The 575,142-nt window shown below is 47.4% G+C and overlaps 10 protein-coding genes, 1 long non-coding RNA gene and 2 pseudogenes across 13 annotated transcripts; 6 read left to right on the top strand and 7 right to left on the bottom strand.

Moving 5' to 3' along the window:
- Nucleotides 1-230,194: 230,194 nt before the first annotated feature.
- Nucleotides 230,195-237,698, bottom strand: LOC100596750 (fatty acid synthase-like). The gene is given in 7 exon segments (XM_030795606.1): nucleotides 230,195-230,298; nucleotides 230,301-230,331; nucleotides 230,408-232,116; nucleotides 232,119-233,117; nucleotides 233,120-233,587; nucleotides 233,590-237,491; nucleotides 237,616-237,698. Coding segments are annotated over 7 exon segments (7,296 nt in total).
- A 25,279-nt stretch (nucleotides 237,699-262,977) lies between these two features.
- On the bottom strand, nucleotides 262,978-269,917 carry LOC100595491 (speedy protein E2B). Its single transcript, XM_030795605.1, is given in 8 exon segments — nucleotides 262,978-263,317; nucleotides 263,440-263,683; nucleotides 266,056-266,141; nucleotides 267,357-267,415; nucleotides 268,424-268,591; nucleotides 269,585-269,717; nucleotides 269,719-269,761; nucleotides 269,853-269,917. Coding segments are annotated over 8 exon segments (858 nt in total). The 3' UTR covers nucleotides 262,978-263,257.
- A 6,976-nt stretch (nucleotides 269,918-276,893) lies between these two features.
- LOC115830817 (zonadhesin-like) lies at nucleotides 276,894-320,985 on the bottom strand. Its single transcript, XM_030795604.1, is given in 29 exon segments — nucleotides 276,894-277,109; nucleotides 279,584-279,738; nucleotides 283,155-283,414; nucleotides 287,719-287,843; nucleotides 288,486-288,650; nucleotides 288,744-288,991; nucleotides 290,455-290,597; nucleotides 290,824-291,031; nucleotides 292,263-292,572; nucleotides 292,994-293,023; nucleotides 294,593-294,840; nucleotides 295,175-295,316; nucleotides 296,602-296,804; nucleotides 298,177-298,346; nucleotides 298,456-298,566; nucleotides 300,010-300,079; nucleotides 300,082-300,143; nucleotides 301,841-301,977; nucleotides 302,521-302,645; nucleotides 303,706-303,825; nucleotides 304,013-304,154; nucleotides 307,702-307,979; nucleotides 309,788-310,015; nucleotides 310,018-310,044; nucleotides 310,047-310,110; nucleotides 310,112-310,275; nucleotides 310,712-310,796; nucleotides 311,083-311,351; nucleotides 320,910-320,985. Coding segments are annotated over 27 exon segments (4,140 nt in total). The 3' UTR covers nucleotides 276,894-277,109; nucleotides 279,584-279,738; nucleotides 283,155-283,224.
- A 2,468-nt stretch (nucleotides 320,986-323,453) lies between these two features.
- Nucleotides 323,454-340,016, top strand: LOC100593759 (annotated as a pseudogene).
- On the bottom strand, nucleotides 339,769-348,301 carry LOC100594452 (speedy protein E3-like). Of its 2 annotated transcripts, XM_030795633.1 has the most exons (7): nucleotides 347,538-348,301; nucleotides 346,390-346,557; nucleotides 344,972-345,030; nucleotides 343,681-343,766; nucleotides 341,076-341,319; nucleotides 340,849-340,953; nucleotides 339,769-339,992 (listed from the first exon to the last, which is right to left on the bottom strand). In XM_030795633.1, the coding sequence occupies exons 1-6, from the start codon at nucleotides 347,653-347,655 to the stop codon at nucleotides 340,894-340,896; spliced, it is 735 nt and encodes a 244-aa protein (XP_030651493.1). In that variant the 5' UTR covers nucleotides 347,656-348,301; the 3' UTR covers nucleotides 339,769-339,992; nucleotides 340,849-340,893. The 2 variants fall into 2 exon arrangements, with proteins under 2 accessions (XP_030651493.1, XP_030651492.1); XM_030795632.1 differs by lacking the exons at nucleotides 339,769-339,992; nucleotides 340,849-340,953; nucleotides 341,076-341,319 and having other exon boundaries at nucleotides 343,699-344,155.
- Nucleotides 348,302-355,070: 6,769 nt separating this feature from the next.
- LOC115830839 lies at nucleotides 355,071-356,817 on the bottom strand. Its single transcript, XR_004026337.1, has 2 exons — nucleotides 356,686-356,817; nucleotides 355,071-355,788 (listed from the first exon to the last, which is right to left on the bottom strand). It is a non-coding gene; the product is annotated as an uncharacterized LOC115830839 (long non-coding RNA).
- A 7,143-nt stretch (nucleotides 356,818-363,960) lies between these two features.
- On the top strand, nucleotides 363,961-381,132 carry LOC115830816 (annotated as a pseudogene).
- Nucleotides 380,816-388,588, bottom strand: LOC115830838 (speedy protein E3-like). Its single transcript, XM_030795634.1, has 8 exons — nucleotides 388,405-388,588; nucleotides 387,283-387,450; nucleotides 385,889-385,947; nucleotides 384,596-384,681; nucleotides 382,123-382,229; nucleotides 381,986-382,065; nucleotides 381,759-381,863; nucleotides 380,816-380,902 (listed from the first exon to the last, which is right to left on the bottom strand). The coding sequence occupies exons 1-7, from the start codon at nucleotides 388,520-388,522 to the stop codon at nucleotides 381,804-381,806; spliced, it is 678 nt and encodes a 225-aa protein (XP_030651494.1). The 5' UTR covers nucleotides 388,523-388,588; the 3' UTR covers nucleotides 380,816-380,902; nucleotides 381,759-381,803.
- A 10,347-nt stretch (nucleotides 388,589-398,935) lies between these two features.
- LOC100582943 (ephrin type-B receptor 4-like) lies at nucleotides 398,936-414,174 on the top strand. Its single transcript, XM_030795636.1, is given in 13 exon segments — nucleotides 398,936-399,167; nucleotides 399,419-399,751; nucleotides 400,656-400,780; nucleotides 401,936-402,032; nucleotides 405,213-405,296; nucleotides 405,299-405,314; nucleotides 405,515-405,579; nucleotides 406,016-406,096; nucleotides 406,099-406,128; nucleotides 406,229-406,476; nucleotides 411,607-411,822; nucleotides 412,616-412,765; nucleotides 413,680-414,174. Coding segments are annotated over 13 exon segments (1,839 nt in total). The 5' UTR covers nucleotides 398,936-398,995; the 3' UTR covers nucleotides 413,902-414,174.
- A 175-nt stretch (nucleotides 414,175-414,349) lies between these two features.
- Nucleotides 414,350-422,517, top strand: LOC115830815 (zonadhesin-like). The gene is made up of 6 exons (XM_030795603.1): nucleotides 414,350-414,786; nucleotides 414,880-415,044; nucleotides 415,709-415,833; nucleotides 420,177-420,318; nucleotides 420,986-421,154; nucleotides 422,435-422,517. Exons 1-6 carry the CDS (start codon nucleotides 414,541-414,543, stop codon nucleotides 422,515-422,517), a joined length of 930 nt encoding a protein of 309 aa, XP_030651463.1. The 5' UTR covers nucleotides 414,350-414,540.
- A 5,865-nt stretch (nucleotides 422,518-428,382) lies between these two features.
- Nucleotides 428,383-436,001, top strand: LOC100592167 (putative speedy protein E16). Its single transcript, XM_030796311.1, has 7 exons — nucleotides 428,383-428,641; nucleotides 429,928-430,158; nucleotides 431,161-431,217; nucleotides 432,439-432,526; nucleotides 434,552-434,795; nucleotides 434,918-435,022; nucleotides 435,933-436,001. The coding sequence occupies exons 1-6, from the start codon at nucleotides 428,383-428,385 to the stop codon at nucleotides 434,975-434,977; spliced, it is 939 nt and encodes a 312-aa protein (XP_030652171.1). The 3' UTR covers nucleotides 434,978-435,022; nucleotides 435,933-436,001.
- Nucleotides 436,002-448,965: 12,964 nt separating this feature from the next.
- Nucleotides 448,966-532,494, top strand: BAZ1B (bromodomain adjacent to zinc finger domain 1B). 2 transcript variants are annotated; one of them, XM_003276597.4, is made up of 20 exons: nucleotides 448,966-449,433; nucleotides 460,337-460,453; nucleotides 462,717-462,861; nucleotides 472,768-472,969; nucleotides 478,509-478,630; nucleotides 482,013-482,210; nucleotides 494,044-495,745; nucleotides 502,100-502,238; nucleotides 502,936-503,069; nucleotides 506,217-506,322; nucleotides 506,841-506,939; nucleotides 509,517-509,694; nucleotides 512,864-513,046; nucleotides 521,891-522,038; nucleotides 523,189-523,336; nucleotides 525,493-525,608; nucleotides 528,759-528,904; nucleotides 530,088-530,191; nucleotides 530,363-530,735; nucleotides 531,214-532,494. In XM_003276597.4, exons 1-19 carry the CDS (start codon nucleotides 449,327-449,329, stop codon nucleotides 530,718-530,720), a joined length of 4,452 nt encoding a protein of 1,483 aa, XP_003276645.1. In that variant the 5' UTR covers nucleotides 448,966-449,326; the 3' UTR covers nucleotides 530,721-530,735; nucleotides 531,214-532,494. The 2 variants fall into 2 exon arrangements, with proteins under 2 accessions (XP_003276645.1, XP_030652158.1); XM_030796298.1 differs by having other exon boundaries at nucleotides 530,363-532,491.
- Nucleotides 532,495-536,449: 3,955 nt separating this feature from the next.
- On the bottom strand, nucleotides 536,450-538,801 carry FZD9 (frizzled class receptor 9). The gene has a single exon (XM_003276598.3). It carries the CDS (start codon nucleotides 538,563-538,565, stop codon nucleotides 536,790-536,792), a length of 1,776 nt encoding a protein of 591 aa, XP_003276646.1. The 5' UTR covers nucleotides 538,566-538,801; the 3' UTR covers nucleotides 536,450-536,789.
- Nucleotides 538,802-575,142: the final 36,341 nt, after the last annotated feature.

The following is a 575,142-nucleotide window of genomic DNA, read 5'->3' as shown; positions in this document are numbered from 1 at the left end:
ATATTATTATCTTTAAAGCAAAATTAGGAATGTGTCTGTTCTCAAGATATCGGGATATTAGGACACTCCTAAGTCTGGGTCTGTTTAGTCAACATTATCAATCTGTTCTCTTAACCATAAACATCTAGAGGCTAGGAATGCCTGACTTTCTGGGAATGGAGCCCAGCAGGTCCCAGCCTCATTTTCCTAGCCATCACTCAAGATGGAGTCACTCTGGTTCGAATGTCTCTAACATATTCATAGATAGGTAGATAGATAGAGAGAGAGAGAGAGAAAGAGAAAGATGATAGACAGATAGAAAGATCACAGACAGATAAATAAAGAGAGATGATAGACAGATAGATAGATAGATCATAGATAGATACATAAAGAGATAGAGAAAGATGATAAAGAGGAAAGATGAGAGATAAAGAGATAAAGAAAGAGAGATGATAGATACATAAATAGATAGATAATAGATTGATTGATTGATTGATAGATATCTCTACCTACAGAGTCATTTCCCAGCCTCAGAATATAGGTGCAGCCATGTGACCATGTCTGGACAACAGGATGTGAGAAGTGATGGAAGTGATGGCAGCCATGTCCAGTCTTGGCAGTTGAAAACCTTACTCAGCATTCTCCACCTGTCACTGTGATTATGAAGACCATGCATCCTGGATGGCATAGCTACCTGGATCCCCAACAAGGCAGAGACATGCCCTGGAGAAGTGCAAGACCTGCATCAGATGATATCAAGAGCAGAAATAAACATTAATTCTGTTGAGCCACTGAGATTGCAGGGCTTGTTTGTTACTGCAGCATAACATAGCCTCTCTTATCCAAGGCAGCTCCCAATGACAGCAAAAACGGACCCACAAATTCAGCTCAATTCCACTTTCTAGGTACTCCATTCCCTGAACATTGATATTGAATCACTTATTTCACAAGTCATAGTAATGGGCACAAGGTTCACCAAAGAAAATGTTACAGTCCAACAAAAGGGAAAAGATAAGCAATAGACAACAAAGTAGAATAACTGCCCTAAGGGAGAGACAAAGGTGCTATTAGCAGACTTCTAGTAATGGTATGGACTAGACTGAGCAAAACCTAACCACTGTAAAATGCCTAAAATGTTGGATAAAAAAAGAAAAATCTTCAATGCATAGTCTAGTGGTCCAGAAAGTAAACAAAATCTCTCAAAACCAGACAATGAGGGCAGGTGCAGTGGCTCACGCCTGTAACCCCAGCACTTTGGGAGGCCGAGGCAGGCAGATCACTTGAGTTCAAGGAGTTCGAGACCAGCCTGGCCAACGTGGCAAAACCCCATCTCTACTAAAAATAGAGAAATTTAGCTGGGTATGGTGGCGCATACCTGTAGTCCCAGCTACTTGGGAAATTGAGACATGAACCCACATCTCAATGAATGAGTCATTCATTGAGACATGAATTGCTTGAACCCGAGAAGCAGAGGATGCAGTGAGCCAAGAACACGCCATTATACTCCAGCCTAGGCAACAGAGCAAGACGCTGTCTCAAAAAAAAAAAAAAAAATTAGCCAGGCATGGTGGCGCATGCCTATAATCCTAGCTACTCAGGAAGCTGAGACAGGTGAATCACTTAAACCCAGGAGGCAAAGGTTGCAGTGAGCCGAGATCACACCACTGCACTCCAGCCTGAGTGACAGAGCGAGACCTCATCTCAAAAAAAAAGAAACAGCTAAAGAAATAATCAGCACATTGGAAGGTAAATTTGAACACATTACCAAAATGTTGCCTAGAGAAGCTAAAACATGGCTAAAATGACATGGGATAAAGCCCTAAAAGACAGACTGGGCTTGGTTGGAAAAGGAGTCTGAACTCACTTGATGGCAATGGGAAGGCACTGAACATCCCAGTAAGAAGACATAGCGATCAGAGCTGGACTTTAGGAAGACAGAGGTGGCATGAATGGAAATGCAGAGTTGCGTGAATGGAAATGCGGAGATTTACATGAATGGAAATGCAGGGAGACCCCAACCACTTACCTTGGGTGTTTCTGACAAGCACACAGAGAGAAAACAGAATGTCCCAGACTAGAATCAAGTAGCAGGCAGAGGTTTCCATTAGAAAGTGTCCCAGATCAAATGGAGCATTTTATTTCCAGAGCATAAAGGGAGGGTTGATGAGAGGCTGGACTTCTACATCCTTCCTGGATAGCAAAGTCTTCTGCCACTCTGAGCAAGGGCTTCTCTATGGTATTCTCACCCTATTGAGTTCTCTTTCCTTCTTTTTTAAAATTTAATTGATGCATATAGATACACACAGTTTCAGGGTGCACAGGATAACTTAATGCATTCACATAATTTGTAAAGATCAAATCAGTACATTGTGATATCCATCATTGTGTTAGTCTGTTTTTATGCTGCTAATAACGGCATACCCAAGACTGGGTAATTTATAAAGGAAAGAAGTTTAATTGACTCACAGTTCCATGTGGTTGGGGAACACTCACAATTACGGTGGAAGACAAGGAGGAGCAAAGGCACATCTTACATGGTGGCAAGCAAGAGAGCTTGTACATGGGAAGTCCCATTTATAAAACCATCAGATCTTGTGCGACTTATTCACTATCATGAGAACAGTGCAGAGGAAAGACCCACCCCCATGATTCAATTATCTCCCACCAGGTCCCTCTCACAGCACGTGGGAATTATGTGAGCTACAATTCAAGATGAGATTTGGGTGGGGGACACAGTCAAACCATATCAATCACCTTAAATATTTGTCTTTTCTTTATGGTGGAAACATTCAAATTATTCTTTTCTGGCTATTTTGAAATGTACAACACATTATTATAAACTACAGTCACCCTACTGATCTATCAAACTCTAGATCTTATTTTTCTCTGTCAATCCATATATTTGTACCCATTAATCAATTTATCCTCATTCTCCCTCCTATTAGTAAGTCTCTGTCAGTGTCTTCAATGAGGGCTTTTCTAAACATGCAGAATATGCTATAGGAATATCATACCCATGGCAATCCCAGGAGACAAGCAGGAGATTCAATACAGGAACCGAGTGTGAGAGTTGAAAAGGAAGTGCCCAGAAATGGGCCAGAGGTCTGGAGTAGTGTCCCTAGTGGTAGTAGGAGTATCCCCTGTAGCGAAAGAAAATCAGAAAGGTGGCAACAGTATCTGGACAATGGCTCCATCGATAAGAAGGAAGAACTCACTCACAAGTTGTGGGGTACACAGAGCCAGAGAGAGAGGTCAATGCCTGCCCTTGGTCAACCACTGTCTTTGGTCCAGAGCAACAGGGACATGGGCTGCTCCAACCAGCACTGATCTGTTCATCCTCCCCTGTAGCACCAAAAATGGCACCTGTAGCACCAACAACTCGATGGAAATGAATGAATATCAACAAACTCACTTTTATTGACTTTGGGTAGAACATAAACTCAGAACTGTAAAATAAATAAGGTTAGCAAATGATGAGAATGAATTAGCCAAATTCGTTCAAACTGAAAAGAGAAAAAGATATTTGAGTTGCAAAGTGGCTAAAATCTAGAGTAAATAGTCAGCTTCATGAAATTACCCTTTTCAGTTTTAATCTTTTGTGCTTTAATCATTCTCAGCCGTGGACACAGTTCTTACCATGAAGACAAGGGCTCAGAATGAACACAAGGATAATGAATGTGAAATACTATTATATTTAATACTATAATATAATTAATGCAACTGTAGTCAGAGATCAAGGACTTTTCAAATTAATTATTTCTTGTTCCAACACACATCATGAAATGGGCTTTCTAAATCAGAATGACATATCCCAACCTTTTCTCTATGAAGATAACTCTATTTTATTTCTTGGATCTTTGCAGCCTAAGCCAGTTTTATAAATATTTAACAGAAAAATTAGGAGGAAAAATACTGGATAATGCATGAATAGCAATCAGTTGACTGAGACAGAGCTACATTGAGAACCAGCTTTAGAATCTTCCTGCCTGTAGTACACAAATTCTGCACATCTTTTGTAGGAGGATTAGCAACCTTGTAAGTGCACTGAGAACCTCTATGTTCTTTTTGATATGCATTTTCCATTTTATTGCCAGGTTAAGGAGAGAAAGTTGCTGCCTGAAATATGCTCATTAAGTTCCCTCCAAATTGAGTCTTTATGGTCAGCAGTAAAAATTAGGTAAAATATTGATAACTTGCCTATTAATGGTCTCTCCAGGGTGGGCCCGATTGCTTGAGTGGCTAATCATCTGCAGAAACTACTTTCAACCTCCGTTTTGGCCTCCAAAGAAATCTCTAAGAATGCACGAGGATAGACTTCCTTGAAAATATCTGAGGCACTCATTACCTGTGCACACAAAGTGACCCATGTGGTGTGGCAGGGAGTTGATTCCATTATGAGAGTGACATCCGCCTTAGTGGCTTGTAGGGCATTTTATATGAGCGCATTTGCTGAATTCCAGGAAGACACCATCAGCCTCCTGCACCAAGGTATTTCTGCTGTCCGTGTGGTTGGACAGCTTCTTCAAGGGAAATACTTTCTGTGAAATGCCTCCCCAGTTGATGCTTCACAGTTGACTAATTGCCAGGATAATCGGTTCTAACCATTTACTGTCTGAAAGCATCACTCTTGACTTGATCATTTAATTCTCAAAACGCCTTTGACTGATGGGAAAGTGTGCTATTTTACTTGCAAAGCTGATTGCAAATTATTTTCTGATTGCGAATTTATTTTGTTTGTGACAAAACGTTTCCCACTAATTGCTAAAATAATCTTGTAGGAACTTGCCATTGAACATCTCATTTATTAACCCACTGTAGTTTCTTCCTAATCCCTGTTTTCATCTTTTTATTTATTTCAAACACCTATTTACAGGATCATCAATCCTCATCAATATTATCTGGAACCCTCAAGCAGCTACCAGAGCTGTTTCTGCGAAAGAAAACCACACAGTCAGTGAAACTCAGCACTAAACTCTCTGCCCTACTCCCTAGCCTTTCTTCTGGGAGATGAGGGGCAAAGAGAAAAACCCTGACGATAGGCAATGGAAAGCAATGGAAGTGAACCTTGTTAGCCAATAGAGAAATATACATTCTTCATTTGCCTCTGGCCAGCCAGATAATTGAAATTTTCCAGGAGCAGTGGCTCATGCCTGTAATCCCAGCATTTTGGGAGGCTGAGGCGGGCGGATCACGAGGTCAGGAGATCGAGACCATCCTGACTAACATGGTGAAACCCTGACTCTACTAAAAATACAAAAAAATTAGCCAGGCAAGGTGGCAGGTGCCTACAGTCTCAGCTACTTGGGAGGCTGAGGCAGGGGAATGGTGTGAACCCAGGAGGCGGAGCTTGCAGGGAGCCGAGATGGTGCCACTGCACTCCAGCCTGGGCAACAGAGCGAGACTCCGTCTCAAAAAAAAAAAAAAAAAAAATTCCAGATTCTCTTCTTTGAACAGCCACAGGTAAACAGAACAGTAAGACACTGTTTAGAAAATATTCACAGCCTGGGAAACACAGCAGGACCCCATCTCTACAAAAAATACAAATATTAGCCACATATGGTAGTGTGCGCCTGGGGTCCCAGCTACATGGGAGGCTGATGCAGCGGGATTGCCCGAGCCCGGGAGTTCAAGGTTACAACGAACTATGATTGTGCCACTGCACTCCAACCTGGGCAACAGAGTGAGATCCTGTTGAAAGACAGGAGAAAGGAGAGAAATGGAGAAAGACAGAGAGAGAGAGAGAGAGAGAGAAAGAAGAGAGGAAGGAAGGAAGGAAGGAAGGAAGGAAGGAGGGAAGGAGGGAGGGAGGGAGGGAGAGAGGGGAGGGAGGGAGAAAGGAAAGAAAGAAGGAAAATATTCATTAAATTTCAACAATATCCTCATCTGGATAGCATGCTTTAAAGATATTTGGACCTAATATTAAGCAGGAAGAAGATAAATTTGGACTTACCAAACCAGAAAGCACAAGTGACAACAGTGCCTGTTGCACTTTTGGCTGACAAAAGTGAACCTGTTACAGCTCACTCATTATACAAGTGAGGAAACTGAGGCATGGAGCAATTGAGTTAGAACTAGGATTGGTGGAGAGAAGCCCACTGCAGTGCTGTTATTTGCAGTCAGGCTCTATCCTCAAGGTTTTCTTTGGATTATTGTGCATTTGAGATGGAAGGAAGTAGTATTGCACATAAATTTCATTTTTCTAGGAGCTCATGCCCAATTACAGAAAATAATGGACTTTCCCTAAATGCCCACAGTGGAAATGACAACGTTTTATTTCTTTAAATGCTGCTGAGGGTTAAAGCACATCATGTTGGAACCCAAAGACCGATCTTGTAGGCTCTCTTTTATGGACAGATTATGACAAATATCACTCTATGCCAAGCACCAGAGAACCTTTTCAAACACTGCCTGTCTTCAACTCAAAGCTCAGCAGACAGAAGGCACTCAGATTTTTGGTTGAATAAATGACTGCATGACAATTTCTCTGGGCTTTGTTATGAGGCAGTAATTCTCAAGAAAGGACTTTAATCTGACTCTAATTTTTCCAGCTCTGCTTGGCCACAGTTCATGTCAAGTTGACCTTAATTCATTCACCTTCTTGGATATGCTTCAAGCTCAGCTATATTAATCCTTCCTTCCTGGTGGGCTCCTGCACTCATTGCAAACCCCTTTTTCTGGATCTGGCAGGGAATTGCCTATAATTACCCTTAATGTACTCCTGGAGCAAAGATATGCATGTTAAGAGCCAAAATAGAAGGTTAACTACAAACTGTGCAGTAATGCAATTACCTCTCAATTATCCCTTTCAACGCTTAGGGAATGAATAGGAGACATTACGCCCAAACGTGCAGTAGAGTCCCTGGTTATTGGAGGCGCAGTGGAGGTAGGGAGAGACAGAAAAATAAGTAAGGCTGCTTTGGGTAGAGCATGCCTGGGAAGGCTGATGACTCCTTACTGGAATTACTCCTGTTGATATCAGAATTTCTTTCCAATTCTGATTGCTGTATTCTGCAGAAGGTGGGCTGGATTAGTGAGTATCCCATGTCTATTTGATTAAGACCTTCTACTCAGCAATGGCTTTCTGCAGAATTCTCTGTATAAAGGGGTGCATTGCCACCCCCCCACCCCACGGAAATACATATCTGGGGTTAGCGGAGACTTTTCAGGGAAGCAGGTCAGCAGACATTGGGCCAGTCATTAACTTTTGGCTGCGATACATAGGGTGCTATCCTACAAAACCTGTACGGGATAGGCACCCTATTTATCCCACCCATTTGCAGAGGGTAATGCAAAACAAGAGAGACTGGAAAAAGGTGTTTAATCAAAGCAGACTAATTTTGAAGCCAAGAGGAAAGACCGCAGTGCAAAGACAGATGGGGCAAGCACTTAGAACTAAGCCTATCTAAGCCAGGCGCGGTGGCTCATGCCTGTAATCCCAGCACTTTGGGAGGCCAAGGCCAGTGGATCACGAGGTCAGGAGTTCGAGACCAGCCTGAAAAACACGATGAAACCCCGTCTCTACTAAAAATACAAAAATTGTCCAGGTGTGGTGGCGCGTGCCTGTAATCCCAGCTGCTCAGGAGGCTGAGGCAGGAGAATTGCATGAACCCAGGAGGCAGAGGTTGCAGTGAACCAAGATCACACCACTGCACTCCAGTGTGGGCGACAGAGCAAGACTCTGTCTAAAAAAAAATAAAAATAAAAAAAGAACTAAGCCCATCCAGGGAATGCTGGCATTCTGCTTGGGCCACAGCATGATACAGGAGCTTGGAGATAACTCAAAGAGACAATAAGAGTCAGGGAGTTGAGGCCATCTGTGTGCCAGCTTCACAACCATTCATTCACATCCGCTGATGCCACACATGAGGTCTCTATCAAGCAGGACTTTATCAGCTTCTGTGAGCAAACCGGTATCCAAGACATCACCCTCACTTTTTCAATTCTCTCTTGTTCTTTTTCATCCAATTAACAGATTGCTTTTAATCTAAATTATACCTTCTGTGATCACATTGGTTGATGTGGTTATCTATTGCCGAGTAACAAACCATCCCAAAACTTAGCGGCTTCTAACAGCAACTCTTTAGTTTATCTCATAGCTCTGAGGATTGACTGGGAGCAGAGCTGGTTGCCTCTCTCTCAGAGTGTCTCAAGTAATTGCAGTCAAACATCAGCTGGGAGTGCTGTCATCCACAAGCTGTCCTGAGCATCGTATCTAAGGTGATCTGTTCATGTGGCTATTGATTGGGAGCTCAGCCTGGACTGTGGACCAGGGTACCTATATGTGACCTCTCCATTAGCTTGGGCTTTTATCCCAGCCTGGCAGCTAGGTTCTGAGAGGCAATGTTCCAAAATAAACATTCCAAGAGGCCCAGGCAAAAGCCACACCGTTTGACCTAGCCACAGAAATCCCAAAACATTGCTTTTGCCACATTCTATTGGTCCAACAAGCCACTAAAGCCAGACCAGATTCAAGAGGAGGATAATTACACTCTAGCTCTTGCTGTAAGGAGCGCCATGTGTATATAGAGAAGGAAAGACTTGGTGGTGGCAATCTTCAGCCATAGCAAAATCCAAAATCATAGTGCCTTTAACACAATGGAACTTGATTTCTCATGTAAAATTTGTCCAGTGGGGGAAAGCTCTGGGCAGGTTTTTATGAGATCTGCTTCACAAAGTCCCCAAGGATCTTGGATCCTTTTATTAAACTGGTGCAAAAGTAATTGCTGTTTTTGCCATTAAAAGTAACAGCAAAAAAACTGCAGTTACTTTTGCACCGACCTAATAGTTCAACCCTCAGCCATCTCTAGGGCATGACCCTCATCCTCAAGGTCATAGGCAGCAGCACCTGTATGCCAAGCAGAAAGACGGAGAAGGAGGTAAAGAAAAGAAGGAGTCAAGGTCTAATGCCAGTTTCTGTTACAGCAAGTTCCTATAATCTGTCATCCAACACTTGTGCTCGAATCACATTGGCCAGAACCTAGTCACGTGATCAGACCCAGTTGCAAGGGAAGCTGGGAAAAGTAACCTTTATTCTGAGCCACCATGTTCCAGGTGAAGGTTCAGGGGCCTGTGTTCTAAAGGAAGCAAGAAATGTTGACTGTAATGGGTCCATTAGCCCTCTTTGGATAAATCCACCCCTTTCTAAGTAACAAAATCACACATTTGATATTTCCCCTAATATTCTGATACAGTTCCTGGAGGGAGCTCCTCCCACTTCCTTGAGAATCTCTGCCCCTCCCGTATCCCTATCCAAGACGTTTTGGTCGAACTTAACTACCCATAGTTTCTATTAAGAAAGTAACAGGCATTTTGCGTTTCCAACTATAAAATTATATTGTAATATTTAATGTGCCTTTCAACTGTTCCTTCCCTCTCAGACACTCTTATGAACCTGGCCACTGCTTCCAATACACACACTGTCCTAATTGAAAGACATTCCTTTAGGCCAAATATAGCAACAGATTTCCATCTGCCTGCCAACTCAGATGGGAAGTGGCTGCCTGGGTGGTGAGACTACTGCATCTGGACTCAAAGAAGGCCTTGCTTTCCTGGGTGACATCCAGTTCCTCCCACTAGAAGAGAATGTCTATGATGATCAGTCATTAATGGGGCTGGAGCCATAACATTCTACTTCACAACTGTTCCTCCCTGTCCCATATCAACCCAAGTGTACCAAGTCCTATTGGTATTGTGCATTCAACTTCTGACCAGTTCCTTTGGGGTCAGCCCCACAGCCAAGTCAGGTTCCCAGATTCCCAGCCCATACCCTGCCTGGTTTCCAAGCTCCTTCCTCTTCATTTCCTCCTAAGAAGCTGAGTTCCCAACATGCCTTGCAATGCAATACTCAGGAGGAATGGTCCCTAAGGGCTAGGTTTTATGAAAATAATTATTCAAATAGAAATCCTGGCCAGGAGCAGTGGCCCACGCCTGTAATCCCAACACTTTGGGAGGCCCAGGCAGGCGGATCACCTGAGGTCAGGAGTTCAAGACCAGCCTGGCCAAAATGGTGAAACGCCGTCCGTACTAAAAATACAAAAATTAACCGGATGTGGTGGTTTACACTTGTAGTCCCAGCTACTCGGGAGGCAAGGCTGAAGCAAAAGAATCACTTGAACCCGGGAGGCAGGGGTTGCAGTGAGCCAAGATCGTGCCACTGCCTGGGCAACAGAGCAAAACTCTGTCTCAAAAAACTCAAAAAAAAAAAAACAACAACAACAATAGAAATCCTGAAAAGAGTTATCAGTGCAACTGAGACTTCTCAACTCCCATCAGAGGGGAAGGCAGATTATGGGTGAGGAGTAAAGTGATTACCCAAAGAGATCAGTAATTGACAGGACAGGGAGTGTGACTGGATCCAAAGGAGGATGCTAGAGAAGTTATATTAATTGTCAGAGGCCGCAAATAGAAGACAAAATCTGTAAGTTAGAAGCCAGGTAAGTGCCAGACTGATGGGAGGTGAGGAGCAAAGGTGGGAGTTGACACTAGGTGACCACTCCTGATGTGGACGGGACTAGGGCATCTGAAATGCCCTCCCCTGTGGCACTGAGCATGGGACAAGGGGATGTTCACCCTTGTCAAAGGGCAGGGATCAGGACAGACTCTGTATTCCACCTGGGCCTGACTGGGAAGCAGAAGAGAAGAGTTCATTCCAAATGAGCCTCCACTAACTTTGAAGAGCGGAGACAGCCGGCAGCCGCGTTCCCACTTGAGATGGAAAGCTGCCCGGGCGGCATCGAGTGCTTTTTCCAAGTGCAGCCCCGGGAAGCCACGGCTGCGGCTGTAACAAAGCCAGCCGTGCCCCCAGATAAGCCTTTTATAAGGCCAGTTGCTCCATTTTTGTTTCACATAATTTATTGCTCAGTACATATCGATAATACAATTGTCAGCCCAGCAGACATGTTCCATTTTAATAGTTCGCATGAGATACATTATTGATCCTATGCCACTAAATAAAAAACTCGTTTGTCAGGGGAACACAAAATGGCTTTTAATGGACACAGCCAAACACCTGCTACTAGTTAGGGAAGAAAAATAACCACCCTGCCACAAGGACATTTGGAAGCTGCCCTGAAATGCTTTGGTTTAGGGATTAGCAGGTCTCTTGGAAAACAGGGGGGTGCCTGATCCAAATATCCTAAGGCTGAGATTCTCATTGATGGTAGAAACAGCTGACATTGGCCAGAGATCTACTGTGTGCCAGGCATTTTTATTTTCTATAACTATTTTTTTTTTGAGATGGAGTCTCACTCTATCACCCAAGCTGGAGTGCAGTGGCATGATATCAGTTCACTGCAACCTCCACCTCCTGGGTTCAAGTGATTCTCATGCCTCAGCCTCCTGAGTAGTTGGGACCACAGGCACATGTCACCACACCTGGCTAATTTTTGTATTTTTTAGTAGAGACAAGTTTTTACCATGTTGGCCAGGCTGGTCTTGAACTCCTGACCTCAGGTGATCTGCCCACCTCAGCCTCCCAAAGTGCTGGGATTATAGGCATGAGCCACTGTGCCTGGCCAGGATTTCTATTTGAATCATTATTTCCATAAGACCTAGACTAGGGAGGGGAAGGGAGGAAGGAAGGAAGAGAGGGAGGGAGGGAGGGGAGGGGAGGGGAAGGGAGGACACATCCATGACCTCAAAAGCTTCTTAGTACTTCTATGTTAATTCCTCCCTCGTATTCCCTTTTTTACCCAGGCAACCATGGATGTGCTTTCTGTCCCTACCAGTTAGTTTTGCATCTTCTAAGCTTCACATAAGCAGAATTATACAGTGTGTGTTCCTTTTTGTATGGCTTCTTTCACTTAGCATGATTATCTTGAGATTCATCTGTGTTGGTGCAGAAACTTCCAACACTTCCTTCCTCTTTCTTGCTGAGTAGTAGTCTAATGAATGGTGCTATGGTCTGAATGTTCATGTCCCACCAAATTAAAGTGTTGTAACCTAACTCCAAGGTGATGGTGTTAGGAGGTGGGAACTTTGGGAGGCAATTAGGTCATGGGGGCTCCACCCTCAGGAATGGGATCAGTGCCCTTATAAAAGTACCAGAGGGAGCCTGCTTGCCCCTTCCACCCCTTTCACCATGTGAGGACACATAGAAAGTAGCATCTGTGAGGAACAGGCCTTCACCAGACACCGAATCTGCTGGCACCTTGACCTTGGACTTTCCAGCCTCCAGAACCATGAGCAATAAATATGGTTAGAAATGACCTAGTGTAAGTAAATAGAAATAGTAAATACATAAGGTCTTTTGTTATAACAACTCAAAAGACTAAGATGAGTGGTTCTGCCAGGATGCCAGTAGACACTATAGACAGTGGAGGATAGGAGTGGACCAACTGAGGCATGCTAGGTCAGAGAAGTTGACCTTCGAGTCACCCAATATCAGGGAATTATTCAGGAATATGCATGAGCAGTCATTGCTTTGTATCCTTTTTTTTTTTTTTTATTGTACCAGCTGAGCAGGCAGGCATTTGGCCAGAGTCACCAAAATTTGAGCGGCGCAGAGAGGGAAGGTGGCCAAAATGATACCAAGAACTCTCTGAGCCCCTCTGGCAGAGGCAAGTTTCTTGTGCCTTGAAGAATCTTCATGCCACACAGATGAAATCAGCAGCAGCTGCACATCTCCATGAGGGCTGAAGGCTTAGGAAGCTCAGACCTCCATCTGGAAGCTTGCTGTGTTGTCTCCTGCTTCACATAACCATCTCCATAAGCCCCTACCTTTTTTGTCATTAAAGAAATAGTACATGCGGCCAGGCTTGGTGGCTCATGCCTGTAATCTCAGCACTTTGGGGGGCCAAGGTGGGAGGATTGCTTGAGCCCAGGAGTTCAAGACCAGCTTGAGCAACATGGTGAAACCCAGCCTCTACCAAAAAAAAAAAAAAAAAATATATATAATATATATATATATATATATATATACACACACAAATTATATATATATGCATATATATATACATGCAAATTATATATATATATATATACACACACACAAATATATATATATACACACACAAATTAACCAGGCATGGTGGCACATGCCTGTAGTCCCAGCTACTTGGGAGGCTGAAGTGGGAGAGTTGCTTGATCCCAGGAGGCAGAGGCTGCAGTGAGCAATGATTGCACCACCACACACCAACCCGAGCAACAGAGCAAGACCCTGTCCCCGCCAAGAAAAAAAAGAAAATGTTGAAAACAAAATTTGAACCGAAGTGTATCTGACACTAAACCTGCAACTCTCATGCCTCCCTTTAAAAAAAAAAAAAAAAAAACTTCGAGTGAGTGAGTGTGTATATAGGTGGGAGGGGGTTTATATTAGACTGTTCTCATGCTGCTGATAAAGACATATCCAAGACTGGGTAATTTATAAACAAAAAGATGTTTGATGGAGTCACAGTTCCACGTTGCTGGGGAGGCCTCACAATTATGGTGGAAGGCAAAGAAGGAGCAAAGATACACTAAACATGGCAGCAGGCAAGAGGGCTTGTGCAGGGGAACTCCCATTTATAAAACCATCAGATCTCGTGAGACTTATTCATTCTCATGAGAACAGCATGGAAAAGACCCATCCCCATGATTCAATTACCTCCCACCAGGTCCTTCCCACAATACATGGTAATTATGGGAGCTACAATTCAAGATAAGATTTAGGGCTGGGCAGGTAGCTCACACCTGTAATCCCAGCACATTGAGAGGCCAAGGAGGGTGGATCACTTGAGGTCAGGAGTTCGAGACCAGCCTGGCCAACATTGTGAAGCTCCATCTCTACTAAAAATACAAAAATTAGCTGGGCATGGTGGCGGGTGCCTGTAATCCCAGCTACTTGGGAGGCTGAAGCAGGAGAATCACTTGAACCCAGGAGGAAGAGGTTGCAGTGAGCCAAGATCATGCCAGTGCACTCCAACCTGGGCAACACAGTGATACGATCTTAAAAAAAAAAAAAAAAAAGAAGAAGAAAAAAAGATAAGACTTGGGTGGGGACACAGTCAGATCATATCAGGGTTTATATCTCACAGTTCTTCACAAAATGGCCCTTCTCGTTGCCTCTTTAGAATCGTGGGGCAAACGCTTCCTGAGGCAACGTAAGGAGACCTAAGTGAGACCAATCTGGAGCACAAATGGTGCTGGTTCAGAACAGGTAGACCAGATGCCTGGCACAAGGTCATGGCCAAGCAAGGTCTGAGCCTCCTTGGATGAGATATATAAGCAGCCTTTATAGTCGCTGCAGGTACAGCCCAAGGACAAGCCCTGGTGAAAGAAGGCATCCTCCTCCTTTATTAAGTCATTTAAAGTGTAATTACATTCAGCATGTAACCAGAGAGAAAGAAGCGCTGCCCTTCCATGTGATTCTGGGCCCTTGACAGTGATGAAATGTTCAACCTGCAAGCAATTACTTAAATAGTCAGCACTTTGCATGCATGACTGGATCAGGACTGTAATCAGAATCACAACAACATGAAATTTTGGAATCAGGGGGACTTTAGAGGCCATGTCATTCAACCCCTTGATTTTTACAGACAAGGAAATGGAAGCCCAGAAGAGAGGTTCTCTTCTTTTCCTAAGGGAGAAAATGCAGTGCTTCTAATTCCTGGCACTGTATAATTTTAAAGAACAGAGCTTGGAGAGCTGACTGTCTGCTGCAGGGTCACTGTTTGACCTTATGTAATCATCTTATAATTGAATGCAAACATAGATTTGCCACATAGATGTCCACACCATGAGTTACACAGCCATGATTCTATACTTCAGAATTTATAAAATACCCCAAGGATGACGTCTATAACCATGGAACCATGGAATGCTTAATTTTTATAAAATTTTAGCTACCTGGAATATGTAACAAAATATAAATAGTTCATATGCCTTTATGTTTCACAGAAACTTATGTCTTCATTTCACAATAAATTATTCCTTTCCATTTCTCTATATTTCGGTTCTCGTGACATCTGGCTCACATGCATTGGGGAGGATAACGGCTGAAATTCAGTAGTTATAACCATGACAAAGAAGAACAGGACAGCCAAATACAATGGTTCATGCCTATAATCCCAGCATTTTGGGAGGCTGAGGAGGGAGGATCACATGAAGCCAGGAGTTCAAGACCAGCCTGGGCAACAAGGTGAGACCCCATCTCTACAAAAATTAGAAATTGAAAAAATTAGCCTACTATGGTGGCATGCATCTGTAGTCCAAGCTATCTGGGAGGCTGAGACAAGAGGATCTCTTGAGCCCAGAAGGCTGAGGCCATAGTGAGCTACCTATGATCAAGCCACTACACTCCAGCCTGGGTGACAGAATGAGACTCCATCTGAAAAAAGAATTTTAAAAGGAAGAAGAAGAGGAAAAAGAAGGCTTATCATTTATCAATGATTCTTAGCTCATAAACACACAAAATTTTCCTGGGATAAGGTCATATGTTATGTTCAAAAATAGACATGTAGACTCAATTAAATTGATCAAGGCAAGAACACTGATTTATTTCAGCAGATGTGCATCAGCTCTGCTTTAAAAGGTGCCAAAACATCTTTTTTCAAATAGTAATACACTGTGTTATTCAGAGTGTGGTCAAATGGACATGCTCATATTCTGCTAATGAAGGTAAAAGTTGGGAGTTGGGTGTGGTGGTGAGCACCTGTAGTCCCAGCTACTCAGGAGGCTGAGGCAGGAGGATTGCTTGAGCCTAGGAGTTTAAGACCAGGCTGAGCAATATAGCAAGACCCTATCTCTACAAAAAATTTAAAAATATAACTGGGTGTGGTGGCACATGCCTGTAATCCCAGCTACTCAGGAGGCTGAGGCAGGAGGATTACTTAAGCCCAGGAGTTCAAGACCAGGCTGGGCAACATAGCAGGATCCTATCTCTATGAAAACATTAAAAATTTTAGCTGGGTGTGGCGGTGAACACCTGTAGTCCCAGCTACTCAGGAGACTGGGGCAGGAGCATCACTTAAGCCCAGGAGTTCAAGAACAGGCTGGGAAATACGGCAAGATCCTATCTCAAAAATAATAATAATAAAATAAAAATAAATTAAAAAAAGAAAGGTACATTGGCAAACCTACAACAATATACTATTACTGGAGTAGGCTCCATCAAGGAAGACCTGTTGGAAGAGGTGGACTTGAATCCATGACCCAAAGAAGATGAAGGAGATGCAACTGTAGTCCCAGTTACTCAGAAGGCTGAGATAGTAGGATCTCTTGAGCCTAGGAGTTGGAGACTGCAGTGAGCTATGATCACACCACTGTGCTCCAGCCTAGGTAAGACATCCAGTCTAGGCACTCAGTCTAGGTGACAGAGCCAGACTCCTTCTCTTAAAAAAAAGAATGTGGTAGCAGAACAACGACTTCCAAAGATGCCCATGTCCTAATGCCTCAAACCTGTAAGTGTTACCTTCAGTGGAAAAGAGGCTTCATGAATGTGATTAGCTCTCGATTGTACAGATGGGCCCAGTGTGAACATCAGAGTCCTTCAATGATGGAAAAGGGAGGCAGAAAGTCTGAGTCAGATGGAGATGCGAAGCTGCTGTACCGCTGTCTCTTGTAGGAGAGAGGGAGGACCAAGGTCAAAATGGAGGGAGGTAGAGGCCTTTAGCAAAAAGAGATTGCTCGATTCCCCTCCCTCCAACTTCAAAGTCAGTGGCACAGCAGCTTCACGTCTCTGTCTCAGACTTTCTGCCTCCCTCTTCCATCATTGAAGGACCTTTATGTTCAGACTGGGCCCATCTGTACAGTCCAGAGCTAATCACATCTGTGAAGCCTCTTTTCCACTGAAGGTAACACTCACAGGTTCGAGGCATTAGGACACAGGCATCTTTGGAAGTCATTATTCTGCCACCACATTCTTTTTTTTTTTTTAAGAGAAGAAGTCTGGCTCTGTCACCTAGACTGAGTGCCTAGACTGGCTCTGTCACCTAGGCTTGAGTGCAGTGGTGTGATCATAGCTCACTGCAGCCTCCAACTCCTAGGCTCAAGAGATCCTACTATCTCAGCCTTCTGAGTAGCTGGGACTACAGGTGCACACCACCCTGCCTGGCTTTTTAAATTTTTTTGGAGACGGGGGCATCTCACTATGTTGCTTAGGCTGTTACCACAATTCATAATCAACCATGTCTCCATTTCTTCATCTGTCACATGGATTTGGTAATACGGTATCTACTTCATAGAGTTGTCATGAGGATAAAATGACCTAGTACTTCTCAAGTGCTTAGAATAGTGCCTGGCACATGGTAAAAACTCATAATTGTGGCTACTTCTATGCACCCATCTAAAAAGACTGGAAGAATTCCTTCCTCCACCCCTGGATTTCTTGGGATAGTGGTTTTCCAATATTCCTGGTAGTAAGCCACAATAAAAAACACACTTGAGGCAAGGTGTGGTGGCTCATGCTTGTAATCCCAGCACTTCGGGAGGCCGAGGCGGGCAGATCACTTGGGGTCAGGAGTTTGAGACCAGCCTGGCTAACATAGACCCCCATCTCTACTAAAAATACAAAAATTACTTGGGCATGGTGGCCAGTGCCTGTAATCCCAACTACTCGGGAGGCTGAGGCAGGAGAATCGCTTGAACCAGGGAGGCGGAGGTTGCAGTGAGCTGAGATGGTGCCATTGCATGCCAGCCTGGGTGACAGAGCGGGACTCCATCTAAAACACACACACACACACACACACACACACACGACAGCACGATCCAGTACACCCAATGATTTATACATTTACATAACTAAAATAAATGTTGCACAAGCAAAACTTCACTCCACTCTGTTTAATGCATTTTGATATATTTCTTTTTATTCTATTTCTTTCTTCCTTTTTTTTTGAAATGGAGTCTTGCTCTGTTGCCCAGGCTCAAGTGCAGTGGTGAGATCTTGGCTCACAGCAACCTCCACCTCCCAGGTTCAAGCAATTCTCCTGCCTCAGCCTCCCGAGTACCTGGGATTACACATGCCCGCCACCATGCCTGGCTAATTTTTGTATTTTTAGTAGAGATGGGGTTTCACCATGTTGGCCAGGCTGGTCTCAAACTCCTGACCTCAGATGATTCACCTGCCTCAGCCTCCCAAAGTGCTGGTATTACAGGCATGAACCACCACACCCGGCCCTCTATTTTAATTTTTTAACTCAGTGAAATAAGCCAATGGTGGCTGAGTTAAAACTTAAAGCCTGACATCCAAATTCAACCTCTTTTCTTTTTTTTCTACTTGATGCAACCAACAATCGGCAAACGTTATGCCAGACAGCAGAGAGCTTGCAATTTATCCAGTCAGCCCTGTTTCACTGAGATGAGTGTGATCAACTGAAAGAAGGAAAGGAGGAGACACTTTGGGAGGCCAAGGTGGGTGCATTATCTGAGGTTGGGAGTCCAAGACCAGCCTGGCCAACAAGGTAAAACCCCGTCTCTACTAAAAATACAAAAAAATTAGCCAGGCATGGTGGCATGCGCTTGTAATCCCAGCTACTTGGGAGGCTGAGGCAGGAGAATCGCTTGAACCTGGGAGGCAGAGGTTGCAGTGAGCTGACATTATGCCATGCACTGCAGCCTGGGTGACAGAGTGAGACCTTGTCTCAAAAAAAAAAAGAAAAGAAAGAAAAAGAAGGAAAGGAGGAGAAAATAGGAGCTGTAACTCCTGCTGCAGAATTCTGCCTTTGTATGTCAGCACTTAAATTTTTTTGGTCATTGAGTGGCCTTAAGGTCGCTGACAAGATTTAATTTGTAAACCTTCTTGTATTAATGATGCAGAGCATCTAATTGCCCTGTTCTCCTTATTCACACCATCTGAGTATGGTGAAGATGCCCCTGGCTCATCGGCATCCACAAGGTTTCCGTGACAACTTCTCTTGTCCACGCATAACCAAATCCGGAGAGACTGTCATTCAGTTTGACAAACTGACAAGACAGGGCTGTCAATCTCTCAGACGGGTGAGGAACTACAGTGACTGACACAATCTAAGGGTCACTATGAATCTGATCGTGACTGTCTTCAGCTGCTGACAGCTGAGAAAGCTCTCCTAGGATGGTTCAAAGCCTACACATTTTTCACCTCAAGTGGCCTGAGAAATATGGGAAGGTAACCGACACGCATATGTATTTCACTCGGATGTGACAGGCCCAGAAGAGGCTTTTGAAGAGTCTTCCTGCTGCCACTGATGAGGTGGCCAGAGGTATCACCACTGAAGCTTGCTTCTGGCTCCCCGGTGGCTTGAGGAAATCCGTAACCTGCCCTGAGTCACAGACGCATTGGACGATATATCTAAGATGGCCCTTAGATACCCTTTAACCCAACTCCAGAAAGGAAAAGTAACACTCAAGAATATTCAAGAGTAGAGACTACAGGTTAATTGTGAAAGACACAATTAACAATAATCCCAAATTATTGTTTATTTTATTTTTATTTTTTGAGACAGAGTCTTGCTGTCACCCAGGCTGGAGTACAGTGGTGGGATCTCAGCTCACCGCAACCTCTGCCTGTAGCTGGGATTACAGGCCCCCACCACCATGCTCGGCTAATTTTTGTATTTTTAGTAGAGATGGGGTTTCACCTTGTTGGCCAGGCTGGTCTCGAACTCCAGGCCTCAAGTGATCCACCCACCTTGGCCTCCCAAAGTGCTGGGATTACAGGCATGAGCCACCGCGCCCAGCCCTGGATTACTGTTTCATTTCATAATCATAATCATTTTCAGTTGCATCATGTCAACATTGGTCGTTCTTGACTCTGGCCATGCACAAGAATCCCCTGCGAGCTTTTAAGAAGTTTCCAAGCCTGGGTCCATCACCTGGAGATGCTGATTCTATTGGTCTGGGGTGGGGTGTGGAATCCAATGTTGTTTTAATAGCTCCTAGTGGATTAAGTAGTATGGGCAGGATTAAGAAGTCCCTGTAGGCCAAATGCAATGGCTCAGTCTTATAATCCCAGCACTTTCAGAGGCCAAGGCAGGTGAATCACTTGAGCCCAGGAGTTTGAGAGCAGCCTGGGCAACATGGTGAAACCCCATCTCTACAAAAAAAAAAAAAAAAAAAAAATTAGCCAGGTGTGGTGGCACACACCTGTAGTCCCAGCTACTCAGGAGGCTGAGGAGGGAGGATCGCCTGAGCCCAGGGAGGTTGAAGCTGCAGTGAGCTGTGATTGCGCCACTGCACTCCAGCCTGGGCCACAGAGTGAGACCCTGTCTCAAAAAAAAAAAAATGTTCCTGGTGTATGACAGCATAGGTCCCAATCCAGACACCATCATTTACTGCCCGGGTAACCTTGGGTACATTACTTAATTTTTCTGGGCCTCTGTTTCCTCATCTGTAAAACTGGGACTGGCGATAATAATACTGACCTTGTAGGATTCTTAGAGGCTTAAATGAGTTATTAGACAGAAGGCTTTTAATACATTGCCTGATACAGAGTACGTGAGGAATAGATGTTATTATTCCTGTTATTTAAGGATCTGTGATATTTATAAAAGGCTCAAAGAGGAGGTTTGATGAAATCATGTAGCATTGAGCTTTCCCTCGGAGTCTTTTTTCTAATATGGGGTGTGAGAGAGAAGGAAAAAATAAATCTAATGTTTTGGGTCTAGGCAACTGCAAGAATGTTTTATTCTACTGCATGTTGTCTTGTTGTTTAATCCTTGCAACATCCCCATTATACGGATTTTAAAAACTGAGGCTCAGAGAAGTTCAGTCATCTGCCCAAGATCAGGAGATCCAGGGAAACAGCCAACTCAAGAGTCTAACTCCCACATTCATGCTTTCTTCCCTCTCTCGTATTGAGTCCCCAGAAGAATTTGACTATGTTTTTTTTTTTTTTTTTGAGACAGAGTTTTGCTCTTGTTGCCCAGGCTGGAGTGCAATGGCGCGATCTCGGCTCACTGAAACCTCCACCTCCCAGGTCCAATCAATTCTCCTGCCTCAGCCTCCCAGGTAGCTGGGATTACAAGCACCCGCCACCATGCTTAGCTAATTTTTGTATTTTTAGTAGAGACGGGTTTTCACCATGTTAGTTAGGCTGGTCTCGAACTCCTGACCTCAAATGATCCACCCACCTCAGCCACCCAATGTGCTGGGATTACAGGCATGAGCCACCATGCCTGGCCTGAGTATGATCTTAAAGGAAGTAATGAATATGGATGACAGGTGGTGAAAGAGAGAAGACACCACATGGCTGGGAGTTATAGATGTGAGAAGGTGACTCTAGGTCCTTTGTGCCTGAAAAGTCTATGATAATGTTAAGGAGATGTTGCTGTACCAGGACAACATGCAGGCTGGCCTGGCTAGAATACAGGGGCCTCACGCATGCAGGGCCCCAGTGCTAGCACACAAGGAGCCCGTATGGTACACAGTAAAGAAAGAAATGTGTATCTCCGTTGAAACCCTTATGAATCCTGTTTAAGTGTGTTGTCTTAAATGATGCAAACTGCAAAGCCACAATATGAAAGACTATACAGCATGCAGGTTCCATTTTCTTCAACAAATAAGTTACAAGAAGAACAAAAAGAAGGTGGAGAAATTGTAGAAAAAATACCAAATGTTATGCGTGGACTTTGATTTTTGTAATGCATGGATATCCTGATTCAAACAAACTAAAACACATGCACACACACACATACACACACAAACACACACACTGAAGAAATAATCTGGGAAAGGCCAGGCATGGTGGCTTACATCTGTAAGTCCAACATTTTGGGAGGTCAAGGTGGGCATGTCACCTGAGGTCAGGGGTTCAAGACCAGCCTGGCCAACATGGAGAAACCCCATCTTTACTAAAAATACAAAAAATTAGCCGTGCATGGTGGCGCAAGCCTGTAATCCAAGTTACTCAGGAGGCTGAGGCAGGAAGATCACTTGAACCTGGGAGGCAGAGGTTGCAGTGAGTCAAAATCGCACCACTGCACTCCAGCCTGGGCAACCAGAGCAAAACTTTGTCTCAAAAAAAAAAAAAAAGTAAAAGAAATAATCTGGGAAATGGGGATGCTCGCTAACTGGATATTTGATGAACTAATAAATTCTTTCTTTGAGTACACTGTAGACTAATATGCAGATATAAGAAGATAGGTCATCTATCTGAATTATAAATTATAAGGCAAAAAAGGTAAGGAGTAATAAGAGTTCCAAGGAGAAACATATTAAAATGCTGCGATGGTTCTGAAGAGGGAGTTGGTATCAGTGCAAGGAATTACGAGGCTCAAGTTTGATGAGTAGCTACTGAGCAAAGAGTGAGCCAGGCCCCGCCCTGAGGCCTTTTATAATCAGCACTGGCTTTCAAACCCTGACTGGCCAAATCCTGGGGCTTCTTGGAACCCTCCCCAGGGTTAACTTGATGGGGCAGAGGTACATATATTGGAGAGTTAGTTGAATGGTACGATGCCTTATTTAACTAGAACATATCAGCTTTTTAAGTGTCCAGGGAAGATTTCAGCTAGAGAAAGTACAACTGAAAAGAACCTTGAAAACCCCTGATCTAGGGCTTTCCTGGTCATCTCCCCTCGGTGAACTGTCTTTGCTCTTTCAGATGGTCAATTTTACCAGTAAGGACTTTGCTGAAAGTAGAACAAATTCTGCTTTTTTGTGAGCTGAGCACAGATACCAGTGCTCAACCGCAGTTTTGTCAAAGTACGGACTTAAGTCATGCAAAACACATAAAACCAGAGTTGTGCTATCTCCTTTGCCTTGTTAAAAAGGACACTGGAGCAGATAAATTTTATTGCAATAAATCTCACCATGAACAAATGGCAGTCATATATCTACATGATAAACCTGATGATTATAGATTGTTTCTACTATTTATTGGACCAGTGAGAAAGATGTATTTCAGAGCCAAGAGCTGCAGCCAAATATGTACAAAGGAAAGTCCTGCAATCTTGTCTTTAAATGGAAGAGTCCTGCTAAGGAAATGGGAATTTCCTTAAAAAAACTGTAAACAGGCCGGGCGCGTTGGCTCACGCGTGTAATCCCAGCACTTTGGGAGGCCGAGGCAGGCCGAGGTCAGGAGATTGAGACCATCCTGGCTAACATGGTGAAACCCCGTCTCTACTAAAAATACAAAAAATTAGCCAGGCTTGGTGGCGGGCACCTGTAGTCCCAGCTACTCGGGAGGCTGAGGCAGGAGAATGGCACAAACCCAGGAGGCGGAGCTTGCAGTGAGCTGAGATAGCACCACTGCACTCCAGCCTGGGCGACAGAGCAAGACTCTGTCTCAAAAAAAAAAAAAAGAAAAAGAAAAAAGAAACTGTAAACAAACTGGGAAATTTATAAAGAAAAGAGGTTTAATTGGCTCACAGTTTTGCAGGCTGTACCCTGGAAGCATGGCTGAGGAGGCCTCAAGAAACTTTCAATCATCACGAATGGCAAAGGGGAAGCAGGCACATCTTACATGGCCTGAGCAGGAGGAAGAAAGTGGGGGTGGCAGTGCCACACACTTTTAAACAACCAGATCTCATGAGAGCTCACTCACTATCACAAGAACAGCAAGGGAGAAATCCACCCCCATGATCCACTTACCTCCCACCAGGCCCCACCTCCAACATTGGGGATTACAATTCGACATGAAATATGGGTGGGGACAAAAATCCAAACTGTATCAGCTACCTATAAAGTATCCCCATTTAAAAAAACATAGCTCTTTTGCTCTGTATAATGGACATATTGTTTTGTCTCCCAAGTCCAGGCTAACAGTCCACTATATCTAATCTCTAGATTAGCAATATTTTTAAAGAAGAAACCAGAATAAGTGGAGGAAAAGAAAAAATCAATAGTTTAATAGAAGACAATTTTCCTGGGCTGGAAAAAAAAAAGCACATGAGTTTGCAAATCACAAACACTCAATTTTTTTTTGTTTTGTTTTGTTTTTTTGTTTTCTTTTGTTGAGATGGAGTTTCGCTCTTGTTGCCCAGGCTGGAGTGCAGTGGAGTGATCTTGGCTCACCACAAACTCCGCTTCCAGGGTTCAAGTGATTCTCCTGCGTCAGCCCCCCAAGTAGCTGGGATTACAGGCGCCTGCCACCACCCCTGGCTAATTTTGTATTTTTAGTAAAGATGGGGTTTCACCATGTTGGCCAGGCTGGTTTCGAACTCTTGACCTCAGGTGATCCACCTGCCTCGGCCTCCCAAAGTGCTGAGATTATAGGCGTGAGCCACTGCACCCCGCCTAGACTCACTGTTTTAAGTAAATTTATAAAAAGAGACACAGTAGATATATTTTAGTGACATTTTCAATATCAAGGTTGGAGAAACTGCCACTAAGCTAGGAAAATTAAACTATAATGACAAGTTGTGACAGAAGAACTAAAATTCAGCTAACCCTAGATTCTATCAATGCAAACACAGAACAAAATGAAGTAATGTCTGTAGTGTTTAAGGGAGACATCTGTGACCCAAGAATTCTTTGCCTAACCCAGATGCTGTTCATGAGCCAAGGTGAAGGAAGGATAGTCTGAGATAGGTTATGCCACAGAAAATCCTATGACTGAAGCACTCCTCCTCAAAATCTTAACCAAAGTTTTAATCAAAACCTAGCAGATGCACCAAAAATAAGTGCTCAAGATCAGAGAAATTATAAAATCAGGTATGGACACTGTTAACCAGAGATTGTCTAAATAATTGGCATAAACTGGTAATTAAAGGAATGCCCAAGTCAACAGAGATTCCTGAGATGAGTTAATATTAATAAAAACGTGCATCCTACAATGTATGCTGCAGGTTCTACTTGCATGGCCAAGAAAGTTGAACAAAAAGAGTTAAGACACATCTTGAATTCCCCATTTCAAAAAGAAAAGTCAAAAGTTTTTGTATTAATTTTGTATTTAATAGTTATAGATATTGCCCAAGCAAAGATATTTTTGAAAAATGTAAAATTAACATTTATTAAAATTAAATGTTGGCTACACATTATTGACTCACAAGGGAAAAGCAAAGAAAGCATGGTCTATAAGGCAAAATAATGAAATATGAATGACAGAATGCATGAAATAATATAATTAAAAGTTATTATATTATGATAATAAATAAGAATGGGTTAAATTTCTAATACAAAAAAGTACAGGTCCAGTTTAATTAGCACTGCGCTGAAGGTCCCCAAGTTCTCAAGAATGTGTGCATTAGCCAGACATTTATTAATAAATGTTTTGTACCTATTTAGATATCATAAATGAGGGCTAGCTTGTACACAATATACATAAATAACATTTATTTTAAATACTTAATAACTTAGGCCGAGTGCAGTGGCTCACACCATAATCCCAGCACTTTGAGAGGCCAAGGCAGGCAGACCACTTGAGGCCAGGAGGTTGAGACTAGCCTGGCCAACACGGGGAAAATCCATCTTTAGAAAAATACAAAAATTAGCTGCATGCAGTGGCAGTCGCCTGTAGTCCCAGCTTATTGGGAGGCTGAGGCAGGAGAATTGCTTGAACCCAGGAGGTGGAGGTTGCAGTGAGCAGAGATTGCGCCATTGCACTCCAGCCTGGGCAACAGAACAAGATTCTGTCTCAAAAAAATAAAAAGTATGCACCTGAACTGTCCCCTGTTGATATATCAGCTGCCTGCCTCCCAGTGTGCAAATCTAGCACACAGTCCTTAAGCTATGTGTTTACCCATCTGCGTGCATCTATTAAAATCAACACATATACACCATGGAATACTATGCAGCCATTAAAAAAGAACGAGTTCATGTCCTTTACAGGGACATGGATGAAGCTGGAAACCATCATCCTCAGCAAACTAACACAGAAACAGAAAACCAAACAGCACATGTTCTCACTCAAAAGTGGGAGTTGAACAATCAGAACACTTGGACACGGGAGGGGAACATCACACACCAGGGCCTGTCACGGGGTGGGGGGAAAGGGGAAGGAGAGCATTAGGACAAACACCTAATGCATGTGGGGCTTAAAACCTAGATGACGGGTTGATAGGTGCAGCAAACCACCATGGCACATGTATACCTATGTAACAAACCTGCACGTTCTGCACATGTATCCCAGAACTGAAAGTAAAATAAAGTAAAATAAAAATAAAAAAAATTATAAAAATATTTAACATAAAAATTTCCCTACCTAAAATTTCTATTCTCATCCCAGGATGGCCACTGTTGAGGAATATATATATATATATATATATATGAGCCACTGCACTCTGCCTAAATTATTAAATATTTTAAATAAACGTTATTTTTATATATTGTGTACAAGCTAGCCCTCTTTTATTTTTATATTTATTTTATATATTTTCTTTTTATTATTTTTTTAAATAGGAACAAATATATATATATATATATATATATATGCCTATGTATATATTCTTCCAGTATTCCAGTATTTTTAAAAATGCATATTGTAAAATAAAAAAGCATCTTTCTCAAAAAAAAGTCACAGGTTCTGGGCTATGGGGGTGCGGACTATAACTCATTTAAGTTGAACTTTGTAAGAAAAGAAACATTCATAAATATTTCAATTTGGAGGTTTGAAAAAAAAAAATAAAAGAATGAGGAGGACCACCAGCGGCTGTCCTTGGAATCCTGAATTGTTAGCGAGAAGCCTGGCATCAAGAAGTGAGAAAACGCCGACAAAACACCAGGCGGAGTGCAAACACACTTGTCAAATTCACAGAGCCAGAAAAAGCGATTCCTGTAGTTTATCTACCCCAAGTGGATTCAATCTAGCAGAGAGGTGGAGATTTTGTGGCATTTACAAATTTTCGTTGTTGTTTGAAAAAAAAAAGGAGAAACACGGGGAAAAGAAAATGAAGGGAGCAAACTAGGAGGTGGGAAGCAGAAAAGCAGCTTAGAGAGTGGGTCAAAGTCCCCCTTTAAGAAGGGAAGAACCTAATGTCTAAATAAGTAACATGACTCACCCCAAAGTCCTTAAAAATGTTTTTTAAGGGTACATGGATATGATTAGTAGCAGACATTGGGAAAGGGAAATGAGAAAATGGTTCAAAGTCAAATCTCACAAATTGTCTCCCCAATTGCATTAAGTTTCAAGGCTTCGAAACAATTCTTTGTGCTTTATGGCTCCAGCTTCTCAGCTTATGGTTCCACCATTATTCGGCCTACCATAGGGTCCTTGATAATTTTTAAGACTGCAAAGGGGCCGGACATGGTGGCTCACACCTGTAACCCTAGCACTTTGAGAGGCCAACATGGGCAGACCACCTGAGCTCAGGGGTTCAAAACCAGCCTGGCCAACATGGTGAAACCTCGTCTCTACTAAAATTAGCTGGGCATGGTGGCAGGCACCTGTAATCCCAGTTACTTGGGAGGCTGAGACAGGAGAATCACTGGAACTCAGGAGGCAGAGATTGCAGTGAGCCAAGGTTGAGCCACTGCACTCCAGCCTGGGTGACAGAGCAAGACTCCATCTCAAAAAAAAAAAAAAAAAAGAAAGAAACAAAAAAAGTGCAAAGGGGAAGCCAAGTTTGAGAATTGCTTCATTAAATCAGATGTGATCAGTAGATCAGTAGTTAGGGGTGAAATAGAGGGGAGAGAAGGTTGATTCCAAACATATTGTATTGGTCCATTTTCATGCTGCTGATAAAGACATACCCAAGACTGGATAATTTATAAAGAAAAGAGGTTTAATGGACTCACAGTTCCACGTGGCTGGGGAGGCCTCACAATCATGGCAGAAGGCGAGGAAAGAACAAAGACACATCTTACATGGGTGGCAGCAGGCAAAGAGAGAACGAGAGCCAAGCAAAAGGGGAAACTCCTTATAAAATTATCAGATCTCATGAGACTTATTTACTACCACAAGAACAGTATGGGGGAAACAACCCCAATGATTCAATTATCTCCCACTGGGTCCTTCCCACAACACATGGGAATTATGGGAGCTATATTAAAGATGAGATTTGGATGGGGACACAGCCAAACCATATCACATATCTTTCCCCATAATCTGCCAAAGACATAGTCTCTTACTCTCTTTTGATTTTCGTTCCAATTATTCTTGCCATATAACAACCCATCCCAAACTGTAGAGACTTAAAACAGCAGTCATTTCTTTTGCTCATGGATCTGCAACTTGAGCAGGACTCAATGGGGACAACTCATCTCTATTCCATGATATCTAGAGCACAGCAAATAAGCCTCAACCACTGGGGGATCTGAAGGTTTGTTTACTAACATCAGTGGTTGATGCTGGCTGTCACTGGGACCTCAGCTAGGGCTGTTGGCTGGAGCACCCACACGTGGTCTCTCCTTGTGGCCTGGCCTTCCTTGCTGCATGGTGGTTGGGCTCCAAGAATGAGTATCGCAACAGGACAAGGGTGGAACTTTATTGCCTTTTATGACCTAGCACCAGAAGTCACATAGTGTCACTTTTTCCATAATCACATGTGACACAGATTCCATTGACAGGAGTGTAGACCTCACCTCTTAGTGAGTCATACTGATGTTAAAGGATTGTTAAAAGAACATTTGGAATGGGAGAGATTATTGACACCATCTTGGAAAATATATTCTGCCACAACTGAGACAGGGATTCTTAACTTAGGATTGGGTGGAAGGAGAAGCCTAACCCCTTTTTAGGCTACTTTGAGGTTGTAGGGGCTGAGTTTGAAAAAGCATAGTAAAAAGTGTATAATATTATTCATATTTGTAATATTTTCACAACAAAGACTTCAGAAAATAAAGCTTAACAGGCTTTTCCTTAGTAGGCCTATTCAGATAATATTATGGCTCCCCTTGAAGGAACCATATCAGAATGGAAGATCAAGACTTTTATGTTCAGAAAAGAGAGGCCATGCATTTGAAAGGTTTGAAATTTGCTGGCTGAAGACTTTGTCTTGCAATAAAAGTGGAACCTTCCAGAAAGGCTGGTACATTTGCCTGACTTTGAGTTCATCAAAGTGGGGCACAGTGGCTCACACCTGTAATCCCAGCACTTTGGGAGGCTAAAGTGTGTAGATTGCTTGAGCTCAGGAATTTGAGACCAGCCTGGGCAACATGGCAAAACTCTGTCTCTAAAAAAAATATAAAAATTAGCCAGGTGTGATGGCATGCACCTGTAGTCCCAGCTACTCAGGAGGCTGAGGTGGGAGAATCACTTGAGCCCATGAAGTGGAGGTTGCAGTGAGCCAAGATCACACCACTGCACTTCAGCCTGGGTGACAGAGTTAGGCACTGTCTCAAAAAATAAAATAGAATAAAAAATGAGTTTCTCATATACTTTTATAAAATGAGATTTCAGTGGGGGGTAACAAAACATGCCAGGGTCCTAAAATTGTGGGTGGAAGAGACACCACCGAAATTTGAATAATAGCAAAAAATAGAACTCTCTCATCATTTTTTTTCAGGATCAGCTCTGCCTAAGAGGGCCACTGGTCCTAGTTGAAACTGTACAGCTTTTTCTTGTGAAATTAACTAGTCCTTCCAGAATGTTCTGAGAACATTCAGCATATGCTGAGAATATTCGTGGAGTCAGAGACCCACAAAGCTGGAAGAGTCTTTATGGATGATACAGGAATGGTAACCATGCCTGCATCCCTTCAGGGCCACAGCAGACATTACTAACTGATAAAGCACTCTCTCTGCTAAGACCACAGCAGACATTACTAAGTCATTGGAGCACCCTTCCAGCTGAATCCAGACAACCTCAGGATCCTTCTCAACAGCTCTCCTGGCACCCAGTCTCTAATGCATCCGATCTAATGTAGCAGTTCTCAAACTTGTGTCCAGGATTCCTTTGCATTCTTAAAAATTAAGGACCCCATGGTTGGCAGAATAAAGGTGGCCATAAGCCCAGAGGACAGAGCCACAAATCTCAAAGAATTGTTTCTAAACCTTGAAAATTAATGGTGATTGCCTGGCTGGATTTCAAAATTGCTTAGGATCAGTGATTCCATTTTTCCTTCCACTTTCTCCCTTTGGAATGAGAATGTCTATAACTGTTGTCCTATGCCCATTCCACCATTGTATTTTGGAAGCAGATAACTTGTTTTCTAATTTCCCAGGTCCACAGATGGAGAGGAGTGATGCTCCAGGAAGAACTGTACTCAGGATTTCACCTACACTTGATTTAGAGGGAGAAATTTGAAATTTTGGAGTTGATAAGATTTAGAAGACATTTTTAGACTTTGAGTTGATGTTGTAATAGTTTGAGACTTTGAGGAACATTGGGATGAAATTAATGTAATTTGCTTTGTGGGACAGAAGTCAATCTTTAAGGGCCAGTGGGTAGACTGTAGTGGACAGAATAATTAAACCTCAAAGAAGTTAACACCCTTATCCCCCAAACCTATGATTATGTTACTTTTCATGGCCAAAGGGAATTTGCACATGTGCTTAAAGGTAAGAAAATGGGGAGAGTCTCCAAGATTATCCAGGTGGGCCCAATCTAATCACATAAATCTTATCCATCTGGGATCAGATTGGGAGCTGTGATTAAGGGGAGATGGTCAAAGCAATGCATTATTGCTCACTTTGGAAATGGAGGAAGGGGCCATGAACTAGAGAATGGAGGTGGCCTCTACAAGCCAGAAAAAGCAAGGAAACATATTCTTCCCAAAAACCTCCAGAAGGAATGCAGCTCTGCCCCCATCTTGATTTCAGCTCAGGGAGACCTATGTCAGAAATCTAACCTACAGAATTATAAAATAATAAATTTGTGTTGTTTTAAGTCACTAGATTTGAGATCGTTTGTTACAGCGGCAATAGAAAACTAATACAAACTTCAAGGAAGTCTTATATCTATTATCTATTGATATTTATTATGTTGGAAATTATACTCAATATCTTCAAATGTTTACTTATTTAAAATCAGAATAACAAATCAATTATGTATTCTCAGGTAACATATTTTTATTTAAAATACAAGTATTTTCTAAACAATCATAATAAGAGTGGCATTGTCTTACATTTTTATAAATCTCTGTATTATCAGGCTTAATATAAGATAGCTAGATTCTCATACCTGCTTCTGCATTTGGAAGAATTGAGATACGTTGTTTTGGTCAAAGTACATAAAGAAAATCCAGCCTCACACAAAAATGTAGTTGAAAAGGAAAGGGAAAATTTAATAACAGATAACTGTGAATATTATTTGATACTACAATCAAAATGCAACATGAGGTGGGTTTTTTGGTTTTTTAGGGGGGACAGGGTCTTACTCTGTCACCCAGGCTGGAGCACAGTGGTGCAATCATGGCTCACTGCAGCCTCGACCTTCCAGGTTCACATGATCCTCCTGTCTCAGCCTCCTGAGTAGCATGTGCCACCACAGGCACTACAGGCATGTGCCACTACACTAAGCTAATGATATGGTTTGGCTATGTCCCCAGCAAATCTCAACTTGAATTGTATCTTTCAGAATTCCCACGTGTTGTGGGAGGGACCCAGAGGATGGTAATTGAATCATGGGGGCCGGTCTTTCCTGTGCTATTCTTGTGATAGTGAATAAGTCTCATGAGATCTGATGGGTTTATCAGGAGTTTCTGCTTTTGCTTCTTCCTCATTCTCTCTTATCATGTAAGAAGTGCCTTTCACCTTCCGCCATGATTCTGAAGCCTCCCCAGCCATGTGGAACTGTAAGTCCAATTAAACCTCTTTTTCCTTCCAAATCTCAGGTATGTCTTTGCCAGCAGCATGAAAATGGACTAATACAATAAATTGGTACCAGGAGTGGGGCATTGCTGAAAAGATATCCGAAAATGTGGAAGTGACTCTGGAACTGGGTAACAAGCAGAAATTGGAAGTTTGGAGGGCTCAGAAGAAGAAAGGAAAAATGTGGGAAAGTTTGGAATTTCCTAGAGACTTGTTGAATGGCTTTGCCCAAAATGCTGATAGCAATATGGAAAATAAGGTCCAGGCTGAGACAGTCTCAGAGGGAGATGAGGAACTTGTTGGGAACTGGAGTAAAGGTGACTCTTGTTATGTTTTAACAAAGAGACTGGTGGCATTTTGCCCCTGCCCTAGAGATTTGTAAAACTTTGAACTTGAGAAAGATGATTTAGGGTATCTAATGGAAGAAATTTCTAAGCAGCAAAGCATGCAAGAGGTGACTTGGGTACTGTTAAAGGCATTCACCTTTACAAGGGAAGCAGAGCATAAAAGTTTGGAAAAATTTGCAGCTTGACTATGCGACAGGAAAGAAAAACCCATTTTCTGGGGACAAATTCAAGCCAGCTATAGACATTTGCGTAAGTAGCAAGGAGCCTAATGCTAATCCCCAAGACCATGGGGAAAATGTCTCCAGGCCGTGTCAGAGACCTTCACAGCAGCCCCTCCCATCACAGGCCCAGAAGCTCAGGAGAAAAAGATGGTTTTGTGGGTCAAGCCCAGGGTCCCCGTGCTGTGTGCAGCCTAGGGACTTGGTGCCCTGTGTCCCAGCTGCTCCAGCCATGGCTGAAAGGGGCCAACGTACAGCTCGGGCTGTGGCTTCAGAGGGTGGATGCCCCAAGCCTTGGCAGCTTCCACATGGTGTTGAGCCTGAAGGTGCACAGAAGTCAAGAATTGAGGTTTGGGAACCTCTGCCCAGATTTCAGAAGATGTATAGAAATGCCTGGATGCCCAGGGAGAAGTTTGCTGCAGGGGTGGTGCCCTCGTGGAGAACCTCTGCTAGGGCAGTGTGGAAGGGAAATGTGGGGTTGGAGCCCCCACACAGAGTCCCTACTGGGGCACTGCCTAGTGGAGCTGTGAGAAGAGGGCACCCGTCCTCCAGACCCCAGAATGGTAGATCCACCAACAGCTTGCACCGTGTGCCTGGAAAAGCCACAGACACTCAATGTCAGCCCATGAAAGCAGCTGGGAGGGAGGCTGTACCCTGCAAAGCCACAGGGGCAGAGCTGCCCAAGACCATGGGAACCCACCTCTTGCCTCAGCGTGACCTGGATGTGAGACCTGGAATCAAAGGAGACCATTTTGGAGTTTTAAAATTTAACTGCCCTGCTGAATTTTGGACTTGCACAGGCCCTGTAACCCCTTTGTTTTGGCTAATTTCTCCCATTGGGAAAGGCTGTATTTACCCAATGTCTGTACCCCCCCATTGTATCTAGGAAATAACTAGCTTGCTTTTGATTTTACAGGCTCATAGGCAGAAGGGACTTGCCTTGTCTCAGATGAGACTTTGGACTGTGGACTTTTGGGTTAATGCTGAAATGAGTTAAGACTTTGGGGGACTGTTGGGAAGGCATGATTGGTTTTGAAATGTGAAAACATGAGATTTGGAGGCACCAGGGGTGGAATGATATGGTTTGGCTGTGTCCCCACCAAATCTCAACTTGAATTGTATCTTCCAGAATTCCCACGTGTTGTGCGAGGGACACAGGGGGAGGTAATTGAATCAAGGGGGCCGGTCTTTCCCATGCTATTCTTGTGATAGTGAGTAAGTCTCATGAGGTCTGATGGGTTTATCAGGGGTTTCCACTTTTGCTTCTTCCTCATTCTGTCTTGGCACTGCCATTTCAGAAGTGCCTTTCACCTCCCACTGTGATTCTGAGGTTTCCCCTGCCATGTGGAACTGTAAGTCCAATTAAACCTCTTTTTCTTCCCAGTCTTGGATATGTCTTTATCAGCAGCATGAAAACAGACTAATACAGCTAATTTTTTTATTTTTTGTAGAGATGAGGTTTTGCCATGTTGCTCAGGCTGGTCTCGAACTCTTGACCTCAAGGAATCCTACCACCTCGGCCTCCCAAAGTGCTGAAATTACAGGTGTGAGCCACTGCACCTGGCCATATGAGGTGGTTTTTAAAAGGTTGAATACAGTGTAGAATCTGAAACATGAAGTTTTTATAATCTATTTCATTAAAACCCATTGATCTACCTGCACTTTGGCTCTCTTATTGGAACATGAGTTTGTCACATCATGCTTTGGTCATTGGAAATATGCTACTTCACTGAGTTACATGGGTCTTCAAGATGTGAACACACTGTATGATACAATATCAAAACAAATAGCATATTTGTCAATATCTTTGCCAATCTCAGAAAAGTCATTAAGTATTGGGAAGCTGTCAAGCTCATGGTGACAGATACAAGTTTTCCAAAAATCTAATATTCACTTAAAAGCTAGAGTTTTATCCTTGGTAATAAATACTGTGACTTGTTTGACTTGAAGTGACAGGCTCACTTTGTTAATTTCCAAGAAAATGTGCGTCATAGCTTGTCTGTCAATTGTTACTTCAATTAAAAATGTGCTCCATGAAAAAACTGACTAGTTCAACTTACATCTCCAACTATCCCACCTGAGGTTCTTCTCAAGGCAACCACTGTACTTTATTATGCATTGGGACAATTGGAATAGTAGAAGGAGCTGTCCTCAAGGGTGGAGATTTAATAAAATCAATAACTTTTACTGCCTCGTCAAGGACATTCTCAAGTGAAACTTGCTTTTTTTTTTTTTTTTTGCTTTGCTTTTTTTTTTTTTTAATTGCGTATGCATGATGGTAAAGGATGTCATGAGACTAGCACAGTTTGAGGTCACCGCCAAGTCACAATTGTTTGCACATTCAGTGCAAATGTCAACTCAGTGAACACAGCAAACCACACCTTAATATTCTTGTAGAGAGGGGGTTTCACCATATTGGCCAGGCTGGTCTCAAACTCCTGACCTCATAATCCACCCACCTCAGCCTCCCAAAGTACTGTTAAGCTGGGCATGCCTGTAATCCTAGCACTTTGGGACACCAAGGCGGGCGAATTGCTTGAGCTCAGGAATTCGAGATCAGCCTAGGCAAAAAATGGTTTTGACCTCATGCATGTCCTGATAGTGTCTCAGGCACCATCAGGGGTCCATGGGCCACACACTTTGAGAACCGCTCATCTAATGTACCATTTTCATTTTGTATATGGAGAAACTGGGGCCCAGAGAGGGAATAAATGACTCCTGGCTTCAGCATTGTCTCACTGCGTTGCAAGCTGACTCCAAGGTGGAGTTGATGTACAGGAAATTATTAAGGGGAAGGGGAAGTGGGGGTTCTCCTTTCTATACCTGTGAAGAGCTAGGATGTAAGCAACAGTGGCTACTTCCCACTGTCCCAATGACAGTCTTGTTACCTGAAAGGAGCCCTGATCCAGACTCCAAGGGAGGGCTCTTGCACCTCACACAAGAAAGAATTCAGAGCAAGTCCATAAAGTAAAAGCAAGTTTATTAAGAAATAAAGAATGGCTATTCCATAGGCAGAGCAGTAGCTTGGGCTCTCGACTGATAATACTTACAGTTATTTCTTGATTATATGCTAAACAATGGGTGGATTATTCATGAATTTTTCAGGAAAGGAGTGGACGATTCCCAGAACTGAGGGTTCTTCCCCTTTTTAGATGATCTAGGGTAACATACGGGCATTGCCATGGTATATGTAAGCTGTCATGGCACTGGTGGGAGTGTCTTTTAGCCTGCTAATGCATTATAATTTGCACATAATGAGCAGTGAGGACGACCAGAGGTCACTTTTGTTGACATCTTGGTTTTGGTGGGTTTTGGCCAGCTGCTTCACTGCAACCTGTTTTATCAGGAAGGTCTTTATGACCTGTGTCTTGTGCTGACCTCCTATCTCATCCTGTGACGGAATACCTAACCTCCTGGGAATGTGGCCCAGTAGGTCTCAGCCTTATTTTACCTAGCCCCTATTCAAGATGGAGTCACTCCGGTTCAAATGCCTCTGACAGCCTCAGTCAACATCTGAAGCTAGAACCACCTTTCAGAATTGCCCCAAATTGCCCTTACCTCCCATCTTGATTTCCTCATTAATAAATTATTTCTGAAAGTGGTTCAAGGATTAAATCAGTTAGCACATCAAAGTCTAACATGGCCTCATTATCATTAGATTCTGTCCTCCTCAAGGTCACACATTGATACTAGGAACGTGCAGGTCCTCGAACCCAGGTGCCCTGTTTTCCAGCCACTTTGCCTCTCTCTGTTTCCCTGTCCTTTCCACACTGCCCTAAAAAATAAGGACTGAGAAACAGCCCTGTGTCTGCAGGCAGGCTCATTCTCTAAGGCTTCTTGCTGAAAGTTTATTTGCACTGAAAATGGTCTGTCCTTGAAATTGACAGGCTGTGACTTTTGAACAGATCTGTCCTACTCAGAGGCTTAAGGGTTTCATTTGATTCCACTTCAAAGCCATCTCATGCTCCCAAGGTGTCTCCAGGTTCCCTGGGACCTGGGTAAATATTCTATTTGCTTGCACAAAGGCCTCTGAGAATGCCTCATTACTCGACACAATAGGTGACTTAATCTGTGGGTCATGGTTAAGTGACTGCACCACTTTGCAACACAATGCAGACTGCATAATCTCCCGGGATACTCAAGTCAGACAAGAGGCTGAGGGCAGCTCTGCAAGGCACCAGATTGCATGCTCAGTGCTGGGGTGCACCAGCAAACGCGGCTGCTTCCAGGCATTGCTCCCCTGCCCACACCTGCAACCTGCACAATAGCCACCAAGTCAACCTTCAAGATACTCATCGGAGGTCATTCCACCTCCGAAACTTTCTGCATCTCTTGGTAGGCTACCACATTGAGCTCAAACTCCTGTCCCCTTCTCAAGGCCTGTCATCACCCCTTTGTAGCAGGACAAGCTGCAGATAAAACCCCTCAGACACTGAGTTAAAGAAGGAAGGGCTTTGTTCGGCCAGGAGCTTCGGCAAGACTCATGTCTCCAACAACCGAGCTCCCCGAGTGAGCAATTCCTGTCCTTCTTAATGGCTTACAACTCTAAGGGGGTCTGCGTGAGAGGGTCGTGATTGATTGAGCAAGCAGGGGGTACGTGACTGGGGGCTGCATGCACCGGTAATTAGAACGGAACAGAACAGGACAGGGATTTTCACAGTGCTTTTCTATACAACATCTGTAATCTATAGATAACATAACCGATTAGGTAAGGGGTCGATCTTTAACTACCAGGCCCACAGTGTGGTGCTGGGATGTCTGCCTGTGGATTTCATTTCTGCCTTTTAGTTTTTACTTCTTCTTTCTTTGGAGGCAGAAATTGGGCATAAGATGATATGAGGGGTGGTCTCCTCCCTTACCCTCACCCCTAACACACACATCCTGCTCTAACAAAACTGGCCCCTTTCTGCTCCCTCCAGCACATTGCAGTCACACTGACCACATTGCCTCCCAACCCAGAAATTGTCCCCATTTCCCCATGACCTTTTTAAAGCAGGTCCATCCTTCGAGGAACAGCTCAGTTCACCTCCTCCAGAGAGCTCTGCTGATGATTCCAGCCCTATCCTTTGGACTATTTCTATTCAAATTATCTGTCCCATACAATGTGGAACTTGATCATATTATCAGAGGTGTTTGAACCAGAGTCCACCTCGAATAGGGGCTGGGTAAAAGAAGGCTGAGACCCACTGGGCTGCATTCCCAGGAAGTTAGGCCTTCTAAGTCACAGGATGAGATACAGGTTATAAAGACCTTGCTGATAAAACAGTCTGCGGTAAAGAAGCCGGCCAAAACCAAGATGATGACCAAAGTAACCTCTGGTCATCCTCACTGCTCACCATACACTAATTATAATACATTAGCATGCTAAAAAACATGCCCACCAGTGCCATGACAGTTTACAAATGGCATGGCAACGTCCGAAAGTTACCCATATGCTCTAAAAAGGGGAGAAACCATTAGTTCCAGGAATTATCTACCACTTTCCCAAAAAACTCATGAGTAATCCACCCCCATTTAGCATATAATCAAGAAATAACTGTAAAAGTGGGCAATCAGCAGCACTTGGGGCTGCTCTGTTTATGGAGTAGCCATTCTTTTATTCCTTTACTTTCCTAATAAACTTGCCTTCACTGTACTCTATGAACTTGTCCCAAATTCTTTCTTAGGAAAGATTCAAGAACCCAAAAAACAAAACAAAGCAAAAGATTCCAGAACCCTCTCTCAGTGTCTGCACTGAGACCCCTTTCTGGTAACAATATGCCATCTCAGATGCTCACCTGTGTCTCTTGGCTTATAATCAACTCAGAGCAATTCACTGAGGTATTACTACATTCCATGATCTGAGCTGAATAGATGCAAAGACGAACCAAGCATGTGCCCCGTCCTGAAGGAGCTAAGGTTGGAGCCACACCCACCACAGCTGTGCAATGAAACAGGCTGTTGCTATCTTCTGAAGAGTCCCCTAGCACCCAGCCCAAGGAGGTAGCACTGGGCAGTGGGAAGCTTCAGTTTTGGAGCCAGCAGATCCGGGATACATGCCCTTCCACCTGTTAGCTTACAACCACTCTCTAACAAGCCTTAAACAGGTCTGGACCCCTTCCCAGTTTAGTACCAAAAAGCAGGCACCTCCTCTACCTATGGATAAACTCACAGCTGAACATAGAGATAAATAATAATATACTATGTGCTGAGCACATTAAGTGGATTAACACACTTAATCTTCTTAACCCTATGAAGTAGCTACACCTATTATCCACATTTTATACTTGGGGAGGTAATGACTAGTCCAAGATCACACAACTAATAAATAGCCAAGAGTGGAATTCAAGTAGGTCTCATTCCAGAGCCCCAGCTCTCAATAACAATAATTATCTTCAGAATAGCAACCAATGTTTCTGAGCTTAATATATAGGCACCGTGCCAAGTATATTACCTGGATTAGCTCATTAATTCCCCCAAATCGAGTTACTGGACCCATTTTACAGATGAGAAATAAACTCTTGTGTTGCAGGTAGTGACTATCTGAGGCCAGTGTCATGTGGGCAGTAAGAGAATCTCCCAAGACAGTCACAGGTAAACAAAAGCAGATTTATTAGAGTAAGTATAAAAATACATTGCAAGGAAGCAATGGACAGGTCAGCAAGATGGCGGCTGACTGCAAAAAGATGACAAAGGCTTGCTGAGGATTTTATGGAATGGTGCTTGTGCTGTGTGGTGAAGAGGGCTTTGTACAGTCTGATAATGCCAAGGTTGCAGTGAATTAACTCGCATTTTTCTATCAGCCAAGGGTCTGGTGATAGCTGGGTGCAGGAGGATTGTGGGTTATTTGCACAGCAGGCCTATGTGTTCTGGACCATGAAGAAAGGCAGACTTATAACTTATGGGCTTTCTCTTTTTGCTTTCACTTGGTCCTGCCAGCCCAACTCCCACTGCCTAATTAGGACTCCACATCTTGAAGAGGTTAACTTGCTCAAGATGTCACAGCTAAGTATAGTAAAATCCCAGGCAGCCTAAGGTCAGAAACAACATGTTTAATTCACCTGCAATGATGCCTTCATCTCAGCTATCCAGAATCCAGACACTGGCATAGTTGCCTCTTTTAACAGAGTCATCTGTGACCCAGCATGAGATCCTGATCAACTACCACCCTGGTTCACGGCCTTCTTCTGTTTTCACAGAAAGTGACCATCTTGCTCTGATGAGAGTGAAACAGCAGGGATCCCCTTTTCTTTTAGGAGCCTGCAGACCTCAAGCATGGAGATAAAGGAAAATCCTGAAGTTCTCTCAAGGGAAATTCCAGGCACCTTGCTAGCCCGAGAAGTAAATAAGTAACTTGTTAAATAAGAAGGTAATAGTAGCCAAAACCAAAATAACCAAGGAAGTTGAAGTTCTACAGAAGTTTGCACTCCCTATGGAAACTGTAAATCAAAAAGTATCTGAGGCAAGTCTCAATCAATTTGGACGTTTATTTTGCCAAGGTTAAGGACATGCCTCAGGAGGTTATTTTGCCAAGGTTAAGGACATGCCAAGATTAAACACAGCCTCAGGAGGTCCTGATGACATGTGTTCAAGGTGGTTGGGTTACAGCTTGGTTTAATACATTTAGGGAGACATAAGACCCCAATCAATACATGTAACATGTACCTTGGTTTGGTCCAGAAAGTCAGGACAACTGGAAGCAGGAGCTTTTAGGTCATAGGCAGATTCAAAGATTTTCTGACTGGCAATGAGTTGACTTCATATCCAAAGACCTGGAATCAATAGAAAGGAATGTCTGAGTTACGATAAGGAGTTGTGGAGACCCAGGTTTTATCATGTAGATGAAGCCTCCAGGTAGCAGGCTTCAGAGAGAACAGACTGTAAATGTTCCTCATCCAACTTAAAGAGTCTGTTCTATCAGTCTTAAGGCCTTTGTGTTGATGTTAACACTAGTCAGCGGTGTGTAAATTCTAAAAAAGAGGAAGATATAATGAGTCATGTTAAGCTCCCCATTCCCACAATAGCCTGAACTAGTTTTTCAGGTTAACTTTGGAATGCCCTAGGCTGAAAGGAGGTGTTCATTCAGATGGTTGGTGGTGCTTAGAATTTTATTTTTGATTTAAAAAAGGAAAGATAATGTTACAGGAAAGGGGTCTCGAGCCAGACCCCAAAAGAGGGTTCTTGGATCTCACACAAGAAAGAGTTCAGGGCATGTCCATAGAATAAAGTGAAAGCAAGTTTATCGGGAAAGTAAAAGAATAAAAGAATGGCTACTCCATAGACAGAGCAGCCCTGAGGGCTGCTGGTTGCCCATTTTTATGGCCAGAGGTCACCCTCATGGCCATCTTGATTTTGGTGGGTTTTAGCCAGCTTCTTTACTGCAACCTGTTTTATCAGCAAGGTCTTTATGACCTGTATCTTGTGCTGACCTTCTATCTCATCCTGTGACTTAGAATGCCTTAACTGTCTGGGAATGCAACCCAGTAGGTCTCAGCTTCGTTTTACCCAGCCCCATTCAAGATGGAGCTGCTGGCCGGGCGAGGTGGCTCACGCCTGTAATCCCAGCACTTTGGGAGGCCAAGGCCAGTGGATCATAAGGTCAGGAGATCGAGACCATCCTGGCTAACAAGGTGAAACCCTGTCTCTACTAAAAATACAGAAAATTGCCGGGCATAGTAGCAGGCGCCTATGGTCCCAGCTACTCGGGAGGCTGAGGCAGAATGGTGTGAACCCGGGAGGCAGAGCTTGCAGTGAGCCAAGATTGCGCCACTGCACTCCAGCCTGGGTGACAGAGCGAGACTCCATCTCAAAAACAAACAAACAAAAAAAACAGATGGAGTTGCTCTGGTTTACACACCTCTGACAATAACATCTTAATATATGTCCCTGAGTTGATTTTCAGTGGCTTAGTCCCCCACTAGAGAACCCTGTGGAACAGATCAGCTGGCACTAGACCCCAGATAAGGGGAAAGTGAAGACTAAACTTTAACTATCACTCTTTATTATAAGTTTCTTCCTGAGGGGCTTAAGGAAAGTCAGTCCCCCTTGACAGCTAACTTTCTTTTTTCTGTCGACTTTAAATTTTTAAACAAAGCTTCTCTATCTTAACCAACTGCAAATCAGAAAATCTTTTGAGTCTATCTACAACCTGTAAGCCCCCACTTCAAGATATCCCACACTTTTAAGCTTAAACCAAAGTGTAACCTCCATGTATTGATTTATGATTTTGCCTGTAGCTTCTACTTTCCTAAAATTTACCCCTGCCTTTAAAAACTCTTGCCTGTAAGCCATTGGGGAGGTCAGGTCGTAAGTACGAGCTGCCCAATTCTCCTTGCTTGGTGTCTTGCAATACATGCTTTCCTTTCAATTGTTGATGAAAAAAGCCAAACTCTGTAAAATATTTAAAGAGGTTTACTCTGAGCCAAATATGAGTGATTATGGCCTGGAACACAGTCTCAAGAGGTACTGAGAACATGTGCTCAAGATGGTGGGGTTACAACTTGGTTTTATACATTTTAGGGAGAGAGAAGCTACAGGCAAAGACATAAATCAATACATGGAAAGTATATATTGCTGTGGGCTGGAAAAGCAGGATATCTTGAGGGTGTGGAGCAGGGCTTCCAGGTCATAAGTGGATTCAAAGATTTCCTAATTGGCAATTGGTTGAAAGAGTTAAGCTTTGCCTAAGAGTTGAAGTCAGCATAAAGAAATGCTTGAGCTAAGATAACAGGGGTTATGGAAGCCAAGGTTCTTGTTACATAGATGATACCTCTAAGTAACAGGCTTCAGAGAAAATAGATGGTCAATGTCTCTTTTCAGATCTTAAAAGGTGTCAGACTCTTAGCTAAATATCTCCTTGATCAGAAAAAAGACCTAGAAAAGGAAGCAGATTCTTTTTTTTTTTTTGAGATGGAGTCTCACTCTGTCCCCCAGGCTGGAGTGCAGTGGCGCGATCTCGGCTCACTGCAAGCTCCACCTCCTGTGTTCACGCCATTCTCCTGCTTCAGCCTCCCAAGTAGCTGGGACCACAGGCATCCACCACCACACCTGGCTAACCTTTTGTATTTTTAGTAGAGACAGGGTTTCACCATGTTAGCCAGGATGGTCTTGATCTCCTGACCTTGTGATCTGCCAGCCTCAGCCTCCCAAAGTGCTGAGAATACAGGCGTGAGCCACCATGCCCGGCCCAGGAAGCAGATTCTTTACAGAATGCTGCAGACTTCCCCCACTAGAGATTGCTTTGCAGAGCCATTTCAAAATATGTTAAAGAAATATATTTGATTTCCTTTAGGGCCTGCTATTTGTCATGTGATGCTATACCAGGGTCAGGTTGGAATTTGGTATCTTATTGCCACAGAGTCTGTTTTGTGGTTTCATCATCTTTAATGTTAGTGCTGGTCAGTTGTGCCTAAACTCCAAAGGGAGGGGGTATAACAGTGCATATCGGACCTCCCCTTCACCTCACGGGCTAAACTAGTTTTTCGGGTTTTCTTAGGATCCCCTCAGCCAGGAGGGGGTTTGTTCAGTTGGTTGGGGGACTCAGAATTGTATTTCTAGTTTACACTATTGCTGCAACAACCTCAGTGTGGATATCTAGTTTTACTGCACCAGGTAAGTGAGCCCCAGTTCAGTCCTATCACAAGAGTCCAGTTCTGTGGCTAGTGGGCCACCTGACTGCAAAAGCCAGCCCCAGACAGAACCAAAAGATGATGTCCACAAAGCCCCTCCTAGGAATCTGCAGGCTGCCCCACGCGACCCAGGTCCCTCAGCTCAGCAACACCGTGAGGCAAGACTACAGGACATCTGACTTCTGTGCAACCCTGGCTTTGCTGTCTCTCCTCAAGTGAAAGTTCTATTTTGAGAGGCAGGGAGGCCTTGGGCAAATCACTCCCCTCTCTGGCTCGCTGTTCCTTTGTCACTGAGATCAAATGAGAATGGGTTTGGCCTTTCTAGAAACTCAGGAAACAGGAGCTATAATTAGTGACAATTGTTACCGGCTCTGTGCCAGGCTGCTTGAATGGTTCCCTGCTTCCTCTGGGATCGAGGGGCCCAACTCAGGGAGGGCCTGGATGGATCCACCCAAATTTCAGTCCTTCCAGCTCCCTACTCCTCCATCACCTCCATCTTTAGACTGAATTTCCATCTGGAAAGAGCAACCTCAATCTCGGCCCCTGCTTCCCATGCATCCCTGGAGTCATCTCTAGGATGTCAGCTGGACATAACCAGTTTGCTAAGTGTAGGCAGAGAATCACGCTGTTATGGCCTTTCTATGTACCCCATTTATCCTAATGTAAAACTAATATGATATTTTAAAAGTTAAAATTGTGACATGTATCTCAATTAGCTACCCACGGCCCATCTAAGCAGAGGCAGTAGGCTGGGTGCAAGGGAGCCATGGGGCCCACAATGAGAGATGGGAACCCACAGACATCCTACGAGGTGGGCCAGAAGTTAGGGAAGCCCAGCTCTGGTCTGAAATGCCCATGAGAGCAGCTCCAGAACTTTCCCACATTGAAGACTCCTGGCTTCATTACTTGACAACATGGCCTCAAATCTTCCTGTCCTCGTGGGAAATGCATTTCTCAGGAAATTATTCTATAGCCAGTGTTTCTCAAAATTGCATTTGAATACCAGAGATGTTCAAAGCAGGGCAGAGGATGTAGTGATGCCCACTGGGGCCCACTGAGGGGCTCCTGGGTTATTTTCTGGTGTTGCACTAGGGAGGCAGGAAAGGGGGCATGCTGGTTTGTGAAAAGGGCCATGAAAAGTGTCTTTCCTGTTGAAATGTACACACATATTATTGCCTTTTTTCCCCCATAATCACTCACTCAAACCAAAGCCTTATTACTTTAAAAAAAAAATGCTAGAGCATCCTAACAATAGTCCATAATTACTTTGCAAATGATTCTCTGGAGTAATTATGCCATTAGTCCAAGTGCCTTCTTCCACTTCAAAGATTTCTCTCTCTCTCTCTCCTTGGTGTCATCTGTTTGGCTTAGGAAATGAGAGGGAGTTCCCAGGAGCCTGAGTGATAGGAACCCAGGCTGTAGGCACAGGATTCAGAGATGCTTCTCTTAGAGTGTCTATTGTTAAACCAATTATTCCTGCAAATGACACCTTAGCAGAGCACTAAGGCCATCTCCCCAAGGGAAACAGATTAACCATCAGCCTCACAAAATTCAGGCAGCTGCCTCGAAGGATTTCTGGCCACACTAGATAGAGAAAGGGGCCTTGGAACCATCTTTGGCTCTACTGATCAGTTTGGATTGACAGGCTGTGACCACGTGAAGGTCACCCCCTACCCATGGTTAATATATCCAAGTGGGGTTGTTACAGGGAAGGGGTCCTGAACCAGACCCCAAGAGAGGGTTCTTGGATCTCACACAAGAAAGAATTCATGGCAAGTCCATAAAGTGAAAGCAAGTTTATTAAGAAAGTAAAGGAATAAAAGAATATCTACTCCATAGACACAGCAGCCCTGAGGGCTGCTAGTTGCCCATTTTTATGGTTAATTGTTGATGATATGCTAATTAAGGAGTGGATCATTCATGCCTCCCCTTTATAGACCATATAAAGTAACTCCCTGATGTTGCCATGGCATTTGTACACTGTCTGGGCGCTGGTGGGAGTGTAGCAGTGAGGACGACCAGAGGTTACTCTCGTTACCATCTTGGTTTTGGTGGGTTTTGGCCAGCTTCTTTACTGCAAGCTGTTTTATCAGCAAGGTCTTTATGACCTGTGTATCTTGTGCTGACCTCCTATCTCATCCTGTGACTTGAAATGCTTTAACCATCTAGGAATGCAGCCAAGTAGGTATCAGCCCCATTTTACCCAGCTCCTATTCAAGATGGAGTTGATCTGGTTCACACGCTTCTGATGGGGTGATCTTCTGTGGTTCCTGCAAATCCTGAAGGGAGGACAAAGTAGCACAGACCACCTTTTTCCGGGTGGCTGTCCTATGTTGTGCTCATGGTCTGGGCACTTCACTCATATTAGGTAGTAATCTGTGCTGTATTTATTGCCCCCATTTTACAGATGAGAAACTGAGGCTTAAAAAAATGAACTCACACAAGAGTGAAACTCCCTCACAAAAAAGAAAAAAAATTAACTCACTGCCCAAGGTCACACAATTGGGAAGCACCAGTGCCAAGATTAACACACAGATCTGTCGACCTGCAAACTCAGTGTTCTTTTCCTTACAACACTCCACACTATCATTCTAGCTTCAAGAAAACAGGTTGGTCCTGGGTTCAACGCATCATTCACTGTTGCATGACGTTGTCCGAGTAGTAAATTCGCTTCCCTGAGCTTCGGTTTCTCACGTGCAGAATGGAGCTGATGATACTTCCAGCATAAAGGACTATATTAGGAATAGGTTAAAGATGAATGTGGAATGCACCATGATGGAAGAACTAAGGAAACCGTGGTGGTAATCATTTGAGTTTGTGTATCTGAAATTGAACCAGAGGCTCTAAGCTGGCAAAAGCAGTACCAAGGCTTTAACAAGCTCAAAGCAGTTTATGCCAAGCTTGTTATAACCATCACTACCACCATGACCACAATCATGACAGGTACCATTTAGTAAATGCTTACAAGAGGCTGGGCATTGTGTAAAGTGTTTGCCTTTATTTAATATTGTTTCTGACTAATATGCCAGCAACAGAGACCTGAAGTAACACTGGCTCATAAACAAAATTGAGATTTTTCTTTTTCTCCTATAAAAAAGTCCAAAGGAAGGCAGTCTATGGCAGTTGTGATGTTTCCATAAAACCATCCACGCCTAGCCTTCTCCAGTGTTTCTGTCCCAGTATCTTCAGTGAATGGCTTTTATCCTGGAGATTATCCCATAGTCAGAAATGGCTGCAGGAGCCCCAGGCATCATGCCCATGCTTCAGGCAGGAAGAAAGAGGATGAGGTGGTGGGGAAGCAAAACACCCCCTTTAAAGAGCTTTTCCAAATTCCCACCTGATAATTTCTGATTCAATCTCATTGGAAACCCAATCACCAGGGAGACTGAGAAATAAGAATTTTTAGCCGAGCAAGACCTAACTTCAAAAATATAGGGCTCTGGCCGGACACAGTGGCTCACGCCTGTAATCCCAGTACTTTGGGAGGCCAAGGCGGGTAGATCATCTGAGGTCAGGAGTTCGAGACCAGCCTGGCCAACATGGTGAAACCCTGTCTCTACCAAAAATAGAAAAATTAGCTGGGCGTGGTGGCCCATGCCTGTAATCCCAGCTACTCAGGAGGCTGAGGCAGGAGAATCACTTGAACCTGGCTGGTGGAAGTTGCAGGGAGCCAAGATCATGCCACTGCACTCTAGCATGGGTGTCAGTGAGACTCCATCTCAAAAATAAAATAAAATAAAATAAAATAAAATAAAATAAAATAAAATAAAATAAATATAGCTCTGTAACTAAAGAAAAAGAGATTGGACATTGGGTAGCATCTTAGTCCATCTGTGTAGCTATAACAAATTACCATAGACTGGGTGGCTTAAACAACAAATATTTATTTCTCACAGTTCTGGAGGCTGGGAAGTCCAAGATCACAGTGCCAGCAGGTTGGTGTCTGGTGAGAGCCCAGTTCCTGGTTTGCAAATGGCTGCCTTCTCCTTATACCCTCACACAACAGAAAGAGAGCTAGAGAGCTCTCTGGGGTCCCTCTTATAAGGGCACAACTCCCCCTTCACCCTCATGACTTAAATCACCTCCTGTAGCAAATTCCTATCGTTTTATGTTGCATCTGTATCCATTCTGAATATATTTAACTTTTCAAACCTGAAGCAGGACTCACTCCCCCTTGATATGGTTTCTAGTTCTACACCTCCTTCCAGTTCCTCCATGTGGTCATTCCAGATATCTACATGTAATGACAATGATACAACAAAGGTTCCTGCCTAGGCCTTAGAGGTAGAAAATCATACTCAAATGGCCCAAGGCAGTAGCCAGAGATAAGAACAGAGTACAGCCGTCTTTCCCGCCTAACACACGTGGCTCCCCATTCTCCCACCACTTCCTTTAAACGGATCGTCAGGCATTTGAGAGCTTAAAGAAAGACCCTGATATGTTTTGGCTCTGTGTTCCCACCCAAGTCTCATCTTGTAGCTCCCATAATTCCCATGTGTTATGGGAGGGACCCTGTGGGAGATGATTAAATTATGGGGGTGGGGGTCTTTTGCGTGCTGTTCTTGTGATAGTGAATGGGTCTCATGTGATCTGATGGTTTTAAAAATGAGAGTAGCCCTGCACAAGCTCTCTTTTTCCTGCTGCCATCCACATAAGATGTGACTTTCTCCTCCTTGCCTTCTACCATGATTGTGAGGCTTCCCCAGCCATGTGGAACTGTGAGTCCAATTAAACCTCTTTTGTAAATTGCCCAGTCTTGGGTATGTCTTTATCAGCAGTGTGAAAATGGATTAATACAGACCCACACCATATTCCCTTATATATACTGTTGGTTGCCTCTCTCTCTCTCTCTCCCCCCACCCTCCTGATTCTTCATTCCTTCCTCATGTGACACAAGAATGGAGAACTCCCCTCCCAACTCATTGAGTCCTCCTTGCTCAGGATCTGTGAGTAAGAAATCTTTGAGCTTATTTCCTATTATGGTAGTACGTTGAATTTGTCCCTTCCTTCTGAAGAACCAGGGGCTACCCCAGGCCAGGTTTTCTCCAAGATGCCAGAGAGAACACAAAGCTGTGCTCCTAGAACCAGAGTGATGGTAAGGCAGGTATAAACTGGATGAGTCAAACAAGAACCACAAGGGCATCTACCAGTATGAAACCAGCCCACTTTTCTCATAGAACTGAAGCTTAAGAAACTTGCATGTGTCCTACCTGAGTTCCTCTCTCAGGAGACTGACCATCAGGCCTCCCAGCTGGTATCAACCAACTGAGACTTTCCGAATCACCACATTCCAACATTGAGATGCACCTGCTGCCTGTTGACTAACACCTCTGCCTTACCCCTCCCTAATTCCTGTTTTCTGACACATAGCGTGATGGTGAACACCGAGTGTCAACTTGATTGGATTGAAGGATACAAAGTGTTGATCCTGCGTGTGTCTGTGAGGGTGTTGCCAAAGAAGATTAACATTTGAGCCAGTGGACTGGGAGAGGCAGACCCACCCTCAATCTGGGTGGGCACCATCTAATCACTGCCAGTGCAGCTAGAATAAAGTCAGAAGAACGTGATAAGACTAGACTGGTTTAGTCTTCTGGCCTACATCTTTCTCCCACGCTACATGCTTCCTGCCCTCGAACATCAGACTCCAAGTTCTTCAGCTTTGGGACTTGGACTGGCTTCCTTGCTCCTCAGCTTGCAGATGGCTTACTGTGGGACCTCACATTGTGATCATGTGGGTCAATACTCCTCCATAAACTTCACTTCATATATACACCTATCCTATTATTTCTGTCCCTCTAGAGAACCCTGACTAATACACATAGCTACATTCCTTCCCCACTATATAAACCCCTAACTTTAGTTGGTCAAGGAGATGGACCACAAGCACTACAATGAGAGGTAGACCCAGGCAGCGGATCTACCCACTCTGAATGACTGCCAAGGAAGTTTATCATTTTGGTAACTATTTAAATCTGCAGGTTGCTGTACATCATTTTCTGTTTACCTATAATTATGAATCTATGTGATCCATATACATGCAATGATGTGTTTATAGGATGGCTACTAAGGCAGGTGCCTCCTTACGACTGATTGATTGATTGATTGTGGTTGGTTGCTCTCCCAGATTTGAGTTAGGTGGGTAGGTATTCAACCTACAAAAGAGATGCCCTCTGGCTGGGCATGGTGGCTCACAGCTGTAGTACCAGGCAGAAATGGGTTGATCAGCTTACATTCCCCCTTGGCAGCTGTTCCCAAACTTTTGTCGTCTTCATCCTAAGTCTATCAGGCTGCAGCCCTACTCACAAAACCATATAGAGAGTGCTGGAGCCAGTTCAGCTGAGAGAACACCCATGGATGGCTTCACCTTCCAGTCTCCTGCCCCTACACATCCCTCCCCAGGGATAGTCCCCTTAGTACCAGAGCTGAACTCTCACTTCTGGTGTCCAAAAGGCTCAGGAATTTTAATAAGAATCTTATTAGATTCTTATTATTCTTATTCTATAAGGCATCTTATAACGAACGTGGCAAACCCATTGGGGATTTCCAATCTTGGAGAAGCCTCCATCTCCCCCAACTCATCCCCAGGCCCCATCCACCTTATCTGCTGTGTCACTCTTAGTTGATTCCATTCACCCCAGTTTATAAAGAAAACAGTCCATTCCCAATGGAAACTCACTCCATTCCACCCCATCACCCCACCTTCCCTTCGTTCCCATGACATACACTTGCGGCTTTATCTAACCCTGCACCCTTCCTTACCTTCGATCTCCCAGGAAGAGGTGAACCTTCTCCAGGTCAAGGCTTGTGGGCCAGGCACGGTGGCTCACACCTGTAATCCCAGCACTTTGGGAGGCCGAGGCAGGCGGATCACCTGAGGTCAGGAGTTCGAGATCAGCCTGGCCAACATGGTGAAACCCATCTCTACTAAAAATATAAAAATGAACTGGGCATGGTGGCAGGCACCTGTAATCCCAGCTACTCAGGAGGCTGAGGCAGGAGAATCACTTGAACCCAGGAGGCGGAGGCTGCAGTGAGCCAAGGTCGTGCCACTGCACTCCAGCCTGGATGAAAGAGCAAGCCTCCACTACCCCCCCAAAAAAAAGGCTTGTCCCACCTCTCCAGGCTCCATGCCTCTGGCTTCTCATTCTCATACCCACCCTGCACAGCACAGCCTCTCAAAGTGCTATCTGAGAGCCCCTACATCTAAATAGGCCGAAATGCTTGTTAAAAATGTAGATTCCAGCCAGGCACAGTGGCTCATGCCTGTAATCTCAGTGCTTTGGGAGGCCAAGGCACAAGAATCCCTTGAGCTCAGGAGTTCTAGACCAGCCTGGGCAACAAGGTGAAACCCAGTGTCCACAAAAAATACAAAAATTAACCAGACATGGTAGCAAATGCCTGTCGTCCCAGCTATTAATACTCAGGAGGCTGAGGCAGGAGGATTGCTTGAGCCCAGGAGTTTGAGGCTGCAATGAGCTGTGATTGCACCACTGCACTCATCCTGTGCACAGAGTGAGACCCTGTCTAAAAAAAAAAAAAAAATGCAGATTCTGACCAGGCATGTGGCTCACACCTGTAATCTGAGCATTTTGGGATGCTGAAGTAGGAAGGATGTTTCAGTTTCAATATCCACTTATGTGTCCAAATCTCCCCCTTTTTTGAGAGATGGGGTCTCGCTATGTCACCCAGGCTGGAGTGCAGAGGCACCATCATAGCTCATTGCAACCTCAAACTCCTGTGCTCAAGTGACCCTCCTTCCTCAGCCTCCCAAGTAGCTGGGATTATAGGCATGCACCACCATGCTTGGCTATTTTTTTATTTTTATTTTTTGTAGAGACCACATCATGCCATGTTCCCCAGGCTGGTCTCGAACTCCTGGCCACAAGTGATCCTTTCACCTTGGCCTCCCAAAGTGCTGGGAATACAGGCATGAACCACTATGCTGAGCCCAGATGTCCCTTTTGTAAGGACTCCAGTCATGCTGGATTAGGGCCCACCCTAATGACTTTCTCTTGACCATATCTGCAAAGACCCTATTTGCAAATAAGGTCACATTCTAAGATACTAGAGGTTAGGGCGTCAACGTATCTTTTGCGGGCAGGCACAGTTCAATCCACAAGTTACCAAATCTTGCAAGTGACATCCCATCATTTTTGCCATATTCTGTTTATTAGAAGCAAGTCATAGGTCCAGCCCTGACTCAAGGGCAGGGGATCACACTTGGGCATGGATGTCAGGAGGTAGACAGCACCGAGAGCCACTTTAGAAGCTGTCCCCATGACCCATATCCATAAACAGGGCTTGAATGAGCAGTCTGTTATCTATTGTACTTCTATTGCAATTGTTTGTGAATTTATTTCTACATTCCTCCAGACTGTGGGCTTCCCGGAAGTAAGACTCATGTCAAATCCATTATTAAAACATTCCTAACACCTAACGCCGGACTCGGCACATGATGTGGTAGGTGCCCAGTCAATATTTATTGAACAAACGAATAAATAAGTAAATGAATGAGAAGCAGATAATGTTTCTCTCTGTCAAAGGGAAAAATTACTCCTAAAATCTTAGCAGGGGAGCATTGCAATAGGCCGTTTGCCATTCTGTGGCTGTGATTAAACGGATTCTCCTCCAGCCAGCCCAATCTTAACTATTGATCAGCAAACTAAACACTTGTTTATTTAAGGGGAGAAAGGCAGCGTTGTCTGCATACAAAGAATTCATGGAACAAGTCAGATGCCTGATGAGTAATTTTCCCTGCCATTTAATAAGACCCACGAGGTACATCTGTTTCAATCACTTTGATTGGAACTAAAAACAAGCTCAAACAAGCTGCCTAATGCAGCCTCTACCTGACAGGTGTAGAGGGAGCGATTATATTGTCTCTTTCCATCCCTGGAAGCAATGAATGAAAGCCCACATGACTGGCAGCTTCTGGAAGGAGGCGGGGAAAGGAGCAGATAGGAGAAAACTGAGTCCACAGGGCAGGCTGTGAATGGTGTGTGAAGAGCTCAGCTGGAGTTCCTGATGGGAGGAGAATGAGGGCTGAGGCCAGGGCATTAATTGGGATCTTGTACTCAGAAGAGGAATTAGACAAAAAGATCTGCCTGCTCTTGACAGTCACGTGAAACAGCAGATTAATACTAGTAAGCCAATTTGTCACAATCAGCATCCTCAGAGCATATGTGGGAAGTGGTGTCTATTATTCTAGAACGAATAGTGAACTGGAATTCAGGAGGTGTTGGTTGGAATCCTGTCTCTGTCCCTTGCCAGCTCCGTAAACCAAAAAGTGTCTGAGACGAGTCTCCATCAGTTTAGAGGTTTATTTTGCCACGGTTGAGGACGCACCCAGGAAAATGAGACAAAAGTTACAGTAGGATCTGTGGCCAGTGCATTCTTTAAATAGGATTCTGAGGACCTTAATAGTTAAAGGGGGCTGGGTGCAGTAGCTCATGCCTGTAATCTCAGGACTTTGGGAGGCTGAGACGGGTGGATCCCCTGAGGTCAGCAGTTCGAGACCACCCTGGCCAATATGGTGAAACCCCATCTTTACTAAAAATACAAAAATTAACCAGGCATGGTGGCAGGCACCTGTAATCCCAGCTACTGGGGAGGCTAAGGCAGGAGAATCACTTGAACCCGGGAGTTAGAGGTTGCAGCGAGTCAAGATAGCACCATTGCAATCCAGCCTGGGCAACACAGCAAGACTCCGTCTCAAAAAAAAAAAGAGGAAAGAGCAGGCAGGAAGGGAAGGAGGAAAGAAGAAAAGGGGAGGGCAGATGGGGGGTGACAGGTGGCGATATTCCTGTGAGGCTTTGATCAGCACTCACTGAATTTGCATATTACATGTGAAAAGGGACAACAGGATCAGGGGGTCAATTATGCATTCATCTAGCTCTGAGTAGATCTACATTTTATACAAGATAAAGTGAGCATGTGAAATTACAGCTCTGTGGACAAAGGGAAGGCTATGTTTGCATGACTCAGTTTCCCAAGCTTAACTCTCCCTTTGGCATAGTGAGTTTGGGGTCCCGAGATTTTATACTCCTTTCACAGTTCCATGACCTAAGGACACTGGCCTGAGCCCTCAGTGTCTCCAACTATAAAATGGAAATAATGGTTCTCATGGAGAAATGACATTGCAGATGTTTGCATATTATAATGTCTGTGAAAGGGCCCACTCAACACAGAGCCCAGCTCAGAAATGCTTCTCAAGACATATTCAGTCAATCAGCTTCGTGTTGCCTTAGTCAAGCTGACCCTCCATCATTTGGAATGAAGTTTAACAAGGATTTCTATTTCCTTTTTTTTCTTTTCTTTTATTTATTTTTATTTTTTTTTTTTTTGAGACAAGAGTCTTACTCCGTCACCCAGGCTAGAGTGCAGTGGTGCAATCTCAGCTCACTGCAACCTCCACCTCCTGAGTTCAAGTGATTCTCCTGCCTCAGCCTCCCAAGTAGTTGGGATTACAGGCATGCGCCACCATGCCTGGCTAATTTTTGTATTTTTAATAGAGATGGGGTTTCACCATATTGGCCAGGCTGGTCTCGAACTCCTAACCTCAGGTGATCCACCCTCCATGACCTCCCAAAGTGCTGGGATTACAGGCATGAGCCACTGCATCCAGCCTGGATTTCTACAAAATAATTCTTTTGGGCTGAAGGACTAGGGGGAAATCAGTGTGTCTTTTCTGCAGAGCTGCATCATTAGCCCTTGCTTCTGTGGCTTTGTGGTTTTGTCCTTGTATTAGTCAGTTCTTGCACTGCTACAAAGAGATAGCTGAGACTGGGTAATTTGTAAAGAAAGAGGGTTTAATTGGCTCACAGTTCTGCAGGCTGTACAGGAGGCATGGTGCTGGCATCTGCTCGGCTTCTAGGGAGGCCTCAGGAAACTTACAATCATGGCAGAAGGTGAAGAAGGAAAAACAGACTCATCGTACATGGCCAGAGCAGAATGAAGAGGCAGGGGGAAGATGCTACACACTTTTAAACAACCAGATCTCACAAGAGTTCACTCTCTATCACGACACAGTACCAAGCAGGAAATCCACCCGCATGATTCAATCACCTCTCACCGGGCCCCACCTCCAACGTTGGGGATTACAATTGGATGTGAGATTTGGGCAGGGACACAGACCTAAACCATATCAGTCCTGTTATCATATCTGTGTGCTTGCATATGGGTGCATGTGTACACGTGTGTGTGCATGTATGTGTATGTGTTCACATTCATAGTTCCACATACATGTGTGTACTCAGTATCTGGGTCTCCAGCAATTACTTGTGCTGTCAAAGACTTCAATAATAGCAGGTTCTCATTCATATGCTTAAAAAGTCAATCTCATGGAGGCAGAAAGTAGAGTGATGATTCCCAGAGGCTGAGAAGGGTGGAAGGACAGGGATGAGAGGTTAATAGGTACAAAAATACAGTTACGGAAGGAGTAAGTGCTAGTGATTGATAGCACGGGACAGTGACTACCGTTAACAATAATTCATTGTATATTTCCAAATCGGTAGAAGAGAAGAACCAGAAAGTTCCCAAAACAAAGACATGATAAATGTTTGAGGTGATGGATATTCTAATTACCCTGATTTGATCATTACACATTATACAATATATCAAATGTCACGTGTAGCCCATAAATATGTATAATTATTACAGAGCAATAAAAAAGACTTTTGATGGCCAGGCACGGTGGCTCCCGCCTGTAATTCCAGCATTTTGAAGGCCGAGTCAGGCAGATCATGAGGTCAGGAGTTCGAGACCAGCCTGACCAACATGGTGAAACCCTGTCTCTACTAAAAATACAAAAATTAGGCGTGGTGGTGCATGCCTGTAATTCCAGCTACATGGGAGGCTGAGGCAGGAGAATCACTTGAACCCAGGAGGCAGAGGTTGCAGTGAGCTGAGATCATGCCACTGCACTCCAGCCTGGGCAACAGAGCAAGACTCCATCTCAAAAAAAAAAGAAGAGTTTTGATAATGGGTATGCATTAAGTGCTAACAAAAGCAGGGTGATGATAGCCCATTTCTGGGGGTTGTGTTGACCCCATCACATGGAAAATCATCTGTCCACATTCACCACTTAGGTAAGATATCATGCCATGTTTAAGAGCACAGGGCCTGAGTTCAAATGTCTGCTCTACCCTCTCGTGGTGATTCAGAACATAGAAAGAAATTATTTAGGCAGATAGTGATGGTAAGAGTCCTTGGAGGAATTTCCCTTTTAATAAAAGAAAAAAAGCAGCCCCCAAATCATTTCTTTTCTAACAAAGAGCAGCCTGTAAAATCAAGCTGCACACATAGAAAAGCAAGCTGGAAGCTTGCACAGGTGAATGCCGGCAGCTGTGCCAATAGAAAAGGGCTACCTGGGGGCCAGGCATGTTCAACATGGAGGCTCCATCTTCCCTTTTCTTTGTCACCACATGTACAGTAAAGAAACGGGCAACATGGTGCCGGCCAGGTAGATAACCCATCTGCATAAAAAAAGATTAGGGACAGTACCAAGCGGGAAATCCACCCCCATGATTCAATCACCTCCCACCAGGCCCCACCTCCAACGTTGGGGATTACAATTGGATGTGAGATTTGAGCAGGGACACCGACCCAAACCATATCATATGAGAAATTCGCACCCTATGCAGATGGCACACCTAGCACTAACCAGTTTTTCATGCTCTATGCAAATGACACACTGGTCCAACCAATCTCTCGTGCCCTATGTAACTCAGACACCACCTCCTCAAGCTCATCTATAATACCTCCTGCATTTCACCCTGGAAGCAGCAACCCACTTCTCTGGGATCCCTCTCTACTGCAGAGATCTCTTCTCTTTATTTTGCCTATTAAACTTTCACTCTGAACCTCACCCTCTGTGTGTCCATGTCCTAGTTTTCCATAGCCATGAGACAACGAATCTCAGGTATTTACCCCAGACAATGATGCTGCCTCAATGGGACTTTGAGCCAGTTTCTTATTCTCTGTGCCTTAGTTTCCACATCTGCAAACCAGAGGTAGTCATGGACCCACCTCACAGAGTTGTGATGAGGATTAAATGAATTAGGCTTAGTTCAGCATCACAGCCCACACAGCAGGCCTCCTCGTCCTAACATGGCTGTGTTCTGCATTGCTTGGATGACTCTGGGAGGCAGATCACTGCCCTTCCTTTCAATGTGCACCCTGAGGAGAGCTGCTTTATCTAGTACCCAACATGCAATCCATGCAGGTTCAGCAGATGAAAATGAATGAATGAGTAAATGCAAAGAAATGCACCTGCTGAGTCCACTGAGAAAGGGAAAACCCGGTCTCTGTGTTAAATCTTCTACAAAGCAGTATACGTACATTTGTCTATCACTCAGCAGGGATAATACTAATTACTCTTCCACCTTTTTGTGTCCTACTTATTACTTTGCACTTTCCCTACATTATTTCAAACAATCATCTAATAATCTTGACAAACCAGGTGTGGTGGTGTGCGCCTATAGTCCCAGCTACTCAGGAGGCTGAGGCGGGAGGATTGCTTGAACCCAGGAGTTTGAGGCTACAGTGAGCTATGATCGAGCCACTGCACTCCAGCCTGGGCAACAGAGCAAGACTCCATCTCTAAAAATAAATAAATATAGATATAGATATAAATGAATATATCAGTGATTATTATCTTTCCTTTACAGACATTAAAAAAAAAACTATAGAAATTAAGACTTTTCCAGGCACAGTGAAGGAAGGCACTGACCAGTATCTTAGATTCAAGGGCTACCTTGGTAGTAAAGGTGATGTGAACCTAAGTATGAGTGATAAATAGGACATAGGCACAGATGGGGTGTCAAACAGCTGCAAATTCAGTGGGGACCACTGGGGCACATTGCCTTTTCCTTCCAAAGCAGAACTGGGCTGACAGTAAAAGCCAGAACATGGCAGAAAGAAGCTTAGGTGGCATCAGGGTGGGTGTAACACCAAGGCCTTGCCTAGGTGGGAAATTAGGATCTCATCAAGCTGAGAAGTTCGGGAGCAGCCAAGTTAGCAAGGAATTCAAAAATCAGGTTGGCCAAACCCAACCCTCTGTGCAACCCATGAACCACCCTTTCGTGGCAAATAAGCACATAAAGATAGCACTACTATGTCCTGGAGCATGTGCCTGACACCAAGGGTCCAGAGATCCATGAGAAATGACCCCGTCTCCTTTCACAGAGTCCTTGGTCTGGGCCCAATCAGCAGAGTGCAGAGAAGTGCAAGAGGATGAGACTGTGCAGAGGTGGGGTCAGCACAAGGAGCTATGGGATGTTAGAGGAAAGTGCCCACCCAGCCAGGGAACAGAGGAACAGCAGTTCCATTGTTTAACAAGCCATCTCATTGAATTGTTTGTGTGCATTCCTTGTTTCTCCATGACTTCTCACTATGGCTTAAATGTGTTCCCTCCAATATTCATGTGTTGAAACTTAATCTCCATTGTAGTGGTACTAAGAGGTGCTCAAGTGCCCACCTTCCCCAGGAAGCCCCTCTTATTGGGCCAGCTCTCAATGATCTCTCAAAATCATTGAGGAAGTGATTAATCACTGGGGAAGTGATTAAGTCGTGAGAGCTCTGCCCTCATGAATGGATTATTATAAAAGGGCTCAAGGTTAAAGGGAGCATTCTCTCACCCTTCTGCCATGTGGGAACACAGAGTTTCTCCCCTCCTGGGGATGCAATCACCAGGTGCCCTCTTGGAAATGGAAACCAATTCCTCATCAGACACTAAACCTGCCAGCACCTTGGTCTTGGACTTCCCAGCCTCCAGAACCATGAGAAATAAATTTCCATTCTTTGTAAATTACCCAGTCTGTGATATTTTATCATAGCAGCACAAATGAACTAAGACACTTCTGTTCTGTCCGTAAGGCCTGATGCAAGGCAGAAACAAAATAAGGGCTCAGGGCTTGTTGTTAAATGAAGAGAAGAATCCAACAAGAAAACAGATTCTGATTCAACTAATTTTAAGCTCTTACAAATTATTTCATCTAACCTCCTCTCCCCAGCAACCCCATAGGTAATATAATTGTCTCCATTAACAGATGAATCAGCTGAAGCTCAGAGAGGCTACATGATATGCCCACGTTCACACAAACAGTACATGGAAGAGCCTATGAGAAAACTAAAAACAAAACCAACTTAGTTCTCCCATGCACCTTCCACCAGGCCAGGCAGCTTGTTTTTCTTTCTATTTTCTTTTCTTTTTTTTTTTTTTGAGACGGAGTCTCACTCTGTCGCCCAGGCTAGAATGCAGTGGCTGCAATCTCAGCTCACTGCAAGCTCCGCCTCCCAGGTTCACGCCATTCTCCCACCTCAGCCTCCCGAGTAGCTGGGAGTACAGGCGCCCGTCACCACCCCCGGCTAATTTTTTGTATTTTTAGTAGAGACGGGGTTTCGCTGTGTTAGCCAAGATGGTCTTGATCTCCTGACCTCATGATCCACCCGTCTTGGCCTCCCAAAGTGCTGGGATTACAGGCGTGAGCCACTGCACCCAGCCCCAGGCAGCTTGTTAAATACATGCATATTGCACACTTTGTTTTGCCCTCTACTCATGCCATCTAAAGGGTATTTTGTAGGAGGAAACTAAAGGAAATGTATCCCCTCTGTCTTTTGGCTGGGGAATAGAATGTTCTTGTGATTGAGCAGGACTGGACAGTTTATGGGGTGGGGAGAAGGGCTGGCCTGGGCAGCTAATGGAAGCCCGACCATGAATCAGCATCCCCATGACAGCAAAGACATGTCTACTCTCAACACGACACTCATATGGCCCAAAGCCCTGGGGCAGCCATTCCCTTCTGGCCATCCCCAGTGCAAGACTCTTTGAAAATGTCCCTTTCCTCATCTTGTCAAAATCCACCTCCTGCATAACTGGGAAGCTGTCAGTGTGATCTATAACCCCCAGGCAGGCCTGGAATATGAGCTAAATTGCCTGAGTCACTAGCAATGATAGAGTCATTCTGCAGGAAATTGGAAATCAATTCTTGTCATCACTGTACAGAACTCCTTTATCAAGAGTTCCAGCTCGCCGTATAATGCAACCAAGAACTTGAAGGCCAATACAAACAACAAGTACTGTGTGTGTGTGTGTGTGTGTGTGTGAAAGAGAGAGAGAGAGAGAGAGACAGAGAGAGACAGAGAGAGAGAGAGAGAGAATTTATCCAAAAACATATCAACATCCAAAGACCAAGTCAAGTACCCTCCAGCTGATAGAAGACCTCAGTATCCAGAGGATGGAGATGTTGTATTCAAGGGAAGGTTGAGGACCATGTAAGCCATGCACTCACCGTACAGTCAACCTGACCATGACCTCTGCCTGTGCTGAGTTATTGCAAAACAAAGGACAGTAATAATAACCCTCCACCTTTGCACAGCACTCTGACATTACCAAGGAATTTTCTGGTGTGTTTCCACAATTCTTAGCTTGAAGGGTTTTGGTTTGCTTTTGGTTTGTGATGCACTTTGCTTGCATTGTGTGAGTCTTTGTTTTATAGTTTGAGAGGCAACAAGATTCTAAGAGATATCTAAAAGAGCTGAGTTCAGCTTATCGCTCTTATTTACACACATTTATACACACACACACATGCACACACAATCTTAGAAAAAGTGCCAAATTTTCCTGAACCTCATTTTTAAAAATATTTTCCATAAAATACAAAAAGTAGCACACAACAGTTGGGGCGCAGTGGCTCACGCCTATAATCCCACCACTTTGGGAGGCGGAGACAGGCAGATCACTTGAGGTCAGGAGTTCGAGACCAGCCTGGCCAACATGGTGAAACCCCATCTCTTCTTTAAAAAATACAAAAATTATCCAGGCGTGGTGGCAGGTGCCTATAATCCCAGTGACTCAGGAGGCTGAGGCTTGAGAATCACTTGAACCCAGGAGGTGGAGGTTGCAGTGAGCTGAGATCGTGCCACTGCACTCCAGCCTGGGTGACAGAGCAAGACCTTGTCTCAAAAAAAAAAAAGAGAGTACACACCACAGAGTTATGATGAGTAAGGAAAACAAGCTTGTACAAGGAGAACTGTCTTGTCAATTTGCAATGATATACAATGATTAGTTGCTGATATTCATATCGCCACTGACTCATTAGGCAAATGGGTAAACTGAGCCCCAAAGAACTGAAATGAGCTGTCTAAAACTAGTTCATTTGGAAAATATGAGAAAGAATTTAACATTTATGTTAGGTTTATAAGAAAGAACTTAACATTTATGTTAGGTTTATAAAAGTTACTTGTCTCTGATGCATTTTGGATAAGGGCCTAAGAAAACATTCTCCTCCTTCTGCTAAGGAAGACGTTTGAAGACCTTGGAGAAGAGCTCACAAAATAGGAATCAGCAATCTTAGTCCTATTCTCTAACCTTCTTAGTGGTTCTAATAAGCTCTCTCATGAGAATAGTAATTCTAGAGATTGATTGATTGATTGATTGATTTAGGTACAGGGTCTTGCTCTTCACCCAGGCTGGAGTGAAATGATGCCTTCATAGCTCACTGCAGCCTCGATCTCCCAGTCTCAAGTGATCCTCCTGCTTCAGCCTTCTGAGTAGCTGGGGCCACAGGTGTGCACCACCACATCAGGCTAATTTTTTCTTTTTTTTAGCAGAGATGGAATCTCGCTATATTGCCCACACTGGTCTCAAACTCCTGAGCTCATGTGATCCTCCCACCTCGGCCTTCCAAAGTGCTGGAATTATAGGCATGAGCCACACTGCACCTGGCCAAGAATTCTGAATATTACAGGCTCATACTATCAAACTCCCCTCCATGATCACTAACAGGAGTCTACACATGGGAACGAAGGCATCTAACACCTGCTGTCACACACGTACTTATCAATATCTCACCCTCCCATGGCTTGGCTCAAGTGCCCGTCTCTCCCAGGAAGCCTCTCTTATTGTGCCAACCCTCAATGATCTCTTGAAATCATTACTTTGTCCCAGTTATTTGGTAACTATTTCCTGCTTTTCTCCATATTTCTTTGCATATGTAAATCTTGCCTCCCAATCTGACCATGAGTCCCTTCAGGGAGGGGACCCCGCCTATCTGCTTGAGTGTCCAGGCTATGCTATGGATTAGGGTTGCCAAGAGATGTCCAGGAAATCTCTGATGAGGATGAGGATAATGAATTATTTCCATTTCTCTCTGGGCATACATAGCTGTAGGTCTCATGGAGGGGCCAGGGCTAAAAGTCACAGAGGTAGCAGATTACCAGCACCCCCCATGATCACAGTCCTTTAAATAGGTATTCACCCCAAAAGATTTGGCCACCTGGGGTTCTGCATTATGCTGAGGTCTCACAACACAGCTGGAAGAAAAGGAGAAAAGTCAAATCAGTTGTAGAATGACTGGCTCTGGGAGAGTTAACCTGGGTTCTGTAGACAGGGCCCAGGACCACAGCGAACTAAAGCATAGTTCAGGAGCACATGGAGGTCCAAGGAAGCCCATGCAGGGGGCAGAACACTGATGAGTAGCAGATGACACTCGGTGTTGACAGGGAGCAACTTCACAGTCCCAGGCATCAGGACACAGACCGGGCACGTGAGGGAAGCCCAAGGGAGAGGACTGGTGTAATCGAGGCTGACTCCACTTTTAATGTTTGACTGATGATAGCTTTCAAGTCTCACTACGTCTCCTTCCCCTTCTGCCCACATCTCAGCAAGACGATGAGAAAGCCTGGGCTCTCCCTGCATTGGCATAGGTGGGAAGTTTTAAGTCATACAAGCCTCCACTCCCATGTGCATGGGAACTCTCACTGTGGGCCCTGACCTCTAGGCCATCTGCTATGAACCGAATTCTGCCCTCCAAAATCCATATGTTGAAGGCATAACTTCCAATGGGATGGTATTTGGAGATGGGGGTGTTTGGGAGATTATTACACTTAGATGAGGTCATAAGGATGGGGTCCCCATGATGAGATTAATGACTTTATAAGAAGACACCACAGAGCTTGCTTGCTCCCTCTCTCTCTCTCTCTGTCTTATGAGGACACAGCAGGAAGGTGGCTGCCCACAAGCCAAGAAGAGAGCCCTCACCACAATCTGGCCATGCTAACACCCTGATCTTGGACTTCCTGGGCTCCAGAACTATGTAAATTTTTATTGTTTAAGCCACTCAGTCTATGATATCCTATTATGGCTGCCTGAGCTGACTATGACACTACCATAACACCCCAAGACAGTCTTCTCTCCCTGCTCTCTCATGCCATTGCCAGACCAGCTTGAGAGCACACCCTGTTCCCTCCAGAAAGCCTTATTACCTGAGTAATAAATCCTCTCATACTCTCTTAGTGTGTGTGTGGCATCATCAGCCTTGATAATATATAAGCCAAATTTGGGGGCAGGGAGTAGCCATCTCACCTTTGCAAGGTGACCACAGCAACTAGCAAGCCCCAAAGAGGACTTCTGACTGCCCCAGTCAAAGAAGTCAGTGATCCTAGCTGGACTGACATGGATAAGAGGTCAAGAAACACTAAACTTGAGAAGATCCATGCAACCTTAAGCTCCCACGAGACCAATGGTGGGACACTCGGGTGCTCTGGGGCTAATTCGGGTAACTGCAGGGCTGAGCCTACAAGTAGAGGCAGGCAGATTACCACCTGGGAGGGGCTGAGGAAGCAGGGGTTTTATTTAGTACAATATGGTTATGTAGAAGGATCCTCTCTCTAGGGAAAATTATGGCACAGCCCTAGCCATGCCCACCAGTAACGTTTGGAGCAAAGCATTTAAGTCAAAAGCTGAGAAAAGGCCATCACAGTGGCTCACGCATGTAATCCCATCAATTTGGGAGGCTGAGGCAGGTGGATCACTTGAGGTCAGGAGTTTGAGACCAGCCTGGCCAACATGGTGAAACCCCAACTCTACTAAAAATTAACCGGGCATGGTGGCAGGTATCTGTAATCCCAGCTACTCAGGAGGCTGAGGCAGGAGAATCACTTGAACCTGGGAGGTGGAGATTTTAGTGAGCCCAGATTGCGTCACTGCACTCCAGCCTGGGTGTCAGAGTGAGACTCTGACACACACACACAAAAAAAAACTAAGGAAAAACTGTAGATTGCCTTCCCCAACTATTCCAAGCCCTGTGTTTCTCCCCTTCTTCTATTTAGGAAAACTAAAATATGCAATCTCCAGTCTCCTTTTCAGTTAGGAATGACAGAGTTTTGGACAAGGAGATATAAACAGAAATTTAGTGGAGAAACCAACCCTTTCAGATTGAAAAGGCAAAGCCCAGCAAGGAGAAATTCCTTTGTCTCTTCCTCCTTCTTCCTGCCTGGAATGCAGGTGCAAAGCAGTGCAGTGCAGCAGCTACTTTGTAACCCTGAGGATGGAAGACACATGCTAAGGAAGATGGAGCAGAATTAGAGAAGGACCTGAACCAGCCATGGATTGCTCACTCATGAGTTTCTGGTTATGTGGGGAAAACAAACTCTTGTTTGGTTATTGTAGCTATTGTAGTGGATTTTCTCTTACTCGCAGACAAACATCTTCTAAACTGGCACATCAGCAATGCAAGAAGATAATCCTATGGATGGCTGGTGGATAATCCCCACCTCTGACTTCTTGCAAACTGAGTGGACTTGGGCATGTTACTTATCTTTCTAACCTTAGTTTCTTTATCTGAAAAACAAATATGACAATAATATCCCTTGCAAAGAGTGGACATCGGACTTAAATGCAAAGCTCTCAGCCCAGGGGCCTGGCACAGAAGAAGCCCTCAATAAATGTAGGATATTTCTATTAAACTGGGTGTTTCAACAAAGTCTACGCTCCATTTTCCTTAAAAGAACAATTCTGGATAAACTAATTATACCTTTTCCTTTTCTTTTACTTTCAACCATTTAGAGGCTTTTGTGCTACCATGATATTCTTGTTTCAGGATCAGTAGATCACACAAATGAATCCTAAAGACTCACTTAGACAGACACTGAAATTGTCAACTATTATCCCATCCTTAAAATTGAGAACAGTCCCTTTTTAAGTTTTATTTTAGGTTCAGGGAGTATATGTGCAGGTTTGTCATATGGGTAAATTGCATGTTATGGAAGTTTGGTACAGAGATTATTTTGTCACCCAGATAATACGCATAGTACTCAATGGATAGTCTTTTCATCCTCACCCTTCTCCCACCCTCCACCCTCAAGTAGGCCCCAGTGTCTGTTTTTCTTTTCTTTGTGTCTATGTGTACTCGATGTTTAGCTCCCACTTACAAGAGAGAACATGCGGTATTTGGTTTGTTGTTCTTGCATTAGTTCACTTAGGAGAGTGGCCTCCACCTCCATCCATATTCCTGCAAAGGACAAGATCTCCTTAGTTTTTATGGCTGCATAGTATTCTATGATTTATATGGACCACATTTTCTTTATCCATTCTATCATTAATGGGCATTTACACTGATTCCGTGTCTTTGCTTCTGTGAATAGTGCTGTGATGAACATCCACGCACATGTGTCTTTACGATAGAATGACTTAGATGCCTTTGGGTATATACCCAGTAATGGGATTTCTGAATTGAATAGTAGTTCTATTTTAAATTATTTAATAAATCACCAAACTGTTTTATACCATGGCTGAACTAATTTACATTCCTACCAGCAGTGTATACACGTTCCCTTCTCTCTACAGCCTCACCAACATGTTTTTTGTTTTTTGTTTTTTGAGATGGAGTCTCGTTCTGTTGCCCAGGCTGGAGTGCATTGGCGCAATCTTGGCTCACCGCAACCTCTGCCTCCCAGGTTCAAGTAATTCTCCTGCCTCAGCCTCCTGAGTAGCTGGGATTACAGGCACCCACCACCACACCCAGCTAATTTTTTGTATTTTTAGTAGAGACGGGGTTTCGCCATGTTGGGCAGGCTGGTCTCGAACTCCTGACCTCAGGTGATCCACCCGCCTCGGCCTCCCAAAGTGCTGGGATTACAGGCGTCAGCCACTGCGCTGATCCAACATGTTATTTTTCCAGTTTTGTTTTGCTTTTTGTTTTTTTTTTTTTTTTTTTTTTTGAGACAGGGTCTCACTTTGTTGCCCAGACTGGAGTACAGTGACAGTCACAGCTCACTGCAGCTTTGACCTCCCAGTTTCAAACAATCCTCCCACCTCAGCCTCCCAAGTAGCTGGGATCACAAGCATGTGCCACCACACCTGGCTAATTTTTACATTTTTGGTAGAGACAAGGTTTCACCATGTTGCCCAGGCTGGTCTCAAACTCCTGGGCTCAAACCATTCTCTTGCCTTGGCCTCCCAAAGTACTGGAATTACAGGTGTGAGCCAAGGCACCTGGCCTTGACTTTTCAATAACAGTCATTCTGACTGGTGTGAGATGGTATCTCATTGTGGTTTTGGTTTGCATTTATCTACTGGTTAGTGATGTTCAGCATTTTTGCTGTTTGTTGGCCGCATGTATATCTTCTTTTGAAAAGTGTCTGTTCGTGTCCTTTGCCCACTTTTTAATGGGGTTGTTTGTTTTTTGAAAAGCAGTCTTTAAAAGGGTATTGAGCAGGTCACAAGATGAGTGTCAGGATCAAGCCCTTGCATTCTTAGGGACAGTGGATGGGGCTGGTTTTCCATTAAGGAAGCAGAGAGGGCAATTTAGGGAGCAAAATATGAGAGATGTCAGGAAATCCTTCCTGCTGCCCTCTCTCAATAAAATCTTTCTAACGGGTAATTGAAGCTTTCTTTCCGCAATTAACATCTGGCTTTAAATGCAAATCCACTGGGGACATGAGATGAATGAACCCAAATTCTCTTTAAAGTATAGATGACTAGCACTGAAGTCTTTCTGGAAATCAGTTTCAATGCAGTGGAGGGAAGTAGAAAATGTGACTGCAGGGAGAGGCAGCCAGGAGCCCAGTAACACACTTTTCAATGTTCACAAATTTTGCCAGAAATTGGTCCTCAGTTTTAATCCAATAAAAAATCGTGAGAAACAAGTTCTGTCCTTGTAGCATTTTCTGGGCCGGAGACTCAACGGTTCTCCCCACGCAGAGATCACATCCAATCGGGAGCCAACAATAGCTGTAGGCACTATTCACAATAGCAAAGACATGGAACCAACTCAAATGTCCATCAGTGATAGACTGGATAAAGAAAATGTGATACATATATACCATGGAATACTATGCAGCCATAAAAAAGGAATGAGATCATGTCCTTCACAGGGACATAGACGAAGCTGGAAGCCATTATCCTCAGCAAACTAACACAGGAACAGAAAACCAAGCACTGTATGTTCTCACTCATAAGTGGGAGCTGAATGATGAGAACACACGGACACAGGGAGGTGAACATCACACACCAGGGTCTGTCGGTGGGGGACAAGGGGAAGGAGAGCATCAGGACTAATAGCTAATGCATGCAGGGCTTAAAACCTACATAATGGGTTGCTAGGTACTGCAAACCACCATGGCACACGTACACCTATGTAATATACCTGCACGTTCTGCACATGGATCCCAGAACTTAAAATAAAATAAAATTTTTTAAAAGCGGTAGAACACATGCTAGGCAAGTGCCCAGTCACCTCCAAGGCACAGGGGAGCAGGGAGCCTTCCACCTTCCACCTTGGGATCATCACACAAAGGCTTGCTACGGTCTGCAGACCCCACATCCTAGGAGTCTCACAGCCGGCTGTGTGATGATGTCCACTAGGGCTGGCAGGATCCATCCGGATGGTGGGGCTGGAGCAGAGAGTGCACACTGAGCACTCACGGACTCGCTGAGAAACCTCCACACATGGCTGCCAGGCCCTGGCCCAGCAGACAAGCCTCCCGTCTCCCTTGAGAGGAAGTCAATTCCTGGTGAAAACAGAAATCCTCCCTCTTTATTTATTTACTTTTTAGAGACAGGGTCTTGCTCTGTCTTCCAGGCTGGAGTGCAGTGACACCATCATAGCTCACTGCAACCTCAGTCTCCTCACTTCAAGCTATCCTCTGCCTCAAACTCCCAAAGTGTTGGGATTACAGGCAAGCACCACCATGCCTAGCTAATTTTTCTAAGAGATGGGGTCTTGCTATGTTGCCCAGGCAGGTCTCAAACTCCTGGCCTTGAGTGATCCCCCTGCCTCAGACTCCCAAAGTGCTGAGATTAGAGGCATGAGCCACTGTGCCCAGCTCATCCTCTCTTTAAAGCAAGAATGTGAATACATACAAACACACCTATACACCCACACACACATACACTGACTCCCATATTCCAACATAATCTCCTTTGATCTTCTCAACGGCCCAGTGAACAGTCTGGGCAAATATTATCCCAATTAATGGGTGATAAAAGTGAGGCTCGGCAAGCTCAACTAACTCAGCCAACTCAATCCAACAAGTAACTGCAGGCCCAGGCTCCTGGAATATCACCACTCTCCGCCTTTCTGTGTAATTGCCCTAAATAACTCCCTTATGCTCAGTGCAGAGGATCGTGAAGCCAACTTGCCCCTCAACGGCAGCAGAGAGGTTTTAAATTTTTATGTTTTTAAATGAGGAGATGTTTTCAATTGTTCCCACCTCTGTAAGCCTTCTCCTCTGGATGAAAAGGAATCTGGCTGGCAAGCCTGCCCTGCAGATGGCCACAGCCAAATGCCTAACAGCTTCAGTGCTGCATTTGATTGCGAGCGATGAAGAAAAACAAAGAAATCCTTAAACTGTGAAGGGGCCCGCCTGGCTTCAGGACATTCTCTGGTGCCTATATTCAAGATGTGTGCAATGCCGCCTTTCCATAAGTTTTAGTGCATTCTTCTCTAGGATCTTTGAAGTTCTCTGATGGAGAAAACATTTTCTTTAGTTATTGGCTTTTGTAAAAAGCAAAATATATGAGCCTTACGATCTTCAGTCTCACAGCTCATAAATACTTGTGCAGAAGCACAGCCAGGCCCACAAGGACTTTTCCCCGTTTTCCAGGCAAAATCAAAGAAATGTGTGGCCCAACTACCACCATCCCCTTAGTCAGAGGGAGAAGGGAACGTGCTGTCTTTGGAGTCTCCAGGTCCCTCCCAGAGACCAACAAGAAGGAGGCTAAGGACAAAGCCACTTTTCCATGTCAGTAAACTCAGGACTCATCGGAGAATCAACACAGCACACAAATTTTTTTTTTTTTTTTTGAGACAGAGTTTCACTCTGTCACCCAGGCTGGAGTGCAGTGGCACGATCTCTGCTCACTGCAACCTCCACCTCCCGGGTTCAAGCGATTCTCCTGCCTCAGCCTCCCGAGTAGCCGAGATTACAGGTGCCCGCCACTACGCCTGGCTAATTTTGGTATTTTTAGTAGAGACAGGGTTTCACCATGTTGGCCAGGCCGGTCTGGAACTCCTGATCTCAAATGATCCACCACCTCAGCCTCCCAAAGTGCTGGGATTACAGGCATGAGCCATTGCGCCCGGCCCAGAATTTCCTCTTAACACACCTCTCTGCCCTTTTCTTTCGCTGAAGCATTGCCTTGCACCCAATGGCAAATGACAATCTTTCTCAAATGTCATTTCTGACCCAGCACTTTCTTTTCAGGAACTTTCCCGGGCTCCCAGCAACCCAGCCCGTTGTATCAAATCAAAACTCCCCAGTCCCAAACCCAAGTGCCTACCTCTCACCTCCCTTCTCAACCTATCCACTGTGGCAGCTCTGTGGGGGTCCCCTCTCACCTGACCTCCATGCCTTTGCCTAAATGCTTCCTCCTTCTGTCATACTCAGTGAATGACTCATGTCCCTAAGCCTTCCTTGTCCTGGGTCCCTCAAGGTCTTCCTCCATCATGGTGTTTGTGAAAATGACATCTTTGCCTTGGGAATCAGGAAGACCTGAGTTCAAATCCCATCTCTGCCACTTAGCGGTTGTTCGAACTTTTTGGATAATGTGACAATGAGAACTAAAGTCAACAGGATGACACACATGCAGCTTCATGTCTGGCACGGAGGAGACATTTTGCCTCATCTGGGTAGAGACACTTATGAAAAAAAAACTTTTGACAAATTACATTAAACACAGTTTTTTGGTTTTTGGTTTTCTTGAGATGGAGTCTCGCTCTGTCACCCAGGCTGGAGTGCAGTGGCGCAATCTCAGTTCACTGCAGCTTCTGCCTCCCAGGTTCAAGCGATTCTCCTGCCCCAGCCTCCTGAGTAGCTGGGATTACAGGTCCATGCCACCATGCCCGGCTAATTTTTTTTTTTTTTTGTATTTTTAGTAGAGACAGGGTTTCACCATGTTGATCAGGCTGGTCTCGAAAAGACGGGGTTTCACCATGTTGATCAGGCTGGTCTTGAACTCCTAACCTCATGATCCGCCCTCCTCGGCCTCCCAAAGTGCTGGGATTACAGGCCTGAGCCACCACAGCTGGCCTAAATAGAGTTTAATCAAGCAAAGAATGATTGCAAATCCAGCAGCTCCCCTGATCAGCCACATGGCAGGAAAAGATTTACGGACAGAAAAAGGAAAGTAAGGTCTGGAAAACAGAAGTGAAGTGCAGAAACAGCTGATTGGTTACAGCTTGGGGTTTGCCTTATTGGAACCTGGTTTGAACAGGTGGCTGCCTCTGATTGGCCAAAACTCAGTGATTGACAAAGAGTAAGTGTCTATTTACACATCCAAGTAAGTTAGTTCACTGTGGATGGAGAAACCTTTAGGTCAGGGGTGTCCAACCTTTTGGCTTCCCTCCGCCACACTGGAAGAAGAAGGATTATCTTGGGCCACACATAAAATACATTAACACTAACAATAGGTAATGAGCTAAAAAAATTAAAAATTGCAAAGAAAAATCTCATAATATTTTAAGAAAGTTTATGAATTTGTGTTGGGCCACATTCAAAGCCATCCTGGGCCTCATATGACCTGTGGGCCACAGGGTGGGCAAGTTTGCTTTATGCAGAACTTAAAATATGTCAGGAAGAGCCAGAAGCAGTGGTTCACACCTATAACCCTAACATATTGGGAGGCCGAGACAAGCGGATCACTTGAACTAAAGAGTTTGAGACCAGCCTGGACAACATGGCGAGACCCTGTCTCTATTAAAAATACAAAAATGAGCTGGGCGTGGTGGCAGGCACCCATAATCCCAGCTACTCTGGAGGCTGAGTTAGGAAAATCGCTTGAACCCGGGGGGCAGAGGTTGCAGTGAGCCAAGATCACGCCACTGCACTCCAACCTGGGCAACAGTGCAAGACTCCATCTTAAAAAAAAAAAAAATTGTCAGAGGGCTAAACTTAAAATACCCAAGCACTTTCAACTATGCAGCTGGAGAGAGTCAAAGAATTAGAGTTTTAGGTGCATTGACGGAAAGCCTCTTCCTTTCAATAAGACACTTAAATGCATGTAATGTATGTATTGTTAAGATTCCCAAGAGAGCCCTTTGCCCGAGGATCCTGTCCTAACTTACCTGACATTTCCCAATATCCCTTTCTTTCTTCCTATTGAGATCACCAAATTGGGGGCTTGGCGTGCTTTCTTGCCAATTCTTTCCTGGTCGAGTCTTCACTTCTTTTGCATTCCCCATGGGCTGCTAATCCTCATCCTAAAACAGGGCAGTTTACATCAGGGCACACAGGACCAAGGTCATGCTGATCAGGGGAGAGGAAGAAGAAAGGAAGAGTGTGAGCAGGTATTAGGGCAGGCCCAGGGTTCCGGAACCTCATCACAGCGGTTGGTCTCGGTGGCGGAGCAGCCCGAGAGCTAAGATCCAAAAAATCATCAGGAAGTCTGGCTTGTCCCCAGTGGGGCCATGCCATCTGGCAGGCTGGCAGGGCCCAGGGATAATCCCTGCTTGGAAAAACAAGCAAATGCAGGAACAAACGAATAGATTGCCAAGTTCTGGATCTTCCAGGGCAGAGTTAGCCACTTCCTGCTTCTGAACAACACAGGGATACATTCAAGGAACCAGATGTTACCCAGGTGCTTTAAAAAGTGAAGGACTGGGCCAGGCATGGTGGCTCACGCCTGTAATCCCAGCACTTTGGGAGGCTGAGGCAGATGGATCATCTGAGATCAAGAGTCCAAGACCAGCCTGACCCAATATGGTGAAACTCTGTCTCTACTAAAAATACAAAAATTAGCTAGGTGTGGTGGTGTGCGCCTGTAATCCCAGCTACTCGAGAGGCGCTTGAACCCATGAGGCAAGTGGAGGTTAAAGTGAGCTGAGATTGTGCCACTGCACTCCAGCCTAGGCGACACAGTGAGACTCTGTCTCAAAAAAAAAAAAGAAAGAAAAGAAAAGAAAAGAAAAGAAAAGAAAAGAAAAGAAAAAAAGAACTGGTTTGTTAAATGACCATCTCCCTGATAATGTATGGCTGGAAGTGGTCTCACTTGCTGGACAGACTCAGGGGATAATGGAGTTGGGAGAGTGGCAGAGTAAGGGTGACAGCCACAAGCGGCCAATAATCATGTGAAAAAAAATCTCAACATCACTGATCATTAGAGAAATGCAAATCAAAACCACAATGAGATACCATCTCACACCAGTCAAAACTGACTATTACTAAAAAGTCAAAAAATAACAGATGCTGGTGAGGTTGTAGAGAAAAAGGAATGCTTATACACTGTTGGTGGGAGTGTAAATTAGTTCAACCATTGTGGACAGTGTGGTGATTCCTCAAAGACCTAAAGACAGAAATACTATTGGACCCAGCAATCTCATTACTAGGTATATACCCAAAGGAATATAAATCATTCTACCATGAAGACACGTGCACACGTACATTCATTGCAGCACTATTCACAATAGCAAAGACATGGAATCAACCCATCAATGATAGACTAGATAAAGAAAATGTGGTACATATACATCATGGAATACTATGCAACCATAAAACAGAATGAGATCATGTCCTTTGCAGGAACGTGGATGGAGCTGGAGGCCATTATCCTTAGCAAACTAACACAAGAACGGAAAACCAAATACTGCATGTTCTCACTTATAAGTGGGAACTAAATGATGAGAACACATGGACATACAGAGGGGAACAACATACACTGAGGCCTACTGGAGGGTGGAGGGTGGGAGGAGGGAGAGGATCAGGAAAAATAACTAACGTATACTAGGCTTAATACCTGGGTGACAAAATAATCTGTACAAGAAACCCCCATAACACAAGTTTACCTATGTAACAAATCTGCGCTTGTAACCCTAAACTTAAAATAAAAGTTAAAAAAAAAAAAAAAGAGTAACAGCTATGAAGGGCACCTAGAGGAGAAGCCGGGAAGCTAGGAGATTAAGATTCTCCTCACTCTACCAGGAGCCCACAGTCCATGTGACCAGCTCCATGGGGTGCAGCAAGCTCAGACCCCATGGGATCAGGCTGGTGTTGGCATTCAAAGGATGCACAGTATAGTTAGGGGGCTTGTCTTACTCAGCCCAGGTTGCCCTAACAAAATACCACAAGCTGCCTAATTTGTAAATTTCCAGATTGGGTGGCTGAAACAACAGACATTCATTTCTCATAGCTCTGGAGGCTGGGAAGTTCAAATTTGGTGGTCAATGGTGGGTTCAGGTGAAGGCTCTCTTCCTGGCTTTGTAGATGGCCACTTTCTCACTGTGTCCTCACATGGCAGAGAGAGAAGGCTCTGGGTCTCTTCCTATTCTTATAAGGACACTAATTCCATCATGGGAGCCCCACCCTCATGACCTCATCTGAACCTAAGGTCTCCCAAAAAGTCTATGTGCAAATACTGTGACACTGGGAGTTAGGGCTTCAACATAGGGTTTTGGAGGAACACAAACCTGCAGTCCATAACAAGGGTTAAATAGGGAGCTGATGTTCAAAAATCATCCAGAATTAGCACTATCCGTAGGACAATCTAGTTTTAGACTACTCCATTGGCAGGGAAGGTGTATGCAATGTACTGTGTAGACCAGTTTAGCAGATGGTGGTAGCTGCAGGGTTCTTTTTAATTATGCGTTCTTCTGATAATAGAATATATCCTGCTTTCAAAGATGCACCCATGAAGCCAGGCACAGTGGCTCACAACTGTAATCCCAGCACTTTCAGAGGCTGAGGCAGGTGGATCACTTGAGGTCAGGAGTTCAAGACCAGCCTGGCCAACATGGTGAAACCCCATCTCTACTAAAAATAAAATTAAAAAATTAGCTGGGCATAGTGGCAGTCACCTGTAATCCCAGCTACTCGGGAGGCTGAGGCAGGAGAATCGCTGGAACTCAGGAGGTGGAGATTGCAGTGAGCAGAGACCACACCATTGCACTCCAGCCTGGGTGACAGAAAGAAACTCTATTTCAAAAAAAAAAAAAGAAGCACCCAGATGGGACAGATCCCATCTGCATATTTAGGGACAGTTATGAGATTTGGATCTACATAATTAGACTACCCCATCCCCTTGCTGCAATAATTGGTCAGTGGAGGGTCACATGAACCAAGCTGAACCAATGAGAGCCATTCCCGGGATTTTGGCTAGAGTTGTTGGTGGGGGTGGTGGGGTGTATTAGTCCATTCCCATATTGCTGTAAATACCTGAGACTGGGTGATTTATAAAGAAAAGAGGCTTAATTGGTTCACAGTTCAGGGGGCTGTACAGGAAACATGATTCTGGCATCTGCTCAGTTTCCGGAAGGTCTCAGTAAACTTACAATCATGGCAGAAGTCAAAAAGGGAGCCATGATGTCACATGGCTGGAGCAGCCAGGTTGGGAGGAGAAGGTGCTACACACTTTTAAACAACCAGATCTCATGAAAACTCACTCACTCCCTACCACAAGAACAGCACCGAGGATGGTGCCAACCCATTCATGAGAAACCCACCCCTCTGATCCAGTCACCTCCCACCAGGCCTCACCTCCAGCACTGGGGATTACATTTCAACATGAGATTAGGGTGGGGACACAGATCCAAACCATATGGGGGGGGGGGGTGCACTCTTTCACTGGGATTACCCAGCTTCAAGGACAATGTAGGTCAATAGCTGTTGAAGGTCATTCTTGCCAATGCATGGGGAGAAAGTCTGTCTGAGAATGAAAACCACCCAGAGAAAAAGAACCAGGAAATGAAAAACTCCTGATGATTAGTCGATGAAACCCTAGATTGAACCATACTTGAAAACCATATTCCTCTCCCTTGAGCTTCCCTAGGGCATGAGCCAGTCACTATCTCTTTTTCTTTCAATTCAGGTCTCCATGACTTATAGCCAAAATCATTCTGACGCACACATGTGACTCAATGCCTCAGGAATGGGCTGAGGTCCAATCTTCTGGTGTCTTGCCTTCATTCCTGGGTGCTAAGCAGGACTGGGACAGACAGGGGCCATGTCTGGAGAGCAGCAATGTACAGAAGCCCCAGCCCCACAAAGGCAAGATGAAAAGCTCATGGCACCTCCCAGGGTACACCCTCTTGGCACAATTTTAAAAACACCCAGAATTTGGCACCAGGCAGACTGTATTCAAGTCTTCATTCTTCCATTTACCAGCTATATGACCTGAGCTGGCTATTTCATCACTCTGGGCCTTCATTTCTCCATCTTTTAAAAAAAATGATAACAGCATCTACCTCGTAGGCTTTTTGTGAAGTTTTAATGAGTTCGAGAATATGAAGGACTTGATCCCATGTCTGGCACACGGCAGGTGTTTGATAAAAGGCAGCAATTTCATGTCGCCGTGGTATACCTGTCCTTGCATGTTCAGCATGGGGAACAGGGGCAGCATAGATTATTGAAATGTTACATGAGACCCTCAAAAGAACATTTCCATCAAATGTTTCCATCTTTCCCCAGGTTTGTTTTTTTTTTTTTCTTTTTTAATCAAAGCTGCTAACTGTCAATCAAATCACCCAGAGATAGGAAAGGAGGAGAAAAATCACAGGGTTGGAGCCTCTGGGTGGTGAGGACTGGACCCAAGGTGGCATCCACAGCTACCAGCTTCTCTTTTTTGTGGCGGAGAATTGGGCATCGGAGACTCTGTCTCATCCCTGAAGTGAGTCCTTACTCTTTGCATGTGACACCTGCAAAGTCTGAGTGTCACCTCCGGCCCTCCTATGCCACCCTGTCCCAGCCTGTCCTGTGCAGAAGTTTCTTTTGGGTAGTGCCGGTCTGTACAAGCCTTGCTTCTCCAAGCAGAGTCTGTATCTCATCTCCGGTCCAGTGCAGAGGCAGCATGGAATAGCAGCGCCCACCCTTGGTGAGGAATCCGGAAATTCAAGTTCTATGCTGGGGGCAGGTGGCACATTTCACCACCACCTTTCACACCAACTACTCTTGGCTGGACCTCAGTTTCCCCATCTGTAAACTGGGAGTGCAAACCAGATGGCCTCGAAGGTCCTTTCCTGCTAGGTCTGTGAGTTTACAGAGACCAGCCTTAATTAGCACTCTCTCTACTTTGCTTCAAAATAATGGTCCTTCCTGAACCTTCCACAAACTCTTCCTCAGTGGACTCCAGCTCATATCCTGTTGTTAGAGGTAAGTTCATATCAAACCATAATTTTGTCCTCCTGCAGCCAGTATTCAGGTGTGTTCAGGGATGGGGAGATTACCAGGTGACATGGTTCTCAGACGCACAGCATCAGCATTACCTGGGAACCCACTAGAGATGCAAATTCTGGCCCCCAGTAATCCCAGCACTTTGGGAGGCCAAGGCAGGAAGATAACTTGAGGCCAGGAGTTTAAGACCAACCTGGGCAACAAAGTGAGACCCAGTCTCTACAAAATAAAAATGTTAAAAACAAAAAACAACAAAAAAAAGCTAGCCAGGTGTGGTGGTGCATGCCTGTAGTTCCAGCTGCTCAGGAGGCCCAGGCAGGAGAATTACTTGAGCCCAGGAATTTGAGGCTGCAGTGAGCCATGATCATTCCAGCTGCACTCCAGCCCAGGCAACAGAATAAGATCCCACCTCCAAACAAAAAAAAATAAAAATTTAAACTAAAAAAAAAGAGAGAGCTGCAAATTCTCAGACTCCGATTCAGACTTCCTGGGGATGGAGCCCAGTAGTCTGTGTTTTTTTGTTGTTTGTTTTGTTTTGTTTTGAGACGGAGTTTCGCTCTTGTTGCCCAGGCTGGAGTACAATGGCGCGATCTCAGCTCACCGCAACCTCCATCTCCTGGGTTCAAGTGATTCTCCTGCCTCAGCCTCCCGAGTAGCTGGGATTACAGACATGCGCCACCAGACCAGGCTAATTTTGTATTTTTAGTAAAAACGGGATTTCTCCATGTTAGTCAGGCTGGTCTCAACTCCCACCCTCAGGTGATCCACCCACCTCAGTCTCCCAAAGTGCTGGGATTACAGGCATGAGCCACTGCACCCGGCCCCAGACTGTGTTTTAAGAAGACTTTTAGGTGATTCTGACACGTGCTAAAGTTTGAGAATCACTAGAAAGTCTAGAGCTGTACTGTCCAATAAGACAGCTGCTGTGTGTGGCTATTTAAAGTAGTAAAGAGTAAACAAAACTTGAAAGTCAGTTCCTCAGCCTCACTAGCCTCATCTCAAGTGCTCCAGAGCCCTGTGTGGCTAGTGGCTACCATATTGGACAGGGCAGAAATGGAATATTTCCATCATTGCAGAAAGTTCTTTTGGGTAGCGCTGGTCTAAACAAGCCGTGCTTCTCCAAGTGGGGTCTGTAGGCCAACAGCTTTGGCCTCACTAGGAGCTTGTTGAAAATGCAGGCTCTCCCACGTTATGCTAGACGTGCTGAATAAGAAGCTACAACTTAATAAGATTCCCAGGTCACTGGAATGCACCTTCAAGTATGAGAATGGCCAAGTATGGTTGCTCATGCCTGTACTCCCAGCACTTTGGGAGGCAGAGGCAGGAGGGTTGCTTGAGGCCAGGAATTTGAAACTAGCCTGGGCAACATAGCAAGACCTCGTCTCTACAGAAAATTTTTAAATTAGCCGGATGTGGTGGCATGCATCTGTAGTCCCAGCTACTCAAGAGGCTGAGGCAGGAGGATCCCTTGAGCCCAGGAGATGGAGGCTGCAGTGCGCTATGATGGTGCCACTGTACTCCAGCCAAGCAATAGAGCCTGTCTCTAAAATTTAAAATAAAAAAAGTCTGAGAAGCAGTAGGTTGTACTATTCAGACAGAACTGGAATGATTTCCCTAACACTGCTAACACAGAGTTTAACAACGTAATATTTGCCACAATGTTATCAGAGCCCACCTGCGTTAGGACACAACATTACAGCTTCTGTAAAACCCGACACTGCAATGATGGCACACTCAAACAACACAACAATTTCCGGCATCTCAGCATTACAATCAACATAAGTCACAGGCATTGCGGCCTCCATAAATGACAACCACGTCGCTATGACCATGCAAACAAGGTCACGGCCATCACACCATATGGTAACACACCATAACACACCATATGGTAACACACCATAGCCATTGCCAGAATTACATTATTGCTTTATGCATGCTAGCATCCTCTTGTCCACTACCCCACGACTGGGGGTCCACAATGGACTTGGGAAAGATGGCTTATCCAGGAACCTATACTACAGGACTCACTGCCACAAAGCTCTCAATGGCCATAGGGTTTGTGAAGGCTGCCTGTGGTCCGATTCCCAAGGATGCTGAAATTGACATTGAGAATCAGGCTTCCTGTGTTGCCATGGAAAGTCTCATTGTCAACTATTCCCAAGCCCAGAATGAGACGTCACTGTTCATCTCAGAGGAGAGGCACCTACCAGCTTCTTATCCACACCTGCGGAGGAGAGGCTGTGGCCCTCCAACCAGGAAATGCTGGTTATCCGGAAAATCCACTTTGATGAAAACATCCTACTGGCAAGACCACCTCCAGGTTGCCAGACCACAAGATGATTAGTCAGTCTCAGGGAGGCTCCTAAAAGGGGTGTTGATGGCTCAGACAAATGGATAGCAATGATGATTTTTATAAGACCACTAATAAAATAGAAGCAATGTTGTGGTTTGTTTGATTTTACCTGCTCTCGTGGCCTCTTAGCCTCACCCTCAAATATGGCCCGTCATGAACATAATAGCATCAATTAACCCCGGCCTAATAGCTATGATTAGACCAGGACTCTTCTAGAGCTAGAAGGTAGTAGGTTTGCAGGCATAGGTGGGCAGCTTTCAGAGAGTCCTTCCACTAGCAGATGCTCATGAGGCTGCCGGTCTCAAAACAGTAATTACAAGTTGCCCTGGAGCATAACCCCGAACTATAAGCGCCACTCCTGGCCAGGTGTGGTGGCTTATGCCTATAATCCCAGCACTTTGGGAGGCGGGGGTGGGAGGATTGATGGAGGCCAGGAGTCCAAGACCAGCCTGGGCAACACAGCAAGACATCATCTCTACCAAAAAATATACATATATACAAAAATTAGCAGGGCATAGTGGTGTGCACGTGTAGTCCCAGTACTCGGAAGGCTTATGCAGGAGGATCACTTGAGCCCAGGAGTTGAAGGCTGCAGTGATCTAAGATCACATCATTGCCCTCCAGCCTGGGTGATAGAGCAAGACCTTGTCTCTAAAAAAAATAAATAAAAGCTCAGATAGATCCCAAAGCCTGCATTCCTGTTTTGCTGATATATGAATAAAACCAAAGATGTCCCCCAGCCTCAAGTGACCCCCGAATAGAATCCACCATGTCTTTGGCTCAGCCTGGCAATTAAAGCCAACATCAGGACATGCACAGGACTCTGGAAAATACACTGGGCTGTAAGTCAAGAAAGAGGAATCCGAGGGCCAGCCCAACTGCTTGCTAAGCCTCAGTTTTCTCACCTATAAGAAATGGGAGGGGGATAATGAAGTTTTGCAGTTATGGCTATATCATGAATCACTCCAAACTGAGCAGTGTAAAACACCCATTTCTTAGGCTCACAGATTCTGTGGGTCAGGAATTAAGACAGAGCAGAAGGGGAATGGTTTACACCTGCCTCATGGTGTCTGGGGCCTTAGCTGGAGGATTTTAACAGCTGAGACTAGAACAGCTGGGGCTTCTCCAGCAGACTGCCCTGTCTCTACATGGTCTCTCCTTGTGACCCCTTCTGCACGGAGGCTTCTTAGTGTTTCAAAGACACGTGTCCTGACAGAGAGGCTGAGGAAGCTTCGCCACCGTAGGTGACACAGCCTCAGAAATCACACTGCGGCTGAGCACAGTAGCTCACGCCTGTAATTCCAGCACTTTGGGTGGCCAAAGTGGGTGGATCACCTGAGGTCATGAGTTCGAGACCAGCCTGGCCAACATGGTGAAACCCCATCTCTACTAAAAAAAAAAAAATAGCTGGGCGTGGTGGTATGCACCTGTAATCCCAGCTACTCAGGAGGCTGAGGCATGAGAATCACTTGAACCTGGGAGGTATAGGTTGCAGTGAGCTGAGATCATGCTACTGCACTCCAGCCTGGGCAACAGAGCGAGACTCCATCTCAAAAAAGAGAAAAAAGAAAAAAAAGAAATCACACTGCCTTCCTTTTTGCAGCTTTCTATTAACTAGGCCATTAAAAAGTCCATCCAGGCCAGGTGCAGTGGCTCATGCTTGTAATCCCAGCACTTTGTGAGGCAGAGGCAGGTGGATCACTTGAGCTCAGGAGTTCCAGACCAGCCAGAGCAACATGATGAAACCTCGTCTCTACAAAAAAAAAAAAAATACAAAAATTAGCCAGAAGTGGTGGCACGTGCCTGTAGTCCCAGCTACTCGGGAGACTGAAGTAGGAGGATCACTTGAGCCCGGGACGTCCAGGCTGCAGTAAGCTGTGATCGTGCCACTACACTTCAGCCTGGGCAACAGAGTGAAAGCCTGTCTCAAGAAAAAAAAAAAAAAAAAAAAAGCCCATTCATATTCAAAGGAAGGAAATGTAGACCCCAGCCTCTCAATGGAGAATGTCAGTGTCACATCGTAAGAAGAGCATGGGATGGGGTAAGATCAGTGCGGCCATTTTTGGAAAATACAAGCTGCCCCAATAACACCTTCCTTAAAGAGCCCGCACAAAGATTAAGTGCTGTGTGGCTGTAAACTCACTCGGGTGATGTAAAGTGTTGCCCTCACATAGCCCATCTAGTTGAAAGAGGCAGTGTGTACCTAAATCACTTTAATTCAAAAAAGCACATGAAAAAGATGAGTTGCTACAGATGGGAGATTAATAAGGATGTAACAGAATTAGGAAGAATGAACAGGTGGACAGACCAGGATGAATGAGAGAAAGTCCTCTGCAAATAGTCAAGGGCTTGGTATCTCAGTGATTGCGATAATGACGGCTGTAATCTGGAGAGAAATACAGGAAGACACATGAATTGCCCAACTTTTTTACTCTTGGAAGAAAACATCACTTCCCCATCCCAAATCTAAGATGCATTTTTTCCATTCAATCAATCATTCATCCAACAACTATTAATGAAGGGTCTAGTACCTGCCAGGCATGATGGAAAACTGGAAGATGAACAAGACTTGGTGTCGGCTCTCAAGGGGAGATGAAATACACATTTTAAATGATCGGTCCAATGTGGGTACAGACGGAGAAAGTTGGCAAATGACACACGTATACGCTGCACCCCGCTGCACCCCGCTGCACCCTGCTATTTTTCCCAGGTTGAATTCGACTCTGGAAAACGAATCCCCACCAGCTAGGGCTCTTGTCCTTGCTCAACCTCCACCAGAGAAAGATGCTAGTCCCCAGCCACAGCTAGGTTACCCTGCAGTTTCCTTTTCTCGCTCCTTTTTGGCACTTCTCTAGCTCCTGCCGTTCTTCCAGGACTGGCCTCCGCGGTCATGATCCCCAGATCCACCTCCAGTCCCTGCTTCCCCACCCAAACGGGGGTTAACATTTTCTAATGTTCCCTGCAGGGTTTGAAGTGCAGCTGTTACTGCCATTTGGAAATGGCTTAAAAAAAAAAAAAAAAAAAAAAAAAAAAAAAAAAAAAAGCTCAGCTCCTTCTTGGAAACACCCACAGTGCCATCCTCTGGTGAAAGTCGGGAATTCCACCTGCTGCAAGCTTCACAGTGCAATTAGGGGATGGCCTTTAAATATCTCCTTGGAGATACTTGCAAAGAACTCCCCTGCTCCGCATGTGACCTCACTATCTCCTGCAGCAGGAGTCTGGAGGTTGATTCTGCTTCCCCTGTGGAAATCCTAGGAATTGAAAGCAAGTCGCCAGGGAGCCTGGGTCCTCAAGGAAAAAAGGAGGAAGGGATGTTACAGCCCCAGGATATGAGAATGAAACTCTGCATTCTCTCTTTTGGTCAGCAGGTGAGAGGTTGTTTGTTTGTTTTTTGTTTTTTGAGATAGAGTCTCACTCTGTCACCCAGGCTGGAGTGCAGTGGCGCGATTACAGTTCACTGCCACCTCCACCTCCTGGGTTCAAGTGATTCTCCTGCCTGCCTCAGCCTCCCGAGAGGCTGAGATTACAGGCATGCACCACCATGCCTAACTAATTTTTGTAAGTTTAGTAGAAATGGGGTTTCACCATGTTGGCCAGGCAGGTCTCAAACTCCCGACCTCAGGCAATCCACCCGCCTTGGCCTCCCAAAGTGCTGGGATTACAGACATGAGCCACTGCACCTGGCCAGCAGGTGAATTTATTCTGCAAAATAAGAGTGGAGTGAGTTGGAGGACTCTCTCCCCAGACGTGGGTTCACTGGCAGGGGAGCGATGCTTGGAGAGACAAAAAGGCAGTGAGGCCAGTACCCCGACTGGAACTCAGTCTGCATTGGAACTTTCTGCCCAAGAAAAAAAAAAGGAATTAAGAAAACTTAGGCCTCCCAAAGGCCAAGAGGGGACGATAACTTAAGGCCAGGAGTTCAAGACCAACCTGGGAAACATAGCAAGACCCCATCTTTAGTTAAAAAAAACCAGCAGATGTTTACATGTAGGTCATACTTGTTTGTATCTGGTATTTCCTCCATAAGTAAATTTAGATTCACCTATTCATTTGTCTAGATTCATTTGTTCCTTCAACAGATAGTTTTTGGTGCCTGGCACTAATCCAGTGCTAAGAATACCAAATACACAAAAGTTCCTGTGTTTGTGGAGGAAAAGGAGACACAGAATAAAAAAAATATGTAAGTAAACCACATAGGATATTAAGAAGGTGCTAAGTAAAACAGCCACAGCCACAAAAAGCGACAAAGAGTGATGGGGTGGTGATGGGGGAAGACCTGGAGATGGTGAGGAATAACCTTTGGCTTCCAGAGGAGAGAGGGAACTCCAGGCAGAGGGAACAGCCAGCACTAAGTCCCTGAGATGGGAGGGTGCTCGCCATGCTTGAGAAACCATCAGGGAGCCAATATGGTGGCATGAGAGCAAGTGAGAAGAGCAGATGAAGAAGACGCAGAGAGATCTCTGGGTCCAGATTCTATAGGAACTTGCAGGCCATTACAGATGTTGACTTTTCCTCTGATGAAAGGGGACCCTTGCAGGGTTTTGAGGACCTGGTCTGATTTCTATGTTAACCTCTGCACACATTCTGCTGCACATTGAGGATGAAAGGAAGGGCACAGTGGTAGAAATGGTAGCACAGTTGGGAGGCTGTTGCAGTAATCCAAGCAAAAAGAAGAGTGTGGATTGGACCAGGGTGGTAGCAGTGTGGGTGGTGAGAAACGGCTGGATTCAGGACACAGTAGTCCCTGTTTTCAATTACCTGCAGTCAACTGTTATCTGAAAATAGTAAATGGAAAATTCCAGAAGTCAACAATTCATAAGTTTCAAATTGCATGCTGTTTCAAGTGGCGTGATGAATTCTCTCACCATTCTGCTCTGTCACACCCAAGATGTGAATCATCCTTTTGTCCAGTGGATCTACGCTGTTTACACCACCCACCCAATAGTTACTTAGTAGCTGTCTCAATTATCAGATGGACTGTCAAGGTATCACAGCATTGGTGTTCAAGGTCAATAGCAACCTAACGCTATGTCATGATGCCTGATCGTCCACCTCACTTCTTCTCAAGATGTAGGTGTTTTATCATCTGGTATCATCACAAGAAGAAGGAAAGGTGGAGTACAATAAGCTATTTCATGAGAGAGAGATCACATTCACATTACTTTTACTAAAGTGTATTATTATAAATCGGGTGCAGTGGCTCACACCTGTAATCCCAACACTTTAGGAGGCCAATGATGGTGGATCGCTTCAGCCCAGGAGTTAGAGACCAGCCTGGGCAACATAGCGAGACCCTCATCTCTACAAAAAAAACTGAAAAATAGCCAAGCATGATAGCACGTGCCTGAAGTTCCCAGCTATTCAGGAGACTGAGGTGGGAGGATCACTTGAGCCCAGGAGGTGGCGGTTACAGTGAGCAGTCATGGCACCACTGCACTCCAGCCTTGGTGACAGAGTAAGACCCTGTCTCCAAAAAAAGGATATTATTATAATTGTTCTGTTTCCTTATTATTGTTGCTAATCTCTTACTGTGCCTAATTTATAAATTAAACTCTATCATAGGCATGTAGGAAAAAGCATAGTAGCTATAGGATTCGGCACTACCCACAGTCTCAAGCATCCACTGGGTGTCTTGGAAGGTATCCCCCATGGATAAACAGGAAATACCGCATGTTGTGATGGTGGAACCAAGTATGGATAATGCTGCAAGGTCAGATGTGCTGCAAACAGAAAGAAGGTAGCCAAGGAGGACTCCAGGGTTTTTAGACTGAGCACATGCAAGGCCTCCATTGCCATTAAGTGAAATGAGGATGGCTGCAGGAGCAGCAGGTTTGGGAGAAAGATAAAAAGTCCAACACTGAAGCGTTAACATCTCCAGCAGATGCCAATGTAACTATGCAGAACCACTCAACTGGAGTATCTTCCCCCATTGAGGCACTACATAAACACTGGCCCAGAAGATACGGTGCTGACTGGTTTCAAAAAGTTAGGCTGGGGTGTAGTGGCTTGCGGCTGTAATCCCAGTACTTTGGGAGGCCAAGGCAGGAGGATCTCTTGAGCTCAGGAGTTCGAGACCAGCCCGGGCAACATAGAGAGACACTATCTCTACGAAGATTTAAAAATTAGCCAGGTGCCACAGTGCATGCTTGTGGTCCCAGCTACTTGGAGGCTGAGGTGGGAGGATCGCTTGGGCCTGGGGGCTTGAGACTGCAATAAGCCATGATCACACCACTGCACTCCAGCCTGGGTGACAGAGATTCTATCAAAAAAAAAAAAAAAAGAAAGAAAGAAAAAAGGCTGCATGGGATAAGAAAACAGGCCACCCTGCAAAGGCTAGCCAAGAGCTGAAGCTCTGATGGGGAGAAGGTTGTATAATGTCGGCAAGTTCAGACATAGCAGGAGAAAAGGCCAGGAAGCTAAGACTAGAGGCAGCTTCAGAAACATCCCATAATCCCTTAGAGAGAACAAAAGCCACCCTGGACCCAAAGGCAAAAAAGAATAGGTTTGAGGAGCACATTGGATGGGGCTTGTATGATGCATATTTTAGAATGCTTGCCCCAGCCAGGCCTCCTTCTCAATGAGTCTTTCCTCACCCAGAGTCCCTGACACTCTAAACATGTTTTATTCCAAGAGGCCTAAGGTCTCCCCACCTTCGTTCCATCTACCTCCCAATGGACACAGCCAGTTGAACCAGAAGTGTGGTGGATATTGATACATGGTCTGCAAATCCTTGGTGTGTCAAAGATCCATCAAATTCCCTCCTGAAACTCTGAAATAGGAGACAAAGACATTTGATGGTCAATGGCTGGTACCAGAATGGAAAGGTGATCAAGCAGAGAGAGAACATGATGAGTAGCCTGGGGGTCACATGCAAGAGAGTACACAGAGGAATATGAAAGAGGAATGGGGCAGACACAAAGATGAGCAGAAATGAGAGTAATCACCTCACAACTGATAGACGGAGAAAGAGGCCTCAGTTCTTGGCTCTCCCAACCTCTATATTCAATGCCACCATGTTGTACAACTCAAGAGATCACTATGTACCTCATGGTCCGTGCAAACAATACCTTTGGAATTGTGCAGTGCACGGCTTGTGCAAATGAACATGGCAGTACCGTCTCTAGCTATATTTTATTCCTGTGACCATGACATTGCCTATTGTGTCTTCATAGTAATCCTTTTCCATGGGCTAGCATGATGGGTTTCTGTTTCTTTCCAGCAAGAGTTTTGACCAAGCACAGGCTCAGGAGGCACAGACCATTATACTGGATTCCTAATCCCTTGATCAATTGGATCTAAGATCATCGGTATCTGTGTTGTGGATTTCCAGGAAGTGTCATTCACCTAGGGACACTGAACCTAACTGTTTGAGGACCTGAAAAGCAAGTACACATAATCTGCTAATGCTGGGAGAAACGGCCACCTTCTTCTTTAATGGAATTTGTGATCACGGTCTCTTTGGTATGTTTGTAGTGTGTTGGCACATAGACCTATAAAGATAAGACTAAGAGAGATGGTGGCCAGAAACAGTGGGAAACTAGTTTGGTAAAGACCAGAGTTTTACCCAGGTTAGAAAATTTTGATCCAGTGCTGAGTGGCTGGCAGATCCCATGTCTGGGATTGCCTAATTCCTGCATAAAATTCTCATCCCTCTTAAGCAAATTCAGCTATATGCATATTGCCTCTCCTCGGGTCCTCATCATCTTTGCCTGGAAGAGAAGCACATGATACACAAGAAAGCCTACAGGCACCTAAGCAGAGGGAGACAGGTGATCAAGCATGTTTGAAAATCATTTTCCTGGCCGGGCACCATGGCTCACGCCTGTAATCCCAGCACTTTGGGAGGCCAAGGTGAACAGATTGCTTCAGCTCAGGAGTTCAAGACTAGCCTGGGCAACATGGCAAAACCCTGTCTCTACCAAAAAATACAAAAAATTAGCTGGGCATGGTGGCACACACCTGTGGTCCCAGCTACTCGGGAGGCTGAAGTGGGACGTTGCCTTCCGCCCGGGAAGCAGGAAGCGGAGGTTGAAGTGAGCTGAGATTGCGTCACAGCACTCCAGCCTGGGCAACAGAGTGAGACCCGTCTTTAAAAAAGAAAGAAGAGAAAATTATTTTCCTCTTCTCATCTTCTTCCCTCTCCAGCTGTCTGGAGTCTGAGGTCCCCTGCACTTAAATCTCTAATTTATCTATGTTGTAGCTCATGAAAAGAAATTTTTAACAGCAAGCCTTATATTCATTCATATTTCATGTACCTTCCCATGTTAGACAAAGTACATTCCTCAAAAGAAATTCCTCCACTTATTCTAAGCATATTGCAAAGCCCACTCTTTGCATATGCGTTGGTTTTGTGACTATCAGAGTCTCCTCCCCCCACCCCAGGCTGCCACTAATAAATCAAATCACTTAATGCTGTTTTGAATAAATGGAAAGATCAGAGTGCAATTCTAATGCTGTGGTGTTAGGCATTTGTTTGATGGAGGTAACATTTTTCACAACAAGATACATTTCTGTTTCCTCGAGTTATCATTAAAAACAGAAATTGAGCCATATATTGATGGACTCAAACTACAGTGCATACGTTTTGTGGATTCTAAAAACAAACAACCAAAAAAAAAAAAAAAGATGATGGAAAGGCTGAAAGGCAGCCTGAGTGTTGCCTGGCATTCTGGTGCATGAGGTCTCCAACAGCAGTTCTCAGAGCAGGCCCCAGCCCAGCCACAGCAACAACCCCTGGGAACTTGTGGGAAGTGAACATTTGTGAGTCTCACCCCACACCTACCGACTAGGCATGCTGGGTTCTGGGTTTTTTTGTTTTCTTTTGAGACAGAGTCTTGCTCTGTCACCCAGGGTGGAGTGCAATGGCATAATCTCTGCTCACTGCAAACTCTGCCTCCCGGGTTCAAGTGATTCTCCTGCCTTAGCCTCCCCAGTAGCTGAGATTACATGCATGCGCCACCAGACCTGGCAAATTTTTGGATTTTTAGTAGAGACAGAGTTTCACCATGTTGGCCAGGCTGGTCTTGAACTCCTGACCTCAGGTGATCTGCTCGCCTCGGCCTCCCAAAGTGCTGGGAATACAGGTGTGAGCCACCATGCCCAGCTGGGTTCTGGGCTTTAAACTAGGGTTTTAACAAGCCTTCTAGGTAATTCCAATGAATGATCAAGTTTGAGAACTAAAGAGTTCTGGTTATTGGAGTTTGTTAAAAGGAGATCATCATCCTTAGCAAACTAACACAGGAAGAGAAAACCAAATACCTCATGTCCTCACTTATAAGTGGGAGCTAAAGGGCGAGGCGTGATGACTCACGCCTGTAATCCCAGCACTTTGGGAGGCTGAAGCAAGTGGATCACTTCAGGCCAGGAGTTCAAGACCAGCCTGGTCAATATGGTGAAACCATATCTTTACTAAAAATACCAAAATTAGCCGGGCATGGTGGTACGCACCTGTAATCCCAGCTACTTGAGAGGCTGAGGCACAAGAATCGCTTGAACCCAGGAGGCGGAGGTTGCAGTGAGCCAAGATCATACCATTGCACTCCAGCCTGGGCAACAGAGTGAGACCCAGTCTCCAAAAATAAAGAAAAGGAAAAAAAAATAAGTGGGAACTAAAGGATGAGAACACTGGGACACATAGAGGGGAACAACAGACACTGGAGCCTCTTGGAGGGTGGAGGGTGGGAGGAGGGAGAGGATCAGAAAAAAATTACTAATGGGTACTAGGCTTAGTTCCCAGGTGATGAAATAATCTGTACAACAAACTCCTATGACACAAATTTACTTGTGTAATAAACCTGCACTTGGACCCCTGAACTTAAAATAAAAGTTATCTAAAAAGTGGCAATGAGTTATTGGTTCAAGAAGACAAATCCTTTGGGAGGCTGAGGCAGGAGGATCACAAGGTCAAGAGATCAAGACCATCCTGGCTAACACGGTGAAACCCCATCTCTACTAAAAATACAAAAAATTAGCTGGGCGTGGTGGCGGGCGCCTGTAGTCCCAGCTACTCGGGAGGCTGAGGCAGGAGAATGGCATGAACCCGGGAGGTGGAGCTTGCAGAGAGCAGAGATCATGCCGCTGCACTCCAGCCTGGATGACAGAGCGAGACTCCGTCTCAAAAAAAAAAAAAAAAAAAAAAAAAAGAAGACAAATCAAATAGAGATTAGAGAGAGAGAGAGAGATGTTCCCAAGCAGCAGTACTGGATAGCAGTAAAGCCCTCACCCCACTGTTTTTCCGTAAAACCCTAAAAATAGGCTTAGGGCTTCACTGCTATCAGGTACTGCTGCCACGGTTAGGGTTTGACAGGGTCATTCATTTAAAAACATCAATGAGGCTGGGCGCAGTGGCTCATGCCTGTAATCCCAACACTTTGGGAGGCCGAGGAGGGTGGAACATTTGAAGTCAGGAATTCAAGATCAGCCTGGCCAACATGGTGAAACCCTATCTCTACTAGAAATCAAAAATTAGCCAGGCATGGTGGCACATGCCTGTAATCCCAGCTACTCAGGAGGCTGAGGCAGGAGAATCACTTGACCCTGGAAGGAGGAGGTTACAGTGAGCCAAGATCACACCACTGCGCTCCAGCCTGGGCGACAGAGTGAGACCCTGTCTCAAAAAAATAAATAAATAAAAACATCGATGTAGCAGGCACAGTGGCTCATGCCTATAATCCCAGCACTTTGGGATACAAAGGATGGAGAAACGCTTGGGGCCAGGAGTTCAAGATCAGACTGGGCAACATAGCAAGACCCTGTCTCTATAAAAAAATAAATAAACAAAAATTAGTTGGGCATAATGGCATTCACCTGTAGTCCCAGCAACTCAGGAGGCTAAGACAGAAGGATTGCTTGATGAACCCAAGAGTTCAAGGCTTCATCGAGGTATGATGGCACCACTGCGATCCAGCCTGGGCAACAGAGCGAGACTCCTGTCTCTAAAAAAATAAAATAAAAACACTGATGAAGTTCCTACACTGTGCGAGGACGTAAGGATTTGGAGCAGAATAAGAGATAGTCTCTGCCTATAGCTTTGTGAGACAGAGGTAGAAAATCCTAAGGATAATTACATGTCATAGGTGTTAACCCAGATCATGGGCCAAGGGTAGGATGAGCACAAAAAGAGCCCTCACTCTGGCTGGGGTAATAAGAGATATCCACAGGGGAGAAAATCCTTAAACTTGACTTGAAAGAGCAGGGGGAGTGTGTAGGAAGGAGTGAGAACTACGCATTAAACAAGGAGAGCTACATGTAAAAAAAAAAAAATAAAGCGAGATTATTAAGGGACCTGGATGTGCCCAGGGAACTCGGATACATATGTGGGAGGTTTGGGTTGCTTGAAGATCTTGCTTCATTCTCCAGGACCAGCAAAGATGCCAATTTGTGCAGAAAATATATGCCAGGTGGTTCAGAGTTACATTCAAAACCAGTACGCAGACCAGCTGTAACCCCGCCTGCTGCTCCCTGCCTCCGAAGGATTTTTAAAAGTCAGCTCCTCATCAAATGCTGGAATATATATATATATTTTTTTTATTTTTGAGATAGGGTCTTGCTCTGTTGCCCAGGCTGGAGGGTAGGGTGCAATCACAGCTCATTTGGGCCTCAAACTCCTGGGCTCAAGCCATCCTTCCACCTCAGCCTCCCAAGTAGCTGGGGCTACAGGCATGCATCATCATATCCCACTAATTTTTTGGTTTTTTCTTTTTTGGTAGAGATGGGGTCTCACTATGTTACCCAGGCTGGTCTCGAAGTCCTGGCCTCAAGTGATCCTCTCACTTTGGAATCCCAAAGTGCTGGGATTACAGGCATGAGACACAGCACCCAGTCTGGAATTTTCTTTTATAATATCTTTTTTTTTTTTTTTTTGAGACGAAGTTTTGCTCTTGTCACCTAGGCTGGAGTGCAATGGCACAACCTCAGCTCACTGCAACCACTGCAACCTCCGCCTCCCAGGTTCAAGTGATTCTCCTGCCTCAGCCTCCCGAGTAGCTGGGATTACAGGCGTGCACCACCATGCCCGGGTGATTTTTGTATTTTTAGTAGAGATGGGGTTTCACCATGTTGGCCAGGCTGGTCTCAAACTCCTGAGCTCAGGTGATCCACCCACCTCAGCCTCCCAAAGTGCTGGGATTACAGGCATGAGCCACCACACCCGGCCTTCTTTTATAATATCTTACAGTCATTTTCCACTTCAGGGCTAGGGTGCTTACTGTCTCCCAAGGAGGCACATACCATCTTAGAAAAGTCTCAGAGAGATCATTTTCTGTTTTATTCTACTGCCCTGTCATCTCAGTCCCCTGAACCTGGAACCGCCTCCTGTATGACTCTTCGAAATCGGCTGTTTCCCACCCAAATGCCCATGAACAGGTGAGTGAGCACAGGAGCTGGAGCATCTGACACTGGAACACTAGAAGGAATAAGCTGCTGATACACTCCACTCCACAGTGCAAAGGAATCTCAGTCATTGTGATACACCAGAGAGACCAGACACAACGGACTGCATGCTACCCAGTGTAAATGCCATTGACATGAAACTCTAGGACTGGCAAAAAGACATCAGAATGCCTGTTGCTGCGGGCCCAAGATGGAGCACAAGAAGCTTGTGGAATTTGATGGAGATGTTCTAGATCTCGACTGTGCTTGTAGCGACACAGGTTCATACATTTGTTACAGCTCATCTACCTGTCTTCTTTCGAGGGGTGCATGTGACTTGTGCAAATGAAACCTCCACAAAGTTGATTTTAAAAGTGTTTTTTAATGTGTTATTTTAAATTGACATCAGAACTTCAAGATTTAAGGTTGGTGCATGGGGCAAGATCTTAAAGCAAATACTCCCTCCAATGTCAAATTCCTTATCTTTGTGCAGTTAAGCATGTCGATGCTTGGGGTAAAGTCTACGCATGTACAAATGGAACCAGCTGTCTTAATGGAAAGTTCCACAGGGATGCCTGCAAACCTCTCCATATCAGACCAGTTCCTAGTGCTTCTGCATTCAGAAAGCCAGACACATGCTGGGCAGGGGCCCTCATAGAAGGTGGCAGGAGTAGGATCATGAGGGAAAGAGTGAAACCCAGAGACCATAAGGCCAATATCCCATACTGGGCAGGAAGTCTTCCCAGCACACCCACCAGATGGCCAGCCACTTCCACCATCTGCTGGCTAAGCAACTTTGGGCCAGTTATGTAAACTTTCTCTGCCTGTTTTTTTCAGCTGTAAAATGGGCATAGTAATATGCCCTCATTTATAGGGTCATTATGAGGATTACAAGAGTTAATATAGAGAAAGTACATAGGATAGTGCCTGCAATTAGTAAACATTTTACATGTGTTAGCTATTAACACCATCATCATCACTATCACCATCATTAACATCACCATCATAATTATCACCATCATTATCACCATCATCACCATCACCATCACCATCATCATCACCACCATCATCACCATCATCACACCATTATCATCACCATCATCATCATGACTATCATCATCATCACCATCATCACCACCATTATCATCACCATTATCATCATCATCACCATCACCATCATCACCATCACAATCACCACCATCATCATCACCATCATCATCACCATCATCATCATCACCACCACCACCATCATCACCACCATTACCATCACCATCACCATCATCACCATCACCATCATCACCACCATTATCACCATCACCATCATCATCCCCATCATCATCATGACTACCATAATCATCACCATCATCACCATCACCATCACCACCATCATCACCATCACCATCACTATGACCATCATCACTATGACCATCATCATCATCACTATAACCATCATCGCCATCACCATCATCACCATCACCATCACCATCATAACCACCACTATCATCACCACCATCATCATGACTATCATCATCACCGTCATCACCACCACCATCACCACCATCATCACCATCACCATCATCATCACTTTTATCATCGTCATCACTATGACCATCATCATCACCATCACCATCATCACCACCATTATCACTATCATCATTGTGACTATCATCATCATCACCATCATCACCACCACCATCATCACCACCATTGTCATCACCATTATCATCATCATCACCATCATCATCATCACAATCATCATCACTATTATCATTGTCATCGCTATAACCATCATCACCATCACCATCATCATCATCACTACCATCACCACCATCACCATCATCACTATCATCATCATGAGCATCACCACCATCATTACCATCATCATTGTTATGACCACCATTATCATCACTATCATTGTCACTACCATTATCATCACTATCATCATCAACACTGCCATCACCATCATTACCATCACCATCATTACCACCATCAGTATCATCATCACTATCATCACCACCATCAGCACCACCACCATCATCATCCAGTCTCTGCTCAATCCCAGAGCCTAATAATTGGAGATGGGAACACCAGGCTAACGTTATGACAATAGCTGTTCACAGGCAACTAATAAATATAACTAAATATATTTCCTTTTCCTCAAGCCAATCCCATTAAAGCTTCACTGCTCTCTACAACATCTCCACAAAGCAGTTGCCAACCCATGTTTGTCCACCTATCCTGGTGGGCAGCTGAAGGCCTTCCCAGGCAACTCATTCCAACTGCAAGATCCAACACATTGGCTCTAGGGTTTTAATATTTCTGCAATCTCAAGAACATCCATATTATCCTACTGTGAGATTACTTTAGTTGGTTAGAAAAAAATTAGAAAATAGGCCATTATTTGTGACATCCCTATCCTCTTTAATGTCCAGGGAAACTTTTTTGTAACTCTTCCCATTGAAAGGTGGATTCTACTTCCCCTCTCCTTGGATCTGGACTGGCCTTAGTAACTTGCTTGATCAGTTAAATGTGGCAGAAGTGGCTTCCTCCAAGGACTCTTGAAACACTCTTGGAACGTAGCCACCACCCTACCAGAAAGCCCAAGAAGCCCTGTGAGACTCCCATGTGGAGAGAAACTGAGACCCCCAGACAAGAGTTCCCAGCCAACAGCCAGCCGGCACCAGCTTGCCAGCCATGTGAGTGCACCATCTTGGAAGTGGATATTCCAGCTGATCCACTCAGTCCATCTTCCGAGCTAATGCCATATGAAGCAGATATAGCTGTCACCATTAAGTCCTGCTCAAACTTCAAACTCATGAGCAAACTAAATCATTATTATCATTTTAAGCTTTTAAGTTTAGGGGTGATTTATCATACTGCAATAATAACAAACATCCTGACTCATCTCCCATAACTGAGAAGCAACCTTAGATTCCTTTGAACCAAAGCATTTAGGAGAGCCACCAACAACTGATCATGAATGTGAACAGAAGCATTGTGTGGTTTTAAGGAAACGCAGTGAAGGGGGACATGTGTTCTGCTTGGTGGGGGACGACAGTGAGCTGACTCCAAAGGGATGAAAAGAATTTCCCAGATGAAGAGGAAGGCGATGGAATAGGGGCATGGGGGTTGAAAGGGCCTGCCAATTTCAGGGATCAGTTAGGAGACTTGAGTGGCAAGGAGAGCAAAGGGCATGAGGCAAAGGATGGAGAGATGAGGCTGAGAAACTCAGTTGGGTTAGATTGAGAAGGACTTTGCAAACCAGGTTGAGTTTGGATTCCATCTTGAAAGCAATGGAGAGCCATGAAGGGGTTTTAAGTAAGGGTATAGCAGGAGATTTGCATTTCAGAAAGAATGGTCTGGCTGTAGCGATGAGCTCAAATTGAAAGAGGGAAAACTGGGAGCCTTTTCAATAGCCCGGTCAGGAGATGAGGGTTTCCTGAAATAAAGCAATGGAGATGTAGAAGCCATTTCTCAAGACCATTTAAAAGATGCACCTGGAGATCGATTGGGTGGGGCAGAGAAATCAAACAAGGATGACCCCAGATTTCTGGCTTGGGGAGGTGCCATTCAGCCAACTACAACTAACAATTATAGTAGGCAGAGGTCGGGGGGCATGGCATGCAACACACCCCTTTTTGCAAGCTCCTGCTCCAATCCAGGAGTTTGAGACCAGCCTGGGCAACACAGTAAAACCTCATCTCCACAAAACATTTAAAATTAGCCAGGCATGGTGGCAAGCGCCTTTAGTCACAGCTACTTGGGAGGCTGAGGCAGGAGGATGACTTATGCCCAGGAGTTTGAGGTTTCAGTGAGCTATGATCACGCCACCATACTCCAGCCTGGGTGACAATGTGAGACCCTGTCTCTTAAAAAATAGAAACAGGCTGGGCGCAGTGGCTCACACCTGTAATCCCAACACTTTGGGAGGCCGAAGCAGGTGGATCACCTGAAGTCAGGAGTTCAAGACCAGCCTGACCAACAAGGTGAAACCTTGTCTCTACTAAAACTACAAAAAATTAGCCGGGTGTGGTGGTGCACACCTGTAATCCCAGCTACTCTGGAGGCTGAGGCAGGAGAATTGCTTGAACCTGGAAGGTGAAGGTTGCAGTGAGCCGAGATCATGCCACTGCACTCCAGCCTGGGTGACAGAGTGAAACTCCACCTCAAAAAAAAAAAAAAAAAAAAAAAGAGAGAGAGAAAAGAAAAGAACAAAACAAAAAAAGACCGCTTTGATCTCTTTGGGGCAGCTCTGACCTAGCCCTTGGGACATCCCAGACCCTGATTCCATTTCAGATATCCAAAGACAGTCATAATGTCTCAAGCTTCTTGTGTGATTATTTGCTTGTGCCCAGTAACCCTGGTCCTCTTGTTCCTTCATTCCTAATAGAACAAACATGTGCACATGACCCATGGGGTGAATCTCATTTCCTGAACTCCACACCAGGAAAAGACTGACCTTGTTAAGGTTTTAAGTTTTTCGCTTTTTGTTTAGTGACAAGGTCTCTGTCACCCCAGCTGGAGTGCAATGGCGCATTCACAGCTCACTGCAGCCTCAACCTTGCAGGTTCAAGCAATCCTCCAATTTCAGCCTCCTGAGTAGCTAGTACCACAGGTGTGTGCCACCATGCCCAGTTAATTTTTGTATTTTTTGTAGTGACAGGGTTTTGCCACGTTGTCCAGGCTGGTCTCAAACTCCTGAGCTCATTCTCAAGCAATCCCCCTACCTTGGTCTCCCAAAGTCCTGGGATTACAGGTGTGAGCATGGCACCCAGCCTAAATATCTTTTTTAATGTCTTTTTTTAATAGACTATAACCTCAGCATATGGTGTTGAAAATGTTTGAATGTATAAAAGTATAACAGATAACATTTTAAAAACCACTTGTAATCCTGTTTCTTAGAAATTATTAGTATTTGAGAATATTTCTTTTCTATTTTTCTTCTATTCATATATATGTGTTTTATGTGCTTAATTTTGTAGTATGAGCATTTTTCTAGGTCTCTCATATTTCCTGGAAAATATGCTTTTTAAATGGCTAAGCAGAGTTCAACATGAGTGTACTTACATTAAGTTTGTCCCTATAATTGTATATTTAATATGTTTCTGTGTCTGTATGTGTACATGTGTACACTGTTTTGTTGTTTTTGCTATGATAAAACCCTGTGCCATGTATGTTTCTGTATAAATCTTGGGTAATCTTTTCTAATTTTTGTTTTTGAGACAGAGTCTTGCTCTGTCAACCAGGCTGGAGTACAGTGGCATGATCATAGCTCACTGCAGCTCACTAGCCCAGACAATCCTCCTACCTCAGCCACCCAAGTACCTAGGTGCAGGCACATGCCACCACACCTGGCCAATTTTTTTATTTTTTGCAGAGACGAGGTCTGTTTTGCCCAGGCTGGTCTCGAACTCTTGGGCTCAAGCAATCCACCTACTCTGGCCTCACAAAGTGCTGGGATTGCAGGTGTGAGCCACCATCCCCAGCCTCTAATTATTTCTTTAAGACAAATTACTGGCATGGTCCAAGGATTAAAAGACTTAGCTGAAGCCAGGTGCAGTGGCTCATGCCTGTTAATTCCAGCACTTTGGGAGGCCAAGGCGGGTGGAACACTTGAGGTCAGAAGTTCGAGACCAGCCTGGCCAACATAGCAAAACCCCATCTCTACTAAAAATACAAAAAATGAGCCAGGCATGGTGACAGGCACCTGTAATCCCAGCTACTCAAGAGGCTGAGGCAGAAGAATCACTTGAACCCAGGAGGCAGAGGTTGCAGTGAGCTGAGATTATGCCACTGCATTCCAGCCTGGGTGACAAAGCAAGAAAAAAAGGCTGAGCACAGTGGCTCATGCCTGTAATCCCAGCACTTCAGGAGGCCGAGGCAGGCAGATCACGAGGTCAGGAGATCGAGACCATCCTGGCTAACATGGTAAAACCCTGTCTCTACTAAAAATACAAAAATTAGCCAGGCATGGTGTTAGGCGCCTGTAGTCCCAGCTACTCAAGAGGCTAAGGCAGGAGAATAGCGTGAACCTGGGAGGCGGAGCTTGCAGTGAGTCGAGATCATGCCACTGCACTCCAGCCTGGACAACAGAGCGAGACGTCTCAAAAAAAAAAAAAAAAATGCTTATTTGAACAAGTTTAAGGGTGTTACTTAAAACAAACTTCTTCCTAAAAGACAATGGGATGATTTTATCGGTCCTTTTACTTTTAGCCTTTCTCTGGTTGGCTGGAGGGGAAAGCACATGGCCACACTTCTCACAGCCTGGGGTTTCTGAAAGACACTGACAGATTCTTTTCTTGGTGGAAATTTGAAACTCTTTTCTCCTCCAGGAATGGGCAACCCCTGTGACTTACAACCAGCCTGCGCCGGCTCAGTGGCTGCAAGTGCTGTCATCACAGCCCATCAAGCAAATGGAAAGAAACTGTCTGGGTCACTCAGGCTCTGAGCAAACACCGGGGAACAGTGGCTGCTCTCTTCTGTTTTCAAAGGAACATGCTGTTTTAATCACACCCAGGAATGCTTTCCCAAAGTCTTTCTACTCCCCAGAATCTTCCTGTCAAGCCTGGGGCCTGCCCTGCTTATTCTCTGAGTCTGTCTTTGCTGAAATGCAATGGCTGGCCAGGCGAGTCCCCCGCTGCCTCCCCAACCCTGAGCAAGGATCGTGGGGCATGGTAACTGACCAGCGTTCAAGGAATGTGAACACCATATCTTGGCCCAGATTATGAGCTCCGGGTCCGAGGGCTGTATGAGCTTCAGCTGGCTGTGTGCAAACCAGCCCACTCTAGTTCTTTCTGCAAAATACACGGGATGTCCTTCTCAAAACTGGACTTACGGTCGGGCACGGTGGCTCACGCCTGTAATCCCAGCACTTTGGGAGGTCAATGCAGGCGGATCACTGGAGGTCAGGAGTTCGAGACCAGCCTGGCCCACAGGGTGAAACTCCGTCTCTACTAAAAGTACAAAAATTAGCTGGGTGTGGTGGTGCATGCCTGTAATCTCAGCTACTCAGGAGGCTGAGGCAGGAGAATCACTTGAGCCCGGGAGGCGGAGGTTGAAGTGAGGCGAGATCACACCACTGCACTCCAGCCTGGGTGACAGAGTGAGACTCTGTCTCAAACAAAACAAAAAAAACAGAAAACTGGCTTACTGATTAGTAGGGCCCAGGGAGCAAAGATGCAGCATGGTTTTAATCCCACCCAAGTGTAAATCACTCTAGAACACTCATGTCCAGACCCCAGAAGAAGAGGTCTGCTCCAGGCATGCTCAGAGCCCTGCACCAAAGGGAAGGAGGAGGCATAGGGAGGAGCCACACGTACCCTACCTCATGGCAGATGTAGCCCCAGGAAGGGTGGCTGGAAGACGATGGCAAAACTAAGTGGAAATATGCAATGCATTTGGTTGGGGGGGTGCAAAAATCTGTGCTGAAGATGAGACAGAAGACAAGGGGAAAATGCTTTCATCCCAAGTTTTGGTCCAAGCTGGGCAGATAGATGGTGTTTTATTTTAGGAGGGTCAGCCTGGTGCAATAAGGATAGTTGCAGAAGAGTTTGAGACTGTAGGATGTTAGAAAGATGCTACAATTGTCCAGCCAGGCACAGTGGCTCATGCCTGTAATCCCAGCACTTTGGGAGGCTGAGGCGGGTGAATCTCCTGAGCTCAGGAGTTCGAGAACACCTTGGGCAACATGGTGAAACCCCATCTCTACTATAATACAAAAAAAATTAGCTGGGCATGGTGGCACGTGCCTGTAGTCCCAGCTGCTCAGGAGGCTGAGGCAGGAGAGTCATTTGAACCCCGGAGCAGGAAAGGAAAGGGAAGGGAAAGGGGAAGGGGAAGGGGAAGGGAAGGGAAGGGAAGGGAAGGAAAGGAAAGGAAAGGAAAGGGGGGAGGGGGGAGGAAAGAGGGGAAGGGGAAGGGGGAGGAGGGAGGGAGGGAGGAAGGAAGGAAGGGAGGGAGGAAGGAAAGGGAAGGGAGAGAGGGATGCTACAGTTGTCAAGGAGAGAGGTATTGGAGTCCAAACCACAGATGGGGCAGATGGAGATGGGAAGAAGGAGAACTCAGGAGATATGAAGGAAGTGGAAGTGATAGGTCTTGATTTGTAGAACATTCAGCTGAGGGCATCGAAGAGACTCCACTTTCCTTAAATAACAATGACAATAATAATAAGTGCTACAAAGGGGTTCATGGATCAAGTTAAATGACACATACAAAGTGCTCAGAATAGTACCTGGCTGAATTAGGCTCATTGAAGATCAGGTCCTAAAATGAGTATGACTTAGACCAATATCACTATTATATAAGCTTGCAGGTCAAGGTCAGAAATATAGAGTCGGAATCAACAAGTGGATGTCAGTTCAAGGCATCAAAGTGGACCTGATTGCCCAAAGCACACATGCACATTTAGGGGATTGGAGTGCAGAGAGGAAAAAGTGGGCACCCATGCTAAGGAGCTGCTAGAGAGGAATTGGTGGAAGAGTGAGAAAAAATAGCTTAGGTTGAACCAGGTAAGAACACGTCACAGAAGCCAAGAAGGAAAAGTGTGTTGAGAAGGAAAAAGTGCTCAGCACTGCAGATGGGTCAAGTGGGATGAACATGGACAAAGGCCTATTGGATTTGGCCACAAAGAAGTCACAAGGCAGAATGTTTTAAGGCAGCAGTCCCCAACCTTTATGATACCAGGAACCAGCTTTGTGGAAGACAATTTTCCCAAGGACCAATTCAGTGGGGTGGTGGGGGGGATGGGTTGGGGATGACTCAAGTGCATTACATTTATTGTGCATTTTATTTCTATTATTATTACATTGTAATATATAATGAAATAAGTCTACAACTCACCATCACGTAGAATCAGTGGGAGTGCTGAGCTTATTTTCCTGCAACTAGACAGTCCCATCTCGGGGTGATTGGAGATAGTAATAGATCATCAGGCGTTAGATTTTCATAAGGAGCATGCAACCCAGATCCCTCACACATGTGCAGTTCACAATAGGGTTTGTGCTCAGACGAGACTCAAATGCTGCCACTAATCTGACAGGAGGTGGAGCTCAGGCAGTAATGAGAGTGATGGGAAGCAGCTGCAAATACAGATGAAGCTTCGCTCACTTGCCTGCTGCTCACCTCCTGCTGTGCAACCCAGTTCCTAACAGGCCACGGATCAGTACCAACTTGTGGCTCAGGGATTGAGGACATCTGTTTTAAGGAGGGAAGGTAAGATTGCAGTGAATGGAAAGGACAATGGTATTTATGGAAGATGTTCCTCACCACATTATAAATCATGGAGGAAAAGGGGCACAATCTAAGTGCCCAACAAAAGGGGATTAAATATTTTATGTACAACTATGTTGTACTTTTCTTCATGTCATTATATAAAAATACGTTTAAAACAATTGTTATTACATAGCAGAGTTCTAAAAGAGAGATGGAGGCTGGGCTCACGCCTGTAATCCCAGCACTTTGGGAGGCCGAGGTGAGCAGATCACTAGAGGCCAGGAATTTGAGATCATCCTGGCCAACATGGTGAACCCCCATCTCTACTAAAAGTACAAAAATTAGCTGGGCGTGGTGCCAGGTGCCTGTAATCCCAGCTACTCAGGAGGCTGAGGCACTAGAATCACTTGAACCTGAGAGGCGGGGGTTGCAGCAAGCCGAGATCGCCCCACTGCACTTCAGCCTGGGCAATAGACTGAAACTGTGTCTCAAAAAAAAAAAAGAAAAGAGAAGGAGAGAGAGATGGATTACTGAACAAAGAAAGCAAAAAGACACAGCTTTCAAAGTAAGGCAGAAAGCCTTTTTTAAAGCCTATTGTGATACAAAGGAAAAACAGGCAGGCGGAAAGTGACTGAGACCTCAGCTTGAAAGATGTATTGACTCTAGAGAATCTGACAAGAGCAACAAAGACAACTCAAGGGCTGGCAAGTATCAGAGAAAACAAGAGTAGGATATGGTCCAAAACAATAAATGGTGTAGAATGCAGCTTCATGACTTTGCACCAAGGGTAATGAGAAAACCTGGGAAATGTAAATTCTTATGGGGACTCTATATTATAACTTTGTTCAATTCCCCAGTACGTAGGCAGCTCCATGAGGACTGGGGCTTTCCTCTCTTCCTCTCTTTGGGATTCCCAGTTCTTAGCACACTGCCTAATAGACCTAAAGATAAGAAGAGTGTAAGAAAACGCAAAAGATTATTATTAATACAAAGATTAAGTGAAAATATCAAAATACTTGCAATATAGTATCTAAGTTCAAATGGCCACCATTCTAAAAGTATGCACAGGAAAAAAAAAGATATAAACATTTTAAGAGTGTATTAGAGTCTGGGATTGTGAATGTGAAATTTTTTCTTTTCTATCTTTCCATAACTCTTCATACTGGATTTATAATATGCTTAATTATGTTAAAACATATGCAAATACCAGAGAGAAGAAGGAAGGAAGGAAGGAAGGAAGGAAAAAGGAAAGAAGGAAGGAAGAAGGAAGGAGGGAAGAAGGAGGGAGGGAGGGAGGGAAAAAGGAAGGAAGGGAGGAAGGAAGAAAGGAAGGAAGGGAGGAAGGAAGAAAGGAAGGAAGGGAGGAAGGAAGGGAAGGAGGAAGGAAGGAAGAAGGAAGGAAGGAAGGAGGGAAGAAGGAGGGAGGGGGAGGGAAAGGGAGGGAGGAGGGGGAGGGGAGGGAGGAAGGAAAGAAGGAAGGAAGGAAGGAAGGAAGGAAGGAAGGAAGGAAGGAAAAGGGAGGAAGAGGGAGAAAAGAAGGAAAGGAAAGGAAATGAAACGAAACAAAATGAAAATTGTGAACCTTGGAGCCAGATGATTTGGTTTAGATCCCAGCCATGCCACTTACTAACTATGTGACATCAAATGAGTTCCTTAACCACACCGTACCTCAGTTTCCTTATCTATAAAATGGATCTAATATCCAGGGGTTTTCTAAGGAAGCAACCCAACAATTTGTGTTAGCTCATCCTTACTCACTGTGGGTTTCTGGGTCCCAGTCTATCCATTAATACATTGATGCTATGAGGTTTGAGTGGCACTGCACTTATCCTCAAGCTCTTAAAATCTGTTGGAGCTTTCCTTTTTGTGGAAATGTCCAGTTTGGTTTTTTCCCCCAAAGTTCCAGCCTTGCTTATATTCCCCAGCTCGGACATAAAGGACCTCACTTATAGACATACTGTTGTCCTTTGGAACAGTAAAAGCCAGGAACGGCATGGGTCCCCAAAAGCAGTTAGCAACTAGCAGACATTGGAGGCTGTAATCCTCTATCCTGCTGAGCCAAGTATCTACCTTGGACCTCAGGATGCTGTACACATTAACAAACAGGGAATAGGGTCTCCTTCCCAGTATTCTGCAACAACACCATTTTTACCCCCTAGAAAGTCTGAAAACTCTTGTCAGAGTCATCTCAGATTTCCTGCCATGGCATGGAGAAAAACACAAAGATATCATTTATGATGATCCAAAGTAGCATGTGGCAATTCCCCTGCTCTGCTGGTTGGTATCAGAAATTGCCTTTTTCCCCTTAAGGAGTAGCAGAGGGGTATGCTACACAACCCACGGGGTCCTTAAGTCCTCCAAAAAGGAGTGGACCCAACATATTCTCCATCCCTGGACTCAATCCTGAAACCCTCTCCTTGACTCTCACGTTTTATCCTCCAGCTCTTAGAAATACCAGCCACCATCTCTAACTACGTCCTCCTTTCCTCTTTCTCTTTGCCCTCCAGATATGGCACGTGGGTAATGTTCCCCCAGAGCCCATGGGGAGCTTTTTTGAAAAATCAATGCCTGGGTCATGCTCCAGATGTTGCTGCTGTGGGTACTGCAGAAGACCATGGGGTAGGTGGGTGGGAAGGGAAGATGAACATAAAGTAGAAAAGAGCAAAAACAATCTGCAACCCACAAGGATGGGCTGGACCATACACTGGTGTCCAATCATCTCTTAAGTCTCCACCTTCAATAATGGGGCTGATCTACAGGAGAAAGAAGCAGGTGTCCTTCCTTATGGAGCCAATTGCACACCTGGCCCAGGAATCAGAGAAGCTGAAGCCAATTAGGTGAAGCATAGATCAGTGCAGCCCACATGAGCTGCAACAGAGTCCCATGCCTGCATTCACCTTCCAAGTGAATCAAGAATATGGCTGCTGTTTCACATCCACCTTCCAAATATTATGTGCAATGTCCCTTATGGCCCAGGTTAAGCCAGAACTAAGCAGGGAAGGTGCCTTAGTTTGTTTTCTGTTGCTATAACAGAATTCCCAAGACTGAGTAATTTTAAAAGTTTCCTTTTAAAAGGTTTATTTTGGCTTGGCTTCTGGAGGTTGGAAGGTCCAAGATCCAGCACATACATCTGGCCGGCTTCTGATGAGGGCCTTGTGCTGCAACATAACATGACAGAAGGCAACATAGAGTGAGAAGGGCTCACAAGAGACAGCCAACATGGCTTTTTATAACAGACCTACCTTCATGATAACTAACCTACTCCCTTGATAATCCACTAATGTATTAATCTATTCATGAAGGCAGAGCCCTCATGACCCAATCACCTCCCAAAGGTCTCACCTCTCAATGCTGTTGCACTGGGGACCAACTTTCCAGTACATGAACTTTTGGGGGACACATTCAAACCATAACAGAAGGGGATTCCAAGAAACATAAATCCAGCTTAGCTATATAGACACAGTATGAATCTACCATACCTCCCCTCTTTCTTTCTCTCTCTTCAACTTTCCCTCTCCTTTCTCTTTTCCTTTTTCCCTGCAAATATCTCAAAGCATTTTCAGTCATGATGGTTTGCTCCTACGTAAATCTAAATATTTAGTAAGAGCCTATGTGTGTTCAACTTTGTTGAACCCTCATGAATGGGATTAGTGGCCTTAAAAATTAAACCCCAGGGAGCTCTCTGCTCCCTGTCATGCACAGAAGGCAGCCATCTGTGAACCAGAAACCAGGCCTTCACCAGACACCGTATCTGCCAGCAATTTCCAGTCTCCAGAGTTGTGAGAAATGAATGGCTTTTTGTTTAAGCCACTTCATCTATGGTATTTTTGTATTTTCCATTAGCAGCACAAATGGACTAGGATGAAGGAGATGGGGGGAAAAAAGAAAGAAGGAAAAAAAGGTATCTGGTAAAGTTAGTGGAGGAAAAACCCACAGTGGAAGTCAAGTCCTCACCTGTCACCCAGGCCAAAGGTGCTATAGGGGTCCGCAGTGGCCCACCTCTGTTGGCTGAGCCCCTCAAGGTCAGAATCCAGGACCCTCACCACTGCTCAGTGTATCTATGGATTGCCCTGACAAAGGCCCATGCAAATAAGAGTTGTCCTTGGGTCTTGCAAAAACTGTGACATTGTCCCTGGATTCTTTATGTTTAGAAAGGCTGGTCCCCACTGCTCCCAGCAATGCTTATCTCTGAGAAAACTGAAAATTATAGACCCAATGAGCATCAGACCTTGAAAAGATACTAGCATCATAAGTTACAAATGAAATGGAGGTGCTGGAGAGTCAAATAACCCGTCCAAGATCACTCAGCCAGGAAGCAACAGGTTCATGTTTCCAAATCAAGTTTCCTGACTCCTGGCCAAGGAAGTCTTTATCCTCTGTCAAGCTCCTTTGTGAAATAAAGACTCAGAAAGTCACCGGATTTGGCCCCCAAGGGAAGGGCTTAGTCAGCTAAGGCTTATAGAGGAAGCCTGCTAGAGTCTTGCTAGTAAAGGTTGAGTCTACAAAAGGTGGTAGGGTCCCCTTCAGTAAGGTCGAAGTTCCATTAGCTGGAGAAGAGCCACAGACACTGATCCAAAGAACCGACTTAACCCAATGAAACAGTCTTCCCTCCAGTTGAAAGATTTTTCCTAACTAAGGCCCACTAAACCAGGTATTCCTCCATGAGATCCAGGGCAGACCTTTCTTTGAAGTGAGAGTAATGCCTCAGGGAAATAAAAATCCATCTGCTCAGAAGGGATCATTTGGAACTGGGGCCCTCTTGTAGAATCTGCTGGCCTTTTAGCTGAAGCAGTTAACACATGCTCTGCTGTCTCTTAGAGGGCTCAGAGATGAAACACAGCCAGCCGCCACACTTCCCAGCACAGCCAAAAACAGTCTGCAGGGGCCCATCTGGAGCAAATCAGTCTCACTGGAGTGAAAAATAGCAGATGTCGGAGTGCGCCAGCAGCCCCAGGAAACCCCAGCCCTGCTGCCCTCCGCTCTGCCCTCACAAATCATCCTTGCACAGATCACAAGGCAGCCTCTTGGCTCCCGGCTTCCCTGCTGCCCTGGAGGCCCACCTGTGGCTGAGAAACAGGTTTGCAAGCTGAAAAGGAACCCTGGCATCTCCTTAGGGGCCATGATCCAAGAGATTTCTGGACTCTAAAGTCAAAAAATCATAGACTCATAGGATGTTTGAGCTCAAATGGACCCTCAGGGTCACTGGGTCCAACCCCACCACTTTACAGATGAGGAGGCTGAGGTCCTGACTCAGCAAGTCAGCCCTGAGAAGTTGGCAATGACGGTTGCTAAAGCCAGCCTTGGAAAAACCAAGCATTCAGGAGATTTTTCTCTCCCCTAAAGACTTTCTATTACAAGCCAGAGATGAATATATAGATGGATAGATGGATACAGGGACAGAAGGATGAATGGATGGAGTAGATAAATAGATAGAGGATGGATGGATGGATGGATAAATGGATGGATGGATGGATGACGGATGGATGGATGGATGGATAATGGATGGATGAAAGGGAAAGATTAAGAGAGAGATAGTGAGAGACAGGCAGAGATAGATAAAAGAAAGGAAGGAAGAAGGGAGACATTGAAGAAGGAAGGAAGGGAGAGAAAGACAAACCAGAGCATTTACCTTTATACCTTTGGGCCATGGGGAGTATTAAAGACTCCCTGGTGACCTATACTGATGCTGTTTTCCACCTTGTCACCCAGGCCAAAGTTGCTACAGGAACTTATGTTGACATACGCACTTTGACCACATTCCTGAGCCACCAGTGTCAGGACCCAGGACCCCTCCCTACAGCCCATGCCAAAAAAAAAAGAGTTTTTCCTTGCAAGTTCACCAAGTCTTTGGAATTTGCCAGAGCTTACTTTCCAAATAGACCTAATCTTCCCTGCTTATTCCATAGACAAACGATGCCAACTTGGCCATGTTGGTGGAAGCTGAGTCTCAACAAATGGAAGGTGTTTCTATAATAGCACCTAGCACAAAGCCTAGTGGAACAAATTCATGGAAGCTATGAGTATTATGGATTGTATTGCCAGAGTGTCACATTTTAACTTCCTCAGCCCCACTGGTCCTTGTGTGGGTCTAACACAGAAAATCCTTTCCGATGTATTTGTTGTTGGCTGATTCACTATTTTCTCCAGCATGCGCCATCTAGGGAAAGGGAAGAACTGGGTTTTATTTTTTTTGGGCGGGGGGACAGCAAAATGGCCAACTTTGCAAAGTCTGCACGCTTTAGTTTTCTCCAAGAGAACACAGTTTTGGCCTCATGTTCAAATCCCTCAAATAACTATGTACTCAACTACACACCACTTCTTGTGATGTTCAGCACAACTCTGAAAGCAGAAATATGCAGCAGGAGCAGCTGTGCCTGTGATGTGAATGGCTGTGCCAAGTGCATTGGCATCTGAGGGACAGGAGGTGGGGAATCCAGTCATCCAGGTATCAAAATTGTACCTGGGTAGGGAGAAGCAGTTTGCATCCACCAAGATTCAGATAGCCCATGTGGAGAAAGCCCAACATGGAGTTTTAAAGAGGGAGAAAAAAAGATTTAGTTAAGAAGATCCTCAGTCTGAGCAACATAGTGAGACCCCCACTCTTCTTTTTTTTTTAATTAGCTGGGCATGGTGATGCATTCCTGCAGTCCCAGCTACTCAGAAGGCTAAGGTGGGAGGATCACTGAAGCCTGGGAATTGGAGGCTGCAGTGAGTTATGATCTTGCCACTGGACTCAATCCTGGACAACAGAGTGAGACCCTGTCAAGAAGAAAAAGAAAAAGGAGAAGGAGAAGCAGAAGGAGAGGAGGAAGGGGAAGGGGAAGAAGGAGAAGGGGAAGGAGGAGAAGGAGGAGAAGGAGGAGGAGGAGGAGGAGAAGAAGAAGAAGAAGGAAAAGAAGAAGGAGGAGGAGGAGGAGGAGGAGGAGGAGGAGGAAGAAGAAGAAGAAGAAGAAGAAGAAGAAGAAGAAGAAGAAGAAGAAGAAGAAGAAGAAGAAGAAGAAGAAGAAGAAGAAGAAGAAAAGAGGAGGAGGAGGAAGGGGGAGGGGGAGGGGGGAGGAGAGGCAGAAGAGGAAGAGGAAGGAGAAGGGGAAGGAGAGGAAGGAGGAGAAGGGGAAGGAGAGGAAGGGAAAAAGGAGAAGAGGAATTAGAAGGGGAGAAAGAGGAAGAGGAAGGAAAAAGAGGAAGGGGAAGGAGAGGAAGAGGAAGGAGAAGGGAAAAGAGAGGAAGAAGGGGAAGGGGAAGGAGGAGAGGAAGAGGAATGAGAAGGGGAGGAAGAGCAATGAGAAGGGGAGGAAGAGGAAGGAGAAGGGAAGAGAAAGAAGACAGAAAAGGAAAGAGAGGAAGGAGAAGAAGAGGAAGAGGAATGAAAAAGGGAGAAAGAGGAAGAGGAAGGGGAATGAGAAGGGGAGAAAGAAGAAGAGGAAAAAGAAGAGGAAGGGGAAGGAGAAGGGGAAGGAGAGGAAGTGGAAGGAGGGGAGAATGAAGAGGAAGTCAAAGGAGAGGAAGGAGGAGAGGAAGGGGAAGAGAAAGGAGAAGGGGAAGGAGAGGAAAAGGAAGAGAAAGAAGAAGTAGAAGGGGAGAAATGAACAGGAAGGAGAAGGGGAAGAAGAGAAAGAAGAAGGAGAAGGGGAAAGCGAAGGAGAGGAAGAGGAAGGAAGGAGAAAAGGAGGAAGAGGAAGGAAGGAGAAAAGGAGGAAGAGGAAGAGGGAGGAGCAAGAGAACATCAAGTGTCAGTGGTAGGTGATCCCTTTCAATAAACATGCATTGAGCACCTACTGTGTGCTGGGCTCTGTGGTACCCTAAAGGCGTTCATGGAATAGTGATGGAAACAAACACAGATCATTTCCCTCTCTGGCCAGTTTTGAGAAAGGAGGCTATGGAAAGAAAGAGAGGGGCACTTAGCACAGCCTGGAATTCAGTTTCCTAAACAAGCCCCGTGCACCAATATAAAACCACCAGGTAACCAACAGGACATGCAGGTGCAATTAAGCACTTCTCCCTACAGAGCAGCCGAGTCTTCCAGCCAAAGTGTCTGTGCAGGTTCTGGTACTTCACATCCTCTTCCCAAGATCTTTTCTGTGGGCTTCCTGGCCCACCAAGACTGGTACTTTCTTTTCTTTTTTTTTTTTTTTTTTTTTTTTTTTTTTTTGAGACACTCTCACTGTCACCCAGGCTGGAGTGCAATGGCGTGATCTCCGCTAACTGCAACCTCTGCCTCCGGGGTTCAAGCAATTCTCCTGCCTCAGCCTCCCAAGTAGCTGGGACTACAGGCATCCGCCATCACACCCAGCTAATTTTTGTATTTTTAGTAGAGACGGAGTTTCACCATGTTTGTCAGGCTGGTCTCGAATTCCTGACCTCAGGTGATCTGCCTGCCTTGGCCTCCCAAAGTACTGGGATTACAGGCGTAAGCCACCACTTCGGCCTAGGACCGGTACTTTCTTAAGGCAATTAAGTCTCCAGAAACCAGGTGGGCTCTCCAAACTGTTTCATTTTCTTAGAGTCACCTGCTTCAGCTGTCTCCTCCTGGGGCACATCTCTTCCTGCCTTTTCACATCTGTGCACATTACACTGCTGAACATGGAGTTGTTCCCCATCAGGAAAGCCCGGCTCTCCTTTCCTGCTATTGCACCCGGCTTTGGGACTCTGCATTCTCTGTATCAAGCTGCATTTCCCTGCGTTCCAATAACTGTGATGCCGTCTTAGATTCCACCTCTCAAAGCTGCACTCTTGTGGAGTGCGGTGGCTCACACCTGTAATCCCAGCACTTTGGGAGGCCAAGCTGTGTGGATTGCTTGATCTCAGTTCGGGACCAGCCTGGGAAACATGCCAAAACCTCATCTCTACAAAATATACAAAAATTAGCCGAGCATGGTGGCATATGCCTGTAGTCCCAACTACTGGGGAAACTGAGGTGGGAGGATCACTCAAGCCCGGAGGTTGAGGCTGCAGTGAGCTGTGACTCTGGCACTGTACTCTAACCTGGGAAACAGAGCAAGACCCTGTCAAAGAAAACAAAAAAAACAAAAAACAAAACAAAACTGCACTCTTGTTCTTTGGCCACCTGCCTTTAGGGGTAAATTTCAAAAAGTCACCACCCAAATCTCAATAGAGACAAGCGGCACTATCAAGGTTAGGGTGATGACTTTTTGAAATTTACCCTTCAATGGCACATGCTTGTGGACCCCTCTGGTTACATGAGCCCTGTGGTCAGTCTTGAGCTCACCTGGCTGCAAATCTTTCTGATTTCTTCACTTCCGACACCTTCAGCAGGTTAATCCTCAAGGAATTTTATAATGTTCCTCTCTAACCCCTTACCAGCCCCACTGTTGCCTCGAGGAATGTGAAAGTTCTCTCTCTTCCTTTCACCTTCTTCAATGAGATCTGAAGGCCAACCCTCCCTTAGGGGTAGAACTTTAGACCCAAACATCTCATCAACATCTGATGATCTCCAATCCCTTCCTGGTTTGCTGGGCTAAAACACCTGAAATGTTATCTGCCTAAGGCCACAACTGGTCAGTTTCAGGCAGGTCAAGCCTTGCAGGTGAAATGCAAGGAACACTAGGGGTGGAAGGAGGCAGGAAATTGGCTTATTCAATTAGCCACAGATTGAGTGCTTTTTCTGCATCAGGGCCCTGGGGATTCTGGAGCAAATAAGACAGACTCTGCTCTCAAAATTATTTTATTTTAGTGGAGGGAAATAAACACATAAATAAATAAAAATGCAATTTCAGAACACCACAAGGGCCATGAAGAAGAAGGGACCAGACAACAGAATGGAAAGGGATGGGGTAAGGAGGGAGCACTAACTACCAAGTTGAAGTCAGGGTAGAGAGAAGGGAGCCACTGGGCAGAGATGCGGAGAGGGGAGTCTCTGCAAAGCCCTGGGGGCAGGGGTGGGGAGATAAGGTCATTGTGTAGCCGGGACAGAAAGAAGGCCAGAGAAGAGCCGGGCATGGTGGCTCACGCCTGTAATCCCAACAGTTTGGGAGGCCAAGGCAAGTGGATCATGAGGTCAGGAGATCGAGACCATTCTGGCCAACATGGTGAAACCCTGTATCTACTAAAAATACAAAAAAAAAAAAAAAAAAAAAATTAGCCGGGCATGGTGGCATGCGCCTGTAGTCCCAGCTACTCAGGAGGCTGAGGCAGGAGAATCACTTGAACCCAGGAGGCACAGGTTACAGTGAACCAAGATTGCGCCACTGCACTCCATCCTGGGCGACAGAGGGAGACTCTGTTTCCAAGAAAAAAAAAGGGGGGGGGGCTTTTAGGGTTGAGCAGAAAGATAATGATCAGAAAGTGAGTTACTTAATTCTAGTAACCAACAGGGTGAAATCCCGTCTCTACTAAAAATACAAAAAAAAATTAGCCAGGCATGGTGACGTGCGCCTGTAGTCCCAGCTATTCAGGAGGCTGAGGCAGGAGAATCGCTTGAACCCAGGAGGTGGAGGTTGCAGTGAGCTGAGATCACACCAGTGCACACCAGCCTGGGTGACAGCGTGAGACTTTGTCTCTGAAAAAAAAAACATGAAAAAGAAAGGAAGGAAGGAAGGAAGGAAGGAAGGAGAAAAACAGAGAAAGAGAGAGAAGGAAGGAAGGAGAGAAAGAAAGAAAGAAGAGGAAGGAGAGAAAGCAAGAGAGAAAGAGAAAGAGAAGAAAGAGAGAGAGAGAAAAGCAAAGCAAAGCAAAGCAAAGAGTTGCAGCCAATGATGTAGGGAGGGTTGGGCTGAGGACCCTAGAGCCTGAAGGGGCTAACAAATCGAACAAGGAGGAAGACATCAGGGATGCCGAAGTTCCAAGAGAAGGCTCAGGGAAATATGGCGGGACAGAAGCTGTAAGGCCCCTACGCTTTCTCCATCCCTTCCTTTGGGCCTGCCTGCTTCTTTCCCCAAACCCTAATTCCAACCACCCCAACACTCCAGGAACTCCCTCCAAGGACATCCTAGCTGACAGCTGTTACCCTCTGAGGGCTTAACTGTCAATGGTTTCACAGCCTCCTACTCCATTTACTGAGTTTCATGGAGGCCATTGAGGCTTGGAGCTCCTGAGTCTTCAGGGCTCACCCCTGGACATCTGGAAGGAGGGGAAGGGAATAAGATGCCAGGAGAAGAGGCAACTGGCCCAGGGAGCTTAGCTGCAGCAGCCACCCCAGATCCTTCAGCTTGTCCCTCACCACACCAGAGGTGGATTTCAAGGTCTGCCTTTACCCTGGGAGGCTTTGGGACAGGCCAAAAGAAGAAGAAAGGCAGTGGTTCCCCAACTGCACAGTGCAAAAGAATCCCCTGGAAGGCTTGTTAAATTCAGATCACTGCCCCTCCCCTGAAAGTTTCTGATTTAGTAGGTCTGGGGTGCAGCCTGAGAATCTGCACTGTAACAAGTTCCAGGTGACGCTGCAGCTGCTGGCTCTGCATTTAGGGAATGAGAACTATAAAGACAGGCTGTTGGTCAGGTGCAGCAGCTCATGCCTATAATCCCAGGACTTTGGGGAAGCCAAGAGGGGAGGATCACTTGAGGCCAGAAGTTCAAGACCAGCCTGGACAACATAGCGAGATCCTATCTCTTCAGAAAGTACAAAAATTAGCCGGGCATGGTGATGCATGCCTGTAGTCTCAGCTACTAGGGAGGCTAAGGCAGGAGGGTCGCTTGAGCCCAGGAAGTTGACACTGCAATGAGCTGTGGTTGCACCACTGTACTCCAGCCTGGGCAACAGAGCAAGACCTTGTCTCAAAACAAAACAAAAAACAAAAACAAACAACAAAAAAAAGCGTGGTGGCTGTCCCTGGAGGAATTCTCTCTCCGAGGCTTCTTTCAGGAAGTGTGAATGTTTGTCTTGTTCATTGCTCTCTCCCGAGTGCCAGGTAAACAGTCGGTCTTCAACAAAGATCTGTTGAATTGACATATTTCTATATAAGAAAATTTGGGCCACAAAGCTCAAGATGACCCACCCCCCTCCTTTGGATGGTAAAGGCAACTTGGAGGCAGAGGACCAGTCCTTCCACCCATTTTTATTCCTCAGCTGTGGTCACTGGGTTCAGCTCAAAGAAGATAACTGTCCCCACGCCAACCCCTTCCTCCTTTTTTCCCCTGAGCCTGGAGCCGCCTCATTGACATGCAGCCAGCACAGCTGCGGGGCTCACTTCTGGATCACTGAGAAACAGGTCCGATTTGAAAATGTCAGGATCTCGTTAGCAATTCCAATGGCCGCAGTGGTAATTACGCCTTTTCATGTTCCTGCGTGTTATACCGCATCAAAACTGACACAGACGCCTGGTTTTATAATATCACGGCCTGGAAATAAATGTCCAAAATGATATGAAAATGTACTAGGAAGAGATTAATAACTGTTCTTCCAGGAAGAAAGATAGCCGTTTTCAACCAGTATATTATATATTTTTTCCTCTTAAAAAAAGTCCTCTCTGATAGCATCTCTCCTTGAAGGGAACTGAATTATATTATCACTCACAGGAGGTAATCAGGTCTGTCAGCTGCAGGGCTGAGCCTCTCAAGGCAGAAGAGGAGTGGGAGGCGTTGGAGAAGGCAGCCCCTGAAAGGAGCGCTCCTGACCTTATCCCGTCCCCAACCCAGAGCTTTTTTCAGAGTAGGCAAAACCTGGATCTGCTGGTATATAAGCATCTTTTTGCGGCACAGGGAGGTTAGATAGAAGCAAAGTGGTGTCTGTAGTATGTACCTAGAAAGACCCTGGCTGGCCACGTGGGAGAGCTTTCCTCTCTATCGCCACCAAGGACTGTTCCTCTGAAGAGTCAAGCCAGGCTGGGCACAGTGGCTTATTCATGGAATCTCAGCCCTTTGGGACGCTAAGGTGGGAGGATCGCTTAAGGCCAGGAGTTTGAGACCAGCCTGGGCAACATAGCAAGACCCACCCCGCCATCCCCACTGTCTTCAAAAAAAAAAAAAAATCATCAAATGGCAGAAGGTGAATGAAAGTGGGCCCAACTCCTGCTGTCGGGGGCAGCAAATGGCTCTGCCTGGGCAGTGGGTTGAGGTCAAGAAAGAAGGCTCTGAGCCTGATGACCAATGTCAAATGTCAGCCCAGCCCCTGGAGAACTGATTCTAAAGGTCCCAGCTCTCATAATACCTTCAATGTTTTTAACTGTCTCTGTGCATCCCCACAAGCACTATAGGAAAGGAATCCCAATGTTTCCTCGCTCTCCCAGCTTTGGCTCTGTATGAACACACACACACACAAACACACACATGCACACAATCGCATACACACAAGAACACACAATACACACATATATATGTATACACATCCACAGTCACACATGCATAGACACACTTTCACACACAATACACACACACATATACACACTCACACACACATACATACATGTACATACTCTCATATACACATACATACACAAGCACACAATACATACACATTCACACATATATACGTACACACACTCGCAAATTTACATATACATACATGCATATATACACATTCACATACAATACACATATATACACACATGCAGACACATACATACACACATGAATTCACATACACACATGCATATATACACATCCACATAATACACACATGCACACAAATATACATACAGTCATGTATTCACATGCACACATGTGTATACACACATTCACACATAATACACACATATATACACACATGCATACATATATACATATGCACACATACAGGCTCACATATTCACATATGCATACATGCATATTCACACATGCATGTATGCATATACACACATTCACACATAATACACACATACATATACACACTCTCATACACATACACACATACGTGCACTCACTTGCACACACACGTGCAAACATATGCACACATATATACATGCACACACACAATACATGCATGCATATAAATATGCACTCATATACACTCACAGGTACACATGCACACACATGTACACACACAGCCCTATCCACATACACAGAATCACACATACATACACATACATGGACACAAACACACAGTCCCCCTCCCAGAGTCCTCTCTCACACCCCATTTCCGGCCTCAACTTGTCCTGTGGGCCGCACACTGACACCACCTCTGCAGCCATGACCTTAGCGCCCCCCTCACTTATACACTGATTTCTCAGCCTTTCCTCCAAGCTGCCTCAGTCTACCCTCAATAAACACGATCTCTAAGTCATTCTGGCTCCAGAACGTGTTGCCTTAGGGCCTGGCCTCCCTGGGTACCATTTCTGGCCCCATTAGCAAAGCCCAGATTAAAGGGAGGCCAAGATGGACCATGCTTGGTCCACTGCTTGGAGGCCCAGCTGGAAAGGGATTCTGGACAGCTCGGAATTCCAGGTGCAAAGCATTGGAGTGGAGAGCAGGCCCAAGATGAAATATTTAACTGATTGTTATCACTTAAATACACTTACACTTGGCTCCTGGGGGGGCCAAGGTGTACATGGGTGAAGCTCTGTGCCCCTGACTTCATGCTCTGTAACCTCAGAGCACAGCCACAGCCCAGAAGCAAGTCCCTGCCTCCTCCCCTAGAGAGAGGCACCTTCCCCAACACCAGACCTCAGACAAGGTGACCGGCACCAGGGTATTGACCAGTCCTCAGGCTCTTGACCACATTTTTGCGGCAGAACCGGGAAGTACAATGGAGAGATGAAAAATTGCACTGAACAGAGGATTGTTTCTAAAGCAAACCAGCAATCTCCAAAAGATAGGAATCGGCAAGATTAATGAGGCTGATTACTGCCAGCTGCTTAAAGGAACTTGAAGGCTTTCGATGTCAGTACATTTATGATGACAGAGTAATTAGAGCCAATTAAGAAAAAATGAAGCTGAGAGCAGCGCAGTCAGATCATTCTGGCTGAGCCTCAAGGTGCCTCAGACTCTCTCTGGAGACTCTGGAAAAACTCTCAGGTGAGCAACCTGTGGCCACTGGTCCCCTCTGTTTGGCCTCTAGAAATACGGGATCAACTAAGGGCAGGGAGATAGCGAGGCAGGCTCAGGGTAGCTCACCCAACCCAACAAGTTTCGTAGGATGCAGTGTGGGGAAGGAAGCCTAGTTCAATCCAAAAATCAAGAATCTGGTTTGTAATCCCAGCACTTTGGGAGGCCAAGGCAGGCGGATTACCTGAGGTCAGAAGTTTGAGACCAGCCTGGCCAACATGGTGAAACCCTGTCTCTACTAAAAATACAAAAATTAGCTGAGTATGGTGGCACGTGCCTGTAATCTCAGCTACTCGGGAGGCTGAGGTAGGAGAATTGCTTGAACCCGGGAGGTGAAGGTTGCAGTGAGCCGAAATCACGCCACTGCACTCCAGCCTGGGCAACAGAGTGAGACTCCATCTCAAAAATAATAATAATAGTAATAATAATCTGGGGGCCAGGGATGGTAGCTCACACCTGTAATCCCAGCACTTTGGGAGGCCAAGGTGGAAGGATGGCTTGATCCCAGGATTTGGAAACCAGCCTGGGCAACATGGTGAGACCCCCATCTCTACAAACAATAATAACATTTAAAAATAAGCCAGGTGTGATGGTGCATCCCTGTAACCCCAGCAACTCAAGAGGCTGATACAGGAGTAGCCTGAGCCCAAGAGGTTGAGGCTGCAGTGAGCCACAGCCACACCCTGCACTCCCGCTGGGTGACGGAGAAGATACTGTCTCTAAAAAAAAAATAAAAAAAATAAAAAAAGATTTTGTTTTGTCTATGTGAGAACTAGTAACTCTTCCAAAAAATTTCTCTTTCAATCAGGTATGCAGGAGTCACACAAAGTTCACTAAGAGAGAGAGCCCTTGTTAGATTTTGTCCAGTGAGGATTTACATAAAAGCTGCATCTTCATTGGACAGATGCATCCCAAGGCATAAACTGATGCACCATGCTGCTTTTTACTGTGGTCACATGACCAGTAGGTTTTCCAAGGGGTGGGTGTGTCTCAAGCTACCCATGCTCCTCACTCCAGCTTCCATTGCACAGACTTTCAAGGAGGCCAGCCCCAAGTGGGCAGAAGTTGCTGGTCTGTAACAGAAAGGAGGTAACTGCTCTATCCCAAACTCAAGATGCTGGAAAGCAGATGGATTGACAGCTTGGGTGCGGCTCATGACCCTTGGTTTATCTGCCACCTTCTCCCCTGATCTTCCTAGAGTTGTTCAAGAAAGCTTTTTGCTGTGGCTTGAATGTTTTTCCCCTCCAAAACTCATGCTGAAATTTAATCCCCAGTGCACCAGTATTGAGAGGTGGGAAATTAAGAGGTGATTGGGGTGTGGTGGCTCAGGCCTGTAATCCTAGCACTTTGGGAGGCCGAGACAGGCAAATTGCTTGAGCCCAGCGGTTCAAGGCCAGCCTGGGCAACACGGCGAAACCTGGTCTCTACAAAACCTACAAAAAATAGCCAGGCATGGTGGCTTGGGCCTATAATCCAGTTGCTTGGGAGGCTGAGGTGGGAAGATCACTTGAGCCCAGGAGGTTAAGGCTGCAGTGAGCCGAGATCACACCACTGCACTCCAGCCTGGGCGACAGAGCAAGACCCCATTCCCACACACACACACAAAAAAGAGGTGATTGGGTCATGAGGCTTCTGCCCTAATGAATAGATTAATTCATTCATGGATTAGTGGAGTAATGGGTTAGTGAATTACAAGGTTATCTTGGGAGTGGGACTAGTGGCTTTACAAGAAAAGGAAGACAGAACTGAGCTAGCATGCTCAGCCCCCTCGCCAAGTGATGCCCTGTGCTGCCTGGGAACTCTGCAGAGTCTCCACCAGCAAGAAGAGCCTCACCAGATGCAGTCCCTTGACCTTGGACTGCTCAGCCTCCATCACTGTAAGAAATAAATTCCTTTTCCTTATACATTACCCAGTTTCAGGTATTCCAGTATAAACAACAGGAAATGGACTAACACACCATGTCCATGGCTTATTCAGAGATTAGCATTGAGATATCAACACAAAAAGATCAGGGAAGCCCTGGAGAGCTCCCAGACCCCACACCCACCATTGGCTTTCTCATCCCTGAACCTTACTACCACAAACCAAACTCTTTACCCCCACCCAGGGGTAACCCAGCTCAAAATGCAAATTCTTCCAGGCATGAGTCATGAGCGCCAAAGTTCTAACTCAAAAGTAAATGACTGACTCCTCCCGTTGAGCCAACGTGCAGGAAACCCAGCCCAGGTCCAGCTATTCCCTTCATCCACCACCTCCCCAACCAAAGCAGACCCTGATGGGCCAATAGCATGGTAGGGTTCTGCAGGAGTGGAAGCGGAGCAGATTTTCATCACTATAGAAATAAAAATGAACAATAAAGTCTGAAGCTCATCTTTGAAAGACCCACCCCCACCAGATGGAAGTAATATGCACTTCTCAACCATTTAGTTATGGTCAGCCTATAGGCTCAGAGATCTTTAAGGCAAAGGAAGAGTAGGAAAAAGAAACACAAGTTCATAAATGAAGTAGTCAGATTCTTCTCCAACAGGCTGAGAATGCCAAAGCGCATGTGCTAATCCCAATGCCTACCCTCACCAGCTGCTCCCACCGGCCAATGTACTCATCTGCAAAGTGACTGAGAAGACACATGACTTTTCCATGCTCCTCAATGGGTCTAAGTTTCTGTACCCATCTCTGATTCTTAAGGAACTGTTGCTTAAGTGGAATCCCAGGGAAGGGGCGGAAAACCTCTATAAGAACCAGTGGATGTATTTCTTGGCTAAAATAAAATGAACTACATCCCTGATACGGGCATTAAATCAAGAAGCATCCTGAAACCATATGGTCAGGGCATAAGAGACATGTGAATCCAATTAAAATATTGAAGCTCATTCTCTTTCTTCAGAGGGTCACAAAGTTTAACTACCTACACATGTCTGGCATTTTGCTGAGGCTCGTGATGAGGTTTTCGCCTGCATTGTTTGGGGTTTGGATTTTATTGGATCAATACCAGGTGTGAGTCACGTAATAAGAAAAAGTAGAAAAAAAAACATCTGGTATGCTTTTAATTCCTAATGGTTTCTACGCTTTCTTTGATTTCTTTAGCCATTTTAAACATACTGTATTTGTTTTGTCATCTCCGTCAGCCTGTTGCTTTGCTATCTCAAGTGCTCTTGTTCTTTTCATTAGAGATAGAGGTCTTTGTTGGGTATTAAGTTTCCTGCTTTATCTCCATGACATCAAGGTGAGTGACCAGGAATGCTATTGGATGAGGAGCTCACGGGCTCTCCTGGAGAAATCGTGATGAGGACCAAGTAAGTACAAGCTTGAGACTCCCTTTTTATTGAAGATGGAGAGTATCCTTCTAACAAAAAGATAGAGATTAATATATAAAAGAGTTAAAGGGTCCTGTGTCTAGCCAGGTGAGGTGGTTCACGCCTGTAATCCAAGCACTTTGAGAGGCTGAGGTGGGAAGATTGCTTGCAGTCCAGGAGTTCGAGACCAGCATGGCCAACATAGGGCAATTCTGTCTCTACAAAAAAAATTAAAATTAGCTGGGCATTTTGGTGGTGCCCACCTGTATCCCAGCTGCTTGGGAGGTTGAGCAGTGAGCTGCGATTGTGCCACTGCACACCAGCCAGGGCAAAAAAATAAAATAAAAATAAAAATAAAGCTCCTGCATCTTATACTGAGAAACTAGTTCATTGAACACAATGGCTTAAACCAGTTAAAAGCAAATTTATCTGTCATTTAACAATCCTGAGACATCTCAGGGATAGAAGAGCAGTTCTGCTGTCCTCAACATGCAGCTTCTGTCTCTGGGTCCAAAGTGGCTGCTTCAGCTCCTGCCATTACATCTGCATCTATGCCAGTGCAGAAGAGGAAAGTCTAAAGCAAGTGCATGCCCATTTCTTTTAAGATTATGTGGTAGAGGCTGCTAACTATGCATCAAAATCTGTTGTCCCCTTCAAGGGATGCTACATTTGTCAGCCCTCTTGCACTTGGTTATGATCATATGACAAAATTCTCTCCAATAAAATGTAAGAAGCAGGGGATTAGTGGAGAGGACCCTACAGGCATACATTATTTCTACCCCCTTTCAGTGGCTGGAGCTCTGTCCCATGGCCCCACCTACCTGCAAAGGAGGCTGGGAGATGCCTACTCTCATGTCCTGCCTTCATCATTAAAATGTCCCTGTATTAGTCCATTCTCACACTGCTAATAAAGACATACCCAAGACTGGTAATTTATATAAAGGAAAGAGGTTTAATTGACTCACAGTTCTGCAGGGCTGAGGAGGCCTCAGGAAACTTACAATCATGGCAAAGGGGAAACAAACATGTCCTTTTTCACATAGCGGCAGCAAAGAGAAGTTCAGGGGAATTGCCCTTTATAAAACCATCAGATCTCATGAGAATTATTCACTATCCCAAGAACAGCACGGAAAAACCCACCCCCATAATTCAGTTACCTCCCACCAGGTCCCTCCCACGATACGTGGGGATTATGGGAGCTACAATTCAAGATGAGATTTGGGTGGGGGCACAGCCAAACCACATCAGTCCCCATGCAAATGAAAGAGAACTGGTGCTCATGATGCAGACACCATGGATCAGTAGCTGTGCTGGGTCCATTGTAAATATTTGCTTAGTTAATTCTTTGTAGTAAGAATAAAAATTTCACTTAGCAAATGAGGCTCAAGAAATTTGCTCAAAGTCATACAACAAAGCAAGGCCACGATACAGACACAGGTACTTCTCCTCAATCCTTGCATTTCCCTGCACCCCAGGATATTTCTGAGTTCTTCCCCTGCAAAACACCTTGGTCTTCCCCATAGAATAGGCTTGACTTTTTTTTTTTAATTTATTTTTATTTTTTTTTATTTTTGAGACAGAGTTTCACTCTTGTTGCCCAGGCTGGAGTGCAGTGGCGCAATCTCAGCTCACTGCAACCTCTGCCTCCTGGGTTCAAGCAATTCTCCTGCCTCAGCCTCTCAGTAGCTGGAATTACAGGCGTGTGCCACCACACCCAATCAATTTTTTGTATTTAGTAGAGATGGGATTTTACCATGTTGATCAGCCTGGTCTCAAACTCCTGACCTCAGGTGATCCACCTGCCTCAGCCTCCCAAAGTACTGGGATTACAGGTGTGAGCCACTGCACCTGGCCCCACTTTGTTATATCTTATCAGACAATAGATGAGGTCTTCCTTCTAGAGTCCCAGATGAGCAAGGGAAAGCTGTGATTGAAGGTCGCCACTGCCGTCATCTCAGATCTCAGGGCCCTCCCCTGGGAAAGCCAGGCCGAGCTCACAGAGTTTGCCCGGAAACAAAACTCTCTCTCTCTTTGTCCCCCTCCCCTATTCATTTAGGGGAAACATTCGTCCAGCAAAGGACCAACAGACCATGGAGACTATTATCTCATTTCATATTATCTTGAGTAGAAAAATAAAAGGGCCTTTGTTTAAAATCCCTTTGGTCTCATGTCTAAGCCTTAGTTCAAAATCTTTGGTTCACTGCATTAGAAAAAGAATCAAGACACCAATTAGGGCTAACAAAGCAATCGGGCCTCCCCTGATCTCTGGCTGGAATGACCGGAAGAGTACTGAACGCTTTAGGAGGAGGCAGGTGTTTCAAAAGAGCTGGAGCACAGACAGCAGGAGTGAGGATGGGCCTGCGATGAGGTCACCAAGCAATAAGGGAGAAAGAAAAAGGAAAGGCAAGGCAGGAAAGCTTGCAGCCTCAAACTCCTGGGCTCATGGGATCTTCCTGCCTCAGCCTCCAGAGTAGCTGGGACTACAGGCATGCACCACCATGCCTGGCTAATTTTTAAAAAATTTTTTTGTAGAGACAGGGTCTCACTATGTTGCCCAGAATGGCCTCAAACTCCTGGCCTCAAGTGGCCCTTCTCCCTCAGCCTCCCAAAGTGCTAGGATTACAGGCATGAACCACCAGGCATGGCCTGGGAGCTGACTTTTGAACTCAATCTGTTCTGGAGCTTGTGCTATACTGTCTCCTAATAAAATGAATGAATGAATGATTCCAATTCGGGAAAGAAAATGAGTAAGTAGGAATATTGGTGAAAGGAAAACTAAGATTGGAAAGAAAGAAGAAAGATAAAAGGGGTAGCAGAGCTGGGATTTTTTTTTCCCCAAGCATCCTCAGAAGAAGCTAAGGAAGTTTTCTCCCAGCTAGGGTGTGGTGAGGGCCAAGGCAGCACACCAGTGGGTCCTGCTTTCTTCCACTGGGCTCAGAGGGTAACAGTAAACCTGACCAACAGCAATAAAGACATCAGTTCTTACGAATAAAAGAAGCCTGGGCGTTGGCAGTTCCAAGTTGAATGCAGTGGCTCAACCATATCATAAAAGACATAGGCTCCTTCTGTCTTCCTGTAGTACCATCCCCAGGGTGTTGGCTTTCTGTCCTTGGACTTGTCACCTCATGATCACAAAAGGACTGCTGAAGCACCATAGAACCATGTTCAAGATGGGAAAATGGGAAAGTACAGGAAAGGAGCTTTGTTTCTGTAGCATCCTCTTCTGTTAGAGAAAGACGTCTTTCCCAGGAGCCCCCCAAAACTTGTATCCTGTCTTATTGGCTGGAATAGGTCTCATGGCCACCCCTAAAGCAATCACTGGCAAAGAGGAAGTGGATTATCATGACTGATCTGGGAAATTTAAGGTTCATTCTCTGGGTTGAGGGCAGGTTTACCTTCACTGAGCACATTGCTGCCTGAAAATAGAACAAAACTAGGATCTCCTGGCACAGAAGGAGGAAGTATGGATGACTGTTGAATAGGCCAAGCTCTAGCATGGAGTGTTCCTGCCTAGAACTAAGGCTTCAAATCCTTGGGCATTGTAGGGATTAGAAGAGCCATCCTCTGGCCGGGCACAGTGGCTCATGCCTGTAATCCTAACACTTTGGGAGGCCGAGGTGGGTGGATCACCTGAGGCCAGGAGTTCAAGACCAGTATGGCCAACATGGCAAAACCCTGTCTCTACTAAAAATACAAAAATTAGCCAGACGTGGTGGCACACACCTGTAATCCCAGCTTCTTGGGAGGCAGAGGCACGAGAATCGCTTTACTCCCAGAAGCAGAGGTTGCAGTGAGCCGAGACTGTGCCACTGCACTCCAGCTTGGGCTACAGAGTGACATTCCATCTCAAAAAAAAAAAAAAAAAAAAAAAAGGAAGGAAAGAAGGAAGGAAGGAAGGCAGGCAGGCAGGCAGGCAGGAGGCAGGCAGGCAGGCAGGCAAGAAAGGGATCTAGAGCTTGGCAGAGAATTCCCAGCCAGCTCAACCTCCCTGAACCATGTTTTGTTGCTTTAGTTTTCTTTTGTTGTTGTTACTTTATTTTTATTTTTAAATAATATTTATCATTTAATCATTTTTAAATATATAGTTCAGTCATGTTAAGTACATTCACTTTGTTGTGCAACCAATCACTGGGACTCTTTTCATCTTGCAAAACTGAAACTATTAATATATATCCATTAAGCAACAACTCCCAATTCCTCCCTCCTCTAACCCCTGCAACTGTAGTCCCATCTACTTGGGGGACTGAGCAGAGAGGATCCCTTGAGCACTGGTGTTCAAGGCTGCAGTGAGCTAACATTGCCCTACTGCTCTCCAGCCTGGACAACAGAGCAAGACCTGTCTCTTCAAAAAAAAAAAAAAACTCAGCTCCCCACAGCTTACCAGATGTGGGACCTTGGGCAAACCAGTTCATCTAACCAGGCCTAAGTTTCCTCCAAAAATTAAAAATAGAATTACAAAAGATCCAGCAATTTCCATATCTGGATATATATGCAAAAGAATTGAAATTAGGGTCTCAAAGAGATATTTGTATATCCACGTTCATAGCAGCATTATTCTGTGTTCAAATTTCCTCTCCTTTTTTAAAAATATTTCTTATAGGCTGGGTATGGTGGCTCGCACCTGTAATCCAGCACTTTGGGAGGCTGAGGCGGGCAGATCAAGAGGTCAAGAGATCGAGACCGTCCTGGCCAACATGGTGAAACTCCATCTCTACTAAAAATACAAAAATTAGCTGAGCATGGTGGTGCGTGCCTGTAGTCCCAGCTACTCAGAAGGCTTAGGCAAGAGAATCACTTGAACCTGGGAGGCAAATGTTGCAGTGAGCCAAGATGGCAACACTGCTTTCCAGCCTGGCGATAGAGCAAGACTGCATCTCAAAAAAAAAAAAAAAAAATCTAGAGATAGGATCTCACTGTGTTGGCCAGGCTGGTTTCAAACTCCTGGCCTCAAGTGATCCTTCCCATCTCAGCCTCCCAAAGTGCTGGGATTACAGACATGAGCCATTATACCCAGCCAAATTTCCTCTTCCTATAAAGACAACAGTCAAATCAGATTAGGGTTTGCCCTAAAGACCTCTTTTTAACTTAATTATCTCTTCAAAGAACTTATGGCCAAATGCAGTCACATTCTGAGATACTAAGGGTTCAGACTTTGTCTCTTAGCTTATTTTCTGTTGCTTATAACAGAATACCCAAAACTGGGTAATTTATAAAAATAAAAGAATTTCTTTTTTTTTTTTTTTTTTGGAGACAGAGTCTTGCTCTGTAGCCCAGGCTGGAGTGCAGTGGCACGATCTCAGCTTACTGCAAACCTCCGCCTCCCAGGTTCAATCAACTCTCCTGACTCAGCCTCCAGAGTAGCTGGTACTGCAGGCACTCACCACCATGCCCAGCTAATTTTTATATTTTTAATAGAGATGGAGTTTCACCATGTTGGCCATAAATTCCATTTTTAGGCCACCATTCCCAACCTAAAAAAGGAATTTATTTCTTACAGTTATGGAGGCTGGGAAGTCCAAGGTCAGGGCACTGTGTCTGGTGAGGATCTTCTTGCTGGTGAGGATTCTCTACAGGGTCCCGACGTGATGCAGGGCATCACATGGTGAGGGGGTGAGCATGTAACATGCTCACTCAGGTCTTCCTTCCTCTTCTTATAAAGCCACCAATCTCATTCCCGTGAAAAGCGATTCATCCATTGATCCAGTAATAGCTCTGCCCTCATGGCTCAGTCACCTCTTAAGAGTCCCACCTCTCCATACTGCCACATTAGGAATTAAGTTTCAACATAAGTTTTGGAGGAGACAAACATTCAAATCATAGCAGATTTCAACGTAGTGGGCGTTGGGGAGACAGGACATAATTTAGCTTATAACAAGAGTTAAGAAGACAGATGCTGGGGCCCAAATGCTTGAGCACCAGCTGTGGCAAGTTATTTTATCTATGGCAAGTTACTTAACTACCCTGTGCCCTAATTTCCACATGCATAAAATGGGCTTAATAATAGTGACTACTTTGAGAGGCTGTTTTAAGAGTAAATGAGTTAAATATTAAAATCTTTAGAATAGCCTCTGGCACAGAGGAAGTGCTATATAAATGTTAGCTATTATTATTATTATTGCTACAACTACATCATGTCTGGATTTTACTTTTATGGAATCACCTTTTCCAAGCTGAAATTTTACAAAGTAATGAAAATGAAAGTAATAACACTGCTACCAAGTATTGCTCTCAATAAGCATCAGGCAGAGGCCAAGTGCTTTACAAACTTCATCACCTTGGATCTCGAGAGATACTGTGGTTTCAAAATGGTCTCAGTTTTTAAAAGGCCAAGAGTGACCAAGTATGGTGACTCACATCTGTAATCCCAGCACTTTGGAAGGCCAAGGCGGGCAGATTACTTGAGGTCAGGAGTTCACGACCAGCCTGGCCAACATGGCAAAACCCTGTCTCTACTAAAAATACAAAAGTCAGCTGGGCGTGGTGGTGCACATCTGTAATCCCAGCTACTTGGGAGGCTGAGGCATGCTTGAACTCAGGAGGCAGAGGTTGCAGTGAGCTGAGATCATGCCACTGCACTCCAGCCTGGGTTACAGAGCAAGACTTTATCTCAAAAAAAACACAAAATTTAAAAAAAAAAAAAAAAAAAAAGGCCAAGAGGATTTTGGGGTCAGGTCCCAGCTAGACTTGTAAATAAAATCTAGATAAAATCAAAAACAAAAGTTGATGCTTGACCATCATTAGGATTGGTGGTAATTATGGTCTGTCTTACTCCATTTGGGCTGCCATGACAAAATACCATAGACAGGATAGCTTATAAATAACAGAAATTTAGCTGAGTACGGTGGCTCACACCTGTAATCCCAGCTCCTTGGGAAGCTGAGGTGGGAGGATCACTTGAGGCCAAGAGTTCGAGATCAGCCTGGGCAACTAGCAAGACTCTGTCTCTAAAAATTAAAATTAAAAAATTAGCCAGGTGTGGTGGTGCACACCTGTAGTCCCAGCTACTTGGGAAGTTGAGGTGGGAGGATTGCTTGAGCCCAGGAGTATGAGGCTGCAGTGAGCCATGACCATGCCACTGTACTCCACCCTGGGTGACATTAGCCCACCACTGCACCTGGCTAACTTTTGTTATTTTTAGTAGAGACAGAGTTTCACCATCTTGGTCAGGCTGGTCTCGCACTCCTGACCTCGTGATCCACCCGCCTCAGCCTCTCAAAGTGCTGGGATTACAGACGTGAGCCACCACACCTGGCCTGAAAATTTTTTAAATAATAATAAACAAAATAAATAAACAACAGAAATTTATTTCTCACAGTTCAAGAGGCTGAGGAAGTCACAGGAGCAAGTCGCTGATAGATTCAGCATCTGGTGAGGGTACACTTTGTCACTGATAGCATCTTTTCACTCTAACCTCATGTGGCAGAAAGGTCTCTCTTGGGCCTCTTTTACAAGGACCTTAACCCCATTTGTGAAGGCTTCACCTCCCCTTGACCTAATCACCTCTCAAAAGCTCCACCACCTCCTAATACCATCATCTTGGAGGTGTGAAAGGAAAAGAACTCTTGGGGCCCCCAAATCACTAAGCTAAAGGAAAAAGTCAAGCTGGGACCTGCTTAGCACAAACCTACCTCCCATTCTATTCAAAATCATCCCTCTCCTCACTGAGATAAATGCATATCTGATTGCCTCCTTTGGAAAGGCTAATCAGAAACTCAAAAGAAAGCAACCATGTGTCTCTCACCTACCTGTGACCTGGAAGCCTCCTCCATGCTTCAAATTGTCTCACCTTTCTGGAGGGAACCAATGTACATCTTACACATATTGATCAATGTCTCATGTCTCCCTAAAATGTATAAAAACAAGCTGTGCCCCGACCACCTTGGGCCCGTGTCATCAGGACCTCCTGAGGCTGTGTCACGGGCGCATGTCCTCAACCTTGGCAAAATAAATTTTCTAAATTAACCAAGACATTTCTCAGATATTTGGGGTACACAGAGGTGAGGGTTTCAACGTATGAATTTGGGCAGGACATCAACATTCTGACCATTGCATCATCTTAGGATCAGTGTTAATTACTTGGAAGGGGGTAGCATGGGCTAGAGGCCAGAGATTGGCTTGGAGACAGACTTCTGTGGTCTCTGGCCCACTTCTGACCTACTCTCAGCTGCCCACAGTAGGGCCACGGAGGGAGATAGCCCCTGGAGACACTGTTGTCTCTTGATGTAGAGGTGAAACCAGCCTCTCAACTTTCCATTCATGCTCAGGACATCAAGACCAGTCATTCATGCCCCACCGTGTTCCTAAAACCATTCTATCCAGAAGAGGTATTGTTCCATCAGCGCTTAACATGATGTTTTTCTTTCTTAAACCACATTTGCATATAATGAGTTTCCTTTGGAGCTGAGTACACAGTAGGCATCCAAAGGGGATCTAAGGCTCAGTAAAGGAGAAGGGGCCAGGCTGAGAGGACAACAAACACAAACAGAAGGCCTTAGCCATCATCCCCCACCAGCCCACATAAGCCTAACAAGTCGTATAGCCTCAGAAAGAGAAATCTTTAACCCAATTATGTCAAACCCCACTGGATACATTTGATCCGGGAAAAATATCATCTCTGGCAATCATAAAGAATATTAAGGTATTAGCAGCCGTCGTTTCAGAATTGCATTGGAAAGAGAGCTGGAAATAATTGCACATCAGTTGCTCAAAAATCAGCAGTAAAAGAAATTTACATTAGTGTATAAATTACCCTTCTAGCAATATAAATTAGGATTTTATGCCTCCTAATGACAACAGTACAGGCCCTGGCTGTGCTAAGCAGAGATTTCCTGGAGAAAGGAGCGGCTGTGCTCTGAATCCAGCAGGCACCTGGGCCCAAGTGCTGAGCTGGGGAGCAGAAGTGATTTGAATCTAACTGTCGCCCGCCTGGAAGCCGACCCTGCTGGAAGATTCCCCAAATCTGCCGAGCACCAGGGAGGTAGAAAAACCTCTTCAAAGCCCAGCTCAGGCTCTGCAGAGAACAAAAGTAATTTGCTTCGCTCACCTACCCCCCGCCCCCCAACAACGGCACACACAGCCCTCCTTAGCCCTCCCTTGGAAACAGAAGCTCTAGATTTACTTGCAAAGCTGTTACGTTATTAGCACTTTTGCTATACACGGTTGGGGGCTAGAGCTGCAGTTTTTCAGCTTTGAGTCAGGGCAGCCTAAGCTATCTAGAATCATGGACTATCTTTGCTGGAAGGGCCAACAGAAAATGTCTAGCAACCCCTTAGTTGGGAGATAGAGCAGGGGCCAAGGATCAGGGCAAGGAGAGTGAGGGTAAGACAAGGGCTTCTCCTGGGTCAGGTGACAGAAGCTAGAGGCAACTTCATTCCACAGGGCAGATGCATGAAAGGTTGCCACTAGCTACAAGGATAGAGAGTCCCTCAAATAATGGTATCTCTCTCTCTCTCTCTCTCTCTCTCCGTATGCCTTTGTGTGTTGGCTTCTTTCTCTCCCACTATATAGACTGACTTTTTCCATTCATCCAAGAAGATGACTGCCAACACCTTGTACTCACTGCCTCCCAGATTAACAACTCCTGACAAACAATGAAAAAAAAAGCAAAGCAAACACACAAAGAATAAACAAAGCAGTTTTCTCGGCCCAGCCTGAGGGAGGCACTCTGGCTCTTCTTGGTTACACACCCACCTCCTAGACCAATCACTGTTGAGAGGGGATGGAGTATTATGATTGGCTACGTTTGGGTCACATGTTCACCATTAAGCCTCACTCATGGACCCTCTAGTTTGGATGGGCGGTGGGTATTGGTGGTAAGGATGGGGGTCCCACCAAAACCATGAAGAAAGGGAGAACAGTTCTCCCAAAGGAAACAGAGTTACTGGGTCCTTTAGTGAGTGGCTGGTTCAAGGGACCCAAGGAATTCAATGATGAAGCCAGAACCACCGCACCTAGCTAATTTGTTTTATTTTATTTTTTCTAGAAATGAGGTCTTGCTATGTTGCGATGCATTGAGATCACTTGGGGAGCTGTTTAAAATCATAGATGCACAGGGCTGTATTTCATGGCCCACGGTGCCCAGAGTCATACCTGGACCGTTGTCTCTAAATGCCTGTGAGACAAGCAGGCTGGGGTGGCCTCTTTCTTAGATCAGCCTCTGCTCCAAACCTTAGAGTCTTCCACTGGGCACATGGCCCAGAGAAAGTGCCAAGGACCACCAGGAGGGGACGAGGTCCTGGTTCTGGCTTCATGATTGATTTTCTTGGGTCCCTTGAACCAGCCACTCACTAGAGGATCCAGTAACCCTGTTTCCTCTGGGAGAACTTTTCTTCTCTCTTTCTCCACGGTTTTGGTGGGACCCCCATCCTTACCACCAAGACCACTGCCCATCCAAACTAGAGGGTCCATGAGTGAGGCTTAATGGTGAACATATGACCCAAACCTAGCCAATCACAATACTCCATCCCCTCTCAACAGTGATTGGTCCAGGAGGTGGGTCTGTAACCAAGAGCCTTCAAAGCTGGGTAGGCACTGAGATCACTTGGGGAGCTGTTTAAAATCATAGATGGTGTCCAGAACAGCCCTGTTCAAATTGCAAACGGAGGGAACAGAGTAAGATGTCAGGGCCACACCACACAAGCAAGTGGCCCCAGATATGTCTGGAGACTGGTTGTGTTGTCGGGTCTCCTGTGAGATCGGTGGTACTAATGGGCGAACTCCTAGAATCACAGACTCACAGCCTCTTCCAGGAAGAGGATACTTGGTGGCCAATCCCAGTTTAGAGGTCCTGAGATGAGGAGGTGTCCAGCTAAGGTCCATGCCAAGGTCATGGCTGAAGTGGGAATAGAACCCACACGTCTACACTCCCTCTCCAGTGTGTTTCCAGCAAAGGTGGCTGTGCTGCCTCATTTCCTTCCCCTCCCTATACCGGTAGTCTGTTCCCAATTTAACCTGGGGCTTTCCTTCCCCTCCCTATACCGGTAGTCTGTTCTCAGTTTAACCTGGGGCTTTCCTTCCCCTCCACTCTGGGGCCCAGTGATAATCTGGGGCCATGACTGTTTCTGCTGTGTTGGGGTCTTACATGCCAATTGGACTGGAAGCCCCGTAAGGGACCCAGAGGGCCTGTGGGATTATGGAGAAAGTGTGCTCCCAATAAGGAAGAAGAAGAGGGTTTGGTACCTGCCTTGCTGTTTACAAGCTGTGTAACAGCATTCTAATTTTCTTTTTTCTTTTTTTTTTTTTTTTTTGAGACAGGATCTCACTCTGTCACCCAGACTAGAGTGCAGTGGTATGATCATAGCTCATGGCAGCCTCCACCTCCTGGGCTCAAGTGATCCTCCCACCTCAGCCTCCTGAGTAGCTGGGACTGCAGGAACATACCATCACACCTGGCTAATTTGTTTTATTTTATTTTTTTTAGAGATGAGGACTTGCTATGTTGCCCAGGCTGGTCTCAGATCCTTGGGCTCAAGCAATCTTCCTGCATTGACCTCCCAAAGTACTGGAATTACAGGTATGAGCCACCACACCCAACCAGCACCCTAAATTCTGAGGATTCCGGAGCCTCAGTCATCCTCATCCAGATAATGGAGGCAACAGTACCTCTCTCCCCAGGCAGAAGTGAGGAGTTAGAGAAGTGAATAGATTACTTCTATAAAAATCTAGCACAGCACCAGCCTCTCCAAAGGCTTCAAGCAAATGGGAAGCCAACCACTTCCTACCTTTCCTGGAGGTTGAGGCCAACTCCTGCCCTCTCTGAAACCCCTATGGGCCAAGAACCAGGCCCCGATTGATTGGTCGATTAATTAATGTGAAGACCAGGTCTCCACGAGGAAGTTTTCTGATGACAAAAAAATCTCTGGAGAATGAAATGTTATGTGTCACTTGTCAACAAAACCCAGCATTTTTCAGTGAAATAAGCATCTGATTCTGGAAAAACTTAATTAAAACTGCTGTTGGCGTTCAAGTGATTTATGCCATCATTCCCAGCCTTCACCCGGTGATTCCCTGGAGAGACACCAATTATCTCCCGGGGATATTGTGAAATTCTCAAAATACTCCTCTAAACAACATGAATCTTTAATACATTTTAACTTTTAAAAAAATCAGATCATGCAGCACTTTTTCCACGAAAAAAAAAAAAAGCTCCAAAGTTTGGAGTGAAGAGAAATCTAACAGAAATGGAAGGTCAGCTGGGGGCAGTGGCTCATGCCTATAATCCTCCACAATTTGGGAGGCTGAGGCGGGAGGACTGCTTGAGATTATAAGTTCGAGACCAGCCTGGGCAACACATGGAGACCCTGTCTCTACAAAAATAAGATAAAATTAGCTAGATATGCTGGCACTTACCTGTAGTCCCAGCTACTCAGGAGGCTGAGGCTGGAGGATCACTTAAGCCCAGGATTTCAAGGCTGCAGTGAGCTATGATCATGCCACTGCTATCCGGCGTGGGCAACAGAGCAAGACCCTGTCTCAAAAAAAAAAAAAAAAAAGGAATGAAAAAAGAAATGGAAGGCTCTTGCAAACAGACCCTGGCAGGCATGGATTTTAACTCCAGGATTTGCTGATCACAGCCCACTATGTGCTAGTCACTGGGCAATATCCCAAGCCTGCTCACTTCCCCCTTGACTGGAGAAGAAATGGGCTTTGTAAATACAGGTGGAGAAATCAGACTTTCAGTTTCTCTATCTCCAGCAGCAAAGCCTGAATTAATCAGCCTCTTGCATGAACACAGAATTGGCAAAAAACAAACAACAAAAAAAAACACACCTGAGAGGTCAGGCAAGGTGGCTAACGCCTATAATCCCAGCACTTGGGGAGGCCAAGGCAGGCAGATCACATGAGGTCAGGAGTTTGAGACCAGCCTGGCCAACATGGTGAAACTCCGTCTCTACTAAAGTTACAAAAAATTAGCCAGGCATGGTGGCGCATGCCTGTAATCCCAGCTACTCAGGAGGTTGAGGAACGAGAATTGCTTGAACTCGGGAGGGAGAGGTTGCAGTAAGCCAAGATCACGCCGCTGCACTCCAGCGTGGGTGCCAGAGTGAAACTCCAACTCAAAAAAAAAAAACCCTGAGAAAAAGCAGCTTCGGATCATCAGCTCACCTCTGCAGTCTCCACTCTCCAGAACCTCAGTCCCTCTGGTCCCTGTTGCTTCCACAGTTACCTTGCCTTGAAATGGACAGGTTTTGTATTTTTTCTAATTCTTCTTGTTCTTAGCAAGACTACTGACCTGTCATATACTATTCCACCCTTCCAGATGTGCAGATTCAAAATTGTGTATTTGCACCCATGAAATACATTCTTGAATTTAGCTGGAATCAATTCATTCATCCATTCATTCAACAAGTGTTTATGACATGATTGTTGATCTCTCTGGCTCATCACTGTAGGAAAAAGGATTTCTCCCCATGAAAGAATGAACATTGAGCCCTTCTCACAATTGTAGAACCAGTTGCCCTACACATTTCCAGCTTTTCAGATGGCATTTTGCCCTCTGTGATGCTAGTTTTTGTTTTGTTTTGTTTGAGATGGAGTCTCACTCTGTCACCCAGGCTGGAGTGCAGTGGCGCAATCTTGGCTCACTGCAGCCTCTGCCTCCCAGGTTCAAGTGATTCTCACGCCTCAGCCTCCTGAGTAGCTGGGACTACAGGCACCCACCACCACACCTGGCTACTTTTTTGTATTTTTAGCAGAGATGGGGTTTCACCATGTTGGCCAGGCTGGTCTAGAACTCCTGACCTCAGGTGATTCACCCATCTTGGCCTCCCAAAGTGCTGGGATTACAGGAGTGAGCCACCGCACCCGGCCTCTTTTTTTCTTCTTTTAGACAATCTCGCTCTGTTGCCCAGGCTGAAGTACAGTGGCTCAATCACAGCTCACTGCAGCCTCCACCTCTTGGGCTTGAGCAGTCTTCCCACCTCATAGCCTCCTGAGTAATTGGGACCACAGGTGTGTAACCCCAGACCCGGCTAATTTTTTAAATTTTTTGTAGAGACAAGGTTGCTCAGGCTGGTCTTGAACTTCTGGTCTCAAGCTATCCTCCTGCCTCAACCTCCCAAAATGTTGGGATTATAGGCATGACCCACTGCACCTGGCCCCTAGTTCTTTTCTAATTTGTTTTCAAGGCTCTTCATGAACCAGTTACATCTGGATAAATAAGGCTTTGTGTAGCCATGGTAAATGCCTGCCTGACATATATGTCATTGTATCTATTTCTGTACCATGGAAGGCATCACTAATCAATCATGGAAATTTTTCCCTCTGAACAAAGATCTGGTCTCAGAATCACTTTCAGCACAGAGTTCCAATCAGCCACTACCCATCTATCACAGAAAGCAAGCAAGCTGAAACATGCTTGCCACCCTGAGTTAAAGAGAGAGTCCCAGGCCAGGCACAGTGGCTCACGCAGTGGCTCACACCTGTCATCCCAGCAGCTTTGGGAGGCCGAGGCAGGTGAATCACTTGCGTTCAGGGGTTCAAAACAAGCCTGGGTAGTATGGCGAAACCCCATCTCTACAAAAAAATAATAATAATACAAAAATTAGCCAGGCATGGTGGCACACACCTGTGGTCCCAGCTACTTGGGAGGCAGAGGTGGGAGGATGGCTTCATCCTGAGAGGCAGACATTGTAGTGAGCCAAGATGGTGCCACTGCACTCCAGCCTGGACAACAAAACTAGACCCTGTCTCAGAAGAAAAGAAAGAAGGAAAAGAAAAGAAAGAGGAAAGGGAGGGGAGGGGAGGGGAGGGGAGAGAAGGGAAGGGAAGGGAAGGGAAGGGAAGGGAAGGGAAGGGAAGGGAAGGGAAGGGAAGGGAAGGGAGGGAAGGGAAGGGAGAGTCATCGCCCCACCCATGCCCTAAGGTACCATCCAGGCTCCATACCAGACCCTTGTTCCTTCCCTCTGGTACGGGAACTTCTGTTCCTGGTTTTGACCCTGCCGGCTCTGACATTTCATGTGCTTTGTGCTACAGCTGCAGACAGCATCCAAATGCTCAACCTTCAATCGTTTGTATCCCAGTCTTAGCCCAGGCTCACCCTGCCCTAGAGACAGTCCTCATCCTGTACTCCCAGCCAAGCTCATTCCCAGCTTCTCACCCCCCTGCTCTCTTCCCAGTGGTCACTGTACTTCCTTGAAGACTACGTTATAACCTAGAGCTTCAGACTGGTCATATTTGAACCATGGATTGGGAGGCCTGACTTCTAGTCCCAGCTTCGCCTCCAGCTGTGTGACCTCAGATAAGCATTCTCCCTCTCTAGGTCTGTACAGCCTCATGTGGAAACTGAAGGGCTTAAACTACATCCAGGATGGAAAACACCTGGCAAACATGCCACCTCTTCCTGTTTCTGAGTCAGTGGCAGACATCACTAATCAACCTTGATTCTCCCTCCCACTAAATTCAGACCTACCAACCCAGAGTTCCAAGAGACCACTCTAAACAACAGGACTAGGCATACAGGATAAAATTTACTTTTCATCCTTATGCTGTTTGACAGAGCAGGGGCATTGCCATCTTGGACAAGCCCCTCATTCTTAAGTTCACCTTAATCAAAAACTGCCTAAATCCAAAGGGCATCAGCCTAATGGCTAAGGTCAGCACAACCATAAACCACAAATAACATCTTCAACCAGAAACATTTCAAACTGCTCCCTGACCAGGGACAGGCCAGCCCCAAGATAACCTCTCTGCGGCCAGAAAGATGTCAGCCCCAAAATAACTTCCCCTCTGCCCAGAGACATTTTGACCCCGCCATAAAACTTCTCCCCCACACAGAAACATTCCAAACTTGTGATAAGCCCCTCACCCAAAAACCAATATATACTATTAGTCTGTAAGAGAAAGTGCTCCTGACCAAAATCAGCCAGAAGCCCCTCTCAGGTTTATCTTCTCTAAAATAAATCTGTCTTTAACTGTGTTTCTTTTCTCTTTAACTCTTACATTATTAATATCCTAATTGTTTGCCCCATGGCAGGCGTTTGAAACTTTTTCCAGCCTCTTTAAAACCTCATCTCAGGCTGGGCATGGTAACTCACGCCTGTAATCCCAGCACTTTGGGAGGCTGAAGTGGGCAGATCACTTGAGGCCAGGAATTGGAAACCTGCCTGGGCAACATGGCAAAACCCCATCTCTACTAAAAATACAAAAAAATTAGCCAGGCGTGGTGGCACGTGCCTGTAGTTCCAGCTACTCGGGAGGCTGAGGCACAAGACTCCTTTGAACTCTTGAGGTGGAGGTTGCAGTGAGCCGAGATCCTGCCACTGCACTCCAGCCTGGGAGACAGAGCAAGACTGTATCTCAAAAAAATAAATAAATAAAAATAAAACCTCAGCTCTAGCCATTCCCATTTGTGGTCAGCAGAATAATGGCCCCACATACTTATCCCTAGAACCTGTGACTTATAAGGGAGAAGGGACTTTGCAGATATGATTAAACTAAGGATCATGTGATGGGGGATTATCATGGATTATCTGGGTGGGTTCAATGTAATCACAGCATCCTTGTAAAAGGGAGGCGGTAAGAACAAAAAACCAGGGAGAGAAGATGTAAGAGCAGAAGCAGAGATCAGAAAGGACAGAAAATGCTTCACAGCTGGCTTTGAAGATGCAGGAAGGGGCCACAAGCCAAGGAATATAGGTGGCCTCTAGAAACTAGAAAAAGCCAAGAAATGATTTTCCCCTAAGCCTCCAGAATGGACTGCCGATGCCTTAATTTTAGACTTCTGACCTCCAAAACTGGAAGAGAACAAATACAGGTTGCTTTAAGCCACTAAGTGCTTGTTTCTTAACAGCAGCAAAAAGAAACTAATACAGCTTCCTGCTGTAACTAAGCAATTATTTGTTACAGCAGTAAAAAGAAACGAATACAGTCTCCTACTGCAACCTCCCCACCTCTGGAGCTCTGTGCTGTGAGTCTTTCTTCCCTGGCTCCCCCTCTAGCAAGAGCTCAATACGTCTGGAGAGCACATGTTCTCCTGCCTTATTTCATAGATATCCAAGTTTGTGCTTTGCCAGGACCACAACAGTCTGCAAGCCCCGCAGGAAAACGTGCAAACCCTCATGTGTCCACATTGCCTGGCAACAGGGAGAAACCCATAGAGACTGGCTTTGCACATATCTGGGTTTGAAACCTGGCTGCACCCCCTCTCCTAACTGTGTCACTTTGGAGATTCTGCTTCCACATCTGTAAAATGGGCAGAGTAACAGCACCCATAGGGATATGCTGAAGGTTTAATGCAATGATATTCAGCAGCAGCACCAAGGATCCACGACTCAAGAAAATGTGTAATTTTCCTGAGCCACTGATTTGAGTCACTCATACCACAAGGTCCAATGTTCTGCCCAGCAGGGCCTCACTACATTTTTTTTTTTTTTTTGAGACAGGGCCTTGCTCTGTCACCCAGGTTAGAGTGCAGTGGCAAGATCTGGGCTCACTGTAACCTCCATCTGCTGGACTCAAGCAATCCTCCCACCTCAGCCTCCTGAGTAGCTGGGATTATAGGCACCTGCCACCACATCTGGCTAATTTTTGTATTTTTAGTAGAGACAGGGTTTCACCATGTCAGCCAGGCTGGTCTCAAGCTTCTGACCTCAAATGATCCACCTATCTCGGCCTCCCAAAGTGCTGGGATTACAGGCATGAGCCACTGCATCTGGACATATTTCTTTTTTTAAGAGATAGGGTCTTGCTCTATCACCCAGGCTGGAGTGCAGTAGTACAATCATAGCTCACTGCAGCCTCAAACTCCTGTCCTCAAGCCATCCTCCTGCCTCAGCCTCCTAAGTAGCTAGGACTGCAGATGCATGCCACCATGCCCAGCTAATTTTTTTAATTTTTGTAGAGATGAGGTCTCACTATGTTGCCCAGGCTGGTCTCGAACTCCTGGGCTCAAGAGATCCTCCTGCCTCAGCCTCCCAAAGTGCTTGATCCTCTTGATGAGACTGTGAGGTAGACATTAGTAATCCCATTTGGTGGGAATGAAAACTCAGGAAATTACTCATGACCTTGAGCATACAGTCTCAAGACTGTATAAGGAAGTGGTTTCAATCCCAGACACTAATGCCAGACTGTCTGGATTCAAATCCCAGCTTCACTATTTATTAGTTATAAAACCTTGGGCAAATCACTTACACTCTTTTTGCCTCACTCTCCTGTTCTTTAAAACAGGAATAATAGTACTCTCAACCTGATAGCATAGTTGTGAGAATTCAGTGAGTGTATACACAGGAAGCACAGAGGACAGCACTCTACACATGATTAGGTCCCAGCAGTCATTGTATTGAGCCATCTGACTAATGACAGATGTCCTCCAGCCCCTAAATCCTGGGATTCTGTGTACATCCTAATCTGCTTAATACCTAGCCATTTCTAACAGTGATGAACACAGGGTTAGCTGAGCTCCACAGACTTCTCAAAGTCCACTCTGGACCTCAGCTACAAGGAAGACAAGAGGCCTGAACCTCCTCTCTCCATTCCCACCCACCTCAGGCCCCAGCTGGTATTCTCATCTGTGAGGCTACATTTTCTTCATTGCTCAAAGTGTCATCTTGGAGCCAGGCTGCCAACTGCAGACAGCTAATAAAATCCTCCCCAATATGTGGTGGAGTGCCTTTGCCAGGATTTCATATACCAGCTGAGGTCCCTGCGCCAACACCACTGGAGATCTCCTGCCTGCAGCTTTCAGCGCCGACCTTGGTGGGGGACGGGGCACTTTCCACTCCTCCTTACCTGGAACCCAGTGCCTGGAATTAGTGGGGCCAAAAAAAGCCTCTCCCATAGCTGCCTCCCATAACCCAGGGCATGATGGATATGAGCAATCACCCAGGGAGACATGGAGAAGTGGCCTCTCACAGCAGGATCCAAATGTTCTAAGGGCAAAATTGTGCAGCAGACATCTGCTCTAAAGCTGAAAGCATCTTACCTCCCCTCCTGGGTTTTGATCTGAGAGGGCAGGGTACTTTCTGCTCCTCCTTCATGTTACAGTAAACATGGAGACTGCTGTACACAAGGAGCTCAATAAATACTGGATGGATGGATAAATGAATGGAAGGATGGATGGATGGATGGATGGATGGATGGATGGATGGATGGATAAGTGGATGGATGCTTGGGTGGATGGATGGATGGATGGATGATAAATGGATGGATGGGATGGATGGATAAATGGATGGATGGAGGGATGGATAAATGGATGGATGGGATGGATGGATAAATGGATGGATGGAGGGATGGATAAATGGATGGATGGATAGATGGATAAATGGATGGATGGATGGATGGATGGATGGATGGATGGATGGATGGATGGACAGATGGATGGATGGACAAATAGATGCATAGATAGATGGGAGAATGGTTAGGTGGATGCATGGATGAGTTAATAGGTGAGTGAACAAATAAATGAGGGAATAAATGAAATGTCTGCTTTCAGACATTTGTCTTTGAGTATCAATGGGCTTTCTGCCCTCTTTCAGTCTGACCTCCTAGAGAATAAAACATTTCAGATCCAGATAAAAGGTGTTTGAGGCTTCAAGGAACTGGCATGTGAGCTGTTTGCACTGGGGGATAGAATAGGAGATAGGACCCAAACTCCTAAATCCCATTATGAGATCTATGCTGTCCTTGAGGATGACATGAGCCCTGAGTCTGACGCTGCCTGTGTCCTGAGCAGCTGTTAACTCCATCAGAGACCTTTTGGTTGCCACCCAGATTCTCAGAGAAAAAGGCCTGAGTCCCCAGAAGCAGAAGCCTCAAAGCCATGACTCATTCAGCACCCCAGGTCGGCCCCAGTCGAGGGCTCCCTCATCCACCAAAACAACTTGAAGAGCCAAAAGCACTCTATCCCCAGACTGTGGAGACATTCTTACTCACATCTCTAGTCCTGCTTCATCCATAGCTCAGCCAACTACGCAGGATTAAAAATGTGAACCCAGAAAAAAAAAAAAAAAAAACATGTAAAGTATCCCTTTAAAGAACTTCAGGCCAGCGCGGTAGCTCACACCTGTAATCCCAGCACTTGGAAAGCTGAGGCGGGAGGATCACTTGAGCTCAAGAGTTCAAGACTAGCCTGGGAAACATAGCAAAACCCCATCTCTAATAAAAAATCAAAACAAAATTAGCCAGGTGTGGTGGCACACGCCTGTAGTCCCAGCTATTTGGGAGGCTAAGGTGGGAGGACTTCTTGAGCCCAGAAGGTGGAGACTGCAGTGAGCTATGACTGCATCACTGTATTCCAGCCTGAGTGACAGAGCAAGACCCTGTCTCTAAATAATAAATAAATAAATGAACCCCAATCACCCTTGAAAGAGAAAGTGGGAAACAGATTCTGTAGAAATAAAGAATTTAAGCTCTGGACTCAAAATGACCTTATCTAGCTCTGTCTCTCACTGGCTGTGTGACCTTGGTGAAATAATTTTTCCTCAATTTCTCTATCCATCAAATGAGTTTAATTCCCACCTCACAAGGCCACTTTAGGGATTAAATGGCAGTGTCTGCAAAGCCCCACACAGAAGCACCTGCACATAGTGGGCCTTCACAAATGGTGGCTGCATTGACAGTGGTGATGATATGAAGACAGTGACAATGAAAATGAATGTTCTAACGGGGACAATCACACCCGAACCAAATCACCATGACACGAGAAAGAATGTGATACCTGACTGTGATATAATCAAATATGTATTTGGCCTTTGTTCCTAGTTCCTGGCACAAGGCTTCAAAAGCCCTCAGAATTGGCCAAGCACGCTGGCTCATGCCTGTAATCTCAGCACTTTGGGAGACCAAGGTGGGCGGATCACGAGGTCAAGAGATCGAGACCATCATGGCCAATATGGTGAAACCCTGTCTCTACTAAAAATACAAAAATTAGCTGGGCATGGTGGCGCACTCCTATAGTCCCAGCTACTCAGGAGGCTGAGGCAGGAGAATCGCTTGAACCCAGGAGGTGGAGGTTGTAGTGAGCTGAGATCGCACCACTGCACTCCAGCCTGGACGAGATTACAGGGTTGGAACTTTCAGCCGCACTCCTGACCTCTGGGGAGAGGTGAGGGACTGGGGATTGAGTTCAATAATGTGACCTATTATATAATCAATCATGCTATATAAGTTTGTTTTCATGCTGCTGATAAAGACATACCCAAAACTGGGCAGCTTACAAAAGAAAGAAGTTTAATGGACTCACAGTTCCACGTGGCTGGGGAGGCCTCACAATCATGGCAGAAGGTGAAAGGCACATCTCACATGGCAACAGACAAGAGAAGAGTAAGAGCCAAGTGAAAGGGATTTCCCCTTATAAAACCATCAGATTGGGCCAGGCATGGTGGCTCATGCCTGTAATCCCAGTACTTTGGGAGGCTGAGGCGGGTGGATTGCCTGAGGTCAGGAGTTCAAGACCAGCCTGGCCAACATAGTGAAACCCCATCTCTAGTAAAATTATAAAAATTAACTGGGCATAGTGGCAGGCACCTGTAATCCCAGCTATTCAGGAGGCTGAGGCAGGAGAATCGCTTCAACCTGGGAGGCAGAGTTTGCAGTGAGCTGAGATCGCACCATTGCACTCCAGCCTGGGGACCAAAAGTGAAACTCTGTCTCAAAAAAAAAAAAAAGGTGGAGCCAAGATGGCCGAATAGGAACAGCTCCAGTCTCCAGCTCCCAGCCCCAGCGACACAGAAGACGGGTGATTTCTGCATTTCTGCTTGAGGTACCGGTTTCATCTCACTAGGGAGTGCCTAACAGTGGGTGCAGGACAGTCGGTGAAGCGCACTGTGTGCGAGCCGAAGCAGGGCGAGGCATTGCCTCACTCGGCAAGCGCAAGGGGTCAGGGAGTTCCCTTTCCTAGTCAAAGAAAGGGGAAACAGACGGCACCTGGAATATCGGGTCAGTCCCATCCTAATACTGCGCTTTTCCAACGGGCCTGGAAAACGGCACACTAGGAGATTGTGTCCCGCACCTGGCTCGGAGGGTCCTATGCCCACGGAGTCTCGCTGATTGCTAGCACAGCAGTCTGAGATCAAGCTGCAAGGCAGCAGCGAGGCTGGGGGAGGGGCGCCCGCCATTGCCCAGGCTTGCTTAGGTAAACAAAGCAGCCAGGAAGCTCGAACTGGGTGGAGCCCACCACAGCTCAAGGAGGCCTGCCTGCCTCTGTAGGCTCCACCTCTGGGGGCAGGGCACAGACAAACAAAAACTCAGCAAGAACCTCCACAGACTTAATTGTCCCTCTCTGACTGACAGCTTTGAAGAGAGTAGTGGTTCTCCCAGCACGCAGCTGGAGATCTGAGAACGGACAGACTGCCTCCTAAAGTGGGTCCCTCACCCCTGAGCAGCCTAACTGAGAGGCACCCCCCCCAGTAGGGACAGACTGACACCTCATTCAACCGGGTACTCCTCTGAGACAAAACTTTCAGAGGAACTATCAGACAGCTGAATTTGTGGTCTCACGAAAATCCGCTGTTCTGCAGCCACCGCTGCTGACACCCAGCCAAACAGGGTCTGGAGTGCACCTCTAGTAAACTCCAACAGACCTGCAGCTGAGGGGCCTGTCTGGTAGAAGGAAAACTAACAAACAGAAAGGACATCCACACCAAAAACCCATCTGTACATCACCATCATCAAAGACAAAAAGTAGATAAAACCACAAAGATGGGGAAAAAACAGAGCACAAAAACTGGAAACTCTAAAAAACAGAGCACCTCTCCTCCTCCAAAGGAACGCAGTTCCTCACCAGCAACGGAACAAAGCTGGATGGAGGATGACTTTGATGAGTTGAGAGAAGAAGGCTTCAGACGATCAAACTACTCTGAGCTACGAGAGGAAATTCAAAACAATAGCAAAGAAGTTAAAAACTTTGAAAAAAAATTAGAAGAATGGATAACTAGAATAACCAATGGAGAGAAGGGCTTAAAGGAGCTGATGGAGCTGAAAGCCAAGTTTCGAGAACTACGCGAAGATTGCAGAAGCCTCAGTAGCAGATGCGATCAACTGGAAGAAAGGGTATCGCTGATGGAAGATGAAATGAATGAAATGAAGAGAGAAGGGAAGTTTAGAGAAAAAAGAATAAAAAGAAATGAACAAAGCCTCCAAGAAATTTGGGACTATGTGAAAAGACCAAACCTACGTCTGATTGGTGTACCTGAAAATGATGGGGAGAATGGAACCAAGTTGGAAAACACTCTGCAAGATATTATCCAGGAGAACTTCCCCAATCTAGCAAGGCAGGCCAGCATTCAGATTCAGGAAATACAGAGAACGCCACAAAGATACTCCTCGAGAAGGGCAACTCCAAGACACGTAATTGTCAGATTCACCAAAGTTGAAATGAAGGAAAAAATGTTAAGGGCAGCCAGAGAGAAAGGTCGGGTTACCCACAAAGGGAAGCCCATCAGACTAACAGCTGATCTCTCAGCAGAAACTCTACAAGCCAGAAGAGAGTGGGGGCCGATATTCAACATTCTTAAAGAAAAGAATTTTCAACCTAGAATTTCCTATCCCGCCAAACTAAGCTTCATAAGTGAAGGAGAAATAAAATACTTTACAGATAAGCAAACGCTGAGTGATTTTGTCACCACCAGGCCTGCCCTAAAAGAGCTCCTGAAGGAAGCACTAAACATGGAAAGGAACAACCGGCACCAGCCACTGCAAAAACATGCCAAACTGTAAAGACCATCGAGGCCAGGAAGAAACTATAGCAACTAACGAGCAAAATAACCAACTAACATCATAATGACAGGATCAGATTCACACATAACAATATTAACGTTAAATGTAAATGGGCTAAATGCTCCAACCAAAAGACACAGACTGGCAAACTGGATAAGGAGTCAGGACCCATCAGTGTGCTGTATTCAGGAAACCCATCTCACGTGCAGAGACACACATAGACTCAAAATAAAGGGATGGAGGAAGATCTATCAAGCAACTGGAAATCAAAAAAAGGCAGGGGTTGCAATCCTAGTCTCTGATAAAATAGACTTTAAACCAACAAAGATCAAAAGAGACAAAGAAGGCCATTACATAATGGTAAAGGGATCAATTCAACAAGAAGAGCTAACTATCCTAAATATATATGCACCCAACACAGGAGCACCCCGATTCATAAAGCAAGTCCTCAGTGACCTACAAAGGGACTTAAACTCCCACACAATAATAATGGGAGATTTTAACACCCCGCTGTCAGCGTTAGACAGATCAATGAGACAGAAAGTTAACAAGGATATTCAGGAATTGAACTCAGCTCTACATAAAGTGGACCTAATAGACATCTACAGAACTCTCCACCCCAAGTCAACAGAATATACATTTTTTTCAGCACCACACCACACCTATTCCAAAATTGACCACATAGTTGGAAGTAAAGCGCTCCTCAGCAAATGTAAAAGAACAGAAATTATAACAAACTGTCTCTCAGACCACAGTGCAATCAAACTAGAACTCAGGATTAAGAAACTCACTCAAAACCGCTCTACTACATGGAAACTGAACAACCTGCTCCTGAATGACTATTGGGTACATAATGAAATGAAGGCAGAAATAAAGATGTTTTTTGAAACCAACGAGAACAAAGACACAACATACCAGAATCTCTGGGACACATTCAAAGCAGTGTGTAGAGGGAAATTTATAGCACTAAATGCCCACAAGAGAAAGCAGGAAAGATCCAAAATTGACACCCTAACATCACAATTAAAAGAACTAGAAAAGCAAGAGCAAACACATTCAAAAGCTAGCAGAAGGCTAGAAATAACTAAAATCAGAGCAGAACTGAAGGAAATAGAGACACAAAAAACCCTTCAAAAAATTAATGAATCCAGGAGCTGGTTTTTTGAAAGGATCAACAAAATTGATGGACCGCTAGCAAGACTAATAAAGAAGAAAAGAGAGAAGAATCAAATAGATGCAATAAAAAACGAAAACGGGGATATCACCACCGATCCCACAGAAATACAATCTACCATCAGAGAATACTACAAACACCTCTATGCAAATAAACTAGAAAATCTAGAAGAAATGGATAAATTCCTCGACAAATACACCCTCCCAAGACTAAACCAGGAAGAAGTTGAATCTCTGAATAGACCAATAACAGGTTCTGAAATTGTGGCAATAATCAATAGCTTACCAACCAAAAAGAGTCCAGGACCTGATGGATTCACAGCCGAATTCTACCAGAGGTACAAGGAGGAACTGGTACCATTCCTTCTGAAACTATTCCAATCGATAGAAAAAGAGGGAATCCTCCCTAACACATTTTACGAAGCCAGCATCGTCCTGATACCAAAACCTGGCAGAGACTTAACCAAAAAAGAGAATTTCAGACCAATATCCTGATGAACATTGATGCAAAAATCCTCAATAAAATACTGGCAAACCGAATCCAGCAGCACATCAAAAAGCTTATCCACCATGATCAAGTGGGCTTCATCCCTGGGATGCAAGGCTGGTTCAACATACGCAAATCAATAAATGTAATCCAGCATATAAACAGAACCAAAGACAAAAACCACATGATTATCTCAATAGATGCAGAAAAGGCCTTTGACAAAATTCAACAACCCTTCATGCTAAAAACTCTCAATAAATTAGGTATTGATGGGACGTATCTCAAAATAATAAGAGCTATCTATGACAAACCCACAGCCAATATCATACTGAACGGGCAAAAACTGGAAGCATTCCCTCTGAAAACTGGCACAAGACAGGGATGCCCTCTCTCACCGCTCCTATTCAACATAGTGCTGGAAGTTCTGGCCAGAGCAATCAGGCAGGAGAAGGAAATAAAGGGTATTCAATTAGGAAAAGAGGAAGTCAAATTGTCCCTGTTTGCAGATGACATGATTGTATATCTAGAAAACCCCATTGTCTCAGCCCAAAATCTCCTTAAGCTGATTAGCAACTTCAGCGAAGTCTCAGGATACAAAATTAATGTACAAAAATCACAAGCATTCTTGTACACCAATAACAGACAAACAGAGAGCCAAATCATGAGTGAACTCCCATTCACAATTGCTTCAAAGAGAATAAAATACCTAGGAATCCAACTTACAAGGGATGTGAAGGACCTCTTCAAGGAGAACTACAAACCACTGCTCAATGAAATAAAAGAGGATACAAACAAATGGAAGAACATTCCATGCTCATGGGTTGGAAGAATCAATATCGTGAAAATGGCCATACTGCCCAAGGTAATTTATAGATTCAATGCCATCCCCATCAAGCTACCAATGACTTTCTTCACAGAATTGGAAAAAACTACTTTAAAGTTCATATGGAACCAAAAAAGAGCCCGCATCGCCAAGTCAATCCTAAGCCAAAAGAACAAAGCTGGAGGCATCACGCTACCTGACTTTAAACTATACTACAAGGCTACAGTAACCAAAACAGCATGGTACTGGTACCACAACAGAGACATAGATCAATGGAACAGAACAGAGCCCTCAGAAATGATGCCGCATAGCTACAACTATCTGATCTTTGACAAACCTGACAAAAACAAGAAATGGGGAAAGGATTCCCTATTTAATAAATGGTGCTGGGAAAACTGGCTAGCCATATGTAGAAAGCTGAAACTGGATCCCTTCCTTACACCTTATACAAAAATTAATTCAAGATGGATTAAAGACTTATATGTTAGACCTAAAACCATTAAAATCCTACAAGAAAACCTAGGCAATACCATTCAGGACATAGGCATGGGAAAGGACTTCATGTCTAAAACACCAAAAGCAATGGCAACAAAAGCCAAAATCGACAGATGGGATCTCATTAAACTAAAGAGCTTCTGCACAGCAAAAGAAACTATCATCAGAGTGAACAGGCAACCTACAGAATGGGAGAAAATTTTTGCAACCTACTCATCTGACAAAGAGCTAATATCCAGAATCTACAATGAACTCAAACAAATTTACAAGAAAAAAACAAACAACCCCATCAAAAAGTGGGCAGAGGACATGAACAGACACTTCTCAAAAGAAGACATTTATGCAGCCAAAAAACACATGAAGAAATGCTCATCATCACTGGCCATCAGAGAAATGCAAATCAAAACCACAGTGAGATACCATCTCACACCAGTTAGAATGGCCATCATTAAAAAATCAGGAAACAACAGGTGCTGGAGAGGATGTGGAGAAATAGGAACACTTTTACACTGTTGGTGGGACTGTAAACTAGTTCAACCATTGTGGAAGTCAGTGTGGCGATTCCTCAGGGATCTAGAACTAGAAATACCATTTGACCCAGCCATCCCATTACTGGGTATATACCCAAAGGACTATAAATCATGCTGCTATAAAGACACATGCACACGTATGTTTATTGCGGCACTATTCACAATAGCAAAGAGTTGGAACCAACCCAAATGTCCAACAACGATAGACTGGATTAAGAAAATGTGGCACATATACACCATGGAATACTATGCAGCCATAAAAAATGATGAGTTCGTGTCCTTTGTAGGGACATGGATGAAACTGGAAAACATCATTCTCAGTAAACTATCGCAAGGACAAAAAACCAAACACCGCATGTTCTCACTCATAGGTGGGAATTGAACAATGAGAACTCATGGACACAGGAAGGGGATCATCACACTCCGGGGACTGTTGTGGGGTGGGGGGAGGGGGGAGGGACAGCATTAGGAGATACACCTAATGCTAAATGATGAGTTAATGGGTGCAGGAAATCAACATGGCACATGGATACATATGTAACAAACCTGCACATTGTGCACATGTACCCTAAAACCCTAAAGTATAATAAAAAATAAATAAATAAATAAAAATAAAAATAAAAAAAGAAAGTTGAAGCAATAAACTGAGTCACGCAGTTCAAAAAAAAATAAAAATAAATAAAAAAATAAAATCAGATCTTGCAAGACTTATTTGCTACCATGACAACAGTATGGGGGAAACTGCCCCCATAATTCCGTTATCTCCCACTGGGTCCTTCCCACAACACAAGGGAATTATAGGAACTACAATTCAAGATGAGATTTGGGTGGGGAGAGAGCCAAACCATATCACATGCCTACAGAATGGAGCGCCAAATAAAAACTCAGGAACTACGAGGCTCAGGGAGCTTCCAGCTTAGTGAACATCCCATGTGCTAGGAAGACGGCACTGCAGGAGAAGGCACAGAAGTTCTATGCCCCCTCCCTTGCCTCTGCATCTCTTCCATTTGGCTGTTCCTGAGCTGTATCTTTCATTATAAAACTGTAATCATAAGCATAGTGCATTCCTGAGTTCCACAGCCATTTTAGCAAATTATCAACCCTAAGAAGGAGTTGTGGGAATCTTAAATTTGTATCTGGCCAGGCAGAAGTAGGAGTCTCTTGGGGGTGCCCAAGACTTGCAGTTGATGTCTGACATGGGGGCAGTCACATGGGCTGAACCCTTTATTTGGGGGTTCTGTGCTGACTCCAGGTAGTGAGTGTCAGGATTGAACTGAATTGTAGGTCACATTGCTGGTATCTGAGAGTCTGTGTCTAAGTCCGGTGTCATGGATGGGGAGCAAAAAGGGAGCTTGTGGGGGTGGAAAGAGGAGTGACTGGCAGGTCCAGGTGGGAATGGAGGAGAGACAGCTCCTAGCCGAAGCTGTTTCATATCTCCTCCTTCTCTCCCCCTGCTTTTCCTCCCCAGCCTCCCCTGCCCCACCTTCACTAAGTCCTAGGAAACAGAAAGAGGAATGTGAGGAGGAGATGCGGTCATAACCAGGGTTGATTAGCGAGAGAGAACTTCAGGCCCCTTTTGCCCATCCCAAGTTGAAGACACGTCCCCCTGGCACCCTGCCTCATGTTTCTGCTCTGCCTGCAGCAGTTCTTTGTTCAATCTGCAGACTGGTGACTCCATGGAAAGAGCATGGGGGGCCCCAGACAGAGGAGGAGAGCCAAGCCAGGGAAGACAAATAGCCGAGGAGTGGCGTGTACTCTCCCAGTAACGTGGCAGCGCAGGGGAAGAAGATCTATTCCAGGGAAGATCTGCTTCATAACAAATCTCCCCCCAGAGTAAAACTCCCTTAAAGTGCTAATAGCAGAATTCATAAGAAGAAAAGTTTCCCGTGAACAGAGCATATTCCCGAGGGGCCACTTTGCTTCTTGCTGTGTACTTATGACCCTCCGAGGAAGACTGTCTTCCTATCAATTGCTTGTTTCAAGAGAGCAGAGGGCCTGAGTTTGACAGAACAGGACAAACATCTTTCAGCCAGGCAGGCAGTAGGGAAAAGAGGTGGGGGCGGAGGAGCCAGTAGCCAGAACAATGCAATGCAAAGTGGATCTGGGAGGCCTGGGTTGAAAACCTCAATCCATTCTCTGCCAGTTATGTGACCTTAAGCAAGTCAGCCCTTCCCTCTTCTTGGCCTCCTCTGTTTCCAACTGGGAGCAGCAGCATCCACTCATAGGGTTGTTTGAACATAAAATAAAAGGATGCCTATTGTGGCTGGGTACAGTGGCTCACACCTATAATCCCAGCACTTTGGGAGGCCGAGGTGGGTGGGTTGCCTGAGCTCAGGAGTTCAAGACCAGCCTAGGCAACATAGTGAAATCCTGTCTCTACAAAAAGTACAAAAATTAGCTGGGTGCAGTGGCGGGCACCTGCAGTCCCAGGTACTTAGGAGGCTAAGGCAGGAGGATCACTTGAGCCCAGGAAGTGGCGGTTGCAGTGAGCCAAGACTGCAACACTGCACTCCAGCCTGAGTGACACAGGAAGACCCGTGTCAAAAAAAAAAAAGATGTATGTTTAGATTCCTGGCCCAGAGGAGATAACCAACCACACATGTTGACTCCCATATTGCATCTAGCTAGCTGCTGTTCCAATCAAGCCTCACATCAGAAACACCAGGAAATACTCTGAAAATGCAGACGCCTGGCCAGGCCCCAGGCTCACATAATCTGAAAAGGGGCCCAGGAATCTGTATTTCTTTCTTTCTTTTTTTTTTTTTAACTTAAGTTCTGGGATACATGTGCAGAACGTGCAGGTTTGTTACATGGGTATACATGTGGAATAGTGGTTTGCTCAGCCTATCAACCCGTCATCTAGGTTTTAAGCTCTGCATGCATTAGGTATTGGTCCTAATGCTCTCCCTCCCCTTGCCCCCCACCCCCTGACAGGCCCTGGTGTGTGATGTTCCCCTTCCTGTGTCCATGTGTTCTCATTGTTCAAATCCCACTTATGAGTGAGAACTTAATCGTTTTCTCTTCTTGTGTTAGTTTGCTGAGAATGATGGTTTCTAGCTTCATCCATGTCCCTGAAAAGGACATGAACTCATTCTTTTTTATGGCTGCATAGTAAGAATCTGTATTTCTAAAGGGCTCTGCAGGAAAGCACTGAGCCAGCTAATGAGCTGGCCCAGAGCATCAGGACACTGCCGAAAGATGATTAGACATGTGAGCTGGGGGCATAGGGCTGCAAGCAGGAAAGGAATTCTCTCCATATTGTTACAGTTCACCCTTGAACAAGGTAGAGTTGGGGCGCCAACCCCCCATGCAGTTGAAAATCCAAGTATAACGTTTGTCTCCTCCAAAACTTAACTACTAACAGCCTACTGTTTACAGGAAGACTTACTGGTAAACACAAACAGGTGATTAAGACACATTTCACATGGTATATGTATTATAGGCTGTATTCTTACAATAAAGTAAGCTAGAGAAAAGGAAATTTTTTTTTTTTTTTGAGACGGAGTCTTGCTCTGTCGCCCAGGCTGGAGTGCAGTGGCGTGATCTCAGCTCACTGCAACCTCCACCTCCCGGGTTCATGCCATTCTCCTGCTTCAGCCTCCTGAGTAGTTGGGACTACAGGCGCCCGCCACCACGCCTGGCTAATTATTTGTATTTTTAGTAGAGACAAGGTTTCACCGTGTTAGCCAGGATGGTCTCGATCTCCTGACCTTGTGATCCACCCGCCTCGGCCCCCCAAAGTGCTGCGATTACAGGCGTGAGCCACCGTGCCGGGCCGAGAAAAGGAAATATTATTAAGAAAATCATAAAGAAGGCAGGGCATGGTGGCTCATGCCTGTAATCCCAGCATTTTGGGAGGCCAAGGCAGGGAGATCACTTGAGGCCAGGAGTTTGAGACCAGCCTGGGCAACATGGCAAAACCCATCTCTACTAAAAATACAAAAATTAGCCAGCCAGGTGTGGTGGTGGGTGCCTGTAATCCCAGCTACTCAGGAGGCTGAGGCATGAGAATCACTTGGACCCAGGAGGCAGGGGTTGCAGTGAGCTGAGATGATGCCACTGCACTCCAGCCTGGGCCACAGAGTGAGACTCTGTCTCAAAAAAAAAAAAAAAGGGAAAGAAAATCATAAGGAAGAAAAAATATATTTACTGTTCATTCAGTGGGAGCAGATCATCATAAAGGTTGTCATCCTCATCATCTTCACATTGACTAGGCTGAGGAAGAGGAGGAAGAGGAGGGGTTGATCCTGTTGCCTCAGGGATGGCAGAGGCAGAAGGAAATCCACATATAAGTGGACCCTCACACTTCAAACCTGTGTTGCTCAAGGATCAGCAGTATTTATTTATTTATTCATTTGTGATGGAGCCTCACTCTGTCACCCAGGTTGGAGCGCAGTGGCGTGATCTCAGCTCACTGCAACCTCTGCCTCCTGGGTTCAAGCAATTCTCCTGCCTCAGCCTCCCAATTACCTGGGATTACAGTCACCCGCCACCACACCCGGCTAAATTTTTTTTTTTTTTTTCAGTAGAGACAGGGTTTCACCATGTTAGCCAGGCTGGTCTCGTACTCCTGACCTTGTAATCTGCCCGCCTCGGCCTCCCAGAGTGCTGGGATTACAGGTGTGAGCCACTGAGCCCGGCCCCAGCAGTATTTATTTTTTGGTATTGTAGAACAACCATATCTTCCTTTCGTCCCTCCCTTAACCAACCTGGCTAAGACAACTGCCTCCATTCTCAAAATGCCTCCTGCCATATTTGCTGATATGCAAACTTCTAGGCCAGAGGTTCCCAAATTCAAGCCCACTTCAACACCACCTGGTGTGGGGTGAGAAGAGCTTGTTAAAACACCGATCAGGTGGATGGTGACTCACACCTGTAATCCCAACACTTTGGGAGGCTGAGGTGGGAGGATCCCTTGAAGCCAGGCTGAGGCTGGAGAATCACTTGAACCTGGGAGGCGGAGGCTGCAGTGAGTCAAGATCATGCCACTGCACTCCAGCCTGGGCAACAGAGCGAGACTTCGTCTCAAAAAAAAAAAATAAGCCATACTATATAGTCTTAAAAACAATACTAGCATCTAAGGTCTTACCTCCAGACATTCTGATTTAGTCAATCTGGCATATGGCCTGGATATCAGAATCTTTTAAAAGCTCCCTAAGTACTTCTGGTTCTGGATAAGATGGAGTAGACACACTTCTATCTATTCCTCTGATTAAATACAGCTACATAGTACAAAGAAAGAAAACTACAGACCGATATTTCTCAAGATTATGGAGGCAAAAATCCTTAACAAAATATTAGCAAATAGAGGTCAGCAATACATAAAAAGAATTATATACTACAACCGGCTGGGTGCAGTGGCTCATGCCTGCAATCCCAGCACTTTGGGAGGCCAAGGTGGGTGGATCACCTGAGGTCAAGAGTTCAAGACAAGCCTGGCCAACATGGCAAAACCCCATCTCTATTAAAAATACAAAAATTAGCCGGGCATGGTGGCAGGTGCCTGTAATCCCAGCTACTCAGGAGACTAAGGTACGAGAATCGCTTGAACCCAGGAGACACAGGTTGCAGTGAGCCAAGATCACACCACTGCAATCCAGCTTGGGTAATGGAGCAAAACTCTCTCAAAAAAAAAATTATATACCATAACCAAGTCAAGTTTAGTCCAGGAGAGATACAAAGCTGTTTCTTTACAAATCAATCAATGTAACTGACTATATTAACAGGCTAAAGAAATAAAACCATAGGATGATATCAATAGATGCAGAAAAACCATTGACAAAACCCAACAGCCATTTATAATAAAGACTCTCAGCAAACTAGAAATAGAGAGGAACTTCCTTGACCTGATAAAGAACATCTGCAAAAAACCTACAGTGAATATCATACTTAATGGTAAAAGACCATGTATTTTACCAAAGGAATGTTGTTTCCCTAAAATTGAAAACAAAGTTAAGAATGGTTGTTCTAACCACTCTTCTTTGGGCTAGAAGTCCTAGCCATCACAATAAGAAAGGAAAATAAGGACAAGCGCAGTGGCTCATGCCTGTAATCCCAGCACTTTGGGAGGCTGAGGCAGGCGGATCACGAGGTCAGGGGTTCAACATCAGCCTGGCCAACATGATGAAACCCCGTCTCTACTAAAAATAACAAAAAATTAGCTGGGCATGGTGGTGCATGCCTGTAATCCCAGCTACTCGGGAGGCTGAGGCAGGAGAACTGCCTGAACTGGGACCCGGGAGGCAGAGGTTGCAATGAGCTGAGATCATGCCACCGCACTCCAGCCTGGGCTACAGAGTGAGACTCCATCTCAACAACAACAACAATGAAAGAAAGAAAGAAAGAAAGAAAGAGAGAGAGAGAGAGAGAGAGAGAAAGAAAGGAAGGAAGGAAAAGGAAAGGAAAAGAAAAAAAAGAAAAGACATACAAATCAAAAAGAAAGAAATAAAACTGCCCGTTTGCAGAAAATTGTCTGTGAAGAAAATCCTAAGGAATATACCAAAATTTAAAAAAAAAAAACCACCACCCAGAACTAATAAGTGACTTCAGCAAGGATACAGAATATATAATCAACATACAGATATTAGTTATATTTCTATATACTAACCATGAACACATGGAAACTGAAATTAAGCATACAATACCATTTACAATTTGCTCCCAAAAGTGATAAATATAAATCTGAAAGATGTACAGAACTTGTATGCAAAAAACTGCAAAATGTTGATAAAAGAAACAAAAGAAAATATAAATAAATGGAAAGATATGTTTACGGACTGGAAGACTCAACACAGTAAAGATATTAGTTCTCCCTAAATTTATTTAGACATTTAATGCAATTCTTATCAAGACCCAGCAGGCCTTCTTATAGATAAAGACAAGCTTATTATAAAGTACACATGGACCGGGCATGGTGGCTCACACCTGTAATCCCAGCACTTTAGGAGGCCAAGGTGGTGAATCAGTAGAGGTCAGGAGTTTGAGACACGCCTGGACAACATGATGAAACCCCGTCTCTACTAAAAATACAAAAATTAGCCAGGTGTGATGGCATGCACCTGTAATCTCCGCTACTTGGGAGGCTGAGGCATGAGAATCACTTGAACCCAGGGAGCAGAGGTTGCAGTGAGCCAAGATCACGCCACTGCACTCCAACCTGGATGACTGAGTAAGACTCTGTCTCAAAACAAAAAATAAAAATAAATAAAGTATACATGGAAATACAAAGGAATTAGAATAGCTAAAACAACTTGGAGAAAGAAAGATGAATTGGGAAGAATCAGTCTACCTAATTTCCAGACTTATTCTATGGCTATAATGATCAAGGCTGTGATACTGGGGGAGGACAGACTCATAAATCAATGGAACAGAACAGAGAATTCAGAAACAGAACTACGTAAGTACAGCCCACTGATTTTTGACAAAGATGTAAAAGCCATTCAATGGAGGAAGGATAATCTCTTCAACAAATGGTGCTGGAAATATTGGATTTCCATCAGCAAAAAAAATAAACCTTAACCTAAACCTCACATCTGATTTAAAAAAACTCAAAATAGATCAAAGACTTAAATGTAAAACACAAAGTACTAAAACTTGTAGGAGAAAAGAAAGGAGAAAATCTTCAGGGGACTATGAAGAAAGGTTGATTAATGGGTCCAAATATACGGTTTGATAGAAAAAATAAGACCTAGCATCTGATAGATAAGTGTGACTATTGTATACAATCATCTATTTTATATTTCGAAATAACTAGAAGAGAATAATTGAAGAATTTCTAGCATAAAGACAAATATTTAAGGCGATGAACATCCCAATTACACTGATTTGATTTTTACAAATTATACGAATGTATTAAATTATCAAATATGCCCTGAAAATTTTTAAAAATATATCAAAATAAAAGTAGGAATAAAAACTTTGAAAAAAAGTCTTCAGAACATAGGGCTTGGTGAAGAGTTCTTAGCATGATCTATAAAAGAAAAAACATGGATAAATTGGACTTCGTCAAAATTAAAAACATTTACTTTGCAAAAGACCCTGTCAAGAAACTCCGGCTGGGTGCAGTGGCTCATGCCTATAATTCCAGCACTTTGGGAGGCTGAGGCGGGTGGATCACTTGAGGTCAGGAGTTGGAGACCAGCCTGGCCAACACGGCAAAATCCTGTCTCTACAAAAAATACAAAAACTAACTGGACATGGTGGCGTGTGCTTGTAATCCCAGCTACTTGGGAGGCTGAGGCAGGAGGATCTTTTGAACCTGGGAGGTGGAGGCTGCAGTGAGCCGAGATGGTGCCACTCCACTGAAGCCTGCAACAGAGTGAGACTCCTTCTCAAAAAAAAAAAAAAATTGTGGAGTGTGGGCTATAGGGCCCCACATTCTGAATTTCTAACAAGCTCCCAAGAATGCCCAAGCTCCTGGTCCATGGACCATACTTTCAGTAGCAGGGTTCCAATAGTATTTCCTGGCCAAGCCCAGTGGCTCATGCCTGTAATCCCAGCACTTTAGAAGGTGGCGGGCAGATCACCCGAGGTCAGGAGTTTGAGACCAGCCTGGCTAACATGGTGAAACCCCATCTCTATTAAAAATACAAAAATCAGCTGGGCATGGGTGCACACACCTGTAATCCCAGCTACTCGGGAGTCTGAGGCAGGAGAATCGCTTGAACCCAGGAGGCGGAGGTTGCAGCAAGCTGAGGTCGCGCCACTGCACTCCAGCCTGGGCGACAGAGTGGGACTACGTCAGGAAGGAAGGAAGGGAGGGAGGGAGGGAGGCAGGGAAGAAAGCAACATAAGCTACAGACGAGGAAATAGGGGAAGTGAGGGGGCTTGGTTAGCCAGAGGACCAGGGCCTAAGACATGGGGATAGGCACCTAGGAGGTGGCAAGAGAGCCCTGAAGACAAAGTCCCATTGCTGCACCTTCGCTGAACGTGAGTTTTGGGTGCTTACAGGGTTTATGGTCAGGAAAGTGGCTTCTGCCAGCATTTTCCTCTCTTCACAAATGCTGAAAAGCTTTGATTTATGTTAAAGCCGTCTCCTGGGGGAACCTAAAACACATAAAAACTTCAGCACCTACAACAGATGCTACCAGTCTGCCGAGAGGCACATGTGGCCCTATAAATATCTAGATTAACAGGGAAAGGGCGAGTCAGGGTCTGCAGTCCATGGTTCCAGCTCAGCTGTCCTGCCAGGGTGGGATCTGGGGTGAACTAGGTACCTCCAGGAGCCTCAGTTCCACTAAGTGAAAGATACAGGTCAATACATCTCCAACAAAGTTCTCTTTTTTATTTTTATTTATTTTTTTTTTTTTTTGAGATGGAGTCTCTCTCTGTCACCCAGGCTGGAGTGCAGTGGCGTGATCTCAGCTCACTGCAACCTCCACCTCCTGGTTTCAAGCAATTCTTCTGCCTCAGCCTCCCAAGTAGCTGGGACTACAGGCATGCGCCACCACACCTAGCTAATTTTTGTATTTTTAGTAAACACAGTATTGTATCATCTTGGCCAGGTTGGCCTCGAACTCCTGACCTCAAGTGATCCTCCCGCCTCGGCCTCTCCAAGTGCTGGGATTACAGGCATGAGCCACCATGCCCAGCTGTACTTTTTCTAATTCTCACAGATGACTGACATGGTCCTACTTAAAGCAGTTTACCCTCCTCTGTAAGTATCACTTTCCACACCTGCAATATGACAATGTTTCATTTAGATGACTTTCAGACCCCTGTGAAATTCTCTGACTTCAGTGAATCACTTTGTGGGCTCACCAGGGTACTGCTCCAAGCCCTCTTGACCGTAGGCTGCTTTTAAAAGCACTGGACCCAGCTTTCCTGAACTAAATCGTCAATAATCTGCTCTTCTCTCATTCCTGAGAGCTCCAACCAAAGCTGTGAATTTTGATCACACCACTTTCTTCTGGTCATTTCTCCCTGGCTTTCATTATTTGGCTCATTGCCACAGATGTGCACCGAAGACAAGCACACAAAGCCTCCCACTGGCACAGAAAACAGAAGCATCTGCCGGAATCCGTGGGCAGCTAGCTGTGGGTGTCCAATGACAGAGACGCCTGCACTGAATCAGATCCCACTAGGATCTGCACACAGCTCTGCAAGCCATCAAACTTCCGTATGGGGCAGCTGCAGGCTCTAGGAGAGTGTTGGCTGGGCTTCAAAGAATATTATGCACAGGAAGAAATGGCTTGGAGTAAAAACACCCCAGATACCTTATTGCCTTCCTTGCTCTTCTCCTTGATGGACATCCTCAGTTTCTAGCTAGCACAGGCGGATTTTAGCAATTCCTTCCTTTTTTCTGTTCTACAAGCATTTCCCCAACGCATCCCCCATGCCAGGTACTGGGTCAGTCTACACTTACTACCAAGGATTCCAGGGCTCATTCTAGAGCAGGGGGGTCCCCAACCCCCAGGCTATGGACCAGTACTGAGTCTGTGGCCTGATAGGAGCCGGGCTGCACAGCAGGAGGTGAGCAGCCAGTGAGCAAGCAAAGCTTCACCTGTATTTACAGCCACTCCCCATCGCTCGTGTTACTGCCTGAGCTCCGCCTCCTGTCAGATCAGCAGTAGCATTAGATTCTCATAGGAGTACGAACCCTATAGTGAACTGTGTATGCGAGGGATCTAGGTTGCACGCTCCTTATGAGAATCTAATGCCTAATGATCTGTCACCATCTCCCATCACCACCAGATGGGACTGTCTAGTTGCAGAAAAACAAACTCAGGGATCCCCACTGATTCTACATGATGGTGAGTTGTAGAATTATTTCATTATATATTACAATCTAATAATAAGTGAAATAAAGTGTACAATAAATGGAAAGCACTGCGTCATCCCAAAACCATCCCCCTTCCAGTCTGTAGGAAAATTGTCTTCCATGAAATTAGTCCCTGGTGCCAGAAAGATTGGGGACCGCTGTTCTAGAGTAGCCCACACCATAGCAGGTTAGAGGCATGTAATCAAATAGTTGCCATATAGTTTGGAGGGTCGCTGTAAGTTTCACAACCACCAAGTAGTACCAGTGTTGGACACATGGCCTGTGGAAGGCTGGAGGATGGATCAGAAAAAACATGGGTTGTGGAGTCCAGCACCACTGACTTCAGACACCCACTCCACTGTCGCCATTTTTCATTACTTTTTCTTTTTTAGAAACGGAGTCTTGCTATGTTGCCCGGGCTGATCTCAAACTCCTGGCCTCAAGCAATCCTCCCACTTCAGCCTTCCCAGTAGCTGAGACTACAGGCGTGTGCCACCATGCCTGGCTATTTTTTTTTATTATTTTTTTTAGAAACAGGGTCGCACTATGTTGCCCGAGCTGGTTTTGAACTCCTGACACCAAGTGATACTCCTGCCTCAGCCTCCTAAAGTGCTGGGATTACAGATGTGAGCCACTTCACCTGGCTATTTTGTGTGTGTTTGTAGAGATGGTGTCTCACTACATTGTCCAAGCTGGTCTTGAACTCTTGGCCTCAAGTGATCCTCCCAACTCATCTCCCAAGAGGATCATTTTTCATTTCTAAAATGGAGATACTAACAGCCCCTCACAGGTTCTCAGCCATCCTGGCTCATGGAAATCTCTTGCTATTTGTTTTTTGTTGTTGCTGTTGTTGTTTGTTTTTTGGAGATGAAGTCTCACTCTGTCATCCAGGCTGGAGTACAGTGGCATGATCTTAACTTACAGCAACTTCTGCCTCCTGGGTTCAAGTGATTCTCCTGCTGCAGCCTCCTGAGTAGCTGGGATTACAGGTGTACGCCACTGTGTCTGGCTAATTTTTATATTATTAGTAGTGACAGGGTTTCACCATGTTGGCCAGGCTGGTCTCGAACTCCGGACCTCAAGAGCTCTGCCCACCTCTGCCTCCCAAAGTGCTTGAATTACAACTGTGAGCCACCACACCAGGCCAAAATCTCTTTTTTAATTAATTTTTTTTTAATTTTTTGAGAAGGAGTCTCACTTTGTTGCCCAGGCTGGAGTGCAGTGGTGCAATCTGGGCTCACTACAACCTCTGCCTCCTGGGTTCAAGCAATTCTCCTGCCTCAGCCTCCCGAGTAGCTGGGATTATAGGCGCCTGCCACCACACCTGGCTAATTTTTGTATTTTTTGTAGAGACAGGGGTCTTACCATGTTGGCCAGGCTAGTCTCGAACTCCTGACCTCTGGTGATCTGCCCACCTTGGCCTCTCAAAGTGCTGGGATTATGGCAGCCCGCCACCATGCCCAGCTAATTTTTGTATTTTTAGTAGGTACGGGTTTTCACCATGTTGACCAGGCTGGTCTCGAACTCCTGACCTCAGGTGATTCACCTGCCTTGGCCTCCCAAAATTCTGGGATTACAGGCGTGAGCCACCGTGCCCAGCCACCCTCCTGCTATTTCTGCCACTGGTTGACAACTATCAAACCTAACCATGCCCCACCCCGCCACCTTCATGTCTCTCATAATCCCAAAAGACACAATCAAATCCCCAATGCTGACCTTCAGAAAGATCAAAATCCCTAACATCTAAAATCCCAAAAATCACAATCCTGAAACAGTAAAATCCCAAATGTTGAAATCCTGAAACTCGAATGCTGAGGAAGGTTTTAGTGTGTTCGGGGTTGTACAGAGAATAGTAGCATCATGTTAGTTGCATCAAGTTAGGCTGAACTAGGACCTTGTGACTGTCTTTCTTTGAAAATTAACTATGGCTTAAGAAGATGTAAGCAAAGCATGTTGGGAGGCCAAGGGAGGTGGATCACGAGGTCAGGAGTATTAGACCAGCCTGACTAACATGGTGAAACCCCATCTCTACTAAAAATACAAATATTAGCCAGGCATGGTGGCAGGTGCCTGTAATCCCAGCTACTCGGGAGGATGAGGCAGGAGAATCCCTTGAACCCGGGAGGTATAGGTTGCAGTGAGCCAAGATCACGCCACTGTACTCCAGCCTGGGCAACACAGCAAGACTTGATCTCAAAAAAAAGAAAAAAAAAAAAAGAAGAAGAAGAAGAAGATGGGTCTGGGTCCCAAGTTGACAAGGAGTGGACCTACTTCTAGACGTCAGGTTGGCTGGATGGAAGAATAGCTAGAAGCCTGGTAAGGCATCATTGGGATGTGTCAGTAAGGATGTTTCCAGAGATCAGTGTGTGAGTCTGAGTGGACTAGATGAAGAAGATCTGCCCTTGATATTGGCAGATACATTTATTTATTTCTCAAATAAACACCTTTTCTAAAATGCAAATCTTTTAAATAATTTTTTTATTTTTTTCCAAGAATTATATTTTCAGGATTTTTATCTTTGGAGATTGTGATTTTTAGGATTGAAGACTTCAAGGATGTTGAGCTTTTAGGATTTCCACATTGAGATTATGGAGTAGTTTGGGATTGTGTCTTTTGGGTTTATGGCCCAAGTCCCCCACCCCCTAACCAATTTTTTCTTTTTCTCTTTTTTTTTGAGACAGCATCTTGCTCTGTCACCCAGATTGGAATGCAGTGGTGTGATCTTGGCTCACTACAACCTCTGCCTCTTGGGTTCAAGTGATTCTCCTGCCTCAGGCTCCTAAGTAGCTGGGATTACAGGCCCCCGCCACCATGCCTGGCTAATTTTTGTATTTTTAGTAGAGACAGAGTTTCACCATGTTGGCCAGGCTGGTCTTGAACTCCTGATCTCAAACGATCTGCCCACCTTAGCCTCCCAAAATGCTGGGATTACAGGCATGAGCCACCGCGCCCAGCCCCTCTAACCACTTTTTACCATGTTTATCAGCAGAACTCAGACAGACATTACCAACCACTCAAATTATTGCCTGATGCTTCCCGCTAAGCTGAGCTCGAGAGCCCTTCTGAAGTTTGTGGCCGGCTGTTTCTGCCATTCTCTACGTCTTTGCCATCCTTGACCACAGCCCACATGCCAGCCTCCCCCACCACCCACCCCTACCCAGGGTCCCTCTCCTAATGACCCACCCTCCCAATCTCTGGAGTTTTTGTGATGAGAAAAATTTGCTTCCCTAGACCCTCTGTTTCTTCACAAAATGCCCTGTTTCCCTCTTCCCTAAACTTTAACCCCAGGTGATGGAAAGAGTTTCCATAATAGAGTGGTCAGTGGTATCAAATGGTCCCAAGAGACTAAATAAGATAAGGACAAAACATTACTCTTGGGATTTAAGAATAACAAGGCCATTGAAGGTCTCGGTGGAGACACTCTTGGTAGGTCATAGTAAGAAGAAACCAGATTGTAGTGGGCTGAGTTGTGGGTGGGAGATCAGAAAAAGAGGGGAAGTGTGGACAATGCTTTCCAGAAGTTTAATGAGAAGGAAGGAGAGAAAGGGTGACAGATGGATGGGACCAAAGAGCCTAGCAGAAGACACAGATGGAAAGCCACCTTAGAGAGACCTCTGTACCTTGAGAAATGTGCTCTCTAACCCTATAACAATTTAATCTATTGGTGCATAGACTGGCATATGCTACACGTTATTACTTAAAGAAACCTTATCTATCAGCTGGGCGTGGTGGCTCATGCCTATAATCCCAGCACTTTGGGAGGCCAAGGCGGGTGGATTACCTGAGGTCAGGAGTTCGAGACCAGCCTGATCAACATGGTGAAACCCCATCTCTACTAACAATACAAAAGTTAACCAGGCATGGTGGTGCATGCCTATAATCCCAGCTACTCAGGAGGCTGAGGCAGGAGAATCGCTTGAACCTTGGAGGCGGAGGTTGCAGTGATGGTGCCACTGCATTCCAGCCTGGGTGACAGAGTGAGACTCCATCTCAATTAAAAAAAAAAAAAAAAAAAGAGCCGGGCGCGGTGGCTCACGCTTGTAATCCCAGCACTTTGGGAGGCCGAGGCGGGCGGATCACGAGGTCAGGAGATCGAGACCATGGTGAAACCCCGTCTCTACTAAAAAATACAAAAAATTAGCCGGGCGTGGTGGCGGGCGCCTGTAGTCCCAGCTACTCGGAGAGGCTGAGGCAGGAGAATGGCGTGAACCCGGGAGGCGGAGCTTGCAGTGAGCCGAGATTGAGCCACGGCACTCCAGCCTAGGTGACAGAGCGATACTCCGTCTCAAAAAAAAAAAAAAAAAAAAAAAAGAAACTTTATCTATCTAACCTAGCACACTCACTTTACAGATGAGAAAACTCAAGACCAGAGAGGCCAAGGTCACCCAGCATCTGAGTGGCAAAATCAAGAATGGGTTCCCCTGTCTTATCCTCCTCTGAATTTGGTTATGCTCCAAGTGCAGTGCAAATCAAATTCCCTGATGTAAGATAATATCATACGTGTCTAGGGCATCGTAAACATGGGTAGGTCTGCCAAGGCCCTATTTGCACTGAGAGAGGAATGCTGCCAGCACACTGGGCTTGAGTCTGCAGAAGGAAGCCATAACTCAGAGGGTGGCATGGTGGCCGTGTGACACAGAACCCAGCTGGTCCCGCAAAGTCACATCTGAGTCTTCTGCAGGCAAAGAAGCTCTCCATAAAACCCAAATGAGTTGTTTCTATGAAATCCTGCTATGACCTTGGAGCACCAGCCTCATCTTATGGTGACCCTCACCCACTAGCAGAGGGTCATGAAGAAATTAGGAGGTGTTCTGCATCCCTCACCACACCTCATGACATCCCACTGCTCTGGGCCATGAAGCAAGAGGCAGAGCAGGGTGGAGTTGCACGGCCGGCTATTGATGGAGAAGCTACAGAGCCTGAGGAGCCTCTATGCCCAGCAGATCTCAGCGGGGATGTATCCCAGGCAATGCAGCAGTGCCCAGCGAGGGACAGTGAGCAGTGGCCAAGCCTGTCAAGACCATATTTATGAGCCCATGTGAGACACCCCTGAGGGCTCCAGAACTACATGGGGAGAAGTGCTTTGCAGGGAACTTGAGCTCCCACATCTACAGGTCATACACCAGCAAGAGCTGGAGAGATTTTCAAAGCCGGGAGAGCTGTGGAAACTCACGTTGCAAGTAAAAGGTTGATGGAAAAATTATCTCCCTTATATCTATGGACACGTCCATTTTCACTATGTCCACACAGTTACTTGTGCAATTCCCAGAACACCCCTCTTCTCTCCTTCCAGCTATCCACAGCCTCTCATTGCCAAGGCCAAGCCAAGTCCCCCCACAAGAACTCCTGTCCCCATTTCTCTCTCCTTCTTCTGAGGTCTTGAACTTACAGCATCACCCAGAGGACCTGCCTTAGCCAGCTCACGCTGCTGTAACAAGAATACCATAGACTAGGTGGCTTATTAACAACAGAGATGTGTTTCTCACAGTCCTGAAGGCTGGAAGTCCAAGATCAGAGGGCTAGCATGGCCATGTTCTGATGAGGACTCTCTTCCCAGTTGCAGACAGGGTTGATCTCTGGCTGTTTCTTATAAAGGCACTAATGCCATTTGTGAGGCCTCCATCCTCATGTCCTAATCATCTGCCAAAGTCTCTGCCTCCTAATACCATCACATCAGGGTTAGGGTTTCAATATATGCATTTTGGGAAAACACAAACATTTAGTCAATAATAGGAGCCTTTTCTTTCTTTTTTGAGACAGTCTGCTCTGTCACCCAGGCTGGAGTGCAGTGGTGCAATCTCGGCTCACTACAACCTCCACCTCCTGGGTTCAAACAATTATCCTGCCTCAGCCTCCCAAGTAGCTGGGATTAGAGGTGAGCACCACCATGCTGGCTAATTTTAATATTTTTAGTAGAGATGGGGTTTCACCATGTTGGCCAGGCTGGTCTCGAACTCCTGACCTCGGGTGATCTGCCCACCTCAGCCTCCCAAAGTGCTGGGATTACAGGCATGAGCTACTGAGCCCAGCCAATAGGAGCCTTTTCTTGGTCTCTCGCTTTGGTGATGCGATTTCCTTCCCCTGCCAGCTAGAAAAGCCAGGACATCCACCTCTGCCCCTAACACAGTGCCAGGCATCCAAGGACCCTCCATGAGCCCACTCTGGTCCATCGCTCATTGCACCACCCGCTTCACCAGGCCAAACCACCAAGGAAGGTGCCACTTAAAACAGAAGAAGCTGTGAGTCTCCATGGAGACATTTCTTCCAGCCTACCATTGCACAAAGAGGTTTCCCATAGCCACTTCCGAGTGTGAAGTCACACCCTGGTCTATGCCCTGCTAGGACAAGAAGTACAGCTGTCATTAAACTGTCAGGGTCTCTGTGGCTTCTTCTTGTCATCTCTCTCCCAACAGTGCTGTTATGGGCCAAATTCTGTGCCCCCCACCACCAACAATGCACAGGTTGAAATCTAAACCCTGAGTACCTCAAAATGTGACTATGTTTGGAGATAGGGTTTTTAAAGAGCTAATTAAGTTAAAATTAGGTAACTGGTGATTGAGTTAAAATAAGATCCCTACAAGAAGAGGAAATTTGAAACCACATGAGATACCATCTCATACCAGTCAGAATGGCTATTATTAAAGTGTCAAAAAAATGACAGACGGTGGTGAGGTTGTGGAGTAAAGGGAATACTGATACATTGCCAGTGGGAGTGTTAATTAGTTCAACCACTGTGGAATGCAGTGTGGTGATTCCTCAAATAGCTAAAAACAGAACTGCCATTTAACCCAGCAATCCCATTACTGGGTATATACCCCAAGAAGTATAAATCATTCTATTATAAAGACACATGCACACATATGTTTGTTGCAGCACTACTGACAATAGCAAAGACATGGAATCAACCTAAATGCCCATCAGGTTGATTGACAGGATAAAGAAAGAAAATGTGGTACATACACACCGTGAAATACTATGCAGCCATAAAAAAGAATGAGATCATGTCCTTTACAGGAACATGGATGGAGCTGCAGGCCATCATCGTTAGCAAACTAATACAGGAACAGAAAACCAAATACCACATGTTCTCACTTATAAGTGAGAGCTAAACAATGAGAACACATGGGCACAAAGAGGGGAACAACAGGCACTGGGGCCTACTCTAGGGTGGAGGGTGAGCGGAGGGAGAGGATCAGAAAAACATAACTATTGGGTACTAGGCTTATACCTGGGTGATGAAATAATCTGTACAACAAACTCCCATGACATGAGTTTACCTATATAACAAACCCTGAGCCTAAAATAAAAGTTAAAAAAAATATCAATGAGTTAGAAAAAAAGAAAAGAAGAGGAAATTTGGACATAGAACAATGCACAGGGAAGACCACATGAGACAAAACAATACCAACCTTGCTGATGTCTTGGTCTCAGACTTTCAACCTCCAAAACTAAAAGAAAATAAATTTCTGTTGCTTAAGCCATCCAGTCTGTGGCACTTTGTTGCTATGGCCTGAATGTTTGTGTCACCCCCAGAATTCATGTTGAAATTCATACCCCAAGGTGATGGTGTTAGGAGATGAGGCCTTTGGGAGGTGATTAGGTCATGGGGGTGAAGGCTTCATGAATGGGATTACGGCCTTTATAAAAGAGACCTGAGAGAGAACCCTTGCCTTTTTCATTATGTGAGGACACAGCAAGAATTTGCTGTCTATGAACTGGAAAGCCGTCCCTCACCAGATGCTAAATCTGTTGGTGCCTTGCTCTTGGACTTCCTAGCCTCCAGAACCATGAGAAATAAATTTCTGGCATTTGTAAGCCACCTAGTCTATGGCATTTTTGTTACTGCACCCCAAATGGACTAAGACACTTGTAATGGCAGCCCCAGCAAACTAACACACTGGCTGTGTTGCCTCTGAGTGGCTTTTCCATTCCAGGTCATAAATGAAAATGGCTATTTGCAAAGGGCCTTTATTCTCCTCTCTTGCTCTAGGTCCCAGAATGAGAGCATTGCTTTCCCTGCTGGGATTTTTATTCTTTTTTATTTTTATTTTTTTTCTGAGATGGAGTTTTGCTCCTGTCATCCAGGCTGGAGTGCAATGGAACTATCTCAGCTCACTGCAACCTCTGCCTCCCCGGTTCAAGTGATTCTCCTGCCTCTGCCTCCCAAGTAGCTGGGATTACAGGTGCCCACTACCATGCTCAGCTAATTTTTGTATTTTTAGTAGAGATGGGGTTTCGCCATGTTGGCCAAGCTACTCTCAAACTCCGGACCTCAGGTAAGCCACCCGCCTCGGCCTCCCAAAGTGCTGGGATTACAGGTGTAAGCCACCACACCCAGCCAGTATTTTTATTCTTGAAGGTATGCATCATTCTCAGCCTCCATGAATACATGGTCCCAGAAAAGGAGTATTGGGATGAGGGACATGAATGTGCAGGTCTCTAAAAGCTACTTACCCCCGTTCCACCTGCCCTTAGAATCACACAAGAGCCAGCCCCTCCTGTCTGCTCCACCTGCCACAGGTCCCACTTAGACCAGGTATACTAAAATCGCAAAACTTCCCTCTTCTCTCCTGCATCCCCTAGCCTCTCTCTGTTGCATTCTGAATTCTCTCCGGGAGCCTAAGTACGAACGAGTAGGAAGGATCAAGGGCAATTCACCAGGAAATCTACAAGGGCTTCTCTAAATGTTGATGAAGCTGCGGCTCATCCACAGTGTTGAACTTTGATTTATTATCATTTTAATATCTCAGCAAGTGAAGGGCACCCTCATAAAGCATTATCACAGCCTTTAAATGGAGAGAAATTGTTTCCCTTGTGCCAGGGCAATGAAACTCCAGTATCGTGATCTGCAGTCCAAGAGGAAATCTTCAGCAGAGGTTAAGAGCATAAATACAAATTGAGTAAGGTTCTTTTCTAGCCTACTGAGCAAACCACTTCATGGCCATTAACATGGCAATATTTAAATAAACTTGCCTTCCATTGAGAGAGGGGGCTGGAGAGAGTATCTGCTTGCAGCAGGTGGGTGGATGGGCTTGTGGGATAAGGAGGTAATGCCATGCATGTGTTTCCAAGGAGCCCTGGCTGCAGGCTATGCAGGGTCCACATTGCCATTCAACTTCTGTCTCTGCCCATAGCTGCCTCTTCCCCATTCCTCTTGCACGGGTGTGATCCCTATAAACATTTTGCACTCCAAATTCCGTCTTAGCATCTGCTCTTGCAAAACGAGACAGGTTGAGAATGCCAAGAAGGTGCTGGGAGCCACAGCTGGCCCTGCCCAGTTCAGGCTTGGGGACGGTGTATATTCAGGGAAGTGAGTCTGATCTGCCCTGGAGGGGGTCAACATCTTGCCTATACTTGAATGACACCAAGAAATGCCCATGACATATAAGCCTTACCAACAGAGAGGAGTGTCTGAACTTCACATGAGCTGTTGACCATCCCATATCAGATGTTGGGAGTGAGAAAGAGAGATGACAAATCAGAATTGCCAGAACAAAAGCTGGCTGGGAGGGGAAGGAGGTGAATTCAGTTCTGACTATATTGATTCCAGTGAGATCTGAAGTGGAGGGAACAGAGAAGAGCAAACATCTAGGAGGTGGAGAATAAATGGACCCAGAACTCTGAGCAGCAATCTGTCCCAGAGATATACACCTGGCAGCCATTAGCACATTCATGACGCAGCTGAGAACATCTGCACCCAGGTGTTCAGGGAGTTTGCAGCAGGAGAGACGGGGAGCCCTAAAGACAGGGCACAAAGTGTAAGGATAATTTGCTTCCAACCATGAGGCTATGGAAACATGGAGAAGAAAGAAATCCCTACGGATGGGAGTGGTTATCCAAGAGTTCCCCAAAGGGATGGATCTTGAGATGAGCCTGGAGGAAGAGGCAGGCAGAGACCACAGTTACATGATAACAAAGCAGGTGTAGTTAAGAGGTGAGGATGGAAGACACAGGAAAGACAAGAATATTCAGTGGTGTTGGCCACTCACTGCTGTGACCTTGGATGTTACATCACTGAGTCTGACTCTTCATCTATAAAACAAAGTCACAGATGACTTCCCTGCAAATTGTTTTATGGATTCGAGGTAATAAGAGGAAAGTGTTTGACACAGTGTCTGTCACCTGGTAGGTTCTAAACAAGCCATAATTATTTTTTATGAATGAGGATATCCTGCCTGTTACAATGCAACAGCAAATACAGTGGCTTCTTGTTAAAAGAATTTTCCAGGCCAGGCATGGTGGCTCACACCTGTAATTCCAGCACTTTGGAAGGCCGAGGCAGGTGGATCACAAGGTCAGGAGTTCGAAACCAGCCTGACCAACATGGTGAAATCCTGTCTCTACTAAAAATACAAAAATTAGCCGGGCGTGGTGGTGCGTGCCTGTAATCCCAGCTATTCAGGAGGCTGAGGCAGGAAAATCGCTTGAACCCAGGAGGTGAAGGTTGCAGTGAACCGAGATCGTGCCACTGCACTCCAGCCTGGGCAACAGAGTGAGATTTCGTCTCAAAAAAAAAAAAAAAAAAAGAATTTTCCAAGAACAGAACTATGACTCACCATATCAGCTTAAACCTTTTGAGTTGACAGTCTCTCGAAAGCGCAATCTGAAGTGCATTCGGTTGTTTAAGAGACTGTGATTTGATCCATGAGACATGCAGACAGATTAATAAAGCAATGGCCACATAAAGGGACTGCTCCCGTATGACTGTGTGACAAACACCACCCACCATCTGCAGCCCACAGAGGGAGCCCACCATCTCAGAAGGCAAGACTCATGCAAGGTTACGGGGTGCCAGATGCCTCTAATTTTGCATTTCATTTTGTTCTCGAGATACCCTTGCTGAGCAATTGATATCCTTCATGTTTTCGCAGATGAGGAAATTGGAGCTCAGAGACATTAAAAACCCTGCCCAGGGGCCACACAGTAGCAGGGGGTGGGACTGGATTTGAACTCACCTGTCTGAACTTGGGGCTCTGACATTCTACCCCATTGCAAGGTTTTCCAAACTCTCTACCACTTGTCTTGCAATGACCACAGTATACTAAGCCCTTCCCCTTGCTTGCTTGCTTTCCTTCTGTATTAGCCAGGGTTCTCTAGAGGGACAGAACTAATAGGATATATGTATATATAAAAAGGGAGTTTATTAAGGAGTATTAACTCTCACAATCACAGGGTGAGGTCCCACAATAAGCCATCTGCAAGCTGAGGAGCAAGGAAGCCAGTCCAAGTCCCAAAGCTGAAGAACTTGGAGTCTGATGTTCAAGGGCAGGAAGCATCCAGCATGGGAGAAAGATGTAGGAGAGAAGACTAAGCCAGTCTAGTCTTTCCACCTTCCTCTTTTTTTTTTTTTTTTTTTTTTTTTTTGGAGATGGAGTCTTACTCTATTGCCTAGGCGGGAGTGCAGTAGCACAATCTTGACTCACTGCAACCTCCACCTCCCAGGTTCAAGCAATTCTCCTGCCTCAGCCTCCTGAGTAGTTGGGATTACAGATGCCTGCCACCACGCTCAGCTAATTTTTGTATTTTTAGTAGAGATGGGCTTTCACCATGTTGGCCAGGCTGGTCTCGAACTTCTGACCTCAGGTGATCCACCCCGCCTCGGCCTCCCAAAGTGCTAGGATTACCGGCATGAGCCACCGCACCCAGCCTGTCTTTCCACCTTCTTCTGCCTGCTTTTTTGCAGGCCCCGCTGGCTTCTGATTAGATGGTGCCCACCCAGATTGAAGGTGGATCTGCCTTTCCCAGCCCACTGACTCAAATGTTAATCTCCTCTGGCAACACCCTCACAGACACACCCAGGAACAATACTTTGTATCCTTCAATCCAATCAAGTTGACACTCAATATTAACCATCACACCTTCCCAGAAACCCTTCATCATCTCCCTTCTGTCTCAGTTGGTTCAGGTGTTATGACAAAAATACCACAGACTTGGTAGATTATAAACAACATGAATGTGTTGCTCATGGTTCTGGAGGCTGGCAAGTCCAAGATGAAGACACCAGCAGATTTGGTGTCAGGTGAGGGCCCACTTCCTAGTTCCTAAATGGTACCCCCTTGCTGCGTCCTCAAAAGGGGCAAAGCAGCTCTCTGGGGACTGTTTTAGAAGGGCACTCATCCCATTCATGAGGGTTCCACCCTCATGACCTAATCACCTCCCAGAAGCCTTGCCTCCTAAATACCATCACATTGGAGATTAGGTTTCAACATATACAATTTGGGGGAACACACATCTTCAGTCCATAACACCTTCTCCCCCTGAGTCCCTTTCCCACCCTCTCCCACTAAGTCCTCAAAGTCCCCTGAATCCTCCTCTTCTGGTTGCTCTGAAGCCACATGGCCTTGCTGTGACCCATCATGACCCTCATCATGACCAGACAATTCCAGGTATGGGCTCCAAGGGATGCAGAATGCATAACTGTCACCAAGGCAGGACCACAGCTAGTCCATAGGGTACAACCCTGTTGCTTTGGGAGACTACGGCAGGAGGATAGCTTGATGCCAGTAGTTCAAGACTAACCCGGACAACATAATGGACCCCATCTCTTGAAAAATAAAAAAATTAGTAGAGCATGGTGGTGCATACCTATAGTCACAGCTACTTGGGAGGCTGAGGCAGGAAGGTTGCTTGAGACCAGGAGGTCAAGGCTGCAATAAGCTATGACTGCACCACCATACTCCAACCTGGCCAACAGAGTGAGACTCTAAGACTCCATCTGGAAAGAGGTAGGGGGAGGGAGGAAGGAAGGGAGGAAGGGAGGAAGGAAGGAAGGGAGGAAGGGAGGGAGGGAGGGAGGAAGGGAGGGAGGGAGGGAGGGAGGGAGGGAGGAAGGGAGGGAGGGAGGAAGGGAGGGAAGGAGGGAGGGGAGAAATAAAGAGAAGAAAGAAAAGAAAAAATAAAGGGAGAAAGAGAAGAAGAAAAGAAAAAGAAGAAAGAAAGGAATAAAGAAAGAAAGAAAAGAGAAAAGAAAAAAGAGAGAGAGAGGGAGGGAGGGAGAGAGAGAGAGGTGGCTCTCAGCTGGGCACAGTGGCTCATGCCTGTAATCCCAGCACTTTGGGAGGCCAAGGTGGGTGGATCACCTGGGGTCAGGAGCCTGACCAACATGGTGAAACCCTGTCTCTACTAAATAGAAAAAATTAGCTGGGCATGTAGTGGTGGGCAACTGTAATCCCAGCTGCTTGGGAGGTTGAGGTGGGAGAATTGCTTGAACCTGGGAGGCGAAGATTGCAGTGAGCCAAGATTGTGCCATTGCACTCCAGCCTGGGCAACAAGAGTGAAACTCCATCTCAAAAAAAAAAAAATAAGAAAGAGAGAAAGTAAGTAAAAGAAAAAGGTGGATCTCAGGACAGACGTGGCCCCCATGAGAGTTCATGTTTTCCAGTTTCTGTGTCCCCACCCTTGGCAGGGCGCTTGCACTAAGGAATGAGTGACTGGTCTTAAGAGGCATTGTCAGGCCCTCTCTCCACACCCTTAACCTTCAGAGGTTCGGGTCAGAGACCCCACAACACTGTCTCCAGCGGGGGAAAAAAACAAAAAGGTAAGGTTTCAGGGAAGAGATTAATCAATCTTAAAATCCAAAAGCAGCAGACAGTCAAGGCAGCAAGAGAAAAAAAAATGAATATTTGGGCTAGAAGCCTATTCCTCAGCACCAGAAAAAGAATTGCCTCTTCCAAGCCCCAACTGACAAGGAAATGGAGCGAAAGAGAGCCAGTCCACATCTGAAGTAAGCACCACATAAATCCCCATATAAGAGCTGTCGGGTGTAAAAGTTAAGAATCATTTACTGCCAGAGAACGAGAAAAACTCTTAACACTTTGGGACATTGACTTCTCCCTGGAACATCGTGATAACAGGAACGTGGCTAGGTAGGTTCTCAACACGAACACACCTTGAAGCTTTCCCACTAACTTTGGCAGGTCAAAGAACTGTCCTCTATCTCCCTGTCCCCCAGACCACACTTTGTGGTTATTAAAAAGAGCTGGGTACAGTGATACACTTTGGATATTTGTCCCCACCCAAATCTCATGTTGAGTCGTAATCCCCAGTGTTGGATGTGGAGCCTGGTGGGAGGTGATTGGATCATGTGGGTGGATTTCTCATGAATGGTTTAGCACCATCCCCTTGGTGCTGCCTTCATGATAATGAGTGAGTTCTTGCAAGATCTGGTCATTTAAAAGTGTGTGACACCTTGCCCCTCCTCTCTTGCTTTTGCTCCTACTATGTGAGATGTCTGCTCCTGCTTCACCTTCTGCCATGATTGGAAGCTTCCTGAGGCTTCCCCAGAAACTGATGCCAGAGCTATGCTTCCAGTAGAGCCTGCAGAACCATGAGTCAATTAAACCTCTTTTCTTTGTAAATTACTGAATCTCGAGCATTTATTTAAAAACAATGCAAGAATAGTCTAACACAACACCGTATTGAAAGAGACATCTGGCCACTTAAATGTCTCTTGCAGGAGCACAAGTCATTCCAAGGTTCTGGCACAGAGAGTATATCAGTCAGTGTCAGGTAGGTTATGCCACAGTAACAAACAACCCCCAAATCTCAGTGGCACAAAACAACAAAAACTTGTTCTCTTTCTTGCTACACACTTAGCCAGGTTCAGCTATGTCACACTGCTTGCTTCCAGGCCCCAGGCCAATGGGGTAGCCAGTATTTCAAGCATTGCTGGTCACTGTGGCAGAGAAAAAGAAGTGGGCAACACAGACACTGGCTCTTAAAGTGTCTGCACACAAAACATTCACTTCCACTCCACTGGCCGAAACAAAACACATAAGCGAACCTCATTTCAAATGGGAGCAGAAGTGCAGAGGAGAGACAGCCATTTATGAACAGCCCTGATGCCTAGAGGGAGGGAAAATGATGAAAGAAAAGGACAGGGGAGGGGAGGAGAGAGGGGAGAGAACACAGAAGGAGAAGGAAGTGGGAGGGAGAGGAGGAAGAATGAGGAAGGGCAGACAGGAGGGACACTCAGAGGAGGGGAGATGAGAGGAATGCCCTGTTGCCTGAGGCTAAGGTGCCCTCTAGAAAGCCCCTGGATGCTTGAGAACATGTTTGGCTTCTCTGATTAGAGAAAGAGCTTCAGGAAGGTTCTTCTGTCTTCCCTCTTTCCGAGGAGGGAGGGTCCTCCACCACAGGCTGCCACCCCGATCATTCTGTCTGATTCACCTTGCCTGTCTCCTCTCTCTCTCCCCAGAGGCCCCTTTAGCCCACTGAATGGCTTTCTGGGAAATCTCATTTCGCACCCTGGCAGCATGCTCAATTCTTCCTGTCAGATCCTGGAGGCAGCCCTATAAATAAGGCCCGAATTCTTTATTGCTGGAGCCGGCAGAAGGCTTGCACACGGGATGTCCTCACTCGCACGACAGTCGTATTTTCATAAAACCTATGCATAGAGCTTTGTATGAAGAGGGATGGGTTGGGGGAGTGAAAACTCAAGCTTGTCTTTGCAGCCAAGACCCCTCTCCCTTTGGGAAAGTCTCAGGCTAGCACAGAAGACTGGCAATAAAAAGAATTGTCAGTGACCTTGCCCACTTTCAGACAGATGGTTAAACAGTTGATGAATTCTAGGGCCTTCTCTGACATGTCTGGCCTTGTCTCCTGGTGAGCCAGTCCTTGTAGAAGTGTTCTTGCTTAAGCAGGACCACCTAGGGCTAAACTACTAACCCAGCCAAGCTTCTCAATCTCCCACTTTCTATGGCCCAGGGCCATCTTCTCACATACTTCCAAAGAGGCAGGCAAAGTGCCATTGAATTCTTCATCTATTCAAAGCCAAGGCATGGGGAAAAACAAGAGTAAAGTTCCCCAGACTCAACTCTACTGCTGGAGCAAGAACTGGGCTCCACAGAGCAGGAAGAAAAATGGGTGTGTACAAGTGGCAGCTGGTGGCAGGGAGTGTAAGGGAGATCTGTGGAGCTGGAGGAAAGGCATCCTCCAGGTTATAAGTCTTTGAAGACATCAATGTAAAGACATTGCACCAATTTGCCTACTTCTCCTATCCTCAAGGTGGATGGATGATTACGCTTCTCAGTTCCCTTGCAGTTAAATAAGTCCATGTTCTAGGGACTGATTCTAGTCAGTGAGTTTGAAAAGAAGTAATATGTATTGCTTTCAGGCCAAAACATAACCCCCCAACTATCTCCTGGCTCCAACCCCCATCACTGGATCACAAAGGGAACCTCAGGTTGAGATGCAGCCACAAGATCAAAGGAACCTGGATCCCTGAATCACTGCATGGAGAAGAGCTGACCTGCAGGGTCCACAAATTCTCAGTGGACTTAGAGTGAGCAAGAAATAAATCTCTGTGGGTTAAGCCACTGAGATGTTGGGGTTGTTACTAACTTAACCTATGTCAACTGATATTGTCTTTCCATGTCTGCCCTAACCTCTTCTGTGAGATGGGCACCATCTTCACCATCGGTCAAGTCACCTCCCCTTTGGTAGAAAAGAGGTATCCCAGCTCTGAATCACACCTTTAGAATCAAAGGCCAAGACTGAACATGAAGAAAAGTCTTAAACAAAAACTATGCCAAACTATGCTTTCTTGTAAATCTGAGTGTGTCTTAATTGACATTCTCTCTCTGTGTTGGGTAGATCTACTGTGGTATCCAAGATTAGATTTTGTTTGTTCAGCAGGTGAATGTAGCAGGGACAAGCCAAAATTGTACAGTCTGGTTATCTTTTCTTCACTCTTTTTCTGCTGACTGGCATCTCTCTACCAATCCCACTCCAGAGAAGTTTTTAACTCCAGGCAATGACCACTTTGTGGGTCAAAAAATCAACTTAGTTGTCTTATCCAGCACTGTGTGGAATTGAACAGATCAAATAGTCTTTCACATGCAGGAAAGCTACACATTTGTGGAATGTTTGTGTAGTTTAATATGTTTATATGTGCATGTGAGCATATAAATGTAAAATGTACTTCTTGTACTTTGAATCATGGTCAAAATGGCTCCAGGAAACAACTCACACATTCACTGACAGGTGAGTACATAAACAAAATGTGGTACATCCAGTCAATGGATGCTATTCAGCAACAAAATGAATGACCTACTGATACAATTCACAGTAGAAATGAATCCCAAGGCTGGGCGCAGTAGCTGACACCTGTAATCCCAGCACTTTGGGAGGCCAAGGCAGGCAGATCACGAAGTCAGGAGTTCGAGACCAGCCTGGCCAGCATGGTGAAACCCCATCCCTACTAAAAATGCAAAAAATTAGCGGGGCATGGTGGTGCACGCCTGTAATCCCAGCTACTTGGGAGGCTGAGGCAGGAGAATTGCTTGAATCCAGGAGGCGGAGGTTGCAGTGAGCTGAGATTGTGCCACTGCACTCCAGCCTGGGCGACAGAGCAAGACCCCATCTCAAAAAAAAAAAAAAAAAAAAACCTCAAAAACATCACAGACTAAGCAAAAGAAACAGACACAAGAGAACGTATACTGTATGATCCCATTTATATGAAACTCTAGAACTGGCAAACTAGTCTAGGTTTACTGAAAGCACTTCTGTGATTGCCTGGGGTGAGGGTGGGATGTTAATTGTGTTGTGAATTGAACTGTGTTCCCCCTTCAAATTTATATGTTGAAATCCTAATGCCCAATACCTCAGAACATGACCTTATCTGGAGATTGACCCTTTACAGGAGTAATCAAGTTAATATGAGGTCATGGTGGTGGATGCTAATCCAATATGACTGGTGTCCTTACAAAAAGGGGAAATTTGGACACGGAGACACAACTAGAAGGAAGATGACATGAAGAGACGTAGATAGAAGACAATCATCTACAAGCCAAGGAAGGAAGCCTGGAATAGATCCCTCCCTCACAGCCTTCAGAAGGAGCCAACCCTGCCTACATCTTGATCTCAGACTTCTAGTTTCCAGACCTGTGAGACAATAAATTTCTGCTGTTTAATGCACTCCATTTGTGGTACTTTTGTTACAGCAGCCCTGGAAAATGAATATAGACTGTAAAGATGCATGAAGGAACTTTCTGGGTTAAGAAATGTTCTACACCTTGATTGCAGTAGTAGTTACATGGATGTGCATGTTTGTCGAATCTCATCAAACTGTATACTTAGAATAAGTGCACTTTATTATATATGCATATACCTCAATAAAGCTGATTGTAAAGAATTTTTAATAAAGAACTTGAGGACCTCTAAATCAAGTCACATGGAGAAGCAAGAAGAATCCCCCCCATCACCACCCACCCACCCACCAGCACTGAGCTGTGTGCCTCAAATACATCATCACTCTTAACCTTCACAGCAACCCTTTCATGGAGGTGTTATCTTTCCTGTTTTAGAGATAAAGAAACTGAGGCTCAGAACGGTCACTTAATCCAGATCACACAAGCTGTGCAGGGCAAAGTCAGCATTTGAACCCAGTCTGTCTGTCTCTCTGCTGGCCTCAGAACAGCCTGCAAAACACAGATTTCTTGACACTCAAGCAGTAGCAGGTTTGCTGCAATTTTATTCCTCACCCAATATCATGAACGTTCACAGCCTCCTATAAATAAGGATAGCTCCTAGGCTTTTAGCTCTGCAGATAAACAGGCTTTTGATGGCCTCTTCTTCACCGTGGTAAAGAAGTTTATGGTACTGAAATAAAAGTCCTTGGAAGAAAGCCATCACCAGCCTCCCAGCTGCAGTTGTAATTCAAAGAAAAATACCTCCATCTTCTAAGTGAACTCCCCTTGTGTATCAGAGTAAGACATGCCCCAGCAGGGAAATAAACTAGAGACACTATGTGCAGACCATGGAGAAATAACCAAAAGAAGATGAATGAAAAGTAGGAAGGAAATGAAAGATATTGCAAGAAAAGATCCATAGTAAATTGGTCGTTCTGTCAGTTTCTTAAGTAAGGATTTTTGCTTTGGTTTGAACGTTTGTTCCCTCCAAAACTCGTGTTGAAATTTAGTTGCCATTGTAACAGTATTAAAAGGTGGGACCTTAGCCAGATGCAGTGACTCACACCTGTAATCCCAGCACTTTGGGAGGCTAAGGCAGGTGGATCACTTGAGGGCAGGAGTTCGAGACCAGCCTGACCAACATGGTGAAACTGTCTCTACTAAAAATACAAAAATTAGCCAGAGATGATGGCAGGCACCTGTAATCCCAGCTACTCGGGAGGCTGAGGCAAGAGAATCACTTGAACCTGGGAGGCAGAGACTGCAGTGAGCTTAGATCACACCACTGCACTCCAGACTAGGTGACACAGTGAGTCTCCATCTCAAAAAAAAAAAAAGAGGTAGGACATTTTAAGAGTCATGAGGACTCCACCCTAATGGGTGGACTTATGTTGGTATCACGACATTGGGTTCTCTGTTGTGGGAGTGGGTTCGCCCACTCTTGTTCATTTCCTCTCTCTTTGCCCTTCCACTATGTGATGACACAGCAAGAAGGCCCTCACCAGATGCAGCCCCTTGATCTTGGACTTCTCAGACTCCAGAACCATGAGCCAATAAATTTCTGTTCATTATAAATTACCCAGTCTGTGCTATTCTGTTATAGCAGCATAAAATGGACTAAGACAATTACTAGATGGTGTTCATTCCAATTCAGGGATTTACCAAAAGTACATGTTTCCATGAAACTTACAATTTCCCAATAGTGTCTCAGAAGTTTCAGCCCTGTCTTACATGAGAAGACATTTTCTTATGCAAGGAGGATCTGGATGCCAGACCCTTGGGTGGAGTCGAGAATGTCTAGACAGAGTCCCTGGCACTGGCTGCCAACAGCTTGGTGGGACTGCTGACTCAAGGTCACACAGAAGGAGAAGACTGCAGAGCCTTAGCTCAACTGCAAAGGGTGCTTATCCCAGGTGCTCAGAAGTGAAAGGAAGCCATAAGCCATAGTTGTCTTAGTTTTAATCCCTCAAAAGCAGAGCCTGAGACAAAGATTAGAAAGCAAGTAGCTTATCTGGGAGGTGATCTGCTATGATCTAAATGTTGGTGTCCTCCAAAAACTCACATGTTGGAGCTTAATCCCCAATGTGATAGTATTAAGAGGTAATTAGGAGGTAACATGGTCATGAGGGCTCCACCCTCATGAATGGAATTCGTGCTCTTATGAAAGAGGTTGAAGGGAGTTGTCTTTCCCTTTCTGCCACGGGCAGACACAGCAAAAAGGAGCCGTCTGTGAGGAACAGGCCCTCACCAGACAGAATCTGCTGCCGCCTGGATCTTGGACTTCCCAGCCTCGAGAACTGTGAGCATAAATTCATGTTGTTTATAAATTACTAAGTCTAAGGTATTCTCATTTTAGTAGAAGGAACTGACTAAGAAGTGATTCTAGGAAACTCTGGTAGGGAGTGGGGAAGCAAGACAGGGAAGAGAAGGAAGCCACTGAAGGGTGAGTCATCATGCAGGTTACCAGCATGAGCAATTGAGTTCCATCTTCCTGGGGGCCTCTGGGAGACACTGTAGAATATACATATCTCAGAGGTTCCTGGCAGAGGGGTAAGGAATCAGGGGTACTTTTTCCTCCACCTCCTGCCATCATTGGTGAAGGCTGCTAAAGGGCTTCAGGGGTAATCTTCTAGCACATATGGCCTGTTGGACCTGACCAGAGAAAGTCCTCAGACAAAAAGATAATGCTGGCAGTCAGAAGTCCCAATGGTACATGGAAAATATCCCAGGATATAGAAGAGATACTATATGTGTTGTAAGGGCTGCCACAATAAAGTTGTACAGATTGGGAAGCTTAAACAACACACTTTTTTTGAAGTAGGGTCTTATTCTGTTGCCCAGGCTGGAGTGCAATGGTGTGATCATAGCTCGCTATAAAACTCATGAGCTCAAGGAATCCCCCTGCCTCAGACTATTGAGTAGATGGGACTATGGGCATGCACCACCATGCCTGACTACTTTTTTAATTTTATTTATTTATTTTAGGGACAGGGTCTCACTTTGTTTCCCAGGCTGGTCTTGAACTCCTGGCCTCAAGCAATCCTCCCACCTCGGCCTCCCATGTGCTGGGATTACAGACATGTGCCACCACACCCAGCCAACAGCGGACATTTATTTTCTCACAATTCTAGAGGCTGGAAGTCTGAGATCAAAGAGTCAGCAGGGCTGGTTTCCTCTGAGGCCTCTCTCTTTGGCTTGCTGATAACCATCTTCTCCCTCTGTCTTCACATGGTCTTCCCTCTGTGTGTGTCTGCATTCAAATTCCCTCTTCATATAAAGATATTGGTCATATTGTATTAGGGCCCACCCTAATGACCTCATTTCAAAGATGTTATCTGTTATAGCAGCATGAAATGGACTAAGGCAAATAACAGCAAAATTCTGTTATAGCAGCATAAAACGCACTAAGACAATTTCTAGGTGATGTTTATTCTAGTTCAGAGATTTACCAAAAGCAGTCACATTCTGAGGTACTGGGGATTAAAGCTTCAATACATGACTTTGAGGGAGACACAATTCAGCCCATAAAAGATGCCAGCAGCTCCTGCTACAATACTCAACAAGAGGTGTCCAGGTCACAATTTAGAAAATTGGGTTGAGCATCAGGTTTCAAAGTGAACCACTGTAACAGTGAACATGACATAAGCCACAATCTAGGAGGATCAGAGAGAAGTTGAGAGTCATGTCAGGTAGGAACTAGAGCTGCAAAGAATGAAATATGTTGGAAAGTTTCTTTATGTGGTGCTAGCTATGTGCTGTTGAGGTGACCAGCATCTATCTGACTCTTTGGCTTCCAAGGCTGGAAGTGGTGGACCCCAGGCCCCTGTCATTCCCCTGCAGACTTATCAAGTAGTGATGGGATAGGTCATTTTTACTAATGGTACCAATGGAATGGGAGTGGTCCACAGGGCCCAGGTATTAGCATTAAGGCAACCTGGGCTTGGATTTCCTCTTTTCCGTTTACTCACTACAGGAAATAATGTGAGTCCCTTCACCCATCTTAGCCTCTGTCTCCTGAAGTGTACATTGAGACGGAAAAAAAAAATGCCTCAATAATCATAGAACCACTCTTAGCATCACAAAATATCAATTCCATTTCATATACCATTGGTAGGAGTCAAAATGGGTTCAACCACTTTGCAAAACAGTTGGACAATATATCCTACAGTAAAAAATACTCCTTTCCTTGGGCCCAGCAATTCCACTCCTAGTACAGTCCCAGTAGAAATGATTGCAAGTTTCCACGCAAAAAAAAAAGGTACTGGCTGGGCACGGTGGCTCACACCTGTAATCCCAACACTGAGAGGCTGAGGCAGGCGGATCACCTGAGGTCAAGAGTTTGAGACTAACCTTGCCAACATGGTGAAACCCCATCTCTACTAAAAAGACAAAAATTAGTCAGGCATGGTGGCACACACCTGTAATCCCAGCTACTCGGGAGGCTGAGGCATGAGAATTGCCTGAACCCAGCAGGTGGAGGTTGCAGTGAGCTGAGATCATGCCACTGCACTCCAGCCTGGGTGACAGAGCAAGACTCCATCTCGAGAAAAAAAAAAGTACATACCAGCTTTATTCACCATAACCAAAAATGGGAAACATCCAATGTCCATCAACAGGAGAATGGATACCTAAAGTGTGGTGCGTTCATACAACAGAATGCTATCGATCACATGGATGACACGTACGTGTAGCCACACGAATGAGCACCACAGAATATTGCATTGTGTGAATGTTGAGATCTTTCGAGAGGGTGAAGTTTTCACTATGGTATGTATACACAATGGAATACTACTCAGCCATAAAAATGAATGAAATAATGGCATTTGCAGCAACCTGGATGAGATTGGAATCCATTATTCTAGGTGAAGTAACTCAGGAATGGAAAACCAAACATCGTATGTTCTCACTCCTAAGTGGGAGCTAAGCTATGAGAATGCAAAGGCATAAGAATGACACAATGGACTTTGGGGACTCAGGGGGGAAGGGTGGGAAGGGGGTAAGAGATAAAAGATGACACACTGGGTGTAGTGTATACTGCTTGGGTAATGGGTGTGCCGAAATCTCACAAACCACCACTAAAGAACTTACTCATGTAACCAAACACTACCTGCTCCAAAATAACTGATGGAAATAAAAATTTAAAAAAAAAAAAAAAAAGAGTGTGAGGTTTTCGAAGTCCAAGGACTGGGCTTTATTCATCCCAGTATTTCAGTACCCTGTACAAAGTAGATGCCCAGGGCAGGCCTCATGGTGCAACGGTAGTGTGTCTGACTCTAGATCAGAAGGTTGTATGTTCAAATCACGTAGGGGTCAAATCAGACATTGTTTTCCCTGATCAAAATAGGTGCCCAGTAAATGCTTTTCTGAAACAACAAATGTGTGCGTGTGTGTGTGTGTGTGTGTGTGCGCGTGTGTGTCAAATCACATAGGGGTCAAATCAGACATTGTTTTCCCTGATCAAAATAGGTGCCCAGTAAATGTTTTTCTGAAACAACAAATGCGTGTGTGTGTGTGTGTGTGTGTGTGTGTGTGTGTGTGTGTGTGTGTGTAGGTGGGGAGGGAAGTTCTGGAGCTGGGAGGCTGTCTATATTCAAAGCCTGATCATCCAGCCAGATTACTGCCAGCTGCCACACAGCCAGGGTTCTGAGACAGGGCTGCAAGCTGGGTGTGTAGCCAGCAAGCCAACACGAGGAATTTTCACAGTTCACCCCATCCTAGCCTGAGGCAGCCAGCAAACCCTCATAACCCAGCATACCCATGGAGGCTGAGGAGCCTCCGTGGAAGAAGTCCTCTTGCTCCTTTACTCCTCCGTCAGCTCCATGGCTCTCCAAGCTCTAATTCACCCTACAATCGCTAGAGGTTGAACCAGCTTGTAACAGATTTGTTACATCTGGAAGCTGACCCCAGCGCAGCATGCACCACTGCAGGTCTCTGTGCTTGGCCTGCATCAGGGCAGATCAATTAGCAGCAAGAGAGTGCCCTTGGCAGTGCCGCGTGGAGCCGGCTCACCCCAAGACCCCCACAGCATTGTGTTTGGATTTCTCTTAAAGCCCTTTTCATGCTGTGCCCCCCATGACAATGTGACAGGAGCAAGATTTATTAACAGGTGAGATTTCTCCAACCACCCTCATCTCACTCCCTCTCCCTCGTCCTGCTTTTAAAAAAATAAATCTCAGACTAGGCACAGCGGCTTATGCCTGTAATCCCAGCACTTCGGGAGGCTGAGGCAGGAGGGTTACTTGAGCCCAGGAGTTCAAGACCAGCCTGGGCAACATAGGGAGACCCCATCTCTACAAAAAAAAATACAAAAATTAGCCTGGCATGGTGAGACATGCCTGTAGTTCCTGTTTCTTGGGAGCTGGAGGCTGGAGGATCACTTGAGTCCATGAGTTTGAGGCTGCAGTGAGCTATGATGGGGCCACTGCACTCCAGCCTGGATGACAGAGCTTATTTTTATGTCTCAAAAATAAAATTAAAATTAAATGATGATAAATAAAAATCCATCTTTTTCTTGCTGGGTTCTAGAATGCTTCATGAGGCCAAATGAGATGTGAGAGGCTTGGGATTGGAGGCCTTCAAAAAAAAAGCTAAATTGATTGACGTCGTAAAAGGCTGTGGAAAAAGGAGAGGATGCGGTGGAGTCACTAACACCAGGACTGCTGTGATCTGAATGTTTGTGCCCCCCCAGAATAAATATGTCCAAACCTAATACCCAATGTGATGCTGTTAGGAAGTGAGGCCTTTGGGAGGTGATTAGGTCATAAGGGTGGGGCCCTTATGAATGGGATGAGTGCCCTTATAAAAGGGAACCCAGAGAGCTAGCTCCCCCCTTCCAACATGTGAAGACACAGCCAGGAGACACCATCTATGAACCAGAAAGCATCACTTACCAGACCTTAACCCTGCTGGCACCTTGACTGTGGACTTTCCAGCCTCCAAAACTGTGAGAAATAAGTTTCCATCATTTAAAAGCTACCCAGTTGGCTGGGCGTGGTGGCTCATGCTTGTAATCCTAGTACTTTGGGAGGCCAAGGCAGGCGGATTACCTGAAGTCAGGGGTTCAAGGCCAGCCTGGCCAACATGGTGAAACCCTGTCTCTACTAAAAATACAAAAATTAGCTGGGCGTGGTGGCAGGTGCCTGTAACCCCAGCTACTTGGGAGACTGAGGCAGGAGAGTCACTTGAACCCAGGAGGCAGAGGTTTCAGTGAGTCAAGATTAAGCCACTGCACTCCAGCTTGGGCAACAGAGTGAGACTCCTCAAAAAAACAAAAGCAAAAAGTTACCCAGTTTATTATATTTGGTTATAGCAGCCCACACAGACTGAGACAAAGGCTAAGGAGGAGAAAGCCTGGGTTTGGCAGGGACTGGGTTGTGGATCTGCCATGGAAAATGGAAACAAGGGTGGGAAAAGGGTTTCGAAAAGTGTGACTAAGGATTATAAATTGAGACCTTGTTGGTATTCTTCAGGACACATAAAGTGGCATTTTTTAAAATAATTACCACCTAAGGGTCTAGATTCCGCATAAATCCTTAGTGTCATCACTGCCCGCATCTATTTGTTAGGTGGTGCTTGGTGTCACTGACTGCTTCTCACGCCAGACATTGAGTTCTCATTCAAACGCAAGCCCTGTTGCAAGTGCTCAGTCCCTGAGCGCAGGCCAGGTCAGGATGGTGGGTGCCTGTGACTGCATTCGGGGCCACCCCAAAAGCTGGTGCACATCTACCTACATGTCTCATGGGAATCAGCAGAAGGACAAAATGACCAATCCTGGCCCTGGTAGGAGCCTATAACTTTCTTAGGACTGTCTTTTTTTTTTTTTTTTTTTTGAGACAGAGTCCTGTTCTGTAGCCCAGGTTGTAGTACAATGGCACTGTCTGAGCTCACTGCAACCTCCACTTCCCAGGTTCAAGCGACTCTCCTGCGTCAGCCTCCTGAGCAGCTAAGACTACAGGCGCCCGCCACCACGCCCAGCTAATTTTTGTATTTTTAGTGGAGATGTGGTTTCGCCATGTGGGCCAGGCTAGTCTCGAACCCCTGACCTCAGATGATCCACCCACCTCGACTCCCAAAGTGCTGGGATTACAGGCGTGACCCACTGCTCCCAGCCTGGACTGTCAAATTTTTTAAACTATGGATTACTAAAGACAGACTTCTTATTTGAAAAGATTATTGCAGGTGGAGGGAAAGGGGCTATCATAATAGGAGAGGAAGCTATCAGAAAAAGAAAAGCACTGTGACTATGAACTCTGCAGACATCTCAACAGTTAGGCAAAAAGAAAGCCAGCATGGTGGCTCACCCCTGGAATCCCAGGGTGCTCTGGAAGACTGAGATAGGGAGATCACTTGAGGTCAGGAGTTCAAGACCAGCCTGGGCAACATAGCGAGACCCCATCACTACAAAAGATTGTTTAAAATTAGCCAGGCATGGTGGCACGTGTCTATAGTCCCAGCTATTCAGGAGGCTAAGGCAGGAGGATCACTTAAGCCCAGGAGTTGGAAGCTACAGTCAGCTATGATCACCCCCACTGCACTGCAGCCTGGGCAACAGAATGAGACACTATCAAAAAAATAAATAAATAAATGAGAATTAAGCCAAAAGAGATTTTCTTTTACAGAAAGGGATAAGCGAGGCTGGAAAGCATGAGGTGTGGGAAGTGAGATGAAAGGGGTTGTGATCAGACAGCAGGTCAGGGCATGTTTTACCCCGAAGCCAGCCTGTTCCCAGGAGGGGCTGTCTGCCATCAGGCTGATGGCTGGCCACAGTTCAGGGGCCTAGGAGGAGGGAAGCCAGACCAATATTCAGTTAACAAGCATTTTACTCCCACTGATCAATGGAGACAAGTATCTCAGCTAATTACTTCCAGTTACTCATTTTCTTTTCTTTTTTTTTTTTTTTTTTTTTTTTGAGATGGACTCTTACTCTATAGCCCAGGCTAGAGTACAATGGCATGATCTCAGCTCACTGCAACCTCTGCCTCCTAGGCTCAAGCAATTCTCCCACCTCAACCTCCCGAGTAGCTGGGACCACAGATGTGTGCCACCACACCCAGCTAATTTTTATATTTTTAGTAGAGATGGGGTTTCACCATGTTGGCCAGACTGGTCTCAAACTCATGAACTCAAGTGATCCGCCCACCTCAGCCTCCCAAAGTGCTGGGATCACAGGTATGAGCCACCACGCCCAGCCTCAGCTAATCACTTATGAAGCAAAGAATGGGAATTTAGAGGGTCCTCATCTAGACTAGTCATCGGTAACAATGGGAGCATCTGAGAGTCTTAGGTATTTGGGAAAGGGGGAATAATATGGTTTGGATGTGTGTCTCCTCCAAATCTCATGTTGAAATGTGACCTCTAATGTTGGAGGTAGAGCTTGGTGGGGCTTGGTGGGGACTTTTTTGGTAGATCCTTCGTGAATGGCTTGGTGACCTCCCCATGGTAATGAGTTCATTCAAGAGCCTGGCATGTCAGCTGGGCATGGTGGCTCACACCTATAATCCCAGCATTTTAGGAGGCCAAGGAGGGCAGATCACTTGAGCCCAGGAGTTCAAGGCCAGCCTGGGCAACATGACAAAACCCCATCTCTACAAAATATACAAAAATTGGCTGGGCGTGGTGGTGGATGCCTGTGGTCGCAGCTACTTGGGAGGCTGAGGCAGGAGAATGGCTTGAGGCTGAGAGTCAAAGGTTGCAATGAGTCGAGATTGAACCACTGCACTCCAGCCTGGGCAACAGAGTGAGACCCTGTCTCAAAAAAAAAACAAAGTGACACACACTTCTGGTCATATGACACACCTGCTCCCCACTCACCTTCTGCCATGATTAGAAGCTTCCTGAGGCCTCACCAGAACCAGATGCTGGCACCAAGCTTCTTGCACAGCCTGCAGGACCATGAGCCAAATAAACCTCCTTTTTTAATACATGACCCAGTCTCAAGTATTCTGTTATAGCAATGCAAAACAGACTAATACAGGCAGTTTTTGCAGTAAGCCATTATCCAGAACACAAAAGGATGAGAGGGTTTCTTAAGGAGGGTTAAACTTCAAGATTGCCAGAATGCACTTGAGCTTTGAGTCTGTCCGTGCTCTTTTCCTGAAGGACACAGTTGTGAAACCAGCTGGGTGATGCTGGTGAGGGGCTCAGAAGGGTATCTTTTGCCATTAAGAGTCCAAGAAGCACATCAGACCCTGGTGGCCTAGCAGAGGATGACGTGCTCGGCACATACCCCCAGTCCAGCAAGGGATGTCCCACACGTACTTAACAAGGACAGATGAACCCCATGCTGGGGGAGCATCCTTGCACTTTGTTTAGTGCACAAACCACACAATTATCCATGGCAGGCCTGCCCATTTCTTCCTGCAACCAGCATTTCCAGAGTCTGACCTGCCTCCACAGGGCATATCCAGCCCACAAATAACCCTCCTGTTTGACCTTTCTCAAGTTCCTGCCGCCCCTAAACTGGGCTATGCTCTACTTAACTGGGCTATCCTCTATATGCTGCAGGGAGCTCTCGGCTCAGCCTTCAGCTTCCACATCCCCATCTCAGGCCGCTCTGCAAACCCCTGCATAGGCCCAGAGGAAGCAGGTCGGACTCCTGAGGTGCTGGTTGGAGGAAGAAATGGGCAGGCCTGCCATGGATGGTTGCGTGGTTTGTGCACTGAACAAAGGCAACAAGTGGAAGTGGGAGGTGGGGTGGAATTCCAGTGTGTAGTTTGCTGGCCAAGCCACGTGGCATGACACGGATTTCCTTCCCCCTTTTAGGACTCCTTACAGAACTCTTCACAGCTCCCTCCAAGGCATGGAAGAGCCACTGGGCCACTTGATTTGAACATCTTTCATGGAGAGAGACATACTCTCACCATCGAAGCTTTACCAACACATAGTCACGAGGTGATAAATTCTTGTAACTTGCACAGGGCCAAGCCTGGCAAAACTTGCAGACTGCACTTGATGAATCTGTTTGCATGAATTAAGTAGCTCAGTCACTAATCATCTCAAAATAAAACGATTTAAATTTCCATCTATTTGAAGACCATGAAATATTTGTATTTTGCTAACAAAATGACCAGTGTTTCAGCCCTGAAGAAGGGCGTGGTATACCAGAAAGCCAGAGCCATGAAAATCAGTTTGCCCGTCATGCTTCAAGGTGGTCTTGATGCTGACTCAGAGGAGGAGAGTCATTGCCACTCCAGGAGAATAATGCATTGTGCAGACCCTGGGATGTGGACCATCTCCACCCTCAGCTCCCAGAGCTCAAGTACTTTGGCCCACAAGCCCTGGATCCTGCAAACCTATACAGTAACCTCATGCAAACGAGCAGATACAGCACTATCCATGCATAGTCTGGTGAGAGAAGGCATCTTTGTACAAAGAAACAAGCATCCTTTCCTCTGGGTAGAAGCAAGCCTATGTCATGCCACATGGCTTGGCCAGCAAAATACATACTGGAATTCAGCCCCATCTACACCTTCCATCTGTTGCTTTTGTTCAGTGTACAAACCACACAACCATCCATGGCAGGCCTGCCCATTTCTTCCTCCAACCAGCAGCTCCAGAGTCTGACCTGCCTCTGCAGGGCGTATCCAGCCAACAAATAACCCTCCTATTGGATCTTTCTCAAGTTTCTGCTGCGCCTAAGCTGGTATTTTCTCCTGTTAAATCCATTGGTTCAAATTGTCTGGCCCCCGCTAGGAGGTCTATACACCCATTCCCACCATTGCTACCACCACCATCCAAAATTCTTCCATAGTTTGTAGTGTATGAAACAAACAACCAACAGATGACATTCAAACCTAATTACAGAGGTTCAAGTACCTTCCACTTTCCTATGTAGACTTCCTTTGTCCTCAGGGCTTTTCCTCCATGAGGAACCCCTGGGAAGGACATGGTGATTTTGAAGCGGCCTCGTTGTCTGGGGTGATACCTGATATTCATCGTCTCATGCCGAGGAAATCAAGGACACAGGCACACAAGGAGTGAGGTTAAGCGTGGAGGTTTAATAGGCAAAAGAAAGAGAAGCACTCTCTCCTGCAGAGAGAGGGGTCCTGAACAGGTTTCCCACTTCTGTGGTGCAACGCATGCAGACGGTTTTATAGATGAGCTTGAGGATGCAGTGTCTGATTTACATAGGGCACAAAAGATTGGTCGGACCATGTATGCCATTTGCATAGGGCAGGAAAAACCGGTTAGGACTAGGTGTGCCATTTGCATAGGGAGTGAAAAGCTGGTCACCCCACCATAATCTTTCATTATGCAGATGGGTTCTCTATCTGGCTGGAGCCAAGTTGCCTGATTCATTTTTTTTTTTTGAAATGGAGTCTCGCTCTGTCACCCAGGCTGGAGTGCAGTGGTGCAATCTCGGCTCACTACAAGCTCCGCCTCCCGGGTTCACGCTGTTCTCCTGCCTCAGCCTCCCAAGTAGCTGGGACTATAGGTGCCTGCCACCACGCCCTGCTAATTTTTGTATTTTTAGTAGAGACAGGGTTTCACCATGTTGGCCAGGATGGTCTCGATCTCCTGACCTCGTGTTCTACCCGCCTCGGCCTCCCAAAGTGCTGGGATTACAGGCGTGAGCCACCGCGCCCAGCCGCCTGGTTCTTTACTGTACACGTGGTGACAAAGAAAAGGGAAGATGGCCGGGGGCGGTGGCTAAATAATTTCTGCCTAAATAATTTCTATGTCCTGTATCAATTTCTCTCTTCCTAGCATCCCTCCACCCACAGGATCAGCCAGCATCATCAGAAAATGCCTCATTCCCAACACCGCACATACTGCTTCTGATATTGTGTAAAGTACTTGGAGCGAGAAAAACTAAGACCCATTTCCCAGCACTAAATGGAACAGAACAATTTTGGCTGGAATTATTGAGCTAAAATGAAGTGTCTACACTGGCTGACCCCACCGGGGTCAGTCTCCCCTTTCAATTTCTTATCTCAGTGGAAACATCATTTTCATGGAGGAAAACAAATCCAAGCTGGGCATGGTGGCTCATGCCCATAATTCCAGCACTTCAGGAGGCCAAGGTGGGAGGATCCCTTGAGGCCAGGAGTTTGAGACCAGCCTGGGCAACATAGCAAAAATCTGTCTCTACACAAAAAAATTAAAATTAGCCAAGCGTGGTGATGCACACCTGTATTCCCAGCTACTCGGGAGGCTGAGGCAGGAGAATCACTTGAGGCCAGGAGTTGGAGGCTGCAGCAAGCTATGATGATGCCAATGCACTCCAGCCTGGGCAACAGAGCAAGACCCTATCTCATAAAAAAGTTTTTTTAAGAAATCCTTTCCCACCTGTTTTGAAGAAAGGAAATAGGGAAAGAAAATAAGTAATTTTGCTAACATGTTAATGATTTCATGGCTTCCCAAAAAAATAAAAGATTCTTACAGAATTTTGCTTTTCCTTCCTGGCTTTTCAAGACTGAGCTGAAATTCGCCTGCTATGAAATGCTGCAGCCCTGTCATTGCCCCTGAAAGAGAAGACATTACCATGATCCCAGGCTCCTGTCCTCCTTCTCGCCGGAAGAGGGATCAATGTCACCGCTAAAGTTTACATGTCATCGAGTTGGCAGTTACCACTGAGCGCACGGCGGAGAGGCGGCCATCCCACTGACAGCATCAGCTGTTGTTTCGCGTGTTCCCAGTCAGGATGTCACGTACGACAGAAGGAGGCGGCAGGGAAGAGCTTCAAACAAGCAAGAAGTGTCATGCAGAGAGTTAACTCAAGCCCATCCCTCTGCCTCTCACCTCCTGTTGACAGCAGAGATGCCCAGACCCCCTTCGCCCGCTCCTTCAACACACACAAATGGAAATCTAACTCTGCCTTTGAGCCACCTCGTTTACCATTCATTCACTACTTACGGAGTTCTGTTGTTACAGGCTGATTGGGTCCCCTCAAAATCTATATGCTGACGCCCTAACCCCCAGTACCTCCAAATGGGACTGTCTTTGGAGACAGCGTCTTTTAAGAGGTGGTTAGGGGCTAGGCATGGTTGCAGGTAACAGAAAACTCAGCTAATGTTCCTTTAAGCAAAAGGACACATGGCCGCATAGGTGGCAAGAAGTCTGGACTTCCAGCTGGGCACAGTGGCTCATGCCTGTAATCCCAGCACTTTGGGAGGCTGAGGCAGGCAGATCACCTGATGTCAGGAGTTCTAGGCCAGCCTGGCCAACATGGCAAAACCCCATTTCTACAAAAAAAAAAAAAATGCCTCCACCTCCCAGGTTCAAGCAATTCTCCTGCCTCAGCCTCCCAAGTAGCTGGGATTACAGTCATGCACCATCACACCCAGCTAATTTTTTGTGTTTTTAGTAGAGACAGGGTTTCTCCACGTTGGTCAAGGTGGTCTCGAACTCCTGACCTCAGGTGATCCGCCCGCCTCGGCCTCCCAAAGTGCTAGGATTACAGGCCTTTGGCATCCTTTAAACACACTAGACTCCCAGAAATCCCTCCAGAGGCTGAACTGGCCCCAAGCCAGAGATGGTGGTTGCAGAATCCACCTGCCACATGGACAGGATAATTCCAAAGGCTTCCATGTGGGTCTGGTCATTGGAAGCCCTGGAAGCCAGCAGGCCCCTCTCCCCACAACTGTCCCAAGTTACAGCCCGGTGTCACACCCTTCAATGCCACCAGCACTAGGACTGGAGCAGGAAAGGGAGAAGGTGGTGTCTGCAGAGCCTGGAGCTGTGCTGTGGGAAGGGGAGGGGGATTACTCGGCTTGCCAGATTACCAGAAAGGGACCACCAGGTCTGTGCTGGGGTCATGGAAAGAAAAGGAGCACCAGCAGAAACTAGGGATAGAAAGGAAATGAGGGGAGGGGCAGAGAGTGATGGACAGTTTAGAAGCTGCAATAGACAGGGTGCTCTCAGCATAAAGAGGGAGGTCACTGAGGACCAAGCTGGCATCACGGATGGAACATGACTTTTTTTTTTTTTTTTTTTTTTTTGAGATAGAGTCTCCCTCTGTTGCCCAGGCTGGGGTGCAGTGGCACGATCTCGGCTCACTGCAACCTCTGCCTCCTGGGCTCAATTGATTCTCCTGCCTCAACTTCTCGAGTAGCTGGGACTACAGGCACGTGCCACCACGCCCACCTAATTTTTTGTATTTTTAGTAGAGACGGGGTTTCACCATGTTAGCCAGGATGGTCTCCATCTCCTGACCTTGTGATCCGCCCGCCTCGGCCTCCCAAAGTGCTGGGATTACACGCGTGAGCCACCGCGCCCGGCCTGGAACATGCCCACTTCTACAGATGCTTCCCAAAGCAGTCAGAGAAGAACAACAGCTTCTCCCTTGCAATCCTGCATTCTGATTTCCTGTTGCCTCCTCTGGGCAGAGACATCGGGAAGCCAGAGGCTGGGAAATGAGCTGTGCAGATGCACACCCCAGCATGAGAGAGCAAGGCACGGAAAGGCAGAGTGGGGCATCTAGAAGGTGGGGCTGAGAGCAGCCCCTCAACAGGCCCAGCCCACTCCATGCAAAGCCAGCCACAGTGTACAGACAGCTGCCAACAAGCCTGGGCTCTTCCCCCAGTGCCCACTTGTCCTACCCCAGCACCAGGATGCCAGGCACCACACTGGTGTCAGCTACAGCGTACGCACACGCGGTACTGAGCCACGAGGGACCCTGTGGGCCATCAGGTCTAACACGCCCCTGATACAGACATGACAACGGAGGTCTGGGCGTGGTGACTCCCACCTGTAATCCCAGCACCTTGGGAGGCTGAGGCAGGTGGATCACTTGAGGTCAGGAGTTCGAGACCAGCCTGGCCAACATGGTGAAACCCCGTCTCTACTAAAATTACAAAAAATTAACTAGGTGTGGTGGCACGTGCCTGTAATCCCAGCTACTTGGGAGGCTGAGGTAGGAAAATCACTTGAACCTGGGAGGCAGAGGTTGCAGAGAGCCAAGATCGTGCCACTGCACTCCAGCCTGGGAGACAGAAAAAGAAAAAGCAAAAAAAAATAAACATAAAAAAAAAAAAAAAAAAAAAAAGGCAACTGTGGGATCAACAGGCACTTGTTTGCCTGAGAGTTGCCAAGGAAGGATTCGATTTCTGCTTCCTGTGGGTTTCCCAGTGTGAGCCAGCTAGAGCCCTGGCCATGAGGCCGACCTCTAATCCACATTTTCCATTCCCTCCCGAGCCTCTCCTTTTCTGTATCTCCCTCTCCAGTTCCTCTTTCTCTACCACATCCTTGCTCTGTCTCCCTCCCCTCTCTTGATATCTTTCTCTCTCTGTCCTACTGCCATTTATTTCATCTTTCTACTTTTGCCAAGTCTAAGCCATCACTCCTCCTTTTATTTATTTATTTATTTATTATGTGAGACAGGGCCTTGCTGTGTTGCCCAGGCTGAAGTGCAGTGGTATGATCGTAGCTCACTGCAGCCTCCAACTCCTGGGTTCAAGCGATACTCCTGCCTCAGCCTCCCAAGTAGCTGAGACTACAGGTGCACACCATGACATCCAGCTAAATTTTATTATTTGTAGAAACAGAATCTTGCTGTGTTGCCCAGGCCGGCCTTGAACTCCTGGGCTCAAGCAATCCTCCCTCCTCAGCCTCCCAAGTAGCTGAGACTACAGGTGCACACCACTGTGCCCAGCTAATTTTTATTATTTGTAGAGACAAGGTTTGCTGTGTTGCCCAGGCTGGCCTTGAACTCTTGGGCTCAAGCAATCCTCCCTCCTCAGCCTCCCAAGTAGCTGGAGCTACAGGTGCATACCACCACGCCCAACTAATTTTATTATTTGTAGAGACAAGGTCTTGCTGTGTTGCCCAGGCTGGTCTTGAGCTCCTGGGCTCAAGCAGTGCTCCCATCTCAGCCTCCCAGGTAGCTGGAACTACAGACATGCACCACCACATCCAGTTGATCTTTAAATTTTTGTAGAGATGGGATCTTACTATGTTGCCCAGGCTGGTCTCAAACTCCTGCATCAAGCAATCCTCCCACCTCAGCCTCCGAAAGCACTGATTACAGACATGAGCCTCCACACTTGACCTCACCTCCTCCTTCTTTTTCTGTGATTCAATTCTAGCTCTGGCACTGTCTCTGGGACCAAGGGTCTCAGCTATTTAATCTCTCCACTCCTTCATCCGTAAATGAGGTATGTCACTGTGCCCCAGATGCTGGGGCCTATTTACTTACTGTTTCTCAAGTAGACCAAGCATGTTCCCACCGCAGGGACTTTGCACCTGCTCCTCTCTCATTTCATGCTGCAAGCACCCTGTCTATTGCAGCTCTTCAACTGTCCATCACTCTCTGGCCCTCCCCTTGTTTCCTTTCTATCCTGAGTACTAACCTCTGCCTGAGGGTATATTTCATATTTATTGTTCAGCCTTCTGTTGCCTGTTTCCCAACTAGAAGGTAGATTCCAAAGGGCACGGACTTTGTTTTGTCCATTGCTGTATCCTAAACACCTCAAACAGTCCCAGACGCATAGTAGGCACTCAACAGGTATTGGCTGGGTGCTAACACTTGTAATCCCAGCACTTTGGGAGGCCGAGGCAGGTGGATCACTTGAGGTCAGGAGTTTGAGACCAGCCTGGCCAACATGGTGAAACCATGTCTTTACCAAAAATATAAAAAATTAGCTGGGTGTGGGCCGGGTGCGGTGGCTCATGTCTGTAATCCCAGCACTTTGGGAGGCTGAGGCGAGTGGATCACCTTAGGTCGGGAGTTCAAGACCAGCTTGACCAACATGGAGAAACACCCTCTCTACTAAAAATACAAAAAAAGCCAGGCGTGGTGGCGGGTGCCTGTAGTCCCAGCTACTCGGGAGGCTGAGGCAGGAGAATGGCATGAACCCGGGAGGCGGAGCTTGCAGTGAGCGGAGATTGCACCATTGCACTCCAGCCTGGGCGACAGACGGAGACTCCGTCTCAAAAAAAAAAAAAAATCACTCCAAAGTGTGCGGGTTCAATATTAAAGAGTGACATTCAGGTATAAACTGCATCTTGAGACGCAGAACCAGCAAAGAACACAAGCTGAGTTTGGCTGAAATCTCAGGATGAAAAATCCCCATGCTGGAAACATTTGGGGACATCGCCCCCACCCCCAGCCCCAGCCAGGCTCCTTTCTGCCCCTGGGCTGGTCCTCCACTGGCCACCACCTCTGGTCCAATAGCTTGCCCTGAGAAAATTTCAGCTTGGCCTCTGCAGTTGAAGGCAAGTGGCTGACCAGCTGGGACTCACTTGGGATCTGCTGGTCACAGGGAATAGTACGAAGTTCTTAAAACCAAGAGTCTGGCCAGGCACGGTGGCTCACACCTGTAATCCCAGCACTTTGGGAGGCCAAGGTGGGCAGATCACTTGAGGTCAGGAGTTTGAGACCAGCCTGGCAAACATGGTGAAACCCCATCTCTACTAAAAATACAAAAATTAGCTGGGTGTGGTGGCACACACCTGTGGTCCCAGCTACTCGGGAGGCTGAGGCAGGAGAATCGCTTGAACCTGGGAGGCAGAGGTTGCGGTGAGCTGAGATTACACCATTACACTCCAGCCTGGGTGACAGAGCCAAACTCCATCTCAAACAAAACAAACAAACAAAAAATAATAAAACAAGAGTCTTTCTTTCTTGGGCAGTCTTAAAAACCAAGAGACTTGCTTCTGCTGAGTGTCCTTATGGGCCACCTAAATCCTCTCAACCACCAGCCACACACACCTAACAGTATTTCCTTCTTGCTTTGTGATCAAAGAACTGGCTGGTACACATACACCTCCCATCTTGCTTTGGGATATTAACAGCCAAATTGGCAGCATCTCCACCTGTAGTAATACTGTAATACTATCAGAATTTCTAGCTTATATCCCTATATATTACCATTTACATTCTACCTTCATCTTTTTTGGTTGGGGGGACAGAGTCTCGCTCTGTCACCCAGGTGGGAGTGCAGTGGCATAATCTCGGCTCACTGCAACTTCTGCCTCTTGGCTTCAAGTGATTCTCCTGGCTCAGCCTCCTAAGTAGCTGGGATTACAGGCACGTGTCACTGTATCTGCCTAATTTTTTGTATTTTTAGTAGATGTGGGGTTTCACCATGTTGGCTTGGCTGGTCTCAAACTCCCAACCTCAAGTCATCCACCTACCTTGGCCTCCCAAAGTGCTGGAATTACAGGCGTGAGCCACCACGCTGGGCCTTCATCTTTCTCTTCCACTTTTTTTTTTTTTTTTTTTGAGACAGAGTCTCGCTCTGTCGCCCAGGCTGGAGTGCAGTGGCGCAATCTCGGCTCACTGCAAGCTCCGCCTCCCGAGTTCATGCCATTCTCCTGCCTCAGCCTCTCCGAGTAGCTGGGACTACAGGCGCCCGCCACCACGCCCAGCTAATTTTTTGTATTTTTAGTAGAGACGGGGTTTCACCATGGTCTCGATCTCCTGACCTCGTGATCCACCCGCCTCGGCCTCCCAAAGTGCTGGGATTACAAGCGTGAGCCACCACGCCCAGCCTCTCTTCCACTTTTAATTTTCCTTTATCCTGATCAATTTTTCTTTTTATTCTTTTTTTTTTAATGTGTTGTTTGTTTGTTTGTTGAGATAGGGTCTCATTCTATTACCCAGGCTGGAGTGCAGTGGTGCAATCATAGCTCACTGCAGCCTCCAACCCCTGGGCTCAAGCAATCCTCCCACCTCAGTCTCCCAAATAGCTGGGATTAGAGGCGTGAGCTACCACACCCAGCCTGTATTGTTTTAGTTTTATAAGCTGCCTCAGATATTTTTGGAATAGATAGGGAATTTTAAAAACCAGTAAATAGGCCGGGCGCGGTGGCTCATGCCTGTAATCCCAGCACTCTGGGAGGCCGAGGCGGGTAGATCATTTGAGGTCAGGAGTTCAAGACCAGCCTGGCCAACATGGTGAAATCCTGTCTCTACTAAAAATAAAAATAAAAATATGTATTAGCCAGGCATTGTAATCCCAGCTACTGGAGAGGCTGAGGCACAAGAATCACTTGAACCCAGGAGGCAGAGGTTGCAGTGAGCTGAGATTGCACCACTGCACTCCAGCCTGGGCGACAGAGCAAGACTCCACCTAAAAAAAATAATAATAAATAAATAAAGAATAACTAATAATAATAGCACTCACTGAGTCTTTTACTATGGGGAGACACTGAACTGAACCCATCTCATGCAGCACCTCATTTAATCTTCCAAAGACTCATACAACACACATGATATGGAAACTAGGATTGAAACAATTTTTTTTGAGATGGGAGTCTTACTCTGTCACTCAGGCTGGAGTGCAGTGGCGCAATCTCGGCTCACTGCAACCTCCACCTCCCAGGTTCAATTGATTCTCCTGCCTCAGCCTCCCAAGTAACTGTGACTACAGGCATGTGCCACCACGCCCGGCTAATTTTTTGTATTTTTAGTAGAGATGGGGTTTCGCCATGTTAGCCAGGATGGTCTCGATCTCCTGACCTCGTGATCCACCCGCCTCAGCCTCCCAAAGTCTGGGATTACCCATGTGAGCCACCGCACCCAGCCGAAACAATTTTACAGATCAAGAAACTATAGCATAGCAAAGCTATGGAATTTAAGTAACATACATGACAGGTCCTGGCCTCCTTATAAACAGGCAACTCCAAGTAGGGCCCCCCAGCACCAAGCTGACTGCCAGTCCCCAACCCTCCAGAAACACAGAAACGTAAACAGCAGTTCTTCAGCTCCTGTCTTTTTCCTCCACTGTTTATTAAGCTAACTTCGAAGAAACTGTTTCCCAAGTATTCAGAGCAGGTAGTTGGGAGGAAAAGTAGTAACCAATGAAAGTTTGCACTAGCCAATGTCACATTAGCCATAGATGAAAGTACATTTGTGAGATTCAGATGCTGCAAAATAAATCACCGCGAGTGAGAATATTAACATTTACTATCACAAGCATATTGCAAATCGTGTCTGCAGAAAACTAATTTAGCCGTGTCCTGATTTCCATACAATCATGTTTGCATTATCCGAGAGGCACACTACGGTCCTGCCTCTGACAAGCAAAGCTCTCCTGTCTGGCTTGATGTGAAATGACTCTAGCTGCTTCCAGGAGTCCTTGTCTCAGTAACCTTTGCACTTCTGGCCCCCTACCTTCCATGTGCCATGCCAGCCAGGGCCTCAAACGTAACAGAGCAGGCATCAGAAAGGGGCAGGAACTACTGGGCTGGCACCTAGGACTTCTGCACTTCTTAATTCACAATGCTGGGAACAAGATGATCACGTGTCACTCATCCCAGAAAAACTAATGCTTCTAAACCCCTAAGAAAATGCAAAATGCCTTTCAAGTGTCTGATTTCAGGGGCCAAGCTCCATTTCTTGGACAGAAAAAATGGAAAATGGCCTCCCATCCAAATTGAAGCCACCTAGGGACTGGATGCAAGGAACAGAATCTGCCTGAGACGGTCCTGGAGAGCTTAGACTGAGTCTGCAGGTGCCCTGAGTTCTCCACGCTCTCAGGAGGCCCACTCCACCTCCATCTCAAATCATGTGTGCACATGCATGTACACACATATGCACAGCATACACACACACATATACCCACCATGTGCCACATGTACTCTGTACAAACATCGTGCATACATGCATACACACACCATGTACCACATGTACGCAGGTACAAACGTAAATCACGCATACATGCATGCCTGCACACACATGCAAACACCCTGCAACACATGTACGTGTGTACAAACATACATCATGCATACATGCATGCACACACATGCACACACCATGTACCACATGTATGCACGTACAAATATATATCACACATACATGCATTCACATGCACGCACACCATGCACATGTACATATGTACAAACATACATCATGCATGCATGCATGCACACACATGCACACACCATGTGCCACATGTATACATGTACATGCATCCTGCATACGTGCACACGCATGCACACACCATGTACCACATGTGCACATGTACAAACATAAATCACGCATACATGCATGCACACACATGCACACACCATGCACCACATATACACATGTACAAATATAAACCACACATACACACACAATGCATGTGTACACATGTACAAATATAAATCATGCATGCATGCACACACATGCATGCACCATGTACCACATGTACACCTGTACAAACACGCATCATGCATACATGTGTACACACACGCTCACGCCATGTGCCACATGTACACATGTACATACATCCTACATACGTGCATACACACATGCACATGCCATATACCACATGTACAAAGATAAAGCATGCATGCACACACATGCACACACCATGCACCACACGTACACATGTACAAATATAAACAACACATGCATGCACATGCATGCACACACTATGTGCCACACGTACACATGCACACACATGCACATTCACACAGCATGCACTACATGTACATGTGCACATACATATATCATGCACACACAGAATGCACAGACCATGTACCATACAGATGTACACATGCATATACATACATCATGCACACATGCATGCACACACCATGTGCACATATCCACACATACGTACACATACACACACACACACACACATGCAATCCACACACACTTTCCCTTTTGACTCTCTCCAAGCAACTGAACCATCTATCCACAAAGGCTCTGTAAAGTACAAATTACTAACTAGCCTGCCCACATTCACAATGAAGAGCTCAGGCTGTATGGAAATCAGGCTGAAATCCTGGAAGACAGGTAGGGAAAATACACATAGGTCATGTCTACACCGTATTAGAAACCAATCTCTCTAGTACATGGATTTGTTTAGCCAGAAATAGATCAGAAATAAACAATGCTGGTAGCAGAAGAGTTCCAGATACACTCAAATTCCTTCCAGCTGGTGTGCACATGTGAGCGGCACCCAGATCTGCAGAAAAGTGGGGTTCCTTTACCCCAAGTGTGGACTGCAACACTGAATTAGAGGGGTAGAGAGAGAAGGAGTCAGACCTAGGAAAGTCCTCAGCTATTTTTCAGCTATTTTTTCAGAACAACTGGCTCTTTTTACAGATGTGAAACCGAGTTTCAGAGGCCCATTGTCCACTGTCTACCAGTTTGGCAGGCTGCTGTCTCCCCGCACCCAGGATCCCCACACCTCTGGGGTCTTCCAGAAGCTTCTTTCAGTCTGAGAGACCCTAGGTTCCCTCCTCACCTTTCCCCGTCTTCTCTGTACATTCAAGCCACAGAACTGACAGCCCCATAGGAGCAAAGAATAAACATCCTCTCCAAGAGTGAAGAACCCTGGCCCAGGCACTGCATCTCCATCTCTAGGCCTCAGTTTCCATCTGTGAAATGGGATGATGGGACTCAGCTCCCTTCTATCTCTGTTGCTCCATGACCCTGTGTTACCGCTAATCCAGCAAAACGGTGATGCTCATGAAGTTTGCCCTTTGTGGTCCTTCATGTCCCTGAACTTTTCAGGACTTGCTTCCCTGTCCTACCCTGGCCCCAGTACAAAGGCCTGAAGTTGGTCAGGCACGGTGGCTCACACGTGTAATCCCAGCACTTTGGGAGGCCAAGGCGGGCAGATCACCTGAGGTCAGGAGTTCGAGACCAGCCTGACCAACATGGAGAAACCCCATCTCTCCTAAAAATACAAAATGAGTTGGGCGTGGTGGCGGACGCCTGTAATCCCAGATACTCAGGAGGCTGAGGCAGGAGAATCGCTTGAACCTGGGAGGTAGAGGTTGCAGAGAGCCAAGATCACGCCATTGCACTCCAGCCTGGGCAACAAGAGTGAAACTCTGTCTCAAAAAAAAAAAAAGCCTGAAGTTCTCATATTATTCCAGTTTCTCGGGACAGGGAGAAAAGCTCATTAGAAAAAATTATTCACGATGAAGTATTTTAGCCTGAAATAGATCAGAAATAAACAACGTTGGTAGCAAGAAAGTTCCAGATACACTCAAATCCCTTTCAGCTGGTGTGCAGATGTGAACAGCAGCCAGACCTACAGAAAAGTGGGGTTCCTGAAGAGGACAACAATGAACCCAACAGTGATAGGAACAGGCTGAGCACAACCCTAAAACTTGTCATCTGACACCCAGGGCACCTCCTTGACTCTGGATGTACCAGAAAGACCTGTGTCTTGCAAAGGTCATGTTCCCAGCTGAGGCCAGGATATGCCTCTCCAGGCCTCTGCAGCTTTGAGGTCCTGGGACGATCATTGTTCTACCCACAACTCCATGAATGCAGCCTTGACACTGTGCCAGGACCACAGTCGCCTTTCATCCTCCCTCGAATCCTGGCAGTGGGAACCAAAGCAGAGGGCACGAGGCCAGCTGCCCAGGCTGAAACAGAGACAGGCTGGAGCGAAAGAGACTAATGTTCCTCCCCGGCTCGGGGTCTCCGAGTTGAGCCACCTAAGGTGTGTGGCGGCTCCCAGCTAGACCACGCGCTGGGTATCCCAGGCCTTTAGCCCCCCTGGGGACTGCCAAGTTACAGGCCCGAGAGACCCAGAACGTGGGACCTGCAAGCTTCTTTCATGAATCAAGAGCGACCCCTGGTGGCTGCCATGAGTACTCCTCCCGTTGCTTCACCTACAGAATCACAAGCCAGCCTGTGGCCACCCCAGCCCAGCTGCTCCTGTGCGCCCAGCCTCATGCCTGACGGGGCTCCCTTCTCCTCCCTGAGGCCAACTGTCTTCCAAAAGGAACTGTTCAAGAGTCCTTCAGGCTAGGATCTCAGCCCTGGAACCCTACCTGTGTGCAGCCCAGGTGTCCTCAGGCTGAAAGGTGGCCCTGCACCAGGAGGGGCTCTGGGGCCTCTCAGAAGCCCTGCCTTAGGCTCAGAAGGCCCCCCAAGCTCTCTCCCCAGGCCCCCACTACCTTGGGTTCAACCTACAACTCAAGGACCATCTCCCTGGAACCCTTCCCCAGAACTGTTCCCTAGAAATGTGTCTCTCTTTGGGATCACACTGTCCCAACCAAATTGTGGGATCCAAGGTCTGATAAGGTACGTGGGGTTTGTTTGTTTTGTTTTGTTTTTTGAGACGGAGTCCCGCTGTGTCACCCAGGCTGGAGTGCAGTGGGGCAACCTCTGCTCACTGCAGCCTCTGCCTCCTGGGTTCAAGTGATTCTCCTGCCTCAGCCTCCCAAGTAGCTGGGATTACAGGCATGCACCACCACACCCGGCTAATTTTTGTATTTTTAGTAGAGACAGGGTTTCACTATGTTGGCCAGGCTGGTCTCAAACTCCTGACCTCAGGTGATCCACCTACCTCGGCCATCCAAAGTGCTGGGATTACAGACGTGAGCCACTGTGCCTGGCCTCTTTTTTCTTCTTTTTTTTTTTTGTTTTTTGTTTTTTTGCCACAGGGTCTTGCTCTGTTGCCTAAGCTAGACAGAGTACAGTGGCACACTCATAGCTCACTGCAGCCTCCAATTATTGGGTTCAACCAATCTTCCCACCTCAGCCTCCTGAGCTGGGACTACAGGTGGATACCACCATGCCCAGTGATTTTGTTTGTTTGTTTGTTTGTTTGTTTTTGTTTTTACTTTTTGTAGAGACAGGAGTCTCACAATGCTGCCCAGGCTAGTCTCAAACTTCTGGCCTCAATTGCTTCTCCCAAGTTGGCCTCCCAAAGTGCTGGGGTTATAGGCATGAACCTCTATGCCTTGTTACATACTTGGTTGTATGTTTGTCGTTTTTGTTTTTTGAGATGGAGTCTCACTCTGTTGCCTAGACTGGAGTGCAGTGGCGTGATCTCGGCTCACTGCAACCTCTGCCTCCCAGGATCAAGCAATTCTCCTGCCTCAGCCTCCCAAGTAGCTGAAATTACAGGCATGTGCCACCACATCTGGCTAATTTTTGTATTTTTAGTAGAGATGAGTTTTCACCATGTTTTTGCCCAGGCTGGTCTTGAACTCCTGACCTCAGGTGATCCGCCCGCCTCAGCCTCTCAAAATGCTGGGATTACAGGCATGAGCCACCACGCCCAGCCACATACTTGATTCTTAATCTTTGACTGGGCTGAAACATTTTTAACTTCTCCCAGGATTGTCTGAAACTGAATTAAATTTTTTTTTCAGTGAATGAAGGTTTTTAATACATTCATGTGAATGGTGGCTTCTTAGAGGCATATTTTTAGATGCAAGAAATTTTCTCAATTGTGGCTGAATATATATATATAACATAAAATGTGTCATTTTCAGCATTTCTAAGGACAGAGTTTGGTGATCTTAAATACATTCCCATTGTCACGCAAACTTTACCATCATCCATCTCCAGAACTTTCTCATCTTCCCAAACTGAAACACTGTCCCCATGAAACACTCATTCCCCATTTCTCCCTCCCACCAGCCCCTGCCAACCATCATCCTTCTCTCTGCCTCTGTGAATTTGACGATTGCAACAGTGAATGAATGATGTTAACACCATTTAAATCTTCACCTGTCTGTGTTCATCTCCTCCTCCCCAATGTGTGGAAATGAGGGCGTGTTTGGGTCTTTCCAGGCCCCTCATAACACACACAACCACTCCCAGGACACGGCTATGCCTGGCCCATAATGAGAGTGAACTCAATTAGAAGCTCATTAATTCATGCATTTTATAAACCTTCCTATTTTACAAATATTCATGCATTTTACAAACATTCCACATGCTCATTGTACACACATTCTCTGAGCCTCTGTGGGGTCCAGGCTCGTGTTTTGTGCCTGAGACACACCTGTGAAGAAGACAGCCATGTATTGGGAGGCTGGTATTGGGGCCAGGTGTGGTGGTATTGGGGCAGGATGTGGTGACTCACGCCTGTCATCCCAGCACTTTGGGAGGCCAAGGAGGGAAGATCATTTGAGGCCAGGAATTCGAGACTAGCCTGACCAACATGGCAAAACCCCATCTCTACCAAAAATACAAAAATTAGCCAAGTGTGGTGGTGCACACCTGTAATCCCAGCTACTAGGGTGGCTGAGGCAGGGACAATCTCCTGATCCCGGGAGGCAGAGGTTGCAGTGAGTCAAGATCACACCACTGCACTCCAGCCTGGGTGGCAGAGCAAGACTTTGTCTCAAAAAAAAAAAAGAACTGGATTGGAACCAGGGAAATAAGCACCAACCAGGCATTAACACAAACGTTGAAATAATTCTACAATTGTGCTGTTGCTCTTTGAAACCATTCTGGGAGCCAAAAGGGCATCTCTAGTCAGGCAACAGAGGGGAGGCTTCCCTGAGGAAGCTGCATTTCACCTGAGATCACCAAAAAGGGAGATCATGAGATGAGGGAATGGGGAAAAACGAGGAAATGAGAAGTATTAGGAGGTATTGGCTTCCTATGGCTGCTGTAACAAACAGCCACCAACTCAGTGGCTTAAAACAGCACAAATCTAATTGTTCTGGGGGTCAAAAGTCTTGAAATCAAGATGTTGAGAGCTTGCAACATAGAACTCCTGGGCTCAAGCGATACTCCCAACTCACCCTCCCAAGTAACTGGGACTACAGGTACGCAGCACCATGCCTGGCTAATTTTTTTACATTTTTTTTTGTAGAGACAGGGGTCTCGCTATGTTGCCCAGGCAGGTATTGAACTCCTGGTCTCAAACAGCTGTGTTCCTTCTGGAGGCTTTGCAGGGAAATCTGTTTCTTTGTCTGCAACAACTTTTAGAGGCTTCCTGCATTCCTTGGCTGGTGGACCCTTCCTCTAACTTCAAAGCCTACAGCATAACATCTTCACAATCTCTCTTTCTGTGTGTGTTTCTCTCCATCTCTCTCTGTCTCTCTCCCTCTACTCTCTCCTTCTGTCTCTTTCTCTCCCTCTCCTCTATTTCTCTCTGTGTCTCTCTTTTTCTTCCTCTCCTCTATTCTGTCTCTGTCTCTCTCTCTCTTCCTCTACTCTCTCTTTTCCTCCTCTCTCTTTCTCTCTCTTCCTCTACTTTCTCTGTCTCTGTCTCTTTTTCTCTCCCTCTCCTCTCCCTATTTCTCTCTGTCTCTCCCTATCTCTTTTTCTCTCCCTCTCCTCTCCCTATTTCTCTCTGTCTCTCCCTATCTCTTTTTCTCTCCCTCTCCTCTCCCTATTTCTCTCTCTCTGTCTCTCCCTCTCTTTTTCTCTCCCTCTCTTGTCCCTATTTCTCTCTGTCTCTCCCTGTCTCTCTCCTTCTCCTTTCTCTCTTTCTCTTTGTGTCCCCCTACACTTTCATCCATCCTCACATCCCTCTCTCTCTAATTCTCCTGCCTCCTTCTTTCCTGTATAAGAACTTTCTTTTTTTTTGTTTTTTTTGTTTTTTGAGACAGAGTCTCGATCTGTCGCCCAGGCTGGAGTGCAGTGGCGCAATCTCGGCTCACTGCAATCTCCGCCTCCCAGGTTCATGCCATTCTCCTGCCTCAGCCTCTCCGAGTAGCTGGGACTACAGGCGCCCGCCACCACGCCCGGCTAACTTTTTTGTATTTTTAGTAGAGACGGGGTTTCACTGTGGTCTCGATCTCCTGACCTCGCGATCCGCCCGCCTCGGCCTCCCAAAGTGCTGGGATTACAAGCGTGAGCCACCGCGCCCGGCCTGTATAAGAACTTTCATGACTACACTGGACCCACATGGATAATCCAAGACAATATCTCCATCCCCAGATCCTTAACATAATCACAACTGCAAAATGCCTTCTGCCATATAAGCTACCCTGTTCACAAGTTCTAGGGTGAGAATGAAGACATCTTCGCGAGCACGTTATTCCACCTACTACAAAACAAATACAGTGATTTACCTTTTTCAAGAACAAGAACACTTTTCTGGGAATGCAGATACACTGTTGGTGGGGTGTAAATTAGTTCAGCCATTGTGGAAAGCAGTGTGGCAATTCCTCAAAGGGCTAAAAGCAGAACTACCATTCAACCCAGAAATCCCATTACTGGGTATCTACCCAAAGGAATATAAATCATTCTACCATAAAGACACATGCATGGCCAGGTGTGGTGGCTCAAGCTTGTAATCCCAGCACTTTGGGAGGCCGAGGTGGGCAAATCACTTGAGGTCAGGAGTTCGAGACCAGCCTGACCAACATGGAGAAACCCTGTCACTACTAAAAATACAAAATTAGGCCGGGCACGGTGGCTTATGCCTGTAATCCCAGCACTTTGGGAGGCCGAGGCGGGTGGATCACGAGGTCAGGAGATCGAGACCATCCTGGCTAACACGGTGAAACCCCATCTCTACTAAAAATACAAAAAATTAGCGAGGCGTGGTGGCGGGCACCTGTAGTCCCAGCTACTCGGGAGGCTGAGGCAGGAAAATGGCGTGAACCCGGGAGGCAGAGCTTGCAGTGAGCCGAGATTGCACCACTGCACTCTGGCCTGGGTGACAGAGCAAGACTCTGTCTCAAAAAACAAACAAACAAACAAAATACAAAATTAGCCAGCCATGGTGGCGCATGCCTGTAATCCCAGCACTTGGGAGGCTGAGGCAGGAGAATCACTTGAACCCAGGAGGCGGAGGTTGCAGTGAGCCCAGATCGCGCCATTGCACTCCAGCCTGGGCAACAAGAGAAAAACTCCGTCTCCAAAGAAAAAAAAAAAGACACATGCATGTGAATGTTATTCAAAACATTGAACAGCACTATTCAAAAGAGTGAAGACAAATGTGGCACATACACACCATGGAATACTATGCAGCCATAAAAAAGGATGAGCTCATGTCCTTTGCAGGGACATGGATGAAGCTGGAAACCGTCAGTCTCAGCAAACTATCACAAGGTCAGAAAACCAAACACCACGTGTTCTCACTCATAGGTGGGAATTGAACAATGAGAACACGTGGACACAGGGTGGGGAACATCACACACCGAGGCCTGTTGGGGGGGTGGGGGGCGGGGGGAGGGATAGCATTAGGAGAAATACTTAATGTAAATGTTGAGTTGATGGGTGCAGCAAACCAACACGGCACATGTATACCTATGTAACAAACCTGCACATTGTGCACATGTACCCTAGAACTTAAAGTATAATGAAAAAGTAGTAAAGACCGTGGAATAAACCCAAATACTCATCAATGACAGACTGAATAAAGAAAACGTGGTACAGATACACCATGGAATACTATGCAGCCATCAAAAAGAGCAAGATCATGTCTTTTGCAGGGACATGGATGGAGCTGGAGGCCATCATCCTTAGCAAACTAGTGCAAAAACAGGAATACTGAAATGCAAAATACTAAAAATACAAAAATTAGCCAGACATGGTGGCACATACCTGTAATCCCAGCTACTTGGGAGGCTGAGGCAGAAGAATTGCTTGAACCACATGTTCTCACTTATAAGTGGGAGCTAAATGATGACAACTTATGAACACAAAGAAGAAAACAACAGACATTGGGATCTACTTGAGGGTGGAGGGTCGGGGAGGAGGAGGAGCAGAAAAGATAACTATTGGGTACTGCACTTAATACCTGGGTGATGAAATAACCTGTACAACAAACCCCCATGATATGAGTTTACCTATGTCACAAACTTTCACATGTACCCCAAACCTAAAATAAAAGTTAGGGCGTGGTGTGGTGGCTCACGCCTGTAATCCCAGCACTTTGGGAGGCTGAGGTGGGCAGATCAAGAGGTCAGGAGTTCAAGACCAGCCTGGCCAACATGGTGAAACCCCATCTCTACTAAAAATACAAAAATTAGCCGGGTGTGGTGGCGCCCGCCTGTAGTCCTAGCTACTCGGGAGGCTGAGGCAGGAGAATCACTCGAACCTGGGAGGCAGAGGTTGCAGTGAGCCATGATTGCACCACTGCACTCCAGCCTGGGCAACAGACTGAGACTCCGTCAAAACAAAACAAAAAAACAGAGATTCGCCTGCCTCAGCCTCCCGAGTAGCGGGGATTACAGGTGTATGCCACCACATCCAGCTAATTTTTGTATTTTTAGTACAGACAGGGTTTTACCATGTTGGTCAGGCTGGTCTCAAACTCCTGACCTCAAGTGATCTACCCACTTCAGCCTCTCAAAGTGCTGGGATTACAGGTGTGAGCCACTGAGCCCGGCCTGCAACCTAACAGCTTTTTTCCACCAGGCAAAGCCAGGAAAAATCCCCCTCGCTCCTGCCTTCCATGTAAGATTTCATCAGAATGAAAACACCCTGTAATTAGATAGTGGTGATGGACCGGGTGCGGTGGCTCACATCTGTAATCCCAGCATTTGGGGAGGCCGAGATGGGCAGAACACCTGAGGTCAGGAGTTTGAGACCAGCCTGGCCAACATGGCGAAACCCTGTCTCTACTAAAAATACAAAAATTAGCCAGTCATGGTGGTGCACCCCTGTAGTCCCAGATACTCAGGCAGCTAAGGCAGGAGAATCACTTGAACTCAGGAGGCGGAGGTTGCAGTGAGCCGAGGTCACTGCCACTGCACTCCAGCCTGGGCAACAGAGTGGGACTCCAACTCAAAAAAAAAAAACGATAGTGGTGATGGCTGCAGTCTTGTGAAAATCCTAAAAATCACTGTATGCGTCTAAAGGGTGGATTTTATAGTATGTGACGTCTACTTCAATTTTTTTAAGTCGGGGGCAAAGGATCTTATCAGAAGAAAGGATTCCAAGGCTAAAAAAGAGCATAAATGTGCTGAGCTGGCTGATGTTAGGGCCCCTCTGCACCTGGACTGGTGGCCTCTGAGGCCGACAGGCTGCTCTAGGTTATTAATAGGGAACCAGTGCCACCTAGTGTTCAAAGTATGAACAGCAAGAACATAATGAGGTCAGGGAGGAGAAGGCAGCTGGGGACTTGCTCAGGACAGGGGCAGACACAGCGCCAGAAAACATTCCCATGTTCCCATCTCCCTGAATTACACACCAGCAGGGTGCAGTTGCTCAAACACAGCCAATGCCCCATTTCTTGTCAAGTGTTAATAAAACATGGTGAGATGTGAACCTAACCACTTGTAATTGCTCTGACAAAACGAGGACAAGTCTGGCCTCTGAGGGTGACCGCAACTCACTCCTGGCCCTCTCTGGGTCTTCTAGATCGTTGCCTCAACTGAAAAACGAAGGAAGGCCAGGCGCGGTGGCTCATGCTTGTAATCCCAACATTTGGGAGGCTGAAGACGGGAGGATGGCTTGAGGTCCAGAGTTCAAAACCAGCCTGGACAGCATAGTGAGACCCCATCTCTACAAAAAAAATTTTTTTTTTTTTTTTTGAGACAGAGTCTTGCTCTGTCACCCAGGCTGGAGTGCAGTGGCACAATCTCGGCTCACTGCAAGCTCCGCCTCCCGGGTTCACGCCATTCTCTTGCCTCAGCCTCTCCGAGTAGCTGGGACTACAGGCGCCCGCCACCACGCCCAGCTAATTTTTTGTATTTTTAGTAGAGACGGGGTTTCACCGTGGTCTCAATCTCCTGACCTCGCGATCCGCCCGCCTCGGCCTCCCAAAGTGCTGGGATTACAAGCGTGAGCCACCGCGCCCGGCCACAAAAACTTTTTTAATTAGCCAGGCATGGTGGTGCATGCCTGTAGTCCCAGTTACTTAGGAAGCTGAAGCAGAGGATTGTTTGCACCCAGAAGTTTAGAGCTGCAGTGAGCTGTGTTTGCACTACTGCACTCCAGCCTCGGCAACAGAGGGAGACCCTACTTCTGAAAAATTAAAAAATAATAACAAATAAATAAATAAATGGGAGATCCAGCAAGAGTTGTACACTCAGTGCCTGCCTGGCCAGGTGGGCTCCCCTAGATGACCGAGGGGTAGGCAAAGGGAGCAGATGACACCCTCCCACCGCCATCTCAGGCACCCACTGTCCAGCTCCAACCGGCAGTTCCCTGCAGGAGCCTAGCCCAGGGGGCCAGAGTGTAGGTATCTGTTCATGAGAGGATCCAGAAACCAAGACAATATGTAAAATCTCTCAGGTTTTAATATTGGCAACTGGTTCCACTTTTTTTCAAAGACTCAGAGCAGAAGACACAACATCACTTAGGAATTACTCCTGCCAAAAATGCATAGCCCATTTGGAAAACATCAGACAAATCCAAACTGAAGGATGTTCTGCAGAACAACTGGCTTGCACTTCTTAAAAATATCAAGATAAAGAAAGACAAAGGAAAACTGAGTGACTATTTCAGAAGAAAGGAAAGGAGACAGTCAAGATATGCAGCTCATATCTTGGGATTCTAGATCAAGTAGGGGGGAGGGACTATTCAGAAAGGGCAGTATTGGGAACAATTGTCAAAATCTGCATATGCTCTTTTTTTTTTTTTTTTTTTTTTGAGAGAGAGTCTCGCTGTGTTGCCCAGGCTGGAGTGCAGTGGTGCCATCTCGGCTCACTGCAAGCTCTGCCTCCCGGGTTCACACATTCTCCTGCCTCAGCCTCCCGAGTAGCTGAGACTACAGGCACACGCCACCACACCCAGCTAATTTTTGTATTTTTAGTAGAGACGAGGTTTCACCATGTTGGCCAGGATGATCTTGATATCTTGATTTCGTGATCCACCCACGTCAGCCTCCCACAGTGCGGGGATTATGGGCATGAGCCACTGGGCTCAGCAAGTTCTTATTCTTAAGATATACATACTCAAGTATGTAGGTGTGACAGGCATGACATCTATAACTCTCAAATGGTTAAGGAGGAAAATATGTACATATAGAAAGCAAAATGGGCTGGGCATGGTGGCTCATGCCTATAATCCCAGCACTTTGGGAGTCCGAGGCAGGTGGATCACTTGAGGTAAAGAGTTTGAGACCAGCCTGGCCAACATGATGAAATCCCATCTCTACTAAAACTACAAAAATTAGCTGGGCGTGGTGGCAGTCACCTGTAATCCCAGCTACTTGGGAGGCTGAGGCAGGAGAATTGCTTGAACCTGGGAGGTGGAGGTTGCAGTGAGCCGAGATCACATCACTGCACTCCAGCCTGGGTGACAGAGGGAGGCTCTGTCTTGAAAAAAAGAAAAGAAAGAAAGAAGGAAGGGAGGGAGGGAGGGCGGGAGGAAGGAAGGAAGGAAGGAAGGAAGGAAGGAAGGAAGGAAGGAAGGAAAAGAGAAAGAAGGAAAGAAAGAAGGAAAGAAAGAAAGAGAAAGAAAGAAAAAGAAAAGAAAGAAAAAAAAGAAAAGGGGAAGGGAGGGGAGGGGAGGTGGGGGGCGAGGGGAGGGGAGGGGAGGAGAGGAGATGAGAGGAGAAGAGAGGGAGAGAAAGGAAGGGAGAGAAAAAGATGTGGCAAAATGTCAATAATGGGTTTTTATAGTATTCTTGCAATTCTTGGTCTTTATACTCTTGATGATGTATTGTTGTATACTTTATACTGTTGTTGCACACAGTGGTTTATACTATTGTTGTAGCAATATGTTTGAAATTATTTCTAATTTCTTTGTAATAAAGAGACTGAACAGGGTCTGGCCTGGGACCACAGTTTCCACCCTCAGGACTGGACGCCCTCCAATGGGCTTGCAGATCTGACACTGAGTGGCACTGCCCAGGCTGGCAGAGCTGAGTGGTGTAGAAGCCCTAGCTGTTCTCACCCTTCCTCTGCTCCTCACCAGCCCCTCCCCTCTCTCAGTGGGAGTGTGGCCTCCTCTTGCCCATGATGGGCTTTAGTTCTGGGTGCATTCCCAGCCCAGCTGTGCCTCCAGCTTCTTAGGTGACCCTATGTGAGTTGCTCAACCTCTCTGATTCCCAGTTTCCTTACTGGTAAGATAAGACAGCGACTCTAACAAGGTGTCATCTAGGAATGACAGGCAAGGACAAGGAGTGGAAAGGGGAGAGTACCTGGACAGAGAGGCCTTTGGAGGAACCCAAAGACCCAGACAGCAAACCTGGGAGAGCGGGGTAGAAAAAGTGAGGGAGGAAGAGAAGAACAGGAGGACACAAGCCAGGAAGATAATGGGACCCTTCCCAAGGCTCCCACCCACCCAGGAAAAGGGAAGAAACCTCAGAGCCCCAGGTTCTGCAGCCAGAGCTCACCCAGGAATTACCAGGAGTTGGTGTTTTCCACGTAGGTTAATTATCATCCTCAGTCCATAGAATGCCCAGAGGGCTTGCCTTGCCACTCAGCAAGAAGAGTTCTTGATGCTAATGCCCTGGGGATTGGAGGGGCTTCACAAAAACTTATCTGGGAAGGGCTATGCAATAGCAGCCACCTCTGCTGGGAGTCTTAAAAGACACCAGGTTTAATGCCCCAGTGTCATTTCTATGTCTCCCATGGTTGGTGCCATGGGACCTGGCATATAGAAAAAGCTGTTTTAGTGGTTGATGACTGAGTGATTAATAAACATGTTAATTGCCTCTAAAAATGGGATAGCCAGCACAGCCTAGAAGTGACGAGCCCTGACCCCGGAGCCCACATGCCCAGATTTAAATCCAGGCTCTGCTACTCTAGCTGAGTGGCCTCACTGGTGAGCCTGATTGCCCCCATGTCTTAATCAGCTCTGGCTGCTATAACACATACCACAGACTGGGTGATTTACCAAGAAACATTTATTCCTCACGATTCTGGAGGCTGAGAAGTCCAAGATCAAGGTGGCAGCAAATCTTGTGTCTGGTGAGGGCTCACTTCCTGGTTTACAGTTACAACCTTCCCATTGTGCCTTCACATGGGAGAGAGTGGACAGGAATCATCTCCTTCCATCTCCCTTATGTCTCTCCTTTTTTAGTTTTTTTTTTTAAGAGACAGGGTCTGTCTCTGCCCAGGCTAGAGTGCAGTGGTGTAATCATAGCTCACTGCTGCCTTGAACTCCTGGGCTCAAGCGATCCTCCTGCCTCAGCCTCCTCAGGAGCTGGCGCTATAGGCGCATGCCACCACACCTAGCTAATTTTTTAAATTTTTTATAGAGATGGGGTCTATTTTGCCTAGTCGGGTCCAGAAATCTTGGTCTCAAGTAATCCTCCCACTTTGCCCAACCAAAGCGCTGAGACTACAGACATGAGCCATCATGCCCAGCTAAAATATCTATTTCTCACAGTTCTGGAGGCTGGGAAGTCCAAGAGCAAGGTGCTGGCAAGCCCTATGTCTGCTGGGAGCCCATTCCCTGAGTTGTAGATGGCAGTCTTCTCATTGAGAAAGTAGAGAGCAATCCTCTCCTTCCATCTCTTGTGTCTTTCCTTACAAGGGCACTAACGGCACTAATCCTATTTGTAGGGCTTCATCTTCGTGACCTAATGTCCTCCCCAGTGCCCCACCTCCAAATATCATCACTTCAGGGATTTAGGCTTCAACATATGAATTCTGCAGGGGATACATTCAGTCCATAGCAACCCTTCTGTCAAAGTTGCAGGGAAGAGTGAATGATTATTTGTGACATGTTTGGAATAAATGAAATGCTGAGGGCAGCTGTGTCAATGAGAAGAATCTCCGACCTTGAACAAGTGGATAAGTCTCCCATGGCTGTATTAGATCCCAGAGTGCTCAGAAGGTTGACCCCCACATCCCATCACACCTTACGAAGCCTGGCTCATCCCAGCCACATCTAAACAGTCTCAAAGTTGGAGAACACACACCGGTCACTTTCCCAGGATGTGACAACAAACAGAAACATAAAGATAGAGATCCCAATCTGCCCAGAAGGCATTCCTCCTACGTTCTCCCTGTTTGAATGCTGCTCTCTCAGTCTCTTTTTTAAAAAAATTTATTTCAATATTTTGGGGGGTACAAGTGTTTTTTTGTTACATGGATGAATTCTGAGCTTTTAGTGCACCTGTCACTTAAGTAGTATACCTTATACTTCAGAGGCAGTTTTTTATCCCTAACTCCCCTCCCACCCTTCCCCCTTCTGAGTCTCTAAAGTTCATTATACTATTCTGTTTGCCTTTGCATGCCTGTAGCTTTTTTTTTTTTGAGATGGAGTCTCACTCTGTTTCCCAGGCTGCAGTGCAGTGGCACAATCTTGGCTCACTGCAACCTCTGCCTACCAGGTTCAAGTGATTCTCCTGCCTCACCCTCCCGAGTAGCTGGGATTGCGGGTGTGTGCCACCACACCCGGCTACTTTTTGTATTTTTTTAGTGGAGACAGGGTTTCACCATGTTGGCCAGGCTAGTCTTGAACTCCTGACCTCAAGTGATCCATCCGTCTCAGCCTCCCAAAGTGCTGGGATTACAGGCGTGAGTCACCGTGCCTGGCTTTAGCTCCCACTTGTGAGACCATAAGGTTTTTGGTTTTTCCCCTGAGTTACTTCACTTCAGTTGATCCATCAATCACTCTGCCTCATCCCTTCTGACCCCTGCTTAACTCCCAGAAGTGATATCTGTGGCCAAAGATCTGTGGCCAGATGTTCCCTTCCCTTGCACCTTCTCATCCTCTGTTACTGCAATAACTATCTGTAAAACTCAAATCAGGACAGCTACTTTAAAATATTTATTTATTTATTTTTAGAGGCAGGATCTCGCTCATTTGCCCAGGCTGGGGTGCCGTGGTACAATCATAGCTCACTGCAGCCTTGAACTACTGGTCTCAAGTGATCCTCCCACCTCAGCCTCCCAAGGAGCTGGGACCACAGGCACATGTCACCATGCCAGGCTAATTTTAATTTTATTTTTTGTACAGCTGGGGTCTCACTATGTTGTCTGGGCTAGTCTCAGACTCCTGACTTCAAGAGATCCTCCCACTTCGGCCTCCCAAAGTGCTGGGATTATGGGCATGAGCCATCATTCCTGGCCAGTCTCATTTTTAAATGTGTATATTTATTTCTATGGAGAAAAACCTCTTAAAAAGTTATAATAATAAAACCTACTGAGCTATGTATTATCATCTATTATTCTTTGTTGAAAGAATAAAGTTATACAAAAAGACAAAGACTGCATAATTCCACTTAGATGAGGTAGTTAGAGGAGTCAAATTCATACAGACAGAAAGCAGAAGGGAGGTTGCCAGGGATTGAGGGAAGGGAGGAAAGAGGAGTTAAGTGTTTAATAGGGACAGGGTTTCAATTTTTTTACAAGATGGAAAGCATTCTGGAGACAGACGGTGGGGATGTTTGCACAAAATTATGCAGGCATTTAATACCACTGAGGTGTACATTTAAAATGGTTAAGATCGTAAATTTTATGTTATGTGTATTTTATAATAAAAAAATTGGCGGGAAAAGAGAATAAAGTTATGTAAAATTAGGTCCCCCTGGCAACTGCTAGATTTGTCCACCAGTGTCAGTTTTTAGAGTAACACAACTTTCACGAACCCATCAGCTCCATCTGCCCCTAAAAAACATCAGAAATTAAAACCACCTGCCAGGGCTTTGGCCTGGTTAGACACAGTCGTGAATGTATTGGGGGTACTTTTTTTTTTTTTTTTTTTGAGGCAGAGTCTTGCTCTGTCACCCAGGCTGCAGTGCGGTGGTGTGATCTCGGCTCACTGCTGCCTCCACCTCCCAGTTTCAGGCAATTCTTCTGCCTCAGTCTCCCGAGTAGCTGGGATTACAGGCGCCTGCCACCACGCCCGGCTAATTTTTCTATTTTTAGTAGAGACAGGGTTTTGCCATGTTGGCCAGGCTGGTGTCAAACTCCTGACCTCAAGTGATCCACTCACCTTGACCTCCCAAAGTGCTAGGATTACAGGCGTGAGCCACTGCACCCAGCCAGAAATATTACAATTCTTCGTCTGCATTTTCCCAACCAAAAACATGGCATTTCCCTCCATTCATTCACAGTTTCTAACGGGTGTGTGTGTGTGTGTGTGTGTGTGTGTGTGTGTGTGTGTTTAGAGACACGGACGCACTCTTACCTGGGCTGGAGTACAGTGGTGTTGTGAGGTGACAACGTGCTGGCGGCCCTCGCTGGCTCTCAGCGCCTCCTCGGCCTCAGCGTCCGCTCTGTCCACGCTTGAGGAGCCCTTCAGCCCGCCGCTGCACCGTGACAGCCCCTCTCTGGGCCGGCCAAGGCTGGAGCCGGCTCCCTCTGCTTGCAGGGAGGTGTGGAGAGAGATGCGCGGGCGAGAACCGGGGCTGCGCGCGGCGCTGGCGGGCCAGCGCGAGTTCTGGGTGGGCGTGGGCTCCGCGGGCCCCGCACTCGGAGCGGCTGGCGCCGCTGGCCACGGGCAGTGAGGGGCTTAGCACCCGGGTCAGCAGCTGAGGAGGGGCGCCGGGTCCCTCAGCACTGCCGGCCTGCCCGCGCCACGCTCGAATTCTCGCGGGGCTTCAGCCGCCTCTCCGCGGGGCAGGGCTCCGGACCTACAGCCCGCCATGCCCAAGCTCCCCCGCGGTGGGCTCCGCAGCGCCGGGTCCCATCCACCGCCCAAGGGCTGAGCAGTGCACGCGCGCAGAGCACGAATGGCCGGCAGCTCCGCCCTAGGCCCTGGCTGGTAATCCACTAAGGGAAGCCAGCTGGGCTCGTGAGTCCGGTGGGGCTTGGAGAACCTTTATGTCTAGCTAAAGGATTGTAAATGCACCAATCAGCACTCTGTGTCTAGCTAAAGGTTTGTAAACACACCAATCAGTGCTCTGTGTCTAGCTCGGGGTTTGTGGATGCACCAATCAGCATTCTGTATCTAGCTAATCTGGTGGGGACTTGTGGAGAACCTTTATGTCTAGCTAAAGGATTGTAAATACACTCTGTGTCTAGCTCCAGGTTTGTAAACACACCAATCAGCACTCTGTATCTAGCTAACCTGGTGAGGACTTGGAGAACTTTTAGGTCTAGCTAGAGGATTGTAAATGCACCAGTCAGCACTCTGTGTATAGCTCAGGGATTGTAAACGCACCAATCAGCACCCTGTCAACACAGACCAATCAGCTCGCTGTAAAATGCAGCAATCAGCAGGATGTGGGTGGGGCCAGATAAGGGAATAAAAGCAGGCTGCCCGAGCTAGCAGTGGCAAGCTGCTCAGGTCCCCTTCCACGCTGTGGAAGCTTTGTTTTTTCACTCTGCAGTAAATCTTGCTGCTGCTCACTCTTTGGGTCCTCATTGCTTTTATGAGCTATAACACACCGGGAAGGTCTGCAGCCTCACTCCTGAGGCCAGCGAGATCACGAACCCACTGGCAGGAATGAACAACTCCGGACGGGAGGAACGAACAACTCCAGATGTGCCGCCTTAAGAGCTGTAGCACTCACGGTGAAGGTCTGCAGCTTCACTCCTGAAGCCAGTGAGACCACAAACCTACCAGAAGGAAGAAACTCTGACCACGTCCGAACATCAGAAGGAATAAACTCCGGACACACCATCTTTAAGAACTGTAACACTCACCGCGAGGGTCCGCGGCTTCATTCTTGAAGTCAGTAAGACCAAGAACCCACTAATTCCGGACACAGTGCAATCATAGCCCACTGCAGCCTTGAACTCCTAAGCTCAAGCAATCCTCCTGCCGCATCCTCTTAAGCAGCTAGGACTACAAGCACACACCACCATGTCCAGCTAATTTTTGTATTTTTTACAGAGATGAGGTCTCACTATGTTGCCCAAGCTGGTCTCGAACTCCTGGCTTTCAGCAATTCTCCTTCCTCAGCCTCCCAAAGTGCTAGGATTATAGGTTTGAGCCATTGTGCCCAATCTAATTTGTGGTCTTTTCATAAATACCCTCCCCCTCTTACATTCCGTGTGTGTGTGACCATCATAAATATTGTCATTTTTCCCATGTTGATGAAAGAGCTTAATACGAATATATCATATAATGGAAGGAAAAAATAAAATTGGGTAATTTTCACTTCGTTGATGGTATTATTATTTTCCAAGCTTAGATGCAATCACAAATGAGAAGATCTTCATTTGAAAACACATAAAAGTCCTGAAAATAGTACAATTAAAATGAAAAGGAAATTACCAGAGTAAATAATTGCTTTAAATATGACCCACAAAGTGTTAATTTCCAAGTCTTTGGAAAATCTAATATAATGTCTGGGGCGGGGAGGGGAGCCAAAGAATGCAGGAGGAATGTTCCTCAAAAGAAGAAACACAATTCACACAAAAGGGAATGCTTATTTTTAAATGGTTCAACCTCACAGTAATCAAAGAAATGCAAATTAAAAATACAATAAGAAATCATTTATCCATTGTAAATGAGCTTGGAAACCATTTTCTCGTAATGTTCCTTGTTAGTGAGTTGCAGTAGGAAAGAAATAAAGAATCTCACTGAAACAATGTACATGAGGACTACTGGAAACAAGCCCTTTGCGAAGCATTTTGCCAAAGGGTATCAAGAGACTCAACAATGCTCATACTTTTTGACCCAGCAATCCCACACCTAGGAACTTGACCAAAGGAAACTATTCTAAAGAGGAAAGAAACTTATTTTTAAAAATCTTAGCTCAGGCAGGGCGCACACCTGTAATCCCAGCACCTTGGGAGCCTGAGGCGGATGGATCACAAGGTCAGGAGTTCGAGACCAGCCTGGCCAACATGGTGAAACCCCATTTCTACTAAAAATACAAAAAATCAGCCAGGTGTAGTAGCACATGCCTGTAATCCCAGCTACTCGGGAAACTGAGGCAGGAGAATTGCTTGAACCCAGGAGGCAGAGGTTGCAGTGAGCTGAGATCGTGCCATTGCACTCCAGCTTGGGCAACAAGAGCGAAACTCCATCTAAAAAAAAAAAAAAAAAAAATCAGCTGCAGTTTTTTTTTGGTTTTCTTTTTTTTTTTTTGAGACACAGTCTCACTCTGTCACCCAGGCTGGAGTGCAGTGACGCGATCTCAGCTCACTGCAACCTCCGCCTCCCAGGGTTCAAGAGATTCTCCTGTCTCAGCCTCCTGAGTAGCTGGGACCACAGGCATGAGTCAATTTTTGTATTTTTAGTAGAGAAGGGGTTTCATCATGTTGGCCAGGCTGGTCTGGAACTTCTGACCTCAAGCGTTCTGCCCGCCTCAGCCTCCCAAAGTGCTGGGATTACAGGTGTTAGCCACCACACCTGGCCTAATTTTTGTGCTTTTAGTAGAGGCAGTGGTTTCACCATGTTGGCCAGGCTGGTCTCGAACTCCTGACCTCAGGTGATCCACCCACCTCGGCCTCCCAAAGTGCTGGGATTACAGGTGTGAGCCACGGTGCCCAGCCCACTGCAGTTTTGTTTGTAAAATTTGGAAAGCAATATAGTATAGTGGAAAGAGTGTTGCCAGAAAGGGGTCCCCATCCAGACCCCAGGAGTGGGTTCTCAGACCTCACACAAGAAAGAATTCAGGGTGAATCCATACAGTAATGTGAAAGCAAGTTTATTAAGAAAGTAAAGGAATAAATAATGGCTACTCCATAGGCATAGCAGCAGCTTGGGATGCTCGACTGATAATACTTAGTTACTTCTTGATTATATGCTAAACAAGAGGTGGACTGTTCATGAGTTTTCCAGGAAAGAGGTGGGCAATTATTGGAACTGAGAGTCCCCTCCCCCTTTCTAGACCATATAGGATGACTTCTGTAAAATGTCGTGGCACTGGCGGGAGTGTCTCTTAGTATGCTAATGCATTATAATGAAGCAGCATCATTTGTCTGGGGTAATACCAGAGGTTTGTTGCCCCACACCTGGGGAAATTGAGGATGCAGACACACAAAAGGGGTGAAGTTAAGAGTGGAGGTGTAATAGACAAAAGAAAGAGTAAAGCTCTTTCTGCTGCAGAGAGAGAGGGGCTCTTAAGTTGGTCTTCTGGTCTCGTGGTGAAATGCAGGGGGTTTTTATAGACAAGCTTGAGGAGGTGGTATCTGATTTACCTAGGGCCCAAGAGATTGACTGGACCAGGTGTGCCATTTGCATAGCATGCAAAGAAGCTGGCCATCCCACCCTAATCTCTTTGTTTCTTTTTTTTTTTTTTTTGAGACAGGGTCTCACTCTGTCACCCAGACTGGAGTGCAGTGGCGCAATCTCAGCTAACCACAATCTCTGCCTCCCAAGCTCAAGCAATTCTCTTGCCTCAGCCTCCTGAGTAGCTAGGATTATAGGCGTGGGCCACTACCACCCAGCTAATTTTTGTATTTTTAGTAGAGATGGGGGTTCACCATGTTGCCCAGGCTGGTCTTGAACTCCTGACCTCAGGTGATCTGCCTGCCTCGGCCTCCCAAAGTGCTGGGATTACAGGTGTGAGCCACCGTGCCCAGCCCCACCGTGCCCAGCCCCACCCTAATCTTTTATGATGCAAATGGAGTCTCTACCTGGCCTTCGCCATGTTGCCTGCTTTTTTACTGCACACGTGGCGACAAAGAACAGGGAAGAGGGAACTTCCATGTTGAATATACCTGGCTTCCAGGTATCCCTTTTCTATTGGCACAGCTGTCGGCATTTACCTATGCAAGCTTTTAGCTTGCTTATCTATGTTTGCAGCTTCATTTTTCAGGCTGCTTTCTGTTAGAAAAGAAATGATTTGGGGGCTGCTTTTTATTAAAAGGTAACCTTACTGAAGACTCTTTTACCCTCATTATCTGTCTAAATAATTTCTTTCTAGCTCCTGTATCAATAATTAGCATATAATGAGCAGTGAGGACAACCAGAGGTCACTCTCATCGCCATGTTGGTTTTGGTGACTTTTAGCCGGCTTCTTTATTGCATCCTGTTTTATTAGCAAGGTCTTTGTGATCTGTATCTTGTGCTGACCTCTTATCTCATCCTGTGACTAAGAGTACCTAACCTCCTGGGAATGCAGCCCAGCAGTTCTCAGCCTTATTTCACCCAGCCCCTATTCAAAATGGACTCACTTTGGTTCGAATGCCTCTGACAAGAGTAAAGAGTTTCATTTCAAAAAAAGAACGGACTCAAATTCCAGTTGTCTCTCGATCCTTCCCTTGTCACCTTATGGCTTCTTCATTTCTACCCTGTAATCTCCTGTAATAGTGAAGTACATTCACCTTGCAAGCTTTAGAAAAGATTGAACAAAAGGTATGTACACAACTGTGTTGTAACTGACTATAAAAGATAATTTTATTATTTTGATCATCAAAAGGAAGACATGGGAACAGCCCATACTGTCAACAATAAGAAAAATTATTATAAGAAAAAGTCACTTATAATACAACCACCCCTGTGGAAAATCGTAGCCATTAGGGGCTATAATTATGAAGACAATGGATCAATCCGAAAAAAAAAAAAAACTACTGATTCTTTTGGGCAGAAAACAAAATGATATAATAATGTAAAAACTATGCCATGAATGAGAACAGGAAAGAAAGATAGAATAAAATGAGGACAGCTTCTGCATTTGGGAGGAAGAATTGCAGGCAGTCTTTATTTCTCTTACTATCACTATGATTTATTTGTATAATAAATAAGAGTTAGACTTGGGGAGAATCGCTACTGAATTTTATCAAATGCCTCGTCCTATCTACTGAGATAACAGCATGTTTCATTACTTCTCCCATAGACTGTGGTAATAGCTTTCCTTCCACTACCCCAGCCTCGGTCTCCTAGGTAAACATCTACCAGATCCTAGTGCATTCCATTTAATTCAAGCCTGAGAACTTTTACTGAGCAACTACTTTGTACCAAGTTCTGCTGCTAAAAGAGGAAGAGGTCGATGGGGGATATTACCTTGGCGAGGGTCCAATCCAGGACCCCAGGACCAGAGAGGGGCCCACAGGGGAAAGAGAGGGGCTGGGGCCTTCACAGAAGGCAAGTAGAATGGGCAGAGTGAGACCATGAGAGGAATCACTTTGCCATGAGTGTCAGAGCTTAGCATGGGGCTTGGCACATAGTGGGTGCCCAATAAACATTTGAGGAATTGAACTGAACTGTATTGCATGGGGGAGTCTCGCTCCCATCCCCAACCTCTCCTACTCCAGACCAGCATCAGGGACAAGCCCTTGCCCTCCCAGCAACTGAAACCACTTTGCAAAATTATGACTGAGACAGTGAAAGAGATCTAACTTCACTGACTCCATCTTGTTTCTAACCTCCAAGCTGTCCTTGTTCATTCCTGGGCGTAGGCTGAACTAACTTTGGGAGAAATTTAGTTTATAGTTTAAACAAAAGTGACTAGATTGCCTTTGTAGGACTAACATTAGCCACAAGATTAGAAATTACAGTTTAGGAGTTATGCAGCTGGAGGCTATAAGATTCTGACTCTCCCTAAACTGCTCCTAAGACCAGTGCTTGAGATATTTTGCAGACCCTGCATTTGATGGAGCAGCTGGCACCACCCAGACTGATAAACTGGCTCATCTAATCTTGTGGCTCCTCTCACCCAGGAACTGACTCAGTGCAAGAAGACAGCGTGTACCCACTACGATTTTATCTCTGACCAATCAGCACTTCTGGGTCACTGGCTCCACCCACCCACCAAGTAGTCCTTAAAACCTCTGCTCTCCTTGACCGGGCATGGTGGCTCATGCCTGTAATCCCATAATCCTGGCATTTTGGGAGGCCGAGGCAGGTGGATCACGAGGTCAAGAGATTGCGACCATCCTGGCCAACATGGTGAAACCTCGTCTCTACTAAAAATACAAAAATTAGCTGGGCGTGGTGGCACACGCGTGTAATCCCAGCTACTCAGGAGGCTGAGGCAGGAGAATCGCTTGAACCTGAGAGGCGGAGGTTGCAGTGAGCCGAGATCGTGCCACTGCACTCCAGCCTGACGACAGAGTGAGACTCCGTCTCAAAAAAAAAAAACAAAACAAAAACAAACAAACAAAAAAACTCTGCTCCCCAAATGCTCCAGGAACTGCTTTGAGTAATAATAGAACTCCAGTCTCCCACACAGCCAGCTCTGCATGAATTACTCCTTCTCTATTGCAATTCCCCTGTCATGAAAAATTGGCCCTGTCTAGACAGCATGCAAGGTGAACCCACTGGGCAGTTACAGAATCCCCTGACCTTTCTCCCCATGGTCTCCTTCTCCAAAGCCTAGTCCAAGCCAGTGAGAAAGGAGCAAGGAAGAAACCAGTCAGGCAGGCAGTTAGGGTGGGTCCTTAGTTGAGTTCTTTCAAACAAAAGAACAGCCTGCAGGCACAGACAACGGAACTTGCACAAGGGGGCTTACCTAAGACGTGCCTATAGCTGCATAGACCCAGCACTTTGGGATGCTGAGGCGGGTGGATCACCTGAGGTCGGGAGTTCGAGACTAGCCTGGCCAACATGGTGAAACCCCATCTCTACTAAAAATACAAAATTAGCCAGGCGTGGTGGCATGCGCCGGAAATCCCAGCTATTCGGGAGCCTGAGGCAGGAGAATCACTTGAACCTGGGAGGCAGAGGTTACAGCAAGCAGAGATCGCACCACTGCAATCCAGTCTAGGTGACAGAGTGAGACCCTGTCTCAAAAAACAGAAAAAAGAAAAAAAGAAAGGCCACACAGGAGACTTGCCCAGACATGCCTGCGGTGGAAAATTCCATTCCCTGACACATGCGCAGTATGGGGAACAAAGCAATATGGAGTAACTCAAGCTGAGAGCCCGCATGCTCACTAGGAGGATGGGGTGGAGCTACCAGAAATTCACGCCTTATGCAAACGAGACACCTACCCCTCATCGGTTTCTTAAAAAAGCCTCTGTATTCAACTGTGAAACAGTGACCCTTTTTCGGGACCCCTATCTGTGGCAGAGAGCTATCTCTCTCTCCTTCACTTATTAAACTCCTGCTCTAACCTCCTCACCCTGAGAGAGTTTGTGCCCTTGATTTCCTCGGCCATGAGACAGAGAACTTCAAGTGGCACCCCAGACAATGAGGCCCTTTCACCAAAGCTCTAGTCCTAGTGGTTTGTTTTTGTTTTTTCAGACAAGGTTTTGCTCTGTTGCCCAGGCTGGAGTGCAGTGGTGTGATCATGGCTTACTGCAGCCTCAAACTCCTGGACTCAAGCAATCCTCCCACCTTAGCCTCCAAAGCAGCTGGGACTACAGGTGCGCCCCACTATGCCTAATTTTTTCTTTTTTTTGAGACAGAATCTCACCCTTTCACCCAGGCTGGAGTGCAGTGGTGCAATCTCAGCTCACTGCAACCTCCGCCTCCAGGGTTCAAGCAATTCTCCTGCCTCAGCCTCCCAAGTAGCTGGGATTACAGGCATGTGCCACCATGCCCAGCTAATTTTTTGTATTTTTAGTAGAGATGGGATTTTGCAATGTTGGCCAGGCTGGTCTTGAACTCCTGACCTCGGGTGATCCACCTGCTTCTGCCTCCCAAAGTACTGGGATTACAGGCGTGAGCCACTGCACCTGGCCCTGACAAATTATTTTTAATTTCTTTGTAGAGATGAGGTCTTGCTATGTTGTCCAGGCTGGCCTCAAACTCCTGGCTTCAAGTGGTCTTCCCACTGAAGTGTTGGGATTACAAGTGTAAGCCACCGCGCCCAGCCTTAGCCTTGGTTCTTTGCTCCTACAAAGTATTAGAAAAAAAGCCCTGCCTGGTCCCTAAACAGACCTCCAGGGACCATATTTTGATCAATGAAAACTCCATACCTGGGGTGTACTGACAAGGAATATTTTCCAATTTGTAGAGTTACTTGTTTAACAAGGAAAACAAAATACATCCTGCAAAGAAACAAGAAACCATCATAGCTAGGTTTAGAGTTAATGAATTACTTTTATTGAAAAGAACAAAACTACGTGAGAATACAAAACTCTGGTGTGGAAAAAAAAAAAAAAAAAAAAACAGCAAGCATATCTATCTTTTTTTTTTTTTTTTTAGGCAGAGTTTTGCTCTGTCACCCAGGCTGGAGTGCAGTGGTGCAATCTTGGCTCACTGCAAGCTCCGCCTCCTGGGTTCACGCCGCTCTCCTGCCTCAGCCTCCCGAGAGTAGCTGGGACTACAGGCGCCCACCACCATGCCTGGCTGATTTTTTGTATTTTTAGTAGAGACGGGATTTCACCATGTTAGCCAGCTCGTGATCTGCCCGCCTTGGCCTCTCAAAATGCTGGGATTACAGCCGTGAGCCACTATCTTTTCTTTTTTCCTTCTTTTTTTTTTTTTTTTTTTGAGACAGAGTCTTGCTCTGTTGCCAGGCTGGAGTGCAGTGGTGCAATCTCGGCTCACTGCAAGCTCCACCTCCTGGGTTCACGCGATTCCCCTGCTTCAGCCTCCCAAGTAGCTGGGATTACAGGCATGCACCACCACATCTCCACAAAAATAAAATAATTTTTGTATTTTAGTAAAGACAGGGTTTCACCATGTTGGCCAAGATGGTCTCAACCTCCTGACCTCGTGATCTGCCCGCCTCAGCCTCCCAAAGTGCTGGGATTACAGGCGTGAGCCGCTGTGCCAGGCCTAAGTGCATCTATCTTTTCTCCTCCGTCATTCATCTTCTGCAGAAGCTGAAGATGCATCGTTCTTCTCCTCTTTGTCTGAAGGGCCCATCGTGATCCATAATTCGTATTTCTCTTAATATTTTCAAATATCTCTTGGGCAAGACATCAAGCAATCCGCTTGGCCCATAAGTGATTTTCCAGTCCATTATTTTATTTTATTTTATTTTTGAGATAGAGTGTCACTCTGTCTTCCAGGATGAAGTGCAGTAGTGCGATCTCAGCTCACTGCAACCTCCACCTCCCAGGTTCAAGCAATTCTCCTGTCTCAGCCTCCCAAGTAGCTGGGATTACAGGTGCCTGCCACCACACCTGGCCAATTTTTGTATTTTTAGTAGAGACGACTTTTCACTGTGTTGGCCAGGCTGATCTGGAACTCCTGACCTCAGGTGATCTGCCTGTCTCAGCCTCCCAAAGTGCTGGGATTACAGGCATGAGCCACCGTGCCCGGCCAATTTCCCAGCAGCATTGTTGTGAGCCGAAGCTCTCCCCCTCCTTGAATGTGTGAAAATGTTTAACTGGGAATTGTCACCTGTAAAAAAAAAAAAATTCCTTTCGCACAGCAAAGCTTGCCATCACTTTTCTTTTCCTGATCTGATTATTTATTTTTATTCTGAAATAAAATTTTATAGCTAAGGAATTTCAAGCACACTTCAAGGAACATCACATTACAGGGCAGAAGGAGCAAGCTGCCCAGAGGAAAGGGGCCACCAGCGTCCCCTCAAACCTGGTGGCAGCCGCCTGATTGCTGGGGTTTATGTGCTAGAGCTGTGTTCCCCACATTTACGACTCAAAAATGCACCCCTGGCTGAGCACAGTGGTTCACACCTGTAATCCCAGCACTTTGGGAGGCCAAGGCAGGCTGATCGCCTGAGTTCAGGTGTTCAAGACCAGCCTAGTCAACATGGTGAAACCCCATCTCTACTAAAAATACAAAAATTAGCCAGGCGTGGTGGTGGGCACCTGTAGTCCCAGCTACTCTGGAAGCTGAGGCAGCAGAATCACTTGAACCCGAGAGGCAGAGGCTGCAGTGAGCTGAGATCGTGCCACTGCACTCCAGACTGGGCGACAGAGTGAAACTCTGTCTCAAAAAATAAAAAACAAACAAACAAAAAAACACAAAATGCACCCCTTTGGCCAGGCACAGTGGCTCACACCTGTAATCCCAGCACTTTGGGAGGCCAAAGCAGAAGGATCCCTTGAGCCCAGGAATTCAAGATCAGCCTAGGCAACATAGCAAGACCCTGCCCCTACGAAAAAATAAAATTAGCTGGACATGGTGGTGCATGCCTGTAGGCTTAGCTACTCGGGTGACTGAGGTGGGAAGATCACTTGAGCCCAGGAGTTGGAGGCCACAGTGAGCTATGATCATTCCACTGCACTCCAGTCTGCATGACAGTGTGAGACCCTGTCTCAAAACAAACAAACAAACAAAGAGACCCTGGAGATGGCCTGAACTAATAATTGACCTGATCACGCCATTTGACAAATGCTGGAAGCCGGTTTTTTGTTTTTTTGGTTTGTTTTGTTTTGTTTTGTTTTGTTTTGTTTTGTTTTGTTTTTGAGACAGAGTCATCATTCTATTTATTACTCAGGCTGGAATGCAGTGGCTCGATCTCAGTTCACTGCAACTTCTGCCTCCCAGTTTCAAGTGATTCTCCTGCCTCAGCCTCCCAAGTAGCTGGGATTATAGGCCCGTGCCACCACACCCAGCTAATTTTTGTATTTTTAGTAGCGATGGGGTTTCACCATGTTGGCCAGGCTGGTCTCGAACTCCTGACCTCAGGTGATTCGCCCACCTCGGCCTCCCAAAGTGCTGGGATCCCAAAGGCACGCATGAGCCACCGTGCCTGGCCTGGAAACCTGTATTATTGGAGGAGGTGCAGGATGGAATTCTATTTCCTTTAGGGACCTCAGGCAAGTCACTAGCTCTTCATGGTACTCAGTCTCTCATCCCCTCGAGGGCTGCCCGACAGCCTCTTCCAGCCCTGACATTTGTGATTCTGGTGTCTGTTGTGAGAGTGTGCGCTGGTAACAGCCCTGTGCACTCTTATCTCAGGAAAGATTCCATTTAGATTCCGTTAGAAAACATGTTGGCTTTCTCGTGGAAGGCGATGATTTATGCTGAAAGTCACCTCTGCAGTAAGAAGCTGAGATTTCCCTCCCTGCCCCACTTTTTTCCCCAACTCCTCCAGACTCATTTGGCGTAAGTGCAACAGAATAAAAGAGGAAAGTTTAATATCAGCTTCGCCGGATTCATTTTGCAAACCTCACTTAGATTTAGCATTAGGTTTAGGGCTAGAGTAGGGCTTGTGGTAGAGTTAGGATTGAGGCTACGTCTGTTTTTAGGATTGGGATTTGGTTTAGGAATAGGGCTAGGGATAGGACTAGAGTTAGGTTAGGGTTAAGTGATGGCTACGGCTAGGATTCAGGCTAGATTTAGGGTTATGAGCAGGGTTAGTCTTAGGGTTAGGGATGGGGTAGGGCTAAAACCAGGGCTAGGATTAGAGATATTGGCAGGCTTAATTTTGTTTATTTACATATATATTTTGAGACACTCCCTTGCCCAGGCTGGGGTGCAGTGGCTCAATCTTGGGTCACTGCAACCTCCACTTCCCGGGTTTAAACAATTCTCGTGCCTCAACCACCCGAGTAGCTGGGACTACAGGCATGCTCCATCATGCCTGGCTAATTTTTGTATTTTTAGTAGAGACAGAGTTTTACCATGTTGGCCAACCTAGTCTCAAACTCCTGGCCTCAAGTGATCTGCCTGCCTTGGTCTCCCAATGTGCTGTGATTGCAGGCATGAGTCACTGCGCCTGGCCAACAGGCTTAATTTTAGGATTAAAATTGATGGATTTGCTTGGTCAGGGATCCTTCATCTCCTTGTGCTGTTTCTTCCTTCTGACTCTTTGGCAGTCTTCTGTACCCTGCAAAGCCACAGGGGCAGAGCTGCCCAAGGCCATGGGAGCACACCTCTTGCACCAGCATGACCTGGATGTGAGACATGGAGTCAAAGGAGATCATTTCAGAACTTTAAGATTTGACTGCCGTGGTGGCTCACGCCTGTAATCCCAGCACTTTGGGAGGCCAAGGCGGGCAGATCATGAGGTCAGGAGATGGAGGCCATCCTGGCCAACATGGTGAAGCCCCATCTCTACTAAAAATACAAAAAAAAAAATCAGCCAGGCATGGTGTGGTGCACCTGTAGTCCCAGATACTTAGGAGGCTGAGGCAGGGGAATTGCTTGAACCCAGGAGGCGGAGGTTACAGTGAGCCAAGATCATGCCACTGCACTCCAGCCTGGTGACAGCAAGACTCCATCTCAAAAAAAGAAAGGAAAAAAAAAAAGATTTGACTGCCCTGCTGGATTTCAGACTTGCAAGGGATCTGTGGCCCCTTTGTTTTGGCCAATTTTCTCCCATTTGGAATGGGTATATTTACCCAATGCCTGTCCCCTCCTTGTATCTAGGAAGTAACTAACTTGCTTTTGATTTTACAGGCTCGTAGGCAGAAGGAACTTGCTTTGTCTCAGATGAGACTTTGGACTTGGACTTTTGGGTTAATGCTGGAATGAGTTAAGACTTAGGGGGACTGTTGGGAAGACATGATTGGTTTTGAAATGTGAAAGAAACATGAGATTTGTGAGGGGCCAAGGGTGGAATGATATGATTAGGCTTTGTGTCCCCACCCAAATCTCATCTTGAATTATAATCCCCCAAATCCCCATAATCCCCAAGTGTCAAGGGAGAGACCAGGTGGAGGTAAGTGAATCGTGGGGGCGGTTTCCCCCATGTTGTTCTCATGATAGTGAGTGAGTTCTCATGAGATCTGATGGCTTTATAAGGGCCTCTTCTCCCTTTGCTCAGCACTTCTCCTTCCTGCCGCCTTATGAAGAAGGTGCCTTGCTTCCCCTTTGCCTTCCACCATGATAGTAAGTTTCCTGAGGCCATGCTGAACTGTGAGTCAATTAAACCTCATTTTTTTTTCTTTTTTTTTTTTTATTTTTTTTTTTTTTTTTTTTTTTGAGACAGAGCCTCGCTCTGTCTACCAGGCTGGAGTGTGGTGGCATGATCTCGGCTCACTGCAATCTCTGCCTCCTGGGTTCACACCATTCTCCTGCCTCAGCCTCCCAAGTAGCTGGGACTACAGGTGCCTGCCACCACACCCAGCTAATTTTTTGTATTTCTAGTAGAGATGGGGTTTCACCGTGTTAGCCAAGATGGTCTGGATCTTGTGACCTTGTGACCTGCCCGCCTGGGCCTCCCAAAGGGCTGGGATTACAGACGTGAGCCATCGCACCCGGCAACCTCTTTTCTTTATAACGGAAAGTGACTCTCATTCAAGTGACTTCATTACCCTTCATCTTCTAGCATGTTGTGTTAGTTACTGACTTTTATTTTTCAGAGATAATTTACTCATAGCCAAATGCACAGATCTTACCTATATCATTCAATCAGTTTTGACAAATCAAATTCCCATGTAACCAGCACCTCTGTCAAGACACAGAACATTTTATCATCTCAGAATGTTGCCTGTATAGCTTTTCCCTAGAAGCTAACACTGATCTGATATATATATATATATGGGTTAATGAAGAAGGTGCTGACATGTGAGGTATGACATCTCACTTGGAATAAATTATGGGTCCTTCTTTTATTTAATCAAAGGAAATTTAAGTGTAGAAATCATCTGAAACAGATGGTTCAGCAGAGCACTTTGTATGAGAACCGAGGTCTCATATACTATATATATATAGTTTTTTTTTTTTTTGATACGGTGTCTCGCTCTGTCACCTAGGATGGAGTGCAGTGGTGCAATCTCAGCTCACTGCAGCAACCTCCGCCTCCCAGGTTCAAGCAATTCCCCCACCTCAGCCTCCCGAGTAGCTGGGACTACAGGCGCCTGCCACCACACCCGGCTAATTTTTTGTATTTTTAGCAGAGATGGGGTTTCACCATGTTAGTCAGAATGGTCTCGATCTCCTGATCTCGTGATCCGCCCACCTCGGCCTCCCAAAGTGCTGGGATTACAGGCATGAGCCACCGTGCCCGGCCCTCTGATCTGATTTTTATGGCTATAGGTTGGTTTTACCAGTTTCGGAACTTAAATGAAATCATACATTATGGACTGTTTGATCTAAGATTTTTTTGTCGTTGTTTTTATAGAGACAAGGTCTTGCTCTGTCGCCCAGGATGGAGTGCAGTGAAGTGATCATAGCTCACTGCAGCCTCAAGTTCCTGGGTTCAAGTGATCCTCCTGCCTCAGCCTCACAAGTAGCTGGGACTACAGGCGCACACCACTGTATCTGGCTAATTTTTTTTAATTTTTGTAAAGATGGAGTGTCATTATGTTGGTTAGCTGATCCGAAACTCCTGGACTTGAGCAATCTGCCTGCCTTGGCTTCCCAGACTGCTAGTATTACAGGCATGAGCCACCATGCCCAGCCTAATATTTTTTTTAAGCAGCACAATATTTTTCAGGTTTATTTCTGTTGTTTGTGTTCTACTGACTTTTTTAATACAAGACTTATATTCTGATATGTTTAGTACCAAGTACTTTTTCACTATCTGCCCAAAGCCTGTCACAATTAATGTATAAACCTACCCTGTCTACAGTGTTAGCTGTGACCTCGGTTCTCCTACAAAGTGCTCTGCTGAACCATCTGTTTCAGATGATTTCTACACTTAAATTTCCTTTGATTAAATAAAAGAAGGACCCATAATTTATTCCAAGTGAGATGTCATACCTCACATGTCAGCACCTTCTTCATTAACCCATCCAATTTGCACCGAGAACACTTGGAATAGAACGTGTGTGGCAGGTAATGGAGGTATGGCGGGGGGTGGAGGGTGGAGAAAACACTTCTCCAATAAGGGTGGGGAGTGATATCTTTGTGGAAGCAGAGAACCTGGTCAGAGGTGGCTTGGCTTAATGAAGAGACGGCCAAATATAGAGCTGGGAGAAGGCTGGGTGTAGTGGCTTATGCTTGTAATCCCAACATTTTGGGAGGCCAAGACAGGAGGATTGCTTGAGGCCAAGAGTTTGAGACCAGCCTGGGAAACATAGTGAGACCCTATCTCTTAAAAAAAAAATTTTTTTTTTGAGAGGGAGTCTCATTCTGTCACCCAGGCTGGAGTGCAGTGGCACAATCTCAGCTCACCGCAACCTCCACCTCCCAGGTTCAAGCGATTCTCCTGCCTCAGCCTCCTGAGTTGCTGGGATTACAGGCACCCACCACCACACCTAGCTAATTTCTGTATTTTAGTAGAGTTGGGGTTTCACCATGTTGGTCAGGCTAATCTCGAACTCCTGACCTCGGGTGATCTGCCCACCTCGGCCTTCAAAAGTGCTGGGATTATAGGCGTGAGACACCACACCCCGCCATCTTAAAAAAAATTTTTTTTAATTAGCTGAGCATGGTGATACATGCCTGTAGTCCCAGCTACTTGGAAGGCTGAGGCAGTAGGATGACTTGAGCCCACAAGTTCAAGGCAGCAGTGAGCTGTGATCACGCCACTGCACTCCAGCCTAGGTGACAGAGCAAGACCCTGTTTCTAAAAATAAATAAATAAATAATTGGATAAAAATGAGTTTTAGATCCAGCTCGATCACTTGGCTTCACAACTTTCAGCCAATCACCTAAGGTCGCCTCCTTTATAAAACGGGAATGGTGTAATTGCCATTGCAATAATAACTAGCATTCGGCTATTGCCTTAGAGAGCAAATGAGACCCTGAAAAATAGCAGACACCCGCTAAAAGTTAAATGAATGTAATCAAAAGTGCCTTGTAGGCCAGGCGCAGTGTCTCACACCTATAACCCCAGTACTTTGGGAGGTTGAGGCAGGCAGATCGCTTGAGGTCAGGAGTTCGAGACCAGCCTGGCCAACATGTTGAAACCCCATCTCTATAAAAAAAAATTTTTTTTAATTAGCTGGATGTTATGGCTGACACCTGTAGTCCCAGCTACTTGGGAGGCTGAGTCAGGATAATTGCTTGAGCCTGGGAAGTGGAGGTTGCAGTGAGCCCAGATTGCGCCACTGCACTCCAGCCTGGGTGACAGAGTGAGTCCCTGACTCGACAAAATTAAAAAATAAAGTTCATTGTAAACTGTAAAGTGTGTGTTGAAGCCTCTGCCCATGGGCTGCAGGGACAGGGACAGGTCACACAGTCTGTCCTCAGGAATCTTGCAAAGTTGGCTTCGCAGAAAGATTCACCCACGGACCTTCCCTTGACTGCATCACGAGCACAGGAGTTTTTCCAAAACCCAGCCTCGCCACAGAGCCATCCATTCAGAATCTCTAGGCAGGGCCCCAGAGCTGACTGTTTTTAGCTTTCCTGGGTGATCCGGACGTCCCATCAGGGGACAGCACTGAGGGGTGGCTGCTCCTTTTTGGGGAATGGACCTTATGGAGGCAGTACGAGGAGAGTAACTCCCCAAAGAGTAGACACCCGTGGGTTGGGCCTGCTTTTTTGAATAGAGACAGAGTGAGATTCTGTCTCCCAGGCTGGAGTGCAGTGGTGCCATCATAGCTCGCTGCAGCCTCGACCTCCTGACCTCAAGTGATCCTCCCAGCTCAGCCTCCCGAGTAGCTGGGACTACAGGCACATACCACCACACCTGGCTTTTTTTTTTTGTTTAAGACATAGGGTCTCACCATGTTGCCCAGGCTGGTCTCAAACTCCTGGCCTCAAGCAATCCTCCCACCTCAGCACTCCCAAAGTGCTAAGATTACAAGCATGAGCCACCGTGCCCAGTCTAAGATTTTTTATTTTTAAGCAGCATAATGTTTTTCAGGTTTACTTATGTTGTTTGTGATCTACTGACATTTTTAGTATAAGACTTAAATTCTGACTTTTTTACTGCCCCGTACTTTTAGACAGGGTCTCACTCTGTCTCCCAGGCTGGAGTGCACTGGTGCAATCATGGCTCACTGCAGCCTCCAACTCCTGGTCCCAAGCCATGCTCCCAAGTAGCTGGGACTGCAGGTATACACCACTACACCTGGGTAAGTTTTTTATTTCTTTCTTTTCTTTCTTGCTTTCTTTATTTATTTTTTGAGACAGAGTCTCGCTCTGTCACCCAGGTTGGAGTGCAGTGCTGCAATCTCGGCTCACTGCAACCTCTGCCTCCCAGGTTCAGGCAATTATCCTGCCTCAGCCTCCCAAATAGTTGGGACTATAGGCGTGTGCCACCACACCCGGCTAATTTTTTGTATTATTAGTAGAGACGGAGTTTCACCGTGTTAGCCAGGATGTTCTCCATCCTCTGACCTCGTGATCCTCCCGTCTCAGCCTCCCAAAGTGCTGGGATTACAGGTGTGAGCCACCGTGCCCAGCCTTATTTTTTTATTTTTTTAGTACAGGATCTTTTTTTTTTTTTTGAGAGATCACATGCGGTTTAATTGTGGGAGGCTGAGAGCAGCATTTTTACCAAATTGGTGTAAAAACGAAACGGGGTCCAGACGTGTACACTGACAGTTACAGTAAATTTCAAAATCCAAGCAGCAATTTGAATCATTTCTTGAAAAACAAACACAGACAAACACCAAACACGGAGTTGGTGCCCGGCGCGGTCCGCAGGGTTGGAGGCAGCCCTGCATCATGGGTGTGGCCAGGCAGTGTGTGCCTGTGCAGGGGCCCAGCTCCTCGGGGACTGGCCCACGACCTCCCACTCAGCGGGCTAAGCCAATGCCTGGCCGAGAGGGGGCTGCAGCCAGCAGGCCTGGGTGGCTGCCCGCGCCCGCAGGGGACATAGGGGAAATGGGGGCAGAGTGCGGGACCCACACGCTGCCTGAGGAGTCTTAGCAGGTGGACAAGCCTGGGGGTCTCTACCAGCAATGCAATAAATATGCAAATCCAAGCGCAGAAAGACCAAGCACAGACCCCACGGGCGCACAAGGCCCCGCCCGGTTCCTGCGGGCACCACCGGCTCTTCACAGACCGGGAGTCTCCAAGTCGGCAGCTCTGGTGGCCCCAAGGTGCTGTGGGAGGCGACGGGTGGGTGGGACATGCCTAACACCTACGTCTAGCAGCCTCGGGGGGCAGTGGCACTGTGCCGGACAGGGTCCCACCGGCAGGACCCTTCCAATCCCGTTGCATGGCGGGGGTGGGGTGGGGTGGGGTGGGGATGGTGGAGTGGCCTCCGGTGGCAGGCGGGGGCACGGGCCTAGCCCTCCCGCACGCTCACGCGTGGCTCAGCCAGGGAGCTGTGGATGATGCTGACGATGGACTCCAGGCCGCTGCCCTCCAGCAGCGTGCAGTGGTCGCCTCGATGACGTGGACAGATACTTTCCCATCGCATACCTGCAGGGGATGCGATCAGCTGCCGCCCCACCCCACTCCTATCCCCGTCCCCGTTCCCGTCAGGCCCCTTGCGCACCTGGGAGAGGTTGTAGTCCGCGCCCAGGTCCTCGCCGTAGGCGCCACCCATCTTGGCGCGCAGTAGCATCACGTTGCCATGGTACTTGGCCTTGGGTGTGTACTGCTCAGCAGCACGCAGCTTGTAGTAGAAGGACAGGGCCGCGAAGCTCAGCTCCTGGCGGTCCAGGCCCTGGTGGCTCTTGAAGATCAGGTCCACGGCGGCTGCCACACGCTCCTCCAGGCCCTTCAGCGGCAGCAGCGCCTCCAGCACCGTGTTGTGCTCCATGTCCGTGAACTGCTGCACGAAGAAGCATATGGCCTCCGTCTCGGCCTCAGCCTCACAGCCTGGGGTCAGCTTCACCCTGTAGCTCTGGGTGTAGGCCAGTACGTAGGTGGGCGAGCCGTCGAACAGGAAGAGGCTGTTGTGGGTGGGGGCCGGGCTCTGCTGGGCCTGCAGCTGGAAGCACATTTCAAAGGCCACGCAGGCCCCGTAGGAGTAGCCGGCCACGCGGTAGGGGCCCTCGGGCTGCACCTGCCTGATGCAGTCGATGTAGTAGGCAGCCAGGCTGTGGATGCTGTCGAGGGGCGCAGCTCGGGTACACTGCAGGCCATAGGTGGGGATGCTGAGCCGGGAGGCCAGGCTGTGGAACACGGTGGTGGAGCCATCGATTGGGTGCACCAGGAACAGGGGCCGCTCCGAGCTCTGCAACGAGTTGAGCCGCATCAGGGTGGGGCCCTCCGGGTTCACCAGCAGGGAGCGCAGGTTCAGCTGAGTCTGCTGCTGGGCCAGACCATCCTCCTTGGGCGTGGGGGATGCCAGCTCGTTGGCTGCATCCGCCTTTGAGGACAGCTCCTGCAGTTTCCAGAGCGTGAGCTGCCGCACATCGCGCACGGACAGCACCAGGTTGAGCTCACGCTCCAGCGTCTGACGCACCTCCACGCTCATGAGCGAGTCCAGGCCCAGGTCCGCCAGTGAGCTGTCCAGGTTGACAGCAGCCAAGTCGCGGATGCCCAGGATGTGTGCCACGGCCTCCACCAGGTCCTGCTGGCTGTCCCTGTCCCCGTAGGCCGCAGCCTTCTCAACCAGCACGAAGCTGCTCAGGCCCATGTGGGGCTGGTTCAGGAGGAGGTCCAGCACCTCCAGGCAGGAGGCCATGCGCTGGGGCAGCGTGCCACTGATGACCGTGTCGTTGATGCTCGTCATCTCCGCCAAAAGGCCCACGTCGCCGATGGCGCCCCACTGCACGGCCAGGCCTGGGAGGCCTTCGTGCCGGCGTTTCTCACAGATGCGCTCCATGGCGGAATTGGCAAAGCCGTAGTTGCTCTGTCCCGCATTGCCGCGTCCGGAGCTCACAGAGGAGAAGACCACAAGGTAGTCCAGCTCAGGGCACGCCTCTCGGGTCACCCTGTCCAGGTTCAGGGTGCCTCTGTACTTGGGCTTGCAGACGTCCTGGAAGAACTCTGGGATCTGGTTCTCCAGCATGGCGTCTCTTAAGACCATAGCCAGGTTGAAGACGCCGCCCACGGGCCCAAGCTGCGCCGCCTCGGCAATGAGGCCCTGGGCCCCCTCCAATGAGCTGATGTTGCTGGTGGACACCTGAACCTGTACGTCCTGGCGCCTCCACCGGCGGACCTGCTTGGCCTGGTAGCCTGTCCGGATCCCGGAGCGAGAGGTCAACACGAGCTTCTGCACCCCGCGCTGTATCAGCCACTGCGCCAACTCCAGGCGAAGCCACCCAGACCACCAGTGATGACGTAGCTCTTGTGGGCCGGGCAGAAGGTCTTGGAGATGGCCGACATCAGCTTGGGTTTGGCCCCCTTCAGCACTGCCTCCGACTCCTCCGCAAGCACCTGCACGACGACTTTGCCAATGTGCTTCCCTTGGGCCATGTAGCGGAAGGCGTCCTCCACCTGGGCCCCGGGGAACACCGTGCACTTGAGGGGCCGGACCACCCCATCCCGGATACCGGCCTGCACAAGCGCCGACACCTTCCGCCAGTCAGCACTGCTCTCGTTGAAGAACGCATCCAGCAGGATCCCGTGGAATGTCACGTTCTTTAGGAAGATGGCCATGCCAAGTGGGTGGTTCTGAGAAAGGTCGAATTTGCCAATTTCCAGGAAGCGACCGTGCATAGCCAAGCACCTCACGCTGGCCTGCAGCTTCTCTTCCGCCAAAGAGTTCAAGAACAGGTCAACGCCCTTCCCGCCCGTGTGCCACAGCACATGCTGCTCGAAGGACGTGTCCCGGGAGTTGGCGAAGCTGGTGCTGTCGAGCTGGGGGAACCTGGCCTGAAGGTACGCCCGCTTCTCAGCCGACCCCACGGTGGTGAAGACGCGGCAGCCCAGACTGAGGGCGATGGTGGCCTGGCCCACGCCGCCCGAGCCCGAGTGGATGAGCACCGTCTCCCCGGGCCGCACCCGCCCGCGCACCACCAGTGCGTAGTAGGCCGTGCTGCAGACGACAGGCACTGAGGCCACCTCCTCCAGGGTCCAGTTGGAGGGCACATCCCAGAGAATGTCCGGTGACAGCAGGACAGAGGTGGCCAGGCCCTCGGCAGGCACCAGTCCCATCACACTCTTGCCGCTGGCGTCTCGGCCCGAGAACTCCATGCCTAGCAGGTTGTCCTGGGAGGTCCACTTCCCTGGGATGGCATCAGGGGACAGCTTGCCAGTGGCCAGCATGATGTCGTGGAAGTTGAGGGAGGCATAGTAGACTGTGCAGAGCTGGTGCCAGGGCGGGTGGGCTGGGCATGGCGCAGCGAGAAGCAGACCCAGCAGATGGAGGACAGGTCCCCCCGGGTGAGGGTGGTCACAAAGGCGTATGCCGTCGGCTCCTCAGGCTTGTCCTCCTCCAGCAGGAAGTGGCGGAAGGCCCCCCAGGCCCCGTCGCAGTAGACGTTCATCACCAGATCTCCCTGCAACACCTTCTGCAGTTCGGCGAAGCCCGGGTCCACCTCCTGGACGCAGGAGGTGCTGCTAAGGTTGGAGAGCAGCACACACCGAAGGCGGTGCCCGCCGGGCTCTTGGCGGAGACAGTTCACCAAGCTCACCACGCCCGAGGTGGCACAGTTGATGGCCTTCAGCCACACAGGCCGGGAGGAGTCTTTGTCAGCCAGGATGCCCTTCAGAGACTCCACCAAGCAGAAGCTGGTGTCCTGCACGGGCAGGAAGATGGTGCTGTCCTGCGGGGCAGGCCGCGGCACAGGAAGAGTGTGGAGCTGTAGAAGGACTTCTTCAGGCCCACCAGACGCAGCGACACCCTGGAGAAGAGGCTCTCCCACGCGTCCTGGCTCAGGATGCCCTGGCTGTACTGCGGCTCAGTGGAGGTGAGGAAGGCCATGGTGTCCCCAAGGGGGTGCCCCCAGAGCAGTGTGTGCAGTAGCAGGAAGCCCCCTTCTCTCAGGGCAGCCACCATGTTGCTGAGAGCTGAGGCCAGGTCCCCGAGGGCAGCCACAGCACAGTTGCACACCAGGAGGTCAGCGCTGCCCAGGGCGCTGGGGGCAGGGTCTACGGGGTCCCACTGGCCCTGGGCAACGTCATGCTGCTGCAGCTCGTCCTGGGCAGCCTCCAGGGCCTGGGGGTGGCAGTCGGTGGCCGTGTAGCTCAGCTGCAGCAGGGGATGGGGGCTGAGCAGGCCTGGGATGCGGGAATACAGGTGACTGTGGCCAGCCAGCACCTCCACCACCTTCATCTTCGGGCTGGGCATGTTCTCCAAGGCAGCGTCCAGGCAGGCCTTGAGTGCTGGGGAGTCCAGGAGGCCGCTGAGCAGAGGGTCCTCTGGCAGCTTGGGCCTCTCCTGGGCCAGCACCTGCGCCAGCTCCAGCTGCAGGTTCCCATTGAGCTGAAGCCTGCATGCAGCCCACAACAGCCGGGGCAGTTCCTGCTGTGAGGGGTCCTGGGGGACCCGGGCCCCATGCAGTCCGGGCACCGCCATCTTCTGCCCCTGCTGGGTCACCTTGGTCTGCAGTGCCTGTGCCAGCCCGTTGCACAGTTGCAGCTCCTCCTGCAGGGCAGCACGCTCAGACAGGCACCCCTCCTCCATGTGGGGAGTGAAGCAAAACTCTAGGATGGGCACCTGCTGCTCCTGCTGCCGCCACAGGGCCAACTCAGTGTGGAGCTGGGAGATGTGGACGCCTCCGGCCACTGTGACACTCAGCCACCTGCTCACCACCACGTCAGCCACTTGGGCCTTGTCCTGCAGCGTGTACAGTTTCTACCTGTGAGTGGCAGGGTCAATGTGGACGGTGATGATGCGGGTGGGCAGGTGCAGGCCATGCTTGGCCGAGCCCAGGATGGACATCTGCAGCATGGTGTCCATGAAGCTCACCCAGTTATCCTTCCACAGCAGCCTCCCCGAGTCACCTTCCAGGCTGGCCTCCAGGGTGCCCTGGCAGTGAGGGCTGTAGTTGTAGCCGCACAGACGCAGCTCCCTGTAAACTTCAGCCTGGGCCAGGAAGAGGGGCTCCGCGGGGTTGGGGGTGGGGCTTTCCAGGTGGTCGAAGAGCCTGGGGTCAGGGTCATCCCACTGGTACACCTTCCCACTCACTATCAGGTTGCCGTTCTCTGACACCTCAAAGGTGCAGGAGGCCTCCAGGAGCCGTACCTCCAGAGACACGGTCCCAGTCTTGGGCAGGATGGTGGCCTGGTGCAGCACCACGTCCTCAAACACCACGGGCAGCTGCTCGATGGCCAGGCCCAGGGCGCGGCCCAGCGTCTTCCACACTATGCTCGGGTAGCCAGTGGCGGGGAAGATGATGGGACCGTCGAGGGTGTGGTCCACCAGGTAGCGGTCAGGAGACTCGGAGCTGGTGTCGATGTTGTAGACGGCAGCTGAGGGGGAACCAGAGCCATTGGGGAAGTCCTCGGCGGCCGGCACATCCCAGGCCAGGCTGTGGTCCCACTTGATGAGTGGAGAGATGAGGGGGGTTCCTCGGGGAGCTGGGAACTCCACAGGTGGGAACAAGGCATTGGGGTTGGCGTCGATGCCTGAGAGGTTTAGCCTGCCGATGCCGGCAAGGAAGAACTCCAGGTTGTCCCTGTGATCCTTCTTCATCAGGGGGATGATGGTGCAGCTCAGCTTCAGGCCACGCTTCAGGACAGCCTGCAGCAGGGCATGGGGCGGGATCTCCAGCACCACTGCGTGCTCAGGCATGTGCCACAGGGCCTCCTGGAACAGCACAGGGCTCACCAGGTTGTTGACGTTGTACTCGGCGGAGGACGTGCGTGCCAGGCTGCTGTGCCACTGGGCCTCAGGGATAGAGGTGCTGAGCCAGCGGGCTGAACGTGGCTTCGGCTCCCGGATCACCTTCTTGAGCGCCTGCAGCAGTGGGGGTGCGATGGCCTCCATGAAGTAGGAGTGGAAGGCCATACTGCCGGTCCGCACCTCCTTGGCAAACACACCCTCCTTCCTCAGCTGCTCCACGAACTCAAACACCAGGGCCTGAGGTCCCGAGATGGTGACTGTGTCCTTGGAGTTGTGGCAGGCGGGCACCACGCCCGGGGGGCAGCACTGTTTACACTCCTCCCAGGACAAGCCCACGGCTGCCATGGCGCCCGGCAGGAGATGGGCTTCTTTGATGCACTGTCCCCTCCAGTAGGTAGCGAGGACGGCCTCCTCCTGGGACAGGCAGCCGTCGGCGTAGCCACAGGCCACCTCCCCCAGGGAGTGGCCAATGATGCCGTCTGGCCTCAGCCCCATGCAGCTCAGCAGGTCTATGAGGCCTATCTGGATGGCGGTCAGGCTCACGAAGGCATGGACGATGTCATCAAAGGTGCTCTCGTCTGTGCTCAGCAGCAGCTGTGACACCTTCAGGCCAAACGGCTTCACAGCCTCATCGGAGCGCAGGATGGAATCTCGGAAGCAGTCCAGGTGCATGAGGCTCAGCCCCATCCTGCACCACTGTGTGCCCATCCCAGAGCAGATGAACCAGAGCGGGCGCTCGCCAGTGGGCACCTGCTGCACCTCTGGGCCACCGCACTCACCACCCAGCACAGCATAGCCATGGAAGGGCATGGCGGTGGTGGGGACCGCCGCGATGTCGTTCAGCATGCTCAGGAAAGCCAAGTCCTGGCTGTGCTGGAGGCCCTGCTCCAGCAGCTTCTGCATGGCCTCGGGGGTGCGTCCGCTGGCCCGCAGCAAACGGGGCAGGGTGGCATGTGGGGTGGGTGCCGGGGGCAGCTGCGTGTTGGGCCTCAGGAAGACGTGCACCTTGGAGCCCCTGAAGCCAAAGGAATTGATGCCGACGTTGCCGCCACAGACGGGCAGGGGCTGGGCCACCACTTGCAGCCGCCCATCCAACAGCACTGGGATCTCAGGGCTGGGGCTGTGGAAGTGCAGGTTGGGGGCCCAGAGCCCGTGCTCCAGGGACAGCAACACCTTGGCCAGGGCTGCCAGCCCCGAGACTGGCTCCGGGTGCCCCATGTTGGACTTGGTGGAGCAGATGAGCAGCGGCTCCTGGCGGGTGGTGCACAGGGCTCGGGTGATGCCATTCAGCTCCTGGGGGTTGCCCACCTTGGTGCCTGTGCCGTGGGCTTCGATGTACTCAAATGACTCAGGGGCCACTCCGGCTGACTGGTACAACGAACGGATGAGCTGCTCCTGGATATCCCCTGAAGGGAAGGTCACGCCTTGCTCCTTGAAGCCATCTGTATTGGTGCCGGCGTTCAGGATGGTGGCATACACCCGCCAGGCCAGGGACTTCTTGGTCAGCAGGACGGCCACCACACCCTCCGAGCGGCAGTACCCGTTCCCCGCTGCGTCGAAGGCCTTGCAGGTGCCCTCGGGGCTGAGCATCCCCAACCTCAAGAACTGCACAGAGGTGTTGGGCTTCAACAGGATGTTGATGCCCCCCACGATGGTGGCAGGGCACTGCCCGCTGTGGATGGCCTGGTAGGTGTTCTGCAGGGCCATCAGGCTGGAGGAGCAGGCCATGTCCAGGGCGATGCTGGGCCCTCTGAAGTCAAAGAAGAAGGAGAGCCGGTTGGCCATCATGGCTCGCTGGCAGCCCACCATGCTGTAGCCCACGAGTGTCTCAGGGTCTCGGCTCAGGGCCTCCGAGGTCTCAGAGCCGCTCTCGCCCACCCAAGTACAGGATCTTGCTATGCTGCCCAGGCTGGTCTTGAACTCTTGGCCTCAAGTAATCCTTCTGCCTGAGCCTCCCAGAGTACTAGCATTAGAGGTGTGAGACACCATGCCTGGCTTGCTTTTATATCAATGCATGTCACTACCTTCCATAGGTGGGCTGACTCCTGGAGGCCAGACAGTGGACACCAGCCCACAGCAAGGTACTAATGAAGAGGGTGTCCGCCATGGCCACACGCTGCCGCCTCCCAAAACGCCAGGGAAACCCCGGGGTGAGAGCTGCTGTGCAGACAAGTTCATGCTCACCAAGTGTGCCCTCTGTACCCCGATCGTCCCCCTGCCTTCCTTACAAACCACTTGAAAACATGTAACCAGTTTAGACCAATGGACTGTGTGAACTTGTAAAATATATATTTAGTCTTCGTCCCCTTTCCTGGCACACAACTCCCAACAGCCTTAGAATCCTTAAAGTGATCATCTTTTTGTAAGTGAGTAGCTTCAGGATAGGGGCTAGTCACCCAAAGACCAAGAAAGGATTAGAGGGTTGGGACTTTCAGCCCCACCCCTAACCTCCAGGGAGGAGAGAGGGGCTCAACGGTGACCTGAATCACCAATAGCCAGTCACTTAATCAATCATGCCCTATGTAATGATTTTATAAAAACCCTAAAGGACTGGGTTCAGGGGGCTTCCAGAAGGCTGAACACATGGAGGTTCCTGGTGGGGAGGGGTAGTGTTGCACCCAGGGATGGCATGGAATCTCTCCATCCCTTCCTCCATACCTCACCCTATGCACCTGTGAAAGGAAAATATCTTGGGCTCCTTCAAACTGGGATCTGCTCAGGGCAAGTCTGCCTCCCATTCTATCCAAAGTCATCCCTCAGCTCACTGACATAGATGCATATCTGACTGCCTCCTTTGGAAAGGCTACTCAGAAGCTCAGAAGAATGCAACCATTCCTCTCACCTATCTATGACCTGGAAGCCCCCTCCCTGCTTGCAGTCTTCCAGCCTTTGCTTCAAGTTGTCCTGTCTTTCCAGACCAATCCAATGTACTTCTTACATGTATTGATTGATGTCTCATGTCTCCCTAAAATGCATAAAACCAAGCTGTGCCCCAACCACCTTGGGCACATGACGACAGCACTTCCTGAGGCAGTGTCATGGGTGCGCATCCTCAACCTTGGTAAAATAAGCTTTCTAAATTTACTGAGACCTGCCTCAAATGTTCAGGGTTCACACTCCTCTTCCTCTGTGGCCTTTGGAACATCTTTTTTTTTTTTTTTTTTTTTGAGGCGGAGTCTCGCTCTGCCGCCCAGGCTGGAGTGCAGTGGCGTGATCTCGGCTCACTGCAAGCTCCGCCTCCCGGGTTCACGCCATTCTCCTGCCTCAGCCTCTCCGAGTAGCTGGGACTACAGGCGCCCGCCACCACGCCCGGCTGATTTTTTTATATTTTTAGTAGAGACAGGGTTTCACCGTGGTCTCGATCTCCTGACCTCGTGATCCGCCCGCCTCGGCCTCCCAAAGTGCTGGGATTACAAGCGTGAGCCACCGTGCCCGGCCTGGAACATCTTTTATAATAAACCAGTAAATGTAAGTGTTTCCCTGAGTTCTGTGAGCCACTCCAGCAAATTAAGCAAACCCAAAGAGGGGGTTGTGGGAACCCTGACTTATAGTCACCAGTCAGAAGCACAGATAAAACAACCTGGGGCTTGTGATTGGCATCAAAGTCTTGGGGGCTGATTTCTCAACCTATGGGATCAGATGCTGTCTCCAGGGAGAGGATGCCCAGCTAGTATCTGCTGCAGAATGAATTACGTGTTTTCTAGTGGGGAGAAATCCCTAAACATTTGGTCACAGAAGTCTTCCATGTTGGTCGTTGTGGGGTGAGAGCAGAGAAAAACCAGCTTGTGGCTGAGTGGGGTGGCTCACACTTGTAATCCCAGCACTTTGGGAGGCCGAGTTGGGCAGATCACTTGAGGTCAGGAGTTCGAGACCAGCCTGGCCAACATGGTGAAACCCTGTCTCTACTAAAAATACAAAAATGAGCTGGGTGTGGTGACACACAGTTGTAATCCCAGCTACTTGGGAGGCTGAGGTGAGAGGATTGCTTGAACCTAGGAGGCGGAGGTTGCAGTGAGCCGAGATCGTGCCACTGCACTCCAGTCTGGGCAAGAGAGCGAGCCTCAAAAAAAAAAAGTGTTTTTTCCACACAGAGATGTTGCAGTCTCCCCAACGCATCAGAATGTAGCAGTCTCTCATTGTGAGGTGTCAGCCGGAGTTCTTTGTCTCATGACCAAGAGAATTAAGAAGCGTGGACACATAGCGTGAGGTTGCAGTGAAAGTTTAATAAGTGAAAGAAAGCTCTCTGCAGTAGAGAGGGAGCCCAAATGGGTTGCTGTTTTTACAGTTGAATGCAAAGGCTTTTATAAGAAACTGATGAGGGCTGGGCATCTCATTTGCATAAAGGCACAAACTTCTGGTAGCTCCCCACCCCATTCTCCTAATGCACATGCAGCCCCTTAGCTTGAGTTCTCTATATTGCTTTGTTCCCCTTACTGCATATTTGTCGGGAGATGGACTTTTCCATTGTGGGCATGTCTAAGCAAGTCACCTGTGTAGGCTTTTTTATCTGTGGAGCTGTGGGCATGTCTCAGGCAAGCCCCCATGTGCGAGTTCCCTTATTTGTGCCTGCAGCTTGATTTTTCAGGCTGTTCTTTCATTTGAAAGAATTAAACTGAGGACCCACCCTAACTGCCTGCCTGTCCAGTTTCTTTCTCCTCTCTCAGAGACTGTGACAAAAATGACATATGTTACCTCCAGGTCAAGGCAGTTAAGCCCAGCATGCCTCATCCATTCCTCTCTTCCTTCCAGAGAGATCTCAAAGATAACATGTCTTCTGTAATGCCCACCCATCCAGATCAGAGGGACAGGCTGAGCCCAAGGCCCTGTGGCCAATGCCACCCCATCACCATAATAAGCTCCTACTATGTGCCTTGCACTAGGTGGTTTGCATACACTCTAGCCTGGGGCCCTGAGTGACTGTATGGAGCAGAGAGAGGCTCCTGTTGGCTCTCACTGGAGATGCAGCATGAGCAAGGAATAAGCCTGTGTTGTGTAAACCAGTGGTGATTTAAGGCTATTTTGTTGCAGCAACTAGTAACGGTAATCCTGACTAATGCAATTGTATATCAGGTGGTTTCTACTTACCCTCGCAGAAACTAGAATGCTCTGAATGTCAGTAGAAGAAACTAAGGACATTAGCAGATTTAATAACCACCAGCAAGAATTCCCAAATGATGGCCGGGTGTGCTGGTGGCTCACATCTGTAATCCTAGTGCTTTGGGAGGTCGAGATGGAAAGATCACTTGAGCCCAGAAGTTTAAGACCAGCCTGAGCAATATAGTGAAACCCCGTCTCTACAAAAAGAGAAAACTTTTAATCAGCCACACCTGTAGTCCCAGCTAATCTGAAGGCTGAGGTGGGAGGATCATGTCAGCCTAGGAGTTTGAGGCTGCAGTGAGCTATGATTGCACCACTGCACTCCATTCTGTCTCTAAAAAAACAAAAAGCAAAGACTTCCCAAATGAGCAAGTCTACCTCCTAAACACCTTGGAACAGTTCTAAAAGAAGTTGATCTGAATGCACAACATCAGAAATTCTTAAGACATCGCCCTGGCTAGGGATGCCCCAGGTGTTACCTGTGGCCAAAAGCCAAGCGCTGGCCTCCCATTCAGCCCCCTTGGTTACGCCTCAAAAACACTTTATAGACCCTGTTCAATTGCACAGCGATTCACACTATTAACTCCCATCACGGTTTTATTGTGGAAAGATGTTGCAAGCTTGGTCCATGCAAGCAGAGCCACGCGTCAATTCAGGAATCACGGCTGCCAAAGCCCAGCTGGAGCAGGTGCAGATGCAGATGCAGATCGGCAACTCATGGCTAATGGACTGCTCCCAGTCTCACCCCCAGCTGGCTAACACTGAGCCCTGAGGCTTCATCCTCCCAGCAAACGTCCTGGAAATGGCTGGACTGAATTAGTCCCCCATATAACATGGGATGATGTTGCATTCACCCCAGTGGGATGTATGATCATAAAAATCTGTTCTATCAGCCTTCCTGCCTTCATCCTGCACCCAGGACAGACCCACGTCCTATTACTGCCAGTGAGGGGTAAGCAGTCTGGCTGATTCCCCTCCCCAGCCCAGGATAATTTGCATAAAGCCGCATTTCCCCCAGCAACAGTCTCTGATTGGTCCCTGTCTGTCCATTAGCTGACTCCAGTCCTGACCAGCCTGTTCTCAGTCCCCCTGCTAGGACACATTCTGAAGATGGTGGGAGATTCAGCTCAGCCTCACTCCTCCCCTTTAACCCCCAGAGCTAGATTACAACCTTTTGAGGCTCTAAGCATTGACTATGGCAATGCCCCCAGCCACTGTCCCAGCCCCTTACTGTGCAATTCACAACAAAACAGTATTTTGCAGAATGACACGAAACTGACGTTGATGCTGGAATTCAAACAGCCTTATTCTGGATTTCCAGATTGCAAAATCCTGGATAAGCTTGTCAAGAATGAGCCCCTCTCTGTCTCTTCGGGTGTGTATTCTTGTGTCAGTGTGTGCCTGGATGTGGGTGTGGGTGACTCTGGTGTGAGTCTGGGTGCAGGCGTATGAGTGTGTGTGTTTCCTGGCTTTTTATTTTTGAGGGGGCAGAGTCTTGCTCTATCACCCAGGCTGGAGTGCAGTGGCACGATCTCAGCTCACTGCAAATTCCTCCTCCTGGGTTCAAGCGATTCTTGTGCCTCAGCTTCTCGAGTGGCTGGGACTACAGTCGTGCACCACCACACCTGGCTAATTTTTGTATTTCTAGTAGAGATGGGGTTTCATCATGTTGGCCAGGTTGGTCTTGAACTTCTGATATTAAGCGTGCCACCCACCTCAGCTTCCCAAAGTGCTGAGATTACAGGCGTGAGCCACCACACCCAGCCTTTTTTTTTTGAGATGGAGTCTCGCTCTGTCGCCCAGGCTGGACTGCAGTGAAGCGATTTCGGCTCCCTGGGTTCAAGCGATTCTCCTGTCTCAGCCTTCCGAGTAGCTGGGATTACAGGCATGCAGCACCATGCTCAGTTAATTTTTGCATTTTTACTGGAGGTGAGGTTTTCCCATGTTGGCCAGGCTGGTCTCGAACTCCTGAACTCAGGTCATCCGCGACTCAGCCTCCCAAAGTGCTGGGATTACAGGCATGAGCCACCGCACCCAGCCTGTTTCCTGACTTTGATTGGCTCCTGAGTCTGTCTCCTCACCCCTTCTTCAGTGTTTATCTCCTTCACAGCTTCTCTGTCTATGGAGGGCCCCAGACAGGCTTTGCTTCCCAAAGGAAACCAGGCAAAGTGGTTTTGGGATGTGACTGGAGGGCCAGGATCATGCCAGGGAGAGAGGGCAGACGGGGAGGACGTGGAGGCAGGTGCTCAAAGGATCTGGACACAAGGAGGGAGGGCTTGAGGCCTATCAAGTAGGGGTACTTCCCTGGATGCCCACCCATCCAGATCAGAGGGACAGGCTGAGCCCAAGGCCCTGTGGCCAATGCCACCCCATCACCATAATAAGCTCCTACTATGTGCCTTGCACTAGGTGGTTTGCATACACTGTCCCATTGAATCCTCACAACAATCCCAATGCACCCCTTTATTTATTTATTTTGAGACAGAGTCTTGCTCTGTCACCCAGGCTGGAGTGCCGTGCTGTGATCTCGGCTTACTGCAACCTCTGCCTGCCACATTCAGCAATTCTCCTGCCTCAGTCCCCCAAGTTGCTGGGATTACAGGTGCCTGCCACCACACCCAGCTAATTATTGTATTTTTACTAAACATTGGTTTCATCATGTTGGCCAGGCTGGTCTCAAGCTCCTGACCTCAGGTGATCTGCCCACCTCAGCCTCCCAAAGTGCTAGGATTACAGGCGTGAGCCATCGTGCCCGGCCGCCCCTATGTACTCTTGTTCCCAATTTTACAATTGAGGACTGGAAACTCAGAGAGGTTAAGTGACTTTCCCAGGATCACACAGCTGATAAATGGGGAGCTAGGTTTCAAACCTAGTGTGCCCCGCGCTAAAGGCTGTGCTCTTTCTGCTAAGTCATGCTACCTCCAGGGAGGAACACATCAGGTATTAGAAGTGGCAGGACTAAGCAGAGGCCAGAGCCAAAGACACCCATGTGGATAGGCAACAAGGATACAAGAAAGTGGGAAAGTCTAGGATAAAGACACCCCAGGCCAGGCACGGTGGCTTACGCCTGTGATTCCAGCATTTTGGGAGGCCAAAGCGGGAGGATCACCTGTGGTCAGAAGTTCGAGGACAGCCTGGCAACATAGTGAAATACAAAAATTAGCCAGGCATGGTGGCGCATGCCTATAGTCCCAGCTACTCAGGAGGGTGAGGTGGGAGGATCGCTTGAACCCAGGAGGCAGAGGTTGCAGTGAGCCAAGATCCCACTGCACTCCATCCTGGGAAACAGAGTGAGACTCCATCTAAAAAAAAAAAAAAAAAAAAAGTACCCCAAAGGCTCTTCTCTGGTCAGGCCAAGGGGTACCTTGGAGAGAATGTGGGGGCCAAGCAAGAAACTCCTCTGATATGAGGTGGGGTGGGCAACTGTACCACCAGCTCTTTTTTTTTTTTTTTTCTTTGAGATAGTCATTCTTTGTCACCAAGACTGTGGTGCAGTGAAGCAATCATAGCTCACTGCATCCTCCAACTCCTGGGGTCAAGCGATCTTCCCACCTCAGCCTCCTAAAGTGCTGAAATTATAGGCATGCACCACCATGCCTGGCTAATATTTTTATATTTTGTAGAAATGAAGAGTCTCACTATGTTACCCAGGCTGGTCTCGAACTCCTGGTGTCAAGTGATTCTTCCTACTCAGCCTCCGAAACCGCGGGGATTACAGGTGTGAGCCACTGCGCCCCAAGCCTCACAGTCTCTTATGTAATCCCATCACTTTGGGAGGCCGAGGCGGGCAGATCACGAGGTCAGGAGATCGAGACCATCCTGGCTAACGCGGTGAAACCCCGTCTCTACTAAAAAGACAAAAAAATTAGCTGGGCGTCATGGCGGGCGCCTGTAGTCCCAGCTACTCGGAAGGCTGAGGCAGGAGAAAGCGTGAACCCGGGAGGCGGAGCTTGCAGTGAGCCGAGATGGCACCACTGCACACTCCAGCCTGGGCGACAGAGCGAGACTCCATCTCAAAAAAAAAAAAAGAAAAACTATAAATTCCAGCAAAACAGAATCCTCCCTCTTACTGCATGTCCAAGGGCAACCAGCTGACCCTTCATAATCTTCCAAATTCCCCATCCCATAAAATAGTGGCAGTGACCAACCCAGCCCCGCGACAAGGATCTGCCGCAATACAGTGACCTATTTCCTCAAGTCAGCAAAGACCTTCGAGCCCCCCGGTTGCTCTAAAAGTACAGCTGCCTACATGGCCAGAGCAGCCGCAAAGATGCCGCCTGGTCTCAATGTGCTCGTCAAGATGCATGCTTTGGAAAAATAACAAAGAGCAGTAGTTTTTCTATGGAGAGGATGGCCGGACAGCAGGGTGGATGCTCAATGAGCTCTAGGGTACGGATCCTTCTGCAGTTCATCCTAACCGCACCTTGCCTTCTCCTTCATTAGCATTCATTTGCAATCATTCTGTTCAATTGCTTATTGTGCTGACGTTTGGCCTTGCCTTTATTTACTTTGCAAATGACCCATTCTCAGGCTGAGGTGTTCAGATACTTCACTTCTCTCTCCGAAGAGTAAGCATGATGGCCCAGAGCGGTGGCTCATACCTGTAATAATCCCAGTGCTTTGGGAGGCGGGGGCAGGAGGACTGCTTGAGGTCAGGAATTCAAGACCAGCTTGGACAACAAAACAAGATCCTGTCTCTACAAAAAATTAAAATTAGCCGAATGCAGTGGCTCATGCCTGTAGTCCCCAGCCACTCAGGAAGCTGAGGCAGGAGGATTGCTTCAGCCCAGAACTTCAAGGCCACAGTGAGCTATGACAGTGCCACTGCTCTCCAACTTAGGTGACAGAGTGAGACCCCATCTCTTTTTTTTTTTTTTTTTTTTCTGAGTCGAAGTCTTGCTCTGTCGCCCAGGCTGGGGTGCAGTGGCGCGATCTCGGCTCACTGCAAGCTCCGCCTCCTGGGTTCACGCTATTCTCCTGCCTCAGCCTCCCGAGTAGCTGGGACTACAGGCACCCGCCACCACGCCCGGCTAATTTTTTATGTTTTTAGTAGAGATGGGGTATCACCGCGTTAGCCAGGATGGTCTCGATCTCCTGACCTTGTAATCTGCCTGCCTCGGCCTCCCAAAGTGCTGGGATTACAGGCGTGAGCCACCGCGCCTGGCCGACCCCATCTCTTAAAAAAAAAAAAAGTTGTTTTTTTTTTAATTCGCTGGGCATTGTGATGCACGCCTGTAGTCCCAGCTACTCAGGAGGCTGAGGCAGGAGGATTGATTGAGCACAGACGCTCAAGGTTACAGTGAGCTACGATGGCACCATTGCGCTCCAGCCTGGGCAACAGAGCAAGATCTTGTCTCTAAAAATAAAGATAAAAATTAAAATCCAAGTAAAATAAATCTTTAAAAGAAACAAAGTGCTTCTCAAACATTCATGTACAGGGACATCGGGCAGACTGAAAAAATGAGCCACTAGTGCCTTCCCTGGAAAAAACTCATCCCCCACCCCCCCAAAAAAAGGCAGCTTGACCCAGAAAAGTAAGCCTTTTAAATTGTGGAGTCTGGGCTGGGCGCCGTGGCTCATGCCTGTAATCCCAGCACTTTGGGAGGCTGAGGCGGGCAGGTCACTTGAGGTCAGGAGTTCGAGACCAAGCTGGCCAACATAGTGAGACCTCATCTCTACTAAAAATACAAAAATTAGCCAGGCGCAGTGGCTCATGCCTGTAGTCCCAGCTACTTGGGAGGCTGAGACAGGAGAATCACTTGAACCCAAGAGGCAGAGGTTGCAGTGAGCCGAGATCGTGCCACCACACTCAAGCCTGCAATACAGGGTAGGACTCCTACTTAAAAAAGAAAAAAAAAAAAAAAAAAAAAGGTGGAGTCTGGGCTATAGGGCTCAAGGTTCTGAATTTCTAACAAGCTCCCGAGAATGCCCAAGCTCCTGGTCTATGGGCCACACTTTCAGTAGAAGGGTTCCAATAGTATTTCCTGGTGGAAGCCGGTGGCTCACACCTGTAATCCCAGCACTTTGGAAGGCAGCAGGCAGATCACCTGAGGTCAGGAGATTGAGACCAGCCTGGCTAACATGGCGATACCCCGTCTCTACTAAAAATACAAAAATCAGCTGGGGATGTTGGCGCACACCTGTAATCCCAGCTACTTGGGAGTCTGAGGCAGGAGAATCACTTGAACCTGGGAAGGGGAGGTTGGAGTAAGCTGTGATTGCACTGCTGCGCTTCAGCCTGGGTGACAGAGCAAGACCCACTGGCTGGGTGCAGTGGCTCATGCCTGTAATCCCAGCACTTTGGGAGGATGAGGGGATGGATCACCTGAGGTCAGGAGTTCAAGATCAGCCTGGCCAACATGGGAAACCCTGTCTCTACTAAAAATACAAAAATTAGCCAGGCGGCGTGGCGGGCACCTGTAATCCCAGGTACTCAAGAGGCTGTGGCAGGAGAATCACTTGAACCCAGGAGGCAGAGGTTGCAGTGAGCTGAGATCACACCACTGCACTCCAGCCTGGGCACCAAAAGGGAAACTCTGTCTCAAAAAAAAAAAAAAAGTTTATTCAAATGACGAATGCACATGTACAAAATTCCAAAGGTGCAAAAGAGTAAGCTGTTAGAATTTCACGTTTCTCCCTGTCTCACAGCCACATTGGTTTGTTCTCCCGAGGGAACAGCTGTTTCCAATTTCTTGTGTGCATTTTCTGAAATGGTTATCCATATACATTCACATCTGGGTGTATGTAATTTTTTTTTTTGTTGTTGTTGTTGTTTTTTTTTTTTTTTGAGACAGAGTCTCACTCTGTCGCCCAGGCTGGAGTGCAGTGGCATGATCTCAGCTCACTGCAAGCTCCGCCTCCCAGATTCATGCCATTCTCCTGCCTCAGCCTCCCCAGTAGCTGGGACTACAGGCGCCCGCCACAACGCCCGGCTAATTTTTTGTATTTTTAGTAGAGACAGGGTTTCACCATGTTAGCCAGGATGGTCTCAATATCCTGACCTCGTGATCTGCCCACCTCAGCCTCCCAAAGTGCTGGGATTGCAGGCGTGAGCCACCGCGCCTGGCCATATAATATTTTTTTACACAAACTGTATGCCATTTACACTGTTCAGCACTTCACTTTTCTCACTAATGATATATCTTGGAGATTGACCTCTGTGGGTGCAGGAAGGCTTCCTCACTTTTCATGGCTGCAGAGTCTATGGTATGGAGGTCCAAAGTTTATTTTTATTTTTATTTTTGTTTTTGTTTTTGAGACAAGGTCTCACTCTGTCGCCCAGACTGGAGTGCAGGGGCACCGTCTCGACTCACTGCAACCTCCCGGATTCAAGCTATCCTCCTGCCTCAGCCTCCCTAGTAGCTGGCATTACAGGCACCCACCACCGTGCCAGGCTAATTTTTGTATTTTTAGTACAGACGGGGTTTCACCATGTTGGCCAGGCTGGTCTTGAACTCTTGACCTCAGGTGATCCACCCCCTCGTCCTCCCAAAGTGCTGGGATTACAGGCATGAGCCACTGAGCCCGGCCACCATAGTTTATTATAGGTCTCTTCTTTAGGTGGAGATTTGTGTTTTCTTTTCTTTTCTTTTTTTTTTAACTATTATAGGCAATCCTGGAATAAATATTATTCTGCATTTTGTGATTTATTACATGATTCTGGATCTCAGTATTATAAAGCCTTAGACATCGAGCTGCTGGGTCAAATAACATGTGCATTTTCAATTTGAATGGATGCTATCAAATCGCCTGCCCTAGTCACTGTGGCAGTGTATGCTGGCATGAGAAAGCCTGACTCCCAAGTCTGTAGGGCCAACCCAATGTGTCATCAAGTTCACTGGCTTTTGTCTAAAACACCAGATTTTCAAAACATCTCCAACACTGAGGAGCTACACACCACAGAAGCACCTGGACCCCCATGTTGAACATCCCCAGGGCTCACCAGCTAGAGGCTGACCCCGATGCTAGCCACCACCACCTGCCCTCTCCTATTAACCCAGTTGGCCCAGACAGACCAGTCTTTGAAGCCTCACAGTCTACCCTGACCCCAGGCTACAGAAGCTGGGTCCCAGCCAAAGCCTCAAGACAGAACAAGAAGTGACATCAGCAGTTATCCACAGACAAAGGTGCCTTTAAGATTCAGGTAGAAGGTTGCAAAACCCCAGTAGAGCCCAACACTAAAGATGGCCACATGTCACACCCGGGTGGCAGGCTCACCAACCATGTTCCCAGCTACAGACCCAGAAATGGTCCCATCCTGCTGTGAATGTGGCTACAGCCCTGTTTGGCCTTTATCCTGCCACCAGCAGCAAAAGACCCAGGAAGAGTCACACCCATCCATGCCTCAGGTAAGAAACCCACTGAACTCAATCCCACAGCAGAGCCTGAAACATCCCTGTAACTCAGCTCCAGCCCCTCTCAGCCATGGGCCAAAAGTTGTTCTGCCCACCCAGGCCAGGACTTGTTGGGAGACACGTCTGTCCATGCCATCAGAGGAAGGCTCACCAACCTCAGTGTGATCATGGATCCTAAAACAGCTCTGTGATCTGGCTCCAGCCCCACTCAGCCATCATTTGGGGGCATTCCTGTCCACCCAGGAACCCAGCAGGAGGCACACCTGTCAGGCCCTCAGAGGCAGGCATGCAGACTTCAGACTCAGCTGTGGACTTTAAAACAGTTCTGTGACTAAGGACTCTCAGCCATAGTATGAAGCAAGTTCTGCTGCCCCAGGGACCCACCTAGTGACCCAGTGAAAGCCCTCACAGGGAACTTGAGGGAGCCAAACCCACCCAAACAACTGATAATAGGCCTGACATCTGTAGACCCAACTACAGATTCTGAAGTGGACCCTTGTTCCAGCACCAACCCTACTCACCATGGTTCTGGAGGAAGTCCAGTCCACCCAGGGACCAGACAAGATCCATGCCACCTAAGCCCCTGGTAACAGGCCAACCAACCACAGACCCCACTGCAGACCCAAAAGTATTCACATGAGCCAGCTACAATCCCACTCAAGTGCAATCCCAGAGGTAATCCCATCAACCTAGGGATCCAAGAAGAGAAGGTTTTTACCTGCTAAAAACAGTCTGTAAAGACTAAAAGAGGTTCTTGCTCCTTCAAATGCACAGACACCAATGCAAGGATACATGGCTCACGAAGAATCAAGCAAACATAACACCACAAAAGGACTCCAATAAAGCTCCAGTAACTGACCCCAAAGAAGTGGAGATCTATGAACTGCCTGAAAAAGAATTCAAGGTAATAATCTTAAAGAAGCATAATAAGAAGCAAGATTACACAGAAAAATAATGAAATCAGGAAAATAATACATTAACAAATAACAAATTTAATAAAGAAACAGAAAACAGAAAAGAACCAAACAGAAGTCCTTGGGCTGAAGAATACAATGCCAAAACTGAAAAATTTAATAGAAAGCTTCAACAACAGACTCAATCATGCAGAAGATAGAATAAGTGAACTCAAAGATAAGTCATTTGAAACCAGCCAATTGGGGAGAAAGGTTAAGAAAGCATGAATAAATAAAGGCTAGAAAGACAATAGAAAAAATAAACAAAACCAAGGGTTTCTTTGAAAAGATCAAAAAATTAGCAAATCATAGTTTGACTAACCAAGAAAACAGAGAGAGGACTCAAAGAAAAATAAAATTATAAACGAAAAAGGAGACATTACAACTGCCATCACAGAAATACAAAGGATCATAATAGACTACTGTGAACAATTATATCCCAGCCAATTGGATAACTTAGAAGAAATGAATAAATTCCTAGAAGCATATAACCTACTAAGACTGAGTTGTGAAGAAATAGAAAATCTGAACAGACCAATAATGAGTAAGGAGATAGATGCAGTAATCAAAAACTGTCCAACAAAAAAAGCCCAGGACCAGATGGCTTTATGGGTGAATTCTACAAACATTTTTTTTTTTTTTTTTGACATGGAGTCTCACTCTGTTGCTCAGGCTGGAGCACAGTGGCACAATCTCAGCTCACTACAACTCCACCTCTCAGGTTCAAGCATATGCTTTCTTCAACCTTTCTTCGCAACTGGCTGGTCCATGCCTGGCTAATTTTTGTTTTTAATAGAAACAGGGTTTCATCATGCAAGCCAGGCTGGTCTCGAACTCCTGACCTCAGGTGATCCAGCCATCTTGGCCTCCCAAAGTACTGAGATTACAGGCATAAGCCACCACACCTGGCTGCATTTAAAGAAGAATTAACACCAATCCCCCTCAAACTCTTCCAAAAGCTTGAAGAGGAGGGACTACTTTCAAACTCATTTGCCAGGCCAGCACTACCCTCATACCAAAGTCAAATAAGGACACTATAAAAAAAGTTATAGGCCAATATCCCTGATGAACATAGATGTAAAATTCCTCAACAAAATACTAGCAAACCAAATCCAACGGCACATTAAAGAGATCATACACGGGGAGGCCAAGTGGGCAGATCACCTGAGGTCAGGAGTTCGAGACTAGCCTGGGCAACACGGTGAAACCCCATCTCTACAAAAAATACAAAAAATTAGCTGGATGAGGTGGCACACACCTGTAATCCCAGCTACTCAGGAGGCTGAGGCAGGAGAATCGCTTGAACCTAGGAGGCAGAGGTTGCAGTGAGCCAAGATCGCGCCACTGCACTCCAGCCTAGATGACAGCAAGATTCCACCTCCAGGAGAAAGAAAGAGAGAGAGAGAGAGAAAGAGAGAGAGAAAGAGAGAGAGAGGGAAAGAGAGAGAGAGAAAGAAAGAGAGAGAAAGAAGGAAAGAAAAAGAAAGAGGAAGAGAGAGATGAAAGAAAGAAAGAGGAAAGAAAGAGAGAGACGAAAGAAGAAAGAAAAGAAAGAAAGAAAGAAAGAAAGAAAGGAAGAAAGGAAGGAAGGAAAAGGAAAGGAAGGAAGACAAGGAAGGAAGGAAGGGAGGGAAAGCAAGCAGAGAGGGAGGGAAGAAAGGAAGGAAGGAAGGAAGGAAGGAAGGAAGGAAGGATCAAGAGGGATTTATACCTGGGATGCAAAGATGTGTCAATATATGCAAATCAATAATCATGATACACCATATACACCACATTACAGAATGAAAGATAAAATCATACAGTTATTTCAATAGATTCAAAAAAAGCATTTGCAAAGTTCAATATTCTTCCATGATTTAAAAAAAAAAAAAAAAAAACAGCTGGGCGTGGTGGCTCACACCTGTAATCCCAGCACTCTGGGAGGCCAAGGCAGGCAGATGACCTGAGATCAGGAGTTCAAGACCAGCATGGCCAACATGGTGAAATCCTGTCTCTACTAAAAACACAAAAAATTAGCTGGGCATGGTGACACAAGCCTGTAATCCCAGCTACTTGGGAGGCTGAGGCAGGAGAATGAGGAACCTGGGAGGCGGAGGTTGCAGTGAGCCAAGATTGCGCCCTTGCGCTCCAGCCTGGGCAACATGGGCAAGACTCCGTCTCGAAAAACATACAAAAAAACCCAAAATACAAAAATTAGCCAGGCGTGGTGGTGGGCACCTGTAATCCCAGCTACTCAGGAGGTCGAGGCCGGAGAATCGCTTGAACCACTGCACACCAGCCTGGGAGACAGAGCGAGACTCTGTCTCAAAAAAAAAAAAAAAAAACTCTCAACAAATTAGGTACAAATGGAACATACACAGGAAAGATCATCTATGGCAAGCCAGTAACTAGCATCATACTCAATGTAGAAAAGCTGAAAGTGTTTCCTCTAAGATCAGGAACAAGGCAAAGGCATCCACTCTTGCCACTTCTGTTGCACATAGAACTGGAAGTCCTAGCCAGAGAAATCAGGCAAGAAAAGGAAATAAAGGCATTCTAAGCAGAAAATAAGAATTTAAATTGTCCTTATTTGCAGATGGCATTATCTTATGCAGAAAACCCTAAAAACTTCACCCGGAAACTGTTAGAACTATAAACAAATTTAGGAAAGTTCCGGAATGCAAAATCAACACACAAAAATTAGTTGTATTCCTATACACTGACAACACACTACACCCCCCCAAAATTAAGAAACCAATCCCTGCTGGATGCAGTGGCTCATGCCTGTAATCCCAGAACTTTGGGAGGCCGAGTCGGGCAGATCACCTGAGGTTGGGAGTTTGAGACCAGCCTGACCAACATGGAGAAACCCCGTTTTCTACTAAAAATACAAAACTAACTGGGTATGGTGGCGCAGGCCTCTAATCCCAGCTACTCAGGAGGCTGAGGCAGGAGAATCACTTGAACCCAGGAGGCAGAGGTTGTCGTGAGCCGAGGTCATGCCATTGTACTCCAGCCTGGGCAACAAGAGCAAGACTGTGTCTCAAAAAAAAAAAAAAAAAAAAAAAGAAAAGAGAAACAAAACCAATCCCATTTACTATAGCATCAAAAGGAATAAAATGCTAGATGTGGTGGCTCGCCTGTAATCATAACATTTTGGGAGGCTGAGGAGAGAGGATTGTCCAAGGCCAGGAGTTTGAGACCAGCCTGGTCAATGTAGTGAAACCCCATCTCTGCAAAACATCTAAAAAATTAGTCAGGTGTGGTGGTGTGTGCCTGTAGTTCTAGCTACTCAGGAGGCTGCAGCAGGAGGATCACTTGAGCCCAGGAGTTTGAGGATGCAATGAGCTATGATCATCCCACTGCACTCAGCTTGGGCATTAGAGCAAGACCCTATCTCTAAAAGAAAAAAAAAAAAAGAATAAAATACTTAGTAATAAATTTAAGCAAAGAGGTGAAAGATCTATACACTGGAAACTATAAGACATTGATGAAAGAAATTGAAAAGACACAAGCAAGTGAAAATATATCCCATGCTCATGGATTGGAAGAATTAATATTGTTAAAATGGCCATAATAACCAAAATGATGTACAGATTCAATGCAATACCTATCAAAATCCCAATGGCATTTTTCACACAAATCAAAAAAGCAACCCTAGGCTGGGCGCGGTGGCTCACGCTTGTAATCCCAGCACTTTGGGAGGCCGAGGCGGGTGGATCACGAGGTCAGGAGATCGAGACCATGGTGAAACCCCGTCTCTACTAAAAATACAAAAAAAAAAAAAAAAAAAAAAAAAAAAAAATTAGCCGGGCATGGTGGCGGACGCCTGTAGTCCCAGCTACTCGGAGAGGCTGAGGCAGGAGAATGGCGTGAACCCAGGAGGCGGAGCTTGCAGTGAGCCGAGATTGCGCCACTGCACTCCAGCCTGGGCAACAGAGCGAGACTCCGTCTCAAAAAAAAAAAAAAAAAAGCAACCCTAAAATTTGTATGGAACAGGGCCAGACGTGGTGGCTCACGCCTGTAATCCCAGCACTTTGGGAGGCCGAGGTGGGCAGATCATGAGGTCAGGAGATCGAGACCATCCTGGCTAACACGGTGAAACCCCATCTCTACTAAAAATACAAAAAATTAGCCGGACGTGGTGGCACACACCTGTAGTCCCACTCGGGAGGCTGAAGCAGGAGAATTGCTTGAATCGGGGAGGTGGAGGTTGCAGTGAGCCGAGATTGCACCACTGCACTCCAGCCTGGGCAACAGAGAGAGACTCTGTCTCAAAAAAAAAAAAAAAAAAATTGTATAGAACAACAAAAGGTTCCAAATAACCAAAGCAATCTTCAGAAAGAAGAACAAAGCTGGAGGCATCACACTTCCTGATTCAAACAACATCACAAAGTTATAGAAATAATAACAGTATGATACAGCATAAACAATAGACACATACACCAGTGAAACAGAATAGAGAGCTCAGAAATAAGCTCACACAAATACAGTCAACCAATCTTTGACGGGGCTACCAAGAATACACAGTGAATAAAGGACATTCTCTTCAAAAATAATGTTGGGAAAACTGAATCTCCACATACAAAAGAATAAAATTGGACCCTTATCTTACACCATACACAAAAATTAACTAGAAATGGATTAAAGACTTAAATATGGCCAGGTGTGGTGGCTGATGCCTGTAATCCCAATACTTTGGGAGGCTGGGGCAGGCAGATCACATGAGGCCAGGAGTTCAAGACCAGCCTGGACAACATGGTGAAACCCCATCTCTCCTAAAAATACAAAAATTAGCCGGACGTGTTGGTGCACGTCTGTAATCCCAGCTACTCAGGAGGCCGAGGCACGAGAATCTCTTGAGCCCAGGAGGCAGAGGTTGCAGTGAGCAGAGATCGCACCATTGCACTCCAGCCTGGGCAACAAGAGAGCAACTTTGCCTCAAAAAAAAAAAAAAAAAGAGATACACAAATGGCCAACAGGTATATGAAAATGTGCTCAACATCACTAATCATCAGGGAAATGCAAAACCACAATGAGATATCTCACATCTGTTAGAATGGCTGTTTTCAAAAAGACAAGCAATCACAAATATTGACAAGGATGTAGTAGAAAGGGGCTCTTGTACACTGTGGGTGGAAAGATGCGTTGGTACAACCAATATGGAAAACAGTATAGAGCTTCCTCAAAAAATTAACAACAGAACCACCATATGATCCAACGATTCTACTTCTGGGTGTTTCTACGAGGAAAATGAAATCAACATCTTGAAGAGATACCAGCACTGATGTGTTTCATCACAACATCATTCACAACAGCCAAGCTATGGAAACAACCTAAGAGTCCATGGATGGATAAATGGATAAAGAAAATACATTATGCTAAGTGAAATAAACCAGACCCAGGAAGACAAACATTGTGTGATCTTATGTGTGGAATCTAAAAAAGTCAAACAAACGATGGAAGCAGAGAGTAAAATGGTGGTTACCAGGGGCTGGGGGATGGGAGAAATGGGGAGATTTGGGTCAACAGGTACAAACTTTCAGTGATTAGGTGAACAAATGTGGGGCATCTAATGTACAGCATGGTAACTATTGTTAATAATACTGTATTGTGGGTCAGGTGCAGTGGTTCATGTCTATAATTCCAGCAATTTGGGAGGCCAAGGTAGGAGGATTGCTTGAGCCCAGGAGTTCGAGACCAGCTGGGCAGCACAGCAAGATCCTGTCTCTACAAAGAAGAGAAAAAATTAGCCAGGCACGGTGACACATGCCTGTGGTCCCAGCTACTCTGGAGGCTGAGGTGGGAGGCTTGAGCCTAGAGGGTCAAGGCTACAGTGAGCCATAATTGTGCCTCTGCACTCTAGCCTGCATGACAGAGCAAGACCCAAGACCCTGTCTCAAATGTATATATGTAATACATATATGTGTGTGTATATATGTGTGTGTGTGTGTGTGTATGTAAAACTAAGAGATTACTAAGAGAGTAAATCTAAGTGTTCTCAGCACTCACAAAATATATATATATAATAATTATGTCAGGTAATGGATATGTTAATTAACTTGATTGTGGTAGTCATTTCACAATATATATGTATATCAAAACATCACATTGTACACCTTAAATGTAAACAATTTTTATTTTTAATTATACCTCAATAAAGCTAGGAAGGAAAAAGAACAAGAGAATTTCAACAAAATGCTTTGAGGCCAGGTGCTGTGACTCACGCCTGTAATCCCAGTGCTTTGGGAGGCCAACATAGGAGGAGTTCTTGAGGCCAGGAGTTTGAAACCAGCCTGGACAGCATAGCAAGACCCTGTCTCTACAAAATAAAATTTTAAACATAGCTGGGTGTGGTGGTGCATAGCTGTAGTCCCAGCTACTCAGAAGGCTTAGGCAGGAGGATGGCTTGAGCCGAAGGTATTTTTTGTTTTGTTTTGTTTTTGTTTTTGTTTTTTTTTTGAGACGGAGTTTCACTCTTGTTGCCCAGGCTGGAGTGTAGTGGTACAATCTCAGCTCACCGCAACCTCTGTCTCCCGGGTTTAACCCATTCTCCTGCCTCAGCCTCCTGAGAAGCTGGAATTACAGGCGTCCACCACCAGGCTCAGCTAGTTTTTGTATTTTTAGTAGAAACAGGGTTTCGCCATGGTGGCCAGGCTGATCTTGAACCCCTGACCTCAGGTGATCCACCTGCCTCGGCCTCCCAAAGCGCTGGGATTACAGGCATGAGCCGCCACACCCAGCCAAGCCTAGGATTTTGAGGCTGCAGTGAGCTAAGTATGATTGCACCACTATACTCCAGCCTGGGCAACAAAGTGAGACTGTATTTCAAAATAATAATAATAATAATAGCAATCATAAAATACTTTGGGAGTTGAGAGGTGGAACAAACAGGAGAACAACTTTCAACCATCTTGTCCATAAGGATTGGTCCACCTGGGAGTTCTCTAGTCACTGGGCACCTGGGGAAGGGGTGAGAGTGTGGGGAAACCAAGTATGCTTCTAAAACCCATTCTGACAAAAGCCTTGGCATTCTTGGGAATCCACTTGATTATTTATGAGGCGTTTACTTTTCATAAATGCTGCCTTCATCAAGGCGTGGGGCAGTCCCTGGGGGGCCAGGAAATATTGTTTGGGAGTTTGATAAAGGCTTTCTGACTGCTTACAAAGCAGGCATGCCGCCGTGAGAGTCTAGAATGAGGTAGAGATATTCAGATACCTGCAGACAGCATCTGCAGAGGGGATATGTTCATTTCAGGCTCTTGTTGAATGGCAGGACCTACTTTCCAAGTCAAATCTTAGTTGCCACATGCAAAACAGTGAATGAGGGGGACACACCAGCAGGAAGTGTGGTTCCCAGGGGACCCCAAGGGAACACAGAGCCTTGTCCACTCAGCCTTATCTCGTCTCCTGAAGCAGCCCTGACATGCTCCACTGGAGGTCCCAGTTTGAAAAACACTAAACTAGGCTGGCCATGGGGGCTCACGTCTGTAATCCCAGCTCTTTGGGAGGCCAAGGTGGGAGGATCACTTGAGGTCAGGAGTTCGAGACCAGCCTGGCCAACATGATGAAATCCCATCTCTACAAAAATTAGCCGTGTGTGGTGGTGCATGCCTGTAGTCCCAGCTACTTGGGAGAGAATCACTTGAACCCTGGAGGCAGAGGTTGTAGTGAGCCGAGATCACACCACTGCACTCCAGCCTGGGAGACAGAGTGAGACTCTGTCTCAAGAAAAAAAAAAGAAAAGCACTGAATTGATGTCACCATCTGTGGTAGGCACAATTCTGAGATGGCCTCTGCTATGGGTTGAATTGTGTCTTCCCAAAAAATATGTGGGAGTCCTAAGTCCTAGTGTCCATGAATGTGACCTTGTTTGAAAGTGGGGGTCTTTGCAGATGTAATCAAGTTAAGATGAGGTCACATTGCACTAGGGTGGGCCCTAAATCCAATACAACTGTTGTCCTTCTTAGAAAAAGAGGAGAGCTGGGCTTGGGGGCTCACACCTGTAATCCCAGCACTTTGGGGGGCCAAGGCATGTGGATCACCTGAAGTCAGGAGTTTGAGACCAGCCTGGCCAACATGCTTAAACCCTGTCTCTACTAAAAATGCAAAAATTAGCCAGGCATGGTGGCAGGTGCCTGTAATCCCAGCTACTCGGGAGGCTGAGGCAGGAGAATCGCTTGAACCTGGGAGGCAGAGGTTGCAGTGAGCTGAGATTGTGTGACTGTGCTCCAGACTGGGTGACACAGTGAGACTCCACCTCAGTAAAAAAAAGAAAAGGATAAGAGACACAGATCACAGATACACACAGGACAATATGGCATGAAGATGGAGGCAGAGATTGGAGTGATGCATCTACAAGCCAAGGAATGCCAAACAGTGCTGGCAGCTGCCAGAAGCTAGAAAGAGGCAAAGAATTCTTCCCTAGAGTCTTCAGAAAGAGCTTGGCCTTACCAAATTACTGGATTTGGATCTCTAGCTGTCAGAACTTGAGAACACAAATTTCTGTTCATTAAAGCCACCAAGCCTGTGGAAATTGGCTATGGCAGCCCCCAAGAAACTAACACAGCCCCCAAGATACACCCAACCCATAGTGTACAAGCTCCATTTAATCTCTCTCTCCTTGAGTGTGGAGACACTGGGATAGTCACTCCCATGACGTTATATGGCACAGCTGACTAAGAAACAGAGAGTATCCTTGGTGGGCCTGACCTAATCAGGGGTGATGCTTAATTTTATGCGTCAGCTTGACTGGGCTACAGGATGACCAGATAGCTGGTTAAACATTATTTCTGGGTATGTTTTTGGAGGTGTTTCCAGCAAAGATTAGCATTTGAATTGGTGGGCTGAGTAAAGTAGATGGTCCTCCCCAGTGTAGCTGGGGATCCTTCAACCCACAGAGGGCACAGAGAACAAAAAGGTGGAGGAAGGTTGAACTCTTTCTCTATGCTGGTCTGCTTGGGCTCAGACACCAGTCTTCTCCTGCCTTTGGACTACGACTTAATAGCTTCACATTCCTGGTTCCCAGGCCTCTTTGCATTCACACTGAAATTTATACCACCAGTTTTCCTGGGTCTCCAGCTTGCAGATGGTGGATTGTGGGACTTCTCAGCCTCTATAATTGTGTGAGCCAATTCCTTATAACAAATTTCATTTATTATATGAAATTTATATACTACATTTCATAAATATATTTTGTTTATTATATATTTTTATATTTTATTTAAATTTATATATATTAAATATATATTTATATATTTATATTTTATTATTATATATTTATTACATATTTTTTATTATTGCATTTTCACATAATATATATTATATGAAATTTTTATGAAATATATGAAATATCTATAAATAAATATCTATCTATTATCTTTTTCTATTCATGCTGTTATAGCAAAAATATCATAGACTGGGTAATTTATAAATGACAGAAATTTCTTGCTTATGGTTCCAGAGGCTGGGAAATCCAAGATCAAGGTGCTGGCGGATCTGGTATCTGATAAGGGCTCACTCTCTGCTTCACTGATGGCACCTTCTTGCTGCAGCCTTATGTGGTACTGAGGAGAGAGGCCATTTCTCTGTCTCCTGTCTCTGAAGAGAAGGAGGAAGTAAAAGCTGAAAAACAACAGGAATGAAGTCAGTGGCAAGACCAGCCAGTGCCACTGATGACCAGGCCTGAGGTTAAAAGATCAACCGCCTACTCTAACCACATGTGCTCTCAATCTATCATGACCCTTTCACGTGGAACTCCTTAGAGTTGTAAGCCCTTAAAAGGGCCAGGAACTCTTTCTTCTGGGAACTCGGATCTTGAGACTTGAGACTGCCGAAGCTCCCAGCCAAATAAAGCCACTTCCTTCTGTAACCTGGTGTCTGAGGGATTTTGTCCACAGCTCGTCCTGCTACAGTGGAAGGGGAGAAGCTACCCCGGGCCTCTTTTATAAGGGCACTAATCCCATTCATGGGGACTCCACCCTCGTGAACTAATTACCTTCTTAATATTGCTCACTTCTTAATATTGCTTTGGGAATAGTCCAACCTATGAATTTTAGGGGGATACAAACATTTGGACACAAACATTGGATCATACTATCTGTATCTATCCTATTGGTTCTGTTTCTTGGGAGAACCATGGTTAAGACAGAAGTCATGGCCAGGCATGGTGAATCATGCCTGTAATCCCAGCACTTTGGGGGGAGGTCAAGAGTTTACGACCAGCCTGGCCAACATAGTGAAACTCCATCTCTCCTAAAAATACAAAAATTATCCAGGTAAAGCGGCGCATACCTGTAGTCTCAGCTACTTGGGAGGCTGAGGCAGGAGAGTTACTTGAACCCAAGTGGTGAAGGTGGGTGGATCACTTGAAGTCAGGAGTTTGAGACCAGCCTGGCCAACATGGTGAAACCTTGTCTCTACTATTTTTACAAAAGTTAGTCGGACGTACAGGCAGGTGCCTGTAGTCCCAGCTACTTGGGAGGCTGAGGCAGGAGAATTCGCTTGAACCGGAGGTGAAAGTTACACAGAGCTGAGGTTGTGCCACTGCACTCCAGCCTGGGAGACAGAGCGAGACTCTGTCTCCAAAACAAACACACAAACAAACAAACAAAACCCTGTAGCTTGGGATCAGCCTTCTCTTCTATTGTTTTTCTTTAAAAAATAAAAATTAAAAATAGATGTGCATGCTATGTTGCTGAGGCTGGCCTCAAACTACTGGCCTCAAGTGATCCTCCCACCATGACCTCCAAAACTGCTGGGATTGTAGGTGTGAGCACTGCACCCAGCCTTATGTTTTTTTCTACATAAAAAACAACACAGGATTATCTTCCAGAGCTATTAAATATGTTCAAATAACCACAACCCCATTAAGGAAAAATGTCACTTGACAGCAAATAATCCAGACCAATATGATCAAACTCACTGTGAAGGTGAGAAAAGTTCAACTTTATTATGTTTCCCCAAGAGTCGCACTGCATTGTTCTCTTGAAAACACACAGCTCATGCCCTCCTTTAGAACACACATCCTCTTTAAAGTAACATACAAACATGCCAATACAAGGTAAAACATTACATCTGAATTCTCACATTTCAAACATACACTAAATATCAAATAAAATTTATTTTTACAAGAATTTAGGGGAACTACTACATAGCTATAAATGTAATATGTATGTTAACTAAGTATCATAGATAAAAACCATGCTCCCTTCAGCAGCACGTGTAATAATAGATACAAAGATTGAAAGGTAAAACATTTACTATAAAAAGAATCCTCTCTTAAAAAGAAAAACAAAATTATATTTATGTGTATATAACAGTTATAACATCCATCACACAACTTTATAGAAACAGCGTCTATTCAAAAATACCAGTATTTCCAAAATATTTAAAATAATATTTAAAATAATAATATTTAAATAAACATATTTAATAATACATTTAATATTTAAATAAAATAATATTTAAATAATTCTTTCCCCATCTTTTTCAAAATAAACCAACAAAATAGATAGCATATATTAGACATGTTAGTATGTATATCTGAGACATGTTAAAAATCACAACTGAATTCTCACAATTCAGTCACAAAGCTAAACAGCAAATAAAAATTGCTATCCCCAGAATTTAGGGGAACTACCAATAGCTATAAATAGAAGAGATTATTATGGAAGTATCATAGATAAAAAGAGTGCTCGCTTCAGGAGAACATATAATAATACAGAAAAAAATTTAAAGATAATAAAAGATTTAGGATTAAAAGAATTCTCACTTAAAAATGAAAAGAAAATTATCTTTACGTATATATAACAGCTATACCTCTCATCAAAAAACTACAGGAACAGCATTTCAAAAGTACAACAATTTCCAAACTATTTGAAATAAACCTATTAATAATTCAATGGCCAACATTTTCCAAACAAACCAATAAAATGCATAGTGTGCATGAAGCTACCCGATAACAGTCTATGGCACTGATATTTCACAAAAAATTCTGTGCAATCTGAGCCCCTGCACTGTGCCTTCAAATGCTCCTGGACTGTGGCAACCAAGTCGATAAGAAACAGGAGCTCCAGGTTCTGCCCCAGGGAGGTTGGAATTCAGCAATATAAAAAGGGAGGTGGTGCCGCAGGAAAGGGTGGAACTGGAAACACTCCTGGTTTCTTACTTTTCTCCAAGGACTCCTAGAAGTACCCCACCCCCCACCCCCACCCCTGCTCCTAGGAGGACAACGTGATCACTGTATTCAGCTCCATCAAGAACGGTCCAGGTTCTTCTAGATGATCTGCACACATGGCTCCTCTCCTCCTTCCTGGTGTCTGCCATTAGCATTGGTATAAAGTTCCTGCTGAAAATCCGCATCTCCCCTGGGCCCAGTATTCTGGAAGTGAGAGAGACGATGTGACACTTCAAGGAGGCAGCTCTCTAGACAGGAAGCTTATTCACGTCCCATGTCAAGTCTAACTAGAGTTCAGAGCAATTGAGAAATGCAATTTTATCTCCTGCCTTTCATTCTATACCCTGCTTCTGAACCATCGTGTTCAACTGTGATACTCACACTTTGGTGACCATGACTCCAAAACTCATTTAATACACCCAAGGTCAGCCCCAGTGATCTGCTTCATAGCAAGGACTTTGGGTGGGTCTGCCCAGGGAGTAGGGTACCCTCAGAGGATGTGGCTTTGGACTTCATCACAGCTGGGGCCTTTCGTGTCACTTAAGATCTAAACTTGTAACCATGCTAGATCTGTTTCTAATGTGACAACATCGCGAACCACGAGTCCAGAAGTCTAATCCTAATCCTCCCTCCTCATGATGAAGTCTCATGCTCTGTGCTCAATGTGGTTATCTGCGCAAGATGTAAACCAAAGCTTCACTGAACCCTCGACCCAAATTGGTACCTCAGGTGCGTCAATCATAATGAACCTCCCCGAACTCAATATTTATGATTATTTTTGAGTCAGGGTCTCACTCTGTCGCCCGGGCTGGGGTGTAGTGGCAGGATCAGGGCTCCCTGCGGCCCTGACCTCCCAGGCTCCAGCGATCCTCCCACCTCAGCCTCCTGAGTAGTTGGGAGTAGAGATGCCTCCCACATCGCCTGGCTGATTTTCGTATTTTTGTGGAGAGGGGATCTCGCCACGTTGCCCAGGCTTGAAGCCGGATCAAGCAATTGGGTTCCTCGGATTTCCAAAATAGACCCCAGTATTCTGCCTTTACCCCGGAGGATGCAGATGTACCTTCTCTCAGGCCGATGACCTCAGGCCTCCACGGTCCCTGGAGCTCTAGGAAAGGCGAGCGCGATCTCGCGCCCACACCCAGTGCTGTGGGTCATAAGCCTGGATCTGGAAAAACAAACACCCTTTGAGAAGACAGGGACTCCCCAGGATACCCCTCCCTCCCCTCATCCAGCCTCCAGCCCACCCGATTCCTCCCCACCCCCTCCACCTCCCCAGGCCCCACCCACCTCCTCCAACTCCTCCGGGGAAACCCAAGCCCTGCAGCGCATGGAACAGAAGAACTGGAACCGAAGCTTGTGGAACAAGGCTATCTGAGAGCGGATCTCCCTGGCCCTCCAGCGCATGGAACAGAATAACTGGAACCGACGCGTATGGAACGAGGGTATGTGACAGCGGGTCTTCCCATACAGGAAGTAGAAGATGTTTTGTTTGGGGGCCTCGTCGTCCTCCTCCATGTCATTGGCCAGGTAGCTGGGGACAGAAATCAGGTTACTGCTCAGGGGCACCACCAGGAGAGACCTCCGGCTGAGGTCAGCTTCCCAGAGAGGAGGGCAGGGGACCGTCCCTAGCTCAGGACTGGCACCCACCCTGCAGAGAGCCACGCCTTCCTCAGGAGGGCTCTGCTGGACAGAGACCTGATCAAGGGCGTCTCCCACTCCTTCAGGATGGAGACAAAAACCCAACTGGTGACAAAGAGTGGTGGCTTATGCCTGGAATCCCAGCACATTGGGAGGCCAAAGCAGGAGGATCACTTGAGGCCAGGAGTTTGAGATGGGCCTGGGCAACACAGCAAGACCCTCGTCTCTATTACAAATCTAAGAAATATGCTAGACGTGGTGGCTCCTGCCTGTAATGCCAGCACTTTAGAAGGCTGAAGCTGGTGGATCGCTTGAGACCAGGAGTTGGAGACGAGCTGGTCAACATGGAGAAATCCCATCTCTACTAAAAATACAAAAATCATCCTGGTGTGGTAGCATATGCATTATTCCTATCTACTCAAGAGGCTGAAGCATAAGAATTGTGTGAACCCAGGAGGCGGAGGTTGCAGTGAGTCGAGATTGGGCCACTCCATTCCAGCCTGAGAGGCAGAGCAAGACTCTGTCTCAATAAATAAATAAACAAACAAACTGTCCAGGTGTGGTGGCACAGCCCTGTAGTTGGAGCTAATCAAGAGGCTGAGGTGGGAGGATCGCTTGAGCCCAGGATATGGAGGCTGCAGTGAGCTATGATCTCACCACTGCACTCCAGCTTGGGGGACAGGGCAAGTCTGTCTCAAAAAAATAAAAGAAATTGGATACATTGATATTTTGCCAGGACCCTGCCTTCTACAGGCATCTAGTCTAATGGGACTGGGAGTAATCAGGGCAGATGACCTAATCCCAGTGTCCAGGATGTAACTAGAGAGCTACGGGCATGCAGAAGTTGGAAGACGAGGAAAGGCATCACAGAGGCTGTGGGGTGAACGGAGTTCAAGGAATGGGTCCTTCCCTTCAGAACCACATGTGTGTGGGACACGCAGACAGAAAACACAAATGCAAAGTCGAGTGGAGGGCATTTGGAGGAGCAGTGAAGCCAAACCGTGAAACACCAAGATGGCGAGCCAGTGTGCTTGTAGGGATTTTAGAGAGGGCGGAATTGGCACTGTGGACCCTGGCCTCGGTAGAGAAAGACATCAGCTAATGAAGTTGTTCAGCTGGGCAGTGAGGTTGTCATGCTTTGGAAAGCTGCTCAGGCTGCCCTAGGAAGCCCCCTGGCTTGGGGAGAGACTCCAGGAGACCCCAGCAGGGAGCATTTGACAGTGGATTCGAGTGATGCGAGGGGGAACTGAACTGTGACCTCTGTCACGGGAACCCGGAGGAGGTTGATGGCGTTTGTGGTTGATGTGGGAAGGACAGAGAGAGAACCAGAAACATCTACTTGCTGGGAGAAGTGTCATGTCCATTCCTCTGCTCCTTTTCTTCTCCCCTTAGGAGCGGTTTATAGTTCCTTTTGTCTTATTCTTTTTTTTTTTTTTTTTTTTTTGAGATGGAGTCTTGTTCTGTCACCCAGGCTGGAGTACAGTGGTGGGATCTTGCTCACTGCAAGCTCCGCCTCCCAGATTCACGCCATTCTCCTGCCTCAGCCTCCCGAGTAGCTGGGACTACAGGCGCCCGCCACCACGCCTGGCTAATTTTTTTTTTTTTTTTTTTAAGTAGAGACGGGGTTTCACCGTGTTAGCCAGGATCATCTCGCTCTCCTGACCTTGTGACCCACCCGCCTTGGCTTCCCAAAGTGTTGGGATTACAGGCATGGCCACTGCTCCCGGACTCTTTTATTCTTTTACTCTTTTATTCCAGTACACTGGCACTGGAATTTGGGTTTTTTTTGGCTCTTTTTTTTTTTTTTTTTTTTTTTCAGAAAAGTCTTGCTCTGTCACCCAGGCTGGAGTACAGTGGCTTAACCTTAGCTTACTGCAACCTCCACCTCCTGGGTTCAAGGGGTTCTCTTGCCTCAGCCTCCCGAGTAGCTGGGATTACAGGTGCACACCACCACGCCCGGCTAATTTTTCTATTTTTAATAGAGATGGGGTTTTCCCACGTTGACCAGGTTGGTCTCGAACTCCTGACCTCAGGTGATCCGCTTGCCTCGGCCTCCCAAAGTGCCGGGATTACTGGCGTAAGCCACTACGCGCAGCCTGAGTTTCTTTTTAGAAACAACAGTCTAAGATGCTATAATCCTGTCTTTTTTATACACAGAGTAAAGAGGACAAATAGGTGAAAGAATAAATGAAAGGCTGGAATCCCACTTCCCCGGCTGTCCCAGGGCATTAGATATTGACGGATAGGAGGTAGCAAACCACTCACAGAGCCAGGAAGAAATGAATGCGTTGGTACTGCCAGGAGCGGAGGCCGGCCCGCCTAAAATACGCTATGACCATAGCCAGGAGGTACTGATGGAGAGAAAAGAACACAGAGAAGGAGAGGTCACATCTTGGGAGAGGAAGATTGTGGAGATAGTGGAATGGGGGTCTGGGGAGGGGTTGCCCATCAGAGAAGGGACCTCAGTGTTGGGGTGACTGTGCTCATGTGGAAATTGCGGGGTGGAGGGATATTCGAAGGTCGGATGCAAATCCGAGAAGCCAGAGGAAGGGTTTTTGGTGATGCTTCCAGGATGGTGGGCTCCGATGGGATCTCTGGAGGGGGTGTATCTAGGTCGGCTGGTGTCAGGAGGGTCTTTTATGTGCCAGGCAGAGAACTGTCCCAAAGAGCTGAGAGTAGAGGGGTCAGGAGCTTCAGGGCTGCCGCCAGACTGTGGCCAAGGGCTCAGATCCCAAACGACCTGTAGGAGAGGCAGGGGCCGCTCATTCACTCTGCAAGAGACCAGCAGAGTCCTGAGGGAGATGCTGACAAATCATAAAAATAGCCAGGAGTGGCGGCTCAAGCCTGTCACCCCAGTACTTTGAGAGGTGGAGACAGGAGAATCACGTGAGCCCAACAGTTTGAGAACAACCTGGGCAACACAGCGAGACCCTGTTTCTAAGAATATTTCAAAAATTACTTGAGCATGGTGGCATGTGCCTAGTCCCAGCTCCTCAGGAGGCTAAGGAAAGAGGATTGCTTGAGCCCAAGAATTAGAGTGAGCTATGATCATGCCACTGTACTCCATCTTGGGGAGCAGAGCTGGACTCTGTTTCAGAAAAAGAAATGTGTGGATGCCGAGACTCAAGACCGTGGGAGCTGCTCGGGCACAGTGGCTGACGTCTGTAATCTCAGCACTTTGGGAGGCCAAGGCAGGTGGATCACCTGAGGTCAGGTGTTCGGGACCAACCTGTCCAACATGGCAAAACCCCGTCTCTACTAAAAACACAAAAATTAGCCAGGCGTGGTGGTTCACGTCTGTAATCCCAGCTGCTTGGAGGCTGAGGCAGGAGAATCGCTTGAACTCGGGAGGCATCGGCTGCAGTGAGTCAAGATCGAGACACTGCCCTCCAGCCTGGGCAACAGAGCAGGACTCTGTCTCACAAAAAAAAAAAAAAAAAAAAAAAAAAAAAAAACTGTAGGAGCATCTGGTGGGAGGTGGTGGAGGGAGAACTGTGGGTTTGGAAACTGCGCCCTCCCCCTGGCCGTGCATTGGAACAGGAACACAGTTACATGGAGAACCTTACCTTGTCTGACACCCTCAGATCTTTGTCCCAGGCCAGGAATCTTTTAATGACAGGATCCTCTGTGATTAGAGAGCAGACGTCAGTGTGAGAAGCAGGACGGTTTCCGTGGGAGCAGCAGGGCAGCGAGGAGAAGTGTGCCTCCCGGGGGGAAGTCTCAGGATTGTGGCCATGGGTGAGGTGGATGGGAGAGGGGAGAATGAGTTTCACCGGGCAAGGGAGAGAGGCTCCTGCTCTGAGAATCCCGAGAAGAGGCCGAAGGAGGCCCTGGGTGTGAGAATCTACAGGATGTAGAGCTGGGAATCAGCCAGGACCCCCTCCAGCAGCCACGGAGGGACCACTGCAGAGTCATAAAGGAATTCCCATCATTTCCTCATGAGACAGTCACATCAGGAGGTGACCATGGCCTTGGTATCCCCCACTATGGATGGAGACACTTAGATTTAGAAAAGTCAGTAAGAGACATTAAGTTTCAGAGGGCACAGCTGAAACCACTTTCTTTTGTTTATTGATTTTTTTTTTTTTTTATTAATTTATTTTGAGACACAGTCTTGCCCTGTGGGCCAGGCTGGAATGCAGTGGCGTGATGTTGGCTCACTGCAACCTCTGCCTCCCGGGTTTAAGCGATTCTCCTGTCTTGGCCTCCCGAGTAGCTGGGACTACAGGCATGAGCTACCGTGCCCAGCCTTGGTTTTTCTTTTGACACAGAGTTTTGCTCTGTCACCCAGGCTGGAGTGCAGTGGGGCAGTCATAGCTCACTGCAGCCTCAAAGCCCTGAGTTCAAGCAATCCTCTTGCCTCAGCCTCCCAACGTGCTGGGATCTCAGGTGGGAGCCACCGCGCCTGGCCCGAAACCAAGCTTTCTTATCCCAAGCGCCGACCTTTATCAAGTCTAACCTAATCCTCTATTGTCTCCTAAGTGTCCCTCATGAGTGATCACTTCAGAGTCCTCCCGCATGGAGAGCTCACCCAGTAGTGGGGGCATATTTTTCCCATTGGAAAAGTGTGGTTATTGGAAGTTTCCTCTTTTTAGGAAGAACAGGATTGGAGGTGCTCTCTGGGGTGTCCTACCGAGCAGCCTGTTGAAGGCCTCGTGGTGCTCAGGGAGCACGAGCAACACTCGCTGTCGCTTGAGTTCCTTCTGTGGCTCCTCTGATGACTCCTCAGATTCGTCCGACCACTCCTTCTTCCTTTTCCGGCAAAGGGACCTACCTGGGGGGCTGTGATCTACCCCAGGGCCTGAGTAAAGAAACCAGGCCACCGTGTAACGCTTCTGCAACTGATCACCTTAGACCCCGACCCCAAACCCCAAACCACTATCCATCCTCCCCAGCCTCGCAGACTGCTGCCTTCTCCAAGCCATCTTTCTGACTTTCTCCTCTGCTCAACCCCACATGCTGCTCCTTCCCCTCCCCATTCTTCCGTCTTTGAGTCCTCAGAACACTGCCTCATGTCCTTCCCTGGTCCCTGGCTCTCTCAGTCCCTCCTTTTTTTTTTTTTTTTTTTTTGTTTCAAGATAGAATCTTGCTTTGTCTCCCAGGCTAGTGTGTAGTGGTGCAATCTCAGCTCACCGCAACATCCATCTCACGGATTCCAGTTATTCTCCTGCCTCAGCCTCTCAGGTAGCTGGAATTACAGGTGCCTGCCATAATGCCCAGCTCAATTTTGTACTTTTAGTAGAGACGGGGTTTCACCATGTTGGCCAGGCTGGTCTCAAACTCCTGGCCTCAAGTGATCTGCCTGCCTTGGCTTCCAAAAGTGCTGGGATTACAGGTGTGAGCCACTGCACCCAGCCTGAGTTTCTCCATTCTTCCCACACGCCCTCCTCAGGTTCTCCTTCCTGACCTCTCACCCTTCTTTTTTTTTTTTTTTTTTTTTTTTTTTTTTTTTTTTTTTGACACAGCGTCTCTCTCTCTCTCACCCAGACTGGAGTGCAGTAGCATGATCTCGGCTCACTGCAACCTCTTCCAGGCTCAAGCGATTCTCCTGTCTTAACCTCCGATTAGCTGGGATTACAGGTGCGCACCACTGCCGCCTGGCTAATTTTTGTAGTTTTAGTAGAGATGGGTTTTCACCATATTGGCCAGGCTGGTCTTGAACTCCTGACCTCAGGTGATCGGCCCGCCTCGGCCTCCCAAAGGGTTGGGGTTACGGGCGTGAGCCACTGTGCCTGGCGCCCTTCCTTCGTCTTAGTCAATCCTATCCCACCTCTTCTTCCTCCAGTCCCCTCACCTGATGGTCCCGACACTTTATCATCCACCACCTCCTGGAGGGGATACCCCGAGGTGCTCCGCTGGGGGCTCTGCTCATCCTGGGGGTGCGCTAGATACCAGGTCATGATGTTTCCCATAATCTGTCCCCTCTCAACGGAAACTAGTCTCTGTTCTGTCCGTGGCCTTCTCGTGGGCACTGGTAGGATCCCGAAAAGTGCGTTATCAATTCTCGAGGCTGGGAGAAGTCAGGAGTGGAGATCAGCTCTGAGAAGATGCTGTTAACCAACTGAACTTCCAGGTGCCCACAGAGTCCGGTCCTTCCAATCAGGAAGGTCGGAATCTCTGATGTCATCGGTCAGCCCAACCTGGCAACCAGTTTGAAAAGAAACACATGTAACTGCCAGGCTGATCTCTTGTCCTGGAGACCCTGAGTGAATGGTATCTCCTGCCACTGTCCTAACCGGAGACCATTGTCCAAAAGCGTCTTCAGCGTCTCCGCATCCCTCTGTTCCCTGTCCCAGCAGAGGCATGAGCCACCACACCTGGCCACTTTTCTTATCTATATTTGTTATGTGGATGACTTGTGTTAACACAAATAAGATGCTGCTTATCACCTTTAAAGAAAATAGGTGGCAACAATAGCAAGTCCTGTTTTTATTTGTACTTATGAGGCTGTAATTAAATGCTAAAAATTAATGCTAAGAATTAAAATGCACATAATAATAGACTTTACCTCACAATCTGGCTTCAATTATTCAATGAGACTTATCTGTATTACTTAAATGAGGTTAAATTTAACCTTTACAAAATGATTTATTGTGGCTAGGCACAGTGGCTCACGCCTGTTATCCCAGCACTTTGGGAGGCCAAGGCAGACGGATCACTTGAGGCCAGGAGTTCAAGACCAGCCTGACCAACATGGCAAAACCCCATCTCCGCTAAAAATACAAAAGTTAGCCAGGCATGGTGGTGCACACCTGTAATCCCAGCTACTCAGGAGGCTGAGACACAAGAATCGCTTCAACCCGGGAGGCAGAGGTTGCAAGGAGGTGAGATCACACCACTGCACTCCAGCCTGGGCAATAGAGTGAGGCTCTGCCTTAAAACAAAGAAAAATTATTTTGGGGGATGATGGGGTGTCACTATGTTGACCAGGCTTGTCTCAAACTCCTTCCCTCAAGCAATCCACCCACCTCAGCCTCCCAAGTAGCTGGAACTACAGGCACATGCCACCACGCCTGGCATGTGTTTGTGTGTGTGTGTGTGTGTGTGTGTGTAGAAACAAGGTCTTACTATGTTGTTTAAGCTGCTCTCAAATTCCTGGGCTCAAGTGATCCTCCCACCTTGGCCTCCCAAAGCATTGGAATTGCTGGTGTGAGCCACCTCATTGAGCCCTCCACCTTTCCCCTGAACCCAGAAAAGTACAATCTTTTAACCCAAAGCATTCCTCACACTTAGGGTCAGGAAGAGCCCTTCATGCTCTGGAGGCATCTACTAACCTGCTAAACATTCTGACTCTGGGTGTGAGAAACACACCTACTGTGTCCCAGATATTTTTCCAAATACAACTTAATTTAGCCTTCACGACAACGCTGGAGTGAAGGATCATTAACTTTATTTCATAGATGTGGAAGCTGAGACTCAGAGGCAGGAAATGACCTCCTTCTGGAGGCTGCAAATTCTTTGATGCTCCGTTGATCAACAACAGGTGGGAGCTGGCCAGAGGTGGTGGCTCACGCCTGTAATCGCAGCACTTTGGGAGGCCAAGGTGGGAGGATTGACTGAGGCCAGGAGTTTGAAACTAGCCTGGGCAACATAGCAAGACCTCATCTCTACAAAAAATACAAAAATTAGCAGGGTGCGGTGGTGCACACCTGTAGTCTTAGCCACTCGGGAGGCTGAACTGGTAGCATTGCTTGAGCCCAGGAGGTTGAGGCTGGAGTGAGCCATGATCAAGCCATTGCACTCCAGCCGAGGAGATGGAGATAGACCCTGTCTCAAAGAACAACAAAAAAATAGGTGAGGGTCAGCCAGGCATGGTGGCTCACGCCTGTAATCCTAGAACTTTGGGAGGCCAAGGTGGGAGGATTGCTTGAGGCTACGAGTTCAAGACCAGCCTGGGCAGCCAAGCAAGATCCCAACCCTTAAAAAAAAAAGTTTTTAGGCTGGGCAGGGTCGCTCATGCCTGTAATCCTAGCACTTTGGGAGGCCAAGGCAGGCGGGTTGCCTGAGCTGAGGAGTTTGAGACCAGCCTGGACAACATGGTGAGATCCTGTCTCTACTAAAATACAAAACATTAGCCAGGTGTGGTGTTGGGCACCTGTAATCCCAGCTACTCAGGAGGCTGAGGCAGGAGAATTGCTTGAACCCAGGAGGCAGAGGTTGCAGTGAGCCAAGATCGCCCCACTCCACTCCAGCCGGGATAACAGAGCGAGACTCCGTCTCAGAAAAAAAAAAAAAAGTTTTTAATTATCCAGGTGTGATGGTGCATGCCCATGTCCCAGCTACTTGGGAGGCTGAAGCAGGAGGATTGCTTGAGCCTGGGAGGTCAAGGCTGCAGTTAGCTATGATCACGCCCCTGCACTCCAGCCTGGGCAACAGAGGGAGACCCTGTCTGAAAATAACAGAGGTGGGGGCCTATGACCCCCCCTTTAATTTTGGCCCAACCTTAGTAACAGGATAGTCATTGAGTAAGGCAAAAGTGATGTTATGATGTTTTTCAGCCTCCAATTTACTGTCTAAAACATGTATGCAGTGGCCCTGAGCTGTTGTGTAAATGGACTCACTACCCTGAGGCCACCATGCTGCAAGGAAGCCCAAGCTAACCCTAGGATGTGCCCTGAAATGACATGAAGACGCATCCCCAGCCAGCATTCCACTACCCCATCCTTCACTGCCCCATTCTCACCCCCGCCTACCTCCCTACTCCCTCCACCCCTCCACCTGCCTCCAGCCAGAATTGCACAGCCAAGTACTTCCAGAATTGCTGGTCCAAAGAAATCACAACGGGCACTAAGTTTGGGGCAATCCATTTAATGCTACTAATTGTGGGATGGTTTGTTTGAGCAGCCCCAGATAACAACATTCCTTGAGGTCACACAGTAACAAGCTGTGATTCGAACACTGCCTCTCAAATTCACAAGCAAAAGAGGGGGAATTCCTGTTTAAAATGCCAAAAATAACTTTCTTGCTTTTATTTTTAATTTTGTATAATAATTGTACGTTTATATAATAATTGTAATAATTTACGGGGTACAGGGTGATATTTCAATATATGTATACAATGTGTAATGATCACGTCAGGGTGATTAGCAGATTCATTTCCTCAGTTATCATTTCTTTGTGTTGGGAACATTCAAAATCGGCTCTTCTACCTATTTGAATATAGAAAATAAATTGTTTTGTTTTGTTTTTGAGAAAGAGTCTCCCTCTATCGCCCAGGCTGGTAGAGTGCAGTGGCACAATCTTGGCTCACTGCAACCTCTGCCTCCTGGGTTCAAGCAATTCTCCTGCCTCAGCCTCCCGAGTAGATGAGATTACAGGCACGTGCCTCCACTCCCAGCTAATTTTTGTATTTTTGGTAGAGACAGGGTTTCACCCTGTTGGCCAGGCTGGTCTAGAACTCCTGACCTCAGGTGATCTGCCTGCCTTGGCCTCCCAAAGTGCTGAGATTACACGCGTGTGCCACCATACCTGGCCTCTCCTGAGATTAACTTTTTTAGCTACAACATGTTGACACAGTCATGTGGCATTTCTCTTCTTTTTTTGTTTCATTGAGACAGGGTCTCATTCTGTCACGCAGGCTGGAGTGCAGTGATGCAATCACAGCTCACTGCAGCCTCGACCTTCTGGGCTCAAGCGATCCTCCTGCCTCAGCCTTCCTGGTAACTAGAACTGTAGGTGCACAGCATCACGCCTAGCTAATTTCTTATTTTTATTTTGCGTAGGCATGGGGTTTCGCTCTGTTACCAAAGCTGGTGTCGAACTCCTGGGTTCAAGCAATCCCCCCACCTCCACAAAGTGCTGGGATTACAGGCACGAGCCACCTCACCTGGCCCATTTGTCTTGCTGTGCCTGACTTATTTCACTTAACATAATGGTCTCCAAGCTCACCCGTGTTCCTGCAAATGACAGAATTTCACTCTTCCAAAGAGAATTTTTTTTGTTTGTTTTTTTGAGGTGGAGTCTTGCTCTGTCACCCAGGCTGGACTGCAGTGGCACAATCTCAGCTCACTGCACCCTCCACCTCCCAGGTTCAAGCGATTCTCCTGCCTCAGCCTCCTGAGTAGCTGGGATTACAGACCTGTGCCACCACTCCCCGCTAATTTTTGTATTTTGTAGAGATGGGGTTTCACCATGTGGCCAGGCTGGTCTGAACCCCTGATCTCAATCCGCCCGCTTCGCCCTCCCAAAGTACCAGGATTACAGATGTGAGCCACCATGTCCGGCCCCCGAGAGAATTTTAAAATCACATGGGTTGTGGGATCATGTGCCTTGGAGAGAAAAAAACTGTTAGGAAAAAAGAGTAGGAAACCAAACAAACCAACAAAAAATAGCCGGAAGACAAAGGGCATGCGGTGTGCTTTGGGTGAGGATTTACACAGGACAGAACGGTGGGAATGGCTGTGTGGCTTTGGAATGAAAAGTAGGTTAATAGAGCTGATCAATGCACAGCGAGTCTGGATGCATGATGCCATGAAGGATGGCTGTTTTAATGAGGAGAGAGGCTGGGAGAAGGGCCGATAGGGAAACCCAGCTTTCGGGCCCAGACACTGGAGCACCCTCCACGCTGCCATGGTCTAGAGAAAGCTATGGCAGGGTCAAGGTCTTTGACCCAGGTGCTCATCATCGGTGCCTCTGTTGGGAAGATGGCTGCATGCTGCCGGGATAGTAGGTGGTGAGTGGCAGGCTCTGGGGTCTGCAGACCTAATTAGAAGGAGGACAGGGCAGGCCTGCTGGCTGTGCCGCGACAGAAGGCAAATGGATGACTCTCTGACCACAAAGAAGAGTCCCACGGGGCTGAAGCCTGCCGAGGGCTGCGGAGTTCATGAGATCCCCATTCAGCCAGCCCCATGGAGGGGGAAGAAGGGACGAGGGAGGCAGGGAGGGTCGTCGGCTTTTTCTTTTTCTTTGGGTCTGAGACTCAGGCTTCCTGGGAGGGGCTGGGAGCTGGCCAGTTGGAATAACATTCTCTCCAGGCCCAAGTGAGCTTAGTCAACTCGGAATGGGCGAATGCATGTGGAGTCCAGCCCCACATTGAAGGCTGAGTACTGGGCTGGGAGGGTCTCTGCTTGGTTTACTATCTGTATGAGTTCCCCATGGCTGCTATAAAAAATAACCACAAATTACAGCTGGGTGCGGTGGCTCACATCTATAATCCCAACACTTTGGGAGGCCGAAGTGGGAGGATTACCGGAGGTCAGGAGTTCAAGAAAAGCCTGGCCAACATGGTGAAACCCCATCTCTACTAAAAATACAAAAATTAGGCGGGTGTGGTGGCACATGCCTGTAATCCCAGCTACTCGGGAAGCTGAGGCAGGAGAATTGCTTGAACCCAGGAGGCAGAGGTGGCAGTGAGCTGAGACTGGACCACTGCACTCCAGCCTGGGTGACAGAGTGAAACTCTGTCTGAAAAAAAAAAAAAAAAAAAATTACTACAAATTTAGTGGCTTATAACAACACAAGTTATAATTGAAAACTGGCCAAACACAGTGGTGCATGCCTGTAATCTCACTGCTTTGTGAGGCCAAGGTGGGAGCATCACTAGAAGCCAGGAGTTTGAGACCAGCCTAGGCAACATAGCAAGACTCTGTCTTTACAAAAAATGAAAAAGCCAGGCATGGTGGCTCGCTCCTGTAGTCCCAGCTACTCTGAAGGCTGAAGCAGGAGGATCGCTTAAGCCCAGGAGTTTGAGGCTGCAGTGAGCTAAGATCATACCACTGCACTCAATCCTGGACAACAGAACAAGACCCCATCTCAAAAAAAAAAATTTTTTTAAGTAATTAATAAAATTAAAATAAAATTTCAAAATGAGTCAGGCAAGGTAATGTGCACCTGTAGTCCTAGCTACTCAGGAGGCTGAAATGACAGGATTGGTTGAGCCCAGGAGCTGAAGGCTGCAGTGAGCTATGGTCACACCACTGCATTCCAGCCTGGGCAACCGAGTGAGACCCTGCCTCTAAAAAAAAGAAATGTTGAACCAAAGGCTGCCAAGTAAGCAATGGAGTTTGGACAGAAGGTCAGACCAGCCTCAGGCAGTAGAGCAGGCTATGCACAAAGAATGTCTCATCAAAGGGGACCAATGGAATTTACATTCATGGGTCTGGTCTATTTAAAAGGACAGAATTACCCTACTGACCTTGAAATTATACCTTTGAACTTGCAGGTTCTCCACAGTTTCTTTCTTAGGGTGGGAATGGAGTTGGGTTAGAGGCATCTTTGAGATGCTGTATTAGTTTCCTCAGGCTGCTATAACAAAATACCACAGACCAGGTGGCTTAAATAACAGAAATTTATTTTCTCATAGCTCTGGAGGCTGGAAGTCCAAGATCAAGATGTTGGCAGGGGTGGTTTCTCCTGAAGCCTATCTCATTGGCTTGCAGATGGCCGCCTTCTTGCTGGGTTCTCACATGGTCTTTCCTCTGTGCACACACAGCCCTGGTGTCTCCATCTGAATGTCTTAATCTCCCCTTCTTTGTTGAGATGGAGTCTCACTCTGCCACCCTGGCTGGAGTGCAGAGTGCAATGGCACAATCTCAGTTCACTGCAACCTCCTCCTCCCAGTTCAAGCGATTCTCCTGCCTCAGCCTCCTGAGTAGCTGGGATTACAGACTTGTGCCACCACCCCCCCTCTAATTTTTGTATTTTTAGTAGAGACGAGATTTCACCATGTTGGCCAGGCTGGTCTCAAACTCCTGAGCTCAAGTGTTCCTCCCGCTTCAGCCTCCCAAAGTGCTGCAATTACAGGCATGAGCCACTGCACCCAGCCTCAGCCTAACAGTTTGTTTTTTTTTTGAGACAAGAGTCTTGCTGTGTTGCCCAGGCTGGAGTGCAGTGGTGCGATCTCAGCTCACTATAACCTCCACCTCCCAGGTTCAAGTGATTCTTGTGCCTTGGCCTCCCAAGTAGCTGAGATACAGGTGCATACCACCATGCCCAACTAATTTTTGTATTTTTAATAGAGACGGGGTTTCACCATGTTGGCCAGGCTGTTCTCGAACTCCTGACCTCATGTGATCTGCCCCTGCTCAGCCTCCCAAAGTACTAGGATTACACGCAGGAGCCACCATGCCTGGCCAGATCTTATTTGGAAATGGTATTCTGCGTTGTAATTTTTGTTCTATTTTTACATTTCCTTTTTATGACATATCTAGGATTTGCTTTAAAACATCCCAGCCAAGAGAAAGGGGGGAAGGGGAGGATAGTTTGGAGCACATTGGCAAAATCCTGATTGCTATTTAAGCTGCGCAGTGGGTCCACGGGGGTTCACTGTACTCTTCTACTTTTGTAAATGTTTAAAGTTCCTTGGTTTTCCTTATGTTTCTCTGGAGAGGAAAAAAGATGTTCAGTTTTATATCTTAAAATGTACAAGCTACCTTGTTAGAATAAAACTAAATGTGTATGCTGCTGGGCACCAGGGCTTGTGCCTGTAATACCAGCACTTTAGGAGGCCAAGACAGGTGGATCACCTGAGGTCAGGAGTTCGAGACCAACCTGGCCAACATGGTGAAACCCCGTCTCTACTAAAAATACAAAAATTAGTCGGGAGTGGTGGTGCGCTCCTGTAATCCCAGCTAGTCAGGAGGCTGAAGTAGGAACATCACTTTAACCCAGGAGGTGGAGGTTGCAGTGAGCTGAAATCGCACCACTGCATTCCAGCCTCAATGACACAGTGAGACTGTCAAAAACCACAACCACAAAAACAAAACAAAACAAACCCCAGGACTAGTTCATCAAGAGGCAAAATAATATGACAAACCCTACTTAAATGATTTCATCTGGTTTCAACCACTGCCAGCTGGTTTGATCCAGTTTCAGCTGGTTTCCAATGACTTCATCCAGTTTCAGCCAGGTTAATTCAGCTTCAGCTGGTTGTGAACGGTTTGTGGCTCCTTTCAACCAGTTTCAGGTGGTTTCAGCCAAGGTCATCCAATGTTGGCTGCCTCCAACTGGTTTAACTCCTGTTTCAACTGGATTCAGCTGATTTCCACTCTCCTTAAAGCTGTGCTGTCGAATTCAATAGCTCCTAGCTACATGCAGCTCTTTACATTTAAATTGATTAGAATTAAAGGAAGGCCAAGTTTGTTGGTTCACTCTGTAATCCCAGCACTTTGGGAGGCCGAGGTGGGAGGATCACTTGAGGTCAGGAGTTCGAGACCAGCCTGGCCAACATGGTGAACCCGTCTTTACTAAAAATACAAAAAACATTAGCCAGGCATGGTGGTGGCTGCTTGTAGTCCCAACTACTCAGGAGGCTGAGGCAGGAGAACCATTTGAACCTGGGAGGTGGAGGTTGCAGTGAGCCGAGATCATGCCACTGCAGTGCAGCCTAAGTGACAGAGCAAGACCCTGTCTCAAATAGGTGAAATAAAAATTTAATTTCTAGTGTTCTAGGCAGAATGATTGTGGACTCCCCAAAATTCATGTCAAACTCCCAACTCCCCATGTGATGGTATTTGGAGGAGAAGTTTGGGAGGTGATCTTGTTGAGATGACATTGTAAGGGTGGAATTCACTTGATGAGATTAGCAGCCTTTCGAGAAGAGTCATCACCCAGCTTGCTTCCTCTCTCCCTGTCTTGGTCCATTTTTGCACTGCTATAAAGAAGAACCTCAGACTGGGTAATTTATAAAGAGGGGCATTTTGTTTTGTTTTGTTTCTGGAGATGGAGTTTCACTGTTGTCACCCAGGCAAGAGTACAATGGCACGATCTTGGTTGACTGCCACCTCCACTTCCTGGGTTCAAGCCATTCTCCTGCCTCAGCCTCCTGAGTAGCTGGGATTACAGGTTTCCACCACCACGCCCAGCAAATTTTTGTATTTTCACTAGAGACGGGGTTTCACCATGTTGCCCAGGCTGGTCTCGAACTTGTGACCACAGGTGGTCCACCCACCCTGGCCTCCCAAAGTGCTGGGATTACAGGTGCGAGCCACTGCACCTGGCCAAGAAAAGAGTTTTAATTGGCTCACGTTCTAAAGGATGTACAGGATGCATGATTCTGACATCTGCTCAGCTTCTGGGGAGGTCTCAGAAAATTACAATCATGGCAGAAGGTGAAGGGGAAGCACGCACATCTCACATGGCCAGAGCAAGAGGATGAGAGAGGTGGGGAGGTGCTACTCACTTTTAAACAAGCAGAGCTCATGATAACCTTCTACCATGAAAACAGCACGGAGGGGATGGTGCCAACCCATTCATGAGAAATCCGTCCCGTGATTTAATCACCTCCTACCAGGCCCCACCTCCAACACTGGGGATTACAATTTGACATGAAACCTTTTTTCTTTTGAGACAGTTTCACTCTGTCACCCAGGCTGCAGTGCAGTGGCACCATCTGGGCTCACTGCAACTTCTGCCTCCCAGGTTCAAGCGATTCTCCTGCCTCAGCCTCCCAAGTAGCTGGGATTACAGGTGCCCACCACCACACCCGGCTAATTTTGTACTTTAAGTGGAGACAGGGTTTCACCATGTGGTCCAGGCTAATCTCGAACTCCTGGCCTCAGGTGATCTGCTCACCTCGGCCTCAGAAAGTGCTGGGATTACAGGTGTGAGCCACTGCACCCGGTCTCAACATGAGATTTAAGCAGGGGACTGAGCCAAACTGCATCACTCCCCATCATGTGAGGATACAAGAAGACAGCCATTCACAAATCAGGAAGTGGGCCCTCACCAGACACCAGTCTGCTGGTTCCTCAATCTTGGAATTGTGAGAAAGAAATGTGTGTTGTTTAAGCCACCAGCCTATGGTTTTCTGTAATAGAAGCCCAAATGGACTAAGATACTCAGTAACGCTGCTCACAATTCCAGTGCCCAAGAGGGCCAGGAACACATGTGTTCAAGTGGCCGGCATATTGGATGGCGCATTCATAGAACATTTCCATCACCACAGATGGTCCTTCTGGGCAGCTCTACTCTTGGGAGGAGTTCACATGTAGAGATCATGGCAGCAAAAGTCTCTCTGAGTCAGGTGAGAAGCAGAGAGATGAAGAAGTCTGTTATTAACATTAGGAATGATCATTGTCACTTTTTTTTTTTTTTTGAGACAGTTTCACTCTTGTTGCCCAGGCTGGAGTGCAATGGCTCACTGCAACCTCCACCTCCTGGGTTCAAGTTATTCTCCTGCCTCAGCTTCCTGAGTACTTACAGGTGCCCACAACCATACCCAGCTAATTTTTGTATTTTTAGTAGAGATGGGATTTCACCATGTTAGCCAGGCTGGTCTCAAACTCTTGACCTCAGGTGATCCGCCCGCCTCAGCCTCCCAAAGTGCTGGGATTACAGGCATGACCCACCATGCCCTGCCCATTCTCACTTTTTACTGAGCACCTGCTATCTACCGGGGAGTGTCAAATGTGTTAAAAATCCTATAACTATGCCTTCCAACAACTCCATAGGGTGGGCATTATCACCCATATAACAAAGAAGGAAAATGAGGGTTTTTCCTTTTTTGTTTGGTTGTTTGGTTTTGGGTTTTGTTACTGAGACAGGGTCATACTCTGTCTCCCAAGCTGGAGTGCAGTGGCACCCCTCATAGCTCACTGCAGCCTCAACCTCCCAGGCTCAAGTAATCCCCCCAAGTAGCTGGGACTACAGACGTGCACCACCATGCCTGGCTTTTTTTTTTTGAGGTGGGGTCTCACTTTTTGCCCAGGCTGGTCACAAACTCCTGTTCTCAAGCGATCCTCCTGCCTCAGCCTCCCAAAGTGCTGAGGTTACAGGCATGAGCCACTGCCACCTGGCTAGGAAACTGAGTTTTTTCAGTGGTAGAGGCTCTTAGCCAGTGGCCAAGGGAAAGAGAGAGTTCTGGGTTCAGGGGCTGGCAGGAAGTTAGCAAGACACCAGGGACTCAGCTACACTGGCTGGATCTCAGGGAAGAGCAACCGCCACAGTGGGGACCTGGAGCACGAGGGGAAACTGAGGCAGCAGCTGCACCACAGGGTTGGCAGTACCTGATAAGAGGATGCCTTCCATAAGTAGGCCCACAGGTGCCCAGGGCTCCCCATACCCACTGGGTACCAGGTCTAAAACCATGAGACCAGTACCAGCACCAACCACTCAAGGAGCTGAGACAGCTGACCCACTCTCTGCCCTGGCTAGGACTCGCCCCAGCACCCCCAGTGGGGAGGACTCAATGGTCCCAGCTGCCAAGGGCCCAGGAACACTAGCAACAGAAGAATGGCCAAAGTGACAGGGAACCCTTGAGACCCTAGAGCAGCAATGCCTGGGCCGGGCCTGATCCTTCCCACCAGACCCCAGCCATTCCTGGCCTTCTGCCATGGTTCCTGGTTGGTCTGCAAAGTGCCTGGGGCAAATACTTTCTGGGAGAAGAGTAGAGAGGGTACCCAGGCTCCATGGGCCTCAGGATTCCTGAAGTGGGAGGCTCCTCTCTGATGACGGGGCCACCCTGCTCTGGACAGGAAGCCCCTAGCCTCAGGGACACGTTGAATCTTGTCACCCAGAGGAACCAAGTGGCTGGGTGGTGGCCTGGTGCAATGGCTCAGGCCTGTAATCCCAGCACTTTGGGAAGCCAAGGCAGGCGGATCACCTGAGGTAAGGAGTAGAAGACCAGCCTGGCCAACATGGTGAAACCCCATCTCTACTAAAAATAGAAAAAATAGCTGGGTGTGGTGGCGGGCACCTGTAATCCCAGCTACTCGGGAGGCTGAGGCAGGAGAATCGCTTGTACCTGGGAGGCGGAGGTTGCAGTGAGCTGAGATGGCGCCACTGCACTCCAGCCTGGGTGACAGAGTTAGACTCCATCTCAAAAGAAAAAAAGAGGCCGGGCAGCAAAGAATAAAATGGTTCCCCAGTTCAGCCTTTGGAGGTACCAACCATCTGTTAGCAGAGCTCTAAGACCAACTGGGCCCCCACTCCAGGAACATCCCCCTTCCCACAGGGGCTGGGGAGATGGGATCCGGGGCTGTGCTGCCCTCTGGAGCAGCAGTCTGGACTGACCCTCACTGTTCTCCAGGGCCCTGGGAAGCCATGCAGAGAGGCAGAGGTCCTTTATGTGCCAGACAAGGCTGCTGTCAAGGGACTGCAAGTCTGCTTGAGGTGTGACATATCTGTTTTTAGAACAAGAACATCACATCAGCAGGAGCCAGTGGCCAGAGCTGGGGGGAAGGGAGGATCCAGGTCCAATTCCCATGTATCTAGGGCACGTGTGCACAGCACCGAGGACCACTCCAGCCCCTCCCCAGCTCTCAGAGGACCCTGCTCCCACCTGCCTTTTGCTCTGCTATCGGGCAGATGGCATTGTCTCTGCTTTGCAACTGATGAAATAGGAACTCTGACTTCTGAGCTAGGCTAAGAGGGTGCTTGATGCTGCCATTCCGGGCCCAGGTGGGACATTCAGTCATGAGCATCTGTAGCTCTTGCCTGAGTCTCTGAGCCTGCCAGAGCAGAGCAGAAGCAAATGCATGAAGGCCCCTCCCCCAGGGCTGCTCTTAGCCAATGACTGATGACAATGGGTGTATAAAGAGCTTAGCCACATGACCCCACACAGGTGGGACAACCATGAGTTTCCACATTCTGTACTGCCTCCCAGAGGTCCTCAACAGGTTTAAGCTCAATTGCCCACACTGGTAACTGGTGACGTCCTTGATTAACACCCATTTCTTTTTTCATTCTTTCGGTTTTTTTTTTTAGATGGCGTTTTGCTCTTGTCGCCCAGGCTGGAGTGCAGTGGTGTGATCTCAGCTCACTGCAACCTCTGCCTCCCAGGTTCAAGTGATTCTCTTGCCTCAGCTCCTAAGTAGCTGGGATTACAGGCATGTGCCACCACAGCCAGTTAATTTTATATTTTTAGTAGAGAGGGAATTTCCCCATGTTGGCCAGGCTGGTCTTAAACTCCTGACCTCAAGTGTTCCACCCACCTCAGCTTCCCAAAGTGCTGGGATTACAGGCGTGAGCCACCGCTCCTGGCAGTTTCCCTCCTTCCTTCCTCCCTCCCTCCCTCTCCTTCCCTCCCTTCCTCCCTTCCTCCCTTCCTTCCTTTCCTCCCTCCCTCCCTTTCTCCTTTCCTTCCTTCCTCCCTCCCTCTCTCCCTCTCTCCTTCTCTTTCTTTCACCGTGCTCTGTCACCCAGGCTGGAGTGCAATGGTGTGATCTGGGCTCACTGCAACCTCTGCCTCAAGTAGCTGGGACTACAGGTTCACACCACCACATCCAGCTAATTTTTGTGTGGGTTTTTTTGTAGATAGGGTTTCGCCACGTTGCCCAGGCTGGTCTCAAGCAATTCTCCTAGGCTCAAGCAATCTTCTGGCCTCAGCCTCCCAAAGTTCTGGGCTTACAGACCTGAGCCATTGTGCCCGGCTAACACCCCTTTCTTGGCAGCCTTCCTGGCCGTATCTGGCCTCTCTACTCCCCTACCTGGGTTTCTGGGATGACTTGCACTTAAATCCTTGGAGGGAACTTTAAGCAGAAGGAAAGAGGAGAAAACTCAAAAATGGTGTGGGACCGGCAGCTTCCCCATTGTCTGGTCTGGAGTGGAGGTGGTCCAGGGATCCAGGGAGCCTGGCTCAAGCAGGATAGAGGTGACATCCAGGCTGGCCATCAGGGGGTGCAGTTCAGCAGCAGAGTCTCCAGGCCTGCTCACACTTGGGCTGGTGAAGGATTCTCTTCTGGATAGCCTGTTTAGATTACAGTAGGACCTGAAGACATGAAATGGGTTTCCAGCCCTGGGACAGGGGTCGGGCCAGGCTCACACAGCTGGGCCCAGGCTCAGGACTGAGGCAGAACCATAGTGTTCATCACAGCTGGAGCAAAAGCCCAGAAGAACGGACTTAACACTCCCAGTGGGTCAGAGGAGAGGCTAGCACAGGGTAGAGACAAGATTCTGCAGACAGAGGCCAGAAGATTTTTGTAGGCTACAAGATTCTGTGGACAGAGGCTCGCGCCTATAATCCCAGCACTTTGGGAGGCCGAGGCAGGTGGATCACTTGAGGCCAGGAGTTCAAGACCAGCCTGGACAACATGGTGAAACCCTGTCTCTACTAAAGATACAAAAATTAACCAGATGTGGTGGTGCGTGCCTGTAATCCCAGCTACTCGGGAGGCTGAATCAGGAGGATCGCTTGAACCCAGGAGGTGGAGGTTGCAGTGAGCCGAGATCACACCACTGCACTCCAGCCTGGGTAACAGAGCAAGACTCTGTCTAAATAAATAAATAAACAAATAAAATTATGCAGACCTCATCCCCAGGAGGCAGTCTGAAATGGCTCAGGAAAAAAAAAAAAAGCAGGTGAAATTTGTGCAGGGGGATCTCACCTGAACAAGGATCAGAAAGACAAGGGGTTGTGCCCAAACCTCCCCACCCTCCTAGTGGCAGCTGGACCCTGGACCCCTTCACCACCACCAGCCTGCCCCATGCTATCCATCACCGGCCAGCTCACAACCTAAACATCTCTGCATCCCTCCTCTCTCTCTCCATCCCCACTGCTACCTCACTGGTCCTGGCCACCACGACTCTCTCAGCTAGGCTGCAATCACTTCCAGGCTGGATTCCCCACCCCTGCCCTTGACCTTCTCCTGTCCTCTACTCCACAAGGCAGCCAGAAGAATCTGCCAATGTATCAAGTCTTCTCTTGGGCTAGAGCCTTCTGGTGGCTTCCAATCTGCACCCTCCCAGCCCTTTGTGTCAGGCACCATCTCATCTTCATAAATCCTGTTTCTATTGCCTGGAGGACTCCCCCAGCCCTACCTTCCCCTGTTCCTAAATGACATTTTGCCACCCTTCAGATCTCAATGTCACTTTTGAGAGAAACCTTAGTCAGGCATGGTAGCACGCACCTGTGGTCCCAGCTACTCTGAAGACTGAGGAGGAATGATCTCTTGAAGTCAGGAGTTGGGGGTTGCAGTGAGCTAGGAGTGCACCACTGCACTCCAGCCTGGACAACAGAGCAAGACTCTGTCTCTAGGCCAGGTGCAGTGGCTCACTCACACCTGTAATCCCAGCACTTTGGGAGGCTAAGGCAGGCAGACCACCTGAGGTCAGAAGTTCGAGACCAGCCTGGCCAACATTGTGAAACCCCATCTCTACTAAAAATACAAAAGTTAGCCGGGTGTGGTGGCATGCACCTGTAATCCCAGCTACTTGGGAGGCTGAGGCAGGAGAATTGCTTGAACCTGGGAGGCAGAGGTTGCAGTGAGCCGAGATCGCACCACTGCACTCCAGCATACACAATGAAGCAAGAAAAAAAAGAAAAGACCTTGTCTCTAAAAAGAGAGAGAGAGAAACCCTGCATGGACCTCCATTCGATGGCCGTTCTGTTACTAGAAGGGTCCAGACCAACACAAGAGCACTAGGAGCCAAAGATGAAATTCACAAAAGAGCAATTATGAGAAATGGGAGAAAGATGGAGGGATTGCAACACAGGGCTACTGGAAGTTTTAGAAAAACAGCAGAAAATCACACAGAAGCAATATATGATGGACAATCAATGAGAATTTTCAAAAACGAGGCTGGTCGTGTTGGCTCATGTCTATAAACCCAGCACTTTGGGAGGCTGAAGCAAGTGGATCAACTGAGGTCAGGAGTTCCAGACCAGCCTGGCCAACATGGTGAAACCTCATCTCTACTAAAAATACAAAAATTAGCCTGGCGTGGTGGTGTGCACCTGTAGTCCCACCTACTCAGGAGGCTAAGGCAAGAGAATCCCTTGAACCCGGGAGGCAGAGGTTGCAGTGAGCCAATATCATGCTACTGCACGCCAGCCTGGGTGACAGAGCAAGACTCCATCTCAAAAAAAAAAAAAAAAAAGAAAAGAAAGAAAAAAAGAACTAAAGAGACATACAAGTCCTCAAACCAAAAACATACTCCAAGAACAAACAGCATAAATTAATATGTCTATATAGGGTTCTATCATTATTAAACCACTTAAAATCAAGGATAAAGAGGATTTTTTTTTTTTTTTTTTTTTTTTTGAGATAGGGTCTCACTGTGTCACCCGGGCTGGAGTGCAGTGGTGCAATCATAGCTCACTGTAGCCTCAAACTCCTGGGCTCAGGCAATTCTCCCACCTCAGACTCCCAAGTAACTGGGACTACAAGCCTGCAAGCAGGCACCACCCTGCCTAGCTAATATTTGTATTTTTTTAGAGATGGGATCTTGCTATGTTGCCCAGGATGGAAATCTTTTTTGTTGTTGTTGGTTATTTTTTTTTTTTTTGGAGATGGAGTTTCACTCTTGTCACCCAGTCTGGAGTGCAGTGGCGTGATCAAGGCTCACTGCAACTTCAATCTCCCAGGCCCAAGGAATCGCCCCACCTCAGCCTTGTGAGTAGCTGGGACTAACCACACCTGGTTATATTTCTTTCTTTCTTTTCTTTTTTTTTTTTTTTTTTTTCTGTAGAGATGAGGTCTTGCTATGTTGCCCAGGCTGGTCTCAAACTCCTAGGCTCAAGCAATCCTCCCACATTGGCCTCACAAAGTGTTGGGATTAGAGGCGTGAGCCACTGCACCTGGCTGTTTTTAAACTTTTTAAGACCAGCGTCTTGCTCTGTCGTCCAGGCTGGAGTTCAGTGATGCAATCATAGCTCACTGCAGCCTTCAAATCTCAGACTCAACCAATCTTCCTGCTGAAGCCTCCCGAATAGCTGGGACTACAGGCATGTGCCACCACGGCTGGCTAATTTTTGTTTTTAATTTTTTGTAGAGACAGGGTCTTGCCATGTTTGCCCAGGCTGGTCTCAAACTCCTGGCCTCAAGTGATCCTCCAGTCTTGGCCTCCCAAAGTGCTGGAATTACAGGCATGAGCCTGTGCTCCTGCTCCTCCTCCAAGGTTTCTAAGCGAGGAAAGGAAGACTTTCACATTTCCTGAAGTGGGTTCTAGCAGCCTTGAGATGGATCAATTACACACATCGCCCCAGAATGCCCAGAAGTCAACGCCCTCAAATCACACACACAAAGCAACATTCTGGCCTGTAATCCCAGCACGCTGGGAGGCCAAGGTGGGAGGATCATTTGAGCCCAGGAGTTTGAGACCAGCCTGGGCAAACATGGCGAGACCCTGTCTCTACAAAAAATTTAAAAATTGAAGAAGAAGAAAAAAGGAACATTCTGGTCTTCCTGCCCCAGGTGTGCCCTACAGTCTGGCTCCCTAGCTCATGTTGCTATGAAAAGCTGGAGGGGTGGCCGGGCACAGTGGCTCATGCTTGTAATCCTAGCACTTTGGGAGGCTGAGTGGGGCGCATCACTTGAGGTCAGGAGTTCAAGGCCAGCCTGGCCAACGTGGTGAAACTCCATCTCTACCTAAAATACACAAATTAGCCGGGGGTGGGGCATGGTGGCGTGCACCTGTAATCCCAGCTACTCAGGAGGTAGAGGCATGAGAATTGCTTGAACCCCGGAAGCAGAGGTTGCAGTGAGCCAAGATTGCGCCACTGCACTCCAGCCTGGGTGACAGAGCAAAACTCCATCTCAAAAAGAAAAAAAGAAAAGCTAGAGGGGCCAGGCGCAGTGGCTCATGATTACCCAGCACTTCAGGAGGCCAAGGCGGCCACATCGCCCGAGGTCAGGAGCTCAAGACCAGCCTGGCCAATATGGTGAAACCCTGTCTCTACTAAAAACTACAAAAAGTAGCCAGGCATGGTGGCGGGTGCCTGTAATCCCACCTACTTGGGAGTCCGAGGCAGGAGTATCACTTGAGCCCAGGAGGCGGAGATTGCAGTGAGCTGAGATCACACCACTGCACTCCAGCCTGGGCGACAGAGCAAGATTCTGTCTCAGAAAAAAGAAAAAACGAAAGAAAGGAGAGAAAGAAAGAAAAGAGAGAGAGAGGAAGGAAGGAAGGAAAAGAAAGGAAAGAAAGAAAGAAAGAAAAAGAAAGAAAAAGAAGAAAGAGAAAGAAAAACAAAGAAAGAAAAAGAAGAAAGGAAGGAAGGAAGGAAGAAAGAGAAAGAGAAAGAAAAGCTAGAGGGTCTTAAGGGACCATTACCTTGGGTCAATGTCCTTATCTTTCCAACTGTTCACAAATTCACTGTCACTATGTGCTAGTTCGTCACTGGGCATCATTAGTTCATCCTCTTCCTCATCATTGAAGTTCCCACACATGTCACAGACCTGGCAGGGGAGAGTGGTTTTTCGGTGCTGGGGAAGCCCCAGAGCGGTTTTTCTCCCTTCCTTCTTTCCTTCCTTCCTTCTTTCATGAGAGCGGTTTCCCTCCCTCACTCCCTCCTTCCCTCCCTCCCTTCCTTCCTTTCTTCCCTTCCTTCCTCTCTCCCTCCCTCCCTTCTTTTGAATTTCACTCGTCACCCAGCCTGGAGCGCAGTGGCATGATCTCGGCTCACTTCACTATCCGCCTCCCGGGTTCAAGTGACTCTCCTGCCTCAGCTTCCCAAGCAGCTGGGATTACAGGTGCGCACCACCACCCCCAGCTAATTTTTTTTTTTTTTTTTTAATAGAGACAGGGTTTCACCGTGTTGGCCAGGCTGGTCTTGACCTCCTGACCTCAGTGACCCACCTGCCTTGGCCTCCCAGAATGCTGAGATTAGAGGCGTAAGCCACCACGCCCGGGCAGAATGGTTTTTCCTGGAAACACTCTTGTCCATCCTACACCGAAAGGCGCACTCCTCCACTGCCCTGCTCCATCCTGAGGAGTGGCCTCTCTGGGCAGGCACGATGTGAACACTGCCCCCCATCCCTGCCAGCCACCAATCTCCCGGGGCTGCCTCCCCAGTGAGGAGAGCCAGATGTTTTCCTCACCTTTCCATAGTAGGTTGTGGGGATTTCAATCTCTAAGAGACGATTCCCGTCAAACCTGACTTGCACCCCGATCTTGATGTTAACAATGGTGTAGATGCTGCTGGACTTGACACTGACCCCAGGGATCTGGGAGATCGCGGGGAGGGTGACCTGTTTGCTGTTGATCTAAACAGGAGGACAGTGACGGTGAGTAGCAGCTGGGACCAGAGTCCCCTTCCCAGCGCTCCCTCCCAGCCCCGGTCACCACACCCAGCTCACCAGCACACGGTGGCCCTTCTGCAGGGTGACCTGGGCATCGTAGATGTCAATGTAGACCTCGTGAAGGCGGAAAGCCTCAGTTCCACCTTCCTCCTTCTCATGCTTGGCACTGATCTTGAAGAAGGGCAAGGCCATGGCGGGGTGGCACACTTTCACCAGGACATGAGTGCAGGCATCCGGGATAGAATGGTTACTACCATCAAAGCTCACGTAGTGGGACTCCCCTGGGAGCTGACACACTCCCATACCTGGGAGGACAGAGGCAGCTGGGCTATGACGCTCCTCTGGCAGGTACAGGGTCCCTGGGAAACTAGTCCTGGGTTCTCCCTGCCTTCCAGAAAAGAGTCAAGAACCCAGGTCCGGCCATGCGCAGGGACTCATGCCTGTAATCCCAGCACTTTGGGAGGCCAAGGTGGGCTGCTTTGATACCAGCCTGACCGACACGGTAAAACCCCGTCTCTACTAAAAAAATACAAAAAAACTAGGGTGTGGTGACATGTGCCTGTAATTTCAGCTACTTGGAAGGCTGAGGCAGGAGAATCGCTTGAACCAGGGAGACGGAGGTTGCAGTGAGCCAAGACTGTGCCACTACACTCCAGCCTGGGCAACAGAGACACTGCATCAAAACAAACATACAAACAAAAAAACCCTGGGGCCAGGGCTAGGAGGCGTGAGGTTTATGGGTGGAGGGGGGCATGATTCTTTGGAGGAAGGATTTTTTTTCTGAGACATGGTCTCTGTCACCCAGGCTGGAATGCAGTGGCATGGTCATAGCTCACTGCAGCCTCAAACTCCTGGGCTCAAGCGGTCCTCCTACCTCAGCCTCCAGAGTATCTGGGACTACAGGCATGAAGTACCCTATTCAACTAATTTAAAAAAAAAATTTTTTTTAGAGACAGGATCTTGTTCTGTTACCCAGGCTGGCATGCAGTGGCAAGATCATAGTTCACTGCAGACTCTAATTCCTGGGCTCAAGAGATCCTCCTACCTCAGCCTCCCAAGTAGCGGGGACTACAGGTGCAATGTCTTTAATTTTAATTTTTAACTTTTCAGCTTTTATTTTGTAGAGATGGGGTCTCACTATGTTGCCCAGGCTGGTCTTGAACTACTAGCCTCAAGTGATTCTCCCACTTCAGCTTCCCAAACCACTGGGATTACAGGCATGAGCCACCATGCCTGGCCTCCAGGAAAAGATTTATTTATTTAGAGACGGAGTTTTGCTCTTGTCGCCCAGGCTGGAGTGCAATGGCATGATCTCTGCTCACCGCAACCTCTGCCTCCTGGGTTCAAGCAATTCTCCTGCCTCAGCCTCTTGAGTAGCTGGGATTACAGGCTAATTTTTGTATTTTTAATAGAGACGGGGTTTAGCCATGTTGGTCAGGCTGGTCTTGAACTCCTGGTCTCAAGTGATCCGCCTGCCTTGGCCTTCCAAAGTGCTGAGATTACAAGTGTGAGCCACGGCGTCTGGCCCCAGGGAAGGATTTATAATATCCCATCTAAGTTGGTGGCTGCTACACGAGAAGGATGGGTGAGCCCTGAGGTTCCCTTCTCAGCAGTTAGAGGTCATCTTTCCCACCGGAAGCTCTTGGTTGCAGCAGAGTTACCAGCCGAAACCTGAACCCCAGTGCTACAGGCAGCAGGGAGTCTGTTGGGGAGTTGGGAGAGCGGGCCTCAGGGCTGTGGAGTCCCCCCATCACCATGGTCCTCCTACCTGAGGCCCAACAACGGAGCAGCCCATCCAGGGCCCAGCACATCTGGTTGGGTTTGCAGGTGCTCTGGAAGCAGGTGATGTTGTGGACGGAGCAGGTGCAGAGCCCGGTGCAGGTGTTCTCTGTGTACCAGCACTCCCCGACCTGTGGGCCACAGGGATCAGCAGAGCCAACAGAAAGTCGGAATCGGGAGATGGGCCGATGCCCCGCTAAAGCTGGCTACAGCATCTGGCCTTCCTCCTTGACCCCCAGCCTTGGCCAGCCCTGCCCCTCCCAGGTTCGGAGCCTTCCTCCTGCCTCTCCTGAGCTTGCCCTGACCCCAAACATGTGGGCCTGGAAAGGGTGGGGCCCCTGCTAGCTGGCTTCTCAGCGGGTGGTAGGAGCCTACTGGGTCAGTGCAGCCACACTGGCCAAGGGGCACACAGGAGGTTCCACTCAAGATGTGGCCTTTCTGACATTCGCAGCTCGCAGCACAGGGCAGTGCTTTGGGGCAGTCCCTCGGGTCGTTTATGCTGCTGCAGGTGGCTGGGCAGGGGCTGCCACAGGGGCTGTAGCTGCTGCCAGGTGGGCACCTCATAGCTAAAGAAAATGAGAGCATTAGGAAGAGTGGGGTGGCATGTCCAGCCCCCAAACCTTGGGGCATCAAAAGCTCCCAGTAGTGGCCAGGAGCGGTAGCTCACACATGTAATCCCAGCACTCTGGGAGGCCGAGGCAGGTGGATCACCTGAGGTCAGGAGTTCAAGACTAGGCTGGCCAACATGGTGAAAACCCGACTCTGCTAAAAATACAAAAATTAGCCGGGCGTGGTGGCACACACCTGTAGTCCCAGCTACTTGGGTGGCTGAGGCAAGAGAATCTCTTGAATCTGAGAGGCAGAGGTTGCAATGAAGCAAGGTCAGACCACTGCACTCCAGCCTGGGCGACAGCGAGCCTCTCAAAAGCAAAACAAACAAACAAAAAAAAACAGACATAAAATCTACCATTTTAACAATTTTTTTTTCTTTGAGACAGAGTCTCGCTCTGTCGCCCAGGCTGGAGTGCATGATCTTGGCTCACTGCAAGCTCCGCCTCCCAGATTCACGCCATTCTCCTGCCTCAGCCTCCGGAGTAGCTGGGACTACAGGCGCCCACCACCACGCCTAGCTGACTTTTTATATTTTTAGTACAGACGGGGTTTCACCGTGTTAGCCAGGATGGTCTCGAACTCCTGACCTCGTGGTCTGCCCGCCTCGGCCTCCCAAAGTGCTAGGATTACAGGCGTGAGCCACCACGCCCGGCAACAATTTTTAAATGTACACTTCAACAGCACTAAGTACATTCACCTTGTTGTGCTGCCATTACCACCATCCATCGCCAGAACTTTTTGTTTTTTGTTTTTCACTCTTGTTCTTTGTTTCACTCTTGCTGCCCAGGCTGGAGTGCAGTGGTGCAATCTCGGCTCACTGCAACCTCCGCCTCCCAGGTTCAAGCAATTTTCCCATCTCAGCCTCTCCAGTAGCTGGGATTACAGGTGCCCACCACCACACCTGGCCAATTTTTGTATTTTTAATAGAGACAGGGTTTCACCATGTTGACCAGGCTGGTCTCCAACTCCTCACTTCAGGTGATTCGCCCACCTTGGCTTGAACACAGGAGGTAGAGGTTGCAGTGAGCCGAGATTGTGCCACTGCACTCCAGCCTGGGCAACAGAGCGAGACTCTGTCTCACAAAAAAAAAAAAAAAAAAAAAAAAAAGAATTTAGAGGAAGAAAGGGAGGGCAGAATTCTGGAGGGTGCCTATGGGCTGTGGGAACAGGTGGCCAGTCACTCACGGCAGAAGGTTCTGTTCCGCCAGGCAGGGCCCTGGCTAGCCTGGGCACACAGGGACGCGTAGGCCTGCAAGGAGCGGCACAGGGCCGTGGTGTCGCCCTTGGTCCCACACTGGCCGTGCACACAACTGACAAAGTTGGACTGGGGAGGCACCAGCTGGTGACACTGAGAGAAGGGTCCTGCAGGAAGAGAGAAGGCAGATGAGCCAGGGGAGGGGCCGGGAAGGAACACGGTGAGCCAGGGGAGGGGCCAGGAAGGATCAGGGCCATGTGGCTTCCCTGGGGCTGCTTTGATATCCACTTCAATCAAAATCTGGATTTTCCCGCCAGGCACAGTGGCTCACACCTGTAATCCCAGCACTTTGGGAGCCCGAGGTGGGCAGATCACTTGAGGTTAGGAGTTTGAAACCAGCCTGACCAACATGGTGAAACCCAATCTCTACTAAAAATACAAAAATTAGCAGGGCATAGTAGAGGGCACCTGTAGTCCAGACAACTCGGGACGTTCGGGCAGGAGAATCTCTTGAACCCGGGAGGCAAAGGTGGCAGTGAGCTGAGATCGTGCCATTGCACGCCAGCCTGGGCAACAGATCAAGACTCTGCCTCCAAAAAAAAAAAAACCTGGATTTTCCAGCCTGAGCAATACGGTGAAACTGTCTGTACAAAAATTAGCCGGCCATGGTGGTGCACACCTGTAGTCCCAGCTACTCAGCAGGCTGAGGCAAGAGGAAAGATGAGCTATGATTGTGCCATTGCCCTCCAACCTGGGTGACAGAGAATATAAACAAAACAAACAAACAAAATCCAGATTTGTGTGGTGGCTCCCACCTGTAACCTCAGCACTTTAGGAGGGCAAAGCAGGAGAATCACTTGAGCCCAGGAGTTTAAGACCAGCCTGGCTGCATAGCAAGACCTCATCTCCAGAAAATATTAAAAAATTAGGGGCCGGGTGCGGTGGCTCACGCTTGTAATCCCAGCACTTTGGGAGGCCGAGGCGGGCGGATCACGAGGTCAGGAGATCGAGACCACAGTGAAACCCCATCTCTACTAAAAATACAAAAAATTAGCCGGGCGTGGTGGCGGGCTCCTGTAGTCCCAGCTACTCGGAGAGGCTGAGGCAGGAGAATGGCGTGAACCCGGGAGGCGGAGCTTGCAGTGAGCCGAGATTGCGCCCCTGCACTCCAGCCTGGGCGACAGAGCGAGACTCCGTCTCAAAAAAAAAAAAAAAAAAAAATTAGGCCGGGCACGGTGGCTCACGCCTTTAATACCAGCACTTTGGGAGGCTGAGGCAGGTGGATCATTTGAGGTCAGGAGTTCAAGATCAGCCTGGCCAACATGGTGAAATGCTGTCTCTACTAAAAATACAAAAACTAGCTGGCTGTGTTGGCACAGGCTTGTCATCCCAGCTACTTGGGAAGCTGAGGTGGGAAAATAGCTTGAGCCTGGGAGGCGGAGGTTGCAGTGAGCCGAGATCACACCACTGCACTCCAGCCTGGGTGACAGACTGAGACTCCGACTCAGAAAAAAAAAAATTAGTTGGGCATGGTGGTGCATGCCTGTGGTCCCAGCTACTCTGGAGGCTGAGGTGGGAGGATTACTTGAGCCCAGGAGTTCAAGCCTGCAGTGAGCTGTGATCATGCCACTGCGCTCCAGCCTGGGCAACAGAGTGAGACCTCGTCTCTAAAAAAAAAGAAAAAAGAAAAAACGGCCAGGCGTGGTGGCTTATGCTTGTCATCCCAACTACTTGGGAGGCCAAGGAGGAGGATCTCTTGAGGTCCATAGTTCGGGAACAGCCTGGGCTACATAGTGAGATTCCCCCATCTCTATTAAACTTTTTTTTTTTGAGACAGAGTTTCACTCTGTCACCCAGGCTGGAGTACAGCGGCGAAATCTCGGCTCACTGCAACCTCTGCCTCCCAGGTTAAAGCAATTCTTCTGCCGCAGCCTCCCAAGCAGCTGGGACTACAGGTGCCCGTCACCAGACCTGTAGTTCCAGCTACCTGGGAGGCCGAGGTGGGAGGAGCACTTGAGCCCAGGGGGTCAAGGCCACAATGAGCTATGATTGCACCACCGCACTCCAGCCTGGGTGACAGAGCAAGATCCTGTCTCAAAAAAAAAAAAAAAAAAAAAAAACTGGGAGCAGGAGGGGCTGGTGCTGGTGGGTATTTCACAGAGGGAGGAGGGAGTCCAAGGAAGAGGGTCTGGGTCAGCTGCAGGTGCCTCCCACATGCTCTAAGGAGCCAGAGAGGTGGGCATGTGGGCACGGAGGGGCACAGGAGAGAAGCAAACAGGCTGGGTGTTCAGGGTCCAGGAGGCAGGAGGAAGATACCCACCATGACCTTACAGCCTCTGAGCAGTGAGATGCTGAGGTCAAAGACCGTCACGTGGACGGCTTTGATGTAGGAGACCTCCAGGTTCCCCCCGCGGTTCTCGTTGGTGGCGCTCACAACAAAATAGCTGTCTTGGGACCTGGACCAGCAAGGCCGGGTCAGGACATAGGTGCAGGTGCCCATGAAGCAGTGCAAGGTGCCGTCGAAGGTCAGGTAGTGGGGGCCGCCCGAGGCCGTGCAGGTGGCAGCACCTGCGGAGGAGAAGATGGAGTTTTCAGTCTCACTCCTCCACGCCCCGGAAGCTGTGACCCAGAGCTGCCATCCTGGAGAGTCCACATTGGCATGGTCCCCACGGCCCACCCACAGATGTGGTGTTTCCCTAGGAAGTGTGGTTGGCTCGGCTTGGAGCTGCGGAAGAGAAACACTGACGTCCCCAACCTCACCCTCTGGGTCCTTGAAAATGCTGCCCCTCCCAGGCCCTGGTGGAGACTCAGCTGTCTGGGGAAGCTGCTTTGGGCAGGACCCATCACCTTGCCTGGTGTTGCCTGGGCAGTCCCCAGCTCACCTTCCACCCTGACGGCTCACCTTGGGCATGGCAGCCACAGATACCATCCTGTTGGCCACAGAACTCCTGGGCCCTACACCTCCAGGGCTGGCAGTGAATTCTGTTGTTGCTTTCACAGACGCATAGCTCTTTGCAGCCTGGCTTGTACCACCACTCCTCTACCTGGGGAAGACAGCAGGGAAGGAAGAGAAAGTGGTTTTTTTGCTTTGTTTTGTTTTTTTCCCGGATCTGACACCAGAGCCCACCAGAACTGTTCAGATCACTGGCTTAATAGTGGGGAGACATCCTCTCTTCCTGAAGCTCCGAGATTCGCTGCAAAAGCTTGGCATCCATTCATTTTTCAGTCACTCCATCATTTCTGGGTCTGTTCATCATTTCAACCAAAATTGATCTATCCGAGGCCAGGTGTGGCGGCTCATGCCTGTGATCCCAGCACTTTGGGAGGCCAAGGCGGGTGGATCACTTGAGGTCAGGAGTTTGAGACCAGCCTGGCCAACATGGCGAAACCCCATCTCTACTAAAAATACAAAAATTAGCCTGGCGTGGTAGTGTATGCCTGTAATCCCAGCTACTTGGGAGGCTTAGGCGGGAGAATCACTTGAACCTGGGAGGCGGAGGTTGCAGTGAGCTGAGACCGTGCCACTGGACTCCAGCCCGGACAACATATCGAGACTCTGTCTCAAAAAAAAAAAAAAAAACAAAAAAACAACAACAACAACTGGCTGGGCGCAATGGCTCATGCTTGTAATCCCAGCACTTTGGGAGGCCGAGGCTGGCGGATCATGAGGTCAGGAGATCGAGCCCACGGTGAAACCTTGTCTCTACTAAAAACAAAAAATTAGCCGGGTGTGGTGGCGGGCGCCTGTAGTCCCAGCTACTCGGAGAGGCTGAGGCAGGAGAATGGCGTGAACCCGGAAGGTGGAGCTTGCAGTGAGCCGAGATTGCGCCACTGCACTCCAGCCTGGGTGACACAGCAAGACTCCATTTCAAAAAAAAAAAAAAAACAAAAACCAAAAACAACAACAACAACAACAACAACAAAAAACAAGGGCCAGGCATGGTGGCTCATGCCTGTAATCCCAGCACTTTGGGAGGGCCAGGTGGGCAAATCACGAGGTCAAGAGATCAAGACCATCCTGGCCAACATGGTGAAACCTCCCCCTACCCCGTCTCTACTAAAAATACAAGAATTAGCTGGGCGTGGTGGCGGGAGCCTGTAGTCCTAGCTACTCGGGAGGCTGAGGCAGGAGAATCACTTGAACCCAGGAGGCAGAAGTTGCAGTGAGCTGAGATCACGCCACTGCACTCCAGCCTGGCGACAGAGCAAAACTCCGTCTCAAAAACAAAACAAAACAAAACAAGAAACGAAAAGAGCTTGCAGGGGGTGTGAGAGCAGGGAGCAGGCCCTTTCTAGCTGCAGGGCTGAGAGGTCCACGCAGCCACTCACCTTGAAGTAGCTGCCTGCAGGGTGGAGGCACCCACACTGGGAGCGAGGTATGCACTCGAGGCCACTGAGGACGAAGCCCGGATTGCATTCACAGGCCTCCACGCACCGGTCTGAGCAGCACATGCCAGAGAATCCTGAATGGCAGGTGTCAGGGCATGGCTTCGCACACAGGGAGTACTTGCTGTTGGGCGGGCAGGCCATTGCTGGTGGAGGGAGAAGCTTGGGTGAGAAGGAGACGAACAAGCCATGGGGCCGGGTGGGAAACAGGAAGGACATGTTCGGAAGGGTTCCAGCTCCAGGCTTTTGGCCAATCTCGAGAAGAGACAGTGACTGTGAGAAGCTTCCCCAAGGAGCCTGGCTGGCTCCCTGGGGCTGCAGGGCCAGCACTAAGGCGCCTGCCCTGAGAGCCTTAGATAGACCTATGGCGGGAGCACACGGACCCACCACTGGCAGCGCTGCTGTGTAGACATGCCCCAGGTGAGCTGTTGGCCCGCAGGGGACCGGGGCCACCTGTGAGGTCTGAGTCAGGGGATAGACGGCCCTAAAGCAGCTTCCCCAAAGAGCTGGGCCACACCAGGAGCTGGGAGGCAGCCTCATTGCCTCCTGTGCCTAGGGCCTGTACCGTGGGCCTGCAAGTGATGACTTGGGCTGCACAGAAACACTTTTTTTTTAAAGACAGAGTTTTGCTCTCGCTGCCCAGGCTGGAGTGCAGTGGCGCAATCTCTGCTTACTGCAACCTCCACCTCCCGGGTTCAAGTGATTCTCCTGCCTCAGCCTCCCAAGTAGCTGGCATTACAGGCGCCTGTTGCCACACACAGCTAATTTTTGTTTACTTATTTATTTATTTATTTATTATTTTTTGAGATGGAGTCTCACTCTGTCACCCAGGCTGGAGTGCAGGCTGGAGGCTCAATGCAACCTCCGCCTCCCAGGTTCAAGCAATTCTCCTGCCTCAGCCTCCAGAGTAGCTGGGATTACAGGCACCCGTTGCCACACACAGCTAATTTTTGTATTTTTATTTATTTATTTATTTACTTATTTATTATTTTTATTATTTTTTGAGATGGAGTCTCACTCTGTCAACCAGGCTGGAGTGCAGTGGTGCAATCTCGGCTCACTGTAACCTCCACCTCCCAGGTTCAAGCAATTCTCCTGCCTCAGCCTCCAGAGTAGCTGGGATTACAGGCACCCGTTGCCACACACAGCTAATTTTTGTATTTTTATTTATTTATTTATTTACTTATTTATTTATTATTTTTATTATTTTTTGAGATGGAGTCTCACTCTGTCAACCAGGCTGGAGTGCAGTGGTGCAATCTCGGCTCACTGCAACCTCCGCCTCCCAGGTTCAAGTAATTCTCCTGCCTCAGCCTCCAGAGTAGCTGGGACTACAGGCATATGCCAACATGCCTGGCTAATTTTGGTATGTTTAGTAGAGACGGGGTTTCAGCGTGTTGGCCAGGCTGGTCCCGAACTCCTGATCTTGTGATCCACCTGCCTCGGCCTCCCAAAGTGCTGGGATTACAGGTGTGAGCCACCATGCCCGGCCTCTCCCTCGAGTTTGGCATAACTCACGGCAGAAGTGGGGTTCCCTCCAGGGCTTCACGGCATGGCCTGCATCCTGGCAGGTGGCAGTCATGGTGGACATGTGTGTGCACAGCAGGTGCTGCAGCTCCTGGAATCTGCACATATCAAGCATGCAGCTGTCGAAGAAGGAAGTGGCCTTCATGTGCAGCAGGCATGTCCTGAGGGGAGAGACCAAGTCAGGGGGAATGGGGTGGATGGGGGCAGAGGCTTGGAGGAGCCCAGGTGCCAAGCACCGCCCCTGGTGACCCTGCCTGCCCTCCTTCAAACTCAAATGGGCCACGAGTGTTGACCAGCCGTCCACAGAACCCTGGCCCCGACATGCTGCTCTGCAGAGATGAATCACAAGATGGGGGATTCACCACCTGGTACTTCTGACACCTGCAAGAGACCCACCCCAAACACCCTAAAGACAAAGGCTCGCTTCCAGCTCAGCCCTAACCCAGCAGCCAGCAAGGCTGGCAGGCCGAGACCAGCAAACCAGCCTGTCAGCTGGGAAACCCCTCCCAGAGGATGTCTGAACACTGAGCCCCGGCCAGGCACTGTGGGAGGCCGAGGCAGGGAGAATCGCTTGAGCCCAGGAGTTCCAGGCCAGCCTGGGTAACACAGTGAGATTCCATCTCTTTAAAAATAAATATGAAATTAGCTGGGTTTGGTGGCACACGTCCATAGCCCCAGCTACTCAGGAGGCTGAGGTGAGAGAATCAGTAAAGCCCAGGAGTTGGAGCCTGCAGTGAGCTGTGATTGAACCACTGCACTCCAGCCTGGGCGACAGAGCAAGGCCCTGTCTCTAAAAACAAACAAACAAGAATATTGAGCAACTGAAAGAACAACTTGAAGTCTCCAGGGTAGAGAGGAGAAAGGGGCAATGCCAGTCATTTTTTAAAGGGAGGGCACAGGCTGGGTGTGGTGGTGATGCCTGTAATCCCGGCATTTTGGGAGGCCAAGGCAGGTTAATCACCTGAGGTCAGGAGGTCGAAACCAGCCTGGCCAACATGATGAAACCCCATCTCTACTAAAAATACAAAAATCAGACAGGTGTGGTGGCATGTGCCTATAATCTCAGCTACTTGGGAGACTGAGGCGTGAGAATCACTTGAGCCCAGGAGGCGATCAGTGATCGCCCAACTGATCACTTGGCGAAATCAGTGAGCTGAGATTTCGCCACTACACTCCAGCCTAGGTGACAGAGCAAGACTCCGTCTCAAAAAAAAAGTTGGGGAGGGCCAGCAGCCTAGTCAACATAGTGAGACCCCCATCTCTACCAAAAATTTTTGTTAAAGTTAGCTGGGCATGGTATAGTCCAAGCTACTTGGGAGGCAGAGAAGGGAGGATTGCTTGAGCCCAGGAGTTTGAGGCTGCAGTAAGCCATGATCGTGCCATTGCACTCCAGCTTGGAAGACAGAGGGAGATCCCATCTCAAAAAAAAAGGGGGGGGGGCGCAGGGGGAGGGCTGGGCGTGGTGGCATGGTGGCATGGTGGCTCACGCCTGTAATCCCAGCACTTTGAGAGGCCAAGGCAGGTGGATCACTTGAGGCCAGGAGTTTGAGACCAGCCTGGCCAACAGGGTGAAACCCCATCTCTACAAAAATACTAAAATTAGCCAGGCGTGGTGGTGGGTGCCTGTAAGCCCAGCTATTTGGGAGGCTGAGGCAGGAGAATTGCTTGAGCCTGGGAGGCGGAGGTTGCAGTGAGCTGAGATGGCACCACTGCACTCCAGCCTGAGCGACAGAATGAGACTCCATCTCAAAAAAAAAAAAAATGAGAGTTCCAGGAAGGGGATGAAACCCTCCCGGGCACCTGGTGGGAGGGCTCCTTGCTCACTCCTGGTCCTCGTCCTGGTCCGTCTGCTAGCTGTTCCCCAGCTCCTCGTCTCCTGCTGGGACGGCGTCAGGTGGTCATTGTCACTGTTGCCATCATAGTTCCCACACATACCACAGAGTTTGCCAGAGTAGGTGCTGGGGGAACAGCAGAGGAGCTGGCGTTAATGGAGAGAAGAAGCCTCGGTCCTCGAGGGGCAGTGGCAGAGAAGGCAAGGAGCTGGGGTCCCAAAACAGAGGGCGTGAGGAGGATGAAGAGGTGCAGACTGGACAAGAGGACCCCATGGCCCTCCCCCAAGCCTCCTTCTCCTCTGTTCATTGTCCAGCCACAGCAAAACCCTTGCTGGCCCTAAAACACTCTCACCTTATTTATTTATTTATTTATTTTTATTTTATTATCCTTTTTTTCAGATGGAGTCTCTCTCTGTCACCCAGGCTGGAGTGCAGTGGCACAATCTTGGCTCACTGCAACCTACGCCTCCTGGGTTCTAGAGATTCTCCTGCCTCAGCCTTCCGAGTAGCTGGGATTACAGGCACACACCACCATGCCCAGCTAATTTTTTTGTATTTTTAGTAGAGATGGGGTCTCACCATGTTGGCCAGGCTGGTCTCGAGCTCCTGACCTCAGATAATCTTCCTGCCTTGGCCTCCCAAAGTGCTGGGATTACAGGTGTCAGCCACTGTGCCTGGCCAAATTTATTTATTTATTTATTTATTTATTTATTTATTTATATATATATTTTAGAGATAGGGTCACCCTCTGTGGCTCAGGCTGGAGTGCAGTGGTGCAATCTCGGCTCACTGCAGCCTCCAACTCCTGGGCTCAAGCGATTCTCCCACCTCAGCCTCCTGAGTAGCTGAGACTACAAGCAAGTACCACCACGATAAGCTAATTTTTTTTAAAGAGACAGGATCTATGTTGTCCAGGCTGATCTGGAACTCCTGGGCTCAAGTGATCCTCTTGCTTCGGCCTCCCAGTGTGCTGAGATTATAGGTGCAGGCCACTACGCCCGGCTAATATTTAAAGTTTTTTTGTGGAGATAGGGTCTCACTATGTTGCCCACGCTGGTCTGGAACTCCTGGCCCCAAGGGATTCTCCCGCCTGAGCCTCCCAAAGTGCAGGGCTACAGGTGGGAACCCCTGCACCTGGCCTCTATAAAGTATTTTTATAAAGTCTTTCTTTCGCTGGGCACAGTGGCTCACCCCTGTAACCCCAAGACTTTGGGAGGCTGAGGCAGGAGGATCACCTGAGGTCACGAGTTTTAGACAAGCCTGGCCAACATGGTGAAATCTCATCTCTACTAAAAATACAAGAATTACCCGGGCGTGGTGGTGCACGCCTGTAATCCAAGCTACTTGGGAGGCTGAAGCAGGAGAATTGCTTGAACTTGGGAGGCAGAGGTTGCAGTAAGCCGAGATAGCACCACTGCACTCCAGCCTGGGTGACAGAGCGAGAGATCCTGTCTCAAAAAAAAAAAAAAAAGAGGAGGAGGAGGAGAATCTTTCTTTCCCTTGTTTTGTCCATCTGGGGAGCCACTCTTCCTTGGAGAATGGGATCAGGTGACTGCCCTTCTGAAAGCCTCCAGAACTCACTAGCACTCCTCCTAGCACATTCGCAAAGCACGTACATCCATCCTGCTATCTATCACATGCCCCGAAACCATTTTCTCCTGTCTCCTGGTCCAAAGAGATCCCTGCCACTTAAGCAGGGTGCCTCCCACCCATCAGGAGATGCATAAAGGATCAAGTAGTGGTGCCAGGGATGGAAGGGGTGTGTGCGGGCAGGGTGGGCAGCAGGAAGAAGTGGCAGCTGCCTGGCCGGGACACTGCCTTACCTGGACACAGGATGCTGGTCACCATCCCATCTCACCCACAAACCGAACTCCATCTGCAGCTCCACAAATTGCCCACTTGCACCCAGGAAGACGCCTTTAGAGGGTATGGCTGGGAGAGTAACTCGTTGACCCCCAACCTGGAGGGCAGGGCAGAGGCAAGAGACAAACAGACAGATCTGGGGGTCAAGGAGGACCCCAGCAGACTTTCATTTCCATAGCTGGAAGGCAGGACACCATCCACAGCAGCCTAACAATCTCATCCACCAGGAGTGGACTGGAGCTTCCTCACCACTGTTTTGTTTTTGTTTTTAAGAGACAGTGTCTTACTATGTTGCCCAGGCTGGAGTGCAATGGTGCAATCACAGCTCACTGCAGCCTCAATCTCCTCGGCTCCAGCAATCCTCCCACCTCAGCCTCTGGAGTAGAGGGGACAACAGGCAAGTGCCACCACATCAGGCTAAGTTTTTCTATTTTTTAAGAGACAGGGTCTTGCTATCTTGCCCAGGCTGGCTTCAAACTCCTGGCCTCAAGCAATCCTCCCACTTTAGCCTCCCAAGGAGCTGGGATTGCAGGCCACTGTCTTGTTGAACCCCATCTGTGGAAGGGTTCAGGGCTTGGAAGGGTCGGCCAAGACACAGAGTCAGACCCTGCAAGGATGGTGGGGGTGGAATGGGGCTCACCAGAGTGCGTCTGCCCTTAAGCAGGGTGACGGTGGTCTCGGGCAGGGTCACGTAGACTTTGCTCAGGCAGGACACACCTTCCTGTCCCTGCTCCTCGTTCTTGGCTGTCACCCTGAAAAATGGGTCTGGGTGGGGAAAGGAATGAAGAGAGCCCAGTGGCTCATTTATGAACATCCGCCGCGAGCACTGCCCTGAGCCCGGCGCCGCAGGGAGAGATTAGCGCCACCGAGACACCGGCCCCAAAGTCCAGTAGGGGAGGCCTGATCCACACAGGAGCAGACCATGACTGCCTCTTCCAGAAGAGCCTGCAGCCGCAGCGTGTCTGTCTCCATTCAGTGGCTGGAACATCCTCCAGGGCATCTGTGCTCCCTAACCACTGCCTTTGTTTTTTTTTTTTTTAATTTCATTTATATATGTATTTATTTATTTTTCGAGACAAGGTCTCACTTTGCTACCAGGCTGGAGTGCAGTGGTGTGATCATAGCTCATTGCAGCCTCCAGCTCTTGGACTCAAGCGATCCTCCTGCCTCAGCCTCTCAAGTAGCTGGGACTATAGGTGTGTCCCACCACACCGAGCTGATTAATTTTTTTTTTTTTTGAGACGGAGTTTTGCTCTTGCTGCTCAGGCTAGAGTGCAGGAGTGCAGTGGCTCGATCTCGGCTCACTGCAACCTCAGCCTTCCGGGTTCAAGCGATTCTCCTGCCTCAGCCTCCCAAGTAGCTGGGATTACAGGTGCCTGCCACCAAGCCTGGCTAATTTTTTATATTTTTAGTAGAGACGGGGTTTCACCATGTTGGCCAGGCTGGTCTCAAACTCCTGACCTCCGGTGAACCACCCACTTCGGCTTCCCAAAGTGTAGGGATTACAGGTGTGAGCCACTGAGCCCGGGCTGATTTTTAATTTTTTTTTTTTTCCATGGAGATGAGAGTCCTGCTGTGTTGCCTAGGCTGGTCTCAAACTCCTGGATTCAAGTGATCCTCCTGCCTCAGCCTCCCAAAGGGCTGAGGTTACCAGTGTGAGTCACTGTGCCTGGCCTTCAACCCTCACCTTACAGAAGAACTTGCTCCTATTTTGCCTCTTCCCCCATCTGCGCCCTGCCCCTTCCTGCCACCCACTGTGCCCCATGCCCAGCAGCGCTGCCCACAGACCCTCCCCCCAGGCCACAGCGGCATCTCCAGGGCCTACCTGTTGAGTTGCCACAGGGCTGAGCCAAGATGTAAGTGCACTTGCCCATGAAGCCAAAGTGCCTCCCGTCAAAGGTGACATAATGAGGGACTCCGTAGACCAAGCAAGTGGCAGTGCCTGCTGGGAGGGGGAAGAAGAACAGGCGAAGCTGCTTCTGTGGCTCCTCCAGGCTGGACCCCACATGCTGGCCCACCCGCTGCCCGGTGGCAGGCCCCCGTTCCTCTGCTCAAGCGAGGGATTGGGATCCTGGCGTCACGTCTACTTCAACAGGCTGGCAGGTGGGGACAGCATGGGGAGGGGCTCTCACCATAGGGGTGGCATCCGTACTGGCCATTCTTAAGCTGCCACACGGTGTGTGTACCACACTGAGAGATCTGGCACGCGACCCAACTGCCCGGCCAGCAGTGGCAATGTTCTGTGTAGTTGGGGCTGAACCACTCTGCCCTAGGCTGGGAGAAAGGGATGTGTGGTCACACAGTCACATAGCTCCTAGAGTACTTCTCCCTTTGCTTTTCTTTTTCGTTTTTATATTTATTTATTTATTTACGATGGAGTCTCGCTCTGTTGCCCAAGCTGGAGCGCAGTGGTGCGATCTTGGCTCACTGCAACCTCCACCTCCTGGGCTCAAGCAATTCTCCTGCTTCAGCCTCCCGAGTAGCTGGGACTACAGGTGCCCACTACCAAGCCCAACGAATTTTTTGTAGTTTTAGTACAGATGGGGTTTCCCCATGTTGGCCAGGCTGGTCTTGAACTCCCGACCTCAGGAGATCTGCCTGCCTCGGCTTCCCAAAGTGCTTGGATTACAGGCATGAGCCACTGTCCCCGGCCCTCCCTCCCTTCCTTCCTTCCTTCCTTTCCTTCCTTCCCTTCCTTCTTTCTTTTTTTTTTTGATGGAGTCTCACTCTATCGCCCAGGCTGGAGAGCAATGGCATGATCTCAGCTCACTGCAATCTCTGCCTCCCAGGTTCAAGTGATTCTCGTGCCTCAGCCTCCTGAGTAGCTGGGATTACAGGCACCCGCCACCATGCCCAGCTAATTGTTGTATTTTCAGTGGAGACGGGGTTTCACTATGTTGACCAGGCTGGCCTCGAACTCCTGACCTCAGGTGATCCACCCGCCTCAGCCTCCCAAAGTGCTGGGATTACAGGCGTGAGCCTCCGCACCCGGCTATTCTTCCTTTCCCTCCACCATGCCTGGGAGAGAGGCTGCTCTCCCATGCAGACCTGACTTTCCTCATGTGATTCCTCTCCCCACCACCTACTTGATATTCCCACCACGACAGCACATTTGCACGTGCTTCTCTCTCTCACAAGAATGCTCTTCACTCCTCCCACTTGTTTTTGTTTTTTAAGAGACAGGGTCTCACTCTGTTGCCTAGGCTGGAGTGCAGTGGTACAATCATGGCTCACTGCAGCCTTGACCCCCTGGGCTTGAACCATCCTCCTGCCTCAACCTCCCAAGTATCTGGGACTACAGGCACATGGCACCATACCCGACTTTTTTTTTTTTTTTTAACGTTTTGGAGAGATGGAGTCTTGCTATGTTGCCTAGGCTGGTGTTGAATTCCTGTGCTCAAGTGAGCCTCCTGCCTTGGCCTCCCAAAATGCTGGTATTACAGGTGTGAGCCACCGCACCCAGCCTGGCCAATTTTTTTTTTTTTTTTTTTTTTTGAGACGGAGTCTCACTCTGTCACCCAGGCTAGAGTGAAGTGGCATGATCTTGGCTCACTGCAAACTCCACCTCCCGGGTTCAAGCAATTCTCATGCCTCAGCCTCCCAAGTAGCTGGAATTACAGGTGTGCACCACCACGCCTGGCTAATTTTTGTATTTTTAGTAGAGACTTGGTTTCTCCATGTTGGCCAGGCTGGTCTCGAACTCCTGACCTCAGGTGATCCACCTGCCTTGGCCTCCCAAAGTGCTAGGATTACAGGCATAAGCCACCACACCCAGGCAATATCTGTCTTTACCCAACATCTTAGCCCTCCCAGGAGTGCTCTCATTCAATAAATACTTGCTGAATGAAGAAGTAAACCAAGACCCCAGGTGTCTCTCTGAATCTGAGAGCATTATGAGGGCAAGGACCACAACTTATTCTTGGCGACCCCAGTGCCAGGAGAGTAGAAAGTACTAAGTAGCCTGGGTGCGGTGGCTCACCACAGTAATCCCAGCACTTTGGGAGGCTGAGGTGGGAGGATGGGTTGAGCCCAGGAGTTCACAGACCAGCCTGGGCAACAGAGCCAGACCCCATCTCTACCAAAAAACAAAAACAAAAAAACAAAACACCTTTAAAGAAATACTAAATAAACATTTGTTGAATGCATAAACGAATCTATTAGAAGTGAATACAGCCAGGCGCGGTGGCTCACGCCTATAATCCCAACACTTTGGAAGGCTGAGGCAGGCAGATCGCCTGAGGTCGGGAGTTCAAGACCAGCCTGACTAACATGGAGAAACTCCGTCTCTACCAAAAATACAAAATTAGTCGGGTGTAATGGCACATGCCTGTAATCCCAGCTACTCGGGAGTCTGAGGCAGGAGAATCACTTGAACCTGGGAGGCGGAGGTTGCAGTGGGCAGAGATGGTGCCATTGCACTCCAGCCTGGGCAACAAGAGCGAAACTCTGTCTCAAAAACAAACAAACACGGCTAGAATGGTTTTTGCATCAATAGAGGACTGTGAATGAATAGTTTGTCAAAAAAAAAAAAAAAAAAAAAAAAGAAGTGATTACATGCCTCCTAGGCAGAGGGAAGAGCTTCTTGGTGCCAATGGTTGTGACAGATCTTTCTGCCCAGGCTGTGGCTGAAGCTAATCTCAGCAGCAACTCAGAGAGACCCAGGAGACTGGTTAAAGGGGGCGAGGGAAGGAAATAACAGTCCCAAAAGGGTCAATGGGAAGAACACCTGGAGCTGAGAAGAGGCTCTGGACATTAATGAATAGAGGCTCTGGACATTAATGAATAGCTTAATGCACTTTTTTCTTTTTTTGAGACAGGGTGTCACTCTGTCGCCCAGGCTGGAGTACAGTGGCACAGTCATAGCTCACTGCAGCCTCAAACTCCTGGGCTCAAGCAATCCCTCCCCTTCGGCCTCCTAAAGTGTTGGGATTACAGGTGAATCATCACACCGGGCCCTTTAATGCACTTTTAATTAATAGGTTGCATATATTTACCATAAATTGCTAATGATAATAATTAACACTTATTAAGTAATTGTATGTATTAGGACTTAATTTCATCTTTACAATAATCTTATATGAGGTAGAAAATCTTATTATGTACACTTTATAAATATGGATAAAAGATTTAAAGAGGTAAAGAATGTATGGTGAAACCCTATCTCTACTAAAAATACAAAAATTAGCCAGGCATAGTGGCGTGAGCCTGTTATCCCAGCTACTTGGGAGGCTGAGGCAGAGAACTGCTTGAACCTGGGAGGTGGAGGTTGTAGTGAGCTGAGATCGTGCCACTGCACTCCAGCCTGGGTGACAGAGCTAGACTCTGTCTCAAAAAAATAAAATAAAAAAAGAAATGTGCCCAACTGGACACAGTGACTTATGCCTATAATCCCAGCAATTTGGGGGGCTGAGGCAGGAGGATTGCTTGAACTCGGGATTTCAAGACTAGCCTGGGCAACATGGCGAAACCCTGTCTCTACCAAAAATACAAAAATTAGCTGGGCATGGTGGCGTGTGCCTGTAGTCCCAGCTACTCGGGAGGCTGAGGCGGGAGGATCACTGGAGCCCAGGAAGTGGAGGCTGCAGTGAGCCACTATCATGCCACTGCACTCCAGCCTGAGCGACAGAGGGAGACCCTGTCTCAAAAAAAAAGAAAAGATTGAATGAATAACTTCGCCATCGTGTAACCACTGCTTCTGAGCTGACCCCTTGGGACTATCTGGTGATCCCCATCCCCTTCACATGGGGAGCAGATGGAGCTGAAACCCAGGTGTTCTGCCATCTATCTCCCTCATGGGACCCCAGCATCCCAGGGTACTTACCTCATAGTAGTTGTTGTTGTAGAAGCAATTGCAGGAAGAGGCCTGGATGCAGTGGTTGTCACTAAACAAAAAGCCAGGGTTGCAGACACAGCCCCCCCAACAGAGGGGCCCACAGCTAGGCCTGGGGCTCTTGCATGAAGCAGGACCAGCACAGGATTCATAGCTGGCATTTGGGGGGCAGCGCTCTAAGGGGAAAACAGCCTCTGTCACGCTTTCATTCCACGGCTTTCTCAGGGAGTCTCCCTGTCTCTCCTCTACCCCCAAACTCAAGTTCTTCTCTAGGAAACAGGACCATATTATTTAACCATAAAAAGGCCTGAAGGCTGGGTGCTTCACACCTGTAATCCCAGCACTTCGGGAGTCTGAGGCAGGAGGACTGTTTGAGGCCAAGAGTTTGAGACCAGCCTGCGCAACGTAGTGAGACCCCATCCTACAAAACAAATTTAAAAATAAACCAATTTTAGGCCAGGCATGGTGGCTCACGCCTGTAATTCCAGCACTTTGGTAAGCTGAGGCAGATAGATCACTTGAGGCCAGGAGTTCAAGAACAGCCTGGCCAACAGGGCAAAACCCTAGACCCTGGCACAGTGGCTCACCCCTGTAATCCCAAGACTTTGGGAGGTCAAGACCAGCCTGGCCAACATGGTGAAACCCCATTTCTACTAAAAATACAAAAATTAGCCGGTTGTGGTGGTGCAGACCTGTGGCCCCAGCTACTTGGAAGACTGAGGCAGGATAGTTGCTTGAGCCCCAGAGGCATAGGTTGCAGTGAGCCAAGATCGCACCACTGCACTCCAGCCTGGGTGACAGAGCGAGACCCTGTCTCAAAAATATAAAAAATAAGAAATACTTCATTTATTTTTATTATTTTTTGAGAGAGTCTCGCTTTGTCGCCCAGGCTGGAGTGCAGTGGCGTGATCTCAGCTCACTGCAACCTCCACCTCCTGGGTTGATGCCATTCTCCTGCCTCAGCCTCCAGAGTAGCTGGGACTACAGGCGCCCACCACCGCGCTCAGCTAAATTTTTTGTATTTTCAGTAGAGACGGGGTTTCACTGTGTTAGCCAGGATGGTCTCGATCTCCTGACCTCGTGATCCGCCTGCCTCGGCCTCCCAAAGTGCTGGGATTACAGGCGTGAGCCACCGCGCCCGGCCAGAAATACTTTTTTTTAAAGGAATGAAGTCCTGATGCACGCTACAGTATGGATGGCCCGGAAAACATTACACTCAGTGAAGAAGCCAAACACAAAGGCTCACATATTGCGTGATTCCATTTGTATGAACTGTCCAGAACTGGCAAATCCATGGATATAGGAAAGAAATTTGTGGTTGCCAGGGGCTAGGGGAAGGCGGAGTAGGGAGTGGCTGCTAATAGGTACAGGGTTTCTTTTTGGAGTGATGAAAATGTCTGGGTTAGAAAGTGATGATGGTTGCACAACCTTAGGAATATACTAAAAACCACAGAATTGCTTTTGCTTTTTTTTTTTTTTTAAGATGGTGTCTTGCTCTGTTGCCCAGGCTGAAGTGCGGTGACACAATCATGGCTCACTACAGCCTCAACCTCCTAGGCTCAAGTGATCCTCCCACCTCAGCCTCCCAAGTAGCTGGGACTACAGGCGTGCGCCACCACACCCAGCTAATATTTTTTTTAAATTTTAAAGTGGAGACAGGGTCTCACTATGTTGCCTAGGCTGGTCTCAAACTCCTGAGCTCAAGCAACCCTCCCTCCTTGGCCCCCAAAGTGCTGGGATTACAGGCGTGAGCTACGTGCCTGGCCTAGAATTGTACACTTTAAAAGGGTGAATTTTATGAAATATGGATTATATCTCAATAACACACAAGGAGAAGGAAGCCTCGTGGTTGGGTCCTGACACCCCCACCCACTCCAGCCCTGCCATCACTCTCGCTCTGGGCAGTCCTCCCCATTTCCTCTGAAGTCACCGTGGACTGCTTCAGCTCTTCCCTGAGAGTACTAGAAGCATCTAGAAGCAACTAGAAGCCTTCTACCAGAAGCATCCCTTTCCCTGACTCTCTCCTAGTCATTGTCTCTGACTTTCAGCCTTGGCCCACGCTCCATCCACCTCATACCTGTACTGGATCTGGGGGTTGTGGTAGTGCCCAGGATCACACTGGTCATAGGGGTACTTGGAGCATGTGGAGACGTCACCAAGGCTGCCAGCCCAGTGGCTGTGGGGCTGGGATAGGGTGGCCTCAGGGCTGTGAGCTTCTCTGCGGGGATGGTGGGTTTTCCTGTGGGGATGGTGGGTTTTTCTGTGGGGATGGTGAGTTTTTCTGTGGAGATGGTGGGTTTTTCTGTGGAATGGTGGGTTTTTCCGAGGGAATGGTGGTTTTTCTGAGGGAATGGTGGGTTTTTCTGTGGGGATGGTGGGTTTTTCTGTGAGAATGGTGGGGCTTTTCCTTGGGGACTGTGGGCTTTTCTGTGGCGACACTGGGTTTTTCTATGGAAACTGTAGGTTTCTTTGTGGAGACTGTAGGGTTTTCTGTGAGGCCAGTGGTTTCAGAAGGGCCAGCGGAAGAAACTGGAGATACGGGAGGAAGCTCTGGTAGCACTTTTACTGCAAAGAAAAAAAAGAATCCCTGGAGTTTAGTCAAAACCATACCACCACCCTCTTCACTGCCATCTAATTGGAGTGGGCTCCAATGGGTGACTTACTCACACCTCTCTTTCTACTCCCAAACCCCAACCTTCATCCACTCAACAAACACACATATGGTGCCACAAATGAATAGGATATGGGTCTGGCCTTCAAGACTGCAGAGGAAGTCTGGATCCAGCCCCCAAAATCCATGGTATCCAAGCCACATTCACCCAGGCAAACATCTTGAAGCGCAGGGGAAGGAGAGGTGCGTTGAAGATGGAAAACAAAGCCAGCTGGGTGAGAATTCAGGCTCCAGGGAGGACTTGCATTTTAAGCAGTTCATAGAGAGAACTCTGGGGAATGGTGACCTCAGGGCACCGCCCCCTTCCTGGAGCCTGGGTTTTGGTCTTACCTGGACAAGTCCCAGGATTGATCAAGATGAAACCCATAGCAACCACAAAGGCTGTGTTGCTGCCCTGGATGGCCTTGAAAATCAGCTGCAGGCGACAAGGGAGAGAGACGGAGAGAGAAACAAAAATGAATCTCCAGCAACTCTGTGATTCCGCTGGGCATACAATCTGTTCTTTGCCAAAATGTCACCTTGTTCCAGCCTCAACAGTCCAGCCCCATCCCGGCCCCTTTCTCACTTTCTGTAACACGAAGTTCCCCCTTTTCTCGGCTCTCTTTCCAGCTTTCCACCTCTTCGGCACTGGTGACACCCCCAGATCCCAGGCATTGGCCCTCTTAACTCACACAGACAGGACCCCCATCTCTGTCTCTCACCTGCATGGGCTGTTGGTGTCCTGAGGGGATGGTGATGGAGGTGTTCTGCCAGTAAGGGTGCTGAGACCCCACGCGTTTCCAGAGAGGAATCGGGGGGCTCCCCGCAGGACTTCCCAGGAGTTCGAGCATAGCACCCTCCCCAAGGCCATACATGTGGTATGCGAACTCCACGTAGATGTCACCCAGGGTGCAGAAGGGCCGGCTCACCAGTCCGACTGACTGCCCTCCCTGGGAGAACTTGTCAGCCTCAAGGTAGATATAGTGACCCCCTGGGCAAAGGAAGGGAAAAGGCAAGATAAGAAGCCTGCACAGGACATGCCAACTGCTGCTTTAGCAAAGCTTTGCTTTCTGAACGGGAATCTGAGCAAACACTCAAATTCCCCAGGTTGCAGCATTATTTTTTCTGCTCGTTTTAGACATCTAACTAAAGAAGGTGGGGTCCCAAAGAAAGGGAAAAGCGGCCAGGCACGGTGGCTCATGCCTGTAATCCCAGCACTTTGGGAGGCCGAGGCCGGCGGATCACGAGGTCAAGAGATCAAGACCATCCTGGCCAACATGGTGAAACCCCGTCTCTACTGAAAATACAAAAATTAGCTGGGCATGGTGGCGGGCACCTGTAGTCCCAGCTACTCAGGAGTCTGAGGCAGGAGAATCGCTTGAACTCCGGAGGTGGAGGTTGCAGTGAGCTGAGATCACACCACTGCACTCCAGCCTGGCAAGAGTAAGACTCCATCTCAAAAAAATAAAAATAAAAGGGAAAAGCAAACCAGCAACCGAGATTACATTTGTTAATGTCTTGTGTGTATGTGTGCGTGTATTGTTTTTTTGATATGGAGTCTCGCTCTGTTGCCAAGGCTGGAGTGCAGTGACACGATCTTGGCTCACTACAACCTCTACTTCCCAGGTTCAAGCAATTCTCCTGCCTCAGCCTCCCAAGTAGCTGGGATTACAGGTGTGTACCACCATGTCTGGCTAATTTTTGTGTTTTTAGTAGAGGCAGGGTTTCACCATGTTGGCCAGGCTAGTCTCGAACTCCTGGCCTCAAGTGATCCACCCGTCTCAGCCTCCCAAAGCACTGGGATTACAGGTGTGAGCCACTGTGCCCCGCCCTCATTATTGTCTTTTTAAAAAATTATTTCTTTATATATATATGTGTATATATGTGTGTGTGTGTGTGTATTTTTTTTTTTTTTTTTTCTTGAGACAGAGTCTCACTCTGTTGCCCAGGCTGGAGTACAGAGGTGTCATCTCGGCTCACTGCAAGCTCCACCTCCCGGGATCAAGTGATTCTCCTGCCTCAGCCTCCCGAGTAGTTGGGATTACAGGCATGCGCCACCACACCTGGCTAATTTTTTTTTTTTTGTATTTTTTTTTAGTAGAAACAGGGTTTCAGCAGAGGTCAGGAGTTTCAGACCATCCTGGCCAACATGGTGAAACCCTGTCTCTACTAAAAATGAAAAAAAAAAAAAAATTAGCCAGGCATGGTGGTATGCGCCTGTAATCTCAGCTACTTGGGAGGCTGAGGCAGGAGAATCATTCGAACCTGGGAGGCCAAGTCGCAGGGAGCTGAGATCATGCCACTGCACTCCAGCCTGGGCAACAATCTGTCAAAAACAAAACAAAAAAAAAATAGGAAGGAAGGAAGGGAGGGAGGGAGGAAGGAAGGAAAGCTGTGGCAACTTCCACAGCCACACCTTCTCCAGGACTTCACGTTTCTAAAGGCCGAGTTGTATTTTCCCAAAATGGCTACAATAGTAACTTCATCCAACATGCTCTTCTACAAAGTGACGTTGTCACTCCTCCATCAAGAAGCAGGGTCTATGACCCTGTCTTCATCTGTTTTTGTTGCTATAAAGGAATACCTGAGGCTGGGTGATTTATAAAGGAAAGAGGTGTATTTGGCTCATGCTTCTGCAGGCTGTACAAGCAGCATGGTGCCAGCATCTGCTGCTAGTGAGGAGGGCAGGAAGCCTCCTATCATAGTGGAAGAAGAAGAGGGGCTGACAAGATCACTTGGTGAGCAAGAGACAATGCCAGGTTCTTTCAAAGATCCAGCTCTCGTGTGAATAGAGCAAGGATTCACTCATTACCACAGGGAGGGCACCAAGCCATTCATCAGGGATCTGCCCCCATGACCCAAACACTCCCACTTGGCCTCATCTCCAACATTGGAGATCACATTTCAACACGAGATTTAGAGGGGATAAATATTCAGACTATATAAGCCTCCTCCCCTAAGTCAAGCTGGGGTTGCACCTGTTTCAACCCAGAGAATACCATGCTGGTGACGTCCCTATTTCTTTGTGTGTTGTTTTGAGATGGAGTCTTGCTCCGTTGCCCAGGCTGGAGTGCAGTGGCGCAATCTCGGCTCACTGCAACCTCTGCCTCCTGGGTTCAAGCAATTCTCATGCTTCAGCTCCCAAGTAGCTAAGACAGTAGACATGCACCACCACACCTGGCTAATTTTTGTATTTTTAGTAGAGACAGAGTTTCGCCATCTTGACCAGGCTGGTGTCAAACTCCTGGCCTCAAGTGATCTGCCCACCTCAGCCTCACAAAGTGCTGGGATTATAGGCGCGCACCAACACACCCAGCTAATGTTTGTATTTTTAGTAGAGACGGGGTTTCACCATGTTGGCCAGGCTGGTGTCAAACTCCTGGTCTCAAATGATCCGCCCACCTCAGCCTCTCAAAGGGCTGGGATTACAGGCTTGAGCCACCACATCCTGCAGCCACCACGCCCAGCTTGATTTCTGAGGTTAGGTCATAAAAAGCCATGTGGCTTCCAGCTGTCTTGGCACATTCGCTGTCCAGACTCTCCCTGCGATGTCCTCTCTGGGAATCCAGCTGCCAAGCTGTGAGAAGCCCTAGCCCCATGGAGAGAGGCACCCATCAACCAGGCTCCAGACACAGAGTAAAGAAGCTTCCAGGCAACTCCAGCCCCCAGGCATCCAAGTCACCGCTGGCATTAAGCATTCAAGTCTTTCCAAGTAAAGACCAGATACCACAGAGCAAAGACAAACTGTTCTCATAGGCCCTGTCTGAATTCACAACCTATAGAATTCGTGAGTTCAGGCCAGGCACGGTAGCCCACACCTGTAATTCTAACACCTTGGGAGGCAGAGGTGGGAGAATCACTTGAGATCAGGAGTTTGAGACCAGTCTGGGCAACATGATGTAACCCCATCTCTACCAAAAAATACAAATATTAGCCAGGTGTGGTGGTGTGTGCCTGTAGACCCAGCTACTTGGGAGGCTGAGGTGGGAGGATCGCTTGAGCTCAGGAGATCGAGGCTTGCAGGGAACCATGATCACGCCACGGCACTCCAGCCTGGGTAAGAGACCCTGTCTCAAAAAAAAAAAAGAAAAGAAGAAGAAGAAGAATTCTCCCAGCACTCTGGGAGGCTGAGGCAGGCGGATCACCTGAGATCAGGACTTCGAGACCAGCCTGGCCAACATGGTGAAATCCCATCTCTACTAAAAATACAAAAAAATTAGCTGGGCATGGTGGTGTGCACCTGTAGTCCCAGCTACACGGGAGGCTAAGGCATGAAAATCACTTGAAGTGGAGGTTGCAGTGACTGAGACTGTGCCACGACACTCCAGCCTGGGCGACTGAGTGAGGCTTCGTCTCAAAAAAAAAAAAAAAAAAAGAATTTATGGCCGGGCGTGCTGGCTCATGCCTGTAATCCCAGCACTTTGGAAGGCTGAGGTGGGCAGATCACGAGGTCAGGAAATCGAGACCATCCTGGCTAATATGGTGAAACCCTGTCTCTACTAAGTAAAAATACAAAAAATTAGCTGGGCGTGGTGGTGGACACCTGTAGTCCCAGCTACTCCGGAGGCTGAGGCAGAATGGCGTGAACCCGGGAGGCAGAGCTTGCAGTGAGCCGAGATTGCGCCACTGCACTCCAACCTGGGGGACAGAGCGAGACTACGCCTCAAAAAAAGGAATTCATGAGTTAATATAATGTCATTTCCTATTTTCCTTCCTTCCTGCTTGCTTTCTTTTCTTTCTCTTTCTCTCTTTCATCTTTCTTCTTCCTTTCATCTTTCTTTTCTTTCTTTGGCCTTTCATTTCTTTGTCTTTCTTTTCTTTCATTCTTTCTTTTTGACAGGGTCTTGCCTGGCTGCCCAGACAACAGTGCAGTGGTGCAATCACAGCTCACTGCAGCCTTGATTGAACTGACAACAGTGCAGTGGTGCAATCACAGCTCACTGCAGCCTTGATTGAACTGAGAATCACTAAGTCCCAGTGATTCTCCTGCCTCAAGCCTCCCAAGTAGTTTGGACAACAGGCGTGTGCCACCATCCCCAGCTATTTAAAAAAAAAAAATGTTTTAAGACAGGATCTTGCTAGTCTCAAACTCCTGGTCTCAAGCAATCCTTCCATCTCAGCCTCCCAAGTTGTTGGGATTACAGGCGTGAGCCACTGTGCTTACAGGCATAAGCCACTGCACCGGGCTATTTTGTCATTTTCTCCACTAAGTGTGAGCTATGTAGTATATAGTAATTGTTACCAGAACAAATCCTTGCTGCCTTCTCTGAAAGCCCATCCACGCACCTTTTGCTCACTTCTGAACCTGAGCCATACACAGGTCTGATATGCCTGCATCTTAGCCACAGGGAGGCTGCAGAAGCTCACCTTGTGAAGACAGGGCTCATGTCATGGGAAATCATCAAAATCTATGCTGGGTGGCCACCATGCACAGAAGGCCACTAGGTCAGACCAAGTGTGGACTAACAGTAGCCTGTAACAGAAGTGACCTCCCTTCATCGCACCCTGCCCCATCATGATTTGAACCTGCCATGTTGAATTGCGTGCTGACTTCACTCTGCTTTTTTTTTTTTTTTTTTGAGACAGTCTCACTCTGTCGCCCAGGCTGGAGTGCAGTGGCGCGATCTCAGCCCACTGCAACCTCTGCCTCCCAGGTTCAAGCAATTCTCCTGCCTCAGCCTCCTGAGTACCTGGGATTATAGGCGCCTGCCACAATGCCAGGCTAATTTTTTTGTATTTTTAGTAGAGATGGGGTTTGGTTTCACCATGTTGGCCAGGCTGGTCTCAAACTCCTGAACTCAAGTGATCCACCTGCCTCGACCTCCCAAAGTGTTGCCAAAATATTAGCATTTTGGCCAGGTGCAGTGGTTCACATCTGTAATCCCAGCACTTTATGGGGCTGAGGCGGACAGATCACCTGAGGTCAGGAGTTCGAGACAAGCCTGGTCAACATGGTAAAACTCCGTCTCTACTAAAAATACAAAAATTAGCCAGGCATGGTGATGCGTGCCTGTAGCTCTAGCTACTCAGGAGGCTGAGACAGGAGAATCGCCTGAAACCGGGAGGCAGAGGTTGCAGTGAGCCAAGATCGTGCTGCTGCACTCCAGCCTGGGCGAGGGAGCAAGACTCCATCTCAAAAAAAAAAAAAAAAAAAAAAAAGCCGGTGTGGTGGCTCATGCCTGTAATCCCAGCACTTTTGAGGCCGAGGCATGCAGATCACCTGAGGTCAGGGGTTCCAGACTAGCCTGGCCAACACAGCAAAACCCTGTCTCTGCCATAAAAAAAAACTAGCTGGACGAGGTGGTGCATGCCTGTAATCTCAGCTACTCAGGAGGCTGAGGCAGGAGAATCACCTGAACACAGGAGACAGAGGTTGCAGTGAGCCAAGATTGCGCCACTGTACTCCAGCCTGGGTGACAGAGTGAGAATCCATCTCAGGAAAAAAAAAAAGTGTTTCAACATATAATCAATATTTTTTAATTATTAATAAAATACTTAAAATTTTTTTCATAATAATCTTTTCAATCCAAGGTTCATTTTACACGATAGCACATCTCAATTTGGATGCTTAATTTTCATTCACAATACTCGATCTGTATTTAGAGTTCATAGATTTACAGAACTAAATTGTTTCAAAGTCCTGAGACCAACTTGTCTTCCTGGAGAGTGTTTTGGTTTCAAAAATGAAAGTCCTCGGCCGGGCGCGGTGGCTCACGCTTGTAATCCCAGCACTTTGGGAGGCCGAGGTGGGCGGATCACGAGGTCAGGAGATCGAGACCACGGTGAAACCCCGTCTCTACTAAAAATACAAAAAAATTAGCCGGGCGTGGTGGCGGGCGCCTGTAGTCCCAGCTACTCGGAGAGGCTGAGGCAGGAGAATGGCGTGAACCCGGGAGGCGGAGCTTGCAGTCAGCTGAGATTGCGCCACTGCACTCCAGCCTGGGCGACAGAGCGAGACTCCATCTCAAAAAACAAAACAAAACAAAACAAAAAAAACATTTAAAACATCTTTCACAATGTACTGGTGAACTAGAATGAAAGGTAAAATTTCATATAGGCCAAAAATGAGGTGTAAGTAGCAACCCTGGGAGGTAAGTAAACTGACTTTTGCCCTAAAGGTTTCATTAATCCCTGGGGACCCTGACTTTGTATCCAGATGGCTGCATGGAGTGCAGAGCACAGGAGGTAGAGCCTAAGCTTCTTCCAAGACGAATAGTCCAAGAAGAGGCACCTAAATAAAGCTGGGTCCTGCAGAGTCAGATCCTCAAGCAAGTGAGACTGAACACCAAACCTACAGGGCAGATGGCGATAGCAAGAAAACTAGTTTGTTATGACCCGAGGGTGCAGCGGAGGGAAAAAAAAATAGCTCCTCCTTGAGAATTCATAACCATAGCGAGCCCTCAGATCTGGATTTGCAGTCAAGATTCACACCACATACATGATCAGCATAATCTTTTTTTTCTTTTCCTTTTTTTTTTTTTTTTTTCTGAGACAGTCTCACTCTGTAGGCCAAGCTGGAGTACAATGGCGCAATCTCAGCTCACTACAATCTCCACCTCCCAGGTTCAAGCATTCTCCTGCTTCAGCCTCCCGAGTAGCTGGGATTACCAGTGTGCGCCACCACACCTGGCTAATGGCTAATTTTTGTATTTTTAGTAGAGACAGGGTTTCTTTTTTTTTTTTGAGACGGAGTCTCACTCTCTCACCCAGGCTGGAGTGAGTGGCGCGATCTCGGCTCGCTGCAAGCTCCACCTCCCGGGTTCACACCATTCTCCTGCCTCAGCCTCTCCGAGTAGCTGGGACTACAGGCGCCAGCCACCACGCCCGGCTAATTTTTTTTTTTGTACTTTTAGTAGAGATGGGGTTTCACCGTGGTCTCGATCTCCTGACCTCGTGATCCGCCCGCCTCGGCCTTCCAAAGTGCTGGGATTACAAGCGTGAGCCACCGCACCCTGCCAAGGCAGGGTTTCACCATATTGGTCAGGCTGGTCTCGAACTCCTGACCTCAAGTGAGGCCCACCTTAGCCTCCCAAAGTGCTGGGATTATAGGCATGAGCCACCACACCCAGCCCAGAATAATCATTCAGATAATTAAAAGTGATTCAGGCTGGAAGCAGTAACCCAAGTAAAGTGAAACTCATGTTGCCCAGGCTGGTCTACCAAAAACGGAATAATTAGTCAGGCATGGTGGCACATGCCTATATTCCCAGCTATTCGAGACGCTGAGGTGGGAGGGTCACCACCTCGCCACTGAGGGAGGTCAAAACAGCAGGGAGCTGTGATAGCACCACTGCATTCCAGCCTAGAAAGAATGAGACCCTGTCTCAAAAAAAAAAAACAAAAAAAAAGTGATTCTGGAGTGTCCCCAGGCAACTGTCAAAGCAAAAGCAGGTTCCTCTTTTAAAAACCCACCTTTGACCTAGGCCCCCAAAGAATTCCAGCACATAAGAACTCCAGGGAAAATGAGTGGCTCACAATAAAACCTAGTATAACATATAAAGAAACAAGGCACTGACAGAATCATATTCACAAAGACTTTACATAATCATCTATCATAGATTATAAAATGACTATGTTTAATAAAATTTTAAAAATGAGGGAGAGAATGGGCTCAAAAAAAGAAATAAAAGGCCGGGCGCAGTGGGTCGCACCTGTAATCCCAGCACTTTGGAAGGCCGAGGCAGGCGGATCACGAGGTCAAGAGATCGAGACCATCCTGGCCAAAATGGTGAAACCCCATCTCTGCTAAAAATACAAAAATTAGTTGGGTGTGGTGGCATGCACCTGTAATCCAAGCTACTCGGGAGGCTGAGGCAGGAGAATGGTGTGAACCTGGGAGGCGGAGGTTGCAGTGAGCCAAGATCGCATCACTGCACTCCAGCCTGGGTGACAGAGCAAGACAGAGCAAGAAAACTAACACACTGTACAACTGCATGTAAGGTGGAAAAGACAACTGGAATTAAAATGTGCTCAGGTCCTTGTAAAAGACAAGAAATCCAAAGGAAAGCAAGCAAAGGGGGAAAAAGAAACAGAAAAGATAAAACGAATGTACCAACTCAATACTATGCTACTAGGCCATAAGGCTAAGTCTCCATAAATTTCTTTTTTTTTTTTTTTTTTTGAGACAGAGTCGCACTCTGTCATCCAGGCTGGAGTGCTGTGGCACAATCTCAGCTCACTGCAACCTCCGCCTCCCGGGTTCAAGCAATTCTCATGCCTCAGCCTCCCAAGTGCCTGGGATTACAGACAAACGCCACCACACGCAGCTAATTTTTTTATTTTTAGTAGAGACGGTTTCACCATGTTGGCCAGGCTGGTCTCGAACTCCTGGCCTCAAGAGATCTGCCTGCCTCAGCATCCCCAAGTGCTGGGGTCAAAGGTGTGAGCCACTGTGCCCAGCCCCTACATAAACTTCAAACACCACATTCCCTGAATACAACACGACTAAGTTAGAAATCAAATAACGAAAATATAACTAGCAAACTTCTGTATGTTTGAAAACCTTCAATATTTTCCCAGAAACTATAAAATTACATATTAATGGGGATAAATCTCAAACAATGTTAACTGAAATAATTAAATCACAGAAGCCTGAAAAATGGATTCATTTACATAATTAAAGAACACATTCATAGTGGTAACACTATAATGAAAGATGAGAAAGATTAACACAAAGTTCACCCTAGTGTTTACCTATGGGTAATAAGGGGACCGTGAGGTAGGGTTGAAAGAAGGTACACAAAGGATCTCTACAGCACTATTAATGTTTCACTTCTTGAGCTGGGGCTAGAGATCTGGGTGATCATTTCATTTTTATTTTTTAAACTACATAGAAGCTTTGTACACTTTTGGATATTAGAACTTCGAATACAATTATAAAAAAAAGAAACAGAGGGAAAAAATAATTAAGTATAATTGTCAAGATGGAGCTAAAAAATAACATGGGCGAACAAGGTGCCACCCACATCCAAGCTTCCTTCCCATGTCATGCAATGACTCTCCTCACCTGCTCCATCAATTAATAAAAGCATAAGCACTCCTGTGATACCTTTAAGAAAAGAACACGCTCTCTCAAAGCCAGGTGCTGTGGCTCACGCCTGTAATCCCAGCACTTTGGGAGGCCGAGGAGGGCGGATCACCTGAGGTCAGGAGTCAGAGACCAGCGAAACCCCATCTCTACTAAAAATACAAAAATTAGCTGGGCGTGGTGGCATGCACCTGTAATCCCAGCTACTTGGGAGGCTGAGGCAGGAGACTCGCTTGAACCCAGGAGGTAGAGACTGCAGTGAGCCGAGACTGTGCCACTGCACTCCAGCCTGGGCAACAGAAAGCAACTCTGTCTCAAAAAAAAAAAAAAAAAACTTGCTCTCTCATTCAAGGTTACCCTTCTGTCACTCCAAGAATTCACTCTATAATCTTATCTTTCTTGATATGTTACACTCACTAAAATGTTCACATCAAATCAAGTTTGTAGACACTTGTCCTTACCACCTTACAAAAAGTGAGATGGTATCAACAGAGGTAAGACACTGCTTTACCTGCATGTCACTTTTGGCGGCTTTCACAGCATTGAAAAGATCATTGGCTGGTGGCTCTGACTGTTTCCGGCTATGACGACGTACCATTCGGGCCTTTCTTTGGATGCCACCTAATATGTATAAAAAGATCAGAAATATGAAGAAAAAGGTAACAGTGACATTAACACTTGGTTTCATCATTATCACACAAGTAGGCTTACGCTGCCAATTCCACAGCAGAGTCTGAGTTAGACTCAGTCCTGAATTGATTTTTATACTGTTATGAAGTTTATTAACTTTTTCCCTTAAAAAAGAAAAAGTCCTTCAGTCCCCTTCCTGTATCCGTAAATCCTAAGGTCCTTTTCTCTTCAAAATTTCTCTTCTTCCTATTTCCGTCCCTTAATACTTTGTAAATCTTGTCCTTTTATCAACCATATCACCTGAACCTCTTTTAGGTTTTTTTGTTTTTTTTGTTTTTTGGAGACGGAGTGTCGCTCTATCGCCCAGGCTGGAGTGCCGTGGCGCGATCTCAGCTCACTGCCAGCTCTGCCCCCTGGGTTCACGCTATCGTCCTGCCTCAGCCTCCTGAGTAGCTGGGCTGCTTCCCCCACAAGATTCAAAAACAGAAGAAAACTGGCTGACTCACTGGCGTTGCTTTCAGTGGTCGTTTTGCTTTCTTCTTCACACTGTGATTCAAGCTGTCTTTAAAGTTACTGCCTTCATCACCTAACAGTCAGCATTCCTGTGAGAAAATACGGTTCCCTTTAAATATAACCACCCTATTCCCTCCATATAAAAGGCTAATGAATTATAGTTTCTCTGTCTCTCACCGCACCCCAACTCCATGAGAAAAACATATTCAGATTTTAAGAAAAAATGAGCTTATTGGTAGTAGGAAGTTGGGACAAAGTCTTTTTTTTTTTTTTTTTGAGACAGAGTTTCACTCCTGTCACCCAGGCTGGAGTGAAATGGTGTGATCACGGCTCACTGCAACCTCCGCCTCCCAGGTTCAAGCGACTCTCCTGCCTCAGTCTCCCGAGTAGCTGGGATTACAGGTGTTTCACTGTGTTGGCCACGCTGGTCTCGAACTCCTGACCTCAGGTGATCCACCTGCCTTGGCCTCCCAAAGTGTTGGGATTACACGCGTGAGCCACCACACCCAGCCGGGACAAAGTCTTAAAGGAAAACTTTCACATGAAAGCAATGGAGACGAAGAACCAGGAAATGAGGCACGGGAAGGACAACCCTTCCTAGCATTCTCTCCGAAGAAGAGAATCAAATGCTACTCCCTTAGCAGGTAGAGAGATCACTGCTCTTTGTAGAGAAAAATAATCATGTCTCAGGAAGTCATCCATCACTCATCCATAAACGGGAGAGTAATATGGACCTAGAGTTAAATTTCACCCCGTGAAACATCAACCACATGTCTTATCAATTCAAGTTTATAACATTGATATAATCGGGTCCCCCACAGCAGCACTGACAGAAACAGAAATGATTCAGAGAAAGCCAATAAAAACAGCCAGGGGATAAAGCAGACCTGTATGAAATTAGCTTTTTTCCTTCCGGAAAGATAAAAAACCAAGATATATTATTATAACCTACACAGAATAAACTCATATATGGTAATAAATAAGGATACAGACCTGTTTACAAAATCCCCAAGTAGGAGAACTAGGGCACACCAGCTAAAAAGTATATACAATTGACCAGGCAACAAATAAAGAACTCTTTACTCCCCGATCTGCCGCCTCCCAGCCCCCACCAGGGGTTGTACATGCTGAACACAGAAATGTGTTTAAGAGAGGTTTAGACAACATGGATGATGGATTAAAAACAGGACGTGCGGGCCGGGCGCGGTGGCTCACGCTTGTAATCCCAGCACTTTGGGAGGCCGAGGTGGGCGAATCACGAGGTCAGGAGATCGAGACCACGGTGAAACCCCGTCTCTACTAAAAATACAAAAAATTAGCCGGGCGTGGTGGCGGGCGCCTGTAGTCCCAGCTACTCGGAGAGGCTGAGGCAGGAGAATGGCGTGAACCCGGGAGGCGGAGCTTGCAGTGAGCCGAGATCCCACCACTGAACTCCAGCCTGGGCGACAGAGCGAGACTCCATCTCAAAAAAAAAAAAAAAAAAAAAAACAGGACGTGCGTGAACCCAGGACGCGGAGGTTGCAATGAGCTGAGATCACACCACTGCACTCCAGCCTGGGTGACAGGGTGAGACTCCATCTCAAAAAAACAAACACAAAACAGGATGTACTACTATTTTGATGTCTGCAACATCTAGGACCACCAGAAAAAACACCTGGAGCTGGAGGGAGGGTGCCACTGTGCTGAACGCGTATAGCACTTCTTGTGTTTACACACAGTCCCACGCATATTACCATCAATGTGGGAAAACGAGAGGGGGAAGGCTGCCACGGACACAGGAAGTGGCCACACAATGCAACATCTACTTACCCCTCTGAGGTATGGTTTGAGTCCCTGTCATCGAAGGGTAGACTGACAGAGGAACTAGAAGATGCAGACAAGACCCTCTTGGTACCTCCCGCAGCTCTCTGCAGTGGGGAAGACATGCACGGAGAGGAGGAGCTAGGGGGCCAGGAAGATGAGGACCGCAGGGTAGGTTTGGCGATCCAGCTGGGGAGAGAAAGAGAAGAAAGGGCTCCTACCACAGCGCTTCTCCATCCCCAGCCCTGACCAGTCCCTTTCTTTCCAAGGGAATGGTTCTAGAAGTCTAGGATCAGGTAAGGAGGACCAAAAACTAAGACAAAGGCTGGGTACCGTGGCTCATGCCTATAATCCCAGCACTTTGGGAGGCCAAGGCAGGAGCATGGCTTGAGCCTGGGAGTTCAAGACCAGCCCGGGCAATACAGCAAGACCTCATTTCTACAAAAAAAAAATAATAATACTAATTAGTCAGGTGTGGTAGCGCATGCCTGTATTCAGCTATTCAGGAGGCTGAGGTGGGAGGACTGCTTGAGTCCAGGAGTTCAAAGCTGCAGTGAGCTATGATCACACCACTGTACTCCAGCCTGGGTGACAGAGTGAGACTCTGTCTCCAAAAATAAAAACTGAAAAAATAAAAAATAAAAGAAGACATTATAGGATCCAAGTCTGCAATGCCTTAACTACAAAGTAAAGAAACCAAAAGGAAAAAGACTTTAAAATACAGGAGTAGAACCATCTCATTTTCCCCATAATCCAATAGGTCCCTGCAATTGATCCCCAAATGCTTGAAACAACGCTGGGTGCGGTGGCTCACGCCTGCAATCCCAGCACTTTGGGAGGCTCAGGGAGGTGAATCACTTGAGGTCAGGAGTTCGAGACCAGCCTGGCCAATATGGTGAATCCCCATCTCTACTAGAAATACAAAAATTAGTCAGGCGTGGTGGCACGCGCCTGTAGTCCCAGCTACTCGGGAGATTGAGGCAGAAGAATCGCTTGAACCCAGGAGGCGGGGGTTGCAGTGAGCCGAGATCGCACCATTGTACTCCAGCCTGGGTGACAGAGCAAGACTCTGTCTCAAAAAAAAAAAAGAACAGTATACTACAGAGAAAATGAATACTTCCGTTGTTACTCACAATAAAATGACTTCTAAAATAATGTCTACAAAAAAGAAGGCAAGGCTGGGCACCAGTGGCTGTTTGTAATCCCAGCACTTTGGGAGGTCGAGGCGGGCAGATCGCTTGAGGTCAGGAGTTCGAGACCAGCCTGGCCAACATGGTGAAACCCCGTCTCTACTAAAAATACAAACATTAGCCGGGTGCAGTGGACAGCGCCTGTAATCTCAGCTACTCAGGAGGCTGAGGCGGGAGAACTGCTTGAACCCGGGAGGCAGAGGTTGCAGTGAGCCGAGATCACGCCACTGCACTCCAGCCTGGGTGATGGTGTCTTAAAAAAACAAAAAAAGACAAACAAAAACCCAGACTATATTGTTTAGGGATACTTAGTTGACAAAATAATAGACACAAGCAGGACATAATTACCATAAAAATCAGGACCTGGGGGGGATTGGGGGGGAAGATTTAAGTGGAAAGAATGGAGCGGTGACATTGTGTGTCAACCTGGGAAGTGGTGACCCTGGGGTTCGCTTTACAATTCCTCAAAATGAGCATTTATGTGCTATTCACTTTTCAGAGTGTGGACTCTCTGAACTAACATGTTTAAGCAGCCATATGCAAAAACAAAAAAAAGAAAAAATACGCATAATTTTTATTTTAAATAAAATATTTAAAAAATAGAGACAAGGTGGCCGGGCACGGTAGCTCAGGCCTGTAATCCCAGCACTTTCGGAGGCTGAGGCGGGTGGATCACAAGGTCAGGAGATGGAGCCCATCCTGGCTAACACGGTGAAACCCTGTCTCTACTAAAAATACAAAATAAAAAATTAGCCGGGTGTGGTGGCGGGCGCCTGTAGTCCCAGCTACTCGGGAAGCTGAGGCAGGAGAATGGTGTGAACCCGGGAGGCGGAGCTTGCAGTGAGCAGAGATCAGGCCACTGCATTCCAGCCTGGGCGACAGAGCTAGAATCCAACTCAAAAAAAAAAAAAAAAAAAGAGACAAGGGTCTCACTATGTTGCTCAGGCTGGTCTCAAACTCTCAGGACTCAAGCAATCCTCCCGCCTCGGTCTCCCAAAGCGCTGAGATTCCAGGCGTGAACCACCGCCCGACCAGGAAAGATATATAAAACTTATTTTCGTTTTTTTGAGACACAGTTTCACTCTTGTTGCCCAGGCTCGAGTGCAATGGCTCGATCTCAGCTCACTGCAAACTCCGCCTCCAGGGTTCAAACGATTCTCCTGCCTCAGCCTCCTGTGTGGCTGGGATTACAGGCGCCCGCCACACGCCCGGCTAATTTTTGTACTTTTAGTGGAGACGAGGTTTCAACATGTTGGCCAGGCTGGTCTCGAACTCCTGACCTCAGGTGACCCGCCTGCTTGGGCCTCCCAAAGTGCTGAGATTACAGGCGTGAGCCACGGCGACGGGCCAGAATAAATCTTTTAAAACATAAACGTTTGGGTGAGTCCCTGGCCGGCCGGCATAGATGCCAGGGTGAGACCGCGAACCAGGTGGGACACACTCGTTCTGGCCCGGGGGGACTCGGGCCAGCAGCTGGCCGCCGCGCGTGCGCACTGGGCGAGGTGTTGGGGGGGAGGCCCGCGCTCCTACCTGCAGGTGGCCAACGCCGGCCACTGGGCTGCCGCTCCTGGCTTGCACGTCGGGGAGCCGGTACCTGCGGGTAGGAAGCTCCACATGGAGAGGCGCGCCGCGCCCGTGATAAGGCTTTACCCGGTACATCGGCGTGGCGGAACCGTCTGAGACCACGACGGAAGGCGGCCATCTCCCTTCTGACCCTGCCGCTGTCGCTCGGAAAAAAACGCAATGCGGTGTGCTCTGATTGGCCAATGCTCTTTGACGTCACGGACTCGACCTTGACAGAGCCAATAGGCGAAAAGGAGAGATGGGAAGTATTTTTTTTCGCCCCGCCCAGAAAGGGTGGAGCACGACGTCGAGCGCAGCCAATGGGAGCCCAGGAGGCGGGGCGCCAGTGGGAGTCGAGAAGGGAACTTTCCCAGGCCCCGAGGTGGATCGGGTGTTGAGTCCATGGAGCGAGCTGAGAGCTCGAGGTGAGCTGGGCTCGCGGTCTCCCTCTCGCGCGCCCTCCTGGAGAACCATGGCGTTCCAACCTCCCTGGAAATGGGGGGAACATGGCCGAGGGGCGTGGCGAGGCCGCCGCGTGGAGGCCCCAGAGCGGCGTCCTCAGCGTCCCAGCGATCCAGTGTCCGTTATGTGCGCCTTGAGGCCGAGGCAAGCTCCTTCCGGGTCCTGGGCTGCGGGCAAAGGATTCGGCCCTGTGAGGAGTTGGGTTCGGCCTGCTGGGACAGGCCCTGCCCACATCCCATCACAGGGCCGTGGACTTGAAGGCGGAGCGTGAAATCCCCGTAGACTGAATGCATTTCCTTTCTACCTGTTCTCTCTCCCCTTCTATTTTTATTTTTATATTATTTAATTTTTAATTTTTTATTTTTGTGGAGACGGCGATTTCGCTATGTTGCCCAGGCTGATCTCGAACTCCTGAGCTCAAGCAATCCACCCGCCTCGGCCACCCGAGGTGCTGGAATTACAGGCGTGATGCACTGTGCCTGGCCTTTTAAAAAAATTGAGGTTATTTTGGGGAAGGTAGAGCGTCCAGACACATCCTAATTTGCATAGCTGCTCAGTTTTACAAAATGCAATGCATTTCTACCTGTTAGGGTATGTGATTTCTCGCTGGTAAGCTACACCGAATCTTGGCTAGCACAGTTGCATTCCATGTCAGATTGTAAACGCAAATTTGCTGTCTGCATTTAAATATTTTAGATATATTTAAGTAACTACATTTAAATGTATTGAGACATTTAAATACATTTTCAGTCTGTATCTAAATGCGCTCCCTCCTCAAAATAAGTATCTGAAGTGGGCCGGGAGCGGTGGCTCACACCTATAATCCCAGCACTTTGGGAGGCCAAGGCGGGTGGATCATGAGGTCAGGAGTGCGTGACTAGCCTGGCCAACATGGTGAAATCCCGTTTCTACTAAAAATACAAAAATTAACTGGGCATGGTGGCGGGCGCCTGTAATCCCAGCTACTTGGGAGGCTGAGGCAGGAGAATCGCTGGAACCCAGGAAGCAGAAGTTGCAGTGAGCTGAGATCGCGCCACTGCAGTCCGGCCTGGGTGACAGAGCAAGACTCCGTCTCAAAAAAAAAAAAAAATCAGAAGTGGACCCGTAGCCTATAGTGTGTTGCCAAATAAACTTATTTTTAGAGATACTTCTTTCCATTTTCTGTGAGGTCATCTGCGGTTTCACATGGTAGACTTAGGTGAGATTCTTAGCAAGGTAGAATGAAGAGTAAAGAGGTTTGTTTATTTCACAAGGGTTTATTGAAGGCCTACGATGTGTTAAATGCTGTAGGAAATACCCGGTGAATTCTCTTTCGTGGAGGTTTCCTGCCTTCTCTTAACAAGTTGTCAATTAACCTGTTTACTGGAAATTGCTAAGTTAATGAACACACGGGATACATTCTTTGGATGAGCAGACATTGGTTGGGCAAAGGAGGAAGAGGAGAGCAGTTTAGACAGAGACCTGCTTATGCACTGTAGTGTCTAAAAGAGCTTGTGATGTTCACTGTGCTACTATATAGGGGACAGCCGGTTGCAGTGGCTCACTCCTGTAATCCTAGCGCTTTGGGAGGCCAAGGCGGGTGGATCACCTGAGGTCAGGAGTTCAAGACAAGCCTGGCCAACATGGTGAAACCCCATCTCTACTAAAAACACAAAAATTAGCTGGGTGTGATGGTGGGCGCCTGTAATCCCAGCTACTTGGGAGGCTGAGACAGGAGAATCGCTTGAACCTGGGAGGCGGAGGCTGCAGTGAGCTGAGATCATGCCATTGCACTCTAGCCTGGGTGACAGGGTGAGCACTCTCAAATAATAATAATAATAAATAATAATAATGTAGGGGACTTGATAAAGGGAAAGCATTAGAGAGATTCTGAAAAGAAGGTAGTTTTGGGCCCAGTGATGACTAGATTTTAAATTTCATATAGTAGGAAGTAGGGCACTAGTAAATTTTTAAGCAGAAAAATTATTTGACCAGATTTGTGATTTCAAAAATAGCTCTGGTGATAGAGTGGAGGATGGCTTGGAGCAGGGAATAAGGGGACATAAAACCATTAAAAAACTCTTAAAGGTAGTACAGCAAGAACTTTGAGGGTCTTTGCTAAGACAGCAGCTGGCAGCTTCAATTTGGAGTAGGGTATCAAAGGCTACTGTGTATAAGGAATAGTTATGTAACAGGTACCCAATTTCTGAGATGATTTTGACTTAAACATTGTGTATTTTCCAGCATACTGTTGCTTTTTCTAATTCTGTGGGAGATTATGTTGCTTTCACTTTGTTTTTTTGCTCGTTGCCCAGGCTGGAGTGCAATGCTGCAATCTCAGCTCACTGCAACCTCCACCTCCCGGGTTTAAGTGATTCTCCTGCCTCAGCCTGCCGAGTACCTGGGTTTATAGGCGCCCATCATGATGCCTGCCTGATTTTTTGTATTTTTAGTAGAGACAGAGTTTCACCATGTTGGCCAGGCTGGTCTCCAACTCCTGACCCCAAATGATCTGCCTGCCTCTGCCTCCCAAAGTGCTGCATTACAGGCATGAGCCACCCCACCCGGCCATGCTTTCAGTTTTCAAGAAAGAAGACACCATTGTTGCCAAGATTTTGGTAATTTGAGAGATATGTATGTTTTTTTTTTTTTTTTTTTTTTTTTTTTTTTGAGACGGAGTTCGCTCTGTCGCCCAGCTGGAGTCATGCGCATTCGCTCACTGCAAGCTCACCTCCCGTTCAGCATTCTCCTGCTCAGCCTCCGAGTACTGAACTACAGGCCCACCAAGCCGGTAATTTTTTGTATTTTAGTAGAGACGGGTTTCACCGTGTTGCCAGGATTCTCGATCTCCTGACCTCGTGATCCCCCCTCGCCTCCCAAGTGCTGGATTACAGGCGTGAGCCCCGCCCGCCGATACAATGTATGTTTTTCCATGTGGATCTAGTATATTAGATAGTAAGGATCTGTTGAATTTGAAGTATCTATCCAGAAGTATTTGTGGTACATGTTTAAGGATTGTAGAACAGTATTTCTATTTCTGGATATAATAAATGTATTTGTTAATATAATAAATGAATAGATTAGACCCATAAACTATTTACGGTGTTGAGTCATTTCCCACAGTTAAAATCAGGATGAAAATATATAGTTTAATAGTTGCTTTGTTTCTTATAACATTTCTTTAGTACAGAAACTGCTAAGGCCATCAAATCTATTGGTCGGAAGTCAGTCCATGAGATTTGCTCTGGGCCCCTGGTACTGAGTCTAAGCACTGCGGTGAAGGAGTTAGTAGAAAACAGTCTGGATGCTGGTGCCACTAATATTGGTACGTTTGGGAGAGTTTTAAGCCACAAGAAATGATCAGTGAATGTTGTTGTAGTCAAGAAATATTTGTTATTGAAATAAGACTATCAAGTGTTGATGTAGTAATAAATTATTATTTTTTAGTTAAAGTTAGCACCTATTATGTGCCTAGTACTTAGCTAGGTAGTAATAATAATAACAGCTTTTATTGTGTTCTTATGGTGTGCCAGGAAGCTGTTATGCTAAGAATTAGACAGAAATATCTCATTTAATTTGCAGGATAGCTGAGCATGGTGTCTCACACGTGTAATCCTAGCCCTTTGAGAGGCCGAGGTTGGGGGGATTGCTTGAGTCCAAGAGTTCAAGACCAACCTGGCCAACATGGTGAGACCTCGTCTCTATTAAAAACTAAAGTAGGCCAGACATGGTGGCTCACGCCTGTAATCCCAGCACTTTGGGAGGCCAAGGCGGGTGGATACCTGAGGTCAGGAGTTCAAGACCAGCCTGTCCAAAATGGTGAAACTCTGTCTCTACTAAAAATACAAAAATTAGCCAGACCTGGTGGCAGAAGCCTGTAATCCCAGCTACTTGGGAGGCTGAGGCACCAGAATTGCTTGAACCCGGGAGGCGGAGGTTGCAGTGAGCCGATATGCCACTGCACACCAGCCTGGGGACAGAGCAAGACTCTGTCTGAAAAAAATAAAATAAAATAGGCCTGGAGTAGTGGCTCACGTCTGTAATCCCAGCACTTTGGGAGGCTGGGGGGGTGCTGATCATTTGAGGTCAGGAGTTCGAGACCAGCCTAACCAACATGGTAAAACCCTGTCTCTACTAAAAATACAAAAATTAGCCAGATGTAGTGGTGCATGGCTGTAATCTGAGCTCCTCAGGAGGCTGAAGGAGGAGAATTGCTTGAACCTTGGAGGTGGAGGTTGCAGTGAGCCAAGATCAGATCATGCTACTGCATTCCAGCTTTAGTGACAAGAGCAAAACTCCATCTCAAAAAAAAAAAAAAAAAACCAGAAAAAGAAAATAACAAAATTAAAACAAATAAAAAATTATTAATCTGCCAAATAACTTTGTGAGATAGAACTTATTATCTCCATTTTACAGATGAGGAAATTAAGGAACAGGAAGTTTCCTTTTTTTGAGATTATAAAGCTAATAAAATAGGATCCAGGAAGTCTGATTCCAGAACCAGTTCTCTTTTCTTTTTTTTTTTTTTTTTTTTTTTGAGATGGAGTTTTGCTCTTGTTGCCCAGGTTGTAGTGCAATGGCACGATCTTGGCTCACCACAACCTCCGCCTCCTGGGTTCAAGCGATTCTCTTGCCTCAGCCTTATGAGTAGCTGGGATTACAGGCATGCACCACCACGCCCAGCTAATTTTGTATTTTTAGTAGAGACAGGGTTTCTCCACATTGGTCAGGCTGGTCTGGAACTCCTGACCTCAGGTGGTCTGCTCACTTTGGCCTCCCAAAGTGCTGGGATTACAGGCATAAGCCACTGCACCTGGCCCCCGTTCTCCTTACTGGGTATGTTAAAATTATTTCTTTCAAAAGAAAAGGCTGGTCAAAGTGCAACGGTGTTACTCACTACTTGATCACAACCAGTTACAGATTTTTTGTTCCTTCTCCACTGCAACTGCTTCACTTGACTAGCCTAGGAAAAAAAAAAAAGAGGAAAGAAAGAAAATGCTAAACTTTTTAATCTGGGCTAGTAAATACCCAGAAAGGACTTTATAAAAATGAAATATACAAAATGACACTAGTACATTTAACTAAAGGTATAGTTATGACTCTTAAATTTGCATATGCTATAAATAATATCAATATAAAAACTTATGGCATGGGTCCATTTTTAATAACTATGTAAATATTTTAAACTTTCTAGATCTAAAGCTTAAGGATTATGGAGTGGATCTCACTGAAGTTTCAGACAATGGATGTAGGGTAGAAGAAGAAAACTTTGAAGGCTTCAGTAAGTTGACTTTTTCTAATCCTATTATAAAATAATTGGGCCACATGTCTCAGAATTTTTTTTTTTTTTTTTTTTTTTTTTTTTTGAGACGGAGTCTTGCCTGTCATCCAGCTGGAGTGCAGTGGTGCAATCTCGCTCACTGCAAGCTCCGCCTCCCGGTTCACGCCATTCTCCTGCCTCAGCCTCTCCGAGTAGCTGGACACAGCGCCCCCCACCCCGCTATTTTTTGTATTTTAGTAGAGACGGGTTCACCATGTCCGATCTCCTGACCTCGTGATCCGCCCGCCTCGGCCTCCCAAAGTGCTGGGATTACAAGCGTGAGCCACCGCGCCCGGCCGATGTCTCAGAATTTTGAGTAAAACTGTCTTGGGAAACGCAAAAACAGTTTTTTAAAGCCAGTTACTAGATATCATGTATATTCGTTGTTATAGCACTTGAGATATCTTAGTCCTTACTTTACACTCTCTTTCAGCTCTGAAACATCACACATCTAAGATTCAAGAGTTTGCCGACCTAACTCAGGTTGAAACTTTTGACTTTCAGGGGGAAGCTCTGAGCTCACTTTGTGCACTGAGGTGAAACAATATTTTTATCCATTCACTTGACCCCTTAGAAAAACCTCTCTGAAAATTAGTTGGAATCGTTATTATTTACAATTTTCTATCTCAGTATCTCAACTTCTAGCTTCTGAATTCTGTTTTGTCTCACTGCCAATCTAAGTCATAGTACTTCTGAAATGTGAGCAATAAATGAATGAAATGAAGCAAATAGTATTGTTAAAAAAATGGTTACCCTTATTAAAACAGTAACTTCTCAATTTTAACATAATATGTAGATAATAAATGATAGTTACCATTGGTTTTCACTATCAAATTTTAGGGAAACATTTCACCAAAGCACTATTTAATTATAGCACAGATACTAAATTTTTATAATTTTATATATATATATATATATATATTTTTTTTAGACTGTGTCTCACTCTGTCCCCCAGGCTGGAGTGCAGTGGCACAGTCTCAGCTCACTGCAATCTCTACCTCCCAGGTTCAAGTGATTCTCGTGCCTCAGCCTCCTGAAGAGCTGGGACTATAGCATGCACCACCACTCCTGGCTAATTTTTGTATTTTTAGTAGGGATGGGGTTTTGCCATGTTGCCCAGGCTGGTCAGGAACTCCTGGCCTCCAGTGATGTGCCCTCCTCGGCCTCCCAAAGTGCTGGAATTACAGGCGTGAGCCACCGCACCCTGCCCTACATATACATTTTAATTATAGTATCTTTTGGATTCTTTAAAAAAATTTTTTTTAACTTTTTAAAAATTCTTTAAAAAAATGTTGTTTGAAGAGTAATAACATGGCCAGGCGCGGTGGCTCACGCTTGTAATCCCAGCACTTTGGGAGGCCGAGGCGGGCGGATCACGAGGTCAGGAGATCGAGACCACAGTGAAACCCCGTCTCTACTAAAAATACAAAAAAAATTAGCCGGGCGTGGTGGCGGGCGCCTGTAGTCCCAGCTACCCGGAGAGGCTGAGGCAGGAGAATGGCGTGAACCCGGGAGGCGGAGCTGGCAGGGAGCCGAGATTGTGCCCCTGCACTCCAGCCTAGGCGACAGAGCAAGACTCCGTCTCAAAAAAAACAAACAAAAAACAACAAAAAAAAGAGTAATAACAAAACAAATCTGTATTTGTGAATAAATAAATCTTGAGATCATTCATTTATGGTTTTACAGTTCAACCTGAAAATGAAATCAAAGCTTTTTTCAAAACAAAGCATGTTTAGTGCTGTCTCACTGTCTTTTAGATGCCAAACCTTAGATTTTGTGATGACTCCTCAACCATTTAGATCTTGGTTATCTCAGAGGGATCATCAGCTTTTTAAGAAAGTTTTGAGAGAAAAGCAAGTGAAGAAAAGCGTAGTCAGTACCCAACATCATGGGTCTCTCACTGAACACACCCTGCCTGGTATTCTCTCACAGCAATGTCACCATTTCTACCTGCCATGCATCGGCGAAGGTTGGGACTCAACTGGTGTTTGATCACAATGGGAAAATCATCCAGAAAACCCACTACCCCTGCCCCAGAGGGACCACAGTCAGCGTGAAGCACTTATTTTCTACGGTACCTGTGCGTCATAAGGAATGTCAAAGGAATGTCAAGAAGGTACAGTAAATTAATCCTGGTTTTCAAGAGTATTGGTTAATGCACGTGAGCCAAAGATGTACTAAAGATGTTTATTCTTCAGTTGATTCTCTTCCCATAATTTATTGAGAAATGCTTTATTTGCATTTCTCATTAAAGACAACATTAAAGACTTAACTTTAGGGTGATTTACTTTTTTGTTTTCATCACATAGTGTTTATTAGGACTGGGCAACATAGTGAGACCCTGTCTCACTATGTTAAAAAAAAAAATTGACTGGGCATGGTGGCATGCACCTGTAGTTCCAGCTACTTGGGAAGCTGAAGTGGGAGGATCACTTGAGCCCAGGAACTTGAGGCTGCAGTGAGCTATGATTGTGCCACGGTATTTCAGACTGGGAGACAGAGTAATACCCTGTTTGGAAAATATATAATTTTTTATTTTTATCTTTTTTTGAGATGGAGTCTCACTTTGGCGCCCTGGCTGGGGTGCAGTGGCACAATCTCGATTCACTGAACCTCCATCTCCCGAGTTCAAGCGGTTCTCCTGCCTCAGCCTTCTGAGTAGCTGGGATTACAGGCGCACACCACCACACCCGGCTCATTTTTGTATTTTTAGCAGAGTTTCACCATGTTGTCCAGGCTGGCCAGGCTGGTCTCGAATTCCTGACCTCAGGTGATCCGCCCACCTCGGCCTCTCAAAGTGCTGGGGTTACAGGCATGAGCCACCGTGCCTGGCCTTTACTTATTTTCATGGGAATATTTCTCTTGGTTTTCTGATAAATGAGTTACCGGAACCCTTATGAATTTGAATGCAAATGAAACAGCTAAATGTTATGTAATTGTTGTGTTTAAAAACCAGATTATAAAACTATCTGTATTATATGATTACAGTTTTATAAAAACAAAACAACGGAATAAATGTGTATAGTATAAAGGCTGGAAGAGTCAGCACTTTCATTTTCTCAGTGGTTATCCTTGGGTGTGAGATCTCATGCACTTTTTGCTCTCTTCTTTGTGCCTTTCCATTTTGTATGTGTGTTTTTTATCATCTAAAAAGTTATGTATAGTAAACATATGCAGGCTAATAACATTTTTTTTTTTTTTTTTTGAACGGAGTCTCGCTTTACCAGGCTGGAGTGCATGGCGATCTCGCTCACTGCAAGCTCCCTCCGGTTCACGCCATTCTCCTGCTCAGCCTCTCGAGTAGCTGGACTACAGGCCCCCCCACCCGGCTATTTTTGTATTTTTAGTAGAGACAGGTTCACCGTGTCTCGATCTCCTGACCTCTGTCCCCCCTCGCCTCCCAAGTGCTGGATTCAGCGTGGCCACCGTGCCGCCACATTTTTTTTTAGACAGAGTCTTCTCACTCTGTCTCCCAGGCTGGAGTGCAGTGGTGTGATCTCAGCTCACTGCAACCTCCACCTCCTGGGTTCAAGTGATTCTCCTGCCTCAGCCTCCCAAGTAGCTGGGATTATAGGTGTGTGTCACCACGCCCAGCTAACTTTTGTATTTTTAGTAGAGATAGGGTTTCACCATGTTGGCCAGGCTGGTCTTGCACCCCTGACCTCAAGTGATCTGCCTGCCTCAGCCTCCCAAAGTGCTGGGATTACAGGCATGAGCCACCACGCCCAGCCTTTTTTTAAAAACTTTTTTGTAAGTCAGCTAGCAAGAACACAGGAGGAAATACTCAAATCTCCCTTACACAGCTGGGGGCTATGTCAGGTTTTATAAGCATAGGGTAATGAGGTGTGATTTGATTGGATCTTGCAATGAAGTAATGCTGGGAGGTGTGATCTGACTGGATCCTGCCATGGGGTGACACCAAAACTCCATCTGATTGGATCCTGGCTCCTGCCATGGGGTGTCTTGTTTCTTAAATGGGTCCCAGCTCTTCAGGCCGAGCTCTTAGGTTCCACTCTGTGGTGGCACACTTGGTTAACCTGGGCATGTGCAGGATACATGACCTTCAACCTGCAGATCCATGGCAATTGAAAACCACCTAACAACTTCATTACATAAAAGTTGAACTGAGCCGGGTGCGGTGACTCACGCCTGCAATCCCAGCACTTTGGGAGGCCAAGGCAGGTGGAGGTCAGGAGTTCAAGACCAGCCTGGCCAAAATGGTGAAACCCCGTCTCTACTAAAAATATAAATATTAGCCAGGCGCGGTGGCGCACCCTTGTAATCCTAGCTACTCGGGAGGCTGAGGCAGCAGAATCACTTGAACCTAGGAGGTGGAGGTTGCAGTGAGCTGAGATCGTGCCATTGCACTCCAGTCTGGGTGACGAGTGAACTCCGTCAAAAAAAAAAAAAAAAAGTTGAACTAGATTTGGTCTGATGCAGTTACAGATTTACAAACCGCACCCCCACCCTCCTGCTGACACCTTCCACTCATTCTTGAGGGATTAGGAATGGAGGTCATGCTTCTGCATCGACTTCATGCTGACCAGGGGCACTGAGTCCCCTAAAGTGAGTGGGCTTCTGAGTTCAAATGAGTTCTGGGGTCACCCGGAGTAGCTTGAAAGGCTGGTATTGTTGTAATACAAGCTGAAGGTAGAAGTGTTGGAGCCTGGAGGACCAACAGCTCACTGTCCATTTAAATAAATAGGACCGAAAAGTGACAGAACAGTGGCCACGAGGGGCCCCAACAGAGGAAGAAACCAGGTGAGGTGTGGTATAGTGGACTCGACTGCCTTCTAAATCTCAGTGGTTGGCCGGGTGCGGTGGCTCACACCTGTAATTCCAGCAAAAGAAAAGCTGAGTCAGGCGGGGTGGTCAGTGTATCCAGCATTTGGAGGCGAGGGGGGTCAGAGGTCAGGAGATCGAGGCCACGGTGAACCCGTCCTACAAAAACAAAAATTAGCGGGCGTGGGGGGGCCTGGCAGTACTCGGGGGGGGGGGAGGGGGGGGGGGAGCTGCAGTGAGCGAGATGGCCATTGCATCCAGCCTGGCAACAGCAGACTCCGTTCAAAAAAAAAAAAAAAAAAAAAAAAAAAAAAAAAAAAAAAAAAAAAAAAAGCTGAGTCAGGGACATAGCAATCAAGACCAGCCTGGCCATGGCTAGGCTGCTACATACTAAGCCTGCAGCGAGGGCAGCCTACTGGGGGCTGGTGGCCTTAACCTGTGATGTTTGAGGTAACATCAGGGAGTTGACATCAGAATTGCATCACACAGGCCGGGTGCGGTGGCTCACGCCTGTAATTTCAGCACTTTGGGAGGCCGAGGTGGGCAGATCATGAGGTCAGGAGATCGAGCCCATCCTGGCTAACACAGTGAAACCCCGTCTCTACTAAAAATACAAAAAATTAGCCAAGCATGGTGGCGGGCGCCTGTAGTCCCAGCTTCTCAGGAGGCTGAGGCAGGGGAATGGCGTGAACCCAGCAGGGGAGCTTGCAGTGAGCCAAGATCGCGCCGCCGCACTCCAGCCTGGGTGACAGAGCGAGACTCCATCTCAAAAAAAAGAAAAAAAAACAGAATTGTGTCACACTGGCCAGATGCGGTGGCTCATGCTTATAATTCCAGTAATTTGAAAGGCAAGAGGATCGCTTGAGCTTGTGACCACACCACTGCACCCCAGTCTGGGTGACAGCACCAGACCCCGACTCCAAAAATAAAAAAGAAAAATCACAAAGAATTGCATGGCAGAGTGCCTACCTTTCACAGCTTGAACTGCTGCAGGAACTTTCCTTTTTTTTTGAGAGGGGGTGAGGAGACACAATCTCTGCTAGTGATTCTCCTGCCTCAGCCTCCCAAATAGCTGGGATTACAGGCGTGCACCACCACGCCTGCCTAATTTTTGTATTTTTAGTAGAGACAGGGTTTCACCATGTTGGCCAGGCTGGTCTCAAACTCCTGCTGGGATCACGGGCGTGAGCCACCACACCCGGCCACCTTTAGAGTTTTCTTACCACCAGGTTTTCCTCTCTCAATATCTTTCTCTCATTTCCTGCCTTAAAACTCTAGCTTGGTATCTGGGCGCAGTAGCTCATGCCTGTAATCCCAGCACTTTGGGAGGCTGAGGTGGGTGGATCACTTGAAGTCAGGAGTTCAAGACCAGCCTGGCCAACATGGTGAAACCTTGTCTCTACTATTTTTACAAAAGTTAGTCGGACGTACAGGCAGGTGCCTGTAGTCCCAGCTACTTGGGAGGCTGAGGCAGGAGAATTCGCTTGAACCCCGAGGTGAAAGTTACACAGAGCCGAGGTTGTGCCACTGCACTCCAGCCTGGGAGACAGAGCGAGACTCTGTCTGCAAAACAAACAAACAAACAAACAAACAAAACCCTGTAGCTTGGGATCAGCCTTCTCTTCTATTGTTTTTCTTTAAAAAATAAAAATTAAAAATAGATGTGCATGCTATGTTGCTGAGGCTGGCCTCAAACTACTGGCCTCAAGTGATCCTCCCGCCATGACCTCCAAAACTGCTGGGATTGTAGGTGTGAGCACTGCACCCAGCCTTATGTTTTTTTCTACATAAAAAACAACACAGGATTATCTTCCAGACCTAATAAATATGTTCAAATAACCACAACCCCATTAAGGAAAAATGTCACTTGACAGCAAATAATCCAGACCAATATGATCACACTCACTGTGAAGGTGAGAAAAGTTCGTCTTTATTACGTTTCCCCAAGAGTCGCACTGCATTATTCTCTTGAAAACACACAGCTCATGCCCTCCTTTAGAACACACATCCTCTTTAAAGTAACATACAAACATGCCAATACCAGGTAAAAAATTACATCTGAATTCTCACATTTCAAACATACACTAAATATCAAATAAACATTTATTTTTACAAGAATTTAGGGGAACTACTACATAGCTATAAATGTAATATATATATTAACTAAGTATCATAGATAAAAACCATGCTCCCTTCAGCAGCATGTGTAATAATAGATGCAAAGATTGAAAGGTAAAAGATTTACGATAAAAAGAATCCTCTCTTAAAAAGGAAAACAAAGTTATATTTATGTGTATATAACACTTATAACACCCATCACACAAGTTTATAGAAACAGTGTCTATTCAAAAATACCAGTATTTCCAAAATATTTAAAATAATATTTAAAGTAATAATATTTAAATATATTTAATAATACATTTAATAAATATTTAAATAAATAAAATATCTCAATAATTCTTTCCCCATCTTTTTCAAAGTAAACCAACAAAATACATAGCATATATTAGACATGTTAGTATGTATATCTGAGACATGTTAAAAATCACAACTGAATTCTCACAATTCAGTCACAAAGCTAAACAGCAAATAAAAATTGCTATCCCCAGAATTTAGGGGAACTACCAATAGCTATAAATAGAAGAGATTATTATGGAAGTATCATAGATAAAAAGAGTGCTCGCTTCAGGAGGACATATAATAATACAGAAAAAAATTTAAAGATAATAAAAGATTTAGGATTAAAAGAATTCTCACTTAAAAATGAAAAGAAAATTATCTTTACGTATATATAACAGCTATAACTCTCATCAAAAAACTACAGGAACAGCATTTCAAAAGTACAACAATTTCCAAACTATTTGAAATAAACCTATTAATAATTCAATGGCCAACATTTTCCAAACAAACCAATAAAATGCATAGTGTGCATGAAGCTACCCGATAACAGTCTATGGCACTGATATTTCACAAAAAATTCTGTGCAATCTGAGCCCCTGCACTGTGCCTTCAAATGCTCCTGGACTGTGGCAACCAAGTCGATAAGAAACAGGAGCTCCAGGTTCTGCCCCAGGGAGGTTGGAATTCAGCAATATAAAAAGGGAGGTGGTGCCGCAGGAAAGGGTGGAACTGGAAACACTCCTGGTTTCTTACTTTTCTCCAAGGACTCCTAGAAGTACCCCACCCCCCACCCGCACCCATGCTCCCAGGAGGACAACGTGATCACTGTATTCAGCTCCATCAAGAACGATCCAGGTTCTTCTAGATGATCTGCACAAATGGCTCCTCTCCTCCTTCCTGGTGTCTGCCATTAGCATTGGTATAAAGTTCCTGCTGAAAATCCGCATCTCCCCTGGGCCCAGTGTTCTGGAAGTGAGAGAGACGATGTGACCCTTCAAGGAGGCAGCTCTCTAGACAGGAAGCTTATTCACGTCCCATGTCAAGTCTAACTAGAGTTCAGAGCAATTGAGAAATGCAATTTTATCTCCTGCCTTTCATTCTATACCCTGCTTCTGAACCATCGTGTTCAACTGTGATACTCACACTTTGGTGACCATGACTCCAAAACTCACTTAATACACCCAAGGTCAGCCCCAGTGATCTGCTTCATAGCAAGGACTTTGGGTGGGTCTGCCCAGGGAGTAGGGTACCCTCAGAGAATGTGGCTTTGGACTTCATCACAGCTGGGGCCTTTCGTGTCACTTAAGATCTAAACTTGTAACCATGCTAGATCTGTTTCTAATGTGACAACATCGCGAACCACGAGTCCAGAAGCCTAATCCTAATCCTCCCTCCTCATGACGAAGTCTCATGCTCTGTGCTCAATGTGGTTAGCTGCGCAAGATGTAAACCAAAGCTTCACTGAACCCTCGACCCAAATCGGTACCTCAGGTGCGTCAATCATAATGAACCTCCCCGAACTCAATATTTATGATTATTTTTGAGTCAGGGTCTCACTCTGTCGCCCGGGCTGGAGTGTAGTGGCAGGATCAGGGCTCCCTGCGGCCCTGACCTGCCAGGCTCCAGCGATCCTCCCACCTCAGCCTCCTGAGTAGTTGGGAGTAGAGATGCCTCCCACATCGCCTGGCTGATTTTTGTATTTTTGTGGAGGGGGGATCTCGCCACGTTGCCCAGGCTTGAAGCCGGATCAAGCAATTGGGTTCCTCGGATTTCCAAAATAGACCCCAATATTCTGCCTTTACCCCGGAGGATGCAGATGTACCTTCTCTCAGGCCGATGACCTCAGGCCTCCACGGTCCCTGGAGCTCTAGGAAAGGCGGGCGCGATCTCGCGCCCACACCCAGTGCTGTGGGTCATAAGCCTGGATCTGGAAAAACAAACACCCTTTGAGAAGACAGGGACTCCCCAGGATACCCCTCCCTCCCCTCGTCCAGCCTCCAGCCCACCCGATTCCTCCCCACCTCCTCCACCTCCCCAGGCCCCACCCACCTCCTCCAACTCCTCCGGGGAAACCCAAGCCCTGCAGCGCATGGAACAGAAGAACTGGAACCGAAGCTTGTGGAACAAGGCTATCTGAGAGCGGATTTCCCTGGCCCTCTGGGTCATGGAACGGCATAACTGGAACCGACGCGTATGGAACAAGGGTATGTGACAGCGGGTCTTCCCATACAGGAAGTAGAAGATGTTTTGTTTGGGGGCCTCGTCGTCCTCCTCCATGTCATTGGCCAGGTAGCTGGGGACAGAAATCAGGTTACTGCTCAGGGGCACCACCAGGAGAGACCTCCGGCTGAGGTCAGCTTCCCAGAGAGGAGGGCAGGGGACCGTCCCTAGCTCAGGACTGGCACCCACCCTGCAGAGAGCCACGCCTTCCTCAGGAGGGCTCTGCTGGACAGAGACCTGATCAAGGGCGTCTCCCACTCCTTCAGGATGGAGACAAAAACCCAACTGGTGACAAAGAGTGGTGGCTTATGCCTGGAATCCCAGCACATTGGGAGGCCGAAGCAGGAGGATCACTTGAGGCCAGGAGTTTGAGATGGGCCTGGGCAACACAGCAAGTCCCTCGTCTCTATTACAAATCTAAGAAATATGCTAGACGTGGTGGCTCCTGCCTGTAATGCCAGCACTTTAGAAGGCTGAAGCTGGTGGATCGCTTGAGACCAGGAGTTGGAGACGAGCTGGTCAACATGGAGAAATCCCATCTCTACTAAAAATACAAAAATCATCCTGGTGTGGTAGCATATGCATTATCCCTATCTACTCAAGAGGCTGAAGCATAAGAATTGCGTGAACCCAGGAGGCGGAGGTTGCAGTGAGTCGAGATTGGGCCACTCCATTCCAGCCTGAGAGGCAGAGCAAGACTCTGTCTCAATAAATAAATAAACAAACAAACTGTCCAGGTGTGGTGGCACAGCCCTGTAGTTGGAGCTAATCAAGAGGCTGAGGTGGGAGGATCGCTTGAGCCCAGGATATGGAGGCTGCAGTGAGCTATGATCTCACCACTGCACTCCAGCTTGGGGGACAGGGCAAGTCTGTCTGAAAAAAATAAAAGAAATTGGATACATTGATATTTTGCCAGGACCCTGCCTTCTACAGGCATCTAGTCTAATGGGACTGGGAGTAATCAGGGCAGATGACCTAACCCCAGTGTCCAGGATGTAACTAGAGAGCTACAGGCATGCAGAAGTTGGAAGATGAGGAAAGGCATCACAGAGGCTGTGGGGTGAACGGAGTTCAAGGAATGGGTCCTTCCCTTCAGAACCACATGTGTGTGGGACACGCAGACAGAAAACACAAATGCAAAGTCGAGTGGAGGGCATTTGGAAGGAGCAGTGAAGCCAAACCGTGAAACACCAAGATGGCGAGCCAGTGTGCTTGTAGGGATTTTAGAGAGGGCGGAATTGGCACTGTGGACCCTGGCCTCGGTAGAGAAAGACATCAGCTAATGAAGTTGTTCAGCTGGGCAGTGAGGTTGTCATGCTTTGGAAAGCTGCTCAGGCTGCCCTAGGAAGCCCCCTGGCTTGGGGAGAGACTCCAGGAGACCCCAGCAGGGAGCATTTGACAGTGGATTCGAGTGATGCGAGGGGGAACTGAACTGTGACCTCTGTCACGGGAACCCGGAGGAGGTTGATGGCGTTTGTGGTTGATGTGGGAAGGACAGAGAGAGAACCAGAAACATCTACTTGCTGGGGGAAGTGTCATGTCCGTTCCTCTGCTCCTTTTCTTCTCCCCTTAGGAACGGTTTATAGTTCCTTTTGTCTTATTCTTTTTTTTTTTTTTTTTTTTTTTTGAGATGGAGTCTCGTTCTGTCACCCAGGCTGGAGTACAGTGGTGTGATCTCGCTCACTGCAAGCTCCGCCTCCCAGATTCACGCCATTCTCCTGCCTCAGCCTCCCGAGTAGCTGGGACTATAGGCGCCCGCCACCACGCCTGGCTAATTTTTTTTTTTTTTTTTTAAGTAGAGACGGGGTTTCACCGTGTTAGCCAGGATCATCTCACTCTCCTGACCTTGTGACCCACCCGCCTTGGCTTCCCAAAGTGTTGGGATTACAGGCATCGGCCACTGCTCCCGGACTCTTTTATTCTTTTACTCTTTTATTCCAGTACACTGGCACTGGAATTTGGGTTTTTTTTGGCTTTTTTTCTTTCAGAAAAGTCTTGCTCTGTCACCCAGGCTGGAGTACAGTGGCTTAACCTTAGCTTACTGCAACCTCCACCTCCTGGGTTCAAGGGGTTCTCTTGCCTCAGCCTCCCGAGTAGCTGGGATTACAGGTGCACACCACCACGCCCGGCTAATTTTTCTATTTTTAATAGAGACGGGGTTTTCCCACGTTGACCAGGTTGGTCTCCAACTCCTGATCTCAGGTGATCCACTTGCCTCGGCCTCCCAAAGTGCTGGGATTACTGGCGTAAGCCACTACGCGCAGCCTGAGTTTCTTTTTAGAAACAACAGTCTAAGATGCTATAATCCTGTCTTTTTTATACACAGAGTAAAGAGGACAAATAGGTGAAAGAATAAATGAAAGGCTGGAATCCCACTTCCCCGGCTGTCCCAGGGCATTAGATATTGACGGATAGGAGGTAGCAAACCACTCACAGAGCCAGGAAGAAATGAATGCGTTGGTATTGCCAGGAGCGGAGGCCGGCCCGCCTAAAATACGCTATGACCATAGCCAGGAGGTACTGATGGAGAGAAAAGAACACAGAGAAGGAGAGGTCACATCTTGGGAGAGGAAGATTGTGGAGATAGTGGAATGGGGGTCTGGGGAGGGGTTGCCCATCAGAGAAGGGACCTCAGTGTTGGGGTGACTGTGCTCATGTGGAAATTGCGGGGTGGAGGGGTATTCAAAGGTCGGATGCAAATCCGAGAAGCCAGAGGAAGGGTTTTTGGTGATGCTTCCAGGATGGTGGGCTCCGATGGGATCTCTGGAGGGGGTGTATCTAGGTCGGCTGGTGTCAGGAGGGTCTTTTATGTGCCAGGCAGAGAACTGTCCCAAAGAGCTGAGAGTAGAGGGGTCAGGAGCTTCAGGGCTGCGGCCAGACTGTGGCCGAGGGCTCAGATCCCAAACGACCTGTAGGAGAGGCAGGGGCCGCTCATTCACTCTGCAAGAGACCAGCAGAGTCCTGAGGGAGATGCTGACAAATCACAAAAATAGCCAGGAGTGGCGGCTCAAGCCTGTCATCCCAGTACTTTGAGAGGTGGAGACAGGAGAATCACGTGAGCCCAACAGTTTGAGAACAACCTGGGCAACACAGCGAGACCCTGTTTCTAAGATATTTCAAAAATTACTTGAGCATGGTGGTATGTGCCTAGTCCCAGCTCCTCAGGAGGCTAAGGAAAGAGGATTGCTTGAGCCCAAGAATTAGAGTGAGCTATGATCATGCCACTGTACTCCATCTTGGGGAGCAGAGCTGGACTCTGTTTCAGAAAAAGAAATGTGTGGATGCCGAGACTCAAGACCGTGGGAGCTGCTCGGGCACAGTGGCTGACGTCTGTAATCTCAGCACTTTGGGAGGCCAAGGCGGGTGGATCACCTGAGGTCAGGTGTTCAGGACCAACCTGGCCAACATGGCAAAACCCCGTCTCTACTAAAAACACAAAAATTAGCCAGGCGTGGTGGTTCACGTCTGTAATCCCAGCTGCTTGGAGGCTGAGGCAGGAGAATCGCTTGAACTCGGGAGGCATCGGCTGCAGTGAGTCAAGATCGAGACACTGCCCTCCAGCCTGGGCAACAGAGCAAGACTCTGTCTCACAAAAAAAAAAACAACAAAAAAAACTGTAGGAGCATCTGGTGGGAGGTGGTGGAGGGAGAACTGTGGGTTTGGAAGCTGCGCCCTCCCCCTGGCCGTGCGTTGGAACAGGAACACAGTTACATGGAGAACCTTACCTTGTCTGACACCCTCAGATCTTTGTCCCAGGCCAGGAATCTTTTAATGACAGGATCCTCTGTGATTAGAGAGCAGACGTCAGTGTGAGAAGCAGGACAGGGTTTCCGTGGGAGCAGCAGGGCAGCGAGGAGAAGTGTGCCTCCCGGGGGGAAGTCTCAGGATTGTGGCCATGGGTGAGGTGGATGGGAGAGGGGAGAATGAGTTTCACCAGGCAAGGGAGAGAGGCTCCTGCTCTGAGAATCCCCTGAGAAGAGGCCGAAGGAGGCCCTGGGTGTGAGAATCTACAGGATGTAGAGCTGGGAATCAGCCAGGACCCCCTCCAGCAGACACGGAGGGACCACTGCAGAGTCACAAAGGAATTCCCATCATTTCCTCATGAGACAGTCACATCAGGAGGTGACCATGGCCTTGGTATCCCCCACTATGGATAGAGACACTTAGATTTAGAAAAGTCACGGCCGGGCGCGGTGGTTCACGCTTGTAATCCCAGCACTTTGGGAGGCCGAGGCGGGGGGATCACGAGGTCAGGAGATCGAGACCATCCTGGCTAACACGGTGAAACCCCGTCTCTACTAAAAATACAAGAAATTAGCCGGGCGTGGTGGCGGGCGCCTGTAGTCCCAGCTACTCGGAGAGGCTGAGGCAGGAGAATGGCGTGAACCCGGGAGGCGGAGCTTGCAGTGAGCCGAGATTGCGCCACTGCACTCCAGCCTGGGCGACAGAACGAGACTCCGTCTCAAAAAAAAACAAAACAAAACAAAACAAAACAAAAAAAAGATTTAGAAAAGTCAGTAAGAGACATTAAGTTTCAGAGGGCACAGCTGAAACCACTTTCTTTTGTTTATTGATTTTGTTTTTCTTTATTTTTTTATTTATTAATTTATTTTGAGACACAGTCTTGCCCTGTGGGCCAGGCTGCAATGCAGTGGCGTGATGTTGGCTCACTACAACCTCTGCCTCCCGGGTTTAAGCGATTCTCCTGTCTCGGCCTCCCGAGTAGCTGGGACTACAGGCATGAGCTACCGTGCCCAGCCTTGGTTTTTCTTTTGACACAGAGTTTTGCTCTGTCACCCAGGCTGGAGTGCAGTGGGGCAGTCATAGCTCACTGCAGCCTCAAAGCCCTGAGTTCAAGCAATCCTCTTGCCTCAGCCTCCCAACGTGCTGGGATCTCAGGTGGGAGCCACCGCGCCTGGCCCGAAACCAAGCTTTCTTATCCCAAGCGCCGACCTTTATCAAGTCTAACCTAATCCTCTATCGTCTCCTAAGTGTCCCTCATGAGTGATCACTTCAGAGTCCTCCCGCATGGAGAGCTCACCCAGTAGTGGGGGCATATTTTTCCCATTGGAAAAGTGTGGTTATTGGAAGTTTCCTCTTTTTAGGAAGAACAGGATTGGAGGTGCTCTCTGGGGTGTCCTACCGAGCAGCCTGTTGAAGGCCTCGTGGTGCTCAGGGAGCACGAGCAACACTCGCTGTCGCTTGAGTTCCTTCTGTGACTCCTCTGACGACTCCTCAGATTCGTCCGACCACTCCTTCTTCCTTTTCCGGCAAAGGGACCTACCTGGGGGGCTGTGATCTACCCCAGGGGCTGAGTAAAGAAACCAGGCCACCGTGTAACGCTTCTGCAACTGATCATCTTAGAGCCTGACCCCAAACCCCAAACCACTATCCATCCTCCCCAGCCTCGCAGACTGCTGCCTTCTCCAAGCCATCTTTCTGACTTTCTCCTGTGCTCAACCCCACATGCTGCTCCTTCCCCTCCCCATTCTTCCGTCTTTGTGTCCTCAGAACACTGCCTCATGTCCTTCCCTGGTCCCTGGCTCTCTCAGTCCCTCCTTTTTTTTTTTTTTTGTTTCGAGAGAGAATCTTGCTTTGTCGCCCAGGCTAGTGTGTAGTGGTGCAATCTCAGCTCACTGCAACATCCATCTCACGGATTCCAGTTATTCTCCTGCCTCAGCCTCTCAGGTAGCTGGGATTACAGGTGCCTGCCATAATGCCCAGCTCAATTTTGTACTTTTAGTAGAGACGGGGTTTCACCATGTTGGCCAGGCTGGTCTCAAACTCCTGGCCTCAAGTGATCTGCCTGCCTTGGCTTCCCAAAGTGCTGGGATTACAGGTGTGAGCCACTGCACCCAGCCTGAGTTTCTCCATTCTTCCCACACGCCCTTCTCAGGTTCTCCTTCCTGACCTCTTACCCTTCTTTTTTTTTTTTTTTTTTTTTTTTTTTGACACAACGTCTCTCTCTCTCTCACCCAGACTGGAGTGCAGTAGCATGATCTCGGCTCACTGCAACCTCTTCCTCCCAGGCTCAAGCGATTCTCCTGTCTTAACCTCCTGATTAGCTGGGATTACAGGTGCGCACCACTACCGCCTGGCTAATTTTTGTACTTTTAGTAGAGATGGGTTTTCACCATATTGGCCAGGCTGGTCTTGAATTCCTGACCTCAGGTGATCGGCCCGCCTCGGCCTCCCAAAGGGTTGGGGTTACGGACGTGAGCCACTGTGCCTGGTGCCCTTCCTTCGTCTTAGTCAATCCTATCCCACCTCTTCTTCCTCCAGTCCCCTCACCTGATGGTCCCGACACTTTATCATCCACCACCTCCTGGAGGGGGTACCCCGAGGTGCTCCGCTGGGGGCTCTGCTCATCCTGGGGGTGCGCTAGATACCAGGTCATGATGTTTCCCATAATCTGTCCCCTCTCACGGAAACTAGTCTCTGTTCTGTCCGTGGCCTTCTCGTGGGCACTGGTAGGATCCCGAAAAGTGCGTTATCAATTCTCGAGGCTGGGAGAAGTCAGGAGTGGAGATCAGCTCTGAGAAGATGCTGTTAACCAACTGAACTTCCAGGTGCCCACAGAGTCCGGTCCTTCCAATCAGGAAGGTCGGAATCTCTGATGTCATCGGTCAGCCCAACCTGGCAACCAGTTTGAAAAGAAACACATGTAACTGCCAGGCTGATCTCTTGTCCTGGAGACCCTGAGTGAATGGTATCTCCTGCCACTGTCCTAACCGGAGACCACTGTCCAAAAGCATCTTCAGGGTCTCCGCATCCCTCTGTTCCCTGTCCCAGCAGAGGCATGAGCCACCACACCTGGCCACTTTTCTTATCTATATTTGTTATGTGGATGACTTGTGTTAACACAAATAAGATGCTGCTTATCACCTTTAAAGAAAATAGGTGGCAACAATAGCAAGTCCTGTTTTTATTTGTACTTATGAGGCTGTAATTAAATGCTAAAAATTAATGCTAAGAATTAAAATGCACATAATAATAGACTTTACCTCACAATCTGGCTTCAATTATTCAATGAGACTTATCTGTATTACTTAAATGAGGTTAAATTTAACCTTTACAAAATGATCTATTGTGGCTAGGCACAGTGGCTCACGCCTGTTATCCCAGCACTTTGGGAGGCCAAGGCAGACGGATCACTTGAGGCCAGGAGTTCAAGACCAGCCTGACCAACATGGCAAAACCCCATCTCCGCTAAAAATACAAAAGTTAGCCAGGCATGGTGGTGCACACCTGTAATCCCAGCTACTCAGGAGGCTGAGACACAAGAATCGCTTGAACCCGGGAGGCAGAGGTTGCAAGGAGGTGAGATCACACCACTGCACTCCAGCCTGGGCAATAGAGTGAGGCTCTGCCTTAAAACAAAGAAAAATGATTTTGGGGGATGATGGGGTGTCACTATGTACCCAGGCTTGTCTCAAACTCCTTCCCTCAAGCAATCCACCCACCTCAGCCTCCCAAGTAGCTGGAACTACAGGCACATGCCACCACGCCTGGCATGTGTGTGTGTGTGTGTGTGTGTGATTACAGGCATAAGCCACTGTGCCTGGCCGGTTTTTGTTTGTTTCTTTCTTTCTTTTTTGAGACAGAGTCTAGTTGCCCAGGCTGGAGTGCAATGGCATGATCTTAGCTCACTGCAACCTCTGCTTCCCCAGTTCAAGAGATTCTTCTGCCTCAGCCCCCTAAGTAGCTGGGATTACAGGTGCATGCCACAACACCCAGCTAATTTTTTTTTTTTTGTATTTTTAGTAGAGATGGAGTTTTCACCATGTTGGCCAGGCTGGTCTCAAACTCCTGACCCCAAGTGATCTGCCTATCTTGGCCTCCCAAAGTGCTTGGATTACAGGCATGAACCATCATGCCTGGCCAGCAGGCAAGACATAGGGTTTATTGAGGGGACTTATAGGGTAGTCCAGACATGGCAGGCGGAACAAGAGAACCACTCCTGCTTACAAAAAGCATGCGGTTGGCCAGGCACGGTGGCTCACACCTGTAATCCCAGCACTTTGGGAGGCCAAGTTGGGCGGATCACAAAGTCAGATGGAGATCATCCTGGTTAACACGGTGAAACCCCGTCTCTGCTAAAAATACAAAAAATTAGCCGGGTGTGGTGGCAGGTGCCTTGCAGTCCCAGCTACTCGGGAGGGTGAGGCAGGAGAATGGCGTGAACCCGGGAGGCAGAGCTTGCAGTGAGCCGAGATCGCGCCACTGTACTCCAGCCTGGGCGACAGAGTGAGACTCTGTCTCAAAAAAAAAAAAAAAAAAGCATACAGTTTGTAGAGCATTTCCACTTAGCACCCTCCCCCAGCACCCTCCCTCTGGCAACCTTCATTGAACCCCAAACAAAGGCCACCATCCCCTAGATGGTCCAGGGGTTCAGATGTTCCTCATAGATAAGAAAAGAATCTCTGGGTTGGCCACTCCTGGATTCCTTAGCTTAGAACTTTCAACACATACTCTTCTTAGACCATGGGGTCATTTTCAAGGTATGCTGATGTTACTGTTGTCAGGTGTGTTTGCCATGCATCATAGCTAACCACTAGGAAGTTCTATAAGTGAGGCAGGGCCTTAAGAACATACTCTGAGCTGGAAGTGTCAAGTTGGAGGCCCTTGACATTAGAAGCCAGAGATTGGGTACACCCACACAGTAAAAGAAGGTGAGGGCTGCGGGGATGTCTCAGCTATATCCACTGCTACCCAACAAATCATTCCAAGTCTTAGTGGAGAAAAATAACTTTTTTTTTTTTTTTTTTGTCAGAGGCAGGTTCTCACTCTGTCACCCAGGCTGGAGTGCAATGGTGCAAATACGGCTCACTGCAGCCTCAACTTCCTGGGCTCAAGTGATCCTCCCCCCTCAGCCTCCCAAGTAGCTGCAACTACAGACGTGTGTCACCATTCCCAGGTAATTTCTGTATTTTTTTGTAAAGAAGTGGTTTTGCCATGTTGCCCAGCCCAGTCTTGAAGTCCTGACCTCAAGGGCTCCACCCGCCTTGGCCTCCCAAAATGCTGGGATTACAGGCATGGGCCATCACACCCAGCAGTTACTACTGTAACTGTTTTGGGGTACCACGAACCGTGCCCATGTAAGATGGCAAACTTAACAAACGTTGTCTGTGTTCTGACTACTCTACCAACAAGAGTTTCCCTGTCTCTCTCTCTCTCTCTCTCTCTCTCTCTCCCCTCAGGCCTCCCTATTCATTCCTTGAGACACAAAAATATTGTAATCAGGTCAATTAATAACCCTCTTAAGTGTCCAAATGAAAGGAAGAGTCACATGTTTCTGACTTTAAATCAAAAGCTAGAAATGATTAAGCTTAGAGTCCAGGCATGGTGGCTCACACCCATAATCCCAGCACTTTGGGTGGCTAAGGTGGGCATATCACTTGAGGTCAGTTTGAGACCAGCCTGACCAACATGGCGAAACCCTGTCTCTACTAAAAATAGAAAATTAGCTGGGCACGGTGGCGGGCGCCTATAATCCCAGATAGTCAGGAGGCTAAGGCAGGAGAATCGCTTGAACCAGGGAAGCAGAGGTTGCGGTGAGCCGAGATCACGCCATTGCACTCTAGCCTGGGCAACAAAGCAAGACACTGTCTCAAAAAGAGAAAAAAAAAAAAGAAATGATTAAGCTTAGTTGAAAGCCAAGACAGGCCAATCAATAGCTAGGCCTCTTGTGCCAAACAGCCAAGTTGTGAATGCAAAAGAAAAATTCTTGAAAGAAATTAAAAACACTACTCCAGTAAACACACAAAGGGTAAGAAAGTTAAACAGTCTTATTGCTGATATAGACAGTTTTAGTAGTCGGAACAGAAGATCAAACCAGCCACAACATTCCTTTCGGCCAAATCCCAATCCAGATCAATGTCCTAGCTGTCTTCCATTCTGTGAAGGCTGAGCAAAGTAAGGAAGCCACAGAAGAAAAGTTTGAAGCTAGAAGTTAGTTCATGAGGTTTAAGGAAAGAAGCTCTCTCCATAACATCCAAGTACAAGATGAAGCAGCAAATACTGATAGAGAAGCAACAAGTTATCAAGAAAATCTAGCTAAGATCATTGATGAAGGTGGCTACATCAAACAATGAATTTTCAGTGTGGACTAAACTGCCTTATATTGGAAAACGCCATCTAGGACTTTCACAGCTATTGAGGAGAAGTCAATGCCTGGCTTCAAAGTGTCAAAGGCCAGCCTGACTCCTTGTTAGGGGCTAATGCAGTTGGTGACTTTAAGTTGAAGCCAATACTCATTTACCATTTTAAAAATCCTAAGGCCCTTAAGAATTATGCTAAATCTACTCTGCCTATGCTCTATAAATGAAACAACAAAGCCTAACCGATATCACATCTGTTCACAGCATGGTTTCCTGAATATTTTAAGCACGTGGGTGAGACCTACTGCTCAGAAAACAAGATTCCTTTCAAAATATTACTGCTCAGTGACAATGCACCTGGTCACCCAAGAGCTCTGGTGAGGAACAAGGAGACCCATGTTGCTTTCTTCATGCCCACTAACACAACATCCACTGTGCAGCCCATGGAACAAGGAGTAATTTCAACTTTCGAGTCTTATTATTCCAGAAATACATTTCATAAGGCTATAGCTGCCACAGTGATTTCTCTGATGATTTGGAGAAAGTCCATTTAAAACCTCCTGGGGTTAGGCATGGTGGCTCATGCCTACAATCCCAACTTTTTGGGAGGCTGAGGTGGGAGGACTGATTAAGCCCGGGAGTTCAAGACTAGCCTGGGCAGCATAGTGAGACCCTGTCTCTACAGAAACAAAACAAAAACTAGCCAGGTGTGGTGTGCAATCTGTAGTCCCAGATACTTGGGAGGATAAGGCAGGAACATCACTCAAGCACAAGAGGTTGAGGCTGCGGTGAGCCATGACTGCACCAGTGCATTCCGGTCTAGGCAAGAGAGCGAGACCCCGTCTTCAAAACAAAAAACAAAAACCAGAAAAAGCCAACAACCAGTCTGGGAAGGATTCTTCATTTCATTTCATTTCATCATTTCATTTCATTTCATTATTTCATTTCATTTCATTTCATTGATTTCATTTCATCATTTCATTTCATTTCATTATTCCATTTCATTTCATTTCATTTCATTTCATCATTTCTTTTCTTTTTGAGACAGAGTCTTGCTCTGCAGCACAGGCTAGAGTGCAGTGCTGCGATCTTGGCTCACTGCAACCTTTGCCTCCTGGGTTCAGGCAATTCTCCTGCTTCAGCCTCCCAAGTAGCTGGATTACAAGCATGCACCACCACACCTAGCTTATTTTTGTATTTTTAGTAGAGATGGGTTTTTGCCATGTTGGTCAAGCTGGTCTCAAACTCCTGACCTCACGTGATCCACCTGCCTCGGCCTCCCAAAGTGCTTGGATTACAGGTGTGAGCCACTGTGCCTGGCCGGGATTCACCATTTTAAAAGCCATAACGAACATTTGTGGTTCATGGGAGGAGGTCGAAATATCAACATTAACAAGACTTAAGTTGATTCTAACCCTCGCGGATGACTTTGAGAGGTTTAAGACTTCAGTAAAAAAGTAACTACAGATGCGGTGGAAACAGCAAGAGAACTAGAAGTAGAGACTGAAGGTGTGGCTGAATTGCTGCAATTTCATGACCTTGAACAAATAAGGAATTGCTTCTTATGGATGGGCAAGGAAAAGCGGTTTCCTCAAATCGAATCTATTCCTGGTGAAGAGGTTGCGAATATTGTTGAAATGACAACAAGAGATTCAGACTATGACCTAAACTCAGCTGATAAAGCAGCACCAGGGCTTCAGAGAATTGACTCTTGTTTTGAAAGAATTTCTATCGTGGTTAAAATGTCATCAAACAGCATTTCATGTTACAGAGAAATCTTTTGTAAAAGGAAGAGTCAACAGATGCAGCAAACTTCACTGTTGTCTTATTTTAAGAAATTGCTACAGCCACCCTAACCTTCAGCAACCACTACCCTGATCCGTCAGCAGCCATCAGCATGGAAGCAAGACCCTCCACCAACAAAAAGACGTAACTCGCTAAAGGTTCAGATTGCCATTAGCATTTTTTAGCAATAAAATATTTTTAAATTAAGGTACATACACTGTTTTTCAGACAATAGTCTTGCACACTTAACAGACTACAGTGTAAACATAACTTTCATATGCACTGAGAAATAAAAACTTTGATTTTTTGATTGTGTGACTCACTGTACTTCAATATTCACTTTATTGTGGTGGTCTAGAATTGAACCTGCAAGATCTTCGAGGTGTGATGCCTGTATATGTTTCTAACAATTTGGAAAACAAATTTTTAGTAAGTGCAGGTTGTTTAATAGAAGTGGAACTAGCAAAAATGAAAAGAAAGGAATTAATTCAGGGGTTCTCAACTGAGGCTAATTCTGTTCCCCAGGGGAGATTTAGCAGTGTCTAAACGTTTTTTTGGCTGCCACAACTTGGTGGGGGAGCAGGGTACTACTGGTATCTATCTAGTAGATAAAGGCCAGAGATGCTGCTAAATATCCTACCATGGCAGCACAGCCCCCCAACGTCCATAGTGCCATTGTTGAAAAGTCCTGGATCACATGAACAGTAGATACCAAAGAAACAGAATTACAAGGAGAAAGGGAACATTCTTTAGGACAACAGACCCCACCTCCTCAATTATGTAAGAACATATCATTTTCCACAGGACATACTTAAGTCTTTAGGGCTGAAGTACCTATATGTCCATATTTTACAGTAAAATAGAAAAAATAGGTGAAGCAAATATGTGAAATATTTGGGAAAGGGAGACTGAGAAAAGGCTACTGGCTTTAGGAATTAGGAAGTCATTGGTTTGGAAAGAACAGTTTCAAAGAAAAATGGGGAAATGAGCTTGGTAGCAAAAAGGATTCAGTTAGTTGGACATTAAGGAAGTAAGGAAATACTACCCTAAAAGGAAGGATGGAAAAAAGAGTAACTCACAGAGGAGCAGAGTGAAATAAAGATTCAAGAGCCTATATACATTTATAAGTGGAGAGAAGAAAATAGTGAGGAGGAAGAAATTAAGGATAAAATGGGGGAATTATAATGATAACTGATTAAGCAAGAGCCCAGAGAAGCCAAAAAAAAAAAAAAAAAAAAAAAAAAGAAAAAGATTCGCACTAGTGTACATAATTTAAAATCCAGAATAGATTAATACACATAACCTTTTAAGATCAACCTGACAATGAAAAATAACAAAAGAGAATGAGAGAAGTAGAAAGTTTCCTTCTCTAGTGATTTAGAATGGAAGAGATCTTTTGTGAAGGCTAGAGAAACAGCCAAATGGTATGGTCAGACATGGTGAGTCCTGCCAACCTCATAGGAGGGGTCTTAGACACTAACAGAGAGTGAGGGGAAAACATCAGTAGTGTTACTCTTATGACAGACCCAGCTGATTAAAGATTTCATCAGTGTCGGCCGGGCGCGGTGGCTCAAGCCTGTAATCCCAGCACTTTGGGAGGCCGAGGTGGGCGGATCACGAGGTCAGGAGATCGAGACCATCCTGGCTAACACAGGGAAACCCCGTCTCTACTAAAAATACAAAAAATTAGTTGGGCGTGTTGGCGGGCACGTGTAGTCCCAGCTACTCAGGAGGCTGAGGCAGGAGAATGGCGTGAACCCGGGAGGCGGAGCTTGCAGTGAGCCGAGATCACGCCACTGCACTTCAGCCTGGGGGGACAGAGCAAGACTCCGTCTCAAAAAGAAAAAAGATTTCATTAGTCTCAAATATTTTGCTATGGCTTATGCCCTCCAGTGGTCATCTTTAAGTTTAAAAGGAAATAAAACAAGTATCTACTATGTGCCAAGTGACACAATTTACTCCTCATCTCATTTATTCTTCACAAAAAGGTGAGGTTATCCCTTTTTTAAGGAAAAGAACACTGAAGAGAGGTTACATAAGGCTATGGAGCTAGTGACTAAATGGAACAGAATTTAAAGCCAGGAGTTCACTGGAAGGCCTGTGCTCTTTCCATTCCTTGAAAATGTGGCCTCCCTTGTCAATGGTTGGCTTTTAGTACTCCTGCGGTCATTTGCACAATGCACACTTGACAAGTAGGTCAAAACTTAATTCCCTGCATGACAGGCAGGTACAGCACTTAAACACTCCTGACAATGAGTGCTGACAACGAAAAACTGAGCAAAAGTGGAATTCAAGAGAACTCTAAATTACACATTGTTTATTGAGCCACAACCCAGAAAAAAGTTGAGCACGCAACGACCCCTTACAGGATGGGTCTATGAAACTACTGCCAGACTCCATTATTCATGATCTTGAAAGACTGCCCAGGGCCTGATAAGGGGGTCTGTGGCAGAAGTGGGTGCAAGCTGGGAAAAAGGAAAGGAAGCAGCAGGGAACACTCCTCACCTCTTTGCGTTTCTCCAACAGGCTCTCCAGCCGCTCAGGTGCCCTCTGCCCTGGCCCCTTGTTTCTTTCAGCCTCATACTGACGCTCATTGTTATCTTGGTGCAGACTCAGTTGGAGGGCAACTCTTACCAGGGAGGTCGTCAGTTTCATAGCTTTGAGTAAGGAAAAAGATAAATCATTATTTAGGTCAGAGGAGAGAGGATGAGTAGAAGGAAAAACAGAAGGAAACAAAGGCAATGAAAATGAGAAGCCAGAGCAGGGTGACCCTAAAATCCTAAGACTGCCTGTCCTGGAGTGGACTGTTTCCCTCTAACTCTTGTGGTCTTCTTTTAACCATCGCATACCCCTAGTGGTGAGCTCTGACAAAAATATTAAGCCTGGAAATTGTTGCTGTGATCTACCCCTTCTCAAAACTCCACTAGTGAGAAACTGGATTGAAGTTTAGGATACAAGAGGCATGGCCTTGAAGAGCCAAGATGCAGGTAGGAAAGAAGACTCTGAATCAGAGAACAGAGGAAAGCCCTATAAACCCCCAGGAGAATGTCCAGAGTAAAAATGAATGCTCGCCAGCCAGGGTGCTAGTGTGACGGAAGGCGTGGACTTGTGAGTCTGAGAGGCCAGTGAGCAGGCAGATGGGGTTGTCCATAGGGAAGCCATCATGAGGAAGCTGTACTGGAACCAACAGACCAACGTCCTCACAGACTCACAGAAGCCGCCCTGGAACTTCTTCCAGGATGGACCTGGAGCTGTCAGAGGATAGTCCCGAGTCCTACAAAAGGATGTATGAAAAGGATGGGAAAGTTATGACCAGGTCCATGAAGTCATAGGGGCTTGGATGTCAAAACCCAACAGTCTAGTAAAAATATCTCTGTTATACCTCATTTCCTGGTATTCTCCCCAATTTGAGAGGCATATTCAGCTCTCTTTTACCCCCAAGAGGCTGAATTCCTCCTTCTAAAAGCTACCCTATTTCACAGAATCAAAAAGAAGGGGATAATAGGCATTGTGTTTTGAAATAAGAGGGGTAGATCCTGGTCGTCTTCTTCCACCTTATTAAATTGCTCTGTCAGGTGCTGGATGATCTCTGAGTTGGACATCTTCTTGAACATCTCAGGGCTCACAGTGCCTAAAGAATGAAGGATATGAGGTGCTTACAAGGAAAATAACAGGATGCTGTGATCATTTACAGGTATACCTGAATATGAGCAAGGGAACTGTGCAAAGAGCTTAGGTGGGGAATCAGAAGACCCTCTGGTCAACAGTCTGCCAACATCCAACTATGTATCTGCTATAAGGCAATCTCTCTAAAAACCCAAAGGAAGGGAGCCACAGGTTATGGTGTAGACATGGCCAAATCCAAAAACCACACCTCACACAACCAGGCTGAAAACTGCACAGAAATGGCATCAAGAAACCCCAATCACAAAGATACAAATCTCTTAAGGGGATGGACCCCAAGTTCCTGAAGAATATGTGCTTTGCCAAGAAGCACAACAAGAAGGGTGTAAAGAAGATGCAGGCCGGCCAGGCACAGTTGGTCATGCCTGTAATCCCAGCACTTTGGGAGGCCAAGGCAGGCGAATCCTGAGGTCAGGAATTCGAGACCGGCCTGGCCAACATGGTGAAACCCCGTTCTCTACTAAAAATGGAAAAAATGAGCTGGGCGTAGTGGCGGGTGCCTGTAATCCCGCTACGTGGGAGGCTGAGGCAGGAGAATTGCTTGAACCTGGGAGGCGGAGGTTGCAGTGAGCTGAGATCATACTATTGCACTCCAGCCTGGGCAACAAGTGAGACTCTGTCTCAAAAAAAAAAAAAAAAAAAAAAAAAAAAAAGATGCAGGGCAACAATGCCAGGGCCATGGGTGTACATGCTGAGGCTATCGAACCCCTTGTAAAGCCCAAGGAGGTTAAGCCCACTTGCCTACACTGCCCACCCCAAGCTTGAGAAGCATACTTGTGCCCATAATGCCAAGGGGCTCAGACTGTGCCAGCCAAAGGCCAAGGATCAAATGAAGGCCCAGCCTGCAGCTCCAGCTCAGGCTCCCAAAGGTGCCCAGGCCTATACAAAGTCTTCAGAGTAGAGATCTCTGTCTGCCAACGTAAGGACAGAAGGACTGGTGTCCTCCTGCACTATTTGTACAAATAAACCTGAGGCAGGATTTGTTTAAAAAAAAAAAAAAAAAAAAAGGAATCAAGCAGTGAAAACCTGTGCCTAAAAATAAACAACAACAAAACAAAACAATAACAACAACAACAACAAGAACAAAAAACAGGCCAGGCGCGATGGCTCATGCCTGTAATCCCAGCACTTTGGGAGGCTGAGACGGGCGGATCACGAGGTCAGGAGTTCAAGACTAGCCTGGCCAATATGGTGAAACCCCGTCTCTACTAAAAATACAAAAATCAGCTGAGCATGGTGGTGCGCACCTGTAGTCCCAGCTACTCAGGAGGCTGAGGCAGAAGAATCGCTCGAAACCGGGAGGCGGAGGTTGTGATGAGCCGAGATTGTGCCACTGTACTCCAGCCTGGGCGACAGAGCCATACTCCGTCTAAAAAAAAAAAAAAAAAAAAAAAATCAGCCACATATGGTGCACACATTGTAATCCAGCCACTTGGGAGGCTGAGGCATGAGAATCACTCAAACCAGGATGTAGAGGTTGCAGTGAGCCAGATCGTGCCACTGCACTCCAGCCTGGGCAATAGAGTGAGACTCTGTCTCAGAAAAAAAAAAAAAAAAAAAAAAAAAAAAAAAAAAAAAAAAAAAAAAAAAAAAAAAAAAAAAAAAAAAAAAAAAAAAAAAAAAAAAAAAAAAAGCAAATGTGCATAACATAAGCATTTTTTTTTTTTTTTTTTTTTTTTTTTTTTTTTTTTTTTTTTTTTTTTTTTTTTTTTTTTTTGAATCTCTTGCCAGCTGGTGAGGCATGACTAAGTGCATGAGAATCACATACAAACCCAGAATGTACTGAGGTTTCAGTTGCAGCTGGTCCAACCTGACAAGTGACCACGCTCAGCTCCAAGGCTGGGATAAGGTGAGACAGTGCTCAGCCTAAAATAAAATTTTCTAATGCTTATATTTCTTTTTAGAATGTCTATTCTATTATCTAATGGAAAAATCATAACAAGAAAAACTGGACTAGAGGGAGTTTCCTTAATAAAATAATGAAAATTAACAAGCTCAGAATCGGCATCCTGTTTGCTTGTAGTACCAGCCATCATCCAAAGATAGAAAAAAAATGTAAGATCCATCTGGCAATAAAGAAGAATCTCTGATCCCAGTTGAACATAAATTCTGAAAATAGCCGGGCGCGGTGGCTCAGCTTGTAATCCCAGCACTTTGGAGGCCAGGCGGGCGGATCACGAGGTCAGGAGATCGAGACCACCGGGTGAAACCCCGTCTCTACTAAAAATACAAAAAATTAGCCGGGTGTGGTGGCGGGCGCCTGTAGTCCCAGCTACTCGGGAGGCTGAGGCAGGAGAATGGTGTGAACCCGGGAGGCGGAGCTTGCAGTGAGCCGAGATTGCGCCACTGCACTCCAGCCTGGGCGACAGAGCGAGACTCCATCTCAAAAAACAAAACAAAACAAAACAAAAAAAACATTTAAAACATCTTTCACAATGTACTGGTGAACTAGAATGAAAGGTAAAATTTCATATAGGCCAAAAATGAGGTGTAAGTAGCAACCCTGGGAGGTAAGTAAACTGACTTTTGCCCTAAAGGTTTCATTAATCCCTGGGGACCCTGACTTTGTATCCAGATGGCTGCATGGAGTGCAGAGCACAGGAGGTAGAGCCTAAGCTTCTTCCAAGACGAATAGTCCAAGAAGAGGCACCTAAGTAAAGCTGGGTCCTGCAAAGAGTCAGATCCTCAAGCAAGTGAGATTGAACACCAAACCTACAGGGCAGATGGCGACAGCAAGAAAACTAGTTTGTTATGACCCGAGGGTGCAGTGGAGGGAAAAAAAAATAACTCCTCCTTGAGAATTCATAACCATAGCGAGCCCTCAGATCTGGATTTGCAGTCAAGATTCACACCACATACATGATCAGCATAATCTTTTTTTCTTTTCCTTTTTTTTTTTTTGAGACAGTCTCACTCTGTAGGCCAAGCTGGAGTGCAATGGCGCAATCTCAGCTCACTACAATCTCCACCTCCCAGGTTCAAGCATTCTCCTGCTTCAGCCTCCCGAGGAGCTGGGATTACCAGTGTGTGCCACCACACCTGGCTAATGGCTAATTTTTGTATTTTTAGCAGAGACAGGATTTTTTTTTTTTTTTTTTTTTTTTGAGACGGAGTCTCGCTCTCTCACCCAGGCTGCAGTGCAGTGGTGGGATCTCGGCTCGCTGCAAGCTCCGCCTCCCGGGTTCACACCATTCTCCTGCCTCAGCCTCTCTGAGTAGCTGGGACTACAGGCGCCCGCCACCACGCCCAGCTAATTTTTTTTTTTTTTGTACTTTTAGTAGAGACGGGGTTTCACCGTGGTCTCGATCTCCTGACCTCGTGATCCGCCCGCCTCGGCCTCCCAAAGTGCTGGGATTACAAGCGTGAGCCACCGCGCCCGGCCAAGACAGGGTTTCACCATATTGGTCAGGCTGGTCTCGAACTCCTGACCTCAAGTGAGGCCCACCTTAGCCTCCCAAAGTGCTGGGATTATAGGCATGAGCCACCACACCCAGCCCAGAATAATCATTCAGATAATTAAAAGTGATTCAGGCTGGAAGCAGTAACCCAAGTAAAGTGAAACTCATGTTGCCCAGGCTGGTCTACCAAAAACAGAATAATTAGTCAGGCATGGTGGCACAGGCCTATAGTCCCAGCTATTCGAGACGCTGAGGTGGGAGGGTCACCACCTCGCCACTGAAAGAGGTCAAAACAGCAGGGAGCTGTGATAGCACCACTGCATTCCAGCCTAGAAAGAATGAGACCCTGTCTCAAAAAAAAAAACAAAAAAAAAGTGATTCTGGAGTGTCCCCAGGCAACTGTCAAAGCAAAAGCAGGTTCCTCTCTTAAAAACCCACCTTTGACCTAGGCCCCCAAAGAATTCCAGCACATAAGAACTCCAGGGAAAATGAGTGGCTCACAATAAAACCTAGTATAACATATAAAGAAACAAGGCACTGACAGAATCATATTCACAAAGACTTTAGATAATCATCTATCATAGATTATAAAATGACTATGTTTAATAAAATTTTAAAAATAAAAGAGGGGGAGAATGGGCTCAAAAAAAGAAATAAAAGGCCGGGCGCAGTGGGTCGCACCTGTAATCCCAGCACTTTGGAAGGCTGAGGCGGGCGGATCACGAGGTCAAGAGATCGAGACCATCCTGGCCAAAATGGTGAAACCCCATCTCTGCTAAAAATACAAAAATTAGTTGGGTGTGGTGGCATGCACCTGTAATCCAAGCTACTCGGGAGGCTGAGGCAGGAGAATGGTGTGAACCTGGGAGGCGGAGGTTGCAGTGAGCCAAGATCGCATCACTGCACTCCAGCCTGGGTGACAGAGCAAGACAGAGCAAGAAAACTAACACACTGTACAACTGCATGTAAGGTGGAAAAGACAACTGGAATTAAAATGTGCTCAGGTCCTTGCAGAAGACAAGAAATCCAAAGGAAAGCAGGCAAAGGGGGAAAAAGAAACAGAAAAGATAAAACGAATGTACCAACTCAATACCAGGCTACTAGGCCATAAGGCTAAGTCTCCATAAATTTCTTTTTTTTTTTTTTTTGAGACAGAGTCGCACTCTGTCATCCAGGCTGGAGTGCTGTGGCACAATCTCAGCTCACTGCAACCTCCGCCTCCCGGGTTCAAGCAATTCTCATGCCTCAGCCTCCCAAGTGGCTGGGATTACAGACAAACGCCACCACACGCAGCTAATTTTTTTATTTTTAGTAGAGACGGTTTCACCATGTTGGCCAGGCTGGTCTCGAACTCCTGGCCTCAAGAGATCTGCCTGCCTCAGCATCCCCAAGTGCTGGGGTCAAAGGTGTGAGCCACTGTGCCCAGCCCCTACATAAACTTCAAACACCACATTCCCTGAATACGACACGACTAAGTTAGAAATCAAATAACGAAAATATAACTAGCAAACTTCTGTATGTTTGAAAACCTTCAATATTTTCCCAGAAACTATAAAATTACATATTAATGGGGATAAATCTCAAACAATGTTAACTGTAATAATTAAATCACAGAAGCCTGAATAATGGATTCATTTACATAATTAAAGAACACATTCATAGTGGTAACACTATAATGAAAGATGAGAAAGATTAACACAAAGTTCACCCTGGTGTTTACCTATGGGTAATAAGGGGACCGTGAGGTAGGGTTGAAAGAAGGTACACAAAGGATCTCTACAGCACTATTAATGTTTCACTTCTTGAGCTGGGGCTAGAGATCTGGGTGATCATTTCATTTTTATTTTTTAAACTACATAGAAGCTTTGTACACTTTTGGATATTAGAACTTCAATACAATTATAAAAAAAAGAAACAGAGGGAAAAAATAATTAAGTATAATTGTCAAGATGGAGCTAAAAAATAACATGGGCGAACAAGGTGCCACCCACATCCAAGCTTCCTTCCCATGTCATGCAATGACTCTCCTCACCTGCTCCATCAATTAATAAAAGCATAATCACTCCTGTGATACCTTTAAGAAAAGAACACGCTCTCTCAAAGCCAGGTGCTGTGGCTCACGCCTGTAATCCCAGCACTTTGGGAGGCCGAGGAGGGCGGATCACCTGAGGTCAGGAGTCAGAGACCAGCGAAACCCCATCTCTACTAAAAATACAAAAATTAGCTGGGCGTGGTGGCATGCACCTGTAATCCCAGCTACTTGGGAGGCTGAGGCAGGAGACTCGCTTGAACCCAGGAGGTAGAGACTGCAGTGAGCCGAGACTGTGCCACTGCACTCCAGCCTGGGCAACAGAAAGCAACTCTGTCTCAAAAAAAAAAAAAAAAAACTTGCTCTCTCATTCAAGGTTACCCTTCTGTCACTCCAAGAATTCACTCTATAATCTTATCTTTCTTGATATGTTACACTCACTAAAATGTTCACATCAAATCAAGTTTGTAGACACTTGTCCTTACCACCTTACAAAAAGTGAGATGGTATCAACAGATGTAAGACACTGCTTTACCTGCATGTCACTTTTGGCGGCTTTCACAGCATTGAAAAGATCATTGGCTGGTGGCTCTGACTGTTTCCGGCTATGACGACGCACCATTCGGGCCTTTCTTTGGATGCCACCTAATATGTATAAAAAGATCAGAAATATGAAAAAAAGGTAACAGTGACATTAACACTTGGTTTCATCATTATCACACAAGTAGGCTTACGCTGCCAATTCCACAGCAGAGTCTGAGTTAGACTCAGTCCTGAATTGATTTTTATACTGTTATGAAGTTTATTAACTTTTTCCCTTAAAAAAGAAAAAGTCCTTCAGTCCCCTTCCTGTATCCGTAAATCCTAAGGTCCTTTTCTCTTCAAAATTTCTCTTCTTCCTATTTCCGTCCCTTAATACTTTGTAAATCTTGTTCTTTATCAACCATATCACCTGAACCTCTTTTAGGTTTTTTTGTTTTTTTTGTTTTTTGGAGACGGAGTGTCGCTCTATCGCCCAGGCTGGAGTGCCGTGGCGCGATCTCAGCTCACTGCCAGCTCTGCCCCCTGGGTTCACGCTATCGTCCTGCCTCAGCCTCCTGAGTAGCTGGGCTGCTTCCCCCACAAGATTCAAAAACAGAAGAAAACTGGCTGACTCACTGGCGTTGCTTTCAGTGGTCGTTTTGCTTTCTTCTTCACACTGTGATTCAAGCTGTCTTTAAAGTTACTGCCTTCATCACCTAACAGTCAGCATTCCTGTGAGAAAGTACGGTTCCCTTTAAATATAACCACCCTATTCCCTCCATATAAAAGGCTAATGAATTATAGTTTCTCTGTCTCTCACCGCACCCCATCTCCATGAGAAAAACATATTCAGATTTTAAGAAAAAATGAGCTTATTGGTAGTAGGAAGTTGGGACAAAGTCTTTTTTTTTTTGTTTTTTTTGAGACAGAGTTTCACTCCTGTCACCCAGGCTGGAGTGAAATGGTGTGATCACGGCTCACTGCAACCTCCGCCTCCCAGGTTCAGGCGACTCTCCTGCCTCAGTCTCCCGAGTAGCTGGGATTACAGGTGTTTCACTGTGTTGGCCAGGCTGGTCTCGAACTCCTGACCTCAGGTGATCCACCTGCCTTGGCCTCCCAAAGTGTTCGGATTACACACGTGAGCCACCACACCCAGCCAGGACAAAGTCTTAAAGGAAAACTTTCACATGAAAGCAATGGAGACGAAGAACCAGGAAATGAGGCACGGGAAGGACAACCCTTCCTAGTATTCTCTCCAAAGAAGAGAATCAAATGCTACTCCCTTAGCGGGTAGAGAGATCACTGCTCTTTGTAGAGAAAAATAATCATGTCTCAGGAAGTCATCCATCACTCATCCATAAACGGGAGAGTAATATGGACCTAGAGTTAAATTTCACCCCGTGAAACATCAACCACATGTCTTATCAATTCAAGTTTATAACATTGATATAATCGGGTCCCCCACAGCAGCACTGACAGAAACAGAAATGATTCAGAGAAAGCCAATAAAAACAGCCAGGGGATAAAGCAGACCTGTATGAAATTAGCTTTTTTCCTTCCGGAAAGATAAAAAACCAAGATATATTATTATAACCTACACAGAATAAACTCATATATGGTAATAAATAAGGATACAGACCTGTTTACAAAATCCCCAAGTAGGAGAACTAGGGCACACCGGCTAAAAAGTATATACAATTGACCAGGCAACAAATAAAGAACTCTTTACTCCCCGATCTGCCACCTCCCAGCCCCCACCAGGGGTTGTACATGCTGAACACAGAAATGTGTTTAAGAGAGGTTTAGACAACATGGATGATGGATTAAAAACAGGACGTGCTTGAACCCAGGACGCGGAGGTTGCAATGAGCTGAGATCACACCACTGCACTCCAGCCTGGGTGACAGGGTGAGACTCCATCTCAAAAAAACAAACACAAAACAGGATGTACTACTATTTTGATGTCTGCAACATCTAGGACCACCAGAAAAAACACCTGGAGTTGGAGGGAGGATGCCACTGTGCTGAACGCGTATAGCACTTCTTGTGTTTACACACAGTCCCACGCATATTACCATCAATGTGGGAAAACGAGAGGGGGAAGGCTGCCACGGACACAGGAAGTGGCCACACAATGCAACATCTACTTACCCCTCTGAGGTATGGTTTGAGTCCCTGTCATCGAAGGGTAGACTGACAGAGGAACTAGAAGATGCAGACGAGGCCCTCTTGGTACCTCCCGCAGCTCTCTGCAGTGGGGAAGACATGCACGGAGAGGAGGAGCTAGGGGGCCAGGAAGATGAGGACCGCAGGGTAGGTTTGGCGATCCAGCTGGGGAGAGAAAGAGAAGAAAGGGCTCCTACCACAGCGCTTCTCCATCCCCAGCCCTGACCAGTCCCTTTCTTTCCAAGGGAATGGTTCTAGAAGTCTAGGATCAGGTAAGGAGGACCAAAAACTAAGACAAAGGCTGGGTACCCTGGCTCATGCCTATAATCCCAGCACTTTGGGAGGCCAAGGCAGGAGCATGGCTTGAGCCTGGGAGTTCAAGACCAGCCCGGGCAATACAGCAAGACCTCATTTCTACAAAAAAAAAAAAAAAAATTATACTAATTAGTCAGGTGTGGTAGCGCATGCCTGTATTCAGCTATTCAGGAGGCTGAGGTGGGAGGACTGCTTGAGTCCAGGAGTTCAAAGCTGCAGTGAGCTATGATCACACCACTGTACTCCAGCCTGGGTGACAGAGTGAGACTCTGTCTCAAAAAATAAAAACTGAAAAAATAAAAAATAAAAGAAGACATTATAGGATGCAAGTCTGCAATGCCTTAACTACAAAGTAAAGAAACCAAAAGGAAAAAGAAGACTTTAAAATACAGGAGTAGAACCATCTCATTTTCCCCATAATCCAATAGGTCCCTGCAATTGATCCCCAAATGCTTGAAACAACGCTGGGTGCGGTGGCTCACGCCTGCAATCCCAGCACTTTGGGAGGCTCAGGGAGGTGAATCACTTGAGGTCAGGAGTTCGAGACCAGCCTGGCCAATATGGTGAATCCCCATCTCTACTAGAAATACAAAAATTAGTCAGGCGTGGTGGCACGCGCCTGTAGTCCCAGCTACTCGGGAGATTGAGGCAGAAGAATCGCTTGAACCCAGGAGGCGGGGGTTGCAGTGAGCCGAGATCGCACCATTGTACTCCAGCCTGGGTGACAGAGCAAGACTCTGTCTCAAAACAAACAAACAAACAAACAAAAAAAGAACAGTATACTACAGAGAAAATGAATACTTCCGTTGTTACTCACAATAAAAAGACTTCTAAAATAATGTCTACAAAAAAGAAGGCAGGGCTGGGCACCAGTGGCTCATGTTTGTAATCCCAGCACTTTGGGAGGTCGAGGCGGGCAGATCGCTTGAGGTCAGGAGTTCGAGCCCAGCCTGGCCAACATGGTGAAACCCCGTCTCTACTAAAAATACAAACATTAGCTGGGTGCAGTGGACAGCGCCTGTAATCTCAGCTACTCAGGAGGCTGAGGCGGGAGAACTGCTTGAACCCGGGAGGCAGAGGTTGCAGTGAGCCGAGATCACGCCACTGCACTCCAGCCTGGGTGATGGCGTCTTAAAAAAACAAAAAAAAGACAAACAAAAACCCAGACTATATTGTTTAGGGATACTTAGTTGACAAAATAATAGACACAAGCAGGACATAATTATCATAAAAATCAGGACCTGGGGGGGATTGGGGGGGAAGATTTAAGTGGAAAGAATGGAGCGGTGACATTGTGTGTCAACCTGGGAAGTGGTGACCCTGGGGTTCGCTTTACAATTCCTCAAAATGAGCATTTATGTGCTATTCACTTTTCAGAGGGTGGACTCTCTGAACTAACATGTTTAAGCAGCCATATGCAAAAACAAAAAAAAGAAAAAATATGCATAATTTTTATTTTAAATAAAATATTTAGAAAATAGAGACAAGGCGGCCGGGCACGGTAGCTCAGGCCTGTAATCCCAGCACTTTCGGAGGCTGAGGCGGGTGGATCACAAGGTCAGGAGATGGAGCCCATCCTGGCTAACACGGTGAAACCCTGTCTCTACTAGAAATACAAAATAAAAAATTAGCCGGGTGTGGTGGCGGGCGCCTGTAGTCCCAGCTACTCGGGAAGCTGAGGCAGGAGAATGGTGTGAACCCGGGAGGCGGAGCTTGCAGTGAGCAGAGATCAGGCCACTGCATTCCAGCCTGGGCGACAGAGCTAGAATCCAACTCCAAAAAAAAAAAAAAAAAAAAAAAATAGAGACAAGGGTCTCACTATGTTGCTCAGGCTGGTCTCAAACTCTCAGGGCTCAAGCAATCCTCCCGCCTCGGTCTCCCAAAGCGCTGAGATTCCAGGCGTGAACCACCGCCCGACCAGGAAAGATATATAAAACTTATTTTTGTTTTTTTGAGACACAGTTTCACTCTTGTTGCCCAGGCTCGAGTGCAATGGCTCGATCTCAGCTCACTGCAAACTCCGCCTCCAGGGTTCAAACGATTCTCCTGCCTCAGCCTCCTGTGTGGCTGGGATTACAGGCGCCCGCCACACGCCCGGCTAATTTTTGTATTTTTAGTGGAGACGAGGTTTCAACATGTTGGCCAGGCTGGTCTCGAACTCCTGACCTCAGGTGACCCGCCTGCTTGGGCCTCCCAAAGTGCTGAGATTACAGGCGTGAGCCACGGCGACGGGCCAGAATAAATCTTTTAAAACATAAACGTTTGGGTGAGTCCCTGGCCGGCCGGCATAGATGCCAGGGTGAGACCGCGAACCAGGTGGGACACACTCGTTCCGGCCCGGGGGGACTCGGGCCAGCAGCTGGCCGCCGCGCGTGCGCCCTGGGCGGGGTGGGGGGGGGGGAGGCCCGCGCTCCTACCTGCAGGTGGCCAACGCCGGCCACTGGGCTGCCGCTACTGGCTTGCACGTCGGGAAGCCGGTACCTGCGGGTAGGAAGCTCCACATGGAGAGGCGCGCCGCGCCCGTGATAAGGCTTTACCCGGTACATCGGCGTGGCGGAACCGTCTGAGACCACGACGGAAGGCGGCCATCTCCCTTCTGACCCTGCCGCTGTCGCTCGGAAAAAAACGCAATGCAGTGTGCTCTGATTGGCCAATGCTCTTTGACGTCACGGACTCGACCTTGACAGAGCCAATAGGCGAAAAGGACAGATGGGAAGTATTTTTTTCGCCCCGCCCAGAAAGGGTGGAGCACGACGTCGAGCGCAGCCAATGGGAGCCCAGGAGGCGGGGCGCCAGTGGGAGTCCAGAAGGGAACTTTCCCAGGCCCCCAGGTGGATCGGGTGTTGAGTCCATGGAGCGAGCTGAGAGCTCGAGGTGAGCTGGGCTCGCGGTCTCCCTCTCGCGCGCCCTCCTGGAGAACCACGGCGTTCCAACCTCCCTGGAAATGGGGGGAACATGGCCGAGGGGCGTGGCGAGGCCGCCGCGTGGAGGCCCCAGAGCGGCGTCCTCAGCGTCCCAGCGATCCAGTGTCCGTTAGGTGCGCCTTGAGGCCGAGGCAAGCTCCTTCCGGGTCCCGGGCTGCGGGCAAAGGATTCGGCCCTGTGAGAAGTTGGGTTCGGCCTGCTGGGACAGGCCCTGCCCACATCCCATCACAGGGCCGTGGACTTGAAGGCGGAGCGTGAAATCCCCGTAGACTGAATGCATTTCCTTTCTACCTGTTCTCTCTCCCCTTTTATTTTTATTTTTATATTATTTAATTTTTAATTTTTTATTTTTGTGGAGACGGCGATTTCGCTATGTTGCCCAGGCTGATCTCGAACTCCTGAGCTCAAGCAATCCACCCGCCTCGGCCACCCGAGGTGCTGGAATTACAGGCGTGATGCACTGTGCCTGGCCTTTTAAAAAAATTGAGGTTATTTTGGGGAAGGTAGAGCGTCCAGACACATCCTAATTTGCATAGCTGCTCAGTTTTACAAAATGCAATGCATTTCTACCTGTTAGGGTATGTGATTTCTCGCTGGTAAGCTACACCGAATCTTGGCTAGCACAGTTGCATTCCATGTCAGATTGTAAACGCAAATTTGCTGTCTGCATTTAAATATTTTAGATATATTTAAGTAACTACATTTAAATGTATTGAGACATTTAAATACATTTTCAGTCTGTATCTAAATGCGCTCCCTCCTCAAAATAAGTATCTGAAGTGGGCCGGGAGCGGTGGCTCACACCTATAATCCCAGCACTTTGGGAGGCCAAGGCGGGTGGATCATGAGGTCAGGAGTGCGTGACTAGCCTGGCCAACATGGTGAAATCCCGTTTCTACTAAAAATACAAAAATTAACTGGGCATGGTGGCGGGCGCCTGTAATCCCAGCTACTTGGGAGGCTGAGGCAGGAGAATCGCTGGAACCCAGGAAGCAGAAGTTGCAGTGAGCTGAGATCGCGCCACTGCAGTCCGGCCTGGGTGACACAGGAAGACTCCGTCTCAAAAAAAAAAAAAAAATCAGAAGTGGACCTGTAGCCTATAGTGTGTTGCCAAATAAACTTATTTTTAGAGATACTTCTTTCCATTTTCTGTGAGGTCATCTGCGGTTTCACATGGTAGACTTAGGTGAGATTCTTAGCAAGGTAGAATGAAGAGTAAAGAGGTTTGTTTATTTCACAAGGGTTTATTGAAGGCCTACGATGTGTTAAATACTGTAGGAAATACCCAGTGAATTCTCTTTCATGGAGGTTACCTGCCTTCTCTTAACAAGTTGTCAATTAACCTGTTCACTGGAAATTGCTAAGTTAATGAACACAAGGGATACATTCTTTGGATGAGCAGACATTGGTTGGGCAAAGGAGGAAGAGGAGAGCAGTTTAGACAGAGACCTGCTTATGTACTGTAGTGTCTAAAAGAGCTTGTGATGTTCACTGTGCTACTATATAGGGGACAGCTGGTTGCAGTGGCTCACTCCTGTAATCCTAGCGCTTTGGGAGGCCAAGGCGGGTGGATCACCTGAGGTCAGGAGTTCAAGACAAGCCTGGCCAACATGGTGAAACCCCATCTCTACTAAAAACACAAAAATTAGCTGGGTGTGATGGTGGGCGCCTGTAATCCCAGCTACTTGGGAGGTTGAGACAGGAGAATCGCTTGAACCTGGGAGGCGGAGGCTGCAGTGAGCTGAGATCATGCCATTGCACTCTAGCCTGGGTGACAGGGTGAGCACTCTCAAATAATAATAATAATAAATAATAATAATGTAGGGGACTTGATAAAGGGAAAGCATTAGAGAGATTCTGAAAAGAAGGTAGTTTTGGGCCCAGTGATGACTAGATTTTAAATTTCATATAGTAGGAAGTGGGGCACTAGTAAATTTTTAAGCAGAAAAATTATTTGACCAGATTTGTGATTTCAAAAATAGCTCTGGTGATAGAGTGGAGGATGGCTTGGAGCAGGGAATAAGGGGACATAAAACCATTAAAAAACTCTTAAAGGTAGTACAGCAAGAACTTTGAGGGTCTTTGCTAAGACAGCAGCTGGCAGCTTCAATTTGGAGTAGGGTATCAAAGGCTACTGTGTATAAGGAATAGTTATGTAACAGGTACCCAATTTCTGAGATGATTTTGACTTAAACATTGTGTATTTTCCAGCATACTGTTGCTTTTTCTAATTCTGTGGGAGATTATGTTGCTTTCACTTTGTTTTTTTGCTCATTGCCCAGGCTGGAGTGCAATGCTGCAATCTCAGCTCACTGCAACCTCCACCTCCCGGGTTTAAGTGATTCTCCTGCCTCAGCCTGCCGAGTACCTGGGTTTATAGGCGCCCACCATGATGCCTGCCTGATTTTTTGTATTTTTAGTAGAGACAGAGTTTCACCATGTTGGCCAGGCTGGTCTCCAACTCCTGACCCCAAATGATCTGCCTGCCTCTGCCTCCCAAAGTGCTGCATTACAGGCATGAGCCACCCCACCCGGCCATGCTTTCAGTTTTCAAGAAAGAAGACACCATTGTTGCCAAAGATTTTGGTAATTTGAGAGATAGAATGTATGTTTTCTCCATGTGGATCCTAGTATAATTAGATAGTAAGGATCTGTTGAATTTGAAGTATCTATCCAGAAGTATTTGTGGTACATGTTTAAGGATTGTAAAACAGTATTTCTATTTCTGGATATAATAAATGTATTTGTTAATATAATAAATGAATAGATTAGACCCATAAACTATTTACGGTGTTGAGTCATTTCCCACAGTTAAAATCAGGACGAAAATATGTAGTTGGGGCCGGGCGCGGTGGCTCACGCTTGTAATCCCAGCACTTTGGGAGGCCGAGGCGGGCGGATCACGAGGTCAGGAGATCGAGACCACGGTGAAACCCCGTCTCTACTAAAAATACAAAAAAAAAATTAGCCGGGCGCGGTGGCGGGCGCCTGTAGTCCCAGCTACTCGGAGAGGCTGAGGCAGGAGAATGGCGTGAACCCGGGAGGCGGAGCTTGCAGTGAGCCGAGATTGCGCCACTGCACTCTAGCCTGGGCGACAGAGCGAGACTCCGTCTCAAAAAAAAAAAAAAAAAAAAAAAAAAAAAAAAGAAAAAAAGAAAATATGTAGTTGAATAGTTGCTTTGTTTCTTATAACATTTCTTTAGTACAGAAACTGCTAAGGCCATCAAATCTATTGGTCGGAAGTCAGTCCATGAGATTTGCTCTGGGCCCCTGGTACTGAGTCTAAGCACTGCGGTGAAGGAGTTAGTAGAAAACAGTCTGGATGCTGGTGCCACTAATATTGGTACGTTTGGGAGAGTTTTAAGCCACAAGAAATGATCAGTGAATGTTGTTGTAGTCAAGAAATATTTGTTATTGAAATAAGACTATCAAGTGTTGATGTAGTAATAAATTATTATTTTTTAGTTAAAGTTAGCACCTATTATGTGCCTAGTACTTAGCTAGGTAGTAATAATAATAACAGCTTTTATTGTGTTCTTATGGTGTGCCAGGAAGCTGTTATGCTAAGAATTAGACAGAAATATCTCATTTAATTTGCAGGATAGCTGAGCATGGTGTCTCACGCGTGTAATCCTAGCCCTTTGAGAGGCCGAGGTTGGGGGGATTGCTTGAGTCCAAGAGTTCAAGACCAACCTGGCCAACATGGTGAGACCTCGTCTCTATTAAAAACTAAAGTAGGCCAGACATGGTGGCTCACGCCTGTAATCCCAGCACTTTGGGAGGCCAAGGCGGGTGGATACCTGAGGTCAGGAGTTCAAGACCAGCCTGTCCAAAATGGTGAAACTCTGTCTCTACTAAAAATACAAAAATTAGCCAGACCTGGTGGCAGAAGCCTGTAATCCCAGCTACTTGGGAGGCTGAGGCACCAGAATTGCTTGAACCCGGGAGGCGGAGGTTGCAGTGAGCCGATATGCCACTGCACACCAGCCTGGGGACAGAGCAAGACTCTGTCTCAAATAAAATAAAATAGGCCTGGAGTAGTGGCTCACGTCTGTAATCCCAGCACTTTGGGAGGCTGGGGGGGTGCTGATCATTTGAGGTCAGGAGTTCGAGACCAGCCTAACCAACATGGTAAAACCCTGTCTCTACTAAAAATACAAAAATTAGCCAGATGTAGTGGTGCATGGCTGTAATCTGAGCTCCTCAGGAGGCTGAGGGAGGAGAATTGCTTGAACCTTGGAGGTGGAGGTTGCAGTGAGCCAAGATCAGATCATGCTACTGCATTCCAGCTTTAGTGACAAGAGCAAAACTCCATCTCAGAAAAAAAAAAAAAAACCAGAAAAAGAAAATAACAAAATTAAAACAAATAAAAAATTATTAATCTGCCAAATAACTTTGTGAGATAGAACTTATTATCTCCATTTTACAGATGAGGAAATTAAGGAACAGGAAGTTTCCTTTTTTTGAGATTATAAAGCTAATAAAATAGGATCCAGGAAGTCTGATTCCAGAACCAGTTCTCTTTTCTTTTTTTTTTTTTTTTTTGAGATGGAGTTTTGCTCTTGTTGCCCAGGTTGTAGTGCAATGGCACGATCTTGGCTCACCACAACCTCCGCCTCCTGGGTTCAAGCGATTCTCTTGCCTCAGCCTTATGAGTAGCTGGGATTACAGGCATGCACCACCACGCCCAGCTAATTTTGTATTTTTAGTAGAGACAGGGTTTCTCCACATTGGTCAGGCTGGTCTGGAACTCCTGACCTCAGGTGGTCTGCTCACTTTGGCCTCCCAAAGTGCTGGGATTACAGGCATAAACCACTGCACCCGGCCCCTGTTCTCCTTACTGGGTATGTTAAAATTATTTCTTTCAAAAGAAAAGGCTGGTCAAAGTGCAACGGTGTTACTCACTACTTGATCACAACCAGTTACAGATTTTTTGTTCCTTCTCCACTGCAACTGCTTCACTTGACTAGCCTAGGAAAAAAAAAAAGAGGAAAGAAAGAAAATGCTAAACTTTTTAATCTGGGCTAGTAAATACCCAGAAAGGACTTTATAAAAATGAAATATACAAAATGACACTAGTACATTTAACTAAAGGTATAGTTATGACTCTTAAATTTGCATATGCTATAAATAATATCAATATAAAAACTTATGGCATGGGTCCATTTTTAATAACTATGTAAATATTTTAAACTTTCTAGATCTAAAGCTTAAGGATTATGGAGTGGATCTCACTGAAGTTTCAGACAATGGATGTAGGGTAGAAGAAGAAAACTTTGAAGGCTTAAGTAAGTTGACTTTTTCTAATCCTATTATAAAATAATTGGGCCACATGTCTCAGAATTTTGAGTAAAACTGTCTTGGGAAACGCAAAAACAGTTTTTTAAAGCCAGTTACTAGATATCATGTATATTCGTTGTTATAGCACTTGAGATATCTTAGTCCTTACTTTACACTCTCTTTCAGCTCTGAAACATCACACATCTAAGAGTCAAGAGTTTGCCGACCTAACTCAGGTTGAAACTTTTGACTTTCAGGGGGAAGCTCTGAGCTCACTTTGTGCACTGAGGTGAAACAATATTTTTATCCATTCACTTGACCCCTTAGAAAAACCTCTCTGAAAATTAGTTGGAATCGTTATTATTTACAATTTTCTATCTCAGTATCTCAACTTCTAGCTTCTGAATTCTGTTTTGTCTCACTGCCAATCTAAGTCATAGTACTTCTGAAATGTGAGCAATAAATGAATGAAATGAAGCAAGTAGTATTGTTAAAAAAATGGTTACCCTTATTAAAACAGTAACTTCTCAATTTTAACATAATATGTAGATAATAAATGATAGTTACCATTGGTTTTCACTATCAAATTTTAGGGAAACATTTCACCAAAGCACTATTTAATTATAGCACAGATACTAAATTTTTATAATTTTATATATATATATATATATATATATTTTTTTTTTCAGACAGTGTCTCACTCTGTCCCCCAGGCTGGAGTGCAGTGGCACAGTCTCAGCTCACTGCAATCTCTACCTCCCAGGTTCAAGTGATTCTCGTGCCTCAGCCTCCTGAAGAGCTGGGACTATAGCATGCACCACCACTCCTGGCTAATTTTTGTATTTTTAGTAGGGATGGGGTTTTGCCATGTTGCCCAGGCTGGTCAGGAACTCCTGGCCTCCAGTGATGTGCCCTCCTCAGCCTCCCAAAGTGCTGGAATTACAGGCATGAGCCACCGCACCCTGCCCTACATATACATTTTAATTATAGTATCTTTTGTATTCTTTAAAAAAATTTTTTTTAACTTTTTAAAAATTCTTTAAAAAAATGTTGTTTGAAGAGTAATAACATGGCCAGGCGCGGTGGCTCACGCTTGTAATCCCAGCACTTTGGGTGGCCGAGGCGGGCGGATCACGAGGTCAGGAGATCGAGACCACAGTGAAACCCCGTCTCTACTAAAAATACAAAAAAAATTAGCCGGGCGTGGTGGCGGGCGCCTGTAGTCCCAGCTACCCGGAGAGGCTGAGGCAGGAGAATGGCGTGAACCCGGGAGGCGGAGCTTGCAATGAGCCGAGATTGCGCCCCTGCACTCCAGCCTGGGCGACAGAGCAAGACTCCGTCTCAAAAAAAACAAACAAAAAAAGAGTAATAACAAAACAAATCTCTATTTGTGAATAAATAAATCTTGAGATCATTCATTTATGGTTTTACGGTTCAACCTGAAAATGAAATCAAAGCTTTTTTCAAACAAAGCATGTTTAGTGCTGTCTCACTGTCTTTTAGATGCCAAACCTTAGATTTTGTGATGACTCCTCAACCATTTAGATCTTGGTTATCTCAGAGGGATCATCAGCTTTTTAAGAAAGTTTTGAGAGAAAAGCAAGTGAAGAAAAGCATAGTCAGTGCCCAACATCATGGGTCTCTCACTGAACACACCCTGCCTGGTATTCTCTCACAGCAATGTCACCATTTCTACCTGCCATGCATCGGCGAAGGTTGAGACTCAACTGGTGTTTGATCACAATGGGAAAATCATCCAGAAAACCCACTACCCCTGCCCCAGAGGGACCACAGTCAGCGTGAAGCAGTTATTTTCTACGGTACCTGTGCGTCATAAGGAATGTCAAAGGAATGTTAAGAAGGTACAGTAAATTAATCCTGGTTTTCAAGAGTATTGGTTAATGCATGTGAGCCAAAGATGTACTAAAGATGTTTATTCTTCAGTTGATTCTCTTCCCATAATTTATTGAGAAATGCTTTATTTGCATTTCTCATTAAAGACAACATTAAAGACTTAACTTTAGGGTGATTTACTTTTTTGTTTTCATCACATAGTGTTTATTAGGACTGGGCAACATAGTGAGACCCTGTCTCACTATGTTAAAAAAAAAAATTGACTGGGCATGGTGGCATGCACCTGTAGTTCCAGCTACTTGGGAAGCTGAAGTGGGAGGATCACTTGAGCCCAGGAACTTGAGGCTGCAGTGAGCTATGATTGTGCCACTGTATTTCAAACTGGGAGACAGAGTAAGACCCTGTCTGGAAAATATATAATTTTTTATTTTTATCTTTTTTTGAGATGGAGTCTCACTTTGGCGCCCTGGCTGGGGTGCAGTGGCACAATCTCGATTCACTGAACCTCCATCTCCCGAGTTCAAGCGGTTCTCCTGCCTCAGCCTTCTGAGTAGCTGGGATTACAGGCGCACACCACCACACCCGGCTCATTTTTGTATTTTTAGCAGAGTTTCACCATGTTGTCCAGGCTGGCCAGGCTGGTCTCGAATTCCTGACCTCAGGTGATCCGCCCACCTCGGCCTCTCAAGGTGCTGGGGTTACAGGCATGAGCCACCATGCCTGGCCTTATGTACTTATATTTTCATGGGAATATTTCTCTTGGTTTTCTGATAAATGAGTTACCGGAACCCTTATGAATTTGAATGCAAATGAAACAGCTAAATGCTATGTAATTGTTGTGTTTAAAAACCAGATTATAAAACTATCTGTATTATATGATTACAGTTTTATAAAAACAAAACAACGGACTAAATGTGTATAGTATAAAGGCTGGAAGAGTCAGCACTTTCATGTTCTCAGTGGTTATCCTTGGTTGTGAGATCTCATGCACTTTTTGCTCTCTTCTTTGTGCCTTTCCATTTTGTATGTGTGTTTTTTATCATCTAAAAAGTTATGTAAACATATGCAGCTAAAAACTTTTTTTACTTATAAAGCATTTGGTGCTAATTTTAACATTTTTTTTTTAGACAGAGTCTTCTCACTCTGTCTCCCAGGCTGGAGTGCAGTGGTGTGATCTCAGCTCACTGCAACCTCCACCTCCTGGGTTCAAGTGATTCTCCTGCCTCAGCCTCCCAAGTAGCTGGGATTATAGGTGTGTGTCACCACGCCCAGCTAACTTTTGTATTTTTAGTAGAGATAGGGTTTCACCATGTTGGCCAGGCTGGTCTTGCACCCCTGACCTCAAGTGATCTGCCTGCCTCAGCCTCCCAAAGTGCTGGGATTACAGGCATGAGCCACCATGCCCAGCCTCTTTTTAAAAACTTTTTTGTAAGTCAGCTAGCAAGAACACAGGAGGAAATACTCAAATCTCCCTTACACAGCTGGGGGCTATGTCAGGTTTTATAAGCATAGGGTAATGAGGTGTGATTTGATTGGATCTTGCAATAAAGTAATGCTGGGAGGTGTGATCTGACTGGATCCTGCCATGGGGTGACACCAAAACTCCATCTGATTGGATCCTGGCTCCTGCCATGGGGTGTCTTGTTTCTTAAATGGGTCCCAGCTCTTCAGGCCGAGCTCTTAGGTTCCACTCCGTGGTGGCACACTTGGTTAACCTGGGCATGTGCAGGATACATGACCTTCAACCTGCAGATCCATGGCAATTGAAAACCACCTAACAACTTCATTACATAAAAGTTGAACTGAGCCGGGTGCGGTGACTCACGCCTGCAATCCCAGCACTTTGGGAGGCCAAGGCAGGTGGAGGTCAGGAGTTCAAGACCAGCCTGGCCAAAATGGTGAAACCCCGTCTCTACTAAAAATATAAATATTAGCCAGGCGCGGTGGCGCACCCTTGTAATCCTAGCTACTCGGGAGGCTGAGGCAGCAGAATCACTTGAACCTAGGAGGTGGAGGTTGCAGTGAGCTGAGATCGTGCCATTGCACTCCAGCCTGGGTGACGAGTGAACTCCGTCAAAAAAAAAAAAAAAAAGTTGAACTAGATTTGGTCTGATGCAGTTACAGATTTACAAACCGCACCCCCACCCTCCTGCTGACACCTTCCACTCATTCTTGAGGGATTAGGAATGGAGGTCATGCTTCTGCATCGACTTCATGCTGACCAGGGGCACTGAGTCCCCTAAAGTGAGTGGGCTTCTGAGTTCAAATGAGTTCTGGGGTCACCCAGAGTAGCTTGAAAGGCTGGTATTGTTGTAATACAAGCTGAAGGTAGAAGTGTTGGAGCCTGGAGGACCAACAGCTCACTGTCCATTTAAATAAATAGGACCGAAAAGTGACAGAACAGTGGCCACGAGGGGCCCCAACAGAGGAAGAAACCAGGTGAGGTGTGGTATAGTGGACTCGACTGCCTTCTAAATCTCAGTGGTTGGCCGGGTGCGGTGGCTCACACCTGTAATTCCAGCAAAAGAAAAGCTGAGTCAGGGTGATCATGAGGTCAGGAGTTCAAGACCAGCCTGGCAAACACGGTGGCTAGGGGAACTGCTACATACCTAGCAGCCTGCAGCTGCTTCTAAAGCGAGGGCAGCCTACTGGGGGCTGGTGGCCTTAACCTGTGATGTTTGAGGTAACATCAGGGAGTTGACATCAGAATTGCATCACACAGGCCGGGTGCGGTGGCTCACGCCTGTAATTTCAGCACTTTGGGAGGCCGAGGTGGGCAGATCATGAGGTCAGGAGATCGAGACCATCCTGGCTAACACAGTGAAACCCCGTCTCTACTAAAAATACAAAAAATTAGCCAAGCATGGTGGCGGGCGCCTGTAGTCCCAGCTTCTCAGGAGGCTGAGGCAGGGGAATGGCGTGAACCCAGCAGGGGGAGCTTGCAGTGAGCCAAGATCGCGCCGCCGCACTCCAGCCTGGGTGACAGAGCGAGACTCCATCTCAAAAAAAAAAAAAAAAAAACAGAATTGTGTCACACTGGCCAGCTGCGGTGGCTCATGCTTATAATTCCAGTAATTTGAAAGGCAAGAGGATCGCTTGAGCTTGTGACCACACCACTGCACCCCAGTCTGGGTGACAGCACCAGACCCCAACTCCAAAAATAAAAAATACAAATTACAAAGAATTGCATGGCAGAGTGCCTGCCTTTCACAGCTTGAACTGCTGCAGGAACTTTCCTTTTTTTTTTTTTGAGAGGGGGTGAGGAGACACAATCTCTGCTAGTGATTCTCCTGCCTCAGCCTCCCAAATAGCTGGGATTACAGGCGTGCACCACCACGCCTGCCTAATTTTTGTATTTTTAGTAGAGACAGGGTTTCACCATGTTGGCCAGGCTGGTCTCAAACTCCTGCTGGGATCACGGGCATGAGCCACCACACCCGGCCACCTTTAGAGTTTTCTTACCACCAGGTTTTCCTCTCTCAATATCTTTCTCTCATTTCCTGCCTTAAAACTCTAGCTTGGTATCTGGACGCAGTAGCTCATGCCTGTAATCCCAGCACTTTGGGAGGCTGAGGTGGGTGGATCACTTGAAGTCAGGAGTTCAAGACCAGCCTGGCCAACATGGTGAAACCTTGTCTCTACTATTTTTACAAAAGTTAGTCGGACGTACAGGCAGGTGCCTGTAGTCCCAGCTATTTGGGAGGCTGAGGCAGAAGAATTCGCTTGAACCCGGAGGTGAAAGTTACACAGAGCCGAGGTTGTGCCACTGCACTCCAGCCTGGGAGACAGAGCGAGACTCTGTCTGCAAAACAAACAAACAAACAAAACCCTGTAGCTTGGGATCAGCCTTCTCTTCTATTGTTTTTCTTTAAAAAATAAAAATTAAAAATAGATGTGCATGCTATGTTGCTGAGGCTGGCCTCAAACTACTGGCCTCAAGTGATCCTCCCGCCATGACCTCCAAAACTGCTGGGATTGTAGGTGTGAGCACTGCACCCAGCCTTATGTTTTTTTCTACATAAAAAACAACACAGGATTATCTTCCAGACCTAATAAATATGTTCAAATAACCACAACCCCATTAAGGAAAAATGTCACTTGACAGCAAATAATGCAAACCAATATGATCACACTCACTGTGAAGGTGAGAAAAGTTCGTCTTTATTACGTTTCCCCAAGAGTCGCACTGCATTATTCTCTTGAAAACACACAGCTCATGCCCTCCTTTAGAACACACATCCTCTTTAAAGTAACATACAAACATGCAAATACCAGGTAAAAAATTACATCTGAATTCTCACATTTCAAACATATACTAAATATCAAATAAACATTTATTTTTACAAGAATTTAGGGGAACTACTACATAGCTATAAATGTAATATATATATTAACTAAGTATCATAGATAAAAACCATGCTCTCTTCAGCAGCATGTGTAATAATAGATACAAAGATTGAAAGGTAAAAGATTTACGATAAAAAGAATCCTCTCTTAAAAAGGAAAACAAAGTTATATTTATGTGTATATAACAGTTATAACACCCATCACACAAGTTTATAGAAACAGTGTCTATTCAAAAATACCAGTATTTCCAAAATATTTAAAATAATATTTAAAGTAATAATATTTAAATATATTTAATAATACATTTAATAAATATTTAAATAAAATAATATTTAAATAATTATTTCCCCATCTTTTTCAAAATAAACCAACAAAATAGATAGCATATATTAGACGTGTTAGTATGTATATCTGAGACATGTTAAAAATCACAACTGAATTCTCACAATTCAGTCACAAAGCTAAACAGCAAATAAAAATTGCTATCCCCAGAATTTAGGGGAACTACCAATAGCTATAAATAGAAGAGATTATTATGGAAGAAGTATCATAGATAAAAAGAGTGCTCGCTTCAGGAGGACATATAATAATACAGAAAAAAATTTAAAGACAATAAAAGATTTAGGATTAAAAGAATTCTCACTTAAAAATGAAAAAAAAATTATCTTTACGTATATATAACAGCTATAACTCTCATCAAAAAACTACAGGAACAGCATTTCAAAAGTACAACAATTTCCAAACTATTTGAAATAAACCTATTAATAATTCAATGGCCAACATTTTCCAAACAAACCAATAAAATGCATAGTGTGCATGAAGCTACCCGATAACAGTCTATGGCACTGATATTTCACAAAAAATTCTGTGCAATCTGAGCCCCTGCACTGTGCCTTCAAATGCTCCTGGACTGTGGCAACCAAGTCGATAAGAAACAGGAGCTCCAGGTTCTGCCCCAGGGAGGTTGGAATTCAGCAATATAAAAAGGGAGGTGGTGCCGCAGGAAAGGATGGAACTGGAAACACTCCTGGTTTCTTACTTTTCTCCAAGGACTCCTAGAAGTACCCCACCCCCCACCCGCACCCCTGCTCCCAGGAGGACAACGTGATCACTGAATTCAGCTCCATCAAGAATGATTCAGGTTCTTCTAGATGATCTGCACAAATGGCTCCTCTCCTCCTTCCTGGTGTCTGCCATTAGCATTGGAATAAAGTTCCTGCTGAAAATCCACATCTCCCCTGGGCCCAGTGTTCTGGAAGTGAGAGAGACGATGTGACACTTCAAGGAGGCAGCTCTCTAGACAGGAAGCTTATTCACGTCCCATGTCAAGTCTAACTAGAGTTCAGAGCAATTGAGAAATGCAATTTTATCTCCTGCCTTTCATTCTATACCCTGCTTCTGAACCATCGTGTTCAACTGTGATACTCACGCTTTGGTGACCATGACTCCAAAACTCACTTAATACACCCAAGGTCAGCCCCAGTGATCTGCTTCATAGCAAGGACTTTGGGTGGGTCTGCCCAGGGAGTAGGGTACCCTCAGAGGATGTGGCTTTGGACTTCATCACAGCTGGGGCCTTTTGTATCACTTAAGATCTAAACTTGTAACCATGCTAGATCTGTTTCTAATGTGACAACATCGCGAACCACGAGTCCAGAAGTCTAATCCTAATCCTCCCTCCTCATGATGAAGTCTCATGCTCTGTGCTCAACGTGGTTATCTGCGCAAGATGTAAACCAAAGCTTCACTGAACCCTCGACCCAAATCGGTACCTCAGGTGCGTCAATCATAATGAACCTCCCCGAACTCAATATTTATGATGATTTTTGAGTCAGGGTCTCACTCTGTCGCCCGGGCTGGAGTGTAGTGGCAGGATCAGGGCTCCCTGCGGCCCTGACCTCCCAGGCTCCAGCGATCCTCCCACCTCAGCCTCCTGAGTAGTTGGGAGTAGAGATGCCTCCCACATCGCCTGGCTGATTTTTGTATTTTTGTGGAGGGGGTATCTCGCCACGTTGCCCAGGCTTGAAGCCGGATCAAGCAATTGGGCTCCTCGGATTTCCAAAATAGACCCCAGTATTCTGCCTTTACCCCGGAGGATGCAGATGTACCTTCTCTCAGGCCGATGACCTCAGGCCTCCACGGTCCCTGGAGCTCTAGGAAAGGCGAGCGCGATCTCGCGCCCACACCCAGTGCTGTGGGTCATAAGCCTGGATCTGGAAAAACAAACGCCCTTTGAGAAGACAGGGACTCCCCAGGATACCCCTCCCTCCCCTCATCCAGCCTCCAGCCCACCCGATTCCTCCCCACCTCCTCCACCTCCCCAGGCCCCACCCACCTCCTCCAACTCCTCCGGGGAAACCCAAGCCCTGCAGCGCATGGAACAGAAGAACTGGAACCGAAGCTTGTGGAACAAGGCTATCTGAGAGCGGTTCTCCCTGGCCCTCCGGGTCATGGAACGGCATAACTGGAAGCGACGTGTATGGAACGAGGGTATGTGAGAGCGGGTCTTCCCATACAGGAAGTAGAAGATGTTTTGTTTGGGGGCCTCGTCGTCCTCCTCCATGTCATTGGCCAGATAGCTGGGGACAGAAATCAGGTTACTGCTCAGGGGCACCACCAGGAGAGACCTCCGGCTGAGGTCAGCTTCCCAGAGAGGAGGGCAAGGGACCGTCCCTAGCTCAGGACTGGCACCCACCCTGCAGAGAGCCACGCCTTCCTCAGGAGGGCTCTGCTGGATAGAGACCTGATCAAGGGTGTCTCCCACTCCTTCAGGATGGAGACAAAAACCCAACTGGTGACAAAGAGTGGTGGCTTATGCCTGGAATCCCAGCACATTGGGAGGCCAAAGCAGGAGGATCACTTGAGGCCAGGAGTTTGAGATGGGCCTGGGCAACACAGCAAGTCCCTCGTCTCTATTACAAATCTAAGAAATATGCTAGACGTGGTGGCTCCTGCCTGTAATGCCAGCACTTTAGAAGGCTGAAGCTGGTGGATCGCTTGAGACCAGGAGTTGGAGACAAGCTGGTCAACATGGAGAAATCCCATCTCTACTAAAAATACAAAAATCATCCTGGTGTGGTAGCATATGCATTATTCCTATCTACTCAAGAGGCTGAAGCATAAGAATTGTGTGAACCCAGGAGGCGGAGGTTGCAGTGAGTCGAGATTGGGCCACTCCATTCCAGCCTGAGAGGCAGAGCAAGACTCTGTCTCAATAAATAAATAAACAAACAAACTGTCCAGGTGTGGTGGCACAGCCCTGTAGTTGGAGCTAATCAAGAGGCTGAGGTGGGAGGATCGCTTGAGCCCAGGATATGGAGGCTGCAGTGAGCTATGATCTCACCACTGCACTCCAGCTTGGGGGACAGGGCAAGTCTGTCTCAAAAAAATAAAAGAAATTGGATACATTGATATTTTGCCAGGACCCTGCCTTCTACAGGCATCTAGTCTAATGGGACTGGGAGTAATCAGGGCAGATGACCTAATCCCAGTGTCCAGGATGTAACTAGAGAGCTACGGGCATGCAGAAGTTGGAAGACGAGGAAAGGCATCACAGAGGCTGTGGGGTGAACGGAGTTCAAGGAATGGGTCCTTCCCTTCAGAACCACATGTGTGTGGGACACGCAGACAGAAAACACAAATGCAAAGTCGAGTGGAGGGCATTTGGAAGGAGCAGTGAAGCCAAACCGTGAAACACCAAGATGGCGAGCCAGTGTGCTTGTAGGGATTTTAGAGAGGGCAGAATTGGCACTGTGGACCCTGGCCTCGGTAGAGAAAGACATCAGCTAATGAAGTTGTTCAGCTGGGCAGTGAGGTTGTCATGCTTTGGAAAGCTGCTCAGGCTGCCCTAGGAAGCCCCCTGGCTTGGGGAGAGACTCCAGGAGACCCCAGCAGGGAGCATTTGACAGTGGATTCGAGTGATGCGAGGGGGAACTGAACTGTGACCTCTGTCACGGGAACCCGGAGGAGGTTGATGGCGTTTGTGGTTGATGTGGGAAGGACAGAGAGAGAACCAGAAACATCTACTTGCTGGGGGAAGTGTCATGTCCATTCCTCTGCTCCTTTTCCTCTCCCCTTAGGAGCGGTTTATAGTTACTTTTGTCTTATTCTTTTTTTTTTTTTTGAGATGGAGTCTCGTTCTGTCACCCAGGCTGGAGTACAGTGGTGAGATCTCGCTCACTGCAAGCTCCGCCTCCCAGATTCACGCCATTCTCCTGCCTCAGCCTCCCGAGTAGCTGGGACTACAGGCGCCCGCCACCACGCCCGGCTAATTTTTTTTTTTTTTTTTTTTTATGTAGAGACGGGGTTTCACCATGTTAGCCAGGATCATCTCGCTCTCCTGACCTTGTGACCCACCCGCCTTGGCTTCCCAAAGTGTTGGGATTACAGGCATCGGCCACTGCTCCCGGACTCTTTTATTCTTTTACTCTTTTATTCCAGTACACTGGCACTGGAATTTGGGGTTTTTTTTGGCTTTTTTTTTTTTTTTTTTTTTTCAGAAAAGTCTTGCTCTGTCACCCAGGCTGGAGTACAGTGGCTTAACCTTAGCTTACTGCAACCTCCACCTCCTGGGTTCAAGGGGTTCTCTTGCCTCAGCCTCCCGAGTAGCTGGGATTACAGGTGCACACCACCACGCCCGGCTAATTTTTCTATTTTTAATAGAGACGGGGTTTTCCCACGTTGACCAGGTTGGTCTCCAACTCCTGACCTCAGGTGATCCGCTTGCCTCGGCCTCCCAAAGTGCCGGGATTACTGGCGTAAGCCACTATGCGCAGCCTGCGTTTCTTTTTAGAAACAACAGTCTAAGATGCTATAATCCTGTCTTTTTTATACACAGAGTAAAGAGGACAAATAGGTGAAAGAATAAATGAAAGGCTGGAATCCCACTTCCCCGGCTGTCCCAGGGCATTAGATATTGACGGATAGGAGGTAGCAAACCACTCACAGAGCCAGGAAGAAATGAATGCGTTGGTACTGCCAGGAGCGGAGGCCGGCCCGCCTAAAATACGCTATGACCATAGCCAGGAGGTACTGATGGAGAGAAAAGAACACAGAGAAGGAGAGGTCACATCTTGGGAGAGGAAGATTGTGGAGATAGTGGAATGGGGGTCTGGGGAGGGGTTGCCCATCAGAGAAGGGACCTCAGTGTTGGGGTGACTGTGCTCATGTGGAAATTGCGGGGTGGAGGGATATTCAAAGGTCGGATGCAAATCCGAGAAGCCAGAGGAAGGGTTTTTGGTGATGCTTCCAGGATGGTGGGCTCCGATGGGATCTCTGGAGGGGGTGTATCTAGGTCGGCTGGTGTCAGGAGGGTCTTTTATGTGCCAGGCAGAGAACTGTCCCAAAGAGCTGAGAGTAGAGGGGTCAGGAGCTTCAGGGCTGCGGCCAGACTGTGGCCGAGGGCTCAGATCCCAAACGACCTGTAGGAGAGGCAGGGGCCGCTCATTCACTCTGCAAGAGACCAGCAGAGTCCTGAGGGAGATGCTGACAAATCATAAAAATAGCCAGGAGTGGCGGCTCAAGCCTGTCATCCCAGTACTTTGAGAGGTGGAGACAGGAGAATCACGTGAGCCCAACAGTTTGAGAACAACCTGGGCAACACAGCGAGACCCTGTTTCTAAGATATTTCAAAAATTACTTGAGCATGGTGGTATGTGCCTAGTCCCAGCTCCTCAGGAGGCTAAGGAGAGAGGATTGCTTGAGCCCAAGAATTAGAGTGAGCTATGATCATGCCACTGTACTCCATCTTGGGGAGCAGAGCTGGACTCTGTTTCAGAAAAAGAAATGTGTGGATGCCGAGACTCAAGACCGTGGGAGCTGCTCGGGCACAGTGGCTGACGTCTGTAATCTCAACACTTTGGGAGGCCAAGGCGGGTGGATCACCTGAGGTCAGGTGTTTGGGACCAACCTGTCCAACATGGCAAAACCCCGTCTCTACTAAAAACACAAAAATTAGCCAGGCGTGGTGGTTCACGTCTGTAATCCCAGCTGCTTGGAGGCTGAGGCAGGAGAATCGCTTGAACTCGGGAGGCGTTGGCTGCAGTGAGTCAAGATCGAGACACTGCCCTCCAGCCTGGGCAACAGAGCAAGACTCTGTCTCACAAAAAAAAAAAAAAAAAAACAAAAAAAAAAAAAAACTGTAGGAGCATCTGGAGGGAGAACTGTGGGTTTGGAAACTGCGCCCTCCCCCTGGCCGTGCATTGGAACAGGAACACAGTTACATGGAGAACAACCTTACCTTGTCTGACACCCTCAGATCTTTGTCCCAGGCCAGGAATCTTTTAATGACAGGATCCTCTGTGATTAGAGAGCAGATGTCAGCATGAGAAGCAGGACAGCGTTTCCGTGGGAACAGCAGGGCAGCGAGGAAAAGTGTGCCTCCCGGGGGGAAGTCTCAGGATTGTGGCCACGGGTGAGGTGGATGGGAGAGGGGAGAATGAGTTTCTTTTTTTTGAGACAGAGTCTTGCTCTGTCCCCCAGGCGGGAGTGCAGTGGCGCGATCTAGGCTCACTGCAAGCTCCGCCTCCCGGGCTCACACCATTCTCCTGCCTCAGCCTCCCGAGTAGCTGGGACTACAGGCGCCCGCCAACACGCCTGGCTAATTTTTTGTATTTTTAGTAGAGACGGGGTTTCACCGTGTTACCCAGGATGGTCTCGATCTCCTGACCTCGTGATCCGCCCGCCTCGGCCTCCCAAAGTGCTGGGATTACAGGCTTGAGCCACCGCGCCCGGCCGGGAGAATGAGTTTCACTGGGCAAGGAAGAGAGGCTCTTGCTCTGAGAATCCCCTGAGAAGAGGCTGAAGGAGGCCCTGAGTGTGAGCATCTACAGGATGTAGAGCTGGGAATCAGCCAGGACCCCCTCCAGCAGACACGGAGGGACCACTGCAGAGTCATAAAGGAATTCCCATCATTTCCTCATGAGACAGTCACATCAGGGTGTGACCATGGCCTTGGTATCCTCCACTATGGATAGAGACACTTAGATTTAGAAAAGTCAGTAAGAGACATTAAATTTCAGAGGGCACAGCTGAAACCACTTTGTTTATTGATTTTGTTTTCCTTCATTTGATTTTTATTTTTATTTATTTATTAATTTATTTTGAGACAGAGTCTTGCTCTGTGGGCCAGGCTGGAATGCAGTGGCATGATGTTGGCTCGCTGCAACCTCTGCCTCCCGGGTTTAAGCGATTCTCCTGTCTCAGCCTCCCGAGTAGCTGGGACTACAGGCATGAGCTACCGTGCCCAGCCTTGGTTTTTCTTTTGACACAGAGTTTTGCTCTGTCACCCAGGCTGGGGTGCAGTAGTGCAGTCATAGCTCACCGCAGCCTCAAAGCCCTGAGTTCAAGCAATCCTCTTGCCTCAGCCTCCCAACGTGCTGGGATCTCATGTGGGAGCCACCACGCCTGGCCCGAAACCAAGCTTTCTTATCTCAAGTGCCGACCTTTATCAAGTCTAACCTAATCCTCTATCGTCTCCTAAGTGTCCCTCATGAGTGATCACTTCAGAGTCCTCCCACATGGAGAGCTCACCCAGTAGTGGGGGCATATTTTTCCCATTGGAAAAGTGTGGTTATTGGGAGTTTCCTCTTTTTAGGAAGAACAGGATTGGAGGTGCTCTCTGGGGTGTCCTACCGAGCAGCCTGTTGAAGGCCTCGTGGTGCTCAGGGAGCACGAGCAACACTCGCTGTCGCTTGAGTTCCTTCTGTGGCTCCTCTGACGACTCCTCAGATTCTTCCAACCAATCCTTCTTCCTTTTCCGGCAAAGGGACCTACCTGGGGGGCTGTGATCTACCCCAGGGGCTGAGTAAAGAAACCAGGCCACCGTGTAACGCTTCTGCAACTGATCACCTTAGAGCCCGACCCCAAACCCCAAACCACTATCCATCCTCCCCAGCCTCACAGACTGCTGGCTTCTCCAAGCCATGTTTCTTTCTCCTCTCCTCAACCCCACATTCCGCTCCTTCCCCTCCCCATTCTTCTGTCTTTCTGTCCTCTGAACACTGCCTCATGTCCTTCCCTGTTCCCTGGCTCTCTCAGTCCCTCCTTTTTTTTTGTTTCAAGATAGAATCTTGCTTTGTCGCCCAGGCTAGTGTGTAGTGGTGCAATCTCAGCTCACCGCAACATCCATCTCTCGGATTCCAGTTATTCTCCTGCCTCAGCCTCTCAGGTAGCTGGGATTACAGGTGCCTGCCATAATGCCCAGCTCAATTTTGTCCTTTTAGTAGAGATGGGGCTTCACCATCTTGGCCAGGCTGGTCTCAAACTCCTGGCCTCAAGTGATCTGCCTGCCTTGGCTTCCCAAAGTGCTGGGATTACAGGTGTGAGCCACTGCACCTGGTCTGAATTTCTCCATTCTTCCCACATACCCTCCTCAGGTTCTCCTTCCTGACCTCTGGCCCTTCTTTTTTTTTTTTTGACACAGCGTCTCACTCTGTCACCCAGACTGGAGTGCAGTAGCATGATCTCAGCTCACTGCAACCTCTTCCTCCCAGGCTCAAGCGATTCTCCTCTCTTAACCTCCCGATTAGCTGGGATTACAGGTGCGCACCACTACCGCCTGGCTAATTTTTGTACTTTTAGTAGAGATGGGTTTTCACCATATTGGCCAGGCTGGTCTTGAATTCCTGACCTCAGGTGATCGGCCCGCCTCGGCCTCCCAAAGGGTTGGGGTTACGGACGTGAGCCACTGTGCCCGGCGCCCTTCCTTCATCTTAGTCAATCCTATCCCACTTCTTCTTCCTCCAGTCCCCTCACCTGATGGTCCCGACACTTTATCATCCACCACCTCCTGGAGGGGGTACCCCGAGGTGCTCCGCTGGGGGCTCTGCTCATCCTGGGGGTGCGGTAGACAGCAGGTCATGATGTTTCCCATAATCTGTCCCCTCTCACGGAAACTAGTCTCTGTTCTGTCCGTGGCCTTCTCGTGGGCACTGGTAGGATCCCGAGAAGTGCGTTATCAATTCTCGAGGCTGGGAGAAGTCAGGAGTGGAGATCAGCTCTGAGAAGATGCTGTTAACCAACTGAACTTCCAGGTGCCCACAGAGTCCGGTCCTTCCAATCAGGAAGGTCGGAATCTCTGATGTCATCGGTCAGCCCAACCTGGCAACCAGTTTGAAAAGAAACACATGTAACTGCCAGGCTGATCTCTTGTCCTGGAGACCCTGAGTGAATGGTATCTCCTGCCACTGTCCTAACCACAGACCATTGTCCAAAAGCATCTTCAGGGTCTCCGCATCCCTCTGTTCCCTGTCCCAGCAGAGGCATGAGCCACCACACCTGGCCACTTTTCTTATCTATATTTGTTATGTGGATGACTTGTGTTAACACAAATAAGATGCTGCTTGTCATCTTTAAAGAAAATAGGTGGCAACAATAGCAAGTCCTGTTTTTATTTGTACTTATGAGGCTGTAATTAAATGCTAAAAATTAATGCTAAGAAATAAAATGCACATAATAATAGACTTTACCTCAAACTGGCTTCAGTTATTCAATGAGACTTATATGTATTACTTAAATGAGATTAAATTTAACCTTTACAAAATGATTTATTGTGGCTAGGCACAGTGGCTCACGCCTGTAATCCCAGCACTTTGGGAGGCCAAGGCAGAGGGATCAGTTGAGGCCAGGAGTTCAAGACCAGCCTGACCAACATGGCAAAACCCCATCTCCGCTAAAAATACAAAAATTAGCCAGGCGTGGTGGTGCACACCTGTAATCCCAGCTACTCAGGAGGCTGAGACACAAGAATCGCTTGAACCCGGGAGGCAGAGGTTGCAAGGAGGTGAGATCACACCACTGCACTCCAGCCTGGGCAATAGAGAGAGGCTCTGCCTTAAAACAAAGAAAAATTATTTTGGGGGGTGATGGGGTATCACTATGTTGACCAGGCTTGTCTCAAAGTCCTTCCCTCAAGCAATCTACCCACCTCAGGCTCCCAAGTAGCTGGAACTACAGGCACATGCCACCACGCCTGGCATGTGTTTGTGTGTGTGTGTGTGTGTGTGTGTAGAAAGAAGGTCTTACTATGTTGTTTAAGCTGCTCTCAAATTCCTGGGCTCAAGTGATCCTCCCACCTTGGCCTCCCAAAGCATTGGAATTGCTGGTGTGAGCCACCTCATTGAGCCCTCCACCTTTCCCCTGAACCCAGAAAAGTACAATCTTTTAACCCAAAGCATTCCTCACACTTAGGGTCAGGAAGAGCCCTTCATGCTCTGGAGGCATCTACTAACCTGCTAAACATTCTGACTCTAGGTATGAGAAACACACCTACTGTGTCCCAGATATTTTTCCAAATACAACTTAATTTAGCCTTCACGACAACGCTGGAGTGAAGGATCATTAACTTTATTTCATAGATGTGGAAGCTGAGACTCAGAGGCAGGAAATGACCTCCTTCTGGAGGCTGCAAATTCTTTGACGCTCCTTTGATCAACAACAGGTGGGAGCTGGCCAGAGGTGGTGGCTCACGCCTGTAATCGCAGCACTTTGGGTGGCCAAGATGGGAGGATTGGCTGAGGCCAGGAGTTTGAAACTAGCCTGGGCAACATAGCAAGACCTCATCTCTACAAAAAATACAAAAATTAGCAGGGTGTGGTGGTGCACACCTGTAGTCTTAGCCACTCGGGAGGCTGAACTGGTAAGCATTGCTTGAGCCCAGGAGGTTGAGGCTGGAGTGAGCCATGATCAAGCCACTGCACTCCAGCCGAGGAGATGGAGATAGACCCTGTCTCAAAGAACAACAAAAAAATAGGTGAGGGTCAGCCAGGCATGGTGGCTCACGCCTGTAATCCTAGAACTTTGAGAGGCCAAGGTTGGAGGATTGCTTGAGCCCAGGAGTTCAAGACCAGCCTGGGCAGCCTAGCAAGATCCCATCCCTTAAAAAAAAAGTTTTTAGGCTGGGCAGGGTCGCTCATGCCTGTAATCCTAGCACTTTGGGAAGCCAAGGCAGGCGGGTTGCCTGAGCTGAGGAGTTTGAGACCAGCCTGGGCAACATGGTGAGATCCTGTCTCTACTAAAATACAAAAAATTAGCCAAGTGTGGTGTTGGGCACCTGTAATCCCAGCTACTCAGGAGGCTGAGGCAGGAGAATTGCTTGAACCCAGGAGGCAGAGGTTGCAGTGAGCCAAGATCACGTCACTCCACTCCAGCTGGGATAACAGAGCGAGACTCCGTCTCATAAAAAAAAAAATGTTTTTAATTATCCAGGTGTGATGGTGCATGCCCATGTCCCAGCTACTTGGGAGGCTGAAGCAGGAGGATTGCTTGAGCCTCGGAGGTCAAGGCTGCAGTTAGCTATGATCACACCCCTGCACTCCAGCCTGGGCAACAGAGGGAGACTGTGTCTGAAAATAACAGAGGTGGGGGCCTATGACCCCCCGTTTAATTTTAGCCCAACCTTAGTAACAGGATAGTCATTGAGTAAGGCAAAAGTGATGTTATGATGTTTTTCAGCCTCCAATTTACCGTCTAAAGCATGTACGTGGTGGCCCTGTGCTGTTGTGTAAATGGACTCACTACCCTGAGGCCACCATGCTGCAAGGAAGCCCAAGCTAACCCTAGGATGTGCCCTGAAATGACATGAAGACGCATCCCCAGCCAGCATTCCACTACCCCATCCTTCAGTGCCCCATTCTCACCCCCGCCTACCTCCTTACTCCCTCCACCCCTCCACCTGCCTCCAGCCAGAATTGCACAGCCAAGTACTTCCAGAATTGCTGGTCCAAAGAAATCACAACGGGCACTAAGTTTGGGGCAATCCATTTAATGCTACTAATTGTGGGATGGTTTGTTTGAGCAGCCCCAGATAACAACATTCGTTGAGGTCACACACAAGCTGTGATTCGAACACTGCCTCTCAAATTCACAAGCAAAAGAGGGGGAATTCCCATTTAAAATGCCAAAAAGAACTATTTCTTGCTTTTATTATTTTTAATTTTGTATAATAATTGTACGTTTATATAATAATCGTAATAATTTACGGGGTACAGGGTGATATTTCAATATATGTATACAATGTGTAATGATCACGTCAGGGTGATTAGCAGATTCATTTCCTCAGTTATCATTTCTTTGTGTTGGGAACGTTCAAAATCTGCTCTTTTACCTATTTGAATATAGAAAATAAATTGTTTTGTTTTGTTTTTGAGAAAGAGTCTCCCTCTATCGCCCAGGCTGGAGTGCAGTGGCACGATCTCGGCTCACTGCAATCTCTGCCTCCCGGGTTCAAGCAATTCTCCTGCCTCAGCCTCCTGAGTAGATGAGATTACAGGCACGTGCCTCCACTCCCAGCTAATTTTTGTATTTTTGGTAGAGACAGGGTTTCACCCTGTTGGCCAGGCTGGTCTAGAACTCCTGAACTCAGGTGATCTGCCTGCCTTGGCCTCCCAAAGTGCTGAGATTACACGCGTGTGCCACCATACCTGGCCTCTCCTCTCTGAGATTAACTTTTTCAGCTACAACATGTTGACACAATCATGTGGCATTTCTCTTCTTTTTTTGTTTCATTGAGACAGGGTCTCATTCTGTCACGCAGGCTGGAGTGCAGTGATGCAATCACAGCTCACTGCAGCCTCGACCTTCTGGGCTCAAGCGATCCTCCTGCCTCAGCCTTCCTGGTAACTAGAACTGTAGGTGCACAGCATCACACCTAGCTAATTTGTTATTTTTATTTTGCGTAGGCATGGGGTTTCGCTCTGTTACCAAAGCTGGTGTCGAACTCCTGGGTTCAAGCAATCCCCCCACCTCCACAAAGTGCTGGGATTACAGGCACGAGCCACCTCACCTGGCCCATTTGTCTTGCTGTGCCTGACTTACTTCACTTAACATAATGGTCTCCAAGCTCACCCGTGTTCCTGCAAATGACAGAATTTCACTCTTCCAAAGAGAATTTTTTTTTTTTTTTTGAGATGGAGTCTTGCTGTCACCCAGGCTAGACTGCAGTGGCACAATCCCAGCTCACTGCACCCTCCACCTCCCAGGTTCAAGCGATTCTCCTGCCTCAGGCCTCCTGAGTAGCTGGGATTACAGACCTGTGCCACCACCCCCCGCTAATTTTTGTATTTTGCAGAGATGAGGTTTCACTATGTGGCCAGGCTGGTCTGAACCCCTGATCTCAAGCAATCCGCCCACCTCGCCCTCCCAAAGTACAAGGATTACAGATGTGAGCCACCATGTCCGGCCCCCGAGAGAATTTTAAAATCACATGAGTTGTGGGATCATGTGCCTTGGAGAGAGGAAAAACTGTTAGGGAAAAAGAGTAGAAAACCAAACAAACCAACAAAAAATAGCCGGAAGACAAAGGGCATGCAGTGTGCTTTGGGTGAGGATTTACACAGGACAGAACGGTGGGAATGGCTGTGTGGCTTTGGAATGAAAAGTAGGTTAATAGAGCTGATCAATGCACGGCGAGTCTGGATGCATGATGCCATGAAGGATGGCTGTTTTAATGAGGAGAGAGGCTGGGAGAAGGGCCGATAGGGAAACCCAGCTTTCGGGCCCAGACACTGGAGCAGCCTCCACGCTGCCATGGTCTAGAGAAAGCTATGGCAGGGTCAAGGTCTTTGACCCAGGTGCTCATCATCGGTGCCTCTGTTGGGAAGATGGCTGCATGCTGCCGGGATAGTAGGAGGTGAGTGGCAGGCTCTGGGGTCTGCAGACCTAATTAGAAGGAGGACAGGGCAGGCCTGCTGGCTGTGCCGCGACAGAAGGCAAATGGATGACTCTCTGACCACAAAGAAGAGTCCCACGGGGCTGAAGCCTGCCGAGGGCTGCGGAGTTCATGAGATTCCCATTCAGCCAGCCCCATGGAGGGGGAAGAAGGGACGAGGGAGGCAGGGAGGGTCGTCGGCTTTTTCTGTTTTTCTTTGGGTCTGAGACTCAGGCTTCCTGGGAGGGGCTGGAAGCTGGCCAGCTGGAATAACATTCTCTCCAGGCCCAAGTGAGCTTAGTCAACTCGGAATGGGCGAATGCACGTGGAGTCCAGCCCCACATTCAAGGCTGAGTACTGGGCTGGGAGGGTCTCTGGTTGGTTTACTATCTGTATGAGTTCCCCATGGCTGCTATAAAAAATAACCACAAATTACAGCTGGGTGCGGTGGCTCACACCTATAATCCCAACACTTTGGGAGGCCGAAGTGGGAGGATTACCGGAGGTCAGGAGTTCAAGAAAATCCTGGCCAACATGGTGAAACCCCATCTCTACTAAAAATACAAAAATTAGCCGAATGTGGTGGCACATGCCTGTAATCCCAGCCACTCGGGAAGCTGAGGCAGGAGAATTGCTTGAACCCAGGAGGCAGAGGTGGCAGTGAGCTGAGACTGGGCCACTGCACTCCAGCCTGGGTGACAGAGTGAAACTGTCTGGAAAAAAAAAAAAAATTACTACAAATTTAGTGGCTTATAACAACACAAGTTATAATTGAAAACTGGCCAAACACAGTGGTGCATGCCTGTAATCTCACTGCTTTGTGAGGCCAAGGTGGGAGCATCACTAGAAGCCAGGAGTTTGAGACCAGCCTAGGCAACATAGCAAGACTCTGTCTTTACAAAAAATGAAAAAGTTAGCCAGGCATGGTGGCTCGCTCCTGTAGTCCCAGCTACTCTGAAGGCGGAAGCGGGAGGATCCCTTAAGCCCAGGAGTTTGAGGCTGCAGTGAGCTGACATCATACCACTGCACTCGAGCCTGGACAACAGAACAAGACCCCATCTCAAAAAAAAAAAGTAATTAATTAAATAAAATTAAAATAAAATTTCAAAATGAGTCAGGCAAGGTAATGTGCACCTGTAGTCCTAGCTACTCAGGAGGCTGAAATGACAGGATTGGTTGAGCCCAGGAGCTGAAGGCTGCAGTGAGCTATGGTCACACCACTGCATTCCAGCCTGGGCAACCGAGTGAGACCCTGCCTCTAAAAAAAAGAAATGTTGAACCAAAGGCCGCCAAGTAAGCAATGGAGTTTGGACAGAAAGTCAGACCAGCCTCAGGCAGTAGAGCAGGCTATGCACAAAGAATGTCTCATCAAAGGGGACCAATGGAATTTACATTCATGGGTCTGGTCTATTTAAAAGGACAGAATTACTCTACTGACCTTGAAATTGTACCTTTGAACTTGCAGGTTCTCCACAGTTTCTTTCTTAGGGTGGGAATGGAGTTGGGTTAGAGGCATCTTTGAGATGCTTTATTAGTTTGCTCAGGCTGCTATAACAAAATACCACAGACCAGGTGGCTTAAATAACAGAAATTTATTTTCTCATAGCTCTGGAGGCTGGAAGTCCAAGATCAAGATGTTGGCAGGGGTGGTTTCTCCTGAAGCCTCTCTCCTTGGCTTGCAGATGGCCGCCTTCTTGCTGGGTTCTCACATGGTCTTTCCTCTGTGCACACACAGTCCTGGTGTCCCTATCTGAATGTCTTAATCTCTCCTTCTTTTTTGAGATGGAGTCTCACTCTGCCACCCTGGCTGGAGTGCAGAGTGCAATGGCACAATCTTAGTTCACTGCAACCTCCTCCTCCCAGGTTCAAGCGATTCTCCTGCCTCAGCCTCCCGAGTAGCTGGGATTACAGACTTGTGCCACCACTCCCCTCTAATTTTTGCATTTTTAGTAGAGACGAGGTTTCACCATGTTGGCCAGGGTGGTCTCAAACTCCTGAGCTCAAGTGATCCACCCACCTCGGCCTCCCAAAGTGCTGGGATTATAGGCGTGAGCACTGTGCCCACCCATGCCTCCTCTTTTTTTAAGAGACACAGTCTCACTCTGTCACCCAGCCTGGAGTGCAGTGGTGCAATCATAGCTCACTTCATCCTTGAACTCCTGGGCTCAAACAATCCTCCTGCCTCAGGGTCCTGAGTAGCTGAAACTACATGTGAATGCCATCACACCCAGCTAATTTTTTGTTTGTAGAGATGTAGAGACAAGGATCTTGCTATGTTGCCCAGGCTGGTCTTGAACACCTGACTTCCAGCCCTCCTCCTGCCTCAGCCTCCCAAATTGCTGGGATTACCAGAGTGAGTCACCTCACCCAGACTCCAGACCTTTCTGAATTCCAGAAATGAAAACCAATTTTAGATCTATAATATGGTTTTTAGAAGATTGCTGAGGGCCTCGATAAGAAACAACTGTGGGGAGAGGAGAGCTTGAACTAACACTTACTGGAATAAGACAAAGAAATCCTAGGCCGGGCACAGTGGCTCACGCCTGTAAACCCTGCACTTTGGGAGGCCGAGGCAGGCAGATTACTTGAGGTCAAGAGTTTGAGACCAGCCTGGCCAGCGTGGTGAAACTCTATCTCTCCTAAAAATACAAAATTATCCAGGTACAGCGGCATGTATCTGTAGTCGGGAGGCTGAGGCAGGAGAATTGCTTGAACCAAAGAGGCGGAGGTTGCAGTGAGCCAAGATCGTGCCACTGCACTCCAGCCTGGGTGACAGAGTGGTATTTTGGTATTTTAGATACCAAAAAAATGAAATTAAAAATTAAATTAAAAATAAAAACATAAAAATCTGCCCAGAGGCCTGGTATGGTGGGTACGCCGGTAATCCCAGCATTTGGGGAAGCCAAGGCAAATCACTTGAGCCCAGGAGTGGGAGACCAGCCTAGGCAACACGGTGAAACCTCATCTCTACAAAAAATACAAAAACTAGCCAGGTGCGGTGGCTCACGCTTGTAATCCCAGCACTTTGGGAGGCCGAGGTGGGCAGATCACGAGGTCAGGAGATCGAGACGACGGTGAAACCCCGTCTCTACTAAAAATACAAAAAAATGAGCCGGGCGTGGTGGCGGGCGCCTGTAGTCCCAGCTACTTGGAGAGGCTGAAGCAGGAGAATGGCGTGAACCAGGGAGGCGGAGCTTGCAGTGAGCCGAGATCGCACCACTGTACTCCAGCCTAGGTGAGAGAGCAAGACTCTGTCTCAAAAAAATAAAATAAAATAAAATACAAAAACTGGCTGGGCATGGTGGCAAGCACCTGTAGTCCCAGCTACTCAGGTGGCTGAAGTGGGAGGGTGGTTTGAGCCCAGGAAGCAGAGGTTGCAGTGAGCTGACATCTCGCCACTGCACTCCAACCTGAGCAAGAGAGCCAGACTCCATCTCAAAAATAAATGTATACATAATAAAATAAAATATATTTTTTAAATGCCTAGAACATTCTGTTCTTCTTTTTTTTTTTTTTTTTTTTTTGAGATGGAGTCTCACTCCATCGCCCAGGTTGGAGTGTAGTGGCGTGATCTCGGCTCACCGCAAGCTCCGCCTCCCGGGTTCACACCATTCTCCTGCCCCAGCCTCCCGAGTAGCTGGGACTACAGGCGCCCACCATTGCGCCTGGCTAATTTTTTTGTATTTTTAGTAGAGAGAGGGTTTCACCGTGGTCTCGATCTCCTGACCTCGTGATCCACCTACCTCGGCCTCCCAAAGTGCTGGGATTACAGGTGTGAGCCACTGTGCCCGGCGAGAATCTGTGAGCTTTGATGGAGGAAAAAAAATGACTTTCTTTTTTTTGAGACAGAGTCTTGCTCTGTCACCCAGGCTAGCGTGCAGTGGCGTGACCGTGGCTCACTGCAACCTCCACTTCCTGGAATCAAGCAGTTCTCATGCCTCAGCCTCCAGAGTAGCTGGGACTACAGGCATGCACCACCACAGTTGGCTAATTTTTGTATTTTTAGTAGAGATGGGGTTTCGCTCTGCTGGCCAGGCTGGTCTCGAACTCCTGACCTCAAGTAATTTGCCCGCCTCAGCCTCCCAAAGTGCTGGGATTACAGGCGTGCATCACCACACCCGGCTGGAAAAAGAATACTTTATTTTCACCTGAAATTCATTAATTTCCACTTGAAATTCCACCTGCGGTTGTAGCAGGACCTGAGACTTGCGCCCCATGGAAATCACAGGTATTGCCTGGCACAGTGGTTCATGCCTGTAGTGCCAGCAGTTTGAGATGTCAAGGTGGGAGGATTACTTGAGCCCAGGAGCTCAAGATCAGCCTGGGTGACAGAGCAAGACTCCGTCTCTACAAAAAAAAAATTTTTTTTTTTTTTTGAGACGGAGTCTTGCTCTGTCACCCAGGCTGGAGTGCAGTGGCCTGATCTCAGCTCACTGCAAGCTCCGCCTCCCAAGTTAATTGCATTTTCCTGCCTCAGCCTCCCGAGTAGCTGGGACTACAGGCGCCCGCCACCACACCCGGCTAATTATTGTATTTTTAGTAGAGATGGGGTTTCACCATATTAGCCAGGGTGGTCTTGATCTCCTAACCTCATGATCCGCCCGCCTCGGCCTCCCAAAGTGCTGGGATTACAGGTGTGAGCCACCACGCCCGGCCTACAAAAAATTTTTTAAATAATTATCTGGGCGACCTGCCTGACCAACAGGGAGAAACCCTGTCTCTACTAAAAATACAAAATTAGCCAGACATGGTGGCGCATGCCTGTAATCCCAGCTACTTGGGAGGCTGAGGCAGGAGAATCGCTTGAACCTGGGAAGCGGAGGTCGCGGTGAGCCGAGATCCCGCTACTGCACTCCAACCTGGGAGTGCACTCCGACAAGAAGGAGTTTTGCTCTTTTTGCCCAGGCTGGAGTGCAGTGGCGGGATCTCAGCTCACCAAAACCTCCGCCTCCCGGGTTCAGGCGATTCTCCTGCCTCAGCCTCCCAAGTAGTAGCTGGGATTACAGGCATGCATCACCACACCCGACTACTTTTGTATTTTTCGTAGAGATGGGTTTCCAGCATGTTGGCCAGGCTGGTCTTGAACTCCTGACCTCAAGTGATCTGCCCGCCTTGGCCTCCTTCTTAGGAAAAAAAAAAAAAAATCACAGGTATTTACAGGCCATTCCAAGTGCCAAAACATTGTTTTTGTTCATGATGACTTCAGTATTAGAGAGGTTAGGAGACTTGCTGCTATATCTTAATAAGGAAACACAAATGTTGCTGTAGCCCAAACATTTTTCCTCATGTTTCATTGCATTTCACCTTAATTGGTTTCTCTGGTATTCCTATGTATTTCGTGGTGTGCATTTAAAATCATAATTTGGAGTAGAGGTCTTTCTGTGGGCTTCACCAGACTGCCGAGATCAGGGTCAAAACGGGTTAGGACCCCTTCTCTGGAGAGAGTCTCCTTTCTCCTCTTAAGAGGAGAGGTTTTGAGATCTTTTGTCCATTTTCTGACCTTAGCACTTCATCAGCCTTAAAAGCAGCTGGAATTTTTTTCTTTTCTTGGAGATGGGATGTCAGTATGTTGCCCAGGCTGGTCTTGAACCCCTTGGCTCAAGCGATCCTCCAGCCTCAGCCTCCCAATGTGCTGGGATTCGAGGCATGAGCCACCGAGCCCACCGACCAGATGGATGTTTCTGTGCATGCTTTTGATGAATGCTTTCTGTCTCAGCCTGTGCCCAGGGCACCTTCAAGCCCCTGTCAGGAGAAGGGTCCTGCCAGCCATGCCCAGCCAATAGCCATTCTGACACCATCGGATCATCCATCTGCCAGGGCCGCATCGGGTACTTCCGGGCACACACAGACCCCCGGCGTGCACCCTGCACCAGTAAGTGACGAGCACCCAGGTGCAGTTCATTGGGGAGGGGTCACAGACCCCTGAGGTGGACCCTGACATGGCCCCCATCCTCCCTGGGCTTCGTCCCTTTGTCCCTGGCATGCTGGTCCCTAGCCCAGGGGAACAGGTGGAGCCCGCTGTCTCCAAGGCAAGAATTCAGCGTGGCTGGTGGTTCCTCCACTGCTTTCTCCCCACCGCCGCAGAGCAGGTCAGCCTCTGCCTGACTCCCTGGTCTTCTGCAGCCCCTCTTTCGGCTCCGCGGAGCGTGGTTTCCCGCCTGAACGGCTCCTCCCTGCACCTGGAATGGAGTGCCCCCCTGGAGTCCGGTGGCCGAGAGGACCTTACCTACGCCCTCCGTTGCCGGGAGTGCCGACCCGGAGACTCCTACGTGCCCTGCGGGGGAGACCTGACCTTTGACCTCGGCCCCCAGTACCTGGTGGAGCCCTGGGTGGTGGTTCAAGGGCTACGTCCTGACTTCACCTATACCTTTGAGGTCACTGCATTGAACGGGGTATCCTCCTTAGCCACGGGGCCCGTCCCATTTGAGCCTGTCAATGTCACCACCGACCGAGAGGGTGAGACTTGGGGGCTGGGGCGGCTGGTGGTCTGGCGGGAGAGACGTCACTGAGGGCCTGAAGGGGAGAGGCAGGGGCTGTGAAGTTGGGTCCCCAGAAAGTGTGAGGGGCCAAGGCTTTGGGGGCAAGAGGCAGAAAGAGGGCAATGGCTGGGCGCAGTGGCTCCGTCCTGTAATCCTGGCACTTTCAGAGGCTGAGACAGGCAGATCACTTGAGCCCTGGAGTTCAAGACCAGCCTGGGTAACATAGGAAGATCTTGTCTCTACAAAAAATAAAAATGTTAGCCGGGCGAGGCAGTGTGTGCCTGTGGTCCCAGCTACTCAAGCGGCTGAGGCAGGAGGATCGCATGAGCCCAGGAGTTGGAGGCTGCAGTGAGCTATGATCGCACCGCTGCACTCCAGCCTGGGTGACAGAGCAGAGGGAGATCCTCTCTCAAAATAAATGAATAAGAAAGAGAGGGTGAGGAGCTTGTAAAGGTGGGCTGGAGAGTTACGTACAGGAAGGCTCCCAGTGGGATGGGGGGCAGAGAGAATCAGAAGGAATTCTCGAAACAGCCAGGGGGAAACAGACAAGTGTAGCCAGCAGAGGAAGTGTTGGAAAAGATAAGGGACATGGCCAGGCTGAAGTTTAAGACTAGCGTGGCCAACATGTGGTGAAACCCCATCTCTACTAAAAATAAAAAAATTAGCCAGGCATGGTGGTGGGCACCTGTTATCCACTTGGGAAGCTGAACCAGAAGAATTGCTTGAACCCGGGAGGCAGAGGTTGCAGTAAGCCGAGACTGCGCCACTGCACTCCAGCCTGGGTGACAGAGCAAGACTCTGTCTCGAAAAAAAAAATTTTTTTTAAGTTAAGGGACGGACCTACCATGCACAAGCGTACCCCATGTCTCTGCCTCTCACAGTACCTCCCGAAGTGTCCAACATCCGGGTGATGTGGTCCTCACCCAGCAGCTTGAGCCTGGCCTGGGCTGTTCCCTGGGCACCCAGTGGGGCTGTGCTGGACTACGAGGTCAAATACCATGAGAAGGTGAGGCCATCCCCCAGCCCTGGGGTGGGTGGGCAATGGGTTGTGCTCTCCTGGCTGGGACACCTGAGTTGCAGGCACCTGGCGGGCATTTGAATTCCAGCTCTGCCATGAATTCCCTGGGTAGCCTTGGGTAAGCCTTTTGGCCTGTCTGAGCCTCAGACCCTTCATCTGTAAAATAGTTACTGTAATAGTTACCAGTGGCTGGACACAGTGGCTCAGGTTGGGTGTGGTGGCTCACGCCTGTAATACCCAGCACTTTGGGAGGCCAAGGCGAGCAGAATGCTTGAGACTAGGAGTTTGAGACCAGCCTGGGCAACATGGTGAAACTTCATCTCTATAAAAAACTTAAAATGAGCCGGGCGCGGTGGCTCATGCCTGTAATCCCAGAACTTTGGGAGGCTGAGGCGGGCGGATCACAAGGTCAGGAGATCGAGACCATGCTGGCTAACACAGTGAAACCCTGTCTCTACTAAAAATACAAAAAATTAGTCGGGCGCAGTGACGGGCGCCTGTAGTCCCAGCTATTCGGGAGGCTGAGGCAGGAGAATGGCGTGAACCCGGGAGGCGGAGCTTGCAGTGAGCTGAGATAGCGCCACTGCAGTCCGGCCTGGGCGAAACAACGAGACTCCGTCTCAAAAAAAAAAAAAAAACACAAAACAAAAAAACTTAAAAATGAAAAAAATTAGACTGGGCACAGTGGCTCATGCCTATAATCCCAGCACTTTGGGAGGCCGAAGTGGGTAGAACACCTGGGGTGAAGAGTTCGAGACCAGCCTGGCCAAGATGGTGAAATCCCCGTCTCTACTACAAATACCAAAATCAGCTGGGCGTATTGGTGAGCCCCTGTAATCCCAGGTATTCAGGAGGCTGAGACAGGAGAATCACTTGAACCCAAGTGATTCTCGACTTGAGGTCGAGGCTGCAGTGAGTCGTGTTTGCACCATTGCATTCCAGCCTGAGAGAGTGAGACCTTGTCTTAAAAAAAAGGAATGATATGAATACAGCACACGGCTTGCATACGTTAAGTTCTCCCAAAGGCCTCACCAGTTGCGAGGCAGGCTAGTTATGGGAGTGGAGGGCGAGGGGAGGACGCAGAAAGAGCAGCAGGAACTTGGGGCCCCAGGTGACGGCCACCCCCATACCTCTCCTGGACAGGGCGCCGAGGGTCCCAGCAGCGTGCAGGTACGGGCGCGCTCTGAGGCTGGCTACGGGCCCTTCGGCCAGGAACATCACAGCTAGACCCAACTGGATGGTGAGCCTGGGGAAGGGGGTGAGGGTGGGGGTTGGGGTTGGAAAGACCCCCAAAGTTCCTGGAAAGACCCCAGGTCCCCAAAGTCCCATCTTCTTTTCTTTTTTTTTCTTTTTTTGTGAGACGGAGTCTTACTCTGTCCCTCTGGCTGGAGTACAGTGGCGCCATCTCAGCTCACTGCAACCTCCATCTCCTGGGTTCAAGCAATTCTCCTGCCTCAGCCGCCCGAGTAGCTGGGATTACAGGCGCCTGCCACCACACCTGGCCGATTTTTTGTATTTTTAGTAGAGACGGGGTTTCACCATATTCGCCAGGCTGGTCTTGAACTCCTGACCTTGTGATTCGCCCGCCTCGGCCTCCCAAAGTGTTGAGATTACAGGCGTGAGCCCCTGCACCCGGCCAAATTCCTGTCTTCATGTTGTCCTTCTTCCTGTGGATCACATGGCATGCCCTAGAGAGGAGAGAACGTAGGATGTGGAAACCAAAACCAACAGCTGAGTGTGAAGTCTGGCCTGCTTCACTCTGTACCCCCAGGCTGGAGTGCAGTTGCACGATCAAAGCTCATTGCACAGCCAGGCACAGTGGCTCACCCTGTAATCCCAGCACTTTGGGAGGCTGAAGCTGGAGGATCACTTGAGGTCAGGAGTTCGAGACCAGTCTGGCCAGCATGGTGAAACCGCATCTCTACTAAAAATACAGAAGTTAGCTGAGCGTGGTGGTGCACACCTGTAATCCCAGCTACTCGGGAGGCCGAGGCAGGAGAATTGCTTGAACCTGGGAGGTGGAGGTTGCAGTGAGCTGAGATTGTGCCACTGCACTCCAGCCTGGGCAACAGAGCAAGGCTCTGTGTCAAATAAAAAAGCTCACTGCAGGCTTGACGTTTAGCGACAACCTGACCCCTGAGCTCCCCATTCCCCATCCAACAAAATGGGAATATCATCAAGCTTCCTGCAGGGCTTTGAGGATTGGAGGTAACAGGTTATTTTTAATATGCTAGGCCAGTGGCTTTCTTTTTTAATATATTTTTTTTTTTTTTGAGACGGAGTCTCGCTCTGTCGCCCAGGCTGGAGTGCGGTGGCGCGTTCTCGGCTCACTGCAAGCTGACCTCCTGGTCTCCATCTCCTGACCTCCTGATCCACCCACCTCGGCCTCCCAAAGTGCTGGGACTACTGGCGTGAGCCACCACACCCAGCCTAACTTTTTTTTCTTTTTTTTAAGAGATAGGATCTTTTTATCACCCAGGCTAGAGTGCGGTGGCACCATCATAGCTCACTGCAGCCTGCAATTCCCGAGCTCAACCAATCCTTCCACCTCAGCCTCCCAAGTAGCTGGGGCTACAGGCATGTGCCACCATGCTCAACTAAATTTTTTTTTATGTTTTGTTGAGACAGTTTCCCTATGTTGCCCAGGCTGGTCTCAAATTCCTGGCCTCAAGCAATCCTCCTGCATCGGCCTCCCAAAGTGCTGGGATTATAGGCATGAGCTGCCGCACCCGGCCTTGGACCAGTGGCTTTCTAAACCTTGTAATTTTCTGTAATAGCTTTACTGAAATACAGTTCCCCTGCCATACAATTTGCCTGTTCGAAGTGTACAATCGATGACTTTTGATACATTCACAGAATTGTGCAGCCAGCACCACAAGTAATTTTGGGACATTTTCAGCACCCTCAAAAGAGACCCTATAGCCCTTAGCCATCACCCCCCACCCAGATCTTTCTATTGCCTTAGCCCCTGGCAAGCACTAATCCACTTTCTGTCTTGAAATCTTCCAGTGTGGTTTTTTGTGACTGTTCACCGAGCAGAATGTTTTCAAGGTTTATGCATGTTGTAGTATATATCCGTGGGTTTTTTCGGTTGTGGTTTGTTTTTTGTTTGTTTCAGAGACAGGTCTCGCTCTGTCACCCAGGCTGGAGTGCAGTGGTTCAGTTACAGCTCACTGCAGCCTCAACCTTCCAGGCTCAAGTGATCCTCCCACCTCAGCCTCCCAAGTAGCTGGGACTGCAGGCATGAGTCACCATGCCCAGCTAATTTTTTTTGGTATTTTTTTAAAGACGGGGTTTCAGTATGTTTCCCAGGCTGGTCTTGAACTCCTGAGCTCAGGCAATCCACCCACCTCAGCCTCCCAAAGTGCTGTGATTACAGGCATGAGCCACTGAACCTGGCCTGTTTTTTGTTTTTGTTTTTAACACACGATTTTGCTCTGTCATCCAGGCTGGAATGTAATGGTATGATCATAGTGCATTGCAGCCTCAAACTCCTGGGCTCAAGTGATCCTCCCACCTCAGCCTCCTGAGTAGCTGGGACCACATGTGCTCACCACCATGCCCAGCTAATTATTATTATTTTTTGGTAGAGATGGGGTCTTGCTATGTTTCCCAGGCTGGTCTTGGACACCTGGCCTCAAACAATCCTCCCGCCTCAGCATCTTAAAGTGCTGGGATTACAGGGGTGAGCCACTGCTCCTGGCCAATATTTCATTTCTTTTTATGGAGACGTAATAATCAGTTGTATGGAAATAGCTGATTTTATTATTGTATCTTTTGGTGAACATTTCAATTGTTTCCACTTTTTGGATAAAAACCTAAAAATGTTTCACCTTTAGAACGTTTCATTGAATGGAGATTTTTTTGTGGACTCTGGTATTTATGCTAGAACCAAATCAAAACCACTCTGGCAGCTGGGCATGCTGGCTTATGCCCAGGCTGGTTTGAGACCAGCCTGGCCAACATGGTGAAACCCCATCTCTACTAAAAATACATAAATTAGCCGAGCATGGTGGTACACACCTGTAATCCCAGCTACTCAGGAGGCTGAGGCAGGAGAATTGCAGAACCCGGGAGGCAGAGATTGCAGTGAGCCGAGATTGCGCCACCGCACTCCAGCCTGGGCGACAGAGTGAGACTGTGTCTCAAAAAAACAAACAAAAAAATACTTTGGCAGTAAAAAGATTGCGAAACTTCCTCCCTTGCCCTGAGTGACTTCAGAGGAGCCTGCTGGCCCCTGGGGGACAGTGTGAAACCCACTGTTTGTTCCCTGACCCTGCCTGCTTGTGTCCTCTCCCTCCACCTGTCCCCTGTACTGGGGACCTGTTCTCAGGAGATCACAGTTCATTGCTCAAAGCCGGGGCTGGGGCCTCCTGCAGGTCCATCAGTTTCTCCTGATCAGCAGCCTTTTCCTCCGCAGAGAGCGAAGGCTGGTGGGAGCAGCTGGCCCTGCTTGCGGGCACGGCAGTCGTGGGTGCGGTCCTGGTCCTGGTGGTCATTGTGGTCGCGTTCTCTGCCTCAGGTAAGGGCTCTGACACCCGGAGGCCCCTGGAAGCCCTGAGTTGATGGCCAACTGCCTGGGTGCTACAGGGCAAGCCTTTCTGGGTACCCCCAGCCTCTTTTTACTTGAAATCTCCTCCAATCCCTGCTCCTCCTTTTGCTGTGTGCTTCATAAAGATGTGTGACTCCGTTTACCTTTTGCTCCTTTCCCATTGGCTACAGGAAGCAGAGCAACGGGAGAGAAACAGAATATTCAGACAAACATGGACAGTATCTCATCGGGCACCGTGGGTTGCCCTAATTTGATGGAAATAGGGGCTTGGGGCCGGGTGCGGTGGCTCCTATCTATAATCCCAGCACTTTGGGAGGCAGAGGTGGGCAGATCACTTGAGGTCAGGAGTTTGAGACCAGCCTGGCCAACATGTTGAAACTCCATCTCTATAAAAAATACAACAGTTAGCCAGGCATGGTGGTGGACAGCTGTAATCCCAGCTACTCAGGCGGCTGAGGCAGGAGAATCACTTTAACCTGGGAGGCGGAGATTTCAGTGAGCCAAGATCGCATTACTGCACTCCAGGCCTGGGTGACAGAGCGAGACTCCATCTCAGGAAAAAAAAAAAAAAAACCACGGAGATAGGGGCTTGGGGCCAAGAGCTATGAGCCGAGCCTCCGAGTCCAGTGGGAGTTAATTCCTGGCTGACAGGACCCTGCCTGATTTCTCAGATACTAAGGTCTACATCGACCCCTTCACTTATGAAGACCCTAATGAGGCTGTGAGAGAATTTGCAAAAGAGATCAATGTCTCCTCGTCAAGACTGAAGGGGTGATTGGTGCAGGTGAGAGCGGAAGGCTTCCCAGGCACCTGGGAACAAAGCGGGGGTGGGCAGGGCCATACCGGGGTGGGAGAGCTGATGACCTCCGCGTCCTTATTTGAAGGTGAGTTTGGCGAGGTGTGCCGGGGGCGGCTCAAGGCCCCGGGGAAGAAGGAGAGCTGTGTGGCAATCAAGACCCTGAAGGGTGGCTACATGGAGCCGCAGCAGCGCGAGTTCCTGAGCAAGGCCTCCATCATGGGCCAGTTTGAACACCCCAATATCATCTGCCTGGAGGGTGTGGTCACCAACAGCATGCCCGTCATGATTCTCATGGAGTTCATGGAGAACGGCGCCCTGGACTCCTTCCTGCGCGTGAGCACCCTCCCTGGCTTCTGCGGCCACCCGGAGTTCCCACTTACACCCAGAGGCCACTTGGGTTAAGAAGCCAGGACAGACAGTGGGTCCCAGGTCACCTCCTCCAGCCTTTTCCTCTTGGGCTAAGCCCTGATGCTCTGCCTTTTTTTTTTTTTTTTTTTAAGACGGAGCCTCGCTCTGTCGCCCAGGCTGGAGTGCGGTGGCGCGATCTTGGCTCATTGCCGTCTCCATCTCCAGGGTCCAAGCGATTCTCCTGCCTCAGTCTCCCAAGTAACTGGTACTATAGGCGTGCACCACCATGCCGACTAATTTTTGTATTTATAGTAGACACAGGATTTCACCATGTAGGCCAGGCTGGTATCAAACTCCTGACCTCAAGTGATCTCAGCCTCCCAAAGTGCTAGTATTACAGGTGTGAGGCACCACGCCCGGCCAGCCCTCTGCCTTTAATTTTCCCTCTGGGAAAGGCTGGGCTCCTGGGACCTTCCTTTCCCACTGCCCCATACAGCTGAAGGTTGTCATTCCTTCTTTTTTTTATTTTAATTTAATTTAATTTTTTTTTTTTTTCGAGATGGGGTTTTACTCTTGTTGCCCAGGCTGGAGTGCAATGGCACGATCTCGGCTCACTGCAACCTCTGCCTCCCAGGTTCAAGTGATTCTCCTGCCTCAGCCTCCCCAGTAGCTGGGATTATAGGCATGTGCCACCACACCTGGCTAATTTTGTATTTTTAGTAGAGACGGGGTTTTTCCATGTTTGTCAGGCTGGTCTCGAACTCCCGACCTCGGATGATCCGCCCACCTCGGCCTCCCAAAGTGCTGGGATTACAGGCGTGAGCCACCACGCCCGGCCAATTTTTTTTTTTTTTAAGACAGGGTCTCACTCTGTCATCCAGGCTAGAGTGCAGTGGTGCATTCATAGCTCACTGCAGCGTTGACCTCCTGGACTCAAGTGATCCTCCCGCCTCAGTCTCCTGAGTAGCTAGAACTACACTCATGTACCACCATGCTCAGCAAACTTTAAAATTTTTTTGTAGAGACAGGATCTCGATAGGTTGCCCAGGCTGGTCTGAAACTCCTGGCCTCAAGCGAGCCTCCCCCCTCAGCCTCCCACAGCACTGGGATTACAGGCATGAGCCACTGTGCCTGGCTTGTCATTCCTTCTTTTGACAAAAATTTACTGAGTGCTTTCTATGCACTGGTCAACCTCCCAGTTCCCGGGAATAAAGCTACGCACACGGCAAACTGGATTTCTGCTCCTGGGGAGCAGACGGTCTAATGGGGCAGGGGGACTGAAAATTAGCAAGTAAATAGATGGGCTTTTTAAAAAAGTACACAAATCATTTCAAATGTGAAAAAAAGCAAACAGGGTCCTTCATGCAACTGGCTAGAGAGGAAAGGGAACTGCTTACTTGATTTGGTCACTTTACCAGATTTTACTGACTTTTTTTTTTTTTTTAACTTTATTAGGCTTTTTTTTTTTTTTTTCTTGAGACGGAATCTCCGTCTGTCACCCAGACTGGAGTGCAGTGGTGCGTTCTTGGCTCACCGCAACATCCACCTCCTGGGTTCAAGTGATTCTCCTGCCTCAGCCTCCCAAGTAGCTTGGAATTACAGGCATGCGCCACCATACCCGGTTGATGTTTGTATTTTTAGTAGAGACGGGGTTTCATCATGTTGCCCAGGGTGGTCTTGAACTCCTGGGCTCAAGTGATCCACCTATCTCGGCCCCTCAAAGTGCTGGGATTACAGACATGAGCCACCATGCCTGGCCTAGGCATCTTTTTAAAAAAATCAAAACATTTTCCTATGTAGCAAACTAACATTGCATTGAACAGAATTATAGCGATTCCCTAGCATCATTGAATACCCAGTTGATTTTCACATTTCTCTAGTTGTTCCAAAAATGTCCTTCACTGCTGCTTTATTCCAACCAGGATCCAGTTCAGGACCGGGCTTTGTGCCTGGTTATTATATATATTTTATTTGTTTATTTATTTTAGAAACAAAGTCTCGCCCTGTCGCCCAGTTTAGAGTGCAGTGATGCAATCACAGCTCACTGCAGCGTCCAAACTCCTTAGCTCGGGTGATCCTCCTGCCTCAGCCTCCTGGGTAGCTGGAACTACAGGTGCATGGCTAATTTTTAAATTTTTTGCGGAGATGGGGTCTCGCCATGTTGCCCAGGCTGGTCTCAAGCTCCTGGACTCAAGCGATCCTCCCTCCTTAACCTCCCAAAGTGCTGCGATTACAGGCATGAGCCACCACGCCTGCTGATTATTATATTTTCGAGCCTTTCTAAGTCTTGAGCAGTTCCTTATGATGATACTGACACACCGAAGGGTTGGGTCCCTTGTCCGCCGAATGTCTTGTTTTCTAGATTTATGAAATTCTTCTTGTGGGATCATTTAGTTTGTCTCTCTGTATTTCCTGTAAGAGAAGCTCTATCTGATGTGGGGTTTTTTTGGTTTTGTTTGTTTGTTTTTTGAGATGGAGTCCTGCTGTCGCCCATGCTGGAGTGCAATGGCATGATCTCGGCTCACTGCAACCTCCGCCTCCTGGGTTCTAGAGATTCTTCTGCCTCAGCCTCCTGACTAGCTGGGACTACAGGCGAGTGCCACCATGTCCAGCTAATTTTTTGTATTTTTAGTAGAGACAGGGTTTCACCATATTGGCCAGGATGGTCTCGAACTTCTGACCTCGTGATCTGCCGACCACCTCGGCCTCCCAAAGTGCTGGGATTACAGGCATGAGCCACCATGCCTGGCTAATTTTTGTATTTTTAGTAGAGACAGGGCTTCGCCATGTGGGCCAGGCTGATCCGAAACCCCTGACCTCAAGCCATTCACCCTCGTTGGCCTCCCAAAGTGCTGGGATTAAACGCGTGAACCACCGTGCCTGGTCGAAGAGACAGAAAGGGTCTTAAAGGCGCAGTGGCACACACCTGTAATCCCAGCACTTGGGGAAGCCGAGGCTGGTGGATCACTCGAGGCCAGGAGTTAGAGATCACCCTGGGCAACATGGTGAAACCCCGTCTCTACAAAAAATACAAAAATGTACAGAGCCTGATGGCGCGTATCTGTAGTCCCAGCTACTTGGGAGGCTGAGGCGGGAGGATCACTCGAGCCTGGGAGATCGAGGCTGTAGTGAGTCGTCATTGCACTACTGCATTCCAGCCTGGGCGATCCCATCTCTTAAAAAGAGAGAGAGATGGGAAGGCCAGCACAGGTGAACCTGGTGAACAGAGGAGAGATGGTAGACTCTGCATTGGGCAGTGTGACGGGAACCCGCTGGAGGGCTTTGGCAGGAGAGTAGTTTAAGAGGATCCCGGCTGGGCACGGTGGCTCACGCCTGTAATCCCAGCACTTTGGGAGGCCGAGGCAGGTGGATCACGAGGTCAGGAGTTCAAGACCAGCCTGGCCAACGTGGTGAAACCCTGTCTCTACTAAAAATACAAAAATTAGCCAGGCATGGTGGTGCGCCCCTGTAATCCCAGCTACTCAGGAGACTAAGACAGGAGAATTCCTTCAACTCAGGAGGCGGAGGTTGCAGTGAGCCGAGATAATGCCACTTTACTCCAGCCTGGGCAGTAGAGCGAGACTCCATCTCAAAATAAATAAATAAATAAAAAGACCTCTTTGCTGGGTGCTGGGGAGCAAGAGCAGGAGCTGGGAGAGGCCTGCAGCAGAAGCCTGTTGCCAGCATCCAGGCCGTGGGGTGAAGGGAAGGGTTTGGATTTGGGACATGTCTTGGAAGCATCACCACCAGAACTTGCTGATGGATTGGAAGTGACTGATGAGGGAGAAAAGGGGGTCACAGGAAACTCTGAGGTCTATTCCCTGACCATCTGGCAAGTGGTGGTGTTGCCACGAACTGAGCGGGGAGTAGGGCAGGTGCAGATCTGGAGAATGGATTCAAAATTCAGTTTTTGGACTCTATGTCCCTGGTTCTATAGGGCTGCAGACGGTCTCCCAAATCTTAGCTGAACTCAGAAGATGGGATTTGTTTACTGCCTGTGACTTGTTGGTTTCCCTGGTGAGAACGAACTCTTTAAAGGTCAAGGTTGGGCTTCAGACCTTGGTTTTGGCACTGATCATTGGTCATACTGCAGTTCTTCACTGTTCTCTTGCAAATCCACACACAGGTAGTCCAAGAGGGCTGAGCAATTTTGTGGTTGGATCAGCACCAGTGTATCTCCACCTGTAGACAGGTCACTCAGGTGACTCATGCCTGTAATCCCAGCACCTTGGGAGGCCAAGGTGGGAAGATCGCTTGAGGCCAGGAGTTGGAGACAAGCCTGGGAAACACAGACCCCATCTCTACCAAAAAAACCCTTTGTTTTAATTAGCCAGGTGCAGTGGTGTGCACCTGTAGTCCCAGCTACTAAGGAGGCTGAGGCAGAAGGATCGTTTGAGCCTAGGAGTTTAAGGCTGCGGTGAACCATGATCGTGCCACTGCACTCCAACCTGGGGGGAAGAAAGAGACCTTGTCTCTAAAAAACTAAAAACAGAAAAGCATTTGTTGAGTATTTCCTGGGTATAAAGCAGTGTACCAGGTTAAATGGAAGGGAAAGTTGAAATAATTTTTCAAATTATAATCTGATTGGGAGAGACTGAATGCTTACCATTGAAACAGGAACCATTGTAAGCAATGTGTTGTGATACTGTAGCAAGAGCTGAGAAAACTTGGGAAAAGAGAAAGGAGGAAGGCTCACCTGAGGGAGTTGGGGGGCTTGCCCTACAGGTGAGTTGCGAGGTGGGTCTGGAAGTGACAGATACAGTTTAGGAAGTGGACGGGAGGCTGGGTGCAGTGACTCAACACCTGTAATCCCAGTGCTTTGGGAGACCCAGGCAGAAGGATCGCTTCAGGCCAGGAGTGGGCAACATAATGGGAACCTATCTCTACTAAAAATTAAAAAATTATCCAGGCATAGTGGCACATGCCTATTGTTCCAGCTACTCGGGAGGCTCGCCTGAGCCCCAGAGGTTGAGGCTGCAGTGAGCTATGATGGCACCACTACACTACAGCCTGGGCGACAGAACAAGACCCTGTCTCTAAAAAAAAAGATGTGGATGGGAGGGGGAATGGTGGGTGGGCTGTCCTCACCAAGCCCCCACCCCATCTGCTCTCCAGCTAAATGAAGGACAGTTCAGGGTCATCCAGCTTGTGGGCATGCTGTGGGGCATCGCCTCGGGCATGCGGTACCTTGCCGAGATGAGCTACGTCCACCAAGACCTGGCTGCTCGCAACATCCTAGTCAACAGCAACCTCGTCTGCAAAGTGTCTGACTTTGGCCTTTCCCGTTTTCTGGAGGAGAACTCTTCCGATCCCACCTACACGAGATCCCTGGTAATGCTGGGGACCAGGGGTGTGACCTTCTTAGGGCTGGGTCGGGAGGGCAGGTTGGAAAGGCGGGAGGCTGAGGGTTTGGCAGCCCTGCTCCAGGGAGAGGATACAGGAGCAGGCTGTGGGTGGGGGGACAGTCAGCTCCAGGAAGCTGACTTCCAGATGTCTAGGAAAATAACAGTTGGATAACCTGGGCAACATAGCAAGACCCCATCTCTACAAAAAAATTAAAAGATTAGCCAGGCACAGTGGCATGCATGTAGTCCCAGCTACTTGGGAGGTTGAGGCAGGAGGATTGCTTAAGCCCAGGAGTTGGAGGCTGCAGTGAGCTATGAATATGCCACTGTACTGCGGCCTGGGTGACAGAGCAAGACCCTGTCTCAAAAGAAAGAACAGTGGCCAGGTGTGGTGGCTCACGCCTGTAAATCCAGCACTTTGGGAGGCTGAGGCAGGAGGATCGTCTGAGGTCAGGAGTTCAAGACCAGCCTGGCCAACATGGGAAACCCTGTCGCTACTAAAAATACAAAATTAGCTGAGGGTGGTGGTACATGCCTGTAATCCGAGCTACTCGAGAGGCTGAGGTGGGAGAACCAGTTGAACCTGGGAGGCAGAGTTTCAGTGAGCCAAGATCACACCACTGCACTCCAACCTGGGCAAACAGAATTGGCGAGTAGGAGGCTTGGGGCCTGAGCTAGGGGAAAAAAGCAGAGGCAGGTGGGGGACTGGGGGGCAGTGTGCTGGATCTGGTGAGTCCTTCAGTGAGTCCCCCAGCTCACCTTTTCTCCTCCTCCTGCAGGGAGGAAAGATTCCCATCCGATGGACCGCCCCGGAGGCCATTGCCTTCCGGAAGTTCACTTCCGCCAGTGATGCCTGGAGTTATGGGATTGTAATGTGGGAGGTGATGTCATTTGGGGAGAGGCCGTACTGGGACGTGAGCAATCAGGACGTAAGTGTCCCGTGGTCATACCAGGCTTTCCTCGGGTGTTCTCTCACCGGGGATTTGGGGTGAAGGGTGGGTTCCCAGAGAGTCATCACTGCTGGGTTCTTGAGACCATGGAGATGACAAAAAGGAGAATTGATCTTTGTATCAAAGAGTTGAGATACAGGGCCAGGCCTGGTGGCTCACGCCTGTAATCCCAGCACTGTGGGAGGTTGAGGAGGGAGGATCACTTGAATTCAGGATCTCAAGACCAGCCTGGGCAACATAGCCGGATCCTACCTCTACAAAAAATTTTTAAAAAGAGTTGGGGACCGGGCGCTATGTCTCATGCCTGTAATCCTAGCACTTTGGGAGGCCAAGGTGGGCAGATCACCTGAGGTGAGGAGTTCAAGACCAGCCTGGCCAACATGGTGAAACCCCATCCCTAAAAAAATACAAAAAATTAGCCGAGCATGATGGCGGGTGCCTGTAATCCCAGCTACTCAGGAGGCTGAGACAGGATAATCGCTTGAACCCAGGAACAGAGGTTGCAGTGAGCTGAGATCACGCCATTGCATTCCAGCCTAGGCAACTGAGCAAGACTCTATCTTAATAAATACATACAGACATACATACATACATACATACATACATACATACATACATACATACAAGAGTTGGATACAGCATATTTGGGTCGCAGAAGGATACAGAGATGGAGGGCAGGGTTGGGAGGTAACATGTCTGTATCATAGCTAAGAGCTGCTGGGGCCTCCAGCCACAGAGAGCTTCAACTCCGGCTAGGAGGATTCCTGGATCTGTTATTTTTTGGGGGGCTGTGCCTCCTATCCTACCATCTTCCAAGTCACCATTTCCTGGGCCTGTTAGCGTCTTTGCTTTTCCTAGACAGCCTCACCCAGAGCTTCTTCCCCTCTTTCCAGGTGATCAATGCCATTGAACAGGACTACCGGCTGCCCCCGCCCCCAGACTGTCCCACCTTCCTCCACCAGCTCATGCTGGTCTGTTGGCAGAAAGACCGGAATGCCCGGCCCCGCTTCCCCCAGGTGGTCAGCGCCCTGGACAAGATGATCCGGAACCCCGCCAGCCTCAAAATCGTGCCACTGCCTGCCAGCCTGGGTAACAGAACAAGACCCTGTCTCTGAAAAAAAATTTTTTTTAATTAGTTGAATAGGGTACTTCATGCCTCCAGAGGTAGGAGGATGGCTTGAGCCCAGGAGTTTGAGGCTGCAGTGAGCTATGACCATGCCACTGCATTCCAGCCTGGGTGACAAAGAGAGACCATGTCTCAAACAAGAAAAAAGAAATCCTTCCTCCAAAGAATCATGTCCCCCTCCACCCATAAACCTCACGCCTCCTAGCCCTGGCTTCGGGGTTTTGTTTTGTTTTGTTTTGTTTGTTTTTTTTGATGCAGTGTCTCTGTTGCCCAGGCTGGAGTGCAGTGGCACAGTCTTGGCTCACTGCAACCTCCGTCTCCCTGGTTCAAGCGATTCTCCTGCCTCAGCCTTCCAAGTAGCTGAAATTACAGGCACATGTCACCACACCCTAGTTTTTTTGTATTTTTTTAGTAGAGACGGGGTTTTACCGTGTCGGTCAGGCTGGTATCAAAGCAGCCCACCTTGGCCTCCCAAAGTGCTGGGATTACAGGCATGAGTCCCTGCGCATGGCCGGACCTGGGTTCTTGACTCTTTTCTGGAAGGCAGGGAGAACCCAGGACTAGTTTCCCAGGGACCCTGTACCTGCCAGAGGAGCGTCATAGCCCAGCTGCCTCTGTCCTCCCAGGTATGGGAGTGTGTCAGCTCCCAGGGGAGTCCCACTACGTGAGCTTTGATGGTAGTAACCATTCTATCCCGGATGCCTGCACTCATGTCCTGGTGAAAGTGTGCCACCCCGCCATGGCCTTGCCCTTCTTCAAGATCAGTGCCAAGCATGAGAAGGAGGAAGGTGGAACTGAGGCTTTCCGCCTTCACGAGGTCTACATTGACATCTACGATGCCCAGGTCACCCTGCAGAAGGGCCACCGTGTGCTGGTGAGCTGGGTGTGGTGACCGGGGCTGGGAGGGAGTGCTGGGAAGGGGACTCTGGTCCCAGCTGCTACTCACCGTCACTGTCCTCCTGTTTAGATCAACAGCAAACAGGTCACCCTCCCCGCGATCTCCCAGATCCCTGGGGTCAGTGTCAAGTCCAGCAGCATCTACACCATTGTTAACATCAAGATCGGGGTGCAAGTCAAGTTTGACGGGAATCGTCTCTTAGAGATTGAAATCCCCACAACCTACTATGGAAAGGTGAGGAAAACATCTGGCTCTCCTCACTGGGGAGGCAGCCCCGGGAGATTGGTGGCTGGCAGGGATGGGGGGCAGTGTTCACATCGTGCCTGCCCAGAGAGGCCACTCCTCAGGATGGAGCAGGGCAGTGGAGGAGTGCGCCTTTCGGTGTAGGATGGACAAGAGTGTTTCCAGGAAAAACCATTCTGCCCAGGCGTGGTGGCTCACGCCTGTAATCTCAGCAATCTGGGAGGCCGAGGCAGGTGGATCACTGAGGTCAGGAGGTCGAGACCAGCCTGGCCAACACGGTGAAACCCCGTCTCTATTAAAAAAAAAAAAAAAAATTAGCTGGGGGTAGTGGTGCACACCTGTAATCCAGCTGCTTGGGAAGCTGAGGCAGGAGAGTCACTTGAACCCGGGAGGCGGATAGTGAAGTGAGCCGAGATCATGCCACTGCACTCCAGGCTGGGTGACGAGTGAAATTCAAAAGAAGGAAGGGAGGGAGGGAGGGAGGGAGGAAGGAAGGGAAGAAAGGAAGGAAGGATGGGAGGGAGGGAGGGAGGGAGGGAGGGAGGGAGGGAAACCGCTCTCATGAAGGAAGGAAGGGAGGGAGGGAGGGAGGGAGGGAGGGAGAAAAACTGCTCTGGTGCTTCCCCAGCACCGAAAAACCACTCTCCCCCGCCAGGTCTGCGGCATGTGTGGGAACTTCAATGATGAGGAAGAGGATGAACTAATGATGCCCAGCGACAAACTAGCACATAGTGATGGTGAATTTGTGAACAGTTGGAAAGATAAGAGCATTGACTCAAGATAGTGGTCCCTTAAGACCCTCTAGCTTTTCTTTCTCTTTCTCTTTCTCTTTCTTTCTTTCTCTTTTTTTCTTTTCTTTCTTTCCTTTGCTTTCTTTGCCTGCCTGCCTGCCTGCCTGCCTGCCTGCCTTCCTTCCTTCTTTCCTTCCTTCCTTCCTTCCTTCCTTCCTCTCTCTCTCTTTTTCTTTTCTTTTCTTTTCTTTTCTTCTTTTCTTTCTCTCCTTTCTTTCTTTTTTTTTTTCTGGGACAGAATCTTGCTCTGTCGCCCAGGCTGGAGTGCAGTGGTGTGATCTCAGCTCACTGCAACCTCCGCCTCCCCGGCTCAAGTGATACTCCTGCGTCAGCCTCCCAAGTAGGTGGGATTACAGGCACCCGCCACCATGTCTGGCTACTTTTTGTAGTTTTTAGTAGAGACGGGTTTTCACCATATTGGCCAGGCTGGTCTTGAGCTCCTGACCTCAGGCGATGTGGCCACCTTGGCCTCCTGAAGTGCTGGGTAATCATGAGCCACTGCGCCTGGCCCCTCTAGCTTTCCTTTTTTTCTTTTTCTTTTTGAGGTGGCGTTTTGCTCTGTCACCCAGGCTGGAGTGCAGTGGCGCAATCTTGGCTCACTGCAACCTCTGCTTCCGGGGTTCAAGCAATTCTTGTGCCTCCACCTCCCGAGTAGCTGGGATTACAGGTGCACGCCACCACGCCCCACCCCCGGCTAATTTGTGTATTTTAGGTAGAGACGGAGTTTCACCGTGTTGGCCAGGCTGGCCTTGAACTCCTGACCTCAAGTGATGCGCCCCACTCAGCCTCCCAAAGTGCTAGGATTACAGGCATGAGCCTCTGTGCCTGGCCACCCCTCCAGCTTTTCATAGGAATGTGAGCTAGGGAGCCAGACTGTAGGGCACACCTGGGGCAGGAAGACCAGAATATTCCTTTTTTCTTCTTCTTCAATTTTTAAATTTTTTGTAGAGACAGGGTCTCGCCATGTTTGCCCAGGCTGGTCTCAAACTCCTAGGCTCAAATGATCCTCCCACCTTGGCCTCCCAACGTGCTGGGATTACAGGCCAGAATGTTGCTTTGTGTGTGTGATTTGAGGGCAATGACTTCTGGGCATTCTGGGGCGATGTGTGTAATTGATCCATCTCACGGCTGCTAGAACGAGGAAATGTGAAAGTCTTCCTTTCCTCGCTTAGAAACCTTGGAGGAGGAGCAGGAGCACAGGCTCATGCCTGTAATTCCAGCACTTTGGGAGGCCAAGACTGGAGGATCACTTGAGGCCAGGAGTTTGAGACCAGCCTGGGCAACATAGCAAGACCTCATCTCTACAGAAAAAAAAAAAAAAAAAAAAAAGAAAAGAAAGAAAGAAATATAACCAGGTGTGGTTAGTCCCAGCTACTCACAAGGCTGAGGTGGGGCGATCCCTTGGGCCTGGGAGATTGAAGTTGCAGTGAGCCTTGATCACGCCACTGCACTCCAGACTGGGCGACAAGAGTGAAACTCCATCTCCAAAAAAAAAAAAAGATAACCAACAACAACAAAAAAGATTTCCATCCTGGGCAACATAGCAAGATCCCATCTCTAAAAAAATACAAATATTAGCTAGGCATGGTGGTGCCTGCTTGCAGGCTTGTAGTCCCAGTTACTTGGGAGTCTGAGGTGGGAGAATTGCTTGAGCCCAGGAGTCTGAGGCTACAATGAGCTATGATTGCACCACTGCACTCCAGCCTGGGTGACACAGTGAGACCCTATCTCAAAAAAAAAAAAAAAAAAAAAAAAATTCCTCTTTATCCTTGACTTTAAGTGGTTTAATAATGATAGAACCCTATATAGACATATTAATTTATGCTGTTTGTTCTTGGAGTATGTTTTTGATTTGAGGACTTGTATGTCTCTTTAGTTCTTTTTTTCTTTCTTTTCTGTTTTTTTTTTTTTTTTTTTTTGAGATGGAGTCTTGCTCTGTCACCCAGGCTGGCGTGCAGTAGCATGATATTGGCTCACTGCAACCTCTCCCTCCCGGGTTCAAGGGATTCTCTTGCCTTAGCCTCCTGAGTAGGTGGGACTACAGGTGCACACCACCACGCCAGGCTAATTTTTGTATTTTTAGTAGAGACGAGGTTTCACCATATTGGCCAGGCTGGTCTGAAACTCCTGACCTCAGTTGATCCACTTGCTTCAGCCTCCCAAAGTGCTGGGTTTATAGGCATGAGCCAACACGCCCAGCCTCGTTTTTGAAAATTCTCATTGAGCCGGGCGCGGTGGCTCACGCTTGTAATCCCAGCACTTTGGGAGGCCGAGGCGGGCGGATCACGAGGTCAGGAGATCGAGACCACGGTGAAACCCCGTCTCTACTAAAAATACAAAAAATTAGCCGGGCGTGGTGGCGTGCGCCTGTAGTCCCAGCTACTCGGAGAGGCTGAGGCAGGAGAATGGCGTGAACCCGGGAGGCGGAGCTTGCAGTGAGCCGAGATCGCGCCACCGCACTCCAGCCTGGGTGACAGAGCGAGACTCCGTCTCAAAAAAAAAAAAAAAAAAAAAAAAAAAAAAAAAAAAAAAGAAAATTCTCATTGATTGTCCATCATATATTGCTTCTCTGTGATTTTCTGCTGTTTTTCTAAGACTTCCAGTAGCCCTGTGTTGCAATCCCTCCATCTTTCTCCCATTTCTCATAATTGCTCTTTTGTGAATTTCGTCTTTCGCTCCTAGTGCTCTTGTGTTGGTCTGGACCCTTCTAGTAACAGAACGGCCATCGAATGGAGGTCCATGCAGGGTTTCTCTCTCTCTCTTTTTAGAGACAAGGTCTTTTCTTTTTTTTCTTGCTTCATTGTGTATGCTGGAGTGCAGTGGTGCGATCTCGGCTCACTGCAACCTCTGCCTCCCAGGTTCAAGCAATTCTCCTGCCTCAGCCTCCCAAGTAGCTGGGATTACAGGTGCAAGCCACCACACCCGGCTAACTTTTGTATTTTTAGTAGAGATGGGGTTTCACAATGTTGGCCAGGCTGGTCTCGAACTTCTGACCTCAGGTAGTCTGCCTGCCTTAGCCTCCCAAAGTGCTGGGATTACAGGTGTGAGCCACTGTACCTGGCCTAGAGACAGGGTCTTGCTCTGTTGTCCAGGCTGGAGTGCAGTGGTGCACTCCTAGCTCACTGCAACCCCCAACTCCTGACTTCAAGAGATCATTCCTCCTCAGTCTTCAGAGTAGCTGGGACCACAGGTGCGTGCTACCATGCCTGACTAAGGTTTCTCTCAAAAGTGACATTGAGATCTGAAGGGTGGCAAAATGTCATTTAGGAACAGGGGAAGATAGGGCTGGGGGAGTCCTCCAGGCAATAGAAACAGGATTTATGAAGATGAGATGGTGCCTGACACAAAGGGCTGGGAGGGTGCAGATTGGAAGCCACCAGAAGGCTCTAGCCCAAGAGAAGACTTGATACATTGGCAGATTCTTCTGGCTGCCTTGTGGAGTAGAGGACAGGAGAAGGTCAAGGGCAGGGGTGGGGAATCCAGCCTGGAAGTGATGGCAGCCTAGCTGAGAGAGTCGTGGTGGCCAGGACCAGTGAGGTAGCAGTGGGGATGGAGAGAGAGAGGAGGGATGCAGAGATGTTTAGGTCGTGAGCTGGCTGGTGATGGATAGCATGGGGCAGGCTGGTGGTGGTGAAGGGGTCCAGGGTCCAGCTGCCACTAGGAGGGTGGGGAGGTTTGGGCACAACCCCTTGTCTTTCTGATCCTTGTTCAGGTGAGATCCCCCTGCACAAATTTCACCTGCTTTTTTTTTTTTTTTTTTCCTGAGCCATTTCAGACTGCCTCCTGGGGATGAGGTCTGCATAATTTTATTTATTTATTTATTTATTTAGACAGTCTTGCTCTGTTACCCAGGCTGGAGTGCAGTGGTGTGATCTCGGCTCACTGCAACCTCCACCTCCTGGGTTCAAGCGATCCTCCTGATTCAGCCTCCCGAGTAGCTGGGACTACAGGCACGCACCACCACATCTGGTTAATTTTTGTATCTTTAGTAGAGACAGGGTTTCACCATGTTGGCCAGGCTGGTCTTGAACTCCTGGCCTCAAGTGATCCACCTGCCTCGGCCTCCCAAAGTGCTGGGATTATAGGCGTGAGCCTCTGTCTACAGAATCTTGTAGCCTACAAAAATCTTCTGGCCTCTGTCTGCAGAATCTTGTCTCTACCCTGTGCTAGCCTCTCCTCTGACCCACTGGGAGTGTTAAGTCCGTTCTTCTGGGCTTTTGCTCCAGCTGTGATGAACACTATGCTTCTACCTCAGTCCTGAGCCTGGCCCGACCCCTGTCCCAGGGCTGGAAACCAATTTCATGTCTTCAGGTCCTACTGTAATCTAAACAGGCTATCCAGAAGAGAATCCTTCACCAGCCCAAGTGTGAGCAGGCCTGGAGACTCTGCTGCTGAACTGCACCCCCTGATGGCCAGCCTGGATGTCACCTCTATCCTGCTTGAGCCAGGCTCCCTGGATCCCTGGACCACCTCCACTCCCTCCAGAGAGGGAGAGAGGGAGGGAAGAAGGAAGGAAAGGAGAAAGGGAGGGAGGGAGGAAAGGAAGGAAGGGAGGAAGGGAGGAAGGGAGGGAAGGAGAGGGAGGGAGGGAGGAAGGAAGGAGGGAAACTGCCAGGAGCGGTGGCTCACGCCTGTAATCTCAGCACTTTGGGAAGCTGAGGTGGGTGGATCTCTTGAGGTCAGGAGTTTAAGACCAGCCTGGCCAACATGGGGAAATTCCCTCTCTACTAAAAATATAAAATTAACTGGCTGTGGTGGCACATGCCTGTAATCCCAGCTACTTAGGAGCTGAGGCAAGAGAATCACTTGAACCTGGGAGGCAGAGGTTGCAGTGAGCTGAGATCACACCACTGCACTCCAGCCTGGGCGACAAGAGCAAAATTCCATCAAAAGAAAAAACCAAAAGAATGAAAAAAGAAATGGGTGTTATCAAGGAAGTCACCAGTTACCAGTGTGGGCAATTGAGCTTAAACCTGTTGAGGACCTCTGGGAGGCAGTACAGAATGTGGAAACTCATGGTTGTCCCACCTGTGTGGGGTCATGTGGCTAAGCTCTTTATACACCCATTGTCATCAGTCATTGGCTAAGAGCAGCCCTGGGGGAGGGGCCTTCATGCATTTGCTTCTGCTCTGCTCTGGCAGGCTCAGAGACTCAGGCAAGAGCTACAGATGCTCATGACTGAATGTCTCACCTGGGCCCGGAATAGCAGCATCAAGCACCCTCTTAGCCTAACTCAGAAGTCAGAGTTCCTATTTCATCAGTTGCAAAGCAGAGACAATGCCATCTGCCCGATAGCAGAGCAAAAGGCAGGTGGGAGCAGGGTCCTCTGAGAGCTGAGGAGGGGCTGGAGTGGCCCTCGGTGCTGTGCACATGTGCCCTAGATACATGGGAATTGGACCTGGATCCTCCCTTCCCCCTAGCTCTGGCCACTGGCTCCTGCTGATGTGATGTTCTTGTTCTAAAAACAGATATGTCACACCTCAAGCAGATTTGCAGTCCCTTGACAGCAGCCTTGTCTGGCACATAAAGGACCTCTGCCTCCGTGCATGGCTTCCCAGGGCCCTGGAGAACAGTGAGGGCCAGTTGAAGGGGGCTGCTCCAGAGGGCAGCACAGCCCGGGACCCCATCTCCCCAGCCCCTGTGGGAAGGGGGATATTCCTGGAGTGGGAGCCCAGTTGGTCTTAGAGCTCTGCTAACAGATGGTTGGTACCTCCAAAGGCTGAACTGGGAAACCATTTTATTCTTTGCTGCCCGGCCTCTTTTTTTAATTTGAGATGGAGTCTGACTCTGTCACCCAGGCTGGAGTGCAGTGGCGCCATCTCAGCTCACTGCAACCTCCGCCTCCCAGGTACAAGCGATTCTCCTGCCTCAGCCTCCCGAGTAGCTGGGATTACAGGTGCCCGCCACCACACCCAGCTATTTTTTCTATTTTTGGTAGAGATAGGGTTTCGCCATGTTGGCCAGGCTGGTCTTCTACTCCTTACCTCAGGTGATTCGCCTGCCTTGGCTTCCCAAAGTGCTGGGATTACAGGCGTGAGCCATTGCACCAGGCCACCACCCAGCCACTTGGTTCCTCTGGGTGACAAGATTCAACGTGTCCCTGAGGCTAGGGGCTTCCTGTCCAGAGCAGGGTGGCCCCATCATCAGAGAGGAGCCTCCCACTTCAGGAATCCTGAGGCCCATGGAGCCTGGGTACTCTCTCTACTCTTCTCCCAGAAGGTATTTGCCCCAGGCACTTTGCAGACCAACCAGTAACCATGGCAGAAGGCCAGGAATGGCTGGGGGCTGGTGGGAAGGATCAGGCCCAGCCCAGGCATTGCCACTCTAGGGTCTCAAGGGTTCCCTGTCACTTTGGCCATTCTTCTGTTGCTAGTGTTCCTGGGCCCTTGGCAGCTGGGACCATTGAGTCATCCCCACTGGGGGTGCTGGGGCCAGTCCTAGCCAGGGCAGAGAGTGGGTCAGCCGTCTCAGCTCCTTGAGTGGTTGGTGCTGGTACTGGTCTCATGGTTTTAGACCTGGTACCCCGTGGGTATGGGGAGCCCTGGGCACCTGTGGGCCTACTTATGGAAGGCATCCTCTTCTCTTACCAGGTACTGCCAACCCTGTGGTGCAGCTGCTGCCTCAGTTTCCCCTCATGCTCCAGGTCCCCACTGTGGCGGTTGCTCTTCCCTGAGATCCAGCCAGTGTAGCTGAGTCCCTGGTGTCTTGCTAACTCCCTGCCAGCCCCTGAACCCAGAACTCTCTCTTTCCCTTGGCCACTGGCTAAGAGCCTCTACCACTGAAAAAACTCAGTTTCCTAGCCAGGTGCAGTGGCTCATGCCTGTAACCTCAGCACTTTGGGAGGCTGAGGCAGGAGGATCGCTTGAGAACAGGAGTTTGAGACCAGCCTGGGCAACATAGTGAGACCCCACCTCTAAAAAAAAAAAAAAGCCAGGCATGGTGGTGCACGTCTGTAGTCCCAGCTACTTGGGGGGATTGCTTGAGCCTGGGAGGTTGAGGCTGCAGTGAGCTATGAGGGGTGCCACTGCACTCCAGCTTGGGAGACAGAGTATGACCCTGTCTCAGTAACAAAAACCAAAACCAACCAACCAAACAAAAAAGGAAAAATCCTCATTTTCCTTCTCTGTTATATGGGTGATAATGCCCACCCTATAGAGTTGTTGGAAGGCATAGTTATAGGATTTTTAACACATTTGACACTCCCCGGTAGATAGCAGCTGCTCAGTTAAAAGTGAGAATGGGCTGGGCATGGTGGGTCATGCCTGTAATCCCAGCACTTTGGGAGGCTGAGGCGGGCAGATCACCTGAGGTCAAGAGTTTGAGACCAGCCTGGCCAACATGGTGAAACCCCATCTCTACTAAAAATACAAAAATTAGCTGGGTATGGTTGTGGGCACCTGTAAGTACTCAGGAAGCTGAGGCAGGAGAACAACTTGAACCCAGGAGGTGGAGGTTGCAGTGAGTCATTGCACTCTAGCCTGGGCAACAAGAGTGAAACTCTGTCTCAAAAAAAAAAAAAAAGTGACAATGATCATTCCTAATGTTAATAACAGACTTCTTCATCTCTCTGCCTCTCACCTGACTCAGAGAGACTTTTGCTGCCATGATCTCTACATGTGAACTCCTCCCAAGAGTAGAGCTGCCCAGAAGGACCATCTGTGGTGATGGAAATGTTCTATGAATGCGCCATCCAATATGCCGGCCACTTGAACACATGTGGTCCTGGCCGTCTTGGGCACTGGAATTGTGAGCAGCGTGACTGAGTATCTTAGTCCATTTGGGCTTCTATTACAGAAAACCATAGGCTGGTGGCTTAAACAACACACATTTCTTTCTCACAATTCCAAGATTGAGGAACCAGCAGATTGGTGTCTGGTGAGGGCCCACTTCCTGATTTGTGGATGGCTGTCTTCTCCCTGTATCCTCACATGATGGGGAGTGATGCAGTTTGGCTTTGAGTGCCCTGCTTAAATCTCATGTCGAGACCGGGTGCAGTGGCTCACACCTGCAATCCCAGCACTTTCGGAGGCCGAGGTGAGCGGATCACGTGAGGCCAGGAATTCGAGATTAGCCTGGACCACATGGTGAAACCCTGTTTCCACTTAAAATACAAAATTAGCCGGGTGTGGTGGTGGGCACCTGTAATCCCAGCTACTTGGGAGGCTGAGGCAGGAGAATCGCTTGAACCTGGGAGGCAGAAGTTGCAGTGAGCCCAGATGGTGCCACTGCACTCCAGCCTGGGTGACAGAGTGAAACTGTCTCAAAAAAAAAAAAGGCCTGGTAGGAGGTGATCAAATCATAGGATGGATTTCTCATGAATGGGTTGGGACCATCCCTTCCGTGTGTTTTCATGGTAGAAGGTTATCATGAGCTCTGCTTGTTTAAAAGTGAGTAGCACCTCCCCACCTCTCTCATCCTCTTGTTCTGTTTTATATGTAAAAATAAAACAGAACAAAAATTACAATGCAGAATACCATTTCCAAATAAGATCTGGCCAGGCATGGTGGCTCCTGCGTGTAATCCCAGTACATTGGGAGGCTGAGCAGGGGCAGATCACATGAGGTCAGGAGTTCGAGAACAGCCTGGCCAACATGGTGAAATCCCGTCTCTTAAAAATAGAAAAATTAGCAGGTGGTATTCACCGAGGAGGCATGGGTCGCACAGTGCTCGTGCCTGTAATCCCAGCAGTTTGGGAGGTCGAGGTGGGTGGATCATTTGAGCTCAGGAGTTTGAGACCAGCCTGGCCAACATAGTGAAACGTCATCTCTACTTAAAATATAAAAATTAGAGGGGGGTGGTGGCGCAAGTCTGTAATCCCAGGTACTCGGGAGGCTGAGGCAGGAGAATCGCTTGAACCTGGGAGGTGGAGTTTGCAGTGAGCCGAGATTGTGCCATTGCACTCTGCACTCCAGCCAGGGTGGCAGAGTGAGACTCCATCTCAAAAAAAAAAAAAAAAAAAAAGGCGGAGGGGGAGATTAAGACATTCAGATAGAGATGCCAGGGGTGTGTGTGCACAGAGGAAAGACCATGTGAGAACCCAGCAAGAAGGCGGCCATCTGCTCAAGTTCCTGGGCTCAAGCAATGCTGCCACTTCAGCCTCCCGAGTGGCTGAGACTACAGGTGTGCACCACCACACCCTGCTAATTTTTGTATTTTTTGTAGAGATGAGGTCTTGGTATGTTGTCTAGACTAGTTTCAAACTCCTGGCCTCAGTCAATCCTCCTACCTTGGCCTCCCAAAGTGCTGGGATTACAGGCATGAGCCACCACCTCTGGCCAGCTCCCACCTGTTGATCAAAGGAGCATCAAAGAATTTGCAGCCTCCAGAAGGAGGTCATTTCCTGCCTCTGAGTCTCAGTTTCCACATCTATGAAATACAGTTAATGATCCTTCACTCCAGCGTTGTCGTGAAGGGTAAATTAAGTTGTATTTGGAAAAATATCTGGGGCACAGTAGGTGTGTTTCTCATACCCAGAGTCAGTGTTTAGCAGAGGGTTAGTAGCTGCCTCCAGAGCATGAAGGGCTCTTCCTGACTTTAACTGTGAGGAATGCTTTGGGTTAAAAGATTGTACTTTTCTGGGTTCAGCTGAAAGGTGGAGGGCTCAGTGAGGTGGCTCACAACAGTAATTCCAACGCTTTCAGAGGCCAAGGTGGGAGGATCACTGTTGCCCAGGAGGTTGAGAGCAGCTTAAGCAACATAGTAAGACCCTGTTTCTACACATACACACACACACACACACACACACACACACAAACACACACACACACAAACACACACACACACAAGCTAGGCGTGGTGGCATGCGCCTGTAGTTGCAGCTACTTGGGAGGCTGAGATGGGTGGATTGCTTAAGGCAAGGAGTTTGAGACAAGCCTGGTCAACATAGTGACACCCCATCATCCCCCAAAATAATTTTTCTTTAAGGCACAGCCTCACTCTATTGCCCATGCTGGAGTGCAGTGGTGTGATCTCACCTCGTTGCAACCTCTGCCTCCCGGGTTCAAGCGATTCTTGTGTCTCAGCCTCCTGAGTAGCTGGGATTACAGGTATGCACCACCATGCCTGGCTAATTTTTGTATTTTTAGCGGAGATGGGGTTTTGCCATGTTGGTCAGGCTGGTCTTGAACTCCTGGCCTCAAGTGATCCGTCTGCCTTGGCCTCCCAAAGTGCTGGGATTACAGGCATGAGCCACTGTGCCTAGCCACAATAAATCATTTTTTTAAAGGTTAAATTTAACCTCATTTAAGTAATACATATAAGTCTCATTGAATAATTGAAGCCAGTTTGTGAGGTAAAGTCTATTATTATGTGCATTTTAATTCTTAGCATTAATTTTTGGCATTTAATTATAGCCTCATAAGTACAGATAAAAACAGGACTTCCTGGCCTGGCACAGTGGCTCATGCTTGTAATCCCAGCACTTTGGGAGGCCGAGGCGGGCGGATCACAAGGTCAGGAGATCGAGACCACGGTGAAACCCTGTCTCTACTAAAAATACAAAAAAATTAGCCGGGCGTGGTGGCGGGCGCCTGTAGTCCCAGCTACTCAGAGAGGCTGAGGCAGGAGAATGGCGTGAACGTGGGAGGCGGAGCTTGCAGTGAGCCGAGATCGCGCACTGCACTCCAGCCTGGGTGACAGAGCGAGACTCCGTCTCAAAAAAAAAAAAAACAAGACTTGCTATTGTTGCCACCTATTTTCTTTAAAGATGACAAGCAGCATCTTATTTGTGTTAACACAAGTCATCCACATAACAAAGATAGATAAGAAAAGTGGCCAGGTGTGGTGGCTCATGCCTCTGCTGGGACAGGGAACAGAGGGATGTGGAGAACCTGAAGATGCTTTTGGACAATGGTCTGCGGTTAGGACAGTGGCAGGAGATACCATTCACTCAGGGTCTCCAGGACAAGAGATCAGCCTGGCAGTTACATGTGTTTCTTTTCAAACTGGTTGCCAGGTTGGACTGACCGATGACATCAGAGATTCCGACCTTCCTGATTGGAAGGACCGGACTCTGTGGGCACCTGGAAGTTCAGTTGGTTAACAGCATCTTCTCAGAGCTGATCTCCACTCCTGACTTCTCCCAGCCTCGAGAATTGATAACCCACTTTTCGGGATCCTACCAGTGCCCACGAGAAGGCCACGGACAGAACAGAGACTAGTTTCCGTGAGAGGGGACAGATTATGGGAAACATCATGACCTGGTATCTAGCGCACCCCCAGGATGAGCAGAGCCCCCAGCGGAGCACCTCGGGGTATCCCCTCCAGGAGGTGGTGGATGATAAAGTGTCGGGACCATCAGGTGAGGGGACTGGAGGAAGAAGAGGTGGGATAGGATTGACTAAGACGAAGGAAGGGCGCCAGGCACAGTGGCTCACGCCTGTAACCCCAACCCTTTGGGAGGCCGAGGCGGGCCGATCACCTGAGGTCAGGAGTTCAAGACCAGCCTGGCCAATATGGTGAAAACCCATCTCTACTAAAACTACAAAAATTAGCCAGGCGGGGCCGGGCGCGGTGGCTCACGCTTGTAATCCCAGCACTTTGGGAGGCCGAAGCGGGCGGATCACAAGGTCAGGAGATCGAGACCACGGTGAAACCCTAGCTCTACTAAAAAAAACACAAAAAATTAGCCGGGCGTGGTGGCGGGCGCCTGTAGTCCCAGCTACTTGGAGAGGCTGAGGCAGGAGAATGGCGTGAACCCGGGAGGCAGAGCGTGCCGTGAGCCGAGATTGCGCCACTGCACTCCAGCCTGGGCGACAGAGCGAGACTCCGTCTCAAAAAAAAAAAAAAAAAATTAGCCAGGCGGTAGTGGTGCGCACCTGTAATCCCAGCTAATCGGGAGGCTAAGACAGGAGAATCGCGTGAGCCTGGGAGGAAGAAGTTGCAGTGAGCCGAGATCATGCTACTGCACTCCAGTCTGGGTGAGAGAGTGAGACGCTGTGTCAAAAAAAAAAAAAAAAAGAAGGGTCAGAGGTCAGGAAGGAGAACCTGAGGAGGGTGTGTGGGAAGAATGGAGAAATTCAGACCAGGTGCAGTGGCTCACACCTGTAATCCCAGCACTTTGGGAAGCCAAGGCAGGCAGATCACTTGAGGCCAGGAGTTTGAGACCAGCCTGGCCAAGATGGGTGAAACCCCGTCTCTACTAAAAGTACAAAATTGAGCTGGGCATTATGGCAGGCACCTGTAATCCTGGCTACCTGAGAGGCTGAGACAAGAGAATAACTGGAATCCAAGAGATGGATGTTGCAGTGAGCTGAGATTGCACCACTACACACTAGCCTGGGCGACAAAGCAAAATTCTATCTCGAAACAAAAGAAAATAAAAATAAAAAATAAAGGAGGGACTGAGAGAGCCAGGGACTAGGGAACGACATGAGGCAGTGTTCTGAGGACAGAGAGACGGAAGAATGGGGAGGGGAAGGAGCGGAATGTGTGGTTGAGGAGAGGAGAAAGAAACATGGCTTGGAGAAGCCAGCAGTCTGCGAGGCTAATGAGGATGGATAGTGGTTTGGGGTTTTGGGTCGGGGTCTAAGGTGATCAGATGCAGAAGCGTTACACAGTGGCCTGGTTTCTTTACTCAGCCCTTGGGGTAGATCCCAGCCCCCCATGTAGGTCCCTTTGCTGGAAAAGGAAGAGGGAGTGGTCAGACAAATCTGAGGAGGAGAAAGAGAAGGAGCTCGCCCCTGAGCCTGAGGAGACCTGGGTGGTGGAGACACTGTGTGGGCTCAAGATGAAGCTGAAGGAACAGCGAGTGTCGCCCGTGCTCCCTGAGCACCACAAGGACTTCAATAGTCAGCTTGGTAGGAGGACACCCCAGAGAGCACCACCAATCCTGTTCTTCTAAAAAAGAGGAAACTTCCAAAAACCACACTTTTCCTATGGGAAAAGTATGCCCCCAGTGGGTGAGCTCTCCATGTGGGAGGACTCAGAAGTGATCACTCATGAGGGACACTTAGGAGACGATAGAGGACTAGCCTAGACTTGATAAAGGTCGGCGCTTGGGATAAGAAAGCTTGGTTTCGGGCCAGCCGTGGTGGCTCACGCCTGAGATCCCAGCATGTTGGGAGGCTGAGGCAAGAGGATTGCTTGAACTCAGAAATTTGAGGCTGCAGTGAGCTATGGCTGCACCACTGCACTCCAGCCTGGGTGACAGAGCAAAACCATGTGTCGAAAAACTAAGGCCTGGTGTGGTAGCTCATGCCTGTAATCCCATTACTTTGGGAGGCCGAGATGGGTGGATCACTTGATGTCAGTTGTTCGAGACCAACCAGACCAATATAGCGAAACCTCATTTATACTAACAATACAAAAATTAGCCAGGCATGATGGTGCATGCCTGTAATCCCAGCTACTCAGGAGGCTGAGACAGGATAATCGCTTGAACCCGGGATGCAGAAGTTGCTTTGAGCCAAGATAGCGCCACTGCATTCCATTCTGGGTGAGAGAGTGAGACCCTGTCTCAAAAAAAAAAAAAAAAGGGCCCAGAAGTCAGGAAGAGCACATGAGGAGGGTGTGTGGGAAGAATGGAGGTACTGAGGCAGGGTGCAGTGGCTTACACTTGTAATCCCAGCACTTTGGGAGGCCAGGCAGGCAGATCACTTGAGGCCAGGAGTTGGAGACCAGCCTGGCCAACATGGTGAAACCCTGTCTCTTCTAGAAGTACAAAAATGAGCTGGGCATTCTGGCGGGCACCTATAATCGCAGCTACTTGGGAGGCTTAGGCAGAAGAATCACTGGAACCCGGGAGGCAGAGGTTGCAGTGAGCCGAGATCGCACCACTACACTCCAGCGTAGGCCACAAAGCAAGACTGTGTCTCAAAAAAAAAAAAAAAAAGGACTCAGCCAGGGACCAGGGAAGGACATGAGGACATGGGGAAGTGTTCTGAGGACAGAGAAACAGGAGAATGGGGAGGAGAAGGAGCGGCACATGGAGCTCAGCAGAGGGGACAGACAGAAGGAAAGATGGCTTGGAGAAGCCAACAGTCTGCGAGGCTGGGGAGGATGGAGAGTGGTTTGGGATTTTCGGTCGGGATCTAAGGTGACCAACTGCAGAAGCATTACACCGTGGCCTGGTTTCTTTACTCAGGCCCTGGGGTAGATCCCAGCCCACCATGTAGGTCCCTTTGCTGGAAAAGGAAGAGGGAGTGGTCAGACGAATCTGAGGAGTCATCATCGGAGGAGCCACAGAAGGAGCTTGTCCCTGAGCCTGAGGAGACCTGGGTGGCGGAGACGCTGTGTGGCCTCAAGAAGAAGCTCAAGCGAAAGCGAGTGTCGCTCGTGCTCCCTGAGCACCACGAGGCCTTCAACAGGCTGCTTGGTAGGAGGACACCCCAGAGAGCACCTCCAATCCTGTTCTTTCTAAAAAGGAAACTTCCAATAACCACACTTTTCCAATGGGAAAAATATGCCCCCACTACTGGGTGAGCTCTCCATGCGGGAGGACTCTGAAGTGATCACTCATGAGGGACACTTAGGAGACGACAGAGGATTAGGTTAGACTTGATAAAGGTCGGCGCTTGGGATAAGAAAGCTTGGTTTTGGGCCAGGCGTGGTGGCTCCTGCCTGAGATCCTAGCACGTTGGGAGGCTGAGGCAAGAGGATTGCTTGAACTCGGGACTTTGAGGCTGCAGTGAGCTATGACTGCACCACTGCACTCCAGCCTGGGTGACAGAGCAAAATCCTGTCTCAAAAGAAAAACCAAGGCTGGGCACGGTAGCTCATGCATGTACTCCCAGCTACTCGGGAGGCTGAGACAGGAGAATCACTTAAGCCCGGGAGGCAGAGGTTGCAGTGAGCTGAGATCGCACCACTGCGTTCCAGCCTGGCCCACACAGCGAGACTTTGTCTCAAATTAATAAATAAAAACAAAATCAATAAAAGAAAATGGTTTCAGCTGTGCCCTCTGAAACTTAATGTCTCTTACTGACTTTTCTAAATCTAAGTGTCTCCATCCATAGTGGGGGATACCAAGGCCATGGTCACCTCCTGATGTGACTGTCTCATGAGGAAATGATGGGAATTCCTTTATGACTCTGCAGTGGTCCCTCCGTGTCTGCTGGAGGGGGTCCTGGCTGATTCCCAGCTCTACATTCTGTAGATTCTCACACCCAGGGCCTCCTTCCGCCTCTTCTCAGGGGATTCTCAGAGCAGGAGCCTCTCTCCCTTGCCCAGTGAAACTCATTCTCCCCTCTCCCATCCACCTCACCCATGGCCACAATCCTGAGACTTCTCCCCGGGAGGCACACTTCTCCTCGCTGCCCTGCTGCTCCCATGGAAACCCTGTCCTGCTTCTCATGCTGACACTGCTCTCTAATCACAGAGGATCCTGTCATTAAAAGATTCCTGGCCTGGGACAAAGATCTGAGGGTGTCGGACAAGGTAAGTTTGTTCTCCATGTAACTGTGTTCCTGTTCCAATGCACGGCCAGGGGGAGGGCGCAGTTTCCAAACCCACAGTTCTCCCTCCACCACCTCCCACCAGATGCTCCTACAGTCTTTTTTTTTTTTTTTTTTTTGTGAGACAGAGTCTTGCTCTGTTGCCCAGGCTGGAGGGCAGTGTCTCGATCTTGTCTCGCTGCAGCCGATGCCTCCCGGGTTCAGGCGATTCTGCTGCCTCAGCCTCCAAGCAGCTTGGATTACAGACATGAACCACCACGCCTGGCTAATCTTGGTGTTTTTACTAGAGATGGGGTTTTGCCATGTTGGCCAGGTTGGTCCCAAACACCTGACCGCAGGTGATCCACCTGCCTTGGCCTCCCAAAGTGCTGAGATTACAGACGTCAGCCACTGTGCCCGAGCAGCTCCCACGGTCTTGAGTCTTGGCACCCACACATTTTTTTTTTTGAGACAGAGTCCAGCTCTGCTCCCCAGGATGGAGTGCAGTGCATGATCATAGCTCATTGCAGCCTCTAACTCCTGGGCTCAAGCAATCTTCTTTCCTCAGCCCTCTGAGGAGCTGGGACTAGGCACATGCCACCATGCTCAACTAATTTTTGAAATCTTTGTAGAAACAGGGTCTCTCTATGTTGCCCAGGTTGTTCTGGAACTGTTGGGCTCACATGATCCTCCTGTCTCCACCTCTCAAAGTACTGGGATCACAGGCTTGAGCTGCCACTCCCGCCTATTCTTGGTCTTTTTATGATTTGTCAGCATCTCCCTCAGGACTCTGCTGGTCTCTTGCAGAGTGAATGAATGGCCTCTGCCTCTCCTATGGGTCCTTTGGGATCTGAGCCCTGGGCCACAGTCTGGCCGCAGCCCTGAAACTCTTGGCCCCTCTACTCTCAGCTCTTTGGGACAGTTCTCTGCCTGGCACACAAAAGGCCCTCCTGACACCAGCCCACCTAGACACACCTCCTCCAAAGATCCTGTCGGAGCCCGCCATCCTGGGAGCATCACCGAAAACCCTTCCTCCAGCTTCTCGGATTTGCATCCGACCTCAAATACCCCTCCACCCCGCAATTCCCAAATGAGTACAGTCAACCCAACACTGAGGCCCCTTCTCTGATGGGCAGCCCCTCCCCAGACCCTCATTCCCCCTCTCCACAATCTTCCTCTTCCAAGACGTGACCTCTCCCTCTCTGTTTTCCTTTCTCTCCATCAATACCTCCTGGCTATGGTCATAGCGTATTTTAGCCAGGCCGGCCTCCTCTCCTGGCAATACCAACGCATTCATTTCTTCCTGGCTCTGTGAGTGGTTTGCTGCCTCGTATCCGTCAATATCCAATGCCCTGGGACAGCGGGGGAAGTGGGATTCCAGCCTTTTATTATTTCACCTATTTGTTCTCTTTACTCTGTGTACAAAAAAGAGAGGATTATACTATCATAGACTGTTGTTTCTAAAAAGAAACTCAGGCTGGGTGCAGTGGCTTATGCCTGTAATCCCAGCACTTTGGGAGGCTGAGGCAGGCAGATCACCTGAGGTCAGGAGTTCGAGACCAGCCTGGCCAACATGGCCAAACCCCATCTCTACTAAAAATAGAAAAATTACCCGGGCGTGGTGGTGTGCACCTGTAATCCCAGCTACTCGGGAGACTGAGGCAAGAGAACCCCTTGAACCCAGGAGGTGGAGGTTGCAGTAAGCTAAGGTTGAGCCACTGCACTCCAGCCTGGGCGACAGAGCGAGACTTTTTCTCAAAAAAAAAAAAAAAGCCCAGAAAACAAACTCCAACACTAGTGTACAAATAAAAGAGTAAAACAAAAGGAATCATAAACCGCTCCTAAGGGAAAAAGAAAAGGAGTGGAGGAGCGGACACGACGCTTCCTCCAGTAAGCAGACATTTCTGGTTCTCTCTCTGTCCTTCCCACATCAACCACAAATGCCATCAACCTCCTCCGGGTTCCCATGACAGAGGTCACAGTTCAGGTCCCCCTCGCATCACTCGAATCCACTGTCAAATGCTCCCTGCTGGGGTCTCCTGGAGTCTCTCCCCAAGCCAGGGAGCTTCCTAGGGCAGCCTGAGCATCTTTCCAAAGCACAACCTCACTGTCCACCTGAACAACTTCGTTAGCTGATGTCTTTCTCTACCGAGGCCAGGGTCCACAGTGCCAATTCCACCCTCTCTACAATCTCTACAAGCACACTGGCTCGCCATCTTGGTATTCCGTGGTTTGACCTCACTGCTCCTTCCAAATGCCCTCCACTCGACTTTGCATTTGTGTTTTCTGTCTGCGTGTCCCACACACATGTGGTTCTGAAGGGAAGGACCCATTCCTTGAAGTCAGTTCACCCCACAGCCTCTGGGATGCCTTCCCTCATCTTCCAACTTCTACATGCCCATAGCTCTCTAGTTACATCCTGGACACGGAATAGGTCATCTGTCCTGATTACTCCCAATCCCATTAGACTAGACGCCTGTAGAAGGCAGGGTCCTGGCAAAATATCAATGTATCCAATTTCTTTTATTTTTTTGAGACAGACTTGCCCTGTCCCCCAAGCTGGAGTGCAGTGGTGAGATAATAGCTCACTGCAGCCTCCATATCCTGGGCTCAAGCGATCCTCCCACCTCAGCCTCTGGATTAGCTTTGACTACAGGGCTGTGCCACCACACCTGGACAGTTATTTGTTTATTTATTTATTGAGACAGAGTCTTGCTCTGCCTCTCAGGCTGGAATGGAGTGGCCCAATCTCGACTCACTGCAACCTCCGCCTCCTGGGTTCACACAATTCTTATGCTTCAGCCTCCTGAGTAGCTAGGACTAATGGGTGTGCCACCGCACCAGGCTGATTTTTGTATTTTTAGTAGAGATGGGATTTCTCCATGTTGACCAGGCTGGTCTCCAACTCCTGGTCTCAAGCGATCCACCAGCTTCAGCCTTCTAAAGTGCTGGGATTACAGGCAGGAGCCACCACGTCTGGCATATTTCTTATATTTTTAATAGATACGAGGGTCTCGCTATGTTGCACAGGCCCATCTCAAACTCCTGGCCTCAAGTGATCCTCCTGCTTTGGCCTCCCAATGTGCTGGGATTCCAGGCGTAAGGCACCACTCTCGGCCACCAGTTCAGTTTTTGTCTCCATCCTGAAGGAGTGGGAGACGCCCTTGATCAGGTCTCTGTCCAGCAGAGCCCTCCTGAGGAAGGCGTGGCTCTCTGCAGGGTGGGTGCCAGTCCTGAGCTAGGGACGGTCCCCTGCCCTCCTCTCTGGGAAGCTGACCTCAGCCGGAGGTCTCTCCTGGTGGTGCCCCTGAGCAGTAACCTGATTTCTGTCCCCAGCTACCTGGCCAATGACATGGAGGAGGATGATGAGGCCCCCAAACAAAACATCTTCTACTTCCTGTATGGAAAGACCCGCTCTCACGTACCCTTGTTCCATAAGCGTCGGTTCCAGTTATGCCGTTCCATGACCCGGAGGGCCAGGGAGAACCGCTCTCAGATAGCCTTGTTCCACAAGCTTCGGTTCCAGTTCTTCTGTTCCATGCGCTGCAGGGCTTGGGTTTCCCCGGAGGAGTTGGAGGAGGTGGGTGGGGCCTGGGGAGGTGGAGGAGGTGGGGAGGAATCGGGTGGGCTGGAGGCTGGATGAGGGGAGGGAGGGGTATCCTGGGGAGTCCCTGTCTTCTCAAAGGGTGTTTGTTTTTCCAGATCCAGGCTTATGACCCACAGCACTGGGTGTGGGCGCGAGATCGCACCCGCCTTTCCTAGAGCTCCAGGGACCGTGGAGGCCTGAGGTCATCGGCCTGAGAGAAGGTACATCTGCATGCTCCAGGGCCCGTGGAGGCCTGAGGTCATCGGCCTGAGAGAAGGTACATCTGCATCCTCCGGGGTAAAGGCAGAATATTGGGGTCTACTTTGGAAATCCGAGGAACCCAATTGCTTGATCCGGCTTCAAGCCTGGGCAACGTGGCGAGATCCCCCCTCCACAAAAATACAAAAATTAGCCAGGCGATGCGGGAGGCATCTCTACCCAACTACTCAGGAGGCTGAGGCAGGAGGATCGCTGGAACCTGGGAGGTCAGGGCCGCAGGGAGCCCTGATCCTGCCACTGCGCTCCAGCCCGGGCAACAGAGTGAGACCCTGCCTCAAAAATAATCATAAATATTGAGTTCGGGGAGGTTCATTACGATTGATGCACCTGAGGTACCGATTTGGGTCAAGGGTTCAGTGAAGCTTTGGTTTACATCTTGCGCAGCTAACCACATTGAGCACAGAGCATGAGACTTCGTCATGAGGAGGGAGGATTAGGATTAGGATTCTGGACTCGTGGTTCGCGATGTTGTCACATTAGAAACAGATCTAGCATGGTTACAAGTTTAGATCTTAAGTGACACGAAAGGCCCCAGCTGTGATGAAGTCCAAAGCCACATTCTCTGAGAATACCCTACTCCCTGGGCAGACCCACCCAAAGTCCTTGCTATGAAGCAGATCACTGGGGCTGACCTTGGGTGTATTAAGTGAGTTTTGGAGTCATGGTCACCAAAGTGTGAGTATCACAGTTGAACACGATGGTTCAGAAGCAGGGTATAGAATGAAAGGCAGGAGATAAAATAGCATTTCTCAATTGCTCTGAACTCTAGTTAGACTTGACATGGGACGTGAATAAGCTTCCTGTCTAGAGAGCTGCCTCCTTGAAGTGTCACATCGTCTCTCTCACTTCCAGAACACTGGGCCCAGGGGAGATGCGGATTTTCAGCAGGAACTTTATTCCAATGCTAATGGCAGACACCAGGAAGGAGAGGATCCCTGTGTGCAGATCATCTAGAAGAACCTGGACCGTTCTTGTTGGAGCTGAATACAGTGATCACGTTGTCCTCCTAGGAGCAGGGGTGGGGGTGGGGGGTGGGGTACTTCTAGGAGTCCTTGGAGAAAAGTAAGAAACTAGGAGTGTGTCCAGTTCCACCCTTTCCTGCGGCACCACCTCCCTTTTTATATTGCTGAATTCCAACCTCCCTGGGGCAGAACCTGGAGGTCCTCTTTCTTACAGACTTGGTTGCCACAGTCCATGCGCATTTGAAGGCACAGTGCAGAGGCTCAGATTGGCACAGAATTCTTTGTGAAATATCAGTGCCATAGACTGTAACAGATAGCTTCAATCACACTATGCATTTATTGGTTTGTTTGAAAATGTTGGCCATTTAATTATTAATAGGTTTATTTTAAATAGTTTGGAAATTGTTGTACTTTTGAAAACATGCTGTTCCTGTAGTTTTTTGATGAGAGTTATAGCTGTTATATATACATAAATATAATTTCCTTTTCATTTTTAAGAATTCTTTTTATGCTAAATATTTTATCTTTAAATTTTTTTCTGTATTATTATATGTGCTCCTGGAGCAAGCACTCTTTTTATCTATGATACTTCCATAATAATCTCTTCTATTTATAGCTATTGGTAGTTCCCTAAATTCTCATGATAGAAATTTTTATTTGCTGTTTAGCTTTGTGACTCAATTGTGAGAATTCAGTTGTGATTTTTAACATGTCTCAGATATACATACTAACATGTCTAATATACACTATCTATTTTGGTTTATTTTGAAAAACATAGGCATTGAATTATTTAAATATTATTTTATTTAATATTTATTAAGTATATTAAATTATTTAAATATTATTACTTTAAATATTATTTTAAATATTTTGGAAATACTGGTATTTTTGAATAGACGCTGTTTCTATAAAGTTGCGTGATGGGTGTTATAACTGTTATATACACATAAATATAATTTTGTTCTTCTTTTTAAGAGAGGATTATTTTTATCATAAATCTTTTACCTTTCAATCTTTGTATCTATTATTACACGTGCTGCTGAAGGGAGCATGGTTTTTATCTATGATACTTAGTTAACATAAATATTACATTTATAGCTATGTAGTAGTTCCCCTAAATTCTTATAAAAATAAATGTTTATTTGATATTTAGTGTATGTTTGAAATGTGAGAATTCAGATGTAATGTTTTACCTTGTATTGGCATGTTTGTATGTTACTTTAAACAGGATGTGTGTTCTAAAGGAGGGCATGAGCTGTGTGTTTTCAAGAGAACAGTGCAGTGCGTCTCTTGGGGAAACATAATAAAGATGAACTTTTCTCACCTTCACAGCGAGTGTGATCACCTTGGTCTGGATTGATTATTTGCTGTCAAGTCATATTTTTCCTTAATGGGGTTGTGGTTATTTGAACATATTTATTAGGTCTGGAAGATAATCCTGTATTGTTTTTTATGTAGAAAAAAACATAAGGCTGGGTGCAGTGCTCACACCTACAATCCCAGCAGTTTTGGAGGTCATGGCGGGAGGATCACTTGAGGCCAGGAGTTTGAGGCCAGCCTTAGCAACATAGCATCTACATCTAATTTTAATTTTTATTTTTTAAAGAAAAACAATAGAAGAGAAGGCTTATCTCAAGTTACAGGGTTTTTTTGTTTGTTTGTTTTGGAGACAGAATCTTGCTCTGTCTCCCAGGCTGGAGTGCAGTGGTACAACCTCGGCTCCCTGCAACTTTCACCTCCGGGTTCAAGGGAATTCTCCTGCCTCAGCCTCCCAAGTAGCTGGGACTACAGGCACCCGCCTGTACGTCCGACTAACTTTTGTAAAAATAGTAGAGACGAGGTTTCACCATGTTGGCCAGGCTGGTCTCGAACTCCTGACTTCAAGTGATCCACCCACCTCGGCCTCCCAAAGTGCTGGGATTACAGGCATGAGCTACTGCGCCCAGATGCCAAGCTAGAGTTTTAAGGCAGGAAATGAGGGAAAGATATTGAGAGAGGAAAACCTGGTGGTAAGAAAACTCTAAAGGTGGCCGGGTGTGGTGGCTCACGCCCGTGATCCCAGCAGGAGTTTGAGACCAGCCTGGCTACCATGGTGAAACCCTGTCTCTACTAAAAATACAAAAATCAGGCAGGCGTGGTGGTGCACGCCTGTAATCCCAGGTATTTGGGAGGCTGAGGCAGGAGAATCACTAGCAGAGATTGTGTCTCCCCACCCCTTCTCAAAAAAAAGGAAAGTTCCTGCAGCAGTTCAAGCTGTGAAAGGCAGGCACTCTGCCATGTAATTCTTTGTGATTTTTCTTTTTTATTTTTGGAGTCGGGGTCTGGTGCTGTCACCCAGACTGGGGTGCAGTGGTGTGGTCATAGCTCACTGTGGCCTCAGACTCAATCTCAAGTGATCCTCTTACCTTGCCTTTCAAATTGCTGGAATTATAAGCATAAGCCACTGCATCTGGCCTGTGTGACACAATTCTGTTTTGTTTTTTTTTTTGAGATGGAGTCTTTGCTCTGTCACCCAGGCTGGAGTACGGTGGCGTGATCTCGGCTCACTGCAAGCTCCGCCTCCCGGGTTCACGACATTCTCCTGCCTCAGCTTCCCGAGTAGCTGTGACTACAGGCGCTCGCCACCGCGCCTGGCTAATTATTTTTTGTATTTTTAGTAGAGACGGGGTTTCACTGTGTTAGTCAGATGGTCTCGATCTCCTGACCTCATGATCTGCCCGCCTCGGCCTCCCAAAGTGCTGGGATTACAGGCATGAGCCACCGCGCCCGGCAACGAGATCTTTTTTTTCTTTTTTCTTTGAGTTGGAGTTTCGCTCTTGTCCAGGCTGGAGTACAATGGTGAAATCTTGGCTCACCGCAACCTCCTACTCCCGGATTCAAGTGATTCTCCTGCCTCAGCCTCCCGTAGCTGGGATTACAGGCATGCGCCACCCTGCCTGGCTAATTTTGTATTTTTAGTAGAGACGGGGATTTGCCATGTTGTTCAGCCTGGTCTCGAACTCCTGACCTTAGGTGATTCACCTGCCTCGGCCTCCCAAAGTGCTGGGATTACAGGCGTGAGCCACCACGTCAGGCCAAAAAAACTTTTTCTTTGTAGAGATGAGATCTCACTATATTGCCCAAGCTGGTCTCAAACTCCTGGGTTCAAGCAATCCTCCCACCTCTGCCTCCCAAAGTGCTGGGATTACAGGCATGAGCCATCATGCCCGGCCTACAGACATTTCTCCCCCCAGCTTTTTGGCTGAATTACTTGAAAATAGGTTGCAACATTATGACATGGCTATGGTTTGAATATGTCCTCTCCAAAATTCTGGTGTTGCCACTGTGATCGTATTAAGAGGTGGGGCTTTTTTTTTTTTTTTGAGACGGAGTGTCGCTCTGTCGCCCAGGCTGGAGGGCAGTGGCAGGATCTCAGCTTACTGTAAGCTCCGCCTCCTGGGTTCACATCATTCTCCTGGCTCAGCCCCTCGAGTAGCTGGGACTACAGGTGCCCGCCACCACGCTGGCTAATTTTTCATATTTTTAGTAGAGACGGGGTTTCACCATGTTAGCCAGGATGGTCCCAATCTCCTGACCTCATGATGCGCCCACCTCGGCCTCCAAAGTGCTGGGATTACAGGCGTGAGCCACCGCGCCCGGCCAAAAGGTGGGGCTTTTAAGAGGTGATTAGGCCATGGGGCTTCTCCATCATGAATATGAGTAAGGCCCTTATAAAAGGCTTCAGCAGTGTTCGGCTCTCTAGCCCTTCTGCCTTCTGCCATGTGAAGATACAGGTTCCTCCCCACAAGGAGATTGCAACATCAAGGCACCATGTTGGAAGCAGAGAGCAGCCCTCACCAGATAACGGAACCAGCACCTTGATCTTGGACTACCCAGTCTCCAGAACTGTGGCCAAATAAATTTCTGTTCCTTGTACATTACCCAGTCTCAGGGATTTAGGTAGAGCTGCGCAAATGGACTAAGATATTTTACCCCTAAATACTTGAGCTTCTATCTCCCTAGAACAAAGATGTTCCCTAACACAACTAGGCTACGAAATCACACCCAAGAAATTTAATGGCCATGCACGGTGTCTTATGCCTGTAATCCCAACACTTTGGGAGACCAAGGTGGGTGGATTGCTTGAGCTCAGGAGTTCGAGACCAGCCTGGACAACATGGCAAAACCCCATCTCTTCAAAAAATACAAAATTAGTCGGGCATGGTGGCGCATGCCTGTAATCCCAGCTACTTGGGAAGCTGAGGCAAGAGAATCGCTTGAACCCAGGAGATGGAGGTTGCAGTGAACCGAGATCATGCCACTGCACTCCAGCCTTGGTGACACGGTGAGACTCTGTCTCTAAATAGACAAATAAAATAAAATACATGTCTAAATTGTTCCAGATTGGGCCAGTTAGTGCCTGTGCCCTTTGACATTTGTTTTTTTTGTTTGTTTGTTTGTTTTTTGTTGAGACGGAGTCTTGCTCTGTCGCCCAGGCTGGAGTGCAGTGGCGCAATCTCGGCTCACTGCAAACTCCGCCTCCCAGGTTCACGCCATTCTCCTGCCTCAGCCTCTCTGAGTAGCTGGGACTACAGGCGGCCGCCACCACGCCTGGCTAACTTTTTTTGTATTTTTAGTAGAGACGGGGTTTCACCGTGGTCTCGATCTCCTGACCTCATGATCCGGCCGCCTCGATCTCCCAAAGTGCTGGGATTATAAGCATGAGCCACCGCGCCCGGCCGCCCTTTGACATTTCTGCATCAGGATTTGAGCAGTGCCTTACTGTCAGGTACGAAATGTTCCAGACTCACATTTTTTTTTTGAGACAGAGTCTCACTTTGCCACCCAGGCTTGGCTCACTTCAACCTCCACCTCCCAGGTTCAATTAATTCTCCTGCCTCAGCCTCCCAAGTAGCTGGGATTACAGGCATGCACCACCACACCTAGCTAATTTTTGTATTTTTAGTAGAGAGGGGTTTCCCCATGTTGGCCAGGCTGGTCTTGATCTCCTGACCTCAGGTGACCCACACACCTTGGCCTCCCAAAGTGCTGGGGTTACAGACCTGAGCCACCGTGCCCGGCCCCGGACTTGTCCAGCCCCACTCCTTTTTCAAGGAGCCCTGGATCTTTTTAGGGGAGAATCTTTTTAATTTTGTTTATATTTAGAGACAGGGTCACACTCTGTCATCCAGGCTAGAGGGCAGGGGGGCAATCACAGCTCACTGCAGCCTTGACCTCCCAGGCTCAAGTGATCTTCCCACCTCAGCCTCCTGAGTAGCTGGGGCTACAGGTACATGCCACCATGCCTGGGTAAATTTTAAAAATTATTTGTAGAGGCTGGATGTTACCATATTGCCCAGGCTGGTCTCAAACTTCTGGGCTCATGCAATCCTCCTGCTTCAGCCTCCCAAGGTGCTGGGATTACTTGCAACAGCCACCATACCTGGCTGGCGTAGTATTTTAAAACCTAGATAAGCCAGTGCAGTGGCTCACAACTGTAATCTCAGCACTTTGGGAGGCCGAGGCAGGCATACTGCCTGAGGTCAGGAGTTGGAGACCACCCTGGCCAACATCATGAAACCCTATCTCTACTAAAAAAAAATACAAAAAATTAGCTGGACATGGTGGCAGGCACCATTAATCCCAGCTACTCGGGAGGCTGAGGCAGGAGAATTGCTTGAACCTGGGAGGCGGAGGTTGCGGTGAGCTGATATCGGGCCATTGCGCTCCAGCCTCGGCAACAATAGGGAAACTCCATCTCAAAAAAAAAAACCAAACCAAACCAAACCAAAACAAAACAAAAATGGTGGGGCGTGGTGGCTCACGCCTGTAATCCCAGCATTTTGGGAGGCCGAGGCAGGTGGATCACCTGAGGTTGGGAGTTCAAGACCAGCCTGACCAACATGGAGGAAACCCGTCTCTACTAAAAATTCAAAATTAGCTGAGCATAGTGGCACATGCCTGTAATCCCAGCTACTCGGGAGGCTGAGGCAGGAGAATTCCTTTAACCCAGGAGGCGGAGGTTGTGGTGAGCAGAGGTGCACTCCAGCCTGGGCAACAAGAGCAAAACTCCATCTCAAAAAAAAAAAAAAAAAGAAACAAAAAACCGGCTGGGCGCAGTGGCTCATGCCTGTAATCCCAGCACTTTGGGAGGCTGAGGTGGGTGGATCATGAGGTCAGGAGTTCAAGACTAGTCTGGCCAAGATGGTGAAACCCCATCTTTACTAAAAATACGAAAGTAGCTGGGTGTGGTGGCAGGTACCTGTAATCCCAGCTACTTGGGAGGCTGAGGCAGGAGAATCGGTTGAACCTCAGTGGCAGAGGTTGCAAGGTTGCAGTGAGGCAATATTGTGCCACTGCACTCCAGCCTGGGTAATACAGTGAGACTCCACTGAAAAAAAAAAAAAAAAAAAAAAAAAAACCTAGATAAATCTAGGTTTTGAAAGCATAAGGAGTTTGAGGGAAGAAGTACCAAGATGGCGGATGGATTGTGGAGGGCCTCGAAGGTCAGGCCACAGTTTGGTTTAATTCTGTTTGCTTTAAGGAGCCATCCATTGGAAGCTGTAAACATTAGAGTGCCACGGTGTGCTGGATACCATGGAGAGGAATGAGAGGGGAGGCAGGAGACAGATGGGAAGGACAGTGCCTGCCGGATGTGTTGCATATATTGAGAGAAGAGTTACAGTTCTGTCAGTCTGGAGCCAGAGCAGAGATAGGTCCAGAGAAAACGAAGTAAAAACAGACTGAAGTCATCCAGAGACAACAAAAGAAAGGAAATGTAATGAGTTTACCACAAGAATCATCTGTGAATAATGCATAATCATAAGTTACACGCTGCATGCTGATTTAGCCAATTGCAATATAATTCTTTCAGGAATATGTTTGCATATGTGTGTGGTGTTTGTGGGGCTGAGTCTTCATCTTCCACTGAAGAAAGTCAATAGCTAATATTTATAACTGAAAAACTAGGCCAGGCGAGGTGGCTCACGCCCGTAATCCCAGCACTTTGGAAGGCTGAGGTGGGCGGATCGTTTGAGCTCAGGAGTTCAGGACCACCCTGGGCAACATAGCGAGCAAGACCCTGTCTCTACAAAAGATACAAAAATTAGGCTGGGTGTGGTGGCTCATGCCTGTAATCCCAGCACTTTGGGAGGCCAAGGCAGGTGGATCACTTGAGGTCAAGAGTTCGAGACCAGCCTGGCCAACATGGTGAAATCCTGTCTGTACTAAAAATACAAAAATTAGAGGGGGGAGGACAGCATCAAGAGATATACCTAATGCTAAATGACGAGTTAATGGGTGCAGCAAACCAACACGGCACATGGATACATATGTAACAAACCTGCACATTGTGCACATGTACCCTAAAACCTAAAGTATAATTTAAAAAAATACAAAAATTAGCCAGGGGTGGTGGCAGGAGCCTGTAATCCCAGCTACTTGGGAGGCTGAGGCAGGAGAATCGCTTGAGCCCGGGAGGTGGAGGCTGCAGTGAGCCAAGATTGCACCACTGCTCTCCAGCCTGGGTAACAGAGCGAGACTCTGTCTCAAAAAAAAAAAAAAAAAAGATACAAAAATTAACTGGGTGGCACATGCCTGTGGTCCCAGCTACTCTAGAGGCTGAGGCTGGAGGACTGCTTGAGAAAGAGACTTCGAAGCTGCAGTAAGCTTTGATCACACCATTGCACTCCAGCCTGGGTGACACAGCGAGACCCTGTCTCAAAAAAAAAAAAAAAGGAAAAAGAAAAAACTGAAACTGAAAATAGCAGTATATGAATTATTAAAAATATAGAGCTAAAGACTAGAGGAAACATTTAAGGAGTTGGAAATGGATGCCCCAGGGGAGCAGGAAGTGGTTAGAGGAGTGTGGCCGGGCTGCTTTTTGTAGGAGTATTTGATTTTCTTTGGAACTATGTTTTTATGTTTTTTAAAAATCCATCCATCTGCACACTGATATATGTTTCTTTTTGGAACTGTTTTCATTTTACCATGATAATACATAATTTGAATGCAACTGAAAACATTTTTTTTAAGCAAAAAGTCAATATCACAGCAATTTTGGGCAGAAATAATAAAGGCCTGAAGCAGGTGCTGTGGAAAGACAGGAAGGGGAAACAGTTCAAGATTTTAGGCTGCTAGAATTGATGCTGTCTAGTTGCCCCTGAGGCCGCGGAGCTCAAGAGAGAGGTCAAATGCTGAGCCTATGGGCTAAAGAGGAAGGACAGGCCATTAAGACAAATAAAACCAGGGCCAGGTGTGGTGGCTCATGACTGTAATTCCAGCACTTTGGAAGGCCAAACTGAGAGGATCATTTGAGCCCAGGAGGCAAGAGTTTGAGAATAGCCCGGGCAATATATAGTGAGACGTGTCTCTATTAAAATATTTTTTTTTGTTTTTGTTTTTAGATGGAGTCTCACTCTGTCACCCAGGCTGGAGTGCAGTGGCGCGATCTCGGCTCATCGCAACCTCTGCCTTCTGGGTTCAAGCGATTCTCCTGCCTCAGTCTCCCGAGTAGCTGGGACTACAGGCACGCACCACCACACCCAGCTAAATTTTTATATTTTTAGTAGAGACAGACAGGGTTTCACCATATTGGCCGGGCTGGTCTCCAACTCCTAACCTCGTGATCTGCCCGCCTCGGCCTCCCAAAGTGCTGGGATTACAGGCGTGAGCCACCCCTGCCCAGCCTAAAATAGTTTTTAAAATGTATTTTAAAAAAGAAAGAAAGAAAAAGAGCCAGGAGTGGTGGCTCACGCTTGTAATCCTGGCAGTTTGGGAGGCCTAGGTGGGCGGATCATTTGAGCTCAGGAATTTGAGACCAGCCTGGGCAAGCAACATGGTGAGACCCTGTCTCTGCCAAAAATACAAAAAAAGAGCTGGGCATGGTGTTGCGTGCCTGTGGTCCCAGCTACTTGGGAGGCTGAGGTGGGAGGATCACTTGAGCCTGGGAGGCGGACATTGCAGTGACTTAAGATTGTGCAACTGCACTCCAGCCTGGGCAACAGAGTGAGACCCTGTCTCAAAAACAAACTAATAATGTAGTCATTATAAAAATATAATCATAAAATATAGAAAAATATAAAGAAGAAAATCACATCAATTGTAATTCCAGTGAAAAAGGAGGGGCGAAAAAGAAGAAAAGAAAAAAATTGTAATTCCAGGCCTGGTGTGGTGGCTTATGCCTGTAATCCCAGCACTTTGACAGGCTGAGGAGGGAGGAAACCTTGAGGCCAGGGGCTTGAGGTCAGCCTGGGCAACACAGTGAGACCCCATCCCTGTCACCGTCTCTACAAAAAAGAAAATACTTAGTGGGACATGGTGGTGCGTGCCTGTAGTCCCAGCTACTCTGGAGGCTGAGGTGGGAGGATCTTGAGTCCAGGAGGTGGAGGTTGCAGTGAGCTATGACCCCCTACTGCACTCACTCCAGCCTGGGCCACAGTGCAAGATCTCGTCTCAAAATGAGACAAAACGCAAAAACCATAAATCCATTTCCCCGAGGTGAGCACTGTTCTTTATTTGGGGTCTCTCCATAAGCTCTATATGGTTCCTGAAGCTCGTTTCTGTACTGTGACCACCAAGCCCCACCTCCAGCTCCCACTTCCTCCCTCAGAATTTCCAGCTGTGTTCTGGATGGCTCTCCAGGGTACCTGGAGTTCACATGGCTGAAACCAAGCCCATCGCCGATTTTCCCATCTCAGATCCCATCTTCACCAATACCAGGAATGGATTCTAGCCCACAGCAGACCCAAGCGCTGAAATGATTATGGTGCCCAGTTCACATGTGCAAAGTGAGATGCTGTTCTGAAATCTCAAATTGTTTTCTTTTGCTTTTTTTTTTTTTTTTTTTTTGAGATGGAATTTCACTTAGTCGCCCAGGCTAGGCGCCATCTCGGCTGACTGCAACCTCTGCCTCCCGGGTTCAAGCGATTCTCCTGCCTCAGCCTCCCAAGTAGCTGGGATTACAGGTATGCGCCACCACGCCCAGCTCATTTTTGTATTTTTAGCAGAGACAGGGTTTTGCCATGTTGCCTAGACTCAAACTCCTGGCCGCAAGGTATCCTGTCTCCTCAGCCTCCCAAAGTGCTGAGATTACAGGTGTGAGCCACCACGCCCGGCCCTGTAATTCCCTTCTGAGTAGTCACTCCGATTCAGCCATTACAAACTGTATCAGGATGGTCACTTCCTTTACCATTCTCATCTGATATATTCTGCCTCAAATCCTCACATTTTGGGTACACAATCTTGAACTTCCAGCCTTCACTCTGCTGTTCTTTCTAGAATGTTCGTCCCTCCTTTCTCTGTCTAGAGAACTCTTCTTTTCGCAATTAACTCAAATGCCATGTGCTCTGGGAAGGCTTCTCCTACTGTTCTTGGGAGAAAAGTCTACTGCCTCAAGGAAAAGGAGCCGAGATCGCTCCTGCTAGGTGATCAGAGGAAACTTCACAGAGGTAGCTTTTGACCTAGACCTCCTAGTGGGGATAGGATATCCTTGAGGTGAGAAGAAAAGGAGATAAAGGTCTGGCATTAGGAGGCTGCATTTAGACACATCTCGCAGTCTAGCCCCGTTCAAGGACAGGCTGGGAAGGTACAGACTGGGGCCAGTGAAGTTCTTTAAACTAAAGGAGACAGTTTAATAGGGAGAGAACTTAATGAGTGTGTTTTTGATTGTACTGGAAAGCCAAACAAATTCTGGATATGGGTGTTGTCTGTTTGGAGAAGCAACTGAAATGCTCCCCATTTAATAGCATTAAAATAGTTAATGCTGTTTTCTTATTCTGCACCTTGTATAGAACTGTGATTATTATTATTATTTTTGAGAGGGAGTTTTGCTCTTGTTGCCCAGGCTGGAGCGCAATGGCACAATCTCGGCTCACCGCAACCACCCCCTCTCGGATTCAAGCGATTCTCCTGCCTCAGCCTCCCGAATAGCTGGGATTACAGGCATGCGCCACTACGCCCGGCTAATTTTGTATTTTTAGTAGAGACAGGGTTTCTCCATGTTGGTCAGGCTGGTTTCGAACTCCCGAGCTCAGGTGATCCGTCTGCCTCAGCCTCCCAAAATGTTGGGATTACAGGCGTGAGCCACCGTGCTCGGCCAGACGTACCTATTTTTTTTCCCCCGAGACGGAGTCTCCCTCTGTCGCCCAGGCTGGAGTGCAGTGGCACGGTCTCTGCTCACTGCAAGCTCCGCCTTCCGGGTTCACGCCATTCTGCCTCAGCTTCCCGAGTACCTGGTACTACAGGTACCCACCACCACGCCTGGCTAATTTTTTGTATTTTTAGTAGAGAAGGGGTTTCACCGTGTTAGCCAGGATGGTCTCAATCTCCTGACCCCGTGATCCGCCCGCCTCGGCCTCCCAAAGTGCTGAGATTACAGGCATGAGCCACTGCGCCCGGCCCAGACGTACCTATTAAAGAGACATCCTGGCTCGGCACAATGGCTCACGCCTAATCCCAGCACTTTGGGAGGCAGAGGCGGGAGAACTGCTTGAGGCCAAGAGTTCGAGACTAGTCTGGGCAACAAAGTAAGACCCTGTCTCCTCAAAGAAAAATAAATAAATAAAAGGTAGATCCAATTCATTCAAATAGTATTCACTAGCACCTACAATGTTCCCAGCCAGGTGCCAAGTATCATGGGAGAAAAACAACAAATAAACAAACAGAAGCAGAGTCACAGTTCTGGCCAGGCGTGGTGGCTCTCGCCTGTAATCCCAACACTTTGGGAGGCCGAGGCGGGTGGATCACCTGAGATCAGGAGTCCGAGACTAGCCTGACCAACATGGTGAAACCTCGTCTCCACAAAATACAAAAAATAGCCGGGTGTGGTGGCGCGCGCCTGGAGTTCCAGCTACTCGGGAGGCCGAGGCACAAGAATAGCTTGAACCCGGGAGGGAGAGGTTGCAGTGAGCCGAGATTGCACCATTGCACTCCAGCCTGGGCAACAAGAGTGAAACCCCGTCTCCAAAAAAAAAAAAAAAAAAAAAAATCTTGGGAGGCCGAGGCCATCGGATCACCTGAGGTCGGGAGTTTGAGACCAGCCTGACCAACATGGAGAAGCCCCGTCTCTACTAAAAATACAGAATTGGCCGGGCGTGGTGGTGCACGCCAGTAATTCCAGCTACTAGGGAGGCTGAGGCAGGAGAATCTCTTGAACCCGGGAGGCGGAGGTTGCAGTGAGCCGATATCGCGCCATTACCCTCCAGCCTGGGCAACAGAGCGAGGCTCCGTCTCAAAAAAAACAAAAAACTAGGTACGTCTTTTAACCTGTTTCTCCAAAGAAGCTTCTATATCCTACTTTCCAGCCAGCCCCTAGAAACAAGCAGTATACTCCTACGCAGATCTCAACCACACTCTCACCCAGAAGTTAACTCTGGGGTAAGCAAAGCTGGCGCCCAAGTTGTCCTTCCGCGGAACCTTTGCTAGGGTAAGCTCCCGGGGCCACTTCCCGCCAACCCCTCTCTGCAGCCCAGCCCCACCCGCGCATCAGCCGGGCGTGGCCGAGCACGGCGCCTTTAAGGAGGGGGCGGAGCCCCAGAGGAAAGACAAAGCCCCTGGCCGCGCGCTCCCCCACCCCCTCCGGCGCACCACACGGACAGTGGTGCCCGGATGTCGGTGTCGCCGTCGGTGACAGATGGCGCAGTATCTGTATATGCGAGGGGCTTCTCCGGCTTGACCTCTTTGAGTTCTCGTCCTCTCCATCCCCCGGTGTCCCCCACTTTTAACTCTGCCGTCGGAGGCCCGCACGCCTATCACGGGCGCTTACATAACGTGACCTTTCACCTCTTCAGACTGCCCTCTGGTGCGCTGCAACCCAACTACGCGACAGGGGCAGGGGGGCGGGACCCAGGCGTGGAGCGGCAGCTCCTCCGAGCCAATAGGCTGTGACCGCTGACCAGCTCTCCGCCTATTGGAGCATTCGCCACCGGCGCTAAGGGGAGCAAGTTAGTGTGTGCGTTGGCCGGGCCAGGGGGGAGGAGGGGAATCTCCCGCCATTTTTCAATAATTTTTTCTAGTGCTGCTGAGGAGTCGTCTTGACTGCCGGCCGCTGGGACCCGAAGCGGAGGTCGGCTGGGGGCTGCTGGGAGGCGCGGCGGTGTGCGCAGGAGCTCTGCGCCGTGGCGTTCCGCTCCATGAGTGTCGCGCGGCCGCTCCGGCTGTGAGGGAGCCGGAGTTCGCGCCGCCCTCTCACCCCTCCCCTCCCCCACCCCACCCCCGGGCGCCTGGCGCTCGCTCCGGGCCGCGGGGCCTAGTGCTGCGCCGCGGGGCCGGCCCCAGCAGCCGCCAGTCCCCAGCGCCGCCGCCGCGATGGCGCCGCTCCTGGGCCGCAAGCCCTTCCCGCTGGTGAAGCCGTTGCCCGGAGAGGAGCCGCTCTTCACCATCCCGCACACTCAGGAGGCCTTCCGCACCCGGGAGTATCCTTTTCCAGCCGCGCGGGCCGGGCCGGGCTGGGGTAGGGCCTGGTGCTCGCGAGACCAGGTCAGCCGCGCATCCCCCGTCGGGGGCAGCTGTCAGGGCGCCCGGGCCGCTCGCGGGCCTGGAGGCTGAGTCTCAGCCTGCGCCCGCCGATCCTTCCCGGGGATTCGGCGAGGGGCGCGCACCGGCCCTGGAGGGAGAAGGGCCCGCTTCGGCCGCCCCCGGGGCCCCGCACTTTGTCCCGGGGTCTGGCCGGCGAGAAGCGCATCCCCCATCCCGGTTACCTTCCCCAGTTGGCTTTAGGCCTTGAGGACCCGGGAGGGAGGAGGAGGCGTGGGGAGGGGGAGCTATGTTTCCTCCTTTGCTTTTTACAATTTTTTTTTTTTTTTAATTTAAATGAAACCTGCAGCTTAAGTTTTGAAATTGTACTCGCGCGGCCTCGTGATGCGGCGTGTGCAAGTCTCAACTGCGTCTTACCCCGATTTCTGCGGGGATACTTGGCGTTTTTTTCTTCTCCCGAGGGGGCTTTAGGCCGGGGATGAACTGACAGGACCCTGGGGCAGAAAACTAGGAATGAGATTCCCCACTTAGAGGAAAGGGAGGGAAGGAAACTGCCTCTGGAGGAGCTGATGCCTGCCTTCCCTGGGCAGACATAGGTTTGAAATTTTGAAGGTTTAGGAGATTGGTATTTGTTAAAAGTAAAAAAAAAAAACCAAAAAACAAAAACCAACCAAGACGTGAAGTTTTTATGTTAGGAACATGAAATTGGATGTTTTACAAAGGAAGCATCCTCTCGTCATGACTAAGATTTCTTGCATAAGCATTATCTTTTAGTGAAAAGTTGTGCAGCTTTTATTTGCTTTTTTTTTATGGGTCCCTGAAGAATCGTTTTTGAGGCTTATCTGTAAAAACGATTTCGGAATCAAGCATTTCTTTGGCGACTGAAAGCTTGGAGTGAAGGGTAATGTGTTATGAGTTTTCTCAGCCCCTTCTGTTCGGAAGGACTTGATTTCTCAGTTTCTTGCTTGCTTCTGTATAGGAGGAAGTGTCTCTGAGAGTTATTTCATTTCTCCCTGATCCTCACTTTAACGCAGTACTTTAGAGGATCATCTCATTTTTGTTGGAGTGCAATTTGTGAGTGTCCCTTTGTGGGGAGTATACACTCAAAGGGACCTGGAAAATCAGTCCATGCTGGAAGAAGGCTCTTGGAGAGATAGAGCTGTAGCATCTTGAAGTTGAAATGGATCTTGGAGGTGGTCGGGTCCTCGGGCTTGGTTTGCAGAGTTGGCCCAGAGAGTGGAGGTTGACTTGTTGAAGGTCAAATGATAAAAGAGGAGTAGAATCCACCGCTCTTCCTACCTCATCCCTGTAAGTCAATCAACAGAAGGTGGAATGTTACTCCTTCACTTTCAATTAATTTAAATATTACCTCACTTTCTTGTCATTATGTTATAAGGTAAGGCACTTTAAAGTGGAGGGGTGGTAATCTGGTTTTTTTCTTGTCCTGTGAAGACTTGGAATGCTTTGGAGAAGTTCCACTAGCTCTACCAAATACTGCGTTATGCTGAAGGTAACCCACTTTTTTTTTTTTCTTTTGAGACGGAGTTTCGCTCTTTTTAACCCAGGCGGGAGTGCAGTGGCAGGATCTGGGCTCACTGCAATCTCCGCCTCCAGGATTCAAGTGATTCTCCTGCCTCAGCCTCCTGAGTAGCTGGGATTACAGGCGCGTGCCACCACGCCCAGCTAATTTTGTGTGTTTTTAGTAGAGAAGGGGTTTTACCATGTTGGCCAGGCTGGTCTCAAACTCCTGACCTCAGGTGATCCGCCCGTCTCGGCCTCCCAAAGTACTGGGATTACAGGCGTGAGCCACCGCGCCTGGCCTGTACCCTACTTTTTAATACATTCGAATCGGCAGTGGAGTAGCAACTTGTGAGAATCCGACATATACTTTTCAAATGTCATTAATGTTTTGAGCCGTTGATGGATGCTCACACACTATCAGATGATACCTTTTCAGGTCTGGTTCTAGCGGAGAATAAGAAACATGCCCTAGAGGAGACAATTTCTAAGTGTATTTCAGGTACTGAGCTATGTAAAAAATGGCTGTAGGGAGTTAATTTAGGCCTGGCAACGCAGGCTTTTTCATATTATTGAATGAATGAAATTGAAATATATATATGAAGAGTTTTGATGGTAACAATTGAAAACTGAAATCGGCAACATTTTTAGTGGTATGTATTTAATAAACATTCTTCATTTTTTAATTTCCCATAACAGCGTTTAGAACTGTTTTAACAAAAGAAGTCTTAAAGCATATTATATATTGGGGGGAAATTGCTCTTTTAGGAATTTCTGCAAGAGGAAACACTTTGAGTATGGTTTTTCAACAATTGTACTGTATGGTTGGCAGATTGTCATATTTCTTTATTAGGCTATTAGTGGTTTCATAGAAGAGAACAAATATGTGGTTGGGTAACAGCTGCCTTTGAAGTAGTATTCCCAGTTCTCAATTTATATTTACAATTATGTTTTTAATGGGACTTGATATTTTAATTTTCTTTTAATACCTACCTTTTGATTGCATGTATCACAGAAATTTGTGTGATATTTTACTGACTTAAAGGTGTATGTTGGTATGTTCTTGGAGTATATTGTAAATCTTCATTAAACTTAGTGGAAGTTGTGAGTAATGCACACATTTAATGCTTGGGTGTTATATATTGGTGATTGTGTTGATTGTACTGTAGCTTTGTATGCTACATTACTTCCTAAGGTATTCCCACAGGCAGGACACTAGATCTTGGAAAACATTAACTTTATCAGAATCAGTTCTTGATGTGACACTGATTATTTAAGTCAAGATAGGTTTTAGGCAGGAATTGGAGCTACAAGCAGCCTGTTGTAGATGAATATTTTTGTTGTGTTGCTTCAACTGTCATAGTTTCTAAAGCTTAGAAACAACTAGTTCATGACCTTTGTAGCATCATTATGTGAGAATTTATCGAGGGTATGATGATGAGGGGCTTATTCATACTGTTAATCTGGCTCTACACAATTGTGACTAGAGCATGTTTTTGTTTTAAGAGATGGAATCTTGCTGTGTTGCCTAGGCTGGAGTGCAGCAGCTGTTCACAGACGAGGTGGTAGCCCAGGGAAACCTTGAACTGGGCTCAAGAGATCCTCCTGCTTCAGCCTCCAGAGTAGCTGGGACTACAGGCACGAACTACTGTGCCTGCCTTAGAGCCTGTATTAAGAGTTGAGTAGCTATAGATGGAGTTAAGTTGTAGTTTTAAGATAGAGTTTTACTGGACATTTGAAATAGCTCTTATGTTGATTTTTATTTTTATTTATTTTTTGAGATGGAGTCTCGCTCTGTTGCCCAGGCTGGAGTGCAGTGGCGCCATCTCGGCTCACTGCAAGCTCCGCCTCCCGGGTTCATGCCATTTTCCTGCCTCAGCCTCCCGAGTAGCTGGGACTGCAGGCGCCAACCACGACGCCCGGCTAATTTTTTGTATTTTTAGTTGAGACAGGGTTTCACCATGTTAGCCAGGATGGTCTCGATCTCCTGACTTTGTGATCTGCCCCCCTTGGCCTCCAAAAGTGCTGGGAGTACAGGCGTGAGCCACTGTGCCCGGCGATTTTTGTACATTCTTTGTCTTTTTTTTTTTTTTTTTTCGAGACCGAGTCTCAGCTTGTTAGTCCAGGCTGGAGTGCAGTGGCGCGATCTCAGCTCACTGCAAGCTCCGCCTCCCGGGTTCACACCATTCTCCTGCCTCAGCCTCCTGAGTAGCTGGGACTACAGGTGCCCACCACCACGCCTGGCTAATTTTTTTTTTTTTTTTTGGTATTTTTAGTAGAGATGGGGTTTCACTGTGTTAGCCAGGATGGTCTCGATCTCCTGACCTTGTGATCTGCCCGCCTCGGCCTCCTAAAGTGCTGGGATTACAGACGTGAGCCACCGCGCCCAGCCTGATTTTTATACATTCTTTAAAGTAATGCATTATGCCATATTAGACTTGTTTTTAACTTAAAGACAGTCTGGTCCAAAGAGAGAAAATCGAGTAAAAAGCAAATCTTGAGTTGGCTCACTCTTTGCCATCTTCTTAGAGCACTTAGGTTACAGTTATGCTTTTTTGACTCTATACTTTTCTGGGCCACATCTTTTCAGGATATCAAGTACTTAATTGAAAGAAACAATCCCTGCAAGACTGAAGAGAACAAAGCAGCAGCATATTGTGATAAGGAGGTAGCTGATGGCAAAGTAGATGCATATTGAGATAGTCTAGGATTAGAAAATATCTTTTATGGCTTACACAACCTTTGGAGAATTGCTTTGACGTTTTGTCTGCAATTATATGTGCAGCAGTTGCTGGAACATAAAAACCTCAATTGGCATTTGCTCTGAGAGGTTATTTGAGAGTAAATGACTTATTTCGGTAACCTAAAATCTGAAATAGGATTTAGAGGCAGCTGACTCAATATCCTTCTGACGGGCCTTTTTGCCTTTTCATTTTCATTTTTTTCTTGCTTTCCCTTTTTTTCTTATTTATTTATTTATTTATTTATTGAGACAGGGTCTCACTCTGTTGCCCAGGCTGGAGTGCAGTGATGTGTGATCATGGCTTACTGCAGCCTCCAACTCCCCAGGCTCAAGTGATTCTTCCCACTCAGCCTGCTGAGTAGCTATAACCATAGGTGCACACCACCACGCCTCATTTTTGAACGTTTTGTAGAGACGAGGTCTTGCAAAGTTGCCCCGGCTGGTCTTGGATTTCTAGCCTCGAGTGATCCTCCAGCTTCAGCCTCCCAAAGTGCTGGAATTACAGGTGTGAGCCACTGTGTGTGGCCTTACTTTCTCTTTTTTTTTTTTTTTTGAGACGGGTTATTGCTGTGTTGCCCAGACTGGAGTGCAGTGGTGCGATCTTGGTTAACTACAATTTCCACCTCCTGGGTTCAAGCAATCTCCCTCCTCAGACTCCTGAGTAACTGGGATTACAGGCGCCCACCACCACGCCCGGCTAATTTTTTGTATTTTTAGTAGAGACAGGGTTTTACCATGTTGGCCAGGCTGGTCTCGAACTCCTGACCTCAAGTGGATCCCCCGGCCTCCGCCTCCCAAAGTGCTGGGATTACAGGCATGAGCCACCATGCCTGGCCTTGCTCTCTCTTAATATAAGTTAATTACCAAAACAGTTACCAGAACAGTTACACAAACTTAAAATAGCCATTGTTAGGGGTTGTGAGAATTTCTTTTTCAGTTTGTTTTTGTTTTTGTTTTTGTTTTTTTTGAGTCATTGTTTTTGTTTTTTTTGAGTCAGTCTCGGTCTGTCGTCCAGGCTGGAGTGCAATGGTGCGATCTTGGCTCACTGCAACCTCCACCTCCCAGCTTTAAGTGATTCTCCTGCCTCAGCCTCCCAAGTAGCTGGGATTACAGGCGCCTGCAGCCATGCCTGGCTGTTTTTTGTATTTTTAGTAGAGACGGGGTTTCACCATGTTGGCTAGGCTGGTCTCGAATTCCTGACCTCGGTGATCCACCCCCCTCGGCTTCCCACAGTGCTGGGATTACAGACGTGAGCCACCGTGCCCGGCCCCAGATTTTATAATTAATTTGACTAGTCAATTAATTTTAAGTTAATAGTGTCAGAGGACATTTTCTGAGATGTATACTTTAGGTTTCAGTGCTGTCCAACAAGAGTATAATATAAGCCATATGTAATTTAAAATTTTGTAGTACTCTCATACTAAAAAAAGAAAAAAATGGTGGGAAAAAAGTAAAAACAGCTGGATGCCGTGGTGCGCACCTGTAGTCCCGGCTACTCAGGAGGCCAAAGCTGGAGGATTCCTTAAACCCAGAAGCTTGAGACCAGCCAAGGCAATGTTTTGGAGATCACCATCTCCAAAAACATAAATAAATAATAAAAAAGAAAATCACATTTTTCTCTTATTTTTGAGTGGAGTCTCGCTCTGTAGCCCAGGCTGGAGTACAGTGGTGCCATCTCGGCTCACTGCAACCTCCGCCTCCTGGGTTCAAGTGATTCTCCTGCCTCAGCCTCCCGAGTAGCTGGGACTACAGGCACGTGCACCACGCCTGGCTCCTTTTTTGTACGTTTTAAGTAGAGACGGGGTTTCACCATGTTGGCCAGGCTAGTGTCGAACACCTGGCCTCAAGTGATCCGCCCACCTCTGCCTCCCAAAGTGCTGGGATTACAGGCGTGAGCCACCACGCCCTGCCACATTTTTCTCATTTTGAGACCAAGGCTGACACCTGGTATGGTGGTTCATGCCAGTAATCCCAGTACTTTGGGAGGCTGAGGCAGGTGAATTGCTTGAGCCCAGGAATTTGAGATCGGCCTGGACAACAGTGAATGAAACCCTGTCTCTACAAAAAAATAGAAACATTAGCTGGACATGCTGGCATTTGCCTGTGGTCCCAATTACTTGGGAGGCTGAGGTGGTAAGATCACTTGAGTCCAGGAGGCAAAAGTTGCAGTGAAGCGAGATGGTACCATTGCACTCCAGCCTCCAGCTTGGGTGACAGAGCAAGACCCTGCCTCAAAAAAAAAAAAAAAAACAAGGCTGGAGGGGCAGACCCTGTGTGTAACATGTCTTGCGAGTGGCACAGAGAAAGAGCTAGAAGACATCATGACTTTAAACCTCTTCCTGGAAGTGACATATATTACATCTGCTCACATCTATTGGTCAAAACAAGTCACGTGATCATGCTTGATGTTAATGGAGAGGGGAGGTACGTTCCTCTTCAGGGACCTTGTAGACAAGCCACATGGCAGTGGGTGGAGATGTAAAAAAAACTTATGGAAAGGAGGTGAATAGTTAGAGACTAATACAATCTATCATATTTGAAGGTCAATGAATGTTTTCTGGGAAAAGTTATTTTTGAGATCTAAAGGATAATTAGAATTTAGACGAATAATAGAGGACTGTATATTCTTGGCAGAGAAGGTGTGATGAGTTCGTTGTGATTGTGTGAGTTTGGAGATTCTTGTGTTTTTTTTTTTTTTTTTGACAGATTCTCACTCTGTCATCCAGGCTGGAGTACAGTGGTATGATGATCTTGGCTCACTGCAACCTCCGCGTTCCTCATTCAAGCAGTTCTCTGCCTCAGCCTCCCGAGTAGCTGGGATTACAGGCGCCTGCCACCACGCCCGGCTAGTTTTTGTATTTTTAGTAGAGACAGGGTTTCACCATCTTGGCCAGGCTGGTCTTGAACTCCTGACCTCGTGATCCATCCACTTCAGCCTCCCAAAGTGCTGGGATTACAGGCGTGACCCACCATGCCCAGCCTTAGGACAGCATTAGGAGATATACCTAATGCTAAATGACGAGTTAATGGGTGCAGGAAATCAACATGGCACATGGATACATATGTAACAAACCTGCACATTGTGCACATGTACCCTAAAACCTAAAGTATAATAAAAAAATATATATATATAAAAATAATAATAATAATAATACAAACTTACTGTTCTCTCCTTAAGACATATTTGTTAATGTATTTCTCTTACATTCTCTCTGATGACACGGTGAGTTTTTTTTTTTTTTTTCTTTTAATAGATTTTTGTAAAGATAGAGTCTCGCTATGTTCAGGCTGGTTTTGAGCCCCTGGGCTCAAGATTCCCCCACTTTGTCCTCCCAAATGCTGGGATTGCATGCATAAGCTACCGTGCCTGCTGGGGCTTCTTAAATATGGCTAAATAATGTGTTAGAATGTTATCAAGCTTTTTGAAAGCTTAAATAAGTCCACTTACTGATTCCTCCTCTGTCCTTATTTTACTACCCATCCCTTCCACTCCCCTAGTGCAGGAGACAAAAATAAGACAAATCTGTCTTCGGATAATGTCCTATGGAAGCCATTCCGTTGCTCTTCTCTGGGTATAAGTTTGAAAATTTTTCAGTGATTGGATTTACATAGCTGTATATGGAAGTCTGACTCAGGTTTTTACTCAAACATTCTATATATTTTGTTTAATCACTTAGATATTAGCACCACCCCTACTAAGGAAAATGGATTGATTTATTACTCAGTTTTAGCAGATCTGCGGAAAGATCCACAATGAGCAAAGGTGCTTATACTATTGGATAAAGTTACTATTTTGGATTACCTGTGTGTTTGTTCTTGTTTGCGTTTTTGCTGATCATAACCTTGGAAAACCAAGCATCTATATTTATTAAACATGCGGCTGGGCATGGTGGCTCACACCTGTAATCCCATAACTTTGGGAGGTTGAGGCAGGAGGACTGTTTGAGCCCAGGAGTTCAAGACCAACCTGGGCAATGTGGTGAGACCCCGACTCTGCAAAAGATAAAACATGTAGGTGGGCATGGTGGTGTGCACCCGTAGTCCTAGCTGCTCAGGAGGCTGAGGCCCAGGATTGCTTGACCCCAGGAGGTCAAGGCTACAGTGAGCCATGATCCCACCACTGCACTTCAGCCTGGGTGACAGAGTGAGACCCTGTGTCAAAAATAAATACATAAATAGATAAAAATGAGCTAGGTACTGCAGTGTAAGTCTGTAATCCCAGCTATTCAGGAGGCTAAGGCAGGAGGATCTCTTGAGCTCAGGAGATCCAGGCCAGCCTTGTTTCTAAAAACAAAATTAGAATATTTGTTTAGTTGTTAGATAGTATTGTAGAGGAAACTGTTTAAATACTTTTATTTCAACCACTATAAAATGTGTCACTTGGAATACACAGGTATTGTTCGCTAACTTTCTACTTATGTCAGTTGATTTTCTTACATAGCATCTGTTGCTGTGCTTAAAAGTAAATTAGTTACTTGCCGCTTGAATTTGAAAGTGGCCGGCTGATGGTGAATTCTAGTTGGTTTTGTGTGGAAAGTTGCCATATTTACGCTACCAGCTTGATGTTTTCTTTCCCTCATCTCCCTCACGAAGACTGTCTAAACAGCTAGTAAATGATCTTCTGAATCTCAGTATTATTGGAGACATCATAGAGACTGGATAAATATTGTATCCAAAGTACTTTCCGGAATACTTCTAAGTATTTTATGAAATTTATTTTTTAAACCAGGAGTATCCAATCTTTTGGCCATATTGGAAGAAAAATTGCCTCGGGCCACACATAGAATACACTAACACTAAAAACAGTTGATCAGCTAAAAAAAAAATCACACACGTTTTAAGAAACTTTACGAACTTGTGTTGGGCTGTATTCAAAGCTGTCCTGGGCCGCAGGTTGGACAAAGGTTGGACAAGTTTGTAAACCCTAAGAAGTAACGTGTTTCCAAGGTGGACTGGAGGGCTGTGGGTAAATGGATCATTAATGTATGCTCAAGGTTATTCCAAACTGCCTGTGAGACTGTGGCCTAGTCACCTCATTTTACTGTAGACCGAGTCCTTTGTTTTTTTTTTTTTTGAGGTGGAGTTTCGCTCTTATCGCCTAGGCTGGAGTGCGATGGCGCCATCTCGGCTCACTGCAACCTCTGCCTCCCGGGTTCAAGAGATTCTCCTGCCTTAGCCTCCCGAGTAGCTGGGATTACAGGCATGCACCACCAAGCCTGGCTAATTTTTATTGATTTATTTTTTTTTTGGATTTTTAGTAGAGACGGGGTTTCTCCATGTTGGTCAGGCTGGTCTCAAACTTCTGACTTCAGGTGATCTGCCCGCCTCAGACCCCCAAAGTGCTGGGATTATAGGCGTGAGCCACCACGCCCCGCAGTGGACTGACTCTTAAACTTGTTGTCTGAGTTTTCTAAAAATTTTACTTACCTTACATTGTTATTTTTTATGACTTGTGTTTTAATGTACCTTTACTTTTTCTTATGAGTTTTTAGTACAGCATAAGTCTTGTGTAATGAAACTTTGGTGAATTGAGGAAATCCCATTTGTACTAAAATATTGATTTTTTTGTAAAACATGAAAAACCATTTTTATTATTTTTTATTTTTATTTTTTGTAGAGACGAGGTTTCACCATGTAGCCCAGGCTGGTCTCGAACTCCTAGTCTCAAGTGATTATCCTGCCGTGGCCTCTCAAAATGCTGAGATTAGAGATGTGATCATCCCAGTCTGTAAATCCCACGCAGGCGCCCAGCCCATGACAATCCATTCTCATCATACTTTAGTCTTAGTCATCTTGCTTTGGGCCCTGATACCATTTTTTTCATTTTTAATTTAATTTAATTAATTAATTAATTTATTTATTTATTTATTTTTTGAGACGGAGTCTCGCTGTGACGCCCAGGCTGGAGCACCGTGGTGCAATCTCGGCTCACTGCAATCTCCGCCTCCTGGGTTCACGCCATTCTCCTGCCTCAGCCTCCCGAGTAGCTGGGACTACAGGCGCCCGCCACTACACCCGGCTAATGTTTTGTATTTTTTTTAGTAGAGACGGGGTTTTACCGTGGTCTTGATCTCCTGACCTCGTGATCCGCCCACCTCGGCCTCCCAAAGTGCTGGGATTACAGGCGTGAGCCACCACACCGGGCTGCTGTTTTTTTTCTTTTTTGAGACGGAGTCACGCTGTCTCCCGGGCTTGAGTGCAGTGGCAGGATCTTGGCTCACTGCAAGCTCCGCCTCCCGGGTTCACACCATTCTCCTGCCTCAGCCTCCTGAGTAGCTGGGGCTACAGGTGCCCGCCACCACTCCCAGCTAATTTTTTGTATTTTTAGTAGACACGGGGTTTCACCGTGTTAGCCAGGATGGTCTCGATCTCCTCACTTCATGATCGACCCACCTCGGCCTCCCAAAGTACTGGGATTACAGGCGTGAACCACTGTGCCCGGCCTCCAATTCCATTTTTATCCTCTCATGCTGCACATTTTAAAAAGGAGCCTAGATTTTTTTCTATATATAAGTATCTTATGGGTATGGGTTCGTTGTCTCTGTTGCTTGCATATTGTTTTCCTGAACTACTGCTAACAGAGAGTATGAAGCCCGCTTGGAAAGGTACAGTGAGCGCATTTGGACGTGCAAGAGTACTGGAAGCAGTCAGCTAACACACAAGGAAGCCTGGGAGGAAGAACAGGAAGTTGCTGAGCTGTAAGTAATGGAAGTATTGCTCTTTGCCACCATCTTCACGTTGTTAGGAAAGGAGGGAATATTATCCCTAAAGCAGTATGTGTATTTAAGTTTATGGGGCACAAATTAGACTATATTACATTAGTGTACTGTATGGGTTTCTGGGTTGCTTTGCCTAATGGCATTTTGCAGTAGCAATATGGTATATTTATTTAGTTATAGGTGCACTTGTTTAGGTATTTACCAGGCCTTTGAGTGTTCCTGCTCCATACTTTGACCTTGTAAGTATTCTGGTAATGTGGTTTATTCTTTTTTTCTTTTTCTTTTTTTGAGACAGAATCTCGCTCTCACCCAGGCTGGAGTGCAGTGGCACAATCTCGGCTCACTGCAAGTTCCGCCTCCCGGGTTCAAGTGATTCTCCTGCCTCAGCCTCCCAAGTAGCTGGGACTACAGGTGCCCGCCACCACGCCTGGATAATTTTTCGTAGTTTTAGTAGAGATGGGGTTTCACCATGTTAGCCAGGATGGTCTCAATCTCCTGACGTCGTGATCCTCACGCCTTGGCCTCCCACAGTGCTGGCATTACAGGCGTGAGCCACCGTGCCTGGCCTTATTCTTACTTTTATTTTTGAGATGGAGTCTCACTCTGTTGCCCAGGCTGGAATGCAGAGGCACGATTTTGGTCCACTGTAACCTCTACCTCCTGGGTTCAAGCGATTCTCGTGCCTCAGCCTCCTGAGTAGCTGGGTCTACAGGCACTCACCACCACTCCTGGCTAATTTTTGTGTTTTTGGTAGAGATGGGGTTTCACCATGTTAGCCAGGCTGGTCTCAAACTCCTGACCTCAAGCGACCTGCTCATTTTGGCCTCCCAAAGTGCTGGGATTACAGGCATGAGCCACTGTGCCCAGCCGGGTATGATAATTAAATTTTTTTTTTTTTGCTAGTTTAATAAGTGAAAAGTATTAAATCATTCCTGTCCTTTTGCAATGGCTCTAGTGTTCAAGTCACGTTTCCAACATATTAACGCTTCCTGGTTTCCTTTTTTTTTAGAGGCACAGTTTCGCTCTGTTACCCAGGCTGGAGTGCAGTGGTATGCTCATAGCTCCTGGGATCAAGCCAACCTCTTGCCTCAGCCTCTTATGTAGCTGGGACTATAGGTGCATGCCACCTCCCCCAGCTAATTATTTTAGTTTTTTATAGAGGGAGGGTCTCACTGTTTTGGCCAGGCTGGTCTCAAAATCCTGGGCTCAAGCAATCCTCTCACCTGTGCCTTTCAAAGTACTGGGACCCACTGTGTCCAGCAAACTGCATGGTTTTTTTAATCTTTGTATTTCCCAGTGCCTTACGTATATTTGCTAAAGCAGTGTTGTTTTGCTGTGAACCTAAAACTCGTAAAATGTTAAGTGTTTTTTTTGTTTTTTTTTGTTTTTTTTTTTTGAGATGGAGTCTCGCTGTATTACCCAGGCTGGAGTGCAATGGCGTGATCTTGGCTCACTGCAACCTTTGCTTCCCATGTTCAAGCGATTCTCCTGCCTCAGCCTCCCGAGTAGCTGGGATTACACGCATGTGCCACCATGCCTGGCTAATTGTTGTATTTTGAGTAGAGACAGGGTTTCGCCATGTTGGCCAGGCTGGCCTTGAACTCCTGACCTCAGGTGATCTGCCCGCCTTTGCCTCCCATAGTGCTGGGATTACAGGTGTGAGCCACCATGCCCGGCCAAAAGTTAAGTCTTTTTTTGTTTTTAAGACGGAATCTCACTCTGTCGCCCAGGCTGGAGTGCAGTGGCGTGATCTTGGCTCACTGCAACCTACGCCTCCCGGATTCACGCCATTCTCCTGCCCCAGCCTCCCGAGTAGCTGGGACTACAGGTGCCCACCACCACGCCTGGCTAATTTTTTCAAGTTTTAGTAGAGATCGGGTTTCACCGTGTTAGCCAAGATGGTCTCGATCTCCTGACCTCGTGATCCACCTGCCTCGGCCTCCCAAAGTGCTGGGAATACAGGAGTTAGCCACCGTGCCCCGCCCAAAAGTTAAGTCTTAAAAGAGGTTAGGTGCAGTGGTGCATGCCTGTGGTCCCAGCTGCCTGAGAGGTTGGAGGGTTGTTCGAGCCTTGGAGGTGGAGGCTAGTGAGCTATGATTGTGCCACTGCACTCCAGCCTTGGTGACAGCGAGAAATGTTTGAAATGTTTGGAACAGAAAGAAAGAAATGTTTGAATTGACTTGAATTAAATCTCTGGATAAGCGTTTCTGTGTTTTCTTGATAACTAATTACATTTATTTAGTTTGAAGGAGGAGTTTCCTGCCTGGTATGAGAAGCTTGTTCTGGAAATGGTTCACCATAACACAGCCTCCTTAGAGAAGTTAGTAGATACTGCTTGGTTGGAGATCATGACCAAATATGCTGTGGGAGAAGAGTGTGACTTCGAGGTGAGTGCCTGTTCGTTTCTGATTTGACTTACCATCAGAATTAGAGCTGTCATCGTAGGTTACAGAACATACTTCTATGTGTGTAAAACTGTGTTATATTTAGTATTATATTTAATGTTATTAATACTTTATGTTAATAGTTGTGTGTTTTTTTGGTTTTGTTTTTTTGAGACGGAGTCTCACTCTGTCGCCAAGGCTGGAGTGCAGTGCACAATCTTGGCTCACTGCAACCTCATTCTCCCGTGTTCAAGGACTATAGGCGTGCAGCACCACTCCTGGCTAGTTTTTTCTATTTTTGGTAAAGACAGGGTTTCACCATTTTGGCCAGGCTGGTCTCGAACTCCTGACTTCAGATGATCCACCCACCTTGGCCTCCTGTCAAGTATTATAAGGACTACATTTTATTTTTATTTATTTGTTTAGAGACGGTTTCATTCTGTCACAGAGTCTAGAGTGCGGTGGTGCAGTCATAGCTCACTGTATGTAGCCTTGGACTCCCTGGCTTAAACCATCCACCCACCTCAGCCTTCTGAGTAGCTGGGACTGCAGGCATGTGCCATCACTCTTGGCCTTGAACCAAATTTTAGAACCACATTCATCACTGAGAATGTCTTAGTGTTGTAATAATTGCAACACTTTGTTGTACTAGTCTATCCTTGCTTTGTCTTTTTCATCCTTTTTTGATAATTCTGTTATGTTGTCTTTTTGGTTTTGATTTTTCTTGTTTTATTTTTCGGAGACAGGGTCTTAGTCTGTCACCATGCTGGAATAGTGCAGTTACGCGATCTTGGCTCATTGCAGCCTCCACTTCCTGGGCTCAAGCGATCCTCTCATGTCACCCTCCACGTAGCTGGGACCACAGGTGTGCGCCACCATGCCTGACAAATTTTTCGTATATTTTGTAGAGACGGGATTTCACCATGTTGCCCCAGCTGGTCTCTTAACTCCCTAAACTATTCTCTTGTCTTGGCCTCCCAAAGTGCTGGAATTACAGGCATGAACCACTGTGCTCAGCCCATGCAGTGGCCATGCTAATCCTCTCCATATTATTCCAGTTTCATTATATGTGCTGACAAAGTGAGCACATAATTGTTACTATGTTTAAAAGACTTGTAGGCCGGGCGCAGTGGCTCAATCTGTAATCCCAGCACTCTGGGAGGCCGAGGCAGGTGGATCACGAGGTCAGGAGATCGAGACCATCCTGGCTAACACGGTGAAACCCCATCTCTCCTAAAAATATAAAAAATTACCCGGGCGTGGTGGCGGGCTCCTGTAGTTCCAGGTACTCGGGAGGCTGGGGCAGAAGAATGGCGTGAATCTGGGAGGCGGAGGTTGCAGTGAGCCGAGACCGCGCCACTGCACTCCAGCCTGGGTGACAGAGCAAGACTCCATCTCAGAAAAAAAGAAATTTAAAAAGAAAAAAAAAAGACTTTAAGACTTTTTTTTTTTTTTTTTTTTTGAGACAGAGTCTTGCTGTCGCCCAGGTTGGAGTGCAGTGGCACGATCTCGGCTCACTGCAGGCTCTGCCCCCCGGGGTTCACGCCATTCTCCTGCCTCAGCCTCCCGAGTAGCTGGGACTACAGGCGCCCGCCACCTCGCCCGGCTAATTTTTTGTATTTTTAGTAGAGATGGGGTTTCACCGTGTTAGCCAGGATGGTCTCGATCTCCTGACCTCGTGATCCGCCCGCCTCGACCTCCCAAAGTGCTGGGATTACAGGCAAGACTTTTTTTTTTTTTTTGAGACAGAGTCTCGGGATTACAGGCAAGACTTTTTTTTTTCTTTTTTGAGACAGAGTCTCGCTCTTGTTGCCCAGCCTGGAGTGCAGTGGTGTGGTCTCGGCTTATTGCAACCTCCGCCTCCCTGGTTCAAGTGATTCTTCTGTCTCAGCCTCCCGAGTAGCTGGGACTACAGGTGCCCGCCACCATGCCCTGCTAATTTTTTATTTTTAGTAGAGACAGGTTCTCTCCATGTTGGTCAGGCTGGTCTTGAACTCTCGACCTCGGGTGATATGCCCACTTCAGCCTCCCAGAGTTGGGATTACAGGCGTGAGCCACTACGCCCGGCCTCAAACATGTTTAATCCAAGTCCTCGCTGTAATGAGAGTTGGACTTTTTCTACTTAAAATTTTTTTTTTTTTTTTAAGATGGAGTCTCACTCTGTTGCCTAGGCTGGAGTGCAGTGGCACGATCTCGGCTCACTGCAAGATCTGCCTCCCGGGTTCATGGCATTCTCCTGCGTTAGCCTCCCGAGTAGCTGGGACTACAGGTGCCCACCACCATGTCCGGATAATTTTTTTGTATTTTTAGTAGAGACGGGGTTTCACTGTGTTAGCCAGGATGGTCTCAATCTCCAGACCTTGTAATCTGCCTGTCTCGGCCTCCCAAAGTGCAGGGATTACAGGTGTGAGCCAGCGCACCCAGCCTTAATTTGTTTTTTAATTATCCAGTCAAAATAGCTCAAGGATAACTATTACAAAAGTGATACCGAACACTAAAGCAATCCCTATATAATCTTGTAACAGCTGAAAGTAAGATTCAGGAGAAACAACTAAACAGTTGTTAAATATCTATCTGTTTGTACTTGACACTGGGCTAATTGCTTTACATAAAGTCTTGCAGAATTTGTACAGAAATCTTGAGGTGGTAGGCAGCCTCGTACATTTAAATGGCATGTTGAGGTTGATACATACTAGTTATGAGTGCTTTCAGCCGTTATATAGTGAAATTGTAATAGTGGCCCGTTGTTCTCAAACTTTGGCGTAATACTTAAGCTACGGAAAATGTGTTCTTGGCTGGGCATGGTGGCTCAGGCCTGTAGTACCAGCACTTTGGGAGACCAAGGTGGGCAAATCACCTGAGGTCAAGAGTTTGAGACCAGCCTGGCCAACATGGCGATACCCTATCTCCAAAAAATACAAAAATTAGCCGGGTATGGTGGCGCGTGCCTGTAGTCCCGGCTGCTCGGGAGGCTGAAGTGGGAGAATTGCTTGAACTGTTTTTTTTTTTTCCTCTCAGGACAAATGTTTAATTTGTTTCTCTATCATACTTGAACTGTTCTTCAGCCCATTCCTTGAGAGTTCAGAAGATCTAGGATAGACCTAACATTTTTCAGTTCTAACAATCTGAAGGGTGGTAGTGATGCTGTCACATGAGGTACAACACTTTTAGTAGTACTGGCTTAAACAAGACAGATGTGATTATCTCATGTAGTAAGTCTTAGATAGTTCCAAGTTTAGTATAGAGGCTGAATACTATTGTGAAGGACCTAGACTTTCTCTGTCTTTCTGTTCTGTTCTTCTCAGTGTGTTGAGTTCTGGTCCTTAGCTTTGTTGTCCCTTGAGTTGTGAAAAAATGTGACTGTATTCAGAGTGAGGGAATACTTATCAAAGCAGGCTAAGAAAATCTTTCCAGAAGTGTATCTGGAAAAATCTTTCTTGAAGCATAAAATAGAAAGCTCCACCCTTTATCTTTACATGATATTGGCTAGACCTTGGCTTACATAACCACCCAGAGCTGCAGCGGGGGCTGAGAAAGAGAGTATCTTCCTTTGTATTTAAGTCTCAAAAGAGACAGGCTGGCAAGAGAGAAGAAGAGGGAGGGAACAGCTTGGTAGCTAGCTCAGCAGCAGTTTGTGCTACAATAGCCAGTACTTGATGGGGCCAAGATTCACACCTGTCTTTGGTTTCAAAGTTCTTGTTCTTTCTTTGTTTCAGTAATTTACTTTGACTCCTTTCTATCTCCTGGCTAGTTCTTTTTTATTTGTCATGTCTGGCAGTACTAGTGGGGTTTTTGTTTATTTGTTTGTTTTTTATTGAGACAGGGTCTTGCTGTGTCTTCCAGGCTGGAGTGCAGTGGTGTGATCATAGCTCACTGCAGCCTCAGTCTCCCAGGCTCAAGCAGTCCTCCCACCTCAGCTTCCCGAGTAGCTGGGACTGTAGACACTCAAAAACTATGCCTAGCTAAGTTTTTTTTTTCTCTAAGACAGAGTCTCGCTCCGTCGCCCAGGCTGGAGTCCAGTGGCGCGATCTCGGCTCACTGCAAGCTCCGCCTCCCAGGTTCATGCCATTCTCCTGCCTCAGCCTCCCGAGTAGCTGGGACTACAGGTGCCCGCCACTATGCCTGACTAATTTTTTTGTATTTTTAATAGAGACGGGGTTTCACTCTGTTAGCCAGGTTGGTCTCGATCTCCTGACCTCATGGTCCGCCTGCCTCGGCCTCCCAAAGTGCTGGGATTACAGATGTGAGCCACCGCGCCCGGCCGCCTAGCCAAGTTTTTTATTTTTTATAGAGAAACGGGGTCTTGCCGTGTTGTCCAGGCTGGTCTCAGACTCATGGACTCTCGTGATCCTCCCACCTTGGCCTGGCAGAATGCTGAGATTACAGGCATGAATCACTGTGGCTGACCATTAGTGGGTTCTAATCACATACTTTATATCACAGTCAGTGTCCTGGCAGGGAACAGATGGCATACTCAAATGTAATTGAATTGAGTTTAATAAAGGGGCTGTTGACAGCAGACAGCAGTCTGATCAGGGTTAAGGAAAATGTAACAAGGAAAGGTTAAGTGCCTCATACCTATCAGCAGTTGGGGAAGACTTCATCATTTCTAAACCGCAAGGAAGCAGAGGGAGGGAGTGGGTACAGGAACGAGAAAAGAGTAGCTGCTGTTGTTGAAGAGTACTTTGGTAGTGAGAGAAAACTGTAACTGTAACCATCCTCCTAGGGAGGCATTTGGAAATAAACACCCCAAGGATGCTTTACTTCCATCTCCTGGTTTTCTGCTGCTGCTCCCTCCCTATGAACTGAACTTACCAGACAGAATCTAGAGGGCAATGGGAGTCTTGGTGGAGGCTGTAAAGATCAGCCTATTTAAGCATAGAGCCAGGTAGAGAAGGATGGAAATGGATTTGATGTGGCAAAACAAAAATATTTTGCACACATCTGCAAGGTGAAAGAAGAAACGTTTGAGGAAAGATGGGCTGAACCCAGTGGCTCCTGCCTGTAATCCCAGTACTTTGGGAGGCTGAGGCGGGAGGTTGGCTTGAAGCTAGGAGTTTGAGACCAGCCTGGGCAACATAGGGAGAAAAATTGGCTGTGCATGGTGGTGCATTTCTGTAGTCCCAGCTACTTGGAAGACTGAGGCAGGAGGACCGCTTGAACTCAGGAGTTCAAGGCTACAGTGAGCTATGATCGCACCACTGTACTCCAGCCTGGGGAACATAGCAAGACCCTGTCTCAAAAACAAAAAAATGAGGAAAGGGAAGAGATACTAGGGAAGTATATATGTCCATAAACATGAAAATATGTTTAAACTCATCAATAATGCAGGAAATCTAATCGAAACCATAGTGAGATAATGTATATACATCAGATTAATAAAGAAAAAAACTCGCTGCCAAGTTTTGACAGGAATGTGGAATTGCCTATAGTGTAAATAGCACATCTATTTTGGAAAGCACTTGGCATTGCTGAATACACTTGGATATTATACATACCCTTTGACTAAGGATTTTTTCTTGAGTATTTACCCTCAGTTTTGCTGCAGGAGATTTGTGTAAGTATATTAATAGAATTGTTCATAGTAGTCCAATGAGGAGATAACCCAAGTAGCCATCAGTAGTTGAATGGATAAACAAATTGTTAAGCCACAGAATATAGCAGAAAAAATGTGAACTTGAAAGAAGTCACAGAAGAATACAGTATGATTACATTTATAGAAGGCTCAAAGCAGGCAAAACTAACTTAGAATGTTTGTTATCATTGTCAGGAGGAGAGGAGAGAGTTGTTTCCACCTGAGCATAGGCTTACTGGGAGATTCTGAGGTACTGTTAATATTCTTTTCTTTTTTGAGACAGGGTCTGGCTCTGTCGCCTAGGCTGGAGTGCAGAGGCACAACCTTGGCTCACTGCAACCTCTGCTTCCCAGGCTCAAGCCATCCTCCCACCTCAATCTCCCAAGTAGCTGGGACTGTAGCTACAATGCCTGGCTAATTGTATTTTTTTTTTTTTCCTCATCCTACAGTCCAAAGGCACTGGCTAATTTTTGTATTTTTTGTAGAGACGGGGTTTTGCCAAGTTGCCAAGGCTGTTCTTGAACTCCTGAGCTGAAGCAGTCCTCCTGCTTTGGCCTCCCAAAGTGTTGGGATTACAGGTGTAAGCCACTGGGCCTGGCCACTATTAATGTTAAGTACTTTAACCTGTATGGTGGGTACACAGGTGTTCATTATTTATAAAAATGTTTTACACTCTTAAGTGTGATAAAAAAAAGATATGATGGACATTGGAAGGTTGCCACAAACATTGTCCCAATATAGAGGGGTTTATCCCAGATATTTATTGATGACCTGCTATGTAGAGAGCATGTTTTGGGTGCTGGAAGAACAGTAGTGACCAAAATCCACAGCTTTTTCTGTGTGTTTAGCATTGGTGATGAGGCCAGGTGTGGTGGCTCACACTTGTAATCCCAGCACTTTGGGAGGCCGAGGCAGGCAGATCACGAGGTCAGGAGTTCAAGACCAGCCTGGCCAACATAGTGAAACCCCGTCTCTACTAAAAATACAAAAATTAGCCAGGCATGGTGGCGCGTGCCTGTAGTCCCAGCTACTTGGGAGGCTGAGGCAGCAGAATTGCTTGAATCCAGGAGGTGGAGGTTGCAGTGAGCGAAGATCGCGCCACCTGCACTCCAGCCTAGGCACCAGAGCGAGATTCCGTCTCAAAAAAAAAAAAAAATTGATGATGAGAACTATGAAAGAAAAGCACAGAGTATTTATTGAAGTTTATAATCAGGGGAATCTAGCTTAGAACCAGAATTGGTGTTGATCCAGTAAAGCTCCTCTGAGGAGGCAACATTTAAGGTGAAGCCTATAGGTTGAGTAGGATATATCCATGGGAGAAGGGGGCATTGAGTATTTCAGGGAGAGAGAACAGGGTGTGTGAAGGCCTTTAGGCAAAAGGGAATTTGATGGTTAGGAAGAAGGTTTCTCAACGTTGGCATTACAAACTTTAGGACAGATGATTCTAGAGGGTGCTGTCGTGTGCATTGTAGGGTATTTAGCAGCATACCTGGCCTCTACCCACTAGATGCCAGTAGCACCCTCTCAGTTGTGAAAATCAGACATTGCCATATGTCTTGGGGAAAGGAAAAGAGGTATGACAGAATTACGCCTGTACTGTACTGGGAAAACCATTGTACTGGAAGAACAGAGAAAAATCAGTGTGGTTAGACTATATAAGGAGGGAGGATGGTGGGAATGGTAGTATCAGGTAGCCAAGGGCTAGATCTTGTACAGGTCCTCAAAGGTTAGGTCATGGTTTGAACTCTGTTGTTTTTGTTTTTGTTTTGTTTTGTTTTGAGGTGGAGTTTCCTTCTTTTTGCCCAGGCTGGAGTGCAATGGCGTGATCTTGGCTCACCGCAAACTCTGCATCCCAGGTTCAGGCGATTCTCCTGTCTCAGCCTCCCGAGCAACTGGGATTACAGGCATGCGCCACCACACCCAGCTAATTTTGTATTTTTAGTAGAGACGGGGTTTCTCCATGTTGGTCAGGCTGGTCTCAAACTCCCGACCTCAGGTGATCCGCCTGCCTGGGCCTCCCAAAGCGCTGGGATTACAGGTGTGAGCCACTTCGCCCGGCCTTGACCTCTGTTATTTTTGGTTTTGGATTTATCATAAGGCTTACTTTGCAAAAATGGTTTGAAATCTGTTTTTTTTTTTTTTTTTATAAGCAGTTTTGCTCGTCGCCCAGGCTGGAGTGCAATGGCGCGATCTCGGCTCACTGCAACCTCCGCCTCCCGGGTTCAAGTGATTCTCCTGCCTCAGCTTCCTGAATAGCTGGGATTACAGGTGCCTGCCACCATGCCCGGCTACTTTTTGTGTTTTTAGTAGAGACGGTGTTTCACTATGTTGGACAGGCTGGTCTCAAACTCCTGACTTCAGGTGACCCACCCACTTTGGCCTCCCAAAGTGCTGGGATTACAGGCATGAGCCACTGTGCCCGGCTTGGTTTGAACTCTTAATGAGCATTGGAAAAACTTTGTAGAGTTTTTTTATTTTTATTTTTATTTTGTGAGATGAGGTCTCGCTGTGTTGCCCAAGCTTGAGTGTGGTGCACAATCATAACTCACTTCATCTTTGACATCCCAGGCTCAAGTGATCCTCTTACCTCAGCCTCCCTAGTAGCAGGAATCACTGGCATGCACCACATCCTCGCCTGGCAAATTTTTTTGTATTTTTTTGTAGAGATGAGGTTTCACCATGTTACCCAGGCTGGTCTTGAACTCCTGGACTCAAGCAGTCCACCCACCTTGGCCTCCCAAAGTGCTGGGACTACAGCCATGAGCCACCATGCCTGGCCAGTGTTTTTGTTTTCTTAACAGTATTTTTTTAAGAGCAGTTTTTTGTTTTGTTGAGGCTGAATAGAAAAGTAAATAAACCTTAAATATATCTATAATTATATTAAACATAAGTAGTCTAAACATTTCAGTTAAAGGGTAGACATTGACTAGGTGTGGTGTGTGCCTGTAGTCCCAGCTACTTAGGAGGCTGAGGCAAGAGAATTGCTTGAGCCCAGAAGTTCAAGGCCAGACTCGGCAACATAACAAAAATGTCGTTTCTTTAAAACAATAACAAAGCAGTAGAAATACTCATTTTGGGCACAAAAAGCAAGACGAAATGGTATTGCTGTGTATAAGAGAGAAACACATAGAATAAAAGTGAAAGAATGGAAAAATACATGCCATGTTAACATAAGTCAAAAGAAATCTGAAGGGGCTATGTAAGTATCAGAGGATAGATTTCAGATTAAAGAAAATAACCAGGGATAAAGAAGTAGCAAGTCATTTTATAATGAAAAAAAATGAGTCAGTTTGTCAAGAGGACGTAGCAGTGGTTTGCAGCCCTCTAATCCCCCAAGATAGGGTCTCACCCTGTCACCCAGGCAGGAGTGTGGTGGCACTTTCATAGCTTACTGCAGCCTCAAAAACCTGGGCTCAAGCGATCTTCCTGCCTCAGCCTCCTCAGTAGTTAAGACTATGGGAACACTCCATCACGCTTGGCTAATTTTATTTTGTAAAGATGGGGTCTCCCTATATTGCCCAGGCTAGCCTCAAATTCCTGGGTCTGGCTGGGCATGGTGGCTCGTGCCTGTAATCCTGGCCCTACACAATTGATTTTTGACAGAGGTGGAAAGGTAATTAAGTGGAGAAAGGTGTTATTTCAACAAATGGTTCTGGAACATTTGGATATCCATATATAGTTTATTTCTTTTTTTTAAAATGTAGGCCAGGCGTGGTGGCTCACGCCTGTAATCCCAGCCCTTTGGGAGGCTGAGACAAGCAGATCACTTGAGGTCAGGAGTTTGAGATCAGCCTGGCCAACATGGTGAAACCTTATCTCTACTAAAAATACAAAAATTAGCCTGGCACGATGATGCGTGCCTGTAGTCCCAGCTACTCTGGAGGCTGAGGCAGGTTAGAATGGCTTGAACCCAGGAAGCGGAGGTTGCAGTGAGCCGAGATCATGCCACTGCACTTCAGCCTGGGTGACAGAGAGAGACTGTGTCTCAAAAAATAAATAAATAAAAAATAAGTAAATACATAAAAAAATGTAAATTCTTGAACCGTATTCACATATTTTAGGCTGGTACAGTGATTGCCTTTTGGCCTTGTATATTGGCATTTTACATGAATCATGAACCTAGATTGTGATCATTTCATTTTTTTAGGGTGTCATATTTCAACCTAGAAGTCTGAGAAAAAAAAGTTGGAAAGAGTTCATTGTGCTTGGATACTTTACTGTTTCAATCATTTTTTGTTAGTTGAGGCATGTGTATTGGATGATATATTCTAAACATCTTCAGGTTTCTGGTTCTTATTTATTATCTCTGATTTTCTCTACTGTCTCCTTTATAGGTTGGGAAGGAGAAAATGCTCAAGGTGAAGATTGTGAAGATTCATCCTCTGGAGAAAGTGGATGAAGAGGCCACTGAGAAGAAATCTGATGGTGCCTGTGATTCTCCATCAAGTGACAAAGAGAATTCCAGTCAGATTGCTCAGGACCATCAGAAGAAGGAGACAGTTGTGAAAGAGGATGAAGGAAGGAGAGAGAGTATTAGTATGTTTGATATTAGCTTTCCTTAGTGCTTTATGAGATCCTGTTTATTTTATTATGAACACATCTTTTAGGGTTCTCTAGCAACTAAATGTGTGATTTTTTTATGTAGACATGATTTTGTTCATTTATGATTCATAGAACAACTAAAATGTCCACAGCATGAGTCAAGACTTGAATATCCCTAAATAATTAAGACTGTTGGGAAGTCATTTCCTCTAGTTGCTTAGAAAGCTCTGTGCAGGGCTGGGTGCTATGGCTCATGCCTGTAATCCCAGCACTTTGGGAGACTGAGGAGGGCGGATCATCTGAGGTCAAGAGTTCGAGACCAGCCTGGTCAACATGGTGAAACCCCGTCTCTACTAAAAATACAAAAATTAGCGGATTGTGGTGGTGGGTGCCTGTAATCCCAGCTACTTGGGAAGCTGAGGCAGGAGAATCGCTTGAACCCAGGAGGTGGAGTTTGCAGTGAACTGAGATCACAGCATTGCACTCTAGCCTGTGCCACAAGAGCAGGGCCACAAGAGCAAAACTCCGTCTCAAAAAACAACACAAAAGCTGTGTACACATTGCTAGCTACTCAAGATGGCAAAGAAAGTCTGCTTTCCTTTCGTCTTGAAGTGGAAATGTGTATTTATGTGTTGGGGGATGATCAAGGTAGGAAGAGCAAATTCTAACCCTGATGTTCACATAAGCCAATGTGATGGTTTTAGGTACAGCTCACCCTTGAACAACACAGGTTTGAACTGCACAGGTCCACGTATGAATGGAATTTTTCTTTTTCCTTTTTTTATGGCCCTTATCCATCTCTCAGTATTTTTTCAATGAATTTATTGGAAAATTCTTTGGAGGCTTGTGACAGTTTCTGAAGAAACTCAGAGACGAACTGAGTAACCTAGAAATATTGTAAAAAAGAACAGAGGTATGTCATAAATGCATAAAATACATGTAGTCTGTTTTATCATTTGCTACCATAAAATATATACAGAAATCAATTATAAAAAGTTAAAATTTATCAAAACTTACACAAACAGACCATACATGGCACCATTCTCAGTCAAGAAAAATAAGAAGTTTCAGTATTAAATAATAACAGAGTAAAATGAACTGTAGTACGTACTATACTACTGAAATCATTTCCTAATGACCTCCTGTTGCTGTTGCAGTGACCTCAATAATTTTATGTGATGCTAGTTCATCTCTCTAGTAAATTGCTAATTGTCCTAGTGTCCTTTTTTGGCTTTTCATAGATAAGGCCTTGCTCTGTCACCCAGGCTGGAGTGCAGTGGCACGATCATGGCTTGCTGCAGCCTCGATATTCCTGGCCGAAGCGATCCTCCCACCTCAGCTTCCCAAGTAGCTGGGACTGTAGGCATGCACCACCACACCCAGCTAATTTTTGTAGTTTTTTTTTTTTTTTTTGTAGAGGTCGGTTCTCACGATGTTGTTCAGGCTGGTCTTGTACTCGTGAGTTGAAGCGATCCTCCTGCCTTGACCTCTTTTTTTTGGAACAGGGTCTTACTCTGTTTCCCCCAGGCTGGAGTGGAGTGTTGTGATCCCAGCTTACTGCAGCCTGGACCTCCTTGCGGCCTCGGCCTTGGCCTCATGCTGAATTACAGGCATGATGCACTGTGCGTGGCTGTATACACAGGTTTTTGACTGCGAGAGGCGGAGAGGTCAGAGCCCTAACCCCCATGCTGTTCAAGGGTCAGTTGCAACTTTTTTCTCTCCATAATCTGTAATCTAAGTCCCTCTCACATGGGAGCAGGTAGAATCCTGAAACTATGATGTCCTAGGGACCTGGAGACTCTAACAATAATGTTTTTAAAGTTGAAGAACTGAGATTTGGCTCCCTGGGAAGACCGTTCAGCCTCTGAAGCCTTCATTAATAAAGAATTTGACTGGACTTGATTATTGTTGTCTCCAAAAATGTAGGCGCACCAAGTGTTTAGTGTGTATTGGTCTCCCTCCGCATGAGTGTTAGAGGATCAAATAATGTTAGCTCACTGTTTAACTGGTACAAACTTTGCATTAGAATGTGATGTTGTCTGTCTCCCATTCTATTTTGTGTCTCTAGATGTTTTGGATCTGTGCAGATGGTTTTTGAGGTATTTTCTTAATGTAGTTTGAAGCAAACTTCTGAGAGTGTCATTGTAGTTGGTCCATCCCAAGTTGTTGATACTTCAGTTTTGTTTTCTCCTGTATTGTGAATGCTAACATCTGTGTTTTCTAGTTTCCCTCTTCTTTTTGATATTGAAGTTTTGTAATAAGGGCATTACTTGCAATTCCTTGAGGTTGAGAAGTGTTTTGGTTAGGAATATTCTCTCTGCTTTCCTAACATCAGTTTTATGGTGGTCTTACTTCTGCCTCTATATTCCTGAAATAGTTCCTATTAAGTTTACAAGTGTCCTCTTAATTGTCAAATGCAGAGATTTCTTCTTGGCCTGTGTTTGACTTTTCTGTGTCCTCTTAATTGTCAAATGCAGAGATTTCTTCTTGGCCTGTGTTTGACTTTTCTGTTACATTTATTAATATTTATTTATTTTTTAACGTTTAAGTTCAAGAGTAGAAGTGCAGGGTTGTTGCCTAGGTAAACTTGTGTCGTAGGGGTTGGTTGCATAGATTATTTCATCACCCAAGTGTTAAGCCTAGTACCCATTAGTTGTTTTTCTTCAAAAGGCCCGAGTGTGTGTTGTTCCCCTCAATGTGTCCATGTGTTCTCATCATTTAGCTCCCACTTACAAGTGAGAACATGCAGTATTTGGTTTTCTGTTCCTGTGTTAGTTTGCAAGGATAATAGCCTCCAGCTTCATTCATGTCCCTGCAAAGGACATGATCTCATTCCTTTTTATGGCTGCATAGTCTTCCATGGTGTATGTGTACCACCTTTTCTTTCTTGTGTCCGTCGTTGGCATTTCGGTTGACTTCATGTCTTTGCTATTGTGAATAGTGCTGCATCTGTTACATTTAATACTGTTGGTCACTCATATCTCTTAGCTTGATACCACTGTCTTCTAGTGCTCCAGGTATTCCGTTTCTTTACTTCCTTCCTTCCCTGCCATTCCTTTGACTTTTTCCATAGGATTCTATTCTTTGCCTTCTGTTTTTCAGTTTGCGTAGTGTAATGTTATATGCTATTCATGCCACAGTTTGAATTCTTAACTATATGTAGCCTGGTGATTTCCAAGCCTGGGTCAGACTTTTAACTGTAGACTTGATCTTTACTTGCCTGTCCTATATGCAATTTATTTATTTATTTATTAATTTTTGAGACGGAGTCTCGCTCTGTCACCCAGGCTGGAGTGCAGTGGCACGATCTTGGCTCACTGCAACCTTCACCTCATGGGTTCAAGCGATTCTCCTGTGTCAGCCTCCCCAGTAGCTGGGACTATGGGAGCACACTACCACGACCAGCTAATTTTGTATTTTTAGTAGAGACGGGGTTTCACCATGCTGGCCAGGCTGGTCTCGAACTCTGGACCTCAGGTGATCTGCCTGCCTTGGCCTCCCAAAGTGCTGGAATTACAGGCGTGACCTGGCCCCTGCTTTATGCAATTTAGATTCAACATGTGTAAAGCTTAATTGACCTCACTCTCCTTGTATCCCAAGGCAGGTAAACAAGAACTGTTCTCTCATTCTTTTACTTGGCTCACCGTACATCCACCTAGTGTCTAAGGCATAAAAGCTAAAATACCTTTAACATTCTCACGTCTAGTTGGTCACAAACTGGAAGAATTTTGACTCTCTTTCCTTCTGTATTACAGTTACATTAGTTCAGATGTTTGTTTATTTTTGAGACAGGGTCTTGCTCTGTTGTCCAGGATGGAGTGCAGTGTGTGGTCATAGCTCAGTGCAACCTCAACCTCCCAGGCTCAAGTGATCCTCCTGCCTCAGCTTCCTGAGTAGCTGGGACCACACGTGTGCATCACCACACCTGGCTAATTTTTTTTGTTTGTTTGTTTAGAGACAGGGTCTAACCATGTGGCTAAGGCTTGATTTAAACTCCTGGGCTCAAGCAGTCTCCCCACCTCAGCCTCCCAGAGTTCTGGGATTACATGTGTGAGCCTCTGTGCCCAGCCTAATTCAGATGTTTAGCATTGTATCTTCCAATTTCTTTATCTTCAGTATCAACTTCCCATTTCATATTCGCCTTCTTTTTTTTTTTTTTTTGAGACGGAGTCTCGCTCTGTTGCCCAGGCTGGAGTGCAGTGGCATGATCTCAGCTCACTGCAACCTCTACCTCCCGGGTTAAAGCAATTCTCCTGCCTCAGCCTCCCGAGTAGCTGGGATTACAGGCGTGTGCCACCATGCCCGGCTAATTTTTTCTATTTTTTGTAGAGACAGGGTTTCACCATGCTGGCCAGGCTGGTCTTGAATTCTTGAGCTCAAGTGATCCTCCTGCCTCGGCCCCTCAAAGTGATCTTTCCAAAATGCACCGTAGTTAGTTATAGCCACAGTCTGTCATTGGTTCTTCACTGCTAGCAAGACAAATTCTAATATCTTTAAATGGTATACAAGGCCCTTTCTGATACGGCCCTGGCTTACCTTTTAGAATTTTTTTGGCTCTAGTATACATCATATTTAACCACACCTCATTGCTTGCAATCTCTGAACAGGTCATATTCTTTTTTGGTCGTATTCTCTTTTTTTTTTGAGCCAGGGTTTCACTCTGTCTTCTAGCGTGGAGTGCAGTCACAAGATCAGGGCTCACTGCAGCCCTGACCTCCCAGGCTCAAGGCATCCTACCCCAGCCACCCAAGTAGCTGTGACTACAGGCATGCGCCACCACATCTGGCTAATTTTTTGTATTTTTTATAGAGACAGGGTTTCACCATGTTGCCCAGGCTGGTCTCGAACTCCTGGACTCAGGGGATCTGCCTACCTTGTCCTCCCAAAGTGCTGGGATTATAGGCGTGAACTACCACACCTGGCCTAAGTCGTATTCTTACTCATCTTTCTACCTACCTTCCAGACTAAGTTAGGTATTCCTTCTCTGTATTCTCATAGTGTTTTTCTTTTTTTTTTTGAGACGGAGTCTTGCTCTGTTGCCCAGGCTGGAGTGCGATGGCGTGATCTTGGCTCACTGCAACCTCTGCCTCCTAGGTTCAAATGATTCTCCTGCCTCAGCCTCCCGAGTAGCTGGGATTATAGGGATGCACCACCAAGCCCGGCTAATTTTGTATTTTTAGTAGAGATGGAGTTTCTCCATGTTGGTCAGGCTGGTCTTGAACTCCTGACCTCAAGTGATCCGCCCGCCTCAGCCTCCCAAAGTGCTGGGATTACAGGAGTGAGCCACCGCGCCCGGCCTCTCATAGTGTTTTTCTTTACCAACTTCTATTACACTTTTTACTACATTCTAGTTATTTACTTGCTGACTTTCCTCATAGACTTTAGCTCCTTGAAGTTAAGGACATTATGATTCATTTTTGTACTATATCACCCAGTGCCTAGTGAAGAGCAGACGTTCAGTTAAGACTTGTTAATGAATGAGTGAAAAGGATTAAAATAATTGTTTTTCACTAATTTTCTATGATTTGACTAGATGACAGAGCACGTAGATCGCCACGAAAACTTCCTACTTCATTAAAAAAAGGAGAAAGGAAATGGGCTCCTCCAAAATTTCTGCCTCACAAATATGATGTGAAACTACAAAATGAAGATAAGGTTAGTTGACACTTTACTTTTTACATGTGATAGATGTTCTTTAAGAAAATATCATAAGGTTGCTTTTGTTGGAGAAAATATGCTAAAGAAAAATGTAAATGAATGTACAGCAGATTCTGAGTGGTTTTGTAGTTGCAGTAATTAATGACTTCAAGTTAATGTAAATTATATTTTCTTTCCTAGAAGATACCATGCTTTTCCTCTTTTTTATAGGAATTACTAGAGTGTAAGTAATTTACATTTGAGCTTGAAATTCAGTTTGAAAATTAAGCATCTGTTCCCAGCAGTTACGGACTTTCCAAGGAAATCACTCCTCCCAGTTAAAAGTAGAACAGCAGGCAGGGCGCTGTGGCTCACGCCTGTAATCCCAGTATTTTGGGAGGCTGAGGTGGGCAGATCACGAGGTCAGGAGATGGAGACCATCCTGACTAACATTGTGAAATCCCTTCTCTACTAAAAATACAAAAAATCAGCTGGGCGTGGTGGCGGGCACATGTAGTCCCAGCTACTCGGGAGGCTGAGGCAGGAGAATAGCATGAACCTGGCAGGTGGAGCTTGCAGTGAGCGGAGATTGCGCCACTACACTCCAGCCTGGGCGACAGAGCAAGACTGCTTCTCAAAAAACAAACAAAAATTAGCTGAGCGTGGTGGCAGGCGCCTATAATCCCAGCTACTCAGGAGGCTGAGGCAGGAGACTCGCTTGAACCTGGGAGGCGGAGGTTGCAGTGAGTTGAGATTGTGCCCCTGCACTCCAGCCTGGGCAACAGAGCGAGACTCCGTCTCAAAAAAAAAAGTGTTTTGCTGATTGGAACTTAGATTCTAAGAAATACGGAATGTTACTTTTCAGATATTCCTATACCACCTGTATGTGTAGAATCTTAGAGGTAGATTAGGAGACTGGGTGTGGAAGGCAGTGCACATTTGTCTTCAGGTTTAACCATTTTACAGAAGAAACAGCTAAGACCTGAGAAGTTTAATAACTGTCAAAATTCTTGATTCAGTAAATGAGATCGGGAAGGATCGTAACCCAAATCTTTTGCTGCTTCGTTTACATTGTTTTGTTCCTGCCTCAGAATGCTGACAAGTCTGATTCCATTCTGACTGTTGGTGTTATGGTTCGTGATCAGAAGCCTTGGCTGGTTTGTTAGGATTTTTTTTTTTCTTTTTTTGAGACGGAGTTTTGCTCTTGTTGCCCAGGCTGGAGTGCAATGGCGCAATCTCGGCTCACTGCATCCTCTGCCTCCTGGGTTCAAGTGATTCTCCAGCCTCAGCCTCCCAAGTAGCTAGGATTACAGGCATGCATCACCATGCCTGACTAGTTTTGTGTTTTTTGTAGAGACAGAGTTTCACCATGTTGGTCAGGCTGATCTCGAACTTCTGACCTCAGGTGGTCTACCTCCCTTGGCCTCCCAAAGTGCTGGGATTACAAGCGTGAGCCACCGTGCCCGGCCTAGGTTGTTTTTTTTGTTTTTTTTTTTGTCTTTTTTGAGACGGAGTCTTGTTCTGTCGCTCAGGCGGGAGTACAGTGGCATAGTCTTGGCTCACTACAGCCTCTGCCTGTCGGGTTCAAGCGATTCTCCTGCCTCAGCCTCACGAGTAGCTGAGATTACAGGTGCCCACCACCATGCCTGGCTAAGTTTTGTGTTTTTAGTAGATACGGGATTTCACTGTGTTGGCGAGGCTGGTCTTGAACTCCTGACCTTGTGATCCGCCTGCCCCGGCTTCCCAAAGTACTGGTATTACAGGCATGAGCCACTGTGCCTGGCCAGGATTTTTTTTATATTTGAATATTGGATATTGTTACATACAATTTTTCACAGAGTTTCTTCTCATTCAGCAAGGTAGCTGATTAAGACATGCTTAGTTTTAGGCCAGGCACGGTGGCTCATGCCTGTAATCCCAGCACTTTGGGAGGCTGAGGCAGGCGGATCACCTGAGGTCGGGAGTTCGAGACCAGCCTGACCAACATGGAGAAACCCCGTCTCTACTAAAAATACGAAATTAGCCGGGCATGGTGGCACATGCCTGTAATCCCAGCTACTAAGGAGGCTGAGGGAGGAGAATAGCTTGAACTAGGGAGGTGGAGGTTGCAGTGAGCAGAGATTGTGCCATTGCACTCCAGCCTGGGCAACGAGTGAAACTCTGTCTCAAAAAAAAAAAAAATGCTTAGTTTTAACCACTTCCCTAAGTATCACTTGTATTCTTATTGATGAGTATAAGTATTTTGTTCACAAATAGTAAGTATTGGTTACAGGAAGAAAGAAAATGCAAATAAGAAAGAGATAGTATCTGATGTCATGCTCAGAGATAATTGGTGAATATAGATTTAGTAAATGGTAGGTAGCTCCTAAGTGACTTTTTAAAAAAATTTTTTTTGTATTCCTTCCTTCTCTGTTTCCTGCTATTAAGTGACTTTTAAAAGTAGAACTATTCTGCCTATATTATTTTATAACTTAATGTTTTCATTTATTGTGTGCTAAGCATCTGTAATGTCATTAAACTTTCTTCCAAAACAGTGTTCTCAGATTTTAATATGTGTGATAGTCACCAGGGGAGGTGATTAGACATGTTGATTCCTAACCTCTACTGCCAGAGAGTCATAAGATTCATTAAGTGTGCAGTGAGGCCCAAGCATCTGCATTTTAGTAGCACCCTAGATGATTCTGATGAATTTTTCTGGATTGAGAAACTTTTTTCATAGGACTGCAGTGTCCATTATATGTACATATTTTCATTTAACAAATCTCTTATTGGTGTACCTTTAGGTAATAACTCTCAACCCCTTCTTCACTTTTTTGCTATTACAAGCATTTGATGATGACTTTGTCCATTTACTTCCTAAGATAAATTCTTAATGAGAGGAATTGCTGAAAGGGTATACATATTTTTAGAAAACTTTGATACATATTGACAGATTGCCTAAGGATATTTTTAAATTGACATTCTGTCTCTGAAAATTATTCTCTGTTTTTTCTCTCTCAGATAGGGTCTCACTCTCTGTTGCCCAGCCTAGAGTGCATTGGTGTGACCATAGCTCACTATAGCCTGGAACTCCTGGGTTCAAGTAATTCCCCTGCTTCAGCCTCCCAAATAGCTAGGACTATTGGCATATTTTGATTTTTGTACACAGAGGGTCTTGTTATATTGCCCAGGTCGATCTCTAACTCCTGGCCTCAAACAATCTTTATACCTTGGCCTCCTGCGTTGATGAGATTATAGGTTTAAGATACCATCCCTGGCCTATATTTTTTTCTTTCTAATTTGTAGCCCTATTGATATAGATGGAATTTTGATTTTTCTGGAGAGAACGTATATTGCTTGTTCTCATTTGGGTAATTACTTTTTACCCCAGTGGTGAGTTATTTGTTTCTTTTTAACCTAGATCATCAGTAACGTGCCAGCAGACAGCTTGATTCGTACAGAGCGCCCACCAAATAAGGAGATAGTTCGATACTTTATACGGCATAATGCATTACGAGCTGGTACTGGTGAAAATGCACCTTGGGTCGTAGAAGATGAATTGGTGAAGAAATACTCTCTGCCCAGCAAGTTCAGTGACTTTTTACTTGATCCATACAAGGTAAGGTCACTGTTAGTTTTTGGACAGCAGAATAAAGCATCATTATTTCTCTGATGGCTCCAGTATATTTATGTTTATAGCAGGTTTTGAACTCTAACATCAGATAATGAATTAAAATTTCAGGTGTATCTGTTTCATACAGGTTGTTATGTGAGGTTGGTAGGGGAGAGGCCGCATTGAATATCTTCCCCAGTTCAATTTATTTTTTATTATGCTAGCATAATTTAAAAAATCTATATACATGTGCTTTTGTGCCTCAGACCCTTTTTGGAATGAGGTATGGTATAAATACAAAAAGTATTTTGTTAACCAGTTACTAAGAATGAAAACTGATTTTGCATGTCGGACAAGATGATCACATACAGTGGCAGCCTTGAGAAGAACCTGGAATGAGGAGCACTGTGTGTGATAGGTTAGTGGAAAACCTAGTGTTTTCCTCTTGAAGAGCAATTTTTTTGTGTGTGTGTTTTTTTGAGATGGAGTCTCGCTCTGTCACCCAGGCTGGAGTGCAGTAGTGCAGTAGTGCGATCTCGGCTCACTGCAACCTCCTTCTCCCTTCTTCTCAGACTCCTGAGTAGCTGGGATTACAGGCACGCACCACCACACCTGGCTAATTTTTTTATTTTTAGTAGAGATGCGGTTTCGCCATGTTGGCCAGGCTGGTCTTGAGCTCCTGACCTCAAGTGATCCGCCTGCCTCGGCCTCCCAAAGTGCTGGGATTACAGATGTGAGCCACCACGCCCGGCTAAGAAGGAGTAATTTTTAAAATCATCTCTTTTGATTTTCAAAATATTTTTATGAAGTTATATGGTACGTATATATATTTCATTTTACAGATGGGGAATCTGAGGCCTAGTCTAATCAGAACCAACAGAAAGTGATGACAAGACTTAAGACACTGGCCTAGGATTTCTGATTTTCATTTCCATTTCAAGATTTACCTGTTAAGATGTTTTTTTAAATGTAGGTTTTGAAAGTACTTAATGCTTTCATTGGTAAATTTAACGCAGCATACTGGCTGATAATTTTCATCATGGTCTCTGGGCCAGAGTAGAACCAGAAAAGGGCTCTTGATCCATTAAAACTAGGTCACATTTCCAGGATTCCCCCCCCCCCCCCGCCTTTTTTTTTTTTTTTGAGACGGAGTCTTTCTCTGTCCCCCAGGCTGGAGTGCAGTGGTGCGATCTCGGCTCACTGCAAGCTCCACCTCCCGGGTTCACGCCATTCTCCTGCCTCAGCCTCCCGAGTAGCTGGGACTACAGGCGCCCACCAACACGCCCGGCTAATTTTTTGTATTTTTAGTAGAGACGGGGTTTCACCGTGTTAGCCAGGATGGTCTCGATCTCCTGACCTTGTGTTCTGCCCACCTCGGCCTTCCAAAGTGCTGGGATTACAGGCTTGAGCCACTGCGCCTGGCTTCCCATTTCATTTAATTATGAAAATATAAAGACATCTGAAGTCATAACAACTAAATTTGCTTAATTATCTTAAGTTGATTATGGTGACAAAAGCATATTGAAAAATAATTTTATTTCTCCAAAACATTAGTAAAGACCTCCAGTCATGGCGTTAGCACTTAGCAGATTTTCTTATTCTAGACCAGCAAGATAAGTGGTGTCTTCTGTTATGCTCTTTAAATTATTATTATTTGCTTAAAAGGAAAAATTTAGAAAGTAATTGGCTTTTTCTAGATCAGGACTAAATTTTCCATGGAACTGTAATTTTTTCTCAGATGTTTGTTTTTGTTTGTTGAGGAGAAATTTGAGTTCACTGTCATTTTGTTGCCACAGAGTTTGGAACCATGATTCAGCTTTCTGTGGTCTTCACATGAGATTACTATCTTAACTATATGAGAACTCTATGAAACCATCTCTAAATGGGTTTTAGACTAATTCTTGGATTACTTGAGTTCTTAAATATTTTCCTCTTTTCTAATCTTACAGCTCTGTTTTATGTATTTTAGTTTAGTGATTCAAGTATGTGAATAATGTGAAAGACTCTTTTTATGGGTAAAAGATTTTTTGAGTTTCCTAAGACATAAAAGCTGATCCACACTTATTTCTTACTTTAGAGACAGGGTCTTGCTCTGTTACCCAGGCTGGAGTGCAGTGGGACAATCACTGCAGCCTGAAATTTCTGGGCTTAAGTGATCCTCCTCCCTCTGTCTCACTAGTAGCTGGGGACTACAGGCACGTACCACCACGCCCAGCTGATCCACAATTTTTGTAGGAGAGAGAGACTAGAACTCCAGGAACTTATAACCTGAAAGGCAATTTCTGAAGAAATAAGCTTCTCCCAGAATTTCTAGTGGGGGCTTAACTTACTAATGTTATGAAATTTGGCTGTAATTTAGGTTAAGACTAGGAAATGGAAGCTTGCTTAAAGTGCTGTAAGACGGCAGTGATTTTACTCAGAAAACTTAAGACTCATGTAAAATGCTGGTCTACAAAGTTAAAGGCATATACTCAGGTTTATTATTTGTTTTCCCTACCTTAAACAATAATTTCCTATTTCCCAATACTATTTGACATGTCACTGATTGTTTTCTGTATGTAAGCTGTGTTTTTCCTATTTATAAAATTAGGACTTTGGCTTCTCAGACAGGGCAAAACATAGTAACACAGATGATAAGTAGAACCTAAAACATTGCTTTGTTTTCTTTCTTTTTTTTTTGAGACGGAGTCTCGCTCTGTCACCCAGGCTGGAGTGCAGTGGCGCGATCTCGGCTCACTGCAAGCTCCGCCTCCCGGGTTCACGCCATTCTCCTGCCTCAGCCTCTCCGAGTAGCTGGGACTACAGGCGCCCACCACCACGTCCGGCTAATGTTTTGTGTTTTTAGTAGAGACGGAGTTTCACCGTGGTCTCGATCTCCTGACCTCGTGATCCGCCCGCCTCGGCCTCCCAAAGTGCTGAGATTACAAGCGTGAGCCACCGCGCCCGGCCTGTTTTCTTTAGTTTTCTAGATGAAATTTAAAATAATCTGTTGAGGATTAAAGTTGATCACATAGGACCCATCCATCCAAAGGCATGGGATATCTTCTCTCTCTGTATACTCTTTGGTTTTTGTAGAATGTAATGTTCTGTCAGGCTCTGAGTACATTTACTGTAGAGTGAGACCAGGCGTAGAGAGTGAGTTCTGAGCAATAGTTTTAGCAGGCCAGGCGCAGTGGCTCACGCCTGTAATCCCAGCACTTTGGGAGGCCGAGGTGGGTGGATCACAAGGTCAGGAGATCGAGACCATCCTGGCTAACATGGTGAAACCCCGTCTCTACTAAAAATACAAAAAATTAGCCAGGCGTGGTGGCGGGCACCCATAGTTCCAGCTACTTGGGAGGCTGAGGCAGGAGAATTGCTTGAACCTGGGAGGCGGAGCTTGTAGTGAGCCGAGATCATGCCACTGCACTCCAGCCTGGGCAACAGAGTGAGACTGTCTCAAAAAAAAAAAAAAATAGTTTTACCAAAGGACCCATAGTGAGGGCTTATGTGGGAGAGAGGAAAATTATGTAAAGTTACGGGAATTTTGGATTGTTACCTGAATACCTAATATGATGATGAGGGTGTGTTTGTGGTTTTCCAAAATCTTTGTAGAATATAAATTACTTGAGAATAAGAACTACCTTGCTTATTTTATGTCTTGTAATGTTTAGCATAGTATGTTGCATATAATAGGTAACTGGCTATTCATTTCTTGAAGAAGTTCCATTTGTTGGAGAAAAATGCCACTGACATTTGGGCTTTAGGGGCAGCATAATTTTTTGTAGGCCCAATGACTTGGAGGAATGATTTACAAGGCAATTGGGTGATAACTGTCATCTAAGATGAAATCTCTAGCTCATTTTCCTCTTGTAATACACTGCAGCCCTATTTTGTTAGTCTCTCCATCATGTTTGAGCTCTTATTTTAGACTGATAAATCCTAGTAGGGAAGCCTTTGAATTTGAGACGTAAGAAGAAAATAACACTTTAAGGCATTTGGAATCCTGCATGAGTTTAGCCTTGTTCTTACTACATTTTAATATTTTATTGAATAATTTTATGCAGGAGAGTTGACAAAACACTACTGAATTTCTGTGTACTCTTTGATTAGATTTCCTCAGATGTTAATATTTATCATATTTGTTTATCATTCTCTTTTTTTTTTTTGAGGTAGGCTTTATGCTGCCTCCCAGGTTAGAGTGCAGTGTAATGATCGTAGCTCACTGTAACCTGGAACTTCTGGCTCAAGCAGTCCTCCCACCTCATGCTTCTGACTAGCTAGGATTACAGGTGCTCACCACCATGCCCAACTGATTTTTGTGTTTTTTATTTTTTATAAAGATGGAGTCTCACTCTTGCCCATGCTGGTCTTGAGCTCCTGGTCTCAAGTGATCCTCCTGCCTCAGCCTCCCAAAGTATTGGGATTACAGGCGTGAGCCACTGCATCTGGCCTAATCTGCTCTCTACACACACACGAATTATTTTTTCCTGAGCCAAGTAATTTTCCAGACAGGATGCCCTTTTACAGAATACTGGAATATGAATTTCTTAAAAACATTGATATTTGCTAGCTCACACCTGTGTGATTCTAGAACTTTGGGAGGCTAAGGTGGGAGGATCACGTGAGTCCAGTTCAGGACCTTTTTGGGCAACATGGCGAGATTCCATCTCTACAAAACACAACAAAAAAATCAAGGATATTTCCCAACATAACTACAGTACAGTTGTCAAAATCAGGAAGTTAACATTGAAATAACTCTATTATCTAATCTATAGTTTTTACTCACATTTTCGCAGTTCTTCAGTAATCTTTTAACCAAAAAAACAATTTTGTTTTGCTTTAATAGGATCCATTGTGCTACCATGTGTTATATATTCACATTTACTTGTCTCTTTGGTCTCTTCTAATCTGGGACAGTCCCTCAGCTTTTCTTTGTCTTTCAAAACCTTGACAGTTTGAAATAATAGAACCTGGTATTTTATAGAATGCTTTTTGATTTTGGTTTATTTCTTCATGATTAGATTCAGGTTATGAATATTTGGACATTAAGAATTGATGTATTCTTAGTGCATCATTTAAGAAGGCAGTGACATAATTTTGTCCATTACTCATAGTATTACATATTTTGTTTATTTTTTTATTTTTTGAGACAGGATCTTGCTCTGCCTAGGCTGGAGGTGCAGCAGTGTGATCATAGGTCACTGCAGTCTTGACCTCTGGGTTTAAGCAATCCGCCTACCTTAGCCTCCTGAGTAGCCGAGACCACAGGTGTGCACCATGAAGCCCAGCTAATTTTTATTTTTAATTTGTTGCAGAGACAGGATCTCACCATGTTACCCAGGCTGGTCTCAAACTCCTGGGCTCAAGCAATCCTTCCCCACCCTGACCCCTGAAGTATTGGGATTACAGGTGTGAGCTATCATGCCTGGCTGATCGATCGATCGATCTGTCTGTCTGTCTGTCTCTGCCTGTCTGTCTATCTGTCTATCTATCTATCTATCTATCTATCTATCTTCCTCCCTCCATCCCTCCCTTCCTTCCTTTGACAGAGTCTTGCTCTGTTGCCAGGCTGGAGTGCAGTGGTGCAATCTTGGCTCACTGCAACCTCCGCCTCCTGGGCTCAAGTGATTCTCCTGCCTCAGCCTCCCGAGTAGCTGGGACTACAGGCACCTACCACCATGCCCGGCTAATTTTTGTATTTTTGGTAGACATGTGGTTTCACAATGTTGGCCAGGATGGTCTCAATCCCTGGACCTTGTGATCCACCAGCCTCGGCCTCCCAAAGTGCGGGGATTACAGGCATGAGCCACCACACCCGGCCTGATTTGTCTTTAAATAAAGTCTCGCTCTTAAAGTTTGTTGTTTATGGCTAGGCGTAGTGGCTTCTGCTTGTAATTTCAGCACTTTGGGGTGCTGAGGTGGGAGGATTGCTTGAGCCCATGAGTTTGAGACCAGCCTGGGTAACATGGCGAGACCCTGTTTCTACATACACAAAAAATTAACTGGGTGTGGTGGCATGTGCCTCCAGTCCAAGCTACTTGGGATATGGAGGCAGGGTGATCCCTTGAGCCCAGGAGGTCAAGGTTGCAGTGAGCTGTGATCATGCCACTGCACTCCAGCCTGTGTGACAGACAGAGAGAGACCCTGTTATGGGGGGGAGGAAAAAAAAAGTTTGTGAGTTAGGGGTTAGAACGGAAGTACTTTAAAAGGTAAATTATATTGTTGAAGGAATGGTTTGCTAGAAGGAAAAAAAATGAAAAGTTATATTATTTTGAAAACACTTTAATATATATTTTATAGTAACAAATTTTGCAAACTTGCTAATAAAGGCCTATGGAAATTGAGAAAAGCCCACTATTTGAGTGTTGTCCTCAAAGTTCTAACATGTTGCCCTGGGTGAATGAGAACGGTGAGATAAGAATTAGAATATGGATTGCCAAGGTTTGCTAATTTAGGGTTTTGCTGCCTAGATTATATTGCTTATTATTAAGTTGTATGCAGCATCTGAATGAGCTGCTACAAGTAATTTCTTTCATTTTTATCCTATTTTTTATCAAGAAACAGGAGTTGCAGACAGATATTTGTGGTTGTGGTGAGTTTCAAGTGACAGGAACAAATGTAAAATTGTGGACGCTCTCTTTTCCTTTCAACCTTCCATGTTGCCGAGACAGTCATAAACATTTTTTTCTGTTTAGCAATTAGGAAGGACCTTTGCCAAAAATTATACTGCTAGTAATCCAGCTGTCCTTTCTTCTCCCTCCCCATCTGCTAATCTGGTAGATTAACTGTGCTGAGTGGGGGATAGGGAGTACCGTTAGGACATAAGTGGTTTTATGCTTTTTCAGATCCCCCTGAGTCCAGCCATGCCGGCTCCTATTTGGCTGTGACTGCCCAGTATGCCCCATGCTGAGATGATCCAGTTACTGAAGGACTGCTCACGTGGGGAGCCGGCCTATTGGGAGGGGGTTGGGTGAGTTCATTTCTTTCATTTTTAAGAAACAAACAAACAAAAACATGGTGTGGCTTGGCACAAAAACACACCTTATGAATAAAAATGGGTTGCTAGACCCTCATGGCTAAGCCATCCCACCTTTTTCTTGTATCATTTCTTCATACTACTATGCTTCTAAGTGGAAGAAGTTTAAAGAACCTTATGTAAAATGTGAGTGATTTTTATTTTAAAATAGAACTATAATCAGTAAATAAAGAAGTGTCCGAGTTATTGTAACAGACCCTATTAAAACATACCTATTTAAAATGCTAAAAATGAAACTTAGTCTCCTTTTTAGCGATACATTTCATTTTAGGATAACTTTAAATATATAATCTGTTGTTCTGAGCATTAGAAAAAATGTCCGCCTGGGCCAGGCACGGTGGCTCACGCTTGTAATCCCAGCACTTTGGGAGGCCGAGGCGGGCGGATCACGAGGTCAGGAGATCGAGGCCACGGTGAAACTCCGTCTCTACTAAAAATACAAAAAAATTAGCCGGGCGTGGTGGCGGGCGCCTGTAGTCCCAGCTACTCGGAGAGGCTGAGGCAGGAGAATGGCGTGAACCCGGGAGGCGGAGCTTGCAGTGAGCCGAGATTGCGCCACTGCACTCCAGCCTGGGCGACAGAGCGAGACTCCGTCTCAAAAAAAAAAAAAAAAAAAGAAAAAGAAAAAATGTCCGCCTGTATGTGTATACTCTGAAGATTTTCCAAGGCTGACTGAAGAAGGTTGTTAACTTTGTGGGGGCACACATTTGTTCTTATTTCCTGCCAGGGTAGTAAACTGCTCTGCAGTTTGGATGGTCTCTGCCATATTCTCTTTGGAGTACTGATAGTATTACTGTCCATGAGGAGATTGGAGTCTTAAATAAGTTATCTTGGCTTATTCTTCCTAGCATTTTGAAATACGGTTCTGGGAAACTAGAATGAGGAAATTCTGCATCTAGGGAAGGTAATCCCAGAGTCATGGATAGGGTTTATATGTTGTAAAGCTATAAAGCCTCTTTGTCAGCCCATTCTTTTTTTTTTTTTTTTTTTTGAGACGGAGTCTGGCTCTGTCACCCAGGCTGGAGTGCAGTGGTGCAATCTCGGCTCACTGCAAGCTCCGCCTCCCTGGTTCACGCCATTCTCCTGCCTCAGCCTCTCCAAGTAGCTGGGACTACAGGCGCCCGCCACCACGCCCGGCTAATTTTTTGTATTTTTAGTAGAGACGGGGTTTCACCGTGGTCTCGATCTCCTGACCTCGTGATCCGCCCGCCTCGGCCTCCCAAAGTGCTGGGATTACAAGAGTGAGCCACCGCGCCCAGCCTTTGTCAGCCCATTCTAAGGATGGTTATTGGAGATTGGGGAACAACACATTCCAGTTTTTTTGTTGTTTGTTTTTTGAGACAGAGTCTCGCTCTTTCGCCCAGGCTGGAGTGCAGTGGCGCGATCTTGGCTCACTGCAAGCTCCGCCTTCCGGTTCACGCCATTCTCCTGCCTCAGCCTCCCGAGTAGCTGGGACTACAGGCGCCCGCCACCGCGCCAGCTAATTTTTTTTTGTATTTTTAGTAGAGACGGTGTTTCACTGTGTTAGCCAGGATGGTCTCGATTTCCTGACCTTGTGATCCGCCTGCCTCGGCCTCCCAAAGTGCTGGGATTACAGGCGTGAGCCACCGCGCCCGGCAACACATTACAGTTTTAATAAGGCAACAAAAACTCGGGCAGAGGAACAATAACCTGCTGTTGCCTGGAACTCTTCAAAGGCCAATTGGCCTTTAAAGTTAGATAGCTTAGCCAAAAGAGGGATTTGTTAAGTATATCCTACTCAGTGTAGGCCATATTTTTTTTCCTCTGTGTGTAGCCATGGTTCTGTGGGCTCGTTTTCTCTCATTATGTCTTTAATGTTTAAATCTTTTTTTTTTTTTTTTTTTTTTTTTTTTGAGGTGGAGTCTCGCTCTGTTCCTCAGGCTGGAGTGCAGTGGCGCCATCTTGGCTCGCTGCAAGCTCCGCCTCCCGGGTTCACGCCATTCTCCTCCCTCAGCCTCTCCGAGTAGCTGGGACTACAGGCGCCCGCCACGGCGCCCGGCTAAATTTTTTTGTATTTTTAGTAGAGATGGGGTTTCACCGTGGTCTCAATCTCCTGACCTCATGATTCGCCCGCCTCGGCCTCCCAGAGTGCTGGGATTACAGGCGTGAACCACAACGCCCAGCCCCTAATGTTTAAATCTTAATTGGGGCCTGGCTGGGTGGCTCATGCCTGTAATCCCAGCACTTTGGGAGGTGGAGGTGGGCGGATCACCTGAGGTCAGGAGTTTGAGACCAGGCTGGCCAACATGGTGAAACCCGGTCTCTACTAAAAATACAAAAGTTAGCCAGGTATGGTGGCGCACACCTATAATCCCAGCTACTTGGGAGGCTGAGGCAGGAGAGTCGCTTGAGCCTTGGAGGTGGAGGTTGCAGTGAGCCAAGATTGCGCTACTGCACTCCAGACGGAGACAGAGCGGGACTCCGTCTTAAAAATAAAAAATAAAAAAAACATTTAAATGGCTTTATAGTACAGCTTATTTAATTTTACTAAACCTATTTGCTTTTCTCCTAACAAGAGCATAGGTGTTTTACTGTGTGATCCCTGGGATTTATCTCACCTTAGCCATCTCCCTGTACTCTTTTTTAAGGGGCTCATAATTCGTTATTCAGTAATCCTTAGCTGTTTTCTTGCCTGTAGTCTCATCTCAAACTAGCCTAACCTACTTGTCTTTAGACTTCTTTACATGTTGCTCTTTTCTGGTTAGTCCCTTCTGTTGAAAAACTGGATGTTCATATCTGTGAGTGCCATTGATGTACTTAGCTGATTTTGGTAATAAAAATCAAGTATTCTAGAGTTTATCTAGTCTTTTCCCTAATCACATAAAGCAACAGTTTTCTTCTGAAATGGGCTGTATTTTGGATTACTTGACTTGGTTATTTCAATTAGTTTGCATTTTAGCTACCAGGCATTTTTCTTTGTAATTATCTTTTTTAAAGCATTCCACTCATAGAGTTTGGTTTTTCTTTTTTTCAATACACATTTAAAAAAGAAGCAGTGGTATCATGACAAATGGACTGGACTGTTACGTGTTAACTGATTGTATATGATGGAAATGAGGTATGGGAGGTATGAGGAGACGAGATGGGTATCAGGAGAGTGGGAACATGAGTGGACTAAAGGAACGCACTGTGTTTGCTAGGTGATGTGGAGGACCCGTTTGAGGTGCCTGGCAATGAATTTAAAGTGAGACCACTCGCCTTTTTTTTTTTTGAGACAGAGTCTTGCTCTGTCACCCAAGCTGGAGTGCAGTGGGGTGATCTCTGCTCACTGCAAGCTCCGTCTTCCGGGTTCACGCCTCAGTCTCCCAAGTAGCTCAGACTACAGGCACCCGCCACCACGCCTGGCTAATTTTTTTGTATTTTTAGTAGAGACTGGGTTTCACCGTGTTAGCCAGGATGGTCTCCATCTCCTGACCTCGTGATCAGCCCGCCTTGGCCTCCCAAAGTGCTGGGATTGCAGGTGTGAGCCTCTGCACCCGGCTGAGACTGTTCACTTTTATTGTATCTTTTATTTTAGCTGTGTTTCAGCTGAATATATGCAGGGCAGGAGTAAATAGAGTGAGTTAATCAGGGTTATGGTTTTTCCAAGTAGATATAATAGAATAAGAGAGACAAGGGAACTATAGGTTTATGTGAGATCAGTTATCATGATTGACTAAAATTTAATCTGGGTAAATAAGACATGGGGGTTAGGGTGGTGAAAATGTAATAAAATTGATGGATTTAAGGTTCTGGTGAGATTGAACGATTGTAGAGTTGTGGGACTGGAGGGAGTGGATTTGGAAGGTAAGAGGGTATGTTCAAAGAGAGAATGGTGTGAAATTAGTTGTGGGAATGAGTTCTCTTTTTTTTTTTTTGGAGATGGGGGTCTTGCTCTCTCCTCCAGGCTGGAGTGCAGTGGTGTGATCTTGGCTCACTGCAACCTCCTCCTCCCAGGTTCAAGCGATCTCAAGCCTCAGCCTCCTGAGTAGCTGGGGTGACAGGCATGTGCCACCACGCCTGGCTGATTTTTGCATTTTTTGTAGAGACAGGGTTTTACCATGTTGGCCAGGCTGGTCTCCAACTCCTGACCTCAAGTGATCCGCCTGCCTCGGCCTCCCAAAGTTCTGGGATTACGTGCGTGAGCCACTGCGCCCGGCCAGAATGAGTTCTTAAAAGTGTTGGGTGAGGACAAAGGGGAGTTTGAGGCCCAGGTCAGGAGGTGTCTTTATCTATGAGCAGTGTTCATATTGTTCTTAAACTCACTGATTTCTTCTGTAAGAAAATGTACCTCAGAGTTAAGACAAAAGTACTTTAAACAGTATCATTTCTACTTAAAAGCATAAAATGCCCTGAATAGGAACCAACAGTGAAAGGATGAAAATTCAGTCTCGTTTCAAGAACAGTGCTTTTTAAACATTTCAGATATTGCCATTTTGTAGATCAGATATCCTTAATCTGGGGTCCATAGATGGATTCTCTGAAATTGTATGCATAGTTTTTGTCTACTATTTCTGGTGGAGGGGTTCACAGATTTTGTTTAAATATTTAAGAATCATTAATATACATAAACAGAGAACTAGTTACATAGCAAAAATGTCTAGTATTAAGTCTGGATGTCAAGGGAATTTTGTGTTGACATGAGAAAAACATTAGCTAACATTCATGTCTTTGTTTTTTCAGGGACAAAGTATCTATGAAGAGATATGAATATGTAGCTTTACCTGAATAGCTGGGGAAGAGGGCCTTTAAGATGCTTAAATGTTGCTTAAGTTAGTTTTAGATTTTAAAATTAATTTTGCTCCTATTCTTAAATTCTAGTATATGACTCTCAACCCTTCTACTAAGAGGAAGAATACTGGATCTCCAGACAGGAAGCCCTCAAAGAAATCCAAGACAGACAACTCTTCTCTTAGTTCACAACTAAATCCTAAGTTATGGTGTCATGTACACTTGAAGAAGTCATTGAGTGGCTCGCCACTCAAAGTGAAGAACTCAAAGAATTCCAAATCTCCTGAAGAACATCTAGAAGAAATGATGAAGATGATGTCGCCCAATAAGCTGCACACTAACTTTCACATTCCTAAAAAAGGCCCACCTGCCAAGAAACCAGGGAAGCACAGTGACAAGCCTTTGAAGGCAAAGGGCAGAAGCAAAGGCATCTTGAATGGACAGAAATCCACAGGGAATTCCAAATCTCCCAAAAAAGGACTGAAGACTCCCAAAACCAAAATGAAGCAGATGACTTTGTTGGATATGGCCAAAGGCACGCAGAAGATGACACGAGCCCCACGGAATTCTGGGGGTACACCTAGGACCGCTAGTAAACCTCATAAACATCTGCCTCCTGCAGCCCTACACCTCATTGCATACTACAAAGAAAACAAAGACAGGGAGGACAAGAGGAGTGCCCTGTCCTGTGTTATCTCCAAAACAGCTCGTCTTCTCTCTAGTGAAGATAGAGCTCGTCTCCCAGAAGAATTGCGAAGTCTTGTTCAAAAACGCTATGAACTTCTAGAGCACAAAAAGAGGTGGGCTTCTATGTCTGAAGAGCAACGGAAAGAATATTTGAAAAAGAAACGGGAGGAGCTGAAAAAGAAGTTGAAGGAAAAAGCCAAAGAACGAAGAGAGAAAGAAATGCTTGAGAGATTAGAAAAACAGAAGCGGTATGAGGACCAAGAATTAACTGGCAGAAACCTTCCAGCATTCAGATTGGTGGATACCCCTGAAGGGCTGCCCAACACGCTCTTTGGGGATGTGGCCATGGTGGTGGAATTCTTGAGCTGTTATTCTGGGCTACTTTTACCAGATGCTCAGTATCCTATTACTGCTGTGTCCCTTATGGAAGCCTTGAGTGCAGATAAGGGTGGCTTTTTATACCTTAATAGGGTGTTGGTCATCCTCTTACAGACCCTCCTACAAGATGAGATAGCAGAAGACTATGGTGAATTGGGAATGAAGCTGTCGGAAATCCCCTTGACTCTGCATTCTGTTTCAGAGCTGGTGCGGCTCTGCTTGCGTAGATCTGATGTTCAGGAGGAAAGCGAGGGCTCAGACACAGATGACAATAAAGATTCAGCTGCATTTGAGGATAATGAGGTACAAGATGAGTTCCTAGAAAAGCTGGAGACCTCTGAATTTTTTGAGCTGACGTCAGAGGAGAAGCTACAGATCTTGGCAGCACTGTGCCACCGGATCCTCATGACATACTCAGTGCAAGACCACATGGAGACCAGGCAGCAGATGTCTGCAGAGTTGTGGAAGGAGCGGCTTGCTGTGTTGAAGGAAGAAAATGATAAGAAGAGAGCAGAGAAACAGAAACGGAAAGAAATGGAAGCCAAAAATAAAGAAAATGGAAAAGTTGAGAATGGGTTAGGCAAAACTGATAGGAAAAAAGAAATTGTGAAGTTTGAGCCCCAAGTAGATACAGAAGCTGAAGACATGATTAGTGCTGTGAAGAGCAGAAGGTTGCTTGCCATTCAAGCTAAGAAGGAACGGGAAATCCAGGAAAGAGAAATGAAAGGTAAAATTTCATGCTGAGAGAAAAGGGGAAGCTCTGTAGAAGATAGTAAAAGAAAGGAAATTACTGAGGTAATGGTAGGGTCTCTGTTTACTTATTTCTGTATGTAATAACCCAGCACCTATTGGTATGTATTTTATTTTTTATTAGTTCTGTTGATAATTTCGTATTTTAGCTGGAGTGTTCAGCCTGGCATTCTGATTAGTTAATAAATTAATGTGATATTGGCATCTTTTCTGGGTTCAGTAAAGGACCAAATCTACAAATAGACATAGTGGAAACAACATAGGACTTGGGAGTTGACTGACCTGGGTTCAGGTTCTAGCTCTGACTTAGCTGTACAGTGTTCCTTTGGGCAGGTTACTTATCTGTGCCTCACTTTCCTCATATGCTTGATAAGATTGTTATAAAATTGATTGACAAGATATTTGAAGCCCCTAGCACAGTCACCAACTCAGTAGTCTGTCCTTTAAGATTTAAGAACTTAAAAATTTTGGGCTTTGATGGCACCATCACATCTGAACTTTTAAAAAGCAGCTTTATTAAGAAATAATCGACATACACTATAATTAGTTCACTTATTATGTATAATTTAGTGTTTTCAGTAGATTCACAGATAATGTACAACCATTGCCACAGTCAATTTTGTAACATTTTTATCATCTCAGAAAGAAACCTTCTACCCATGAACTGTCATTACCCCATTCGCCCATCCTCCCCAGCCCTGAGCAACCACTAGTCTACTTTGTCTCTATAGATTTGCTATTCTAGACATTTTCTCTAAATGGAATTGTATAATAGAGAGATAGTCTATTGTGACTTTCACTTAGCATAATGTTTTACATGCTACAACATGAATGAATCTTGAAAACATTATGCTAAGTGAAAGAAGCCAGTCACAAAATAGACCACCTCTATTTAGTTGTAAAACTTTTTTTTTTTTTTTTTTTGAGATGGAGTCTCACTCTGTCGCCCAGGCTAAAGTGCAATGGTTTGATCTTGGCTCACTGCAACCTCCGCCTTCTGGGTTCAAGCGATTCTCCTGCCTCAGCCTCCCGAGTAGCTGGGATTACAGGCATGCACCATCATGCCCGGCCAATTTTTGTGTTTTTGTAGAGATGGGGTTTCACCATGTTGGCCAGGCTAGTTTCGAACTCCTGATCCACCCGCCTCAGTCTCCCAAAGTGCTAGGATTACAGGCGTGAGCCACTGTGCCAGGCCAGCCACCGTGCCTGGCCCCAAAACATTTTTAAAAGAAAACCCAAAAGTCACTCACTCTTATCCCTTGTCCCCATCCCCCAGCAACCACCAATCTGTTCTCTGCATCTATGGATTTACCTATTCTGGATATTTCATGTAAATGTAATCATATGTAGCCTTTTTATGGCTGGCTTTTTTCACTTAGCATGTTCTCCAGGTTTATCCATGTTGTAGCATGTGTTAGTACTTCATTCCCTTTTATGGCTGGATAATATTCCATTGTTTAGATATACCACGTTTTGTTTCTCATTCATCACTTGTTAAACATTTAGATTGTTTTCATCTTTTGCCTATTATGAATAATGCTGCCATAAACATTTGTGTATGAGTTTTTGAGTAGTCATATACTTTCATTTCTTTAGAGTAAATACCTCGGAATGAGATTGTTGGGTCATATGGTTATGTTTAACCATCTGAGAAACTGCCAGACTGTTTTCCACAGTGGCTGCACAATTTTACATGCTCACCAGCAGTGAATTAAAGGTTCCGACTTTTCTCCTTCCTCATCAATACTTGTTATTTTCTGACTTTTTGATGATAGTCATCCTAGTGGGTGTGAAATGGTATCTCATTGTGGTTTTGATTTGCATTTCTTTGATGGCTAATGATGCTGAACCATCTTTTCATGTGTCTCCTGGCTACCTGTGTATCTTTGGAGAAGTATTAATTCAGATCATTTGTCCATTATTAAATTGAGTTATTTGTTTATTATTGAGTTGTAAGAGTTCTTTATATATTCTAGATACAATTCTCTGTCTGATACCTGGTCTACAAATATTTTCATCTATTTGTGTGTTGTCCTTTCACTTTTTTTTTTGGGAGACGGAGTTTCGCTCTTTTTTGTGCCCAGGCTGGAGTCCAGTGACGTGATCTCAGCTCCCTGAAACCTCTGCCTCCTGGGTTCAAGTGATCCTCTTGCCTCAGCCTCCCGAGTAGCTGGGATTACGGGCGTGCGCCACCACGCCTGGCTAATTTTCTGTTTTTAGTAGAGATGGGGTTTTACCACGTTGACCAGGCAAAGTCTCGAACTCCTGACCTCAGGTGATCCACCTGCCTTGGCCTCCCAAAGTGCTGGGATTACAGCTGTGAGCCACTGCATCTGGCCTGTCCTTTCACTTTCTTAGTAGTATCATTTGAAGCACAAAAGTTTTTTAAATTTGATGAGGTTCATTTTATCTATTTATTCTTTTGTTACTCATAGATTTGGTGTTAGATTTAAGGATCTTTTGCCAAATCCAGGGTCATGAAGATTTACTCCTGTTTTCTTCCAAATGTCTTAATAGTTTTACCTCTGAAATTTAGGTCTTTTATTTTCAGCTAATTTTTATAGTGTAAGGTAAAAGTCCAGCTTTATTTTTTTTGCATGTGTCTCTCCAGTTGTCCTAGTACTGTTTTTTGAAATGACAAACCTTTCCCCATTGAATGGCTCTGACACGCTTGTCAAAAATCATATGACTCTAGGATACATTGGCTTATTTCTGGACTCTGAATTCTATTTCACTGATCTGTATGTCTGTCTTTATGTAAAAGCCACACTGTCTTGATAACTTTGCTTTGTAGTAAGTTTCGGAATAGGGAAGTGTTGATCTTCCAGCTTGTTCTTTTTCAACATTTTCTTTTTTATTTTATTTTGAGACAAGGTCTCATTCTTCACCCAGGCTGGAGTGCAGCAGTGTGATTTCAGCTCACTGCAGCCTTGAGCTCTTGGGCTCAAGTGATCCTCCCTCTTCAGCCTCCCGAGCAGCTGGGACTACAGGCATGTGTCACCACGCCTGGCTAATCTTTTTATTATTTGTGGACGCCGGTATTGAACCCCAAAACTCAAGTGATCTTCCTGCTTCAGCCTCCTAAACTGCTGGGATTACAGGCCTGAGCCACCAAACCCCGGTTTGAATAGTTCTTTCATTAGAAAATGTATATTCCTTTTAAAACAAATTTTAGTTTATACTACTTAAGGCCATCGAAATATTTTTACATAGATATGCATACTGTGCCTGAGTATACATATGTAATGTGTACTTTGCATTTTATTTATTTTTTTGGATACAGAGAGTCGCTCTGTCACCCAGGCTGGAGTGCAATGGTGCGATCTTGGCTCACTGCAACCTCCACCTCCCAGGTTCAAGCTATTCTCGTGCCTCTGCCACCTGAGTAGCTGGGATAACAAGGCATCTGCTACCACACCCAGCTAATTTTTGTATTTTTAGTAGAGATGGAGATTCACCATGTTGGTTAGGCTAGTCTCAAAACTCTGACCTCAAGTGAACTGCCTGCCTCAACTGGCCAAATTGCTGGGATTAAAGGCATGAGCCACCTCCCCTGGCCATTGTATTTACCATTTTAAAGACCTATGAAGAGGCCAGGCTCGGTGGCTCACAGCCTGTAATCCTACACTTTGGGAGGCTGAGGCAGGCCGATCATGAGGTCAGGAGATCAAGACCATTCTGGCCAACATGGTGAAACCCTGTCTCTACTAAAAATACAAATTTAGCCTGGCGTGGTGGTGCATGCCTGTAATCCCAGCTACTCAGGATGCTGAGGCAGGAGAATAGCTTGAACCAGGGAGTCCGAGGTTGCAGTGAGCCAAGATCGGCCACCGTACTCCAGCCTAGGGGACAGAGCGAGACTGTCTTTAAAAAAAAAAAAAAAAAGATCAGCTGGGTGTGGTGGTGCCTGTAATTCCAGCTACTCGGGAAGCTGAGGCAGGATAATCGCTTGAACCAGGGAGTTGGAGGTTGCAGAGAGCCGAGATCACACCACTGTACTCCAGCCTGATGGCAGAGCGAGAGAGCGAGATGCCATCCCTAAATAAATAAATAAATAAATAAATAAATTAGCTGGCCGTGGTGGCACACACCTGTAATCCCAGCTACTTGGGAGGCTGAGGCAGGAGAATCGCTTGAACCTGGGAGGCAGAGGTTGCAGTGAGCCGAGATGGTGCCGCTGCACTCCAGGCTGGGTGACAGGGCGAGACTCTGTCTCAAAACAAAACAAAACAAAATAAAACAATACCTATCAAGAAAGTGTAACTGCAGTCGGGCGCAGTGGCTCACGCCTGTAATCCCAGCACTTGGGGAGGCCGAGGTGGGCGGATCACCTGAGGTTGGGAGTTCAAGACCAGCCTGACCAACATGAAGAAACCTTGTCTCTACTAAAAATACAAAATTAGCCGGGCGTGGTGACACATGCCTGTAATCCCAGCTACTCGGTAGACTGAGGCAGGAGAATCACTTGAACCCGGGAGGCGGAGGTTGCGGTGAGGCGAGATCATACCATTGCACTCCAGCCTAGACAACACGAGAGAAACTCCGTCTCAAAAAAAAGAAAAAAAAAAGTATAACTGTATTCCAGATGAAGCAGAATGTAGGTTAAAACCTTCACCTCTATTTTATCTGAAACGTAATGATTTCTTCTTCCATTTTTGGACTGCTCCACTGTGTTTTATATTTAAGAGAAAGGAAAAGATGATATTCTGTTATTTGTATGGAAACAAGGGACAGAATATTAGTGTTTTACCAAGATCAGTATTTGGATTAGAGTTCAGGTCTTTGGATAACTAGTTCAGTGTGGTAACCTCTGAGACAGAATTTGGTCTTCCTTTGGTGACTTGTCCTAAGTTGGCTTATGTTTGTTTGTAGTCTTGGGAGACTGAACTTTTCCTTGATAGTAATTGGGCCAACACTCTCTCTCGCTTTTTTTTTTTTTTTTTTTTAATCATTTACCTTTGTACTATTTTCTACTATAACCATTGTTACAAATATACAGTTTCATTTGGGCTAGAAAACTTTATCAAAGGTAACAAATTCCATGTTTTAAATAAATGGAATTTATCTTAAGTTTTTAAAGTAACATCTTTAGACAGATGCATTTTCCACATTCACATCTTATTGTAGATGTTATTGTCAATGGACAATCAGGGTTAAAAATTATTGGGGCTGAGTGCAGTGGCTCACACCTCTAATCCCAGCACTTTGAGAGGCCGAGGCAGGAGATCGCTTGAGCCCAGAAGTTTGAGACCAGCTTGGGCAAACGTAGTAAGACCCTATCTCTAAAAAAAAAAATAAACAATTTTTAAAAATTGTGACATTGTAAATAGCATTGCTCTGTACCCTATGGTGTCAAGGTTTGTGACAATTATGGAAAAACTTAACAAAATTAGCAGGCTGCTTTTGTTGTTTAGGGAAATTTCTAACTGAATAAACCTAATTAATGAATGATCAGAAATAAAATTTTTATCATTAACAGTAACTTGCTGAATAATTAGAAAAATAGGTGTTCAATGTGAAATAATTACTATCCACAAGTGCTCCCCTGCTGTTGTTTTTCAGTTTTTTTTTCTTGTCATCAGGGCTATTAAGCCAAATTACTGTCAGATTCCTCAGGACTGAAATATGTTTTATTTTGAAATAGTTATTTTACTAGTTTTATTTTTTGTGATCTTTTTGAGGGTGCACCTGTCAGAAGATGTTTCAGTTAGTCCTATTTATGGACTGTTAACTGTTTCTTCAGGATTGTTTAAAATATATTAAGAAGTGGTATTTTGGCCGAGTGTGGTGGCTCACGCCTATAATCCCAGCACTTTGAGGGGCCGAGACGGGTGGATCAGTTGAGGTCAGGAGTTCGAGACCAGCCTGGACAACATGGGGAAACCCCGTCTCTACTAAAAATGCAAAAATTAGCTGGACACAGTGGTGTGTGCCTGTAGTCCAGCTACACGGGAGGCTGAGGCAGGAGAATTGCTTGAGCCCGGGAGGCAGACGTTGCAGTGAGTCGAGATCGCGCCACTGCACTCCAGCCTGGGTGACAGAGCAAGACTCCGCCTCAAAACAGAAACAAAAAGGAGTGGTATTTTGGAGATAAAAGATTTTGCATTGAGTTGAGGGATGAGATGTCACCAAAAATTCAAGGAATGTAAGAGGACTAGATGTTGCTGCCTTACATGTCATTTCTTTTAACAGATTAGAATTACAGAAAGCAAACTAAGATTTGATAAACAACTACTGTACACTAGTCACTTTTTACTCTATATTTTATTTAATTTGTAAGAGTGGGATTTACTAGGAAAAAACCTGATTTGAGTCTTTTTATTTTTAACAGTGAAACTGGAACGCCAAGCTGAAGAAGAACGAATACGGAAGCACAAAGCAGCTGCTGAGAAAGCTTTCCAGGAAGGGATTGCCAAGGCCAAACTAGTCATGCGCAGGACTCCTATTGGCACAGATCGAAACCATAATAGGTCAGTTCCTAAACCAAATTTTTGTTTTCTTTAGGACTGTTTACATTGCTATTAGGAAAATTTTCTAAAGTACAAGAATAGACAAGCTTCTCTCTTGAATTTTCCAATTCTGTTTGGAAACAGAATTGTTGATGATTATTGAATATTAACTGCCAAATGCTAGAGTTGCAAAGTTAAGTAAGACATATTCCTGCCCTTGAAGATACCACAAGTAGGAAGCTTACATGATGGTGATAGGTGAAATGTAATCCAAATACAAGTATTTAAAAGTGGCAATAGGTTTTAAATGTATACATTTTGTGAAACCTAAAGGAGAAATATTAGTAGTTACACAAATTAGGGCTGGACGTGGTGGTTCACACCTGTAATCCTAACACTTTGGGAGGCTGAGTCGAGAGGATTGCTTGAGGCCAGGAGTTCAAGACCAGCCCGGCCAACATAGCGAGACCCCATTTCAATTAAAAAAAGAAAGAAATTATAAAAATTACAGACATTAAACTAGTCTCCAGTTTCAACATTTCTCATATACTTTGATTTACCTTGCAGTTTTTATCTGTCTAGAGTTCTGAAGAGGAAGAATTCTGTAAACTGTGGTTTTGAATGCTCAGTGATACTCTGTACTATCTTCTCCAGCAGTAAAATCATCCTGCAATCCTGATCTATTCATTGTCTTATTAATACTGGTTGTGATTTGTAGATACTGGCTCTTCTCAGATGAAGTTCCAGGGTTATTCATTGAAAAAGGCTGGGTACACGACAGCATTGACTACCGATTCAACCATCACTGCAAAGACCACACAGTCTCTGGTGATGAGGATTACTGTCCCCGCAGTGAGTATATCTGTATATCTAAGAGTTATTTCACCCTGCTCAAGTAGGCTCAACATTAAGGACTGCTTTTCCTCTGTCACGTTTTCCATTTGCAGAATTTCTTTATTGTGGTCTTAGATCTATTTGAGTGAAGTAGGTAGATGTGAAATGTGTAGAAAGAAGGAGAGAAAGCCACGTTTGATTACCACCTTTGTTCTAAGCATAGTGTGAGAAGATGAAGAGCTTGAATATTAGGATATTTGGGTATTAGATTTTATAGGAGCAGTTTTCAAACTTTGTCCCTTGGAAGCCTTTGTAGGTGCCTCAAGGGCTGAAATTGAGGTATGGGGGCTGCTAAGGGCCGTGTTACATGTCCTCTTCTTCTCCTTTTTTTTTTTTTGAGACGGAGTTTCACTCTTGTTGCCCAGGCTGGAGAGCAATGGCATGATCTCGGCTCACTGCAACCTCCGCCTCCTGGGTTCAAACAATTCTCCAACCTCAGTCTCCCGAGTAGCTGGGACTACAGGTGTGTGCCACCACATCTGGCTAATTTTTGTATTTTTAGTAGGGACGGGGTTTCACCATGTTGGCCAAGCTGATCTCAAACTCCTGACCTCAGGTGATCTGCCCACCTCGGCCTCCCAAAGTGCTGGGGATTACAAGCGTGAGCCACCGCACCTGAACCTCTTCTTCTACTTTTAAAATTAATTTATTCAGTGTTTATGCTGAATCTCTATTTGTGAAGCAGTTTGTCATATGCTAGGGATATAGCAGCAAACAAGACAGATAAGGTTCTTAAAATTCTTGTGAGGAGAAACATGGCAAATACCTAACGAAAAATGAGTGACTGAGAAGGGATCATGTAGGGACACTGGTAATATTTTTTCTCTTGATCTGGGTGCTGGGTATATGTGTTCAGTTTGTAAAAGAAATACACACTGAATAGTTTTCTGAATATGTATCCATGTTCTTTCTTAAAGTTTATGTATTGAGTATATTTCAAGAAAGAAACAAATTTTAATTAAAAAAATAAGATGCTTAGTTTAGGTCAGGTTTTCTCAACCTCATTGTTACTGACATTTTGGGCTAGATGAATCTTTTTTTTTTTTCTCCCACCATGATTTGTACTGGGAGCTGTCCTGTGCATTGTAGGTTATTCAGGAGCTTCCCTCTACCCACTAGGTGGTAGCAGTGAAAACCAAGTATGTCTCTAGATCCTGCCAGATACCTGTGGCAGGCAGCAGTGCTCCCTGTTGAGAACCACTAGGTTAAATGATCCGTAAGCTTCTTTCAGCTCTGCTGTCTGTAACCTAATGAAAATTGCTTATGTGTTGGTGTCATGTCGGAGATAAAGAAAAAAAAAGAAGTTGCTTCCTGAGTACTAGATTATTGTGCTTCTTCGATAAATCTTTATTTTTTAAAAAGTAATTCTTCATTGTAGAGAAATTCCTAATTCAAGCTTGAAACTCACAAAATTGTTAAATAAGAATAATACTGATTTACAAAAATAAACATTCCTTCAAATAAAACTTCAGATTTAAGGTGTTTGCATGTTGAATTATATTGAGCATGGATTATGTCACTTTGTAGAAGAATCTAGTTTTGTTAGACTTCATAAATACTCAGGTGAGGGCAGTTAGGTTTGAGAGCAGTAACTGTGGAGCCTGGATGTTTAGATTTGGAAGAGATTCCAGTGGGATGAAGAAGTGTTACTTTATAATGTGTCCCCGAGACAAGATTGGGGACCCAGACCCTTCACTTCTAGAGCATCCTGGTGGATGTTGTTTCGTGTTTTCCAGTTCTAGAATGGCAGTTTTTATTTAAAATTACCCAACGGAGGCTGGATGCAGTGGCTCATGCCTGTAATCCCAGCGCTTTGGGAGGCTGAGGCAGGCGGATCACTTGAGCTCAAGAGTTGAAGACCAGCCTGACCAACATGGCGAAACCCCGTCTCTACAAAAAATACAAAAATTAGCCGGGTGTGGTGGCGGGCACCTGTAATCCCAGCTACTTGGCAGGCTGAGGCAAGAGAATTGTTTAAGCCCAGGAGGCAGGGGTTGCAGTGAGCCAAGATTGCGCCACTGCACTGCAGCCTGGGTGACAGAGCAACATTCTGTCTCAAAAAATTTAAAAAAATAAATAAATTACCCAACTGAAAAGACTAAACAAGGTTATGTGTTAGTATTGCAGAGATGTTTCAGGTTAAAGCGGGGAGAATGGGAAAGAGAAGAGAAACAATCATAGTATGAGGTAAGGCTTCAAATATTGTGATGACTGGCCAGGCATGGTAGCTCACACCTGTAATCCCAGCACTCGGGAGGCCAAGGCAGGCAGATCACCTGAGGTCAGGAGTTGGAGACCAGCCTGGCCAACATGGTGAAACTCCCATCTCTACTAAAAATACAAAAATTAGCCAGGTGTGGTGGTGTGTGCCTATAATCCCAGCCACTCGGGAGTCTGAGGCAGGGAGAATCGCTTGAACCCGGGAGGCAGAGGTTTCAGTGAGCCGAGATTGTACCACTGCACTCCAGCCTGGGTGACGGAGCAAGACTCTATCTCAAAAAACAAAACAAAACAAAAACCAAATATTGTGATGATCTAAGATAGGCTTTGATAAATTGGCTCAAGATATATCTATGTTAAAGTCACATACCAGTATATAGGAACTGATTTACAAAAAAAGTTAGTTGTATTATTTGACACTTGAAGCCTCCAAGGATAAGTCTTTAGTATTTATGTATTCTCATTACCTCTGCTTCACTACAGATGCCTTTGCTCTTTAACATCATGTAAAAGGAGTAAATTCTTTATTTTGCTTTGATATAAAGATATTTAGTCATTCTTCATTCTAAATTGCAGTACTCCTAAACTTTGGAACTGTGCAACGATTCCACTTCAGAGAGCAAATATCTGAGATAACATGCTGTGTTTAAGATATTTAAGAGAAATTAGCATCTTTTATACATGAAAATATATTTGATATATTTCTAGGAAGCATCTGTTGTTACAAATTGTTGAGTTTAGCACTGCGTACTGCTTAGATTTGAAACTAGCAATTGGGTATTTACTGCTTAGATTTGAAACTAGCAATTGGGTATTTACTGCTTAGATTTGAAACTAGCAATTGGGTATTTACTAAAGTCAACCTAATGTCTCAATTTTTCTTAGGTAAGAAAGCAAACTTAGGTAAAAATGCAAGCATGAACACACAACATGGACCAGCAACAGAAGTTGCTGTAGAGACAACCACACCCAAACAAGGACAGAACCTATGGTAATGTGAGCATTCATCTGGGTGCTCTTTCTTTTTCCTTTTAATTGTTAAGGAAGAAAGTATTTAGTATAGTGATGCCAGTGAGTTAATAATTATTTGCTCAGGATACTTTGTGTGACTGATATTTTGGATATCAAAACTTCTTGCATTAGCATAGGTTTTAGAGGATCCATTCTACGGCTTTAACTGTGATCACCTGTGACCTTTCATTTTTGAATTTCGGGTATAGGTTTACTCTCTGGAGGGAAAGGGACAAGTATGCCAATTAACTTTATAAAATTTCATATAATATTTTAATAGGAACCATATTGGCTCCAGTGTCCTAGTACAGAATTAACATTAGGCATCATGAAAATAGTAAATTACTTATTCTACTTCTAGATAGTAGACTGTGAACACATTTGGAATTCTGTTCTCCCAAGTCCCACCACCAACTCTAGATCCCTTGCTTAGTGTTTGATTTTGAATTTTTTTTTTTTTTTTTTTTCAGAGTTATCAGGTCTGTTTTGCCCCTACAGGTTTTTATGTGATAGTCAAAAGGAGCTGGATGAGTTGCTAAACTGTCTTCACCCTCAGGGAATAAGAGAAAGTCAACTTAAAGAGAGACTAGAGAAGAGGTAAGAGGTTTTCATCTTACTTCCTCACATCTTATTTCTCTTTAGCATTGGATATAAATATCTGAGGGTTTTTTTTCTTTTTTTTTTTTTTTTGAGACGGAGTCTCGCTCTGTCCTCCAGGCTGGAGTGCAGTGGCGCAATCTCGGCTCACTGCAAGCTCCGCCTCCTGGGTTCACGCCATTTTCCTGCCTCAGCCTCTCCGAGTAGCTGGGACTACAGGCACCCGCCATCACGCCCGGCTAATTTTTCGTATTTTTAGTAGAGACGGTGTTTCACCATGGTCTTGATCTCCTCACCTCGTGATCCACCCGCCTCGGCCTCCCAGAGTGCTGGGATTACAAGCGTGAGCCACCACACCCGGCCTGGGTATTTTTTTCTTATCCATTTAAGTTATTAAAGTAAAATATTGTAAATGTGTAACCGTTTTGTGTTCATATTGCCTGGTATTTTCTTGGCACATTATGCTTATTGGAAAAATATACCTTTGGCCATCTATATATAGAGTAGCAGGATTATTATGCATTAAAGAACAGGTGCCAGCACCAAGCTGTGAGCCTCATGGTTGTTAGACAGCTTTGCAGATGCAGGCCCAGATGGGTGAGTGTACAGAAGTGTTCTACCAATATTCAGAAGAGCCAAAAGGTGGAAACAACGGCAATGACTATCAACTGATGGAATGGATAAATAAAAGTTAGTATATATCCAGGCCTTGTGCGATGGCTCACACCTGTAATACCAGCACTTTGAGAGGTAAAGGCAGGCCAGTGTCTTGCATCCAGGAGTTTTGAGACCAGCCTTGGCAACATAGGGAAACTCCGTTTCTACAAAAAAAAAACAAAAATTATCTTGGGTGTGGTGGTTTGTGTATGTAGGTAGTCTTAGCTACTTGGGAGGCTGAGCTGAGTTGATCACTTGAGCCCAAAAGGCGGAGGTTGCATTGAGCCAAGATCATGCCCCTGCACTCTGGCCTGGCCTGGGTGACAGAGCGAGACGCTGTCTCATACAAAATTAAAAAACCCCCAAAATTTAGTGTATTCAAATAATGGAATATTATTTAGCCACAAAAAGAAATGAAGTACTGTGCTGTGCTACAACATGGATGAACCTAGAAAACCTGCTAAGCAAAAGAAGTCAGACATCAAAGGCCATGTGATGTATGATTGCATTCAAATGAAACATCTAGAATAGGCAAATCTATTTCAAACAGAAAGTAGATTAGTGGTTGCCAGAGGATAGGGGAAGGGGAGAATAGGAGTGATGATTGCTAACAGGTAAGAGATTCCTGCTTGGGGTGATGAAAATGTTTTGGAATTACACGTGTGGTTCTACAACAAAAAACTGAAGTACATGCTTCAAGTTGGTGAATTTCATGTCATATGAATTAAAAAGAATCAAAAAACCCTGTTCTGTCTGCAAAGTGGCATCAACTCCATCTAAATTTGCGACTGCCATATTTGTTGTAGACATTATTTCTATCAAAGCCAGGACAAGATTTTGGCTTAATGCCACCTCTCACTTCTGACTCTGTGCTCAATTTCATGGTTGAATTTAGGTTTGATGGAAGAGAGAAGGAAAATATGATTCAGTACATACTCTACACCGTTGCCAGACTTTTGCGAAGGACAATAGGTACATTATATTGATGTTAGCCCACTGCTTAATGTGTAAATTAAGTAAAATTGTATTCAGAATTGTGTTGTCTGAATACAGATGTGTCTAGGCAAATTAAGAAAGACAAAGGAGAGCCGGCCACAATGGCTCAGCCTGTAATCCCAGCACTTTGGGAGGCAGAGACAGGCGGATCACAAGGTCAGGAGTTCGAGACCAGCCTGGCCAACATGGCAAAACCCTGTCTCTACTAAAAATACAAAAATTAGCCGGGCATGGTGGTGGGTGCCTGTAGTCCCAGCTACTAGGGAGGCTGAGGCAGGGGAATTGCTTGAACCCGGGAGGTGGAGGTTGCAGTGAGCTAAGATCGCACCACTGCACTCCAGTCTGGGCGACAGAGCCACAAAGAAATATAGTTCTATGATGTTCCTTCTCTTTGGGCAGAACATTTGATAGCTATGTGTGTTGAATTGAAAGGACTTGTTTTGTTCACTAAATATGAAGATTGAATCCTTCCACTAAAAGCTTAGAAGTGGCTGGGTGTGGTGGTGCACACCTGTAATCCGAGCAATTTGGGAGGCCTAGGGGAGAGGATCGCTTGAATTGAAATCAGAAGTTTGAGACCAGCCTGGACAACATAACAAGACCTCATCCCTACAAAAAATTAAAAATTTAGCCAGGTGTGGAGGGGCATTCCTGTAGTCCCAGCTGTAGGCTCAGGTTGCAGGATTGCATGAGTCCAGAAGTTTGAAGGTGCAGTGAGCTGTGATGGCACCTTTGCACTCCAGCCTGTGTGACAGAGCAAGACCCTGTCTCAGGGGGAAAAAAAAAAAAGAAAAAACAGCAGGGAGAGGTGAAAGAGATCTAAGTAAGTTTTCTAGAAATAAAACATGTTAAGTAATTGAAATTTAAAGAACATCTTCAAAAATTTGTTTCTTTCCCCATTCTCTCTTGTCCCAAATCTTCTAGGTACCAGGACATTATTCACTCTATTCATCTAGCACGGAAGCCAAATTTGGGTCTAAAATCCTGTGATGGCAACCAGGAGCTTTTAAACTTCCTTCGTAGTGATCTCATTGAAGTTGCCACAAGGTTACAAAAAGGAGGACTTGGATATGTGGAAGAAACATCAGAATTTGAAGCCCGGGTAAGAATATAAAAAAATCCCCCTTAGATTACTCATGGAAACTCAATCTGAAATTGTTCCCTGATGCTGTTCTTGACTTCCCAACATGACCCTCCTGGAAATCAGATGTTTGGATTTGTCTTGGAAGACATGTATGGAACCAAAAATACCTTATGTACATGCATTTTTTCCTTGTTACCTTTTGCCGCTATCCAGAAAAACCTAATAATTGGCTTACAACCTTGGCATGAAAAGAGCTTCGCTACTAAGGTGAATGAAAACTGGTTGTAGAGGCTCCAGTCGTATAGCATCATTTAACATCTTTCCCTTGCGATGCCTGTGCTTTCAGGTGTGAAACATGCTTGTGTATCCTGCACTTGCCCATTCTTCACACTCAGTCAGCTCAGATTTCTATTTATGTTGGGCATCACTCATGCTGTCCAGTGGGCTGTCATTACAGTCCTGTCCTTTATTGCTCAGAGGGGCCCTTAAGTGGTATAGGTGAAACTTTTCAAAAGATCCCATACCCCGTAACAGGTAGGTTTAGGTATCAAAGATTGGTGAATAGTATCCATCAATTACCATTGTAAACTGTTTTTTACTGATTTTAAATCAATAAATCCACGTAATTCTAGACATATTAATATTTGTGGGTCTTTTCAAATTCCTCATGCACTATGACATTTTGTCTTTTTTTCCCTCTGTTAGCCAGGCTGAAGTATAGTGGCACAGTCATTGCTCACTGCAGCCTCAAATTCCTGGGCTTAAGTGATTCTCCCATCTCAGGTTTCCAAGTAGCTGGGACTACAGGTACAAGCAACCATGCCTGGCTGATTTTTAGAATTTTTTTGTAGAGATGGGGCATGTTGGCTTATGCCTATAATGCCAGCACTTTGGGAGGCCAAGGCAGGAGGATTGCTTGAGCCCAGCAGTTCGAGACCAGCCTGGGCAACATAGCAAGCAAGACCCTGTTTCACACACAAACACATGGAAAATGTTGTAGAGACAAAATCTCACTATGTTGCCCTGGCTGATCTCAAACTCCTGGCTTCATGAGATCCTCCTACCTCAGCCTCTCAAAGTGTTAGGATTATAGGTGTGAGCCACCTCACCCAGCCAACATATGTGCTCTTATAGTTTTGTGATTTTTATGAACAGTTTCATTTGCATTCCCCCATGCCATTTTTCCTAATTTATAAGTACTATAAACTATTTTAGCTTGTTTTTCTTTGCTATTAGAATAAGCACATAATATGTGTATCTTACATATGCACATTTTTTCTTTTTAATTAATCTTGTGATGAATTCTTGGTACATTTCCTGGGGAAAAGGATTTAAACATCCTTATGGTTCTTAATGAGTTTTTTAAAAAGAATTATTGAACCCAAAGGATCTTGTAGGTTTCAGATGTTACACGTTTACTTTTTTGTGTAGCACATGTGCATTAATTGCCTACTTATGTGCCAAATTCAGGCCTATATCTTGCTGACATTAGGTTGTCATTTTTCTTTGTTTTCTTTGTGACTGTTAAAATGTTATCTTCTAATTGGCATGTCTTGTGTGATTGACAAGATAGTGTTTAAGGACTTTTTTATTTCTTTTTATTTTTAAATTAACTGATCTTTTAAGAGATAGGTCTTGTTCATGCGGGCGCGGTGGCTTACGCCTGTAATCCCAGCACTTTAGGAGGCCAAGGTGGGCAGATCACTTGAGGTCGAGAGTTCGAGACCAGTCTGACCAGCATAGAGAAACCCCGTCTCTACTAAAAATACAAAAATTAGCTGGGTATGGTGGCACATGCCTGTAATCCCAGCTACTCGGGAGGCTGAGGCAGAAGAATTGCTTAAACCCGGGAGGCGGAGGTTGCAGTGAGCCGAGATCGCGCTATTGCATTCCAGCCTGAGTGACAAGAGCAAAACTCCATCTCAAAAAACAACCACAACAACAACAAAAACCAAAAAAAAAAAAAAAAGAGATAGGTTTTGTTATATTGCCCAGTCTGAAGTGCAGTGGCTATTCACAGATCATAGCTGACAGCCTCAAAACTCCTTCTGCCTCAGTCTCCCAAGTAGCTGGGACTTACAGGCATGTGCCACCATACCTGGTTGGGTGCATGATTTTGATGAAGTGATTTAACTTCTGTTTCCTCATCTATCAGGTAGATGTGAAGCTTAAAAAGAGATCAATGAAGCAGGAGGATCGCTTCAGGCCAGGAGTTTGAGACCAGCCTGCGCAACATAGTGAGACCCTGTCTCTAAAAAGAATTTAAAAAATTAGCCAGGCGTGATGCCATGTACCTGTGGTCCCAGCTAATGGTGAGGCTGAGGCAGGAGGATCACTTGAGCCCAGGAGTTCAAGGCTGCAGTGAGTTGTGATTGCTGCACTTCTGCCTGGGTGACCCAGTGAGACCTGTCTCTTTAAAAATTAAAAAAAAGGAGATCAAGTTTGTAAAACATACTACCTTACATATAGTTAGTTACATGCCGGAAGCAAGTTACAAATAAGAAAAAAATTAAAAAAAAAAACATTAAGATGGAAAGTCAATAAATTTTTATTTTACTTTCTTAGTGTGTCTTTGCCTTAAAATTGTATTTTACACATAGTAGGCACTCAGTCATTATTGAATGAATCAACTATGTAACTCCTTTATGTGGGGGAGCTTCTACCATTTAGTGGATCCCTTAGCTGGGAAAAGGAAAGTAGTCAAGTACTTTTTTTTTTTTTCTGAGACGGAGTCTCGCTGTGTCACCCAGACTGGAGTACAGTAGCACGATCTTGGCTCACTGCAACCTCCTCCTCCCGGGTTCAAGTGATTCTCCTGCTTCTCGAGTAGCTGGGATTACAGGCACATGCCACCACGCCTGGCTAATTTTTGTATTTTTAGTAGAGATGGGGTTTTGCCATGTTGGCCAAAGTGGTCTTGAACTCCTGACCTCAGGTGATCCGCCCGCCTTGGCCCCCCAAAATGCTGGAATTACAGGCGTGAGCCACCGCGCCCGGCCAGTCAAGTACTTTTAAATGCCGTGCAGTGAACTGAGGAGCACAGTTAAATTAATGGTATGTGGCTCTCGATTTTGTTAAATGAATATTATGTGGCATTTGAGTCTAGATTTATTTGAATTTGAGGTTGGATTCCTTTCATCTTCCTCTTGGCCTTCTCTCAGTCCGGTTTTAAAATCCTTTCCTATAGGTCATTTCATTAGAGAAATTGAAGGATTTTGGTGAGTGTGTGATTGCCCTTCAGGCCAGTGTCATAAAGAAATTTCTCCAAGGCTTCATGGCTCCCAAGCAAAAGAGAAGAAAACTCCAAAGTGAAGATTCAGCAAAAACTGAGGAAGTGGATGAAGAGAAGAAAATGGTAGAGGAAGCAAAGGTATTTTGTTGTTATAAGTTGTAGTTTATGATTCTGTAGATGAGTGTGATTTGGTTTTAAAATAATCTAACCCTATGCATTTTAGCTACTGTAGGCACTGTGCCCTGAGTGTTTTTTTTTTAGTCACTTTCTACCCCTTTTGTGGTTTTCACACTGGCCTTTGGAGTGCAGCCCTGCTTCTTGGTCATTAGGTGGTGGTTATAGTGGATGTGGCCTTCCCACCTTTACCAGAGTTTTTACTTTCTTTTTTTTTTTTTTTTTTTTTGAGACGGAGTCTTGCTCTGTCACCAGGCTGGAGTGCAGTGGCACAATCTCAGCTCACTGCAACGTCCGCCTCCCAGGTTCAAGCGATTCTCCTGCCTCAGCCTCCCGAGTAGCTGGGACTACAGGTGCGTGCCACCATGCCCAGCTGATTTTTGTATTTTTTAGTAGAGACGGGGTTTCACCACGTTGGCCAGAATGGTCTCGATTTGACCTTGTGATCTGCCTGCTTCGGCCTCCCAATGTGCTGGGATTACAGGCGTGAGCCACCACGCCTGGCCTACCAGTTTACTTTCTTTTTTAAAAAGGTGGTGGTGACTTTTAAACACATTAACAATTGTTTATTTAATTTTTAGATACAGGGTTTTGCTCTTGTGCAAGCTGGCATGCGGTGATTTGCTTATAACTCACTGTAACCTTGAACTTCTGGCCTCAAGCTATCCTCCCACCTTGGCCTCTCAAAGTTTGATTATAAGCGTGAGCCACTGCGCCCAGCCATGCTTGCTCTAGATATTTTTTAAATTGTGGTAAAGATATGCATAACGTACAAATTTACTTTTTTTTTTTTTTTTTTTTTTGGAAAAAGAGTCCCACTCTATTGCCTAGGCTGGAGTGTAGTGGCATAATCTCAGCTCACTGCAACCTCTACCTCCCAGGTTCAAGCAATTCCCCTGCCTCAGCCTCCCAAGTAGCTGGGATTACAGGTGCATGCCACCACGCCTGGCTACTTTTTGTATTTTTTGTAGAGACGGGGTTTCACCATGTTGGCCGGGCTGGTCTTGAACTCCTGACTTCAGGTGATCTGCCCACCTCAGCCTCCCAAAGTACTGGGACTGCAGGTGTGAACCACCACGTCCAGCCCAGATTTACCATTTTTATGTGTTCGATTCTGTGGCATTAAGTATATTCACGTTGTTTTGCAATCATCACCACCATCAGCCTTCAAAACTTTTTCATACACTTCTGACACCAAATATGTGGGTTTTTACCACACTAAGCAACTCTCTAGTTCTCTGCTGATACCAACTACTGTTAAAATTCAGTTTAATTCTGACTCTATCTACTTGGAGTTTGTGTCAGATCCCCCAAGTTAAAGTGCTCGGTCCCACAAGACTGTTCTCACTTCAGATGCCAGTCGCAAGCAAGTCCCACGTTGCCACCTGTACCATCTATACACTGAGGATTCTCACGACTCTCTCCTTAAGTATTATAATTTGCTAGAATGCCTGACAGAACCCGGGAAAGCATTTTACTTAGGTTAACTAGGTCATTTTGAAGGATACTACTCAGGAACAGCCAGATGGAAGAGACGTGTGGAACAAGGAAGGTGGCGGAGCAGGGGTACGTGGGGCTTTCATGTGTTCTCTGAACACTCCTTCCTTCCAGCTTCCGTGTGTGTTACCTGAAGCTGATCAAATCTTGTTCCAGTATCTTCGTAGAGCTTAATCTCCGAAGTCTCCCCTCCTCTTGCCTTTCAGGAGCTTGTGGGTAGGGCTGAACATTCCAGTCTTCTAATCATCTGGTCTTTCTGGTGACCAGCCCCATAACTAGAGGTCTCACGGAAAGCCTCATTAGCATAAATTTAGGTGTGATCCAAAGGGGCTCCTCTGAATAACGACACTCCTATTAAGGTTTTAGTCTGCGGAGAAAGACCAAATATATTTATTATATCAAGTCTCTATGTACCACATTTTGTTGATCCACTCACTTGGGCTGCTTCCATCTTTTGGCTATTGTGAATAATGTTGCTGTGAACATGAATGTACAAATGAGTCCCAGCCGGGTGTGGTGGCTCACGCTTGTAATTTCAGCACTTTGGGAGGCCGAGGTGGGCAGATCACCTGAGGTCAGGAGTTTGAGACCAGCCTGGCCAACATGGTGAAACCTCATCTCTACTAAAAATACAAAAATTAGCTGGTTGTGGTAGCGCACACCTGTATTCCCAGCTACTAGGGAGGCTGAGGCAGGAGAATTGCTTGAACTCAGGAGGCTGATGCTACAGTGAGCAGAGATGGAGCCACTGCACTCTACCCTGGGCAACAGAGCGAAACTCCATCTCAAAAAAACAAGAAAAACAACCAAAAAACACAAATATTTGAGTCCCTGCTTCTATTTTTTTTTTTTTTTTTTTTTTTTTTTTTTTTGAGATGGAGTCTTGCTCTGTAGCCCAGGCTGGAGTACAGTGGCGCAATCTCGGCTCACTGCAAGCTCTGCCTCCCGGGTTCAGGCCATTCTCCTGCCTCAGCCTCCCGAGTAGCTGGGACTACAGGCGCCCGCCACCACGCCTGGCTCATTTTTTGTACTTTTAGTAGAAACGGGGTTTCACCGTGTTAGCCAAGATGGTCTCGATCTCCTGACCTCATGATCCACCCGCCTCGGCCTCCCAAAGTGCTAGGATTACAGGCGTGAGCCACCACGCCCGGCCCCTGCTTCTATTTTTTTTTCAGTGCATAGCCAGTAGTGGGATTGCTGGATCATATGGTAATTCAGTGTTTAACTTTTTGAGGAACCACTGTATGGTTTCCTACAGTGACTGTACGATTTTACATTCCCTCCAGCAACTCATGAGGGTCCTGGTTTTTCCACATTCTTGCCAATACTTTTTTTTTTTTTTTGAGACAGAGTCTCTGTTGCCGAGGCCGGAGTGCAGTGATGTGATCTTGGCTCACTGCAAACTCCCCTGGGTTCAAGCGATTCTCCTGCCTCAGCTTCCCAATTAGCTGAGACTACAGGCGTGCACCACCACTCCTGGCTGAGTTTTTTTGTAGTTTTAGTAGAGACGCAGTTTCACCATGTTGGCCAGACTGGTCTCAAACTCCTGACCTCAGGTGGTCCGCCTGCCTTGGCCTCCCAAAGTACTGGCATTACAAGCCTCAGCCACCACGCCCAGCCTCTGCCAATGCTAATGTCCTGTTTCTTTAATAGTATCCATCCTAATGGATATGAAGTTGTATCTCATTGTGGTTTTGATTTGTTTTTCTCTAATTATTTATGATGTTGAGCATCTTTTCATGTGCTTATTGTCCATTTGTCTACCTTATTTGGAGAAGTGTATATTCATGTCCTTTGCCCATTTTTAAATTGAGTTTTTTGTTGTTGAGTTGTAGGAGTTCTTTATATGTCCTTGATAATAACCCTTTTTCAGATACATGATTTGCAAATATATTCTCCCATTCCATGGGTAGCCTTTTCATTCTGTTGATAGTGTCCTTTGCATACAAGCATTTCATTTGCATGGAGTCTAACTTAACCTATTTTTTTTTCATTATTGCCTCCACTTTTGGTGTCATATCCAAGAAATCATTGCCAGATTCAGTGTCATGAACCTTTCTTTCTCTTGTATTTTTCTAGATATTTTATAGTTTAACTTTTACATTTAGGTCTTTGATCATTTGAGTTAATTTTTGTCAGTGGTAGAAGGTAAGGCTTCAGCTTCATTTTTTTCATATTAGATACCCAGTTTCCTCACTTTTTATTTTTAAATGTAGCATGCTTTATTATTGTAAGTAAATAAAATGAGAGGTAAGTAAAATATATAACTCCCACCCTAGTTTCACTGCCCAAGGATGTCACTTTTTTAATAGTTTGGTGTCCTTTTTATGTATATACAAAGATTTGTTGGATTTATTAAAAGTGGAAACTTAACTGTGCATAATACTCTTCAGTTTCTCACTTATCAGTATATCCTAAACATCTGTCCCCTCTGTCCTGTTAGTCCACACAGATCTACCTGATGTCATATTTGCTCTGTTCTTATTTTATTGCGTTTCTTTAGAAACTGGGTCTCTACTTAACTGTCCAGGGTGGAGTGCAGTGGTGCAGTCATGGCTCGCTGCAGCCTCAAACTCCTGGGCTCAGGTGATCCTCCCACCTCAGCCTGACCTGAGAACCTGGGACTATAGGCGAGTGCCACCACGCCCAGCTAATTTTTAAATTTTTTATAGAGACGGGGCCTTGCTGTGTTGGCCAGGCTGGTCTTGAACTCCTGGGCTGAAGTGATCCACCCACCCTGGCCTCCCAAAGTGCTGGGATTACAGGCATGAGCCACCTCGTTCAGCCACATTTGGTCTTTCAATTTTTGTATTACTTATTAATAAATATGAAACTTACTAGAATAACTGGCAGCTCCATTTTTGTCTGTTTTGTGTATTCGATTTCTGCTTAAGATTACTTGTGAAGAAAAGAATTTGACAACACTACATTATGGGAGAGGTCCTAACCATTATTTAGTGCGGAATACTTGTCCCTAATTTTAGATTTGCCTCTCCCTGCCTTCTTTCCTTTTTTTTTCACAAAGATCTGGTAAAGCCCTGCTTGTGCCAGTCACTAGTAAGTTTGGAGGTTTTATAGAGATGAGTAAAAAAGCCTTAAGTTCAGGACCGGGTGCAGTGGCTCACGCCTGTAATCCCAGCACTTTGGGAGGCTGAGGCGAGCGGATCTTGAGGTCAGGAGTTCGAGACCAGCCTGGCCAACATGGTGAAAACCAGTCTCTTCTAAAAAAAAAACACACACACACACTCACACACACACACACACACACAGTACCTGAGTGTGGTGGCACGAGCCTGTAGTCCCAGCTACTCAGGAGGCTGAGGCATGAGAATCACTTGAGCCCAGGAGGTGGAGGTTGCAGTGACCCGAGATCACCAGTGTACTCCAGCCTGGCAACAGAGCAAGACTCCATCTCAAAAAAAAAGAAGCCTTAAGTTCTTGCCTTCAGGGAACTCAATTTGAGTGTGAGAGACCGGCAGGGGATGCTTACTGTGGTGTGACCAGTCATGATGAGAAACAGCAGTACTCAGGCTCACTGTGAGGGATACCCAGGATACACTAGAGAAAACTTACCAGAGGGAAGAGAGGATGGGTTTTGAAGAATGTGTAGGAATGGATCAGGTCATGGGAGGGGCAGCATAGGCCTTTTCAGATTGAGCTGAAATTGGGCTCTTTGTCACTGACAGCTGGTTCTTGTTTGTCCTCCCCATTTACATAGAGTGAGTCTGCTGTCCTTTCCAAAGCTTGTCAAATGTTTATACATAGTTGTTATGTTCCCCCTACATGTCTTCCTGAGGCTGAGGATGATATGTGATATGGGGGAGATAATTTTGGATAAGAGGTAAGCAGGGTGGAGAAAGAAAATTCAGTTTAGATAAAGGTTTAATTCATGACTTAAGCTGAGACACTTACTATGTGGTATGTCATTATCTTGCTGGGATTTAGTTTTTACCTTCCTGTGTTTCTTTAATTTTAAAAAATTTCTTTACTTTTTGGGATGGGGTCTCACTGTGTTGCCCAGGCTCTCTGCAGCCTCAAACTCCAGGCTTGTGATCTCACACCTCAGCTTCCCAAGTAGCTGGAACTACAGGTGCCTGCCACCATTCCTGGCTAATTTTTAAATTTTTATTTATTTATTTATTTATTTATTTATTTATTTATTTATTGAGAAGGGGTTTCCCTACGTTGCCCAGGCTGGTCTTGAACTCCTAGGCTCCAGTGCTTCTCCCATGTTGGCCTCCAAAAGTGCTGGGATTATAGGCGTGAGCCACCATGCCCAGCCTATGCTTATTTTATTTTATTTGTGAATGAATGAATGAATAACAGAGTCTCACTCTGTCACTCAGGCTGGTGGGTGCAGTGGTGTGATCTTGGCTCACTACAGCCTCAGACTCTTGGGCTCAGGTGTCCTTCTACCTCAGTCTCCCAAGTAACTGGGACCATAGGCATGTGCCACCATACCCGGCTTTTTCTGTATTTTTTGTAGAGGCAAGGTTTCACCATGTTGCTGGTCTTGAACCCCTGGGCTCAAGTGATTCACCTGCCTTGGCCTCCCAAAGTGCTAGGATTACAGGCAGGAGCCACCACATCTGGCCCTTTGTTCCTTTCAAATGGTTGTATATAGCACCTAGGTAACCTTTTAGATGTTTAAGATATTAAACAGTTAACTAGTCTCCTTAGCTAACTCTCTTCTCATTAGGCTTAAGTTTTAGTCTTACTACTACATAGGTTTTGTTTTTAACTCAAGTTCAATACAGAAGAGTCTCTTTCTTGATGTGATCTGTCCAAGAGTCACGTCTGTCCTTTCCATTTCTTTTCCTGCAACAGTGCTTCCTTCTCATTGAGAACTCACCCATCACTGTAGGGTTCTCATTAACTTCTTGAGTACTGTGTTCCGCAGTGAAGTAAACTCATTTTAGTTTGTCAGATGAGACTTGTTCTTAGCTTAGTTGGGGAGGAAAATGTGAGAACTTTGCAGGTCCAGACACAGTACAGAAATGGAAAGCATGGAAGAGTTTCTTGGAAAATCAACTAGGTTGCCTACTAAGTAGTTCAGCAATGTTCTGCATTAAAATGGCATTATGCCTGTGGTTCCCCACCAGAGGTCAACTCAGCCACAGCTTTGAAATTTTCCACTGCTCTTTGCTTTGAAGGTTTCCACTTAGCAAGGGTCAAAGTTTTTTCAACTGACACTAGGCTGTTGCGTGAGCTTTTATCAGTCTCTAATCTGGGATTCAGCTTCCTTATTTATAAAAATGGATTGTCTCTCAAATCTCTTTTTGTAACAGTGGTTGATTTCAGTTTTTAATGCTTATTTTGTTTTATTGAATTAAATAGAAAAGACTGATATATTATTTGGCAAAATCCTGGGTTTTGTTTGATTGTTTACTTTGGTGGCGTTTGTCCTGACATCCTGATTACAGATGCTCCTGAATTTAGGATGGGGCTATGTCCCAATAAACCCATTGTTTGACTTACAGTATTTATAATTTATGATGGTTTTATCTGGGTGTAACCCTATCATAAGTTGAGGAGCCTGCTGAATGTGTATCACTTTTTTTTTTTTTTTTTTTTTTTTTTTTGAGATGAACGCTCTGTCACACAGGCTGGAGTGCAGTGGTGCAATCTCGGCTCACTGCAACCTCCGCCTCCTGGGTTCAAGCGATTCTTCTGCCTCAGTCTCCCGAGTAGCTAGGACTACAGGCACACCCCACCACACCTGCCTAATTTTTGTATTTTTAGTAGAGACCAAGTTTCACCATATTGGCCAGGCTGGTCTCAAACTTCTGACCTTGTGATCCACCTGCCTCAGCCTCCCAAAGTGCTGGGATTACAGGCGTGAGCCACCACGCCCAGCTGAAAGTGTATCACTTTTGCACCATTGTGAAGTCATAGGTCTGACCCATCGTAAGATGGGGTGATTCTGAATAACCAAATACAGAAGCAACCCAGGTATCTGTCAGCTGATGAATGGATAAACAGAATGTGGAATGTCTATTCAATGAGATATTGTTCAGCAATAAAACTGATGGAAGTACTGTTACATGCTTTGTGAATGAACCTAGAAACATGCTCAGTGAAAGAAGCCAGTTACAAGGGCTACCTATTGTATGATACTATTTAAAATCTGTTTTTTAAAAAAAGAGGTTAAATAAGCCTATTCCCGAAAACACCTTCAAATTTAAAAAAAGTTTTAATGAGGTCAGATGAGCTATTGGATGCTCAGATTTTATAATTCATAGGAAATAGTAAAAAGCAGGACTGCCCATGACTGTTTTCTTCCATACTGTGTGCACTACATGTGAGTGTCCGCTAGAGGACAGCAAAGCCCATTTGTAGTCATTCCCTGCCAGTTCTCAAGCACTTTTAAAGAACCGAACCTAAAATTCTTACATTGATATTCCATTGAAAAGATTCAGGTTATCCTCTCAAGAAAAGAATCTGCAGTAGTGTCTGTCAGCTCTGTTTATCAGGGGAGAAGACAGCAAGGCAGCTGTGATTGTGGACCTCAATTTACTGAGGAACTCTGCAAAAGTAAGGAAGGAGATTGCTGTTTTTCAAAGTAGATGAAATACCTACAACAGAGGTTGGAGTAAGGAATGAATTAGTTTCCAGTTGAACTTTAGCAGCTTCTTAAATGTAGATTTTTGTGTGTGTGTTTGTATTACTTATCCTTGTTATTCATTAATTTATACACACAAGGCTCCCTGTGATTCTCTATTTCTATAGGAAAGAAAAAAAGCAGTCCTGTTCCCCTCATCCCTCACCCCAGCCTGTGTAGTACCCCACTTTGGAACAGAATCAACTATCTTTGTTCCTTGGCACCTGTATTTTAAAGCCCATGGCCTTCCAGGATAACTGGCTGTTTTCATTTAGGAGATTCATTACTTCACAAGAACTTCTTTGCTTCGGGCAGGGCATTGAAATCCAGCTGTGGTATTGGATTGGTGGTGTTGCGGTAGGTTATTGATTATCTTTTAAATCAGAGTTTTATTAGCTGTCTAAAATTGTTGCATTATAGCATTTACAGCATACAGGTGATCCTATTTTTAAATTATACTGAGTTGTTAGGTGGATTTCCCTAGAAGATGCTTGTCCCCAGTCATCCACCCACTCCACTGCATCTCTGTGTGACCTTTGGCAAGTTTTTTTTCACCCTTTGGAGCCTTTTATAAGAATAAATGGTTTAGATTAGTGAAGTTCCAGGAGGCAAGTGTGCTCAGAATTCTCTCATACTGTCCCCTGTTGCTAGTTCTCTCTGAGTGTCTTTGGTCAGTGTAGTAATGCTGGCCTGGTTTGGTCTCTGTTTAGGTTGCATCTGCACTGGAGAAATGGAAGACAGCAATCCGGGAAGCTCAGACTTTCTCCAGGATGCACGTGCTGCTTGGGATGCTTGATGCCTGTATCAAGTGGGATATGTCCGCAGAAAATGCTAGGTGCAAAGTTTGTCGAAAGAAAGGTATATTTAAATCAAATTTGCTTATGTGGGTATATTAGGGAGTAGGATTTCTATCCCCAAGATCTTCATTTCTACCAAAAAGAATTTTGTGTACACAGAATATAAGTGTGGTGGTATAGATTTTACTCTCCTGGAGGTCTGTAACATGCCAGTCTTTGAAATGTCATGCCAGGGAATCAGAGCAGGCCCTTTGTTCCTCAGTTTAGAGCATAACATAAAAGCAGTTGATCTCTTCAATCTTCTGATTTTCTACAGAAGACAAAATTAGTTAATCCTTTTAACTGTTTTAGTTTAGTTTTAAATCCTTTGATTGGCTCAGAACTTTAGTCATCTGTGAAGTAAGATATGTGCTTTCAGCAGGAGGCAGTCCGGGTACAGTGGGTGGCATGCAGTCTCATATGTGCAAAAGGAACTTCATGGTTAGAAGCCCCTTAGTGATTGGCTTTTCAGTGGCTAGGGTTATTTTCTGAGTTAGGTTAGAGATGAAAAGATCTACGTAAAATCATTCAGTTGCTGTAAAGCGTTCAATTGCTCTAGAATGAAGGTTGGAAGGAGAGATGACCATGTTAAGTTGACTCAGCACAACACTTTTTCAAATGTAAAAAACCACATGGTTTAAGGGAACCCATCAGGGGCCGGGCGTGGTGGCTCACGCCTGTAATCCCAGCACTGTGGGAGGCTGAAGCAGGAGAATCACTTGAACCCAGGAGGCGGAGGTTGCAGTGAGCCGAGATTGCGCCACTGCACTCCAGCCTGGGTGACAGAGCAAGACTCTGTCTCCAAAAAAAAAGAGAGAGAGAACCCATCAGGCATAAGTTGAGAAACGTTTGGGGAGGTCAAAAAAGCAGCAAAATTTCCTGCTCTCACTTGGGTTTTTTGTGCCTCTTAGTAATTGTTAACTGTTCTGTCTTAGCCATGGGTAGGTTTTGGGATATGAATTAGGAGACCTGATTTCCTAAATTATCTGTAGTCTAAGTTATGCTACATTTCTTTTTAGAAAATGCCTGCATTTACAAAGCAACAACTGGGTAGCATTCTATGGAACATGTCTCCTCGTGTGCCGTGAATTGTAGGGTGATTGCCTCTTCCTTACAGCTCATTGACTGCTACTGTGCTCCCAACAATGCTATTCACGTTTATTTCTTTGCAGGTGAGGATGACAAATTGATCTTGTGTGATGAGTGTAATAAAGCCTTTCACCTGTTTTGTCTGAGGCCGGCCCTCTATGAAGTACCAGATGGTGAGTGGCAGTGCCCAGCTTGCCAGCCCGCTACTGCCAGGCGCAACTCCCGTGGCAGGTGAGAATCTTTTCTTTTAAAAATAATTGAATGAATAAATATGAATAGCTGTTATAATTAAGCTTGAGTTATTCAAACAGAATGAGTCTAAGGAGCTTTAAGTTCATCTTTTGGGTACAGAGCCTGATCATTTACAGTACTTCAATAGGAGCTCAAAGGACTCTGAGCTAATTTTAGCTGAATGTTGACATTTCTAGTTTTCACTGCCAGCCACATTCTCTGTCTTCTTGATCATGCCTTCTTCTCAAGTAATGAAATCTCTCTCTCTGCCTTTAGCCTCCTGTTGCCCACTTCCTGTGTCTTCATGATTACTTCTGCTATCACCCACTGCTAAAAATCTCACACTCATTACCTTCCTTACCCATACATATTATTTTCTTCCCTATCATGAGTAGAACTTGGGTGTCAACTTGGAAATGAACATCTCTCCCTGATCCTACAAACCCATTAATTTGCCATGATATCAATCCAATGCCCAGATGTTTTATGATCCAGTTTCTTGCTCTCCATTCTCCATGGCCTCTGCTGTCATTTGTCCCTTCTACATCTGTCACCTGGGCTCCTTTGGTGGCTTCTCAACTCCTCTTTCTTGTATCACGTCTTCTCCCGTCTTATCCACACAACTATTGCAATACCAGAATGCTGTGCACAAGGCAAAGATCTGCTCACATTCCTGATCACAAACTTCTAGTCTTCCCATTGCCTCTAGAATAAAGTCCCAATTCCTGGCCTCACTTCTGAGACTCTTACACAATACCAGCTTGGGTTTTTATTAGCTTTAGATCCCATATTTGTGTGCTTGTTATAGACTGTTTATTGTTCATCCTTGCCTCTTGTGCCTTTCTCCCAGCTGGGAACATTCTCTGCCCAGAATTCCCAGTGGGTAAACTGCCCATGGCTTTGCTAAAATTTCACTGCTCTTTTGAAAAGTGCTTGCATCCTTAGGCTTCATGGTTTCTCCTCTGTGTTCCAGCTGAACCTCCATTCTCTGAAGTAGTATTTTGGTGCATGGATCTTGTCTCTGGTTTTATACATGTCTGTCTCCCATGAGATTATGAATGCCCTGAGAGTAGAGGCGGTGCTTTGTTTTTTACTGGAATCTCAATAAGGCCAAATACAGGGCCTTGTAAAGAGGAGACACCTCGTATTTGCCAAGATAATACTGTTTTCCACATTGAAATTTGGGGTTGTAAAATGTGCAGCTTATAGGTACTGTGGCTTGGGCTTCTTTTTTGAGACGGAGTTTAGCTCTTGTTGCCCAGGCTGGAGTGCGATGGCGCGATCTTGGCTCATTGCAACCTCCGCCTCCCAGGTTCAAGCGATTCTGCGGCCTCAGCCTCCCGAGTAGCTAGGACTACAGGCATGCGCCACCACACCCAGCTCATTTTGTATTTTTATTAGAGATGGGGTTTCTCCATGTTGGTCAGGCTAGTCTCGAACTCCCGACCTTAGGTGATCCGCCTGCCTCAGCCTCCCAAAGTGTCAGGATTACAGGCGTGAGCCACGGTGCCTGGCCTGGGCTTCCTTCTAAGGGGCAGAGCTGTTTGATCCTGACCCCACCTTAACAGTATTAGCAGGTTCTTTCGCACTCCATCCCAGCTGCACTTAGAGATGAGACATGTTGCTCTGAAATGGTGGGGCTTTGGACCAGCTGTTCCGAGCTGGGATTACCACTGCTTTGATGTTATGGTCATCTGCAAGCTGTGTCAGCTCCTGGAAGGGGGCCATCAAGGTGAAGTCACACCTGTCTGGGCTCTGTTTATTCTTTCAGTCTACCTCAGAGGTGGGGACAGCTTTTAGTACCTGATGTATTACATTATCTGGCTCTTTTTGTGAGACAACAGAAACAGTGTTTTGTATTGCTTTGTGTGGAGAAGGGTAGGATTGCATTTTGGTCTTGATTTCTGTTGCCATTGGTATCTTGTCCAAACTGTCTGTGGCCTGGCAGAAGGAGGCATGAGGCATGCTGTTGAAACTTGGTTTTTCATTTTGGTGAAAAACTCCTGGCTTACATTCAGGTTCCCTCCCTGTATTATCATATGTCATACATATGTAGTCTGTGAAGAGAAGTTTCCTGATCCCTGTGGGATTTGAGCCCTTCTTAGGACCACTTTGGGCTACAACTGTGTTCCCTACATTATTTTTTCTACCCACAGGAACTATACTGAAGAGTCTGCTTCTGAAGACAGTGAAGATGATGAGAGTGATGAAGAGGAAGAGGAGGAAGAAGAGGAGGAGGAGGAAGAAGATTATGAGGTGGCTGGTTTGCGCTGTAAGTATTTTGTCTGCCTTTGTAGTTGATTTCACAGTCTTCTAAGCTTGGAACACTTGGAAAGACTGGCTTGGCAGTAGGTAGTGTGGCCGGCTTGCTCTCTTCCTTTTCTCTCATGTTGTGACTGTGGCGTAACTTAGCTGCCATGGGTTTAAATGGGTTTCCAAGATGGCGTTTAACTTCCTGCCTGGTAGGAGGGAAGGTGGCTTGATCTCAGTAACATCAACCCACTTGCTCTAAGATTTAGTAGAATTCATGGTCCCAAGTATATTTATACCAAGGCTGCTGATTCTCAGCTCCTCGGCCTATGGGGACAATGGGGAAGGAAGATCTCGGCCCATGGCCATCTCTTAACTGTTCTTTTGGCTGTTGTTTTATCGCTGCTTTCAGCAAGTGACTTTTTCTGTCTGGTTACAGTGATTTTCTCCTCCCCTGCAGTGTGCAGGGTTATAGCTTTGCTGGTTTGAAAACAGATGATTGATTATTTGAAGGCTTAGGTGGAAGGATGTTAGGAAGGTTCAGATCTGTTCTCACTAAATGCCAGTAGGAAAAAAGGCATCATCTTTTGTGTTCACTGCATTGACTCTCATTCTCTCATGTTCATTGCTCATGACTGTTGGAGAGTCTGGTGTTTGTGGCTAATGTCCTCCAGTCTAGCCTTTCTTTTAGCAGCCTCCCTCTTTCCAAAATACACTTTTTTTTTTTTTTTTTTTTTTTTTTTTTGAGATGGTCTCACTGTTGCCTGGGCTGGAGTGCAGTGGTATGACCTCAGATTACCTCAGTCTCTGCCTCAGCCTCCCGAGTATACAGGCACCTGCCACCACACCTGGTTAATTTTTGTATTTTTAGTAGAGATGGAGTTTCACCACGTTGGCCAGGCTGGTCTCGAACTCCTGAGCTCAAGTGATCTGCCTGCCTCGGCCTCCCAATGTGCTGGGATTACAGGCATGAGCCACTATGCCCGGCCAATACACTTTTCTTTACAGGTTTGTAGAAAACAGACCACAGCAAAATTCTAATGAGCTTTTGAAGCAGTGGTACAGTTCCCAAGATCATAGCAGCTCTGAATGGTCATACTTGGTATAAGGAGTGAGAGAGAGGATGCCTGGCATGACCAGTCTCTTACTGTAGTGAGACTGCCAAAACCTAATGACTTTGGGCTTGCACGTCTTCTCCTATCCTCCCACTTTCCGCCCCCCCCATACTCCAGAGGTGTGATGTGGGACACCTTAAGCTCTCACGTTCATATGGGCTCTTTTTGTTTGTTCACTACGCCTGATTTTTCAGGTAATCCTAGGGTAAGTGAACAGATGGCCCATCAGTCCTGCATTCAGGGTTATCCTCTTCTGTTGGTCAGTCAGTGACTTGGGCACACCTTTGTTTGGGAACAGATTTTTTTTTTTTTTTGGGATGGGGATCTTGCTCTGTCGCCCAGGCTAGGGTGCACTGGTATGATCACTGCTCACTGTATCCTTGATCTCTCAAGCTCAAGCACTCCTCCTTACCTCATCCTCCTGAGTAGCTGGGACTACAGGCACGTGCCACCATGCCCGGCTTTTTTGTAGAGACAGGGTCTTGCCATGTTTCCCAGGCTGGTCTTGAACTCTTGGGTTCAAGTGATCCTCCTGCCTTGGCCTCGCAAAGTGCTGGGATTACAAGTGTGAGCCACTGCGCCTGATCTCTCTGAGAGCAGATCCTGAATATGGTAGTATACTGATTCTGTTTATTTTTAAGCTAGTGATTGTTTTCCACTTCTGCGTTGTAGCTCTCTTTCCAAGGAATTGTTTTTCTAAGTTTCCACGGCCTCGACTTGCCAAAAGGATCTGGGAAGTATTTGGTACTTCAGAGCTTTTTGTCAACTCTATCTTTCAGACCACCAAAGATGTGGTTCCCCAGTGCAGCTCAAGGTTCTAGCACCTAAGCATCAGCTTCTTACCCTTTCTTACTAGCCTGGGCTTGAGCTAGAGACCCTAAAGTAGCTAAGAAGGGGTTATCGTGATCCAGAAATAGAATGGAAAGTAGTATTTCTCAATTCTTCGTGTCACTGCCTTCCTAGACCTCTGTGTCCAGTGTCATCTCCCCACTCCCCAAGGGAAGGTGGTGGAGAGCCTGGAGCTAATCCTCATGGCGTTGTTTCCCAGGGCTCACTGAGGAATGCCAGTTGGCTTGATGCTGAGCACCTATTGTAAACCTGAGACACAAGTAGTCTCAGTGCCTTTGTGTGTGTGTGTGTGTGTTTTTTTTTTTGGGGGGGGCGGGGTGAGATGGAGTTACATCCTTGTTGCCCAGGCTGGAGTGCAGTGGCGTGATCTCGGCTCACTGCAACCTCCGCCTCCCGGGTTCCAGCGATTTTCCTGCCTCAGCCTCCTGAGTAGCTGGGACTACAGGCATGCACCACCATGCCTGGCTAATTTTTGTATTTTTAGTAGAGACGGGGTTTCACCATGTTGGTTAGGCTGGTCTTGAACTCCCGACCTCAGGTGATCTACCCGCCTCAGCCTCCTAAAGTGGTGGGATTACAGGTATGAGCCACCACGCCTGGCCTATACTCTATTCTGTCATTGGGGATCCTGGGCAGGGCTCTTATGGAGGGACTAGCCCTAAATTGTATTTAATGAGGCAGCCTTGTGGCCCTTCATGGAAGTACCAGCTTTTCTCTGAAAAGATTCTGATGGTAAGTGTAGAATAACTCTGGGAATTACAACACAGGGTTTGTTTTACAACCCAGTTCCATCTTACATGTAAATACATCCATGCGCTCAGGCTGAGCTTGGGCTGTGGGAAATCCAGGCTGACCTGTTAGCAGATGGCTTCTCCTGAGTGAGAGTTTACAGTTGACTCCTGTAGGGGCCTCATGGCTGGGAGTAACTGCAGGACGGGGCAGGACAGAAGTACTGAAGGACCTGGCCCTCTGAAGGGCTTTGGCAGTGGGTGAAAGGCACCCATTCTTCATCTGCTGCCACTGCCTTTTAGTGTCCTGTTAGGTAAGGCAAGATAAAATAAAATAGCAAGAGCACCTTAAAACGAAAGGAGGCCACTGCTTTCCTTGTCCAGGAAAAGGATTCTCCCTGCATCCCTTTCCCCCATTTCGAAGATGCTCCTCCCTTCACCTTCTGTTGTTCTGTGCTGAATCCATAGTTTTTGTTTCAGTGAGACCTCGAAAGACCATCCGGGGCAAGCACAGCGTCATCCCCCCTGCAGCAAGGTCAGGCCGGCGCCCGGGTAAGAAGCCACACTCTACCAGGAGATCTCAGCCCAAGGCACCACCTGTGGATGATGCTGAGGTGGATGAGCTGGTGAGAATTATTTATCATCCCTTCTCTAACCTTTCTGTTTCTTATTCCCAATCCCAGCAATTAGGAATTCATCAGGCAACAGGTGGGAGGGGAGCCTCCCCCCTCCTCCGTCTTCCCAAACTTGGGAGGCTGGGGAGGCAGATGGGTGAGCCTGTAGGCAGACAGAAGCAGCAGGGCCTCCAGGAACAGCTATGTCCGGCATTCCCCTCCTGTAGCCTGCAAACTAGTTAGCGGGCAGCCTGCAACTTATTAAGGATTTAAAAATAGTATCCATGTGTCTCCAGTGGGCTCAGAGGGGCTGGGTCTTCATTGTGGGAATGTCAGCAATGTTGGAGCCTCACTTACTGTTGAGTCGACAGTTGTTATGGGAGGGACATTACCCTCCCCTCTGCCCCTTAACCAATGTAATTTTAGTAGTTTTTAGATCTCACTTGAGCTTTAAAGAACAAAAAAGAAACTCTTGAAAAGGTGCTTGTTTTGACAGATCAAATTGGAGTTAGGGGCTTAAGGCAGGCCATTCGGGAGATCATAGGGCATTAGAAGATGCTCGGTTTGCCCAGCCTTCACCCCTTGGGCTCTGTGGCCTCTGCTGTGAGTCACAGCTTTGTTATGGCTACCTGGAATGGAGGCCCCGCCCCTTTTCTCTTTGGCCACTTAGCCTTCACATGTCTACGGTGGAAGAGCCCAGGAAGGGAATTGGACCTCTTGCTTTTCTTCCCAGAGGCACCCCACCCCCACAGAATTGGCTGCTGGTGGCCCAGATAGCCTGTTTGGCTTTCTGCAGTGGCTTGTTGATGCCCTTCCATGGTGTCTCTGTAACCCCAGGTCCACCTGTTCTCTGAGAGCTGGTGTCCTGTTGACAGTAGCCCCCTTCAGCTGACCTCCAGCAGGACTGCTGGTAAAGGCAGCCCCCGCTGCCTGCTCTTTGCTGCTTTGATTGCCATGGCCCCAGGGGGAGGCGAGCGGCCCACTGAGGGAGGCGAGCGAGTGGACTACTGGGAAGATGCCTGCCACCTGGGCCGAGGGTGCTCCCTGACTTGAATGTCAGAAGGTTTCAGCACCTCTGCGCCAAGGAAATAGTTGAACTCTCTTCCTTTTTTGAGCAGATACACTTATTTTCTGCCCTGTCCACTCTTCCTCCTGTCTTGAATCTATAACAACATTGTTGTTTCTTTGCTGCCAGGTGCTTCAGACCAAGCGGAGCTCCCGGAGGCAAAGCCTGGAGCTGCAGAAGTGTGAAGAGATCCTCCACAAGATCGTGAAGTACCGCTTCAGCTGGCCCTTCAGGTGAGCGCTGTGTTCTCAGGTGCAGGGGAGAGGAGTGGCCTGGCTGTTTCTAAAAGGTTCCAGAGCCCCTGAGGGGCTCTCAGCCAAGCCCTTGCTTTTCAGGACGTGTCTCAGTGGCAGGGGCACTGCCGTCAAGGCTGTGCAGATTCTCCATTTGGTTCTTCTCCACAGGGAGCCTGTGACCAGAGATGAGGCCGAGGACTACTATGATGTGATCACGCACCCCATGGACTTTCAGACAGTGCAGAACAAATGTTCCTGTGGGAGCTACCGCTCTGTGCAGGAGTTTCTTACTGACATGAAGCAAGTGTTTACCAATGCTGAGGTTTACAACTGCCGTGGCAGCCATGTGCTAAGCTGCATGGCGAAGACAGAACAGTGTCTAGTGGCTCTGTTGCATAAACACCTTCCTGGCCACCCATATGTCCGCAGGAAGCGCAAGAAGTTTCCTGATAGGCTTGCTGAAGATGAAGGGGACAGTGAGCCAGAGCCCGTTGGACAGTCCAGGGGACGAAGACAGAAGAAGTAGAGAGGCAGGGCCGTGGTAAGGGAGCTGAGGTGGGGGGACAGCTAGGGAGGGTGGGAGGGAGGCGAGCGAGGAAGACCGAGAACCTGGAAGAGATCGCAGGGAGTCCAGAAACGCCTGTCATCCCAAGCTTATGCTGTTTTTCTAAAAGCTCTTTATAGGGCTTGATATTGGGTTTGTCCAGAAATATTAAGGGATGAAGAGGGCCATAACCCTCCCTTCTGAGAGTTTCCAGGAGGAGTCTGAGGGTCTAGCTTTTCTGGTGAACCCAGTTCCTGTTCCTGCCTTCTTTCCTAAGGGCCCGCTTGCTCTGGCTTCCACCACAGTGCCAAGCCCCTCTGGTCTCCAGGGGAGGGATTGCTGTGTTACATAGCAGGGTCAGGTGTAATCAGGCCAACAGGGGAGATGGTGGCGATTTTTCTTTTTTAATCTGTATTTATATACGGTCTTGTTTCTTTAAGCCTATACTCTGTCTCTTCCCCCATCTTCCTCTCAGGTGACAGTATCAGTGAGTGCCATACAGTATTCTGTATTCACCAGCATCATGAAACAGTTATGGTCTTTTGAGTTGATCTTGGCAGAGTAAAGGGACGTGTCCTGGAGCCATTCCTGAATCTCTTTCCCCTTCTTTGTGACAGCTCCCCCCACCCCCAAAAAAATAAAAAACCACAAAAAACAAAAAAACTAAGGCACTTCACTTAGAGACTGGAGTCCTGCTTATAATCATGCATATAACCTTTACTTTGATGGATCTGGCCAGAGGGGTGTTGGAGCCCAGCCCACCCACATACCAGTCAAGCTCTTAGGGGAGCAGAAGAAAAGCAGGAAGAATTTAAATGTTTAATTTTTTTTTAAATTGACTTTTCTAGTTATTAAAAGTTGCTTGTTTCAGCAGTGATATTGTATAAAGAACATCTTGTAAGATACTCCTGACATCTCGCTTTGGCACATGTACAGTACAGTTTCTATGATAATGTGTTTGCTCTAACTTCCCTGGCTTCTCCCTCAGCCCATCCACTCTCCTGCAGAGCAGTTGGGTTGGAGGCTCATTGAGGCAAGCAGCAACATTGGGGCGGGGGCGGGGGGCGGTGCTGCGTCCGCTGCCTCCCATGCCCGTTCTGACCTCAGACTTGGAACTCCTCAAGAACCTGAAGATTCCAGTGGTCAGTGTCAGTGGGGGGTGGGAGGAGAGAGCGGCAGAGAAGCTCTGAGAGCCCCTTCCCACAACAAATCTAGCTCTAGTTGTTATATTTAGGCAAAACTTTGTAGTCTTCTTTCCCTTTTATGATGGATTTTGATAAAAGTACAAAACAGGGTTTTTCTTTTTTATCACCTTTGAATTTGGAAATTTTGAGCACCCAAGCTCTTCTGTACCTATTTAAATTAAAGTCCACCAAGGGGACTGCAGCTCCCAGAACATGAGAATCAAGCCTCTTAATACTAAACTGCGGAGTGTGGCCCCTGCTTCCCCCGTCCTCCCACCCAAGGACGACGAGGATTGCTCCAGGGCTGCTGGGTAGTTTACCGTCCCTTCTATAGGCATGGAGTTGGCACTGACATCACAGCTTCATAACCCCACCACCGCCAGCTTCCCCTGCCTCCTACATCCAGTCTGTTCTTGTTCATAGTGAGAATCCTTTGTTCCCACTTCAGTGACACCTGAATTGTTTGTTGTTGTTTTTTTTATTGTCTTCAAGGAGGAAGGGCCCCATTAAAGGGTGAACTTGTAATAAATTGGAATTTCAAATAAACCTCATGTACTTGTGTTTATAAAGAAGAAACCATTCTGGTGGCTGTTTCTTTGTGCTCTTTCTTGGTGGGTGGGGGGTGGGTAGTGCTGTCTTGAGTGCTGCTTTCCCACTGACCCTTGGAGCTGGGTCCTCTGAAGGCTTGGCCTCCAGAGTCAGAGGGCCTCTCAGTGTTCTTAACCACAGAAAGAAGTACTCCCTCCAAGCCTCTCCTGGCCCTGTATCCGTCTAAAACCCCGAAAAACTTCATCTGAAACTAGGAATTACGGTGAAAATAGGTTTTTAAGCCTTCAGTATGGGGAAACTTCTGCCAGTTTAAAACCTTTCTCAGGGAAAAAAAAATTTTTTCGGGGGCGGTCAGGCTGTAATGCAGTGGCATGGTCTCAGCTCACTGCAACCTCCATCTCCTGGGTTCAAGCAATTCTCCTGCCTCAGCCTCCCAAGTGATTGGGGTTATAGGGACACGCCACCAAAGTCCGACTGGCTGATGTGCGTAGGGTGCTGCTAGGCAGCCGCCCGCCAATGGAATACAGAGATTTTGCTGAGCCACTGCTGTGGGCCCGATTACTGAGAAATTAAACTGCCAATTCCTGATCAGCTGAATGAGGTGAAGCTGGTGTAATGGGAAGAGCCTTTGAGGCCTGAGCCTTGGGCGTAGGTTCCGCTGCTGAGCAGCTTTGTGGCCTTGGTAAGCACGGGCGAGCCAGGGCCTACGCAGAGCACTTAGGGAATTTTCGTCCTGCCTGGAGGAAGCGGGCTTGCCCCAACAGCAAATTGAATTTTCCTGCTCATCCGCTCCAGCCTCCAGCTCTGGAGAAGAGAACCGTGCTCCCTCTGTACATTTTCTGCATGGCGACAGTGACACTCGGGGCTCCTAGCCTTCCTCTGTGAAGTCCTGCTCCTCCAGTAATTTTCCCAGGCACACACTAGGATACTGCCTTTGGGTGGTCACTTCTGGTCATGTCCCGGTCTCAGCACACTCTTAGCCACTGCCTCACCAGGCTGTGACCTTGTGGGGCAGCCACTTCACTTTGATGACTGCAAATGGGGGCACGGGAACTCCATCTCTGAGGACGGGCCTGAGTCATGCATGACCTGGGAGTCAGCTGAGGCCTGTCCTTGTCCTGCACACTCTTCTCCTCAAATTTTGTCTCTGGGGAGGGGACATGGTCAGTAGACTTGGTTGACAGGTGGCATCTGGATTCCAACAGAGCCACTCAGGGGGCACTTCTTCCTGCTGGCCAGGGCATCTCGAGGACACTGAGGAACTCACCTCCCGTTAACTGTGCTCTCCTAACCCCAGCCCTGGGCCTCCTGGCTTTTCAACACCTGGGACTGCTGTGTCTAGGAGCTGCTTCCTTGAGCAGGCGACTTCCTGGGAGCAGGAGGATCTCGGGCTCACCACACACAAGCGCAGACCCACAGGGACAGGCTCAGCCTCCCAAGAGGCTTGTGGGCGTGTGATGCCGCATCTGAAGACCCAAATGCCGGGCACCAGGACCACTAAGGGGAAGACCCGGGCCCAGGCACGCGATGCAAATGCCAGCACATGTGGGTTTCCGAGGTATTTTTGTTTGGCCCTGGAGCGTTCTTTAATGGGCGTGGGGAGAGGTCTGGCAGTGGGAGGGAGGGATGTTTGTCTCCTCCCCACCCACTTTGCCCAGCTTCTGGGGACATAACCTTGCCAAGGCATACACCCTGCCTTTCCCCACCAGGACCTAATCGGATCCCTGGTGTGGAACGCACAAAAGCTCTGGAGGCAGACTTGGGTTCAACTCCCAGCTTGGCCTCAAACTACCTGGCTATGTGCTGCAGCGGCCAACCCATCTAAACACTTCCCTTCCGAAACGTGGGGTGAGCAGATCACATGAGAGGGCTGCGTTTCCTTTTTCCCTTTCCTCCAGGGCCTAGGACTTATTTCCATAGCATCTTCCAGGTCTGAGAAAGCTGGCAGGGCCCTGCCCTCCCTCCCAGGTCCTGGCCTCAAAGCACAGCCCCTGGGGCCTGTCTGACCCTGCTACCCCTCTCTGCGCTCCCATCCTGGCTGCCCTGAAAACCAGCACCAGGCTGGTGTCTGCTGAGCAGGACATGGTCACTGACAGCAAGGAAGAAGGGGCAGGTGGGTGCCCTTGGATGCTCATCCTCCCCCTGCCTTTCCCACACCCCGCCTGTCTTGCTCTTCCCAAGACTCTGGAATCCTCTCCATTCGCTCCAGCTGCCCCCGCCCTGGTATAGGTCCTTCCCATCTTCCTTCCACTGCCTGTGAGCCCAGCTCCCTGACGCCTCTGCCCCTCCCCCACCCAGTGTGGGCACTTTACTGCCTCTAACAAGCTCATTCTGTTTCCCACTCAAAGACCCTCGCATGGCCAGGTGCAGTGGCTCACGCCTGTAATCCCAGCACTTTGGGAAGCCAAGGCGGGTGGATCAGTTGAGGCCAGGAGTTCCAGACCAGCCTGGGTAACACGGTGAAACCCCATCTCTACAAAAATATACAAAAATGAGCCAGGCATGGTGGCGGATGCCACCCGGGCGGCTGAGGCAGGAGAATTGCTTGAACCCGGGAGGCAGAGATTGCAGTGAGCTGAGATCGTGCCACTGCACTCCAGTCTGAGCAACGGAGCGAGACTCTGCCTCAAATTAAACAAAAAACAAAAAACAAAAAAACCCATATGTGCAGCATTACAAGAAGGTAGGGTCACTTGGCTTTGTTGGTCAGAGGCACATGGGGACTTACTTAATGTGTGCTCTGCGCAAAGGGAAGGATTTAGATGGAGAGGGCGTTCCCCGTGCAATAAACGGCCTAAGAACAGGTGCGAGGGCTATAAGTTTCCCTGGGGCACCACTGCGCCTTGTGAGGAGTACCCCTTAACCCCCTCAGCCCGCCATGGTCTTGTTCCTGGGAGCATGACCCAACCTGTTTGATTCTCACTGGATTTTTCTTGTCCCTGTGGGATTGGTGGTTGGGGTAGGGCACGAGAGGCCCTGGGTTTGGGGCTCCGCCTCACCATTCATCCTCAGCACCTGAGCGTCTCCCCTCCTGGAGCCTCCTCATGGCTCTAAAGTGAGGCTGGCAGCAGGGCTGGACCGCTGGGATCTCCTGGCACTGACACCAAATGCCAGCCATGTGTAGTAGGCACCCAAGGACAGTAGTAACTAATACTCTGACCTGGCTGGAGTCACAGCAGCCAAGATGGGGCCCTGGGGTCTGACCCCAAGCCAATAGGGGTCTCCAGATGGCCACACGTGCCCAGCTACCCAGTCTGCAGAAACAGGGCAGGCCCCAGCAGCCCTGAGCTACCCCAGCACACAGATGGACGTGGGACCTTTCCCCATACCTGCCCTAGTGTGGAGCTCTGCACAGCCACCTGAACTGCTTCATTCCCACTGCTGCCATCAGCAACTCAAATCTGACAAGCTTAGGAGCTAGGGGCCCAATTCCCACTCTACTCAAGCTTCCCAGCTCCACGTGCTACCCAGAGGCCCACAGACCAGTACAGCCTCATCTTTACCGCATCTGGAGACACCAGGGAGCAGGCTGGGGCTGCCCTGGTGGGCGCCCCGAGGAGCCAGGCAGACCCACCAGCAATTTTCCAAAGCCCCAGGGAGGGGGCCCTCGTGACAATATTGACACAGGCTGACGCCTTTACTTTCCACGCCAATGAGGAGAGCAAGGTCCCAGAGAAGGAAAACTCATCCATAGCCTCAAACTGGACTCCCTGGGGCCAGAGGTGGCAGTGTCACCCTGGGGGATTCCCTGAACATCCTGCAGGCGTCCCTGTCTCCATTTGGAAGCACAGAGACGGGCAGGAGGGGAAAACACGCACACGTGGTGTCTGGGACTCCTGCAATGCACAGCTGTTCTGGGGGGACTTCCTCCTGATTGGGGGTGCCAGCACCCACCGCCAGCTCTGCTTACAAGAAAGACTCCTGCAGGGCCCTCACTCTCCTACCTTCCCCCCTTCCCAGCCAGAGAGGACTCAGCAGTGCCACGTGGGGGTTTATTCCAGTCACAGCGTCCAGAGGAACACAACAATAAATTACATCATTAAATAAACTCCGGCTGGACCCTTCTGCCCCCTCCTCTCCACATCCTCCACTAGGACCCTGTGGGGACTCGGCCTGGTCCAGCCCCCGCATTAGGGGAGACCCCCATCTCCCCTAATGAGCCTCACGGGGTCCCCGCCCTGATCCTCAGCCCCTGGTGCTCACTTGCCTGACCTTGACAGCTGGGCAGCTGCTAGTCAGCTGTCTCTAGGGGGTGCAGGGGGCAGGGCGTGGAGGGCAAGGAGGGGGCAGCAGCCACCCCGCGCCAGGCCTGTGTACGCTAGAGGTGTGTGGGGTTCTCCAGAGAGGGGTCCGTCTTAGTCATGTGCAAGACCACGGTGGGAGCCTTATAGTGGCAGTGCGTGCCACGTCCGTAGCTCCCGGGGGCCCGGCAGGCCTTGGCCCGGGCCCGGCTAGCTGCTATCTTGCGGTAGCACAGGCTCTGCCAGGTCTGGAAAGTCTTGGAGCTCCACACCCAGACGCCGCTGGTGATCCCCACCACCAGTGACATGAAAATTTTGAGCATGAAGACCGCCACGGTAGGCACCGAGCCCTCTGGCAGTGAGCAGTCCCTCCGGCCTCCGGGCCCCGCGGCCGCTGCGCATGGCTGCTCTGTGGCCCGAAGGCGCCAGAAGTCCATGTTGAGGCGTTCGTAGACGTAGCAAACGATGACGCAGGTGGCGGGCACCGTGTAGAGGATGGAGAAGACCCCGATCTTGACCATGAGCTTCTCCAGCTTCTCTGTGTTGGTGCCGCCCGTCTTCATGATCTTGCGGATGTGGAAGAGGGCCACGAAGCCGGTCAGGAGGAAACTACTGCCCAGCACCAGGTAGCCGGAGAGGGGCACCAGCACGAAGCCCGTGAGCGCCGCTGCATCCGTGCTGGCCACGTAGCAGAGCCCGGTCAGCTCATCCCCCGCTACCTTGCGCAGGGTCAGGATGACGATGGTCTTGAGCGCGGGCAGGCCCCAGGCAGCCATGTGGAAGTAGCTGCCGTGGGCCTCGATGGCCTCATGGCCCCATTTCTTCCCGGCCGCCAGGAACCAGGTGAGCGTCAGGACCACCCACCAAAGCGAGCTGGCCATGCCGAAGTAGTAGAGCAGCAGGAAGACCAGTGTGCAGCCCGTGTTCTCCAGGCCCTCCTGGATCACGTAGAGCGCGCCCGCCTCCTGGTCACAGGCCACGCTCTGCGCTCCGGCCACCGCGCGGATCAGGAAGGCCAGCGAGTAGACGTTGTAGCACATGGAGAGGAAGATGATGGGGCGCTCGGGATACTGGAAGCGGTGGGGCTCCAGCAAGAAGGTGAGCACAGTGAAGGCGGTGGAGAAGAAGCACAGCGCCGACCACACGGCCATCCAGACCAGCGCGAAGTCCTTGTCGCGCCGGGACCAGAACACCTCGACGCCGGGCCCGCAGCGCGGTGCGCACGAGCGGCTCTTCTCCACGTACTGGAACTTCTCGGGATTCTCGCAGGTGCCACTGCCGTCCGAGCCTGGGCCCAGGTCTCCGGGAGGGCGCGCGGGCCGCGGCGCCACGGGCAGCATGCCCAGGCCCTTGTGGGGCTCCGCGGGGCCGGCCGTGGCGTTCTCGGGCGCCTCCATGCACAGGGCGTGCGGGTCGTTGCGCGTGGGCAGCCGGGCGCAGTCGAGGGAGTCCGGCCAGCCAAAGTTGAACTGCTCCATGATGGGCGCGCAGCGCAGGCGCGCCTGCTCGCACATGGGCCGGCAGGCGGGAATGGGCGTCGAGACCTGGTCGGTGCACATGGGCGCGTAGAGCGAGCACAGGAAGAAGCGCAGGTGGCTGTGGCAGCCGTACTGCACCAGCGGCGCGAACTCCGCCAGCTCGGCGGCCGCCTCGCCCTGCGACGTGTGGCCCAGCAGGTTGGGCATGCGGGTCAGGTTGTAGCCGATGCCGCGGCACATGGGGATCTCCACCGCCTGGCACGGCGCAGCCCCGCGCCCGCGCTCCGGGTCGAAGCGGCCGATCTCCAGTGCCGCGCCGCCCGCCGCCAGCAGCTGCCACAGCAGCAGCGCCCCCCGCAGAGGCGCCACGGCCATCCCGGGCGGCCCGGGCCGAAGGCGGGAGCGCGGCCCCGGCTCACTCGGGCCGAGCTGTCCCGCGCCCCGGTGCCTGCCCGCCACGTCGCGGGGCGCGGGCCATCGCCGAGCCGTCCACGTGTGTCCGGTCGCCCTGGGCAGCGAGCGGGCAGCCGCCCGAGGGACAGGAGCCGCCGAGCCCGCCTAGCCGCCACCGCCGCTGCCACCGGAGCCGCCGCTGAGCCAGAGCCGGCGCAGCCTCCGGGGGCCGAGGCTACCAGCCCCCGGGGCGGGGCTCCGGGCGGACACGCCCAGGGACACGCCCCACGCTGTGCTTTAAAGGCGCCGCGTCTCCCGGCCACGCGGAGCGCAGGGTGGGGCCGGGCCTGGTGGGTGTCCGCACGCTCGCCCTCCGTTTACACTCGGTTTCTTCCCTTCCCTTGCTGCCTGGGGGAGGCTGCGGGAAGTCCCCGTACCCACACTCTCAGACTGGGTCGCCTCATTTTACTCTAGGAAGGAGACTTTTTTTTTTTTTTTGAGACGGAATTTTGCTCTTGTCGCCCAGGCTGGAGTGCAGTGGCGCGATATCGGCTCACTGCAACCTCCGCCTCCCGGGTTCCAGCGATTATCCTGCCTCAGCCTCCCGAGTAGCTGGGATTACAGGCGCCTGCCACCAAGCCACTCTAATTTTTTGTATTTTTAGTAGAGACGGGGTTTCACCATTTTGGCCAGGCTGGTCTCGAACTCCTGACCTCAGGTGATTCACCTGCCTCGGCCTCCCAAAGTGCTGGGATTAGAGGCGTGAGCTACCGCGCCCAGCTGGAAGACTTTTTATTTTTGTTTTTAATTGTTACTTCTTTTTAGAGACAGGGTCTCTCTCTGTCGCCCAGGCTGGAGTCCAGTGGAATGACCATAGCTCACTGAAGCCTCCATCTCCTGGGCTCAAGCGACCTTCCCGCCTCAGCCACCAGAGTAGCTGGGATTACAGGTGGGCACCACCACTCCCGGCTAATTTTAAAATGTTTTTGCAGAGACAGGGTCTCACTATGTTACCCAGGCTGGTCTTGAACTCCTGGGCTCAAGGGATGCTCCCACTTCTGCCTCCCAAAGTGCTGGGATTACAGGCGTGCTTCACCGTGCCCGGCTAGGGGAGACCATTTCTAAGGCTTCCCACGTGTGGAAGTCTCTGCCTTGTACTCAGTGGCAGCTCAAATGCAGCGTCTGCCTCTCCCCTGGGTGTATGTGACTTGGGGCTCCTCTCTGAGCCTCAGCTTGCTTTTCTGTAATGCAGGCAGATAATCCTACTGTTAAAATCAACAGTTCTGCCAGGCGCAGTGGCTCACACCTGTAATCCCAGCACTTTGAGAGGCCGAGGTGGGAGGATCACTTGAGCTCAGGAGTCTGAGATCAGCCTAGGCAACATAGTGAGACCTCATCTCTAATAAAGAAAAAAAAAAATTTTTTTTTTTTTTTTTTTTTTGAGATAGAGTTTCGCTGTTGTCACCCAGGCTGGAGTGCAGTGGTGTGATCTTGGCTCACTGCAACCTCCACCTCCCGGGTTCAAGCAGTTCTCCTGCCTCAGCCTTCCAAGTAGCTGGGATTACAGGCGCCCACCATCACTCCCGGGTAATTTTTGTATTTTTAGTAGAGACGGGGTTTCACCATGTTGGCCAGGCTGGTCTCGAACTCCTTACCTCAGGTGATCCACCCACGTCAGCCTCCCAAAGTGTTGGGATTACAGGCATGAGCCATGGTGCCTGGCCTGAAAAAAAAAAAAAAAAGGAAAATCAACAACACGTGTTGGGCATCCGAATCTGATCGATCACACCTCACACTTGCCCTTATTATATCTTCTCAATAATCCAAGAATGCGACATTACCCTTATTTCCCAGGTAGGGAAACTGAGGCTCAGAGGAATGACATACCCAAGGGCATAGAGCTACTAAGTGTTCCATTTGTGATTGTCTGTTCCGGACCCCATACCCATTTCACAAGGTCACCTTGCTCCTTTGGGGAGTGGCTCCATCACCCTCTCACCTCTCTCTAGGCTGCCCCCTTGAGACCCCTGGTACCCGCTTAGAAACTGCCATGGTTCCTGAGTAGCTCTGTGGGTGAAATCCAAGTGCCACCAGCAGGCCACACAAGGGGCAAGGGGCCCTGATCTTGGACTCTTTTTTTTTTTTTTTTGAGACAGAGTCTCGCTCTGTCGCCCAGGCTGGAGTGCAGTGGCACAATCTCGGCTCACTGCAAGCTCCACCTCCCGGGTTCACGCCATTCTCCTGCCTCAGCCTCTCCGAGTAGCTGGGAGTACAGGCGCCCGCCACCATGCCCAGCTAATTTTTTTGTATTTTTAGTAGAGACGGGGTTTCACCGTGGTCTCGATCTCCTGACCTCGTGATCCGCCCGCCTCGGCCTCCCAAAGTGCTGAGATTACAAGCGTGAGCCACCGCGCCCGGCCTAATCTGGGACTCTTTAGAGAAGGCCATCCCCCTTCCGCCCATCTGTTCCTATTCTCTTGGCCTGGAAACACCTGGAGGACTCAGAGTGTTTCACATGAGCACTTAGTACCGTTTCACGTGAGCACTTAGCACCGTTTCACGTGAGCACTTAGCACCGTTTCACGTGAGCACTTAGTATTGTTTCACATGAGCATTTAGCACTGTTTCATACGAGTACTTAGCACAGGGCTAGGCAACCTGGCTGAGCTCAGGGATGGTGAGTGAATGAATGAGTGAGTAACCTAGAACTGCAGGGAGGCACAGAAACTGACCAAGGACCTGCTGTGAGCCTCCTGGGCTCTGGGCCAGGGATTTTACAGTGATCATTTGTTCACCCTCATCACAGTGCTACAAGGAATCCCATATCCATATACAGATGAGAAATTGAGGCTTAGCAAACTCAAATGTCTGCTCAAGATTACACAGCTCATAAGAGTCAAGATTGGCATCCAGGCTCCATTGCAAGAGGCTGCCTGTTAACACCACCAGAGGCAGGGCACCAGCCCAGCCGGCCCAGCCCAGCCACACCTGCCTGCCATAGAGCCTGGCCTGTGGTAGGGACTTGGGAAAGAGTCAGCAGTGGTGGTGGCAATGGTGAGAAAATGGGGCCATCATTTCCCACACATCCCTGTAATTAGTGCTCTGCTACCCTTAGAGCTGTGCTGGAGCAGGGAGGGACCAGGCAGAGGGACATGCCATCTCGGGCATACACTGAGCCCCTCACTCTTCAAGAGGACCGGGAGATGGGGCACCAAGGAGACGCAGCCAGCCCTGTGTCCAGCACACAATAGCACTCAGCCACATGTGGGCCATGAGATGTCCTGAAGTTCCCAAAGAGGTAAGGCAGGAGTGTCGTACCTGTGACCCTGGGGCACCCAGGTTGGGCACTGTGGCTCAAGCCTGTAATCCTAGCACTTTGGGAGGCCAAGGTGGGAGAATTGCTTGAGCCCAGGAGTTCGAGACCAGCCTGGGCAACATAGCAAGACCCCACCATCTCTAAAACAAAAATATAAAAAAAAGTCAGGGATGGTGGTATGTGCCTGTAGTCTCAGCTACTGGAGAGGCTGAGGCTGGAGAATCGCTTGAGCTTGGGAGGCTGCAGTGAGCCATGATCACACCACTGCACTCCAGCCTGGGCTACAGGGTGAGACCCTATCTCTAGAAAAAAAATAAAAAGAAAGACAGGGAGAGAGGGAGGGCAGGGTGGGGCAGGGCAGGGAGGGGCGGGGAGGGGAGGGAAAGGAAAGGAAGGGAACCCAACCCAGCTTTGATCACCTGGGCAATGCCAGAATAAAGTGCATGCTCTCAGGGATGGCAGCGGAAGTTCCTCCAAGCAGAGCCCCCACCTCACCTCTTCATTTCCTGTCACACCCCACACCCCACTCTTACTCCTCCCCAGAAACACCCTGCAAAGCCATGCTTCCAGGCCTTTGCCTGGCCTGTTTCCCCAGCTCCGAAGGTCTTCCTCCTCTTCTGTTCCATCTGGCACCCCAGATTGAAGCATCACCTCCCAGGGCCAGCCCAGCAGAGCCTGGCCGGGGCTGGAGGCTCTGCTCTGTGGATCCAGGGTCCAAGCCAGCCCATCTGTCCAGCACACTGTGGCCTCTGCATCCGTGCCCTCCCTTGGCCCCATGCCAGCCACTGTTCAAGGGCCATGGAATAACATCAAGAAATAACATATTGGCCGGGTGCAATGACTCACGCCTGCAATCCTAGCACTTTGGGAGGCCAAGGTGGGAGGATTGCTTGAGCCCAGAGTTCAAGAGCAGCCTGGGCAACATAGCAAGACCCCCTCTCTCCACAAAACAAACCCACACACAAAAAACCAAAAAACCATATTATTTCTCTGTATCTGGCCCCAAGGAGGCCTAGGTGCACAGATGATAGTGATGTGTGGCCCCAACTCCTAGCCCCCAGCTGTCAGGGTGCCAGGAGGTGGGGCTCCCGTCCCACAGACTTGCGAGGTTCAGGCTGCTAGAAACTTCCTGCTGCTGGGGCTGGTCTAAGAGCCAGGTTTTGTGGGCCCCCGCCCCCATCTTGCCAGGGTGGAGAAGCGTCGGGGGGCCTTTCCTCTGGCAGCCTCGGTGGGCAGGGCGCCCCAGGGGCCGTGGGATGCCAGGCCTGTCACCATGGCAACGGCCGCGCCTGGGCAGCCAGAGGAGGGGAGTGGATGAGCCCCGCCCCCACGCAGATGCGGCCTGGGAGAGAAGAGGCCTCTGGCCTCCTGCCCACCCACCCGGCTTTGTCACCCGATCTCCGTCTTTACAAAGGCGGAACAATGCTCCTGGAGCTCACTGAAAGGGAGACTATGTGGAGGACCGAGGACTGGAGGGGCTGGGAGGAGGGAGGTCACTATCAATGCCCATCTCCAGCACCCCTCCCTGGGCTGAGGGGCCCCCCTAGCTCCTCCTCCCCCTGGGGAGAAGCCGTCCCTCCTGGGAACCCTGGCTGGGGCCAGTAGTTGTCCTGCATATGTGGGAAGGGACGCCCTCCTGACCTGTGTCCCTGCATCCCCAACCCTCCCCTCCCCGAACACATGTCAACCCCTAGAGGGTACACCCTCCCCTTCCTTTCCTGCCTCCTCCAGGATGACCCCCACTCAGCGTCCCACGGACCCTCGTGCCCACCTCTGTGCCTTGCAGCCACCATGCTGCACCTGTGCCTTCGTCCCCATGAGCCTGGGGAGGTCAGGGCTCCGGCCGTTTTCTGCAGCATCTCGGAGTCTGCCCTGGAGTAGGCCCCCATAAATATCTGTTGTGTCTAAAGAATGTCAGAATGAGAAGAGGAGCAGAGATCCTTCTGGAATGGCTGAACTCTTGTGGGGCCTAAAGCTGGGGAAGGGGTATTGATTGGATTCTGGGGGAGAGGTGGCGGCGTGAGTAAGCAGGGACCAGAAAGGGGACTATCCTGCGCCTCCTTCAGGTGCCTAGGCCGCCCCACAGGAGAGGCTGTCCGTGGTCTTGGGGTACCCAGCAGGTCCACCCGACACACCTGCTCCCTGGGGCAGGATGGGCGGGAGCGCCAGTGTGTTCCTGCGGAGGCAGGTGCCAGTTCTTGTGTGTGTGTGTTGGGTGGGGGGGCTGTGTATGTGTGTGTGTGTCTGTGTGTGTGTCTGTGTGTGTCTCTGTGTGTGTGTCTGTGTATGTCTCTGTGTATGTCTCTGTGTGTGTCTCTGTGTGTGTCTGTGTGTCTCTGTGTATGTGTGTGTGTCTCTGTGTGTGTCTGTTTCTCTGTATGTGTGTCTCTGTGTGTCTGTGTGTGTGTGTCTGTGTGTGTGGGGGGTTCTGCGTGTGTGTCTCTGTGTGTGTCTGTGTGTGTGTCTCTATGTGTCTGTGTGTGTGTGGGGGGGGGTTCTGTGTGTGTGTCTCTGTGTGTGTCTGTATGTGTGTCTCTGTGTGTCTGTGTGTGTGTGTCTGTGTGTGTTTGGGGGGTTCTGTGTGTGTGTCTCTGTGTGTGTGTCTGTGTGTGTGTCTCTGTGTGTATCTCTGTGTGTGTGTGGCTCTGTATGTGTGTGTCTCTATGTGTGTCTCTGTGTGTGTATGTGTATCTCTGTGTGTGTGTCTGTGTATGTGTGTATGTGTCTCTGTGTCTGTGTGGGTGTGTGTGTATGTGCATCTGTGTGTGTGTGTATGTGTGTGTGTGTCTGTGTCTGTGCGTCTGTGTGTGTGTGTGTGTGTTTGTGCATCTGTGTGTCTGTGTGTGTCTCTGTGTTTTTTGTTTTTTTTTTTTTGAGACGGAGTCTCGCTCTATCGCCCAGGCTGGAGTGCAGTGGCGCAATCTCGGCTCACTGCAAGCTCCACCTCCCGGGTTCACGCCATTCTCCTGCCTCAGCCTCTCCGAGTAGCTGGGACTACAGGCGCCCGCCACTACGCCCGGCTAATTTTTTGTATTTTTAGTAGAGACGAGGTTTCACCTGTGTTAGCCAGGATGGTCTCGATCTCCTGACCTCGTGATCCGCCTGCCTTGGCCTCCCAAAGTGCTGGGATTACAGGCGTGAGCCACTGCGCCTGGCCTATGTGTCTCTGTGTTTGTATGTGTGCGCCTCTGTGTGTGTGTGTCTGTGTGTGTGTGTCTCTGTGTGTGTCTCTGTGTGTGTGTCTCTGTGTGTGTCTGTGTGTGTGTGGCTCTGTATGTGTGTCTCTATGTGTGTGTGTCTTTGTGTGTATCTGTGTGTGTCTGTGCGTGTCTGTGTGTGTCTGTGTGTGTGTGTAGGTTAGGTGCACACACAGGGTCCATGCAGGTGCCTGTTTACTCCTGTGTGTGCACCTGTGCCCAGGTACACAGCCTGTGCACAGGGGCAGGGCTGGGAAGACCCCGGGTGTGGCTCAGGGAATATTTTCCCTTCTGTAGCTTGAGCCCTGGTTCTGACTCAGTTTCCCTTTATGAGCTATCAAGGGCTATACTAGACTGTCTGTTCCATTCTTTTTTTTTTTGGAGATGAAGTCTCACTCTGTCACCTAGGCTGGAGTGCAGTGGCATGATCTCGGCTCACTGCAACCTCTGCCTCCTGGGTTCAAGTGATTCTCCTGCCCCAGCCTCCAGAGTAGCCGGGATGACAGGCATGCGCCACCACACCTGGCTAGTTTTTGTATTTTTAATAGAGACGAGGTTTCACCATGTTGATTGGGCTGTTCTCAAACTCCTGACCTCAGGTGATCCACCTTCCACGGCCTCCCAGAGTGCTGGGATTACAGATGTGAGCCATTGCACCTGGCCCAATTTGATGATTTTTGACCTATGGATTATATGTATGCAGTCTTCATCAGGATTGGTCCACATAATGAACATATTCCAGTTAAAATGCAAATATCTTAATGGAAAGTAGCACATTAAAATGTTAATAATTGGCCAGTCTTGGTGGTTCATGCCTGTAATCCCAGCACTTTGGGAGGCTGATGTGGCAAGATCGTTTGAGCCTGGGGATTTGGGAGTAGCCTGGGCAACATAGCGAGACCCCATCTCTACCAAAAATTTAAACATTAGGCAGGTGTAATGGTGTGCAACTGTGACCCTAACTACTCAGGAGTATGAGGCAGGAGGATTGGTTGAGCTGGGAGGTCGAGGCTGCAGTAAGCTGTGATCATGCCACTGCACTCCAGCCTGGGCAGCAAAGTGAGACCCCGTGTCTACAAAAAAAGAAAAAAGTAACCGGGTATGGTAGCACACACCTGTAGTCCCAGCTACTTGGGAGGCTGAGGCAGGAGGATCACTTGGGCCCAGGAGGTCGAGGCTGCAGTGAACTATGGTTGCAATCACCACTGCACTCCAGCCTGGGCACAGAGACCTTGTCCCCAAAAAAATTAATAGCTAGTACATACTACAGTGTAGTGTGAAATGAGCTTAATCATAACTACCATTTATTAAATATTAATTTGTATCTCATTTAATCCTGATAATACCTTATGAGGTGATTATTTATTTATTTTTGTTGAGATGGAGTCTCGCTTTGTCACCCAGGCTGGAGTGCAGTGGCGCGATCTTGATTCACTGCAACCTCTGTCTCCCAGGTTCAAGTGATTCTCCTGCCTCAGCCTCCTGAGTAGCTGGGATTACAGGCTTGCGCCACCACGCCCAGCTAATTTTTTTTGTATTTTTAGTAGAGATGGAGTTTCACCATGTTGGCCAGGCTGGTCTCGCCATGTTGGCCTCTCCTGACCTCAAGTGATCCACCCACCTCGGCCTCCCAAAGTGTCGGGATTACGGACATAAGTCCTGCGCCTGGCTGGTGGTTATCTTTTATTCTCATTTTTAGATGAGGACATTGATATTTAGAGAGAATTGAAGCAACTTGGGCAAGTGATAATGCCAGGATTTTTTTTTTAAGACAATGACTGGGCATGGTGGCACGTGCCTGTAGTCCCAGCTACTCGGGAGGCTGAAGCGGGAGAATTGCTTGAAGCCAGGAGACAGAGGTTGCAGTGAGCCAAGATCGCACCACTACACTCCAGTGTGGGTGATGGAGTGAGACTCTGTCTCAAAAAAAAAAAAAAGACAGCGAGTATATTCATCACCCCAAAAGTTTTCTTGTGCCCTCCCTCCCTTCCCTGCATCTGTAGTCAGGCAGCCAATCACTGCACTGCATTTTGTCATGACAGATTAGTTTGCATTTGTTATATAGAATATAATGTTATGATTTTGTGTCACTTTTTTTTTTTTGAGACAGAGTCTTGCTCTGTCACCCAGGCTGGAGTGCAGTGGTGCGATCTTGGCTCACTATAACCTCTGCCTGATTTTATGTCACTTTTTAATAGGGGACATTAAGTGAGCACTTACTCCATGCCAGGCAATGGGCCTTTTGTGCCTCTGCAGCACACAGCACAGACTAGACTGGGTTCTGGGGACACAAGGTGAGCCAAATTTGGGACCGGGCACAGTGGCTCATGCCTGAATCCCAGTGCTTTGGGAGGGCAAGGTGGGAGGATCACTTGAGGCCAGGGGTTTGAGACTAGCCTGAGCAACATAGTGAGACCCTATCTCTACATTTTTTTTTAAATTAGCAGGGCATGGTGGCACATGCCTGGAGTCCCAGCTACTCAGGAGGCTGAGGCGGGAGGATGGCTTGGGCCCAGGAGGTTGAGGCTACTATGAGCTATGATCGCGCCACTGCACTCCAGCCTGGACATGGAGCAAGACCCCATCTCTCTCAAAAACAAAAAAAGATTCAGCTCCTGCCCTAGGGTGGCTCAAGATCAGCTGGAGTCACAGTCAGAGCAGTGACCACTCTGGTGTCAGCTGATGCCTGTGATTAGAGAGAGAAGCCGTGGGGGCTGGAGTCAGCAAAAATGATGCAGGAGCTGAATCTCAAAACCAAGTGGGAGCCAGGTAGAAGAGAAGGAAGGGTGTTGTTGACAGAGGGACCAACCTCTGCAAAAGTACTAGCGAGAAACAGGAAGTAGCCCACTTCATGCTGCAGGTCTGGAAAGCCAGGATCTTCCCTCGGGCAATGAGGAGCCTCAGAAGGTTTTTTTTGTTTGTTTTGTTTTGGTTTTGGTTTTTTAGACGGAGTCTCTCTCTGTTGCCCAGGCTGCAGTGCAATAGCGTGATCTCAGCTCACTGCAATGGCACGATCTCAGCTCACTGCAACTTCTGCCTCCTGGGTTCAAGTGATTCTCCTGCCTCAGCCTCCAGAGTAGCTGGGATTGCGCCACCATGCCCGGCTAATTTTTGTATTTTTAATAGAGACGGAGTTTCACCGTGTTGGTCAGGCTGGTCTCAAACTCCTGACCTTGTGATCCGCCGGCCTCTGTCTCCCAAAGTGCTGGGATTACAGGCATGAGCCACCGCGCTTGGTGGAGCCACAGGTTTTAAGGGAGGGAGTCCTTAATAGGGTCTGCACAGAGTGCTGTGGGGGCAAAGGGCAAGCATGGGTTCTGCAGGGAGCAGGTGGGGACCAGAAGAGAGGACAGAAGAGGACACGAGCCCAGTGGCTCACAGCTGTAGTCCCAGCTACTTGGGAGGCTGAGGCGGGAGGATCGCTTGAACCAGGAGGTAGAGGCTGCAGTGAGCTGTGATGGTACCACTGCACTCCAGCCTGGGAGACAGAGCGAGACCTCATCTCTTAAAAAAGAAAATTTAAAAATAAAAATGAAAAAGAGAGGTGGACAAGCGCCGGAGCCCCAGAGGGAGGAGGCCTCTGAGGCCGCCATCGCAGCGTCGGCCAAGGGCAGGCCCACTCTGCGCTGCTCTGGGAGCACCGGCCACGGGACAGGCCCGGAGGCGCCGCCGCTGCTGAAAGCCGCTTTTGTGCGGCCGAGCGAGCTCCTGTTTCGTTGACGTTGGACTCTGCCGCTTATTTATCCAACTCGGAGGGAAATTCTGCAGCGGCGAGGGGGAAAAAATAACCTCAACTGCCGCAGGGCGACCAGGAAAGAGGCCCCAGCGTCCCCCACCCCAACCCTCCTTCCCGCCGGCCTGTCCGGCCCAAAGAGGGGCCAGGGAACCCGGAAGGACCCGGGGTCCCTGCTCCCTGCAGCCTGGGCCTCAGACGGCCCAGAGCCCTGCCCCAGCCCCGGGCTGGGCCGGGAGCCCACCTTCTCGGAGGCTGTGCTGGTCCCAGGGGGGTCCCCAGGGAATGTCGCCTGACTCCTGGGCCACCCCCTGAGGCCAGCAAGCTGCACTGTGCCCGGCCCCTGCCTGGGGGAAGCTCTGGGAGAGATGGTCCCCAAGGTGTTCTGGGGACTTTCTTGACCCTGCTTGGCTGGCCCAGCCACAGCCCGGCCACTGCAGCCAACGCAGGACCCTGGCTCCTCGCCCACCCGCATCTCCAGGTATGAGGGGCACAGCCCAGCAAGGCGGGGCAGATGGGGCTGTGACCTTCAGCCTCCGCAGACCACGTCCTCTCTCAGCCTGGGGTGTGTGTGCAGGACAGGAATGGGCCTCCCCGCCCCCCACTCGCACAGCCTCTTCCTCCCTACTGTCTCCCTTCAGTCCCTTCAGGTAGCAATCAGACCCTGGTCCAAGGGGCAGGTAGCACTTGGCCCAGCCCCTCATCTTGCCCCAGTGATGTCTGCCAGGGCGGGGACAAGGGTACCTGTCTCCACTGCCCTTGCTCTGGCAGGACATCCTTAGGGTGGGGGGTGCCACTCCCTGCCCCCAGCCCTACACCAGGTTCTTCCCAGCCTCCTATGAGTGCTTAGTGGCCCCCCCTGGTCACAGCAGGAGCTTTATTTTATTTTATTTTGAGACAGGGTCTCCCTCTGTCGCCCAGGCTGGAGTTCAGAGGCACGATCTTGGCTCACAGCAACCTCTGCCTCCTAGACTCACAAACCATCCTCCCACCTCAGCCTCCCAGGTAGCTGGGACTACAGGCTCAAGCTACCACATCCAGCTAATTTTTGTATTAAATATTTTTTGTAGAGATGGGGTTTTGCCATGTTGCCCAAGCTGGTCTCAAACTCCTGGGCTCAAGCAATCCTCCTGCCTTGCCCTCCCAAAGTGCTGGGATTACAGATGTGAGCCCCTGCGCCCAGCCCAGCAGGAGCTTTAAAAGAGCTGCCCCTGGGCCAGGCGTAGTGGCTCACACCTGTAACCCCAGCACTTTGAGAGGCCGAGGCGGGTGGATCACGAGGTCAGGAGTAGGAGATCAGCCTAGTGAAAACCCTGTCTCTACTAAAAATACAAAAATTAGCTGGGTGTGGTGGCGTGCACCTGTAATCCCAGCTACTCAGGAGGCTGAGGCAGGAGAATCGCTTGAACCTGGGAGACGGAGGTTGCAGTGAGCCAATATCACGCCAGTGCACTCCAGACTGAGTGACAGAGCAAGACTCCATCTCAAAAAAAAAAAAAAAAAAAATCTCCAACTGGCCAGGTGCAGTGGCTCAAGCCTGTAATCTCAGCACTTTGGGAGGCTGAGGCGGGTGGATCACTTGAGGTTAGGAGTTAGAGACCAGCCCGGCCATCATGGAGGAACCCTGTCTCCACTAAAAATACAAAAATTAGCCAGGTCTGGTGGTGCACACCTGTAGTCCCAGCTACTTGGGAGGCTGAGACAGGATAATTGCTTGAACTGGGGAGGGGGAGGATGCAGTGAGCGGAGATTGCACCATTGCACGCCAGCCTGGGCGACAGAGCAAGACTCCGTCTCAAAAAAAAAAAAAAAGAAGAGCTGCACCCTGTCGCCAGGTCACCCAGGGACCCCTCCTTGACTTGTAAGCAGCAGCCCTTGGTCCTCCTTACACCAGCACTTTGCAGATCCGGCCTCCCGGGGGTTCCCCACGGCACATCCCACACCAGTCTTTAACTGTACTCCAGTCCCACTGACTGTGGGCAGGACCTAAAATCTGCTGTTCACTCCTCAAGAGGCCCCTGCACCTGGTATGCCCGAGCTGTACCTAACCTAGTTCGAGCTAACTCAGTCCTAGGACTTGACTTGGTCATCACCCCCTCCAGGGCATACCCACCTAACCTGCCCTGTCATCCCCCACCCCCTTGTCCCCCAGGCTGGGTCCAATTCATTGCCGTGCTCTCAGCACAGTGCTCAGTACGTATCTGTTTAATGAAGTCCTCTGGAAGTGAGAGTTGGACACCCCAAAGAGGAGATGCCCACCTGGGTCCTCGATCTGTTAACTTCATGGCCATTTGGGGTTCTGCTGTCCCCCCACTGCATTATCCCGGAGCTCCGGGCCTCCTTCTCCCTCTATTCCTCTTTGTCCCTTCTCCTGCCTGCCATGTACCATGAGCTATGGAACCAGAGCCTGGGTGTGGGCCTGGGGGTGGGGCGAGGCCTGCAAGGAGGCCCCTGACATCCCCGCAGAAACAGGTGCTTTTTTTTTTTTTTTTCAGACAGGGTCTCGCTCTGTTGCCCAGGCTGGAGTGCGGTGGTGCAATCATGGCTCACTGCAGTCTCGACCTCCCAGATTCAAATGATCCTCCCACCTCAGCCTCCCAAGTAGCTGGGACTACAGAGCCTGAGCCCACCACCACGCCTGGCTAAGTGTTTTTTTTTTTTTTTTGAGACGGAGTCTCGCTCTGTCACCCAGGCTGGAGTGCAGTGGTGTCATCTCTTCTCACTGCAACCTCCACCTCCCAGGTTCAAGTGATTCTCGCACCTCAGCATTCGGAGTAGCTGGGACTACAGGCGTGTGCCACCAGGCCTGGCTAATTTTTGTATTTTTTAATAGAGACGGGGTTTCACCATGTTGGCCAGGCTGCTCTCAAACTGCTGACCTCAAGAGATCTGCCCGCTTTGGTCTCCCAAAGTGCTGGTATTACAGGTGTGAACCACCGTCCCTGGCCCTGGATAATTTTTTATTTTTTGTAGAGATGGTGTCTTGAGACGTTGCCTAGGCTGGTCTCGAACTCCTGGCCTCAATGGATCCTCCTGCCTCGGCCTCCCAGAGCGCCGGGATTATATGCATGAGCTGCCACACCCAGCCCCTTTTCAGTCAATTCTTTTTTTTTTTTGGCTGGAGTGCAGTGGCACAATCTCGGTTCACTGCAGACTCCGCCTCCCGGGTTCAAGTGATTCTCTAGCCTCAGCATCCTGAGTAGCTGCTACTATAAGCGCCCGCCACCATGCCCGGCTAATTTTTAATTTTTCTAGAGATGGTGTCTTGAGATGTTGCCTAGGCTGGTCTTGAACTTCTGGCTTCGTGGGATCCTCCTGCCTCGGTCTCCCAACATGCTGGGGTTACAGGTATGAGCTATAATACCCGGCCCCTTTTCAGTCAGTTCTATCACCATTTCCTTGGGCACCCATGCAAGGAAAAACCTCAGGTGCTACTTTGGGGTTCAGGCCCTGGGAAGCAACGTCACAGAAGGGCTGAGTCAGCTTGTGGAGTCAGATGCTCAGATTCGAATCATGCCCCACGACTGTGTTACGTCAGATATTTTTTTTTTTTTGAGACAGGATCTCACTCACCCAGGCTGGAGTGCAGTGGTGTGATCTTGGTTCACTGCAACCTCCACCTCCTGGATTCAAGCGATTCTCGTGCCTCAGCCTCCGAAGTAGCTGGGATTACATGTGCCCGCCACTACGCCTGGCTAATTTTTGTATTTTTAGTAGAGACAGGGTTTCACCATGTTGGCCAGGCTGGTCTCAAACTTCTGACTTCAGATAATCCACCTGCCTCAGCTTCCTAAAGTGCTGGGATTACAGGCGCAAGCCACTGTGCCCAGCGTGTTAGACAATTTTTAATTCATCCTCTCTGTGCTGTTGTTTTCTCAGCTGTGAAAGGAATATTCTGGTGGGGACAAGGTTACAGAGTTACTGAGAGGGTCTCATTACATGAAGGTACTGGCCTTGGCACAGTGCCTGGTGGGGCGGGGACTCTGCACATGCATGTGATGTCACAGTTACTGTCAATTCACAGCGAACCTTTCCTCCTTTTCCTGTTGACTTTCCGACACTCCTGTAACCCTCCCTCCCTTCTTCCTCACACACACACACAGACACACACAGACACACACACACACACACACACACACACACTCCATTCACTGTCTCCATGACTGGAGTAAACTAATGTCTCGAGTTGCCAGTTGTCCTCATTTTGTTTTGTTTTGTTTGTTTGAAACGGGGTCTCGCTCTGTCCCCCAGGCTGGAGTGCAGTGGTGTGATCTCGGCCCACTGCAACCTCCGCCTCCTAGGTTCAAGCGATTCTCCTGCCTCAGCCTCCTGAGTAGCTGTGATCATAGGTGCCCGCCACCACACCCGGCTAATTTTTGTGTTTTTTAGTAGAGACAGGGTTTCACTATGTTGGTCAGGCTGGTCTCGAACTCCTGACCTCAGGTGATCCGCCCACCTCGGCCTCCCAAAGTGCTGGGATTACAGGAGTGAGCCACCACGCCCAGCCTCTGTTGTCCTCATTTAGACTTTCATGGCTTGTAGGCACTTTTGACTTCCTGGGGTCCTTCTTCTGTTAAAAAAAAAAAATTAGAAAATTAGGCCAGGCGCGGTGGCACATACCTGTAATCCCAGCACTTTATGAGGCCGAGGCGGGAGGATCACCTGAGATTGGGAGTTCAAGACCAGCCTGACCAATGTGGAGAAACCCCGTCTCTACTAAAAATAGAAAATTATTTGGGTATGGTGGTGCATGCCTGTAATCTCAGCTACTTAGGAGGCTGAGGCAGGAGAATTGCTTGAACCCGGGAGGTGGAGGTTGTGGTGAGCCGAGATCGTGCCACTGCACTCCAGCCTAGGCAACAAGAGTGAAACTCCGTCTCAAAAAAAAAAATTAAAAATTATATTTGGGCCGGGCTTGGTGGCTCAATCCTATAATACCAGCACCTTAGGAGGCCAAGGCAGGAGGATCACTTGAGGCCAGGAGTTCAAGACCGGCCTGGGCAACATAATGAGAACCCATCTTTACCAAAAAATAAAATTAAATTAAAAATTAGCCGGGCACGGTGACGTCTGCCTGAGGTCACATTCACGAAGCTGATGTGGGAGGATTGCTTGAGCCCAGGAATTGGAGGCTGCAGTGAGTTAAGATCGTACCACTGCACTTCAGCCTGGGCATCAGAGTGAGACTCTGTTTCTAAAATAATAATAATTTTAAAATGATATTTATGGTTGCATTGGGAAAAGATGAATCTATTAATATACATGAAGACATTCTTGGCCTAAAAGTTATATATATTTTTTCCTTCTGATTTTAAAAGAAATGAGGCCAGGCATGATAGCTCATACCTGTAATCCCAGCACTTTGGGAGGCCCAGGTTGGTGGATCACCTGAGGTCAGGAGTTTGAGACCAGCCTGGCCAACATGGTGAAACCCTGTCTCTACTAAAAAATATAAAAATTAGCTGGGCATGGTGGTGGGCACCTGTAATCCCAGCTATTCGGAGGCTGAGGCAGGAGAATCGCTTGAACTTGGGAGGTGGAGGTTGCAGTGAGCTAAGACTGCACCATTGCACTTCAGCCTGGGCAACAGAGCGAGACTCTGTCTGAAAGAAAGGGAGAGAGAGAGAGAGGAAGAGGAAGAAGAGGAGGAGGAGGAGGAGGAGGAAGGGAGGGAGGGAGGAAGGAAGGAAGGAAGGGAAAGAGAGAAGAAAAGAAAGAAGGAAGAAAGAAAGGAAGGAAGGAAGGAGGGAAAGAAAAAAAGAGAAAGAAAGAAAAGAAAGAAAGAAAGAAAGAAAGAAAGAAAGAAAGAAAGAAAGAAAGAAAGAGAAAGAAAGAAAGAAAGAAAGAAAGAAAGAAAGAAGAAAAGAAAAAAAGAAAGAAAGAGAAAGAAAGAAAGAAAGGGCCAGCCTTTGGGGGCCCCCGAGCGTGTGGTGGGCTCTGGGCATGGTGTCCCCTGTGCCTGCTGGGTAGGCAGCCCTGGCTGCCTGGTGGAGCCTCATTTCATCCGCACAGAGGTTTTCTTCCCCTAAGTGGGCAGACACACTGACCGGAGTTTCTATCTTGTTTGGAATTCCCTTCCTTCTTCCCTGCACCTGGGTAAAGAAAGTTTCCTCCTATAAAAGTGGCAGGTTTGGCCCACGAGAGCCCTGCAGTCCTTCCCACATCCTCAGCGGAGGAGAAATCTCCAGTATTCTGGGCTCAGGCTCCCCTTTCCCTCCCGGGTGGCTGAGCCAGCCAGGGGTGCCTTGGCTACAGTCCCCTCCCCTGTGTCTCAACCCCAGCCACCTAGTAGGAGAGGTCAGGTCTTTCTGATGCCCGACATCACCTCTACCCTGCTCCAAAGCCTTCACTGGCTCTCGTCTTAGTGTCATGCCCACACGGGTCAGCCTGGTGATCAGGGCTTGCTGGGCCTCAGTGACCTGCCATTGCTCTCCCAGCCCCACTCATAGAGCCTGGGTTCCTGACACCTGTGTCTCTCACCCAGCCCAGACACACCAGCAAGCCCAGTGCTTGGCTCACACCTTTGCCCAAGACAGTCCCTCAGCTGGCTATACCCTTCTTGACTGTGGCTTTGTGCTTACTTTCCTTAAGGACAAAGAAATATAATACATCTCACTTATAATCACTTTTTTTTTTTTTTTTTTAGACAGAGTCTTGTTCTGTCACTCAGGCTGAAGTGCAGTGGTGTGATCTCGGCTCACTGCAACCTCTGCCTCCTGAGTTCAAGCAATTCTCCTGCCTTAGCCTCCCAAGTAGCTGGGATTACAGGTGTAAGCCACCATGCCCAGCTAATTTTTGTATTTTTAGTAGAAATGGGGTTTCACCGTATTGCCCAGGCTGGTCTGGAACTCCTGGCCTCAATTGATCTGCCCGCCTCAGCCTCTCAAAGTGCTGGGATTCCAGGTGTGAGCCATTGTTCCCGGCCTATAATCACATATTTAAAAATAACAAGCGTGATGTTTTGTGCAAACTTTACAGTATATATGCATTTAAACAATAAAGTCTGGGCGCAGTGGCTCACGCCCGTAATCCCAGCACCTTGGGAGGCCAAGGCAGGTGGATCACCTGAGGTCGGGTGTTCAAGGCCAGCCTGACCAACATGGAGAAACCCCCACTCTACTAAAAATACAAAAATTAGCTAGGCGTGGTGGCACATGCCTGTAATCCTAGCTACTTGGGAGGCTGAGGCAGGAGAATCGCTTGAATCTGTGAGGCCGAGGTTGCGGTGAGCCGAGATCACGTCATTGCACTCCAGCCTGGGCAACAAGAGCAAAACTGTGTCTCAAAAAAAACAAAAACACGGGCCGGGCGCGGTGGCTCAAGCCTGTAATCCCAGCACTTTGGGAGGCCGAGGCGGGCGGATCACGAGGTCAGGAGATCGAGACCACGGTGAAACCCCATCTCTATTAAAAATACAAAAAAAATTAGCCGGGCGTGGTGGCGGGCGCCTGTAGTCCCAGCTACTCGGAGAGGCTGAGGCAGGAGAATGGCGTGAACCCGGGAGGCGGAGCTTGCAGTGAGCGGAGATAGCGCCACTGCACTCCAGCCTGGGCGACAGAGGGAGACTCCGTCTCAAAAAACAACAACAACAACAAAAAAAAACAAAAACAAAAACAAAAAAAACCAATAAAAAGTTGGCCAGGCACGGTAGCTCACCTGTAATCCCAGCACTTTGGGAGGCTAAGGTGGGCGGATCACCTTAAGTCAGGAGTTCGAGACCAGCCTGGTCAACATGGTGAAACACTGTCTCTACTAAAAATACAAAAATTACCCGGGCGTGGTGTCATGCCTCTAATCCCAGCTACTCAGGAGGCTAAGGCAGGAGAATCGCTCGAACCTAGGAGGTGAAGGTTGCAGTGAGCCCAGATTGCATCATTGTACTCCAGCCTGGGTGACAAGAGCAAAACTCTGTCTCCAAAACAGTAACAACAGCAAAACAAATGAATAAAACTCATTATATTCATTTGCTTTTATTTATTTATATTTAACTTTATTATTATTATTATTATTTTGAGACAGAGTCTCATTCTGTCACCCAGGCTGGAGTGCAATGATGCGATCTTGCCTCACTGCAACCTCCATCTCCCGAGTTAAGCAATTCTCCTGTCTCAGCTTCCCAGGTAGCTGGGGTTACAGGTGTGCAGCACCACACCTGGCTAATTTTTTTATTTTTAGTGGAGATTGGGTTTCATCATGTTGGCCAGGCTGGTCTTGAACTGCTGACCTCAAGTGATCCGCCCACCTTAGCCTCCCAAAGTGTGGGGAGCCACTGTCCCGGCGTATTATTACTTTTAGAGACAAAGTCTTGCTTTGTTTTCCAGGCTGGAGTACAGTGGTTCAATCATAGCTCACTGCAGCCTCAAACTCCTGGCCTCAAGCAATCCTCCTACTTCAGCCTCCCAAAGTGCTGAGATTATAGGTGTGAGCCACTGCACCCGGCCTCTCTATTCTCTACTTCCTTTTCTGGAATTTCTATTAGGCGGATGTTGAATCTCCTGAATTAATCTCTAATTTTCTTCCCTTCCCCTTCCCTTGCCTTTCCCTTGCCTTTCCCTTCCCCTTCCCTTCCCCTTCCCTTCCCCTCCCCTCCCCTTCCCTCTCCTCCCTTCCCCTCCCCGCCCTTCCTTCCCTTCCCTCCTTCCTTTCTCTCTCTCTCTCTCTTTCTCTCTTTCTTTCTTTCTTTCTTTCTTTCTTTTTTCATCTCATTCTGTCACCCAGGCTGGAGTGCAGTGGCACTTCTCAGCTCACCGTAACCTCTGCCTCCCGGGTTCAAGCAATTCTCATGTCTCAGCCTCCCGAGTAGCTGGGATTAAGAGGCGCACACCACCACGCCTGGCTAATTTTTGTATTTTTTTTTAATGGAGACAGTTTTGCCATGTTGGCCGGGCTGGTCTCGAACTCCTGACCTCAGATGATCCACCTACCTCAGCCTCCCAAAGTGCTGAGGTTACAGGTGTGAGCCACCGCGCTCGGCCTTAACTACCATATTTTAAATTTACTGGAGGACTTTTTTGTTCTCTATTTTTCTTTTTTCTTTTTTTTTAATAGCATCCCGCTCTTATTTCAGAATAAAAAAATTTTTAAGGTATGTTGAGTAAGAATCTATAGAGCAATGAAAATGCAAGAGCAATAGCTATGGGCACCAAATGGTCAATCTTGTTATCATAATGTTGAGTGGAAGAAGCCAGGTCCACCAGACACATGCTGCTCATTTATGCAAAGTTTGGACACAGGCAAAACAAAACTAGTTTGATGATGATGGGAAACATTAGAGAAATGCAAAGACATGACCATCATAATTGTCAGGAGAAGGCATTGGTTAGGATTGGGAAGGGGCAAGCAGGAGCATCTAGGGATTGGCTGGCAATGTTTTACTTCTTGGCTGAGTGAGGGCTGCATCGGTGTTTATCTGATAACACGTTCTAGGGGCTGGGCAAGATGGCTCATATTTGTAGTCCCGGTACTTTGGGAGGCCAAAGATGGGAGGATTGCTTGAGCCCGTGAGTTTGAGACCAGCCTGGGTAACACAGCGAGACCCTGTCTCTACAAAAAATTTAAAAAAAACCCAAAAAACTAGCTGTGTGTGGTGGCATAGCCTCAAACTCCTGGGCTCAAGCGATCCACCCTTGGCCTTCCAGCCACTCAGGAGGCTGGGATGGGAGGATCGCTTGAACCCAAGAGTTTGAGGCTGCAGTGAGCTATGAATGAGCCACTGCACTCCAGCCTGGGCAACAGGGCAAGACCCTGTCTCAAAAAAAAAAAAAATTAATTTGAACACTTCTGTTTTGTGCCGTTTTCTCTGTTATATTTTACTTTTTAAAAAGAAAAAGGTGGATGGATGCAGTGGCTCACGCCTGTAATCTCAGCACTTTGGGAGGCCAAGGCGGGCGGATCACCTGAGGTCAGGAGTTCAAGACTAGCCTGACCAACATGGAGAAACCTCATCTCTACTAAAAACACAAAAAATTAGCCAGGCGTGGTGGCACATGCCTGTAATCCCATCTACTCAGGAGGCTGAGGCAGGAGAGTTGCTTGAACCCAGGAGGCGGAGGTTGCAGTGAGCTGAGATCACACTACTGCACCCCAGCCTGGGCAACAAGAGTGAAACTCCAAAAAAAAAGGTACATGAAACATATAAAGCAGAAAGTGAAAGTCCCCATTCTTTTCCTTTTTCCAGAGGTGATTTTTGTGGCCAATCTGGTTTCGTTTCCTCCCAGACACTTTTCTAGGCATCTATGCGCCTATATTCACATATAGACAAAATATGAGTTTTCTTGTGCTTGCCTTAAATGGCGTATGTATCATTAGCTGTTTTTTTTCACCTAGTGGATCTTTAATACCTTAAAAGCTCAACCTGGGCTTGGTGCAGTGGCTTATACCTGTAATCCCAGGCCTTTGGGAGGCCAAGGTGGGAGGATCACTTGAGCTCAGGAGTTCCAGACCATTCCAAAGCAAAAAAAAAAAAAAAAAGGAGTTCGAGATCAGCGTGGGCAACTTAGCAAAACATCATCTCTTAAAAAAAAAAAAAAATTAGCCAGGCATGGTGGTGTGCACCTGTAGTCCCAGCTACTTGAGAGGCTGAGGTGGGAAGATTGTTTGAACCCAGGAGGTTGAGGCTACAGTGAGCTATGATCACGCCACTGCACTCCAGGCTGGGTAATGGAGCGAGACCGTGTCTCAAAAAATAAATAAAATAAAAAATAAATAAAAGCTCCACCTGTCTTCCTTTTAGATGTTGTATAGCATTTCATACAGTACTGATGTATTACAGCTCAACTAAATTAATCCCAGTATCTAGCACATGGGGTGGTGGGAAGGATTAAGGGAGATAATATAAACCAAGTGCTCAGAACAGGGGCTTGGCACACCAGGCTCGCTTTGAGCAATTTGTTTTTTCGTTTTTTTTTGTGTGTGTGTGTTTTTGAGACAGCCTCTCATTGCATCACCCAGGTTGTAGTGCAGTGGTGCAATCATAGCTCACTGCTGTCTCAAACACCTGGGGTCAACCGCTCCTCCCAGCTCAGCCTCCCGAGTAGCTGGGACTACACGTGTACCACCACACCCCACTTATTTTTAAATTTTTTTAGAGACAGAGTCTCATTATGTTGCCTAGGCTGGTCTCAAACTCCTGACCTCAATTAATCCTCCTCCCTTGGCCTCCCAAAGTGCTGGGATTACAGGGATGAGCCACTGTACCTGGCAGCCTTGAGTGATTTCTCACCTCCTCATTGGCCCAGTTTCCTTATCTGTAACTGATGGTAGCTGTAAAATACGGTTAATGTTAGGACCAAATGGGTCAATTAGGGAAAAACTGTCTCTGCCAGCACCTGACACTTTTTTTTTTGAGACAGAGTCTCACTCCACTGCCCAGGCTGGAGTGCAGTGGTGCGATCTTGGCTTACTGCAACCTCCACCTCCCAGGTTCAAGCAATTCTCCTGCCTCAGCGTCCCGAGTAGTTGGGACTACAGGTGCCTGCCACCACACCTGGCAAATTTTTGTATTTTTAGTAGAAATGTGGTTTCATCATGTTGGCCTGGCTGGTCTTGAACACCTGAACTCAGGTGATCTGCCCACCTCGGCCTCCCAAAGGGCTGGGATTACAGGTGCAATGGTTAAGGAGACAAATCTTAAATAAAGGCCGGCACAGTGGTTCACACCTGTAATCCCAGCTACTTGGGAGGCTGAGGCAGGAGAATTGCTTGAACCTGGGAGACGGAGGTTGCAGTGAGCCAAGATCGCACCACCACACTTCAGCCTGGGTGACAGAATGAGACTCCATCTAAAAAAAAAAAAAAAAAAAAAAAAAATTAAATAAAATGCATGCAATGTGGTCCAGGCATGGTGGTGCATGCCTATAACCCCAGCATTTTGGGAGGTAGAGGCAGGTGGATCCCTTGAGCTTAGGAGTTTGAGACCAGGCTGGGCAACATAATCTCATCGCTAAAATTAAAAAAAAAAAAGCCACCAGAAAAAAACCTAAAAACATGCCAGGTGACATCAGTCTTTGATGAAAATGGCAGCAGGACAGTGATGCCATGGGTGGGGGTGGGAAATGCTATTTCAGCAGAGAGGGAGTTGTTATGGAAGAAACCAGGTGGCCGGGCACGGTGGCTCACACCTGTAATCCCAACACTTTGGGAGGCCAAGGCGGGCAGATCACTTGAGGTCAGGAGTTCAAGACCAGCCTGGCCAACATGGCAAAACCCCATCTCTACTAAAATCCAAAAATTAGTCAGGCATGGCAGCGCACGCCTGTAATCCCAGATAGTCGGAAGGCTGAGGCAGGAGAATCACTTGAACCTGGGAAGTGGAGATTGCAGTGAGCCAAAATCGTGTCACTGCACTCTAGCCTGGGTGATAGAGCGAGACTCGGTCTCAAAAAAAAAAAAAAAAAAAAAGGAAGAAAAAGAAACCAGGTGACTGTTGTGCCCATCTCTTGTCCCCGATCTTTCTCCCAATCCTGAGGTCCATCAGCTGGAAGGACATGTCCATCCGGAGGCCTCCCCGAGTGTGGGTGGGAGAAATCCATCCCCTCTCTGACACTCCCCCTGCCTTTCCCTCCCGACACCCAGTCCCCGGGAAATCAAAAAATAACCTGGTGTTATCTAGGCTGGGGCCTGAAGAGCCCGGTGGGAAGTGGAGGACGGAGAGGAGGGGCATGGACCCAGAAAGTAGCAGGAAGTCTTCAGAGCATCTTATTTTGTAATTATTTATTTTTGTTTTTTTTTTTGTTTTTTTGATATGGAGTTTCCCTCTTGTTGCCCAGGCTGGAGTGCAGTGGCGTGATCTCGGCTCACTGCAACCTTGCCTCCCAGGTTCAAGTGATTGTCCTGCCTCAGCCTCCTGAGTAGCTGGGATTACAGGCACCCACCACCAAGTCCGGCTAATTGACCAGGCTGGTCTCGAACTCCTGACCTCAGGTGATCCACCCATTTCGGCCTCCCAAAGTGCTAGGATTACAGGCTTGAGCCACCACACCTGGCCCTTCAGAGACCTTTGGAGCCAGAGGTGACATACCGATCTACATTTAACCCTCTGGGAACCAAGGAATGAAGGATTAGAGGAAACGGGGCCAGAAGTAGAGAGAAGGGGAGTGTGTGTCGAACAGACAGGGAATGTATTAAATAAATGAATGAGTGAATGAATGATCCGTCCATATGGACACCAGCCTCTCAGTAAAGAAGAGTCTAGGGTCAGGGAGAGCTCAGCCCTCCTCAAGCTGCCCACATGACGACATCAGCCCCAGTGCCAGCCTGGGCTTGGGCATGGAGGGGAGGGCTCTGACCACAGGGCTCTCCAGCCCCTGGCCTTGGGCTAGGGGAAGTCTGAGGTCAGGCCAGCTGCCTGGCAGGAGTTGAGACCCCAGAAGGAAGGCCGAGGGTAGGAACATTCCCCAGCCACAGGGTAGGATCTCAGCCCAAGGAGATGGGGTTCCCAGGCCAGGGTCTGCCTTGGGCAGGCAGGTCGGTGCCAGGTGGGCCCTGGGTCACGACCGGGGGCCAGCCCCAGCCCAGCGTCTGCCTCCCCACTGCCCAGCCTCTGTTCATTCCCAGGTGAGACGGGGAGCCACAGCCCCCATCCCACCCCCGCACAGAAGCCTTCTCACAGGCCGGCCGGCTGGCTGGGAGCACTGGCAGCCCCTCAGCCCCACGCCTCCTTCCTGCCCGGCCTCCATGCAGACCCCCCTCTCTGGGCTCCCGGCAGGCCCGGGTGGGGAGCCACCGCCCGAGCACAATGTAGCTCCTTGTTCCCCGGCCCGGCCTCCTGGAATTGGCCCATTTCCTGCCTGGGCCGTGGGGCCTTTTCCAAGGTAAATAAACAAATACAGAGAAGTTGGGGCCTGGGGTGGAAAGGGGGACGTTGGGCTTTTCCTCCCTGCATCCCAACCCCATAGCAATAGCTGCTGTGTGACCACAGGGGCCGGGACACCGAGGCTGAGCCCCCATGCCCTGGGCTATGAAGCCGTGGGAGAAGAGAACGGGACCCACTGGAGGGTTTGTGCCGCTCTGCCTCAGGGGCTGTGGTTCCCCATCCAGGATGCCCAGGGGCCACCGATTCCTGCAGGAATTGCCTGAGTGCAGGGCTGGGACAGTCGCTGAGAGACGGAAAGGGCTGCAGGGTGGATGACAATTCCCTAGGCTCCCGTCCTGGTTGTGCCACCTTGGAGCACTATGACATCAGGAAGGAAATGAACCTCCAGCTGCAGAATGGCTCCAGAGGCTCTGCCTGCTTAGGGGGTGCATGGCCCTTGCCTCCAGTGTCATAAATGGGCCATTGCCTTCTCCCAGGTCAGTAGTGAGAGTGACAGCAGGCGCCTAGCAGGACCCCTGAATTTGGGAGCCTGCCCGGCCAGGGCTTCTTTTGCTTCCTAGGGGCTGGGGAGAAGCCTCTGCCTGTGACTCAGGCTTCTTTTCTTTCTTTCTTTTTTTTTTTTTTTTTTTTTGAGACACGGTCTCACTCTGTCACCCAGGCTGGAGTGCAGTGGCACGACCTTGACTCACTGCAACCTCCGCCTCCTGGGTTCAAGCGATTCTCCTGCCTCAGTCTCCCGGGTAGCTGTGATTACAGGCATGTGCCACTACGCCCGGCTAATGTTTGAATTTTTAGTAGAGACAGGGTTTCACCATGTTGGCTAGGCTGGTCTGGAACTCCTGGCCTCAAGTGATCGGCCTGCCTCAGCTTCCCAAGGTGTTGAGATTACAGGCATGAGCCACCGTGCCTGGCCAGGTTTCTTGTTTTTAAAAGGAGGAAAGAGCTGGGTACAGTGGCTCATACCTGTAATCACAGCACTTTGGGAGGCTGAGGTGAAAGGATTGCCTGAGCCCAGGAGTTCAAGACCAGCCTGGGCAACATAGTGAGACCCTATCTCTATAAAACTAATAAAGACAAGAATAAGTTAAAATAAGGAAAGAGAGCAAGATAAAGCCCCAGCTCCAGCTCCCTCCAGGGCTGAATTTTCAGACTGACCTCTGCCCACACCATTCCACCCTCCAATCCCAGCCCTGCCTGCCCTGGGCTGCTGGTATGAGAGAACTCAGGGCAGACAAAATGCCCCTCACACTTCTCCCTTTCCTTCTTCCACCTCCCTGTCCTCTATCCCTTAGAACAGTGGTCCCCAGTTTTTTTTTTCTTTTTTTTTTTCTTTTAGATAGAGTCTTGCTGTCTTGCCTAGGCTGCAGTGCAGTAGCGCAGTCTCAACTAACTGCAACCTCTGCCTCTGAGGTTCAAGTGATTCTTCTGCCTCAGCCTCCTGAGTAGCCAGAATTACAGGCATGTGCCACCACGCTCAGCTAATTTTTGTATTTTTTTAATTTTTTTTTTTATTTTGAGACGGAGTCTTGCTGTCTCCCAGGCTGGAGTGCAGTGGCGCGATCTCGGCTTACTGCAAGCTCCGCCTCCCGGGTTCAGGCCATTCTCCTGCCTCAGCCTCCTGAGTAGCTGGGACTACAGGTGCCCGCCACGACGCCTGGCTAATTTTTTGTATTTTTAGTAGAGACAGGGCTTCACCGTGTTAGCCAGGATGGTCTCGATCTCCTGACCTCGTGATCCGCCTGCCTCGGCCTCCCAAAGTGCTGGGATTACAAGCGTGAGCCACCGCGCCCGGCCAATTTTTGTATTTTTAGTAGAGACAGGGTTTCGCCATGTTGGCCAGGCTAATCTTGAACTCCTGACCTCAAGTGATCTACCCACCTCAGCTTCCCAAAGTGCTGGGATTACAGGCATGAGCCACTGGGCCCAGCCCCCCCAACCTTTTTGACACCAGGGACCACTTTCAAAAAAGACAATTTTTCAACGAACGGAGGTGGGGTTGGGGGTAGGAGTTAGCCAGATGGTTTGGGGATGAAACTCTTCCATGTCAGATCATCAGGCATTAGATTCTTATTAGGAACATGCAACCTAGATCCCTCGCGTGTGCAGTTCACAATAGGGTTCATGCTCCTGTGAGAATCTAATGCCACCGCTGATGTGACAGGAGATGGAGCTCCAGCGGTAATGCTCCCTCACCTGCCAATCACCTCCTGCTGCATGACCCGATTCCTAACAAGCCACGGACCAGCTGGGGACCACGGACCCCTGCCTTGGAGATTCCTCCACTCCACTGTGGGAAGGGGCACCTTCTGAACCAATGTTTTGCGTCTGTCTTCATCCCCTGCTTGCACTCCAAATCTTTCCTTCCTTCACTTAATCACCTGTTAGCATTACCAAGTGCTTGCTCTGTCCTGGACTTTACACAGTGAGGTGGTCCTGGACCCTGGGGTTTTGCTGTGTGTGGGAGGGGGGGATGTTTCCCACGGATGGCTCTCAAAACAGGGATGTGAAAATGCATTTGGAGAGATCTTCAAATTCCTTGAGGATTTGAAATTTTCATTTTTATTTCAATGATAACTTTTTCAGCCAGGCACGGTGGCTCATGCCTGTAATCCCAGCACTTTGAAAGGCCGAGGCGGGTGGATCTCCTAAGGTCAGGAGTTCAAGACCAGCCTAGTTAACATGGTGAAACCCCCACCGCCTGCCCACTCCGCCGCTCCAAAAAAAGATAACTTTTTCTTTTCTTTCCTTTTTTTTTTTTTTTTGAGATGGAGTCTCGCTCTGTCACCAGGCTGGAGTGCAGTGGCACAATCTTGGCTCGCTGCAACCTCTGCCTCCCAGGTTCAAGTGATTCTCCTGCCTCAGCTTCCCAGGTAGCTGGGATTACAGGTACCGGCCACCACACCCAGCTAATTTTTGTATTTTTAGTAGAGAGGGGGTTTCACCATGTTGGCCAGGCTGGTCTCGAATTCCTGACCTCAAGTGATCCGCCCATCTCGGCCTCCAAAAGTGCTGAGATTACAGGCGTGAGCCACCGCACCTGGCCTCCTTTCCTTTTTCTTTTCTCCCACTCTGTCATCTTTTATCAATGATAACTTTTAAAGACCCCATGATTGGTCACAGTGAGAACTCTCTTTTGCAGTAATCCTTTGCAATGATAATATATGCCTGTAAACTAAGGCTTTAATTAATTTTTTTTTTTTTTTGAGATGAGGTCTCACTCTGTTGCCCAGGCTGGAGTGCAGCAGTTTAGTCATAGCTCACTGTAGCCCGAACTTCTGGGCTCAAGCGATCCTCCTTCCATGCCTGAGTAGCTGGGACTACAGGCATGCGCCATCATGCCTAGCTAATTTATCATTATTATTTTTTGTAGAGATAGGGTCTCACTATATTGGCTAGGCTGGTCTCAGATTCTTGGCCTCAAGGGATTCTCCCTCATCAGCCTCCCAAAGTGCTGGGATTACAAGCATGAGCCACCAAGCCAGGCCTATTTAGGGTTTCTGATCATTTTTATTTCTTTAAAAGAAGTGTATGGCTGGGCACGGTGGCTCACGCCTGTAATCCCAGCACTTTGGGAAGCCAAGGCAGGTGGATCATTTGAGGTCAGGAGTTTGAGACCAGCCTGACCAACATGGTGAAACCCTGTCTCTACTAAAAATACAAAAAGTTAGCCAAGCGTAGTGGTGGACACCTGTAATCCCTCCTGCTACTCGGGAGGCTGAGGCAGGAGAACCACTTGAACCTGGGTGGCAGAGGTGGCAGTGAGAATGAGATTGTGCCAGTGCACTCAAGCCTGGGCGACAGAGCCAGGCTGTCTCAAAAAAAAAAAAGAAAAGAAAAAAGAAGTGTACACTACAGCAAAGCATGTCTGATGCCAATGGGCTATGTTGGGGTGGGGATAAGGGTGGTCAATTTGACCTGGGGGTTCTGGAAGTCTCAGGAAAGGCAGATGGGGGAAGGCCCCAGGCATCCACAGCCTTGAGTGTCCTGGTGTCTAAGCAGGAGCCATGAAGAAGGTGGGAGGTGTGAGTTAGGATCAGCTAGAGGTCGGTGCTCTTTCATCCAAGAGAATGAAGTTGTCTTCAGGTATGATTTGGTTTGGAAACAAGATAAAAGAGATTGGCCGGGCACGGTGGCTCACGCCTGTAATCCCAGCACTTTGGGAGGCCGAGGCGGGTGGATCACGAGGTCAGGAGATCAAGACCATTCTGGCCAACATGGTGAAACCCCGTCTCTACTAAAAGCACAAAAATTAGCTGGGCGTGGTGGCGCATGCCTGTAGTCCCAGCTACTCGGGAGGCCAAGGCAGGAGAATTGCTTGAACCCAGGAGGTGGAGGTTGCAGTGAGCCGAGATCATGCCACTGTACTCCAGCCTGGCAACAGAGCAAGACTCTGTCAAAAAAAAAAAAAAAGAAAGAAAGAAAGAAGAAAGAAAGAAAGAAAGAAAGAAAGAAAGAAAGAAAGAAAGAAAGAAAGAAAGAAAGAAAGAAAGAAAGAAGGAAAGAAAAAGGTGGCCAGGTGCGGTGGCTCACGCCTGTAATCCCAGCACTTTGGGAGGCCAAGGCAGGCAGATCGCCAGAGGTCAGGAGTTCACAACCAGCCCGACCAACATCGTGAAACCCTGTCTCTACTAAAAATACCAAATTAGCCGGGCATGGTGGCACATGCCTGTCATCCCAGCTACTTGGGAGGCTGAGGCAGGAGAATCACTTGAACCCGGGAGGCGGAGGTTGCGGTGACTGGAGATCGTGCTATTGCACTCCAGTCTGGGCAACAAAAGTGAAACTTCATCTTAAAAAATATCAAAAAACAAAAATTAGCTGGGCATGGTGGTGCATGCCTGTAATCCCAGCTACTCAGGGAGGCTGAGGCAGGAGAATCGCTTGAACCTGGGAGGTGGAGGTTGCAGTGAGCTGAGATCGCGCCACTGAGCTCCAGCCTGGGCGACAGAGTGAGACTCCGTCTCAAAAAAAACCAAAAAAACAAAAAACAATCAAAAAAACCGAAGTTTTAGGGACAGATGGATTTTTTCTCTGGAATATTGACTTCAACACAGCCACGTGTGGATATGCTTAGAACAGCAGGGCTCAGTCTGAAGTTGGGACCATATCTGTTCTCAAAACATGTGGATCCCTGAGGCCAGACACCAGGTGCCTACCATTGGTGTCAGGGCCCTGCTCCTCTCCCTGCAGTGCAAGGGGCCAGTCCTCAAGGCAGCGGCTCCTCCTTTCTGGACACAGAGAGAAAGAGGAGGCGGGGAAACAGCAAGTGCCCAGGAAGGGTGAGGCCCCAGGGACTCGAAGCATCGCTGTTTCAGAGGAACACTGGCTACAAAGGGGGCTCCCTTGCCAGTCAGTGCTCAGAGAGATGAGCTCACCCAGCAGGTCCTTCCTACAGCTGCAGCAATGATGCCTGGACTGTGTCTGCACAGGGGTGGCCAGTGGAAGATTCTAGGGAGAGGAGTTCGCACTTCCCTGGTGCAGCCCTTCCCTTTCCTCCCCAGCCCTGACACCACCACAGCCCCTTGGTCTTCTCTGTCCAAAACCTCTATCCTCTTCCCAGAGGCCCCCTAAGGAGACAGTGGAGGCACTGCCTGGGGCTCCCACAGCCCCACACCGTGTCTGGCACAGCCTAAGGTGTGGGCCCCTTGCCTGCCTTGAGTTTGCTTGCCTGGAGGGACAGGCCTTTCAATGACTCTGACAACGGAGTAGCAGACCCACAATGGGGAGCAGCTAGCTCTGTCTATGAGAGTTTGGGCGGGGCTTGCAGAAAAGATGTCTGATGAGTTTTTTTTTTTATTTATTTTTGTTTTGAGACAGAGTTTCACTCTTTCGCCCAGGCTGGAGTGCAGTGGCTTGATCTCTGTTCACAGCAACCTCCGCCTTCCAGTTTCAAGCGATTCTCCTGCCTCAGCCTCCCAAGTAGCTGGGATTACAGGCGCCTGCCACCATACCTGGCTAATTTTTGTATTTTTAGTAGAGACAGGGTTTCACCACGTTGGCCAGGCTGGTCTTGAACTCCTGACCTCGTGATCTGCCTGACTTGGCCTCCCAAAGTGCTGGGATTACAGGCGTGAGCCACCGCACCCAGCCAGGTCTGATGAGTTTTTAAGGGTAAATGAGAGTTTTTCAGGCTGTTGGGAAGTGGTGTCCCCGCTGTAAGCATGCTGGCCCCACGTCTGCTTTGATGCTTCTCAGCCCAGGATGGTGCAGCAGCCTGCATGGGTCTCCTCCATGGGTCCCCAGGGCAGCAGGGCCAGAGAATCCTGCCCCTCTTAAGAGAACAACTGGCTGGGCGCAGTGGCTTACGCCTGTAATTCCAGCATTTTGGGAGGCCAAGGCGGGTGGATCACTTAAGGTCAGGTGTTCGAGACCAGCCTGGTCAACATGGTGAAACCCAGTCTCTATTAAAAATACAAACATTAGCCGGGTGTGGTGGCGGGCGCCTGTAGTCCCAGCTACTCGGGAGGCTGAGGCAGGAGAATCACTTCAACCTGGGAGGCGGAGGTTGCAATGAGTTGAGATCATGCCACTGCACTCCAGCCTGCGTGACAGAGCAAAAAAACTCCATCTAAAAAAGAAAAAAAAGAGAACAACCGCCCCTTCTAGCAGCAGCCCAGATGGAGACACCCATAGCAGGGCGCCGGATCCAATCTCTTCCTCTCCTCCCTCGGCCTTCCTCTCCCCACAAACCCCAGGGTCTAGAAAGTAGAAGGCTCTCCCCTCTTCTCTTCTTCCTCATAATGAACTCAATGGAGCTGGCCCGAGTGCAGTGGTGGTTACAGTTAATTGATTACAACCAGTTACAGATTTTTTTGTTCCTTCTGCACTCCCACTGCTTCACTGGACGAGCCGAACCAAATAAATAAATAAATAAATAGGCAGGTCACGGTGGCTCATGCCTCTAGTCCCAGTGCTGTAGGAGGCCAAGGTGGGCCGATCGCTCAAGCCCAGGAGTTCGACACCAGCCTGGGCAATATGGTGAAACCCCATCTCTACAAAAAAAAAAAAGGAGCAAAAATTAGCCAGGCATTGGCCAGGCGTGGTGGCTCACGTCTGTAATCCCAGCACTTTGGGAGGCCGAGGCGGGCGGATCACAAGGTCAGGAGATCGAGACCATCCTGGCTAAAACGGTGAAACCCCGTCTCTACTAAAAATACAAAAAATTAGCCGGGCATGATGGCGGGCGCCTGTAGACCCAGCTACTTGGGAGGCTGAGGCAGGAGAATGGCGTGAACCCAGGAGGCGGAGCTTGCAGTGAGCCGAGATTGCGCCACTGCACTCCAGCCTGGGCGACAGAGCGAGACTCCATCTCAAAATAAATAAATAAATAAATAAAAATAAAAATAAAAAAATAAAAAATTAGCCAGGCATGGAGGTACATGCCTGTAGTCCTGGCTACTTCGGAGGCTGAGGTAGGAGGATCTCTTGAGCCTGGAAGTTTTTTTTTTGTTTCGTGTTTTTTGGTTTTTTGTTTGTTTGTTTTTTAAATGGAGTTTCACTCTTGTTGCCCAGGCTGAAGCGCAATGGTGAGATCTCAGCTCACCACAGCCTCCTCCTCCTGGGTTCAAGCGATTCTCCCGCCTCAGCCTCTCAAGTAGCTGAGATTACAGGCATGTGCCACTGCGCCCAGCTAATTTTGTATTTTTAGTAGAGACAGGGTTTCTCCATGTTGGTCAGGCTGGTCTCGAACTCCTGACCTTAGATGATCCTCCCACCTCGGCCTCCCAAAGTGCTGGGATTACAGGCATGAGCCACCACGCCTGGCCTGAGCCTGGAAGGTTGAGGCTGCAGTGAGCCAAGATCACGCCACTGCACTCTAGCCCGGGTGACAAAGTGACTAAATAAACAAATAAATAAATAAATAAATAAACTCTATGGAAAACACTATGGTCTACTCCAGTTCATGAAGCCTGGACCTGAGTCAAAGTGGGAGATACTAGCCCAGGCACAGTGGCTCATGCCTGTAAGCCTAGCACTTTGGGAGGCTGAAGCAGGAGGATCGCTTGAGGCCAGGAGTCTGAGACCAGCCTGGGCAACATAGCGAGACCCTGTCTTTATGAAAGAATTAAAAAAGGAAAAGAAAAAAAAGTGGGAGATATTGGCGTTAAGTCCATTCTTTATCAAGGTGGCGAAATTGTACATTTGAATGTCAGAAATCCACGACTGTCTCTTTCTCTTTGTGTTCCCTCTGTAGCAACTCGCAGTCTTCTCCAGGCTGACAAGGCGAAGGGCATGGCTTTGAAGTGCAAAACAGTCATCGTGAAACGTCATGAATCATGCATCATTAGGCATCTTCCCTTCGCTCCCCACTTTTTTTTTTTTTTTTTTGAGACTGAGTCTCGCTTTGTCGCCCAGGCTGGAGGACAGTGGCGCGATCTTGGCTCACTGCAATCTCTGCCTCCTGGATTCAAGCGATTCTCCTGCCGTAGCTTCCTGAGTAGCTGGGATTACAGGTCCCAGCCACCACATCCGGCTAATTTTCTTATTTATTTATTTTTTTTAGTAGAGATGGGGTTTTACCATGTTGGCCAGACTGGTCTTGAACTCCTGACCTCAAGTGATCTATCTGCTTTGGCCTCCCAAAGTGCTGGGATTACAGGCGTAAACCATTGCACCCAACCCACTCCCCACCTTAAAAACAAAAGCGCCCTGGCTCTGGATGGAGACATCAAGCCCTCCCTGCCCCTTCTCCCTCCCCTTTCAGAGAATCTCCAGGAGTTTCTGCCATTGTGCAGGGAGCAATTGAAAAATCAGTTCAGCTGGGTGCAGTGGCTCATGTCTGTAATCCCAGCACTTTGGGAGGCTGAGGCGGGCAGATCACCTGAGGCCAGGAGTTGGAGACCAGCCTGGCCAGCACGGTGAAACCCCATCTCTACTAAAAATACAAAAAATTAGCCAGGCGTGGTGATGGGCACCTGTAATCCCAGCTACTCCGGAGGCTGAGGCAGGAGAATGGCATGAACCCGGGAGGTGGAGCTTGCAGTGAGCCGAGACTGCGGCATTGCACCCCAGCCTGCGCAACAAGAGTGAAACTGTCTCAAAAAACAAAACAAAACAAAACACAAAAAGAAAGTAAGAAAAAAGGAAAAATCAGTTAGTTCGATTATTAGAAGACTAGATTATTGCTCAGCAGTAACCACTCCTTTCCCACAAACTCCCCTCTCTAGGAGGAATGTACCTCCCCACCCATTCCTGTTAGGCTTGGCCAGGTGAATCGCTTTGGCCAAAGCGATGTAACTGACAAGGTGAGCAGACATTTGCAGTGGGCTTGTGCTTGGTGCTGGTCCTCCAGGGCTCCTGCCTTTAGCCAGGGGAAGCACACACCCCAGCCCCTCCTTAGCCCTCTGGCCCTGGGGAGGATGAGAGGCACGCGGCATAGTCCTGGACCCAGCCGTGGCTGGGAGCAAGCCTGGAAGCTTGAGCGAGAGATAAATGCTTGTTTTTGTTTGTTTTTTGTTTTTGTTTTTTTTGAGACTAAGTCTCACTCTATTGCGCAGGCTGGAGTGCAGTGTGGCACAATCTTAGCTCACTGCAACCTCCACCTCCCAGGTTCAAGCGATTCTCCTGCTTCAGCCTCCCAAGTAGCTGGGACTACTGGTGCGCACCACCACAACCAGGTAATTTTTGTATTTTTAGTAGACATGAGGTTTCACCATGTTGGCCAGGCTGGTCTCAAACTCCTTACCTCAAGTGATCCACCCGGCTTGGCCTCCCGAAGTGCTGGGATTACAGGCGTGAGCCAATTCACCCAGCGATAAATGCTTGTTTTAAGCTTCTGGGTTTTGGGGTGGTGTGTAGGCAGCCTCACTGGGGCAGTGGCTGATGGGTACAATCAGATGAACCCTGAGGCCCCTGGAAGCTTCAAGTGTCTACGAGGGACCTTTCCTGGCCTTTGTTCAGCTGGGTTGGAAGACCACTTCTCTGGACTGGATGCTGCATTGAATTATCTGTGCCTCCTGTGAGCAAAGGAACTGAGTGCCCTGGGAGCTCAATGGGAAGCAGCCCAGCCTTCCTCCTGGGGCAGAGCAGTGGTGGGGACCTGTTTGCAGTTGCTTGTGCCCCCACTTCATGGAGGAGGGACCAGGGATCCTCAGAGGAGTACAGTAATGTCCGACAGTAGCTGCCTGCCCTGAAAATCACCCTTGTCTGTCCAGCCTGGCGGGAATTTCACCCACATCAATCCACACGGGATACTTTATTTATTTATTTATTTATTTTAGAGCCAGGGTCCCGCCCTGTGGCCCAGGCTAGAGTGCCGTGGTGCTATCATAGCTCACTGCAGCCTCAGACTCCTGGGCTCAAGCAATCCTCCCACCTCAGCCTCCAGAGTAGCTGGGACTACAGGAACGTACACTGTGCCTGGCTTATTTTTCTATTTTTTTTTTTGTAAAGATGGGGGTCTCACTATGTTGCCCAGGCTGGTCTCAAACTCTTGGCCTCAAGCGATCCTCCTGCCTCGGCCTCCCAAAGTGCTGGGATTACAGGGGTACCATTATGCCCAGCTAAACCTGTTCCTTGAAGAAAGTGTTAACCTCAAATTCAAAGCCCCTCTCCTTCTCTTCTGTCATCAGAATCGGCTCCCAGACACCTGCCACTCCTGAATGCATCTGATAAACTCACTCACACTGAGGCCTTGAGGACTGAGGTGAGCTGGGCCCCAGCAGTGGGGAGATATATGGGGGAAGTGTTAGTGGTGGTGAATCCACATGGATTCACCTCAATCCTTGCCTCCTCAGAAGAAAGAATTCCACCAAGGGGCATGAGGCAGAGTGAGGGACCGAGGCAAGTTTTAGAGCAGGAGTGAAAGTTTATTAAAAAGTTTTGGGGCAGGTGCTGGGCATGGTAGCTCACGCCTGTAATCCCACCACTTTGGGAGGCCGAGGCGGGTGGATCCCTTGAGGTCAGGAGTTTGAGACCAGCCTGGCCAACATGGCCAAACCCTGTCTCTACTAAAAATACAAAAAGTAGCCAGGCATAGTGGCACCCGAGCTACTGGGGAGGCTGAGGTGGGAGAATTGCTTGAACCCGGGAGGCGGAGGTTGCAGTGAGCCAAGATCACACCACTGCACTCCAGCCTGGGCAACAGAGCAAGACACCATCTCAAAACAAAAACAAAACCAACCAACCAACCAAACAAACAAAAAGTTTTAGGGCAGTAAGGAAAGGAGGTAAAGTACGCTTGGAAGAGGGTCAAGCAGGTGACTTGAAAGAGTCAAGTGCACTGTTTGACCTTGGACTTGGGGTTTGATAGGTTGGCATCTTTCCGGGGCTTGCGTTAACTTTCCCCTGGATTCTTCCCTTGGGGTGGTCTCTGTCCGCATGCGCAGTGGCCCGCCAGCGCTCGGGAGGGGCCGCATGCGCAGTGGCCTGACAGCGCTTGGGAGGGGCCGCATGTGCAGCGTGTTTACGGAAGTGCGCATGCTCACTTGAGGCATTCTTCCTTTACTAGTCAAATGCTCCCAGGTCATATGCCAGTTAAACTCCACCATGTTGCCTCTTAGGGCACATGCTTGAGCCCACTCATCCAGTTCCTGAGATCTTATCGGGAAGCTGCTGATCACCAGTTCCAGGTGCTTTCTATCTATTGGGAAACTGCCTTTCCCTGGTGTTGGTTGCAACCAATTATTATTTTAGAGAGACAGTTACCAACCACCTGACTGCTGGGTGAGGTGGCTCAAGCCTGTAATCCCAGCACTTTAGGAGGCCAAGGTGGGTGGATTACCTGAAGTCAGGAGTTTGAGACCAGCCTGGCTAACATGGTGAAACCCCGTCTCTACTAAACATACTAAATAAATAAATAAATAAGTAAGTAAGCTGGGTGTAGTGGTGGAGGCTGTAGTCCCAGCTACTCGGGAGGCTGAGGTGGGAGGATCACTTGAGCTTGGGAGATGGAAGCTGCAGTGGGCTGAGATGGCTCCACCGCACTCCAGCCTGGGCAACAGAGCCAGACTCTGTGTCAACAAACAACAGGCCGGGTGCGGTGGCTCACGCCTGTAATCCTAGCACTTTGGGAGGCCGAGGTGGGTGATCACCTGAGGTCAGGAGTTCGAGACCAGCCTGGTCAACATGGTGAAACCCCGTTTCTACTAAAAATACAAAAATTAGCCGGGTGTGGTGGTGGGCGCCTGTAATCCCAGCTACTCGGGAGGCTGAGGCTGGAGAATCGCTTGAACCCGGGAGGCGGAGAATGCAGTGAGCCGAGATCACACCATTTGCACTCCAGCCTGGGCAACAGAGTGAGGCTCTATCTCAAAAACAAAAAACAGGCCGGGCGTGTTGGCTCATGCCTGTAATTCCAACACTTTGGGAGGCTGAGACGGGCAGATCACCTGAGGTCCGGAGTTCGAGACCAGCCTGACCAACATGGAGAAACCCCGTCTCCACTAAAAATACAAAATTAGCCGGGCATGATGGCACATGCCTGTAATCCCAGCTACTCCAGAGGCTGAGGCAGGAGAATGGCTTGAACCCGGGAGGCGGAAGTTGCTGTGAGCCGAGAT

The sequence above is a fragment of the Nomascus leucogenys genome, chromosome 17 (assembly GCF_006542625.1).
Source record: "Nomascus leucogenys isolate Asia chromosome 17, Asia_NLE_v1, whole genome shotgun sequence".
NCBI classification, from domain to species: Eukaryota; Metazoa; Chordata; class Mammalia; order Primates; family Hylobatidae; genus Nomascus; species Nomascus leucogenys.
This window is presented reverse-complemented; position numbering and strand designations above follow the sequence as displayed.

Excerpts from the sequence above, each read along its gene's own strand:
- LOC100592167 (XM_030796311.1), top strand. The coding sequence starts at position 428,383 with ATGCAGAAGCGTTACACAGTGGCCTGGTTTCTTTACTCAGCCCTTGGG. Across the intron at positions 431,218-432,438 it reads AGATCTGAGGGTGTCGGACA|AATACCTCCTGGCTATGGTC; the intron begins AGGTAAGTTTGT and ends TTTCTCTCCATC. Across the intron at positions 432,527-434,551 it reads ATTCATTTCTTCCTGGCTCT|CTACCTGGCCAATGACATGG; the intron begins GTGAGTGGTTTG and ends TTCTGTCCCCAG.
- LOC100594452 (XM_030795632.1), bottom strand. The coding sequence starts at position 347,655 with ATGGGAAACATCATGACCTGGTATCTAGCGCACCCCCAGGATGAGCAG. Across the intron at positions 346,558-347,537 it reads TAAAGTGTCGGGACCATCAG|CCCCTGGGGTAGATCACAGC; the intron begins GTGAGGGGACTG and ends TTCTTTACTCAG. Across the intron at positions 344,156-344,971 it reads ATCTGAGGGTGTCAGACAAG|GTCGTTTGGGATCTGAGCCC; the intron begins GTAAGGTTCTCC and ends CCTCTCCTACAG.
- FZD9 (XM_003276598.3), bottom strand. The coding sequence starts at position 538,565 with ATGGCCGTGGCGCCTCTGCGGGGGGCGCTGCTGCTGTGGCAGCTGCTG.
- LOC115830838 (XM_030795634.1), bottom strand. The coding sequence starts at position 388,522 with ATGGGAAACATCATGACCTGCTGTCTACCGCACCCCCAGGATGAGCAG. Across the intron at positions 384,682-385,888 it reads ATCTGAGGGTGTCAGACAAG|TACCTCCTGGCTATGGTCAT; the intron begins GTAAGGTTGTTC and ends TCTCTCCATCAG. Across the intron at positions 382,066-382,122 it reads ACCCTCGTTCCATACACGTC|CCTTGTTCCACAAGCTTCGG; the intron begins GCTTCCAGTTAT and ends GCTCTCAGATAG.
- LOC115830815 (XM_030795603.1), top strand. The coding sequence starts at position 414,541 with ATGGGAGTGTGTCAGCTCCCAGGGGAGTCCCACTACGTGAGCTTTGAT. Across the intron at positions 415,045-415,708 it reads CCACAACCTACTATGGAAAG|GTCTGCGGCATGTGTGGGAA; the intron begins GTGAGGAAAACA and ends CTCCCCCGCCAG. Across the intron at positions 420,319-420,985 it reads TGGATCCCTGGACCACCTCC|GCTCAGAGACTCAGGCAAGA; the intron begins ACTCCCTCCAGA and ends CTGCTCTGGCAG.
- BAZ1B (XM_003276597.4), top strand. The coding sequence starts at position 449,327 with ATGGCGCCGCTCCTGGGCCGCAAGCCCTTCCCGCTGGTGAAGCCGTTG. Across the intron at positions 503,070-506,216 it reads TGAGGATTACTGTCCCCGCA|GTAAGAAAGCAAACTTAGGT; the intron begins GTGAGTATATCT and ends AATTTTTCTTAG. Across the intron at positions 522,039-523,188 it reads CAAAGTTTGTCGAAAGAAAG|GTGAGGATGACAAATTGATC; the intron begins GTATATTTAAAT and ends ATTTCTTTGCAG.